General features: G+C 39.8%; 3 protein-coding genes, 1 long non-coding RNA gene, 2 other non-coding genes and 2 pseudogenes across 29 annotated transcripts in view; 2 read left to right on the top strand and 6 right to left on the bottom strand.

Annotated features, from left to right (window-relative positions):
• Positions 1 to 65,770, bottom strand: part of TNR (tenascin R) — a 427,004-nt gene extending 361,234 nt beyond the window's left edge. The window contains exons 1-2 of one of the 2 annotated variants that reach the window (XM_050766977.1): positions 65,233 to 65,759; positions 53,215 to 53,321 (exon numbers count right to left, since the gene is read on the bottom strand). The gene's annotated coding sequence lies outside the window, so the exon portion shown is untranslated. Of the gene's footprint in view, positions 1 to 53,214; positions 53,322 to 65,232 lie in introns of both variants that reach the window. The other variant, XM_050766969.1, reaches the window with a different exon arrangement.
• Positions 1 to 214,491, bottom strand: part of MRPS14 (mitochondrial ribosomal protein S14) — an 868,813-nt gene extending 654,322 nt beyond the window's left edge. Inside the window, exon 1 of one of the 7 annotated variants that reach the window (XM_050767417.1) lies at positions 214,488 to 214,491. The gene's annotated coding sequence lies outside the window, so the exon portion shown is untranslated. Of the gene's footprint in view, positions 1 to 19,277; positions 19,282 to 38,396; positions 38,407 to 40,364; positions 40,369 to 74,500; positions 74,505 to 122,196; positions 122,207 to 178,707; positions 178,718 to 214,487 lie in introns of those variants that run through there. The other 6 variants (XM_050767329.1, XM_050767334.1, XM_050767414.1 and 3 more) reach the window with 6 other exon arrangements.
• Positions 214,492 to 231,141: 16,650 nt separating this feature from the next.
• Positions 231,142 to 253,553, bottom strand: LOC126941224 (uncharacterized). 4 transcript variants are annotated; one of them, XR_007721159.1, is made up of 4 exons: positions 245,314 to 253,553; positions 237,903 to 244,310; positions 236,122 to 236,345; positions 231,142 to 235,262 (listed from the first exon to the last, which is right to left on the bottom strand). It is a non-coding gene; the product is annotated as an uncharacterized LOC126941224 (long non-coding RNA). The 4 variants fall into 4 exon arrangements; XR_007721170.1 differs by having other exon boundaries at positions 237,903 to 245,377; positions 248,071 to 253,553; XR_007721156.1 differs by having other exon boundaries at positions 237,903 to 253,553.
• Positions 253,554 to 274,153: 20,600 nt separating this feature from the next.
• Positions 274,154 to 533,811, bottom strand: COP1 (COP1 E3 ubiquitin ligase). Of its 13 annotated transcripts, XM_050767129.1 has the most exons (21): positions 532,896 to 533,811; positions 510,994 to 511,053; positions 502,495 to 502,592; positions 490,779 to 490,855; positions 489,847 to 489,966; positions 475,249 to 475,317; positions 461,885 to 461,944; positions 460,396 to 460,472; positions 459,227 to 459,280; positions 441,820 to 441,877; positions 411,538 to 411,652; positions 407,249 to 407,384; positions 375,243 to 375,386; positions 371,901 to 372,009; positions 371,371 to 371,452; positions 355,820 to 355,936; positions 329,981 to 330,098; positions 328,906 to 329,030; positions 327,562 to 327,722; positions 276,513 to 276,557; positions 274,154 to 274,498 (listed from the first exon to the last, which is right to left on the bottom strand). In XM_050767129.1, exons 1-21 carry the CDS (start codon positions 533,300 to 533,302, stop codon positions 274,481 to 274,483), a joined length of 2,250 nt encoding a protein of 749 aa, XP_050623086.1. In that variant the 5' UTR covers positions 533,303 to 533,811; the 3' UTR covers positions 274,154 to 274,480. The 13 variants fall into 13 exon arrangements, with proteins under 13 accessions (XP_050623086.1, XP_050623111.1, XP_050623117.1 ...); XM_050767154.1 differs by lacking the exon at positions 459,227 to 459,280; XM_050767160.1 differs by lacking the exon at positions 459,227 to 459,280 and having other exon boundaries at positions 490,791 to 490,855.
• On the bottom strand, positions 298,026 to 298,168 carry LOC126945425 (small Cajal body-specific RNA 3). The gene has a single exon (XR_007722444.1). It is a non-coding gene; the product is annotated as a small Cajal body-specific RNA 3 (non-coding RNA).
• LOC126941079 (histone H3.3A-like) lies at positions 430,042 to 430,857 on the top strand (annotated as a pseudogene). Its single transcript, XR_007721084.1, has one exon. The product of XR_007721084.1 is annotated as a histone H3.3A-like (transcript).
• A 9,935-nt stretch (positions 533,812 to 543,746) lies between the features above and the next one.
• On the top strand, positions 543,747 to 543,808 carry LOC126945050 (U7 small nuclear RNA). The gene has a single exon (XR_007722280.1). It is a non-coding gene; the product is annotated as a U7 small nuclear RNA (small nuclear RNA).
• Positions 543,809 to 557,335: 13,527 nt separating this feature from the next.
• LOC126956849 (60S ribosomal protein L13-like) lies at positions 557,336 to 558,024 on the bottom strand (annotated as a pseudogene).
• Between the last annotated feature and the right edge of the window lie 18,692 nt (positions 558,025 to 576,716).

The following is a 576,716-nucleotide window of genomic DNA, read 5'->3' as shown; positions in this document are numbered from 1 at the left end:
AACAGGAACACTTTTACACTGTTGGTGGGACTGTAAACTAGTTCAACCATTGTGGAAGACAGTGTGGCGATTCCTTAAGGATCTAGAACTTGAAATACCATTTGACTCAGTCATCCCATTACTTGGTATATACCCAAAGGATTATAAAGCATGCTGCTATAAAGACACATGCACACATATGTTTATTGCGGCACTATTCACAATAGCAAAGACTTGAAACCAACCCAAATGTCCATCAATTACAGACTGGATTAAGAAAATGTAGCACATATACACCATGGAATACTACGCAACCATAAAAAAGGATGAGTTTGTGTCCTTTGTAGGGACATGGATGAAGCTGGAAACCATCATTCTCAGCAAACTATCACAAGAACAGAAAACCAAACACCGAATGTTCTCACTCATAGGTGGGAATTGAACAATGAGATCACTTGGACACAGGAAGGGGAACATCACACACCGGGGCCTATTGTGGGGAGGCGGGGGGAGGGATAGCATTAGGAGATATACCTAATGTAAATGACGAGTTAACGGGTGTAGCACACCAACATGGCACATGTATACATATGTAACAAACCTGCATGTTGTGCACATGTACCCTAGAACATAAAGTATAATAATAATAATAATAAAAGTAGCAGCTAGAGAAGGGAGAGAGACAACATTAATAGAAGACCTGATCCCTGTCCTCAAAATACTTACAGTTCAATTGGGTACACAAAATATCTAGTACCTGTCCATTCTATCATGAAGTGCTATCCCCCTAGCTACAAAGATTATATCACATACCATCACCAGCAAGCTACAAAAGACAAGCTACTGAGGAAAGGAGGGATTCAAGGGAGGTTGTATTAATCAAAGGTTTCTTGGAAGAGGCCAGGCTTGAGCAAATGTGAGGGACAGGCCACTCAAGACTGTCCATGAGAAGGCCACAGGGGAGACTGAGAGCCTGCATGGCTCCCTGCTATCAAAGCAATGTTCCAGATGGCAGCATGGAGGAGCAAGGCTGAAGAGAGGGAGAGTAAGGCCTGGATTCTGTTTGGCTCAAATAATTCCATTGCCCTGGCTTCTGTTTCATCTGCCTGAGAGATAGGAGTGCCAGTGAGATAATTCATGGTCACTGCCAGCCATCAAATCCAGAGGTCCTCTGAGTACTGTGCTTCTGTCTGCCGAGGGCCTTGAGGGAAGACAGAGCTTCCCCATGATCATGTAGCCTCCACCTAACTACAGCCTGGACTTGGTTTTGAGAGGAGGCACTAGCTGAGAACCATGTAGACCCCCAACTGAAGCCAACAACCAGCCAGCTGCTCCATCTGTATGCAGGGCACTCCCCAGCCCCACAGTTTATAAAGCAAAGAAGTCATTTTGTCCCAAGAGATCGCAATGTCTCTTGAAATACAGAGCTGTTCTTTCTTGTGCCTCTGTGGTTCCTGAGTTCATTGTTATTCTTTGGCAAGGAACAGGGCTTGGATTGAACATGGTTCCCATCTGCAGCTGAGAGTCTCAGAAAAGGGAGAGGGGGCAGGGCGGGGAGGCAGAGACAGACAGAGATGCTCTTGGTTGAGCCCTAAAGTAATAAATGGGGCCACGAAAGAAACAAGAGAGGGAGACAAAAGAGAAGCATGGCAGAGAGGGACTGAGAAAGGCAGGAGTGTGTTAAGATGGGAAAGGGGAAGTGAGAGAAAGAGATATTGACAGAGACATAGAGAAGAGATGCTGGCAGGATGACAGCTGAACACTGCGTGCCATGGGAGGAGAGAGATGAAGGAAATTAAAAGGAGAAACATACAGAGGCAGACAGCTTGAAGTGAAGCTCGAAGACTGGGGAAATGCAAGAGGGACAGAGACAGAGCCTCGAGGGGTCAGAAAGCATGCTAAGGTACAAAAGAGGTGCAACAAGGGATGGGGACAGGGCAGGGGGGACTAACACAGAGATGACAGTGAGGGATAAAGGGGTGCTGTGAGCACGTGGGGTCTGAGTGTAAGGACTGAGTAGCAATGTGTCTGCAAACAAAAGCACAGCATTGCTTGCCTTGCATTTGTCATGGTATAAAGAAGCCACTTTATGTGGTATTCAGAGTATTAACTCTGGACCAAGACTGGGTAGGAATCTTGGTGCTACCAGTTTCTAGTGGTGTGACACTTGGGAAGTTGGAACCACTCTGAACCTCAGTTGTTTCCCCCTGTGCAAATGGGGATGATATTAGTACTGCCTCTAGTATTGTATGAAAGCACCTAGAGCAGTGCCTGGCACATAGGAAGGTCCTTCGAGGGCTCCAGGTGCAGACAGGTTGGTGAGTACAAACAAATAAAAAGGGACAGGAAGAAGGGAGGCAGGGAGAAGCAAAGGCCAAGGGTGAGCCGCCTTTTATTTACAAGTCTATTAATTTTAGTAGGCACACTTTTCATTGTGAGTGATGGAGCTGAGGAGGAAAGAACAGCTCCCAACAAGGCATCAGTGCAGCAGGCCAAGTGAGGAAGCCGAGCCCAGAAAGAGAAAGAGAAGGAGAAAGGAGACACAGATCAAAGTCACATAGACTCTAAAGCAGCGAGGTGGGAGGCAAGACTGGCTTGCTGGGGATGCCAGCGGGACCCAGAGGAGCAGGAAACCAAAGAGGCAAACTATGCTTGCAGCAAAGAGAGCAGGAGCGAGGAGTGCGGAGGTAGCTCCATCTGTAGGCAGGTGCTGCGGTTTGCCCCATTGATCCTTCTTCCATAAAGCCCAGGAAGAGAAAATCCGCCATCTCTCACTCAGATTAAATCCGCCATCTCTCACTCAGCATGCTCTTTCCTCTCTCCCGCCCTCCAGGGATGGCTTGTGTTTTATTCTTCCTAAACTGATATGAGACTCTAGGAAATGACTTCCTCTGTAACTACGTCTCCACCTGTACACCCATGGGAGAGGTGATGCACTCCATAAGCAAGGTGCAGAGATGTCGGTGAGCAGAATCAGAGACTGAGCAACTGCAGAGGGAAGGGCTGGGCGCAGGAGTGGGGATGGGGCGGGATAGAAGGAGAAAGGTGGGAAGGGGCCAGAAGCTTGTTCTTTTGGAGTCTCCACCCACCACCTGAATCTGGCTCCATGCTCTCAGGGTGAAATGGGGGTCTGAGGGAGGAAGGATAACTTCTCCATCTGCTCCCCCACCCCCACGAAAGGAGCTGCTGCTCATGCAGGAGACACAGCCAGCTTGAGAGCAGTGCCTTGCAGAGTAGATGATGCTCCGTGAATGGCACTTGGTCATCAGAGATGGTTCCTGAATCAGTTAAGAGCTCAACAGCCTAAGAATGGTTTTAATCCTGAGAAAAATGCAGGCATCCAGTATCTTCAATCCCCACATTTACTTAACCAGGCTGATGGTGTTGGAATTGAGCCTGAAGCAACAAACATAAGGACCCTCTGAAAAAGTTACAATGTACTAATTACTAACTGCCTATGCTCACTTGTGGTTATGGATATTATAATCATAGCTATCACTTACTGTGAGCTTCTCCGGGCCCAGGTGCTTACATTCATGAGCTCCTAAATCCTCACGATGACCCTATGGAGCAGGTGTGACGATCCCTGTGTTCTAGGCAGAGACACCGCTCAGAGAGGCAAGTTCCTCTTACAGTCAGACAGTCAGTGTGCAGCCTCCAGAGCCTCCACTCTTTCCATATTTAAATCTACCGCAGGTTCTCTTAAGGAGCATGGATTATTTTCATTTCAGATTCTACTTTATATTCAGTCCACTGGAAGGCCTGACTCCCACCATCTTCTGCCCCTGTGGGATGGAATGCTGGGCTCAGGTGAGACTATCCTTATGATTATGCCTTATGATTATAGCATAATCCCAAGACTCTGACGGAGAGGACCAGCCTTCTGAAAGGTGCCTGCCCTGAGACGGATGTCAGTTCCACTCCCTTCCTGCCTCAGTCATGGAGTGCTTGGACTTTAGGTGGAAGCAGAACTGGGTTGTACCAAAGAACCTCCTCACAAACTCTTATGGCAATAAGAGAGTTGCAAGAGAATGGCACCCTCCACCCCTGGGACCCCACATGCACTCTACATGGGTGCTGGAATGGTGTGATTTCCCTTTTCAGACATCCAAAGTCTAAGATCTTACTCCTGCAGAAAGGAAGTATTCTGTGTGTAGCTAGAGCCAGGAAAGTCCACAAAATAGTGGGGACTCCCACTATTTTGCAACATGACTCAAACTACCCCTGGACAGATGTTCCCAGAAACAATGGGCACTCCGGGGCAAGGACTGGCACCAACTTGACTGTAGTCTGGGGGCCTGTGACAGTTCTTCCTGCTTCCCCTTTTCTCTCCCTGTCCACTTGAATGACTTCGCGCACTGGTCAAAAGATCCCAAAGAGGATCTGCTTAGAGCCAGCTTCCATGCCCTTCTTTCCTTACTAATTGTGCGTGCACACACATAACACACACACACACAGCTTATTTCCTTACGAGATTAAAGAAATAGATTAAAGAAATACTCACAGAGATCTAATCAAGAAAGATAACAAAGGCTTGTCCTAGAAAAATCAGGTTAATGTCTTTACAGGCAGCAGGTGGTAACATGTTACCAATACTGATCAAATGTAGTCTGGATGTGACCAACCCCACAATCTCTAAGTCAGAGCTGCTTTTACTGGAAAAATTTTTCTTAAGGAGTGATTCCACCACCATCCTTCTCCAAAAGAGGCTCTGAAAATGTCTAAATTGGCCAAGGGTGAGTCTGGCAGGTGGAACTTCTAAGCTGCTTCATCTGCCTATGCCCCTTCAGCACAAGGCAGGCAGATGTGCCCTATCTTCTTTCCCCAGCCCAGGCTGGACATCCACAGGGACCTGTGTGGTTTCCATGCCAGCACCTGTCAGGCTGTCTCCCACCTCAGCCCAAACACCTGCAGTGGGAGGGGGAAGGGAGGGCAAGGAAAGGACAGATGAGGAAAGAGGGAAAAGCTGTGAGAGCATATGAGGGTGTGTTTGAGGAAACCCCAGGAGATCAGCTTCCAACAGTGATTAATTTAGTGAGAGAAAATAGATTCTCACTGCCAGCCACCAAGTCTGCAGTAGCTGACAATGAAGCAGTCAGTTCTGCTTTCAGGCAGCTCTGGTCCTGTGAGAAAGCAATTTGTGAGCTTTCGTGCCCATACACCAACAGGAGAGTGACTGTGGGAACCAGTCCCAAGGTGGGAAGGGAGCCAGCCTGGTCCGAGAGCTGGGAGACTCCAGCCAAAGTGGGATTCAGGAACCCAGAGGTGCAGACTTCCTATGGACTCTGATGCTTGGCTGCACTGTTAGGGAGAATGTCCTTGTGGCACCTCTGTGCTGGAGGTGTGCACCAGACTGACTCAGTCACTGGAGGAAGGCTGAGGTCTGGGATGTTAGCGCTCCATCTTCTTTTCTGACAGGCATAACATGATGGCTCATCAAATATGAAGCCACTCATCTGTTCATTCAACAAAATATATTGAACTTCTACTGTGTCTCAGGCCCTGTGTTAGGTGCTACAGTTATGAGGGTGCACAAAATAGATACAGAGCCTACCCTCCCAGATCTTACAGTTTAGAGAGGAGGACAAAAAATTAATTGAGTGAGGAATGGGTTTCATCCATCTATCCTATAATTTTCACATGATTTCAATATTCAAAGGGCATCAATTAGGACTATAAAACCTAAAATCTAGTAGACATCAACATCCTCTAGCTCACTGTAATTGACACATGAGCAAACTAAAGCCCAGAGAAGTGGTATAACTCATCAAAGTTACACAGGTGGTGGGTGACAAAGGCTAGGACTGTAAAATTTCCATTCCTTCTTAAAATAATTTTCCTGCCACACCACCCTGCCACAATCCAAAGAGACCCAGTATGAATGATGCATATTGAACATTTCTGAAGTATGTTCTTTGAATACCTTCTCTATCAAATGCTCCATGAAAAAGAGTGCTCTATAGTTAGCTAGGTTCAGAAAATGCCAGTAATGCATTTTCCTTATGGAGGTTGACAGTATACATGATCATATTAAAGGCTCTGAAGTCTATGGGAAAGAACTCTGTTTATCATCGTTTAACCTAGGATTTCCCAAAGTGCTTTCCTCATGGAAGCCCCTTTATTGATGTAGCTCAACTCCACACACTCCTCTTCCTTAGAACATTGGGAAACCCCAAATCAGTTAAGGCTACGTTCATTTTAGACATCTAACCCTTCCTTTCTGGCTTTTCCTATTTCCTTTTTTCATCAAGGTGGCTTGGTTCTTCCCCTCTAAGTTACATTAGATCTGACTCTTCATTCTCCTCCATTCTTCAATACTTTCCACATTTTGGATAGCCCTTCCTCCTGGAATTCTGGGGCCCCTTATTCTCTGGATTTTCCTCACTTTGCTCTCTCTGAATTGCTTCTGAGTTCTTTTCACCTTTCCATTCCTCAGTAATTGATCTTCAATTTACTTCAGGCTTGCTTTTTCCTACGTAGTCAAGGAAAAGACTTGAAACTTCAGCAATCATCTCCTTATGAATAAATCACAAATCCAATAACTGACCTGTGACCTTTCTGTACCATGATTTGCTTCTCCAGCTAACAGTTCATTCACATATTCAAACAATACTCATTGCACACTGATGTCAGGTCACGTTAAAGGCCACTCTCCCAGCAATCTCTGGCTAGTCAATTTCACCGGTTAGAGAACTGTGGGGATAAGGTTAAGTTCATGGATTTGGCCTCTGTTGGGCCCATGAGTTGCATTCTGCCCATGACCATGAATCCTGGCCAATATTCTCTCAAATGGGTGTCCTTGGCATGAAGGAGCAGGATAAGAAGGTGTGTCTGGCTTGATTCAATTTGTCGCCTTTAAAGGAAAAAAAAAGTCAAAGTCTATACCCTGGGATTAGAGGCATCATCATATTAAGTATGTCCAAGTGACCATCAGCCCTTCCCTACATCAGCCTTCTACCTAGTTTTCTCAGGTCCCAAATCATCCTCCCAAAAATCTCCCTCTGCAAAATCTCATAATTATTTCATTGAGAAATAGCTAACATTTGCCTTTTATTCCTTTTTGACTCAAGCAAACCATTTTTTTTTCTATTAACTGTCTTTCTTTTCTTTTCTTTTCTTTTTTTTTTTTTTTTTTAAGTCCCCTGACACTGTTGGTCTCATGTGTTGCTCAGAGATTTCATTTGGACCTGAAGAAATGAGAGAAGTGGCTTTAAAAAATGTTACTATTCAACAGTAGAATTACAAGCATTATGGCTCCTTTCTCAAGAAGCTTTCTACCACCAGGCGTGAGACTGGATCTGAATTTTGATTGCACACACACACACGCGTGTGCACACACACATGCACACACACAGAGTGTTTTTCAAGAAGGAAAAAATCATAAGTTTTTTATTTGCCATGATTTGCTTCACCAGCTAACAGTTATTCATGTATTCAAACAATACTTACTGAACACTCATTTATAGGCCACACTAAAGGCCACTTTCTAGTAATCTCTGGCTGGTTAATTCCACCAATTTCATTTCCTGATAAAACTGAGAACTATTTTCATGGTATACCACCTATCACTCCTGCTTCTTCAATCACCTTGGAAAATCTAAAATAGAAGACAAACCACATTCAACACAGAGTCATTAGATATGTCAGAGAACACTAGTAATACTCACACCAAACATTAATTTGAAGACCACATATAGACAGAGTTCCTGGCCAGTCTTAGTTTGCAAAACTCATTCCCTTTGCCTACCACCATGGATTCTTATTTTATTTTATTATAGATTCTGGGGTACGTGTGCAGATTTGTTACTTGGGTATAGTTTGTAATGCTGGGTACATTTCATAATGCTTAGAGTGAGCTCATCACCCAAATAGTAAACATAGTACCCAATGGGTAGTTTTTCAACGCTTGTCTCCTCCATCCCCGCTCTTTTGGAGTCCCCAGTGTCTATCGTTTCCATCTTTACGTCCCATTTGTACCAATTGTTTTGTTCCCACTTATAAGTGAGAACATGTGTTATTTGATTTTCTGTTTCTGCGCTATTTCACTTAGGATAATGACCTCCAGCTACATCCATGTTGCTGCAAAGAACATGACTTCATTCTTTTTATGGCTGCATAGTATTCCATGGTATATATATCCTACATCTTCTTTATCCAATCCACCGTTGATGGACACTTAAGTTAATTCCATGACTTTGCTACTGCGGATAATGAATGCTGTGATAAATATATGAGTGCAGGTGTCTTTTTGATAAAATTATTTCTTTTCCTTTAGGTAGATAACCAATAGTGGAATTGCTAGGAATTCTAGATTATTTTCCTTGAGAGGGCAGGAAAGACTCAGGAGCACAGTTGCATCTATGCTTAGCCCCAGACATTCCCAAGGCACCATGGCACGAGCTAACGCTTAGTCAGAGTCCTCCTGGGCTCAGCTCTGCCTGCTCTGGTGCCTCCCTTTCCTCTCCACTGATGCCCATCCTGCCTCCCTCCACTGAGCTCTGGCCAGAGGAGAAAGGACAACATTATCATTTCCACTGACAAGCACCATCTCACCTCTCTTCTCTCTCACTTTTCTTGTCTTTTAGAGCCCTCTTTGTGCCCTCTAAGTCTCTCTAAGAAACCTCTGTTTACTCTGTCTCCAGCCCCTGCCTTTACCCCTGCATTACGGTCTTCTTATAAAGGCTTATTTTTCCAAATATTCAGTTTACATTAGTCCTATCAATTCTTTGCACCCACAGAAAGGAAGCATGCTATAATAGAAAGAACATAGCATTCAAAACAAAGCAACATGTTCGGTCCCTTCCTTTCATTTTCTTTCTCCCAGAAACTTCAAGCTTGCCTCTTCCCCATTCTAAACCTTTCTAGACATAGTTAACCCCGAAATGAAGAAGAGAGGTGGTGTGCTGAGCTAGCTCATGCCCAGTCTCATCTCCCATGTGCCTTCTTTTCTTTTCAAAAGACAATGAAGGGGACTGAATTCATGATGAAGTCCTCTGCTCCCCACACCGAGAAAACATGAGCTACAATGTGAGGCAGATGCTCCTGTCAGGATCACATGCTTCAAGCAAGATGTATCCCATATGGCTCAGGCTGAAGACTGCCTGGCCCTCCCCATCTTCTACTGTTAGCGCCCCCCACCACACCCTCCCCTCCCCTAGAATATGCTCCAATCTTCCAGCAAGCTGGGCGTGAATACACCAGCCATCTCAAACACCCAGGGATTCAGGGAAAGTGTTAAGAAGGAATGTAAACAATACATACTAATTGCTGCTGTGACATAAGTTATAAATTAAACTAGATGGGCCAGAGCGCTATACTCCCCTTCTCCCCAGCCTCCTTGGGAACACGTTGGGAGAACAAGCATCTCACATAGAGGAAACTGACTTCTAATGAACACCTTTGATATTTCAATAACTAGGCCCCTGGATGCCTTGTGCCAAATGAGCCCTCAGCTCTGCTGAGTGCCAAGGTTCCAGAGCATTCTAGGCTGGGTACAGGGAGGAGCCCTGGTCCCGGGGGGGCTGTGGCAGACAAGCCTATCTGCAGCTCCTGTGCTTTTCATTAGCATTGCAGACTTGAGAATGAGCACTTCAGAATCAGCCCTGCCTTAAGAAGAGGCCAGGAAGAAAGGAGGCAGTGAGCTTTCTAAATAACTGTGATGAGGCTTGCTATTCCCTTTTGTTGTGACTGCCCAGGAAATTTCTGTGCCTGGAGCAAAGCAGATGTTAAATGAACATTAGTTGAGCAAATGAATGAATGAACAAATTAGGAAGAGAATGACTGAGTCTGTTGCAGGCCCCAAATGCTGCAGACCCCAGTTTTGTTCTGTTTTGTCCACTGAGTAACCCAGGAAGCAGAGGGCAGTGGGACAAGTTAGAAAGGAAGGAAACGAGGATGCAATTGGCGTGGTGGGGGTGCCGGAGAGGCCTTGCCTTTGCGACTAACAATCCCTAAAGCTGGCTGGATTTAGCAGAATTCAGAAGCAACATGTGACTTTGTTTGGTAAAGTCAGAGTGCAGTGAGGACTAGGCCATAAGTTTCTGTTTGTTTTTCCCAAAACTCCCTACCCATGAGCCAGTTCTCTGTAAGTCACTTCCATTCTCATCTTTCTGCCCTCTCAGAGAGTTTCTTCCATGCTGCAAGGCCAAGGCCATGTCTTTTATGATAGAAGCCAGAGACAGCATTGTCAAAGTCATTCACTCAGCAAACATTATGCAGTGACCTCTGCATACTTGGCACTGTGTTGTGCTCTGGGAATCCGTAAATGAATAAAACACAGTCACTGACCTCAGGGGGCTCCCAGTCTAGTGAGGAGATGGCAAGCACACAGGTAACTAGAGTTATTGGCACCCTGCAAGCCTCAATGCCCTGGTTGTCTCTGTGGGACCACATCAGAAATCCTCCCACTGATGGCTCATATGAAGCCCAGAGAGGACCAGAGGCCTGAGTCTGGAATCTTCTCCTGGCTTCTGCGTAGGACTCTTTGTCCTTCACCAGGCTACTATGCAACATCTTGGCCACCCAGAGGGACCCCAGGCAGTGACACACTGCCTCTTCATCACCTCCCTGCTCGCGAAAACATGTCACAAAGAGCCCCTCTTTCCACGGGGACACCAGGTAGCATGGCCGAATACCTTAATCTGCCCTGGTTTTTTTCCCCATTGTTTTTGTCTATATAAATCCAAGGTGCCAACTACCTCTTAGATTGGAGGCCTGAAAGATTCCAGGGAGGGAAATGATGCTGGGAGCAGGGCCATTTGCATGTTTTCATTAACGCAGGCTATGGCTGGCCAGGCTGCCAGCTCCCCTGAATGCGTGTCTTCCTGGGGTGATAGAGAATCAATTGGCCTGATGCAACTTCTGGATCCTTGTTACAGCCTTGGCTTGGGTCCCGTGGAGGCCCTCAGACAGGCATCAATAACCTTGCCTCTCATTGCCTTTATTGGTCTTGATGCCATCCCATTAGAATGCACCAATATTTATGTACATTTTAATGGCACTGCCAACAGCAGCATTGTAACAGGGTGGCCAGGCAGGGAGGGGTGAGGGAAGACTGCAGGCTGCGTTTTCTCTCTTTCACTGTGCTTGTTCAATCTACAGGCAGAGGGTTTCTTTCTCACTAAGTCCTTTTCTCCAATACCTGAGGCCTCGGTTTCCGTTACTACCCAGAGGCTCAACACTAATAGGTAAAATTTGTGGCGAATCCATAATAGGAACACACAGTATTTTCCATGACTCATTGTTTCATGTAATTGTCACAACATTAAGTAAGATAATGATACTGCTATTTAACAAATGGATAAGTCAAGGCTCAGTGTTGGTAAGCAAATTCAAGGTCACACAGCTGTAAGCAGGTTTACAGGCAAAGTTACAAGTTCATATAGGAAGAACCAGGGTTTTGGCTTAGATCTGGGCCAAAGCTATGTCTTTTTATTCTATTACATTGCCATGGATCTTTATAACTCAATAAACATAATAAATTTTGATTTGAGTACCTACTACGCGTAGGGTACTGTTATAGGCTCTGAAGTATTGAAGTGACAAAGACAGATGAGGTCTCCGCTTCAGTGTCTGGACATCATAAGAGAATCAACAAATGTTTAAACAAAAAAATATGATCTGGCGATGAGGGTGCAAAGCAATTATAATAGACCAATGTGAGAGTGAGTGATGGAGTGGCTACTTCTAGATGGGGTGGCCAGGAAAGTCCTCTTGAGAAGGTGACATTCACACTGAGTCATAAATAGCAAGAAGGAGCATTCCAAATGACTCTCAGAAGACACAGCTCAGCCCCCAGGCGGGAATAAGCCGGGTGGGTTTGAGGATGGGAGGGAAGACCTGTGTGGCTGCAGCAGAGCAGCTGGGAGGATGAGAGGTGGCGAGGTGGTGCAGAGCTAGGCAGGACTGGATCCTCCTGGCCTAAGTGCCAGGGGAGCCATTCGGGTTTAAGTTTGATTGTGATAACAAGTCGCTGGACTTGATCTGATGTAATTATTTAGTATTCCCTCTGGCTTTGCACGGAGAAGTATTGGAGTGGAACAAAAGAGAAACAGGTGGAGTGAGTTAGGAGACTATTGTGATGGCAGCTGAGGGAAGGATGGAAGTCACTGAAGGAGGAGAGAAGATTGAACACGTTCTAAATAGATTTAGGAAATAAGATACATGAGGCTGGCTGATGGATTGAATATGAGGTGTGAAGCAGAATGGCAAATCAAGGAAACCTTCCAGGTTTGGTAACCAATCAACTTGGTGAGTCATGGTAGCATTTGTTAAAATGGAGAGTGGAGAGTGTTGGACGAAGAATTTGTTGGGATGTTTGACACAGGAAGTCAAGAGTTCTTTGGGGTCATTTTAAACTTGAGATGTTAATTAAACATCTCTATAGTAAGTAGTTGGATAGCACCATAGACAGCATGCAGCTGAGAAGGACATCCAGTCCTATCCACACCTTAACACCCAGCAGCAGAGCAGAACAAGGGGGCTCTGCAGAGCAGACTGGGAAATGCAGGCCACAGGTAGGAAGAAAACCTAGAGGAAGTGATATCAAGGAAGTAGAGAGATCAACGGTTTCAAAATAGTAATATGATGATGATAATTATAAGAGGAAGAGGAAGGTAGTAGTAGTAACAACGAAGAACTTGTTATGTGACAGGCACAGTTGTAAGAGTTTCCTACGTTTCAACTAACTTTGATTCCCACAACAATCCTAAAAAGGAGATATTGTTATTCTCTTCAAATTGTAGATGGGACCGCTGAGGCACAGAGAGGCTACTCAAAAGTGAAATATCTGGTCTCTCCACCTGCTGTGTTCCTTAACAAGTCAGACCCAGCCCCTTCTTTCCATGCCCTAAAAATCAGCTTCAGAGCCTCAAACAGATACTGACTGAGCTCTTGGTAGGTCCTGTCCTTTTTCAGCCCCGAACTTGGTTTATTAATCTCTTTGTCGGTTTCAATGCTCAGATCAGGGGAAGCCTGTTAGCTTAGCTGACAGACAGGCAGCCTGCAGCTGTGGAGAGTAATCAGATTTCTTATTTTTGCTCTATTCTCCAACACAAACCTTTTTCTTCAGGCTCATTCTCTCCCTAGCTGCTAAACCCATCGTGTGATATTCCCACATGCATTCCATTTCAGGGGGGCTATCCCATGCCATCCTGAAACGGCTCCAACTCCTGTATCAAGACTCATCCAAGTCTCACCTCCTCTGAGGGGCTTCCTTGAGAAGAATATTCACATTCATCTCTACAATCCCTCAGAAATTATTTCATATATAATTAATTTTCATTCTTAATTAGGTTCAATTTTGCACTTTGCATTGGCAAAGTAGTTGGGTTCCCATGACATACTTCACGGTCAAAATGCTATTACCAGAGGTGGAAGTAACAACAAATGGAGCAAAATGTATCTGTGGGTGTCAGGAAAGGGAATAAGAGGGATAAAATGAAATTAGATGCCAATTAACCTTGGGGCAGATGCATGCAAGAACAGGGGCCATTGAGGAGAGCCAGTGAAAACATGGTCTGGGTCGGGACACTCCAGGACTGGAAAAAGACCTGTCTCTCTGCCCCTGGCAATGCTTGGGACGTGGTCTTGTGCAGCTAGACATGGCGCTGGCTGGACCTCCAGAGAAGAGGCACAGGGGCCATCTGGGAATTTACTGGTTCTTGTCACATGCTTCCAAGATGGACCAAATATATTTGTGCGTGGCATCTGCCCCAGCAACAGTTAATTATAATTGGAGAGTGCCTCAAGTTCCCTTCACCTATCTTTCCATCTGCTTTGGGTCTGAAATTTGCACACTCAAAGAATAAAGCCTTTAATTTTGCAGCTATAAACAAGTAAGCTCATTTTCCCAAGCACAGTTGAGAGAACTCCATGAGCAAAGATCAGTCTCACTGAGGGCTAAGCAGGAGTAAGCAGTGGAGAGGTGGCCAGAGGAGTTATTTCCCTGAATGGGTCCACTAATGAGGGAGAGAAGAGGAAGGTCTCATGAAAGGAGCAGTGGGAGACTTGGGAAGAAGTGTTATGAACTTCACAGGCCCTAGGATAGGCCTTACCTTCCTTCAAGGTGTGCAGACAAATAGGGTAAAGAGGGATTATTTATTACACATTGTTATGTGAACTGGTGAGGACCTATGCAGGGAGCCAACACCACATGCAGGGAGAACCATATCAGTCCTGCTTCACAGAATTGGGAAGAATGTTCACTCATTCATTCATCCAACAAATATTGATTGAACATCTACTCTGTGCAGGCACTGTTTCAGGTGCTTGCAATATGCCATTGAGGAAAACAGACACAGACCTCTGTACTTGTGAAGTTATTTAAGTGACAGGACACAGACAGTAAACTACAAACATGATAAACAGTTGTAAACTATATAGAATGTTAGAGGTAATGAGGGCACGGTCTTTGAAACAAAGAGACTTATTTCCCAAAGTATGATGCGTCCTAAGTACTGCATCATCACACATTTTCCCAGCTTGCTTTCTGTTATCTCTCCAGGAGTCTCTGAGGTTGGAGTGGCCACACTTCTCACTTCTCTTTTATTTCTCAAACACCCTCCATCATCCGCCTGTCTCTCTTGTAACCTGTACTACACGTGTGTGGGACACAGAGAAGGTACTCGATCACGTGTGACATCAAATTAACCATCCTAGTTTAGGAACACAAATTGTCTCCCGACAGAAATCCTCCTCTAAGATGATCTGTTTACCTGTTTGCCAGGGCCCTAGAGCCCCATCTCCATAGATTATCCCCTGTGCCACATGTGGGAAATGTGGTTATCCAAGGAGACTTGGATGATTAATTTCCCTCCCTCCTCTTAGGTTTCCCAGGAGCCCATCTGTACGCTGTCATTCACAATGCCTCTTCTCCTGGCCATTCCTGAGTCACAAGAGGGATGAGGATGAGGCAAACACTGTGTTCTATGGGTGACTGTTCTAAAATTTGCCACATAGGACTGAGAATGTTTTGATTTAATCTCACGTCTACAGCCCCACCACCCTGAATGCACCCAATCTCATCTGATTTGATCTCATTTCCAGCAATGCGTATACAATGCATGAAATGGAGAAGCCAGCCTCCTTCCATGTGTCCAGCACTAGGGATGATGGGCAATAAGCTTCTGTACAATAAAATCATGGACCATGCTGGAGTACATTTCAACTGCTCTCTTGCCCCTAACTTATTCATATATATAACATCAAATTCTAGGAAGACTTAGCTGAGGAATGCCTTTAAATTCAGTATATGTAAAAAATAGAAGAATAAGCCTTCAAAATCCAATGTTTGTATGTACCAGAGTTCTTTGAGGCTTAGCCCCAGGATCCTTTCTCTTCTTATTCATGTTGTATTTCTGTCCAGTTTTACCCATGTCCTCTCTTCAGACACCACCTCTCTGCCAATGGCTCAGAGTCTAATATTTACAGTCCAGACTTTTCCTCTCAGTCTTACGACAAAGTACCATACAGTATCTCAAGGGATATCCCTACTTGGTTGACCTCTAGGCTCTTCAACACCCCACAATCAGAACAAATTCATGGTCTTCCTGCTATCACTTCTGAACCTGGACCTGTTCCATCATTCTTTATCTCACTAGAGATAAAACGTCACAACCATTCAGTGGCTCAAGCCAGAAATCCAAGCATCATCACTGACCTCCCTTGTTCTTGCCCCTCATATTCAATCTATCCAAAGTCCTATCGATTTTGCATCCAAGTAAATAAATTTTTGAATTTCACTGTTTCCTGTCCAATCAGATCCCACATTGCAACCACAGGAAATTCTAAATGCAAATAGTGCCACCCCTATGCTTAAATTACTCTAGTACTTTTCTGTTGCTCTAAGAATAAATACCAAAATCCTTATGGGCTCAACTGTGTTCTCAAAATCATATGTTGAAACCCTACCCTGCCCAGTACTTGGAATGTGATCTTATTTGGAGATAGGGACTTTAATGAGACAATTAAGTTAAAGTGAGAACATTAGAGTGGGCCCTAATCCCCTACAGCTGATGTTCTTATAAGAAGAGATTAGGGCACAGTCAGGCAGAGAAGGCCATGTGTGGACACAGTGAGAAGAAGACATCTACAATCCAAGGAGAGGGGCCTCAAAGAAACCAACCCTGCTGACCCTTGATCTCAGACTTCTAGCCTCCAGTACCATGAGAAAGTAAATATCTATGGTTTAAGCCACTCAGTCTGTAGAACTTTATTATGGCAGCCCTGGTAAACAAACACATCTCAGCAAAGCTATAACATCCTCTTGGCTTTTGTGGTGGTTTTAAAATATGTCCATGAATTTTTGACACTCCCCCTTCAAAAGGTGGAGCTGATTCTTCTCCCCTTGGGTGTGGGCTGCACTTACTGGCTCCCCTCTAACAAGTAGAACATGGCAGAAGGGATAAGGTGTAACTTCCAGATTAGGACATAAAAGGAATTAGAGCTTCCACTTGCTCTCCTTTTTGGATCCCTTGCTCTTGGGGAAGCCAGCTGCCATGTCATGAGAACTCTCAAGGAGCGCAGTGGAGAGTCCACGTGGTGAGGACGGAAGCCTCCTGCCTACAGTCATGTAAGTGAGAGATCCTGTACATAGATTCTGTGGTCCCAAATAAGCCTGCAGATTATGGCAGCTCTTGCCAGTGTCTTGACTGCAACTTCAAGAGAGGCCCTGAATCAGAACTGCACAGCTAAGCTGCTCCACAATCACAGAAACTATGAGATAATAAATGTTTATTGTTTTAAGGTGCTAAATTCTAGGGAAATTTGTTATGCAGAAATAGATAATTAGTACAGTTTGAATCTATTCTTCTAGGCTTGTCATTCATCACTCTTGTGTTGCTGTCTGAGTTCCAGCCTCATTTACTTTCTTGCTCAAATTCCCTATGCTCCTTAAACCCCTCCGTCTAGAATGTACCCCTACATTCTTCATTCTTCCTTATTTGAGTCCTACTCATTGTCTTGATCCCTTTCAAGCATTAATTTTTCAGAGAAATCTTTTTTGACCCCATTCCAGTAATATGTTTTATTAAACCATGTTCCTTTCCTTCAGAACATTTTCCTAAGTTCATTATTATTTGTTCATTAGGATGATTGTTGGATTGATATCTGTCTTCCTTACTAGACTTCAGGCTCCTCAAGGAGCCTGGTACTGTTTTACTTATCTCTGTGTTCCCAGGGCCTATACACTATAGTCACTGAATACATAATTGTTGGATGGATGGATAGATAGATAGATGAATATTGGCCAATATGTGCATAGGAACAAGTCTTGCATTATTTCAGGATTATGCTTTTATTTAGTCTCCTGGCTGCAAGATCCTCTGTGAATTTACAAATACTCTTAACCAATCTGTAACTAAACATGAATGAACTAGGCTCAGAAATCTGTACACGATTTGCTCATTTTATGCCATTAAATGAGCCTTCCTGTAGTATTTTTCTTTTTTTCAAAATTTAAGAGACCAATCTAGAACAGATAAAAGGGTAAAGCCCCCACAGGTAAATGAGGTAAATGGGTGGGCCAGCTGGGAGTACCATTCCTCCTTTTTACAGCTGTAGGATACAATTAGAGAGGTTTAACATGTGGAGAGTGGGGTGGGCAGGGAGAAAATGGGCAAGGCCAGTCCTCTGGACTGAAGATATAATGGTTGTTCAGATGGTGCACTGCAAATAGTTTTGCCTTAATTGATGAGCCTTGAGAAAGAAAGCCGAATGAAAACATTGGTTACAAATTGGATAATCCTGCCAAGTACAGACAATAATAAACATAGCTCAGTACCTGCCTGAAAGAGCAACCCTAGAGGAGAAAGTCCCAACCCATTTTAAAAATTAAATATCATTAGAACTTTGGGAGGCCAAGGCGGGCAGATCACCTGTGGTCGGGAGTTCGAGACCAGCCTGACCAAGATGGAGAAAACCCGTGTCTACTAAAAATACAAAATTAGCCAGGTGTGGTGGTTCATGCCTGTAATCCCAGCTACTCAGGAGGCTGAGGTAGGAAAATCGCTTGAACCCAGGAGGTAGAGGTTGCGGTGGGCCAAGATGGCACCATTGCACTTCAGCCTGGGCAACAAGAGCGAAACTCAGTCTCAAAAATAATAATAATAATAATAATATCATAATTTTAAATGAAAATAAATGCTTTTATATCCAAGAGCTTTATTAAGTCAAACTATTTAGCTGCACTTAGGCTGATTTGCCCTAGTTTAAATTTGTGTTGTTTGTGAGTGTAGCTTATGAATAACATTTCTTTAAAAGAAAAAAACAACAACCAGAAACCTGTTTACTCCAAGCCTCTTTATCTCAGGCTATTTTGCATGTATATGTATGTACATATATCTGTAATTTCTCCCTAGGACCAGCAAAGTCAGGCTTGAGAAGAGCTTTTATTCATTATTTAATCAAGGAAAGAGCTTTAACTCAAACAAGAGCAAGGTGGGGAGGGGATGGGGGCAGAGCATCCAGGCTGCAGTGAAAGAGGCTGGCCAAGAGAGAACATTTTTATAAACAGACTCTTGAGATAAAAACCTGAACAAAGAGCAACAAACAGCTCCTTTCTACGTCTTTTTTTTTTTTCTTTCTTTCTTGAAGCTCCTGACAGACTCAATTCTCTTCCTGCATAATCTCCTCTCATTTTTTTCTGGAGCAATGTCAGTGTTCTGAATACAGAAATACATCACCACTTGTTTTCCCTTAGGGTTGCTCCTTCCTGTGGCTACAGGCAGAGCCTGGAAAGTCCCCACCCAGCCCCCAACAGGTTGACTGTGCCTTCTGCCTCACTCCCAGCCCCATTGTTTCCTTCTTTAATGCACTTTGATTTCAAGTCCTGCAACTGTTTACTCCTATGGACCCTTCCCCTCACCTGAGATGGGTTTCCATGATCTAATTAGTTCTGCAAGAAGCAAATGGTGGCTGATATTCAGCCTCAGTTCCACTTGGGAGGGCACAGGGGGACTCGGCCCATGCCAGGGGCCCAATTCAAGCCCAGCCAACCCTCCTGAGTCCCCACCACACGTTAGGCCTCATGCCAGCACCATCCCATGTGAGCCTCACAATAACCAGGGGAAGCAGGACACTCCCATCCTCATTTTGCAGATAAGGGGACTAAGGCTCAGAATGGCGGCTTCGTTTTCATGGAAGGAGTCCTGACTTCAGAGCCAGCCCTGCCTTTCCATCATGAGAACTCTCCGATTCTACCCGTGTATTTCTTGCCTTCCCCACTAAAATATTCCCCCTGAGAACATCCTTTTGTGGTCTGAACCTACCCTCTGTGTTTCTCTAATTAGCTGGACCCTATTCCCCCCTTCAACTTCCATTCATTCCATAATCCAATTACTATGTATTGTGCACCAGTGTGTGGGCAGGGACACTACCCTGGTGGCACTTACAATCTAGGTTAGGAAGACAGACAACAAGCAGTCAAACACACCATGAGTCAGGTGGCACTCTGTGCCAAGTAAGGAGAATGCACTGAGCAGGGTACAGAGGATAGAGTGCTGGGGGTGGGGGAAAGTCTTTGCCCTTCCATATGGTGGGACCAGGGAGGCCAAATCGAAAAGGTGACAGTGAAGAGCAGACATGAAGGAACCGAGGAATTCAGCAGTGGGGAAACAGGGTTCTATGTAGAGGGGACAGTGAGTGCAAAGGTGCTGACATCCTTGGTGTGTCCAAGAGATGGTGAGGAGACCAGCGGGCAGGGGCAGGGTGGTCAAGGAGGATTGATGGGTGAGGCTAGAGTGGAAAGAGCAAAGCCAGTGGGAAATAAGAGGTGGTGTTGGCCAGGTGCGGTGGCTTACACCTGTAATCTCAGCACTTTGGAAGGCAGAGGCAGGCGGATGGCCTGAGGTCAGGAGTTCGAGACCAGCCTGGCCAACATGGTGAAACCCCATCTCTACCAAAAATACAAAAATTAGCCGGGCATGGTGGCAGGCGCCTCTAATCCCAGCTACTTGGGAGGCTGAGGCAGGGGAATCGCTTGAACCCAGGAGGCACAGGTTGCGGTGAACCAAGATCATGCCATTGCACTCCAGCCTGGGAAACAAAAGCGAGACTTTGTCTAAAAAATATAAAAAATAAAAAATGGTAGTGCTAGCAGTGACGGGAGGCAGAGTCTGTGGGCCTTGTATCATAACGACTTTGGTTTCTGCTCTAAGTGAGCTAGAAAGTTATGGGAAGGTTGTCAGCAGAAAAACAATATGATCTAATTTGATCACTCCGGCTGCTATGTTAACAATAGACTGGGAGTGGGGAGACAAAATCAGAAGGAAGCAGGAAGATCAATTAGGAGGTGCCACAGCAGCCCAGGCACAAGGTGATGGAGACAGGGGAAGTGATAAGAAGTGGTTTGATTTTGGAGCTGCTTAGAAAGTGGAGTCAGCAGGGTTTGCTAATGGCGTGGATGCAGGATGTGAGAAAAAGGGAAGAATCCAGGCTGACTTCAAGATTTTGGCCTGAGTAACTGGAAGAATGGAGTCACCATTATGGAGAAGGAGAAAAATGGTGAAAGAGAGAGGAGTTGTTTGAGGAAGGAGAAAGTGAGAAATCATATGTAGGAGAGTGAATGGACAGGAAAGAGAGAGTGGCACTGTCTTTCAGAGCAGAGGGCTCATTTGAGGTTTGTGGCCATAAGTTTAATGTAAAATCATGGAATTTTTTGTTCCTCTAGCCATTTTTAGTTGCATTTGTGTGAGTGTGGAGTAGGTGGAGAGTTGACTTTAACTGAGGCTGGAGATTTGCCAGCCAGTGCAATGGGAGAGTGAATGCACTGATGCATGGGAGAGATGATAATAATCAGTGAGAGCTAAGCAGGCTAAGGAGGGCAAGGCAAGATGGGGAGAGGGACAGTTAAAGTTGGCAGGCAGGATCGATGGGCTGTCCATTTTGGTAGGTGGGAGAGTTGTTGGAGTGGGGACACAGAGGAATAAGCTGGATAGACAGAAGGTGGTGGTGGTCAGAGACTGAAAGACTTACAATAGAGATTGTGGAAGGGGCACAGAAACAGTAGCAAAAAGTTCAAAGGTATGAGTATGGAAATAACTAATGCCCAGGAACATCTTCTCTGATATTTCCATACCTTGGCCTCAGCTCCTTCTCTTCAGCTTGTGTGCATTTCCAAGAATCCTCTCCCTGATATTTATATCATTAACTGATACAAACTTGACACCTATTCTCCTCCCCATTGGCCTCCACTTGTGTTAGTCTGGGTCCTACAAGAAGCAGAAGGATTAAATACACAAGACTTTCATTAAGGGAAGTATCTATGTGAGAGGGAATGGGGAGGTAAGGCTGGGACAGCTGCCAGACTACCATGACCCCAAGCAAAGGAGAAAGAGGGAGGAGGTTGGGTGAAGCATCCTAGATTGTCGTGCAGTCCAAGGAAGGCTAGAAGGTTTGGCAAGGCAGTCAGTAAGTCCTCTAGCTAAAGGTAACTGTCAGAGGAGTCCCTGTCCCAGAAACAGCCCTCTCTTGGCCTCCCTGACACATTCAGTCATGGCTGAGCTAGCACTGCAATGGGTTTCACAGTCCAGAAGCTTTGCCCCATGGTCAATTATGCTATCTATAATTAGAGTGATATGAAGCACCTTCTGACACATGCCACACTATTGCAGCTGTGGGACCAAGCTCAGGAGTGAGGTCACTCCTCTTAAATTCACTGCCCTGAGCTTTTTAGCCCTTTCCTAAGATCTGGGTGCTGAGATCGTCTTGAGAGAAGCAGGTAGGCAACATGCAGCCCCCTTGGTTTCCTTCACACATAGCGGCACTCTCCACACTGACTTAACTTCTGAGAAGTTTCTGTGCCTTTGGAGAGTGTGCACTGTGCATGCCCACTGACAAGCTCATGTCCAGCCTCCACTGTTAAAACAGGCATGAGCACGGGGTCTGTGGGAGCTGAGCTTGGAGAGGATGAGGGCATAGTGTTCCATATATCAGGTGACCACGGAGGTAGAATCAGGGGCCCTCTTGAGGCCCATTTTTCACTCCTCTGCTGACACTAGCAGACTCCAGGTCTCCACCAAAAGTCTATTTTCTTCCATCCATTTGGCATTCTTCATGTCCCACCAGATTCTCTGTCCTACATTTTCTACTCATTGACACCTGAAAATTCAGCCTTCACAAAACCTTACCTCACTCAAAGGCTTTGTCCTCCTCCCTGAGCCTGATTTCTCAGGCCTGCCATCCAAATAAATATCCATCTTCAGCCCCTGCCAGTTTGCACTTTCACCACAAAATACAATTGCCTCTGCAATTCCTTTCACTCCACGCCCCTCCACAAGGCCTAGCATGTCATTTTTGTGCTACTTCTCAAATTCCCTGTCCCTTTATGCCTGCTGCCAAAACACTGGTTCATGCTCCAGTTATTTCCCTCCTCAACACAATCTATTGCTTTTTGCCTTTGCAGTTTCTTTTTTCATTTTCATTTTGTTTCCTTCCCTACACATTCTCCCTCTTGCTGTGCTCCTGCCTCTCATAATTCCTGTTCCTGCTCTCCTTTCTTCACCATCAAAATGGATCTCACAGATCCACTTGCCCCACCCAGCATTTCTTCTCATGGTGGCCTTGAATAAGTCCCTAGTGCATTACCCTCAAAATAGTCTTCTCCTAAAAAAACGAAACAAACAAAAACACCTTCCAAAGGCAGGGCCATTGACAGCAAAGTCTTAGTCCAACAAGTCCTTGGTTCCTCAAGCCCAGCTGACTGGCATAGTCCACACTGGATGCACCCACAACAAGTGGGGCTTTTGGAGACTAGGGATGAGATTAGAGTTGAGAAAATAATAAAGTGGAATGTGGCTTCTATGGGGGAGGGAGAGTTTCTCAAGTTTACCCCCTAATGAGTGGCTGAGCCAGAACCCAGATATAGTGACACTCAATTCACCATTCTTTCCATTGTATGAACAATGCTTCTGATTAAGAAAAAATTCCAGCACTGGATGAGAGCAGGGTTTTCAGCCACTCCAGAGAGTCGGAGGAGGAGCAGCACCAGGGAGCTGGTTACAAATGTAGCCTCTGGGCCCCAGCCAGACCTACTGAGTCACAACGTGCATTTTAACAGGATCTCCAGGTGATTTGCATGCACATTAAAATAGAAGAAGAACCAATTAGAGAACCTAAGCCGCATCTCCTTTCTCCAGGTTAGAGGCTCCAGAACACGGATATTTGGCAGTCAATTTATAGTGGAGTGCAAAGAGCTCTCTGTAACACAATAGATGCTGAATCAATTTTATTTACTGACAGATTGATTAAACAGTCTTGTCCCTTAATTATTTTTGTCTTCTATAGAGGGCAAGTCAAATTACTTATTTTCCAGAGATTTTTTTCCAAAGGAAGATACTCTAAGTGTGACTCTGAGACACATTCTGTGGTTATTGTATCTTCCATGTGTGCTAAATGACCACACACTGAGACCCCGCTCTGCAGTTTAGGAGCCTGCGCTTGGTGAGGAGCAGCAAGTAAATGTGGGTAAATCACAGAGGCAGCTCCTTAGCTCTGCCCTGCCCACTGAGATACCTGCTCGGTGCCCCAAGCTATTTTTAGACTGACATGCCGCCTCTGGGTTGTCACCCAGCCAGGATTCTTTGTGCTCCAAAGAAAGAGAGCCCCAGAAACATTGATTTTTGGATCCATGAGCACCTTCCAGCCTCCAGACCCACAGACAGAAAGAAAGGCATCCTTGGCAGGTACCAGGTACCTCAGATCCAGCCTCTTGGTAGATGAGGGGCAGGAAAATGAATATGGGGAGTGGGCAATGTCTGGTTATCCCATGCTGAAATGTGGTAAAGGGTCAGAACACACTGGAAACAATCCTACCTCTAGGCACAGCAGGTGTGTGTGTGTATACAGAGCAGTTACCAAAAAGAGCTTCAAGGAAGAAAATATTTCCATCCGAATGGCAGTGTCTGCAATACAGTGACATGAGATTTGGGGTTAGATGTGGGTGCACCTGCCCAATATACATAGAAAAACATCTGGAGTCATTAAATGTTCCACATTTGGGGAATGTTCTGGATCAATACCAAATGAAGATGTAGATATCTTTCTGCTCAGGGTAAAAATGTGCTTGAAACACGTAAAATCCTTTGAATCTGCCACCATTTGAAAAGCACAGTTATTCCTAAAGTTTTCAATTTGCTACCACAGACAGTTCCCTGCTCAAATATAGTAATCCAAAATATCCATCTATAATTCTTAGCATCTGCTCTGTACAGAACACCATATTTCGACATTCCACGAACATTTTTTAAATAAAAGAAGGAAGGAAAGAGGTAAAAAAAAAAAATGGAAGGGAGGGAAGACCAAAATAAGTATTCTCTGAGAGTAGTTTTTTCTCTGATAGGCTAATAATATATAAATGTTAAAAATATTTACGTTAGCAGATTCTTATGTTGGTTAATTGATAGTCTACATATTTTCAGTAGAAGGCTGTTGGCAAAAGCAGGTGAAAACAATTAGTAATGCAATCATTATAGATCAATTTACTATAAAGGTTAATTGCTCTTTGTTTCTCATAAGGTCTCTACTAACCCTTCTGTGAACTGTGATGTTCCTTTGCACTCTTTGCAAACTTTAATAGTTTTTCCTATACCTAGCACAGTTCTTGGTTCAGAGCCATCATTCAATTAAAAAAAGCATTCAATGAATGAGCAAATCAATGTTTATGTTTCTATGAAAACTGCCTAAATGTATACAAGAATATTTGAATTTTATATAATCTGCATTTTACAGCTAGGGCAGGGCCTAGACTCAGTTAACACTTGGCTATACTGATGATTTTAATTAATATGTAAATAATGATCATTCACCAACAGAAGCACTTCTTAAACTACTAATCAATAAACCACCCAATAGAAAAATGAGCACAAGATATGAAAAAGTAAATCACAAAAAAGAAAATATAGATGACCAATAAACATATGAAAAGATGTTCCCCAAATGAGCAATCTGAAAGTGCAAATTAAAACACCCAGAAGACACACCATGTTTAACCCATCAGATGGGCAACCGTCAGATAAAATGGCACAGAGTATAGGGAAATGGGCTCTGAAGTTAGGCAGAGTCTAAATCCTGGCTACCACTTGCCAATGTAGGCCCCAAGACAAGGTTCTTAACTTCATTAAGCCTGCAGAGGGTTAATAATATTAACACCCACCCTGTTGGGTTGTTACAAACATTGAATTATTTCATACACATAAAGCATTCAGAACATGCCAGACAGAAGGTAACTGCTTGACAAATTTAGCATCAAATGTTGAAAAACATGGAGAAGCAGATACTTTCGTATACTGTTGGTTAGATTACAAACTAATACAGACACTTTGGAAGGTAATCCAATGGCTTCTATCAAATTAGAAGTATGCATATCCTATGACCCTGCAGTCGTTTTGAGTATCTACTCTTGAGAAACACATATATTTGTTTCATTCTCATGCGTACTGCAGCATTATATGTAATAACAAATACCTAAAAAATTATTAAATAGGGGAATGGCTAACTATGATATAACTATGAATATTATGTAATGGTTTAAAATAATAAGGTAGATTTCTAGTTACTGATGTGGGATGGTCTCCAAGAGTTTTGCTGAGTGAAAGTAGGAAGTAGTTGCATAATATAAAGAGCTGTGATATTGCTCATGTAAAACCTACATACAAAATCATATATACATGGTTTTTAGTATATATCTAGTATATATGTATAATATATATTTGAGTGTGTGTGTTTGTGTGTGTGTGCATATACTCAGTGGAGAAGCATTGGTATTATATTGTGCATGGTAGTCAAAGAGGACTTTATCTCTTTGTGTTATTTTATTTTTTACAATGCATTCCTCTATTGTTTGTATAATTAAAATGTAGTGAAGGGGAATGGACAGTTAATGTTTAATGGATACAGCATTTCAGTTTGGGATGGTGGAAAAGTTCTGGAAATGGATAGTGGTGATAGTTGCACAACCGTGTAGATGTCCTAATAAGTACACTAAACTGTACACTTAAAAATGATTAAAATATTAAATTTTATGTTATGTGGATTTTGCCATAATAAAAGAGTTGTGACTTAATAGAAAATTCTTTGTACTATAACATGTGACAAGAGGAAGGCTTTAGTCAAAGGTTTAGTCTGTGCCACAGAGTACAAAACTTGATGAGATTTAAGTTGAGTCTTTAAAGACATGCAGGATTTGGATCTGGAAAGCTTGGTGGACAGAGCATGGAGAAAGAGAGGCATTGGGGAATGGGGCATCTGCCTAGAGAAGGATAGTCTGGAAAAAAGATGGGAAACAAAATTAGGTAGATATTCTGTGTGAAGTCAAGCAGTACCCCATTGCTGGAACTTGGCACTGATCTGCCAGGAGAAAAGGTAGTTCCCCCAGCTCCTCCTTCCCCATTTCTCCAGTCAAAAGCCCTCCAGAGATGCTTTCCCCAATGGGGAGGAGCAGGGGAGGTGATGCAGAAGGAGAAGAAAGGGTCATAAAAAGTAGAATCTCCTAATGGCTTGTATTTTTGCTGCAGCAGCTCCTCCTTCAAAGAGCTGCCATGCACCTGGAGGGAGCTTGATTTCCTTCTGAGAATATGTCTTTCAAGTAGATTAAAAACTATTTTCATGAGTTGCGGCTGTTTACATGCAAACCTGTCATTCAGATGATGTGTGCCTTCACAGACGCCCACAGAGGCTTATCAACGGCTCCCTTCTTTTCTGGGATAATTTCCTTTAGGTTCCTATGCAGTGTGTCTGGGCAGGGGAGGGAAGTGAGGGGACGGGGGATGTTTTGTTTCCTCAACAAGGTGAAAACAGAGATGCAAAGAAGATAAGGGAGGTGGGGCCAGAGCTAGAGTCCAGAGTCTTCTTTAGCTGGGCTAAGCGCAGGAGGGTCTCAGATATGAGCATCTGGTGTGAGCTCTCCTTGAGACAGGCAAGGCTCACCCTTGCCTGCAGATATGACGACTTCCCATAGCACCTGGTTCCTGCCACTCGTTCTTCAGTATTGAGGCCATGCTGTCAGGGAAAGAAAGACTTTTCCTAGAGAAGAGCAGGCTGACTTCAGGAAATTGAAGGAGGTATAATAAAGCCTTGAACTCAGCCACTGTAAACCCCAAATTCTAAAATAAATTTTAAAATGTATGCTGAATTGAATTTTAGGCTTTTTTCTTTTGTCAAAAATTAAAAAGGAAGAAAAACATTAATAAACCACTGTGATCTAGAAGCTACATTGTTTTCTAAGACTTATGAAATTAAATGTAAGTGTTCTCTACATTGAAGATTGGTCTAAATTCTAGATAGATAAAGATATGGTTTATAAGCCTTTGGAAAGAAAAAGTTGGTGCATTCTAAGTAGCATAAGACAAAAATAGATGCCAAACCAATGGTGTGTGTGTGTGTGTGATGTGCGTACCTATGTGTGTGCATATGTATGTGTGTACCTGTGTGTGTGTGTGCAAGCGCATGTGTGTATTTGGCTGAAGTAGTTATACTGGTCTTAGGTAAATGCCATATTATAATATGTCCATCCCAGATGCCATGGATCCAATGTGTCTTGATTTCAGCAAGACTTTTAAAAGAATGTCTCCTGAACAAAATGGAAAAGTGTGGTCAGGATATTAACAAATATAGGCTGACAACAACATTGCCCCAAGATTATAACTTATATAAATCTAGGTTTCTTCATGTATATAAGAAAAAAGTTGAATTAGATATCCACTAAGTTCTTTTCCACTTCTTCAGCCTGTGATTGTATTACTTCAAGGAAGTTCTCAGAAGATATTTCCCAAGATTTTTCAAGGCCCAGTCCTGAGATGTGCTTACAAAGCCGGAGAAGACAGCAAGGGGAAATACACTTATGGCCTAGAGGATAGAGTCAGCATTCCGAGTTACCCCCTCCACCCCTGCCAACCCCCCACCAAAGTCAATAACACTGTCGTTTGACGTCAATGAGATAAAATGTAACAGAATAAAGTTTTGATTTAAAACACTCATTCCATAAAGTCAGCATATCAGAGATCTATCTTGGTAGTGGTTTGGATAAAGAAGTCACAGAGATTTAATCAACTTTAAATTAAGCACCAAATATCAGAATGGTATGTGTCAAGCCTGGGTGCAAAGGAGAACTTGGTACAGGCTAGGCTGTATTAACAAAATATGGGGTCCAAATCAAATGGCATCATTACCCCCACTCCATATTCTGCCCTGAATTTGGAGTATTGGGCACCATCCATTAAGAAGGACATTAACAAGCCAGAAAGTATCCAGGGAAGAGGAAAAGATGACAGGAAGACATCTTAAAGGTGTGTGGTAAGGACCAAGGTCTCCTCTGGCCACCTCCACCCACTGGCCTCCTTGCTGTCACCCTTTCCACCCAGCTGAGCTCTTTCCCAGCATCTCTTCAGCGTGGATGCCAGTTCTTGCTTGAAAAAACGGGATAGAAACACATCATCTCCCGAGGGAACCACCTTCTGATGGGCCTATTGCAAATTTCTTCCTTACCCTGAATGGAAATCTCATTCCCTATGACCCTTCCATTCACTGGCCCAGATTCTATCACCCTGGGCCAGTGGAGGTAAAATCTAATTCCCCTTCTACATAAACAGCCCTTCAAATAAGCCAAGAGAAGAGACAGTTACCACCTCCTTACCCCCCAAAAAACCCTTCCAAGTAAAACTGGTCTGTTTTAAAAGGTGAATCCTCAAGACCCTTTTGTAGTCTTTTGTCCTCTGTGTATCCTGGAGATAAGGCCTGACTGGGATTCTTCCCCCCTTACACAGGTCAGAAGCAGCCATGAGTGGTGAGAAGCTCACAGTGATGTGACCTCGTTGGTATTGCATCTAGCCTGTCATCCAGGGCCTACAGTCTTAGAAAGCGGAGTGATGACTAAATATGACTTTTCTGATACATGAGGGTTAAAATTCTCAAAACACTCTTTTATCTCACATTAGTTTCAAAAATAAACGTATGCCCTAGAGCACTTTATAAACACTATCAAAATTCCAGGTCTCAATTCCAAACAAGCAGAAATCATTGGCTCGTTTTACAATTTTTCTATGTCCAAAATACCTCAATAATCTTACATTTTCTTAATATACTCTGAATGTTATGTGGATTCCTATTCTATATCTGACAGCCATTCATATATTTTTAAATGCTGCTGCTGGTATTACTACATATTTTCATTTATCTGGTATTTATTTGAGTGCCTGTTTTGTGCGTGATACCTTGAAATACATGACAAACAAAAACAAAATTAAAAAACCATAGTGAATTTATTCAGACCGTGGTATGAAATGAAATCCCAAATTTATAAAGAAACTACAGACTGCCCAAAAGGTAGTTTGGCTGATCTGCTTTTAGAGGGTTATAGGATTGGAACCCATCCTCCACCAACCCCATTTTTTCACAGGCCTGAAAAAGACCAGGAAGTGCTGCTGGCGTGTCCTCATTGGTATTTTACAGGCTCTTTTTAAAACCCAACTTATTCAAAGTAAATAAAATGTTACTTGTGTAAGTAATTAATCAGAAATTACTTGGAAGGTTTATTATGAGGCCAATAGTAGGCAATCTCCTGAGGCACTCAGCAAACTCTCTCTCTCAGTAAATAATTATTTAAGTTAAAATTATTTACTAAATTAAGTCATTCCTTTTGTGATATTTCTGAGACTTCAAGTAATTGCCTAGGTTTGCTTTAGTTTGGTGTTTTATAAAGAAAAAACAGGGCTACATAATGAATTAACTGTGCAATTAACTATAAATTTAGCACTTCAGAAACACATTTTAATGACTAGGAACAGGTACAAAGAGCCGTGTGTGTGTGTGTGTGTGTGTGTGTGTGTGTGTGTGTGTGTGTGTATTTAAACCTAGGTGTAATTTTCCATCTTAATGCAGCCAGGCTGGGAAAGTGTCAGCACAGCATAACTTATTACTTTCCATTTACAGAGAGTCAGCAACATGGAAAGCCCATTTTAGGCAGAGCCATAGCCACAGGCCTCTGCCCTGGGCTCACGGTGAGAACTGCTTTGGCCTTGAGGCAGGGCCACCTCCTTCCTTTCTCTGTTGAGCTCCCACCAAAAGGACAGGCTGTCCAGGAGAAGCCTTCCCTGTACCCTCCTGGGGTTTGGAGAATAATGATCTGATGCCTAGAGCTTCCTCCCTTTCTCCAAACCAAGACTCTTCCTTGTTATAATTATGAAGAGAGAAATGATGAAAAATAGGGTCTGTGTTAATGAAAACCTTTAATTAGCTAGTTGTTGCTGTTGCTGTTGTGTTCGTAATTTTTAAGAGTATAGTGCAAATCATTGGATTTTTAAAAGCCAAAAAAGAAGCCTGAATTAATCTCATCAAACATCTATACCATGCAAGAGTATATCCTTGCACTTTATGATTTTCCACACACTTTTGGGTTTATAGTCATGTAACAGGAAGGAAGCATCTACCATGTGCCAAGCACTTGGCTTCCTTCCACAATGCATGGAACAAAAGGATGTGCCTCTGTGCGTGGAGACAGACATCCACCTCCTGATCAGTCATCAAGACTGGCCACTGTAATGCTGACAGACAAATGAACCATGGACTTGGTAGTGAGATGATACAGGGGACACACTTCAGGCCTTAAGAAGGAAACCTTCCAGCCACCAACCAACCATTTCAGACAAATGGAGTCTGAGTTTATTTTGGAAGAACTTTACAGGAGGAAATTTTATTTGCATTTTCAATTGTTTATGTTACTTACAGCTAATCAATCTGTGATATTATCAAGCACTATGAGCCAGCTCTGGAGGGGAAAGGGAGCTTACAGTCTCACAGACACCTGAGATATAAATAAATGTCTCAATATGCACACAAACACCCCCATGTGCCAAGCACTGGGGTCCTTCAAGCATGTTATCTCTTGTAATCCTCACGATAGCACCATGATATTGGTGTGGTGAGTGTTGTCCCCTGGGGGAAGATGAAGGCCTTTCTATGAGATGCCCTTGGCCTACACAGATGGATCTTTGCTGTTGCCCTCTATTTGTTCGGTGCTCCCCAATGAAGGTGATATACAGGGCCTCCTCCACTTCTCCATCTCTTGCTTCCTGTGGAGGGATGCCGAAAGGACTCACAATGTGTGGAATGTGATGATGTACCTTGTGTGTAGCTCCTTTGTAACACAGCCAAAATTGGGCTTCCTCCCTCGCTTTCACACACACACACACACACACACACACACACACACACACACTTCCGACAAGGAGAAATCAGGAACTTATTTAAAATGCTGTCTAGGGCACATTCTTTACCTTTGCTTCAAACATAAAGAACAAAGTTCAAATGAGCTCCCCCAATCCCCCATTTATTAATTAGGTTTCTGTAGTTAGTTGCTCTGGTACAATGGCTAAAGGCAGGAAAGTAAAACACATGTGTTCTAAAAAAAAATCTTTTTGCTAACAAGGGTTAAAATAGAAAAGTTTGGATCTTCACCCTATGTAGACACATTTGTTAGCCAGAATGCTCATTCCCCTAACAGGCCAAACAATTAAGTTATCACATGCTCAGTGACATCTCTTTTTGCTCCTAGACATTGTGTTGTGGTACACAAACTTGCTTTCTGTTCCCATGCCAACTCCAACGGCTTTTGCTTAGCCCTTCTTGGCCTCTTCACAGCATTTGATCCTACTGAGCACCCTACTGCTTCATTCAACAATATCCCTAGCACCTCCCCTATGCCAGGCACTCTGCTTGGTGTTCAGACATGATCCCCATCCTCGGGGAGCTCAAGGACTATCAGGTGATGCCAACATCACTGAAACTCATTCTAATGCAAAGTGAGGATGAGACAGATGTGGGTCAAGATTACAGTGGCAGGGTTTCAAAGCCATGTTAGGGATTTGGTAGATTATTCTAAGAGCAATGAGATGCTATTAATGGGTTTTCATAGGAAACAGTATGATTGGACTTGCATTATTCACGGGTCACTTAGGTTATGTTAAAATAAGTAAATAAAACACCATTAGAGTGAACGGATTGGAGTGTGAAAAGATGAGCCCCTGGAAGATCATTCAGGGAGCTACTGCCATTGTCTAGGAAAGACAGGATGGCTGCCAGGCCTAGAGTGATGGCAGAGGAGAGAAAAAATCATGGAGGACATGGGGAGTGCATAGATATGGGAAGGGAGGGACCTGAGATGGTTTTCTAGCTCCTGGCTGGACAGTGAAGCCTTCCCTGAGCTGTGGGCGTGGAGCAGGCTGTAAAGGGTGGGGATGTTGATTTCTGTCCTGTTTATGCTGGGCATGAGGTCCCTGTGAGGTCTCCCAGGGGAGCTTCTAGAAAGTGTCTATAGCTCAGTGACCTGCACTGGAGTGACATATTTGGGAGTCCTGGCCCTATGGTTGATAGCTGAAGCCATGGGAATATGAGATCACGTTGGGAGAGAGTGCAGAGTGCCAAGTGAAGAGGCCCTCTGTACAGAGCCCTCCAGACAGTCCTCTTAAGTCCCACCAGTTACCCAGCCCTATCAACAATTATTCCCTTAGCAGTTTCCTCAATCTGCCCCCTTTCTTTCCCACTTCCACTCTCCAAGCTTAGGCCCTAACCACTTTTTTAAAATGACTGCAACAGTCTGGTCTCAGGAGTCTCACTCACTCCCTTCTATTTACCTTTCTCATCATTGCCAAACTTATTTTCCTAATGCTCGGCTCCTGTCATGTTGTTTTTCTTCTCCAAAACCTTCACAGTCTTCTCATTTCCTGCACAATAAAGCATAATTAGTTCACCCGGATGCAGAGCCTTCCATACGATGGGTTAGCTGACACAGGCGTGCCTTCGCTGCTGTCCTCTACCTGTTCTGTGCTCCCCATCGAAGGTGATATATGGGACCTCCTCCACTTCTCCACCTCTTACCTGCTATGGAGGAATGCTGAAAGGACTCACAATGTGTGGAATAAGAGGATGTGCCCCTGTGTGGGGAGACAGACATCTACCTCCTGACATTGGTTTCTCCCTGGTCTTTAAGACAGGCAATACACACAAGAAATAAGTAGACTATATACTGTGACAGAGGGTGATAAGTGCTGTGTAGAAAGACAGAGCTAAGTAAGGAGACTGGGAGTGCTGGGGGTGTGATTTGCTATAAGTTCACCAGGGCAGGCTTCACCATGAAGTTGCCATTTGAGCAAGACTTGGGGAGATGAGGGCTGAAGCATCTCACCCCTGGAGAAAGAGTGCTTCTGGCAGGGGGACACCAAGTGCGAAGCCCTAGGCAGGAGCATGCCTACCACATTCGAGGAACAGGAAGGAGGCCAGTGTGGCAGGAGTGGAGTGAGAGAGGGTGTAGGGAGTGGGAGATGATAAGAAGAGTAATAGCAGGAAGGAGTCAGATGGAGCAGCACTCAGATCACCCCAGTGGAAGATTCGGGGCAGGGGAGTGATTTAACTTCTGCCATAAAAGCAGCCCTCTGGCTGCTGCAGAGTATGCCACAAAGGGTAAGGGCAGGAGTGAGGGGCTGGTGAGAAGGCCAGTGCAGTAGCCCAGGCAGAGGACTGTGGCCTGGCCCATGACAGTGGCAGCACTGGAAGAGGTGATGGGAGTGGCTGAATTCTGACTAGATCTCACAGATGTGGAAACAGGACTTAAAGATGGAATGAATGCGGAATCCATGAGAGAGTGAGAGCAGTCGAGGTTTTTGGTATGAGCTCCTGGGAGGAAGGGACTGTCGTTTGAGTTGGGAAATTGTCATTTGAGTTGTGAGTAGGCATGTTTGGGGGATAGAATATAAGTTCAGTTTTGAACTTGCTAAATGTGTGATGTACATTAGACATTCAGGTGAAAATGCTGTGTGGCCAGTTATGTACATGAATCTGCAGTTCAGGAGAAAGGTCGGTGCTACAGATAGAAATTTAGATTCAGATTATAAAGACTTTCCTCTATAATAACAACAATAAAAAGTACTCACCCCTCTTCTCATCACCACCATCACTTCTACCTCACTAGGGATAACGGCTACGTGCCAGGCACTGTGCTGATTATTTTACTCATATTACCTCATTTACTTCCCATAACAACCCCATGAAGCAGCTATCAGAATTCCCATTTTTACAGATGAGGCATCTTAGGCTTTGAGAACTTGCATATCTTGCCCACGCTCACACAGCTGGAAAGAACTTTATGCTTCATGCAGTGAAGAGTCATTAAAAAAATTGAGAATAACACCATCAAATGTTCATTTTAGATGAATTGCTCTGAGGATACCATAGCAGCTAGAATAGGATGGTTTGAGACCAGTGAGGAGACCATTGCAATAACTCAAGAGTCCAAGCAAGAGGTGACATAAGACGAACTCAGGCTGTGGCTGCAGGAATGGGAAGGAAGGAATAGGATCCAGGAGTTACTAGGTAGCAGGACAAGGCTTGGGGGCCGATAGGGTTTGGATATTTGATCCTGTCCAAATCTCATATTGAATTGTAATCCCTAATGCTGGTGGTGGGGCCTAGTGGGAGGTGTTTGAATCATGAGAGCAGATCCCTCATGAATGGTTTACGCCATTCCCTTGGTGACAGGTGAGCTCTCAGTCTGAGTTCACATGAGATCACCCGCTGTCTCTCTCTTGCTTCTGCTCTGCCATGTAAAGTGCCTGCTCCCCCTTTGCCCTCTGCCTTGATGGTGAGCTTCCTGAGGCCTCCTGAGAAGCTGAGCAGATGCCAGCACCATACTTCCTGTACAGCCTGCAGACTTGTAAGCCAATTAAATCTCTTTGCTTTATAAATTACCCAATCTCAGCAATGCAAGAATATAAGAATGGCTAGTACAGGGACCTATTGTACTGGGGACATAAGGAAAAAGTCCATGATGTCTATAGGCTCCTGGCTGGGGGAACTGATTGAAGGGTGGTACTCTTTGGTTGAGATGGGGAACACAGGAGAAGAGTCAGGACCTTAGACCATAAGGAGCCTTGCAGGCCAGTGCGAAAGGGATACCCAAGCTAGACGATAAGCTGGGATTAACCAAGGTAAATCTTTCCTGTGAGGCTTAGCAGGTTAACTTTGCTCTGCAGACAAAGACACCATTAAGATTCGAACCAGATAAATGTGGTTACACAAAAGAATCAAGTCTTGTAATTCTTTAAGTTCTATGAGGACAGGACCTGGGTGTCCTGTGTGACATGTGCTGCACAACGGTCTATGCACAGCAGCTACTTAATACCACAAACAACACTCTTGCCCCTATCCTTTTTTCCCCATTTATCGGGCATACTTGCAGAAGATTTTTTTTTTCAGATGCAAGAACATTGTGGGTTGAATAAACTGACTAAATCCATTCACTATTTCTATAGAATATTTTTAAAATCTAACTTATAACAAGTAACAGCCTCCTGACTCCTCCACAACTCGCTACTCCCCCTACCCCAATTGTCTGTCCTGACTGGGATAATGGGTAATTGTGTTTCAACATGCATTATGCTAAAATGCTTCTCATGGCCCGGCTTCAATCATCACCAAAACCCAGATCCTAATCTAACTTCATTGTCATTAAGCCACCAAACCAGCTGCCTCAGTGAAAACAGGCAGGCGAAGGAAAAAGACTCAGGAGAAGAGTGACATTTCTCTGAGAAACAAAAGAACCATCTCAGATCAAGTGACCTGTGTGAGAGGAGGAGAGAGCTCCTAGAGCTGACTAAACTGAAATTGCCAGTTAGGCCCTCTTCTCATTAGTTTTTCTTTCACACTTCACATTAGCTCAGTGAAAGGAAGATGAATTAAGAGTTAAATGCACCAAAATAACTTAAGCAATCTTTAAATAAGGCTTAAATGTGCTTTATGCTTCTACCAACACCCTCTTCCAGTCTCACTCTCCTCTCTCCCTCATGCTGGCCCTGCTCCTTCCTTTGTGCTTTCTCTTTGTCTCTTTCTTCCCTTGTTGATTCTGTTCTCTCTCTATGTGCTGCTCTGTACTCTGCTTGTATGGTTTCTTCACTCAAATAGCTGGCCTCTCTTTAAAATTCCTGCACCCTTCAGCTCTGGCCCACCTGGGCACCCTCCTTGTCATCTTTCTCTTCCCACTCCCTCTGCTGTCCTCACACCTCCTTCCCGTCTCGCCCTTCTCCCACACCCAGTTTCTGCCTTCCCACATCTGGCCTCAGATGGCACCAGAAGCCAAATTTCTAGTGACGGAAAGCCCATTGTTGCCTGATGAAGGCAGATGATGTAAACGAGGCAATTACTTCAATACATAATTAAAATAAGCCAAATGAAGCAGCAAAACAAGACAGATTCATGGTTTAGAGATCTAAGGATGAACGCTTTGCAGAAGATAGTCCTCCTTCCCTCACCCCAGTTGGCACTGAGCCCCAGAAGTGTATTGACTGGCCAATCAATTCTCAAATTCTAGCTAGATGAACTGGTGATAAATGATGACCCCGCAGCCCCTTTCTCAGCACTGCCAGGCCCAGCTAATGCACACTGAACCATCCCCCGTTCTGAAAGACCTTCCTGGGATTGTTTATCTCTCTCCCCTCTCCACTTTTGTTTCCAGCTACAGGGAACTCCTAAGTGGAAAATCGATAGGCGCTTTAATTACCAGCCCCCAATTCATCAGGGCCTCAACTGTAATTACTCTGCCTGAGCCAGGAGCCAATAAGCAGACACTGCCAGGCACTGGACAATGTGCAAGACAATCAGAGCCCAGAGTCTGTGGCTCAACCTGGGGGGAGCCTTGCGAGGCTGCCTGCTCACCTTCCCGCTATGGCCTTCCTGTCCCCTTTCCCTGGTCAGCAGCAGGGAAGAGGCAGTCCCCAAAGAGATCCCAGGGCAGAACTGGGAGGGGGCATGGGGTGGACACAAAGCCAACCTTTCTTCTCTCTCCCAGGCTCCGGACTCAGTCAACTGCCTCTAAAACCTTGCTTCTCAAAGTGTGGTCCAAGGACCAGCAGCTTCAGCATTCTGTGGAAAACAGACACATAAAAGCTCAAGCCCCAACACAGATGCACTGAATCAGGTTCTGCACTTAACAATATCCCCACATAGAAGGATGAGAAGCACAGTTTGAAAATACTTGGTGTTTGTTTGCTTTGTTAGGGCTGGAAGGGAGTAGGGACCCTGCTCTCAGTGCCTGTTCCATGGCTTATCAATACTTACGTCACCCAGAAGGGTTTCTTGAGAGTCTTTTCATTTAGGGTATGAGGGGCCCATACATGCTAAAATGTTATTTTCCTCTCCATGGCATCATCATTCTTTTCCCTCCACTTCTGAGCTCTCCCCAAAGGCAGGTAGGTAAACTGAGGACCTGAGGGTTGATTGTCCACACTGGATTCTTTCCTCCTCTTTTGTCCATGATGAAGCCTGACCAACCATGTGCCCAGATGCAGAATCCTGTTTCTGGGCCCCAGGACCCCTAAAACTGACGTGCTTCTGATTCCTGCCCTCCTCAGCTCTTGGGACTCTCAAAGGCTGAGTATCAGGGAAACCCACAGGGCTCCTCTCAGGAGCTAAGCTGGTAACATGGGATGATGCTGGGATATCATGAGATGCTCTCATGGGGTCCCCTTTAAAGAGTGGGGGCTGATTGCATTGTTTTCCCCAGGAGGACAGCAATTAATCTTTGGGATGGCTCAGAATAAATGACTTCTTTGTGATGGGTGAGTTCATAACCTGTGTGTGTCTGGGGTTTATTCCGCCTTCCTGCTACTGAAGGCCAAGAGTAGTGGCAAAATGAGCTCAGATTCTGTCAGAACACTGAGCAGGCTGTGTTTCTGGTGAGGGAGAGCTGGGATGCAACTGCCCTACTTCCTGCACACACATCAGTGAAGCTTCGTGTCTGAGCACGGAGCTATTGACTCAGCTGATCAATTTCCGAGTCACAGGCAGCCAGGCCCATGAAAAATGACTCTGTTGCCCATTGCCCGTCCCCCACAGACACTGGCCTTGGCTAATGCAAATAGAACAATTCTCCATTTACGAATTGCTTCTAACCTCCTCTTTGTCCTTCTGCTTCCTAAATGTAGGCATTCCCACCTGAGCCCTCTGGTCTTCTCTTTCTTTGTCTCTCAAAGCTCATGCACTCCCTCAGCCTTAACTACCACTTTTAAGAAGATGAGTCCTCAAGATTCTCCATTTCCCATTCTTAACCTAAATTTAAACCCACTTGACTTGCTGGGCATTCCTATCTGATGACCTAATAATAATTGCCTTTAAACTCAAGATATCTCAAATCCAAACCTTCCTCCTCCCACATCTGCCTCCTCTTCCCCCTGGTTGCTGTTTTCTCATTCCTGTGAAGGGCTCCCAGGCTTGCATTCTAGTTGTCATGACTTGTATGTTCCTGTGGATGCTCAGTCCTGGAGGTACTGTCTTTCAAGAGCTCTTGCCCATCCCTCTCTTTCTGTTGCCATTTTCATCTCTTATTCAGATCCTGTTGATGTTGTACCTGTGTGATTGTGACAGCCCCATTTTGGAACCCCCCACCCCAAGTCCTTCCGCAATGCCAGTGAATCTCAATCCAAGCTGCAAATAGAATCATTCAGGGAGCTTTTATATAACGCCAATGAGACCAATGATTAGGATGAATTAACCAGAAAAGCTGGACATGGGGCCCAGGAGTTGGTCATTTTAAAGCCTACTCAGGTGACTCTAATACATAGCCAAGCGAAAACTGCTGCTCTAGCCAATCGAGGCCATTTACTACGTGCAACCAACTTTTGTCCACATCGTCCTTTGTCATTTTGCCATCACCCTTCCTTCTGCCTAGGATGACTTTCACTTCTCCCTCCATCGATGAAAATGCTCCCTATCCTTCCATGCTGAGCCCAAAGTTCCCCCTACCCCCACCCCATGACCCTTCTATTACAGAGCCCTGCTCGGAACTCCTACAGCACTTACTTATACATTAGGCGTAGTGCATGCCCTGCCCTTCCTTGTACTATGCTCTGTGGTCTTGCCATATCCTCTTTATCTAAATGCCACCTCCTTGAAAGATTAAAACATTTCTTAGAGCATTTATCTTGGAGCCAGAAGAGCTAAGTTTGTGTTCTGACACCTCATAAATAAAACTTTGGCTGTGAGACTTTGGATAGGCTTTTGAAAATCTCGGTTTCCTGTTCTGCAAAATGGGAAGCATGATTCTTATCTGTTTTATAAAAGTTATAGTAGAGTAGGGAGGGAGGGAGAGGGACAAGGGTTGAAAAACTATGGGGTACTGTGCTCAGTACCTGGGTGGTGAGATTAATCATACCCCAAGCCTCAGCATCACGCAATATACCCAGGTGACAAATCTGCACATGTATCCCACGAATCTAAAATAGAAGTTGAAATCGAGGCCGGGCGCGGTGGCTCAAGCCTGTAATCCCAGCACTTTGGGAGGCCGAGACGGGCGGATCACGAGGTCAGGAGATCGAGACCATCCTGGCTGACACCGTGAAACCCCGTTTCTACTTTAAAAATACAAAAAACTAGCCGGGCGAGGTGGCGGGCGCCTGTAGTCCCAGCTACTCGGGAGGCTGAGGCAGGAGAATGGCGTGAACCCGGGAGGCGGAGCTTGCAGTGAGCCGAGATCGCGCCACTGCACTCCAGCCTGGGCGGCAGAGCGAGACTCCGTCTCAAAAAAAAAAAAAAAAAAAAAAAAAAGTTGAAATCATTTTTAAAGTGTTAATCATTAGTAGTCTAACAGTAATTTTTGCCCTTCATGTTGTTTAACAGTGGCTTGGACAAATTAAGTGCTTAATAAGTGGATGTTGAATAAAGGGGTGAATATATCTATATTTTTATCATAGACTTTTTTCTCCTCCTGAAAATAATTTCAAATTAGAAAGTCAATGCACTAAGGTGTGGGACCTAAGGTCATGGGCCCAATACTTCCTCCAGTGGAGTCAGGCACAGAGACATCTGCTTTCCCAACTACCCATGTCAAAGGCCCTTGCTGTGACATTTAAACCATGTCCCTTTGTCCCTTTTGTCAGGTATCAAAACCAAAAGCACAGATGTCACAGTTTCTCTGTCTTCATGCAGGGTGTCCTCATGGGTGAGCGCACATGCACACACACACACAGCTAATAAATTGTTCTGCCCTTCATAGATACCTGCATAATTGAGAAAGCCAGCTTCCCCCAGCAAGTGCTCTCAGAACCAGGACTCCAGGGACAGAGACTGAGCCTGGAGACTGCAGTCCACACTGCTTAGTAACACATGGCGGAGGGTTCTGTAAGTACCAAAGATGCCTACTGTCAGTTGTTAGCAGCTGGTCCCTTTTGGTGCAGCCATCGAATGAGTTAATAAAATGTATTTTTCAAGAGAGGGGCATGAGTGTGGGGGAATTCTGGAGCAGTGAAAGTTGAATTTCGAGGATCCTGAGATCATGGGTGAAACAAAATATCATGTAGAGCCAAGGGCATCTGCCAAGCAACTCCCCAGAGCTCTGCCCCAGTTCTTCCCCAGCACCCCCTGTCCTGGCCTTCTCTGGCCTGCATTCCACAGCCTTCACTCTCATTTAAACACTCATTTATGTTTCTGGATGAATAATCCCAGAAACAACTAGATTAGAAGAGTCCTTTATCCTGACTCGCAGCACTCGCACTAAGTAATTAGAAAGCATTATCCTATTCATCCCCTGAAACACCAGAGAGGAGCTGGAGACCTGGGTAGGAGAAGGAGGTGGCCAAAGTCACAGGTAGGCAAATGCAAGGAGCAGGAAAGCGAGGGGCAGGACCCACGGTGCTTGTCAGGGCTGGGCAGTTTAGTAGGCTGGGTCCACCTGGGCTTGCGGCAAAGTCACAGAGACTTTTACCTCCCCTCAATGGGTCTGTTAATACTCTCATCCCATCCTAAATAGACCAATAAAACTGAGACCGCATAACCCTGAGGGGTCAGACAAACCCAGAATGTTGTTAGGTGTTAGAAGAGCTTGGAAGATCTATCACATGGCCATATCATGTAAACAGAAGCCCAGGGGGATTATATGACTTGTCTAACATAACACAAGTCATTTATGGTCAAGGCAAGCCTAGAATGCAAGTTTTCCGACTCCATCCAGTGCTTCTCCAGCATGCAGACATACACTTAGACTCTGTTAGGTGCCGGGCAAGAGAACTATCCCTGACCAACGGCTTGTCTGAGTTCTACCAGCAAGGACCTTCACTTTCCCCTCCCTGCAATCCCACAACCTGCCAATTTCAGACAAGAAGGTCCCTGGAAGCTGCAGTTGATTTGTCCCCAGTGGCCATCCAGGCCTATCTGTGGCCTTCATTTGCCTATCTTCTCTCTCCCTGGTATTTCTTTCTCTTTCTCCTCCTCCAGTCTCAAGTCCCTCCTTGTCTCTGGCTCCCTCCCTACAGAAGCATGGGTGAGAAAAGGCCCAAAAAGTGAGGGTATGCCAAGCCCCAGAAGAGGTGGCATCTGTACCCAGGCTGTGGCCCACCTCCTGGGCTGCACACTGGGGTGTGTTGGGATGTTGGTGCATGATCTAAGAAGCTCGGGCTACTGTGGCTTAGCAGAGAGGTCCTCACCCCTCCCCCAGCCACACACTGCAGCACCCCATTGGAAGGCATGCACAGTGGCAGAGGCCACAGCCCTGAGGCAGCCTGTGCAGCCGTCAGAGTCTTGACTGCAGAGTTTTGAGCTGAGGTTCCCAGCTGCCATCACCAGCTGTGAGTATGTAGGCAAGTACTTCATCTCCCTCAGTTTTCTCATGAAAATGAGGCAACCGGTATGAGGATGCAGTAAGTTAGCACACATAAAGCACTTAGAATTGTCCTGGGATGAAGTAAACATTGAAAAACACATTCATTCATTTTGCTGTTATTCTTGCCTAGCCCCTGGCTGCTCAAGTAGAATGACTGCAATCTTGCAGGAAAGATGGCCAAGCCCAAGTATCCCTGATTAGAGAGGCTGTGACTGGGACACAATGGTAGCAGAGACCCCGCTGGGAGATACAGCAAGTTCTCCTTTATTTCCCCACCTGCTGTCCCTTTCTTAACCCACTCCTAATACTCTCCCCATTCTTCAAACCAGTGCTCAGACCAGGATCAGATTCCACTTACTTGCCCTGTGTGGGACCCTGTTGGAGTCAAGTATGTTTCTTCCTAAATCTTCACATTTCCACAACAGTTCCTGTAGTGGCAGGTGCCTGCTGGGCAGGGCACTGCCTGCTGCCTTTCCAGGACAGCCCTGCTGAGCAACATGTTTCTGCCCAAAGAGGGAGACCTGGACTGTTTCTAGCACTATCTCACTCACTCATATCCTCACTTACTGTCATAGACAGGATGTGTCCCCAAAACTCACATTACAGCCCTAAACCCCAGTGTGACAATTTGGAGATAAGGTCCTTATGGAGGTAATTAAGATTAAATGAGGTCGTAAGGGTAGGGCTCTGATCAGATAGGATCAGTATCCCTATAAGAAGTGGGAGAGACCAGAGCTCACTTGCTCTCTTGTGCTCTCTCTCTCTTCCTGTCATGTGAGGATACACTGACAAGTTGATCATCTGCAAGCCAGAAAATGAGCCCTCACCAGGAACCTCATTGGCTAGAACCTTAATCTTGAACATCTAGTCTCTAGAACTGTGGAAAACAAATTCCTGTTGTTTAAACCTCCTAGGCTATTGTGTTTCATTATGGCAGCCTTAGCTGACTAATATATCCACAACTCATTTGGTCCTTTAACTTCCATGGGGACACCTGCCCCAAGACTGGAACTGTGCTTGGGCTCAGAGCTTGACAAGGAGTTTACACATAAGTAAAGGAAGTAGATGCTTAAACAGGTTGGTAACTTTATGAACTATTTTAAAAGGCATAATGAGATAAGTGGTCAAATAGAGGTATTCTGCAATGGGAGCAGGAAGCAATAGATTTTAACGTGCAACAAGGCTTCCAGAGGCAACAGAGTTTGAGCATGGCTGCCTTTTAGGACAGAAGTTTCCTGCCCAGTGGAGGAAGGAGGATTACGCCTCAATCGGGAGGAAGCAGATATTCCCATTTTGCTCTCATTCAAGGTTTTAGAAAACTATATAGCTTTTGTGCTGGTTTAAATAACCACGCTAGCGCTCTAAGGATCTTTCTTCCAGATCCAGCTCAAGTCCCACCTTTTCCATGAAGACTTTCTGAGATTTTACAGCACACTGAGCAGGGCTTAGCAATCATCTTGCCCAACCCTCTCATTTTTCAGATGGAGGAAGCAGAGCTACGGTGAGGGCATAGGACCCTTGTCTTATGCATGTTTGTCTTCATTGCTCAGCTGCATTCTGCTTTCTGCTTTCTGTTTTGTTCAGATGGGCACAAGACTGGCTTCTGTTCATCATTCAGGGCTCAGCTTAAATACTACCTCCTCAGGCAGGCGCTTCCTGACTGCCCTTGCTAAAGCAGCCCTGCCTCTACTTCCCACATACACTGTGAGTCTCTAACAAAGCACCCTATTTCATTGTTTCTATAGCTCTTTTGGATATTTAAAATAATCTTATTTGATTATTTGTTTACATGCTTATTATCTACTTCCTCGAGTTAGAATGTAAGCTCTTTGAGAGATGACCTTTTTCTGTATGCCCAGCCTGCCGCATAGTAAGTGCTCAACAAACATATGTGGGCATGCCGAGTTGTGCTCTGCTCTTAGTGGGGCAGTAAACGTGTACTGGCTGTGTTCACCCCACCCACGTTTTTAAACCAGACTGATCCGCCCCCATTCCACCCGGCTGCCTCCCAACTGAGTCTCTTGAAACCCATTAGCTGTAATCCTGCTCCTGACAATGCCGTGAGCTTCTCTTCATTCTGCACTGCCTTACTCAGCTCCTGAAACCTGCCTTCACCTTTTTCTCCTACTCACCATGGGCTCCCTCTCTCTTCTGCACAATCCTAAGTCTCTCTTTTGTGTTGAGGAACAAGCCTTGTCTTTTCTCCCTAGCTCCCCAACCCTGTTCAGACACTCAAATCAACTGGAGTGAAGAGTAACCCCTCCTAGAGGGTGACACCCGCTCTCGTCCTGCGCATCCACTCTCCCCCGATTCTCAGATCCATCAGTGCCCTCCCCCGCCCCACTGACCAGCCTGCCTCTGCGGTCGGATGTGCTTCCCCTCTCTTGCAATCACAGGACAGCAGTGAGCCTGGCATCAGAATTTATTTTTAAACCCAATCATGAGCTGCTGGGCTGCTACCCCAGCTGTGACTGACTTTCAGATGTAGGGACACTCCCTCAGTTTACCCATTCCAGGATGGCAAGACCACCCTCACTCCCTCCAGGGGTTCTCAGTTCCCCTGTCCAAGTCACCGGTGGGCTTTCCTCCCTCCACCACTCTGGCCTGGTCCCCTTGGGAGGCTATTCCCATTGCCACCCTCCGGGGCCCTCCCTGGCCATGGAGGGTTTCATTTCCTTGATGTTTCTTTCCTGGTCATTCCCCTCCTCCTCCTTCCCCTATCAGTTTGAATTGTGAATAATTCATGTGTTTCCATGATCCTGCCAGGGGTTTTCTGCCTCATAAATCAAATCCCTGAGACACAGTTTATTTCTTCACCATCTTCTAGTTCAAGTTGCTGACAGGGAAAGGGTTTATTCCTGTAGGTCATGAGTGGACGCCAATACTTATGCCTGCTTATGAGACAGTAGCCATTTTTCCCACCCTATTCTTCTACCATGCTCTATTTTTCCAGTCTTTTTAATTTTTTTGAGACAAGATCTCACTCTGTTGCCCAGACTAGAGTACAGTGGCACCATCTCAGCTCAGTGCAACCTCTGCCTCCTAGGTTCAAACGATCCTCCCATGTCAGCCTCCCAGGTAGCTGAGATTACCAGTGCACATGACCATGCCCAGCTAATCTTTGTGTTTTTTGTAAAGACAGGGTTTCACCACGTTGCTCACACTGTTCTTGAACTCCTGAACTCAAGCCACTTGCCTGCCTCAGCCTCCCAAAGTGCTGGGGAATTACAGGCATGAGCCACTGTGCCTGGCCTATTTTTGTTTTATATATATATATACACACACACACACACATATACACACACACACACACATACACACACACACACACACACATATATATAGCTTGTGTATATATACACAACTATATATATATGTATATAGCCTGTACTATATATCTGTATATACTAGTACAGGCTATATATATATGTGTGTGTGTGTGTGTGTGTGTGTGTGTGTGTGTGTGTGTGTAGTACCGGCTATAGATAGATAGATAGATAGATAGATAGATAGATAGATAGTTGTGTTTTTTCCCACCCCCAAAACAGAGTCTTGCTTTGCTCTGTCACCCAGGCTGGAGTGCAGTGGCTCGATCTCAGCTCACTGCAACTTCTGCCTCCCGGGTTCAAGCGATCTTCCTGCCTCTGCCTCCCAAGTAGCTGGGATTACAGGCGCATGCCACCACGATGGGTTAATTTTTGTATTTTTAACAGATATGGGGTTTCACCATATTGGCCAGGCTGGTCTCAAGCTCCTGACCTCACGACCTGCCCACCTTGGCCTCCCAAAGTGCTGGGATTACAGGCATGAGCCACTGCGCCCAGCCTCTGATATATTTTAATAGGTGTGCGTTTGTATAATATTACATGATTGGATAGATAAAAAAACAGACAGATACATAGAAAGATGCACAATAGACAGAATTATTTTCCCACATAGCTTTCTTAATCACCTTTCTTATTTAAGGTTTTTGGGAGGAACATGACAGAGGCATCTAAACATATTTCTTATACACAGTGGATGCCCTAATGCCCAATTTGCAGCCCCCTTCTAAAAAGGGGTCCTTATAAGGACTCTCATAAGAGCTCAGCCCTTACCTGGAGTCTACCTGGGTGTCATCTCCACTCAGTCTCCAAATATGTATCGAGGATTCACTATATGCCAGGGACTGGGCAGGACTCTGGAAAGACAAAGGTGAGCAAAAGAGACTCTATCCTTGCTCTTTTGGAGCTTACAGTCTCCTGGGAAACATGGATATTAGTTAAGTAGTCTTATATATATGGTTAGAATATATACATATATATTTCTAAACTGATACATTTATTTTGCTAGGCATAGTGGCTCATGTCTGTAATCCCAACACTTGGGGAGGCCGAGGCGAGTGGACCGCTTGAGGCCAGGAGTTTGAGGCCAGCCTGGCCAACATGATGAAACCCCGTCTCCACTAAAAATAATTTTTTAAAAATTAGCTGAGCATGTGGCTCACGCCTATAATCTCAGCTACTCAGGAGGCTGAGAATCACTTGAACACAGGAGGCTGAGGTTTCAGTGGGCCAAGATCACACCACTGCACTCCAGCCTGGGCAACAGAGTGAAATTTTGTCTCAATAATTAAATATATAAATTTATTTTTCTTGGCTCCTAACAGGAAATAACTGACAAATTTATATGTAAATTATATGTTTATATAGGATATAATATTTTTGTTTTAAATATTTTGAGCAAATTTGAGAAAATTGATACTGGATATATAAACTGTATATATTTCTATGCTTATAAATTCTAAACCCTCCAAAAGTGAGGAAATTATTACCATGAAGTCAGGAAAGCAGTTATTGCCAGTGGAGGTGAGGGTTTGTGATCAGGGTTCTCATTAGTAATGTGATCATCGTTCTCACATTACTATAAAGAAATACCTGAGACTGGGTAATTTATAAAGAAAACAGATTTAATTGGCTCACAGTTCTGCAGACTGCACAGGAAGCATGATGCTGGCATCTGCTTGCCTTCTGGGGAGGTCTCAGGAAACTTACAGTCATGGCGGATGGCAATGGGGGAGCCAGTACCTCACATGGCCACAGCAAGAGGAAGGCAGCGAGAAGGCAGAGGTGCTACATACTTCTAAACAATCAGGTCTAGTGAGAACTCACTCACTATCATGATGACAGTACCAAGGGGGATGGTGCCAAACCATTCATGAGAAATCTGTTCCCCTCATCCAGTCACCTCCCACCAGGGCCCACCTACAACACTGGGGATCACAATTCAACATGAGATTTGGTGGGGACACAGATCCAAACCATATCAGGGGTGTTCTTCTTGATGTCTTAGTGATGTTCTATTCCTTGACCTGAAGGGTGGTTATGGAGAATTTGATTTATTGTTATTGATTAAATTTAATGTTTATGTTTTATGTTTATTTCTATGTATGTGTTACATTTCACAATTTAAAATTTTCAAATGATAAAAGAAACTTAGAAGGTTCTATGAGAACATGTAACTGTGGCACCTGGCTTGGTCTGGGGAGCCAGGGATGGCTTCCTGAAGGAAGTGGCATCTCAGCTGAGATCTTCAGATAAAAATGAGTTTGGCAGAGGCAGGAAGGTGTGGCGAAATGACCTGGAGGTGAGGGGAAGAAGGAAAAAGGGGAAGAATAGAGAACAGACACTAGGGAGTGTGGGGAACTCAGAAAACAGCCAAGCATGGCTTGAGCTCAGGGTGTGAGAGGGAGCAAAGCTAGAGAGAGAAACAGGGACTGGATAATGTAGAGCCTCGTTAAGAACTTTTGCCTATGTCCTAAGATCAATGGGAAGTGCTTGAAGGTTTTAAGCAGGGGAGTGACATGATCAGATATACATATTGCTGATACCATCAATGAAAGTGTAGAGAATAGATTGGGAAAGAGCAACATGCCCCTTTCCACCCTGTGAGGACACAATGAAGAGGTACCATCTATGCAGAAGGCAACCTCTCACCCAAACATGAATCTGCTGGTGCTTTAATCTTGAACTTCCCAATCTCTAGAACTAGAATATCCAACGTGTGCCTTCTAGCCATATAAGTGAACCTTCCCATAGCACTGTGGAATTATCACAAACTTGAGTTTCCTCAGTCTTAAGCAATATGACAGTCATCACTATGAAAACCACAGCATTGTCAAAAATGGCAACATCAGGAGTCTCAACAGATACAACTTCCACCACCTTAAATTCTATACCTAAAATCACAAGTGTTCACAAAACACATCCCAGATGTTAACATCCACGGTGACCATAGCTCTCAATAATTCAGTGACATCTGTTTCTTCATCAATAACAGTCATGGCAACTATTTATTCTAAAGAAAATAAAGGATCAAAATTTAGGGGAAAAAATAACAGGCAAGAGAGGATGTGGGGAAGATAGGAACTTGTTTTAATAGTAGAAGAGAAAGACGAAGGCAGTTTAATAGTAGAAGAGAAAGACGAAGGCGCTAGTGGGTTAGAAATGGAGAGGAATGTCCTGATGTAAGAGATATTAAGAAGGTAAAGTCCGTAGAACTTGGCGATGGATGTGTTACACGTCTCCGCCAATGAATGTTTCAGGAGCTCAGAGACCTTCGTCACTGCTGGATATTCAGCACCTAGGACAGTTCCTGAAGCCTGGGTGCCTCTTACTTGAGGACTCTACAATGTGTTTGTGTTTCTGTACTTCAGAATGTGTCATGGAAACGAAGTGGAGTGATGGGAGGAAGCATTAGAGGTGCCAAGTTCATAAAAAATGCAATGAGAAAAAAAAAAAGGGTTTAGAGTGTTTAGGAGCAACTCTGAGGTTTCCAGCACTTCTTTCATAGAATGGACAAATAAATGGAGCAGAAAATTGATTACTTAAATGATAGTAAATATGATAACAGAAGAATATATAAAGTCATTAGTGCTATTGGGTACGCTAAAGTACCAGTCCTCAAGAACATCTCAAAGATTACACAGATAAGTAATAAAAGGCCATACCAACACCCGCCATCTGTTACTCAGATGATACAGGCATCTACCCTATGTTATATTCAGCAGTGCTATAGAAGACCAGGAAATGATAAGCAGCAATATATTTGGTGGGATTTTTGGATATGTAGGAGGAAGTCCAGGTTGTTGCTGATTAATGTTTTAAGTTAAAAATTGTGATTGTATAGATTTTCTGCAGTTTAGGCCTAAACCTTAATATGAAAGTAAAGTTGCATCTCAAATATCCCTCCTCAATCTCCTAAGGTGCCCGTAGTCAAATAAGGGTCTGAGGGTGTTGTTCAGTGAGTTTTCACAAGGAATGAAACTACCTCCTTGTCTGTGGTCAGAGAAAGTACCCCTGCAAAGCAGAATATACTCTGTGACTAAGCAAACATCTTTTTCATTGGTTGTAGGTCAGCAAATGCCTAAGCAAGATCTGCATTTGAGGTTCAGACTTTTAAAGACCAAATCCAGGCCAATGATATAAAATATAAAAGAAAAATTGAAAGACAAAATGTGATCACAAATTATCACAAAGGCTGAATATTTTTAAAATATTATTTTTTCAAAATAATTTATTTGATAGCATGTTATGAAATCCTTCAAAGCAATGACTGTTTTTCAGTGAAGTAAATATGATAGACAAATAGCCCTTGATTATAGGTAAATCAACAGAGGTGGAAGTGGGCAGGGCTGGGGAAATCAGCTTGAATGAGCCCCAATGTGGCATGTAAGGAGTGACAGCCAAGCAGAAGCAAGGGCATGAAGAAGCCACAGATCAACACTGGACTGAAAGGAAGATCCTTTCTCCCTGCCTATTCCTTGATGGCTCCAGAGAAAGAAGCCAGGCTCTCAGAAGGGGACTGCCTAAGCAATGACAAGGGAACTCTCCTGACTGTATGACCTTGCTGTTTGACCCTGTTGTCTACTTAATAGTCCATATGGAGTAAAACAAAATTGTGAATCTTTTTAGGAGGTCCATATTGCCTAAAACTTTGGATCCATGAGATCTTTGTTTAAAACCCCAAATTTATCCACATTTATCCACAGTAATTATCATGGACCCGTTTTCCCAAAAGTAAGGAGGAATAATTGTCCAATAATGCTGAGAGGCCAAGTACCAAGTTAACACAGACAAATGACCAGGAGATTTGATGAGATGAAGTTCACTGGAGTCCTTGACAAGAGCAGTCTCTTTGGAGTAGTGAGGATGGAAGCCTGCTTGGGAGAAGAGAGACTGGAAGTGAGAATTGGAAACAGTGATGTTTTCAGTAAGTTTTGCTAGAGATGGGAGCTGAGAAATAGGGTGGAAACTACAAGGACAGTAGAGTCAAGAGAGGGTTTCACTTTCTCAAGGTAGGAGATATCAGAACACATTTCTATGCTTACAGGAAAACAAAGTAGTAAGGGAGAAACTGAGGATTCAAGTGGTGATAATTGCAGGAACAGAGGTTTAGGAAGCATGAGAGGGTGTGGTCTAGGGCACTTGGGGAGGGTTGGCCTTGGCAAGAAGCAGGGCCATGGCACCCATGAATAAAAAGGGAAGGCCAAAAGGATGGGCACAGGGACAACAAGAGGTGTGGAGTAGTGGCAGGGAGATGAGGGACTGCCTGTCTATAAAATACAAGGTAAGGTCATCATCTGAGAGAAGATTAAAAAGGGAGGGCAGCCATCTCTTGAGAAAGGAGAAATAAAATTGTGGAGGCAGGAAAGGTAACTTACTAGGAAAATATAGTGAGATTGCCAGACTATTTCTAGTATTCATTTGGGAATTATGGTCATTATTGTTAAGTGACAACAGTCAGCACAACTATCTATTTTTCTCTGGCAATGTATAGTTGTCCAGACATAAGTGTGGATAGACCAGAAATTGGGTTTGACCAGGTTGGAGTTTTGCCAGATGAGTACAAGAAAATAAATCCAGAGAGGTTTCTGCAGGAGATCAGTGGTAACAGTGGATGGTGGACTCTAAGCCTGGTAAGGTGAAGCCAGGGTGAGGCTATGGATGGCTAAAAAGAGGCAAGGTCAGAGGCTGCAACTGTATAATTGCTGGAGTTGGAATACTGGAGCCAGAAGGAAAAAACAAGCTGTCAGGAGGCCTGAAGTCAAGACTTTGGAGACGGTACAGTTAATGACACTGTCAAGTCAAGGATATGGTCAGGGAGTAGGTGAGCCCTCTGATGCCAACACTAAAGTTTGAGGGTCCTGATCTCTGCTCTTCTGACCCTGTGCACCATCTGTCCTTACAGGTGATGAGAGAGGTGGTTTCCTAGCAGGCATGATTTAAGGAACTCTGTTGAAGCCTCATCACCCAAATTCTCACTACAGAGGCCTGTAACTGGTTTCTAACATTCTGCCATTAAAGCTTCCTTTGGTTCTTGCCTTCTGCCTTCCATAAGTGCTACCACTAACCTATTAATTCATTATCGATCATTTATACATAGGTGTGATTTAGCGGCTCAGGGCCTTTCAAGTAGGACAGCAGCTGGCTGCAATCAGGTTTTAATAGGCTATAGGGCATGGCCTTTGAGGAAGCAACTGAATATGGGATCCTACACAGGGGAAAGGAGGTAGGGAAATCAGTATTTGTTGAGTACCTACTATGTGTTATGCTCTTTCCAAGAGCTTTGCATAAGTGATATTTGAGATTCCATTGTTTCCTCCTACTCAAGGAACAGAAGAGGTAAGAGAGAAATGCCTGTTATTTACCCAGGCTTCTGAGCTAATGAGTGATGAAGCCTGGGAGAAGTGTTTGGATCAGAGGGAGAAGCATTCAAGAGGAGAAGCGCAAGGGCCTGAGACACATCTTGGTGAACCTCACAACCCTAGTGTTCCAGTTCCTTTCCTGAGGTCCTCATCTCCTATGTGTGGCTATTTTTTATTCTCCTTAGCAGGTCGTTCCTTGATGAGTTTTTCCTTCCTTACTTTTTTTTTTTTTTAAATAATAATTTAAATTTTTATTAGGTGCTCAGCCGCAGTATAAATACTCCCATTTGAATTGCTGACACAAAAATCAATAGGGAAGCATTTTCCTGGAGTGGAGCCCCTGGCATGGGAGCCTCCCAACCACATCCTCTTTCCAGAAGAGAAGGGATTTAGTAAGCAGAATGGACAATTTTCTTAAATAAGCCACAGTTAGAGCAAACAGAATGAGCATTCAAGTTTCTGGTCTAAGGTCTCTCTTTCTCTCAGTCTGTCTCTGTCCTCCTTTCAAGACAGGGTCTTGCTCTGTCTCCAGGCCAGAGTGCAGTGGTGAGATCATAGCTCACTGCACCATCAAACTCCTGGCCTCAAGCAATCCCCTGCCTCAACCTCCCAAAGCACTGGGATTACAGGCATAAGCCACCATACCTAGTCTTTTCCTCCCTCCCTCCCTCCCTTTCTGTTATTTCATTCATTTATTTCTGTCTCTCTCATTCTCACTAAACAATCTTGCTTTTAATCTCTATATTACCAATCTGAGTGGTGTCATTTTTATGAAAGTATCTAGAATGAATGAATCAGTGTGGGTGGCTGGGAACTGGCCTTAGGTTGTTACAACGAGAACAGCATGGCATCCCCCAGCATTCTACCGAAGATGAGGAATCTGGCAGCTATGTGGGTCCCATCTATTCATCCCAAGTCCCTCCATCACTCTTGGACTTGGAGATCTTGCAGTAAAAGGTGTGACTAATATAAAAGAGCATCTCAATCATGAATAAAATTTAGTTAAGTTGCTCCTGTAATTCTCTGATGAAAGAGGCAACAAACTTGCATCTTACAACATAGCTTAAGATCTCATGCCTAAGGTACTCTGAGCAGTTGGTAATTCTCCCCATTAGTATCCTGAAGAGAAAAACAAATTCCAATCTCCTTTTTCAGTATCATCTCACCATTCTCACTACCACCTGCAACAAGGCCCAGTGCTTCTCTGTTCCGGCCACATCACGTTTCTTGGTTACCTTCCAATATGCTTTTTCTAGGACTCTGAGCCTTTGCATATGCTGTTCTTTCTACCTGGAGTGCCCCTTCTGGGTTGGCAAAGTCCTACGCACCCTTAATATGCAACCCACCTGTCATCTCCTTCGTGGAACTTAATAAGATACCCTGAGCAGGATGAGTCACCCTTCCCTTGACCCCACTCCTACTTGACACAGCTGGTTCCTAGACATTAGCACAATGCTAGGAAGTTATCTTTGTGACTCCCCCTTTACTCCAACCAGATTGGAAGACCCTCAAAGACAGGGAGCCATCTGTCACTGAACTTCACCTTTAGTGAAGCCACGGTTTTCAGCCTTTAATGAAATTACTGGCACAGAGTAGATCTTTAATAACAGCTTGTTGAAATAGAGAACACTGGATGAAAACCCATTTGTTCATTCACTCAACCAATATTTACTGAACGCCAACAGAATTCCAGGCTGGGAATGCAACTGTGAGTAAGACAGATAGTGTCTTTATTCTCACCAGGTTTATATTCTGTTGAGAGGGAATGGACAATAAGGAAGAAATAACATACATACATACTATGTTGGCTGGTGATAAATGTGATAAACAAAAGTAAAGTGGGAGAGTGGTGACAAGGAGAGTTATTTTAGATAAGAGTACTATAGTGGGCTTCTCTGTGGAGCTAACATTTGAGGCTACTGACCTGCTACACACACAGCCTTTGTCTTCTGCGGTTAGTGGAGGAATGAGGTGGAAGATGCTTCCTTTGCAGTGGCCATGTTCCGTGACTCAGGCTCCTAAGATGTCTGTCTGGGGGCAGAAAGCCAACGATATATGACTTAAAGGAAGCTTGGTCTCTATAGCACTCAGCACTAAGCTACTAAGGAAGCTACCTCAGAACACATTGTAGAAATAAGAGGACTTGAAAGGCCTGGTGCCAAAGTCTCTAAAGGACACCCCAGGCCCTGCCCAGTATCCACAGAGATACTGCAGAGCCCATGGAGCTGGTTCTGTCTTCTGGCCATCAGAACAGCGGGTCTTCTTGACCTTTGTGATTTCAATGACCAGCCCAATTACAGGACAACAAAGGGAACCATAAATGTTTCAACTGACAGGTGTGGGTTAGTGTGGTTGCGATCTCAATTCTGTCACTTATTGCCCTGTGCTATCTTGGGCAAGTCACTGAAACTCTATAGTAATTCTCCCATGTATAAATTGGAAGTAACTAATAACAGTCATTTTGCTTACCTTCACCAATGGTTGTGCAGATCAAATATAGCATATGACTATGAAAAGTATAAAACACAAACAAAATGCAGGAAATTATTATTTCTACTGGGGGAATAAACATTTTCAGAGTACCAATTAAGTGCCCAGAGTCCTATATATGTTGCCTTATTCAATTTTCACAGAATTATGGACAGTAATTATTATTCCCATGTTAGAGACTAGAAAACGAAGGCTCAGAGAGACTCAATGATTTCATTAAGGGGGGACAGCAGGCAGAGCCAAGATTCTGGTTCACGTTCACTGACTCCAGAACTCATGCTTACTCTGTGTCCTGCTGCCTGTGGGTAGTTGTTCCAAGCCTGGCATGGGTTCTCAGCCCTGAATCACCTTACCCAGAGCTGTGATGCACCCCCCTGCCAACTGTCTCCGCTCAGCACCTGATGCAAGAACTAAACTCTTGCTTCTAACCCAGCCTGCACTGGGGTTCTCAGGCCTGCCGGGACCCCAGTGCATCTCCTCTGGTATGAGTCTGCCTCTTGGCATGGTTTGCTGCTGTGTCTGGCATGCTGTGAGTGGCTATAAAGTGCTGAACATCCCACCTGCTTCTTCTGCTGATACGCTGCTGTCATCTCCATCTCTGACTCCAGAGCAGGGATGTGCCTGGGCTGCCCCTGCATTGCCCTATACCCTCACCAGCACCCCCTGCCTCCCCTTGAATCTTCTGGAGGCTCTGGCTACCATTAGTGCTCAATTTATGGCCTCACAGCTGCACAAGAAACCTCCACAGGAACAAATTGGGCTTGGCTGTATCTGCCGTCCATATTCCTGCCCAGCTGGACCAATCATTTCAGAATCCATTTTAGGAATTTCATTTTTCGTGATGGCAGATCAGAGTTAAAAGAAGTGGCCCACAAGTGGATGAGTAGTTACAACTTTGGCCCAGATAATCTCCAAAGTGAATAAGCCACAAAGTGAATGAGGCTTTTGTGGATAGATGAGAATTGACACTACCTTGTGAGATTGGATGAAGGAAAACCCATTTAAGAAAACTCACTTACTTTGGACCTGTATTCTTTTCTTATCTTGTGAGAGTTAGATAGGGCCTTGTTAAAAAAACAGAATGACTCCCCAAGGAAGAGGTGTAGGACTGGCAGAACCAAGCCCCATAGAGAAATAGTGACTGCTCTGGTCTTACTTTCCACCTGACCTTTGTGGTTCAGACCAAGCTTGTAAGGACTGTAATTGTCCAGCTCCTTGTGTCACTCTCTGGCAATGGGGAACCTGGAAGGTTTCTGTGTGATGCTCAGAGACAGCATAGTCATTAAGTGCACAGAATCCCTGGGTTCAAATTCTGGCTCTGCCGTTTGTCACATGTCTTCAGGCAGGTTTTGTAAACTTTGTGTCTTGGTTCCCCCACCTGTAAAATGGGGGTAACAATAGCACCTCATTCCAAAAGAGATTGTTGAGATCAGTTAGTTTCTATACATGAAATACTTAGATCATTGCCTGAAAATAGTTTTTGTCATGTAGATGTTAGTGATTATTTTGCTACTGAAAATAGAGGTGGAGCTATTTGGGGACCCAGCTGGTGATTTCTGAACCCAGGAAAGCCTAAACATCCCCAAATCAGAGCTCAGGTAACCATTTGCCACAGTTCTTCCTTCATCACTGGCAGGTCCTGGTCAGGCCAGTTGCTGAGCCTGGCTCTGGAGTGAGATGCAAAACATTAGAAGTAAAAATGCTATTTTTCCTCCCTTGTAGGCTTTTGCCACTGGAAAATAATCTCTTTCGCAATATTTGACCTTAAGAACTTAAAATGAAAAGGTCAAAACATTTCAAGTATTGGGAGCTGGGTCCCCTCCCAGATTTCCCACTGTCACAGAGTTAGTGAATGTCAGGTGTGGTTGCCAGAGGCCCACAGGAAATAGTGAAAACAGTGGAACAGGGTGAGTGCAGAGAGAGAGACAGGTCTCTGCACTTCTCACCATCTCCTGGGCCTTCAGTCACAAAGAAGGATGCTGCTTGGGAGGGTTCTGTTGGGTCAGAGTGAAGACATGGCAGGAGAAGTCACCCCAGGCCCTCTCGGGACTTTCGTCCCTTTCCCTCCCAGTCTCCAAGAATGGCTGCCTGTGTTTCTCATTCTCACTAAATTAAGCTGATAAAACACAAATGAAAAAAAGGGGTAGGGGTAGAGGGGAGGGCATGGCACACTCTTGCCTTGCATTTTCATAACTCAGGCACAGTGCCTCAGACCATTTTTAATGAGAGATTGACTGATAGTGGTCTCCTCCCCACACCCCACTTGGAACAGATCAGGGTGCAGATCAACAGCATGCTTTCCTCCCCTCAAGAACATCTCACCTGGCCCTGCCCCTGGATGAAGGGTGGCCCACAACGAAATTCGAGCCCTTGGCATGATTTGCTCACCTCTCGAGGGTCCAGTACAGAAGGGCATCCCTAGTTAGCCAAGACACACTTCCCAGGGAAACCACGCCCCGGTGGGCTACACTGCTGCTTCTTGCCTTGTGAGGGAGTCAGTAATGAGGACATAGCCAGGCCCCACCAAGGGCAACTTCATGGAGATAAGAGCTATCTTATTTGGTCAGCCAACCTTCCCTTGAGCTCAGAGGCCTTGCAGCCAGGGAGAGCTGGGGACAGCATGAGAAGGGAAGAGGGCTCAAGGCCACTGCCTATCTCAAGAATGCAATGTCTCATTCCTGCAGCCAACCTCAGGCCAAATAGGGCCTCCTCCACTCCATGGGGAGAAGATATGTCAACATATGTTGACATATATGAGGGCAATCTTGTGCCCCTGATCTCCAGCCTTGAAATATACACTTCCTGTCTGGAATTCCCACAAAGTGAGTACTCTATTAATTGAAGAATCTCTATGTGCTAAGGGCTGTTATACGTCTTTTTCTAGAAAATGACATCTCATTTAAGAGACACAGCAATTCTGAGAGGTAGGAGCTATTTACCCCATTTCATGGGTGAGGAAACTGGGCTCAGAGAAGTCAATGGATTTCCCCATAGCTAGTAAGTGGCAGAGTCAAGATTCAAACTCTTGTTGGTCAGAGTTTCACTGAGTGTTTCTGCCTGGTGAGCATGGGCAGCAGGGGATGCAAGGTCAGTGGAGACACTTAGACGGTGGAACTGGTCAGGTGGGCTTTGCAGTCACATCCCATCTGGAGGTCTGAGGAGCAGAAACCTGGCAGCTTCCAAGGTAGATGAAAAGCCTACCTGCCTCAAATTGTTTTATTTAAAGCCAGGCTCCTGACTGTTTGAAGCAGCTTGGTTTTGGCAGTGCTTTTCCCTTTTTCTCTTTCTTCTTCCTGTTTTTAAACAGCCCTTGCAGGAAAGGGGAGCGCATCGTTGCTGGGCGCCTCACTTGCAGATGCTCAAAAGACCTCTGTCCCTCCTATCCCATGGCTGGCTCCAGAGCAAGGCAGCTGGGCTGCGTGTGAGCGAGTGGGCACACGTGCTCACAGACAGCTCTCGTTTGCAGAAAGGCAGGAAGCCCTGCATTGATCTGCACCTGAAGTATAGATACAGATGAAGTCTTTTGCTTTTATAGTGAGTTTCACTGGCATTAAACTTCATTTATATCTCTATAAATATATACGGCTTTGAATGGGAGGCTTTATGGCTTGCTTTATAAGTTCCATCTCTCTGTGGCACGGACTGGGTCACCGTGAGGAGACAGTCCCTTTATAGGCAGCTCTGGCCTCTGCCCTTTTCAACATAGCCACTTGCGGGGCTCTCATCTGGTGTTCAGGGCCCTGTCCATTTGCCCAGCTGGCCATCTCTCCTCCCAGCACCTGGACAGACATGAGCTCTCCAGCCCTGGCACTGCCCTCTCCTCTGTCTGCCTGTGCCCTGTCACCCCTGGCTCACAGCTGACCAGTGTGAGGAGGGAGAGAGGGCACTGTGACTGTCAGCTGATCTTCTCTCCACACCTGTCCCTGGGCCCAGGCACCACAGCTGACCTTGGTATTGATAAATTCACAGGGAACATCAGGAGGTACTTACACAGGACAAGCTGGCAAAATCTGGTTTATTATGGTATATGTTTGACAGAAATCCATTTAGATAGACAGACTATCCACACAAATGCCAGTGCTCATGACTACAGGCCTTACAATACTTCATGAAGCAGGCAGCAGCTTCTCTCCCGATGTACTTGTGGAGATAAATTCAAAGTAATCTATATAAACTCAAACCTTTGAAATTGCACACCATCAAAAAATTCAAACAATTACTCTAGCCCAGCCAGGAGGTGGCTGTTAGATGTTCTTCTTATGGAAAACATAATTATAAAGGAAGGAAAAATGTTTCATAAATAAAATTCATAATGGCAGAAGAACCTGGAGGGAGGGGAAGGTAGAAAAAAGGAAACTCAAATGTTCATGATGTCTGGCTGACTGCAGAATAGGGCTCAGAAACCCTCCTTAAGGCTCAAATTAATTTCAGTCTAGTACAATTTCAATGTAATTAATTGGGAAGAGGGACCTTTCAGGTATTTAAAAATATCAGATTGGCTCTTGGTGCTAAAAGAGTAGGAGAAAAAATAGCCAACATATGCTTCTAAAATCAAGGTGATGTAAAACAAGGGCCAACCCAACCCATTAGCACTTGAGGAGCATATAAAATCCAGGTCAGCCCAGATAATTGCTACCTTGTTGAAATACCAAGTACCCCGAGCCACACCCAGTCCCCAGGCCATATTAAATAGCAGGTGGCACAATCTGGGCTAGAGGACATGTTCCATGCCAGACACTGTACCAGGGACTTTGTACTCATGCCCTATTTAATTCTCCTAAAAGCAACTTAAAGAAGACGTGATTATCTCTATAGGCTTTTGGGGATGAGGGAAGGAGGGGACTCGTAGGAATTCGAAGTTCAGTTTCCTGTTAATAACTCCCAGGTCTTGCTTCTTGATGCCTTTGCCCCATGGGCTCTGTGTACATGTGGCCCAGAGCAGGGGAGGGATGACTAAGATACAACCAGCAGAGAGAGTGGAAGAACTTAGGCTCTGTCCAGGTGCAGTGGCTTCTGCTTATAATCCCAGCACTTTGGGAGGGAGGCCAAGGTGGGAGGATCACTTAAAGCCAGGAATTCAAGACCAGCCTGGGCAATATATAAAGATCCCCATCTCTACAAAAAAAAAAAAAATCAAAAAATTAGCTGGGCATGTAGGTGCATGCCTGTAGTCCCAGCTCCTCAGGGGGCTGAGGTGGGAGGATGGCTTGAGTCCAGGAGGTGGAGGCTACAGTGAGCCATGATCACACCACTGCACTCCAGCCTGGGTGACAGAGTGAGATCCTGTCTCAAAAACAAAACAAAACAAAAACAAAAATAACAACAACAACAACAAAGTAGGCTCTGTTCCAAACAGATTTGATCAAAAACCAGCCCTGCCACCTACTAGCTGTGTGGCCTTGGGCATGGACGTTAGCCTCTCTGAACCCCTCAAGAGCTTGGTTTTATAAAATGTGAGGGCTTTATAAAAACTTTCTGATTTTCTATTGGTTCTGTTCAACCCAGAAGAAAGTCATTTAGCATCACTATGCCTCAGTTTTCTCACCTGTAAAATGGGGACAATAGTATATATCATAAAGTTTTACTCACTAAATTATGTAAAGTATTTAAAATGTTCATTAATAGTAAAGACAGAAAACATTTATTAAGGGCATTCTCTGTGCCAAACACTTGGCCAAAATTTATAGTAAGCACCCAGTAAGTGTTGGCTAGCCTTATCATTAAGCCATAGAAAGACTCAAGCTGCCAGTGCCCTGGAATGTGAATTTTTAGGTGGACTAGGGTCAAAGACCAAATTCCAGCCCAGAGATATTGCTAATGTTAGCCATCTTGGGTTGATAATGTCCTAGGACCAATGTTCCAGGCTTCCCCCTTTGTCTTTCCTCATACCATGTGGTTTGAGGAGGACACATCCAGATTTAAGTAATCACAACTTCCTCCTGGGTCCTGGTAATAAACCTTTATTGAGTCATTTATAGCCAGAGCATGAGACGTTATTATAGAAGCCAAGTTGGGGTGCCCTTGACAGTACCCTGCTGTAGGATAGGGGTCCCTAGGAGACCAGGCTGGAACCCTTCAATAAACTGTAATGGGTCTGTTGGATCATTTGTCCCTGACCCCAGAACTCCTTCCCCCATTTTGAAGTCTCACCTTGTAATACATAACCCAGAGACATGCTCCCCAAGGGCGAGGGCTGCACTTCTTCCTGCCTGCTAGTACCTCTCTGGGATAAGATTGGGGCACTTGAGCGGGGAGAATAGATGAGAGTTTAGCCTCCATGCTCACTTAAACTTTGGCTGTTGTACTGATTAGCAATGAGAATCTGAATATAGAAGATAAATCCAATTCATTCATGTGCACCAGCCCAATGTATCCTCCTCCATTTGCCTCCAAGAAGCCACCTTCTTGAACTTCATAGCGAAAGGGAACAATTTTAACTCATGGGAGTGTCATAACAAGAAAGTTTCCTTTTCTTACTTGATTGGAGAGTAAAGCAGAGGCAATTGGCAAGAATTAAAGGAGGGGAATAGGAAACAATGCAAGCATCCATTGATGGATGGATGAATAAACAAAATGTGGTACATACATACAGTCGAATATTATTTAGTTATAAAAAGGAAGGAAGTTCTGACATGCTATAACATGGATGAACCTTGAGGACATTATGCTAAATAAAATGAACTGGCTACAAAAGGACAAATAGTGTATGATTTCACTTACATGTAGTACCTAGGATAGTCAGGTTCATAGAGACAGGAAGTAGAAGTTGCCAAGGGCTGGGGAGGGGGGAGGAAATGGAGAATTAGCATTTAATGTGTACAGAGTTTCCATTTGGAAAAATGAGAAAGTTCTGAAAATGGATGATGGTGATGATGGTTGCATACAATGTAAATGTACTTAGTGTCACTGAACTATATTTTTAAAAAGGAGGGAAAGAGAAAACAAAAACAAGGTTGCTTGAATTCCCTTTGCCAACTGGCATATTATTAGCTTGATGTGTTCAAAATTTACCAATACAGTTGTAATTCAAAGTCGTGTTTCCAAGGCAAAGATACAGTGGTTCTTACATGTGATTGGAAATAGTTTTTGAACAACCTCATTCCAATTCCACCTTCCCCACTGGACTGTCTCTTAAGAAGATGAAACTCTAGTAGGTAGGAAATCTCATCTTTATTAGCATAGCCCATAATCAAAATGAGGCAAAAGTGTATCTCTGCACTTCTGCCAAATCATCTACTGGAATTGGCTTGTGGATATCATTCAACTTTGTATTTCCATATTACGGAGTCCTCACTTTGGCTGTCTTCTAACTTTCCATGACATGGTGGTTTAGCAACCAACACTTTACTCTGTGGGATCCCAGCTGGCAGAGATGATTCAGGAGCCTTCCCCTAAAAGAGCTGGCTGGATGCATTGAGTGCATTCTCAAAGGCAGGTGACCCCAGAAAGGGGCAAAACCCTGGAAGAAGGTGCTATAGTAAGGTCTCCAAATGGAGGGAGGCAGAGGACATGAGCACCCTCTGAACATGTAAACAGGTCTGTGACCTACCTGGACACATTTTAAGCTCTACTAAAGATTCTAACCCAGAAACTCTGATTTCCTTGTGGAAGACCCTATGTACAAATGGTGCACAAAATTCCCCATCTTTATCCAGTGGCCCTTAAATGAGGGACAGAGTAGAATAGAATTGGACAGGCAACGTGTCCAAACTGGTTATATATGTTTGTACACGTGTGCTGATACCACACATGCACACACACACAAACACACATTCACCAAAGTTACTAAACCTTCTGATAACTCCATTAGTTCTTAATGGTAAAATGCAGAAGAGTAATACCTTATCCAGCCCACAACCCAGGGATGGGAGCAGGGTGAATGGAGACATCCCTGGATAGAGCTATGTTGGTACATGAGTTTCTGTAAGTGGCTTCTGGTTCTAAATTTACTCTTAAATAAACAGAAACAGCACCCTCCTCCACCATGACCTTTGTGGATAGGGATGAATTTCATGGCATAAGCTCTATCACAATGAACTCTCCTCTTTCTTTCTTTACTAAGCTCACATAGATACTCTTTCCTCAGCTCACTCTCCCGGAGCCCAGATGGGAAGATTCATGACCAGCCACCAACTTGGAATATTGAATTCTAAGTTTTTAATAAAAATTTCAAAATCATCTCTGTGAACTCCATCAAATAACTCAGGTCAGCTCTGAGGCAGTTGCCTGCAGGAGCTTCTACAGTTTCTATTCACATTTGATTGTTGGTTTCTATAAACAGTTGAAATGACCACTTGGCTTTCTAACACCATGACCTTAAGGCTGGGGTGCAGAATGTACCCCTCCCACATCTTTGCTACTTACCCAGTAACAATAGCCTCAGAACTCTGAGGTGTTCTCTGGAAAGTCTAGGGTTTACATACCACATCTATTAAGTAATACATTCAGCAATACATTTCCACTGCAAAATGTAGCAGCATAAGGTATGTTGATAGAAGTCAGAAAGTGATGGGGTTGGGAGAGGGAAAAATTGGAAAGAAGCACAGAGAACTTTTGTGCATCTTTTATGGGGTACTCAAGTGTACACAATTGTCAAAACTTAATCTGAATACTTAAGATCAGCGCATTTTATTATATACAAATTACACATCATTTTTTCAACAACAAAAAAAGTAATAGCGGCCCTTTCCAGGTAAAAGATGGCAACCTATAGCCATGGAGAATAGGGCAGAGCAGCTGACCTCCTCCTTCCATCTTTCCCCACCACTCCTCATCTCCCCAGTCCTGGGGGGCAGCCCAGCAGTCTCCCCTGCACAGTGAAGTGGGGTTGGGCATGAGAACTTACTTTGTCTCCAGATTGCTGGCCAGATGTGACAGCCAGGAATGCTGCAGAAGTGGCATTATATGTAAAGTGAGTTTGCATCCACTTTCCCACTCCTCTTCTAGTGGTTCTATACGTGGTCAGAGCCCAGTTCTCTCCTGCTCCTTAGTCATCCTTGCCACATTCAGAGCCACAGAGGACTCAGTGAAGGTGGTCCCAGAAAAGGTTCATAGAGAGAACAGTCACACAACACCCAAAGCCAAGACATCTATGGCAACATGCCCCAGATAGGGTGGCTTCAGCTGGGATCTCTGGGGCACGGTGATGTGGCAATCAGGTGCATGACATCAGTTCAGCCTAGATGCCACCAGCCCAGGGTTGTCTCTTTGCAGTAAGCCCAGAGAGCTCTTTACCTGACTCTTGGCCATCTTATTAGCTGAGAAGTAAAGGCCAGCAGCACCTTGAGACTTCTGACTGATTCTCATTCTTCACCAGAGAGAGGCCATTGCTCCACACTGAGTTCCCTAAAAGGCTCTGGCTGCAAGTCTATCCATTGGGGAGCAATTCATTCCTTCTCTCCTGCACATGAGCATTACTGCATTTCCTAGGTGAGGGAATATTAGCAGGTTAGAAGTTCTATTTCCGCTTTTGCTATCCTCTGGCCTCCCACTTTAAGCATCTGTCTCTCCATTCATAAAATGGTTCCAATAATGTCACTGAGCACTTTTTTTTTTTTCAGAGAATTTAAGGGCATTAATAAGATAACGACCACTAAGTATGGTGACTTCAGTAATAAACAGTGGTTTTGGAGAGGGTCCACTGCAAGGGTATAATTTTTAAAAAAATCCTTATGGATGTGCCATGCAGAAATCCATCCACTCACTTGTTCAAACCAGAAGATTTCAAGGACTGGAGGGTTTGGAGTGTTAAAATATTGAATGAGTCAGTGTTGGTTTCTGATGCTCTGCATTTATCTATTTCAGTCTTTCTTCCCTACCCTTACAACCTCTGACTTCACTCTCTTCCTGGATGCATTCTACTTCCTGCCATTCTAGGGAGATGCTAAGATTTCTGGATCCAATGCCAAGCATAGTAAAAAAAGAAAAGTGGTGCCATTTCACTCAGAACTATGTCTCTCACCCAGAAGCCTCCCAGCCAGAGGTGGAGAGCATTTCCTTCATCTTGGAGAAGGGGCTCATGGTGCTGAATTAAAAATAAGACAAAGAATCACCATTCTAGGGTTCATTTGGGGTTGGAAAGAGTGAAACCACTCCACCCTGCGTATGTATCTCCCCTGTCTCAACACACTTGAAGAAAGTGACCAGAACCATAAATAGTTAGGGGTCAAATCAAGGGAAAACTTGCTCCTACAACAAGCCACATCTCTTTCAAGTTCCCTGTAGGATGCTGGCTCCACGGAGACTTGAATGATTGAAGGAAATCCTCAACACCACTTGTTGAATGACTCAACCAGGTAGGCGTGGCCAGGACTGAATGGGGCAGGGGCAGGCATATACTGTCTCCAAGACAATACCAAAGCAGATGCAGGAAATTGACTGAACATACTTCAGAGAGGCAGAAAGCAGGAGAGATAGAGTAATACCTTGCAAAAAAGTAGTAGCAGTGAAGAATGAAGTAATAATGAGCTACTGTTTGCAGAGCCTCTCAGTGCTGAAGGAGAACAGAGTACCTCTTGAAGCCCTCCTGAGTCTGGGACAAGTCTAAGTTTGTTTCTGCTTGCCCTAGACATATAGAGACAAACCTTTCTTCTTAGTTGTTTTTCACTACCAGATGCCCCAGAAAACAGGGCAGAACAGATTTTGTCCTCTTTCCAACCACCCATAGCCAAGGATGACAGAAAAGTGGAGGGTACCTCCTGCCTCCTTGCAAATGTAATATAACCCACATCAGCCAATCTCTGCAAAGCTCAAGACACTAGCACTTTCCTACAACCATAAAGTCAGAAGGGACCTCAGCCCCCCAAAGCCGCCCCAGCCTGAGCTTCACCTGTTGCACCTGCCCACTTGCCATGGGTTCACACCAGGAGAGAAAGTAAAAGGTCAGGTTGGTCTCTCTCCACAGCAAGAGCCCAGAGAATCCTAGGAAACTGACATTTTACAAACCACCTCTTTAAAGCTCTTTCAGAGGTGCATAACTTTTAGCTCTACCTCCACTCCCAACCCCCCAGGCTTCCTTTGCAACTCTTTCCCACCATGGATGGCTTGTCGGGAGAGAGTTAAAGAAGGTGCACGACTAATTCCCCAAACCCTCTCGCTTATCTACAGACAAAAAGAACAGCCCTACATGGAGACACGCAGAAACCACCGACAATTTAGCTCAGACCTCACCTGTCTTATGCAACAGTACACACACACATACACACACACACAAACACACACCCGCAAGGCCAGAGCCCACATCCCCCTTTAATTCGGTAAGCATAGTTTTGCGCCTTTCTTTTCCCTACGCAGTACCCGACTCTACTGGCAGCAGAGAAATAGATGTAACCTTAGTGCCAAATGCCTTGCAGGAACACACAGACACCCAGGAACCAAAATGCATCTCATAGCTCTCCTTGGTGCTGAAATCACGTTAGCGAGAAAATCAAAGGAGCGAGTGCTCCGGACTTACCCAGGCTGGGGGTGGGCGGCCGGGGAGCGAGAGGAGCTTCCTGGGAAGAAAATTCTTGTCTGCTCAGGTTGAAGCCAGCTGATGCGCTCACCTAGAGAGCCCACCTCTTTCCCTTCTCTTCCGTTCCTCCTTTTCTAGGAGGAAGAGACAAGGCTTCACGAAAGAAATGAAACCCAAGCTGTCAGGGCTACGGGTGGAAGGAGAATGTGGAGGTAACCAAAATAAGATCAAAAAGTCAGGTGGCTTCACTCCACTAGTGGTAATTCCTTGGGTCAGAGAGGACCCCCTTCTCTCACTCTCCCTGGGTCTGCCCCTGTCTCCTCTGCGTGTTGAGCCAACAGCCTTAGCACAGTCGGTTCCTGCCTCTGACGTGAAAGAGAGGAGGAAGCCTGGGACTGCTTTGCTGTCTCTCTCTCTCTCTCTCTCTCTCTCTCTCTCTCTCACGCGCTCTCTCTTTTCCCCTCTTGCTGAAATTTCAGCAGCATGATTTTTTTTAAGCCTCCGTTTTTTCCATCCCCCTACAAGCAGCCCCCTAGTGGACAGAAAAGAAAAGCATCCTAAATCCTCTTAAACAGTCCAGATTCAGGCTCAGGAATACTCCCCGCACCCAACTCTTGGGGCTGCCTCTGCATAGCCAGGGTCCTGAAGAAGACAGAGGATTCCCTCTGACCAACCCAGAGAGGAAGAGAAAGGGGAAGGATGGAAGCTTTTGCAGATCCTTTGCCCATGATTGTAGGAGAAATCCAGGGTGGAATGGGATGGGCGAGTGGTTGGGATAGAATGTTTTGGAATAAGGTCAGTTGTGGGGTTCTCAAGTGGTTTGAGGTCCTCGCTCAGCAGAAGAAACCCTCCAAAAAGTCAGGGTCTGCAGCCAAGTGAAGTATGTATATACGTAGCATGACCTAGGCATGGGAATGCCTAAAGAGGCAGAGAATACAGGCAGCTGGCCCTTCATCCAATTCTACAATATAGCTTTTTTAAAAGCTAGCAAGAAAACTATCCGAAAAGATATGGCCTGAGATCATCTCAGAGGTAGAGACAGAAGTGACCTTGATGCACATTTATGGAGAACCTTGGCAGAGAAGGAACATCAAGGGGTCACTGCTCACAGGCTCATAAGGGATATCTAACATTCGCTTTTAAATGTACAGGCACACAGCCTCCCGGAAAGAGTCCTAATACTTACATCTAAAAACCTGAGTCCTAGTTTCAGTCTTCCACTTGCTTACTGGACATTTTGCTTCTCTATGGCTCAATTTTACTGTTTGTAAAATGTGGATAATGCTGCCCCCTCCCTACTGAATGGAATGCTGAGGGATTGGAATGATATAGAGACATAGAACCTCAGGATCGGCAGGGAGTTTAAAGGTAATCATATCCAAACACTCTTCTTATATTTGATTCACCCCTGGCAAATAACAATAGAGTGTTTATAACAGGTGCTAGGCACTGTTATAAGCCCTTACATGTATTAGCTCATTTAAGCCATACAATAACTCTATAATGCAGAGGCTATTATTGCTATTCTATAGACTAAGAAACTGAGTCACAGAGGAATGAAATAACTTTCCCAAGATCACACAGCTAGTGAATGTCAGGGATGGGAATGGAACCTGATCCATCTGACCCTGGAGCTTCCTCTTTGAATTACCATGTACTATAAATATACACTTCAGAAGTGGCATTTGAAGTAAATAGAAGATAGCACCATAGTTATCATTGCTTTTATTTATGACAAAGTGCCTAAATTGTTATAATAAATTTATATGTGGCTGAGTTTTTAAAATAAAATATTTACCACTAGGGGTGCCAAACAAACTGTGGAAATTGCTATTACTGATGAGAATCTCCTAAGAAAATTAATTCTTTTGGTGATTTGGGTAATTTCACATGTACAAAACTGGCTTTAAATCTTATGAAATTGGAAACTATTGGGTTTTAACATCAGTTCAGAAGACACATCACTCAATTTCTGTACCAAAAGCAAATTATTGCCCAGTGCCTAACACAGTGCAAGAATGAAGCCAGCGTTTTGAAGAGCTGAAATGTTGCAATGCATTCAGGTAATAAGCCCTTAGTGAGAAATTGACATTTTCTTCAGAATTTCAGAATTATGAATTCCTTAGCTGAGGTGGCTTACTTTTTCTGACTTTTTTTTTTGTTGTTGGATCAAAAGTGGATGAAGTAGGACAAAGATGGTATGTGACAATTAACAAATCATGGTCCCTGTCCTCAACAGAGGTAACAGTTCCTCAAAGAGGGAAAGAAAGAGCAAGAAACAAATGACTGCAATTCAAGGACTAAGTGCCAAGACCTTGGGCAGTGAGCACATGGAAAAGACAACTGCCCTGGTCTTTGAGGGCTGGGGGAATTCCTAAGGCATGTAGCATCTAAGTTGAGGCCTGAAGAATCAGAAGCCTTGCCAGCAAAAAGTGGGTGAGAGAATTAAGCTGAAGGCATGGCCTGTGCAGACTCGTGGAGGAGGGAAAGAGCACAGTATGAAACTTTTGAAGTAAGTGCTACCCTTCCACTGACAAATGGGGAATCTGAGGCTCATAAAAGTTAAGTGGCTTGCTCAAGTTCAGGCATCTAATAAGTATAGAACCCAAATCAAATGCACATCTATTTGACTCTAAAGTCATACCCTTTGTGAAGCACAATGATGTCTTCTCTCATCACCTAGAAGTACCCACACCATTTAATAGAGTGTTTCAATAACATAGACGTTAACATAACCGAGTGAGGATGTAGTAACTACCAGGAAGCTGGAAGTATGATCTGTTACTATTAGATGAGAAATCCATAAAAAGGCACTAGTCAGTTCAAAAAAGGGGGAATTTAGGAAGGCAGGATTTTTTTTCTGGTGGAGGTACAATTATTAAATGTATTGGGAAGTAGGAATATTTCAGAAGTACAGAGACATTAGAGACTTGCATTTGAAATGGAGATGAATGTAGAAAGGGCTAAAAGGAAGTTTCAGATTAAGTGCTCTGGGAGCCCAGAGGAAGGAAAAGTCCTTTTTCCTAGGAGGGGTGATGGGAGACTTCACCTGGGAAGTGGCCATTCATCTGGACCCTAAAGAATGTAGGTTCAGAAGACTGCTCCATTGCACCTAGACATTTTATAAATAGAAAACATGAGATCTGAGTTGTCTTAATGAATAGTGAGACACTGATTAGAGGGAGAGTAGAAGATCATTGTAGACAGAAAGATGTGAAGCTTTGGAATATGGATGGGTTTGGGAAGAGTGGAGGAGAAGTGAGATTGATGGATGAATTTGATTTTGGATATGTCAGGCTTTGGGAGAGTGAGACTATATATTATAATAGAGCTGTCCTGGCAGTGGCTGGAGTATGTTTCTGGAGCTCAGATTGCAGACCTGGATTGGTGATTTAGATCTGGAGCCCATTTACGTGGACATAATAGTTGCTGGATGGAGACCACCAATACGAGAGAAAACAAAGAAGACTGAGGGCAGAACCCCAACCCTATTTCCTTGATCTCTGGATTAAGTTTTATATTTCTTCTTTAGTCCTTGTGGCTGAAGTGCTTGATACCTAGAAAATAGCCCAAAAATACTTACTGATTGGCTCATAACAACAACCAAATGTGTAGTTGAAGATGATACTGGGACTGAGATCAGTTACTTGTTCTTTGGATCAGTTACTAGTTCCTTGGCTTCTGATCTACTTCTAATGTCAAGACCCCTCAGTCACCATTCCTCTTTGGAAACTGGTAATCATTGGCCCCTGGATTTTTTTATTTTATTTTATTTTTTATGGAGTCTCACTCATTCTGTCACCCAGGCTGCAGTGCAGCACAATCTCGGCTCACTGCAACCTCTGCCTCCCAGGTTCAAGCTATTATTTTCCTGCCTCAGCCTCCCAACTAGCTGAGATTACAGGCATGCACCACCACCCCAAGCTAATTTTGGTATTTTTAGTAGAGATGGAGTTTCGCCATTTTGGCCAGGCCAGACTTGAACTCCTGACCTCAGGTGATCCACCTGCCTCAGCCTCCCAAAGTGCTGGGATTACAGGCATGAACCACGTGCCCAACCAGCCCATGAATTTTTGTTTTCTACCTAGCACTCCAGCCCCCAAGCTCTCCTCCACCAAACTGAGCATCTCCTTAGGCACCCAGCTATCTCCAGAGAATCAGGAGCCACTATGTGGTGAACTACCATGGTGGAATTTCACAAGGAAAATCCATACCATGCCCAGTATTCCAGAAAGCTCTTGAATCAACCCTTCCACTACTTGAGGTCTGTACATAGGGACTCAGGAAGTGAAACTGTGGCTTTTTGACAGAAAAGTGAAGGAAACCTAGGATCCAACTTTGAGGTACGGCAGGTACAGAATAGCCAAGGGAGCTCTCAATTCCTAGGCTAACCTAGGCCCCCATCTTGCCACTGTTTCCATGAGCATAGAAAGAGAGGAAGTTTGGCGTAAACACCAGATAAGACATGTGATGACCTTACGGCTCTGGCCAAGAAGAAGGGGAAAAAGGAGCAGTGGACACTATCTAGATGATTGATCAAGACCCCAAATCCTGTCCTATCCAGGTAATGCTTTGGGAGCAAGTCTTCCTATTTCTCACTCACCCTTCCTACACAATTTCTGACCTTGCAAGCCTGTGTTCACCTGGCCACAGCTATGTAGGATTTTAAATTATTGCCCTTTCATCCTATGAGGATACAAGCTTCTTGGGGGCCAGAACAAAGTTTTCATTTAGGAAACATCTAGCACTGTGGGGCTTGGTCCATTCCCACTCCCAGCCAGAACCTGGGAGAGGGAGTGTGCTGGAAAAGAGAGATGGAAAGAGGGAGGGAGAGATGGAGCCAGGGGAGGGGGGAAGAGAGAGAGAGAGAAAGACAGAGGGAAAGAGAAAGAAAGAGAGAGAGAGATGGGCTTCCAACTAAGTCTGCTAGGTTAAGAGAGAAAATGGAATGGATAGACTAAAGGTTCTTACAGGTGGAGACACCATTTGGGGGGCAATTTTCTTTTTTCTTTCTTACCCCAAATACTTTCCCCATAGCAAAGGTGAGAAAACTGGGTACCTCATATGGTTTTTACACATGACTCTACCCACCACTGGAAAGAAGAGCCCTGCTATGAGCTGCCAACTATGTGCCTCCACATCTCCTTACAAGAGCATTCATCACCACATTCTGCAGGTAGTGGGCTCAGGAGTGTTAGGCACAGAGACCTAGGAAATAAATGGCTTCCCTAAAGCAATGAAGCAGCTCAGCCCTGCCAGAGAACCCCAGCACTGGGGGAGTACAAGAGTGTACAGTGTCCCAGAGTTTCCCATGGAGCCCTGCATGCACTCCCATGCACAGCCCCTGACCATGTGTGGACTAGGGGAGCCTCTGCAATGGCTGGGAACTCACACTTTCCCAGCACTTACCATACAGATAATCAGGAGTCAAATGTCCACACCATCCTAAGGAAGCTGCCTGGGGAACTTCCAGACATTTAAAATAGGGGTCTAAGCACAATGTGATACCCCCTAGGCCCATGGAGACAGTGAAGAGCAGAGAGCAGACGTTGCCAACAGTAGTCAGACTTGCCTAATGGGCACTTCCTAAAAGCAGCCTAACTCAGGAAGGACAGCCACTTGTTAGGACATTGTGGGGGCATTCAAGCATTAGGTGGGTGGTTTTAGTAAATGACTTGTTTACTCCCTTCCAACTGAGATAATGTGGGGTTGTGCTGGACTAATGGCTAAAAGGTTTACTTAGAAAGGACTATTGCAAGACTTGGGGCTTCTTTTCTGGGAAATGGAGGAGGAACTTCTTAAAAATGGCAATGAATAAGCTGCTAAGTACCGGGTTAATTTTTTTAAAAGACAAAAATAAAAAGATGACCATGAGGATAGTGTAGTTCAAACGGTTACCCTCACAAGGAGCTAGAAAAGGCCCTGTATCCCTAAAGCCAGGGCTGAGCTGGGTTCTGTCCCAGCCTGACTCAGCAGGACTTGGTGACCTCATTGCACAATAGGGATGATGTCTGGGAAAAGTTCCGGAGAGCCAGCTGCCTGCCACAGAGACAGGAAGATTGGAGTCACAGGCAGGCACTGGCTGGGGGAGGGAGCATGAGAAAGTAGCCACAACAAGCAATAATGAGCAAAAGGAATCTGGGTGGCCAGGGGACTTGCCTGAGCTGGAAAAGAAGGTGGATGGTTGTACAGCTCCAAGTTCTGCCAGCCCAGGAAGAGCCAGGATCTTCCTACTATGTTAGTGGAATAGGTGGGAAGGGACCCTACCCCTGTCCCAAATCTCTCTCCTACCCTGGTCCCACAAGATAGTAAACACCATTATGGTAAACTGTGACAGCTATCACTTTGCCTGCTGATCTCTCCCCAACCCATTTTTCTAGAATCGAAACCTGCCCATTCCCCACCCTAGGTACTAACCCAGCCATTTGACCTAGGCCTGGCCAACAGAAGTTCCCCATTTCTCTAGACACAGTGATGGGTTCAGTGCACATGTCCCAAGCAGGTCCAATCAGGATCTTTCTCAGAAATTAGGAAAGAGAAGCACTGTTTCTAATGGGCTTCCCAAGTAGGGACCATGTAAGCCCAGAGTTGACCATGGTTATCTTTCCTAGCTTTATGATGGATGGAATCCTATCCACAGCAACAAAAAATGACATCAATACCGAGCAGGAAATAGGGCCAAATACAGAAAGAAATGGAGCCCAGACAATGTTGTTTGAGCTCCTAGATCCACCCATCCCTGAACTCCTAGGTAGGAGAGCCAATGAATGCTCCTTTGACTTAAGCTAATTTGTGTTGGGCTTTTGTCAAGCTGGCTTACCTTTTAAGTCTTTGAAAGTCCCTGGAAAAATTCAAATTCCCATTAGGTGTATGCCTTCAGCCAGGTGAAAAACACCTAAATGGGAACCCAAGAACCAATAGTTGCCTGGGCCCTGGGAGCAGGAGCAGGAGTGGAGAATGAGTTGGGCATTCAGGGAGGAAAAATAAACACTTCCTTCTCCATCATTCTGCTGGGGACAGGTACTGAGGCCCACGTGCTTTTCCTGGGGTGTGTGGAGAGAAGGGCCAGTGGAATTGTAAAGCAGCCATTGCTACATCTGAATAGAAGACAGGGAGTCGTGGGGTGGGCCTACCCAAGAGTACACACTTGTTATGAAGCTTGTGCGCTTGCTGTGCTTTCCAGATGGAAAGGTGCCGTACCCAGGGCCAGATACTGCTGGCATCACGAGGCTCTGCTGCCTGCTTTGTGGAGTGCCCGCCTGGGTGGGGATGGTAGTCCCAGGCACCGTGTCCATCCATGACAGAACTGTTCTCCTCCACTCCAGGCTCGCAGCATGGAACATCTCCTCTGAATACTTCTCAATCCTTTTAGCTCCTCTATGGGCACAGCTGGCTCAGAGGGCTCTGAGCAGCATCTTTCTATTCTGGGAAACTACAGCCACGAACCCATGTGAGCGAGTTTACACCATCTCTCTCTGAGACCAGAGTCCTGCCCTTTCTCCTCCTCTGTGCCTCAGGCTTCTGCATGTAGTGTGCCTGGCCCACTGCACCCTGCCTGGGGAGAGTGGGGTGCTGGGTGATGGAATGCTAGCCAGCGAGGGATGCGACTGAGCCCCAGCTCCCTAGCCTGCCTGCCAGCCAGCAGAATCATTATCTACATCCAAGAGTGAGCCAGGCTTCCCACACTAAATTAGCAAGAGCAAAGCAGATGTCTCCTTTCAGTGCAGCAAAGGATTATATGGGATAGAGTCAGCTTATTTCCCCTTATGTTACAGATAAGGGCAAGTGTGGGGATCAGAGTAGCTGCCTTTCCTGGCCCAGGACCACACTGTGAGTGGGCGGACTAAGGTCAAGGCTTCACTCACCCCCAGCCTGGTTCTGCTCCTCCCTGGCTACTCCAGGCAAGTTTCCTTCCCCATAAACTTCTGACTCTCATTTTAGTATTCATTTCTTATGGTCTCTGAAGAAGGAATGGAGGCCATATTTTAGGTTTCATCTTCTTTTGTGTTGGCCACTTTAGAAACTTCACATTCCTGCCCTGTCTGCCCCCTTCTCCCTGAGCCCACTCCCCTGTGGGAGAGCTCCGGTCTGAGACACTAAGCCCTCCTCCCTTCTTTAGATGTTCTCCCCTGCTGCGGTGCATACAAAGTTCCTCACCAGTAGCCTACGGGAGTTAATGTGGTTTGATTGTTTGTGTCCCCTCCAAAATTCATGTTGAAACTTAATCCCCAATTTAACAGCATTAAGAGGTGCAGCTTTCAGGAGGTGATTAGGCCACGAGGGCTTCACTTCCCTCATGGATGGGATTAGTACCCTTATAAAGGGGATGAAGACAGTGAGTTTGAACCCTTTGTGTTCTTGCATCCCTTCCACCATGTGAGGACACCGAGTGCAAGGTTTTATCTTGGAGGCAGAGACTGAACCTCTCTGTGCCCAAAATCACAGCCCAAAATCTGTGAGAAATACATTTCTGTTATTTATAAATTACCCAGACTCGGATATTTTGCTATAGCAGCACTAACAGACTGAGACAGAGTGGAGGGGCCAGGGTCCTTGCCGGCTTGTCATTCTGTGATCTCCCAGCATCTTCAGCTTCTCAGCCTGAGTTCTGGCAGGTGAAACTTTCCCACCTGAGATGGCCAGGTTCACACCTCCCTCTCTTCAGCACTTACACTCACTGCAGGTGGCAGAGAATAATCGAGAAAGCATGGCTTCCTACACAGCCTGCCTGGGTTTGAATTCTCGCTCTGGCATTTATACTCTCTGTAAGTTTAGGAAGTTACTTTCAGTTTTCTCATGTGTAAATTGGAGATTGTCACCAGATGGAGTGGCACACACCTGTAGTCCCAGCTACTGATGGTGGGGAGAGGGACTGTGGGAAGGGGGTGAGGGTGAGACAAGAAGGTTGCTTGAGCCCAGGAGTTCATGGCTGCTGTACATATGATCCTGTCTGTGAATATCCACTACCCTCTAGCCTGGGCAATACAGCAAGACCCCATCTCTAAAATAAATAAATAAATAAATAAATTTGATATTATAATCCTCCCTACTTCATAGGCCAGCTGTGCTAATTACATGAGTGCATTCATGGAAGGCCCTGGGATGGCACATTCTGCTGCCGAGTGCTTCATTCATGCTAGCTGTTATTCAGCAAACATTTTTGAATGCATATCAAAAAAAAAAAAAAAAAAAAAAAAACCCTACCCTTGCTTTAACTTGAGTTGATCCTGACTTTATGTGTAAACCTCCTTTTTGGGGTTAGCACCTGCCCCCTTGCCTCTTGGTTGGCTGAATGCTGATAGGACTCTATGGCTTTGGCTCTCTGGGGCTTTGTCAGGTCGTACCAAGAAACACCTCTGAGATGAAGGAGGTAGGAACCTAACCTGGGGTGTGGTAGAACTGGGTTTAAACTTCTGTTAAACCACCTATAAGATGTGCAGCCTCTGGCTAATTCCTTCTCCCTCCATATCTCAGATCTTCCTTCTGAAAGAAGTGGTCCTCATGGGGACCCCCTCTTGATGGTTTATCGATCAGAGGAAATCACAGATGAGTGTTTCAAGAGCAGTGTCCAAAACGTGGTGGAAATTCAGCAGGGTGTCGAGGGTGAGGGTCTGTGGCACATGCCCGATCCTGCTCCCTCCCTGCTCAAATGCCACCCCTCAGAGAGGTCTTTCCTGACATCCCCTTTAAAAATGGCCTTCCCAAGGCCCTTCCCAGCACTATTTTTCTTAATACCCCCTAACACCAGTTGACATTTTATATTTCCTCCTTCCATTTGTTCCATTTGTCAAATTCTCCACTGCACTGACCCTCTCAGAGGGCAGGCCCTCTGCCTGAGACTCATCCCCAAAGTCTAAAGCAGTACCTGGCTCATGCGGACATATTCAATAAATGTTGCCACTTGAGAGCTATTTTATATCCTAGTCATTTTTGGTTCCCTCGTGGCATGTTTTATGGCAAGCGGCAAGGTTTTTGAATCTGGCAGAACAGAATTTAAAACTTCCCTTTTCTACCTTAAGAAATGAACTCTGAGCTCCTATTCATCCTTTTGTAAAACAGAGGGAATAATATTTATACCACAGGATTATCAGGAAGATTAACTGAGATGGTGGTGTCTAGAACAGTGACTGACACACAGAGGTAGCTCACGAAACCCTTGCTTAATTGGTAAGTGCAGGAAGAAAAGATGGAAGCAATTCCCCGCTTATCTGAGGCCCCACCTGCCCCACCTTTCTTTCCTTTCTTTCCTCTTTCCTTCCCCTCCCCGAGGCTGGCACACGGGGGACCCTGCTGATCCTGCAGCAACAGGGCATCTGTCTCTCTGAGTTCCTGCTGGCAGCAGCAATCTGGATCAGCATTAGAAGTTATTACCCTTTAAAGAAAGGGTCAGCCACTATTTTAACTCAAGTGCCACAAATAGGAAACAAATTTTGCCAGAGGCACCAGAGTGGCTGAAGGAACATTTTTCCAATTTTCACAAAGGCGTCACCAATACCCATTGGCACTTTGGCTTTATGTTTGGCTTTTCTATAAGACCATTAATATTCACTTCCTGTATCTCTTTTTTCCTTTTTTTCCAATCTATGCAAAGTCATTCTCCTTCTTGTTGCTTCTATTTTTTTTTTTTTTTTTTTTTTTTTGAGATGGAGTCTCACTCTGTCGCTAGGCTGGAGTGCAGTGGCACAATCTCTGATCACTGCAATCTCCACCTCTTGGGTTCAAACGATTCTCCTGCCTCAGCCTCCTGAGTAGCTGGGACTACAGGCACATGCCGCCATGCCCAGCTACTTTTTTTATTTTTATTTTTTAGTAGAGATAGGGTTTCGCCATGTTGCCCAGACTGGTCTCAAACTCCTGAGCTCAGGCAATCTGCCCGTCTCGGCCTCCCAAAGTGCTAGGATTACAGGCATGAGCCACCATGCCCAGCCTCTCACTTCTATTTTTATCTCTCTCCTTTTTTTCAGCTTTTGTCCTTTTCTTCTTTCCTTAAGAAGCTAGCCTCCTCACACTAGTCTCAGTGCTATGTATTCCAACCTTCTCTCACTGGTCCCTTACTCCCAACCCCATCTTCCTTACTCTGCAGGTGGACAAAATATGGTAAGATTTCAGTATCTGGACATAGGAGCAGGTAGAAGGCCCAATATTGTGGGGCCTACATCACTGGAGAAAATTGATGCTACTGATCTCTGTCCCTCTCTTTTCAAGCTGTCAGAGTGAAAGCACTGGGCTATCCCTGCCACACGATTTGATCCATTATCCTGTCAATAAGTAGAAAGAACTACACAGTGAGAACAAATACAAAGACAATGTACTCTGCGGGGCTTCCGAAAGAAGGCATCAGGGTTGTTGGGTCTGGGCTAGTTTGATTTCATAGTCTTCTCATCCCCGTCCAAGAGTCAATCTGTAAGACTTCTATAAACCACACACAGGCAGCTCACAGAACATGGGCTCTAATCTTGGTGTTCAACCAGGGACCTGCCACTCTCCCTTGGGCCAGTAACCCTACCCTTCATCATTCATATATAGCCTCTTGAGCTTACATTTTCTCTTCTGTCAGATGAGAACAATAATCTCTACTCAGCTCTGCACCATTTAGAGCATGTTCTGGGGAACAAATGTGAGGCTGCAGGCTCTAGGCATTTGGAAAAAGGGTGGGGAGGGGCTTCAAAAAAAAGTCTGTAAATGAATCCTGCTTTTTTCCCTATTAACACGGGTAAGTGGAGGTCCAGATCACAATTTTTTTTTTTTTTTTTTTTGCAAATTTGAGGAAAGCCCAGATTCAGAGGAGCAAGTCCCATCTGAGATGGAGTATTTTCTCACTTGGAATAGCACAGTTGGAAGGTGTCAACTCAACAGCTCAAGTCAGATTTTGAATACACTTGGCCTCAAGGCAAGCTATTCCTTCCTGTTTCAGCATCCGAGCTTCACACATCCCATCTGAGCTGAGCCAGGGCTGGATCTCAGAAGACACACGCTCCTGGGGCCTTTGCTCAGTCTGAAGTGAGGGGCCTAGCCTTTGTCAGAATGTGATATGGTGCTGGGTGCCTTGAAGTGACTGGAGTCCATGGTACTGTGAACCTGAATGTACCAGCCACTTAGGAGTAATCCAGAGAAACCTTTTTCTTACAAAGAACAAGCTGAGTGGCCCTGGATTTTAAAAAATGAAAAGTGTTTTAAATGACACAGATATTTAGGCTAAAGGAGAAAGTTAGAGGAAGATATATTAGGAGAATATATATATGCACATATATAAATGAATACATTATTATGAGCCAGGCATTGTGCTAAGCACTTTACATGCTAGATTTCATTTATTTAAGTGCTTAAGAAGAAAAATGGAGGAAAGGAGTTGTCTAAGTCGCTGAGAGCATACATTTATCCTGTACCACAGAATGAAGATGAATGAAAAGTCCTGGTAAGAAAGTCAGTAAAAGGATCCTACACAGAGACCATTTTTAGTCTGGGCTGCTAGCCAGAGGTATCTAGAAGAAAGGAAATAATGAACTTGTAGAATGTCAGAGCTGGAAAGAGCCTCAAAATACATCTTGTCTAACTACCGTCTGTTCCATCTTACAGATGAGGCTGCCGAGGTACGAAGAAGGGAAGTGGCATATCCACCGTGACACAGTTGGTCAGATCCAGTGCCCACTCCTCGGCCAGGGATCTTTCAGAAAAATCTAACAGTGTCCTCAATCTCCCACCAGCTAGATTTTTTTTTTAAATGACTGTTCTTATGTTGCCCAAGCTGGTCTCAAACGCCTTGGCACAAGCAATCCTCCTATCTCAGCCTCCTGAGTAGATAGGACTGCAGGCACACAACCCTGCGCCCGTCAGCCAGATTTTTAAGTTACCATATTTCATGGACCAGAAAAGTCATCTCTCCTGGAGTGCTGTACATGTCTCTGCTATTCACTTGTTAACCTGTGAATGAGTAATTGCCATGTGTTGCCATTTCCATGTATCACATAAAAAAGTCTCTTTTTGCTGATGTCCAGGCTTACCAATCCAGCACTAGAAGTGATGTGCCCTCCTTGGCTTCCTAATGCATCTGCTCATGGAGCCAGCCAGCCAGCTTTATCCTGGATTATGGTCCCAATGTCTTTATTGAGGTCTGGCCCCTAAACACAAGAAAGCCAGGTTTGGCATCTGCCATTTGAACCTGTTTTTGTTTCTTGGGACCTTAGATTCACAGGAGGTTCAAACTGATAGAGAGCCCACGTGGTATCTAGCTCAACCCTACCAATTATAGAGCAGCAAGATGACTTGCCCAAAAGTGGCACAACTAGTTAAAAGCTGTGATGTCAGTGCCTCTGCTCACTTCCTATAGGAAAGTACTAGTGTTGATTATGGTCATGTACTAATAGATCACTAGTACCAATGGATACTGGGAGAGTGTCACTGCTGGGACCACAGTATGAGGAGAGAGGAGTGGCAGGAAAGAGCAGCATCCATTCAGCCAGATACTGGTGTACTGCACACCTGACCAGGGAGGCTGCAGGAGCTCTGCTGCCTTGCATTTGCCCAGAGAAACACTTTACACTGTACAACTCATTTACATCTCATTTGACCTTTAGGAAGGACACAGAACAATAATTCTCAGTTCCACTTCCCAATGAGGTTGTACAGGCTCAAAGATAAATAATTGATATCAAATAACAATATGATTTAAATATAAGTGTAATATAAATAATAAATGATAATAATGTAGTATCAAATAATTGACTATGTTCACATAGCAAGAAAGTTATGGAGACTGAGGCCCCATATCTCTAGGGGTGTGCTTCCTATACAATAATAGCCTTGATAATAAATGACATTTATTTAGCATTTACCAGGTGCCTTGCACTGTCACTCTAAGCTACACAAACATATATATATGTATATATGTATGTATACATAACTTCTCATTCATTCTTCATAACAGTCTTTTTAAGGTAGGTACCCATTTCATAGACATATCAAGAGGTTAAAACAAAGTTCAAACCAAAACCATATTCAAACAGCAATACTTTGTTCAGAGATTTCAGCTCGTGGAATCTGGCCAAGACTCAGTGCTCTCCAACCATCAGTTGTAGGCAGAACTTTCCTTCCCTCATTGCCTTCCACCCAACTAAACACACACACTGTCTCTTCATTCCAAAAAGGAGCTAAACTAAAGCCCAAAAGTTCCATGAACTTTTGTTTCTGGGTTGGCCAGGATCTCTCATATTAAGCTTAATAAAAGCAAGAGGAAAAATGTTCACTTGGGAAAGCTGGCTGCATCAGGAAACCTTGGGGTGCGGCGGCAGCCCTTGCTGGGCTGCACAGCCTGGGCGAGCATGGAGCAGCCAAGCGCCCCGCATGTCCTGAGAGTGGGGAGGCGGCAGGCCGCTCCAAGAGCGCCTCCAGAGGCCGAGCAGGGAAGTAAGTGGCAGGGCCCAAGGTTCCTGCGCATGGGCGAGATAGGGATGCGCTTAAACAACAGTGATATTAAGAGAGTTTGACTCGAATCTAGCAAGCAGTAAACTGAAATCTTTAAATCTATATAATGCCCTACAATCAAAAACCAAATTATCTGGTATCAAGAGCAACTGAGTAGATAGTAAGTACAGGCAAGGAAGGGGTGGGTGGTGGAGTGAAAAATCCAGGGTGGAAAGAACATGTCAGTCAACAAGTGGGAGACAGAAAGAGCAGGATAAACAGAGATTTGCAAGAAGACCCAGGAGAGAAAATGAGATATTTGAGCAGAGCCAAGCTGCAGGATGGGGGTGGGATCGGCGTGTGCTTCCTCAGCACAGCATGATCAGAGGGTGCTAGCCTCGGAGACAGCGGGCTCCATGTTCTGCTTCTCCAGGTCTGGGATTCTGTTACCGCAGGGAAGAGCTTCTTCAGGAAAGGCATGCTGCAGGGACACGTATCCTATAATCGGTGTCAAGAGTGTGGTGCCATCCCTAAGGAGTGGCTAGAAATCAAAATTATAGCTTTAAAAATTGAAAAAAAAAATATTTTCATTTCTATCTATTTCCAGGTCACTAAGTCCAATAATAGGATCATTCACTTCTCAATCATGCTCAACCTCAGGCATCTGCTCAGTTCATATGTTTGCAGAATGGAAGAAATATGCAACCTGAATGTCTACTAAAACCATGACAGGTTCTTTCTTTCTTTTTTTTCTTTTTTTTTTTTTTACAGAGTCTCGCTCTTGTCACCCAGGCTGGAGTACAGTGGAGCAATCTTAGCTCACTGCAACCTCCACCTCCTGGGTTCAAGTGATTCTCCTGCCTCAGCCTCCCGAGTAGCTGGGACTACAGGTGCGCGCCACCATGCCCGGCTAATTTTTGTATTTTTAGTAGAGATGGGGTTTCACCATGTTGGCCAGGATGGTCTCCATCTCTTGACCTTGCGATCTGCCCGCCTCGGCCTCCCAAAATGCTGGGATTATAGGCATGAGCCACCGTACCCGGATGCAGGTTCTTCCTTCTACTCTGAAGAGCTCACATTCCAAATTTGTCAGTCACTGTTTTTTTGTTTTATAGAATATCTCACAGAGTAAGAAACTCAGGGTTTCAGACAAGTGATGAGATAACACTGCATATGTAATTCTGTCAGAATCCCAAGCCAAGAGTTTGTGATGCTGAGCTGAGAGACCACAGGGCCTCTCAGTGTTACTGAGTGTGTGTGTGTGTGTGTGTGTGTGTGTGTGTGTGTGTGTGCTGTGCATCTGTGCATGTAACCCATGGGCAACAGGGAATATGAAGTGGTCACAGCAGACACTGGTGGGCCTGTCCCAAAGGTGCCACATGTGGCATGCACATGTTCATCACCATCCCTGAACCAATTTGAAGAAGCAGGGTCCTGTGACTGTCTTACTGAAGGCTCCCACCCAGGGCTTCACTCTACCTACAGGGAATAAATCAAGCTTAAGGTAATGAACTGCTGGGGGCAGGTAACAAATTTCAGGGAAAAACGGGTCCCTGTGGGCTACATTTGGATGCACAAAGCCACCAAAAGAATAATAAACAAGGAGGGACACTCACAAAGACATAGTCCTGAGAACAAGGAGAGTGGGGGCTGAGGTGTACCAAGAGGGGATCCTGATGAAGGATTAAGCTCCTTGGGTAATTTTCTTCCATCAGCTAAGTGAAAAATGGCACCGAGCTGCAGCTCTAAGTTTTCCATTCTATGAGATAACTCCATCTGTGTTTCTTTCCTAGGGCTGTGGCAGCAAAGTACCACAAACTGGGTGGCTTAAAATGACAGAAATGTATTGTCTCACAGTTGCGGAGGCTGGAGGTCCAAACTCAAGTTGTCAGCAGGGCGGTGCTTCCTCTACAACCTGTGGAGGGGATGCTCACTCACCTCTCCCAGTCCCTTGAGGTTGCTGCCAATCCTTGGCATTTCCTGGCTTGCGGCTGCAGCACCTCAATCCCTGCCTCTATGACTCCATTGCCTCTCTTTCCCCCATGTCTGTCTGTGTCCAAATTTCCCTCTTCTCATAAAGACATTTTTCACTGGATTAGGGCCCAAACCTAATCCAGTGTGACCTCATCTTGACTTGACTACATCTCTAAAGATTTTATTTCTAAAAAAGGTGACAGTCACAGGTAATAAACATGTCTTTGAGGGGACACAATTCAACCCATCTCATCACCTGATTACCTTAGCCTTTTGGTAAACCTCACACAGCCTTGAGTTGTACTGTGAAGAGAAAGAGACAGAACCACAGAGGAAGTGTAGCCTGCCTCCCACCCCTCTCCACTGTGGGGGGAGATAAGGGTTCTATTTAAACCAGCTTGGGAGAGGTTGAGAAGAGCAATAGCAGCTGCCTCATGTACTCCTTCTCTTCCCCAGTATCATTTAGAGGGCAATGACCCTTAGAAGGTGTGTGTGTGTGTGTGTGTGTGTGCCCCATTTGTACTGGTCTTATTCCACCTCCATCCCCAGCAAATGATAAACCTCTTGGGAACAGAACAGTGCCTGGCTCCCATGTGTATTCTCTATATTCCAGGTGCAAGCTGCTGCACTCAATAAATATTTGTAGAACTGAATGGAATGAACCTAAATTGAGTTGTGAGGAGCAAATTATGCCAACACTCCTTTGGCCTTAGAAAGTAAAAACAAGGGAATTGCTAAGAGAAGGGCAAGTGCTGGGAAAGGAGAGAAAATTATTCCCCCAAAGTACTGATGAGGCCAGCCATATCAATAGCTCTTCTTCTAGCATGTTATTAACTTTTCAAAGGTTCCACCTCTCTCTGTCCTCTCAGTAAGGACATCTGTCCAGCTCCCTCTCTATGTTGTTTGAAATTATAAAAGTGTCACCACATGACTACTGGTGTCCCTCAGGCGCCCCCCCAAATGATGCTCCTGTCACTGTTAGTACCCAAAGAGTAACAGTGCTGCCACTAATGCCCAGCTCACACCTCTGCAGCATCACTGACTCCCACCAAGCACCAAGGCCACCACCACTATCACTGTCACCAGCTTTCTGTGGAAGCCAGCACCACTGTCCCAAGCCTGCAACTCCTGTTAGCAAAGCTGCTGCCAAAGCAACTGCCCCCAGCCCCGAGGCTACTGCCATGCTGGGCTCTCCGTGCTTCTTGGAGGACATAGAAATACTGCTTCAGGTATCTATAATGCCTGTCTGGCAGCCCCCTCACCCTAAGGCCCAGCACGGGACCGTGGAGATGAAGGCATCCTGAGCAGAAGACCACGCTAGTCTGTAGTCGCCTCTCCATGCTGCGATGGCCCACTGTCCTTGACCCAAGCACAGCTGCTGCATCCTCCCTCTACTCAGATTTAGTCCTGACCCGGATCTCAGGCCCTGCAGACAGACCTCTTTGCGAGACTTCCCAGCAAGCCTGAATCCTGCAACACACCCTGATGAAACCAAAGCCAGAAATCCTAATACATCACTTCATTAAAGCTTAATTTTTGCCTAAAATGTATTCTAGGTAAAAAAGCTAAACCTAGTGGCAGGGCCCAAGAGCAAGCAGGACAAGGTTAGCCGGTAGCTTTAACAAGGATCAAGCTTCGGGCAACAGAGAATCTCTGCGGCTCCATTTTCTTTTTCCCATTTGGCCTTTCTAAGAACTCTGAATGTGTTGCCTATAGTCATCGTCCTTGCTTTGGGAAATTGATTAAGAGCAAGGGCCAGGGCCTTGATACAATCAGAAATAGCCCAAATTGTGGGACAAATGAAAATTGCGATGCAGGCAGCCTGCTGGCTTTGCCACAGCCCTACCCAAGGCTGAGTGCAATCCATTTTATCAAGCTCTATATATTTACTTTTTTAAAAAATAAAGAAGCTCCAGTATCCTACCAGTCCCTACCCCACCTTCTTTAATTATATCAAAGTGTTCAAGGCCACAGCAGGCCCTTAGGCTTGGGCTGTCCTTGACTGGAGCTCTCTGGGGCTGATGCCTCCTGATTTGAGGGACAAACCACGACATGACTGAAGGTCTCTCTAGAGCTGTGAAGACCTCTAAGGGCGCAACATAATCTTAACAATGGGTCAAACTCAACCATCCCTCCCCACAGCCCCACTTGACTCAGGGGCCAATACACAGGTAGGCCATGGGAGCTGGCTGGAGGACTCTCAGGTCCTCATTCCATACTCAGAAGAGGCACTTAGTGGAGAGAATGATGCCACGTGCACAACAGAGAAAGGAATGGAAAGACTTTGAAATAAATATGTCCTTTAACAAAAGGGGAGATCTCACTCTGTGTCCACCCAATGCTAGTTCTGTGCCTAAGAGATGCAGAATGTGTAAGACATGGCCTCCTGTCGTCGAGAACAGCTTTCTTCTTGAGAGCATTTGATGACCAACAGTGATCCATGGAACACCAGAAAAAATAATCTAAAAGTGGATGCATAGAAGGGCCCAGCATTCACCTTTCAGTTGTTTGTGTGTTTTAATAGACTTTATCTTTCAGATCAGTGCCAGGATCATAGCAAAATTGAGCACAGGTACAGAGATTTCCCATATACCTCCTCTCCCCACACATGCACAGCTTCCCCTGCTATCAGTGTACATCACCAGAGTGGTGCATTTGTTCCAGCTGCTGAACCTACCATGACTCATGACCATCACCCAGGTCCATAGTTGATATTAAGGGTCACTGCTGGTGTTGCACAGTCTATTGATTTGGGCAAGTGTGCGAGGACATGCATCTACCATTATAGAATCATACAGAATAGTTTCACAGCGCTAAAAATTCTTTGTGCTGCACCTATTCATCCTACCTTTCCACTTTTACTTATAAGAGTTTGCTTCAATGAAAACAACAACAACAACTGGGAAGTAGCTTTTCCTGTTCTTGATTCATTCTGAACAACTCCTTGGGGAATGGGCTATGGAGAGTTGGCCCCAGGAAATTGGATGCTGTTAATGCCGATGTGAAGTAAAAAGATCGGAGAGTCGGGTTCCACCTCATTCAAAGGTTTTAACTGGTGAGAACCCTACTTAAGTAGGTACCTTCCTGTTGTGGGTTGAATCATGTCCCCTAGAAAGACAAGTCTACCCCCAGCTACCTGTGAATGCAATCTTACTTGGAAGTAGGGTCTTTGCAGCTATAATCAAGCTAAGAGGAGGTCGTTCTAGATGAGGGTGGTTCCTAATCCAATGACTAGTGACCTTATAAGAAAAGGGAAATTTGGACACAGAGACACACAGGGAGAGCGCCATGTGATGATGGAGGGAGAGCCTGGAGTGATAAACCTGCAAGCCAAGGAACACCAAAGATTGCTGGTAATTACCAGGAGCCAGGCAGAGGCAAGGGAGCCCTTTCTCCAGTGCCTTCCGAGGGAGCGTGGCCCTGTCAACACCTTGATTTTGGACCTCTGGTCTTCATAACTGTGAGACAACAAATTTCCATCATTTTAAGCCGCTCTTATCATGGCAGCCCAGGACACTCATACGCTTCCCAATCTCTACTTCCCTGTCCCTGCCCCTCAACTCCACACACACCCCCAATGCTGGTGATGCTTCTGCTGTTTTAAAGCAGAAACTTGGAACTGCTTCCTGCCTGGCCAAGATTTCCTCACTCCTTACACAGGGACCTTGATCCTGGATCAGTCTCCTGTGGCAGAGTCACATGAAGATGGTCAAAGCAGCCAGAAGAGATACCTCCAGGGTGCCTGAGGAGCAAACAACTGAGACAACGGTGAGCGAAGAAGCCACCAGAGAACATATTGCTGCTAACCTGACACAGAGGAAAGAGACTCTTGAGAGAACAGCATTTTATTTGTTCCAAGCTGGGACAGACCCCAGCTGGGCCTCCCAGGACCATTTTGCTTCCTCTGAGGCTGGGAGAGCCCCCGGTGAGGGGAAGTAGCAACCTTCTCCATGCCGGGGCAGACAGCCTTGGAAGGTGGATGTCACTTACAGGGAGAACTCTCAGGTGCCTCCTCAGTTCCCACTCCCATCCCACATTGGCAGTTGAGGCCTCTCAGCACCCTCTTGTGAGTCTAGCTACACCCCTTCAAGAAAACACAGGCTCAGTTGAAATTAAAGAGATTCTCAGAGCACAGAAAAACTCAGCCAGTGAAAACCCAGCCACCTGCACAAGTGATAGGGCCCAGAGGCTTGGTTTCATTGCCTCTGTGGAATTTATTTGCATTGCTATTTCCCTCCAAACTAATTGGCATACTCATAAATACCAGCCTATTCCCTAACTTACTAAGTGACAATAAGAAGTCAAGGGACTCCGCATCCAATTCAAGCTCTCCTAAGACAGAGCTGCCTTCCCCTCTTCACTACTCGCAGTGCCTCGTACCAGGGGAGCTCAGTAATCCTGCCAATTGGCAGGTTTGGCGAACTGAATTATGGGGAAGCACAGAGTCAACAAATCCAAGGAGGTACTGCACAGAGCCAGGGTGTTTATTTACCTCCCTAGTGCCAAGAGATCTGCATCATATTTAGAAACCCGTTTTGGCAGAATAATAGTGAAAAGAAAAAAATTCACTGAGAAATCAATTAGTCCAACACCTTCATTCTGCAGCCCAGAGAAGTGACATAATTTGCTAAAGCCATACAGCTACCTATGGAAAGACTGGGACTTGAACGTAGTTTCCTTGACTCCTAGTCTAGTGCTCTTTGATGAACCAAGGACAAGAAGCAATAGGGATACTCAGGCCCAGGAGGACACTGAGAAACTGGCATTCAAATCGCCACTTGATAGCCCTGGCCAAGAGCCCCCTTTTCACCCTTACTAGGTCATCTCTTAGTCACCAGGCCAAATGGGGGCATTGCCTATATTGTTGCTTGCCTGAGAAAGTGACTCTTATGGGGTTAATATAGTTGTCCAAGCCACATTAAATCCAGAGAGCACTGCTGATCTGCTCCTTGGTGTTATGATGACCAAAAAAAAAAAAAAAAAAAAAAAAAAAACAAACAAAAAAAAACCTCTACCTTTTTGTGCTTATTGTTGGATACCTAGGCATTCAGGGCCCTCTACAGTCTGATTCCAATCTCCCTATTCAACCTTGCCTCTCTGGGAGGCATAGATGTGTACATTGTTTTACTGTCCAGCTTTCATCCCTCTTCTTATATTCATTTAAAGTAATGCTAGCTAGTAACAGGTAAACCTCAAAGTTATTAATATAATATGCATGTTTCTTTTTTCACCTAACAGACTAGACAGGCTGAATTACATCTCCTCCAGGATGTAATTCAGAGACCTAAGCTCCTCTATCTTACAGAGCAGCACCCCCAACATGTGGCTCTCAAGATCATGTTGGATAATCATCTTCATTGCAGCCGGCCAGAGGGGAAAGGAGCATGGAAGAGCATAACTGGGAATTTGCATGGGAGTGATGCATGGGATATGGCTTCACTTCCACTCATATTCATTGGTTAGAACTCAGTCACATGTCCACACCCAAATACAAGGGAGGCTGGGACACACAATCTGGTTCTGTGCCTAGGAAGTATAAGGAGCTTTGTTAATTAACTGATAGTTTCTGCCACATGTCCCAAATTACTTATGTGTACTTAATCTTTCTTTATTTTGTGGAATTGACAGAAGGATGATTTTTAGTTCTCCCTCTCATTGGCCACCTCCCACTATAGAAGCCAGGGAATCCAGAAACTTCCTCTACAACACGCACAGCCCAGGACCAAACATGTGACTTAAACTCAGTCAATCACTTATTTTCTATCAGGACATTGAATCTTGAAAACAAGGCACAAAAGATGCAACAAAAGACAGAGCGATTGGAGGTCATTCTGATTACACAATGGTGGTGGTGATAGTGATGGTTATGGTGGTGGTGATGGTGGTGGTGATAGTGATGATGGTGATGGCAGTGGTGATGGTGATGGTGGTGGTGATGGTGATGATGGTTGTGGTGGTGGTGGTGATGGTGATGGTGGTGATGGTGGTGGTGGTGGTGATGGTGATGGTGGTGATGGTGGTGGTGGTGGTGATGGTGATGATGATGGTGGTTGTGATGGTGATGGTAGTGATGGCAGTAGTGGTGGTGATGGTGATATTGATGATGGCAGTAGTGGTGGTGATGGTGATGGTGGTGGTGATGGTGGTAGTGATGGTGATTGTAGCATTATTAGTGATGATGGTGGTGGTAGTGGTGATGGTGGTGACCTCTAGTGAGCACTGAGATGTCCAGTGCATAAGTAGAGCCCAGGTTTGTGCCTTTAATGCTGTTTTCCACTCCCACTCCACTTATCCTTCTTGCCATGGTGCCATGTGGTTACTTCCAGCATCTAAATACCACCACCTTGTTTTGCAGTAGAAAGATAGTCTGAGAATGACTGTGCTGGGCAGAAAGAGCTATCCCTTGGAAATCACATAATACTCGCACCACCAATGTTGCCACCAATGACTGAAGAAATTCAGAAGATCTCACCTTTATTATAATCCCTTTATTTTCAAATAAGAGGAAAGTAAGTGGCAAAAATTTAAAGACTTCAAACCCAGTAAGTGATGGGTGGAACAAATATCTTGACTACCCACTGCAGTCACCCACTCCCTTATTTCCACCTCCCTTTGCTTACAGAAGACTGTCAGAATTGGCAGTCTACCTAGTAACTGGAAGCAATTTAGTGTGAACTTGTTAATCTTGGCATTTAAAGTCAGCATTCTAGTGGCACTCCTCCTCTCAGTCTCCACAGGCTATTCCACTGTCCTCTCCTCTCCAGAGACCTGGGTTGATGGGCTGCAGTGTTCAAGTCAAGGGAATGTTTTGGAGAGCAAGGCCTTCTAAGAGTCTTTCTAGTTGGAATGGAGCTGTCTGCCCATGTTGACTGCCTAGAGTGTGATAGGCACTAGAGATGCCAAAATGAAGATATTCCAGTCTACACTCCATCTCTGAAGTGTATACTTAGATCAAAGTGAAGGTAATGGGTCTGAGGCAGATTGCACCTCCCTGGAGAGGTGAAGCTGCCCTTCTGGCTGAGGAAATCTGAAGCAAGAGCATCACAGAGGGTAAAGTGGAAGCTATCACAGGATGATATGGTTTGGATTTGTGTCCCCACCCAGATCTCATGTCGAATTGGAGGAGGGGCCTGGTTGGAGGTGACTGAGTCATGGGGGTAGATTTCCCACTTGCTGTTCTTCTGATAGTGTGTGAGTTCTCATGAGATCTGATGATTTCAAAGTGTGTGGCACTTGCCCCTTCTGTCTCTCTCCTGCCACCACATGAAGAAGGTGCTTGCTTCCTCTTCGCCTTCCGCTATGATTGTCAGTTTCCTGAGGCCTCCCAAGCCATGTCAATTAAACCTCTTTTCTTTGTAAACTACCCAGTTTCAGGTAGTTCTATATAGCAGTGTGAGAATGGACTAATACGTAGATTTAGTCCAGAAGTTTTCAAACTTTTAAAACTGAGAAACCTGCTTTCAAATGAAATTCCATGTGGAATCCCAATATGCAACAGATAAAAGTAGAGTGCTCTATTCGAAGTAGGAATAGAAATTCTAGAGCTCTGGCTGTCTGGCTCTCACTCTACCCTCTTGATGGGCCCACAGGCACTCAGAGTTCCAGGAATGCCAGTTTGAAAACCACTGATCTTGCCTGGGCACGTGGCTCATGCCTATAATCCCAGCATTTTGGGAGGCCAAAGCAGGTGGATTGCTTGAGCCCAGGAGTTCAAGACCAGCCTGGGTAAAATGGCAAAACCTCGTCTCTACTAAAAATACAAAAATCAGTTGGGCATGGTGGTGCACACCTGTGGTCCCAGCTACTCTGGAGGCTGAGGTAGGAGAATTGCTTGAATCAGGAGGTGGAGGTTGCAGTGATTTATGATCATGTACTGCACTCAGCCTGGGGGACAGAGTGAGACTCCGTTTCAAAGGTAAAAAAAAAAAAAAAAGTAGAAAACCACAGATGTCATCCAGTTAGTTGCTTATTTTACAGATGAGGGATGTGATAGTAGGCATTTTAGCCACATTAGTGACTGGAACCCATGTCGCCCAATCTTCATTTCAATTCTCTTTCCACCAAGTTTGCCATTTTCTGACTCAGTTTCTTCATCTTTAAAATGGGATAGACCCATCATATCTGCTTCACCTACCAGGGGGCTCCCTGAGGATCAAGAGGGTGTGAAAGCACAATGAAAAGCCTAGCCAGGTGCAGTGGCTCACACCTATAATCCCAGCACTCTGAGAGGCTGAGTGGGAGGATCACTTAGAGCCAAGGAGTGAGACCAGCCTGGGCAATATGGTGAGGCCCCGTCTCTATAAAAAAGTTAAAAATTACCTATGTTTGGTGGTGCACACCTGTGGTCCCAGCTACTGAGGGGGCTGAGGTGGGAGAATCACTTGAGCCCAGGAGGTCAAAGATGCAATGAGCTATAATTGTGCTACTGAACTCCAGCCTGGGCAACAGAGTGAGACCTTGTCTCAAAAACAAAAAGAAAAACACAGTGAAAAGCCGAAACCTACTTCTCCAGGATAAGGAAATTGTACCCAATGATACTTCCTCAACATTCCTTGCTCCTGTTGAAACTATTCCTTCTTCATCTCCAGGTGAGCAGAAGGAAGCCAAGGATCAGGGCTTAGAGACCAATGCAAGGCTTCCCCATAAACAGGGTCTGCAACCCCTGGTACAGAGGGCAGGTGAGTGCTGCAGCAGTGTGACTCGAAGGAGGCATAGCATCTGAGAAGTGTCCTCCCCTCTGTCAGAATGTCTCCTTGCTATTTAAAAGGAGCTTTAGGTTTCTCAGGAAAGTCTCAGAAGCCCCATTTTCTTAGTGTTTTTGCTGTGAGGAGCTACGCTAAGTACCTCAGAGCTGCCTGCTTAGAGCCCAGCTCCTTCATGAAGCTTTATCTTTATATCCCATTGTTTGCCTCCTGGGGAAGATGAACAGTTTCTTGCCTAGGGCTTCAATTAACACAGGGTAGGATCAGCAGCCCTGCACCTTTTCTGGAGGGTGAGTGTAAGGCGCCTTGCAGGGGTTCCTTGCGATGGAGGAAAGATGAGCTTAGAATGCTGCGGCTTAATTCTCAGGACTGGGAATGGGAAGTAAAAGCAGATTCCTCGTTCTTTCCGTCGTCTGGAGATAAGAGGGCATCTAGGAGGATCCAGGCACTTTACTTGTACACCCTCACCTCCAGCTCCAGAGCCTCCCAAGCCTGAGAGGGGCAGGGAGGGCATCTGTAGAGATTGGGACTAGAGGTAGTCAAACCTTTCTCATTGACCCAGAAGCCCGTACCACGTGACTCGCTGTACTTAGGCACAGAATCTTCCCCAGGCACATTTTTCGGATCCCGCAGATTCTGGTAGGAATCACGCAGCGAGAATATTATTAGCTGCACTGACAGATGAGCAAACAGATGCCCACCAAGGATAGGGGTTTGGCCTGCATCCTGTGTGGGGACTTCAGCAGATATATGCTAGCCGGGGCTTCTACACCCCAATTTGGGACTGTTAATCGTCTGACTGAATACTGCTCCGTCCCAACTCTGTGGAATCTGTGGATGTGCTCCTCTGAGTTGGTGAAAGGCTAGAAGCCAAACATGGGGCAAGAGACCTGGAGGGGAGTCCCAGGCTTTCCAAGGTCCTAAGCCAGTTTTCCCACACCAACCACACTCAGCATGTTTTATTTGAGTCACAGTGAATCAGAGACAAGTGTCAGATCCAACAGATCAAGACTGAGGTGGTGTCTGAGTGCCTTAACTCCAGACTTTCCCGAAACAGTGAAGAGGCAGCACCCAAATGGAAGAAGCTATACAAGGTGAGTGTGTTTACACTGCAGCAAAAGAGATTTAATTTAGATTGCAGGAGGAATTCCACAACATAAGGTATGCTGTTTCAAACTGTTTGAAGAAATGATATCTAAATCTCAAAGGCCTGATGATTTCTCTCAATTCATTCTTTCTTTTTTTCTCTTCTTTCTCTTCTCCTCTCTTCTCCTTTCCTCTCCTCTCCTCCCCCCTCCCCTCCTCTCTCTCTCTCTCTCTCTTTCTCTCTCTTTCTCTTTCTTTTTCTGTTTTTTAGAAAGGGTCTCACTCTATTGCCCAAGTAGAGTACAGTAGTACAATTATAGCTCACTGTAGCCTTGATCTGCCAAGCTCAAGTGATCCTTCCACCTCAGCCTCCCAAGTAGCTGGGATTATGAGTGCATGCCACCACACCTGGCTGAAAAAAAAAAAAGAAAGTTTAGTAGAGATGAGGTCTCACTATGTTGCCCAGGCCATTCACAAACTCCTGAGCTCAAGTGATCCTCCTGCCTTGGCCTCCTAAAGTGCTGAAATTGCAGGTGTAAGCCACCACTCCCAGCCTTGAATATTTCTTTAATTGGTCCTCCCCTCTCCTAGGTTGAGGGAATTCCTCTTTCACTTAGACAGCAGAGTGAGTCTCCTCACTCTCTCTCATCTTGCTTCCTTCTAAGCTGTCCTCCACATGGGAGATAGAGGCAGCTGTGAAACCAAGCCTGACCACACCACTCTCCTTCCCAGATCATGACTAAGATGTTTGTCATGGGGTCCTAGACTTTTGCCTTCCAGCAACATCAGTCTAGCCTCCTGCCCTATCCCATGCTGTTTTCAGCTCTGTGGCTTTGCATATTCTATTCCCTCTGCTTTGAAGCCCTTCTCTCCTACCTCACTTCATCCTCTTCTCTACCTAGAAACTCTTACTTATCCTTCAAGACTCAGTGCAGATGTTTCCACCTCTAGAAAGCCCATCCTAGCCACAGTGAGTTTGATGCCTCTCCTTCAGGTTCACTTGGCACCTGAACACACCTTCACTATTGCCCAGGTCATCCACGTCCTCACTGTCTGGATCTGTCTCCCAATGTGGCAGTGTTCTTTGAGGGAAGTGAGCCACATTCAATGCATCTTTGATATACAGGGTATGGCCTGAGAGGGGTTTAGTAAATCTTGGTGGAACTGTTTAGAAATGAACTCCCTTAGTGTAGGGCAGCCCAGGACCACAGGATGAACTGACCTGCCTCCTGGGGCTCCAGTCCCAGAGTTCTGTATGGTCATGTGCTGGAGTATGTGTGGGGCTCTGTCCTACAGGTCTTTAGCCCAAAACGGAGCCTTCAAACATCCTCAAGGGATTCCTGAAGCAAATCTTATTAAGAAGTATAATAATGATGTAATTGAAAGAAGTAAGTCTTTCTGAGGGTAAAAATGATGTATTTTGCTGGGAGGAGGAGATATGAGATTGTTCACTCATCAGAACATTGAGAGAAGAAGTAAATCCATTTATCTATATTTGAAACAACTATTAGCCCTTTGATCTGGCTCTTTCCTTGGTCAGATGAGCTTGCTGTGCCTGAAAGATCACCAAGCACACTCAGGACTCAGTTCTCCCAGTAGCACCCCTGGGTCTCCAATGAGGCCAGGGATTTTCTAGTGGGTTTTTTTTTCTTTTTTTTTTACTGAGGCTCTGAGGCTATGGAGTCTGCATGTAAAGGGCTAAGGTGGGGAGAGGTTGAATTTAAAGCCATAAATTAGATATCTTGACTTTGTTTTCTGATCAAGATGTGAAAGGCCCTTGTTTTGCACCTGCATGTAGCATGGCTGATTCCACTGGGAGCGAATACTCGACGGCAGGGACTCCAGTCAGTCGACTTCTGCTCTTGCTTCTGCTCTGTGGGCTCACTGGCTGCTTTGTCCATGTCACGATCTGGCCACCAGTGCAAATGGTTCAATAACTTCCCCTCCTTCAGAGCAATAGCCACAAGAAAGGAGCCCCAGGGTCATGTTTGAGAGGGTCCTCTCTGCCTCAGCCACATTGGGGGCTCACTCTCTTCAAGAGCTTGGACGTATCTTTAGTGTAAAATATTGTGGTTTGGTTTTGCCTTTGCAGAAAGGCAGAGGACTAAAATTAGCAGCCTGTCTGGAACACATTCCCCAGGGTGTCTCTACCCTTTAGAGAGAACACAAGAGAAATGCCTCCCTAAGCAAGAGCAACCCACCCACAGCGGTGTGGGGACCAGACTTCATACCTCCCTTCCTGACAGAAGCTGTCTGCTGGCACGGGACTTCAACAGAGAAAACAGCAACTACATCCTTTCCACTCCCCTGCTCAAGATCCAGCAGTGAGTTCCTGTTGCCTTTAAAACTCAACCTGCTTAGACAGATCTTCAAGGGCCTCTAGAATCTGACCTCCATTGACGAACATTCATTTAACACATAGTGGCTGAATACCTGCCTTGTGGCAGCCTGATACCAGACCCTGTGATACAGAGGTGAAACCAGTCTTTTCCTTCAGGGAGTGCACAGTGTGGTGGGTATGATGGTCATTTTGTGTGTCAACTTGGCTTAGCTATAGCTACATTATTTAATCAAACACTAATCTAGGTTTGGCTGTGAAGTTGCATTGTAGATTGAAATCCATAATTCGTTCACTTTGAGTGAGGGAGATTATCCTAGATAATCTGGGTGGGCCTGAATTGGTTGGAAGCCCTGCAGAGCAGAGGTGGGGTTTCCTGAAAAAGAATAAATCCTACTTGTGGACAGCAGCTCCTACCCATGTTGAAAAGTTCCAGCCTTCCCTTCCTATCACCTGCCGTACAGATTTCAGACAAGCTAGCCAGTCCCCACAATTATATAAGCCAACTACTTGCAATAAATTGCTTAATGCATATCTCCTACTGCTTCTGTTTCCCTGCTTAAGTCTGACTCACACAGTGACCAGGCCATCAGAATACATAACCTGCTACCACCAGTTTGTGATCCTGGGCCACATACACCTTGGACTAAGTGCCTTTTCTATGTCAGGCACTGTACTAGACATTATTTCATGTATTAGCTTAGTTCTTCTTCCCAATATTAGGCTCTTAGAGATTACCGAGGAGAAAATTGAGGCTCAGAAACATTAAATAATTTACCTGAGGTCATGCAACTAGGAAGTTGCAGAGTTGGGATTCAAACTAATGCTCCCTACCCCTAAACTTGTTATTTTTCCATTATACCTCACAGTCTGGTGACCTTCTATTTCACTTAACTGGTGACCTCTTATTTCACTTAACTGAGTATTAGTTTCCTTATTTGTGAAAAGAGGATGACCCCTCAAGTTCATTCAACTATGAGATCTCAAGTTCATTCAACTATGAGATAGCAAAGTGGTGAGGTTTATATTACCATGATAGCTGGGAACCAGATTTCTCTTCAGAAGAGAGAAATCTGTTGAAACTATACTTTGAGGCCAGGTACAGTAGCTTACACCTGTAATCCCAGCATTTAGGGAGCCTGAGATGGTCAGATCACTTGAGCCCAGGAGTTTGAGACCAGCCATGGTAACATGGTGAAACCCCATCTCTACAAAAAATGCAAAACATTAACTGTGCATGGTGGCACATGCCTGCAGTCCCAGCTACTTACTCAGGAGGATGAGGTGAGAGGATTTTCTGAGCCTGGGAGGTTGAGTCTGCAGTGAGCCATGATAGCAGCACCACCAATGCACTCCAGCCTGGGAGACAAAATGAGACTCTAGGAGGAGGAGGAAGAGGAGGAGGAGGAGGAGGAGAGAAGAAGAAGAAAAGGAGGAGGAAGAGAAGGAGGAGAGGAAGGAGAGGTGGAAGAAGGAGGAGGAGAAGAGGGAGAAGGGGAGGAGGAAGAGGGGGAGGAACAGGAGGAGGAGGAGAAGATGGAAGAGGAAGAGGAGTAGGAGGAGAGAGAAAAGAAAATATACTTTGATAACTGCTTATAGTAAGAAAGAGGCCTTTCTCCTTTTGTCCTGAAAACTGAGAATCAAATGATACTAGGCTGCTGAGAAAGGGGAGGCTACTCTGCAAAACAGAAGTGGTGAATTGGAGGCTTTAGAGGCCAGGAGTGAGCAGTAGAATGCAGGAGAGGGAGAAGGAGGAAGCCACAGGATGGCACAAGTCCATGTCCCTGATGGCAGCCTTCCCAGGATCCTCAGTACAATCCACTGAAAACACAGCACTTAGTAAGAGTAATTTTTTTTTGACTGGGGAGAGACCTTTAAAAGATTTGAGTTTCTCCTTGTGATCAACTTAGAGAGGAGATAGGGATGCCATTCAACAAAGCTGGAATCCAAGAGGCAAAGGAAGCCAAGACAATGTAAACTCCATCTTGCCAAAATTCTAGCCATCGGCTCTTTCAGAGATTAGTAAAATTCTTGGGAAAGTCTCTGAACTTTCATAGTCTGTGAAACTGGGGGTTTATTCAAAGTAATTTCATCCAGATTTCAAAAGGCATGGAAGCCCCAAACCAACAGCTAGGTTTCACAAGTGACACGTGATCCTTCCAAGGGGGAACTACATCCTTCATGCCAGAGCCAGCTCTCACCTGGGCACTTGTCTGCTGATAGCATCTGCCCATGTATGAAACTCATGATCTTTGACAGATTGCATTTTGTCTCTTAGGGGGTGTGTGCAATCTTCTTAGGTAGGCTGAATATTCCTTGATGTGTTTACATAACAATGAAACTTCCCGCTCCTTGGTGGACCCCGTAATTTCCAACTTAAGCCTGGTGCACGGGCATATGGAATCCTGCACCTTTTGATTGACCTTTGTCCTTAGTCCCTTAGGAGAAGGATTAGAGTCAGGCCAGGAGCTGTGGCTCACACCTGTAATCCCAGCACTTTGGGAGGCCGAGGCAGGTGGATCACGAGGTCAGGAGTTCGAGACCAGCCTGACCAAGATGGTGAAACCCAGTCTCTACTAAAAATACAAAATTTAACCAGGCACGATGGCAGGCACCTGTAATCCCAGCTACTCGGGAGGCTGAGGCAGGAGAATCGCTTGAACCTGGGAGGTGGAAGTTGCAGTGAGCTGAGATAGCACCACTGTACTCTAGCCTGGGTGACAGAACAATAGTTTGTCTCAAAAAAAAAAAAAAAAAAAAAAAAAAAAAAAAAACCAAAGAGAGAGAGAGAAGGATTAGAGTCAATGGCAATGGCTAAAGAATGGTGTCCTTCCAGGGCCCTGAATCCAGAGAGTCCACCCCTGAGACTTGTGGCTCCACCTCAGCAACTGGAGAAGACACACCAGGACTGTGCCAGCACTAGATACCCTACTATTGTGGTCCCTATAGAAAATGCTTGCCCACTCCTGGGAAGTCAGCCAAGGCACTTGAGCAAACTTTTGTCATGAGGAGCTGGGACCTTGTCAGTCCTGCAACTGAAAGGATCCCTGTCCATCCCCAAATGGCACAGTTGAAGAAATCCAGCCTCAGAAGGAAGTTACCTCAAGTGGTATCTGTGGGATCACCCTTCAACACCTCAAGAGAAATGAAAGTTCCTCTGTCTTTCAAGTGCCCTGGGAAGTCTATAGTAAAAATAATTTAATTGTACATTTTAAAATAACTAAAAGAGTATAATTGGGCCCCACCCTGGTGCTACCACCACCAACAGCATGACCTCGCACACAGTCACCAGTGGGGACCCCCACGCTGCCTCTGCCACTGCTGCAAATGCCCACACAGCGACTGACATTCCAGCACCTGCTAGCACACTGCCATAGCCAATGAGCATGCATCCTGCTGTGGTGCCACTACTGCTGCTGCTGGTACATGCAAATGAGAGTAGATCCCACTGCCAATGCCCTATAAAATACTTTGGCTGGCACCACCCATCAGACTGTTGTGACCAGTGGTCCAGGGGCACCTCAGCCCCCATAGTGCAGTAGATTCTTAACCTTAAGGAGCCAGAGAACAAAGTCAGAGCCCGTACCAGTCTCCCAGAGTTAGAGCACAAAGTCCCACACACTCCAGGAGTTGGGAGCTGAGCCTTGGCCCCACAAAATCTTCCAGAAATGAAGTCAGTTGACTGAACCCACCTTATACCACAACCAAAACCTCAAGGTCATCAAATAGGATAAAAATTTAAAAAAAAAAAAACTGATTCAAAAGACAGAACTTCAAAGATTGAAGGAACATCAGCTCACAAAGATGAGAAAGAACAAGGGTAAGATCTCTGACAACTGAAAAAGCCAGAGTGCATTCTTTCCTCCAAATGACCATACTGTCTCTCCAGCAAGGGTTCTAAACCAGGCTGAGATGGCTAAAATGACAGAAATAGAATTCAGAATGTGGATAGGAATGTAGATTATCAAGATGCAGAAGTACATTGAAACCCAATCCAAAGAAGCTAAGAATCACAATAAAACAATACAGGAGTTGACAGACAAAATAACCAGTATAGAAGAGAAGAGAACTGACGTGAAAGAGGTGAAAAACACACTACAAGAATTTCATAATGCAATCACAAATATTAATAGGAGAATAGATAAAACCAAGGAAAGAATCTTAGAGCTTGAAGTCCGGCTTTCCAAAATAAGACAATCAGACAAGAATAGAGAAAAATGAATTAAAAGGAATAAACAAGAACTCAGGATTAAGAAACTCACTCAGAAAATGAAGGCAGAAATAAAGATTTTCTTTGAAACCAATGAGAACAAAGACATAACATACCAGAATCTCTGGGACACATTTAAAACAGTGTGTAGAGGGAAATTTATAGCACTAAGTGCCCACAAGAGAAAGCAGGAAAGATCTAAACTTGACACCCTAACATCACAATTAAAAGAACTAGAGAAGCAAGAGCAAACATATTCAAAAGCTAGCAGAAGGCAAGAAATAACTAAGATCAGAGCAGAACTGAAGGAGATAGAGACAAAAAAAAAAAAAAAACCCTTCAAAAAATCAATGAATCCAGGAGCTGATTTTTTGAAAAGCTCAACAAAATTGATAGACTGCTAGCAAGACTAATAAAGAAGAAAAGAGAGAAGAATCAAATAGATGCAATAAAAAATGATAAAGGGGATATCACCACTGATCCCACAGAAATACAAAGTACTATCAGAGAATACTATAAACACCTCTACACAAATAAACTAGAAAATCTAGAAGAAATGGATAAATTCCTGGACACATACACCCTCCCAAGACTAAACCAGGAAGAAGCTGAACCCCTGAATAGACCAATAACAGGCTCTGAAATTGAGGAAATAATTAATAGCCTACCAACCAAAAAAAAAAAAAAATCCAGAACCAGACGATTCATAGTCAAATTCTACCAGAGGTACAAAGAGGAGCTGGTACCATTCCTTCTGAAACTATTCCAATCCACAGAAAAAGAGGGAATCCTCCCTAACTCATTTTATGAAGCCAGCATCATCCTGATACCAAAGGCTGGCAGAGACACAACAAAAAAAGAGAATTTTAGACTAATATCCCTGATGAACATTGATGCAAAAATCCTCAATAAAATACTGGCAAGCTGATTCCAGCAGCACATCAAAAAGGTTATCCACCACGATCAAGTTGGCTTCATCCCTGGGATGCAAGGCTGGTTCAACATACTCAAATCAATAAATGTAATTCATCATGTAAACAGAACCAAAGACAAAATCCACATGATTATCTCAATAGATGCAGAAAAGGCCTTTGACAAAATTTAACAACGCTTCATGCTAAAAACTCTCAATAAATTCGGTATTGATGGGATGTATCTCAAAATAATAACAGCTATTTATGACAAACCCACAGCCAATATCATACTGAATGGGCAAAAACTGGAAAAATTCCCTTTGAAAACAGGCACAAGACAGGGATGCCCTCTCTCACCACTCCTATTCAACATAGTGCTGGAAGTTCTGGCCAGGGCAATCAAGGAAGAGAAAGAAATAAAGGGTATTCAATTAGGAAAAGAGGAAGTCAAATTGTCCCTGTTTGCAGATGACATGATTGTGTATTTAGAAAACCCCATTGTCTCAGCCCAAAATCTCCTTAAGCTGATAAGCAACTTCAGCAAAGTCTCAGGATACAAAATCGATGTGCAAAAATCACAAGCATTCCTATATGCCAATAACAGACAAACAGAGAGCCAAATCATGAGTGAACTCCCATTCACAATAGCTTCAAAGAGAATAAAATACCTAGGAATCCAACTTAAAAGGGATGTGAAAGACCTCCTCAAGGAGAACTACAAACCACTGCTCAATGAAATAAAAGAGGACACAAACAAATGGAAGAACATTCCATGCTCATGGATAGGAAGAATCAGTATTGTGAAAATGGCCATACTGCCCAAGATAATTTATAGATTCAATGCCATCCCCATCAAGCTACCAATGACTTTCTTCACAGAATTGGAAAAAACTACTTTAAAGTTCATATGGAACCAAAAAGGAGCCCCCATTGCAAAGACAATCCTAAGCCAAAAGGACAAAGTTGGAGGCATCACACTACCTGACTTCAAACTATACTACAAGGCTACAGTAACCAAAACAGCATGGTACTGGTACCAAGACATATACACCAATGGAACAGAACAGAACCCTCAGAAATAATACCACACATCTACAACCATTTGATCTTTGACAAACCTGACAAAAACAGGACATGGGGAAAGGATTCCCTATTTAATAAATGTTGCTGGGAAAACTGGCTAGCCATATGTAGAAAGCTGAAACTGGATCCCTTCCTTACACCTTATACAAAAATTAATTCAAGATGGATTAAAGACTTAAATGTTAGACCTAAAACCATAAAAACTCTAGAAGAAAACCTAGGCAATACTTTCAGGACATAGGCATGGACAAGGACTTCATGACTAAAACACCAAAAGCAATGGCAACAAAAGCCAAAATTGACAAATGGTATCTAATTAAACTAAAGAGCTTCTGCACAGCAAAAGAAACTAGCATCAGAGTGAACAGGCAACCTACAGAATGGGAGAAAATGTTTACAATCTACCCATCTGACAAAGGGCTAATATCCAGAATCTATGAAGAACTTAAACAAATTTACAAGAAAAGAATCAAACAACCACATCAAAAAGTGGGCAAAGGATATGAACAGACACTTCTCAAAAGAAGACATTTATGCAGTCAACAGACACATGAAAAAATGCTCATCATCACTGGCCATTAGAGAAATGCAGATCAAAACCACAATGAGATACCATCTCACACCAGTTAGAATGGCGATCTTTAAAAAGTCAGGAAATAACAGGTGCTGGAGAGGATGTGGAGAAATAGGAACACTTTTACACTGTTGGTGGGACTTTAAACTAGTCTAACCGTTGTGGGAGACAGTGTGGCAAATCCTCAAGGATCTAGAACTAGAAATACCATTTGACTCAGCCATCCCATTACTGGGTATAAACCCAAAGGATTATAAGTCATGCTGCTATAAAGACACATGCACACATATGTTTATCGCGGCACTATTCACAACAGCAAAGACTTGGAATCAACCCAAATGTCCATCAGTGATAGACTGGATTAAGAAAATGTGGCACATATACACCATGGAATACTATGCAGCCATAAAAAAGGATGAGTTTGTGTCCTTTGCAGGGACATGGATGAAGCTGGAAACCATCATTCTCAGCAAACTATCGCAAGAACAGAAAACCAAACACTGCACGTTCTCACTCATAGGTGGGAACGGAACAATGAGAACACTTGGACGCAGGGTGTGGAACATCACACTCTGGGGCCTGTCATGAGGTGCGGGGAGGGAGGAGGGATAGCATTAGGAGATATACCTAATGTAAATGACAAGTTAGCAGTGCAGCACACCAACGTGGCACATGTATACATATGTAACAAACCTGCACATTGTGCACATGTACCCTAGAACTTAAAGTATAATAATAATAAAAAGAGCTTCTTTACAGCAAAAGAGACTGTCAGAGTAAACACCCAACCTACAGAATGGGAGAAAATTTTTGCAATCTACCCATCTGACAAAGGGCTAATATCCAGAATCTACAAAGAACTTAAACAAAGTTACAAGAAAAAAACAAACAACCCCATCAAAAAGTGGGCAAAGGATATGAACAGACACTTCTCAAAAGAAGACATTTATGCAGCCAACAGACATATGCAAAAATGCTCATCATCACTGTTCATCAGAGAAATGCAAATCAAAACCACAATGAGATACTATCTCACACCAGTTAGAAGGACGATCATTAAAAAGATAGGAAACAACATGTGCTGGAGAGGATGTGAAGAAATAGTGACACTTTTACACTGTTTGTGGGAGTGTAAATTAGTTCAACCATCGTGCAAGACATTGTGGTGATTCCTCAAGGATCTAGAACTAGAAATACCATTTGACAATAATGACTGGGCATATACCCAAAGAATTATAAATCATGCTATGATAAAAACACATGCACATGTATGTTTACTGTGGCACTATTCACAATAGCAAGGACTTGGAACCAACCCAAATGCCCATCAATGATAGACTGGAGTAAGAAAATGTGGCACATATACACTGTGGAATACTATGCAGCCATAAAAAAGGATGAGTTCATGTCCTTTGCAGGGACATGGGTGAAGCTGGAAACCATCATTCTAAGCAAACTATCACAAGGACAGAAAACCAAACACCACATGTTCTCACTCATAGGTGGTAGCTGAACAATGAGAACACATAGACACAGGGTGGCGAACATGACATACAGGGGCCAGGTGGGGGGTGGGGGCCTGGGGGAGAGATAGCATTAGGAGGAATACCTAATGTAAATGACAAGTTGATGGGTGCAGCAACACAACATGGCATATATATACACCTATGTAACAAACCTGCATGTTATGCACATGTACTCTAGAACTTAAAGCTTAATAATAAAAACAAAAAAAGGCAAAAAAGAAAAGAAAAGAAAAGGAATAAACAAAACCACCAAGAAAGATGGGATTATGTAAAGAGACCAAATCTATGACTCACTAGTGCTCCTGGAAAATATGGGGAGAATGGAAGCAACTTGGAAAACATATCTCAGGATATTGTTCATGAGAATTTCCCCCAAACTAGCTAGAGAGGCCAACATTCAAATTCGGGAAATTCAGAGAACCCCAGCAAGATACTTCACAGAAACATTATCCCCAAGACACATAATCATCATATTCTCTAAGGTCAAAATAAACAAAAAAATGTTAAAGGCATCCAGAGAGAAAGGCCAGGTCACCTACAAAGAGAAGCTCATCAGACTAACAGCAGACCTCTCAGCAGAAATAATATTTGACAGATTATTGAGGCAGAAAAATAACAAATATATTCAGGACCTGAACTCAGAACTGGATCAAATGAACCTGACAGATATCTACAAAATTCTGCACCCAAAAACAACAGTATATACATTATTCTTATCACCACATGGCACATACGCTAAAATCACCATACAATTGGACATAAAACAATTCTCAGCAAATGCAAAAGGACTGAAATCATGACAACCACTTTCTCGGACCACAGCACACCAAAATTAGAAATCAAGAATAAGAGAATTGCTCAAAACCATACAACTACATAGAAATTAAATAACCTGCTCCTGAATGACTTTTGGGTAAATAATGAAATTAAGACAGAAATCTACAAGTTCCTTAAAACTTATGAGAACAAAGATATAATATACCAGAGTCTCTGGGACATAGTTAAAGCAGTGTTAAGAGAGAAATTCATACCACTAAATGCCTGCATCAAAAAGTTAGAAAGATTTCAATTTAACAACTTAACATCACAACTAAAAGAACTAGAGAGTGACAAGCAAATCAACTCCAAAGCTAGCAGAAGACAAAAATTAACAAAAATCAGAGCTGAACAGAAGGAGATTGAGACATGGGAAACTATTCGAAAGATCAGTGAATCTGGGAGCTGTTTTTTTGAAAAAATTAATAAAATAGACCACTAGCTAGATTAATAAAGAAAAAAAGAGAGAAGATCCAAATAAACACAATTAGAAACAATAAAGGGATATTGCTACGGAGCCAACAGAAATATAGATAACCACCAGAGAATATTATGAACGCTTCTATGCATACAAACTAGAAAATCTAGAAGAAACGGATAAATTCCTGAACATATACACTCTCTCAAGACTGAACCAAGAAGAAATTGAATCCCTGAATACACCAATAACAAGCTTTGAAATTGAATCAGTAATAAATAGCCTACTGGCCAAAATAATTTAAGAAATAAAAGTCCAGGACCAAATGGATTCATAGCTGTATTCTACTAGATGTATAAAGAAGAGCTGGTACCATTGCTACTGAAACTGAATAAAAGTGAGGAGAAGGGACTCCTCTCTAACTCATTCTATGAGGCCAGCATCATCCTGATACCAAAATCTGGCAGAGACACAACAAAAAAGTTAACTTCAGGCCAATATCCTTAAAATCCTCAGTAAAATACCAGCAAATCAAATCCAGGAGCACATCAAGAAGCTAAACCACTATGAACAAGTAGGCTTTATTGCTAGGATGCAAGATTGGTTCAAAATACACAAATCAATAAATGTGATTCATCCCAAAAACAAAACTAAAGACAAAAACCACATGATTATCTCAATACATGCAGAAAATGCTTTTGATTGAATTCAACACCCTTTATGTTAAAAACTCTAAATAAACTAGATATTGAAGGAACATACCTCAAAATAATAAGCGCCATCTATGACAAACCCACAGCCAACATTGTACTGAATGGGGAAGAGCTGGAAGCATTCCCTTTGAAAACCAGCATAAGACAAGGATGCCCTCTCTAACCACTCCTATTCAACATAGTAATGGAAGTCCTGGCCAGAGCAATCAGGCAAGAGAAAGAAATAAAGGGCATCCAAAAAGGAAGAGAGGAAGTCAAACTATCCCTGTTTACAGATGACATGATTCTAAATCTAGAAAATCCCATAGTCATGGCCCTAAAGCTCCTTAAACTGATAAACAACTTCAGTGAACTCTTGGGATACAAAATCAACATACAAAAATAACTATCATTCCTACACACCAAGAACAGCCAAGCCAAGAGCCAAATCAGGGACACAATTCCATTCACAATTATCATAAAAAGAACAAAATACCTAGGAATACAGTGAACCAGGGAGGTGAAAGATCTCTGCAATGAAAACTACAAAACACTGCCCAAAGTAATCAGAGATGACACAAACAAATGGAAAAACATTTCATGCTCATGGATCGGAAGAGTCAATATTGTTAAAACAGTCAAATTGCCCAAGGCAATTTATAGATTCAATGCTATTCCTATAAAACTACCAGTGACATTCTTCACAGAACTAGAAAAAAAACCATTTTAAAGTTTATATGGAACCAAAAAAGAGTCCCAATAGCCAAGGCAATCCTTTTTTGTTTGTTTGTTTGTTTGTTTGTTTGCTTAGTTTTGTTTTTTGAGATGGGCCAAGGCAACCCTAAGGAAAAAGAATAAAAAGCTGGAGGCATCACACTATCTGACTTCAAACTATACTACAGGGCTATAGTAACCAAAACAACATGGTATTGTTTTGGTACCATGGTGTTTTGGTATTACACTGTTTGATGTATATGTAATGTGGTACATATACACTGAACAGCATGATACAAAAATAGACACATAGACCAATGGAACAGAATAGAGAGCCCAGAAATAAGGCCACACACCTACAACCATCTGATCTTTGACAAAAGCAGGCAATAGAGAAAAGACTTCCTATTCAATAAATGATACTGGGATGACTGGCTAGCCATATGCAGGATACTGAAACTGGACCCCTTCCTTATATCATATACAAAAATCAACTCAAGATTGATTAAAGACTTAAATGTAAAATGAAAAACTATAAAAACCCTGGAAGACCACCTAGGCAATACCATTCTGGACACAGGAACAGGCAAAGATTTCAAGACAAAGACATCAAAAGCAATTACAACTAAAGCAAAAATTGGCAAATGGGATCTAATTAAACTAAAGAGTTTCTGCACAGCAAGAGAAACTATCAATAGGTAAATAAACAACCTACAGAATGGGAGAACATTTTTGCAAACTACGCATCTGACAAAGGTCTCATATCCAGCATCTATAAGGAACTTAAACAAATTTACGAAAAAACAAACAACCCCATTAAAAAGTTGGCAAAGGACATGAACAATTACTTTTCAAAAGGAGACACACATGTGACCCAAAAGCATATGAGAAAAAGCTCAACATCACTGATTATTAGAGAAATGCAAATCAAAGCCACAATATCATCTAACACCAGTCAGAATGGCTATTATTAAAAAGTCAAAAAATAACACATGCTGGCTAGGTTGCAGAGAAAAAGGAATGCTTATAGACTGTTGGTGGGAGTGTAAATTAGTTCAACCACTGTGGAAAGTAATGTGATTTCTCAGAGTGCTAAAAACAGAACTATCATTTTACCCAGCAATCCCATTACTGGGTATATACTCAAAGGAATATAAATCATACTATCATAAAGACACATGGACGTGTATGTGCATTGCAGCACTATTCACAAAACCAAAGACATGGAATCAACCTAAATGCCAATCAATGATAGACTGGATAAAGAAAATGTGTTATATATACACCACATAATACTATAGTATACAGCCATAAAGAAGAATGAGATCATGTCCTTTGCAGGAACATGGATGGAGCTGGAGGCCATTATCTTTAGCAAACTAACGCAGGAACAGAAAACCAAATACCACATGTTCTCACTTATAAGTGGGAGCTAAATAATGAGAACACATGGACACATAGAGGGTAACAACACACACTGTGGCCTCCCAGAGGCTGGAGGGTAGAAAGAAGGAGAGGAGCAGGAAAAATAACTAATGGGTACTAGGCTTAATACCTGGGTGACAAAATAATCTGTAAAACAATCCCCCATGACATGAATTTACCTATATAAAAAACCTGCACATGTACTCCTGAACTTAAAATAAAGGTTAAAAAATAAAAGAGTATAATTGGATTATTTGTAACATAAAGGATAAATGTTTGAGGTGACAGATACTCCATTTACCTCATGTTACTATTATCCATTGTATGCTTGTATCAAAATATCTCCTGTAACCCATAAATATATACACCTACTATGTACCCATGAAAATTAAACATAGAAAATTATTTATTTTTAAAAAGAGCCCTGGGTGGTCTCCTGGTTTGTTAGGGTGCCCCGCAGTCCGTGTTCTGGCAGAGGCCCTCCCCTGCATCTAATCTGTCCTCATCACTCCCCTGCTCTCTCTTTTAGGAAATGAAGAGAAACTGAACCTCTTGCCTTCTCCATGGTGAGGGCTGCTTAGAAGTCACTGAAGTGGCAGCATACTGCACTGCCTGCACAGTAAAGCCCTGGCCTTTCTTCCTCCTGCCTGCTGTTCTTTCTCTAGTAACTATGTTATATGCAGATGAGATCTAGAGAGTCAGAGAAAATCCACCTGTGAGGCCAGGGAGAGAAGGAGGAAAGGGCTTTAGGGAGGCAGGACTGGTCAGGCACAGACATAAACACATGGAATCTCTCCTTCCCCATCTCAGCTATGTGCCTTCTCCACAGTAACAGAGTTAGGTGACAGAGCATCCAAGCCACAGACCCTGCACTTGGTTGCATAGACTTTTCTAATTATTGGGAGCCAGGCACAGGATCCTGCATTTCATCACTGTGTTATTACTGTCTAACAGGCCCCACTGAATGCCAAGGCAGGAGGACAAGAGAGAAGGGGAAGGGACAGCTCTGGAGGAAAGATTCATAGAGGGCAAATCTCAGGTCCACTTATTCCCTGCAACTGCTGTTGACTCAACCACGCCCACTCTGCCAGGCATGGCGATGGAGATGGAACTCAGGAGAGCCCGGCTTGTTCAGAAGTCACTAACGCGTGATTTTCCACTGCTGGGAGAATGTTTCAATTATGTAAAGAACAGCTGTTGTCAAGTACCCTGAATGATCTTGAAAGGTCCATTTATGTAGTACCTGTATATGATCAGGCTGACTGCAAACCATTTTCACCTCTTGATTTAAGGAAGTCCCTTAAATGGGACCTTGGTTCACCTACTTTGAGTTACAGGATCCCCTTGAAAATGAAAGAATGCATCACTCCTCTCTATTTTTGGTACTTCTCACTCATCTATCTGGCCCTCTTCTGCTCTTAGTAGGGCACAGTGAGCTAGGCATTGTTGAATGGCTCATGTGTCTTTCTCCTTCTTCTAAATTCAGTGGGCTCTGTTTCCTGTCTTCTGGTTCCTCTGGCTCCAGCCAATGGCCTTGTGAGGCCTGGCCTGGCTGCTACAGTGAGCTTGTTTCTGGAGCAAGAGCTGCTTTAGGCCTTGAGCCTGAATCTCCAGAATTCCTATACTCCACCTCTTGGCCTGCTCCTATGCCCAGTCCCTTTCTCTGTTTTCCTTTCTCTATCAGCCTCTGCCTTTTTCCTCCATTTTCATCTAACACTTCCTTGATATCTCAGATGCCTACCCCTCCTTTTCTTCCCCACCGCTCCCCTGTTCAGTGTGGTAGCTGACCTGCTTTGGGTTTGCCTCTTCTCTCCTGGATTTGCAGCTCCAAGAAGACTTACCTTCTCCTCCTGATCCTTGTTACTTCTCAATGTTTGCTCCATGGATCAACAGCACCAGCACCCCCAGGAACTTGTTGGAGATGCAGAATCTTAGGCCCCACACAGACCTATGAATCAGGTTCCCAGGTGATCTGTATGCACATTAAAGACTAAGCAGCTCTGCTCTAAACTAGAAGTTGCATTCTAGTGCAGCCAACACCATGATTGCCTTTGCCCCCATTGTTTTTCCAGCACCAACTACTATGCCTGGAAAATAGTAGATGCTCAATAAATATTAACTGAATGGTGGAGCTCTCTGGGTTTTTCTCTCTGACTTCGTGAGACACTCTGCCTCTTTCACACCACCCTACACCACCCTTCCCCTTGCCCTTCCCCACTTCCTTTTTCTCCTCCTTCTCTGCCATCAGGGATAGGGTCAGACTTGTGTGTGGAAGAGGGGCTTGCTAAAGATGGATCTGAGACTCCAACAGAAGATGTCACCAGGCCATAGAATTTGCTCATGCAAGCTGTGGAGCAGAGCCCTGCACAGAACAGGAAAGGTATCATGTTCCCATTGCTGCCTTATTCACTCATCAGCCAGCAAGCCTCAGACATAATAAGACTCGGTGAATTACCTGGAGACTCCATACAATCATGTCTTTTAGAGATGACAAATTTTGGTTCCAAATAATTTAAAACCAGAGCTCCGGTTTGCTTGCTTCTGTATTCACCTTTTTGTTAATTAAATGCACATGTATGAAATGCCAGTGACAGGGTAGGAAAAGAAGAAGATAGAAAGAATAATAAGAATAAATTGTGCCCTCAAGGAGCTTATGAAAGCCCAGGCAGTGAATCATGAGGCGTTGAGTCCTAAGATACCTTAGTTGTTTCTGACAATTTTCTTTTATCATAGTGCACCTCTCATGTGAATGACAAGGAAATCAAGTTGAGCTCCTGCCCAGATTACACAAGGACCGAAGGATTGTCAAAGTATGATTTAAAACGAAGAGGAAGGGAGAGAAAACTCAGAGATGAAGCTGACTGCCTTGGCAAAGAGGAGGATGAAATGTAGAGATAAGGGAGAGGAGAGAGAAAAGAGAGAAAGAACCAAGAAGAAAAAATGGCTTCTGCTGCCATGAAATTTGTGCAGTATAAGCCTTTAGTATATATAGTAAAAACCCCTCTACCTTGCAGTTATTTAGTAAGCAGATGAGAAACTCCAGGCTGTGAGCTTGCAGACTGTTTGTTCAGCCGCCATGGAAATGTCAAGGGTGGACACCTCTGATGAAGTCTGCTCCCAGGGGCTGCAGTGCCCTCACTTGCACCACATATTCTCCAGTGCTTTGTCTGGTGCCATTTAAAATACCTCAGGCAACAGTCCAAGTTCTGCAAGGACGTGCCAGTTGAGAGCCCAATCTGCAGAACTCCTCCCAAGCAGCCTTCATTTTACTGGTCAGGGGCTCACAGTGCTTTCTCGTCCTGTGTAACCCCGAGGCAGTCACCCACCCCACAACCCAATGGGCATGGGCATATTTGGAGAAAATCTACAAAGCCTCATCTCTTGGGGAGAAGCGTCAGGGGCCAGTCATCCTGGCCGGGCCAAGAGGGGCAGCTGTGACAGAGGGCACATCACTTGGCCTGGCATCAATGGGAGCATGCCAGGCAGGGCAGCAGGCTCCTGGTGATTAGCACGTGCACTGGGTGACAATCTGACTAAAAGGCACAAAGCCAAAGGTCAAGTGACTTTTGCCAGTTGAGACTGTGAATGCTCATTTCTGAGAGACTGAGGAAGGGCTGATTGCTTAATTACAAGGTGGAAAGTAAAGAGAGAAGCAGGAAGACAACAAACAGCATTGGAATGTGAGAAGCTGAGGGTCATTGGACCTTTTCCCCTTGGTTTCCTGGAGCATTTACTATGCAGTCTGCTGCTGCCACACACCAAGCCCTTGGCAGACTTGCTCATAGCTGCTGTTTCTCTGCCACACATGCAACAGTTAGCCTAGTGGACTTATCCTTCCATAGGGTCTTAGGATGGAGATGGGCTTATCCTAGAGTTGCAGCATGTGAACTCTAGGAAGACACGTGCCTCAGTCCAGGTTATAGAGGGGCTTGAGTCAGGAACACTTATTAGCAAACTGCCTAACCTCATCAACTGCCATCAATAAAGTGGGGTAGTAACACACATGTCATGAGATTATCAGTGGAATGAACTGAGATGGAAATATAGCATGTCATTCCATACCCAGAACATAGCAAACATTAAGTGATGGCTAGAACTGCTTTATACTTTATGACTATTTTGGAATGTCAGCATTCATAATCTTAAATGAAGAACATATTTGTAATTCTTACATAAAAAATAATTAGAATTGAGTGACAATTCCTTCTTAGTTATTTGAGTAGTGCTTCTCAAACTTCTGTGAGCATAAAGATCACCCAGAGTGACTGTTAAAAATTCAGAGTCCACAGCTACCCTCCACAGCCCACCCCTGCCCACGACCATCTGATACAGTATCTCCAAGAAGAGGCCTTGGCCACAGTTAATGGAAATGAGCTGTTTGTGTGTCTGTCTATAAATTCCTTAAGGGAGGAAAGTATATCTTCATTTCTGTATCCCCAACTCCCAGCCCAGCTCCTGGAACATAGGAGACACCTAGTAATATTGTTCTAATGTTCAAAATGCTCATTTGCCCTTGAGGATAGCATCTGGGGAAAATCTTAACACAGAGCTACAGTTAGGATTAATTTTACATCTTATCCAGAGGATGGGTGCTGAGCTAGAGCATAATAACATGGCTAAAACCACTGAAAATATTTCGTGCCTTCTGACGGCAGCACCTAAGATAAGATAGAGGAGCAAGGGCTGGTTTGTGCATTCCCAGGAGCTGAGAAAATGTAATGTGTTTGCAGAAGGGAAGAAAAGGGTACTTTTCCTAAGGTCTGGAAGGCAGGAAGAAAGGTGATCCAGGAAATACAGAAATGTGGAAGCAGTGAGAATTTCCTTTGTCTCCCACTCTAATTTCTGGTTTGTACTCCCTTCCATCAAAGGCATCAAATGACTGAGCCTGCATCTAGCTCTGCCACTACTTAATTTTGCAGGCAGAGGTAACCTCTCAGTTGTCCCGCCTATAAATAACAACAATGTCAGCTAATAAGTATGAGAGTTCCTAGGAATGTATGTTCAGGAGAACGAATGGAAGAGGAGGAGGGAAAGGTCCTAAGATTATTTTCTCAGATAAGAAAAAAAAGTGCCTGGCTATGCAAACAGAGGAAAGAAAGGATGACAACCTCAGTGCTCTAGAGAAGGCAGTCGAGAGAGCAGCAGGCAGCAGGCAGCTGGCAGCTAACATTCACCACCCCACAGGGCCCGAACCCCAGCAGGCTGCTGGGTCCACTCATTTGCATAGGCCACTCCCTGAACAGAAGTTCCTTTTCTCCTCACTTCCTACTGACAGTAGTGCACAAAGGAATGGGTCATCTGTAAAACTGAGCTTGAATCTCCAAAGACACTCCTGGGAGGAGCACACCATGAATGAGGAGGGGGCAGTTACCACCAGAGAAACCACTACAAATGATGCTCCCATGAGCAGCTCCCCACTCTCTTCAGGGCTGCCCGCCCCAGGCAGACCCCTTTGGGTGGATGTACCACGCACTGATCAAGCATCTGGCTGGTTTTAGACTGAGCACATCTGAATCCTTCTTCCTCACCCATGTACCTGGGTCCTGGGTACCTTCCTCACTCATGTACCTGGATCCACCACTGTAATCCTATGGAGTCTTGGTGTCTTTCTCTGAAAATGGGGATAAAGTAGGGTTATTATGAGTAGGCTCATAACAAACAGTAGTTATAGTTGGTGTTGCTTCTTTCTACAGTGGATGTTCTTCCTGTAACTAAGAAAGACATTGAAGAACCTGAGATCTTTTATTACTTTAGTTTGGTTTGATTTCTGCTATCTCCTTCTCTGTCTCTAGTGATGAGAACCGGAATGAAAGTGATGCTGCTGTTTTGGAACTACTATTGTTGTAGACTAGGACCTGCACAAATGTGAAAGACCAGGTACCTGGGTGACGAAGCAATCATATGTGTACAACTGCATGGATTTTTGTATTTCCTCACTGGCAATTGGGAGCAGTAAGATTACCTACTGGATTTGGTGAAGACTAAATAAGAGACATATGTGATGCCCTCCAAACAGTGCCTGTCATACATTAGTGCTCTGTTAATCTTAGCAATTTTTCATGAGGACTTTTATAATGATGATGACAGTGGTGCTGATGATATCTTGTGTGTCCCAGGCAGATAGCCTGCTTCAACCGCAGGTTGAAGTTCCCAGAATGAGGACCAAGATGTATCTACTGCAAATGCAGATGTGTTAGGTCATCTATAGGGCTGCCATGACAGCTGGGCCAGGGTCTATTAGTGTGAGAATCTGAGGATCCTCATGGAGAGACAATGTTGGTAGTGGTCACCAAAACTAAGACTCCCAAGCATTTGGATAATCACAGCAACACTTTAAAAGCGAGTAATGATAGGACACATTCATGTCAGGCTTTAAGTCTTCAAATGTCTCCCCTTGACTTTCCAGATCTCTTGACACAGGAGGTCTCCCACTTTGTGATCTGGTCTTGGTCCATCTTTCTAGCCTCAGCCTCTCTTCCTCCCATGATACACTCTTGGCTTCAGCCATGCTATTCTCTTGTCTTTCCAAGCTTTCCTATTTGCAATCACTGCTGCCAGCAGTTCTTTCCTCAGCTCTCAAACTGCTGCTTATCCTTTAAAATAAAACACAAGCATCAGCTCTTCCAGGAAGCCTTCCTTAAACCCTTGGTCTCATTGAGGTGTCCCTCCCTGCACACGGTTTCCCACAGCACCCCACTAGAGGATCTGTCATCCTCTTCTGTATCTGTTGTCTTGTCTGCCTCCCCATGACAGCGTAAGAATTGTCATATTCATCTCTGTGTTCCTATATTTTAGCACAATACCTGATACATTATAGATGCTCGACATGTGCTTAAATAATTAATTGATGAGAAATAAACCTGATGAAAAGTAAACTCCCTGGGCAGTGAGGAATGAGAGGCAAGAAAGCAAGATGTGCAAATGCCAAAGTCTGTCAAACATTTGTTTCTTTTAATTCCCGGGAAAAGAGAAAGTGAAGTAAACAACCAGATGCACGAGGAGGATTTTACCAGACTACAAGCACAGGGTAGTCCTTCTCTGTGGTCCTAATAAGAAAGCAATTTGAAAAGGGAACGTAGGGTATTTCTCTAGAAGTGTTTTAGAACAGAAATGTCTTTATACAGCCACTGGCAAGAGTCAATATCAAAACAATAGGATAGAAGAAAATCTCCATTCAGAAATTTACTTGAAGAGAAGATTTGGGTTGGATGATTTTGGTTGGAGGTTAACCCCGAGATTTCTTCACCTGTAACTGTAAGTGGACCCTGTTGAACTTTCTTCTCTGGGAGATGCCAACAGGAATGAGCTTATGGAGTTAGAAAGCCCTTGAATATGTCATTGGGGGAATTGCCTTAGATGCTGAATGACATTCTTGTTTCTCTTCAATAGTTTCCTGAATATAAATTGCCCCCAAGAAAACTGTTAAGTTGTTGAGGAAAGCACTTGCATTTTTAAGTTAATCTGTATCCCACACATAGCCTAAAATGAGGATAGACAACTACACAGGCTCAGACAGAAAAAGGTTTGAATAAATAATGCCACACTCCCTTGGGTTTGCATATTTTGACAAATATTTACAACAGTGCTCACTCTGTGCCCAGCTCTGTGCTGAAAGTTTTGCATGTTTTGTTTCGTGGAATCCACATCATGAGTCTATGAGGCTGGAATATTACTAGCTCCGTTTCACTGATGAAGAAACCAAGCCACAAAGAGGTTAACAAACCTGCCCAAATTCATCCAGTCAGTGGTAGAGCTGGGATACAAACCAAGGAAGTCTGGCCCCACATCCCTGCTCTCAACCAAGAGCTTCATGTTGAGAGGCAAAGCACGTGTGGACGCTGACTGCTGATCTGTCCCTGCCATCACCAGGCCACCATCCTGCAGGGCAAAAAGCTGGAAAGATGTATGAAGTAGGCAGAATATACCTCCAGTGCCTCCTCATAGACCCTTTGAGCACAATCTCCTCCTCCTGCCTCATTCCCAGGATTGGAGCTGATCTCCCTACCCCAGGCTCTGGCTTCAGTGCTCCTACAGCTCGTCCTCTATCTCCCACTGAAGTTCACTTATCCTGTTTCCCATCCCAGCTAGTGTTTAGACTATGTTTTTAGTTGTTGTGTTGGCGCTCTCAGCAATACCACCTTGAACTCCATCACTACCCAGTGAAGCCAATAATGTAGCATCTACCTGACTGGTTGTTGTGGAGATTAAGGGCAGTGACTCGTGTATAGGGCTTATAACAGAGGTCATCCCTCGGTGAACATTGGCTTGGCAGTATTGCGTAACTCTCCCTATGTCCCACAGCTGGTAATTGGTAAAGCTGGGATACGAATCTTGATCTTTCTGCCTTCAAAAACCAAAGCATCTGTTTTCCAAGGTGACAGTCAGCTCATGGGATAAACTAATTTGACATCATATCAGTAGTGGCTCCCTTCCTTATTCATGGAGTAATAGGATTTTCTTTCCAGTTCTATTCACTACTTCGGGTTTTTTTAAAAAAGTGTGTAATATGTGTTGTATGCAGTATCTGTGTGTGTACATGTGTGCACATTTTTTTTCAGCTAAAATTCATGTCCAGGCACAAAACCACATTCTGTGAGCATTTCAGGCTGTGACAATCTGAGGGACATAGCCTGACAGTCAGTGTTTCTAACAGCTGTGCTTCACTCCAGCCCTGGCTCTAATTTCTTATAAGACAGGGAAAGGGTGCACATTTTTAGCACCAGCCTATGGCACATAGCAGGTTCTTGGTACATATTTGCCATGTTTAATTGCTACTGAGGTAAAGGGAGGCAGGTACCAGGCTGGGCTGGCATGGGACACACAGACGGCTACATCTCACATAAAAGCCAGCAGGCAGGATGGCTCCTTTGTGCACGGCCCCAGCTAACATTTTGGACCTACTGATTAAGCACTCAGCAGAAATAGCTGTGTAAGTGCTGGGATGGGACTAGAATTTTAAGGAACCATTAAAAATAAGCAGTGCCCATGACATCATTGTCTGCTGCTCAGTGAAGCTGAAGGAACTGCAGTGAACCACTGGTCAACTGCGAGTTAGGCCACAAAGACAACAGGGGCAAATAAGGCCAGAGCACACAGACCCCAGGAGTAGCATCAGCTTGGAGACAAGGGGCCCAGCCCTTCCCAAGGCCCTCCATGCCCCATGTCTCAGTCATCTCTCTGTTTAATGGAAGCTTGAATTTCCTGGGTCTCACCACTGGTCTTTTTTTGCAATAGTCCAAAGTCCTCCTAGGGAGAGGTCAGTCCAGCTATTCTGTCTGTGCTGGAGCTGATGGCTGGGAAGAACCTCTGCAAAAGAGCCACATAAGCTTGTGGGGAAAGACTCAAAGTTCTTCCCAGCCAGTGCCCTACAGGGTACAACTATGGTTAAGCCACTTCCATCATCTCACGGGCAAGGCAACCCACCTGCATGGCTGATTCTGGGGTTTTATGTATTCTCTTTCACAGAGAAATAGACCTAATTACTAAGTTTACAAATTACTGAGACTAAATTGCCTTATCCCAGCCCTCTCCCCATTTCTAGTGCCTGTTTCATGTAGATCCCTCCATGCTGCAATTCCTGACTACTCACAGCGTCTTGGCTTCCCACTGCAGCCCACATTCCTCTCTCCTTTTCAGAACCATCCTCTTCAGTATTTCAATCACTTTCTCATTATTTCTCTCTCCTAAGCCTCCCATGTTACACCTTAGATGAGGCTATTTCACAAGATCCAGTCTCTGCTTTCTTCTTCAAACTACACACCTGCCTGGGCAGTCCCATCCACTGCTCCCTGTAAACTCAGTGATAATTCAGAAACACAAATCCATTCACATTTTTCTCCTTAAATCCCTTCAGTGGCACTTGAGAGCCTGCAGAGTGAATGCCACATTTCTTAGTTGAGCACGTGAAACCCTCTAAGATGGACCTCCCACTTCTCTCTCCAGCCTCACTTCCACCCACTTCCCCCTCCACTATGTGCTCCAGCCATATGGAAGGTCCTTCTCCGTTCCTGACATGCTCCCAATGCACCACATGCATATTCTCCCTGTCCTCCAAGCCTTTGCTCAGGCCAGCCAATCATCCAAGCTGGAATGCCAGACCTCCACTCTCTCTCCACCACAACATCCAGGGATTTGACAAGCCCCGTGGGCTCAATTTCATGGATGTCTTTCTCATTTTTTCCCTTGTCTCCTTCATCACCTCTTGCTCAGATGATCGTAGTAGCCTCTGTCATGATCTCTAGCCTCAATCACACCCCACCCCCACCAACGCATGCTCTCTACCTTTTTCTCAATTTTCTTTCTAAAATACAAACCTGACTTGGCTCCTTTTCACAGAGTCCTTTTTCTTTGCCCATAGTAAGTGCGAGTTCTTTGCATGGTATTTTCCAGTCTCTTTTTCTCCACCTCTCATCAGAAAGTACTGCTAGTCAACGTGCTTCCACAATTTTGCACATGTTATTTCTCCTGGTAGAACCATCTTCTCTGCTAGGAAAACTCATTTTATCCTTAAGAATTAAACTAAAGCTCACTACTCCTATGATAACTTCCTACAAACTCCAACTCAGGTACAGTTGATGGATTCATTAAACTTACCATATTAAATGGTAAAGATCTCCTTGCACACCTGTGCCCCCATTTTTATCTGAACTCCTGAGGGCAGAGCCCCTTTCCCATTTAACTTTGTGTGCCCAAGTGCCTGGTGCTGTTATTTTATTAAATGAACAACTCAAATAGAGGGATGTGTCAGCTGCGTTAGTCTCATCATCTCAACTAGATAGCAAGGTCCCTGATTTCAGAGACCATGTCTCATTCTTCATTGTCAAAGCGGCTGTCTTTGAAGAGACAGAAAAATCCATATATGTGCCTCCTCCCACTTTATTGACAATATTTTCTTAGATCCATGAAAAGCATCAAGGACTCTAAAAGGTAAGAAAAGCCACAAAATATGGAGCTATACAAGAGGGTCTCGAACAGGAAAGACCTGCATCCTTTTCATGGTGTGAAGAGCATGGCTGTGTATAATGATGTTTGATCTGTTTGGGGTCCCCACCAGCACTGGTGAGCTAAGGAAGAGGAAGGAAGGGCTCAGACCCCCCCTCACTGACTCCCAGCTACATGCTAAGGCCACTATCTGCCTGAAACTTGTAGGTTAGACTTGCAGCTTGTTTTCTGGTTTTTCCAGTTTGCTGAACTTCCACTTTGCAAAGCTACCACTAGTTTCCTAAATTTAAGCTGCTTAGAAATGTTCATTTTATGGCCAAGGATCTGGAGTCACTTTAGACAAGGAAAATACTGCACACCCCATTGGCTCATACTCTGCCACCATTATAATATCCTCAATGAATGGTTAAATTGCTGATTGCCTTCAGAAAGGTGATGTTCTTCTTCTGAATGAACTCATTCAAGCAAATTACTGTTTTGAATCCAAGACAAACATGTAGGCTTATGTCATGGGAACACTCTGAAAGAGGTCCCCTAAGTCCACTGAGTTCCAAGGACCCACAAAGGGCCCTGGTCACTGTGTCTTTTAGGGAAAATCACTTCCAGGGACACTGAGGTGAGAAACATTCTGAGCCCACTGCCGCTGTTAGGTGTCAGAGGCAGAGAGCCAAGCTGCTACTAGCCTGCAACATATGATTCTAGGGGAACTGTGCCTAGGGATGTATGCCCCTGTCCCAGTAAGCTCACTTCAGAAAGGTGCAGGGCCCAAGAGCAGGGACAGGTTAAGGAGGCCAAGTTCCCAGGTGTACACAGTTTTGAACTTCTACAATGTTCTCACAGTTGGCAGCAGCAGGGAATGCTGGCAAGAGAGAACTCTCAGAGCCATAGTGGCAGCCAGGCAGGAGTAATCAGGAATGAGGGTAGTAGGGAAGAGACCAGAAGAAGCAGAAGATACCCAAACCTAGAAGAGAGCTTCTGTATGGTGAGGAGGGCAATGAAGGGATGTTTATCACTACAGTTTTCTAAGGAGGATGTATCTGATTAAACATAAGCTCTCAGTTCTGCTGAGCATCTGATGGATGTAGATAAACCAAGGTGGGAGACCTCCTTCCCTAGCACCTTCTCTCTGCCTTTATCTAAATAGAGCAGGAAGACGTCAAAGTTCAGGGGCCCATCCTAGAGTGAAGGGAGAGATGAGCACAACATAGAGGCAAAGAAACCTCTGAAGTAGCCTCAGGGGCAGGTGGTCAATTAGCTTTTCAAAACAGAAATATCTAATACGGAGTTTGAAGTTGTAGGATTGCTGTAGTATAAAGAGCCCCTTCCCCATCCCCATTCCAAATCACCATCAACATCAGCTTTACATTCAAAGATCACAAATCAAAGAAAATAGGTGAGATTCCCATCTAAGTCAACATGAGACAGAAGAGAGGCAGCTGACACCATGGGACATTGTGACCATCCATGAAATGAGCCCAGTCTTCAGAGGCAGGCATTCAGAGAACTCACATATGCTGGGAAAGGAGGGAAATTGTGATGTAGGCACTGCAGTTCCATGGGGCATGCAGTAGCAGCTGGAGGAAATCTGATGCTGATCTCAAGGGCTGGGATACCAGCCAGGCAGATTAGAGACAGAAAGGCAGACATTAGGCAAGGGACCAGATAAAGTGGGGCATGTGGGGACGCTGGATTGAAGCCTCATTATCAGAGGAGGACACCAGGAAGGAGCATGGTCTGTACCTCAGAGACCACCACGGAGGCCCTCATAGCAGATACCGCCGCCAGGGATAGCTCAATAGGAAGAAAGCTTTAGTACTTGACCCTGAATAAAGGAGGGGTTGGAACAGCTGATATCTTCCTGTACCCCCAGGTAGGTGGACCCCAATAGCCTACCTCTAAATAGCTCTCTAAGGTGGTGTCCTTGAGAAATCGGGTGGAGAAGGACAAACAGGAGCTATGAAAAGTTTGGAGTGCTGGCATGATGAAAGAGATGTTCCAGGAGGATAATATAGGCAGATGTCAGGGTGAGTTTCTGGTGAAAAACTGAATGTAGGCAGAGGTGCTCGTTGGCATCTGTGATCATTAGACAAGAAATCTTGTCTAATACCTGAATGAGACAGGTGGCTGTGCTGATGGTGGAAAAAATAAGACTATGTGAGGCTCCCTCAACAAGGTTGAGATACAAGGCCTAGAGAAGGAAACAAAGCAAAGATGTTAAGTTTGGCTGCTAGATAAAATATGAAAGTGGTAGAAATCATGAAGGGGGTGTAGTTTTAAAGGAGAAGACAAGATCATCTTCAGAAGTGCTGAGTCTAAGGTGACAGACAGATGGCCAAGTGAAAGTGTCTAATTAGGTCATCAAAAATACAGGACCGCATTTAAGGCTAGGGCTTAAGATTGTGTTTGTGAGTCATTTTCCTAAAGTAAATTAAACTGCAGGAGAAAGTATGTGACAGAAAATTGGAGATGTCTGCAATTACAGAAGTGGAGGGAACGGAATGAGCCGAGAATAAGGCGTAGCTAGGGAAGAAGGACGAGAAAGAGAAGGCGGTGCTATGGGGCCTCATGAGAGTCACAAACTGTGTCAACAGCTACAGAGAGGCCCTCAAACCCTGACTCCAAAAGAGACCTTGGTAGATCCTCTGGAGAGAAAGTAGCCTGATCAATGGCCACTGGGGGTCTTTTTTGAGAAACGTCTTCGGGAGAGCACTCAGTAGGATAGACGTCAGGGAGAGAATCTGGTAGAAGAAACCCTCACTACTTCACCACATTCAGTAATAACAAGAAGAAATGAAAGAATGCAAAGTTGTAAAAGAGTGGGATCATCTCCCCTGGAGGCATGTGCAGAGGAGGCAGCCAGAGAGGGAAAGGCTTTTAGAAACAGAGAAGTTGATAAAGACAAATTAGCCCCAGAAAGAGTCTCTGTATTAGTTATCTGTTATTGCACAACAAATCACCCCAAAACTCAATGGTTTAAAACATTACTGTGTTAGTCAAGGTTATTCAGAGAAACAGAACCAGCAGAGTGTGTATGTATGTAAAGAAAGAGAGAGAGATTTATTTTAAGAAATTGGCTCATGCAATTGTGGAAGCTGGCAAGTTCAAAATCTGCAGGGTAGGATGGCAGGCTGGAGACCCAGTGAGGAGTTGGTGTTGATGCTTGAGTCCAAAGGCAAGCTGCAGGCAGAATCTCTCTCCCATAGGAAAGTCGGTCTTTTTCTCTCTTTTATTTTTTAAATTATTATTATTTTTTTGAGACAGGGTTTCCCTCTGTTGCCCAGGCTAGAGTGTAGTGGTGTGAGCTCAGCTCACTGTAGCCTCAACCTTCTGGACTCAAGTAATCCTTCCACCTCAGCCCCTTAAGTACTAGGACTATAGGTGCATATCACCATGCTGAGCTGATTTTTTAATTTTTTTGTAGAGACGAGGTCTCACTATATTGACCAGGCTGGTCGTGAACTCCTGGGCTCAAATGATCCTCCTGCCTCAGCCTCTCAATCTGCTGGAATTACAGGCATGAGCCACTGCTCCCAGCCTGAGGTCAGTCTTTTTCTTAAGGCCTTCAACTGATTGGATGAGGCTCATCCAGATTATGGAGTGAAATCTACTCAGTCTAATAATTTAAATGTTAATTAAAAATAATTTCACAGCAACATCCAGATGGGTTTGATCAAATACTTGGGAATTGTGGCCTAGCCAAGCTGGCACATAAAATTAGCCACAACAAGTACCTTTAATTTTTAACACAAGTATATATGTAAATTGAGCAGTTCTGTGTTTTGGACCAGGCTTGACCAAGGTCATCTAGATTTTTTCATGCATCTATGGTCAGCTGCTGAGTTGGCTGGGGGCTTGGCTGGCCTGAGATGACCCTGCCGGGGCCTCAGCTCTCCTCTCTGTTGTCTCCCATCTTCCAGCAGGCTAACCTGGACTTGTTCTCATGCTGTGAAGGGGCTCTGAGGAATAGTAGATGCCCATAAAGACCTCTCAAGGCTTGGGCTTGGAACAGGTGCACCATCACCTCTGCTCATGTTTCTGTTCAAAGCAAGTCAGAAGGCCACTCCAGGTTCAAGAGGAGTGGGGGAGAGTCTACCTTGTGATTGGAGAAGCCACAAAGTCACATTTTGAGAGGAAAGAAAAGACTGAGGCCATTTTTGCAATTAATATGCCAGAGTTTTCTTACCTTCTGAAATGTGAAGAGACGATGTATAGATGAAGAGGAAGGAAGGTAAATAAGGTCACAACATGGTCTTAATTGTCTCAGGAAAATGGGAGGCCAAGACCCCAGCAATATAATAGAACAGGGGCTTAAGAAACAGGAAAAAATATCAAAATAGCCACTGAGAGTCATGTGTGAGGGAATCAGAATACAAGAAAAGAAAGGAGCATCAAATATTGTAGAGAGGACCCACCTGAAAGTAGGGAGCAGTGACCTGCAGTGGCCCAAGGCTACACTGCGCCTGGAAGAGGAAACATGCACAGCTAGGGGTGATGGGAGATGGGGTTTTAGGGAGAGATGATGAGAAAGGGCAGACAAGCAGCAGGGTCAGGGATGGCGTTGGAGCCAGTAGTCCACTGGGAGTCCTCTTTCTCCTCAGAAAGATTGACAGGCAGCCTCTGTGCAACGTACCCATTTACCTGGGGAACTGGTTAGAGCCTTCTCTGAGAAGACACCCTGGCCCTTGGTGTCTCAGAAGTTCCCTCAGAGTTGGCAGGACTCCCCATGAGAAGCCCAAAACATGTAAAAAAGGACTGAGTGAGCAGATGCAGCTATGAAGGGCAACAGAATCAATGAATGGAAAATAGTTCATTTTTGTCCAATTGATTTTTTTTCTGCTCATTGAGGACACAGCTACACATTGTCATTAAATTCACCACTTTTCAGTGAAATGCATTAACCTTCTTTAAGACTGACTCCTGTATAACCAATTCTTAAAATAAATTATTTATAATGCTCCTCATTCCCTAAAAAGTGAATTTTTTAGGTGGTTGCATAACCACAGTGGGGTAGACAATCCAAAGGTTTTCCTTTTTTCACATCAAGACAGAGCCTCATCAACATGAGGCAACATCAACACTTTTAGCCACATCATCCCTTGTGAAATTTCCCCTTCCCTCAGCCTCCATACCAGTCTGGGTTTTCTTCTATGTCCCCAAGTCCTTCTCTAAATAGTTCCTTCTCCACGTCCTTTGATTCTTTTCTTTTTCCCTTCCCATCACTCACTGTTCACACTTCAGGCCTCTGGCAGTTGCCAATCTTATCTTGCCCCAAAACACCAGACAGACACACCCTCTTTTTTCAGAAACAGTATCTCACCATGGAAGGATTCATAGAAAGATGGGCATATTCAAATCTTGAGGGCATATGTATTGTTTTAAAAACCCCCACCCTCAATTGATTCTGATGTTCCTCCTTCCCCTATCCCAAGTTAAGATCCCTCCCCACCTCCCCACTCCGACCCAACAACCTTGGTGTTTTGGGCAAATGCTTGTTCACACAAATACCTTTGGCTAGAAGCCTGAATGACCACCTGAAAGGCTGGCTCTTCCCTACTGGACCCCTCATAGGGGCGCAACTTCCAGACTAGATTCTGAAGGAGTCAGGGGAGGGTATTCAGACTTTCACATTGTTGCCTTTCATGTGAAAGCTGCCCAACTCTCTATTTTCAGGATTGATCTTTCTCCTAGCACTCCTCCAGTTCCCTAGGGGACCCTTCCACTTGGATGTTCCAACAGTAAGTTAAAACTCAAAATGCCTAGTTTGGGATTTTATTACTTGACCTCCAAAATCAGTGCCACCTAGTGGTTTATCTGTTTCTATAAATGGCATCATTATTTATTTCCTCAGATTTGAAATCTTTAATCATTTTGGCTTTATTTCCCTCTCATTCTTCCTGGTTCTCCTTGGCTAACAAATCGAGCCATTTTCCAAGTCCACCTATTCCTTCTTTGTCCTGTCTGTTCTTCCTTCCCTTTCCATTCCAAATTTGATCAACTAAGGTCATTTGAATCTTTATTGCTTCACTCCTAGACTGTACAAGTGGGATCCTAAAATTTAACCTCTGTCTCTTTCAATTCCATCTTAAGCTCCACTTCCAGATTGCTTGAATATCACTTTGTTAGTGTCACTCTTGTACCCCCAAACTTTAAGGGTTCTCTGTTACCAATCACTTACGTACTAAACTCCTTACCTGAAACACAGAGCCTTTCACAGTCCGGCCCCAACATATTTCTCCTCACTGATCTCTTATTCTCCAAGTGCACCTATCTGCCCTAGCCAGTCTATGCTCCAGGGCTTTCCCCAAACACACTCCGCTCCTGGTGGTGCTCCATGTGGTGCTCATGCTAGTCCATGCCCAGGAATGTCTCCTTTCCTCCTCTCTGCCTCCCTAAGTTCTACCCAGCTTTCCAAGCTTGGCTCAAGTCCCAAGCTCCATGACCTCTTCTCTACCTATGCTCTAAAATGAGGGAAGGAAAACTAACATTTGCCTGTTCTCCTGTTTGCGTTCTACTTATACTTCCTTTCTCAGAACTCCCTCTGAATTTATTGTTCGCCCACTTCTAAGATGCTTATTCATACTCTCTATCCTATCAGGTTTCTGAATATCTTTAATGAGTAACATGTCAGAGATCAGTTATTTGGAGCTTACAGGATACTTCCACATATATTATCTTGTTTTATTCTTAAAACTCTGTGTGGTAGGAATTATTTCCCACATTTTAAAGATAAAAAATCAGTGTTAAAATAGCTATGTCTGGAGCACAAGCTCAAAAATATTTTGCAAAAATAAGTGATGCTTTTCCCAGATCCCAAGCCTCACCAGAATATAAAGACTGGGGCAGAAAAGGAGTTACAGCATCTTCTGGCCTCCACACTGCAGGGATCCTAACACATAGTAGCAAGAGCACTGACTGAAGCAGCAGACAGAAGGTGGGGGTCCAATCTTGATGCTGCCTTTTGTTGGTCCTATGACTTGGTAAATTCCCTCTGTGGGATTGGAAAGCTACAGCTAAGATGCAAGGAACAGCCAGTGAAAAAAAATGTAGATCCACTAATATTTTTTTAAATATTTTTTTATACCAATAACCATCTGTCTGAAAAAGAAATCAAGAAAACAATCCCATTTGTGGTTTCATCGAAAAGAATAAAATGCTTGGGAATAAATTTAACCAAGGAAGTGAGAAATCCACATACTGAAAAGTTTAAAACATTGATGAAAGAAATTGAAGAACACACAAATAAATGGGAAGATCTCCCAAGTTCACAGATTGGAAGAATTAATGTGATTAAAGTGTTCACACTTCCCAAATTAATATACATTTTCACTGCAATCTCTATCAAAATTTCAATGGCATTTTTTTCACAGAAATAGAAAAAACAATTTAAAAATTTGTATGGAACCACAAAAGGCCCAAAAGAATCTTAAAAATGTAGCCAAAACACTCTTGAGAAAGAAAAACAAAATTGGAGACATTATACCTTCTGATTTCAAATTATATTATGAAGCTATATTAATTAAAACAGCATGGTACTGGCACAAAAACAGACACGTAGATCAATGAAACAGAATAGAGAGCCCAGAAATAAACTCAAGCATACATGGTAAGCTAATTTTCAACAAGGCTACCAAGAAGACGCAATGGGCTGGGCATGGTGGCTCATGCCTGTAATTCCAGCACTTTAGGAGGCCAAGGTGGGCAGATCATGAGGTCAAGAGATCGAGACCATCCTGGCCAACATGGTGAAACCCATCTCTACTAAAAATACAAAAATTATCTGGGTGTAGTGGCATGCACCCATAGTCCCAGCTACTTGGGAGGCTGAGGCAGGAGAATCGCTTGAACCCAGGAGGCAGAGGTTGCAGTGAGCCAAGATCATGCCACTGCACTCCAGCCTGGCAACAGAGCAAGATTCTGTCAAATAATAATAATAATAATAATAATAATAAGAAGAAGAAGAAGAAGAAGAAGAAGAAGAAGGAAGGAGGAGGAGGAGGAGGAGGAGGAGGAGGAGGAGGAGGAGGAGGAGGAGGAAGGAGGAAGGAGGAAGGAGAAAGGAGGAAGGAGGAAGGAGGAAGAAGACACACCCAGCAAAGAGTAGTCTCAAGAATAGTCTCTTAAATAACTAGTGTTAAGGAAACTGGATATCTGCATGTAAAAAACTAAAACTGGACCCTGTCTTATACCATACACAAAAATCAACTCAAAATGGGTTAAAGATACGAAACTGAAACACCTAAAATTGTAAAACTTTTAATAAAAATCATAGGGGAAAAGCTCCTTGATGTATGCCTAGACAAATATATTTTGGATATCTCACCAAAGCACAGGCAAAAGCAAAAATAAACAAGTGAGACTATAAACTAAAAGGCTTTTGGTAGCAAAGGAAACAATCAACAAATTAAAATGCAACCAATGGATTGGAAGAAAATATTTGCAACTCATATATTAGATGAGAGGTTAATATCCAAATATATAAGAAACACAAACAATTCAATAGCAAAACAAATAAATAAACAACTTGATTAAGAAATGAGCAAAGAACCTGAATAGACATTTCTGTAAAGAAAACATAAAAATGTCCAACAGATATGTGAAAAGGTGCTCAAAGTCACGAATTACCAGGGAAATGCAAATCAAAACCACAGTGAGATATCACCTCACAACTACTAGAGTGGCTACTATCAAAAACAAAACAATACAAACAAACAAATAAAAACAAAACAAGAGGTAACAAGTGTTTGTGAGGATGTGGAGAAAAGGGAGTCCTTCTACACTGTTGGTAGGACTGTAGATTGGTGCAGCCATTGTGGAAAACAGTATGGAGGTTCCTAAAGAAATTAAAAGTAGAACTGCCATATGACCCAACAATCCCTCTTCTGGATATCTACCCAAAGGAAATGAAATCACCACTTCATAATAATGTCTGAACTCCCATGTTCTTTGCAGTATTATTCACAGTGGCCAAAATATGGAAACAGTCTAAATGTCCATTAACTAATGAACGGATAAAGAAATTGTGTTATATCTACAATAGAATACTGTTTAGCCTTTAAAAAGAGACCCTGCCATTTGCAACAGCATGGTTGAAACTAGAGGACATTATGCTAAATGAAATAAGTCAGACACAGAAAGAAAAATACTGCTCAAAATTTCACTTGCTTATGAAATATTAAAAATCATAAAACACTGGCTAACACAGTGAAATCCCATCTCCACTAAAAACACAAAAAATTAGCCGGGCGTGGTGTCGGGCGCCTGTAGTCCCAGCTACTCGGGAGGCTGAGGCAGGAGAATGGTGTGAACCCAGGAAGCAGAGCTTGCAGTGAGCTGAGATGGTGCCACTGCACTCCAGCCTGGGTGACAGAGACTCCGTCTCAACAAAACACAATGACACACATCGAAATAAGGAGTAGAACAGTGGTGGGCAGAGGTGGGATGGGAGAAATGGGGAGGCAGAGAGCAAAGGATACAAAGTGATAGTTATGTAGCACGAAAAAATCTAGAGATCTTCACCATGAGGACTAGAGTTAATAATATTCTATACCAAAAGAAAACCCTTGAATTTTTAAAACAAATATTCACATATTATTGTTACAATTAAATTCACCCAATTTCACATGTATAAAAATGGAAAGATTGGGTAGTGAGGAATTTGAGTTCCAAAATGCGGGTTTTCAAGGCTTCATACATCTCCAGGTTATCTGACCATAGGATTGGCTGAACAAAATAATAACCTAAAAAGTTCCAGTTTTGTTAGTTCATTTGTTCTGGAACTATTTAAAACTACTATGTCCCAAACACATAGTAGGGATGTCACAGTACATAAAACAAAGATTCTGCCCTCATGGAACTTAGCTTCTGGGGAAGGAGTCACCTGGTCCTCACATAAATAACCTCACATAAAATATCGGGTGATAGCAACTACTAAGGAGAAAAATTAAGGCCTACTGGGAGCATAGAGAGTTCCCAGATGTAAAGAATGTTGGTCTTTTATATGGTGTAGTCAATGTGGGCCTAGAGAAGTGACATTGAGTAGAGACTTGGAGGAAGTGACGTGTGATCTCAAATCAGCACAGCTGCCTGTCCATCTTGGTTGGAAATGGTTCCAATTTGGTCATTTCTGGTCAGATCTGACTGCAGGAGGGTGGTCCTCAAAGGTGGTGTGGCTGGCTTCCATCAAAGAGTCAACTTAAGGAAACTTCAGCCTCCCCTGAACTCTCCATCTTGTTTGTCCTGCTCCCATCTGGTGCAGAAATAGCAAAATGGGACCCTTGCCCTTGGGTGAACCAAGTCCTCTGATCCCTTTCTGTACCTGTCTCTGATACACCATGAGCACATCAACAATGGAGGAAGGGAACAGAAAAAAGGGAGGTGGGGCAGGGATGGAACATCAACCCTGCTGTGATTGGCTGGAGTGTCTCTAGAGCCAGCCTCGCTTTCCAAACACTAAACTCCAAAGTCCAAACAATGCTTCTCTAAGCAAGTTTGGCATGAGAAAGGAAAATGTGGTCAACCACCAGATGAGAATTCTTTAAACAGTTCAGCTCAGATGCAAGAAAGTCCAATCTGATGGGTTTAAGATTTCCTCCAGCAAAATTGTCCTTTAACACTTAGGAAATGCTGCCCTTTCTCCATTCTGAATATTTATTATCCCTAGCCTCTTACCCACCATTCAAGGTGGCAGGCTCATGATAACAAGCAAAAGGGAGTTTCATGTTGTTTTCAGTTTAATTTTCATGATATCTGGCATTCTTTCTTCTTCCTTTCCTTTTCTCTCTCCTTTTTTTTTTTTTTTTTTTTTTTTTTTTTGCTTTTGCATTTACTCAGACTCATAGAGAATAATATATCAGTTCTCTGTTTCTCAGTCAGAACTTGTTGTATTTCAAATGTGAAAGTAGAAACATTAATGATAAAAGGAGGATAGGAGACAAATAAGAAAAAGGAAACAGCAGGAGTCAGCCGGGAGGAAAAGTCACAATTGTAGAAGAAAAGGCTCCAAATAGAGTAATAATTGATAGTTTGATAACCCCTCAGTTCTCCCAAAGCCACAGCCTCAGACGCACATAGCTCTTGTATTAGTTTGTGAGGACCGCCATAACAAAGCGCTGCAGACTAGAAGGCCAAGACAGCAGAAATGTGTTTCTCACAGTTCCGGAGGCTGGAAGTGTGAGATGAGAGTATCATCATGGTTGGTTTCTCCTGAGGCCTCTCCTAGGTTTGTAGATAGCCATGTCCTCCCTGTGTCTTCACACAGTTGTCCCTCTGTATGTACTTATATTCAATTTTTCCTCTTCTTATGAGAACATCAGTCATATTGAATTAGGGTCCATGCTAATGACCTCATTTTAACTTCATTATTTCTTTAAAGACCCTGTCTGAAAATACATTCACCTTCTGAGGTACAGAGGGTTGGAACTTAAACCTGTATTTTTTGGAGGGCATTCAGCCCATAGCAGCCCTGAAGCCTCAGGATCACTGAACACCTCAGTCCTCACTGTCCTTTTCCTTCTTCTTTGCTGGTCTATTTATTTTGGAATAAGGAGTAACAAAGAGGGTGGGCAGAGCCAGCAATATGGCAGAGGCTATCTCCACAACAGCTGTGACTTGGGTGCCATGTCAGCAATCCTCCCAGCTCAGGACAGGCCCTAAGAATAGGCACCATGTGGCATCTGCCTCAGGCCCAGTCCAGAGGGAAGCTGCCTGTGACCCCTGGAACCAGGGACCAAAATCTCCATCTAATGCAGGCTGACAGGAATTGGTTTCCTCAGTGATGAGCCACTAGATAAATAAAAGTTTCCTCTTTTCCACAGAGCAGTCACTAGTCCACCAACAGAAGTCAAGTCCTAACCATCACCAACCTCCTTCCCCGCACATCCATCTTCCCTGCTCCTAAGACCTGAACATTCTGCTCTTCTTTTCCTCCATTACTACTTTCCCATTTCCTTTCTCCATTTCTTTCTTTTCCACAACATCTGAACATTAGAGTGAGAGAGAGTGCACCCTTCCCAAAGGTCCCTGGAACCCTGTCCTCAGAGGTAACGACAAGTTCTGCGTTACATCAGTCATCACCTTCTCCTTAATGCAGACTTCTAGGAAGTGCTCAAGTCCTGTTCTAAGACTCTGCCTCACTCCCTGACCTCCTGCATATATTTCCCTGCAGAAATATATGAAGAAATATATGAAGATTACATTGTCCACAGCTGTTGGCAATCTAACTTTCAAATTTTTGTAACCCAATGAACAAACCCCCCTCCAATCCCTTGCAGTTGGGTGCAGTCCTGGATTAAAAGGTCAAAGATAGGACTTTTCTCTCATTCTTTTCTCTTAGACTCATCCAGCTTTGCAGGAAAGGCAGCTTGAGCAGCGCCTCCATGCCTGAAAGACACAGTTATGCAACATCATTCTCAGGCAACACAAGGAGGCCCTGGGCTAAAGTGTGTGGTACGGTGCTGATAAGATGGATTCCGAGAGTGTTGTGCAGAGTTGTCATATGATGACAGAGCTTTAACAATGATGCACACACAGCCCCTCGGGTGCTCTAACTCATCAGTGACACATATGAAACCTATTGATATTGCTGGAATGTGCAGGAATATCTGCTGTGTCCTCTTTCCCTACCCCACCCCTGCTTCTCAGGAATCAGGGAGAGATGGGCTGCCTACAGGGAGATGTCAACCATCCCACACAGCCCATCAGATAAACGTGCCCAAGGAGCAAAACTGAGTTCATTAAACTTACTGCAGCCGAGGGAAACACCATCTTGTCAGAGTGTTAGTGCTGCTTCAAAAGAAGGACAATAAGGCAGGCTATTTTTAGTGTTTTAACCCTCCACTCAAATAGTTTTAGGTGGATTTTTTAAGGTAAGGACCTAGTTGGAATTGGACAAAGTTCCTGACATAGTAAAGTTTAGTGGACACAGCAAAGAAAGGGTCTTGATATGTAAACTTTTGTTTAATAAGCAAGTTATTTCTTTAGGCAAGCAAATTGTCTTTCTGATAAGGGAGCTATTTGTCCATATAAGAAAACTGATTGTCTGAATAAATTGGTTGACAAACAGTAAGATTACATTGTCCACAGCTGTCTCAATTCTCAGTCCCCACTTGTGGCCAGTCTCCAGCCTGAGCTAGAGAATAAATCATTACTTTCTGGGGTTGCAATTAATCCACATCTGCACTGATGTTTGAGGTGTCATGATCATGTATGAAGTTCTAACGGTAGTTGTTTCTACCTCTATAAATGTCAGGTTTTCCTGTTTGTGGAAGACAAAATAATGGCCCTTCAAAAATGCCCATATCCTAATTGCTGGAATCTGTGAATATGTTACATTCAATGGCAAAGAGAACTTTGCAAGTATAATTAAGGTGACAGACCTTAAAATAGGGAGATTATTCTGGATTATCTGGTGGCCTAATCTAACCACAAGAGACCTAGAAAACTGAGGGCTTTCTTCAGCTAGAAGCAGAAGAAATTAAACAAAATGAGAAGTCCGAAAGACTCTAAACATGAGAAGGATTTGACGGGCCTTTGCTGACTCTGAGATGTAGGGGCCCATGTTCAAGAACCAAAGAGAGGCCCTTGGGAGCTAAGGGGGGTCCCCAGATGACAGCAAGGAAACAGGAACCTCTCTTTTATAGCTGCCAGGAACTATATTTTGCCAACGACCTGAATGTGCTTGAAAGCAGTCTTCTCATAGCTTCTCAATAAGAACCCAGTTGCCAACACCTTGATTGTGCCTTTTGAAAAATCAGACCGGAGGCTGGGTGTGGTGGCTCACACCTGTAATCCCAGCTCTTTGGGAGGCCAAGGTGGTAGATTTCTTGAGCTGAGGAGTTCAAGACCAGCCTGGGCAACATGGTGAAACCCTGTTTCTACAAAAAATATAAAAATTTAGTAAGGTATGGTGGTGTGTGCCTGTAGTCCCTACTACTCAGAAGTATGCAATGGGAGGATTTCTTGAGCCTAGGAGGCAGAGGTTGCAGTGAGCTGAGATTGAGCCACTGTAGTCTAGCCTGGGTGACAGAGTAAGACCTTGTCACAAATAAATAAATAAATAAATAAATAAATAAATAAATAAATAAATAAATAAATTTGGAAAAGAAAGAAAGAAAGAAAAGAAAATCGGACAGGAGAAGCAGTCAAACCAACCCAGACTGCTGACCTACACAACTGTGCCATAATCAAGTTGTGCTTTTTTAACCCACTAACTGGTGGTAATTTATTATGGCCGTAATAGAAAACGGATGCATTGCTCTTACTGCCCGCTCATGATTTGTTGGCTGTTGATCAAATGACAACTGCACACCAATATGTAAGCACTGCAGCAAGGCAAATACTGAGAGAAGGAATAAGGTTAGAGTCTGTAGTCCTTTTCTAAGCTGTGAGCCAATTATGTCCAAGAGAAAAAAAAATATCATCCCAGTGAGAACAGTCTGCAGAACCACATAGGGAGGTGTTAGTTAAATTATCTAATTTCCTGATGTCTTCACTGCTTTCCCAGAACTGTAGAAATCTAAGTACAGGCCAGGTGCAGTGGCTCACACCTGTAGCACTTTTGGATGCAGGGGATCCTTTGAGCCCAGGAGTTTGAGACCAGCCTGAGCCACAGAGTGAGACCTTATTGCAATTTTAAAAAATTAAAATTCAAGTACAGCATTCTCTGCCTAAGAAAATATATATTCTACCTTGAAAGGCCTACATTACATCTCTAGGTCTGCACTATTTTGAATCACCATCTGCCCAATCTTAAAAACTTCCCTAGTCAATTCTGTAGATTTAGTAGCATTGTATAACTCTGTCAATGACTAAGGCATTACAAACTCAGACTTTCAGACTTTCAGGTTTTTATTTCAGCCATGAAATAAAGAGGCTTGAAGAGGAAGAAAGTAGTTCTGAATTCTCCTTAACAATCAAGATTTGGGGTATCAGGCCGGGCATGGTGGCTCACGCCTGTAATCCCAGCACTTTGGGAAGCCAAGGCGGGTGGATCACGAGGTCAGGAGATCGAGACCATCTTGGCTAACACGGCGAAGCCCCGTCTTTACTAAAAATAGGAAAAATTAGCTGTGCGTGGAGGCAGGCGCCTGTAGTCCCAGCTACTCGGGAGGCTGAGGCAGGAGAATGGCATGAACCTGGGAGGCAGAGCTTGCAGTGAGCCGAGATCGCAGCACTGCCCTCCAGCCTGGGCAACAGAGCAAGACTCAGTCTCACAGTAATAATAATAATAATAATAATAATAATAACAATAATAATAATCAAGATTTGGGGTATCAAATGAAGGCCCAGTTTTCTTAGTTATCTAAAATCTCTTCTTCTGAGAGGAGAAATGAATGGGCCAAAGCAAATTCTGGATGATATCAAAGACTATTTGGTAGCAGGAATAAATTTTTTAAGATAACAAATCCCTGGCTGGTTTGTAGGCTTTTTGAACACAAATCCAATTCCAGTGATTGGGAATGTCCCAATGATCAGGAGTCAGACAAATATCCCTACAGAATTGTCAAGTAGTATTATCTGGTTTTGGCACTCCTTGACAAAAGTGGTTTGGCACTAGCCAGGGAGATTTGTAGAACAGAGATCATTAGGCAGATTTAGAGCAAAAGTGCATAAAGCTGGGCTAAGTAGTGATGAGGTCTATCAAAGTGAGGCATCTCCCAGATGTTCATAGTCCCATGGCCCAGATGTTTCAGAGTTGTTTTCCAAGTTCTATCTATGGGAACACTTAGTTAGAAAGATAAGTTCCTATAAAAAGTCCCCAGGTGTTTTTAGGTGGAAATAGAAAACTTCTATTCTAGGTATGACACGGTAGCAAATTTTATATTTTCAGCTTTTAGGCCTTTTTTGGTGTCCATCTAAGAAGTCACCAAGTGGTTGAGAAAACCAACTGATTCATGACTGCTATTGAAGAGAGCTGGATGCTGACAAAAGAAAATTAAGTATAAAGCCAACCTATTGTGATTGTGTATTTTAGCCAAATTGTGAAGAAATCATAGCAAGATATTGGACTCTTGTCAAGGAGTGACTAGGGATGCAAAGACCAGTAATAAGAATAAGGTCCTTACGGATACTGTAGTTAAGGGTTGACAAGTGTTTGCTAGCAGATTTTTAAACTAGCAGAGAGGAAAAAAATAATTAGCTAATAAAATACAGGACAATAGATATAAAATAAAGCATGACAATCTATGGCTCTGGAAATCTGGATTTTGTTTTGTGGGTCTTGGGTGGAAGTTTGTGGGACCAAATTACTCAGTTGTCTACTTGATCCAGGTATTGGGTAGGAGCTCTCCTCCTCCTTTCTAAAGATTATCAGAATCCTCAGCTAAGGTCTCCAGCAGGGACAGTGATCTGAGGGTGGCTTGCGTCGCTTTATGTCAGAGGCAAAAACCCAAGGATCAACCCCTTGGCGTTTTACTGCTGTGTTCTTTATTTCTTAACAGTATCTAAGGTTATTTTCATTGGTGTTTGAAGTCTGTCTTTCTCTGATGTCTCTTTCAGAAAACCATGTTCCCAGGGTTTTGATCATGAAAGGATTGTTTAGGAGGATGTTGAGGGAGGCTGCCCATACCTGTTGATGCTAAAATTGGGTGCAATACATGAGTCTCTTGCAGTATTTGGCCATGTTTTCTTGAAACAGAGCAGAGTCTGAGATCAGAAGTGGTATTTCTAGACACAGGAGTCAGCTTTTAACTAACTAATAAAAGAGCATTGAAGAACCCCAGGGTTTGATCTTATTGTCATTAAAACCAGTAGCAATACCTTAGTCCAGGAAAGTTTAAGAGGTCTCTTAGAGTTCTGCTAATCTTAGTTCAGAGTTCCATTTTTTTTTTTACCAAAGATTGGGTGTAATATGGATAGTAAAGTCTCTGGATAGGTAAAAAGGCTTCACAAAGCTCTTTAATGACAGTCCCAGTAAATGAGTGTCCCTTTTACTAGAGAAATAAATTAGAATTTCCCAGAATGGGAATGCAAAATCAGGCAATTTTTTTCCCTGCCTTCAGAGCCATAATTCTTTGGCAAGGAAAAGAATCAGTTCCTCCTGAGAAGACGCAAACAATGGTCATATTCAAAACCGTTGTGAAGGATAATATGAAATTCTTTCAGTGATGTTCAAATGGAACCTGAAGCTTAGGATTTAGGTACTTATTATTTTTTCCTTCAGTTTCTTAGCTAGCAGAGGACAATTGTTTGTCCCATGTCCTTTTTGCTTATGATATCTATGGGCATCTAAAATAAGAGGCTCCTTTACCCGATTTTATTGACTAGGGTGGAAATATTGAGGTGTCTTATCTTTAAGGCGTTAGCTTAATTCTGCTTTTGTCCTAGGGCTCTTTGAAAATGTTCAGCAAGGTGTTGGGGATATGGCCATGGAGCTCTTTCCCACATATCAGATTTCCTATTTCTGGATCAAGATCATTCACAAAGATGAGGAGGAAGCCAAAGTTACATCTGTATCAGAATCTACTCCTGAATGCAGTCTAAAGGTTTTAAAGACTCTATCTCTGCAGTCTTCAATGGATTGATTCTTTCTTTGCTTACAGGACCAAATTAGAGTCCAATCTATTTTCTCATGATAAACTTTGGGGATATACACCAAAAGAACTTGTTCAATATCTAGAGCTATCCTAACCTTCTTTGTGTTTCTATGTAATTCAGAGTCCTTCAGGAAACTCCCAAGTTTATTACAATCTGCCTTTCCCATCCAAAGTTTTTGTGTCAGGGGTCCATCTGAGGTTTTGTGTCAGGGGTCCCCAAGACCACCTTGAGGTTCTACAGGTAACTAGAAAAACTCACAGGACTGAGAAAACCAGTTATATTCACGCTTCCAGTTTATTACAGCAAAAGGATACAGATTAAAATCAGTAAACGGAAAATGTTCACCGGATGAAGTCCAAGAGAAACCAGGCACAAGCTTCCAGCTGTCCTCTCCCAGAGGAGCCACAGGAGGGCCAGTTTAATTCTCCCAGCAACAATGAGTGACAACACAGCGTGAAGTGTTGCCAATCAGGGAAGCTCACCTGAGACTTAGCGTTATAATTGAAGGTCGGTTCTTTCTATTGTGTCTGGGCTTTAGAAAATTCTTAAGAAATTCTTTTAGCTCAGTCTGATGTAAGATCTTAAAGGCAATCACGGAGATTTTGCCCTGTGTTGAAGGGGTTTAACTTTAGAAGGCAATTGAGTTTAGGGTGTTTCTCCCATCTCAATTAATGGCCTTTCTCTCTCTAAGGCCAGAAATGAGGACTAGTCCTGGACTTCTCCCTTTCCTCAACTCCCATATTCAATAAGTTTTTAGGAAATGCTTCCATTTCCTGTGACAATGTCGTTCTGTTTATGAAGTAGTTTAACGTGAGTATTGGGGGAAGGGAGGAGTGTGTTTCTGTGTGTTAAGATAACATAATAAGCAGATGCCACACAAGAAGGAGGAAGTAGCACATTGCCTACTATGCATTTAAACAGGCATTTATTGATTACATGAGATTTTTACAGAAATATGTTTTTACAGAAGTGCCAGTTTATTTGGTGAAGCTGACTGGTTCATAAAGAGATCCAAAGAACACTTGGGTGCCTATTATGTCTTTTTACTGAGGTTTTGTGTGTCCCCATTCGTTGATAATAGCAGAGCAGAGAAATTCTGGCACATTTTATCATTATGCAAATAAATGAACTGGCTTTTCAATAACTTTCTTAAGATAAATTGCTAATTTCCATTAAAAAAGAAAAGCCAGAACTCCTTTATAGAATGACCTTTGTCCCAAGCTGTTTTGCAAAAACAACTCTTTTCAAAAGCCCATTTCTAGAACGTACATTTTCTCTGGTAGACGTTTCAAAAGGCAGCACAATGCGTGCATACACACACACCAAATAAATAAATAGTTCCTGAAGCCATGGTAAAATATCCTCAGGCTTTCTTCCAATTAGTGGTGCTGAATTCAGGGAGGATATGAAATTTCTCTCCATAGAGTTCCCTCTAACAGTTGTAATCTTTAGACCAGCCTCATACCGATCATTCTACCTCTTGTGCTACCCAAGCCCATTGCACCTCTTGCCATCTACCCACTCTCTTATTCTCACTTCAAATTGTGTCTTTCAGCACCATGGAACTGCTCCTGTGACTCTTTCAAAATTCCTCATGGTGAATCTGAAAGACAGTTTCTTGGTACCATGGATAAATAAGGTACAGGGCAAACAGCAGCAGACCGATCCTTACTGTGTTCCAACAGATCAGTGCAGCTCTCACCAACTAAGCAGTGAGTCTTACCCATCCCTCAATTGAAAAGTTCAGAAAATAACTCCTTCTATTATTGCCTTGGGCCAATGTGGATACTAACAAACAGATAGCCCTCTACATTCCTGCAACATTCTTCTAATAAAACCTTTCAACCTGCATCCTCAACTTTCTATGATAAAAAGGCAAGAGATCCATAAGCCTCCCTCTTCGTACACAAGAACAACAGCTTGGCTGAATCAGGAAGGCATGAATTCCATCAGTGCCCCATATGACAGACACTCTCTCCTGTCCTCCAGAAATATCCAGAGCAACAACTTCTCAGGACACCAGCAACCCCTTCTCAAGCATGGGTTTTCCTCAGTGTCCCACCCCCCAACTTTTTCAGAAAAGGTCCATAAATCAAATGACTAATATTGACACAGCACACTGGGCTTACTGGGAGGCATTTGGAGCCAGAGACAACAGGCCTAGGGCTCTGGCTGTCTCATAGCCCAAGGAAATCAATACTTCAGACATACCTGTTTGGAAGCTCTGCTCGAGTGGCCTCCTCCTAACTTTTACCTTAGTCTGGATGGTTTATTTAGGAATATTTCCAGGTGAGGAACTAGCAAGTGGCAACCTGAAGATGAATCCTAAGTCATGGCGTGAAATATCTGAAACACTTGTCCTTACAAAGAATTACTAAAACCAATTCCTGTCAATTATTGAGCACTGATGGAAGGCACTCTGTATGCATTATGTAATTAGGTATATGTAACACCATGAGATAGCTATCATTATCCCCATCTCACAAACAAGACAACTCAAGCTGAAAGCCACGGCAAAGGATCAAGCCCAAGCCAGGGCCATCTCTCACCCCAGAGCTAGAGCCTGGTCTTCTCCACCTTGACACAATTCCTGCTAGGCCACAAGCTGAGAGTCCTTCTCTTACTATGAACTGATCCCATCTGGCAGACCAGACACACTTACCTATGGTTTCCTGGTTGGGAAAACTAGAACCTTTTTGTGAAGCAGTGAAAAGAGAAATAGTTTCTAGGTTAGGGCTTTTCTGATAGGTTTGGCAGAGTAAGGGATGAAGAAATGTTTGTAAAGGGAAGTCCCATTTTCTTGGTCTCTCTCAGGCCAACAATAACACATTTTGTCTTATTTTATTTTGATGCTGAAAATAATTCTGTGAGGGCAGAGAGGAAAGAATATGCATCAGACTGTCTTCATATAACTCCCATATTTAATGCCTAAATCCAGTAGTATGTTAATAAATATTTTAAAACTGGCACTCTGGAGTATGAGTGTGGGGCCTACTTATCGCATTTACTAATTTCCCTGCTATAAATACTCCTATAATGCTCTATTCAAGCTACTGATATATGGTATCATGAACATTTAACAATAGGGTCCCATGAGCCCATGCCAACAGGTTCCAGTACACCATTGCTTAAATTCATCACAGAGGAAGAACAGTTAGGAATTCCCAAGAATTTGACCCAAACCAACAACCCTCTTATGGTTTGAAGCGTTTTCCTTCTGCTCAAATAAAAACACCTCTAAGAGGAGCAGCATATTATCACTAATTGTCATTTTATGATAGTGGTTACCAACCTGTCCTAAGGCTACTGACCACACGAGAGGGTTGGGAAAAGAGGCATTAAGTGACCCCAGGGACCCCTGGCTTTGTCCATAGCATGGACATTGTTTGAAGGCTGAATAAGAAATACGTATGTCTTTACTGCTCAAAGAAATCAGAGATGACACAAACAAATGGAAAAACATTCCATGCTTATGGATAGGAAGAATTGATACCATTAAAATAGCTATACTACCCAAAGAAATTTATAGATTCAGTGCTATTCATATTAAACTACCATTGACATTATTCACAGAACTAGAAGAAAAAAAAAACTATTTTAAAATTCATGGGGAACCAAAAAAAAAAATAAAGCCCAAATAGCCATGGCAATTCTGAGCAAAAAACAAAGCTAGTGGCATCACACTACCCAACTTTCATACTATACTACAGGGTTACAGTAACTAAAACAGGATCATACTAGTACAAAAGCAGACACATAGACCAATGGAACAGAATAGAGAGCCCAGAAATAAGGCCACACACCTACCTACAGCTATCTGATGTTTGACAAGCCTGACAAAAAAAAAGCAACGGGGAAAGGATATTCAATAAATGGTGCTGGGATAACTGGCTAACCATATGCAGAAGACTGAAACTGGACCCCTTTCTTACACTATATACAAAAATTAACTCAAGATAGATTAAAGACTTAAACGTAAAACCCAAAACTATAAAAACCCTGGAATACCACATAGGCAATACCATTCTGGACATAGGAATAGGCAAATATTTCATGCCCAAAATGCCAAAAGCAATTGCAACAAAAGCCAAAATTGACTAATGGGATCTAATTAAACTAAAGGGCTTCTGCACAGCAAAGGAAACTATCAACAAAGTGAACAGACAGCCTATGGAATTGGAGAACATTTCTGAAAACTCTGCATCTGACAAAGGTCTAATATCCAGCATCTACAAGGGACTTAAACAAATTTACAAGAAAAAAAAAAAAGGAAACAACCCCATTGAAAAGTGGGCAAAGGACATGAACAGACACTTTTCAAAAGAAGACATACATGCAGCCAACAATCATATGAAAAAAAGCTCAACATCACTGATCATTGGAGAAATGCAAATCAAAACCACAATGAGATACTATCTCACACCAGTCAGAAGAGCTATTATTAAAAAGTCAAAAAATAACAGATGCTGGCAAGATTGTGGAAAAAAGAAAATGCTTATATACTGTTGGTGGGAGTGTAAATTAGTTCAACCACTGTGGAAGACAGTGTGATGATTCTTCAAAGACCTAAAAACAGAAATACCATTTGACCTAGCAACACCATTACTGGGAATATACCCAAAGGAAAATAAATCATTCTATTATAAAGATACATACATGCATATGTTCATTGTTGCACTATTTACAATAGCAAAGATATGGAATTAACCTAAATGCCCGTCAATGATAGACTGAATAAAGAAAATGTGGTATATAACACCATGGAATACTATGCAGCCATAAAAAAGAGTGAGATCATGTCCTTTGCAGGAATGTAAATGGAGCTGGAGGCCATTATCCTTAGCCAACTAATGCAGGATCAGAAAACCAAATACCACATATTCTCACTTATAATTGGGAGCTAAATGATGAGAACACATGAACACATAGAAAGGAACAACACACACTGGAGTTTATCAGAGGGTGGAGGGAGAGGATCAGGAAAAATAATTAATGGGCACTAGACTTAATACCTGGGTGGCAAAATAATCTGTACAACAAATCTCCATGACACAAGTTTTCCTATGTGAAATACCTGCACATGTACCCCAAAATTTAAAAAGAAATATATATGTTTTTGCACTACTGTTTTTAAAATAGACAAAATACTGTTGTGGTTAATAATATTCTATTTTAGATTATAGCATTATTAAATTGACAGTGGCTTTTTGTAATTCTGAACGTTTTCATGGACACACACACAGACACACAAGCAGGCACTAATGTGTGTAAATTCTGGGCCAGGCATAGGGGAGAAGAAAATTGCAAAAGCACTGATGCTGGAAAAGTGTTTCTGAAAAACGAGGGGTTAAAAATCATATCAAATGATACTAGAAAGATGCAGTCTGACAAATCCAGAATGTGGGAAATTCTACTAGAGAAATGAGCCTATTTCCTCAACAAATAAGTGGCATTTAAAAAGAGAATGTTAGGCCAGGCGCAGTGGCTCCCGCCTGTAATCCCAGCACTTTGGCAGGCCGAGGCGGGCGGATCACGAGGTCAGGAGATTGAGACCATCCTGACTAACACCATGAAATCCTGTCTCTACTAAAAATATAAAAAAATTAGCTGGGCGTGGTGGCACGTGCCTGTAGTTCCAGCTACTCGTGAGGCTGAGGCAGGAGAATCGCTTGAAATGGGAGGCGGAGGTTGCAGTGAGCCGAGAACGCGCCACTGCACTCCATCGTGGGCGACAGAGTGAGACTCTGTCTCAAAAAAAAAAAAAAAAAAAAAAAAAACAAAAACGGCCGGGCGCGGTGGCCAGCACTTTAGGAGGCTGAGGCGGCCAGATCACGAGATCAGGAGATCAAGACCATCCTGGCTAACACGGTGAAACCCCTCTCTACTAAAAATACAAAAAAATTAGTTGGGTGCTCTGGCCGGCGCCTGTAGTCCCAGCTACTCAGGAGGCTGAGGCAGGAGAATGGCGTGAACCCGGGAGGCGGAGCTTGCAGTGAGCTGAGATCCGGCCACTGCACTCCAGCCTGGGCGACAAAGCGAGACTCCGTCTCAAAATAAAAAAAAAAGAAAAAGAAAAGAAAGAAAAAGAGAATGTTACAGGTTTAAAGCAACACATCAGCCAATTGCAATGTGTGGCTCTTGACTGGATCCTCAAACAAGGAGGTTGTTGAGGCAACTGGGAAAATTTAAACATGGTCTGAGCACTAGATTATATTATAAAATTATTACTATTTTGTTAGTTGGGATAATGGTTTTGATGTTTTAATTATGTCAAAATATGACCGGGGGTGGAGGCAGACATGAAACTAGCTTGGCAAATGCTAGCAAGCTGAGTAATGACGGATTCATCACATTTTTCTCTCTACTTTGTTTTGTGTCAAAATTGCTATTATAAATTTTTTACAGCAGGAAAAAGAGGAAAAAGTGATTTTTTTTGAATCACGCTTATAGAAGTGATCCAAATAAGTATTTCACAATAGGTGACAGAAAGTTAAAAGCATATCCCCAATATGACAACTTGGTGTGTGATTTTGTAGGAAACAAACAAACAAACAAAACAAAATAACAAGTTGCAAAACATAGTTTTTAGTATGAACCATGCCACTTACTTTACCCTCCCAGGACCTCAGATGATTCCTCCTCTGTGAAGACAGGATAATTGATAACTACCAAACTATTTAAATAGGCATCAAATAAGCCTGTAGCATTAAATAAGGCAATTCACATTAACACTATCTAAAATATGAAATTGTATATGAATGGAAGGGATCATTATTTTATTAGTCATTCTCATCATCATTATCATCAACATCATGCTGATTCCAACGTATTTAGTTATGGGAGAGTGAAGATAAATTGATCCTGGAAACATCCTATAGAAAGAAAGGGTGGTGATTTCCCCAGTGTTTTATGGAGAGGAGATGATCAAACAGACCAGAGCAGGGTTGGATTCTCCTCCCCTGGTTTTAGAGATATGGCCAGGAAGATTGGGCCTCCTGGGCCACGACTGAATTCATTCATTCATTCATTCATTCACTCATATACTTACTGAGGACCTGCTACTTCATATCAGGCACTGAGCTGGCTGCTGAGGATGAAATGAAGCTCAAAGCTGAGTGGGAGGGGCAGATGTCTAAGAAGATGATGGTCACACAAGATGGTATTACAGAACATGGGATAAAGAGACAGAGATCCAACCTAGCCTCAGGATGGGAAGTGGAAATAGTAGGTAGGCTTCTTGGAGCTGTATTGGTTCAATGGAAAGAGGGGAGAAAGAAAATCATCAGAGGGAGAGAAAGACCAAAGATGTAGAAGAGGTGCCTTAGGAAACCACCATGCAGCAGCGGTGGTAATTATTCACCATAGTTAGGAGGACCTGAAATTGAGGGGACTTGTCAGAGCTGAGATTGAGCAAGGTGAGAGAGGACAAAAGCCAGAAAAGAGCCTGGGCCAGCCCTCAGAAGTGGAGTCCTGAAGCAGGGGTCAGCTGCAAGTGGGAGGCTATGAGGGTTTGGAGGAGGTGGGTAGGGAACTGCTGTGCTTTTCCCTGCATTCTGGCTCAGCTCTACTTAAAGGACCTCCAGAGTAATACTTCTCAGTTAAAGGCAAGGAAGTCCAGGGTACTGCTCTGGTGTAAGCCACTGGGCCAAGGGCAATATAAACAGCAAACTTTAATCAAAGATGCTACAGAGGAGTGCGTGGTGCTGAGTGCACATTCATTAGAGCCTCCCGGGGTGATCAAATGGAAGCACCACTTCCAGTTTAGTTCAGAAAAATGGCAATTTAAAAAAGCAAATAAAGTTCAGGTGCTTCTCCATGCTTCTCTACTGCCTCTTCAAACATGGCCTAAGCACTAGATTATATTATAAAATTATTACTATTTTGTTAGTTGGGATAATGGTTTTGATTGATGTTTTAATTATGTCAAAATATGGCCAGAGAGTAGAGGCAGACATGAAACTAGCTTGGAAATGTTAACAAATTGAGTGATGAGGGATTCGTCACCTTCTAAATTGGGTGTGGTGAGTGAAGACACCCACTTCACCTGTGCAGCTGCAGAGGAAATGCCTCCCTTGCCACTGCCAGTAGCAGATGGCTCCATGGAGCCCCGCCACGCCACCAACCCTCACCTCTCAGCTCATGTGTGACTCACACATCACTCTCCTCCTTCCTTATCAGAGGATGAACCTCAATGTGGCTGACTGATGGGACTGCCCTCCCAATAAAAGAGGCTAAGATGCAGTGTTTTATTACAGGACTATTTTGTCTTCTCTTTCCACGGAGCTTGAATCAGGCTACTCCGGAAAGCTGGGACATGAGAAAATACTGTTGTATGAATCTCTCAAACCAGAACTCAGGACCTGTAGTGTGGGGCTACCCTTGGATATATTCTTAGTGGTCTCCAAGTTCACTGATAATTTTCTTTTAATTTTGAGTTTTTGTTTTAAATATAACCTTAAAAATAATGAAATCATATATTGAGTCATCTTATCATTAAGTGATACAATAGGATTGGGATTTCATGTTCCTGTTTGTCCTGTGTCAGATGAAGTCTAAATTATGTCAAGCTACTCTGTGAACAAAAGTTTCCATGTCATGTACATTGAATCAAATTGTTGGAAGAACAGTCATCACATCTATTCTCCCACAATAGCGCACTTAATATATCTGCATTAAATAAAATCTGCAATACTAATCCTTTTCTTAAAGTACATAAGATACCTTTAAAGAATATTTAAATTATATTTTATTAAAACTGGCATTTGAGCTTGGCATGCTGGCAGTTGTGATCAAGGTTGAGATCTGATTGTCTGGAACTGGAAAACACAATCCTGAATTTACCAATATCATTTGAACCAATATGCTTAAGTATATTCTTGTCTTTATTATTGTCAAAGTCAAAATAAAGAAATAAATATGAAAGTGAATCTCAGGCTGCACTTTTTTACTGTTAAGCCCAACAAGCTGGCTTCAGGAAGCTCTCATCATCTCTGAATGTGGGCAGGCTTTGGAGTTAGTCAGCACAGGGCAAGTCTCCGCTCTGCCCTGCCCCATCTTTGTGACTTCTCTGTCTCAATTCCTTCAACTGTAGAATGGGAATGGAAACAATGATAATATGTGCTGAATAGGGTTTGTTTTTTTTTTTAAAGAACTAAGTGAGCAATACATGTAAAGTTCTTAGTACCCACTGCACTAGAGAGAGGTAAAGAAAAAAATTAATCATGAAAATTGTGGTTTTAGAGAGCTATGGGCAACTTTGTCAAACCAGGGAGGATGCACGAATAGTCACTAGTGACTGCCCATTATGTCTTTCAGAGATGCATGCTGCAGACAAGACCTCTGTGAATGAAGTGGCCTGCATCAACTTCGGATGGGTTTTTCAGCTGTCCTCCTTGGAACTCAAGAGTACCCTGAGTTCCATGGAACGCTTTGGGTTCCACAAATGTTTTGATTCAAATTTCTCATGTAATTTTCAAAACTATAATAAGAATCAACACAATCTGAAATGTGCTCTATGCTAAATTTGATATATTGAAGACAACCAATACTGCCTTGTTAACGGTTTTCAGGCAGACCTTGCAGAAAAGCTTCTACTGCCAGATCTGTGGATATATTTGAAAGTCGTGGAAATGAGTCATTGATTATGACGTGTAGAGCTCTCCACTGATCATTTTAAAATTCAAAAAGTGCACAAGAATCAAAAAGTAAAAATAAAAAGGTAGATATGATTTAATACTTAATGAGATACCAGGCAAGGTTGGTTTGTCCATTCATTCATTTATTTGACATTTATTTTATGCCTACAAGATGGTAGGCTCTTCTCTAGGCACTTGTGTACAGCCACAAATGAAGTTCAGGCACATTTATTCAGCCTGTATTGAGTTATAATAAACATGCAATGACAAGGAAAATCAGAACACATTTATTTATGTTAGTGACATAAAATTGATAAGCTTTGCATTTATAGTAAGCATGAGATGTTTATTGACTGACTTTTGTATTTATAATAAGAAAGTAAGCTAGTTGTTAGATATTGTGGCAACATAACTTTGAAACAAAAAAATTCTGCAAATCCTCTTCAATGATTTGAGATCAGTTTGATCGAAGAGAATCTTGAGATTGTCAGGTAAGCTACTTATCTGTTTGAATCAGGATTTTCTTGATATTGTGTATCCAAAAAAGATTATAGAAATAAATTGGACATTGAGATTTAGGTAAGACTGCCATTGTCAGCCACAATCATGATTTTCAATTTTTTGTTCATTAAAATAGCCTCAGTATTCTCTTTGATTGACTTTGTAATAATTAGGAAAAGGTATAAGTATGAAAAAAATTAGCTAGACACACTGGTGCATGCCTGCAGTCCTAGCTACTCAGGAGGCTGAGGTGGGAGGATCACTTTAGCCCAGGTGTTTAAGGTTACAGTGAACTATGATGGCACCACTGCACTCCAGCCTGGGTGACACAGTGAGACCTTGTCTCTAAAAAAAAATTTTTAATTAGCCAAGTGTGGTAGTTGCAGCTTCTCAGGAAGCTGAGATGAGAGGATTGATTAAGCACAGGAGCTAGAGGCTGCAGTGAGCTATGAGTGTGCCACCGCACTCCAGCCTGAGTGACAGAGTAAGACCCTGTCTCTAAAAAAAAGAAAAATTTTAATTTTGCCTGGAAGAAAAAATTATTCTCTTGACATTTTTAAATTGCTAGCTTAAGGAAGCCAGCAGACTGAGGGAGAGAGAAGTTTTCATAAGTTCTACCCTTAGGAATTAAATTAGAGCTAAAAACAGAGAGCAATCAGGGCTTCCAGTACTAAAAGAGGAAAAGAGTCAGAAACAGAAGAATTTTCTATAAGAATGCTGTAAGGCTCCAGAATCTTTTTAATCCTCACAAGTTTGTTATTAAAACAAAACAAACCTCCAACCCTCTTTTCCTTGCCCTTTCTTAAATATTGGGAATAAAAACAAAACAAAAATAGAAGTCTCAAAGCAAGGTCTGTAGGTCTATTTTAAGGGACTGCAAAATAGAGAGCAGCTAGGGAGACTGTGCCTCACCCACCTTCTAGAAATGTGGTCAGCCTTGAGGTCTCTGAATTGGAAGGCTAAGTTAAACAATTAATACCTGCTCTCCAGCCTCACCTGCATTCTCAGTGTGATGGCAATCTCTTCCCTTATCCCCAAAGAGTTTTCTCTTTCTCCTATTATAACAGTTATTCCAAACATTTAACATGCTTCAAGTTCTCTACCCCAGCCTTCCTCAAAGTGCACCTAGACTAGGCATCGTGATCAGAAAGGAGGCATGTGTAGTGAATAAAATCATGTACTCTTCTTGAGTCATTCTTCCTGGGTTTGAATCCTATCTCTATCATGTAGTAGCTTCATTACCTTGGGTGAGTTAATTAACCTGTCTTGAGCCTCCCCTCATCTACAAAATAATGTAATAATGACACCTTTCTCATAAGTTGGTTTAATGATTTGATGGGTATAGAGCTTATAGAAAAGGAGCTGGCACATACTAAGTGCTCAATAAACATTGACAGACTAAACACACAACATTGCCTCTCTTCCATATTCACTAAAATCAAACACACACACACACACACACACACACACACACACACCCCAAACTTAAAAACAAATCCATAGCACTGTTGGAAAATCAAGAGAGGAGCCAACTAGCACTCCACAACCAGAAGAATTTTCTGAAAGTTAAAAAGGGAAAGATTGGCAACAAAGCCCACAAAATTAAGGAAGCCACAAATTCAACAGGAGGAAAAAGAAAGTTCTTTTTTAAAAAATGTAAATTTTTCATTGGTACCCCAGAGAAATATAAAAGTGATGGGCATCAAGGGATAAAATAAGGGAAATTAATTAAGCTTCCCCACTCAAGTCAAGAAAAAAATAAAATGCTCATTTTTTAAATTATTTTTTAATAATTTTTTGTAGAGACAGCATCCCACTATGTTGCCTAGGCTGGTCTTTAATTCTGAGGCTCAAGTTATCCTCCCACTGTGGCCTCCCAAAGTCCTGGGATTACAGGTATGAGGCATCACACTCAGCTATAAAATGCTCATTAATAATGCTTCAGTGCAAGATTATTTTCACCTCCTTGCCAATGCAGTAAGACAAGAAAAAGAATTAAGAGTATAAATACTGGCTAGTAGAATACTAAGTTTTACTTATCTGTAGATAATGAGTCTTTATCCAGAAAACCCAAAAGAGTTAACTGAAAAACTTTTTGAGTTATTAAAAAAGTCCAGTAAATTGATCAGACAAAACTTATATGCAAAAATGAAAAGATGATTAATCAGAACCCTTTTAACTTTCCAGTCCCACCCAGCTGCAAACATATTTGTATCCACATTCAACCTTACTTCTTTCACCATTCAACTTTAGGATATACTGCAAGCAGTTTTCCAAAATGGTTGTATTAAGTACACTTCTGGCGAGATGCAGAGGCTCACACCTATAATCCCAGCATTTTGGGAGGCGGAGGTGGGTGGATCACTTGAGACCAGGAGTTCAAGACCAGCCTGATCAGCATGATGAAATCTTGTCTCTACTAAAACTACAAAAATTAGCCAGGCTGTGGCATGAGACTCACTTGAACCCAGGAGGTGGAGGGTGCAGTGAGCCAAGATTGTGCCACTGCACTCCAGCCTGGGTGACAGAGCAAAACTCTGTCTCAAAAACACAACAACAAAAAAAACACTTACACCAGAAGGGTAGGAGAATTTCATTTCCTCCACATCGTTGCCAATACTTGGTATTTTTAGTGTTTTTAATTTTAGCCATTTTAGTGTATGTATAGTGATAAATACTCATTATGGCTTTAATACCCAATCCCTTGATGGCTAATTAATGTTAAGCACCTATTCACGTATACTGAGCTATTTGGCTATCCCCTTTTGTAGAGTGTCTTCACAAGGTATTTGCTTATTTTTTTATTGAGCTCTCTTTTTTTTCTTTTTGATGTGTATATACTAGAGTTGTGTTCTTTATTGGACATGAGTATGATTAATATTTTCTCTTATTCTATGGCTTGCCTTTTCACTCTGTTAAGAATACCCTTTGATAAAGACAGGCTTTTGATTTTAATGTAATTGAATATATTTTTTATTTAAATTTAGTCATTTTTGTGCTCTCTTTAAGAAATATCTGCCTACACCAAGATCATGAAAATATGATGCTCCATTGTCTTCAAAAAGCCTTGTTGTTTTCCCTACTATATATCTGTAATTGATTTTTAAAATTGGTGTAGAGAATTCAGAATTAATGTTTACATGGTTATCCAATTGACCCAGTGTTATTTATTGAAAATATTTATTTTTCTTATCCAAGATTATCTTGGCTATTCTCAGCCAGCCTAATGCATTTCTACTTCTCTTCTTTCTATCTCCTGAAACAACTTTTGATGATCTCCCCAATTTCCCAAATATAAAATACAAAGGAAATGTTTTCACTTTGACCTTAATTCTTCTCCCACCATTTAACACTCAACCTTTGGCTCCTTAAAACTTCTCTTCCCTTATCTTCCAGGACAGCATGGTTTTCCCTTTTTTTTTTTTTTTTTTTTTTTTTTTTTTTTTTTTTTTCCTGTACTGCTTTTTTTTCAGTTGCTCATTCTCCTCTCCCAGGATCCCTTCTTCAGTCTTTTCACTTCTTTTTACAGGACTCACACTCCTTCTAAGTGATCTTGTTCAAATGCAGGCCTTTAACCACTTCTACTCACGGATAGCTCCCGAGTATTATTCCCAGCTCAGGTTTCTAACTCTCAAGTGCAGACGAAGATACTCAAACATATACAAAACTGAATGCATTAATCTCATCAGAAAGAAGTCCGGTAAAATGGCCAAATAAAACATATATGCAAAAAGTAAAAAGACTGTTAATCAGAAACCCTTTAACTTCCAGTTCCATCACATTAAGTACTAGAGACTTCTTAATACTCCCCCAACCACACTTCATCCTTCCTAGATCTCCATTAGCTAAAAATATACCAGTGTACTCAATTGCCTCAGCCAGAGGCCGTGAAATCTCCTTCAAATACCTTGTCCAGGTTCTGATGACTTAACTAACTAAGTTTCTCTCCTAACCATTTCCTCCTCTCAACCCCCACTACTGTTGCCCTATTTCAAGCTATCGCTGTCTCTCACATGGCTTTACCACAGCCTTTTGCCTTATTCCCCTGTGTTTGGTTTCACATGTTCAGTTTCCATACAAGGATCTCCCAACTGGTAACTAACATTTCCTTCTTTTTCCTACAGACCAGCAATTGGTTCTCCCAGTTAAGTTACACTAAATCTACATACAAAGTCTCCATAAATCAAAATAACCACCTGACAAGTAGGTGCCTCATGCCATTAAGTGTAATGGAAGATTTGGATACAAAAGCAAGGGGGCTTGAAGCACTGCTGGCTGCCCAAGAGGTGAGGGCATCACTGCAAGGGCAGAGAACACACAGGGAAAGTTCTTAGGGCTGATAACTGGTCATGCTTGTTATCCTCTACATAGAGAAACAATACTGGCAGCCATTCCCCACCAAATCCTTATTTCATATCTATACCCTGTGGCCTGACTCTGATTCAATAGACCCTTGATATCTAAGAAACTAACATTATCACCTACACCATTCACCAACAGCCCCAAAGACTTTCATCAAGTGAAGACGTGTAATTTTGCAGAGGCACAAATCTCAACCATACATGCTATGGGGCTCCTTATTCTGCGTGAATCATTTAGTAGCGAGAAAGCCAAATGTCTTGGGGTTGGTGAGTCACACCCTTGGAATAAAACCTGAAGTCCAAAGCTCAGAATTTGCAGCACATGACTGAAACCAAAGGGGCCCTGGGAAATTGTCATTCTGGGAGCAAAAAGGAGGGAGAAAACTGAGATGGCAGCACTGCTTTTCACAATGAGTGACCCCCAGGGCTGGTTTGGGCAGTTGAGTTCCTGGACCTCTAATGAAGAAAGAAGAAAGTAGGACAAGCTGATCTGGGCCTGAGACAGAGACCCAGAGCTGAGCTAAGGCAAGTCCCATATGCAGTTTACAACAAGGACCTTAGCTGTTCTGAAATGGACCAACCCAAAGAGACAAGCTAACATCTACTCCCCCCATCAGCAAGAAGATTCATATTCCTTTTATTTTCCTGAGAAGAACTTACTTGGAGCACAGCAGGTCAGTCAGAACCATAACTGGAAGAAACCTGTATGTAAAAGATCAGCAGGAGTGACACAAAATCCTCAGGGCCTTGCCCAGAAGATTGATCCTTCAAAAAAGTGAGTCTCATTTGGGCAAAAGTGTCAGACTCCTAATATCCGTTTATTTGGTTTCTGCTCCATCTTGTATCCCAGGGTGTCTGGATAACTCTACCAGTGAATAATAAGTCCATTTTATTTCTTTAGGGGATTCTGCGCTTTGGGGCATACCTTATCCTGGATATCAAATTAAATGCCCATTCACGTTGAGCTCAAGTCACATGTCACCAAGGGCTGGGTATAGCAGCCAAGAAAGACGACACTGCCAGAGCTGGATTTTGCAAGGAAATGAGTTTTAATCATCAAGTTCAGTTTCAACGCTTGGAAATTATCCATCTTGATGAGGAAATAAAATTAGCTGATCTTTTACTTTGCTTATTTGAAGGCAATGAGACATTTCTTTGCATCAGATAATAGGTTTGTGACCCCAAAGGACACCTGTTCTCTCTTTACCATCTCAGCAGCTGTAAGCCCTGAGCAGCACATATGAGCATGAAGGAAAAGGGGCTTCCTTAATGGGCACAGTCAAGGATGGATGGTCTGAGCCAATAGCAGGGTCAGAGATACAGGGAACCCCAAACAGCAATTAATTTTAATTTTAATTTTAATTGGCCTTGGCATACCCTTGATGACTTCTTGCACAATAAATCCATCCTCCTAATTATTAGCTTAATTAACTTAATTATCAGTTAGGCTAATATTTAAGTTAGTTGGTATTCCCTAAGTTATTCACAGTGCAAAATGGCCCATGAGCATGCAGAGTCAGGAGGCCTGGGACTGAGATCACACTGATGGGTAACTGGGAGTTGACAGGCACTCCCACTGAGAACATCAGGCATACCACTGACCTGGTGTAAACCAGCTAAACAGGGCTCTGGGTCAGCCAAGCCCCCACACTCTCCAGTCATCCTCAGGGAGAGTTTTTCTCGAGGGTGTTGATCATCCCTGAATTGAGGGAAGTGGCCCCATGTCACCATGCTGGTGCTTGCCTCCATGCCCTTATTCATCCTGCCTGTGGTACCCTTAGCCTTAAACTTCACTGAACTCTCTCCTACCCAAACTTTATTACTCAGCTCAGTGATACCCGCTACTGGCAGTTGTCTCAATGGGCTTGCTAATCAATTGTTCATGTATCAGTAGCACCCAGCAAGTTTACTTGTGGGGCAATGCACTCTATAAATGTTTGATGAAGAAATGAATCAATTATCCTGTGCTTAGCACTTTTTACATTTAAAGTAATTGCCTCTTTTCTTATTTATCACTGCCAGTATGGTGAACCCCTTAAGGATAGGAAACTTATTTTTTTTTATGTCCCTGCTCTTAATAATGGATGGCACAGAAAAGGCACTTAATAAGTGGGGGCAGAGCCCACCTATCCCCACCCTGGGAGACTGACTTTTTTGCTAAGTAAGCTAACTTTTGTGTGAACCTTCTTGGTGTATAAAGTATTTTCATGTGTCTTGTCATTGTTTATCCTCACAGGGACTGGGGATGAAGGAGAGTGTGTCTGGGGGCAGAGGTGGTGGGGGGGACTATGAGTTAGATACTTTCATTATTCGCATCACACAGATGAGGAAGCTAGAATTCATGAAGTTACATGGCTTGCACTTGATCACAGGTTCATAGGTGAAACAAGAAGTCTCTGGCTTTCCTGACTCTAAATCTACACTCGGTTATTTTCTAATCAATAGCTAAAGTTTGTTTCCATCTCTTAACCACAAGTCCTATCTCCCAGGGATACTCTCCTATCAACTGGCTATGAACTAATGTCCATTTAGGGGTTAACTCATTGCAGCTTAAGGGTTGAGATAAAGCACATACAGAGGTGTTTGACTTTCAAGATGATGATACTGAAAATTGATATTCAGAAAGGAATGAGCTTCAAGTGCAAGAATTTTAGACACATGGCCAGGTGAGGAGAAGTTGATGAACAACTATAGGCAGTAACCTGAGAGACCAGGTCAGCCATTTGTTATGCATGTTATCTAAAATGACAATATTAGTCATTTATTGCTGCATATCAGATACTCCTTAACTTAGCAGCTCCCAAGAACAGTAAACATTTATTATTGCCCATGGTTTCTAAGTGGCAGGACTCTGAAAGTGGCTTAGCTGGATGGTTCTAGCTCAGGGTACCTCCTGAAGTTCCAGTCAAGCTGCCAGCCATCAGGAGGCTTGAAAGGGATTGAGGATCCACTCTAAGATGGCTTACTCACATGGCTGCCAGCTATTTGTAGGAGGTATAGGTCCTTCCTATTTCGACCTCTCCATGGACTACTTGAGTGTCCTCAGACCATGGGGGCTGGCTTCACTCAGAGTGATCCAAGAGATAGTAAGTGATGGGGTTCAGGACACACTACTTTCAAGTATGGCACCTTACCATTTGAGAAAATAGCAGAAGCGGGAAGGTCTCCCTGACTTTCCCCTTTGACCTTCTCTCCTGAAGCTGGCCATAAAAGAATTACCTGACCTTCCTCCCTGAAGTAAGTCATAAGACCCTAATTCCAGAGATACCCTCCCTCCGTACACCCAGAGGAAAGTAACACACTTATCTTCAAAGACACAGAAATGCCAAGAAGAATCTGAACAAACAGGTCTTCCTAAGTTCCGACCAGTTGATCACTACTAGATCACCTTGTTCTCCAATCATAATTCTCCACAATTCTCCACTTCATCAAACTTGGTGTAAAAAATGCACAAGTTTACCTGTTTCTTTGGGACTTCATTTCTGAAGGCTCCCACGTCATGTCACATTAATTTAAAAAAAAAAGTGTGTTAAGTAAATCGAAAGGTGAGGGTAGAGGGCAATGAAGAAAGATTGATTAAGGGGTACAAATATACACTTAGAAGAAATAAGACCTAATGTTCAGTAGATCAGTAGGGTGACTATAGTTAACATTAATCTATTGTATATTTCAAAATAGCTGGAAGAGAATAATTTGAATGTTCTTAGCATATAGAAAAGATGGATATTTAGGATGATGAATATTCCAATTACCCTGATTTAATTACATGAAGGTATCAAATTATCATGTGCCCCGAAAATATATACATCCAATATGTATCAATAGGAATAAATAGGCCGGGCACAGTGGCTTATGCCTGTAATCCTAGCACTTCGGGATGTCAAGGTGGGTGGATCTCTTGAGGCCAGGAATTCGAGACCAGCCTAGCCAACATGGCAAAACTCCGTCTCTATGAAAAATAAAAAAAAAGATACAGGCGTGGTGGCATGCACCTGTAGTCCCAACGACTTGGGAGCCTGAGGCATGAGAATCACTTGAACCCAGAAGGCAGAGGTTGCAGTGAGCTGAGATCATACCACTGCACTTCAACCTGAGTAACAAAGTGAGACTCTGTCTCAAAAAATAAATAAATAAAAAGTGAATAAATAATTTTGTATGCTTTTCTATCATTAATCTGTTTTTTTATTACTGGTGCCTCAGTCATGAGCCTTATGATGGGTGAGAAAAGAGATATTACTTTTTCTCCTCTACACAAAGTCAGAAGCCACAAAGTCTTTTCTGATGTAGCCTTGAAGTCACGCTCCCTCATTTTTCCAATATCCTTTTGGTTACAAGGTCAGCTGCATTCACTGTAGGATGCATTCAACATATGGGAAAGTGAATATTACTGGGGACCATCTTAAAGGTGGCCACCATAACACCAACAGGTTGCTCTGAACAAGATCTTTGCTTTGCCCCAAAATGTAATTCACTGATGGTTCCACCATGAAATCACGGTTTTGATTTTTTGTGTGTTTTAGACAAGTAGACCTTTAGCAAGAAAGTAAATCAAAGATAACCAAAGACACTAAGTTAGATTTTCTACCCTGATGAAAGTATGAGTGGCCAAGATCACACAGTTGGTTTCTGGAAGAGCTCAGAAGAGACAAGAAGGGCAGGAGAGCCAGCTGGCCTCAACATTCACCAAGGTCTCAGATTAGACTTTTAACTTTATCCCCAAATAAAATCTCTCAAACAGTCCTAAAGATATAGGAGCGAAGGAAGGCAATATTCATTGTCCAACCTTAAACCCAAGCCTTGTAACTATACAACACTGCCTGTAGTACAGGATGACTATAAATTAATATTTTTCCAGATTTTGTGACTATTAAAATGCACTATCTTGTATTTTTCTGTAAAAAGTTTTAACTTATAAAATGTAAACATCGAAAACTTTCATAATTCTTACGATTCTCATTTTTAAAATTGTTTCTTTTATTTTAATATACAAGGGACCTCAAAAAAACTGAAGTGACCCTGGTCTGTTAACATCTGAGAGGCTCGTCTCATGACCTCTCAACCCCTCAACTCCTTGGAGTCTCATTCTTTTCCTTTGAAAAAACCAGAGGGTTGTGTAAGTGACCTCTAAGGTTGGTCCAGTTCTTGCATCCCTTCAGGCACTAAAGCCATAGTAGTCAGTGCTTATTTTTCAATGCTCTGTGTGCCCTGAATGCTCCTTTAGTAAAGAATAAGAAGAAGGAAAGGGAAGTAAGTATAAAGGGCAAATTCTGACCACCACACCATGTGGTGTAGTGAACCAAGAAAGAACCTGACATGGGAGAAAAACATAGAACCATTTTTGCAGGATTTTTTTTTCCTTATCCACAAAGTCACGTTGAGACTGGTTTTTGGTTTGAAATAAAAGGGAGCTCCAAATATTCTGGCAGGAGGTCATCTTTCCTTTATGGTTGTTGCTCAGCCTGGGCCTCTGACTGTCCCAGGAGCTGGGCCCTTACCCCACAACAGATCTGCTCTGGAAGAACTATATTTAGATCCCTTACCTTAGAAACCTGACCACAGAAGGGCTGGCTTTTTTCGTAAGAGATGGGGGTTGTATTAGTCCGTTTTCACACTGCTGATAAAGACATATCCGAGACTGGGCAATTTACAAAAGAAAGAGGTTTATTGGATTTACAGTTCCACATGGCTATGGAGGCCTCACAATCATGGTGGAAGGCAAGGAGGAGCAAAGTCATGTCTTACATGGATGGCAGCAGGCAAAAAGAGGAGCTTGTGTAGGAAAACTCCCCCTTTATAATACCATCAGCTCTCATGAGACTTATTTGTTATCCTGAGAACAGCATGGGAAAGACCTCCATCCATTATTCAATTACCTGCCACCAGGTTCCTTTCATAACACATGGGAATTCAAGATGAGATTTGGGTGGGAACACAGCCAAACCATATCAGGGGTCTTGCTGTGTTGGCTAGGTTGGTCTTGAACACCTGGGCTCAAGCAGTCCTCCGACCTCAGCCTCCCAAAGTGCTAGGATTGCAGGCGTGAGCCACTGTGCCCGGCCTGTTTTTGTTTGTTTCTTGTTCCTACTAGAATTGCTGCAAAGAATCACAAAAGCAGCATGGCTAGGACACTGGGCTACTGCAGCAAAGGGAGGCAGCAAGTGAAGCAGTGATTCTGGGTGACCATGATGCCACCGGGCAGACTACTGTTTGTGCTGCCAGTGTTCTGCTGAAAAACACGTTCTGGGTCTGTGGAACCGGCAAATAGACTTCTGTCAAAAGGCACAGTTACAACAAATTTAGTCTAAAAATCTTAATTGCCTTTTATTGGCAACTCTGAAGTCTGGCAACACCTCATTCTGTAAAAAACAATGAGTGTTCCAATGAGCTGAGCAGAGGAGATTGGCTTTATGGACAAAAAAGGGCTGAATAAAGCAGAAACAAAAAACAAAAAGTAGACTGGCAATTTCAGTTATTTTCCTTGTAGAGGTTAAAGCAGAGGGGACTTCCTTATGTTGGCTAAAACTGGCCTATTTGGCTATTTGGAATTTGGCTATTCTCTCTCTCTCTCTTTCTCTCTCTCTCTCTCTTTCTCCCCCGCCCCCCATGTCTTGGAAGGTTAGATAAACAACTTAGTTTTTAGCTTGATGGCATGGAACTTTAGAATGAGTGACTCCATCTTGATTTGGTCCATTGGGCCTAGTGCAACAGCTCAGGCCAAACCAATAGCCTCCTATACATTTTATTTAACACTTCCTTGGACTGGGGCAGGGGTATGGCCAGGTGAATGAATGAGGAAGGTTCTGAGCTGCCCCCTGACTTTGGGCATGACCAATATCCACGACTTGTTTTGTTTCAGGCCCTCCCCTCCTCCTCCTATCTAGTGAGCACCCAGTGATCCAATGTCCTTGTCCCCTGGTAAGGCTACTCTCCTCTCCTTACCACTGGAATTCAGCAAAGTCTCCTTCCTGGGTATCATATACACAGGAGGATACACATATTGCTAGTGAGCCAGTCTCATTTTGCCTATTGCACAGTGTGTCAATCAATGAGAAGATGAGTTTTACAGCAGAGAAGCTACCAAGTGAGCAGATGGGAGAAGAGTTCTCAAATTTGCCTTCCCAAAGACAGAGTTTAGGGATATTTATGGGATAACAAAACAGGGTGGTCTGAAGCATAGGGAAAGGTGACTTGAGGTGAGGGAAAGTGAGAATCAGTGATCTGCACAAGGGTAGGCAGACTTCATGGCTTTTCATATGATGGTGTTGGTGCTACCAGTGTCCCAGGTTCTTGCAGTCTCCCAGGATTTAAATCAAGAGTGATCACCAGGCATAGAAATAAAGGGAGTTTATGAGGTGGTGCACAAGGGAGGCAGCTGCTACCTGAGGGTAGTGTGTGTGTTAGTTTGACAGGGTCTTTCCATAGGGCATGTATAGTAGGGGTTTTTCCAGTGCTTGTGTAGTGACTCAACATGTTTCTTCATATATCATATGTAGTGCTAGCATTTTAAATCTCCACCCTGGGGCATGAACTTTAGCATTAAAATGAGGAAAGCGTAACTTTAATTTGGAGTTTAAGTCTGATGCACATACAGAGCTCCCAGGAAGCCCCTAGCCCTCAAAATAAAACCTTGCAGTTAAGAGCTTCCTGGGTCTTTTGTTACTGATTGACTGAGGGTTAGATAAGCTAGACTTTTTCATTCAGACCATCTTAAAATAGGGAATTAGCCAGCCTGAATGTCTCATTTGCATGATCTGAGAGTGGAATTTTTGGTCCTCTGACATCAAAAGTTACCTATAGGATGCTCCTGTAGGCTCAGTTGGAGGGTTGGTGGTCTCAGCTGATTTGAACTGGACAAAAACTGACCCTAAGTTCCTGAAAAACAACTTAGGCAACTGTTACCATAGTGACCATTACATCAAAGCTGTTATCTATAAGAAAGCTAGTGAGTGGAAGTTTAATTATATTTTGCCTAGCTACATGACTTTTAGCTATATAGGTTTTAAAATCAGCTAGAAGTGAATGACTAAAAGCAAGCAAGTTTGACAGACCTAATCACGTTAGCCCTTCTGTTTCAACATTTCCCTCAAACTTCCTGTTGTACCTGCCACTGGCTGGAACTGCAGAGTCTGGCTACCCAAGAACCTGACATACTTCCCAGTGGGATGCGGGCTGTCAATTCAGCTGTTCCTTTAACAGAAACAGCCAACATCACTGCAGCTGAAGCTTTCTTCCCTGAGGTAATTTCCCTCAAACCCTGGGGAAAAAAATAGGTCTGGCCTCTGCTTTTTCCAGCTTTTCTTTCTGGAGGGGCAAGAGATTGATCTGGCATCCAAGGATGGAGATGCCCCTGTGTTGAAGATCTGTCCTGTGTTTTCACTGGAAACCAGCCAGAAAGGTGGGGCTAAGCAGAACTTTTCTACATTGGTGTTTGATCGCAACAAAAGAACCCAGGAAGACCTGCAGTTGTTGTCTACAACCATGTGAAGGACTGCCACAAAGAAAAGTGAATAGGTCACTTAGTAATCCCAGAGGAAGAACTGGGACCAGTGGGAGAGGTTAATGGGAGGTAGAGTCCAGCCCAGTGTAGCACATCCTGCCTCAAGAAGTAGTGATCTCCCTGTCACTTAGAGCATGTAAGTAACAATCTGTCAAAAATGTTGGACAAACTCCAAATTAAAAAGAAATTTCAAGAAGCTTAAAAACCAGTTGAGTCTTTTTTAAATGGACTTGAAGAAGTAGATGAATGTAGGAGTCCAGAGAAACTTGAGCAAGAGATTTCTTGCTCTATCAAAGTTCCCAGTATGAGGAGCTGGCCCATCCTCTAGTTTTACTCCAATTTCAAAAAGCTTCAGGGACCTGGAGGGAGTAAGACAGTGTTCCTACCACAGTGCCTGCCGGAAGGGTGGGCTGAGGGAAGATGGGCCTCTTCAACTCTCAGCATCTGTAATTCTGACAAGGAAAAAACTCAGAGGAGATACGGAAAATGCTTCAAATCATCCCCAGACTGTATATTTAACAAAATTGGGGTTTGATTTTTTCAAATAAGGCATCAGTGGCTCTTTTTAAGCAACAAGAAGATTTTTAATGCAGATTTCCCCTTAGGGCTTTCATTAAGATGTTAACATCTTTCTTGTCACAATATCTACTTTATTGCAATGAGTCATAGTCTTTCTCTATTCTCTTGCTGAGACATCTTTGCAAGATAAACTCTGGGCTGAGAGCAGGGCCTAATATTTTTTTAAGTAAAAATCCCTTCCAGAGAGTACTAATGAAAGGGTTGGGAGACAGAAATTTTTAAAAAAGAAAAAAAAAACATGCTCCCAGTATGGTGAGATCAATAGATGGAACCAGAAACATTCCTGAGGAAGAAACTGGGCTTACTGTACTCTGCTGGTTAAAACCCAACGCCCATTGGACCAAGTACATATTTCTGGTGCTGGGAACATGCTAGAACCATTTTGCTTCTACCAGTGGGGATATCTAAGCCCTTTGAACACAGCCCTCACCTCTCCATCCAACCCTTAGCTCCCTCTCTGGATCACAGGTAAGTGACTGTACAGTCACAGATATTTTTCTTCTGCAGAGATCCAGTCTGTGGAAAACGTAGTCACAGGAAAATAAATGCCATATATAACACCATGGTTATGGGGATAGAGGTGTCAACAAAAAGAGTCTAACTCTGTAAAATATTTGAAAAGATTTATTCTAAGCCAAATTTGAGGGACTCATAATGGCCCATGGCACAGCCCCAGGGGATCCTGAGAACATGTGCCCAAGGTGCTGAGGCTACAGCTTGGTTCTATACATTTTAGGGAGACATAAGACATCAATCAATACATGTAAGATATACATTGGTTCCATTCAGAAAGGCAGGACAATTGGAAGAGGCGGTGCTCCCAGATCACAGGCAGATTCGAAGATTTTCCTGATTGGATATTGGTTGAAAGAGGAATCAATAGAAAGAAATCTCTGGGTTAAGATAAGCAGGTGTGGAGACCAAGGTTTTATCACACAGATGAAGCCTCCAGGTAGCAGGCTTCAGAGAGAATAGACTGTAAATATGTCTCATCAGGCTTTAAGAGTCTGTCAGTCTTAACGTCTCTGTGTTGACGTTAATGATGATCAATTGTGCCTGAATTCCAAAAGGGAGGAGGTATGAGGCATGTCTAACCCTCTCTTCTCATCGTGGTCTGAACTAGTTTTTCAGGTTAACTTTGGAACGCCTTTGGCCACAGGGAGGGTCCATTAGTCAGTTGGGGGCTTGCTTGTGGTTTTATTTCTGGTTTACAGAAGGCCTTTTGTGTAAGATTCAAATAGTGGGAGAGCAGGGACAGTTTCCGTTTAGGGCAGAGCAGCCTTTAAGGAGAAGAGACATCCCTTTAGACTAGAAGTGAGAAGCCTTTCTCCAGAGGACCAGATGGTAAACATTTTAAGCTTTGAGGGAGGGCCACAACTGCTCAAATCTACTGCCCCTGGGAACACAGAATGAGTGAACTGTGTTCCTATTAAATTTTATTTATAGACACTGAAATTTTATTTCATATTATTGTCACGTGTCACAAAAAAGGATTCTTTTGATTCTTTTTCCAGCCACTTAAAAATGTAAAATCCATCCATAGCTAGCGGGTCATATAAGAGCAGGCAGCAGACGGTAGAGTTTCCCACCCCTGCAGGGGATCCTAACAGTTCCATCATGCAGTCTTTCCATGTGCTGTGTCCTGGGCATAGGACTGCATTAGGTGCACAGGAGGAGCTTCCCAAAAACACTGGGGGTGGCTGACTAAACCCTCCCGGGGGGTTTCCCTCACCACTCAGGCTTTTCTTGCCACCAGACCTCAAATGCAATATTCCACCGAGAAAACCACATATGAACATTCAAAGTGCTTCTATTCTTCCTGTTGGAATGTGACTTATGTGTGCAGGAAGCAAGGTGGAGAAGTAAAAGCCCTTCAAAGGGACATTTGGCTCAGACAGAAATCCTGATTATAAAATAGTGCTTTTAGAATCATCTTGAAGTATGTTGGTGCTAAATATTCATAGGGAAAGAGATGTGTGTGAGAGAGAAGTGGGTTAGAGGGGAATGACACAGAGCCCAACCTTTCAGAGTGGCCTCACTGGAAAGGTGGTCACGAGAAAATAAACATCACAGATATAACGACATGGTTGTTAGGGTGGAGTTCTTGTACGTTCATGTCACAGGAGGGAGAGCTGGGGACGTTTTTCCTTTTAGACCTAGACCATAAGGGCTGCAGTGGAGATTAGAAAGTGGTTTTCCTCTGATGAGGAAAGTCTTTAGCTGAGACATTTTACCCTGAGAAGGAGAGGGAATGGCCAGTGCATTCTGGAGAAGTCTCCTCCCAGCTTACCAAAATAAATCAGCTGGGCCTGCTCTAAGAAAACATTTAGAGAACAGGTAGAATATAGGCCTCAAGAGGTAACAGGTTGTATTAAGTAGTAATGGACCCTGGAGTTTGAATCCCAGCTTTAAAATTTACCAACTCTGTGGCCCTGGGCAAGTCACTTAACTTTGTGTGCATCCGTTTTTCCTCTAGAGTTCATACCTACTGCTACATTGTTGAGATTAAATAAGATAATTTTCATAAAAGACATAGCACAAGGTATGGCAAAAATGAAGGCTTAATGAAAACTGGCCTTGGTTATCATCACAACTTTAAACAAAAATAAATTCCTAAGCCCCCTACCAACTGAACAGACCTCCTCTTGGCCAAGGTAACCCCAGAGAAACCTGAAAATGGAATTCCTGGTCATGTTGAGAAGGGAGGTCTGACACACCCCCACCTATGGTGTCCTGATAAGTAAGCAGCAACAAGAAAGGGGTTCCAGGTAGGGGAGAACAATTGTTCTGAGAGACAGCTAATTACAGAGAACCCACTGGCACAACATCCTGTTCCCAAAGACCTCATTCTGCATGTAGTCCCTTATCTGCACATCTTGTCTACATGTAGCCCCTCCAGCTCGACCCTGTAACATTTCCCTCCAGCCCCTGCCTCTTGGCAGACATCCTCTTCTCTGCTGTGCTGCCCATTGCTTTCTTGCAATGTATCTTTGTACTTTTTCTAATAAATCTACCTTCTTTACCCACAACTGTCTTGGTAAATTCTTGTACCACCCTCAACGCCAGCCCCAGCCAGTCACACCAATGACACCATCTTTTGGACTTTATGTTAAAATAAAGATCATAAGACTGGCAAAACAGACTATTTGTGGCAATGTCAAATTATTAAGAAGACCTAAGGCCATGCAAGGGAGCACTTAAGTCACACCTACAAACCATAATATCTCATTAGATGGGTTTTTATTAATCCTGCATAACGTAGCCGACTTTTTAACCTGACTCTGGTCTGGCATGAAATGACAGATAGCAGATCCCAAAGGAAATCAAAATATTTTACCCCCAAATACACTTTTTGAACATGTTTTGAAATGGCCACCACAGGGCCAACAAATTGAAATGGTCCTGCAAAGCCCTCTTTTGTGGGAAAAATTTGCATACATAGAGAATCTCTATTAATGCAGCAAGGCCTTCCCAATGCAGGTCTTTTCCTGGATCTAGGAGAGATTAAATAAGAGTCTGACACCTTTAAGGTCTGAAAAGAGACATTTACTATCTATTCTCTCCAAAGGCTGCTACCCTTGAAGCTTCATCTATGTAACAAGAACCTTGACCTCCATGAACCCCCTTATCTTAATTCAAGCATTTCTTTCTACTGACTTGGAGCCTTTAGACAAAGTTTTACTCTTTCAACCAATTGGCAGTGGGAAAATCATTGAATCCACCTCTGACCTGTAAGTTACCCTCCTTTCAAGGAATCCTGCCTCTTCAGATTTAACCATTATATACCCTTTATATATTGATTTATAATTTTACCTACAATTCCTATATTCCTAAAATATATAAAACCAAATTGTAACCCAACCACCTCGGGCATACTTTCTCAGGACCTCTTGAAGCTGTTCCCCGGGCCACGGTCACTCATACTGGCTCAAAAAAAACTTTTGAAAATATTTTATAGAGGTTTATTTTTCCATTAACACAACTATCACCATTTCTTAGAGACTTTCCTGTCATTTTCAATAATACATATTATTTCTAATTAGTTATGCTGAGTGGATCTTACATTTTGTGCTTTTAACACTTTTTGTATACTTTTTCCATGTATCTGAATAACTCAATTTGTGAGCAAATGGTTTTATAATTTGCCTTTTGTGGGGGCTATGGTCATTGGCCCCCTAAACGTTTGCTCAAAAAAATCAATGGCATGAGGCAGATTGATTAATAGGAGAAAAGGCATACACATTTATTTAACCTGTATGCACAGGAGCCTTCAGAACGAAGATCTAACTTCTCGGTGAGTTATACAAGCTTATATACCATCTTGAAGTTACAGAAAGAATGGGGCCTTGGATTCTAGTAAAGCGGGTGATAGGAGTGGGGAGAAGAGGAATTCTATTGAGGGGCAATAAATGATTACTACGGAAAATGATTGGATGAGGAACAGAAATTAACTTGTAAATAGTTTGTAGAGTCCTGATAAGTCAGCAACAATGAGGATGCGGCCCCAGGCAGGGGATAACCATTGTTCTGAAAAATGGCCTACTACAAACAACCCACCTACACTACATCCTATTCCCAAATACCTCCTTTGGTACATAGCCCCTCCAGCACAACCCTATAAAACTTCCCTCACTCCTGCCTCTTTGCAGACAGCCCCTTTTCTGCTACGCTGCTTGCTAAACTCTTGCAACATATCTTTATACTGTCTCTAATAAATCTGCCTTTCTTTACCCACAACTATCTTGGTAGATTCTTTTACTGCCCACAACGCTGGGCCCAGCCAGTTGCACCCACAATATAGTTTTCTTTTGAATTTAAATGATCCCTAGAGACAGTCATTATACTCCTAAAAAGGTCTGCTGAGATATGGCCACATTTTGGTCTTCTTTTCTGCAATAAATGATGAGATAACAGGGAGGGGAAGAAGGAGCAATTGTGCTCCTTGGTGGGTCTGGATCTTAGGGAGATAAAGGAACTTCAGCTTCTTTGGGAGAGATGATGGGGTGGGGCGAGGTCAGAGAGACCCTGAGGTTTCTTCATTTCGATATGTCAAAATGCCATATTTTCGGGTATTGGTTTCTGAGTGAATGAATAAGATTCAAAGTGAAGATTCATTCACTTTGAATGAATAAAATTCAGATTACTTACCCTCTCCCCAGTGTATGAGTATTTTGATCTTCAGTATTATGAACCATGCTACCATAAACACTTGTATAAAAATATGTTACAACTTGTATGCAATAATTTTTTTGACTCTCCCAGAGAAGGAAACATTGGCTTGAAGCATGCACTCAGGTATGAGTTTCATGGTGTGTCTTATAGAGATTAACGTTGACACTAGTGATGTGTGAGAATTCCTGTCTGCAAAGAAATGTAGCAGCATTGAGTTCTATTATTTTGGCTTGTTTTTGCTAATAAATATGAAGTGGGAGCTCATAGTTGCTTTGTCTTTAAATTAAATTAATTACATGTGAGGTGATCATCTTCCTCACCAACTTTTCTATTATATCCTATTTTCTATTATATTTGCTACTGTTCACATTATCCAGCAACAGGTTCAGTCGACACATGGTCTTGTCCCTTGTAGATGTGTATAACCTGTTGATATATTTTGAATTCATACTTTTCTCTATCTTATCTGTGATGTGCATTTCCCATTTGTTTTCTTTATATCTGGATTTTGTTTTTCATGAAGTTTTAAATCTGTGTGGATCTTAACCTATCATCCTTATTGCTGAAAATGTTATGATTCAAGCAAGGAAGAAATTAACTTCCCCCCACAGTTGCATAAGGATAAGATTCTATTTTCTTTTCCTTTCTTTTTAACACTCTAGTCCCTAATCCACCTAGATGTACAATGCTATAAGTGTAAGTTATAGATCTGGATTTTTCTCCACATCCCTTCTAGTGATCCCAGCAAAATATATAATTATCTGTTTCCCTTTGGTTCCTTATACTTCACTTGTCACATATTTTTAAAATATTTTTTCTTTAGAGTCTATTTCTGGAATCTCTATTATCTCCCAATGACCTATATTCTGTTTTTAAGCCAGTTCTACAGCATCTGAATAATTGTCACCATGAAACAAAAAATACTTGCTAGAGCAAGTTTCTGGCAAGCCAGCCCAGTACCTGGCATACGGTAGAGGCTTATTTAATGTTTATAGAAGGAATGTACAATGATCTCCAAATTATCTTTATTTCTTTTTTTTTTTTTTTTTTTTTTTTTGAGACAGAATTTTGCTCTTTTTGCCCGGGCTGGAGTGCAATGGCATGATCTCAGTTCACTGCAACCTCTGCTTCCCAGGTTCAAGTGATTCTCCTGCCTCAGCCTTCTGTGTAGCTGGGATTACAGGTGCGCGCCACCACGCCTAGCTAATTATGTATTTTTAGTAGAGACAGGGTTTCACCATGTTGGCCAGGCTGGTCTTGAACTCCTGACCTCAGGTGATCTGTCCACCTCGGCCTCCCAAAGTGCTGGGATTAGAGGCACGAGCCACCACACCCAGCCCCAAATTATCTTTATTTCTACATATTATCATTTATAATAACATCTATTTACCCTTATGGAGTATTTTTGGTGTTAATTTAATAGGATCAAATCTGTAAGATAACTTGGAGAACACTGCCATCTACAATACTTAGCCTTGTCATTCAGCAGTAGGTTTTCCTTTTTTCCTTATAGGAGTATAGATACGTGATATTGTAATTAAGGATCTTATCTTTATACTAATCCCCATTCTATTATTTAGTTGCCATTTCTCAGCTACTTGAAATTGTCTGAGAAATTATATTTCTCTTCTTTATATTTGCTTGAGATATGCCTTTGTCTTTAAAGCTTTTTTTAAATACTATTTACCAAAGTATTTTCTGATCATCTTTCTCTAGTAATTAATCCTGAAAGGGACTCTATACAGATCAAATTATTTATTAGAAAAAGCTCCAGGAAACTTTCTACTATTATATCTTTATTTACTGTTTCCATATTTGGTTAAGCTTTCCTGCTTTCTATTTTTCATAGAATAAATCTATTTTGTTAGCTCGGTTTTTTTTTTTTTTCATGCATTACTATTATCTATTTATTTAGTTCCTTGTTTTTGTTTAGTTTTCTAATTCATCGTCAGTCCCAGTTTCAGTGTCAATTCTAGTCTTTTTTCATTTCTAACAATATCGAATTTTTTACATAACATCTATTATGCAACTATAGTCTCCACCTACTTGTGTTTATTATTTAGTACCTAGATCTTCTTTCACTTTTTTTCTGGGTGCCTTTTTTCTCTTCCTTGAAACTGGAGTTGTCTGTAACTTTGTTTCATTTCTGTCACTACTCATGTTTTCCCCAGGCTTTTACACCTTTTTTTTTTCTTTTTTTGTTGCTGCTGCAAAACTTGTATTAATCAATTCAGGTTCCTTTAGGAGGGAGGGAAGCACAGGAACCTTCAAACAGTGTTGAAATGTGCCATTGCCTGGCTGAGAAAAGGTCCAAGCAGTAAGTCACAGGTGACTAAGGAGGAGAAGGGTTAACTGACCTAGAGATGCCTGGAAAAGAGGAAACTAGAGGTTCATTCCAACAGGAAGTTTGTGGGAGACACGGAGGATCTCCAGATTGGGTAGAGGAAAAAAGAAGGGCAGACACACACACTGTGTGGTTCAGGAACATCTCAGGCTTCAAAAAGATCTGCAAGACAAACACGGAGAGATAATTGGCTTCACGGAAAGGGCAGAAATCAGGGAAATTTCTGGAGGACTGATGAGCCAGACTCACGGTGTTATGTAAACACGAGAGCTTAATGGAAAATGTTTAGTAAGAGGTCATAATCACACATTACAGCCAATTAAAAGTCAGAAATGGAGCCTCACTACTGCTTGTATCTAAGCTGGTACATCAAGTAATTAGGTTAGTTGCATAGGTTTAGTGCATAGTACAAGGATACAGATCTCACTGGGGCTAACTCCTCATCTGCATGTAGGAGGGAACAAGAGAGTTGTCACCAGGAACAGACAAGCTCCTGTTAGATCGCTGTGTACATCACAGGAAGCAGGAGATGGGAGATAATGGGCGTGCAATCTAGAAATCCAGGGTTCAGAGGGTGAAATTTTACAAACAAGTTTCCTGCCCTGCCTATATGAAGAGTCCGCTCAGCCAGTGACAAGAGTAGCTCAGTCAGCTTGGCAGGTGTGAGAAGTGTGACTCAGTCACTCCTGCTAGTTTAATGCTGGCAGTTTAGTGCTTAGCAAACATCTGAGCTTGTATCTCTCTCCTAACTAGATTTTGCTTCTGGGATGAGAATTCACTATCAGGAGCTTTGCAATCTGCTGTGTGTTTTGATTTGCTTTGCTTTTCTGACCTCTTAGAGTAGAACTAACAACAACGGGCAGAATCTGTCACACACCAATTTAGGTATTTCTGGGAAGAAGCCCTCCAAGAATTGGGTGGGTGGGGCCAAAAAGTATAAGTTCCCTGTGTCCAGGTGCTGGACGTCTTTAGTGGGAAGACTATAGATGGAGCTGGTAACAATGTAAATCGTTGGACAAGACCACGTTTAGAACTTCCACTCCCAAAATTCTGTTGGATTAAGTGCATGGAGCTGCTTCCAGTCTTCATCTGGAGGGAGAGGAAGCTGTTTCTGAATGAACAGAACTCTCAAGAGGAAGTCACGGAGTTGAAGTCACATCTTGGTTTGGCCAAGTCTTATAGGTTGCATGACCTGAAATAGATCCTTTCACTTTCTCTGGACTATAAGGTAATGGGTTTACATCTATTTTAACCCCAATGTCTAAGTCATACTGACTCTACCTCTAAAATCTTTTCCCTCCATACCTACTGCCTCAGCAGACCATAGTCATCTATCAGCCAGACTACTCCACGAGCTCCCTAATGAGATCTCTGGTGTTATTCACCATCCCACACTCTGTCCATCCCGCACTCAGGCTCCAGAGTGATCTTTTTTAAATGCAAATCAGATCACATCACTCCCTTGATTAAAATTGTTCAGAGGCTCCCCAGCACCTTCATAGTAAAGGTCACACTCCTTAGTATGGCCCACCAGACTCCCCAGCTGGCCAGCCGTGGACTCCTTAAGAATGCAGACCGGCCAGGCGCGGTGGCTCAAGCCTGTAATCCCAGCACTTTGGGAGGCCAAGACGGGCGGATCACGAGGTCAGGAGATCGAGACCATCCTGGCTAACACGGTGAAACCCCGTCTCTACTAAAAAAAAATACAAAAAATTAGCCGGGCGCGGGATGGGCGCCTGTAGTCCCAGCTACTCGAGAGGCTGAGGCAGGAGAATGGCGTAAACCTGGGGGGCGGAGCTTGCAGTGAGCTGAGATCCGGCCACTGCACTCCAGCCTGGGCGACAGAGAGAGACTCCGTCTCAAAAAAAAAAAAAGAATGCGGACCAAGAATAGCTCATAGCTCATTCCAGCATGCTCAGGACCTAGCACCATGCCTGGCACATGAATAGGAGCTGAGTGATGAATAAACGAATTTCCTGCCAGCCCTGATGTTATCCCACATGTCAGCCCAAATTGACAGCTTCTCCAAAGCACAACGCCTGTTACATCTGTTTTCTGAAATATTCTCCTTAACCTCCCTAGACTCTCCCTTGTGTCATTTCCCTAAATACCCCCAAGACCCCACTCTGTCTTTCCTAGAGGTTTCAGAGCAGATATATTGTATACCATTCAGGAATTGAGCATGACTTTTGAAAGTGCAGTCGACTTTGATGGCATCTGCAAAAAAGCCTCAGGGTGCCCCATGGAGATAAAGGTCACTGCCCCAGTATGAAGAAATTAATAGCCTACTCCTGCCTGAGGCTCCTGGGGGCTCCCTGTTCTCTGAGCAACAGAGCAAGCTAGAGCTTCTCTTAGGAGGGAGGAAATCAAGCCACACTCTCCTCCTGCCATGTCCATCAAAAAGTCATAAATAAGATTTAAAAGGCAGAAGCGGGGAAGAAGGGGATTACGTTAGAGGCTGAGGTCACCATGGAGGTGTTTGCTCTGCTCTTAATGAGAGAGGAAATCCCCACCAGGTAGGCAGGAGGGAGGCAGGAAGGCAGCGAGTGGTGGGTAATTTATTGGGAGGCAGGAAAACTGCTGAATTTGACACCAGTAAACGGAAGATGTCAGTTCGACATCTGTTCCTGATACCTCAGCAACTAATTATTTCTCTGTGCACTGCGGTAGGCTGGGTGGAAGCGCCCAGGGGCAGGCTCAATCCTGTCAATAAACCTGAGTTTGACTGGCAAAATTAATAAGTAAATAAATAAACATAATCCGCAGCCGCCAAAACAATAAATAACACCCAAACAACCTTCCTTACCCCATAGGATCAATTGCAATTTGTGCTGGGAGGGTTAGGGAAGAGGCAGGCCATGGGAAAGGACTCAGAGCCTCCAGAATTTCTGTTGTTCTCAGGGTCTCTCTCCCCTGGGGGTTTTGAAGAGCACTAGCCCCCATTTCTGAGCCTCTTATTCCGTAGCTGCCGAAAATTTCATACTCTGTCAGCACACATCTTCCTCGCTATCGCCATCTGTGAGGACTAGAAGGACCAAAAACATTTTTAGACAGAGGCTTTTTCTACTCAGTGTCTTCTGTTGGATTGGATTGCAGTGAATTTGCGAGTTTCTTTGGGAAGCTCTTTCTGTACCCTTTTCCTTTTCAAAACCCAGTCCCTTCCTTCCTCTGTACTATCCCTTACCTCCCCTGGATCTCCAGCAAGGGGCACCATCTGGCCAGCTTCCTCAAATGCTGTTATCCAGTTAAACTGTGCTAGCTGGTTTTCATATCTTTTTCTCCAGAGTGGTCAAGGATCTTTTCTGTAACCTTGGGACCTGGAGCCTAGGTAGAGTCCAGTAAGTCTGAGGAAAGATGAAAGGGAAGGGAGGGAGGGAGGGAGGAAAGGAGGGAGGAAGGGAGGGAGGGAGGGAGGAAGGAAAAAAAGAAGGAAGCAAGGGAGGGAGGGAGGGAGGGAGGAAGGAAGGAAGTGGGGGAGGAAGGGAGGAGGAAGGAAGGAAAGAAGGGAGTGAGGGAGGAAGGGAGGGAGGGAAGGAGGGAGGGAGGAAGGAAGAAAGGAAGGAAGAAGGGAAGGAGGGAGGGAAGGAAGAAAGGAAGGAAGAAGGGAAGGAGGGAGGGAAGGAAGAAAGGAGAGAGAGAAGGAGGGAGGGAGGTAGGGAGGGAGGAAGAAGGAAGGAAGGAAGGAAGGAAGGAAGGAAGGAAGGAAGGAAGGAAGGAAGGAAGGAAGGAAGGGAGGAAGGAAGGGAGGAAGGAAGGGAGGAAGGAAGGGGGAAGGAAGGAAGGAAGGAAGGAAGGAAGGAAGGAAGGAAGGAAGGAAGGAAGAAAGGAAGAAAGGAAGGTTGATTTGTTGAAGGAGGGAGAGAGGGGGATGTTGGCAGGAATGTTAGTAACAATATGTTACCTCTCCAGGGCTCCATGAAGAGACAATGCTGAATTCATAAATGCTAAAAAGGATAGGGAAATGAAGACCACACCTGCATCCTTGAAACTTTTCAACCCAGAGGAGAAGTAAAAACTCTGGAAAGATGGAAAGGGGGAAGAGCCTGTGGCCTGCAGTCTGAGAAGGAGCAGATCAAACCCCCATGATTGCATTGGTCACCATCGGGTTCTATAGTCAAGTGGGGAGGGTGTCGGGGTTGCTGGGGAGAGAGCGGGAAACCCTGAGGGCAGAAGAGGTGAAAGGGTCCAAAGGGCTATGGATTTAGACTCCAGAGGGAGGAGTCAGCCACGCTGTGTATCCTGGCCAAGAGGCATCAACCCTGTGAGACTCAGTTTCCTGTTCTGTAAAACAGGGATAGAAGAACTTCCTTCAGAGGGTGAATGAGAAGTAGAAAAACGGAGCTTTCTCCACTCTGCATCCAGAGGCCTTTCCACGACACATATCCAACTATGTCATTTCTACGGAAAACCCTTTCTTAACTCTCCACAGCACTTAGGAAAAAGCCCAAGCTCCTCACCACGGCTCCCAAAGCCCCACATGGCCTGGATGCTGCCCGTCTTTCCAGCTTCACCTCACTCTTCATTTTCACCGAGGCCCACAGATCTGTTTCAATGCTTTAGATTTGACTTGCTCCCACAAAGAGCCTGCTCATTTATGTACTGGAAGAGTCTTTCCTTCTATCTTTACCTGGTTGCTTCTACTAAGCCTTCAGATCTCAGTGTAAATGTTACCTGCTCAGGCAAGTCTGTCCAGACTTTCCTGACTAGATCTAATCCTCTCATGGTGGAAACCCAAAGCCCACACTGTATCTCACCTCCTCCACCGCCACCAACCCAGTCTGCGTCCAAGCCTGCATAATCGCTCCCCTGGGCTCCTGCCACAGCCTCCTGCTGGCCTCTCTATCTCCACGCTTGCCCACCCACAGTCTGATTCCACACAGCAGCCGAGGTTGTGCCAGCCTCAGAGTTTCTGCACATGCCTTTCTCTAGGTCTGGAACTGTCTCCCTCAGATCTCTGCAGGATCTTCTCTGTTTTTCCAGTTCTCTTCTCAAGAGTCTCCCTTCAGAGGGACTATCCTAGCCAAAGCAGTCACCCAGTCACACTCTAACCACTTACTCTGTTTTATTTTTATCTAACACCTATTACTACCTGAAATTACAGCATATGTTTATTTTGAAATTATATGTTTACTTGGGTTTTGTCTCCTGTGCGAGGACATAAGTTTCAGGAGAGCAGGATTTTGCCCTGTTTACTGCTATATCCTCAACTCCTAGAACAGTAGCTGCCACATAAAATATATATGCAGAATACGATGAATTTTTTTTTTAGAGATGGGCTCTGTCTATGTTGCCAAGGCTGGAGTTCAGTGGCTATTCACAGGCATAGCTCACTGCAGACTTGAACTCCTGAGCTCAAGTGGTCCTGCCTCCTCAGCCTCCCAAGTAACTGGGATCCAGGCATACCCAGCCATAAATTTGTTTTGGTAGTAATATCACAATGGTTTTCTTCTTTTTTTGAGACAGGATCTTGCTCCCAGGCTGGAGTACAGTGCATGACCACAGCTGACTGCAGCTTTGACCTGGGCTCAAGCCATCCTCCCACCTTAGCCTCTCCAGTAGCTGGGACCACAGGCATGAATAATCATGCATGACTAATGTTTGTATTTTTTGTAGAGACAGGAGTCTTGCTATGTTGCCCAGGCTGGTCTTGAACTCCTTGAAGTGATCATCCCACTTCAGCCTCCCAAAGTGCTACGATTACAGGCATGAGACACCACGCCCAGCCCACAGTGAGTTTTGACCCTCTGACTCCTGTCTGCCTCTCACACTGAGCTGTAAGCTCCATATGGTCTACAAGGACTATAACAGTATTTATTCATTGCTTCCCAGGGCTCAATTACCTGTGTGGTAAATAGTAGGCACTCAATAAACACTGAATAAATGCATGTATAAGAGAATGAATGTAAGGAAATGGAAAATTATAATGCAAACACAAACATGAGGTTATGTTATGAAGATGATGATTAGATTCAGTCCTATTGCCCAATGATACTTACCACCCTGGGAACAGTAGTGTGGGTAACTTAAAGTCTGCCCTCTCCTGGCTCAGTTCCCTCTATTGCTTTTCTCAAGGATGTTTGGAGGGAGGGACACATTTCCCTCCTCTCCAATTTCTCCTATACTTTTAGCTCAGGCCCGCTAACTCAGTTAGAATTCCCAGCTTGTTTCCAATGCAATTAATCATTTCCCCCAATTCGGTGCTCAGAGTAACCTCCCATAAATATTGTCATTTTCTACACTGGCAGCACAGTGACATTTCCATCTTACTTGCAGACAGTCTGCAAGCTCAACTCATGGCAAATATTGCCCCTGTCTATGTCCCCCAGATTCTGTGGAGAAGATTGAGAAGGTGTCAGAGCAGAGCTCTGCCTGAGTACAGGTTGATGGCATGTGATGCCATAAACGTCATTGCCACATATTTGAGAAGACAGAAGTAAGTTACTGCCATCTCTGCTACTCTGAGGAAACATAGTCATTCCCAACTCGGGGATATAAAACTTTATAGCACCCAACTCTCTCTTGGGGCACAATAACTCACTTCCCAGGGGAATTCATCAAAGCCCAGCCACAGTTTATTTCATAACTGCATTTAGTGTGGTGATATAAATTACTATACCCACTCCCACCCCAACCCAGGATTAGTCTGGAATGCAAAGGAGATAGACATCTAAAGTGACTAACGCAAATATCAATAGCCGTAGTCCTGAAGTTCTTCCTTTTGGTCAATACCTTGGTCAATGAATTTTGATCTATCCAAGTTTTGTTTCTAGAAAAGTACAGGAAAAGATTATGGAAAATGTTGCAGGATAGTCCTTTTAGAATGATTGCTGTGGTGTTTTCTAACTTTGCATTTTAAGGTCTTAAAATGAGACCACTATTTCTTGACTTCCTTTTCCAACATTTTTCAGTGATAACGAGCCAGCATTGATCCACAAATTTGTCAGAATAGTGTGGTGTTAGAAGACCTATTTATTAATCACATTACACAGGGCAAGACATTTAATCATTCTGAGCCTCAATTTCCTTCTCTGTAAAATCAGGATGATAAATCCTGACTCATAAAACTATAATGAGAATTAAGTGAGATCATCTAGGTGGCTCATAATAGATACTCAACAAATAGTATCTTCCTTTTCTGGGGCACCATCTCAATTAACTACTTACCTCCATATCAGCCATAGTCTAATTTGTTGGCACTGACTCTTGCTTCTGTCTTGTAAATTTCCTTCCATCTTTCTTCCTGCATTTGTTCTGACTTCAAACTAGATTATAAGCTCTTTGGGGACAGGAAATGCCTCTCCCCTTTCTTTTGTAAATCATGGTTTCGTAACATTTAATGGTCTTGACCTGTATGCAAGATGAATTTAGTGCTCTATTGACTGAGTAGACTTACAAATGAGGTGCGTGGTGATATTCAGAGGGAAAGAGCTGTTCTGAGGCAGCAAGGAGAGCTGAAAAGCTGAGCCTCCTGTATTGGCCTTTCACAGTTTGCAAGAAGTAGGGAAGGTCCTGTCCCAGAAGAGAGAATACCAGGTAGCAAGAATCTTCTCTATTGCCCTGAAAAGGCAACTTCTGATTTGTCTTTTGTATTGCTTTGTTTTATTTTGTTTTGCTTTGTTGATAACCTAGATATCATCATGGAGTAATAACCCAAATCCCCATAAGATCTGGTTTTAGATAGGGTTACAGAGCATCAGGTGAAAGGTTGCCACATTTTGCAAATAAAATTGCAGAATATCCATTTAAATTCAAATAATTGCATAGTATAAGTACATCTCATTCGATATTTGAGGCATACTTATATTTAAAATTCTTTGTTGTTTGATTGAAGTTTAAATTCAGTGGACATCTTATATTTTTTCTGGAAACTCTAGTCAGGCAGAGGCAACCACAAGACAGCTAGACAGAGAGGAGAGAGAAAAAAACAAACAAAAGCTTCCCTCAAAATGAGCCCCCAAACTGAAATTCCAATATCCATGCAGAAATTAAGAGCTAATTCACAGTCAGCAAAGCAGTTGAATATAAATTCTCTCTAGGTGAAAACAAGTTTGTACAACAGTTGGACAGACTTTTTAATTTTTATTTTTGATTTTTAGAGACAGGGTCTTGCTCTGTCACCCAGGCTGGAGTGCAGTGGCGTAATCATAGCTCACTGTAATATTAAATTCCTGAGTTCAAGTGATCCTCCCACCTCAGCCTCTCGACTAGCTAGGCCTACAGGCACATGCCACCACATCAGACTAATTTTTTTTTTATTTTATGTTTTTTGCAGAGACAGGGTCTTACTATGTTGCTAGTCTTGAATTCCTGGCCTCAAGTAATTCTCCCACCTCAGCCTCTCAAAGCACTGGGATTATAGGTAAGAAACAGTGTATCTGGCCTGGACAGACTTTAAAGTACAGTATCTTTAGTATGTTCTTAGAGAAAAGTGAAGCCATAACTTCCAAATAGAAAAGAATAAGGAATTATTAAATCTTGCAGCAATAAAATGCAAACAGTGAGATAAGAAAGAAAACCCACTAGAAATCCTAGGAATTAACAAAGTTATTAAATTTTAAAAATTCAATACTTGATAAAAACTTGAAATTGAACACTGTTAAAGATTTCATATCTAGAAGATGAAACTAAGGAATTCACCTAGAATCCTGTGTGTGTGTGTGTGTGTGTGTAGAGAGAGATATATATATATACAGATACATAAACACACATATATACTATGTATATCTGCACATTTGTGTGTTTATATATAGCAATATATGTGTATGTGTATATATAGACATACATATATACTTGGAATGCAGTTAAGAGACAAGAAGGAACAATTGAGAGAGAGATTTTAACATTCATCTAATTCCAGGAAAAGAGAGAATGAAAGCAATGGCAGAAAATCAATATTTGAAGAGAAAATTGCTGAAACTTTTCCAAAATTGGATAAAGACATGTCTTTAAATGGAAAGTGTATGCTAACTATCTAGCAAGTTAAAGAAAAATAAATCCACTCACAGACACATTAAAGAATAACAAGGATCATGGGGAAATCTTTACAATTACCCAAACATCAAGATAGAACAATTATACTAACAGCAGACCTCTCGTCCACAATAACAGATGCCAAGGGACAATAGAATATCATCTCAAAGTGTGAAAAGAAAATAAACAGTAACCTAGATTGAGTTTTGCTATTAGCAGCAAAGACTTAATAACAGAAGCTAAAACCAATTAAATAAAGGATTCATTCTCTCCCATCAAAAGGGTGTGGAAGTGGCAGCCCAGGAGTGGATGGGACATCACAGAGCCTGAAGGGTCCCCTCTCCTTGGTTCCACTCTGCCTCCCTTAGCTAGTAGCTTCTTTCTTCACTGTCTCGTGTAGGCTTCTGTGTTCAAGGAAAGAAGGATGAGGGCAAAAGTGTGACCCTCTTAGCGATGTCAGCCCCTTTTAAGGAGGTTCCCTGCACTTGGTGTTTTCTTCTTATATATCATTGGCCACTCATAGCTAGGAGAGAGTCTGGGAAATGTAGTCTTTCTGCTGAGCACATGACTGTCCCCAAACCAAACCAGCATTCCAATTCTGTTTCTAAGAAGGAGAATAAGGACATGGAGTAGGTAACTAGCAGTCACTGCCACAGCTATTATTTAAGAATAAGGACAAAATAAAAATATTTTCAGATATAAAAATACCAAAAGAATTTAACATCCACAGACCCTCACTAAAAGCACTAGCAAGAATGTATTTTATTTAGAAATAAAACAAAGCCAGACAGAAGATCACAAGAAGCAATGATGAACACAGAAATGTACAAAACATGGCAGTAAATGCAATTGCAATTTACTGTAAAAAGATAAATATTTGTGTTTGTTTATTAAAAGGTAAAATTAAAAGTCCAAATGAAAAATTACAAGATAGTGGGGGTGTTCAAATGAAGCAAGATGTTAAAATTCTATAAAGCTGGTCATGAGTGTACAGATTTTATGTTATTCTTTATATTTGTCTATTAGTTTGGAATCTTCCATAATTCGAAAAATAAAGAGAGGCTATACTTACTTAGAAATTTAAAACTTCTATACATTAAAAGATGCACAAACTTAAAAGACAGGAGAGAAAAACCAGTGGGAAAACTCTTGCTAAATATGCAACAGAAACAAAGTCAATATCTAGAATATAGAGAGTAACCGTACATCAATAGAGAAAAGACAAAACCCAGCGGAGAAGAAGCAAAAAATATAAATGAAATTTTATAGAAGAAGAAATACAAATGGCTAATAAATATTTTAAATGCCCAACCTTGTAATCAGGGAAATTCGATTTAAACCAAGAACAAGATGTCATTTTTTATTCACTAGAAAAGTAAAAATTTAGGAAACTGGAAATACATAGCATTGGCAAGCTAGTTGGGGAATAGCGCCTCTTGGATTCTGTTGGTGGACATGTCATTTGGCAAAACTGGTTCAGATTATGTGTTAGGCCATCTTGCATTCCTACAAAGAAACACCTGAGACTGCAAAATTTATAAAGAAAAGAGGTTTATAAAGAAAAGAGGTTGAACAGGTTCATGATCCCGCAGGCTGTACAGGAAGCATGGCACCGACATCTGCTCTGCTTCTGGGAAGGCCTCAGGGAGCTTTTACTATGGCAGAAGGCAAAGAGGGAGCAGGCACATCACATGGAGAGAACGGGAACAGGTGAGTAGGGGAAGAGGTGCCATACACTTTTAAATGACCAGATCTCACAAGAATTCACTCACTATTCAAAGACAGCACCAAGCCATAAAGGATCCATCCCGTGTTTGGGTCCCCATCTGACCCGAACACCTCCCACCAGGCCCCACCTCCAGCACTGGGGATTACAATTCAACGTGAAATTCAGGCAGGAACAAATATCCAAACTATATCAAATTATCGAATTACAATTTGGTAGTACTTTTTTTTTTTTTTTTTTTTTGAAGTAGGGTCTCACTCTGCCACCCAGCTGGAGTGTTGCAGCCTCGACCTCCCAGGCTCAAGCGATCCTCCCACCCCAGCCTCCTGAGTGTCTGGGGCTATGGGTGCACACCACCACGCCCAGCTAGTTTCTGCATTTTTTTGTAGAGATGGGGTTTCACCATGTTGCCCAGGCTGGTCTTAAACTCCTGGGCCCAAGCAATCAGCCCGCCTCAGTGCTGAGATTACAGGTGTGAGGCAATGCGCCCAGCTGGTAGTACTTAAAAATTTTAAATAACCATACTATCAGGCCCATAATTATATTTCTAGAAACCCATTCTATGAAAATTGTTGCATGTGTGCACTGAAACATATGAATAAGGGCAATCATTGCAGCATTTACTATAATCACAAAAAAATAGAACTAATCTAAATGCCCAATAATAGCAGAGGGAATAAACAAATACTGACATATCTATACTATAGAATATCATGACATCATTTTAAAAAAAATGGAGCAGACCTCTAGAGAGTAACATATTGTGAGGCACGCAAGGCTGACAATGAATACAAAACAATCACATGCATGCTCCTTAAACGTTGTAAGTGCATATGCACTATGCTTACCGAAAATACTGGAAGAACAATACAAAAATACTAATAGTGATGGATACCAAGGAAAAGTGTGGGAACGCCACTCTATATCCCTCTGTACTGTTTGAATCATTTAAAAGATGATATTTATACCACATGATCTCACTTATATGTGGAACATAAAACAGGTGAACTCCTAAAAATAGAAAGTATTAAAACAATGATTACCAGGACCTGGGAGGGATGAGAGGGAGTTGTGGGATCTGGAGGAGGAGATGTTGGTGAAAGGACACAAAATTTTAGTTAGGTAGGAGGAATAAGTTCAAGATAGCTATCGTAAAACATAGCAACAATAGTTAATGCATTGTATTCTTTTTTTTTTTTGGAAACAAGGTCTCACTTTGTTACCCAGGCTGGAGTGCAGTGGTGCGATCTTGGTTCACTGCAGCCTTGACCTCCTGGGTTCAAGGGATCCTCCCACCTCAGCCTCCTGAGTAGCTGGGACTACAGGCGAGCGCCACCACACCTGGCTAATTTTTATATTTTTTGTCGAGATGGGGTTTTACCATGTTGCCCAGACTGGTCTTGAACTCCTGGGCTCAAGCAATTTGCCCCCCTTGGCCTCCCAGAGTGCTGGGATTACAGGTGTGAGCCACTGCACTCCATCTATTGCATTCTTTAAAATAGCTAAGAGAGTAGATTTTAAGTGTTCTCACCACAAAAAGCAGTAAGTATGCAAGATAACGCATCTGTTAATTAGTTTGATTTGGCTGGGCGCAGTGGCTCACGCCTGTAATCCCAGCACTTTGGGAGGCCGAGGCAGGCGGATCACGAGGTCAAGAGATCAAGACCATCCTGGCCAACATGGTGAAACCCTGTCTCTACTAAAAATACAAAATTTAGCTGGGCATGGTGGCACGAGCCTGTAGTCCCAGCTATTCAGGAGACTGAGGCAGGAGAATCACTTGAAGCCCGGAGGCAGAGGCTGCAGTGAACCAAGATGGCGCCACTGCACTCCAGCCTGGCAACAGAGCGAGACTCCGTCTCAAAAAAAAAAATTAGCTCAATTTAACCATTCCATAGTGCATATATATTTCAAAACATCATGTTGTATATAATAAATATGTGCAATTTTATTTGTCCATTGAAAATAGATAAAAAATTTTAAAGATATCTAAAAGACAAGAAAGAGAGCTAGTAGGATGTCCTGGAAGGAACCCAGGTAACATTGCTAGGCATCATTTTTCTCCTATATAAAATGAGGATAATTGTACCCAGACTTGCTCTATCACTAAGGGTTGTGACGTTCAGAGGAACATATTGAATGGGCAATGAGATATGTTTGGAGAAAAGAGACCATATGCAAAAATACTGGATTATCATGCAATGGGAGTGTCCATGCATTTTACACACTTCCCTCACAGGAAATAGATATTTATGTCCTAATTATCTTGATGATAAACCAATCCTAGTAAATGGCAGAGCTAGCAAGAGAACCAAAATAATCCTGTCTCCATGCTTTTCCCGTGACCCCAAGTCCAGCATCATTTGAGAAGCAGTGCCTGTAATGGCTAAGAGCACAAACTCCGGAGCCAGGCTGCCTAAGTCTGGGACCCCACCACTCTCCAGCTCTGTGACCTTGGGCAAGTTACCAACATGCTCTGTTTCTCAGTGTTCTCCTTCATGAAATGAGCACAATAATAGTACCTATATCAGATAATTATGGTAAGGATTGAGTTAATATATGTGACAACTTAACTCAGTGCATGGCATAGTAAACAGTATGTAAGTATTGGCTATTATCATTATTTGCTTCAATCAACTGGTTGATCAGTGGGAAAGAGAAGCATTTTCCCTGGCTCTTCTGCATTTGGATTGAGTGAGGATTGAAAATCTCAATATGGATCTCTTTTTACCCTTTATAATAATTTGCATATAAGACCAAGAAAAAGTCTGTATTATATTTTGAGTCTCTAGTTTTTGAGGACATCTCTAGCACTCCATCCCAGTCCACGCGGCTATTAGAACTCCAACCAGGCCCAGGACTGCGATTGCTCCCTCACATGTTGTGGACTGCCCGCTCTGCTCTCAGGGGTGCTCTTATGTCACCTCTGTCTAGCTCCACATTCTTGAATCCATCCTGCCAAACCAGAAATCAACGCTCAGTTTTTTAGGCAGTGGATGGATCACAGGATGGCAAAAGACACAGGTCCATTCTAAAGCTTCATATTCACTATGGAGATTTGTGTTTCCTTCTTAAATTGTGCATCTATCCGGGACATGGAAAGCTTGCTCCTCTGTCTGGCACAAAGGTCCAGGATTAGGGGCGGCTGATTTATTCCAGTTCACCCACCTGGGACAGGCTGAATCTATCATGTCACTGCCACTCTCACAGACTTCCAAGAAGTTCACAGCACAGTGTACCTGCCCACATCTTAGTCATTCGAGTGGGTGGAAGGAGGCTGACTGAGGGCTGGAAGGACAGCACTGGAACAGGCCCTCCATTGCCTGGCAACACTCAGAAGCCAGAGCTAGGGAACCCAAGAGGAAGTAACTCCAGGGCTGGAATGGCTCTGTCTTGGTTCTACCAGGGACATGCAAAAGCAGGGGCAGTAACGTGTCCTCCACTTCCCATGCCTGACCTGGTGCTTAGGGTTGCCAAACAGTATGTCCCACCAGTAGGTAAAATGGTTGTGGGAAGCACTGAATGGCAGAAGAGCCAAGGGTGAGAAGGGAGGAATAAAGAAGGAAGCCAGAGAGATGAAAAGAGCCCTTGGGAGAAAAGAGCTCCTGGTACCAAAAGGCAGCAAGCGGCTTTGATCTTCAGGCAGAAGAAGAATGTCACCTGATTCTTAATATTTACAGATCTTTGCAAACCGAAGAAGAATTGGGAATGTGGAAAGGCAGTGCTCTGTCTCTCAGGAATGTGACTGCAACCTCTTCTTTTACTAAAGTGGGTTTGCGCAAGTTGCTCAGCTGTGTTGAGCCAGAATTTCTCCATTCAAAACACAGAATAATCACACATATCAGTATAAGATATATTGCATTGACTTAAACAAGATAGAGGTTTATTACCTTCTCATGTAAAAAAATAATTAACAAACTGTTCCAAGCTGCTACGACAGCTCCACAGTCATTTGGAGACTCCAGGCTCTCTCTAGTTTTTGTTTTACCATCCTTGACACATGACTTTCAACTTCAAGTACACCTCATAATCCAAGATGGTTGCCACAGCACCAGCCATTATGTCTGAATTCTAGATAGGAATTAGAAGGCAGAAGGGATGGGGGAAAAGGGCATACTCTTAGGTGAGTCAGCCTCCCTGAAGAATTTTCCCAGGACTTCCTTTCAACCTCAACATCTCTCGCTTACATTACAATGACCATTTCTCTCTGTAAGGAAGGTTGGGAAATCCGTTTTAGTTTTGCACATTGCCACCTGAAATAAAACAGGGAGTTTTAGAAACAAAGCAGATGAGAATAGATATTGGGTTGGTACTCCATGCTCCAAAACTCTGGAGAGTGGTTAAAGAATTATAGGAGATAATGTGTGCCAAAATGCACTTTGTAAACTCAAAAATGCTTTGCAACTGTTCTCATTCTCCCGTACGACAATCCTATCAAGTGGAAACTGAGGTGTAGAAAGACACTCAAGGTCAGTAGCCATTAAATAGCAGATCCAGGATTCTACCTTATGCCTGTCTATGTCTTCCTCATCTTTCAATAGCAGAGATAAAGAGTGGATAAGAATAAAGGCTTTTATTAGGAGGTCTGTTGTGAGTCTGTTGGGGGGATGTTACAGTCAAATGCGTGTGGTCAACTTCCCACCCTGCTGACACTAAATATGGGGGTGTGGGGATTCTCTTGGGAGCTGAGCCTGAACTGCTGTCCACTGAGTGTGGAGCACAGCAGCCTCAGTTATCCTCAGTCTCATGAACTCTGGTGGTGCTGTCTTCTTTGAGATTATGAATGCTTTTAATTTTGCTTTTTACCAAGGGCCTTGGGACCCAAGGCCTTCAGGCTTGAGTGCCTATAAATTGCACCTTATTACATTATTAATTACCATGTTATCTGGAGTCAAATAACTGACTAATGCTTTGGCAAGCAACGCTGTGAAATAGAAATCTTCCCTATTTCTTTCCTCCCTGTCCCTCCCCAGCTCACAGAGGGAAGTCAGAGGTTCTACACCTGAATGTGTTTCAACTATTTATTTTAGGGTCTCACTCTTTCACGCAGGTGGGAGTGCAGTGGCATCATCATGCCTCACTGCAGCCTCCAACTCCTGGGCTCAAGTCATCCTCCCACATCAGCCTCCACAGGCACATGCCACCATGCCTGGCTAATTTTTAGATATTTTGTAGAGACAGGGTCTCACGATGTTGCCCTGGCTGATCTCAAACCCTGGCCTCAAGTGATACTCCTGTCTTGGCCTCACAAAGTATTGGGATTGCAGGCATGGGCCTCTGTACCCAGCCTGAATTCTTCAAAAGAATTGCCCGTGACCATGAAGAGGCTGCTGTCCTGAGGATTTGGGAAACACCGATGCATCATGAGGCAGAAATTAACTCACTGAAAACAAAATGATGGAAACAGACATCCTGCCATGTCTGAAATCCAAGGTGAGGCATTGGAAGGGGTAGTAGAGCCAGGAGGGAATGAACTAGGCTGAAGTCAATGTGACCAACTGAGAAGTAAGAGAATGGGTGTTATTTTTGTAGGAACAAAGGTGCCCCCTTGGAAGAGCTACTGCTGGAACTTGAGGGGTGGGAGCATCTAGGAAATAGAAAGCAGGCACTTGGGGCTGAAATACAGGATTTTCCCAGAGGGTAGACAGAAAGTACCTTGGACTCCTCGAGAACCCTGAGAGGCAGCCCTGCTGGCCTGGAGAATAAACCGTGGAGGTTTACAGAGGGACATCAGATGGGACTGAGACGGGCCAACCTGGAGACAACAACACTGCATACCTGCCTTTTGCTCGCAGTTTGACCGTGACCTGTTTTCCAAGACTCCCTGACCGTTCGTCCTCTCCTGCTTTGCATATAGCTGCCTCAGAGGACAGCGCTTGGGCTCCCTCAGTCCAGAAGAGGAGCTTGAGAATAAGGTGGTGGTCTAGGGGCCTGCTCTACAGAAGGGAACGTCTCTGCTTCTGGGTTCCCCCAGTGAATGGAACCTCTAGCTAGTGCAGGGACCCTCTGCTTCAAGACTATTCCAGGTTTCTCATGGGCTTTTATGATGTTCCAGGACAATGGAATTTTAGGAGGTGGCTGCTGGTGAGTGGTAGATCTTTAAGGATATGTGACTGTCTTAAGCTGCAGCATGCCTGCTGTCCCCCGCCATCTGAAGAGTGGTCAGACATGCCAAGGCAGCGAGAGTCCTGGTGGGCTCTTCACACGGGAAGAAAACCCTGGGCATCTTCCTTGCTACATCTATTCAGTGAGCAAAATCCCTACCTGAAGAATTGCTATGAGGATTAAAGAACATTCTTAAAACCCTTCACACACTGCCTGACACAAAATAGCTGCTTAGCAGATGTTAGCTGTGTATATCGCACTCAGCCCCTCCCGCGAGTGCTGTAAAGGAGTGCCTGGCTTTGGCGGCAGGTGGAGGCAGGTAGTGGCTCTGAGGAGGAGGGGTCTCAGGTCCTAAGACGGTGGCTCCAGGGACTGGGGACTCTCCCAGTGAAGGGCCGGCTCCTCCGTCTTTCCAACTTGGAGTTAGAGCCGCCAGCAGGCAAGCAATAAAGGATTTGAACTGGGTCAAATCCAGGTTTGGTCCAATCTCTGGCGCGTACTAGTTAGATATTCTCAGGCAAACTGCTTAACTTCGCTGAGCCTTTGCCACCTTAGCTATACAATGGGATTCCTGATGCCTCCCTCCAGAAAGCTAGCTGTCCCAGGAAACCCAGCCATGGCACAGGCAATCAGAGAGCCTGAGCCAGCATACACGGCCCCACGGCCCCCACGAGGTTAGCTCCCAGAGGCTCAGTCAGAGAGAAGACAAAGCTAGAGCAGCGGAGAAGTTTCTCTTCCCTGGGTGTGGATGAGCATGCAGGAAAACTGCCAACATGACACCACGTTCTGTGGGCTTCTCACCCTGATTCCAAGAAACACAGCCATCATCATTACACATGAGCTCACTGGCTTCACAGCTCTATTTGGACGAGGAAAGAAACAGGAAATTCAGGTCTAGAGAAAGATATCATAAGAAATCATAGGCTCGGAAAGAGTGAGGACCTGGGGTTTTCTGAGACAAAACCCAGTACAAATCCAGACTCAGTCTGTGGCTTGTTCCACCTTTCTCTCTCATACATGTGTGCACGTGAATACCTACACAGACATCACCTAAAACAAGCAGAGCACACACTTTAAAAACTGTCAGAAACTTGCACTTGAAGTTGATGGAAAGCAAGGTCCCTTTATGTGAGAACTGAAGACTTGGTATCTTCCCTGGTGCATCTTACCGTGAAATTCCTACTTACCAAATTGCTGTAAGAATCAAATTGCATACAAATCCTTCTCATAGTGCCTGATGCAGAATGGCTGCTTAACAGATGTTAACTGTATATTACTGCATTGGGACCCCTCTGAAACTTATCCGTATACAACCATGCACTGCCCAACTCCAGAAAACATTGTTTCCTCCTGGGTTTGGGCAGTGTGCATCCTGAACCACCATACATGAGATGCCTGCTGAGGGTCCACTCCTTATTTGGGACAGACACAAACTACTCCAGGGTATTCCTTATGACTTTGACTCTCAGCTGACTTTTCTGTCTTTTCACTTGTTCTTTCCCCTTTTAAGTTACCCCAATGACAGGGAGCCTAAGTGGTATAGCCAGCTAGGAAGGCAGTGGACAAAACTGAGGACTGTCCGCTGCCTTTCCTCCCTCACAAAGTTTACCTAAATCTTTGGTGTCATCATTGTTTAGGACCAGTGGCTTGATTTCTACCCGTGGCCCTGGGCCTGAGCTGTTTAGCATGGGTGCTTGGAGGCCCGGGTGGGCTAAAAAGTGGCCATCAGGTAGAAAAAGGATGTTAAGGGATCACAGGTTCTTTACTCTCAGCAAAGCCTGAGCAAAAAACACTGGGAGGCTACTGTTGCTATTTTGATTTAAGTGTTGTTGAATCTCAACCCTCAAGTCATTCGATTGGATGAGCCTGCAAGGCAGAGACAGAGCCTAGTTCTCAAGGCCGCTCCAGCTCCCAATGCACTAATGACACTTGACAGACACCAAATCCTTGCAATTTCCAAACAAAACCTTGCTGCTCCAATCCTCGGGCTCCTGGGAAACACTCCATCACTTCCCAGGCTTTGCTCAGCTGGTCCTCACTGATTGCCAACAATCCCCAGCTGAACACGGTCCTGCCCTCCAGCTCGTCCTCTCCTCCTAACCCTTCCTTGCCTGCTTTCTCTTCCCCGATTCAGCTGGGGAGGCTCAGGGAAGCTCCCAGAGCCCTCTGAGAAGCTGGCCAGACAGTGCAGCAGACCCTGATTTATGCTGCTTAAAATCACATCACCTGTTCTGCAAGAGCTTCATCCAGGGGCTCCAATTATGTCAATTGGTGACAGGGCTGGCACATGCGGATCCACCATTTTAATTTTACCGAGTTCCTGGGCTTCTTCAAACGTTGTCAGCCAAATAGCAAAAACCTGGCCGCTTTTCACTCAAAAAGGTTTTACACAAGACACAAGATAAAACAAACTCACAAATAGATTTGAAACCTCTTTACTCTACTTCAGTTCTCTTTCCTAAAATAGAGTCGTGGGTTTTTTTAATTGTATGGTTATCATCATTTTAATTATGGAATAATTCAGACATACCAAAAGAAAGAACATATAATATAATGAACAACTGTGTATCTGCCACACAACTTAAAAAATGAAATATTACCTAATGTGTTGAAAATTACCAATGTAAGCCAATTCCATTTTCTTCTACCCCACTTTTAAGTGTGTGTGTGTGTGTGTGTATGTGTGTGTGTGTGTGTGTATGTATTTAGAGACAGGGTCTCACTCTGTTGCCCAGGCTGGAGTGCAGTGGCACCATCATGGCTCACTGCAGCCTCCAACTCCTGGGCTCAAGCAATCCTCCCACCTCAGCCTCCCAAATAGCTGGGACTACAGGCATGCACCACCATGCCCAGCTAATTTTTTATTTTTGTAGAGATAGGGTCGATGTTGCCCAGGCTGATCTCAAATTCCTGGGCTCAAGTGATCTTCCTGCCTCAGCCTCCCAAAGTGCTGGGATTACAGACATGAACCACTGGGCCAGGCCTCATGTGTCTACCCTTCACATTATTTTTTTAAAACTTTTTATCTTGAGATATTATATATTCACATGATACCCCTTCACCCAGTTTCATGCAAGGGTAGGATCTTACAAAACTGTAGCGCATATCACAACTAGAAAATTGGCTTGATACAACCCACTGAGCTTATTCAGATTTCGCCAGTTCTTACATGCCTATATTTTGTTCTACACAATTTTATCTCATGTAGATTCGTGTGACCGCCACCACAGCCGAGGTATAGAACAGGTGTCACAAGGATCCCTTTTACAAACAGTGCCACCTTCTTTTTTTCTCTCCCTCCCTAGCCCTGAGCAACTACTAACCTCTTCTCCATTTCTGTAATTTTGCCACTCCACATCACACAAATGAAACCATACAGTATACAATCTTTTGAGAATGGCTTTTTTCACTTTGCATAATAGTCTTGAGGTCCACCTAACTTGTTGCATGTATCAACAGTTTGTTCTTTATATATTGCTGTATTCTGCTATTCCACTGTATGGATGACTATAGTTTATTTAAGCAGTCACCTGTCCAAGGACATTTGAATTGTTTCCAGTTTGGGGCTATTACAAATAAAGCTACTATGGACCTCTGTGTAGAGGTTTTGTTTTAACATAAGTTTTCATTCCTCTGGTGTGAATGGTCAAGATTGCAATTGCTGGGTTGTATGGTAAGCACATACTATTATTCTTTTAATTGTAGAGACAGGGTCTCACTCTGTCGCATAGGCTGGAGGCAGTGGCCCCATCACAGCTCACTGCAACCTTCATCTCCCAAGCTCATACAATCCTCTCGCCTCAGCCTCCTGAGTAGCAGGGACTACAGGCACATACCACGACGCCTGGCTACTTTTCCTATTTTTTTTGTAGACATAGGGACTCACTATGTTGCCCAGGCTGACCTTAAACTGCTGGGCTCAAGCAACCTGCCTGCCCCAGCCTCCCAAAGTGCTAGGATTACAGGCATGAGCCACTGCGCCCGGCCCACATATTATTATTTTTAAAATATGGCACTGATTCGCCTCTTTTACACATAAAATGATATCATATTGTTTATATATTCTTCTGCAACTCACTTCTCTCACTCAACATATGTTCCCTCCATCTCATCCATGTTGATACATGTAGCTTTAGGGTATTGACTTGTACTATTATATATTACTCCATCATATGAATATACTATAATTTATTTATCATGCTAATTCTGATTCTGGAAAGCATAAAATCTTCACAAGGCAATGGGTTTGGTAGGTAAGAAAGTAACATCTTCCTTGTTCTAAGATAGAATAATATGGGGAAAACTTTAATTTGTCTTAAAGATAAGACTTGGATATTTAGTACTAGTACTTCCCACTAGATTACCTTGGTAAAGTCAATTAACCTTTCTGAGCTCAATTTTTTCATCTGTAAAATGGGAATCTCAGGAATAATAATAATAATATTTGCCTTGATACATGTGGGAATTAAATGAAAATATAGTCTGTGAACTAAACTATAACATGCTGAATAAGTGAAAATTACTTTTGTTAGTAATAATTATAATACCCTTTTTCATCAAGGGAAACAACAACCAAACTATACATGATGGACTTTTCATGAAAAATTCAATTTCAAATAATCTCCCCTCATTGTCCCCCTAAATTGCCTTGTCACACTCATCCCACTTTGGGGATCAGAAAATACCACCTGTACACAAGGTCAGGGTAACTGCGGAGGTCCTAGCTCTGACCTACCTTTAAGATGGAGATTGTTATCCTGGAGTACAGATGGGGAAACTGAGGCCCAGGATCACACAACAGCTGGACTCTATTGCCTGTAGCCTGGATCCATTGACCACATTCCTCCAAGGTCCTCGGCTGTGTGAAAGGCCTTCGGGAACCCCTGGGTGGTCCCACGCTCAGCATCCAGGCTCAGAGTGTGGAGGGGCAGCTCCAGGTCCATGTCTTGGTGGCAAGAGGCCCTTCCCTGTGGCCGGCACCCCTGAGGACCGCCCACCCTTCATCTCAGAGACTCTTCCAGCCACCCCAGCCTCCTGAAGAGGGAGGACAGAGACCAGGGGGGTGAGAAGCTCACACACAGCAACCACAGGATGGGAGGAAGGGAGGAGGCAGGCAGAGAAGTTTGCATTAGACAAAAAACAAAAAAAAACCACGGCTTTAAATATCCATTGCTGGATTGCTGGGCTAAGCAACAGCCACAGGGTGACATGACAACAGTCTCCAAATATTTAAAACGTGTGAGTCCTCAGGAAGCAGAATTTTTCTAGCCTGGAATGAGGAGGGGGAGGCAGTAATGGTGGTTGGTGGGGAGCAGTGATATCAAATTTAGAAGGCACCTGGAAGTCAGGTCTGGAGCCGCTTTCACTTGCTTTGCCTCAGTTTCTCTTCCTGTAAAGGACTGGATGTTTGGATATTCTCTAAGATCCTAAGATCCAACGCAACTCTAGAATATTCTTTGGGGAAAACTTTAAAAGCTTTTGTATCCCGACAGCAAGGTACTGCCTGTCCCTCAGGGGAGGCAGAGAAAGGAACAGCCTCTTGGGGAGCTCACCGACGCACCACACCATGAGGGGACCAGGGCCTGGAGTATCCCAACCATGTGACTTGGCGTCTGGGCACTTTCCAGCCTCTCTGCAGAGTCCCTGCCCCTGCCTCGCAGTGCACTGTAGCTGGAAAAGCTTCAGGGGTGGCAGGCTGCATAGGATGGCGAGGCAGAGGGCCTTTTGGGAAGAATTTCATCCTAGTTCTGAAAAGAGCATTCCCTGAAGTCTTGTTTTCCAAAGTGTGACCCACTGAGTCATAGGTCCTGGGCCCCATCTGCTCAGAGAAGTCGCCAGCAGAGGATCAGACGCTGATTTTCCAAACAAGTGCCGAGTGAATCTCACAGGTGCTGTGTGAGGGTTCACACAGGTGCTTTGAGAGCTGCGGGTCACTGGAAAGACCCTAGAGAGTGAAAAAGCCAAAATCACCACCTGAGAAAGTCACTCTCCCTTTCAGGGCCTTAGTTTCTCATCGGAAAATGCGAATGACGATATCTCAATGCCCACCTCACATGGGTTGCGTGAGGACAAAGGGTAAGGCCATTTCCAGGCTGTAAACCCATAAAAGCTGGAACAGTAGTGGTCTCAGGTGTGAAGGAAGACAGGTGCTCAGGGGAAGGCTCTCTAATCCTCCTCACCAGGCCCTTTCTCTCCTCTCTTCCTTTTCTCTCTTTTTTTTTTTTTTTTTTAACAATGCATTGCAGTATAATTCATTCACTTAAAGCATATAATTCAATGGGTTTTGGTATATTACATTCTTAATTTTTTCAAATTGTGTTAAAAAATATATAACATAAAATTTGTCATTTTAACCTTTTGAAGTGGCATTAATCACATTCACAATGTTGTATAACAATCATCACTATGCCAAAACTTTTCACCCAAAACAGAAACTCTGTATCCATTAAGCCATAACTCCCCATTCCTCCCTCCCCCCAGCTCCTGGTAACCTATTCATAGAATTTACTTTCTGTCTGTGAATTTGCTGTCCTAGGTATTTCATAAATGGAATCATATTTGTTGTTTTGTCTCTGGCTTATTCCCCTTAGGATAATATTTTCAGTGTTCAACCATGTTGTAACATGTAGCAGAACTCATTCCTTTTTATGGCTGGACATGAGGGTTTATTTTGATAGAATAAAATGTGTTCCCAGCACCATTATATGCATTTACAAATACTAATTCCTGTCCTCCTCACGGACAACCCTATAAGGTTAGGATACTTAGTATCTCCATTTCAGAGGATGAGACACAGCGAGGTCAAGCATCTTGTCCGAAACCACATAGCCAGTCAGCAGGGAGCCAAGGGTGCACCCAAGGCCGGCGTCCAGGCGTCAACCACTACAACCCCGCCTCCCGCTCTGCGAGGCTCCTTCTCTCCCACACCCTCCCCACTCCCTTGTCCTCCACAGCGCACCCTTTTTAGCTTTTTGAGTTCTTCTAGGGGTTCCTGGTGAACCCCAGAGAATCTGGACCTTCCTCCTTTCCAGGCTGCTGGACACCCCACCTGTGTTGCCTCTGTCAGCTGTTTCTCAGGACGTGGGATCAAACCATCTGGAGGGCTTTGCTGTCCTGATCCGCTGATCTGTTTTCCTTGAAGCCCTGCATTTCGGATGTCCCCACCACACCAGAGAGGCCAAGGACAGGCCTGTAGCCAGGACGGGCGGGACAGCAGTCACAAACCCAGCCCCCTGAGCCACAGGTCACCCAACAACCAAGACCCCAGCAGATTTTCCAGAGGCCTGGCCCAGACCTCTTCTGCCATGCACACCTGTTTTCTCGGGGGAGAGAGTGCAGTCCGAGGTCCCTTTCTAATACAGTCTCTGATAGAAAATGTCTGACTGGACTCATCACCATTCTTGGAAAAGTAAAAAAGAGCTCCTGCCCCACCCTCCAGTCACAAAGACTGCGCACACCCACCCCCGCCCTTTGTCCCTGGTCCTCTTCCTCATCCCCAGGTCCAGTCAGGGTCAGGCCCCTCCTTCCTCCCCTTCTGTCCCCAAGGCCACCCCTCACACAGTGCATCCACAAGTCACAGACCCACAGCTCCTCATCCAGAACCTGGGGGGCCCAATGTGTCTTGGAATCTGGAAGAGTTCGATTTTAGAACAATAATGTGACGCTTATCCCCTGGGGTATGTCCCATCCCAGCCCTTGCTGGGCAACTCCCTGCAATCAGGCACCTTAATACCTCTGCAGAGAGCAGCATGAATATTCACACCAAGTGGGATAAATAAAAGACTATAAATAGCCTCGGTTCAGGGCGGGCTTTGCCTTCCGATGAGTTACACACAGACGCTGCTTTCTGGTTTTGTATTTCAAACCTGCGGGTAAAAGAGTCAGGGCTGGACTCAGTCCTGGTCTCCTCTTATGCCTGGGCTGTTACCCATTCCCTTCCTAGTTGCCACCTCCAGTCCACAGACATGCCTGTGGTCACCCAGTGGGCTCCTACAGCGCACTCCTCCGTTCCTGTCACCCTCTGCTTCAAGACCTTTTAGACCACCCTGAAGAACACGGAGTTCCTCACGATTCCCTCAGCTGCTTCTCCCATGCACCAGGTGCAGCTGGGCCCCTGGACCCATCAATGGGGCCTTTCATTTTACAGGCTTCTTCAGGCACAAAGCTGGACAGCATTCTTCCTCTGTGACATGAGGGTTTATGTTTATGGTGAGGTGAAGTGCAGGCTGTTAGTTCAGATAGAGGAATTGCTCGGGGAGGCTGAGGAAAGTGCTTTGCACGGTGGGGTGGATGGGGCAGAGCTGCTCTGTCTCAGGTGTTCATCCTGGTCACTACCTGTTTGGTGGACAAGTGTGCGTCCTATACCCTCTAAATGAGGCCCAAGGGTGGACACTGAAGGAGCGGTTTTCACCAGGATGCCCTGAGTCACGGGGACATAGGCAAGGTGACTTTGGAGCCCAGGACACAGCATGCAATCAGAATGGCAACGAGGGCAAAGGCGAGCTTTTGTGTGAATTATAAAATGCTGTTGTGCAAACTATAATAAGGCTTCCCCTCCAGGCAGATGAGGCCAGAAGGCCCATGGTTCAGCACGGGGTTCAGCCCTTCTCTCTCCTGTCTTGGCTCAGCACCCTGGGTGGGTCACAAATGCATATTGTACACTGTGGCCCTGAGGGGTGCCTTGCCCATCCTACCTATGGACTTCAGGGAGGGCTTTAGGGAGGGCAGGCAGTGTGCGTGGCAGTGGGCTTTAGGGAGAGCGGGCAGTGTGCATGGCAGTGGGCTTTAGGGAGGGCAGGCAGTGTGCGTGGCAGTGGGCTTTAGGGAGGGCGGGCAGTGTGCATGGCAGTGGGCTTTAGGGAGGGCGGGCAGTGTGCATGGCAGTGGGCTTTAGGGAGGGTGGGCTGCGTGCATGGTCCACCAGAGTTGGCAGTTCCTGGAGCACCTCTTTCCAGAAAGGCAGTAGGGAAGTCAAAGCCTAAATGGCTTTGAGGGCAGCCAATACTGGGAATCGTGGAGAGTTGGTGGGGTGTGTTTTGCAGAGGAGGGGTGACACCCAGATTCGTGACTATTGAATTATCATCCCCTTAGTACCCACAGACTGAGGAGCCCAGGGTGTTTAAAGTCCCCTTTGGACCTTAGGCAGTTAAAGCAGCCCTTGGCCTAATTCTCCAGAATTGGTTGCCCCTGAAGAGGTGGAATCAGGAGGGGAGCTACCATCCCGCGTGGAGGAGGTCAGAAAGCGGAGCAGGAGAGTGGTCCCATCACACAGCCTTGGGTGGGGAGCAGCCTCTCACCTCCCACCTTCTTCAAGGTGCCCTTCTGTACCCCAAGACCCCAGGCACACTAAGGAAGTGCGGTGAGGACAAGAGTGAGAGGAGGCAAGGGGAAGATCATTAAGCAAAAAAAAAAAAGGATGACAAATAAAGACAAATGGAGAGAAACAAACTGTGAGACAGGCTCGCTTCAGCTCACCTCCCCCTCCCCACTTTCCCTAGAAGATCAAATTATGACCTGAAATCACTGGATACATATTTTATTATGTGGATAATTTAAAGGATTAGAGTGAGACAAAGAATTCATAAGCTGTAGTCACATTAGAAGACAAATTGTTTCCATTAATCTCTGAAGAAGGGAGGGAAGCTGAGAAATGAGAAAATGTACGTGAGCCGGAGAAAGGCAGGCGGAGAAAAGTGTTGTTGGGAAGGGGGGGTACATAGAAACAATGATGCTTTCTGTTCTCCCAGTCTCTTGCAGCGCCCCCACCCCAAAACAAGCTGAGGCTCCACTCCAAATAAGGCTGATTTGCATTGCAGATTTATCTCAGCTGCTTTTTGCTTCTGTTGCCAACCAGAGATGGTTTAAATAACATGTATTGTTCTGTGTGATTCCTTATGCAAATGTTTCTGGCCTGTTTGTTATTCCTGAATTATTTCCAAGGCCTGCTGTCTGAGCAGAAGCAGCAGCTCACTCTCCCAGCTGTGCCAGGAGTCACCTGCTGGAGGTGTGAGGACAGTGTTTGTAATGGCCCCATCCCCATTCAGGAAGACCTGCAATTGTGTCTCAGGGAGCTGGGTCTGCAAACCCCACCCCTGGCTGGATCCTAGGCTGGCAAATGTCACATCAGGAAGGACTTCCAAGAATCCAGTGTAACGAGCTGGATTTTATAGTAGAGGGAACCAAGGCCCACAAGGGGGTCGTTCCCACTGTGCCAGGGCCCATGTTTCTCCATTGAGTGCTGGCAACATGAAGCCCTGTGCAGAAGCAGACGGTGAAACCAAGCGCTGAACCAAGCCTACCATGAACCAATGAAAAAAAGGAGTAGACTCAGATTTGATGACTGAATTGTGTGGGCAACCACTGAGCACCCACTTTTTGCCAGGAGCAGGATTATAAAGTGAGGACACAAAGCAGGCCCTGCTCTCAAGAAGTTAATCCTTTGGAGGCAGCTGGGGTACAGGAAGCAAAACGCCACCTTCATTGTCTCCTTTCTTACTTCCACTGGCCCACAAATTTTGGGCTTTTTTTTTTTTCTTTTTGCATTCCGAAATCAGAGCATGCTATTCTTCATTCTTAACACACTTTACAATCACCTCCCACCTAATGAATCCAGGCCAGCATATGACTGGTCACTCAAGCTGGACATGTACAGCCCCAGAAAACACCATTCTGTGTTCTTTCATTCACTCACTCATTCATTCATTTGTACCATTTATTTATTCACCAAACGTATATTGTCCTGCAATGACCATGGCTGAATGGTGCAGCATTAAGATGCAGAGGCCCTGAAATCCAATAGACCTGGGTGTGAATCCCCACTCTGTACTTTCTGTATGATGTTGGGCAATTTTAAACTCTCTACACCTCGATTTCCTTACCTGTAAAATGGGGATAAAAGTTACTGCAGGACTGCATGAAGTAATATACATAAAGCTCTTAGCACAAACTCTGGCACATGATGACTGTTCCAAAATTGTCATTTAAAAAAGAATCAACTCTGCTAGGCACCGGAAATACAGAGATGCACACAAGTGTCTCTGTCCAGTCCCTGCTTCCTAACAGAGCATGGAGACATGCTCAAAGTGCTGTAGGAGTGGAACAGGCAGAACAACTCTGCCTGGGGGTGACCAGTATGGCATCACCAGGAGTCCACCATGGAGCAAAATCTCAAAGAAGAGTGGACATTCTTTAGGCAGAATGAGAAAACGTACATGAGCAGGAGAAAGGCAGGTGGAGAAAAGTGTTGTTGGGAAGGGGTGGTACAATGGACAATGATGCATTCTTTTCTCCCAGTCTCTTGCAGGGGTAAGGACCTCCAGGAGGAGCAAATAGGGTGTGTGAAGACTCGGAGGAGCAGAATAGCATACCTTGTTTCAGAAAGCACAGGCTGGGGTGTGTGACCTGGGCAGTGTTTCTGAAAGCATGGAACATGGACTTGAGACGAATCTGGCTGGTACCAGGATGCCCCTCCTTCTCTCCTTCAATTACAATTTCCTTCCATTGGGATCCTACTCTAGCGACACCTCCCTTTGTTCCCTTCGTTCCACTGGGGTTACAGGGACATTTGAGCAACAGGATTTCACCCCTGGCTGGATCCTATGCTTGAGAATCATTGTTCTGTGCACTAGAAAAAAATATATAACTGACAAAAAATTTTCCTTTTAAAAGAATTAATTGTAAGTAAAAAAACATAAGTTAATTTAAAATATATTAAGTTAATAATTGTGCAGGTGGTACTCATAGAGTAGAAAGTCTCTTTAAGATGACATGCAAAAGACCAACCTTCGAGAAAACCTGGACTAACATACAAAGCATGAATCAAGGAGTTGGAGGCTATGAGACCACAAAGGTAAAAAGACAAAGAACAGACTTCATAGGCCAGGCCCGAGAGTTTCTGCTGCCTGAGACAAAAGACTTGAGTGGGTTTCATTTACTGAGCATGCCCTGATACCCCCACATAAACTCAAGGACCCAGTCTTATCCTTTCTGTGTCCCCCGTGCCCAGTGGAATTCAGCACTCAGTGGTTCATCCACTTTGCTGATGCAGACAAAGGCGATGGTGGTCTTCCCACAGTGCTGAGTGTGGGCAACGCTCATCAGACTAACCTAATGTGGCCCTCCTGGACTCGCTCTTCTCTGCAGCCTCTACTGTGTCACTGAGAAGATTAGGATTCCAAGGAGACTGGGGTCCTTGGGGCATTTTACAGAGGAGGTTAAATCACTAAACAGACACCTCCCTGGTGTGTCAGGGCAGGTGGGTTGTGATGAGCATCCCCAGCCTCAGAGCTCAGACTCTCCAGGTGTGGTCTCTAGACTACCTACACTAACCTAGAAGATGCAGCTTCCAGGGCCCTTCACATACCTCCAGCGCAGGAAGACAGGAAAGAACAGGGAATCTTCAAGTCCTGGCTCTGCCTTCTGACATGCCACACCTCTCCCTATCCTCCAGGCTCTTCCTATGGACAAGGAGAGAGGAGTGCTTGCTCACTGGGGGTGGTTGTGAGGACCAAGTGAGTTGCTACCTATAACGCTCTTAGCATCATCCTTGGTGTAGTAAGCAGCACACAGCGCAAGATCTTGTCATTGGCAGGATTTCCAGGACGAGGCCCCTAAAATCAGTACTTTCACCAAGCACCCCAGTCCATTGTGATTCATACCAAGGTCTGGGAACCACTGCTCTAGACTGTTAGGTTTTTAGATCCCCTGACCCCCTGCCCATCCTCCTTCAATTGCGAGACATACTTCCTGAAATTGGGCACATCACTACTGACCCCTGTGTTGCTCCACTGGGACCACGGGGACACTTGTATGGCAGATTCTACCCCTAGCTCAGCTGTGGCAGATGCAAAACCACTGGATTCTATCCCATCATCCGTTTTGTTCTCCACATCGTAGCAAATGCATGACTAGAGTGGTCACAGTGGTGACACTTGAGGACACAGACAAGATAAGAAAGTCCACACAAAGGAGAATAGAGCTGACTGCTAAATCTGCTTCCTAATATAAAGTTTGATCATGATCCTGTGCAAGACCTCATTTTACTCATTTCCACAAGCAAAGAGCACGAGGATATGTAGGGAGTTGAAGGTCGACAGCCAGGGCTACGTTGAGAGACTCCTTCTGAGTAACAATGGGGACCCGACAAAACCAGTGGCTTTTAATAACAATCATAATAATGCTGGTACAATATCCAGTTCCTTTCTTTAGAGACCCTTCCCAAACATTCTTGAGGAATAGGCAGGGGCAGATGGGCAAGGGTGCAGGTATTTGTAACCACAGTGCAGCAAGAGGAGTCATAAAGCATCATCCTCACTTTCTCTCCGCATACATCCTCCTGAATCGCACAGTGCTAGGAACCAGTGCAACTCACTTCGGCACACTTTCCTGAGTGCCACTGGTTTGCCCACCCTGCCTGTGGGGTAGTGTGAGGGTGGGAGGAGTCAGAGGAATGGTCTGGGCTTCGTGATTACACAGTTTCCCGGGGACCTGAGATTTTCACACATGAAACAGAGAATGAATAATAATGCATTGTGGTGGAAGGAAAGGGGCATGTGTTCAAAGTGTTGACTTCAAGACCCACTGTAATCATGTGCCTCAGTCTTACTGAGCCCTGGTTTCCTCCCTTGTAGAATGAGAACAATAGCTCTCTCTCAGTGCTGCTCTGAGGATTAATTGTGACACTGTTCATAAATGCAGGGAGCCCCAGGTGGGGCTTCCACATCCCCCTGCCGCCTGCTTCTCCCCAGAAGGCCAGGATGTCTCCTGCCATGCTACCTGACCTTTGGGTAGCTTTGCAGGGGTCTTCATTTAGACCTTGGCCCTTGCAATTCTGCACATGCCTCACCCGGTAATTCCAAGCCTCCAGCCTAGCTGATGTAATATGTTAGCAAGAAAAGCATTTCAAAACTATGGTTGGTTAATTTGTATATTTTCTAGCTTGAATTTGCTTTTAATGAGCCTTCATCATTTTGTCAAGGGTAATGGAGACTATCCTAGTGTTTTATGAGTTACTGCTCAAATTATGTCACTTAAACCTTTTGAACATACATTCCCCAATACAACTGCAAATAGCCGCATTTGGCACTGTCTTCTGAAGGCACAGCATCTAGGAAACACACTGTTTGGGGTTTGCTTTCTCCACTTGCTGAAAAAGCACACATGTTCCCCACCTCCCTCCAGGGTGAGGCCCCCAAAATCAGTATTTTTACCAAGCACCCCAGTCGACTGTGATTTATCCTAAGGTCTGGGAACCACTTACAGGGACATGAAGAAGCTATTCTCGGGGGGGTGTTGAAAGTCCAGAGACCGTGTTACTTGAGGTTCCTCAGGTTTTACTTGGAGAAGGGGAGACCCCAAGGGGCCCCAATGGTTATCTTTAAAGATCTGAAGACTTCTCATGGACCAAGTCCAGAGGCATATTTCTACTCAAAGAGAGGAAAAATTTTTGAATGCTTAGGGCTATCTCATAAAGGAATGGGCTACTTTGAAGGGTAGGGAACAAAGCAGAGGATGAATACAATGGGGAAGATGAAGAAGGAATTCCAGAATTGGCTAGGAGGTTGGACTGTGTAGTCTAAAGTTCATCATAGTTCCAGAGTGTGTAAAGCACACAACACGTGCACTGGTAGGTTGAGAAAGAGAAATGAGTTTTCCAGAAACAGGAGGACTCAGATAGGCCCTTACGGGTGAATAGAGCTAAATTTATCAGAAAGGACAGGTTGGAATGTTCTCAGCTGGGACATTGCAAGACTATGAGTTCCCTTTCTTATGAGCTGGTTCTGCCCCCCTAATCTCTTGCTCCTGCCTTCCCAGGAAAAGTGCCAAGGTCTGCCAACCAGGCCTGGAGCTAGAGTTGCCAAGGCCTCAAGAGGAGTTCTGCAGGCTTGGAGAGGAGCAGGCCTCCAGCAGCCCTGGCCACGCCATTCACGTTCCAACACTGAGGACCACGATGCCCCTACAAACCTGAGCCAGAAGCAGCATGTGCTCTGGAATGGGGTGAATGGCCTGCGGCTTGGCTGAGCTGTGGTCACCTTAACCATCAAATCCCATTACCCACTGCACAGGTGATGCATCGCATGTGGAACAGTCAATGGAGAAGCAGTGAAAACACCAGACCAAACAGGCTGCCACTGGATTTGGTCACTGCGTCCAGATACAGCCGGAGTCAGGAAGTCGATAGGTGCTCTACGCACACACGTTCCAGAGGGTGGGATCTCAGTTTGATCTTCCTATCGGTGGGGCACTGAGCAACTTACTTAATTCTCCAAGCCCAAGTTTCATCTGCGAACAGAAGAGAAAACACTGATCTCATGGGGTTGCCATAGTGGTAAGATGAGATAGAACAATGTGTCTGTCTCATGAGATGGAGATGGTGGCCAGCACATGATGGGTGCTCAATAAATACCCTCCCATTCATTTAATTCCTCATTCAGCCAAGGTGATGGATAGGTAGTGGGAGGGGCATTTCATAGTATAGCTAAGAAGGGGCTGCATTTGGGGTAAGAAATGGATCTGTCCCCACACCTGAGAAGCTGTGCTCCTAGACCTGATTTGTAGAAAGTGTTCTCATTTCACGGCAAAAGAAGAGAGAAAAGCAGTAACATAGCAGGCACCAAGTATCTTAAAACCCATTAGCTTTTTGGATAATGATTCTAAATGCATATCTTAAATTTGGGAATAAATACCACTATTCTCCTACCTTTCTTCCAGTCCCTTAGGCTGAGTTGGGTGAGTAGCATCTTTACTCCATCAGTTTAGAGCAGTCTTAGACAAGTCGCTGAGTGTTCATTTCTTCATTGGTAAAATGGGCATTATAACACCAACCTTACAGAGGTAGTGCAAGGATCAAATGACACAGTGCATAAGTCACCCAGCACAGTGCTGGCATATGACAGGCTTTCAAAAACTGAGTTGCCTTCCCCTTTCTTCCACCTGCTACTGATTCTAGCCCTTGGTTGGAGGCCTTCACAGAGAGGCTGGGTCACCCTAAGCATGTTGCTCCCTGGCTTGCTCCCTCAGTGCCCCTGGAAGTGAGCTATTCCCCACCAGTAACCAAGACTACTGACAGGACAGGGCAGGATGTTGAGGGGAGAAGGAAGAAGTAGCACTGAGAAAATAGGCTGGCATTTATTAGAAGAAGGTTCTTGGTGGATTTAAAAGGAATTAGTGTACCTTGTCTCGTACCAGATGCCACACTGATCTATCTTTAGAAACTTCTACGCGGGGGCAGGTTCCAGGGATATGAGCATCCCTGCTCTCCAAGGTTGGCTCTATAAATACCCTCCCAACCAGCCTCAGCAGCTCTCTCTCCTGTGATCCAGAAATAGTCCCTTCTCTCAGTAGCCCTCTAAGCTCCCAGATACCAGCTCCTGAGGCCCACCTGGAGCCCAAAGTGCCCTGGACACTGAGAAGAAACAGAAGGGCCCCACCTTTCTCTGTTCTCCTCCCCCTCTGTATCCCTAAAGGCCGCTGCACTTCACAGTTGTATTGTGGAGCCTGAGAGCATGAACCAAGAAGACAAAAGACAGATGATAAAATCATGGTGTGGGAGCTTGCAGGATGAAAGGCTGGGGGACAGGGGCACAGGGGGAAGTGGGAAACTGGGGGTCTGGGGTCAGGGGCAGGGAGGGAAGAAGACAAGGCATGGTGGAAGGGAAATGATTTCAGTCTTTATTAACTATTTCCTGAGCTCCTGCTCGACGCTGGGCAATGTCCCGGACACTGGATGGACAGTGTAAAGACAGACACAGCCCCTGCCCTCGGGGAGCTTGGAGTCTACAGGCAATACTCCAGAGAGGCATAGAAATCCGAATCCCTTACTATTTGGAAAAATGGAGCCTGAAGAGAAAAGGGGGTGATGGGGAGGGAATTCCCAGAAAAGCAAAGAAACAGATGTTATTTCTTCAGTTCTCTTGTCTGTTGGTGTTTCTCACTTTGTGCAGTCTCTCTGTAAAAAGGTGTACAAATTGAATGTCTACCACGTGAGTGATGTTTTAAATGTGCCAGGAGAGCTCCATATTTAAGGTAACATTGGTTGAGCTTGTCTATGATAGAGCTGATTGTGCCTGTAGACACACACACACACACACACACACACACACACACACACACAGAGTATCTGTCTCATCAGCCTAAAAGGTTTGCTATGAGTTTCTAGCAGCTGCCACTCCAGGCCTGGGCCCCACAGTCTGCACATTCTGGGTGGTCCCCTGTGAGCTGGCGGTGGAGGGCCACCACCATTCTGGGGTGACGCTTCCCTCCTTACTGCCTTTCCATCCCCTGGCCTCCCAGAAGGCAGGGTCAGCAACTGCAGGATGGGGAGGGAGCCAGAGAGAAAGGCGGAGAGAAGGGACAAGGGAGTGTGAGATAAGGAGGGCAAAGCTAAAGAGAATAGGGAGGTAAATGGTCCTCACTTCCCTTCTCTCCATCCCATTTCCACACTCCCCTCTCCCCTCATCCTTTTCCTCCCTTCAGCCCCCTACCTCTTCCACACACCCACCCAACACTCAGTCTCTACCCTCTGGAATTCAGCGGCACACCACAGGTGTGAGAGCCAGGGCATGGGCTGGGCCCTGTTCTCCAGGTAAAACTCTCAGAGCTGTCCTCATAGGTAGAGCTCTGTGACCTCAGCCAGACTCTCAGCCTCCCTATACCTCAGCGTCTGCCTTATTGCTAGGGGCTAGTGAGCACCAGGAAGGTAATGTTTCTAACATGGCACAGTGTCACTGTTCAATATATAGAGCCACAGCACAACTAGCCTGAAGACATCGTGGGTTTAATATGTGCCTAGGGACTGGCCCGGGAACCCGATACCCATTACTAACGCTTTCCCTGGGAAAGACTGAGAAACTAGAGTTGTGAATAGGTTTCATTTTCAGGCTCCCCAGGGACTCCTATCATCCATGTGACTGTCACTGACCCATCTTCCATCCCCCTAGTAACTCTGAGGTCTGCTTTGTGGCTTGTCATTGGCAGACCCGACCTGAGCCGCTCTTCTGAGTGGTGGATGGTTTGTGTTTAAATCCCAGTGTCATAGTGAAGAAATCACAGGCTTGCTCCTGAGCAACTGCAAGTAGAATTAAATCGTCAGCAAGACTGCAGGGTTAAAAGTCGAGAAAGCAATTTTTTTCAAAACCGACCTCAACTCATTCTGTAATATTTCCTATTTACATTAAAGAATGTCAATTCCTGGCTTTAGGCCTCACAAGAGACCAAGGATTTAAAGATACTTATGAGACAGATCTAAATCTTTGATAAGACAATAACCACAAAGAGAGACATGCTGGAAATGTTAAGTCGGATTTAGTCATAGCTCTTTGCTTTTTTCCTGACTTGATTTATAAACGTAGGGTGCTCTGCTAGTTCCTGGAGGGAGAAGCCTCCCCTCTCCTGTTTCAGAGTGAGGCTTACGTGTTTGGTACGAGCATTTTATGTCTGTGCCTGTTGTTCACAGTAGGAAAGAGCAATTAGAAATGTGCTAATTATTCTTTTATTTGTAATTTGGTCCTCAAAGTTTAAATGTTCAGTGTGTGCTTACGTTGATGCCTGATGTGACTGGCTGTTTCTGAAGGCACCAGCAGCCTGCAATTCTCTATCAGAGAAACCTGATGCACATCACAGGAGATCTGCCAAGGATTCCAGGTGGATTCCAGGAATTAGGGCAAGAGTCTAGGGGGGAACTGGGCATCAGGCAGGATGACCGAGCCTTGACCAGCCTCTGGGCCTCTTCGTCAGCTTCTTGAATCATACACTAGAACTCAGGCTTTGGTAAGAAGTTGGTAGGTGGATGTCTGGCCAGAAAATCACTCTAGATGGAGCATACTACTGGTGCAATTTGGAACAGACAAGGAGATGGGGCAAAGATTCCAGTGCTGACAAAGTCCAGGCAAAGAGCCATTAGAAGGACCCTGGATAGGAGCAAGGAGACCTGTTGGTCTAACTTGCAAGAGTCTACAAATCTAAGTGTTGTCTGTGACTTGGTTCCCTGGGATAAACTATCAGAATTGTGGAGTTCAACCTTTATAACTTATTCATTACAATTAACGGTAGGGATCGAAGCACAGCCTACAAGTAGAACAAGTGGCCATTTAATGAACTTATCTAGTGTAGACTGAAAAGTAATTCATGAATTGGCTTCTTCCCTGGAGTGGCCACTGGGCCTCATTTGGTCTTTAAATGTGAAACAGAGAGAGGACCCTAATGTGACATGCCTCTTGGAGATCCCCAGCGCTCACAAGCTGGCGGCACCAGTGGAGCAGCATTCCCTGCGATCATCTGGGGTTCACTGGCTGGGGCTCCGCCTGCACTTGCAGCCTCCCCAGCCCCTTTCTTTCCCAAGGTCTTTCATAGATGTATTTTGGAGACTCCTGCAAAGTCTCACAGGAGCTTGTGCAGTGCCTTCTCATGCTCTCCCACACATCCCTCCACTGTCAACGAATTGAAGCCAGTGGAGCACGGTGCCTTATTGACCATGGCTGTGAAGTGATGCAGTTTGTCTTTGAGGATGCTTTTTCCTCCTCTTCATGGAGGCTCCAGGAAAATGGCAACTTCTGTTTCCGCTGCAGACTCCCTTCTACTGCCTTAGGTGCAGGACTGGGCCAGGGGAACAGGGTCTCAGACAGTATCGTGAAGTCTTCTCCTTTCCTCTCCTGTTTCCATGCAAGACCCTTCAGCCTGTACCAATATATTGTCTCCACTGAAGACCAGCTCCTGATGGCACTGCTACACCAGGCCCTCAGATACTCTCAGACACTCCCTTCTATGGTGTTTAAAGCAAGAAGGAAGCTCCAGCCCTTCCCAAAACTGAAACCAAGGCAAAAACTTTGAAAGGCACAGAGGCTGTGCTGAAAGGGTCGATAACCACAGGAAAAAAATAGATTCATATGTCACCCATCTTCCAGGACCCAAGACACCCTAAGTACTTTCAGAAGACCATCCTCGAGACTATGTTGATGCAAATCCAATGCCACCAGTAACAGAGTGAACCACGAAGAAGCCTGAGGTGAACGCCATGTGAGTTCTCATCAGAGAACAGGCTCTGGCTGGGTAAGTTCTGGGAAGGCTCACACACCACTCCACAAGGGGTCCCACCCCACCCGGGCCTGATGGAGAGGAGACACATGTTAGATGGTGGCACTGTGAGTGCTGACAACGAAATCAGGATTAGCCAACAGAGTCCAGCTGGATAGATCTAAATCTAATAACCATTTCCATCAACAGGGAAAAAAAAAATCCCAGCACAAAGCCAGTCTCGGGTCCCTGATACAGCATCGCCTTATTCCACCAACTCATGCTGTGAGTCAGGTCTCCTTTTCCACATCTACCCAACTCGAGAGAGCACCAGACCACCTCCCGTCTACCTTCTTGACCTCACTGCTCTCCTCTGGGTGTGTGATGGCCGAGCCAATCTACTTCTGCACCAGGGACACCTGGATGCGGGCACTGACCCAGTACACTGGGAAGTGGTATGTTTGAGATCTGAAAAGACCATGCTGGAGGAGGTAGTGTCTTGACCTCAGCATCTTGTCCTGTTGAGTGCTTCCTGAATCACGGCCACGGTGCTATAAGCTTTATGTTCCCCTCAACAACATAGTATTTTCCCTTACTTTGTAGCTAAGAAACTGAGTCTCAGGAAGAAGTAGCGTGCCCAAAGCCAGGGAACTACTGTGTCTGGAATTGGTGGGTTCTTGGTCTCACTGACTTCAAGAATGAAGCTGCAGACCCTAGCGGTGAGTGTTACAGCTCTTAAAGGCAGTGCGTCTAGAATTGTTCGTTCTTCTCGGTGGGTTCATGGCCTTGCTGGCTTCAGGAGTGAAGCTGCAGACCTTCGCTGTGAGTGTTACAGTTCATAAAGGCAATGTGGACTCAAAGAGTGAGCAGCAGCAAGGTTTATTGCAAAAAGCAAAACAACAATACTCCCACAACGTGGACAGGGACCCCACTGGGTTGCCACTGGCTGGCTAGGGCAGCCTGCTTTTATTCCCTTATCTGGCCCCACCCACATCCTGCTGATTGGTGGTCCATTTTACAGAGAGCTGATTGGTCCACTTTACAGAGAACTGATTGGTCCGTTTCGACAGTGCTGATTGGTGCATTTACAATCCTTGAGCTAGACACAGTGCTAGGCGGAAAAGTTCTCCAAGTCCCCACTAGGTTAGCTAGATACTGAGTGCTGATTGGTGCACACACAGCGTCCAGCTGGATATAAAAGTTCTCCAAGGCCCCATCCAGTTCAGGAGCCCAGCTGGCTTCACCCAGTGGATCCTGCACCAGGGCTGCAGGAGGAGCTGCCCGCCAGTCCTGAGCCGCGCTTGCACTCCTCAGCCCTCGGGCTGTCGATGGGACCTGGCGCCAGGGAGCAGGGGGCGGCGCCCGTAAGGGAGGCTCAGGGTGCGCGGGAGCCCACCACAGCGGGGAGCTCAGACATGGCTGGCTGCAGGTCCCAAGCCCTGCCAGGCGAGGAGGCAGTTAAGGCCCCGCGACAATTTGAGTGCGGCGCCAACGGGCTGACACTGCTGGGGGACCCGGCGCAACCTCCGCAGCTGCTGGCCCGGGTGCTAAGCCCCTCACTGCCCTGGGCCGGCGGCGCTGGCTGGCTGCTCTGTGTGCGGGGACCGCCGAGCCCGCGCCTGCGCCCGCGCCTGCCGGAACTCACACTGGCGGAGAGCACAGCCCCAGTTCCCGCCGGCGCCTCTCCCTCCACACCTCCCTGCAAGCAGAGGGAGGAGGCTCCAGCCTCAGCGAGCCCAGAGAGGGGCTCCCACGGTGCCATGGAGGGCTGAAGGGCTCCTCAAGTGCCACCAGAGTGGATGCCGAGGCCGAGGAGGCGCCGAGAGTGAGGGCTGCTAACACATTGTCACCTCTCACTATGAAGTGGCTGGGCTGGGTGAGAGCTCAGGGCTCCCAGCTCCTAAGGCTGGGCTCGTTTCTCTACTTTATCCTGCTACCCCCAGGAGGCCTTCAGCAAAACTAGCCTCTTCTACAGTCAGCTCCAATCCTGGCATGTCCTGGCGCCCTACTTAGCCTGGCTTCCTGTCTCTGGATCCTCAGTTCAGCTGGAGATGTTGTGCAGCATGTGTCTAGCTTCTTGCTTTGGCCTGATTCCTCCTATTCTCCCCAGGAAAGGGCCTGGGCTTGTCCTTCTGGCTTTCCTGGCTCCTGCAACTGCCACACAGTGATGGCATACTGTGTGGCAACCCTCATATCTGTTACCAAGGACCACTCCCACAGCTGCCACCTGACCCCTGAGCCCAGCAGGAAAGCTCATTTGTAGACTGACAGAAGCCTTGAGAGGTCATCCTGTCCATGCCCCAGGCCACCAGCCCCCCCACCCCCCCAACACACACACACAGTTCTAGTACAGTGGTGCTCTCACCTGGGTAAAGGTGGCCCCCAAAGGGTGATGGCAAGTCACCTCATTGACCCCACCTAGAAGCAAACATCTCCCTCAGGAATCTCTGGCTTCCAAACTTCATTGTCAAACTCAAGACTTTCCTGGCAGAAGGTGCATCTGGCCAGTGGCAGCCATCATACTCTGGAAAACCCTCATCTATTCAGCACCCTGCCACCTCCCCGTCTTCAGGCTAATTCCAGCTTCTTCAATTCACCCTGGGACCGTTTCCAGGCACCCCCCAATTATCCAGTGACTCTCCTCTGAAGACTCCAGAAAGCCCTGCTAAAACTCGGCTTGTGATTCCCTCAAGGAGGCCTGAGTGGAGACCAGTTAATCCTCAGCATCATCAAAGCCACTAGGCAGTTCCTTAGGCAGGAGTAATATCTGCAGACCACCCTGCCCATCCTGTCCACAGTGAGAATGAGGCCTGGGCCGCTCACGGGGTGTCCTGATGCACTCTAAATGAGGTCACACTGGCAGGGAGGAGCTGCTCTTGCAAGGTCAGTCCCTTTACATGTACTGGGGATTGCGAATGAGTGGGGTTGGGGTCGCCTCCCCAGGAGGGGCTGGAGGTCAGGGCCTGGTGGGCTCTGCAGGCTCATTAGTTCAGCACAACGTGCTCTTACATTCAAGAAACAGGGCACAGGGCTGCTCACTGGCACTGGAGGCCAAAAGAAGGTGAGGGCAAGTGAGATGCAGGGACCTCTTCTCATAGCTGTGCCAGCAAGCACCAACAGGAGACCCCACTTCCACACCAGAAAAGGGGGGATGGTGCACAAGATCCAGGTACTTCATGTGTGCCCACCCCTCTGCCAATCTCACCAATGCTATGGATCACTCATACGTCTCCCACAACTTTAAGGATGTTGCTGACCCTCAGATGTCTGGTGGACCTAGATCCACGGGCTGACTTCCTCGGTTCCTGGTGCATTGTCATTCCATGCTCTGGCCACATGCCACAGATGGGGGTGATCAGTGGTTACCTCTGTTCTTTTGCCCCAGCTTCTGCTAATAGGGGCTTCAAGGACCCTGAGCTCAACCTGACCAGAGGGAGTTTCCTTCTCACTATTTGACTCCGGCTATAATGGGATAAGAATGGGGGGACTACTTTTGTGGTAGTCTTGCTTTCTATCTTGATGAAAAATCTGCTATTTTTGCACTGTTGTAGAAGGAAAATAGAACCATGACTTATGTACACAAGTTTTGTAGCTGAAGTCATGTACTTTTGATAGTCTATTATGTTTCTCCCAATTACAAATATGCTCCTTCCCACTGGAATTTGGGTGGAAGGGCACAGCCCTCCCCACAGTCCAGCTAATCGCGTGCCCACGAGAGAGAACAGGGGTTGGGGAGCCCCTCTGGGAGAGCTGGAGGGGTTCTGGCGATCGATAGCGCAGCCTCCATCCATCTCGATCCTCATCGGTCTGTGGCCTATTAAGCGCTCCCTGTCTGTCGATAAGCCCCTATTATTGCTCTTGTGCTGAGCGCTCTGAGGCCAGCTTCCATTTGGCCAGAGAAAAATAATGATTGTTTGTTTATTATTTGGGAGGAAATGCCCAGCCACAAACGTGCATTTGGGCCACAGCCAGGTCCTGCGGAGCCCTCCCTCCACCCAGGCCCTCCCTCCACCCAGGCCCTCCCTCTAGAACTCCTATAGCGGTGATCGGCAGGCTGGTGTTCGTCACGAGAAGGTGGCCCAGGAGATACAGAAATCCACATGAATGTTTCCAGGCAGCCAAGAACACACTGGCAACCTTTGACTCATTCCTTGGCTGGTACAAGTGGGGAGGGCACCGCTGGGGAGAGTTGGCAATGCAAGCTAAAGTGACAAAGGGTCCCCAAGCAGGCCTGGCCATGGGCTTGTGAGCTCCAGGGGCCCTCGCCTGGGAAACTGCTGGCAGAAAGCTCTGGCAACCACACTGAGTCAGGGCTACTGGGGCCTAGGAGGCCTGGCCCTAAACAACTGTTTCCTCTGCTTCCACCTGCTCTCTGTTTCCTTCCCTTAGCAGGAACTTTGGAGTCACACTGACATGGGTTCAAATCCCAGCTCTGCCACTGAGCAACTGTGAGATCTTGGCAAATTGTTTAACTTTCCCGATCCTCCGTTGATCGTATGTTAAATGGGACTTCAAATGCTTGTGTCACAGGACTGGCGTGAGATAAAGTATGGCAAGTGGGAAACACAAAGCCTGTGCACGTGAGGCCCTCAACAGAAGCTGAATTGCTATGTAGTGGTAGCCGCCTTTCTCTTACCAGGAAGCCCACACCTCTGGCTAAACCCTAAGGCTCACTTGTCCACCGTGACCAGGTGCCTGTCTCCCTTGCCTGTCTTCCCGTGACTCGAGGAAGTTCACCTGCTTTCCTTCCCTAGAAGGCCCCAGCGCCCACCTTGCTTGCTATTCATCAAATCAAACAACTTGCACTTTCTTCTAGAAAGGTTTTACTGTTATCACTAAAGGGAAACAGAAAGGTGCAACTAAAACTAGCCTTCCTTAAGCCTGGGCCCAAGTCCCAACCCCGATGCTAACTTGCAGTACTACCTTCAGTAAGGTGTCCAGCTTCTCAAAGCCTCAATTCTCTCACCTGTCAATGAAGAGGGCTGTCCTAAGTAGCTTTCAGAGTCTCTTCTACCCTACAAACGTTGTTTTCTGTTAGAAACAAAAGAAACATCTTGCAAAATCTTCGTGAGTACTTATATCCCGTATTTCTCTCCATACTCTTCTCATGCGTGATCTGCTGACTCCCAAACTTCTTGCCAAAGTACTCCTTTATCCTGAGATGTTAGTGTGCCTCAGCACCGCCACCGCCCTCTGGGTTCCCCCCACTCCCTCTGTGCTCTCAATCTGCCTGCCTTCATTGGGCACCATGTTCTGGAAGATTGATAGGGCTTTAGGTATTCAGGTAGTTCAATGAGCCATTTTCTTCCCAGGTAGCTCATTCCTTGGGGCATAATCCCCCGTTTCCTCCTTCCCCTTTTCTCACATAATCATTGTTTCAGTCAATTTAAGCTAAGTTCAGCAATGGTAACAAATGACCCCAAATCTATAGTGGCTTACAATAGCCAAGAGCTATTCTTGCTCATATTCATGTGCATGGCAGGTTGGCAAAGCCTGTTCCACATCCTCCTCATCCCAGAACTGAGAAGTCCCATCTGATGGAGGAAGAACCAACGGCAGAGCCATGTGATGGATCCTCAAGCTTCTGCTTGAGCCAAGTCCATGTCACTTCCATTCACATAGTATGAGCTAAAGCAAGTCACACAGGCAAGCCTGCTGTCAGTAGGACAGAAGGTATAATTTTTCTTCAAATATCTTGACAATAACACAATCTACCCCATGATTAAGCCTTATTCCTGGGATCCTCTGGTCCATACTGCTCATTTTACAGGTGAGAGGACAAAAGCCCAGAGACATGAGACAATTTAGCCTAAGGTTACACAGCAAATCAGTGAAAGAGGAGGGACTAGAGCCCAAATACGTTGACCTTCCAGTCCTTGTACCTTCCAGTCTTGTACCTTCCAGTGCGGATACAAGAGCACGGCCAAGAGGAGATAGATCTGGATTCAGTCCCAGCTCCATAATTCTAGGCAAATTCTTTCAACTCTGAGCCTTGGCTTCCTTTCTATAATATAGGCTAAGAGTACCCACCTCCTGCAGGGAGGTTGGGAGAGTTGGGTGAAATTTCATAAAGTGTCTCACTCAGTGCCTCACACAGAGAAACCTCTTAACACATGTCTGTTTTCTGTCCCTTTCTTCCCTGTCAACTGCACCAAACTCCTTCATTTCATTCCCTTCTCTCTTCTTTCTTACCTGTCTTCAAGCCCACTTCTCTTTTTTTTTGTCAAGAAGTTGGGAGAAATAAAACATTTTAAAGACAAGAATAGCGGTGATCCTAAGGCAGTGTGGCTCAGGTACAAGAAGCTGGCAGGGAAGCCTTCTGAGGTTGCCTCCAAGCTCAGTCAGAAAAGGTCCTCAAAGCCCTCCTCAAGGACCTAATGGCACGCTACCTATTTACATCCATTATCTCCTCAAATCCTTACCACAAACATGGGCAGGGATCGCCATTAGTCCCATCATGCAGATGACAAGACTGAGGTCAGGAAGGTTGAGTGACAAGCTCACCAGCTCTGGAGGCACTAGGCCTTCACAATCACAGCTCTTTGGGCTCTAATATCTACATTGTGCTGCTATCCCCAAGGTTGGGACTGTCCCCACATACACTTGCCTCTCCTTATATGCCTGGCATCACGTAATAACAACGTCTGAGCCTGCAGAAGAGACGTGAGTGGTCCCTGGGGAGTGAAGGGGGCGTGGCTGGTGTGGGAATGATGGTGTTGGGGACGGAGGATACCGGGGAAGAGACCGGGAAAGTGATTTCAAGAACAGTCGTCACTGGTGCTGTTTGGCTTTGTCTCATAAAAATTCTGTTTTCAACATTCATGAAATGGAAGTCCAGGAAAGTCTGTTTAGGCAGAGCCATTTCCTGAGAGAGCTGACAGTTAACATTTCAGGGATGTATCAGGGATATGTATATATTTCAAATACCCTTCCCAAGGACAGCTCTGGAACCTGTTTGGAATATGTTTTTATGATTAGATAATGGGTGTGTGTGTGAGAGCAGATCGCTGGCTGTTGTGTTTGTGGTTTGCTTTTTTTCTCTCTCTCTTTCCCCCGCTCCCTTTAAAGGGCTGTTTGTTTTTATGTTCTGGGAGCCTAGCTCTACTTGGAATGTCTAATAATGACACAGATGGTCCCAATGTATTGCTGCCTTACCTCTCTGAGGGAGATACCTCGGCGTCCCTCTGTCTCACCTGCCGGCCCCTCTCTTCCTGAGCTGTCCTGTGAGGACTGTGAGCAGCCGCCTCTGCTGCCTTTCCCGAGCCATCTTCTCCAGAGCCCTCCCGTTCAGACACAGCAGCAGACACCTCTGCTCCCTGCTCCAACTGAAACAGGAAAACATCCCTGGTCTGCTGAATTTCCAGCCTCAACCAAGGGTGCAGACCTGTCCTGCCTCAAGGGAGACACGGCAAAGCAATGAGGCTTTTACAGAGAGCAAGAGACAGGCTCTATTTTACTGATTTTGAACAGACTGCGCTGGAAGGGGAGAGATGTGTTTTCATGATAAAGAATGAGATGAAAAGGCCTCAGGGTTTAAGCGACAAAGTGCTGAGTTTCCACTGTAGCCCACCCTCTTCCTGGGACTGCAGTGTCTTCTTTTACCCCCCTAGCAAGTCTGAAGTGGTGGTGGAGGTGGAATGGCCCAGTCAGTCATTCCACACTAATTCATTTATTCACCAAGCATTTTCAAAAGCCTACTGTATTCTAGACATTGTTCTAAAAATCAGAGACACGCACAAAATTCTTAAATATTATGGGGGAGTAGAGGAATTGCAGAGGGGGAAAACAAGTAAGTTACATAATACATTGGCAGTTTTAAGTGTTCTGAAGGAAAATAAAGCAGCCAGAGGATAGGGAGTCCTGGGGTGGGCGGGGGGTGAGGGTAAAGGAGGTGAAAGCTCAAGCCAAGCCATGCAGGCATCTGGGGGCAGAGCAGCCCAGGAAGCATGAACAGTAAGTGCAAAGGCCCTGAGGCAGGTGGGAGCCGCCATAGTGAGGAGCAGCAAGGGTGTGGCCTGAAGCTGAGTGAGGACAGCACAGTGGCAGGAGGGAAGGGAGGGGAGGAGGTGAGAAGCCAGGTTCTGCAGGCCTGTGGGCTGACACAATGACTTTGGCTGTTACTCTGAGTGCGGTGGGGGTCACTGGATTGTTTAAGGAGGCTTGCGATCTGACCTATGTTTAAAAAGGTTACTAGGGCTGCTGAGTGGAGTGTTATACGGGGACAAGGGTGGGAGCAGGAAGATGAATTGGGAGGCTTGCCCAGAGGGCCAGGGGAGAGTGAGTGGTGGCTCAGACCGCTGTGGTAGTGGCCCTTGGATCCTGGATATATTTTGAAAGTAGGAGTCAATAAGATTTGTTGGTGGCTTAGATATAGAGATGCACTAAAAAAGAAGACTCAAACATATTTCTAAGGATTTGGCAACTTAGAATGTGGAGCAGATTTGGAGGGGAATATCAGGAGTTTAATTCTGGGTGCATTGAGTTTAAGAAGATGCCTGCTAAACATCCAAGTGAAAATGGCCAGGCTAGAGATCTACATTTGGGAACGGTCAGCACGTTGAACATCTCCTGTGAGCTGGATATGAAGGCATTACAGTTCCCATTTATGAAGCATTTCCCAATTATCATCTCGTCTAGTCTTCACAATAGCCTGTTGAGAGGTGGAGACAGGCTCAGAAAAGTTCCGTTCGTTTCCTAAAGCCACACAGTTAGCAAGTAGCAGAGCCCCGCAAATAGCTCACCTTCTGGGAGGTAGTGGCTCTTGACCCTGGACAAGTTACTTTGACTGGCTAAGCCTCAGTTTTCCTCATCCACAATTGGGGGCAGTAGTACCAAGCATGATTATCTTCTGAGGCTGAAATGAATAAAAGGGGCTCTGAACAAACGTTGAGTCCCCCTTCTCTTCTTTCCCTCTGCTTCCAGCACCCTGGCTCTCTCCAGACCCTGCCTTCAGGTTGAGAGGCTGCTTCATCACTGAGGACTCCCAGGCTGTGTGGCAGTGCTTTTTGATCACTTCCTACAGATGCTCATTTAAGATGCCATGTTTCACCCACTTTCACTAGGCTGTGAGCCCTCAGAAGATGAGCGGCCGCTTTTCCCTCTTCCCTTTAGCACCATAGTTTCTAGAATAGTGCTTTGGATTCTGCAACTAACCAACCAGGTAGACTCAAGAACCAGAATCATCCTTCTTGGCCTCATTTGCCTCACTTATTCCCTGTTTCTCTCCCACTGTTCTCTCCCTGTAGGTCAAGGCCATGCTCTAGGGGTCCTGGGGTTCCTGTGACCCCACTCACAAGGGTGGGGGATGGGGTAGAGTCTAAAACAGAATGCTTTCCCCTCAGCCTATAACCATCCGGGCACCAGAAGGGCTGAGCAGAGCAGCCCTGTCCAGTAAAAATATAATGCGAGGCTTGTTTGTAATTTTAGTTTCTAGGTAGCAGGAAGAATGTTTTGAAAAACAGGCGAAAGGGATTTTAATAATAATGTTTACTTAACCCAATATTATCCTAAATATGACTTCAATGTGTAATCAATATTAAAAAATTAGTAATGAGATATTTTACATTCTGTTGGCTCATACCAGGTTTTTGAAATCTGGTGTGCATTTCACACTTATGGCACATCTCAGGAAAAATCCCATTTGGGGTGCATAAAGCTGCTTGTGGTTAGTGGCTACCATGCTGAACCCCAAAGATGCAGGGGTCAGAAACAGCTTTCCTAGTCTCTCCAGTTGTTTCCAAGCCCTTTTTGGTCTTTTTTTTTTTTTTTTTTTTCTGAGACAGGGTCTCACCCAGGCTGGTCTCAGACTAGCAGCCTCAAGCAATCCCAAGTAGCTGGGATTACAGGTAGGTGCCATTGCACCCCGCTAGAGGTCCAGAATTCTTGAGCCCATACTTGACCATGTCCTTGGTCAAGGGAGAGCTTCCCCCAGACCCTCTCCCTCCCCTCTTCCTTTTAACCCGTTGTCTTCCTCTCCTGAGATCCCACCTGCTCCTGGCCAGCACCTGGTGTGCTGTATCAGTCCCTGTCTGTTTTTCTGGCTAGGTTGCTGCATTTGGGAGGGGAGAAGGGGGCACGACCGATCCTGAGAGGAGGACTAGGGCCAGGGATGGGGAAGCGGCCCTCCAGCTGGACTGTGTTCCCTGAGATCGTCTACAAACAATGGGATCTTTTACAGGGATGAGAAGACTTCTTGTTAGTGCAGCTCCCATACTCATTGTGATAAAAGACCTATGATTCCTCCCCAGGCTTGAGTTACAGTAAAATAACTTCTAGTCCTCGCCTTTAGAAAGGATGGGGATGTATAAAACCCTCTGGACACGTTTTTCTCCTTTTCACTCTCCAGAGACATCTGTGACTGCCTTGGGGGTTACTCCTCTCCTCCCAGGTCAAGTTCACCTCAGGCAAATACATTGATCTTGGAATTCACTGAAGCCTGGAACAGTCCCCACTCCCACCCTCCCCTCTGCATCTCAGGCCTAAAGTCTGGAAACTCCTGGGAATATTCAGGGGCCACACCCTGCCCAGTGCCTGCTTCCATCTACCTCTCCTACCACCCATGTCCCCCAACCCACACCCAGACACCCCACAGGTGTGAAACTCGCCCCTTACCATTGTTCTCGGCAGGCCTTCCTTGTACCCCCTAAAGAACACACCCCCACTTATTTTGCTCCTCACTTGTTAATCTTTTTGTGTAAAATGGAAATAATAATAGAATCTACCTCGAGTGAATATGAGTATTAAAGGAGTGGATGTGTGCAAGCTGCTTAGAATACATACACAGTGTGAATGTAAGCACTTGTTCCATGATTCTCATAACATTTTCATGAGCTGGGTATTTTCCCCCTTTTTAGAAATGAGAAAACTGAGGCTGAGAGAAGTAAAATGACTTACTTGGGCTGACAGGTAGTAAGTGGCAGAGCTGGGGCTCAAATCTCAGGCTTCTCTCCTTCATTTCAGAATCTGCCACATCATGTTAGGCAGCCTCACTGAAAATAGAATGAATGGTCCTTGCCCACAGGAAATCTAATCCAGTCAAGGAGACTGTACAAATGCATGGAAAATTCCTGAGATTGTTTGTATCCAGAGCTGTTTCATAACTGGGGGAATCAGGAGAAAAAAAGGCTGAGGAGTGTGATGGGCTGTCCTGCTCTCTAAAAGGCTGTTGTCAGAGGGCTCTTGGCTGCCTGCTCCATGGCCTCCTGAATGGGGATCTCTGCCCACTCCCTACCCCCCACCAATGTGGGCTTCAAATTGTTACCCCAGTTTGATTGACTGCCAGGAAAAAAACAACAAAAAACTGGACTAGATTAACGAGGCAGCATATGCTGTTCAAGGGAAGTTAAACAATTGCACCTCTAAATAACAGCTCAACATGGAATAGAAGAGATGTCATAAGGCAAGATATGATTAATTGCCAAATGAATTATTGAAATTGTAATTGCAGAGGAGTTCAGAGGAGTGTGTGATTGCTGTGGGGCAGGAATGGTCAGGAGAGGCCAGGCAGGAGGGCTATGTGAGCTGGGCCCACGGTGAGGGAGGGCAATGTTGGGCTGCAGAGCCTGGGCAAAAGCTATTCCTGAAAGGTGGAATGGGAAGGTACAGATGGGAGATGGTTCGACCCCGGTGCCAAGACCTCCCAGGAGCTGAACTGCAGACAGACTTGCCTACCACAGGCATCTCCCCGATGACCCCTTTCTCCTCTTGGCCTTCCATCTGCTCTCTGACACTATGTGACCTGAGTTCTAATCCCCCACCTTTCTCTGGCCTAGTGGCCTCCTGGGCCCATACATCAATTGCTCAGTCTGCACAGTGGGTTGAGAGGGCCTGTTTTTCCTCCAACATAAGAGAGAAAAAGCCTATCACTAGGCCTGGGTTGGAGAAATACAAAATCAGTAAGGTTTGCTACAACTCCATTACATTGAGGCTTATTTTGCAGGGGCTCAAATACACAGTGAGCCAGATTACATTTCCTGGAATGTAAGAGAGTGGCATAAGCAGAAACTTAGCAGTGCCCCAGACCTGAGCCTGAATCCCTCTCTGTCCTGTAAATGCTGTGTAATCTTGGATAACTTGCTTAACTTTTCTGAGCCTCAGTTTTCTCATCTGTAATGTGAACTGGTGTATGGATATCTCATAGGGTTGCTTTCAGAATTGCCTAGGATAAGTTACATCAAATGCCCAATCTAAGGTTGGTCCATGGTAACCTAGCTCCGTAAATGGTGGTGGTCTAACAGATAACAGCTAAAATAGCGTTTTGTTTTGCAGCCCCTCATGGACAGTACCATACAGCCAGTGTTAGCCTATCTATGCCCCAAGTGGCAGGGATATAGTATGGTTATATCTAGTGCAAGGGCTAGAAGATAAAACAAAATGGTGGACAAGCATGCCAGGCCCATGGGGGTGGGAACAGCTCATGGAGAGGAACAATGGCATGTCAGGGTGACTGCAGCATGCTAGTGGAAGACACAGACTTGAACCAAGGCCACAGGATGTGGTACTCTGCAGCCATTATGATGGAATCAGGAAGACTATGCAGAGATGTGGCGAAATGGTATTTTATGAAAATGGCAGAATATGTAACAGTATACATACTCCAGTAGCAACTGAATAAATATGTCAAGGTAGAGACAGAGTCTCACTCTATCTCCCAGGCTGGAGTGCGTGGGTACCATCTTGGCTCACTACAACCTCTGTCTCCTGGGTTCAAGTGATTCTCGTGGCTCAGCCTCCCAAGTAGCTGGGATTACAGGCGCACACCACCGCACCCAGCTAATTTTTGTGTTTTTAGTACAATAAAGATGAGACTCCCTGTGTTAGCCAGGCTGGTCTCCAATTCCTGGTCTCAGGTGATCTGCCCACCTTGGCCTCCATAAGTGCTGGGTTTACAGGCATACGCCACCATGCCAGGTCGATTTTTTTTTTTTTTAAGTAAGAACACTTGTGGAATTGGGCTAGTGTGAGAGTGAGGAGAGGACTATTCTGCGCTTAACTTTCCCTGTAGTATGATCGGCTCTTACACCTACATAGGTCCTCCCCGAAAGGCAGCAGCTTCTCAGGGAGAAAGGGGGCTCTGTGCCTCTTCTCCCCATCAGATGTCTTGGAGGGTAAGGCTCCAGCGTGGCTGTGTATTTACAGAGGCGTCAACAGACACGTCCGGCGAAAAAGCACCGGGTGGGTCGTCCAGGAGCCTTGTGCCGCCGGGAGGAAAGCCGCACCGAGGGCAGCAGGTGGGGAGAGGTGACCCACGCTGGGCCTGGCAGGGGAAGGCAGGGGAAGGCAGGCACAGCACTGCACTACGGGAGGATGTGGGTCAGAGGACAGCAGCGGGAGGCGAGCCTTTGGCTCAGTGGAAGAAAGAACTATCAGGCATTCTGAACAACCCACAGCAAGGAGTGTTCCAACTGCGGCTGGGTGAGCTGTGGTCAGAGGCTGGACCTGAGGAGGCGAGCGAGGACGCCGGAAGTGGGTAGAAGGTACGTTTGGATCAGTGCTTCCCAAACCCGACTGCCCATCACAATCGACTGGAGGTGCCTGTGAAAATACAGATTCCCAGGGCTCTGTCCCAGACCCACTGAACCTCCCGCGCTGGTACCAGAAGCTGCCGTTAGGGAACCTCCTGGGGATTCTCCGGAGGCCGACGATTGGGCTAGCCCTGGGAAGTGCAGGCTGACACTGCCCCTAGTGGCCTTTGGAGATACTATGCTAGACTCAGAGCCTTTGTGGGGAGCGGGGAGGCTGTGCAGGCATGGGGCAGCTTGGGGCACAGGGCTCAGACTTACCGCTCTCACATGAAGCCCCTGCCACTCTCTCCCAGCCCCCTCCTCCCCCAGGGAGGCTCTGATGGCTGCCGAGAAGTAAATCGAGCAGAACCCCTCCCAGCCACTCCCTGAGGAGCAGTCTGATGCCTGCGCATCCTCCTGCCTCACAGGGGCCTGAGCGGGTCAGGCTGGAGCACAGTGAAGTCCAATGAACAAATCTCCATAATGAAGGTGTACAGGGAGTCCAGATTTCAGGTGACAAACCAAATATCACATTTCTTTTCTTTTTTTCCTTTAAATTGACTCAAATACAAGTATGAGTCTTCATCCCCTCTAGCTTGAGATAAATTTGCCCTCAGTCACCATAAAATCTCTCACCCGAGATCTAATGCAAGCCGAGGCTTCAAAGAAGACCTCCTGGTGGTTCCGAAGTTAAACTCACCGCCCCTCGGCTTCTCACAGTGAAACAGAAGCGGCTACTCTAAGGATGAATGAATTCCTGTAAGGCGTTTACCACAGTGCCAGGCACGAAGCACTCAATTACCGTTGTTGTTGATCTGTCTATACTGTCTAGTATTGAGACACCTATTATCATGCCCACGATGTCCTTCCAGGCCCACACAACTCCTAGGGCTTGGAACTTTCAGAAAGTAGCCAGAAGTCTCCTCTAAGCTCTGGCTTCTCCCCCATTTGCTTTCACCAGATAGTTCCCAGATCCTCACTCTGTCCCAACCCATTCTGGGGAAACATCTCTCTCTCTCTCTCTCTCTCTCTCTCTCTCTCTCTCTCTCTGTCTCATTACTCTCAATGGCATTCGGCATAAGCTCTTCAATGTGTGTAGTCCTGCACCAAGGCATGGAGAACAGCTGCCTTTGAGCGACTTCCAAGGCTGGCCAGACTGAAATGGGAGATGGGGAAAATATAGGGAGAATCAATGCCTATTTCAGTGAATGGAGCTGGGATTCAAATCCAGGCATCCTGACCACAGAACCGTGAGTATCCCCACCTACACACACCCTGTGTAACTCACAGAGCCTGCCAATGTGGGAAGGGCTGCTGGCACTGAGCACGGCCCCTCCCAGGCCTACTCCACTTTAAGGGAGGCTCAAGTGGACAAATTCCTTAGCTCTGAGGAATAGCTCTCTCATGAAGTCTGCAGACCTCGGGGAAGCTGGCTAACTAATGTTGAGGAACGGAGCCTCTTGATGTCCCTCCAATCACACTCCGCAGGCTTCAGATCCACTATAACCTCGTTCATTCCTTCCTTCCTTCATTCAATCAGTCAAGTCAACACGGTTTCTTCTCAGTGCCTGTTGGGGTCATGCAATGCTGCACAGACACCGTGAAGAGCCCTGGCAAAGTCTGAAGTCACAGAAGGCATGACTTAGAGGCTCCAGGATGGGCCAGTGGTTTTAATCCCTGGCTTCTGTCCTGCCCCTTCACTTTGGTAGGCTGTAGGCTACCAGGTCAGAGGGCAATGCCTTGAAGAAACCCTCCCAGCAGGGTTACCAGAGTAAATATAGGACACCTGGTTAAATTTGAATTTCAGTTATTAATTTTTCAAGTTTATGTCCCAAACACTGTATTGAATGGGAAATATCTATGCCAAAGAAAGTATCTGCTATTTATCTGAAATTAAAATGTAGCTGGGCTCCCTGTAGTTTTCTTTGCTACATCTGTCAACCTTACCTCCCTGGGGCATCCATTCCTAATCTATGTTTCCCAGGAAGCCACCCAGGCTGCATTTTCCAAATTCTGTAGAGAGTGTTTACACATGTACAGCAGTGGCTGTGGCTCAGAGAGGATAACAAATCCTCCAAGCCACAGAGGGCTTGTGCACAGAGCACAATCACAGCTAACACCTGGTACTTTCCAGATCTTCAGATGGGTCAGGCGCTGACCTGCTTTACCCACATTCATTCATTTAATGTTCACAATAACCCCATAAGGTCAACACTATTACCATCTTCACTTCAGAGATAAGGGACCCAAGGCATAGAGTATTAAGATCACACAGGTAGGCTGGGCGCGGTGACTCACGCCTGTAATCCCAGCACTTTGGAGGCCGAGGCGGGCAGATCACGAGGTCAGAATATCAAGACCATCCTGGCCAACATGGTGAAATCTTGTCTCTACTAAAAATACAAAAATTAGCTGGGTGTGGTGGTGCACCCCTGTAGTCCCAGCTACTCAGGAGGCTGAGGCAGGAGAATCACTTGAACCCGGGATGCAGAGGTTGCATTGAGCTGACATCACGCCACTGCACTCCAGCCTGGTGACAGAGCAAGACTCCATCTCAAAAAAAAAAAAAATCACACAACTAGAAAGGGCAAAGCGAGGCAGATCTGGGACATGAAGGCCACTCCCTGGCTTGCACACAGCCTTTATTTATATATTTATTTATTTATTTATTTTGAGATGGAGTCTTGCTCTGTCACCCAGACTGGAGTGCAGTGGCACGATCTCAGCTCACTGCAAGATCCACCTCCTGGGTTCATGGCATTCTCCTGCCTCAGCCTCCCGAGTAGCTGGGACTACAGGTGCCCGCCACCATGCCTGGCTAATTTTTTTGTAGTTTTAGTAGAGACAGGGTTTCACCGTGTTAGCCAGGATGGTCTCGATCTCCTGACCTCGTGATCTGCCCGCCTCGGCCTCCCAAAGTGCTGGGATTACAGGCGTGAGCCACCGCGCCCGGCTGCATACAGCCTTTATTTTTTAATAAGAACAGGCCTTGGACCTCTCCACTGAGGAGAAGATGGCACAAGGGCATGTGTTGGTGTGGAGCTGCAGACAGGCTGTCCCGTCAGGCCATTTTCCCTCTCAGCATCATGTGACACCACTGAATTGTGTATTCGTTCATACAAATACAGCTACATTTACATTAAAGTTGTGATGGCGCATTGAGCAGCTACTGGCCCTGTGTGTCACAGGGAATGTGTATCCGGCGGCTTCACGGAGAAACAGGGATGTTGCTTGTAGAGTAAGTCCAGCTCCTGTGCTGGGATTCCTCCTCACACTCCTCAGACCCCCTCTGTAAGGTTCACTCCCCTTCTGACACATTACACATTTTATTTGTAAGGATATCTTTACAGCTTGTCTCTTTCAATAAAAAGCAAGTCCTAAAGCAAGGAGCATACCTTCTATTTGACAAACTTTTTTTTTTTAAGCATTTACTATGTACCAAGGCACAATGCTAGGGTATAAGAGGCATGTCCCTATCCACATGGAACTGACAACTTAGTGGTGGTCAGGGTGGGTGGGGAGAGACAATCAAATAAACCAGCAGAACACACACAGTGGGTTCTAACAGGAGCACTGGGTACAGAGAGGAGGTGGGCAGCATGGACGTGAGGTAGCGGGAGCAGGCAGAGGGCCATGGTCCAGGACAGCTTTCCAGAAAGCAGGAGGGGAAGGACCTGCTGGATGGACACAAGTGATCCACGCTGGGACCTATGAGCTGCAGGGAAGAAGCAGAGACACAGGGGCAGGCAGCACTTTCAAGATGTTTTAGCAACGTTGCTGTGGTCTACATATCTCCCTTCAAGGAGTTCCAGAAAAGTCAGTAACGAACTTGAGTCTTTTTGAAATGGCACATTGGTTGTTAAACAGGGCGCTGCTCAGAAACCGGACCGTGAGGGTCCCGATGTTGCTTCATAAGCCACACATCTTTTGCCACCCACTCTGTTCCAGGTGCTGATGACACCAAGCTGGGTGAGACACAGTCCCTGCCCACCTTACCCTCCACCTCTCACACCCCCAGCTCATCCAGCTTCCACCTTCAACTCCTTGCCTCACACAGAGGCTGGAGGAATTGCCTGAGGGGTGATGGTCACAGGGTGTAGCAGGAGAGGGGATGATACTAGGAGCGGAGGCAGGAAAGGGGATGACAAGGACCTACGCCAGCAGCAGCTCTGTCTCCTCCATTTCTATAACACTGTAGTGTTCGTTCACCTCAAGCCACCATCATTCCCCATGGAGGACTTGACAAGACTGATTGCCACTGCTGGGCAGAGACAGAAGAACCAACTCAGAAGAAAAAGAGCTATCTGAGTCCCTGGTCTCCTGAGTGACCCAGCTGGGTAGAGCGTGACCCTCTCTATGCACAGCTTCCAGGGGGTCTCTCAGTGTTTTCTTGGTTTCAGTCCTTATGAGGCCAGCTGAAATGATTTGGCTCTGTGTCCCCACCCAAATCTCATGTCAAATTGTAATCCCCATATGTCAGGGGAGGGGTCTGGTGGGAGGTGATTGGATCATGGGGGCGGATTTCCCCCTTGCTGTTCTCATGATAGTGAGTGTGTTCTCATGCGATCTGATGGTTTAAAAGTGTGTGGCATTTCCCTCCTCTCTCTCTTTCCTGCTCTGCCATGCTAAGACGTACTTGCTTCCTCTTTGCCTTTTGCCATGACTGTAAGTTTCCTGAGGCTTCCCAGTCATGCTTCCTGTTAGGTCCGAGGAATTGTAAGTCAATTAAGTCTCTTTTCTTCATAAATTACCCAGTCTCGGGTAGTTCTTCATAGCAGTGTGAGAACAGACTAATACACCAACACAGCTGGATTGAAATGTAGTCTGGTGATAGGACCATGGGCACTCTCCCCACCTATTCCCTAAACCCCACAGTGACAGCCATCCAGGAAATTCAGCATACTCACGAGTCCCACCATCCTGCCCTGTTTCCTGACTTAGAGTCCTGGTCTCTGGTTAGAAACCATGTTTAGGAGTGGAGATCTGAGTCACTCAGGACCCTGCACTTTATCCAACAGATCTGAACCCAGGTCCCTATAGGTAAGCGTGGCTGTGGGAGTGCTCCCCTCCTGCATCCCAGGGGTCTATATGTATTCATTATAGTGCTTTTGGCAGCAAATAATACAAAGCATACTATAAAGATCTAAGCAAATCAAGATTTATTTTTCTAACTTAACAAGAAGTCGAGGTGAGCGATTACTGCTGCTGCTGATCCAGTGGCTCTGTGCAGTCAGAACTGAAATCTCTGGGGTTCTTTTGATCATTTTCTCATGATTTTATGATGGCTGCTGAAGCAGTAAACATCAAATTTTTAATCACAGCAGGAAAAACAGGGAAAGTGTACCCGCGAAAAGGAAGCCTAGCATGACTAACTCCAGTTTGCTCCTATTTCCCCACCCCCAGGTGGGGTGATATGTTTTGGGCTAACTGCTTTGCTTATCCCTGCACATAGGCCAAGTTAACTAGGGGAAGAATTTAGCTTATAGTTTACCTTTAAAGAAAGGATGATAGTCCCTTCCCTAACTAACCCTCAAGGAGATAAGGAGGGTGTATGCACAAGTAACAATGCTATGTTAAAGCTTGAGACAGGGTCTTTCTCACTCTGTCTCCCAGGCTGGAGTGCAGTGGCAAACTCACAGCTCACTGCAGCCTTGACCTCCTGGGCTTAAGTTATCCTCCTACCTCAGCCTCCCAAGTAGCTGGAACTACAGGCATGCATCACCATGCCTGATGAAATTTTTGTTCTTATTTTTATTTTTTTAGATACTAGGTCTCATTTGTTACCCTGGCTGGTCTTGAACCCCTAGACTTAAAAGATTCTCCGGCCTCAACCTCCCTCAAGTGCTAGGATTACAGGCATGAGCCACCATCCCTGTCCATGTTAAAGATTTAGAGGAGCGCTGTGACTTAACCAAGAACAAAGAAGTTTCACAACCTCCTTGGACCCTCACTGCTGCCCAGATGTCTGTGATCATCAGTAATCTCTTGACTTCAATTCCCTTCCTCTTCTCCCTTCCCCTAACATAAAAGGAGCCTAAAATTTGTATTAAGACGGTTCTTTAGGACACTAGTCCACCATCTTCTCAGTTTTTTTGCTTTCCCAATAAAATTTGCTTTCCTTGCCCCAGCACCTTGTCTTTCTACTTATTGGCTATTGTGTGGCGAGTAGTATGAGCTTTGGACTCAATTATGAAAGAATCAGGGTGATGCTTGAATGAGAAAAGCAAAGGATTTCCCAGGAACCTCACAGCAGAGCTCCATCTATGTCTCATTAGTTAAAACTGTGTTTCCCAGCCACTCCTGTGGGAAAGGCGGCAAGTAGGAAGTGGATTGGAAATGGGGTTTGAGTAAGCCAAGCCACATTATTTGTCATATTATCCTATGTCCACTTTTATTCCTACTAGCCCTAGCTGAGGCTCCTGGTACCTGAAGAGTAGGTTAACAAGAGCTTAAGGGGGCTGCCCCTAAGGAGGAGGCTCACGTAATCCGAAGACCTTTAAAGGAAAACTATTTTCTATACTCAACACTTTAAACACAAGACACACAAGTTTTCCACACCAAGAAGTTCACTAATTCTCTGTGAACACCAACTAGATGACCTACAATTTAAGTCAATTCTGACACTGACTACCTGAAGTTAGCACAGACCCCACAGGCTAAGGGCTCAGTCCCACAACATTGTCTCCACTTCACACAACAGTCACAAGTCTCAGGCCTCCAGTACTTCTGACCAACTCGGCTACAAATCATGGGTTCCCATGAGTTCTGCTCAGGTTTGATAATTTACTATCAGGGCCCACAGAACTCAGGGAAACACTTTTCCTTACTGTTACTGGTTATTATAAAGGATACAGATGAACAGTCAGATGAAGAGGCATATAGGGCAAGGTTCAAGAAGGTTCCAAGCACAGGACTTTTGTACTCGTGGAGTTGGGTTGCACCACCCTCCCAGCATTCACCAATTCTGGAGTTCTTTGAACCCCTTCTTTTAGTTTTTTTCTTTTTTTTTAACCAAGGTTCCATTACATAGGCATGGTCGATTAAATCATTGGTCATTGGTGCTTAAGTCCATCTTCAGCCCTTTACCACTCTCCAGAGATGCGGGGTGGAGGCAGCAATGGTGTTCAGGGCTGAAAGTATCAACCCTCCAATCACAGGTTTGGTTTTTCTGCAACCAAGCCCCATCCTCAGAGTCACCTCACTTGCATAAACTGAGGTATGGTTGAAAGGGGCTTGTTATAAATAACAAAAGACACTCCTCTCACCCCTATCCCTCAGAAAGTTCCAAGGGTTTTAGAAACTCTTGTGTCTTGGACATGGATGAAGACCAAATATATATTTCTTATTATATCACAATATCAGAGCCTTCAAGAAACAAAGATATGAAGCCACAAATAGTAGGAAAGCAGGTGGGTGGATAAAAATGTTAAATCTTGTCCTGCCTCAAACTGAACTGTGTCAGTGCTCAGTGGTGAGCCAGCCTTGTCCTCATCCTGGATGACGTGCCCAGCAAATGTGTCCATGAGCAGGAGTTACAGATGGAAGCAGGTCTGGAACGACCCACCTCCTTAGGGTTCCTTCAGCACTTACAGAGATGAGGAAAAAATGAATTCTGAGGCTTCTCAGCCCATTGTCCCTCAAGCATCCATTCCAGACACCCAGGAACAGTTAATTCCTCCATATTCCACAGAGATGGAGGCAGCACACACTAGAGGCAGGCTGTGCATGAGGTGAGCTGTAAGGCACATGAGGTGTTGTAATCCCCAGTCCTGCCCTCAGGGAGTCTAAAGTCTAGACCAGCACTGGTCTAGGCTTTACCCACCAGTAAGACAGCATGGATCTAGGAAAGCCAGAAGGGCCCATCCAAGAAGTGACTTGATTTTTAACTTGCAAGCAAATTTTTGTTATTTGTCATATTATGGTTTTAGCATTGCTTAACTTGAATTGCATATGGTGGGGGGTGGGAGACACCTCCCACTAAACCTCACACCTTCAATAGAGTACTCCCCAAGAGCAGGCAGGCACTGTATTTATTCTCTTTTTTTTCACCAGCACCTAGTGTTTGAGTGTTAGGACTCAAATGCCTTCATGCAACCCTGCTATGTCATGTGTGTCCTTGGGGCACAGAAACTCTTTATGGCATATTTCTCAACCAAGTTGCAAGGTGTCAAGTTTGTGAGCTGTGTCACAAATGGGTAGTTAGTAAAAATAGTTTAAATATCCAGATTAGCAACCATTTTTTTTAAAATTATGAAATATTACAAGCAGGATGGGGTGTCTCACTCCTGTAATAATGCACTTTGGGAGGCCAAGGTGGGAGGATTGCTTGAGCCAGGATTTTTAGACCAGCCTAGCCAACCTGGTAAGACCTGGTCTCTACAAAAAACTTAAAAAATTAGCTGGGCACAGTGGCATATGACTGTAGTCTCAACTACTCAAGTGGCTGAGGCAGCAGGATCCCTTGAGCCCAGGGGGTTGAAGCTGCAGTGACCCATGATTGCACCATTGTACTCTGGGCAACAGAGCAAGACCCTGTCTCAACAAAACAAAACAAAACACAATATATTTCAGACATACGCATATTTGCTTTAAAGGAACTTAGAGCCTACTCAGCCTAGTGTGCATAATAAGGTCACTTTTATCACTACTGCTCTGCTACATTTCCTTAGTGGGTCAGAGAAAGGAGAGCAGCTCCAGGTGTGCAGAAACAGATGTCTCCGCTCCCAATCCAGACTCAGAAGACATATATGGGTCCCTAAGGTGGTCATGCCTTCTTTTGTATTGATACATATTAGATGTACATATTTTGGGGGTACATGTGATAATTTTATACATTCATATAATCAAATCAAGGTAATAGGATATCTACTACCTGGTCATCCCTTTCTTGACTTAATGGTTTTGAATCCAAACTCATCATTAATAATGGTCTTAATGATGGGTTTGAATCCAAAGCTTGTAAATTGTCCTGCTCCTTGATACCCTGGGAGTTATAAGTCTAGGCAAAGCTAAGTGAATACTAATCATCTGCCCCAGGAGTTATTTGTGTTTGGCTATGTGTTTAAATGACCTCTTTTCTCTAAAACGGGCCCTGCCTGAGAGATCTTGGGCCAGTGCTCAGAGGCCCTTTCCCTGATCTCTAGAAGGCAGGGGTGGAGACATGAGAGTGGAGAAGGTGTGGTAGAAAGTGCGTGAGTCTGGGACCCTGTGGGAGTGGACAGATCTGAGCTGGAATTCTTCCTCTGCAGTTTCTAAAGGACCGGAAAAAAGGAAGACAAAGCCAGTCCCTGCTGAAGGGCAGCTGGGTAGTCACGCACCCCTGACTCTGCCTGTCTCCACCCTCACCCTCACCCCCAGTGGCAGATGAGTGAGGCTGAAGTGGACAGTTCACTCAAGGGTAACCAAATCACAGTTTGATTGATTGGTGCCCCTAACATGGACAGAGAGGTTCGTTCTTAGCCAGGTCAGTCAGATTCTCCCTCTTCAAACTGGAACTCAGAAATCCTACCCCCCGCAGCTAAAAATTTAAAAATGCTAGTGTGCAGGAGAAGCTGCAGCCAAAAGGATCCCTGAGGGATTGTGAGGGGGCTGACCCCAGGCCCTCTCCCCAGCCTGGATGGAGGCCTGGGAGGGAGCAAGCTGTGGGCCTCACCCTGCCTTGGCTCCACCAGGAATGGCTGACCAGGAGTGGGCTGCTTCGCAGCTCACCTTCCAGGAAGCCACACAGGGCCAATGAGGTGTCTCAGGGTGCTAAGTAAGGAGATCCTCCTAGCAGGCAGATTTTCATCATGCTTCTGCTCTTCCAGTAACTAGCTGTTATCTGTGGGTAAATCCACATTAACCTGCCCAGGTTTCTTCTGTGAAATGGACTAACTGAACTTGATGATCTTAACTGATACTTTCAGTTAGTGAAAGGTGATTTGAGAAAAGCAACCAGGAAAAGAGTGTGCATGTATGTATGTGTGTGGGGGGCAAGCAGTTCCTTTTGGTAGGGTGGTAAGAGAACCCTCTTGAGGATGTCACATTGGAGCTGCAGGGAGGAAGGAGCCAGCAACATCCTCAGAGGACAGCGAGTTGTGTGGATCCAGTGTCCAGCAGTCGGGCATTGAGGAATATACTTTTTGGTGTGTGAAATTGAGAGTGATACAGACAAGAGGCAGGGAAATACTGGGTAGAAGAGGGTGGTCCCAGCAAGGGACACACCCTTAAGCCTGAACCTGCAGCCCAAAGTGAGAATATGCATTCCTGTTTTCTCACCCGAATGTTGCCTTTTCCAAAACCATCCTGGCTCTCCCCTCCCCACATCCTGTACCCATAATAACCCCAGGCCCCAGTAGCAGAGTGACAGAGAAGGAGAAAAAAGAAGCAGCAGCCAGGTGTCGGAGAGAAACAGCTTGATTTCAGAGGGAGGGCTTGATGGCAGGACTTCAGAGAAGAGTTCAGCTGAGGACAGCCAAACTCCAGGGGAAGACCACCTTCCCACTCCATCCCCTTTCCAGCTCCCCATACCACTGAGCGCCACTTCCACTGCTCAATAAAATCTTCCACATTTACCACCCTTCAATTCATTCACATAACCTGATTCTTCCTGGATGCTGGACAAGAACTCAGGTACCAAGACGGTAGGTGCAAAAGGCTGTTACCCTGACCCTCCACTGAACTGTTAAACACTTAAGCTGTCCATGGATGGCAAAGCTAAAAGATCACACTGTAACACACTCCCTCTGAAACTCCAGGGATCACAGGGGTAGCAGATGCTGCCATGGGGCCACATAGAGTTCTACTCCTGCCAGCACCCAGAAGCACTCGTCTTGGCCCCTGCACCCACTCACCTGTGTGCTCCCTGTCCCAAGAAGGGTTGAGAGCTGCAGGCTGAGTAAACAGGCGAACATCTTTGCAAGTCCTGCAAAGGGGTCAAGAGAACTATCCCATTTCAAGAAGACATACATCCTCATTCACAAAAATGTGTTGAGTACCTGCAACATACCAAGTACAACAGTAGGTGCTGGAGAAGAAAGTGAAACAAAGGAAAAGAATAAATACAGTGTCTTCCCTTTGGGAGCACTACACTGAAAGTGTGAAGTTTGGTGGGGAATAGGGCTGCGGGGGTGGGGTTTATCAGTTCTGGTCCCTTCCAGATTAAAATTCATGCCTTCTCATCTCTCATGAAACTACCAGCAACTTTCATTTCCCAAAGAGGATATAACACAAAGAGGAGAATACTGGCAATACAAGTAGGGACAGACTGAAATGTAATTTAATCATTCAGGTGACTGTGAAAACAGGACACACAGAATTCCCAAAAGAAGAAACCTACTTTGGAATCAACTATTTATTTCACATTTTATGGAACAGTTACTGTAGACCTGATGCTGTTCTGGGTACTGAGAGTAGAGTAGGGAGCAAAAGAGACACAGGGTTTGCTCTTGTGAAGCTTATATTCCAATGTCAGGAGAAAACATATTGCCAAGAAATCATGTGTGTATGCACAGACTAACTAGATGGGGACACTAACTATGGAGGGAGATGAAGTAAGGTAAAGGAGAGAGAGGGAGGATGGGGAGATTTCACATAGGATGGCCCTAGAAGGCCTCTCTGAGAAGGTGAAGTGTGAGCAGAGACTTGAAAGATGCAAGGGATCACCCACAGCACTATCTGATGGAAGAGTTTCTAGGTAGAAGGAGCAGCCAGTGCAAAGGCCCTGAGGCAGGAGCTGCCAATCTACCAACATGGTTAATCCAACACTTCTGCATTCTGCCTGCTCCCTGATCTTGAACAATAGAAACTGCCCTTAAGGGTTATTTTGCACATAAAATTATTGTGAAACAAATATTTCCCCACTGAATTACATTAAAATTTCAGAGATGCTCAGCCTTCTTTTTGTTTAGTTTTCAAGTGTCAGTGACTTCCAAGTAAAGGGCAAGGTCACTTCTCCCACCTCCCCTGTGTCCTCAGGATGTCTGATAGGTGGCTACTTATGTATGAAGTATCAGGGTATCCTTAGGGAAGCCGACTTTTGAAAGAAGCCAGAGAATGAACTCTTTTGTGTAAGAAAAAACATTATCTATTCATAAAGTGAATCATCACCGCCTGATTCATCCCCAGTGAGGGTTGGGAGCTTAGGAATGGCTTTTGAAAGTAGAACCTGGAAGGTCAGGCTGTGTTTGTGGGGGTGAGAAATTCATAAAGGTCTCTGTCCTCCTGGTACTTAGGGGCAGGTAGGTGAGAGACCTGCCAGGTCCAGTGGGCTTGAGCTCATTTAACCAGATCTTGGTGTGGGGATGGTAACTTGAGGCCGCTGCCATTCCTTCTGAGCTATTGTGTTTAGGGAAAATTCTTAGAGATACTTTGTAGTACATTGTGGTAAAGAATTTGGATTCAGGGATCAAACTCACTTGGTGTCTTTTTTTACAAAAGCGCGTACTTCACAGGGCTTTTTAAATTGTAGCATAACATATATACAGAAAATTGCACATAATCCAATTGCACATTGTGCAACTCAATGAGGCCTCACACATTGAACACACGCACTTTATTGGTGGAGTCTTTTTTTTTTTTTTTAGAGAGCTAAATGAAATAATGCATGTGAAGTATTCAGCACAGTGCTTGGCATATAGGAAAGCTCAATAAACAATTACTATGCAAATGCAAGGCCTTGTTGTCTGTGCGAAGTTTAGGGTATGAGACCCTAGAGGTTCCCCCGGGGGCCCATCTGTCCTTTATTGCCCTCTTCCTCTTGGGTTTCAGAATGAATGAAAAGGAGGAAAAGAAGGCAATCAGTAATATTCACTTGCCTGAATGAGACCAAATGCTTTTTAAAGGCTTCTGCAAAGTAGCTATCTGTTCTTGAAGCTGCAAAGCCCTGCCTGTAATCAGTTACATCCAAGGACTTGTGGGCAGAACAGTCCATTCTTACTGATGCAATAGATTTAAAATGTGGTCATAAACAGGACTTGGTGATTGGCTAGGTGGGGTAACACATACCCAGCCTCCTCCCTCCAGGTGAATCAGGCAATGCTGAATACCAAGCAGCCTCACGAGCATCCCAGGTGCCCAAGACCTAGGGGCCCAGAATGATCAGTGCCGTATATGGGGGCTTGTGGAGAACCTCCCTAGTCCTCTTGGGAGCTGAAAGTGGGTAAGGCTGCTTTGGTTGCCTCACACCAAGTGGCTAAAGTGAAGGGACTGAAGCAGAACTGTCACACTCCTCTAGTCTATAAATAAACCCAGCCTGTAAATATTTATGTGCCTCAGTGCTGTGACACTGTAATAATCTCTCATTTTCCCCCCTCTGAAGGGCAGCTCCTGCACAGGCTGGCTGCTGCATGGTCAGAAGAGAGAGAAAGGTGTTGGGGGAGGTGGGGAGGGCTAGATATATTTCTTTCTCTTGCCTAAAGAGAAGAGAACAAGACTTCGATTCAAACATTTACCTCTCTTCTGCTAAGCACAGGCATACAGAGATTTAAAGACGAATCAGCTGCAGGTGGAGCCCCACAAGGGCTCCAGTGTGGGAGGACACGTGCACATATATAAATCACTGATCCAGGCAGACTAGTGATACCTTTAGCATGGCACACATCAGAGTGCTGTGGATGTATGTGGCAGAGACTGATTTCCATAGTGGTGGTGTGGGGGTGGGGACAGGGAGAGTGTGCTATTGATATGGACAGGAGACAAGGAAATACTGGGTAGAAGAGGGCAGTTCCCTGGCAAAGGCCTGACCCTCAAGCCTGAAAACCCGTGGCCCTAAATGGGAATAGACATTCCTGTTTTTACACCCAAAAGTTGTCTTTTGGCCCACCACACCCCCTATCCTGTACCCATATAAACCCCACACCCCAGGTTCCATCAGCAGAGGAACAGAAGAGCAGAATAGTGGCAGAACAGCATGGCAGAGAAGGAGAGAAGAGAAGTTGCATCTGAACATCGAGAGGAGTTCGGCTGCAGTGGTTGGAGGGGAGATTGGCCGCTGGATGGCCAAACTCTAGGGGAAGATCATCTTCCCACTCAATCCCCTTCCCAGCTCCCCATCCATTCCACTGAGAGCCACCTCCACCACTCAATAAAACCCCTGCATTCACCGTCCTTCAAGTCCATGTGTGACTTGATTCTTCCTGGATGCCAGATGAGAACCTGGGTACGAAGAGGGCTCTAAGCTTATTAACACTTAAGCCGTCTGTAGATGACAGAGCTAAAAAAGCACAGTGTAACATGCACCCACTTGGGCTTTGGGAGTCACAGGCACCCACCCCTAGATGCTACCATGGGGCCGGAGCCCAAAAATGCTCGCCCCAGCTCCTGCACCTGCCCATCTGCGTGCTCCTCATCCTGTAAGGGGTTTGAGCATGCATGGCAGCCGAACAGACGAGCCACACCCCTGTCATACGTCCTACAGGGTGGGTCAGGGAACTCTCCCATTTCACTGTGAAATCTTGGGAAGTTTCCATGGTGAAAGAACATTCCTGGAAGAGTGCTTAGGTTGTAGGCAGGCTTACCAAAGGATATTCCAGGATGTTCTAGAGGTTGAAATCTCTTTTATTTTTTCAACAAATATTTGGGTGCCCACTATCTGCCAGTGCTGAGTACTAGATGATTAAATGTCAGAGAAAGGGGCAGTAGAACCAGGCTAGAAAGGTAAGCCTTGCCCATTTTATGAGGACTTAAAAAATCAAGCAGAGAAAGCAAGTGTCTTTAAACAAAATGGGAGGGGTGGGGCAAAGATGTACCAGGAGAGGATGACAAAATGGATAAGACCTTTTCCTCCAAGACACCTCAGCCTGATCCTTTGAAAAAAATTTCCTAAATAAGGGAAGAAAGAAGATACACAGACACAGTGTCATTTCAGGAGGAGTCATTATATTTCTGTGGAAAGTCAGCTTTGCAGAAGGTTAATAACACAAATGAAACTGGGGCTGCAGTAGCTCTCAGAGGAGGCACAGGAAGTCTTTCATCAATCCTTTGGACTATAGGAACTACGGGGGCTTGGTCCTGCCACAGAAAGCTAAAGTGCCTTACACCTAAGGTTGGCAGAAGGAGCTGGACATGGCTCTTCTGGTGAACTAAGCAGTATCTGAATACGTAGAGAGAGAGAAAAAAAACAACGATGCAGTGCTCTTCTGTTGACTGATGACATCTGTTGACTGATGTCCTTAGGGGGTGGGGCTGGGGGCTGGGGGTTGGGGGTGGTCTATTAAAGCAGATAGGTTTGATTAATCACTGCTGGCTACACTAACATAGGGCTGTTTGGAGCAGATTTTCCACCTTTTTTTTTTTTTTTTTTTTTTTTTTTTTAACAGGAATAAAACAGTAATACCATAGAACAAAATAGAAGGCATACTTGCTGATGCTTTGGGGGAATGTGGGTGAAATGTAATTAACCAGAAATCTTCTCCACAAAGGTAGTAGAGAAACAAACCACCTTATTGTTATCAGTTTTCTTTTAAGTTTATCCTTCACAGAAAGGAATCTTATCCCCTTATACAGCCAATCTGTATAATACACCCCAGTACATACATGTTCTCAAGATTGACAATCACTAGTCCTCAAGTTAGAGGACTTGACAACACCTTTTGTCACACAGAGTTTGTTTGTCCTAACTTTATTTTGGTAATTGGGGAGACCACCTGTGTTGGCTTTATTTGGAGAAAAACAAACTTCCTATATCTTTACGACAAGGTAGTTTTGCAAATTGGAGCAAGGAGCCCACCAAGTTAGGCTCTTACCTTCCCACAGGAACTAGGAGATAGGGACACTATCTTCCGTGATGTTTGCATTTCAGAAAGATGACTCCCAGGTCCTTAAGGAAACATTCCTGAGTTGAAAAATTTATTTAACCATTGAAATTTATATACATTTGAAAAGAATAGAAAAAGAAATTCTGAAAAGAAAGAGGTGAGATATTTTCTCTTATTTTCAACAGGGAGAGTTAAGCCTCTTATTTTTAATTTGTATTTGCCCTTACAATCATCTACCTGTGTTACTATAAAAATCATATTGCAATCTCCTAATTATTTGTACCTTTCTCTGGGCAACTTGCAGTTGCCTGAAAATTCAGCAAGTCTATAGTAAAATGCAAACAATGCAATTACCAGAATCACAGTATGATGAATTTTAAAATTCAGTATAATATTTGCCTTGGAGGAATAACCTTTAAATATAACAGGCATTCACTTTTGTTTACTTATCTGTACTGGAATTGGAGAGAACTTGCATCCCAGTGTGAATCTAGTGACATTAAAGCTGTCTTTTGCAGTTTCTGTTTGTCTATTCATTAGATGCCTTTCTATATCATCCTTCCAATCAAACCAGTTAACTTTTCTTGGTGTCAAATTTAGAGCTTGAGTGTCTGGATGCATATTTATGACTTTCATTATTATTGAACAGTACCAGTGAAAATGACCCCACTTACACTCTGCTAAAAATGAAATCGTTGGACTTGTAAGTCCAGATCCTGTTCATCCTGGGAGCATCATTTAAAGCTGATTGGTGATATGGGGTTGTGGGAACATTTCTGGGAGTGCAGAAGAAAAAAGAAGTGCAACAAATTATACTGTTTGTTTTCTAATAAATATAATTCTCAAAGTAATTGGAATAACCACTGCCATGAACAGGACAGCCAGGCAGACTATAGGAATAGTAATACATTTTCTAGAATACTTCTTTTCAGTTGAATAGAAAACTTGAGTTTTAGGTCCTTTGTAGAAAGCACAGTCCAGCTGCCCTGTGGTGCTAGCTTCACACAGGAAGCCTGGATTCAGCAGTTTGTCTTTTGCACTGAGAGCCTTATGGGTCATCAGCAGCACTCTATAGGGTCCCTCCCCATGGTGACAGCCCACTTTTATGTAGACGAAGTCTCCTAGTCCAGAGGGGTGGCAGATTTCCTCTGTCTTCCAGATCTTTCTGACTTTGTCTCAGGGTTTCTGGGGAGAAGAGAGAAGCTTTTAAAGTACTGAACACAATTATGAAAGGATTCAGTTAAGTCAGACATATATGGCCTCAGACTCACATTCATGGGCTCCCCAAATATAAGTCCAAAGAAGAGATTCCATGTTTGTTGCACGGGTTATTCTATTTTTTAAATTCTAATTTGTAATAAGGCTAATTGATAAGGCTCTAGGTCAGTTTAACCTGGTAGATTGCTGAATCTTATCCAAGGAATGTTTGGTTTGATTTTTGTGTTTTTTTGTTTTTTTTTTTGTTTTTTTTTGTTTTTTTTTTTTTTTGAGTTTATTTGCTCTGCTTGTGCAGAAGACTGGAACTTTTAGAGACCTGTAAACATTTGCATAATTTCTGGACAAGAGTAAAAGTAAAATAACTTCTCTGATTCAACATGCTTCGGTATCCCAAAAGTGAGAATTTTGTGTAAGAGGAGAGCCTTTATCACTGCCTGAGCATCAGCTTTGGAAGAGGGAAAGACCTCAGGCTATCTAGACCTTACACACACCATAAGCAGACAAAAGCACTGTCTGTAGGTATCAACTCTATGAAATCAAATGCCATCAGGTTCCTGGCAAAGCTGGCTGGGGGTAACTTCTTGGGCTTACCTTGGGAGTGGCCTGTAAAGAATTCTGCTGACAAATAGCACATCTCTTTTTCATCCGTTGAATACTTTTCCCTTTTGGGTAGGTGTAGAAAGAGTTTAGTGTCTTTAAACTCCCTCTTTTATTCAGGTGATTTTGTTGATGACACAACAATACTAACCAAGCAAATGGGTACTGTGGCATAGGAATTAGTTTGCTAGGTAGTTTCCATAGTCGGTCAAATTTCATTTAGCCCCTTTTATAATCCTTTTGTCTACTTTCATTTACAAAGGATCCTTTTAAAAATGAACAAACGTTTCTCACTGTGTTAAAAGTGAAGCTTTTTAAGTTTAGAGATTGCTGTGTTTTAACAGCAGCTTTGAAGCTCTGCTAGCAAAATGAACTACCGATATCTGAGCTGGCAGCTGTAAAACTCCGAATAAATCAGTTACCAATTGGATAGGAGGTTTTTTTAGTTCTATTCCCTCTCTTTAAAAAATTTTTTGCTCTGTTGCATGACAGACACCAAACACATAGTTACTATCAGTGTGACTATACACATACACACACACACACACACACACATATATATATATACACACTTTAAGTCTGGTTAAAATAAAAACTTTAGGCAAATTAAATTGATTAATTAATTAACAGAGTTTAATTGAGCAAAGGATGATTTAGGAGTCAGACAGCCCCCAGAACCACGATAGGTACAGAGCGACTCTGGCACTGCCATGTGGTCAGAGAGGATTTCTAAACAGAAAAAGGAAAGTGAACAGAAAACAGAAGTGAGGTACAGAAATAGCCAGGTTAGTTACAGCTCGGTGTTTGCCTTATTTGAACATGGTGTGAACAGTTGACTGCCTGTGATTGACTGAAACTCGGCTGCTATAATTGGCTAAGATTCAGCTGTTTGTTACAAGAGTAGGTTATAGTCTGTTTACACATTCAGTTAGATTACAGTTCACTATGTATGAAGAAACTTTTAGACCAAATTTAAATATGTAAGGAGGTAGCTTTAGGTCAAACTTAATCTAACAAATCGTCTCTTTAGGCTGTTTATGTCACTCTGTTCCTATCATAAATGTTCTTATTTGGACTCAAATCCCACTGGGAAATAGCAGAATGGTGGATTTTGTAAGGTGGGAACAAGGACTTCAGGTTACTTTTCTGTAAGGGTTACACCAGAAAGGACTCTCTCTCTCTCTTTCTTTTTGATAAGGAGTTTCACTCTGTCACCCAGGCTGGAGTGCAGTGATGTAATCTCGACTCGCTGCAACCTCCACCTCCTGGGTTCAAGAGATTCTCCCATCTCAGCTTCCCAAGCAGCTGGGATTAACCACGCCCAGCTAATTTTTGTACTTTTAGTAGAGATGGGGTTTTGCCCTGTTGCTTATGCTGGTCTGAAACTCCTGGGCTCAAGCAAAAAGTGCTGGGATTACAGGTGTGAGCCGCCGCACTGGGCCAGAAGGGGCTTTCTCCTGCTGGAGTCTCCTGTTTTCAGGAGAGAGAGAGAGAAAACAAACAAACAAACAAAACAAACAACCGTAGTCTGTTTTGGGATCTATCTGCTTCCATACAGTTTCAGTTTGATTATGTCACATTTAGCATGAGTGACTCCATGGACCAAAGATTCTATTGCTGCAGTGTAGGTAGCAGGGCAGTCTTTTTCTGATGTTTTTAGAAGCCTCAGTCTCCAGGTTCTAGATCATAAAGAGTTTCATTGTCTTCAGTTAGTCCATCATGAAAAGCTTCCTTTATCTGGAAAAAAAATGCACTTTGGCATAATGCATTAAAGATTTGCAGCATATAGTCATTTCAGAGTTTAGAAGCAGAGGATACACGAGGCCCTATTATTAGGGGCACAAACCTTCTAGTGACTATTTCATAAGGGGTCAACTTATATTTTCCATTGAAAGTGGATCTAATTGTAATCAATCTGCAATACCGTTGACTAAGGCAATCCAGTCGATTCAGTTAGCTTTGTCTAATGCTGTTGTATCTATAAACTTTATTTAACTGTTTTACAACTTGTCCAGTGAAACAAATACCTCTATCATTGAAGATTTCTCCAGAATGCCCCATGGGGAAACACATTTCCTAATAACCTCTTAGCCACTGTTATGCCATCAGCCTTCTTGCATGAAAAAGCTTCTAAACATCTAGAAAACATGCACTGAAAATGGCAGAGAAATAAAATCCCTCTATAAATGTCCAAATGGCACATCAGGTAGCAAAAACCTGAAGTTTCTATTGTCTTCCATATATATAAATTGCAGAGCTTTTAATAGTGGAGGCTTTAAGGATGCAGGAGGGACCATGTGGTTATCCAGGTTCTCCATGAGTCCACAATTAACAACTAATTTATATTCTCTTAAACACCAGTTTTGTTTCTCCAATACAGATGCATAGCACTGTTTATTAGATGAGTTATCAGAGGTAATTTGGCTTGGACCGTGGAGTTTACTGAAACTGCAGATCTTAACAATTTCATTACCGGCTTATATAGCATGAAAATCTGGCAAAGTATTTCCTTGGTATTCAATTAATTCTTGTCTTGCTTGGATTAGCAGTTTTATAAACCAGTCAGTCTCTTCATTAGAATTCTGGGAATTCTTACCCAGTGTAAATGATATCAGGGTCCTTTCTATCCTTTCCATGAACCTTTTAGGAGACACAATACTTTAGCAATTTATTTGCTTCTGAAGAGCTTTCAGAAAATGCATCAGGGCCGGGCACGGTGGCTCACACCTCTAATCCCAGGACTTTGGGAGGCTGAGGTGGGTGGATCTCTTGAACCCAGGAGTTCAAGAGCAGCCTGGGCAACCTAGTGAGACCTCGTCTCTGAAAAAAAGAAAAAAAAAAAAAAAAGGAAGAAAGAAAAAAGAAAATGCATCAGAATTAAGCAGTTAACTGTGGAAACAACTTAAAATAGTCATGGTTAAAGACAAAATTGACAAATAAATTTTGTTATTTCTGTTGCATAATAACCATAATTATAACCAATAACATAACAAGGCATATCAGAATTTTAGGAATCTCTTATAATTTTGAAACATATATTAAAAACATATCCATAAAAATATAACTTGAAGAAGGTTAAACATCGTTTCTTGTTTCACAATGTCTCTCATGTAATTTAACATATCAGATAAGCCTGTTCATTATCCCCGTTTTGGATGCTGCAGGGATGCACTGTAATATCCCAAAGTTAGTGTGAAGCCAAAGTGACTTAATTTTGAATCTGAAATTTGAATTTGGAAAGCCTGTCAAATACACCAAAAGTTTAAAACACTTAAAGTAGTATCACATGTCACCGTAAAATAATAGTCATTCATTTAGTCAAAGTGATAATTAAAAGATTCTGAAAGCAAAAACCTTTACTCTTTGATAGTGAAGAGGCTCAGTTTTCCAAATAATGCAAAGGCCTAATAAAGACAGCCTAAGACAGAATCTTTCTCTCTTCTCTTCCCCTTTTCTTTTTTGCAGTTTCCTCAAAAGGTGAACAAAAATATTTTACTGACTCTGATTCATACTACATAAAATTCTTCTTTAAGAGAAACCAAATTTTACTATTGTATTAGTGTATTATCAACACGAAAGTTAATTTGACTAAAACCTTACAAACAAATTCATCCAATCTCGGGCAGCTTTTGAACACACAAGATAAGATTTTCATAAAACTTTTTTAGCCTCTCACAAAATTTTTCTATTTTATCTTTCCCCAAATTTTTATACCCATGTAATTTTATCTATATATTTTATTTCTTCAATTTGAAATAAACTTGAAATAGCTTCTAAACTAGACAAAATTATTTTTTTCAACATACACACATCTTCATGCCTTTACAACTTTCCTCACCAAAAATATATCTTCCATTTTAAAAAAAATACATTCTGTATATAAAATTGTTTCTTTTATATCTGGTAGTTTTATTTACATATATTAACCTTAATTTCAACTCTTAATAACCCTAATTTCTAGCAAAAACCTAGGAAGTAATTTTAAACTGTTTTATATCAGTATTTGTAGATGAAAATCATTTCCTAATGTTTTAAGAAAGATGTTTCTTCAGTTTTTCTTATTTATTAACAGATCTAATTATATTTAGCTTCTCTATACTATGTAAAAGTAAGATGCCAAGATATATAAACTTAAACTTAGGTTAAATAATTAATGTTTCAATATTTTAACTTACTTAGAAATAACTCAAACATGTTATGACTATCTATTGGTTAATTTAACAGATTAAAGATTTTAAATTACTGAAAAGAATTTTCAAACTATGACATAGGTACCCTCCCGAATATCTTCCCTAATTATCCTGGGCCCTAAGTACCCATATGGCACCCAAGGCAGTTCTGTAGTGAAGGGCTCATCTGGGTCTTGAATTTACATACCAGGTATAGAGGTCAGGACAGAGGACAACTGTGAAGATGATACCTGGAGGATCAAACCCCTCCTGGCATGGCCAGCTGGCAACACTGGTTCAGGGAGAATGTGCCATTGGAGGTTGGCTTTGCTTTGCAGAGAGTGGTCCAGGCACTGAGGACATATTCCCAGGCCTCACCATGGTCACCTTGTTACCAGCAGTGAATCCATGTGGGTCTGCATCAGCCTCAATTCTTGCCTCCTCAGAAGAAAGAATTTGACTCAAGGGCATAAGGCAGAAGGAGAGAGAGGCAAGTTTTAAAGCAGGAGTGAAGTTTGTTAAAAAACTTTACAGCAGGAACAAAAGGAAATAAAATACATTTGGAAATACTTGACCCTCTATATTTGGAAAAGGGCCAAGCAGATGACTTGAGAGATCAGGTGCATGATTCGACCTTTGACTTGGGGTTTTATATGTTGGCATACTTCTGGGGTCTTGCATCCCTTCTTCTGTTATTCTTCCTTTGGGTTGGCTGTCCGCATGAGCAGTGGCCTGCTAGCACTCGGGAGAGGAGCATGTGCAGTGTGTTTACTGGAGATGTATGCATGCTCACCTGAGGCACTCTTCCCTTATCAAACGTCCCTAGAAAGTCATACACCAGTTAAATTCTGCCATTTTGCCTCTTAATGCACGCCCAACTCCTGAGATCTTATCGGGAAGCTGCTGATCACCAGTTTCAGGTTTTTCTATCTATGAACTGCCTTTCCTTGGCACTGGCTGCAACCAATTAGTGTTTTAGAGAGACAGTTAACAACCACCTGACCATCACTTGATAATCACCTGACATTCAGGTTGGGGGAGGGAGGGCTCTCCCTCTCTGCTCATATCTTACTAGCTACCTATTGTAACAACCTGTCCAGATCCCAGAATCCAGAGGCTCAAAATAAAAAAACAAGCTCACAGTAAGACATGTGCAAGGCTTCAATGTAGCCCAGCATCTGTGCCTTACAGCTTTAGCTAACAGACAAATTAGGCAAATGTCAAAGATATCGTTTCATAACTTTAAAACATGTCATGGAGACAACATAAATCTGTCTGACCAGTAGATCCAGGCAAAAATGTCTGTATTATATTTAACTGACAATTCTGAAGCCAATTCTATTTTATTTTACCAATACTTTTAAAATTAGTTTTCTAAATCAAATATTATTACATACACATAACACATACAGACATACAGACACACATGACAGAAGCAAATTTTATAGCTTTCATAAAGATTCTCATTTGCCAGCTCTCAAACAGTTTTTCTATTTTCCCCGTTGTGACAATCAATCTTCCAATTATCTGTTCCATCGTTCTAAGCAATTGTTAGCTAGGCAACCCTAGATTTGCATTTCTAATGGGATGACTCTTAAGTAAAATAAGGTAGGAAATTTCTATCTCAAAAATCAGAGAACTGAGACTTCTGACCTAAATATTGTACCATAATTTGCCCAAACCAAGAATCAGGATGTAGGTAAAGGCCTAGTTAAGACAAGATGGGAAGAAAAACACCTTAAACAAAGGTAAGATTTGTTCTATAAATTTAAACCAATGATAGGAGTTTCTAGTGACTCAGTCCTCCCTCTTTTCCAAGTGCACAGAGGCAGACACCCTTACAAATGAAGATTTCCTTTATAGATGTAAATTTTATTTACAAAAGCATTTCAAAGCAGCCAGCTAAATGTCAGAAAGGTGTATTTTTGAGAATGATTTAGTTCAACAGGCAGGTTTTTTTTTTTTTTTTTTTTAACTTAGCTACTGTTTCTTCGCTAAAATTACCAAGTTCAGGGTGGAGTACATTGAGAAATAGGGCAAAGAAAGCATTCTGTATGTCTGGACTCAGCACGAATAGCTCTGAAAAAGAAGCAAACCTACTTTACCTGAGGCCCTGTATTTTATAAACCCTTTATCCAGGATAGCTTTCTTTTTACTTTTGGGGGTGGAATAGTTATTAAGCCAAAATGGTAGCAGATTTAATTTTTCTTATCAATTAGTTGCCTAAGGTTTTTATTTGCCTTTTATAAAGAGTCTTTTAAAAGAGGTAATAAAAATGTTGAAACCTTTTTAGAAGCTTCTGCACATAAATAGGCATCCCTGGGTTAGCCTAATTTGGGAGCTTTCATTTTTAAATGCACTTTTTAAAGCACAATGTTTTTCATTTGGAACATTCCACTGTAATTTTAAAATATCTTTAGTAACATTTCACCATTTTTGTAAGCATTTGCTGTTTCTAGGGCCTAATACTTATACATGTAAATGTAGGCATAGCCAGAAGGGGGAGTATTCAGTTCTTCAGAAATTAAGAATCCCATTTTTACCTTGACCATTTAGATCCCGTTGATCAACTTAGCCAATGAATTTTCTCCTACCTAACAGTGCCAGATAAACAACAACAACAACAACAACAACAACAATTAAGGGGATAGGACACAAAAAATCTGAAAAATTTCTGAAAGCCGAACATTTGACGCCCTGCAGAATTGCAATGCACTGTTAGTTCCTGTCTTGCACAGTCAGACAGCCAAACAACTAACTGGATGCAAGCAGTTAATTATCAGATCCAATCTGATCCTAGACCCAGTCAGTTTTCATTGTAAACTCCAGAACACAGTTCGGATAAAAATGTGCTCTAACAAGCTCAGGTAGCTCAAAACACAAATCCATGTAGCTATAGAATCCAAGAGAGCTTACCCATGATTCCCAGTTGCTGTGAGAAAACAATGAACACAATGGGGCCAGCAGGTACCTTGCTTGGTTACTTGATGCTCCTGGGGGTCACTGGAAGCTCTATTTCAGATGCTACTTCTGACACCTTTAAAAGAAAACCTTTGGACAAATGAACAGAGCTTAATTGAGCAAAGGACAGTTTGTGAATCAGGGAGTCCCCAGAACCAGAATATGTTCAGAGAGACGCTGGTGCTGCCGTGTGGCTGGAGAAGATTTATGGACAGAAAAAGGAAAGTGATGTACACAAAATGGAAGTGAGGTGCAGAAGCAGCCAAACTGGTTAGTTTGGCATTTGCTTTATTTGAACATGGTTTGAATAGTTGGTCACCTGTGAGTGGCTGAAGTATGGCTGCTGTGATGGGCTGAGACTCGGCTTCTTGTCCCAAGAGTAGGTTATAGTCTGTTTACACATCCAGTTACGTTACAGTTCACTATGTACAGAAAAGCCTTTAGGCTGAATGCAAAATCTGTAAAAAGGCAGCTTTAGGTAAAACATAATTTACTAGTTCATAACTAAGAATTGGAGCTCTAGTAACTGCTGATAACTCGGTTGCTTGTGCTGATTTAATTCCAGACAAAACATAAGCTTCCAAAATTTCATGAGAAGTCACCACACTATAGAAAGTCTTCAGTCATCCTTTCTTAGCCCAGGACCATGACTCAAATCTGCATTGTGAAACTGGAAGTCTAATAAATCAGGCCAGGGCTTCATATCTTCCATTACCATTGTTCAGTCGTGATCATCTATTTAATCAGAATCTCATAAGAGGGTAGTAGGGTTTAGGAGACTGCACCTTCCAAGTACAATGTTAGGACTACATAATAATGCTTGTTCACAGTTAGTTCAATGGCACACTGACAAATGCTAGGCTTTACGGACTTGTAAGATTGCTGTCACAGCATGTGGGACATGCAAATAAGTCATGTGACCCAAGATAAGACTTTGGGCTTTTTCAGTAAGAATGCTAGCTACCTCTTCCTCTTGCGGACACCCAGGCATTCTCAGTGCAGTGGTTTCTAGAACTGATAAATAAACTATTGGCCTATAGTTTAATCCCAACTTTTTAGCTAATATTTCATTAGCAGCACCTTTATTTTCATAACAAAACAAGTGGAAAGGTTTTCAAAATTGAGATTCCTCAAGACTAGGGGAAAAGTTATAGCTAATTTCAGTTGTTCAAAAGCCTCCTCAGATTCTAAAGACCAGGGAGAGTTATCACGCAATTGCTCATGGAAGGTTTTGCACACTCAGCAGAAGTTGGGATTCATTGTTTTCAATGCCCTACTAATCCCTAAAATTGTCTCAATTGTTTTTCTATAGAAAGTTGCTTGATATGCAAAGTCGACTGACTCCTAGACCGTAACACTTTACAGTCTTCAGCAGACAGTAGATGCTTTAATCTATTTTGTGTTGCTGCTTAGTTTCTGAGGCTACCAGTCAATCATCTACACATTGATTAATTGTAGATTCCTCTGGTGGAACAAATTTCTCTAAGTTTTCCTAAAAAAATAACTAGAGAAAATAGTAGGGGGGCATTATTTGTAGGAATTATTTGCCACAGATATTGGGCCTTTTCGTAAGTAAAAGCAAAAAACATTTAGACTTGCCCAGTAGAGGAACAGAAGAAAAAGCAAAATACAGACTAATCACAGAAAAAAAATTTGTAGATGACAGTACCAAAGTTGGAATAGTTACAGGGTTAGGGGCCACAGGAGTTAATGGAACAATAAGTTCATTTATGTCTCCAAGATCTCATGCAAACCTGTATATCTCTATGAAACTTACCTTCCTTCTTTACTAGAAGTGTGGTAGTATAACAGGGTGAATGTCCTTTTTAAGTTATTCCCTTGCTGGCCGGGCTTAGTGGCTCACGCCTGTAATCCTAGCACTTTGGGAAGCCAAGGCAGGCAGATCACCTGAGGTCAGGAGTTTGAGACCAGTCTGGCCAATATGGTGAAATCCTGTCTCTACTAAAAATACAAAAATTAGCCAGGCATAGTGGCACGTACCTGTAGTCCCAGCTACTCAGGAGGTTAAGGCACAAGTATCGCTTGAACCCGGGAGGCGGAGGTTGTAGTGAGCTGAGATCACGCCACTGCACTCCAGTCTGGGCAACAGAGCAAGACTCTGTCTCAAAAAATCACACATACATACATACATACATACATACATAAGATAATATCTTGCTTCCCTTCTTTTTAAATAGAGACAGGGTCCCTCTATGTTGCCCAGCCTAGTCTCGAACTTCTAGGCTCCAGTGATCTTCCTGATCCTCCTGCCTCAGCCCCTCAAAATGCTGGGATTATAGGTGTGAGTCACCATGCCTGGTCCCTTTTCTTCTATAAGGCACATAGTAACCATTTCAGGTGCTCTTTTGTTCAAGGAGCTTCACAAATAGGCCATCTGGAGTACAAAATGTAGTAGCCTTTAATTTGCAGAGTAGGTCTCTCCCCAGTAGGTTTATAGGAGATACAGGAGAAAGTCAGAATGAAGGTACCTTAGTAAGAGCACCTGTCTGTTTGGGAATCCAAGAGAAAAAGGAATAAATGGAGGCTGATGCAAAATACCAACATCTTGTACTGATCAGTTACCAGATGGAAAGCAGGAATTTTCTGAGGAAACTGCAGAATAAGTAGCACCAATATCTACCAGAAAATCCAAGGATGGATGGGGTTCAGTAAAAGTCCTTGACATAGATGGTTTACCACTTCCCACCTCTGAGATTCCCCCAATCTGTCAATTTTGAGCCATTTGCCAACTATTTCCTAGCTGAGGGTTTCACCTTTCTCGGCTTTCCTGACTCTCCTGTCTCTGCAATTTTGGTATCCTCCCGAGTCTCTTTCTATAGTCCTTCCAGTGCCCTGGTATTTTGCAATAACAACATTCAGTTTTCTCCTCTTCCTTTGCTATCTTTATACTTTGCCCGGTATAGGGATTATCCTCCTTAGTAAATAAGTCTCACTGAACAGCCAACAGCAGCCTTTAATCTCTGTTGTTCTTCTTTGTCTTATCCCTAAACTGAGTAGTGGCTGCTGCTAGGATTTGAACAATAGTCTGTCCTTGCTATCCTAACACCTTTTCCTTAATTTGGGCTTGGCTAGTCAGCAAGAGAGCAGAGACAAAGTTTGCCAAGATTAGGAAGTGATTTTATCTGCTCCTGGGTCCATGCTAGTAAATTCTGAGAAAGCCTCCACAAACTGCTGCTGGAAATCAATGGAGGACTCATTCTTATTCCAGGTACACCATTGCAACTTCTCCCAACTTACCATTAGTGGAAAGGCTTCAAGTACTGCTGCTAGCAGCCGCTCTGGATGGATCTCTAACATGCTCAGTTCTGTAGTTGTAGGGAGTGGTAATCAATTTCCTCTGGTCACAGTGCCACCTTAGGTGGTGGATCATCTCCAGGTCCTCAAACAAGCAAAATGGGCTGGTTGCAGGATTCCCCACAAGACTCAAGTCAGTGCACATCCCTATGTGCAGGGCTGTAAACTAAAAACAAGCTGTGGAGCATTTCTGCAAACTTTTGTGTATCTTCCCGGGGTACAGGAAAAGTCCTTTAGATGGATGATATCGGCAGGAGAGAAGAGCACATAGGTGCTAAATGTTTCCTTTGCATCCAAGGGACCTGGGGGGCTTCTCAGTGGCATCAGATTTGCTGGTGATCTGAGTAAAAAGGGTTGGTTTTCTTTGCATTAAGATAGGAAAAAGGTAGGATTATATGGCATCTTGGTTTGTTTTTCCATACTGGTATATTTATGAACCTAATACCTTTTTGTTTGTCTTTTTCCAAGTAACTCTCCATCCTGCTGCCTTCATACAGGGACATAGTCTTTTATCTGAGTTCTCAATTATTCCAGGATCTTGATTATTTAATTTTATCTTTTTCACCTTTCTAGCTAAATGGGGTGTGGATGAGAAGGGGTCCCTGGAGGTGAAATCTGGTCTAAGGCAAGAAGTGGACTTGGGGATAGGCCAGGGGGCAGTCAATTCTACGTCCTCAAACAGGGTGGTAACTCATTTGCAGCTGGAAAAGTGGCATCCTTTTTTCTCTTCTCATGGAACCCGCTAAGGAGGGAAACCACTTGTCTAAAAGCTCATCACGCATCCCTTTCCAGGAGTCAATCTGAGACAAGGAGGGATAAAGTGAGGCAGCAGGAACGGAGGGAACAAGAATAATCAATGGAGGAGGTTTCTGTGAAAGAGAAAGTGCTCTTAATTCTTGTATTTCCTGTTCTATTTTTTTGTTTCAGTCTTTCTCTCTGGTTATCTAAATCACTTTTAAGTTTCCTCTTAGAATAATATTCATCCCACAAGTACCAGTAACTCATTTGCTTGACATAAGGACCTTCCGAGAACTTCCGCAAATGCAATAATTTATCCAAATCAAAGGGAGCCATCCCTAGGCCACTGCAGGACTAGGATCTGATGTGTATATCCATTCCAAATGTGAGAGAGAGACGTAAGCCATTCAAGAGAGTCCAACAGGCAACATTCCTGGCATCCCATATTTTTCTACCATGAACCTAATGGTGATCTTGATGAGATTTTAGAGCCTGTACTTCACATGTTTAGTCAATAGCAAAAGCTTGAATTTGTTATCATCCAATTACTATTCCAAACAAGTAGAGAGGGAGAAGGAGACTTTTTAAAAATCAGGGTCTCTTACCTGACTGTGTGTGGACACAGACCTTCAGTTGTCTACTTCGTTCAGAAACTGCCAGCCATCTTACCTTCATTCACAAAAATTATTGAGAAAATTAAAAAACCAAGATCTTGTCCCAACCCAGAAATTCCCTCCACAAATGTAGTAGAGAAACAAAACACTTTTTTTAATTTAATTTTTTAAATAATTTTTTTTTTTTTTTGAGATAGTTTCTCTCTTGTTGCCCAGGCTGGAATGCAATGGTGTGATCTTGGCTTACTACAACCTTTACCCGGGTTCAAGAGATTCTCCTGCCTCAGCCTCCTGAGTAGCTGAGATTACAGGCAGGCACCACCATTCCCAGCTAATTTTGTATTTTTAGTAGGGATGGGATTTCTCCATGTTGGTCAGGCTGGTCTCAAACTCCCAACCTCAGGTGATCCGCCTGCCTTGGCCTCCCAAAGTGCTGGGATTACAGGCGTGAGCCACTGTGCCCAGCCTAAATAATTTTTATATAAAAAAATAGAGACAGGGTCTTGCTATGTTGCCCTGGCTGATCTCAAACTCCTGGACTCAAATACTCCTCCTGCCTCAGCCTCCCAAAGTGTTGGAATTATAGGCATGAAGCACTGCACCTGGCCATACAACATTTTTATTTTTATTATTGAATAACCATTTCTTTGTATTAGTGAATAACCATTAAACCAGAATGTGATGTGCATCACATGCAATTGCTAAGAGATTGCAAAGGCAGAAAGGAAACTCCCCCCTTAAACAGCCAAGCAGATACAACCCAGTACATTCATGCTCCCAAGATAAACAATCACTAGTCCTTAAGTAAGAGACAACACCTTTTGTCACACAGAGTTTGTCCTAACTTTATCTTGGTAATTGGGGAGACCACCTGTGTTAGCTTTATTTGGAGGAATAACAAACTTTCCATATCTTTATGACAGAAGGTAGTTTTGCAAATTGGGGCAAGGCGCCCACTGAAGTTAGGCTGTAACCCTCCCACAGGAACTGGGAGATAGGGACACTATCTTCTGTGATGGTTGCATTTCAAAAAGATGACTCCCAGGCCCTTGAGGAAACATTCCTGAATTGAGAAACTTATTTAGTCATAGGGAAGATTTATATACGTTTGAAAAGGAAGGACAGAAAAATTCTGAAAAAAGAGTTGAGGATTGCAGGGCAGGGTTGATGGCGGTGTGTCTTTTATTTTTATTTTCAAGAAGGAGAATTAGGTCTTCTATTATTTTTTAAATTTTTATTTTATTTTGTTTTGTTTATAAAGACAGGGTCTTGCTATGTGCCCAGGCTAGCGACAAACTTCTGGGCTCAAGCACTCCTCTTCTCTCAGCTTCCCAAGTAGGTGGGACTACAGGTGCATGACACCACACCCAGCTTTAGGCCCTTTATTTTTCATTTTTACTTGCTATCACATTAGGGAGAGAAATATTTACCTGTTTTCCTCTACCTCCGAATTAGGATCAGATTCTCAGATCTGAAAGGTACTTGAAAGAAAAATTCCATCCAGGCCTCTGCCTTCGGGCAGCTGAATGTTGAAATCATTTAGAATCTGTAGTTGTCTGGTCACCTCTGATGATCTCCAAGGATGGAGATGTCGCCATTTCCATTGGTAGTACCTTTCAGTTTTTTAGCAACCAGCTAGGTTCATAGTTCTTCCTTTTGCCTATCTGAAGTCCTTCCTGCTATAAATTAATCATCAGATAAATAATACCACAAACTAATTAATTTATCATCAGATCTAGATGACGCCTTAGTGTCTTGACAGTGTCACCCTGTGCACACATTATCCTCCTTGAAGATAACTCTCAGCTGTGCCCCTTGACATCTACTTGGTCAGGGGAAGTAAACTAGCCATATGATTCAATATTTTTAGAAAGCCACTCAAATCATACATCCTTTATACAACCCATTTAGCACTCCAGTAATTCTGCCTTTTAAACTTTTTTTTTTTTTTTTTTGAGACGAAGTTTCACTCTTGTTGTCCAGGCTGGAGGGCAGTGGTGCAATCTTGGCTCACTGCAACCTCTGCCTCCTGGGTTCAAGCGATTCACCTGCCTCAGCCCCCCAAGTAGCTGGGATTATAGGCGCCTGCCACCACGCCTGGCTAATTTTTTTGTATATTTAGTAGATACGGGGTTTCACCATGTTGACCATGCTGGTCTTGAACTTCTGACCTCAGGTGATCCACCCGCCTCGGTCTCCCAAAGTGCTGGGATTACAGGCATGAGCCACCAAGCCAGGTTAAACAATCTTTTCACTATAACACATGCAGCAATGAACATTTTTGAATCTGTTTTCCTCATTTGTTTTAAGAAAGCATAATGCTTACTTCATAGGATTATTATGTTATGTATAAATTATTTTCCATGCAGTATATCTTACCTGCCTAAAGCTCCATGAAGGGATCATGCCCTTCGCTATTTGATATCTTCCATAATGCCTGGCAGAATGACTAACACAGAGAAAAACTAGGCCTAGTGGGGAAGGGAAAGATATATTCCATGGTGACAGATTTCAGCTCAATCTAGGAAAAAGCTGTCTAACAATTAGAACCATTCTGCCATGAGTGTCTCAGGGATTACTGGGATCTCAGTGGCTATCAATAGTTAAGTAGAGACTTTAAGACTGCCCATCATGGTGAAATATGAAGCATGTCTGCAATGAGTAGGATATTTAATTCATAGGTTACCCCGAAGAGAGTTTGAAACAGGTTTTTTTACTCTGAAAGGAAAAAAGAAAGCAATTACTTACTGAAATGTACTGAGGGCTGGATTTCTGTTCAAGTTCCTGACCCTTCTTTCCATCTCTCAGCCCCAGAGGAGAGGTGAAACTGATGTCAAGGTTCCCGGGGGATGTTTAGACAATGGAGAAAAAGCATGCACAGTTAAACACTCGAAGTCACTATACTGTCTACCATCACATACCAAAGGGGAGGTGGGGAAAGGGAGGGAGAAAGAGCATTCCACTTTTGTCATAAAGATTTGTTACAACGCAATCAGATAACTAGAAGGGAGTAGATGCTGGAAGATAAGAACACCTCCCAGAGAGTAACACACTGGGAAGACCATTTTTGGCTTCCACTTGTGGCTCCATAGATATGATCAGTATTGGGGTTTTTCTTGACAAACAATCTTATCTCTTGCCTGCATTCTCAGTTCCCTTTCCCTTCTTCTGTCTTCTTGTCTGCATATAGGAAGACTAGTGGAGGTGAGGCTGGGGCAGCCCCTGCCACCTAAGTCGTACTCTCCGGTGAGAGAATGCGCTGGACATGTGGTAGGAAAGGGGATATTTCAGATATCTCAATTTGAGCATTTTCCTAAACTAGCTTTTCGTTGAACCTGCGATGATGGCTGATATGTTTTGGCTGTGTCTCCACCCAAATCTCCACTTGAATTGTATCTCTCAGAATTCCCACATGTTGTGGGTGGGACCCAGGGGGAGGTAATTGAATTATGGGGGCTGGTCTTTTCTGTCCTATTCTCAAAGTAGTGAATAAGTCTTACGAGATCTGATGGGTGCATCAGCGGTTTCCGCTTTTGCTTCTTTCTCATTTTTCTCTTGCTGCCTCAATGTAAGAAGTGCCTTTTGCCTCCCGCCATGATTCTGAGGCCTCCCCAGCCATGTGGAACTGTAAGTCCAATTAAACCTCTTTTTCTTCCCAGTCTCAGGTGTGTCTTTATCAGCAGCATGAAAAGAGGCTAATACAATGGCCTATGGTAGGTCAGCTCACATAGAAATAGGCGGATGCTATGTTAAAAAGAGCATAAGGAATAAAGCCATTTTATAGGCCTGTTTGAAGGGAATAAAAATGTTTTCCCCCCAAACATACTTCTTTGACATATTTTGAGATGGTTGTTCAGAGAACTTGCAAAGAGAAGTAGTCCTGCAAAGCTGTCTTGTGTGGGGGAGATTTGCATCTGTATAGAGTCTGCATTGATGCAGCAGGCTTTCTCTGAGGCCCTCCCTTGTCTGGATGTAGGAAAGGTTAACTGAGAGTCCGACACCTTTAAAGGTCTGGAAGAAACATTTACCATCTATTCTGTCTGAGGGCTGCTACCTGTGAGGTTCATCTACAGAGCAAGACCACCTTTGCTAGTCAGTCCTCCTCTTCTTCCCCTCCCATACCCTGTCTTACCATCATAGTCAGATTTACCATTGTCATCATCTGTTCGTATCACTATAAAGGAATACATGAGACTGAGTAATTTATAAAGAAAAAAATGTGTATCTGGCTCTCAACTCTGCTGGCTGGGAGAGTGTGTCTGGTGTCTGGTGAAAGCCTCAGGCTGCTTCCATTCATGGTGGAAGATAAAGGAGAGCCGGCATGTGCAGAGATCACATGGCAAGAGAGAAAGCAAGAGAGAGGGTAGGTGCCAGGCTATTTTTAACAACCGGCTCTCATGGAAACTATTAGAGCAAGGATTCACTTATTACCATGAGCTGTTCATGAGGAATCTGTACCCCCATGGCAAACACCTCCCATTAGGCCCTAATCCCAAGGTTGGGTATCAAATTTCAACATGAGGGTTTGGGGGACAAACATCCAAACATAGCAACCCATAACCTGTTTTGGGTCAGGCTGCAAGCCCCTATTCTTTCTGTAACCTCAGTATGGTATATAAGCTTCTGAACCCTGTTGGGAGGTTGGGGCAATCACTCTGTGGTTCTCTCCTCTGCTTGTTAATAAATTTGTATGCCATTTCTCCTATTCATCTGCCTTCTTGTCAGCTGACTTTCAGCGACCCTTCAGAGGGCAAAGGGGAAGTTTTCCCTTGGCCCCTATAGTTTTGGCACTGTGAGCAGGATACCAAAACTCTGTTCTTCTGGAAGCTACAGACAAGAAAACTCAGGATCAGACACACCAGCAGAAGGATAAGAAATTTCTACCAGCAAGGCTCCTTGCCTCTGTGTGTAATCTGGTCAAATGGACGGTAAGAATCACTGTCTCTGTTTCCCCTTTAAAATCTTGACTAATGGGAGAAAAAGATTTACGTGACTAGTCTTTGGTATAGTGACTCTGGTGTACATTTTGGTATAAATATTCATAATGTTGAACCCTTTTCTCCCCAAAACGGTATTTTTCTTTGTCTTTTTGTGTTGCCTATCATAAAGTGGGATACCACAGGGCAGAACACAAGCCTAAAACCCTCATAAGTCTGTTGTTCAGGCCAGTCCTGTGGATTAACTAATTTCGCAGTTCTGATCAGACTGGCATTTATTTAGACAAACTGCTGTGGGTCTTTGATATAAAAACCAGATGAGGTTCCATTCTTATCTTGTTTTATGACCTTGAGAACTTGGCTTGTGACCAAGCAGGAGCATTGTCTCTTGGTCTCTGCCATCATGGCAGAGGGAGGGATATAGTTTTTGGTTCAAATTAGTGGCCAGCCTAAAAAGATTTGGAATCCTGAGACATATCAGCACACACTTTTTTTTTTTTTTTGAGATGGAGTGTAGTAGGATGAGCCAAAGATGAAACTCCTCAGACACCAAGTTAAAGAAGAAAGGGGTTTATTCAGCCAGGGGCATCAGCAAGACTCCTGTCTCAAGAGCTGAGCTCTCCGAGTGAGCAATTCCTGTCCCTTTTAAGGGCTCACAACTCTAAGGGGGTGCCCATGAGAGGGTCGTGATCAATTGAGCAAGCAGGGGGTACATGACTGGGGGCTGCATGCACCGGTAATTAGATCGGAACAAAACAGGATAGGGGTTTTCACAGTGCATTTCTATACAATGTCTGTAATCTATAGATAACATAACCAATTAGATCAGGGGTCAATCTTTAACCACCAGGCCCAGGGTGTGGTGCTGGGCTGTCTGCTTGTGGATTTCATTTCTGCCTTTTAGTTTTTACTTTTTCTTTCTCTGGAGGCAGAAATTGGGCATAAGACAATATAAGGGGTAGTCTCCTCCCTTATTTCCCCCTTTGAGACTCACTCAATAGTGGGAGTTCTCACTTTCATTCTCACTACCCATGTCTTCTTGCAAGACAGATAGATAGTGATTCATATAGTACACTTGTGCTGAAGCATTTTGGTGAACTAAGGTAGCGATGAAGCTTTTTATCATTTGAAGAAGTACAGGTAGCAAACAAGGGAGCAGTAAGCAGGTTCCTATTACTATTATAACTCTTATTATAAGAGTTTTAAATCCTCTTAGTGCTGGGAACCATTTTCCAAACATGGCCCCAGGATCAAATCCATGTCACACTTGCACAGGCACATATGCCAGTTTTGTCATATCTCTAACTATGTCTTCAACTACTTGCCCTTGATTATCTATGTGTAGGCAGCAATTAGTAAGGTTAAATTTCCTACAGACCTCTCCTTCAGCTGCTAGCAAGTAGTTGAGAGCTAATCTATTTTGATAGATAGCATTTCTCATCTGAGTTTCTTGCTGGGCCAGAATAGTCAAGGCTTTGCTGGTTTTATTAGTGATTATTTTTAAGACAGCTTGTAACCATATGATTCGGTTGATCATGTAAATGGGGGTCCGGTATCCCCATGAGACATCTTGTGCCTAAGTAGCAGGCCTATAATATTATATGATTCTCTCAGGGGGCCATTTATCATTTTTTCAATTTCCTATAGCTATGCTTCTCTTTTCACGGGAAGCATAGACAGGGAAGCCCAGGAGTTCGCCTGTTTTTATGGGCAATAGGAAGAAAGATGGTTTAATAGTGCCAATAACACAACTACCTGCCCACTGGTCAGGTAATTTGGCATAAGCTCTATGCCCACATATCCAGTATAATCCAGTGGAGACTGTCCAGTTCTGGTGGGACTCCAGGTAGGTCCATATGGTTTGCAACTTTGGGAATTTACTAAATGGATTTCTCTCTGTGTGATTTGAACTTCACCAAGTGACTGTTTTTGTGGTACCATTATACAGGTTCTGTCTCAGACAACTAAGTCGTCCTATGTGGTGAGTGAATTCTTTTCCTTCTCTAGCTATGCAATATTGTCCAATAATTGAGGCTTTCAGGACCCATAAATTATCAGAGTGATTCTTTTGAGCTGGGAATTCATCAGGAACTGGGTCTGTAGGTACTAATTCTTGGGCTTCCCATGGCCATTGATCTCCTATTACAGTTCCTCCACATACATAACATGAAGTGACATTAAGAGACTGGGCTACATGGTTGGTTAATTGCAAAAACAAATTTCTTGTTTTTCCTGGAATTTCTGGTACTGGCACATTTGGTTCATCATAAAAATTGTGAAACACTGGCTCAGGAGAGCGTTTGTAAACTTCTCCTCTAACCAAGATATTTACTCGAGGATCCAGTCTGGCCCTGTTGATTCCTAAGGTCACACGCTCCTCTTTTTTCCAGCGAGGATCAAGGGGATTGGTTATTACTAACTCTAAGGGGTTACATTGTCCCTTAGTACAGGAAGGGCCATTTTTTCGTTTCTGAAGGTGAACTGGATCCTTTTAATTTTCTTTTTATCCAAGTGGCCTAAATGACACAACAGCAGTATTTACATGTATTTCCACACAGTACTAATTTATGACAGATGTACTTATTTTCTGCCGTATAGCCTCTTTTCTAATTAAGAGAACCACACCTTATTCCTAACTTATTTACTATTAATGACAGCACAGGCATCAAATTTTAAGGCGACTTGTTTGGGCACTACTTTTTCTTCTGTTTTGGCTAACACTTTACTCATATCATTTATGAGCCCCCACCAGTCCTCAGTCCTTAATCTTATTTTAAAAACTCTGGTCATGGGAGGCTCAGATAGGTCATAACACATATCAGGTTAGTCACTTCCTGGGCTACATACCTTGTATAGAATAACATTATACAAACAAGTTCTTTTTAGAGTTCTAGTACACTTATAATAACCATAAAATAATAGGACTGTAGCAACCTTTTGTCCTACTGAGAGGTGACAACATGCTAGCAGCCCTTGCTCTTGGCACCTCCTCAGCCTCAGCGTCCACTCTAGCAGCGCTTGAGGAGCCTTCAGCCCGCCACAGCACTGTGGGAGCCCCTCTCTGGGCTGGCCAAGGCTGGAGCCAGCTCCTTCTGCTTGCGGGGAGGTGTGGAGGGAGAGGCGTGGGCAGGAATCAGGGCTGCGCGCGGCACTGGTGGGCCAGCATGAGTTCTGGGTGGGCGTAGGCTCAGCAGGCCCTGCACTTGGAGTGGCCAGCCAGTGCTGCCAGCCCCAGGCAGTGAGGGGCTTAGCACCCGGGCCAGCAGCTGCAGAGGGTACACCAGGTCCCCCAGCAGTGCTTCCGCCTCCCAAAGTGCTGGGATTACAGGCAAGAGCCACCGTGCCCAGCCAGCACATACTTTTTGTTTTGAAAATGTCAAACTCTCAGGGGGATTTGTCTTAATAGAAGGTCCCATTCACAAGGAACTTTTGTTATCTCAACCCTTGCTGTCCCTGGGAAAGTCCAATCCCAGGAGGGCCTAGCCAGTGTCACAGATTAATGTGTCTGTGACTGGCAGCCTCCCACAGATACGTGGGATAGTGGTGGCACTGTACACACAACACCATCCTTAACCTCATGTGGTACAACAGTCTTAGTATTTTAGCCTATTTCTGGGAGTAGATTTTGGGGGATAATTGAAACCATCTCTTCTATGCCCTCTCCAGAAAACTAAAAACTTCTTCTAAACCTGGTAAATTACCCCTTGGGCTTTCGATAAAAAGACTTATTGGATTAAGTTGTTATTGAAATAAGTATACCATTGGAAATTCTCATCATCAGTGGCCAAATGATGGATTTGTTAAATTAGAAAGACCCCTAAATTAAAAAAAGATTTCAGACTGTCATTCTAAACAATTGTCTTGTTTGTATTTATGAGATCAATTTTTAAAATATTATATAAAATAGATCCAGATTTGCTTATTCACAAAACAATAGACTCTACGACCACTGAAGACTTCGCATTAAAATGTCTCATCATGTTAGTCTAATATTTAACCTTCCAACACAAAATGTCAATAAGTGAAAATATTCAATTATGTAAAAAGGTCCATAGCCTATGGTTGGCGGAGAAAAGGTCATATTTTTAAAAAGACACATAATAATGTCATGGATAGCCTTAAAAATTCTCTTGACAAAATTGAAGAGCAAAAAATCTGACTTAAAACAAAGTTAAAATCCCTTGTATTTTAATGACAGCCACTCCACCTTGTTGTCTAGTTAAAATTCCATGCTTCACCACCTTGGCCTGGGTTTGATTCTCAGTCAGGAAACCAGTCTCTTTTGGTTTGATATTTGGGTCACTTTTCACTTTTTAGGATTATTGATTATTTTCCCTTTATAAACAGCTTTTGATTTCCTGTCTCCTTCCATCTGTGGGGGCATACGAGTCTTTTTGGGTCTTTATGCGTTCACAGTCAGCTGAGAAGCTGAGATCCTAGAGAATATGGCCAGACAGATGTAGGTTGTGCTCCATTTGCAGCTAGTGAAACTTTCCTTTCTTTAAGCTGTCTTTGGGGTGGTTCTAGATCTTGTGAGGACTGCTTTACATCTCTTTAGATAGGCCTCATGAATCCTTGATTAAGTCATGACCTTGGTCAAGACTTTGATTTTGGTAAGTCACTTGGGAGATCACCTTTGGTAAAAAGTGCAAAAGCCAGGAATATCAGCTGTGTGTCCCAACTAAAATTAGGTTTAGTTCTCATTTGCTTCCATTCATATTGGTATGATTTTTGTTAAAATGAACAAACAAATCCCAAAACCAAAAACATGTAAACTTCATTGGCCTTTTAAAAAGCTCAAAATCTCCCCCAAATTGGCTCCTCTGACTTGTTCTTCCATTTATTTCCACTTGTATTAATTTTCCTTTCTCCTATTTTTGACCACATTAAAAAAAATCTAAGAGACTTCTAGCAACCATGAGACTCCTTGAGAAACACAGAAAAAAGCACCACACATCCTCTTTTGGGGGTCTTCTGTTTTCCTCCTGGAGTCCCTAAAGTCCTGGGCAGGTTTTTGTCAGGTCTAAAGCTCTACCCTCTTTTGTATTAAATTCCTTGATCTCTTTCGTTTTGGTGGTGGTGGTGGTGGTGGTTGGGGTGGTGGTTACAAGGAATTACATTGTACTGTAAGAGAAAACTTGGCCTTTGTGTGTATGGTGACTGACAAGTCACTGGTGAGAACCATAGTTTTGGAGGTAGCTGACAGCAGTTGCTGTAATGGTTATTTCTGCAGGGGGCTACTTATTTCTTTGTGCATTTAGATAAAAAGGGTACAGTTTAAACACTTCGAGGCTGTGGAAACACTTGCCACTGAGAGGTAAGATTCCCATGAGAGATGGGCTGATCACAGAGTGGGCTGATTAACGTGAGGTCAACTAGCAGTCTTACAGAAATGTCCTTACAGTATACTTAAAGTATACTCTGAAAGCAATATACTGTCCAGTCCCATGACTTTTCCTTCTATTTAGGGAGCCAGTGTAAAACGGGTTTACACGTCAGTATAAAAATGGGACCCTTGATGTTTTGGGTGTTCTGTCTTCCAGTTGCACCTGCTTTCCACATATTTAAGTATTAGGCTCTGTCTTAGCCATTTATGTTGCTATAAAGGAATACCTGAGGCTGGGTAAATTTGTTAAGAAAATAGGTTTACTTGGCTCACCATTCTGGAGGCTGTACATGAAGCATGGATCTACTACCTGCTTCTGATGATGGCTGTAGTAGTCAGGGTTCTCTAGAGGGACAGAACTTATAGGATAGATGTATATATGAAGGGGAGTTTATCAAGGAGTATTGACTCACACGATCACAAGGTGAAGATAGGCCATCTGCAAGCTGAGGAGCAAGGAAGCCAGTTTGAGTCCCAAAATCTCAAAAGCAGGGAAGTCGACAGTGCAGCCTTCAGTCTGTGGCCGAAGTCCAGAGAACCCTTGGCCAACCACTGGTGTAAGTCCAAGAGTCCAAAAGCTGAAGAACTTGGAGTCTGATGTTCGAGGGTGGGAAGCATCCAGCATGGGAGAATGATGAAGGCTGGAAGACTCAGCAAGTCAAGTCCTTCCATGTTCTTCTGCCTGCTTTTATTCTAGCCACATTGGTAGGTAGGTGGGATGGCTTCTCTCAGTTCACTGACTCAAATGTTAACCTCCTTTGGCAACACCCTCACAGACACACTCAGGAACAATACTTCACATCCTTCAATTCCCATCAAGTTGACATTCAATATTAACCATCACAATGGCTTTAGGCTGCTTCCACTCACAGCAAAAAAGGAAGGGTAGGCGGGGTGTGGTGGCTCACACCTGTGATCCCAGCACTTTAGCAGGCCAAGGCAGGTAGATCACCTGAGGTCAGGAGTTCGAGATCAGCCTGGTCAACATAGTGAAACCCCTATCTCTACTAAAAATACAAAAATTAGCCAGGTGGGGTAGCATGCACCTGTAATCCCAGCTACTTGGGAGGCTGAGGCAGGAGAATTGCTTGAACCTGGGAGGCAGAGGTTGCAGTGAGCCAAGATCATGTCACCGCATGCCTGGTGACAGAGCAAGACTCTGTCTCAAACAAACAAACAAACAAAAAGGAGAAACAAAAAGGAAAAGAAAAGGAAGGGAGCTGGTATGTGCAGAGCTTACATGGTGACAGAGCTGAAGCAAGAGAGAGGAGAAGGTGCCAGGTTTTTTTCAACAACCAGTTCTCACAGGAACAAAGAGTTAGAGAACTCACTTACTCCATAAGAATAGCACCAAGCCATTAATGAGGGATTTACCTCCACAATCCACACACTTGCCATCAGGCCCCACCTCCAACATTAGAAATCAAATTTCAACATGAGACTTGGTGGGGATAAACAAACCATAGCAGTGCCTGAAAACTACATATGCTTTTTTGGCTCTGTTTGTTATTGGGCCTGCCCTGAGCTCAGTGGCCTAGTTGGAAAATGAAGACTAAATTTAAAGCTACCCGTATACATAAAATTGGTTTCTTTGTAAAATCTTACGGTAAATTCTTATGATTTATTTTTATTCCTATGATTTTACCTTGATACCCATTTTTAATCTTCCTTTAATATACCCAAACTTCTTTAAAGAGCTTAAATTCTCTCTGTGCTTTAATATGTAAATCTGCTACCTTGTTTACTCCAAAATGTGATAAGGGCTTCTAGCCATGTGGAGCAAACTTTAACCTGTTCCATTTACAGAGGCAAAATTTAACTATCCTTTTAAACTAGTGAGTTTTACCTGTTTCAAGGCTAGAATTTTTAAACGAAAGCTACAAAATCTATATTTATGTATTCTATGCACATGTGTACATGTCTATGTTTGCATATTGTGTACATGGTACCAGATTGACATAAATTAATAAGTGCTCATAAAGTAAGTGTGTCCAAATACTTTCAAGTTAATGTGATTTTAGAAATCTTTAATAACTAAAGCTAGTTTAAAAATTGTTGGTAAAATAAAATAAAAACATCTTCAAAATTTAATTTAGACATGTTTGCCTGGGTCTGTTGGTCAGACAGTTTTATATTGTTTCTAGTTGCTGTTTTAGGCTCATACTGTTACTTCTGTAATATGAATACTTGCTTAATTTGTCTCTGAGCTTATGTCTTGGTTTTGGGTGTTTAGATTCTGAAGTCTAGAAAAGTGGCCATGATAAGAACTGGGGACATATGTGTGTTCACAGTGCCTGGGCCCCATCCTCCTTGGCCCAGCTGTTTCCAGGCTATGCTGATGGGGGTCACATCCTCCAGATATTGTCTTTACAGTCCTGTTCTCTGTACTTGGCTCTGCACCTGATACATAACAATCACAATTACTTACTTCCTAGGTTTTCCATTAAAAATCCTAGTTATTAAGAGCTAAAATTATAATTAATATATTGTTAAAACTACTAAATATTTTAAAATTCTATACACAAAGTATATATATGAAAAGTAAAATGTCTTTTTAATTAAACGTTACAAAAAGACATAAATATATGGATTTTGTTAAAGAGAAAGTAATTTTTTCTAGTGTAAAGGTTTTTAAAAGGTTTTAAATTTAAAATATAGTTGAAATGAAATAAAATATTTTATAAAATCTTATTTACAGAATCTTATTTTGTATTGTCAAAACTAATTAAAATTAGATGTTTATAAAGTTTTATTAAAATTAACTTTAATACTAAGGATACATAAAAAGGATAAAATTTATTTTTCTCTTTCCAACAAAATTTAATGTCATTATTAATAATAGATAATAAAATATTTTTGTTCACCTTTTAAGTAAACTACAACCCCTCCCCCACCCTAAAACTAGGAGCATATTTGCTTATGCTGTCTTTATGAAATCTTTTAATTATTTGGAAAACTGCTCAATCAAAGGAGTAAAGGTTTTGCTTTGCAAATCTTTAAGGTTGGTGTGGTGGCTCCCACCTGTACTGCCAGCACTTTCGGAGGCCGAAGCAGGTAGATTGCTTGAGCCCAGGAGTTCAAGACCAGCCTGGGCAACATGGAGAGGCCCTGTCTCTATAAATAATACAAAAATTAGCCAGGTGTGGTGGCATGTACCTGTAGTCCCAGCTACTTGGGAGGCTGAAGTGCAGTGAGCCATGATCATGTCACTGCACTCAGCTGGGCAACAGAGTGTCTCATAAAAATAACAACAAAAAGTTTAAAGGAATTGATCAAAATAGGATCACAGGTAATGTAAAATTGTAGTCATTCAGCCAAAGCAATAATTAAAAGATTTATTTTCTTTCTTTTTTCTTTGAGTCAGAGTCTTGCTCTGTCACCCAGGCTGGAGTGCAGTGGCATGATCACAGCTCACTGCAGCCTCAATCTCCTTGGGCTCAAGTGATTCTCCCACCTCAGCCTCCTGAGTAGCTGGGACTACAAGAGTGGACCAAGATACCCGGCTAATTTTTGTATTTTTTGTAGAGACAGGGTTTTGCCACATTGCACAGGCTGGTTTCAAACACCAAATCTGCCTGGTTGGTCTCCCAAAGTGGTGGGATTACAGACATGAGCCACCTCACCTGGCCAAACCTTTCTTATTTTAGTATCAAGTGTTTCAAATCTTTGATATTTGACAAACTTCCCAAAATTAATTCTAACATGTCTTTTTGAACTCAAGTTAAACTTTTAGACATTCCAAAAAAAGAGTCCCTGGAAGTCCAACAGAGACATATTAGGCTTATTTGGTATGTAAAAGTCATACAGGAAGCATTGTTAATGAGAAATACTGTTTAACAATCTTTGAGTTATAGTTGTATAAATGTGCTAATATGTGTTCCAAAATAGTGTTAGATTCCAAAAATTTTGATATGTCTTGTTATATGTTATCAGTCATAATTATGATTATCCTGTTAAATTGCTGTTTGCTACAGAAATAACAAATTTCCTTGTCAATTGTATCTTTAATGATGGTTTTTCTAAATTTTGGTTATTCACGATTATTATTTTAGTCTGTTTCTTCACAAAAAAGCAGTTTATAATTAGCTACTATCCAAACATTGAGTTTCTTCAAGTAAATTCATGGATAGGACTCTGACAGGTACTCTGAAATACTGATCTCTGCTTATGACTCTAAGATCATATAACTGGACTGGGTAAAAATTCTAAAACCTTCAAAGAGAAAAACTGGACTCATAAAATTGCTAACCTAACATCAAGCAGAATAATTAATTACATGAAACTGAACTAATGCAAGACAAATGATTTTAAAGTTTTCTCTTTAAAACATTACTGGTTCTTGCCAGGCACGGTGGCTCACACCTGTAATCCCAGCACTTTGGAAGGCCAAGGTGGGCAGATCACTGGAGGTCAGGAGTTTGAGACCAGCCTGACCAACATGGAGAAACCCTGTCTCTGCTAAAAATACAAAATTAGCCGGGTATGGTGGTGCATGCCTGTAATCCCAGCTACTTGGGAGGTTGAGGCAGGAAAATCATTTGAACCTGGGAGGCGGATGTTGCGGTGAGCCAAGATCGTGCCATTGCACTCTAGCCTGGGCAACAAGAGTGAAACTCCGTCTCAAAAAAAAAAAAAAAAAATTACTGGTTCTTTTTATGTTATTTTCTAGTCAAGACATATTTTTCCTCTTATATTGCTTACAGCAATTGAGTAAAGTTAACTTTTGTGAACAAAATTGAAACATTTACCTTTCTCTCTACCCGATTCCTCCAGAATCCAGAAACTATTTGTGAGTATTCTTATTTTACAGCAATAGAATTATTTGCATACATTTAATAAGAATCTATATATTTTCTTCAGTGACAGGACACAATTAGAGACACTGGTTATTTTACCAAGGCTTTGACTGGAATGCCACATTTTAAATGTGACCAGACTGCTTTGAGGAATTGAAGATGACTTTAAAGCCAACAGACTATAAAAAAGAGTGGCTTACTATCTTTTTTTTTTGAGACAGAGTCTTACCCTGTCACCCAGATTGGAGTGCAATGGTGCAATCTCGGCTCACAGAAAACCTCCACCTCCCACGTGTAAGTGATTCTTCTGTCTCAAACTCCCAAGTAGCTGGAATTACAGGAGCCCGCCACCACACCTGGCTAACTTGTATTTTTAGTAGAGACGGGGTTTCACCATATTGGCCAGGCTGGTCTTGAACTCCTGACCTTGTGATCTGCCAGCCTTGGCTTCCCAAAGTGCTGGGATTACATGCATGAGCCACTGCGCCCAGCCATCTTTTTTTAAGTTCTGGGGTACATGTGCAGGATGTGCAGGTTTGTTACATAGGTAAACATGTGCCACGGTGATTTGCTGCACCTATCAATCCATCACCGAGGTATTAAGCCCAGCATGCATCAGCTCTTTTCACTAATGCCCTCTCACCCCTGCTCTCCCCCAACAGGCCTCTCCCTGTGTCCATGTATTCTCATTGTTTAGTTCTCACTTATAACTGAGAACATGTTTCTGCATTAGTTTGCTGAGGATAATGGCTTCCAGCTTCATCCATGTTCCTGCAAAGGACATGATCTCATTCTTTTTTATGACTGCATAGTATGCCATGGTGTATATATGTACCACATTTTCTTTATCCAAAGACTGGCCTACTATCTTGCCTAAACTATTCCCTTTCAAGGTTCCTAACTTGTGGTAAGAAAAAAAATGTCACTTTTTGACAGGCACAGGAACTTCAAGATATTTTAGGAATCCGCCCCCCCCAAAAAAAGAAAGAAAGAAAGAAAGAAATTCACCAAATCTGTACAAGTATTACAATCTTTGGCTTGCCTCCTAAATGTTAAGAGCATTTTTAAAGTCTAATCTGAGATTCCTTATGAAAAAGTTCCAGCAAAACCAACTTAAAAAGAGACTAGTCAATCATTATTCTTGCTGTACTTTATATATATAATCAGGCTAAGTACAATATGACTAAAACTTATTTTGCAAATGTATTGGTTTCACTATGATTTATCTTTGGTACAAATGGGAGATTAGAGAGAAAAAATATGTTTTAGAAGAAAACTATAGTACATGTGATATTAGATTCTAGCCCTGACCATTGTTTTTTAGTTATTATTTGTCTACAATTTGATCTAAATGCTAAATTCTTTCCTGGCCACAAGTCTCCAAATCAACATTTTCTAAATTTTTCTCCTATATTTCTGCATTGAAATCACTAAAAAATAAAACTGCTTTTCTTAATGCCCTACAAACTGAAGCTAGAAAACTTGATATAAACTTCCAGAGAAATCACCACAGCAACTTGCAATATAAACAGCCTTTGTGTCTGTTGATGCATAGACTACTTAAAAAGTTCACTAGAACATCTGATTCTACAGTATAGGAAAATGTACAATGCCAGAAAATCCAGAAATTGAAACTCTAGAACTAGTTTGTAGACAACTCTATGAATTAACTTTTGTTTTTCTTCTGTTTCCAATGAAATGTCTTTTATTAAAGATCTGTTTGCCTGTATCATATATAGAAGCCTAGTTCATCTACAATACCGCGTCTTGGAATGAGACACAGCATTTTAACTGAACTGACCTATTCTCAGGACTAAGAAACTAATTCAAGAAGATATGAGATGATCTATTTAAATTTGCTCTCTTCTGCTTATCCCAATTTGTTTCTCACCTCCTTTCCCAATCTCTTAACTACCAACCTCTAAAACAAATCTCTCTAAAGCTGTCAACTTGGTTCTTAACATGATAAACTTTCTGAAAGAAAAGTTTCAAAAGGTAGGGCGGGGTGGGAGGTGATGCTAAAGGAAATAAAAATATATTTTTTTTCCAAAATATATTTCCTTGACCTATTTTGAGATGATTGTTCAGAGGACTTGAAACACTTCTAGAAGTAGTCCTGCAAAGCTGTCTTGTATGGGGGATATTTGCATCTGTATAGAATCTGCACTGATGCAGCAGGCTTTCTCTGAGGCCCTCCCCTGTCTGGATCTAGAAAAGATGAACTGAGAGTCTGACGCTTTTTTTTTTTTTTTGAGACGGAGTCTCACCCTGTCACCCAGGATGGAGTGCAATGGCATGATCTCGGCTCACTGCAACCTCCGCCTCCCAGGTTCAAACGATTCCCCTGTCTCAGCCTACTGAGTAGCCGGGATTCCAGGCGCCCGCCACCATGCCCAGCTAATTTTTGTATTTTTAGTAGAGACAGGGTTTCACCATGTTGGCCAGGCTGGACTTGAACTCCTGATCTCAGGATCCATCCATGTGGCCTCCCAAAGTGCTGGGATTACAGGCATGAGCCACAGTGCATAGCCGAGAGTCTGACACCTTTAAAGGTCTGAAAGAAACATTTATCATCTATTCTCTCTGAGGGCTGCTACCTGTGATGTTTCATCTATAGAGCAAGACCACGTCTGCTAGCCAGGCCTCCTTTTCTCCCTGTCCCAAACCGTTTTGCCACCATAATCCCTGTACCTGTTGGCCTCTACACCTGTTGAAAATTCCAGAGAAATACCTAATGTAGATGATGGGTTCATGGGTGCAGCAAACCACCATGGCACGTGTATACCTATGTAACAAACCTGCACGTCCTGCACATGTATCCCAGAACTTAAAGTTAAAAAAAAAAAATTAAAAAAAGAAAATCCCAGAATAGCTATTTGACCTTTCATTATTTTTTTTTTGTAATTTTTATACTTTATACTTCTTTGTTTCCTATAATAAAAAACAAAACAAACTGAGGAGTGACTAAATTTTAATATGCATATGCTAATGCTGCCCTATATTCATGGAGTGTATTTTAATTTCTAAGAGTGCCAGAAGCCTTTCCAGATATATTACTAAAACTGTTCCACAAAGCTTTGCAATTCAACAGCGCAGAGCACCACATTCCATTTCTAGGAATAGAAGGCTGCCTTTCCCATGGGAACCATGGAGTGGAGCTCATGAGAGTCTCTCCTGGGACTCACCAAATGGGATTTGGAAAGGGGAAGTGAGCACTTCTAAAGTGTGAACACTGACTACAGCAAGCTTGTCTAACCCATAACCTGTGAGCCACATGCAGCCAAGGACGGCTTTGAATGCGGCCCAACACAAATTTGTAAACTTTCTTAAAGCATTGAGATTTTTCTGCAATTTTTTTTTTTTAAAGCTCATCAGCTATCGTTAGTGTTAGTGTATTTTACATGTGGCCCAAGACAATTCTTCTTCCAGTGTGGCCCAGGTAAGCCAAAAGATTGGACACCCCAGACTAAAGTTTAGTCTCTAAACATTAAAAATATTTTTTAAAATGGCTAGCTGTTAATAGTAGCTAATTTAGCAGAAAAATAATTTTATTAATTCTTTCAAAATTTAACCCCTCGAAATTAGCCAATGTACAAATATTAGCTATAAGATATGAATACTTATAAGAGCTTCGGGCATTCCAAAAAAGAAATCAGGTTCCAAGTCTCCATACAAGTGCTATAAGCCTGAGAGACTGCTTTATATTCAGAAAAGAAATTTCAATAGCTTAGGGTGAAAGAACCAGAAAGGTGAGGGAGAAAAAGGGAAAGAAAAGACAAAAAAATTAAAAGCCAGCCTTGTAAAATATCCTGTTTCCCCACATTCAACAGGCTATCTTAAGCACAAATCTTTCAGAGTATTCAGTGAAAATAATCTCAACCTCAGACCTCTAAATTCTCTTTGTTAGAGATACATTAATAGAACTGGGCTGGGCGAAGTGGCTCACACCTGTAATCCTAGCACTTTGGGAGGTCAAGGCAGGCAGATTGCATGAGACAAGGAGTTTGAGACCTGTCTGGCTACCATGGCAAAACCCCATCTCTACTAAAAATATGAAAATTAGCTGGGCGTGGTGGTGCACGCCTGTAATCCCAGGCACTTGGGAGGCTGAGGCATGAGAATTGCTTGAACCCAAGAGGGGGAGGTTGCAGTGAGCTGAGATCACGCCAATACACTCCAGCCTGTGTGACAGATGGAGATTCTGTCTCAAAAAAAAAAAAAATAAAAAAATAAAAAAGAAAACAAAAAAAAGAAAAAAGAGAAACCAAGGCGGATAGATCACCTGAGGTCAGGAGTTAGAGACCAGCCTGGCCAACATGGTGAAATCCCATCTCTACTAAAAATACAGAAGTTAGGTAGGCTCATGCCTATAATCTCTGCTACTTGGGAGGCATGAGAATCACTTGAACCTGGGAGGCAGAAGTTGCAGTGAGCTGATACTGTGCAACTGCACTGCAGCAGGGGCTACCAAATGAGGCTCTGTCTTAAAAAAAAAAAAAAAACAAAAAACCTCTAAAAGTTCTGTCTCGTGAGCTTGATTTATTTGTTTGTTTGAGACACGGTTTCACTTTGTTGTCCAGGCTGGAGTGCAGCAGCCTGATCACGGCTCACTGCAGCTTCACCTCCCAGGCTCAAGTGATCCTCCCACGTCAACCTCCCAAGTAGCTTGGCCCACAGGAAGGCACCATCACACCAGGCTTTTTTTTTTTTTAAACCTTACATAGAGACAGGGTCTCACTATGTTGCTCAGGCTGGTCTTAAACTCTTGGGCTCAAGCCATCCTCCCACCTCAGCTTCCTGAAGTGTTGGGATTATAGGCACAAACCACCCTGCCCAACATTACTGAGGTTTAACAGGAAAAGTGTTCCTTGGTTCTCTGAAAGCACACATACCAAGGTATAACAGTGCTGTGTATACACTGATGGAAAGTGCATGCAAGCCAACAACAAAAAACCTTAGTTGGGTGGTACGCCCTCTAAAATGGCCTTCCAGGCTCCTGTGCTCCACACCATTGTGGAAAGAGAATGGCATTTTGTGGGCATACTTTTATCCACTAGAATGAATGCAAGCTCAGCAAAGTGTGGATTTTTCCTTTCTCCTGCTACTTTTGTCTAGTCAGTAGCTAGTAACAGGGGTCAGCAAATTGTGGCCTGCAGGCCAAATCCAGCTTGTGGCTTTTTTTTTTTTTTCTTTTCATATATGGCTCATGAGTGATACATGCTTTTTACATTTTTAAATGCTTGAAAAAAATAAAAAATTTCTGTGACACATGACAATTCACACTTCAGTGGTTTTGTTGGCACAGTGTGACATTGTGAAATACATATTTGGTCTTTGTTCCCTTTCCTGGTATACTCTTGGAATCTCCAAAGTGTCTTTGTATGCTACTGAGTTGACTAATGACTGGATGGAAATTTCAGGATGGGGGCTGGTCACTGGAAAAACCAGGGCATGATTAGAAAGTTGTGACTTTCAGCCCCACCCATTCTGACATCTGGGGATGGGAGAGGGACTGAAGGTTGAGTTGATCACCAATGATTTCATCTATCATGCCTAGGTAATGAAGTTCCCATAAAAATATCTGAAAGATTGGGTTTGTGGAGCTTCTGGATAGCAGAATGCCTTCCTGCAACAGGAGGGTGGTACACTCCAGCTCTACTGGAAAGGAAGTGCAGGTGCTCAGGACCTTTCCAGACCTCACCCTATGTAGACCTTCATTTGGCTGCTCCTTTGTATCCTTCAAAATATCCCTTTTAATAAACTGGTAAACTTAAGTGTTTCCCTTGGTTCTGTGCGCTGCTCTAGGAAATTAAACCCAAAGGAGGGTTTGATTTACAATTGGTCAAAAGAATAGGTAAAACCACCCAGAGCTTGCAACTGACATTGGAGGTGTGGGTAGTGGGGAATTATTGTGGGAAGAACAGGTAAAATCACTCAGAGCTTGCAACTGGCATTGGAGGTGTGGGTAGTGGGGAAGTCTTATGGGACTGAGCCCTCACCTGTGGGATGTGATGCCATCTTTGTTACAGGTAGTTAGACAGGCATGAGTGGAGCACAAGAGGGCTATTCTCCCACCCACTAGGAATGCTGGGTGATGGTTGAACAATTATCACATTGTGATAAATTGGCAGCCAGGCGCCAGGGAGAGGTCATTTTCTGATGGTCCACACCTGTTGCACTGAAGTGTTAACTGAATGCAGACACCAGGGAGATGCAACTTCCCAGGTATGTGTATTAAGAGACAAAACAGCGGAGTATGACCTTCAGGGGGCACACCACTGGAAAGAGGAAGAGCACCTCAGGCACGTGTACAACTTCCTAAACACACTGTGCAAGCTCACCTCCCAAGGGTAAGGACACTGTGCACGGGGGCAGCCTAATCTAAGGGAAGAATCATGGGAAAGGGGCTAGCCTAAAAGCCCTAGAATCGAAGTTAAACACGGCACTTGCTGTTGGTCCCTGCTTGGGTCTCTTCCAAGTGTACTTTCTTTGCTTTCCTATTCCAAAGACTTTTTACACTTCCACTGCTGCTCTGAAACTTGCCTCGGTCTCTTTTCCTGCCTTATGCCCGATAGTCAAATTCTTTCTTCTGAGGCGGCGAGAACTGAGGTTGTTGCAGACCGGTACAGATTTACCGCAGTAACTCAGATACCTTCCATCAGTAACATCTCCAGGTAGATAGTGTATGAACTGAACTGAATTAGATGACACCCAGCGGTGTCCACTGCAGAACTGACTGGTTGCTGAGAGAATAAAAAAAGCACTTTCTCCTCTCTATCCTCAGCCATATTCATTTGTTTACATTTTCTCTAGGGCTGCTTTCACATATTACAATAGCAGAATTAAGTAGTTGTGATGGAGACTTTCTGGCCCACAAAGCCTAAAATATTTACTATCTAGCCATTTACAGAAAAAAAATCTGCTAACTCCGATCCTGGAAAAGAGACTACCACATAGTAAGCACTAAAATTGATTGTTTAATTAAAAAAATTTTGTAACTTCTTTTTTGAGACAGAGTCTCACTCTATTATCCAGGCTAAAGTGCAGTGGTATGATCTCAGCTCACTGAACCTCCTCCTCCCAGGTTCAAGCCATCCTCCCACCTCAGCCTCCCCGAAGTAGCTAGGATTACAGGCGTGCACCACCACATCCAGCTAATTTTTTGTACTTTTAGTGGAGACGGGGTTCTGCCATGTTGCCCAGGCTGGTCTCAAATTCCTGAGCTCAAGCAATCTGCCTGCCTTGACCTACCAAAGTACTGGTATCAAAGGAGTGAGCCACCATGCCCGGCCCACTAAAATTTTTGTTGAAGGAATGAAACCACCGTATGCAAGTGGCTCAACAACTTTACTCATTGCTTCGGAATAACTGCTCATAACCATTACAAACTACTAGCTAAGGTACCAAAGAAAGAAGTGAACTGAATTATTAGGCTGCTTTTCCAATGAAGCTCACAGAAACAAGTTTCTAGGATAAATCATTCTTTCAGGACCAGGTGTGGTGGCTCATACCTGTAATCCCAACACTTTGGGAGACCAAGGTGGGAGGAGTTTGAGGCCAGCCTGGGCAATATAGGGAGAGCTCATCTCCACAAAAAATTAAAGAATTAGCTGGGCATGATGGTGTGTGCCAGTAGTCCCAGCTACTCAGGAGACTAAGAAAGGAAGATTGCTTGAGCAAGGGAGGTTGAGGCTGCAGTGAGCTGTGACTGCACCACTGCACTTCAGCCTGGGCAACAAAGATTCTGTCTCAGAAAAACAAAACAAAACAAAACAAAAACTTCTTTCGGCTGTTTACCAAAGGTGATTATTTCACACAATAATTAACGTGAACTGCTACCATGTTCGGGAACTTGAATTTAGAATTTATGAGAAATTCTACCCACTTCCAGCCTGAGACCTCTTTCAGAATTTGGGCACTAGGAAGTTTGACTCTAAAACTGAACAAACCTGTGATTTGTTCTTTGAAGTAACAAAATCACACACGAACGGAAAAAGTTCTTGATTCTCATGTTGAGAAGCTGTAATGACCTCTGGGAAAAAGAATAAATAAATAACTACAAGCACTCAGATATCTGAGACTAAACCACCAAGAATGACGATGGACTTTGTTCAGCATAATCTGAGAGATAAATACGGAGTGAAGAGGTTTACCATCTTCTTTAAAACGACACAATTTCTTAGCGACAAAGTTGGGATTGAAATGTAAATCTCTAAACTCCATATTCTTTGTGTCTATTTTAAGTTGACAACTGGAACAGATCACTGATTTACAATCTATACTTCTCCAGCTTTCACTCCCATTACTTTGTCTTGCACTTTGACTATAATAATCCTCATACTTTAAAATTTAAAAGTTTTTTGATAAACTTTTAATTTTGGAACAATGTTTAGATGTACAGAAACACTGCAAAGGTAGGAGAGTTCCCATATACTTCACACTCCACTTCTTCTGTTTATATCTTATGTTGGTATGGTGTGTTTGTTACAATTAATGAACCAATGTGGATACAATAATATCAAGTAAAGTTCACACTTTATTCAGATTTGTTTTTATGTAACGTCTTTTTCTGCTTTGAAATCCCATCCAGTTATAGCACAGTATATTTAAGTGTCCTTAGGCTCTTCATGGCTACGGCAGATTCCCAGACTTTGTTTCTGATGACTTTGACAGTTTTGAGCACTGATCAGGTATTAAAGTGCTAATTTGTGGTATTTAGTATCAGGTACTATAGTATAGCGGTCCCCAACCTTTTTAGCACCAGGGACCAGTTTCGTGGACGACAGTTTTTCCATAGACCCGATGTCTATGGCAACTCAGTAATGACTTTAAAAATTAAGAATCTTCCAAGATTAACTGTGGAGAACTCTATTAGCTGAAACAATTAGAGGTGGGGTGGTGGTTTGGGAATGAAACTGTTCCTTCCATGTCAGTTCATCAGGCATTAGATTCTCATAAAAAGCGTGCAACCTAGATCCCTCGCATGTGCAGTTCACAATAGGGACTGTGCTCCTATGAGAACCTAATGCCGCCACTGATCTGACAGGAGGCAGAGCTCAGTAGGTAATGCTCGCTTACCCACCGCTCACCTCCTGCTGTGTGGCCTGGTTCCTAACAGGCCACAGACTGGTACCAGTCTGCAGCCTGGTGGTTGGAGACCCCTGCTATAGTAGGTTCTCTCAACAGGAATTCATCTGGTGTTTTTCTCAGGGTGGGGTTATGGGGTTATTTTTGGAAGAAAGATCAGAGTTAAAATGCCATTTTTCATTGCATCATAACAAGAGTATATACTATCAACATGACTTACCACTTTGGATGTTGACCTTGATCACCTGGCCAAGGTAGTCTTTGTAAGGCTTCTCAATTTTAAACTTTTTTTCTCCTCTTCCACACTATACTCTTTGGGAGGGAAGTCAACAAGCACAGACGATACTGAAGGAGTGGAAAGTTATGCTCCTCCATCTCTTTGATTTACCTACATAAATTATTTGGAATTCTTCATGGAAAATTTGTCTCTTCTCTATGTATTTATTCAATCATTTGTTTATATCAACATGGATTCACATATTTATTTTATACTTTGGGTTATAATTCCATGTTACTTTGTTGTTCAAATTGTTCCAGTTTTGGCCATGGGAGCTACTCATACTTAAAAAATTTGCTTCCATTGGGCTAGATGTTCCTTTGCCTCTTATAGCTTAATTCTCACACACACACACACACAAATCCTGAAAACTGCCTCTACCAGTCCTTAATCTCCCACTACTCTATGTTTTTCCTGCATACACCTGAAGATTTTGTCTATCATGGTACTTACACCCTGTATACTTACCTGTTTCTCCCACTGAACAACAAGCTTCTTGAGGGTACGGATCAAATCTTATTTATATCTATCCTGAGTACATAGTACATAGTTCCCTGCACAAAGGGGGAGCTCAACAAATATGTCTAGAATATCACTATGATTTTCTTTTCAGTCCAACAGTCCAGAAGTGCTTAATATATTAACCAGAAGCCACATGTAGATTTGTTAGCTAACTGCTCTGGGAGGAACAACACATTTCTACTGTTGGTAAAGTGTTAATGTTAGTCATGTAACATAATAGGCTCAAGATCTAAGGTAGCACCTACTAATGTTTCATTTCTAAGTATGCAGACTTCTAATAATCCCAGTTTTATCTGCATAATTGTATTAAAGGCAATGACTAATTACTCTTATATTTAGGACCAGGTCTGGAGAGTTTCTAGGTCTGCTGACTTAGAGAACTGGTCCCCCAAAATAGCTCATGAACATTTTGGTCATGAGTTTCCCAAGTGACTTACTGCTGGCTGAACATTGTATAACCACCGAAGAAATACATTTGCTGAGTTACATTCTTTGTTGTTCACAACTTATAAGACAATGACTTTAAAAATTAAGAATCTTCCAAGATTAAGAATTAAGATCGTGGTGAACTCTATAGCTGAAACAAACTTTCAGGTTGGATAATGTTGCAACCTTACTCCCAGTCCCCATACACTCTTGACTGGTCACCTTCCTAACTGCACTCCTGACCCCATCTATCCATTCACCATAAATCAAGATTATGCCATCCCCTTTAGCCCCTCCCTTTAACTGCCTTTATGACCAAATTCAAATTCTCAGTTATGTTCTAGAAGGCTCCATTGTACTGGGCTCCTCCACTTCTTTCAATTCAGCCCATACTTCTCTCTTCATTGTTCAGGCTAATCTTTCTGAAGTTGTAGCACACTCTCATAAGTTTTTTGATATTTAATAGTTCAGTCTTCTTGTAAGAACTGTATAAAATTCTCCAATCTTGGCTGGGTGCAAGTACAGTACTTTGGGAGGCCAAGGAGTTGCAGACCAGCATAAGCAACAGAGTGAGACCCTGTCTCTACAAAAATAAATTGTGCTCTCAGGGACTTGGAAGGGTAAGGCAGGAGGACTGCTTGAGCCCCAAGGTGTTTATGAGTAGTGAGCTATGACTGTACCACTGCACTGCAGCCCAGGTGACAGTGCGAGACTCTGTGTCAAAAAAAATTCTTCAAGACTGGGCTGGCCTGGTAGTTTGCATCTGTAATCTGATCACTTTGGGAGGCTGAGGCAGGAGGACTGCTTGAAGACAGGAGTTCAAGACCAGCCTGGGCAACAGAGGGAGACCCCATCTCTATTTAAAAAAGAAAAACAATGTTCCATCTTTAATGTCTGAGAAACCCCTACAAGTCCACTTAAGTAAAGATTAAATTGGAACATTTTGACAAGCTATACTGTTCTTGAGTGAGGAGTTTTTTGGTGTTAAAATGTATATTACTTTTAAGTTATTTAATAGTTTGTTGTTTTTGCAAGGAATAGTAGTATGTTTGATCCTGACATCTCGCAGAGATGATCTCAAATTTAAAAACGCTTTCTGTTTACAAGAAAAAATTAGAAAAAATACTTAAATGAAGCACTGCTTTCTTAAAATAAAAACTAAATCCCTTTGATAACTAAATGTACCTTATTCTTACAAACATATAGAAATTAAATGGCCCCACAATGTATACAGTTTGAAATAAACATTAAAAAAGTGACACCAAATAAAATAATCACAGTAATATGCTTCTACTTAAATGCATTCAGGAGGCATTAACTCTCTGCTTCATATCTGGAAGATTTTCTACATTTGAATATTCTTTTTACATCTTTGCAAAAGGTCCTTTATTAATCTTGGAAACAATGTTCAAATAATATTGTTCTGGTCGGTGACCTGTAATTTTTGAATGATACTAACTTTTACTCTCAGAATTGAGTCTAAAAGTTTATCAGGTCTTAACTCACAGAACCAAGATACCGCTCTTGATCTGAAAATTTAAAAAAACTAAAAAAAAAAAAAATTTCACCTGATCTTGAGGAACTGGTTTGGTGGTAAAACCAGACCTTGCACTGATACAAAACTGCTTTTGGCTGTTATTAACCCCATGTAATGTGAACATTTATGCATTCTGCTACAGAAGTATTAATGTGTTTGATTATGGACTACTGCTCTAGATTCTGTTGGAGATTGTTACATAATATTTAGTATATGTACTCTATTAGTTTTCTAATACTTGTGTAGTCTTTGTTGTCCAGGCTGGAGTGCAGTGGTGCGATCTTGGCTCACTGAAACCTCTGCTTCCTGGGCTCAGGTGATTCTCCCATCTCAGCCTCCGAAGTAGCGGAGATTACAGGTGCCCGCCACCATGCCTGGCTAATTTTTGTATATTTAGTAGAGACAGGGTTTCACCATGTTGGCCAGGCTGGTCTCAAACTCCTGACCTCAAGTGATCCACCTGCCTTGGCCTCCCAAAGCACTGGGATTAATAGGCGTGAGCCACTGTGGCCGGCCATACTTGAAAATTTCTAAGTTCTATGATGCATTTGGCCCCAAGTGTTTCAGATAAGAAGATGTGAACCTATAACAGGTTTCAGTAATCTTGAGTGGAAGAATACATTGGGATATTCTGATTACCTTCATCATGCATTATCTTTATTCAACCAAGTGTATTATTATTATTGTTCTCCAAGTGTTTATTTTTATAAAACGTGTGGTGTATAAGTTTATAATTTTTGTTTTTGTTTTTGAGATGGATTCTCACTCTGTTGCCCAGGCTGGAGTGCAGTGGCATTATCTCGGCTCACAGCAAGCTCCGCCTCCCAGGTTCACACCATTTTCCTGCCTCAGCCTCCCAAGTAGCTGGGACTACCGGCGCTGCCACCACACCCGGCTAATTTTTTTTTTTGGTATTTTTAGTAAAGACAGGGTTTCACTGTGTTAGCCAGGATGGCCTCCATCTCCTGACCTCGTGATCTGCCCGCCTCGGCCTCCCAAAGTGTTGGGATTACAGGCGTGAGCCACAGCGCCTGGCCTTGTTGTTAACTTTAAAAGCAGCTCTTTACATCGCTTTTGCTTGACTTGCTGGTCTTCTTTCCTTTTACAGTTTGAAAATAATTTATAAAAACCAACTAGATAATCTAAGTGACCATATGGCTTAGAAATTTGGATAACAGGGCTTTCAATCCTTTTCCTCTAAGTTAAGGGCTTAGAGTCTGTGGGCCAAATCTGACCCTCTGCCTACTTCCCAGCCATGCACATTTGTTTACATGTATCTGTGGCTGCTTTCCTGCTATACTGGCAGAACTGAATAGTTGTGACACTGACCATATGACCTGCAAAACCTAAAATATATCTGGCCCTTTAGAGAAAAAGTTTGCTGACTCCTGCTCCAAGACATTACTCAGCCTAGGATGGTACTAAAAGCAATGGACTAGTTGGTTTCGTATACATTTAGGGCTTATGGTATGTTTATGTAACATTTCAAAGGCAAAGACAGAGCTAGCTGTCAGAGACTAACATTCTCTTTCTGTTTAAATGTGGTCTCAACAGGTCAAAATTTTAGATCCTTAGCCAGATTCAGAGAGACTGGACAACACAGTACTTGCTGATGATATAAATCTGGTCAGAGAATGAAGAAAGAATTTTATAAAGTAATCTTTCTATCAACTGTAAACAGTAAATTCACTGACAGAAATCTATGTACTTTATATTTTGTTTACATTGATATGCGTAATTCCCAAAGATGTTGGGAAATATGAACTTTACAAATTATTCACTGTTACATTATAGTTCACATATGCTACTTCTTAAAAAGAATTATCTCTTGCTGCATTTGACAGGAACTTTCCAAGCTCAGCCGTGGCTCAATAAACTTTTATTATTTTTTTGTTATTTATTTTTATTCAAAAGAATTTGTTTCCCTATCACAAAAATTAGATAACCACACCACCAAGTGCAGCAATGTCCATGGAGTTACATTGATGGTGGAGAGCTGGCTGGGTAGTCCCAATGTCCCAAAGGTCATAAAGGAGGGAAAAGAAAAAAAGAAAAAAATATTCAAAACAAATCCAAAACCCATGATGACTTAGGGGAGAGACATCACATGACATTTTCTGTTTCTTCTCTCATTGTCAGCTGCAGATGTATTTCAGCAGGATCAAGTACAATTTGACTTGAGTTAACCCTTCATACCAATTCTAGCACCTAATTGGGGGGAAAAAAGGATCCATTTAATAAAATCATTTAAGATACAAAAGGAATTTAATGACTCTACTATATTTACCAATAGAGAAGCAAATTTAAAAAACGTTTGCCAACTGGGAAAATGTCAAAGAATTTGAATGGATTGGACATTAATCCTTTCTGACCTGCAGCTTAACAGCTGCATGAACTCTTTCAGATTAGCTATCTCCACAGTTAACTTGGGAGCCTTCAAGGTAAACTACATAAAACACGTGGAGAAATAAACTGGCTAATGCATAGCACAGATATAACATTTTTGGAATATATGTTAGAATCTTTCCACATTCTTATGAAAGTGTTAAGTATCCTTGTTTAGGGTTTTAATCTGTTTTCTTCTTCCATCAATAAACACTATTTATAATGATCAAGGTATACAGGACCTGAAGTCTTGCCCTTTCCTGCTGCTTCATCCATTTCTAGCCAATCATCTAGTGTCCAGATCCTTTGTATTTTTAGAATTAAAGTAGTATATTGTCATAAAAAGTCAGCTGTGATACTGCTAAAACTAAGAGGAAGCAAATGGCTAAGAAAGATCATAGAACAGGAGGATAGTTATGAGACACTGTCAAAAAGAATTACATTAGATGGACACTACAACGCTCACTAAGTAGCAAATATTTAAACGTGCAATCTTTCCCCTGCTGCTCGGCTAAGGCTTGACAAATATATGTGCTTCCATAATGCTTTTGTCTTTATATTAGGTAACTAGGCTACTTAACATAAGAGGTCAATGATGCTGAACAAAATCTTAGATTTGTCAGTGCGATCCTATGAGAACCTATGTAGTTTTGAGCTCTTGCAGATATGTTGGCAATCCCAATTGGTGCAAAGGATAAACCTGTTGAAGAGTAAGGTGTACCTTTTCAATTCATGCCTTGACATGAGAGTAAGAGAGAGACTGAGAGACTATAGAAAGCCACTTAAATCGGATATTCCAAGACCTTCTACCATCTTGCTTGAGGCTTCCAGAATATAACAAACACTGATCAGTTAACAAACCTCGTTTTCATTTAAGCTCTTAGTGGTTCTCTAAAGAGACTTTTCAAATAGAGAAACTGGCTGCCTAAAAAAGGAGACTACCATGTAAATTAGTGCAGTTCTTTTGCGTTAAGTTTGCTCATCTCACCTCTGTAGAATAATGTTTAGGCTGGGATTTGCTGCCTTGGCTGATGGGTCATTCTCCATTTATGATGAGTCTAAGGAAGCTATGGCAAAATTAATGCTAAGTGGCAGGAGAAACACACACATTTTGTTAAAAAACTTTTAATATTTCTACCAAATAAGCAGAGAATATGTGGAAAAAACAGGTACTCAACCAAAATGGTGTTTTGTTTAGAAAGTTCACTGCTTATCTCAGGATTTATTTATCCAGTGTATCATGTACAAGTGCTATATATGCATCAATCAATTTTCTTTCTTTTTGTTTTATGGCTAGGCTTCCTTGAATCACATCTATCAATTTTCAACTGAACACTAAAATAACTTTTCCCCCCCTTTGACAACTGAGGAAAAACCTACTTTTTAGGGAACAGAAGAAAGAGAACCATGAGGAAGAGAATAAAATAAGACTAACATATGTTTAAATCTGGTGATGTGTAAGCATCTTCTGCTATATCTTGCATCTCCTGCTATGTTTTGGGTTCTGTCTACTGAAAGCCCTGTGGGATAGTTGTACTGGCATAACAGAAGCTAAACTGTGCTTAGCCCCCAGTGAATGTTCACTAGTCTTTATCTGTTTTTCAAACTGACCATCTATTAATCCATCTAGCATCCATACAACTTCAACAAGCACTATCATCTTCTCCACAGATGCAAGCTACCTATTCTTTTTCCTTAAATCAAGCCATTTGCCAGGAGACAGAGACCCATGATTTGGGATGATCGCTAAGACTCAGTACAATGGTATATTTCCATAATCCTGTTTCAGTCTAAAAATGGTCCTGAGTTTAAAATGGAGATACAGTAAATAGCTTACCTTAATTGTACCCTGACTGTTAGCAGCAATCAGCACATTGGACTCCTAGAAAAGAATAAGAGCTTTTAAAGTATAGAGAAGGATTTCCTGGAAAGCAATCCAAGAGATAATTTCCTCTTCATCCTTCTTTCTTCACTTCCTAAGACAACTGAATCTAATATGAAGATACAATTTTTTTTTTTTTTTTTTTTTTTTTTTTTTTTTGAGATGGAGCCTTGCTCTGTCACCCAGGCTGGAGTGCAATGGCATGATCTCAGCTCACCGCAACCTCCACCTCCCGGGTTCAAGTGATTCTCCTGCCTCCGCCTCCTGAGTAGCTGGGATTACAGGCATGCGCTACCAGCCTGGGTAATTTTTGTATTTTTAGTAGAGATGGGGGTTTCTCCATGTCAGTCAGGCTGGTCTCGAACTCCCAACCTCAAGTGATCTGCCCACCTCGGCCTCCCAAAGTGCTGGGATTACAGGCGTGAGTCACCATGCCCAGCCGAAGAAACAATTTTAACATGTTTTTAACTACATTTTAAACTTAAGACCCCATATTTTGAGGAGTAAGTTTTGATTAAAAGAATAAAAAGTTAGAAGCAGAGTAGGACATTTTTGAATGTAAACAAAAATAAAAGGGAAAAAGATTGTCAATGGAAGAAAAGCCAAAAGAAACCAAGACTGAAATAGAATGAAAAAAAGAGTAAGTTGAGAAAAACAAAGTGAATAATTGCTTCCCCAGAACACTTCTTCTTAATTCATTTTCTCTCATAAAATCCTTGGCACAAATCTCTATGGATGGACATTTGGTATTAGGAAAACAAGAAAATGTGAATATTCATTTGGGAAAAAGGGCTATCTTTCTTTTTAATTAGTCTATCATTCAGCACATGCATTTTTAATAAACTTGGTGATTACCTGGATGAGAATATATGTGTTGAAGTATTTTTCTACTCTAAGCCAAGGAAAAAACATTTATCTGGAAATTAGGAAGGGTGGGAAAAAAAATGGACATGACTGACTTTACTAGAGAGAATCTCAGAAAGTAGGAAGAGTGGAGACATGCCTCCTGTAGGAAACTGGGCATCTAACAGGGCTCTGCAACTTTGACATGTTGGAGTCTTTTGCTTTCCATGGTAGGCAGCTAAGAGGAGGTAAACAGACTTAAACTTCCATAGAGGTCAGGCCAGGTGGCAGAGAGAAAAATGAAGTCCAAATAACAGCTATGAGAAACAGATAAAGTGGTCTAACTTGAATGAAGGACAGGATCTACCTAAATATCCTTCAGGCTTCCTGACAAAGCAATACTAAGAAGAAAGAAAACTCTTGGCTTGTATGTTAGAAAAGTTACTTCAGCTAAGCTGAGTTAAACTTTAGTTTCTTTGACATATGCAAGTTGTGCTTTACAAACTCATATATTTCCATTTTTAAAATTTCCCTTTCATTTCGAATAAAGCCGCTCTTCAAAAATGTGCATCATGTTACTAATGGCATACAAGAAAATAATAATGTCCTCCACTACTGCAGAATTTTTAATGGAATCAGAATACTCCTTGGAATTAGTCAGTAGCATCAAAGATTATAGGTTTATCAAGAAGAAATAAAGACATATGGGCATGGGAATTGTTGATCTTTTCCTAGCTGAGGATTTTCCTTAAATCAGCAGCACATGTTCTTAAAAATTGTAACATGGGGGCCGGGCATCGTGACTCGTGCCTGTAACCCCAGCACTTCGGGAGGCAGAGGTGGGCAGACCACGAGGTCAGAAAGAAGATTGAGACCATCCTGGCTAATATGGTGAAACCCCATCTCTACTAAAATACAAAAAACTAGCTGGGCGTGGTGACATGTGCCTGTAATCCCAGCTAGGCAGGAGGCTGAGGCAGGGGAATTGCTTGAACCCAGGAGGCGGAGGTTGCAGTGAGCTGAGATTGCACCACTGCACTCCAGCCTGGCGATAGAGCAAGGCTCTGTCTCAAAAGAAAAAAAAAAAGGAACATGGGTAATACAATACTCACTATTAGAATTAATTTAAACATAAACTTTGGAATATTATGGGCTATTTCTGGGACTTGATGTATACAGAATCAACACTTCCATATTCAGGGTGGGGAGTTGGAGTGAGGGGAAAGGAAGATAAATTTGGGATTTATTTACTCTTTTAGTGACTTGAATGTAGAAAGTGGTTGGAGTAGGTTTTGGATATCCTTTAGGAACATAATAACTTACCCTGAGTTGGTCAAGAGACAGCATTTCTATGCTGGCCTCAGAAAACAGCAGAAAGAGGCACTGTGTGGTGCAATATGGATTTCTTTCTAGCAAGAATTTTAAACAAGTTGTATGGTATCAGAACTGCCACTGGTGACCCAGAAATAATTCTCCTGTAAACATCATCCAGAAAAGCAGTTGAAAATCTCACTGATCAACCTAGTTGCCATTCAAGGAGGGGAAAGACTCTGGTCTGCAAGAAAGCGACTGCCAAGAGCCACCACCACTAAATGCTGCAGCCATCATGAACTGCTCCCTCTGCTATGAGAATGACAAGACAACGAAAAATTTAAAGCCGAAAGCTCCATCTCTTTCTGCCATTTTGGGTCTAGTCACCTTTTAATATAGAGAAGGAATGCAGAGAGACCTGGTGAAGATGAGGATTCACTTGGGGATAAGCAGGGAGTCTACTTCTGGCAGTTATAGGGATTATAAATTACATAATTAAAACTTCTGACTTCTGACGGGAGGAAAACTAGGAAAAGTATAGTATATTATCTTACAGTATGGAAAATTAGGCCCAATACAAATAAGATAATCTAGTTGGATTACCACACAAGAGGAGTTTAAAATATGTATAATTACGACTCTAAACCCAAGAAGGAAGACATCTGATAACTATCCAACATGAATAAACACTGTCTTATTGTTAACCTCAGGATTACTATGGCATTAATATATGATGTCATATTAGATGCTATCCAAGGGTTAACTCAACACTATTTCCTGCAGAAACAGATAATACTTTATGTGTTAAAAAAAAAAAAAGTCAACATATGAATTGAATGCCAGTTTGAATGGTCTTTTAGGACTAAAATTTAATGAAAGAAAAATAATGGCTTCATATCTCAATACATCCCCTCTCCCCAAAGGCAATATGATTACAAAAAAGTTATTTAGAATTAAACTATCAGATAGCTAGATATTGGCTTAAGATAAATTTTTTTTTTTTTTTTTTTGCATGCAACAGAAAAATAAAACCAGGTATTTTATTTCTAGCATAGAGATCTGGAAGTGGTACATACAAGGTTATTAATGTAAGTTTTTAATGATTCTTGATTGCATTTTGGATGACTGGTAATTCCTAGTTGTAGCTGTGGTCTGTTAGAGCCTAGTATAAATAAGTTCTACCTCAACAGGTAATTTTTAACTTGCTAAATAAGAGTGCCAGTTAGTAATTCTTATTATTTTCTCCCTCTTTTTTGGGAACCAGCAGTTTTACTGCAGAACTCTCCTCAAGGCTAAGCTAATAAAATATCCAATATTTTTTCTGACTATGAAGAGACTAAGAAAAGACAACAGAAAAATTAGCAAGTCTTTTATAAAGACAGGAGACATATAAACATGCACCAACTTGCTTAAGTCAGTGACACTACACTAACTTATACCAAAACAAAACTGCATTTTTAGTAGCACATGTGGGCTACTGAAGAACACGTGCATCTACTAAAATAGTTTTCTCTTTATTGGCTTGCTTAAAAAGGGTCATTATAGACGATACATTAAAATTCTGGATGGCGCTGTGGGTCACGCCTGTAATCCCAGCACTTTGGGAGGCCAAGGCAGGCGGATGGGCAGGCACCTGAGGTCGGGAGTTTGAGACCTGCCTGACCAACATGGTGAAACCCTGTCTCTACTAAAAATACAAAAACATTAGCCGAGCATGGTTGCTCATGCCTGTAATCCTACTTGGGAGGCTGAGGCAGGAGAAGTGCTTGAACTCAAGAGGTAGAGGTTATGGTGAGCCAAGATGGCGCCACTGCACTACAGCCCGGCCAACAAGAGCAAAACTCCATCTCAAAAAAAAAAAAAAAATAAATAAAATAAAATAAAATCCTGACAAGTTGAGAAGTTAACAGTTATTCATTTAGTTAGCAATTGGTAGATTTATTCATAGAGATAGATGTAACTGATTTTAAATGTAAATTAATTTTAGTATAGGTATATGTATATACAATGTATTTAAATATAAGATACACGAATATATAAAAAGAAAACACTTCCATTTTTGGCTATAACACAGTAAACAGACTAAATTTGTTTTCCTACCATATACAACTAGAAAACTGAAAAAAATATGTAAGATACCAACTGGACCACAGGCAGTACAGGACGGTGATCTTTGAGAGAAGAGAAACAAATGAAGTGAGTCCTATAATCACCTGGGCTTTCTACTGAGAGGCAATTTCTGGACCACAAATCAGGTAAGGGGATCGACATAACAACACAGAGACAAGTGAAGAATAAAACATCAAAAAATTTGGTAACACCCCCAAAATTACAACTGAAGCAGAGAGGAAAAAAGCATGAGGGGAAAAAGAGATTGGCATCTTAATGACCTATTGGACAATGTCCAACCTAGGAAATGTATAATTGGAGTCCCAAAGAAGGAGGAGAAAAAATACATGAAAACACAAAACTAAAAATGTTTCAAATCTGTAAACTATAGACCCACAAATTTAAGAAGCTTAACAATTTCTAGGCAGAAAGAAGCACAACACCACATCAAGGCACATCACAGTTACACTGCTGAAGACAAGAAACAGAGAAAATCTGTAGAACTGTCAGAGAAACAAAGACACATTACATAAAGAGAAAGATCACTATTTCTCATCAGCAAGAATACAAACCAGAAGACAATAGGATAGCATCTTTAAGATGATAAACAAAGAGGCCAGGTGCAGTGTCTCAGTGTCTCATGCCTGTAATCTCAACGGTTTGGGAGGCCGAGGCGGGGCAGATCCCCTGAGGTCAGGAGTTCCAGAGCAGCCTGGCCAACATGGTGAAAACCCATCTCTACTAAAAATACAAAAATTAGCTGGGCGTGGTGGCAGGTGCCTGTAATCCCATAATCCTAGCTACTCGGGAGGCTGAGGCAGGAGAATCGCTTGAACCTGGGAGGCAGAGGTTGCAGTGAACCAAGATCACGCCATTGCATTCCATCCTGGGCGATGAGAGCGAGACCTTGTCTCAAAAAAAAAGAAAAAAATTATAAACAAGAAAGCCATCCATTGAGAGATACACAAAATTAAAGTCAAAATAAAGACATTTTCAGATAAAATAAAGCTGAGATAATTTTTCACAAACAAACCTTCTCTGTAAGAAATTGTTAAAGGAAGTTCTTCAGGCTGAAGGAATATTATATTACATGAAAACTCTGATCTAAAAAAGGGATAAAGGCGGGCATGGTGGCTCACGCCTGCAATGCCAGCACTTTAGGAGGCCGACGCAGAAGGACCATCTGAGCTCAGGAGTTTGAGACCAGTCTGGGCAACACAGTGAGACCCTGTTGCTACTAAAAATAAAAATAAAAAAAACATTAACCAGGCATGGTGATGCATGCATGCCTCTAGTCCCAGTTACTCGGGAGGCTGAAGGGGGAGGGTCTCTTGAGCCCAGGAGTTTGAGGCTACAGTGAGCTATGATTGCACCACTATACTCCAGCTTGGGAAACAAAGCAACACTCTGTCTCAATAAATAAATAAATAAATAAATAAATAAATAAGGGATGAATATTGTGAGAAATGGTGACTAGGTAAATATAAAAGACATTTGATTTCTTGTTTTTAAGTTTCTTTAAAAGATAATTTCCTATTTTAAGGAAAAATAATAACAGTGCTTTAAGGTGATTATAACACAAATACAAGTAAATATACATGACAACAAAAGCACAAATAATAAAAGGAGAAAATAGAAGTAAAATGTTGTAAGATTCTTCCATTATAAAGTGGTATGATATAATCTGAAGACAGACTGTAAAAAGTTAAACATATTATAAACTTCAGAGAAACCATTAAAAAATACAAGAAACAGTATATACCTAATAAGCTAGTAAAGGAGATAAAATATTATAAAAATACTCAAAAAAAAAAAAAGGAAATGAGGAACACAAGAACTTAGAGAAGACAAAAAATATGACAGACATAAAACCAACTATTGATAATTAAGTATAAGTGGTCTAAATATTATAATTAAAAGGCAGAGATTATAAGATTGGATAAAACAGCAAGATTCAACTCTACGCTGTTCATAAGAAATACACTTTAGGCTGGGCGCGGTGACTCATGCCTGTAAATTCCAGCACTTTGGGAGGCTGAGGTGGGAGGATTGCTTGAGACTAGGGGTTTAAGATCAGCTTGGGCAACAAAGTGAGACCCCGTCTTAAAAAAATAAAAAAACGGAAACACTTTAAACATAAAAATACAGATAAGATACACCATGCAAATATTAATCATTAGAAAGCTGGAATGGCTATATCAGAAAAAGCAGACTTCAGGACAAGAAATTTGACCAGAGATAAAGACAAGTATTTCATAAATAAGGGTCAATTTATATATAAAAAATCCTATATACACATATATATAAAACAAACCCCCAAACTGACAAAACTAAATAGAATAAATGTACTCATGTTTGGAACTTTTAACAGTCACCTTTCAATAATTCAAAGACTAAGTAGACAGAAAATCATTAACTATACAAAACACTTAAACAACAGCATAAAAACCAAACTGAACTAACTGACATTTACGGAAAGTTTTACTTAAATAACAGAATACACATTTCAAATGCATGCGTACTATGGGTGCAGCACAGCAACATGGCACAAGTATACATATGTAACAAACCTGCACGTTATGCACATGTACCCTAGAACTTAAAGTATAATAATAATAATAATAATAATAAAAGAATTTACTTCAAACACTGAAAAGTAATAAATTAAAATAAATAAATTAAAAACAAACAAACAAACAAACAAAACAAATGCATGCGTACTAGTCCCCAAGAAAGATGTGTCAGACCATAAAATAAATCACAGTAAATTTAAAGGGCTAAAATCATACAAGTATGTTTTCTGAAGAAACAGAACTAAAGTAGAAAACAATAACAAAAAGAAATCTGGAAAAATCCACAAGTATTTGCAAATTTAAAAATATACTCTCAAATAACCCAGGGATGGAAATGAGAAACCACTTTGAACTAAAAGATAATAAAAATGCAACACATCAAAATTTGTGTAATGCACCTAAAACAGTGCCTAGAAAATTATAGCTTCCAGTACTTATTAGTAAAGCAGGAAGGTTGAACATTAATGATATAGTAACTTGTACCTTAAGAAGCTAGGAAAAGAGCAAGTTACACATGACATAAGTACAAGAATGACAGTCATGAAGAGCAGAAATCAAAATAAAACCAGACAAAGATAAAAAAAAGTATTAAAATGGAAAGCTAATTCATTGAAAAATATCAGTAAAATTGATAAGCCTTAACAAAAAGAAAATGTAAGTTAACAATATCAGTAATAAATTAGGGGATATCACTAGATAGTCTACAAATATTAAAAGAATAATCAGAAAATAAACATTATGAACAATTGTATGTCAATAAAACTGACAGGTAATGAAATGAACAAATTCTATGAGAGATACAAATTCCCAATTATGACAGAGAAAAAAAAAGTTGTTAAAACTGAAGACTAAAGAACATTTCCAAACTCAGCTTGCAAATCAAACAAAACCAGAGGAAGACATTATAAAAACAAATAAAATTACCAACTACTTTTATAAGCAGATGTAAAAAACCTTAACAAAATACAAGTAAAGATAATTCAGTCATATACAAAAAGAATAATGCATCACGTCTAAATGGAATTCATCCAGATATTAAAATTGGTTTTCAACATTAAAAAAAATATATATAATTCACTATGTAAAGAGAATAGAAGAGGCCAGGTAGGGTGGCTCATGCCTGTGATAGCACTCTGGGAAGCTGAGGCAGTTGGATTGCTTGAGTCCAGGAGTGTGAGACCAGCCTGGGCAATATGGCAAAACTCTCTCTATCAAAAACAAAAAATTAGCCGGGTGTGGTGGCGTGCACCTGTAGTCCTAGCTACCCAGCAGGCTGAGGTGGGAGAATCACCTGAGCCTGGGAAGTGAAGGCTGTAGTGAGCTGTGACTGCATCACTATACTCTCACCTGGGTGACAGGAATGAGACCCTGCCTCAAAAAACAACAACAACAACAACAACAACAACAAAACAACAAAAAAAAAAAAAAAAAAAAAAAAAAGAAAAAAAGAAAGAAAAATAATGTAATCACAACACAGAAAATGCACTTGATAACATTCATCATCCCTTCAGCAAACTAAGAACAGAAAGGAACTTCTTCAAGGTGATGAGGAACACCTATGAAAAACTTCCAACTAACATCATAATTAGTGGTGAAATACTGAACTCTTTCTCTCTCAGATTGGGAACAAGGTGAACATGCTTTCTCTCACCATTTCTATTCAACACTGTATTAGAGGTACAACCCAGTGTGACAGTAAAGAAAAGGAAAAAGCATATAGATCTGAAAAAAGAAAATTGTCTTTATTTGCAAGAGATAATGGCCTATGCGGAAAATCCTAATGTATCTTAAAAATAAGCTACCAGAATAAATAAATTGTCTTCAGCAGGATTGTCAGACATAAAGTTAATTATACCAAAATCAGTTTACTTCCATAAACTAACAATAGATAAGCAAATAGGATTTAAAAAATACCATTTATAGTACCATAAAAGGCATGAATCATTTAGAGACAAATCATATACACATACACATACACGCACATATACACACAGCCTACACACTAAAAATTACCAAATAATGCTGGGAGATATTAAAGAATACCTAAATAAATTGACAATTATACCATGTTCATAGACCAGAGACTCAATATTGTTACAATGCCAATTCTTCTTACATTATCTATAGGCTCAGTGCAATTCCAATTAAAATCATACAAACTTTTCTAGTAGAAACTGGCAAAGTGATTTAAAAATTTAAATGAAAAAGCAAAGACATTATAATAAAATAATTTTGGAAAAAAAATTAAACTGGGGACTTACACAACATGATTTGAAGCACTACTATTAATAAAAGCATTACGAATCAATACAGTGTGGTGTTATTAGGCTAGACATATAAATCAAAGGAACAGAAAAGAAATTCCAGAAACAGATTCATCCATAATCAACTGAATTTCAAAACAACTTGGCAAGTGAAAAAAAAAAAATAGAGTAATTTTTACAAATGCTGTTGAAGCAACTGCAGGTATGTGAAACAACCATATGTATGCTAAATCAACTGTATATATGGAAAAAATGAACTTCAATCCTTCTATCATACCATTCCAAAAATTAATTCTAAATAGATCTAAGACATAAATGTAAAAGCTGAAACAATAAAACTTCAAGAAAAAAAATCAGAGAAAATGTTTGCGTTGGCAATTATTCCTTAGGATGCAAAAAATATGTATCATAAAAGAAAAAATACCCTGATAAATTGGACTTCATCAAAAAATTTAAAATACCATACACACTTACTAGAACAACTAAATCTTTTTCTTAAAGTGACAATATCAAGTTCTGGCAAAAATATGTAACAAATGGAATGATTTTAGGATGCTGGCAGGAGTGTAAAATATAGTCATGCACTGCATAATGACATTTTGGTCAACGATGGGTCACATATATGATGGTGGTCCAATAAGATTACTGTATTATACTTCCTAATCATTAATTTAGATTGTACTCCTTCTGCTTATTAACAAAAAAAGTTACTGTAAAATAGGCTGAGGCAGGTCCTTCAGGAGATATTCCAGAAGAAGGCATTGTTACCACAGGAGATGACAGCTCTATGTGTGTTATTGTCCCTGAAGACATTCCAATGGGACAAGATGCATAAGACAATGATGCTGATGACCTTAACAAAAAAATGTTTAAAAAGTAAAAATAAATAAATACATTTAAAAATGGAAGAAAGCTTACAGAATAAGGAAAAATCTGTACAGCTGTACAATGTGTTTGTGTTTTAAGCTAAAAGTTATTACAAAAGAGTCAAAAAGTGAAAAAAGTTAAAATTATAAAGTAAAAAGTTACAATAAGCTATGGTTAATTTAGTACTGAAGAAAGAAAAAATTTTAAAATAAATTAGTGTAGCTTAAGTATACAGTGTGGATAAAGTCTACAGTAATGTACAGTAATGAACAATAATGTCTGGGCCTTCACATTCACTCACCGCTCACTCCCTGACTCACCCAGAGCAGCTTCTACTCCGCCAAGCTCCATTTATGGTAATGCCCTAGGCAGGGGTACCATATTTTACCTTTTATATTGTATTTTTACTGTAGCTTTTCTGTGTTTAGATACACAAACCCCACTGTGTTACCACTGCCTACACTATTCAGTGTAGTAACATGCTGTACAAATTTGTAGCCTAGGAGCAACAGGCTATACCACATAGCTAAGGTATGTAGTAGGCTATACCATCCAGGTGTGGGTAAGTACGCTCTATAATGTCTGTGCAATGATGAAATCAAATCGCCTAATGGCATTTCTCAAAATGTATCCCCACTGTTAAGTGACAAATGAATGTAATACAACAACTTTGGAAAAAGGTTTGACAGTTTCTTATAAGGTTAAACTCACACCTAGTATACAATCTCCTAATTTCACTCCTAGGTATTTATCCAAAAGAAATGATGGTATACAGCCACATAAACATTTATGAATGTTTACAGCAGCTTTATTAAAAATAGTTCAAAACTGGAAACAAGTGCAATATTAACGATTGCTGAATAGACAGAAAATTTGTTGCATAGCTATAAAATGGATTACCAATAAGAAGGAACTACAGATACAGGCAATAACACAAACATTTCAAAATATCATGCTAAATAAAAGGAGCCAGGCACAAACAATTACATACTGTATTATTCCTGTTATATGAAATTCTAGAATAAGCAAAACTTAACTTATGATGACATAAAGTGGATCATCAGTAGCTTGTAGTAGAGAAGGGGAGGGGACTGATTACAAAGTGACATAAGAAAACTTTTTGGGTAATGAAAATGTTGTTACATCTGAATTAAGGTAGTAGTTATACTGATGTATATATTTGTAAAAATTCACTGAATACTCTTAAAATGTATGTAGTTTATATTTATGTAAATTATATCTCAATAATATCAATTTTAAAAAGCTGGGAACAAACACACAAGAACAAATACGTATTTTATAAGTTAACTTTAAATCCAATATTGGTCTTTAACAATTAAAAGTCATTATCCATGATTTAAATATTTTCTGATTTCCCAACATAATATATAAACCCCTTACCACTACCATATTTAGGAGATCTCTGTAACCATTAAGTATAATACCAAAGCCATTTCAGCTATGAAGCTAAATATTTTTCCCCAGAATAAAGCACTGAATTATCAAACAGAAAGGTAAAGATTTTTGTCATTCCTCTCTCCCCGTTCAATATAAAGATGGTTTTATACATAAGCCTTGTTATTTACTACGATAAACATTTCCACCTTACATTTCTCTTCCTTTTATCAACCAGAAGAGATAACTATTAAACAAAATCAGAATATAATCCTTCTTTAAAATTTCTTTCTCCAAATGTTAAGCATTACGTTAAATTAATGACTTCCCTCAGAATGAGAATAAATATCTTTATATAAAAAATAAACTGAAAAGATTTTATGCTAATAAATTTTAACATTTAAGCCAAGTGGAAAAATTTCTACAAAAACCTACCCAACTAATCAAGAAGAAATGGAAAGCAAGAATCATCCTACCGGCATTAAATTCATAATCAACAGTCAAAAATATTTCTACCTCAGGCTTACATGTCTTCATCTACAAGTTCAGCCAAATATTCAAGAAAGAAGTAATTCCATATTACACACATCTTTCCACATCAAAGGAGGAAAGAACTCCTTAATTTGCTTTATGAAGTTAATATAACCATGAAATCAAAACCTGACATGGACAATGCAAAAAAGGGAAAGATTACAGGCCAATGTTATTCATAAAGACAAATGAAAAAATCCTAAACAAAATAGTCGCAAGTTGATTTTAACAATATATAAGGAGAATAAATCTTGACCAAGTTGGGCTTATTCCAGCGAATGTAAGGTTGGTTTAATATTAGGTTAAAAAAAAAAAAACAATTAATTTCACCTACTAGATCAATATTTGAAAGAAAAATATTACATCATGTTAAATAGGTACAAAAACCAGTAATATACTTTAGCATTCATTTATGGTAAGAACTCTCAGCACACTGAGAACTGAGGGAAACTTCTTTGTAAGGGTATGTATCTACAAAACTCTTAACAGCAGACATACTTAATGATAACATATTTAAAAGCTTTCCCTTTGGTGAGAAACGAGTCAAGGATGCCAGATACCCATTACTTTACATTAGATATTCTGGCCATCAAAATAAGGCAAATGAATAAAAGATATAAACGTATAAGTACTGGAAAAGCAGACATTAAACTTAATTTGTGGATGAATTAATTGTGTGCATAAAAAATCCAAGGAATGTAGAAACGAATAATTAAAATTAATATGAGAGTTTAGCAAGATGGTTGGATTAAAAATGGTGAATAAATAACGGATTCCTGAAGGACTACCTAGACACCTTTCTCTTACTTAGAAAAATACTTTTATTGGTTAACTTGAATAGGTAATATACAGATGTGGTAAAAATTCAAACAGTACAAAACAGTAGGGGAAAACTGAGTGTCTCTCATCTCCCTAGGGAGTCAACTACTATCAGGTGTGAAATCTTTCTAGGTAAATTACCATCATTAATGTAAACCTGAATTGTGTAATAGATCAAATACATCTTCAGGGCTTTCCCAAAATGTACAGAGTCAAAAGTTTTCTATTTGGTGGTTATATCCTCCCTTTATCTTGTTTTGTGTTTCAGGTTTAACAAACAACCCTACTTCCAACTTGAGACTGCATTCTGTTTTAAGTGGCAAGCCAAATTTGATACTCAATTCTACGCCTCTTCATCACCTAAGAGAAGTCTGTAGGCTTCTCTTACAGAAAAAACAATTTTACAGAGGTTTCTATATTCATGGACATGCCAGTAACTGGTTTTCAGGAGGAAATGGACCAGAATTATATAAGACAATCTGTATTCCAAAAATCAAATGAACATGCGGACGAAACATAAATGCTACATAGATAGCTAGACAGAGTGGCAGAGTAGATTAAACATCTTTGGAGAAAGATTTCAATTCAAAGCTCTAACGCTTCTAAACTTGTCATTACGGGCACGTTACTTGACCTGTCTGAATCTCAGTCTCCTTAATTATAAAACAATGCTAATAAAACTGAGCTAACAGAACCGTTGTTACGATCAAACAGACATATACATAAGGGCCTGGCATAAAGTATGCATCTTATAAGTGATATTTAAGTGAGGGAAAATTGCTTCTGGCTTAGTTGTTCAAGGCAGGCAAGCAAAGGAGCCCAAAATGAACAAAGGAGCAAGAAGCAAAACAGAAGACTATTATGGAGGCTAAAAGAAGAGTTTAAGAAAGAGAAGCAAGCCAAAATTGTCAAAAATCATGAGAAAATGAAAAGACTGTTTAGTAATAATATGCTATTGGATTTGGACATTACATGGTACTGGTAACATCAAAAGCAACTCCACCAAATGGTCAAGTTTGCATTATAAAGGGCCTTTACAAGTCCTTGGCTAACACAGCCTTTAGAAACTGGCTTTGATAGAAGCTTCTCCACAAAGCTACTCCTGATGTTAACGGTAACAGTGTGATGGGTAATTTTAGGTTTCAGCTTGACTGGATAAAGGGATACTTAGAGAGCTGGCAGAGCACTACTTCTGGGTAAGTCTGAGAGGGTGTTTCCAGAAGAGACTGGTGTGTGAGTTGGCTGACAGAGTGGGGAAGTTCAGCCCTCAATGTGGATAGGCACCATCCAATCAGCTGTGGGCCTGGATAGGACAAAAAGGGAGCAGAAAGGTGAATTTGCTCTCTCTCCTGGAGCTGGGACACTCTTCTCCTGGCCTCGGCCATCAGAAGTCCAGATTCTCTGGCTTTTGGACTCTGGGACTTGCTTCAAGGGGCCCTCAAATTCTCAAGTCTTTAGCCTTAGATTCTGCCATGCTACTGGCCTCCCTGGCATATCATGGGACTTCTCACCCTCCATAATCATGTGAGCTAATATCCCAAATAAAAACCCTCTCATAGATCTAACTATACATGTACTATTACTTCTGTCCCTTTGGAGAACCCTGACAAAGACATAAAGAAATGCTCCGATTGATTCACAGAGAGAGTAACTTTCAATCATCACAGTCGTTTCATTATACAATAGAGACTTTGGCATGAAGTTCATTAATTTCATGCCATCTTATTAATCCATCATTATCCGTCCATTAGGGTAGATATCACATGCCAGATAATTTGCTGGGTCCTGGAGTTTCATGATGTCTGATCTTGAGACCATAGGCCAACAGGGGAAATGGACTTTTAACAGAAAGAAATAGGCTGGGTGTGGTGGCTCATGCCTGTAATCCCAGCACTTTGGGAGGCTGAGGCGGGAAGATTACGCGAGACTGGGAGGTCAAGGTTGCACTGGGCCTCGATTGGGCCACTGCATTCCAGCCTGCGTAACAGAGTGAGACCCTGTCTCCAAAAAAAAAAAAAAAAAAAAAAAAAAAAAAAAAAAAAAAAAAAAATTATAGAGCTCAAAGGGGCAACTGAGGAAGTAAGAGAGTGATCCTTTACCTGGAAAAGATAAGAAACGCTTCATAGATTAGGTCACAAATGGAACAAAGGAAGAATAAAACTTGAAATTTCACAGGAGAAAAGATGGATATGTTAGGCAAAGGGACATGGTCATACACATGGAATAAATTTGAAAAAAATGGTTTTGGAATGCCGACAAATTGTGTGGAGAAAGCAGCTTGTGTATTAGTTAATGAGATGAAAATATGAGGCAGGGTAAGCATGTAAACTGTAGCACATAAGATTCATTTATCTGTGAATTTTACTTATGGATAACAGAAGTCAGCGACTGTCTTTAAGAAAAAAACAGATAGGAGTAGTTTTTCTTTGGTGTTGTAGATCAGAATATGCCATCCCAAAATATGTTACTCTGGTGGAAAGATTATTTTGAGTTCAAGGCAACTGAGGAGAGCTTTCTGCTCTCCTCCTATCTGCCTGAAAACAGATAATAAATTCCTCTTGTGAAAGAGAGGAATTCCCCGTACCCCAGTTACTTCCCATACCAGGAAAGGGATAACAACCTTATTATTATTACCAAGGATGAGATGGTACTGAGAAAGAATCTGCACAAACAAATCTTACTAACTAGCCCTTATCTACCATTAGTTTCTAATATATTAATATTTGCCTTCCTATTGTTCATCATTCCTAGAAGCTCAAAGTCCCTTTCCTTTGTCTTGTTGCTTCCCTTTAAATTTGTCTTCTTGTCTAAATGGTATAAAACCCTCCAAACCAAGCCTTTTCATTGGGGGTTTTCTTTCTATGACACATCCCTCACTATTCCAACCCACCCCTGGTGGCTGATTCATGCAAAACTTTGAATATTAAATAAATTTGTATGCCTTTTTTCCTGTTAATCCATCAGTTGTCAGTTTATCTCACAGACCCAGCCAGAGAACCTAAGAAGGTAGAAAAGAACTTTGCTTCCCACCGGTGTTCTATTCCCTCAGCCATCTCTCACCGCACCTCCCCTTCCCTGGGCACCTAGAGTCATCTCCTGTAATCCTATCTCTTAACAAAACTCTTCAATTCACATGTATTAAGTTAAATAAGTGAATTCTTGGAAAAGCAGGAAAAAAATTAAGTTGTGTACTAGAAGGTAGAAGTTAATGATTATATCCTCAAACTAGTTCAAAACTTATTGTTTGAAGTGAATATAATGAAACATCGTCAAATAAACTTTTTTTTTAAAATGTGTGAGCGCAACCGTAACATCTTAAAAAACATGAATGTTACATGTAGGTGTTGTCTGTTATTCTTATTCCCTAGAAGGAAACTGAACACAGAAAAAAAAAACCCTCAATAATTAAATTATTTAATAACCTACCCGAGTAGACTCTATTTTTAATCTCTCATTACAATGCACTCTACCCACTGCTATAATACTCTCATGGGATTATCTTCACAGTGGGCTTTAGGCATCTAATGCCTACAGAAGAAGGTCCAAACTCTTTTTTTTTTTCCCCCTCAGTATGGCATTCAAGACTATTACATCTGGTACACTCTCTGGCCTCATCTCTCAATAAAGTCCCTACTCCACCATCCTACTTAGACACTTTATTAGAAGTTTCTTAAACATCGATTGCACTTTCCCTCATCTGCACCTTTGTTCACACTGTTCTCCAGCTTTCTGCAGTATAGCAGAAAGGGTGTAGGTTTTAGAGCCAGGCCAATCTGGGTTCTAATTTCAACTGCATCCCTTATTTAGCTGTGTAATCTTGGGCAAATCTGAGCCTCAATTTCACTTTTAAAGGAACTCAAGCAAATATGACTTAAAAGATTGATGATGATGATTTTAAATTAAGATAGCACTTAGTATACTGCCTGGATGGAACTTAATAGATATGTTTGTTTATGGTCTTTTGTCCAGGCACCTTCCTTTCCCTTTGTCTTGAGACTTCTGAAACCCTTTATATCTTTATGAAGCCCAGCTCAAAAGCCCCTATCTTCATAAAGTATTCCATCATTCTCCAAGTTAGAAATAGTCTCCTCCCTCCAGGGTCAATAATTTCAGGGGTAATGATCTTATAAAGATTTCTTTCATTCGGGTTCATACTATAGTTATTTATGAATATTTATATTTACTAGGTTGTAAATCACTTAAATGCAGAGAATATATTCTCATATTGCACAATATTTGATGAACTAAAAACAAGTACAGTTGTCCAGTTATGTGGATTAGTATATAAAATGTTAAAGATGACAGCAACATTTACTGATCAATCATTTATCTTGTGCCAACTATTTTCTTAGTACTTTCCATTATTTTCTAATTTTATTTCAGAATATTACATGCAAGATACTGCTATCCTAATATCACAGAAGAGGAAACTGAAGCATGGAAAGGTTAAATCACTTCCCCAAAGTCTTACAGCTAATACTTAATGATGACAGGAGGCAAACCTGGCTATTTGGCTCTAGCACTCTCAATGAGAACATTACCCCAAGACAGAAGGTAATAAATGGCACACATCCCACCCCTCTACCCTTAGATGTTTAAAAGCACAACCTTGCTAAATAAGGATCTAAAAACAAAACAAAAAACCCAACAAAAATTAGAAATGTTTTCTCCCCTAAAACAACTTCATAACAAAGGAAGGTAAGTTCCTTGAAAATTTTACTGGGGAAAAAAAGCCCAGAAGATGATTTTTAAGTTTAGTTCCCATTTCAAGTGGTAGAACACTATTAGTGACATAGAAAATGTAAAGTACACTGAAATACTATTCACATTTGTCCTCTAAAAGTAAAAACTGCAGCTGAGATGGCTAGCGAAGTTATAAGCAGTTTTGCCTTAAACTATTTGTCCTATAAGTACTGAATTTTCTTCTTAAAGTGTGCCCACTAAGTTTAAATTGTATGTCCATTTAAGTCCTTTAACAAGCATTTGATTAAATGGAAACGGTAGATCACTATGAACAACATACAGTATCTGCAAATACAGCTCCCTGGAGGGCACAGAACAGTGAGAAACATGGCTGAATTTAATATCCTTCCTTAAATAAATATAAAGATGACAATAAAAATTTGAGGTAACTAGGCTTCACACACAAAAAACTCACCATCTGTACTACATGTTAATTCCTTAATATTCTCTCCATAAGAGCCTCTTGTCTTATTTGGACAAAGGCATTCTCTTTATGAACACAAATGTCTTGTTTTCTCATTGCCAGAAAAGAGTGTTAATTTGCACTCATACAAAGATGATTTCATGTCACTGAAAATAAAAGACCATACCTGCCTTAAGCTCTTTTTCACACCAAGATTATAAACATAAAAGAATGGGCTTTTGCTTCATTTTTTCTTTTGTCTCTTCAGGGTGGGCTGTTACTATTTGTACTGCAATTGCATCCTGAAAACTAAAATAGCTTCTCTCCTCATGTAGGAGGTCATGGACTGTGTATATAGTCAAATCTGATTTTCACTCAGGATCCTGCAGCCACAGAACAATTTCAAAAAAATTTGCCCTTCTTTTGATGCATGATCTATAGTTGCCTTATGAACATCCTCTCCCTTGCCCTTGACAAGAAATACAGATATAAGATACAGAGATTTTTAAAATTTTTCTTTGTTTAACACCTTGTGAAGTGATACTATTCAATTGTCCAATTTCATCACTTGTGCTGACATTTTGTTACTTCCTCCTATTCGGTCATTGTTCATTTCCTGACATGCAGAATCATTATTTTATTTAAAGCACTTTCTAGTACATCTTTTAACATTCAAATTTCTTTTGTTTTTGGAGCTCAGAGTTAAATACATTTCGCTTATCTGGGTTTTGTTTTTTTGTTTGTTTGTTTTTGAGATGGAGTCTCGCTCTGTCACCCAGGTTGGAGTGCAGCAGTGCAGTCTCGCCTCACTGTAACCTCCACCTCCCGGGTTCAAGTGATTCTCCTGCTTCAGCCGCCTGAGTAGCTGGCATTACAGACACGTGCCACCACACCCAGCTAATTTTCGTATTTTTAGTAGAGACGGGGTTTCACCACGTTGGTCAGGCTGGTTTCGAACTCCTGACCTCGTGATCCGTCTGCCTCGGCCTCCCAAAGCGTTGGGATTACAGGCGTGAGCCACCACACCTGGCCACTTATCTGGGTTTGATTCATCATGAGAATCCCCCTATTTGACCAGAGTGTTTCTTTACTTTATTCTAGACATAAATCTATGCTGCATTTGGGAACCAAGTGAGAGTCCATACAAAGATATTCAAACATAGGTTCCAATATCATCTTCAAAGGTTTTTAAATACCATTTGTAAGCCTAATAGTTTTTTTGTCCCTGACCTTTCTTTCGGTATGTGGTTTTTCAGAGTTGACTTGGTAAAAATATATATAAATCTGTCTAAGAAAGAATGAACACAAAACTACAATTTATCAATAAAAGGTCTTGCTCTTTAAACTAAAATGTTAGTTAGCCTTCCCTGCATTCTATAAAAAATCCAAGGGGGTTGAGTGAATTAGCTGTCTGAATTGTGTTTGCAAGACGGACGATAAATGAACTCTGTGAATTTGAGATTCTAAGATCTGTGTCTCCTTTTACTATCTTACAAATATATATATATATATATACACACACACACACATATATATATACACACACACACACTTAAAAACCTGTATCATTACCACATATTTATTGAGCACTATAGGTCAGTGACTTAGTTAAGAATTTTATGTGGATTACTTCACTTAATCTGCATAGCAACCCAATGAGGAAGATATTATTTTTATCATCAATTTACAAAGTCTTAGACTTAATAATTTTTCCAAATTCACATACATAGCTAAGAAATAGCAAAGCCAGGAATCAACTTGTGAAAACTGAGAAATATACCAATGCTGCTCTGAGTCATATTGACCCAGTAAGCTTATCCCATGCCTGGGCTTCATCCTGAATTTACCAAAGCAAAATGGAAGGAAGGAGAAAGGTGTCTTGGGTGGCCATTGACTATGTACAAGAGAGCCTCAGCTCTCATGCATTATAAATATACATTACATTTCAAATCTCATAAGCCTAGGTTCTTAAAAGCCCTGTTAAATGGAAAATTTGGTCTTTTATATATCTCCCTATATGGATTTCAAGTGATATCACCAGAGGAAAAGGCTTGGCCACAGAACCAAAGTGGTAAAGAGTGTTCCACAGTCAATATACATGGCATTGACAGGCCAAATTCCCACTATCCTTCCAGTCCCCCACGTCCCATACACAAAATCCCAATTTGAGATCTGGCGAACTATTTCCTCATCACAAGGGAACACTTTCAAAATCAGTGAATCCCAAATCTCTTCTTTCTTCTCCACTAGTATCCTTCCTTAAAAATCTTAAAATTGTTCATTAGAATGAACAAAACAGTGGACTTCTAAAGGATCTAGAAAAGTATGGCTACTCATTTGACAACTGTCTAATGCAAAAACTGTTCAGGGTAAGAAATACGGGATTTCAGAACCATAAACAACGATCCTCATACAATTAGTTATAAATAAACCCAGGCTGGTATTGAACTCCTGACCTCAGGTGATCCACCCGCCTCAGCCTCCCAAAGTGATGGGATTACTAGCATGAGCCACCACACCATTGAAACCCCATCTCTACTAAAAATACAAAAATTAGCCGGGCTTGGTAGCGGTCGCCTGTAATTCTAGCTACTCAGGAGGCTGAGGCAGGATAATTGCTTGAACTGAGGAGGTGGGGGTTGCAATGAGCTGAGATTAAGCCACTGCACTCCAACCTGGGTGACAGAGTGAAACTCAGTCTCAAAAAACCAACCGACCGACCGACCGACCGATCGACCCAGCTGTGGCTGCTGTAAGTTGTAGAAGGCAGGGGAGGTAGGTGGGAGCAACCTCTCCCCACAACTTACAGCAAAACACACACCAGGAAAAAACAAGATTTTAAATTCAGTACTAAGAAGGTTAATACTTAGCAGCCAGCTGTCCTCTTCAAATGGTTATTTCTGAACTTTGGTTACAGCGTTAAAAAATGACATAAACTGGATTTTGCAAAAATCACTTTCTTAATGAGGAAAACTTCACGGAAGCTATCTCTGATTAGCTCCTTCATATCTAAAGTATTGACCTTTACTGGTAACCCTCAATTAGTTAGGCCAATGTGGCCCCTTAGAAAAATAACATTTCTTTTTTCTTTTTCTTGAGGTGAAATCTTGCACCATCACTTAGCCTAGAGTGCAGTGGCACAATCTTGGCTCACTGCAGCCTCCGTCTCCCAGGTTCATGTGATTCTCCCGTCTCAGCCTCTCAAGTAGCTGGGATTACAGACGCCTGTCACCACATCTGGTTAATTTTTGTGTTTTCAGTAGAGACCGGGTTTCACCATGTTGGCGCCAGGCTGGTCTTGAACTCCTGACATTCAGTGATCCATCTGCCTTGACCTCCCAAAGTACTGGGATTACAGGTGTGAGCCACCATGCCCGGCAAGAGAAGAATAGTATTTCCACATGCATTCTACTTCCTGGTTGTAGGTTCCTTAAATAAGCAAATAATACCTATTTTCAAAACTCGTAAGATACCTCAAAAACCAGTTCAGATGGATACACAGGTAACTTTACTTGGTTGCCCATTTACAAAATAATACAGTACTAATAACCAGCAGAGATACTGAATAAAATAGCAAGGAAAGCAAGTAATTAGAATGGCAGTTTTAAAGGTTGTATGGAGGGGAACGATCAGACTTAGCCAGCTGTCCTAAGCCAGACAGAGACCTCCATATGTTTATGTAGGATCGCTGCAATCTGTAGACAACAGGCATTTTTTCATTTGTCCACATGGTTGGTTCCTGCAGCTTCCATTTTTGGTGTGCTTCATTATTAAGATTTTTGTTAACCAGTCTCTTATATTCCAATTACCTAACTGCATCACATTGTCATTTAAATATACTTTAATGCATTCAAGTAAGATAAATACAAAATCGGGATTCAGATAATAGAAAAAGAACCATTAAGAAGGCACACTTAGCATACAAAATCAAAGTGATCTTTATTCAGAGAGAAAAGGCTGTAAAGAACATACACAAGGGAAGAAAGATTTAGATACAAAAGAACACATATATTCATCGTTCCTTTCATTCTCAATGCTTTCCAAAGTCTTCTCGCCAACTGGCCGTAAACAACTTATCCTTGCCATACTGTACTCAAATATTATCTCTAAACACTTTCAACTTGCAGCACATGTTAATAGTTAATATCTCTGGACTCTGGATGATCTTTTGAATAAAGCTCGAGAACAATGTGCTTACAATGACAAGTATGATGGGGAAAAAAATGACTAGATTGCTGATTAATACTGAGAAGAGCTCCTCTGAGCATAGAACTGTGCATATTTAAGTCATTCGCTCTCCAGACTACTCTGGCAAAGCTGATTCTAGAATTCAGTACTATTTGGGGAATACCATGTAACAGAAAAAGTAATACATTCAAGGCATGAAAACCTGGATTAGAAATTTGGTTCTGCTTAATCCTTTTAGACATTCAATTTCTCCAAATATAAAGCAGATAATCTTAGGTAGAATCTTTATGAAGATTCAAGGAAAACACAGTAGAGCACTGTTAGGGATCACAACACACTACCTCCAAGTAGGCACCTTGGTATTTGAAAAAACAGCAGAAGCAGGAAGACCTCCCACACTTCTCCTCTGAAGCAGGTCATAAAAGAATTCTCTGCCCTTCCACTGAAGCAGGTCATAAGATTCTCATTCTAGAGGTGCCTAACCTTACCTGGAGGAAAGGAATGCCCTATCTTTGGAGACAGAGACACAGAGAAGAAGCTGAACAAACAGGTCTTGCAAGTTGCCCCCAGTTTATTACCATTAGAACATATCCCTTTGTCCTCCAATCATAATTCTCCATGACTATTCATTTCTTCATCAAACCTAAGCATAAACATACACAAGTTTGCCCATTCTTTGGATCTTCATTTCTAAAGTCTTCTGTGTCATGTAAAACTTCTATGTCATGTAAAATTTACAGAGGTCTCTGTCATGAATCAAGCAATAGGTGAGAAAAATCTTTTCTCCCTTACAGCATGTAACCAAAGAGTAAATGGCATGTTATAGGCACCAAACAAATAAATGGTAGTTACTTTTACTAAAATACCACATAATCTTAATTTCTTTACAGTTAAAGGGTAGTTATCTCAAGCAATGATAGTACTATTAGTATCTGTACTATCAGTATCACAGTGTACTAGTAGTAATAATACTAGTGTATTATTCTAGTCAGTATATTTATGATCTTATGAAATTGATTAAAGTAAGCTCCCCAGGTTAGGCAGACTTAAATTTTATCCTAACTCAATCTTTAACTCCTCTTTCCTAGAAAACTAAGTAGCTCTTACTCTGGTAGCTGCTGTTGTTTATATTTTTTGCTCTCCAAGTTGAAGCAAGGAATGTACCTGCGGCAACACTAATGATGCACAACAAACAATTCAAGATGAATTTGAACACCAGTTGGTAGACTGCATTCTATAGGGTCATCAATAGCTGTGAGAAACCAGAAACCAAGGAGATAAAATGGTTAAAAGAGGGAAAGAAAAGCAGTGATTGGGCTAACGAATGATGAGAATTTAGTTAAGCAGAAATAAGAGGACAAGGCAATATGAAGAACAAGATGAATATGAGTTTAGAAGCCAGAATGGGAATAGTATGGGACAATGAAGAAACTTTCTTAATGAAGTAGGTGAACTGTGTTAGAAAACAGAAATAAAGTTAGATGGATAGCATTATATTAGATTATTGAAAATCTTGAATGTAATAAATAGTTTAGATACGGTAGTCTAAGTGCAAACACATGAGATCAGGGAATAGAGCGGTTAAGAAGTAGATATAGGAATGACATTTAAAATCATATCTGTGATTATTCTATACTTATTATAAAGGCTAATTTTCTAAATACTAGTAAATTTTGAAATCTGAGCTACCTTTGAGTATTTTTTTTCTATTGTACTTTTTCCTATAATTGGTACTGAATTTTCTTAAGGATCATATTTAACAGTAAGGGTAAATATAATTTTAAAATTAGATAAAGATATCTGAAGTGAAACAGATTAAATAACAAGTTCAGGTAATATTTTTATCAAAATTTCCCCTTATTTTTAGTGTTGGCCAAAATATACCAGATAGAGGTACATGTAAATGCTGAATTTGAAAAAAACTTTTCTGAAAGACCTGGGTCAACTAAAGGTAACAAGCAATGTTTGATTGAATATCTCTGTATAAAGATAAACATTTGATAGTGCACAAAGGCCGATCGAAGGGGACATAAAGCTGTCAGAAGTAAATTGAGAGAAGGGGAAGGGCAAGGAACAGGAATGAGGCAATAAAAAGCAGAAACAAAAACAAAGATAAATATGGAAGATATTTCGAAGAATTACTGCTATTTGATGAATAATTAGATGGAAGATAAAGAGATGCAATAATAATGATTCTGGGGTTTTAGACTTAAATGACTTAGAAAGACTGATAAAGCTGGAAGGAAATAAGGATGTCAATATGTCAAAGTTGGAAAGGTATTTTGTAGTAACTTTTTTTTGTTGTACAGAATATATTCTCCAAAAACTCACTGCCTGACTTAAATTAACCTCATTTGTTATATTTTCAGTCTTAAAGTAAGTCCTTATTTTGGTCATTTGGGTCCTTGAAAACTTAATCAGCTAAAATTTATACATTTAGCAAATTCTTAAGCAAATATACAAGCAGAAAAGAGCTCAAAACTGGTATTTTATAGCACTTTATTATATATAAATCCCAAAGGGAGTTTGTTGAAAATGGAGTTTCCAGGGCCTTCAGGTTGGTGAAAACATTGAGGCACTAGGAGGGCACCCATCTGGGAAGAAAATGCCAAAGTGTTTCCAACAGTCACCAGCACAGACCTATTCTTCCATGTACTCCACCCACCACTCTCCAATACCTTGCCCTATGCATTTCTTCCCATGAGCTATTTCTGAGTTGTATCCATTGTAATAGAGCAGTCAGTGTTTTATGGAATTTGGTTGTAAAAAACATCAGAACATAGTACCTTTCAGGAGATAGATCTTTGGCTCCAGCTGTAATGTTCCAATTAATCATGAGCACTACCAGAATGTTCTAGCCTTTGTTTTTGCTACTGAGGAGACCGATGAGAACCCTGGCCTATTATCTAATGTCTCCCTTGGATTTAGTCTCTACATCTTCCAAAGTGACCAACAGACCATGGAGAGCCTCCTGATGTGGCACTCAGAAGGGTTTGAGACAGTACCGAATCACTCCTATAAAGAAAGAAATAGGTCTGCAACAGTGACTGTTGGAAACACTTTGGCATGTTCTTTCCAGATGGGAACACTATGGCACTTCTAAATTTCCCCAGGTGGCTTCAAGATTGGATGTGACAGAGATGGGATCTTTGCTTCTCCCATGCAATTCTAGGCTACTAAAGGAGAGAATTATGTAACCTATAACAACAACAACAACAACAACAACAACAACCACAACAACAACAACAACACATACAAAAGGTGGTTCTTGGCCCTCACCTTCAGAAAGTCTAAATATAACAAGTACAGGGTTTAGAAATTTAAAATTTCAATTCATATCCCAAGTAACTAATAATTCTAAAGCAGGTGATCAATAGGCTGTACTTTGAAAAATACTAATACGCATGTTGAAACTATCTACAAATATTGAACTCAGAGGGAAAACCAAGATGTATTTTTCTGCTTTTGGTCAGGTGGCTAGTGAGAGGGAAGTGAGGAGGAAAGAATTTACTGAATAATTACTTAACAGATCCCATATGAGGCCCAGAGAGCAGCAATAAAAAAGTACAAGGTTTATTTATTTATTTATTTATTTATTTTGAGACAGAGTCTGGCTCTGCTGCCAGAATGGAGTGCCGTGGTGCATTCTCAGCTCACTGCAACCGCCACCTCCCGGGTTCAAGTGATTCTCCTGCCTCAGCCTCCTGAGTAGCTGGGATTACAGGCGCCCACGGCCACACTCAGCTAATTTTTATATTTTTTAGTAGAGAATGGGTTTCACCATGTTGGCCAGGCTGGTCTCAAATTTCTGACTTCAGGTGATCCGCCCACCCCAGCCTCCCAAAATGCTGAAATTACAGGTGTAAGCCACTGTTCCCAGCCAAAAATGACAAGAATTTCTAACCTCAGGAAGCTTTTTACTTTATTGAGAATGACTGCACATAAGCCTTATTTATTTATTTTTTTGAGACAGAGTTTCGCTCTTGTTGCCGGGCCTGGAGTGCAATGGCACGATCTTGGCTCACCACAACCTCTGCCTCCCAGGTTCAAGTGATTCTTCTGCCTCAGCCTCCAGAGTAGCTGAGATTACAGGCGTGCGCCACCACGCCCGGGTAATTTTGTATTTTTAGTAGAGCCGGGGTTTCTCCATCTTGGTCAGGCTGGTCTCGGACTCCCAAACTCAGGTGATCTGCCCGCCTCAGCCTCCCAAAGTGCTGGGATTACAGGCATGAGACACCACGCCTGGCCAAGCCTTATTTTTTAACACTTTTACAAGTCTAATTTTTAACAAAATGTATTTGGTTAAAAGATACTATAATCAGCACTAGAGTTTGAATTACACAAATGGCTCATGACAGTTTAGTAAAAGAGTTAACTTTGCAAATGGATATATATTGAGAATTTAAAATAAAAGAAGATGAAATGGGAAGTTCAGGACTGGGTTGTTACCTAAACTTCTATAGTTTACATGTACTAATCTTTTCTTTCATCTTTCCATTTTCATATTTTAAACCAGCCCATGAAAATAAAATAGATGAAGTCAGCATAACTTCATAGAATGCAGTTTAGAACTCTCTACCAGCATTTTCAAGTGATATTACATCACTAATTCAAACTGAGGTAAAGAGTAGATTCAACACAGTAAAAATTAATTCGGAAAATGTTGAATTTTACTGCATGCAGAGCTACAAACTGCTAAGTGTTACACGTTTTAAGGTATATACTGTTTACAAGTGATGGAAAGAAGAAATTAGGGCTGTTCTTCTGAGACAACTTTGTAAGATTTAGAGTTTTTGAAATATATAATGGGTTGCCTTGTAAAGCAGGAGCTCCCTACCACCAGAAATGTTCAAGTAAGTTTGAAAAACATCCCCTTTAGAGATGTGATATACATAATTTCTACAATGGCCAAAAGTAAGTCTAGATCAATCTAATGGTATTTATCTACCCAATGAACACTCTAATATTTTTGTGGCTACAAAACTCAGCACTGTGTAAAGTTCCAGTATAATGGAATTACCATATGTAACAAACAGAAGTGCAGGAAAGGGTATTTGGGCACAGTGAGCAGCAAGATCTAAAGCACAAAGATGAAAACAAACAAGCAAACAAAAAACCCAGCATTGGGTGTTCGAGGATCCTATAGGCAGTTCATGTTGCTGGAGTGTAAAATGTGCTTATGCAAGTGGTAAGTGATTGAGTTGGAGAGGGAGGTGGGGGCCTCATGAAAAAGGTTGTTAGATGTCACATAAAGTTTAGATCTTATTCTGCAACCACTGGGGAAACACTAACAGATTTTAAACAGCGAGATAAACGAGTCTAGAACTATTAAGAAGTAATGGCAGGAGATAAACTAAACTAAATGGCAGGAGCTTGAACTAAAGGCAGGTGGTAGAGTCATAGGGTTGGAAATAAGGATGGATTCAAGATATATTAAAGGAAAAACAAGATTAAGTTTGTGCTTAGATACATACCAATCTGGTTTTGCATTTGTAAGATCCAAAGTCTTTAAATTTATGAAATGCCAAAGGATAGGACTGTGCTTAAAATTTTAGAAATTTAATCCAATATTTTCCATGTGATAGTGAAGTCAATGCAATAGACTACATTGTTTGAACTTCTATAGCAACTCCTTTGGTTCATAAGTAGAACTCCAAATTAGCATAACGTGTTCATACATGTGAGTTGCATATATAAAGTCTGATGAATTATTAGGGGAACATTCATTATTTAAAAAAATAATAATTTAAAAATCCTTAATAGTTAAGATCATGTCATATCACAACTTCTGGACAGCCTAAATATTTTCCCTATCCTTTAAAAATTCTTGCTCCTAGCTAAATTTGTAGTAAAATCTTCATTCCAAATAGATGACATCATTGCTACTACAAATTCAGAAACTAAATTATCTTTCATAATTGAGATTACTTTTGTCACTAGACTGAACAATTAAATGTGGTATGGGGGGGCGGGGCAGTCCAGATGGCAATACTGAGAAAGGGGAGTGTAAGAGGAGGCTGGAGAACTAGCAGCATAGGTAACAGGAAAATAAAAGATCTGAAAGAGGCTTTTAATTTTTCTGTTATGTATTATACATATTTTGAAAAAGATAACCATCCTTAAAATATTATAAGAATATTTCTCTTTTTTTTTGAGATGGAGTTTCGCTCTTGTTGCCCAGGCTGCAGTGCAATGGCATGATCTTGGTTCACTGCAACCTCCACCTCCTGGGTTCAAGCAATTCCCCTGCCTCAGCCTCTTGAGTAGCTAGGATTACAGGCATGCACCACCACGCCTGGCTAATTTTGTATTTTTAGTAGTGATGGGGTTTCTCCACATTGGTCAGGCTGGTCTCGAATTCCTGACCTCAGGTGATCCACCCACCTCGGCCTCCCAAAGTGTTGGGATTATAGGTGTGAGCCACCGTGCTCGGCCAAGAATATTTCTCTTAATGCAGTTTAGAAATATGGTGAGCATTCACGAATTTAAATAAGAAGTAAGTCTAAGATAATTAAAGTAATTATTTTTAAATCCTTATATTCTATCTGGTAGAAGTAATATGAGTGTTACAAACCAGAGGGCTGAGTTTCAAGAGACAGAACTAGAAAGAGCAATGCAACAAGAAAAACATCAAGAAAGCTGGACAACTACAAATTAATAACATTTCTTAAACATTTTAGGGAACCAACGTCACAGGCAAAACAACCTGAAAATTGAGAGTCTGGCACCTGTGATCATAGTTCCTGAGCATTTGTGTACCAGGCACAGAAAGGGCTGATAAGCTAGTAGAAAGAATTAGCTAAAAACCATTAATACTAAAGGCTGAATATAGATGGGCTACCATGACTATGAAGCCCTGAGGGCCACAGACATTAAGGGTAGGGAAGTGCACCTTCCTGCAGGCTTTTCATCTATGAACATCAGGGAAGACTGAGGAGAATCCTGAAAAAAGGTTTTTGATATGGTATTGGTTAGGGAAGTTAACAGCAACCATTGCCAAAATGCCACCTAGATATATCTTCCTTACGTGCCCTACAAAACAAAAAGATTAGTCTGTAGGATAAAAGTGGATGGGAAGAGGGGAATGATAGCCTGAGGGCCCTGAAGGACATCTATTGCAGCTGGGAGAGAGAAACAGGAAACAAACAAAAACTGCCCTTCATTTCGAAGAGGGACAGAAACAATGATAAAGTACACACATCCCCAATACCTAGGCTCAATGACTTTTACCGAAGATTAATTGGAACATCAGTGAACACCTTTCCTCCTCTATCCCTCCCATCATATAAACAAGTAGTGAGAGAAAACAGCAGAATATAGCCCATATTGCTACAAGAGACAAATTCTTTCTGGAAAGGAGTACAAAGGAGAAAGACCAAAAACCCAACAAAGAAAACAGTGAGAAAAACTCTCTGGCAAACTGATACTCTAAACAAAACTGAAACTTGAGGTGCACTGAGAGTAACCACGACAGCAAACTTCAAAACAACCTTATCCTGACTAAGTTAATACAACTCCCGCACTGAAGGGTAGGCAGAAAAAAAAATGCACTCAATTTCCAAGTGTAAAAAATATTTACCTCAGTATTTACTGTCCTATATAATATGCCTGGCTTTGAACCAAAAATTACAGGCATTCAGGGAAAAACAGAATCTGAGGAGACAAAGCAATCATTAAACCAAACTTAGTTACAACGCTCAGTTCAAATGTTAAAACTGTATGAAATAAAATAATGATGATTAATATGGTTAAAGGGGTTGATGGAAAAAGTAGAAAATGTTTAAGATCAAACAGGTAATTTCAGTGAAGAGATTAAAGTATAAGAAAGAATCAAAGAGAAATCCTAGAAATAAACAAACATAGTAACAGAAATAAAAAATGCTTTTGATGGTATGATCAGCAGTCTTCAAACAGTTAAGGAAAGAATACGTGGGCTGGGTGTGGTGGCTCAGGCCTGTAATCTCAGCACTTTGGAAGACTGAGGCAGGTGGATCACCTGAGGTCAGGAGTTTGAGACCAGTCTGACCAATATCGTGAAACCCCGTCTCTATTAAAAATACAAAAGTTAGCTGGGTGTGTTGGTGTATGCCTGTAGTCCTCGCTACTCGGGAGGCTGAGACAGGAGAATTGCTTGAACCTGGGAGGTGGAGGTTGCAGTGAGCCAAGATCGTGCCATTGCACTCCAGACTGGGTGACAGAGTGAGTCTCCATCTCAAAAAAAAAAAAAAAAAAAACAACGTGAGACTGAATGTAGAAATGAAATTACCCAAAATAAAATACAAAGAACTAAGGAGTGCAAAAACAAAACAAAATAGGCATCTAAGAGCTATGAAACAGTATCAAACGGGCTAACACACCCATAATAATTAGAATTCCAGGTGAAGAGAAAAGGTAGCAGAAGAAATATTTGAAGAAATAACTGAGAATTTCCCAAAATTAAGAGCAGAGACCAAATCCATATTCAAGAAGTTCAGAGAACACCAAGCAAGATGAAGCAACATCTCAACGTATCATATAGAAACTGCTGAAAAATCAAAGATAAAATCTTTAAGAAAGTAAGAGAGAAAAAAAGGAGACATATTATATACAGAGGAACAAAGATAAGAATTACATCAGACTTCTCTTGAGAAACTATGTCAGCAAGATGACCAATGGTATAATCTGTCAATCCAGAGTTTAACACTTAGCAAAAATATCTTTCAAAAAGGAAGAATAAATTATTTTTCTCAGAAAAACAAAAGCTGAGGGTATTCACTGTCTGCAAATTACTCTACAGAAAATGCTACGGTAAGTTATCAGGAATGTGATGCAGGTCAGCATCTTGGATTTATACAAATAAATGAAGAACATTGAAGATAAAGTAATATTCATTTTTTCTTATTTTTAACTTCTCTAAAAGATAACTATATAATGCAAAAGTAGCAACGTTTTATTGTGTGTTGTAACATATGCAAAAGTAAAATACATAAAAACAATAGCACAAAGCACAGTATGAAGAAATTCAGGTTACACTGTTGTAAGGTTCTTATACAACCCTTGAAGCAGTACAATCTTACTAAAGAAAGATTCAGATTACTTTAAAGGCATATTGTAAGCTCTAGGGTAATCACTGAGAAATTCTGAAGAAAGGTATAAATAATAAGTCATAAGAGGTGACACAAATCACAAAGAACAGTCTACGAAATCTGAAAAAAGGCATAAAATGAATGGAAAAATATATAGCAGGCATGAAGATATATTTTAATACAAATATAATCACACATGCATTAAATGGCAGAACAAAGCCTAACTATATGCTATCTATAAGTAACCTACTTTATAAATACAGAGATAGATAAAAAGTAAAAACATGGAGAAAAACATACAATGTGAACACTAAGCAAAAATAGCTGGAAGTCATATTAATTTCAGAGAAAATAGACTTCAGAACAATAAATATCAGGAATAAAGGGGGATATTACCTCATAATAAAGGGTTTTTTCTTCAAGAAGAAATAACGATCTAAAATATATGCACAATAATGCACTGAATACAAGAAGCAAAATGCATATGTCTCAAAGTAAAAAGAGAAAACTCACAATTACAGTTGAGGACCTCCATAGTTCTCTCTCTCTCTTATGGCAGAACAAGTAGGGAGAAAACCAGTAAGGATTTTTAGTAGCTCTCATATATATGACAAAAATAACACCAAACAGGCAGCAAGGAAGTAGTGGTATTAAACCAAAGTTTCTATAGTTTACCAAATATTACATTAGTATTAATCTGATGTAAATGGTGATTAAGATGCAAATTGTAATACCTAGAGCAACTACTAAGGAAATAAAACAAAACAAAATTAAATTTAATTTAAATGGGGCATTAAAAAGTCAGAAGGTAATGAAAGACGACCACAGAAATAAAAAAGGCACTCACAGAAAACAAACAGCAAAATGGCACTGTAAATCAAAGTAAAATATTATTTACATCAAACAGGAATGATCTAAACACCCCAATCAAAAAGCAGTAATTATGAGACTGAAGAAACAAAAAAAATCCAACTCTATTCCACTTGAAAGACACATAAATTACATTTGAAGACAAAAACAGGTTGAAATTAAAAGGTAGGAAGACAATATACCATATAAACAATAGTTATAAAAAAGCTGGAATGGCTATGTTAATGTCAGACAAAACAGACTTTATGATCAAAAACATTATCAGAGACAAAGGGACATTTCATAATGATAAAAGAATCAATACACATCAAGAAGCTATAAAAAGTATAAATGTATGTACACCAAACAACACAGCATACGCCAAAAAAGCAAAAACATTTGCAAAGAGAAATAATTAATTGAACAACTAATGCTTGAAAATTTCAATACCGCCACTCTCGTTGATACATCAACCGGAAAGAAAATTAGGCAGAAATAGAAAAACGCAAATCACTATGAACCAACTTGACCTAACTGACATTTATAGAGCAATCCAACTAATAAAATCACATTATTGTCAAGTGCACATGAAACTTTTACCAAGGTAGACTATATTTGAGACTATGAAACAAACTTTAAACTTAAAATGCAGATACTTGGAGAACCCTCAAATTTGGATATTAAACAACACACTTCTAAATAATGCAAAAGCTAGGGGGATGAGGAGATTTGTTAAAAGATACAAAATTACAGCTAGATAGGAGGAGTAAGTTCTAGTGTTGTACAGCACTGTAGGATGACTATAGTTAACAATAATATATAGTTTCAAATAGCTAGAAGGAGAATATCAATGTTTCCAACACAAAGAAATAATAAATATTCTTTCTGAGATGAGAAATATGGATATGCTAATATCTCTGATCTGATCATCATACATTATATGTATTGCAACAGCCCTGTGTACTCCATAAATATATACAATTATTATGTGCCAAACAAATAACCTAAAGGTCAAACAAAATATCAAGGGAAGTTATAAAAAATTACAAACTGGATGAAATTAAAAATTACAGGGCTAGTATATCTTAAGTGCATTTCTTCTGGATGTGCTTTATTGGGAGTAGTGAAAACTGGCAGTAATAATCAAGGGAAGGCATAAACAACAAAAAGTTTGTTACACGCTCTTTCTTCATTAACATTTCATCTCAGATGCTGAACTAACAACCATTAAAAGTTCCTCTTGCATGGCTGATGTTAATTTTTCTCTCAAAAGGAGTCTTAACAAATGAAACTAAAGTGAAGAGCAGTTATCTATCACTCTTTCTGCCTAAATGTGAACCTCCAAAATACCTAAAACATTTTCAAAGAGAAAAGAAATGGAGGAGGACAAGGAAATAAAATTAAGTGTTAAGAAATTATGTACTCTAGGGCTGGACACAGAGGCTCATGCCTATAATCCCAGCACTTTGGGAGGCCGAGGCGGGCGGATCATGAGGTCAGGAGATCGAGACCATCCTGGCTAACACGGTGAAACCCTGCCTCTACTAAAAATACAAAATATTAGCTGGGCGTGGTGGCATGCACCTATAGTCCCAGCTACTCGAGAGGCTGAGGCAGGAGAATCGCTTGAACCTGGGAGGCGGAGGTTTCAGTGAGCCCAGATTGTGCCAGTGGGCAAAAGAGCGAGACTCTGTGTCAAAAAAAAAAAAAAAAAAAAACTCTGGTGACATTGAATACTACTACTTTCAATGAATGAATTCATATGGTTTTTCAAAAATTTAAGTTATGTGCACATATAGGTATACATTAAACACTTGCAAATTTGGAAGAACAGAAACAAATACTTCTATTTTCCTAAAAAATGTGACTACAGACTTACCCTAGTGAATCATGCTATTTTATAAGGTAAGATTGTTACTCTAAATAACACATCAAATAAAAATACACATACATTTTAAGCTGTAATTGGATGGGGAGAGAGAACTAGCAGGTCAATTTAATAAGGTAATTTCTTATCCCTAGGACCTCATATTCAGATTAGAATCCATTCACTCAATTAAATATGCCATCTACTCTATTAAAAACAAATACACACAAAACTTATTGCCTAGAATTCCGAGTCAGTTGGAGTATTTTATTCAGGAGATAACTTTGATGGGAAGAATCTGGGAAATCTCAGGTCAGAATTCAGGTATATTTTTCAGAAATAAATGAGAAAAACTCTTCTTATTATTTGAAATACTACATTTGAATCACTTCAGAATATGAGGAAGAAAACACTTAAAAAGTGCCAGTTATTAACTTACAGTCTACATAACAAACACGCCTTCTAAATTTTAAAAGATTTAGGATGAAGGTGTTTTGTTTTTATACACAGCCTTCATGATGAGGTAAAAACATCTAATTAACAAACAGTGCAGTAAAACTGTTTTCCCATTTATTCTGAGAAAGATGAAAAATGAACCTTATGCACTAAAATGAAACAGAAAAAAGAATCTGACTGAAAAGCACCCATGTGTGTAACTGCCCACTCAAAATGTAGTCACTTTATTTTCTTAACAACTGATCTACTAAATTTTCCATGTAAGGCTCTTATTATCAAGATTACTACACCAAAAAACTTATGTGGTAATGCAAAGAAATAAGTAATACAGTGGTGTACACTACAGGAATTTTTCATTAATAAAAATAGCAAATATAAAAAATAAAAATAGCAAATGTATAACAGCTCAACATATTTTTCTTACTTTTTTACCTATATCACACACAAATTTTATTTCATATTCTTTTACACTTCTTATTTATTTGTTTTTAAAGTTTTAAGAGATGAGGTCTCGTTGTATCACTCAGAATACAGTGGAGCAATCATAGCCCACCATAGCCTCAAACTCCTGGGCTCACGGGATCCTCGTACCTCAGCCTTCCAAGTAACTGGGACTACATGTGTGTGCCACCATCCCTGACTAATTTTTAAAATTTTCATAAAAATGGGGGTTTCACTATGTTGCCCAGGCTGTTCTTATACTGCTGGACTCAAACAATCCTCTCATCTCAGCCCCTCGAACTGCTGGGATTACAGGTGTGAGCCACTGTGGCCAGCACATTCTTTTTTTTAAATTCTCTATAACCACACTCAGAATCGAACACCAGGCATACTCATTATTAACAGACTGTGAAATCATACACAAATTATGGATATAGTCCTTTCATTTCAAATTAGAGATATTTTACCCAAACAATGCTTTCTAAAAAGCTGACATTAAAAGGTGAACATGTTTATTTATTTATTCAAAGGTGGAAATTAATAATCTTGGCATAATCTCATAAAATATATGTGTAAATATACCTAGTGACATATATAAGCCCAATTCAAAATTTATTTTCATAAACAGGTCTAATAGTCTTAGACGGGGAAGAAAAGATGTCTTTATAATCTTATTTACCTGTGAGGTCATTTGTGATATTATTTGTGACATTATGTGCAGATTAACATCAGTGTTTATGAAGTCATTCTCTTTTAATTACGCATTAGCAGATAAATGTGGAATTCTTCACTACAACTGATCTGTTCTACATACAACAGATGTACATTGTATAAATGTGATGTTATGTAAATTAAAGTTTGCCTACAGCCAAAAATCTCACTTGAGTTTTACAACTTTGTGAGGAAGTCTGGTATTATTTTCCTCTAAGAGACAAGGAAACAAGAGAGGTAAAGTTACTTCAGGTTACAGACTCTGTCTTCCTCACTTTTTAATTATAAAATAATGGACATCAGGAATCTAGACTGAAAGGAGTAGACAAGAAGAATTAAAGCAGTAAAATAAAGAGCACCTAAACAACTGTGTGCCTTTTTTCTTTTTTTCATTTTAAGTCTACCAAACTAAAAATTAACAAACTTCTAAGAAAGAACAGGCAACTAATATTTGTAACTTTAATTAATTTATTTTTTAACATTTGTAACTTTTAGTAATTAGTACACCTAGTACAATTTAATTTGCAGCCTTATCAGGACAACTTGTCAGATTACAGACATTTTTTGAGCACTGATTTTTAATCACTAACATTTAACCCCTTTTAGGAATCTTATAAAAGCTATAAACTCTCTTCCTAGTAAAACACCCGCAAGGAAATGAAAAACTTTTTCATATGATTTCAATTAGTAATAAATGCCCTGAAGATCCTTGTGGAGTAGGTGTTCCATGAATCTCAAGTTAAAAATTTTTACTAGTGAAATCAAAGAGCCCTAAAGAACTGTAACATGTAATCAAATGATGTAACTGCTAATCTAATATCCACATTTGATTTAAGAAGGGGCTTAAGAAAAAATGGTTTAGTTCCAGAAAATAAACCACATCAACTAACTCATCACCAGTTTGAAGTGTGAGAATTACTATTCATTCTATTTATTCCTTTTACTATCATTATTAATACAGCAGTGAGAAGTGTGCTAATTCAGGCAAACACTTAAAAACTACAGTTATATATTAGGAAATGTGAGTGCCTCTGCATTGATTCTCTCATTTTACATGTAGGTTATGTTTGTCCAATAAAAACTTCAGAGCAATGTTCCAAAGAAAAAAAAGAAAGCATTAGTCTACCGTTTTTTAAATCTATAATCTTTCAAAATAGTAACTGATTAGTACAGAAGTTCTTTACTAGAGGAACATGACAGATATTATTAAGATGCAATATAAACTAAAATGTAGTAACATTCTATTAACCTGTGGCAGCAAAAAGTCTATCTGAACACTTGCTGACAATGTAACATTGCCAAAGTTAATGTAAAAAAGAATGCAAGCTGAGCATGGTGGCACACATTTGTAATCCCAGCTACTTAGGTAGCTGAGGAATAAGGATTGCTGGAGCACAGGAGCTCAAGAGCAGCCTGGGTAACACAGACTCATCTCAAAGAATAAAAATCTTAAAAAAATATATAGTAATTACAGCAACAGTACAGTAAGAGTGAAATAAGAGCATGAAAACAAGAGGTTCGAAATATATTTTAGTGAGATTTTTTACAAATTAATATTTTTTTCCTTATCACTGCTAGTTGTAAAATATTCATATGTTACAACCATAGTCCTTAAGGGCTAATGCAATTTGTTCAATAAGGATTCCTAAAAATAGTGACACAAAATTCAGTATCTCTTAGAAAATTTCCTTTAGGAAACTTTTTGTCCTATCTTCTCAATATCAAGAAAGTTTGTATACTGAGGTGAGTTATGCTGAACTGGCAGAGGGGTTCTTTCCTTAGGATTAAGTAACATCCTAGAATTGGAGGTAATTATTCCATTTGTAAATCAGTCCAAGAGCTGAATTAAGAGGTTAATAATGCAAACCAGAGTTTCTCAGACAGCATTTTGGTGAATCTGGCATGCACGGGGTAAAATTAGGTTTAACTTATTAATGTATAGACATTGTAGTCTTACTGTAAGCATAAATGGTCTTACAAATGGTCACTGAGCAATAGCAATCTAGTATACAATGCTTTCACATTAGAGGAGATGAAAATGAGACTCAGACATGTTAACTGACTTACCTAAAATCAACAAAGCTAATTAATGGCTATAAATCTAGAGTTCTCATCCCTCTAATGAGTGTAGATCCTGTTAACCTCAAAGGTATCTCTCAGATTATTGGATCAAAGTAAAAATGCTGTAAGCAGTCCCTCTCTACTGCAGTCTACCCTAGGCACTGTCTGCACTATTTTGGTTTTGTTTTGTTTTCTTTCTTTTTTACTACTGGCAAGCTGTGATATTTTTGTTTTTCAAAAATTTAAACTAAAAAAGTCACACAACAAAAACTGATGTCAATTAATCTGTTTAAAGTTCTTCAGAGTTGCACAGGTAAGGTTCAAGGTGCTTAACACAGTCTAGAATGATCCCTAAAAATCTCTCTCCCTAATCTATTTCCAGCTTTATCTCTCACCAGTTCAGTCACATCCTAGCAGCCTCTAAACAACACCGCATTTTTTCAAATTCTCAAGTCTTTGCACATGCTGTTTCTTCTGACCAGAAACATCTGAAATAGATTTGAATAATGCAAGCAAAATTCAATGCAAAATAGGAGGATGGGATGGAGGTTACAATTTTAATTTCTCAATTTTTACCCATTAATTTATTAGTAGTAGTAGCTACTATTTATTGAAAGCTTAATATGTGCAAATGTTCCATATGAATAATCTCATTTATCTCCTAAAAACTCTTTGAGGTATTTTAAATAGTGGTATTACCTTACTTCAGAAACGAGAAAGCAGACTCAGACAGGATAAGGAATATGCCCAAGGTTTCACAGCTAGTGACAGAACCAGGGTTTATACCCAGATCTGAGCTACATGCAACTATCAATACATACACATGAATTATCTCTCTTTACATCATCCTCCTCTCTCCCTTCCCTACAACCAATGCTAGCATAGTAAGATAAACTGGAAGTTTAATTTTCTGGAAAGTAAAATAACAATATATATCAAGAGCTGAAAAATTTTAAATCCTTTAATCTAGTGCTTTCTTCCCCAACTTGTAAGATTTTATATCACAAATATAGTAAGATAAAAGGGGGAAAACAACAGGCCCCCAAATATTGCAAACTTACAAATGAGAAAAATTAGAAGCAGCCTAAATGTTTAACAAATAGTAATTGATAATATATTTAAATTCTACTAAAATTACGAAGTAAGGTTAGAAAATGCTATAGTTACATGTATGAAGTTAGATACCAAAAATATACCTACATTGTAAAACTATTTTTTTAAAAATGTAAGTTGACTGGAAGGACAAACATCAACATTAACTACGGTTCTGTTCAGGAGGTAGAATTGCAGGCCAACTTTCTCTATTAGTTATTTTCTAAAAGTTCTCTATTAGTGGGAAAATGTAATACTCTGAAGCACAGATGATGCAGAGATTTAAAAAAAAAAAAAGACACTGGGTTTCCTGAATGAGATGTAATTACAGTTAGAGGGTCTAAATGCTAAAGATGTTTCTGCTTGGTTAGACATTACTGTATGTATGTATGTATGTATGTATGTATGTATGTATGAAGAAAGTTTGTGGTAATTTTGATTTGACTCTTCTGATACATAACTTCTATAATTTAGTTAAGCATTATAAGATGAAACTGAGCCAGGTGTGGTAACTCACACTTGTAATCCTAGCACTTTGGGAGGCCGAGGTCGGAGTTTGAGAGTCCAGGGGTTTGAGAAGAGCCTGGGCAGCATAGCAAGACTCATCTTAAAAAAAAAAAAAAAAAAAAAATCAGCCAGGTGTGGTGGTGCATGCCTGTGATTCCAGCTACTTGAGAGGCTGTGATGGGCGAATCACTTGAACCTGCGTGGTCAAGGCTGCACTGCACTACAGCCTGGGTGACAGACCAAGACCCTCTCCCCCCCACCAAAAAAAAAAAGAAAGAAAAGAAAAGCCAACAAAGAAAACCCCCCAAAATTGCATAATTCAAATGCAATTCATACAAAGAACCAGAATTTCATACTCATTAAAAAAAAATAATTGACAGCTGTCAGTAAGAAACATGACACCTAAAGGGCAGGTAGGAGATCTTTTCCTAAGGATTTATTCACACCTATTCAGAGCCAACAGTTTCATTCTTAGTAACTTTGGTTGATGCAAATCTCTATTATCTAAAATATATAGGATATATAAAAGCTTCTAAGTTACCTATGCTTTTGATACATTTCATTCGATAGGATAAATATACCTTTAAACAATTTACTAATATTATCCCTGCCCCAAAACCTTCCCCACTCCCATCACCATTAGTTATATTAGATGTGTGAGTTTGGAGTTAATATGGCATTTAAACAAAGACTAACAAAAAACCAAAAGCCAGAACCCACAACCATTCTGAAGTTATTACTGTTGAAAAACGACCCTTCTCTCTCTCTCTCTCTTTTTTTTTTGAGACAGGGTTTCACACTCTGTCACCCAGGCTGGAGTGCAGTGCCACAATCTCGGCTCAATGCAATCTCTGCCTCCCGGGTTCAAGCGATTCTCATATCTCAGCCATATCAGTAGCTGGGATTATAAGCATGCACCAATAAGCCAGGCTACTTTGTGTATTTTTAGTAGAGACAGGGTGCTGCATGTTGGTTAGGCTAGCCTTGAAATCCTAGCCTCAAGTGATCCACCTGCCTCGACCTCCCAAAGTGCTGGGATTACAGGTGTGAGTCACTGCACCTGGCCAACCCTTTTCTCTATATTCCTAAAATAATGATTTGGAAGGACAAAATGAAAAGGATACAAAAGTATGTAACACCATGAATTTAATGTATAAAGGACAATCATGCACTGGATAAAATAAATGGTTTTCTTCATTCTAAGATGACTGGGAACCTGTTTTAACATAGTAGATACTCTGATGGAGAATGTAAAGTCTACATGATAATTGGGCTTTCCCTACCAGTAAGAACAGTGAGATCTCCATAAGGGATCTTAGAATTTGTTTTGCTATCAATGACATTGCATGCATTCTATTAGTAAAGGGAAACTCAGTTGTCAGATCTCAAAAATCCAGTAAAATGTAAAATATGTAGAATTAGAAGGTCTCAATCCTTTACAAAAGAAAAAACTTTGAGGAAATAAGAATACTGGTAATAAACAGGGACTCTTATTGAACTCTGAAGTAGCAAGGCTAATTTGTTAATTGGGAAAGGTATAACTATTTTATTCTGTTCAGAATATAAAACTATTTTTAAATGCAAATACCCATATAAGTTTTTACATCAATTACTCTTTTTTTGAGACAGAATCTCACTCTGTCGCCAAGGCTGGAGTGTGGTGGTGCAATCTTGGCTCACTGCAACCTCTACCTCCCGGGTCCAAGTGATTCTCCTGCCTCAGCCTCTTAAGTAGCTGGGAATACAGGGGTGCACCACCATGCCTGCCTAATTATTGTATTTTTAGTAGAGACAGGGTTTTACCATGTTGGGCAGGCTGGTCTCAAACTCCTGGCCTCAAGTGATCCTCCCACCTCAGTTTCCCAAAGTGCTGGAATTACAGGGTTGAGCCACCGTGCCCGGCCTCTTATTATTAGTTGAACCACCATAGTCCTCTATTAGTACAAACATTAAGGATGATCATGGGAATACAGATTTGGCTGGTTAGCAAAAAATGATAAGGGCATATCAGTATTAGTTGCGAAACTTAAATTATCCTTGGCTGCTACAAAAAAGAATTATATACATTCAGTTACATATTCCGAATCTGACAAAAATATTTAGATAGTTCGCAATGAAATAAGACATTTAACTTCATATTTATCAGGTGGTAACACTACCAGTAAGTTCCATGAGGACTTTTTTTGAAAGTTGTAACAAGTCTTCTTAGCAATTAAAAGATAAACTCTTGTATCTCCTAAAACAAACAACATTTGGAATGTTGTGAGAAATAAAAAACACTTAAAGCAAAATCAACTATTAGTACTTTTTTCTCCCAATCTCTGGAAATCAGCTCACAAAGATATGTTTGGTGAGGCATGGAGTCACTGCTTCAGATATTTAGGATTTAAAACAATAAATTATCAAAAAGGAACTGAATCTTGAAGTAGGATTTACTTTCTATACAATCCATTCCCTAAAGCTTTCTACTTTTATCAGAGAGCAAAAGATCCTGAACATAAATAAAAGTATGACCAACTGCTTATTTAATTCTCTACAATGTGTAAAGACTTTATCATTTAAAACAAAAGATTTAGATTCATTTTCTGCCCTCATATTCATCTTTTAGTTGGCGATCACAATTCAAATAAACAATCTATATTTTCATCCCACTAAACGGCTTATCTACAGTTTAAAAAAAGACTAATGCAAACAGGCACAAAGGCTTCTTTACAGCAATTATAACAGACTGGCTTTTCTTCAATCTACATAATCAAATTATTCTAGTGTTCAGCAGTAATAACCTTTTTATTTTCCTGGGAATAGCTGATGTCAACCCTGATAGCTTTATTTGGGAAACTGGTGAATAAAATAGAATTTAAGCAATAACGGAATAAGAAATAAAAAAGGCACAAACCCTATAAAGATCACATCAATATAGGAGAGTGTCATGAGAACAACAGTGGTTATATGTGAGACTGTAGAAGTAAAATACAAAAAAAAAAAATGTTTCTTTTCTCCAGATAGGACATTTTTAAATTAGTAAAAACACTTTTTTCTTAAGCAACTGCCATCCATTTTCTAAGCCAAAAATACATATTTTTGCTTAGTTAATTCTGCTTTCAGTATTTATTAAATCCATTTTATTCAATTTAGAAAATAATCATGTTTTTCCATTACATACACTTCAGCATATTAAACCAATTCAAATAGTATTCATCAAAAGCTTTTAACTAAAGGAAATAATATCCAATATTCACTTTCCTTCTTTCTACTATTACTATGAAAATTTGGTAGGGATTACCAAAAGATAAACATTAGAAACCAAACTCAAATCCCTTCCCATCTCAAAATATTTTGGATATATTTTAGCATGGTGAGATTATAACAAAAATTACTGTTAGGTTAATGGCATTAATTCATAACACACTCTCAAATTAATATTATTTCTTTTCTTCCCTTAAAAAAGGCAGGACTAAAACCAAGCAGTAGCTTAAAAATTAACATCAATTCTATGCTTCAAGATTGGCATACACAGAACACTCTTTTTAAAAAAAGATTAAATGAGGAAGAAAAGAATCATTCTAATATAGGTCAAACTCTCTTACAGAAATAAAAAAATGATACTAATTAAGAATTTAAAATGTCAACTAGCAGACCCCATAAATCATATTTTGTTGATTTTATTATAATGTTCACCATAAAGTATCTAATGCAACAGATGTTTTCCCAGAGGCTGTCCACACAGTAGTGGATATTAAGGTTAAAGAAAATGTATACTTCATATAATTTACTTAGAGAAATAAATTACTAGGGTTGCTTCAGTTTTCTACCACCTTATTTCCTTCCTTTTCTACTTCCCCACCCCACTCTATTCTGTATACTGAGGGAAGAGTGGGGCACTAAGGAGAAGATAGGAGTCTTCCTGGAAGTCAGGGTCCATGCTCAGAATCTTCTTTCCTTCTACTCCCAAGATAGACAAAAGTTCATTCAGATTGTCCCTCTTCCAGTCAGGAAAATTTTCTAAAGGGTTATAAACAATCCAGTCAGAGGAAAGAATAAAAGAAAGGAAAGATAAAAGGAAGAAGAGAAACAGAGTTGAAGGAAGGAAGAAAAAAAGAGAAGAAGTTTCTATGTTGTCTTCTCGCCACTCACTGAAGAATTTAAGATAAGAAATATCTTTACAAGTGTGGTTAGTTAGTATTTTTTAGGAGCAGCATTTTTTAATTAATACAAATAAAAAAGAACATGTCTTACTTTTTTGGATTTGTTTCCTCCTGAGGTAGGTGAGGGATTAGCAAAATCTAACAGACATTAGGTATTCATAATTATAATTGTTTCTGCTAGCAGATGCTTAAGAACCATTTAGGTTTCTTGGTTAGGATGTATAACAAACTTTTTCCTAGTGGTAACATGATTCATTTGTTCCCAAACATGATTGTTCATATACTTTCCCAAGGAGACCCGGTGAACTTTTCAAAATACAGATCTATACCCTCCTTCTTTCTCCCCCAAAATATGTATTCATGGGTCTAAAAATAGAATTGCTTTGTTAATTGTTTTTGAAAGAGCCCAAGGGTTTTCTGATTATCAGTTTTGAGAACCATTGGTATAAATACATTTTATTATGGACATCTTTTGCACTTTAATGAAAGCAGACTGGAATACAGTATTGCACGGCTTCTCAAATGTGCTTTACTTTTCTAGTTTACTGAAATCTGATGTTTTACACACCCCCAAAAAAATGTTACTAAGAAGGAAAGGATTCCTGTCTTAGATAAAACTTACATAAATTTGGAAAGTAGATATGTCTTCAAAAAAAAAAAAAAAAGACTGAGTTGTGAAATGTCATAATGTGATGAAGAAGGGAAGGGAGAACATGATATAAATCTAATAAAAATATTAAGCCAATAATAAACGCCTACTTCCTTGTAGTTGCACACATTTAAAAATTTTTGTTGCCTTTGAAAATAGGCAAAATGAGTTGGAAATTATATCCCAAGGGGCAAAATGGTAATTTTGAAGTAATTATATATGTATATAGGAATGGTTCATGTCAGCAAAACTGTTTTTCTTAAATGGTAATTAATTATTACCATTTAGTTTCAAGTGAGCCTATTAGATATTAGAAGTATCTCCCAATTCCACTACAGCATTTCTTTGGTTCCAATTAATTACCATTTAATTATGCAACAAAAAAGATAAAGGCCAAGCTTGAAGGGTTCTATCATTCATTACAAAAATTACATATTAATTATGCATTATGTACAAACATGTTGTGTAATGCTAGGGGTAATTAAAAATATAATACTAAGAGCACACACGTATCGCTCTTGCTGTGTATCAGGAACTGTTCCAAATGTTTTACGTGCATTACCACATTTTAGCATTATAACAACCCTAGAAGATAAGTGGCTATGAATATCAGCACTTTAGAGATGAGGACACTGAAGCACAGTGTGGTTAAGGAACTTCAGCAAGGTCACACAGCTGATAAGTGGAGAATCTGAGAGATTTCAACCTAGGTAGCCTGGCTCTGCTCTTATTCAAAATACTATGATGTCTTTTTTTGAGGAGTTTGCAGGTTACATGAATGCAAATACAGTACAAGACAGTATATTAATTCATTCAGCAAGTATTTTTAAAGGCCAAGAATCAGGAGAAATTTAGGTAAGCAAAATATGTGCTTAAGAACACAAAGTTTTAGTTCAATGCTTCAGAACAGTATTTCATCATATAACAAAAAAGTTTTGTTAGAAATAAGAATAGAGAGAATAAAATTTAATGATATAACTGAAAACAAAGGTGCATAGTTATAAATCTCCACAGAAAGTATTATAGCATAGTTGATGGGCTCCCAAGCCAAGTTTTGCTGCACTTGGTTTCAGAGAGGGAAATTAGGAAATCTGTTATCCTGATCCCTGCCTCCCCCAACCCCAGAGCTACAGAAACTTTTAATATGATTCCTGGTGTCTCAAGCCACAACAGAAAATGTCCACTGCTTTTTTTTCCTGAGGATACAGTGTACTTTTTGGGGTCACTTCTGAAGAGCTAAAGGAGTAATAAGTACTTTACAAGTACTGCCTTTTACTATTAGCTATCCACTTAGGATTGGTGAGTAGGTAAGCATGTATGATATGGTTCAGAGCCGACAAAACAATAGGGTATCTGCAGCCTCAGCAAAAGTTACTATTGACTCAGGGTCTACCCCCAACAAAAATATTGTGTCCCTTTACACAAGCATCATCACATAGGAACAAATATATTCATTTGTATACTTAAAACACTTCATATTTCATTCCAATAGCTTCAGATAAGAGTCATGTCATAGATTCACAGATAAAGAACATATATAAGTTCCTTTACCTAACTCCAGTCTCTAGATAAATCGATGTTAATAAAAAAGATAAGACTTTCATCTGGAATCTTTTTCTTTCTGTGTAAGCATATCCTTTAAGGTTTTCTTTAGTTTAGGTTTGCTGATAGAAAATTTTTCAGGTTTATTTATTTTAAAATGTCTTTATTTTTACCACTGTCTAGAGATTTTCACTGGACGTAGAATTCTAGGTTTGCAAATATTTTCCTTCCCACACTATCTTGTTTCACTGTCTGTTGGCTTCCACTATTTCATTGAGAAGTTAGCTGTCAGTCTGACAATATTTTCTCTCTGTCTTCTTTCAAGAATCCCTCTGGGGAGGCCAGGGAGGAAGAAAAAAGAATCTCTCTGGGAGAAAAGACAGTCTCTTCAATAAATGGTGTTGGGAAAAATGGATAGCCATATGCAGAAGAATGAAGCTGAGTATCTCACACCATATACAACAATCAACTCAAAATGAGTAGAGGCTTAAACATAAGACTGAAAACTGTAAAACTACTAGAAAACATAAGGTAAAAGCTCCATAATGGTCTGAAAAATTTTTTTGGCTACAACTGCAAAAGCAAAAATAGACAAGCATGAATGCATCAAACTATCAATATAAAGCTTCCTCACAACAAAGGAAGAGAGTGAAAAGACAACATATGGATTGGGAGAAAATATTTGCAAACTATCAGTTAGGGGGTTAACCAAAATGTATAAGGAACTCCAACACCTAAATGGCAAGAAAACAAATAACCCACTTAAAAAGTGAGCAAATAATCTGAATAAACATTTCTCAAAAACAGATATACAAATAACAAACAGGTATATGAAAAAATGCTCAATATCATTAATCATCAGGGAAGTTTAAATTAAAACCACAATGAGATATCACCTCATACCAGGTAGAATTTCTACCATCAAAAAGACAAATGACACCTCTGAAATGGGGTGTGTTAAAAAAAGATGAAAGATAACAAAGCGTTGGCAAGAATTTGGAAAAAAGGGAACTCTTGTAACATTGTTGGTGGGAATGTAAATCAGTACAGCTTTTATGGAAAATAATATGGAGGTCCTCAAATGCTAAACACAGAATGGCAATATGACCTAGCAATCACACTTGTGGGCATTGAATCCCCCTTCAATTTCAAAAGAGTTAAAATTAGGATACTGAAAAAAACATGTGCACTCTATTATTCATTGCATTATTCACAATAGCAAAGATGCGAAATCAACCTAAGTGTCCATCAACAAATAAATGGATCAGAAAACATGGTATACAGCTGATCCTGGAAAAAACACAGGCTTGATCTATGAGGAACCACTTATATGCAAATTTTCTTTCTCTTCTGCCACTCCAGAGAAAGACCAACCCCATCTCTTTCTCCTCCTTCTTAGCTACTCAATGTGAAGATGAGGATGAAGACCTTTAAGATTCACTTCATTTAATGAACAGTAACTATATTTTCTCTTATGATTTTAATAATATTTTATTTTCTCTAGCTTATGTTGGTTGTTTATGTTATTGGTAAGATTTTCAGTCAACAGTAGGCTATGAGTAGTTAAGCTTTTGGGTCAGGGAATCAAATTATACCCGAATTTTCAACTGAGTGGAGGGTCAGTGCCCCTTGTCCCCACGTTGTTCAAGGTTAAACTGTATATAATAGAATACTATTCAGCTTTACATGAACCTGGAGGACATTATGCTAAGTAAAATAAATCACATACAGAAAGAAACACTGCATGATCTCATTTATATGTGGAATCTTAAAAAACTGAACTCAGAGAAATGGAGAATAGAATGGTAGTTACCAGAGGTGGGGGATGGGAGTGGGAGGATGCCAAGATGTTGGTCCAAGGCTACAAAGTTTCAGCTAATTAGACAAAAAGAGTAAATTTTTGAGATATATTGCATAGCAGAGTGACTGTAGCTAACAAAAATGTAGTGGATATTTCAATATTGTTAAAAGAATAAGATTTTAATGTTCCCACCACAAAAAAAAAAGCATGTGAGAGGACAGATATTCTCATTAGTTTGACTTAATCATTCCATAATGTACATGTGTATGAAAACACCACACTGTACCACATAAATACTTACAATTATTATCTGTCAAAAAGAAAATCTGATGGCTTAAAGGAATGAAAACGACTCCTCTGATATGGTTTGGTTGTGTCCCCACCCAAATCTCAACTTGAATTCCCATATGTTGTGGAAGGGACCCGGTGGGAGGTAAATGAATTACAGGGGCAGGTCTTTCCCAAACTGTTCTTGTGATAGTAAATAAGTCTCACGAGATCTGATGGTTTTAAAACGGGGAGATTCCCTGCAAAAACTTTCTTCTCTTTTCTGCTGTCATGTGAGACATGCCTTTCACCTTCCACCATGATTGTAAAGCCTACCAAGCCACGTGGAACTGTGAGTTCAATAAACCTCTTTCTTTTGTAAATTACCCAGTCTTGACTATATCTTTATCAGCAGTGTGAAAATGGACTAATACAGAAAATTGGTACCAGAAGTGGGGTGCTGCTGAAAAGATACCCCAAAATGTGGAAGTGACTTTGGAACTGGTTAACAGGCATAGGTTGGAACAGTTTAGAGGGCTCAGAAGACCGGAAAATGTGGGAAAATTTGGAACTCCCTAGAGACTTGTTCAATGGCTTTGACCAAAATGCTGATACTGATATGGACGTGAAATCCAGGCTGAGGTGGTCTCAGATGGAGATGAGGAACTTGCTGGGAAATGGAGCAAAAAGGACTCTTGTTATGTTTTAGTAAAGAGACTGGTGGCATTTTGCCCCTGCCCTAGAGATTTGTGGAACTCTGTCCTTGAGAGAGATCATTTAGGGTACCTGGTAGAAATTTCTAAGCAGCAAAGCATACAAGAAGTGATTTGGATGCTGTTAAAGGCATTCAGTTTAATAAGGGAAATGGAGCACCAAAGTTTGAAAAATTTGCAGCCTGACAATGCAACAGAAAAGAAAATCCCATTTTCTGGGGAGAAATTCAAGCTGTCTGCAGAAATCTGCAAAAGTAACAAGGAGCCGAATGTTAATCCCCAAGACCATGGGGAAAATGTCTCCAGGATATGTCAGAGGTCTTCAGAGCAGCCCCTCCCATCACAGGCCCAGAGACCTAGGAGGAAAAAGTGGTTTCCTGGGCCAGGTCCAGTGTTCGTATGCTGTGTGCAGACTAGGGACTTGGTGTCCTGTGTCCCAGCTGCTCCAGCCATGACTAAAAGGGGCCAACATAGAACCAGGGCCATGGTTTCAGAGGGTGTGAGCCCCAAGCCTTGGCAGCTTCCATGTGGTGTTGTTCCTGCGTGTGCACAGAAATCAAGAATTGAGGTTTGGAAACCTCTGCCTAGATTTCAGAGGATGTATGGAAATGCCTGGCTGACCAGGCAGAAGTTTCCTGCAGGGGTGGGCCCTCATGGAGAACCTCTGCTATGGCAGTACAGAAGGGAAATGTGGGGTGGGAGCCCTCACACAGAGTCCCTACTGGGGCACCACCTAGGCGAGCTATGAAAAGAGGGCTACCATCCACCAGACCCCAAAATGGTAGATCCACTGAAAGCTTGCACTATTCACCTGGAAAAGCCACAGACAATGCCAGCCTGTGAAAGCAGCCAGGAGGGAAGCTGTACCCTGAAAAGCCACAGTGGTGGAGCTGTCCAAGACTATGGGAACCCACCTCTTGCATCAGTGTGACCTGGGTGTGAGACATGGAGTCAAAGGAGATCATTTTGGAACTTGAAGATTTGACTGCCCCATTGGATTCTGAACTTGCATAGGGCCTGTAGCTTTGTTTTGGCCAATTTCTCCCATTTGGAATGGCTGTATTTACCCAATGCCTGTATTCTCTTTCTATATCTCTTTCTATTTCTGTATTCTCAGGCTCATAGGCAGAAGGGACTTGGCTGGTCTCAGATGAGATGTTGGACTTTGGACTTCTGAGTTAATGCTGAAATGAGTTAAGACCTTGGGAGACTGTCGGGAAGGCATGATTAGGTTTGAAATGTGAGGACATGAAATTTGGAAGGGGCCAGGAGCAGAATTATATTTTCATTCTAAAAATAGTTTCCAGTTCTCAGTTAAAATTTTCAATCTTGTCTTTCATCTTATAAGCGTAGCTACTTTCAAGCTGTCTGATAACTCCAATATTTAGAGCTGCTGTGACTGTTTCTACAGTCTGTTGCTTAGGCTGGTTTAATTCATGCTGTCTTATCTTTTACTATGTCTGTTTATTTTTTATTGTGCCCTAGTTATTGTAGTTACAAAACTGAAAAAAAATAAAGCACTTAGATGATCTCATCTTTTTTCAGAGAGGATTTAAGTTTGCATCCTGTGAATATCAGCAATGAAGGGTCACCTCAATTCAATTTCAGAGACTGATAAAAAGTTCAGATGCAATCTCTACGAAGGCTTATCTTCTGGTTTCTCCTATAATATAACCCTGTGGGGACTTAAAAAAAAGTAGTCACTCACACAATGTCAGGCACTGAGCTCCAGTCCCTGCAACCCTGTGAAGCTAGTATAAGTGCTTTTAACCACCCCACCAAAACTGACAAATGCTCACAGGGGAAAAGCAGATTCAAAAGCCAGGGTCACAATCCAAATTCAGTAATTGTGTCTTGTCTTGTTTGCTTTCCAATGCTTTCAAATAGGTTCTTGTTTTAAAAATATATGTATTTGGTCCTACTTTTCTAATTTTACTTGGAGGAAGGGTTGGTCCAAATTACCTAGTCTGTCAATTAGCAAACTTTAAGACAGCAATAGAATATATCTAATTAAAGTGAAACTATACCTGAAACTTGGATTTTTAAATTACATATCAAGTCAGAATTTTGTCAGAATTTTATTTTGTCAAAAATAAACCTAATTAAGCACCTAAAAAGCTATTTTAAAAATACAATACTAACAACTCATGTTTATATAAATCAAGATAGTAACAAGAATTATTTTTTTATATAACTTATGAAAAACCTTATACTTTAAAACATAAGTGAAAAGTTTGAGGCAACTTCTCTTCATACAACCTAGTAGCATAACTTTCTCATCAATATACTAAATATGCTTAAATATTCATATATAAATGTATTTTGCAGAAAGCAATTCTACTTTGAAATAGTATTTAATTAGAGCACCATATAGGCCACTCTCCTTTACCTGCACCAATTCTTTTTCTCCCTATTAAAATACCAGCTCAGCTTAATGTTTATCAAGCATATACTGCACATAATCAATAAAGAAGATGAGACGGAATGTGTATTCTGGAGGATTTTCCAGTCTTACAGAAGAGCTATGAAGAGACAATATTTTAATCGTTATAACTGAGATATGCACTAGATGCTATGGGTCACAGAGGGACATGATGATACCATTACATTGCTCTATTACTGTGCATTTCAATCACTACCTAAAATGCCTATTGTCTTTGGTGACACATTACAAAGTTTTAAAAATAGTACATACCACACACCAATTTATATTTTAAAATTTAATCAAACCCTGTGTATACATAATGCATAATAGGAGATCCCAAGGTGAAAAAACTGATATGAAAACTTACCCCATCTGGTAGTGCCCTCCAGCACACAGCACTAACAAATTCATTTGTATCATCTTCTTTTCGGTCTTTGTCCAGAACACTTTTGACTGTATCAAACTTAAAAGTTAGCAAAGTCTTAGAAAGTCCTTTATAGTACAGGTACAGAGAGTTATTCTCACTTCCTGAAAACAAATAATAATAATAATAATATTTTAGAATAGGAAAACTCGGAATTAGGACATCACATTCTAATAGTAATTATCACCCAAAGTTTTAGCTCAAAGATCTTTTATGGTCAAATTTGAAAGGCTAGATTACAGGACTAATTAGAAATCATGTAAGAAAAGGATTCTTGGACAAAAGCTATACTTTACTGATCTAAAGAAACAATCAATGTTAAATGATATGACAATATTGATAATTCTGAGGCTAAAATTACCCTATAAAAATCATTTATATAGGTTAGTGCAAAAGTAATTGTGGGTTTTGTCATTACTTTTAACTTCTGCACCAAGCTAACAGTCTATAGTAGAACCAGAAATATGTTATTATAGCAAGAATCTGAAATTACATTTAGAAAGATTTCCACTTAGAGAGGTAAAAGAAACTGGCAACACTTACATAGGCAGATTTTAATAGCCTACACAATTTATTTCCATTTCTCAGTATAGGAATTATTTGATTAATGGTCTATGAACTGTATTTTTGAGCCATCTATTAAGATAGGATAATTGTTCCAGATATTTGCTTTGGCAGTCTCATACACATGTGGAGAAAGTCAACTTTGCTGAATAAAGGCCAAGTCATTTAAAAGTATGATCAAAGCTCATATATTCAGGCATTAGATATATCAGAGCATTTGAATAATATCAAATTTGATTTTTCTATTTCTTATTTAAATTTGTATAAATTATCAACAATAAAAGTCCTAGAATAACAGATGAATACTATGCAAATAGATTACTTCATGGAGAGAACAGCAGGTAAGGGAAAATGAATATCAAGCTTAAGAAGACATATAATGTCTCCAAAATTGGAAATATTACTAACAGAACTTAACCTTTTCTGTCTCCCACGCAGTATCTAAAGAATTACGTTATAATGGAGAACAACTACAAAACAGTTAAAAATCAGGTGTTCAGGTATTTGAGGTGTTCAGGGTTTGTACACAATAAAAAAGGGAAGGACTAATGCTCTTCTAGTACAACACAAGGAAAATCAATAATGCTGGGGCATCATGTCTATTATACTATCTTCTGAGTGCACACACCATTTCCTGACTTAATATTTAGTCTATTTCCATTGAGTTCAATTTCAATAACAAATACCTGTTAAAAAGTTCCTGGAAACGATGGTTTTACTTACCACAAGCTATATAATCTCCATTGGAAGCCAGGCCTACAAAGTTTTTTTCATTGATATGACCCTTGAAAGAACGTAGGCAGTACGGTTTTCCTACATTCCACAGTTTTAGCTGACTGTCTGTAGAGCTGAGGAAAAGTATAAAGAGTAAGAATGTATTTAAAATTTCTTGACACGAAACTCATCACTACTAATTAGAGGCAATGCAGTTTGCTGGTTAAGAATGCAGTCTCTGGAGCCAGACTGAGTTAGAATGTTCATCTGTCAGCCAGGCGTGGTGGCTCACGCTTGTATTCCCAGCACTTTGGTAGGCCGAGGCAGGTAGATCACTTGAGGTCAGGAGTTCAAGACCAGCCTGGCCAACATGGCGAAACTGTTTCTACTCAAAATACAAAAATTAGCCAGGAGTGGTAGCATGTGCCTGTAGTCCCAGCTACTTGGGAGGCTGAGGCAGGAGAATCACCTGAACCTGGGAGGCAGAGGCTGCAGTGAGCTGAGATCACGCCACTGCACTCCAGCCTGGGTGACAGAGCGAGACTCTGTGCCAAAAAAAAAAAAAAGTTTTCTTTTCAACATATTTAAAATCACCATGAAATCACAGAGAAATGAACATGTCAGTGTAAAAGCCAACCAAGTAATATTTAAAACCAAAAATAATTCTACCACTATACTGCAACTAGATAAAATATACAATAACACATTAGTTGACTTTAATAAATAAAATACTTCTCATTATATTGCATCAACTATGTTGTTTATCTCTTCTTAAGAAGCAATAGCTAAAATCCAATCTGAAGTTCAAATGCAATTAAACATAGGAGGATGAGTTAAGGGGGGAGCATATAAAAAAAAACCAGTATCTTCAGGATTGTATCCACAATTTACATATAGTAGAGCACAATACAGACCAGAATCCACACTATTTTAATTGGACAAGATAAAAAAAATACTATTTAAGAAAAAGCACATATACTCCAATATTATAGTTTACATACATCTTCAGTGACATTACAAACTGGTAGGTGTTTAAGTACAGAGCTCTGTATTAAGCTTAACCTCTGAGGGGAGTAATACTCACGCAGAGACAATTTCCTCACCACTCACAAACTTTGCGTAAGAGACTGCTTTACGGTGTCCTTTGAATACCATGATTGGCTGTTTAGTGTTACGAAGATCATAGTAGTGGACACAGTGATCTAAACCAAAACAAAATTAGATAAATGTAGTAAACGCAGAAATGGAAAGCAAAGTTAATTTAAACTGGTTTTTGTTTTTTTCATTAAAAGTTTCACATAGAATGTCTAATCTCTAACAGCCAGAAAACAAAGAAAAAGGAATTCTTTTCAAAAATAAGACTGGCTCTAGAAAGAGAGTATTAAGAGGTCAAAATAATTGGAAACTTAAAAATCAATCTATGTTTTAGTGGCGTCATTAAAAAATGTTAATATAAACATTATGGGACATCTGGATAAACATAATGCTATATAATCTTATTTCCCACATTTGCTTTAAAAAATTAGACATATTTTATATACAATACACACGCTCAAAGTATTGCATGCAATTCAATGATCTTTACTACATTTAACCAGCAGTTCAACCATTACCATAAATCAGTTTTATAATATTTCTGCACTCCAATAAGATCACTCATTTGGCATCCACCATCATAGGCAATCTCTATTCCTGTCTGTCTCTATCACTAATTTCTATGATAATCTTTATTATTTCCTTCCTTCTGCTTGTCTTCAGTTAGCTTTGTTACTCTTCTTAAAGACAGACACTTAAGGATACACAATTCTCTACAAACATTGCTTTGGCTGACACCACAAATTGTGATACGATGTGTTTCCATTTTCATTCAGTTTAAAATCCTTTTACATTTCCTTTGTTATTTCTTCTTTGACTAATGAGATATTTAGTAATGTGTCATGTAATTTCCAAATACTTGCAGATGTCTCAAAGCAACTATTGTTGATTTTTAATTTAATTCCATTTTGGTCAGAAAACTGTTTTGTACGTCTTCAATCATTTTATTGACAGAAAACTGTTTTGTATGTCTTCACTTTAAATTTGTTGACTTTTTTTCAGTCTTAAATATGGTCTCACCTGGAGACTGTTTAAAGCTTGCTTGAGAAGAATGTGTGTTCTTCTACTGTTGGATGAAGTGATCTTTGGATGTTTGTTATGTCAGGTTGACAATGTTATTCAAGACTTCTATAACTTTGCTGATTTTCTGTCCAGTTTTTCTATGAAATATCGAAAGTGGGGTATTTTTCAACAACTTCAGTCAAATTATCTACTTTTCCCTTAAATACTGTAGATTTTCATGTATCTACAAAAAGTTTGTTTTTAGGTGTGTTGATAATTGATGTATGTTTTCACTATTCATCCTTTTACCATTATAAAATGTCTTTGTTTCTAGTACCGGTTTCTACTCTAAGTATTTTCTGTTTGACCTAAATACTGCCATTCTACCATTTTTGTTGATTACTACTTACATGGTGTATCTTTTTTCATCCTGTTACTTTAACCTACGTGTGTCTGTGAATCTAAAGTCTATCTCTTGTAGATAGCATAAAGTTGGATTCTAATTTTTTTGTAAACCCATTCTGCCAATCCCTGAATGTTACAATGTTCAACATACTTACATTCAATATATTAATAGGTTGCACATCTGAAATCCAAAAATCCCAAATCCTTGCTTTTGGAGCGCCAACATGACAATCAAAGTTCCAAATGCTTCATTGGAGCATTTCGGATTTTGGATTTGAGATGCTGAACAGCAAGTACAATAATGCATACTTAACAATGGAGATACACTCTGAGAAACGTATCGTTCAGCAATTTTGTCATTGTGTGAGCATACAGTGTACTTACACAAACCTAGATGGTACACACTACTACACACTTAGGTTATATGGTATAGCCTACTGCGCTCCTAGGCTATACACCTATGCATCACGTTACTGTACTGACTGCTGTAGGCAACTATAACAATGGTAAATATTTATGTGTCTAAATATAGAAAAGCTACAGTAAAAATACAATATACAAGGTAAAAAATGGTACACATCTATACAGGGGATTTACCCTGAATGGAGTTTGCAGGACTGAAAATTGTTTTGGGTGAGTTAGTGGTAAATGAACATGAAGGCCTAAAACGTTAACAGTATACCCAGGCTACACTAAATTTACTGTAAAAAAGTGTTCTTCCATCAGTAAAAAATTAACCTTACCTTACTGTAATTTTTTAACTTTATAAACTTAATTTTTTAAGCTTTTTGACTCTTGTAATAACACTTAGCTTAAAACACACACATATTGTACAGCTGTACAAAAGTATTTCCTTTTTATATATCCTTATTAGTTAAAAAATTAAAATAGAAAAAGCTTTTTAACCTTTTTTGTTAAAAACTAAGAAACAGAAAATTAGCCTAGGTCTACACAGGATCAGGATAACCAATATCACTGTTTTCACCTCCACATTTTGTTCCACTGAAAAGTATTCAAGGGTAATGATATGCATAGAGTTGTCATCTTCTCTGATAACAATGCCTTTTTCTGGAATGTCTCCTGAAGGGTCTCAGGTTATTATATAGTAACTTAAAAAAACAAGTGTAAGAAATACACTCTATAATAATGGTAAAAAGTAAATAACAAACAAGTATATAGTTGTTTATTATCTTTATCAAGTATTATGTAGTATATGTAATTGTATGTGCTAGACTTCTTGAACATGTTTTATTTTTAATTTTTGTGAGTATATGGTTGGTATATACACTTAAGTGGAACATGAGATGTTTTGATACAGACATGCAATGCTTAATAATCACGTCATGGGAGAATGGGGTATCTACCTCAAGCATTTATCCTTTGTGTTACAATATAATTATACACTTTTAGTTATTTTAAAATGGACAATTAAATTATTATTGACTACAGTCACCTCGTTATGCTATCAAATACTAGGTCTTACTCATTCTGTGTATTTTTTGTAGCCATTAACCACCTCCACCTCCCCCAACAGTCCAACTACCCTTCCCAGACTCTGGTAACCATCCTTCTACTCTCTCTGTCCATGAGTTCAATTGTTTTCATTTTTAGATCCCACAAATAAGTTAGAACCTGTGATGTTTGTCTTTCTATGCCAGGCTTATTTCCCTTTACATAATGATCTCCAGTTCCATCCATGTTGTTGCAAATGACAGAATCTCATCCTTTTTTTTTTTTTTTAAATAGTTGAATGGTACTCCATTGTGTATATGCACCAATTTCTCTTATTCATTCATCTGTTGATGGATACATAGTTTGCTTCCAAATCTTGGCTACTGTCAACAGTGCTGCAAAAAACATGGGAATGCAGATAGCTCTTTCATACATAAGTTCTTTTCTTTTGGGTATATACCCAGCAGTGGGATTGCTGGGTAATATAGTAGCTCTAGTTTTAATTTTTTAGGAACCTCCAAACCATTCTTCAGAGTGGTTGTACCAATTTACATTCCCACCAACACTGTACAAGGGTTCTCTTTCTCCACATCCTCACCGGCATTGGTTTACTGCCTAACTTTTAGATAAAAGTCATTTTAACTGGGGTAAGATAATATCTCATTGTAGCTGTGATTTGCATTTCTGATGATCAATGATGTGGAACACTTTTACATATACCAGTTTGCTATTTACACGTCTTCTTTTGAGAAATGTCTACTAAATCTTTTAACCATTTTTAAATGGATTATTAGATTTTTTTTCCTACAGAATTGTCTGAGCTCTTTATATATTCTGGTGATTAATCACTTGTCAGATGAGTAGTTTGCAAATATTTTCTCCCATTCTGTGGGTCGTCTCCACACTTTGTTGACTGTTTCCTTTGCTGTGCAGAGAAGTTTCTTAACTTGATATGATCCCATTTGTCCATTTTTGCTTTGGCTGCTTGTAGGGTATTACTCAAGAAATTTTTGCTCAGACCAAAGCACTAGAGATTTCCCCCAGTGTTTTCTTGTAGTCGTTTTGTAGTTTGAAGTCTTAGATTTAAATCTTTAATCTATTTTGATGTGATTTTCACATATGGTGACAGACAGAGGTCTACTTCCATTCTTCTGCAAATGGATATTCAGTTTTCCCTTTGGCATTTATTGAAAAGACTGTCTTTTCTCCAGTGTATGTTCTTGGCAACTTTGTCAAAAGTGAGTTCACTGTAGGTGTGCTATACTTTTATTTAACTGGTAGCATAGAATTATTTACACTAGTATCACTGCAAACTTGTGAGTAATGTCTGCACTATGAAGTTATAATGGCTATGACAATGTTAGAAGTATAAAATTTTTCACCTCCATTTTAATCTTATGGGACCACTGTCATATATGCGGTCTCTCATTGATTGAAATGGCATTATACCTTGTATGACTCTACAATGTAAATATTCCAAAATAAAAAAAATGAAATCCAAAACACTTCTGGTCCTCAGCATTTTGGAAAAAGGGTTCTCAACCTGTATATGGTAGAATTTTTACCTGCAATGTTGCTATTTTTTTTACGTTATTTGCTCTTTTATGCCTCCATTATTACCTTACTTTGTGTTATACAGATATTTTCTAGTGTATCATTTTAGGTTTTAGTAAATTTTAGCAGTTATTTTTCATAGTGGTTTTTCTGGGGATTACAATTGGCATGCTAAATTAAAATAACCTAGTTCAGATGATCACTAATTTAATTTCAATACTATGTCAAAATTCTGCTGCAATATAGCTCCAGCTCCTTTCCTCCTCATCCTTTGAAATATTATGGCCACACATACTACATCTTTCTATGTTATATATTCATCAACAGTTTTAGAATTACTATTTTAGTCAATTGTCTTTCAATCCTTTTCCAGTTTAGAAAAAAGAAAGTGCAGTTTGCTGCCAAAGTTCATTTAATTTTACATAAACACTCTCTTCAAGGCTGTTGCAAATCTGACTGAATTTTAGTGTGAAAATGAAATATAAAACTGTTCTTGGGAGTTATTTCTAAAGAGAACTAACATCAGAATTGTCTGAATCATCAGAATCATCTATTTCCAAAAAATTGGATTCATCAAATGAACCTCTGGCAAGCAAGTATTTGAGTACGATGTTAACATCATGCATATGTTTTCTAGGATTTGACATTTTCAGCGATTGAGTATAGTAATTCTCTGTCAAATTTTCTCGATTTTCATTTGTATAAATGGAAATACCACTACTAAAGATAGAATGCTATAGATAGAATGATGTCTGTTGTTTCCAAAGTTGATATGCTAGAGTGATGTAAAAATAATAATAAAAGTGAGATATTTCGTGACAAAGTTATCTCAGGGTAAACAACTGCAGCTGCAAGTGTCGCCAGCAAGTATTCTCAGGGCAAATGAGGAAAGGGTTAAATCAGAATAAAAATTCTTTACAAAAAATTCATCTAAACTATCTTTTTTATATACCGATATGATTACCTTAACCAGTTCTCTTTAGTACTTTGTGGACTTACATTACAGTCTAGTATCCCCTTATTTCGGCCTGCAGAACTCTCTCTACTATTTCTTATAGGGTAGGTCTCCTGACAAAGAACTCACTCAATTTATCTGGGAATATCTTAATTTCCCCTTCATTTTTGATGAATAGTTTTGCTGAATATGAAATTCTTTATTGACAATCCTTTCTTTTCAATACTTTAAACATATCCTACTGCCTGCTGGCAGTCATGATTTCTGATGAGAAATCATCAGAAATGTTAACGTTAATTTTAGTGAGGATCCCTGGTACTTGCTGAGCGACTTTTTGATCGCTGTTTCCAAGATTCTCTCCCTGCCTTTCAAGAGTTTCACTATGATGAGTTGAGGTGTACATCTTACCTGTTTGCGGTTTACTGAGCTTTTTGGATGTGTGGACTGATGTTTTCCATCCAATTTGGGAAAATACTGGCCATGATTTCTTCAAATATTTTCTACCTCTTTCTTTCTCTCTCCTCATCTTTTGGAAATCTACAAATGTTGGCATGCTTGATGGTGTCTCTAGGTTTCTGAAGTTCATTTTTTCTTTCATTCTTTTTTCTTTGTATTCTTTACAATGGATAATCACAACTGACCCATCTCCAAGTTTACTGATTCTTTCTTTTGACAGGTCAAATTTTCTCATGAACCTCTCTAATGAATTTTTCATGTTTAGTTATGATACTTTCAACAACAGAATTTTTATTTGTTTTTATTTTTGTTAATATTCTCTATTTGATAAAGTATATTTGTCATATTTTTCCTTTAACTCTTTGTGGTTTAATTACCTTTTTGAATATATTTGTAATAGGTAATTTAAAGTCTCTGTTTAATAAGCCCTATAGCTAGGATAATTTCTACTAAGAAGTTTTCTTCTTTGTGTATACCTTTTATTACTGAAAAGCAGACATTTTGGAAAATATTATGTGGCAATTGTGGACTCAGTTCTTCCTCCTGGTTTTCTTCTAGCTCAGCTTTCTGCTATTGGTGGTGTTGCTGTTTGTGGTTTAATGACTTCCCTGGGACTAAATCTGTTCAGCCTATAATTCCTACTGCGTGGAGCCATTAGACATCTTTAACGAGTTTATTTTTGTTTTTATTTTTAAGTCCAGCTGAGTAGGAGTTGTTCCTGGGTCAGCAACACTTAGTAGTAACAAGATTTCCTTGTCTTCTACCCTTTGCCAAGGGGATTTGCGTGTATGTTGGGGAATGCTTTCAAAGCTTAAATCTGCCTTAGCCTTCACTTCCTGCTTACACAGAGCCTCATGGTCAACCAGAGGTGAAGACTGGGGCTCTGTGCAGTTTTTCCTGGATATGCACACTACACCTGGCACATGTGCGTAGCATTCTACAACTAGGTACATGTCAGAGCTTCTTGACCCCCACCTGTGGCTGTTTCGTTGTCCAGAACTTTGTTTTCAATTTTTGGCTGTGTCCTTGATTGCCCAACTGGAAATAGAGTCTGACACAACTGTGATACTGCATCTGATTATTTTCAACAATACTGTGGGTATGGACACGTATTTTTCCATGGAGATTTTCAGTTGGATTAAAGAGTAACAATATTCTAATATTTCACAATCAAAAACATTTTAATAAGTAATTTCTCAAGTTATTTCATAAGGTGAGAATAATTTGATACTATAAAAATAACATAGTACTGTATAATAATATACTAACGTATTCTCAAGTGAATACAAAAGGGGTGTAATATGTAAAAGATGAAGGCATATAAGTAAAGGTTAAATTATGTCACTGTGTACTGCACAAAAGTATTACAGTAGCTAAAAACTGCGCAATGCACGAAGGTTTTTACAGGAGTTATCAAATGACAGATGTTTCTATAGATGTGACAACTTCAAAAGAAATTGCATTGGAGTACTCAGAACCAGTTTGGTATGTTGAGTGGTGACTTATTTTCAGCAAACTATATACCAGTTAATCCGATTATTGTTATTATTATGCTATCATACTGTTATTTTGAATTTTCTTGATTTTATATATTTTATTGCATTTATTAATAATTAGAATTTGTTCTGAGTTATAGTTACTTAGGAGACAGGGGCATATGAAGATGGTCTACAGCTTTACACTTGTATATATATTGTAAGAACATTATGATGTTAAGTTATAAGTTTTGGTTACTTGGGGGTGGGGTCCACAATAATTTTCTTTCCTTTATAAAGGAGGGTATGTCTTTATATTTCTGAAGCATTGCCATAATTGAAAAAGTATGCTTAATAATGAGGAGTTAGGCTATAGTCCATTTCTGTTTTTTCTTTTCCTCTTTTAGCTTTGAAAAAAATATTCAATCTGCAAAGAAGCTGAAAGAACAGCACAATGAAAAACCTTGCACAATTTATTCTAGACTCACCAACTGTAAATGTTCACCATATTTGCTTTACTCACACCCCAAACACACACCGCCTCTTCTCTCTCTCTCTCTCTGCCCCCTATACCTCTGAACCACTTTAAGTTTCAAACATCAGGATATCTGACTTTTAAAAACTTCAGCCTCTACCTTCTACAAATAAAACCTTTCCTATGTACACAATATCATTATATCACACTCAAGAAAATTAATATTGATATAATATACAATGCATCCTATATTCAGATATCTCCCAACTGTTTAAAAAAGGACCTGAATATTTATTAAGTTTTTACTAATGGGTCACTCATTATATTTAGTTTCCATGTCTCTGGCCTATTATATAAAACATTTCATAATATTGTTATATTTGAAGCATTCAGGACAGCTGTTGTCTAAATGTTTTCTTATTATGATGTTCAAATTAAATGTTTTTGGCACAAATACTATAAACATGGTCCTTTCTATCACATCAAAAGAAGAGGCACATGTTTGTTCCAATAGTGATGCTAAATTTGATTACTTAAATGACCTTCTGGCCTTTTCAGTATAAAGGGAATCTGTCTCTTTTATTTCATTGTTAAGCCAAACGATGCTACTTCCACAGCCATTAAGAAGAAAACAAATACATTTTATTTTTTACACAGCTACATGTCAAATGTAAGCAAATAACCAAGTAACAAAAACTGTACAAATACTTTCTTTAAGCCAACAAGATTAATTAATACCTGATTCTTCATAGAAAATCAATGCTAAATGACAAGGTGATGTCAATAATATCACCATTTATAGAAATAAAACTGTCAATGTCAACATTTCCTCAGTGGTGATAGGAGCCTGGGGACAGATTAAAGTATATTTTAAAGGCTGATTTTTAATTGTGGGGAATAGTGAAAACAGAACCTTAATCCTTCTTAATATTCCACTTTAAACATGCTTTCTAACTGAAACAGATTTTAATTTATCTCAGTTTTAGTTGATATCTCAAAGTTTTCACTGGTGTGAAAAACAAAATAATGTGGTAGCAATAATTCAAAACCTATACTTTATAAAATTAGAATCATGCTGTCCAGTACAGTAGTCACTAGCCACATGTGGTTATTTAAGTTACATAAAATTAAACTAAAACTTAATTTCTCAGTAAAACCAGCTATATTTCAAGTGCTCAGCAGCCAAATGTAGCTAGAACTATTATTGCAGTTCTATTTGACAGTTTTGATAGAAAATAACTAAACCAATTAATAATCTACAAATATGTATGGTGTAGTAAGTAGAAATTTCATTTCTGTTAAAGGGAAGAGAGTAACCGAAATAGAATAATAAACTCTAAATACTTAAGATGGTTATGTTCACATTCACTAATTATGTGAGTTAATCTTCCCTTTCTTACTTTTTTCTCATTAATGTACTTCATAAAGCATATAATATGCTTGTCAGACCATCTTAACAAACAGATCAATCTTTCTAGACAATGTGAGATGCAAATTGTCCAGTTACTCAAAATGTGAGCTTCAAAACAGTAACTGTTTTATGGCTAGAGGGAATTTAGGAATATAATACACACAGACATTTATTATAATGCATTTACATACAGTCACGTGCTAGATAATGACACTTCATGATGATGGTCCCATACGATTACAATAGAGCTGACAAGTTCCTATCACCTAGTGACTTTGTAGCTATTAGTGACTTTGTACACATTATTCTAAGTTTTTGGTGATTCTGGTGTACACAAACCTACTGCACTGACAAAATAAAAGTATAGCACATACAATTATGTACAGTACACAATATATGATAATAAACAACTGTGTTACTGGCTTATGTATTCACTGTATTTTTTATTCATTATTTTAGAGTGTACTCCTTCTATTAATTTAAAAAAAAAAAAAACTGTAATACAACCTCAGGAAGCTGGGCACAGTGGTGTGTACTTGTATCCCAGCAACTTGGGAGGTTGAGGCAGGAGGTTTGCTTGAGCCCAAGTTTGAGGCGGCAGTGTGTTAACACTGTGCCTACGAATAGTCACTGTACTTCAGCCTGGGCCATAGGTTGGAGAACAGTGGTGGAATAATGGCTCACTGCAGCCTCAACTTCCTGGGCTCAGGTGAATTTCCCACCTCAGCCTTCCAGGTAGCTGGGACTACAGGTGTGCACCACCGTGCTCCACTAAGTTTTTGTGGAGCTGGGGTTTCACCATGTGACTTAGCTAGTCTGGAACTCCTGAGCAAAAAATGATCCACTCACCCTGGCCTCCCGAAGTGCTGAGATTATGGATGTAAGCCACCATGCCCAGCCAAGAAGAGTCAAAAAACTTAAGTTTTAAAGTTAACGAAGTAAAAAATTACATTAAGCTAAGGTGAATTTATTACTAAACAAAAAGCTATTAAAAAATAAATTTAGTATAGCCTAAGTATATGGTAATGACCTAGGCCTTCATATTCACTCACCACTCATTAATTCATCCCAAACAACTTCTAGTTCTGCAAGCACCATTCATGGTAAGTGCTCTATAAAGGTGTATCATCTTTTTTTAATTGTATATTGTATTCTTACTGTAGCTTTTCTATATTCAGATACACAAATACTTACCATTATGCTATAACTGGCTACAGCTTTCAGGACACTAGCAAGCTATACAGGTTAGTAGCCTAGGAGTAATAAGCTCTACTGTATAGCTTAGGTGTGCAGTAGGTTTGTGTAAGTATACTCTATGATGTTTGCACAATGACAAAATCTAATGACAACATTTCTCAGAATGCATCCCATCTCTGAGCGACGCGTGATTGCATTAAGTAATCCCTAGGTATCCTCAGGGGAACTGGTTTCAAATCCCCATGCCCTCCATACCAAAATCCATGGATGTTCATGTTTCTTTTACAAAATGACCTAATATATGCTTGTAACTTCCATACCTCCTCCCATATACTTTAAATCATCTGTAGATTACTTATAACACCTAATACAACAAACAGGTTGTATGTAAATAATTGTTATACTGTATTTCCAAAATTTGTGTTATTTTTTATTGTCATACTAATACATTTTTTTTCCTAAATGTTTTCAATCCAAGGTTGGCTAAATCAGCAGATGCCCAAGGGTACAAAGAGCTGAGATGTAACTCACGCCAAAAATATGTGATTATAGAAAGAAAAGAAAATAGGGTTTACTTAGCTACGGGGAAAAGCACAAGATGATGATAGGTTCTGAAATAAGAGATAATTGAAATCTAATCTTGTAATATAAAATTTTCTATTTGCTGTTTGTGGTATCTTATTTGGTCTTAATGAATCATTATAAAGGATTTGAGTTTCATTTAATGAGCAAACCTACTTGGTTCTCCTTCCTGCTGTAGTTTTTCTCCTCGTATAATTTCTCATTTCTGTTACATTAGATTACCATAAATAAATAATTTTATTATAATTCTCTTTGGACTGAAATGGTTTACAAAGACTACAAACGTATTTCAACTCACCATGTAATATGTGAAAAGTCAAAATCAGACACAGAATTTTAACTGAAGTATGAGAAAATGTTTCATATATTATTTATAAAAAAGGACCTTTTATAGCTGGTATACCTCACTATTACTAACATAGTGTTTTACCTTGAAAGCAGTGCTTGCAGAAAAAATTGAAATTCCAGACTTATTTAAATACACGCACATGTAAAAACTATGAAGGTTATTCCAGGAAAGTACCTGAGGCTTTTTTAGTTAAGACACTGCCAAAAGTATATATGTTTTATAGCTGTATGAAAGATTACTCAGCCTGATTTTATAATCATTGATTAAGAGTTCATTCCAATAAGTGCTCTTTTAATTTTGGAGTGGGAACACTGATTAATTACATGAAGCTATTTCTCCATTCCCTCAAAATATACAAAGTATTTGTATTTTATCTTCATGTTTTCAGTGGAGAATAGAGGGTACAGAATGAACTTTCATTAGCAAAAAGCAAGCAGAATTTGATTTGACGTGAAAATAGAGAACAGAAGAAAACAGAAAGTAAGAGAATATATTTGACTACTGAGATCAAGTGGGAAGCTGTGCTTACATTTGAAAGGCTGCTTTACAGACTTCTGCTCCGGACCCCACCCAACCAATTCCTACACAACCATCAGTGTGTCAAGCACTGTCCACTCTCATCAACACAGTTCAGAGAAAGTGATTCTGGGTGCTAAATTAGCTACTTAATCACTTATTATTTCAACAGCACAAGTTATGCTGCCTAGTTGCAACCTTTATCTCTATTAAATGGAAGTCATTCATTTATTGGAAAACTATTCTAATTAACTGTTAGAAGTCATTACCCTCAAAACAGGTGGTTACATTCTGTAATTATCATTTCTTTAAGGCCATATGGACATTTAAAAAACAAAACTATCTGCTAAAGAATGAGAGTTTCATAATAAAATACATGTTTTTTTAAAAAATTAAAATCTAAGGGTCCTAAATGAGACCTCACCTTACTTACCACTCTCTGAATTTAAGAAATTCAGATAACACCTAACACAACATAAATGTTGTATGTAAATAACTGTTGTACTGTATTTCCAAAATTTGTGTTATTTTTCATTGCCATATTAATACTCTGAATTTAAGAAATTCAGAGAGTGGTAAGTAATCTGAAATTTAAAAAAATCTGAAATAAAAACTCTACGTTGGCTTTGTATTCCAAAAAATTTTGCAAAAAAATTAGGCAAAAAACAATGTGTGTGTATGTATACACATACATATATATGTACACTATACATATATACATACTATATTAGTACTAATATATGTCTATTAGTACTAATATTTTAAATACATGTATTTATTGAAAATCTATTATGTGCAGTTGTAAGGGACATCGTGGGGGATACAATAATGAACAAGAAAAGTCCCTACTTTTCTGTGTGCTTACAGTCAAGTATTAGAATCAGACAAAAACAATTATGTAATAAGTAAAACATAGATCAAGTGATAACAATGAGACAAAGATGAAAGGTAATGATTGGGCGAATCTCCTTGACAGAGGGTTTTCAATAGGCTTCTTTGAGGAGATGATGTTTAAGATGAGACTGAAGAGTGTGCTGGCTGTGGTAAGAGCCAGGGGAAGAATGTCTAAAGCAGAGAAGCTGCACAGTGAGAGCAGCATGAAATAATGTAGGATGAATCTAGAGAAGTTTGAAAGAGATCAAAGCGGGAATACGGGATAAATTTATCTGAAAGAATATTATCCCTGCTGCTGTCCGTGGAACAAACTGAAGGGAAACAAATAGAGAAGAGCTGAGTATTCAGGCAAGAGGTTTCTCCGGTGATACAGGTAACGTAACCAAATGCAGGTCCGAATGGTTGCAGCTTGCAGTGTCCAATTAACAAGGACGAGGTCTGGTAGAAAGACAGACACTTTATTAACCAAAACTAAAGGGAAGGGGTCCGATTCCTATCCAAAATAACCACTTTCATTTTTTGCGGGGAAGGCAGGTGTTTAAAAAGGGAAAGCCTGATAAGGAAGGCATGCAATAATTGAGCTGAGTACAATGTGTGCCTCAAGGTTGTATATTGATACACAAGGGGGGAAAAAAGTTTTAAAATCAATTTTGAAGTTAAGCTGCCTGGTTACAGTAATGGCTTGAACTAGAGATAACTCGATTCCTGCCTAAGCTGGATATGACTGCAGGGAGAACAACAAAGAGAAGAGAAGGATGGAAGAAATAGGGGAGTGGTCAATTGTATTAAATAGTAATGAAAAAGAACAGACTAGATCAATTAATTCAGCAATATGGAGGTAATTTGGTGATGATGACAAGAACACTTTAAGTGGAATTACGGTGGCAGAAGCCTTGGTGAAGTGAACTACAATGTGAATGGTAGAAGAGGAGCCAGAAAAAGGAAAATTCTTCTGTAATATGATTTTTTAAAAAGAAGATGATATTTAGTAAGTAGAACATACATGATTCAATTTAATGTGAAGAATGAGATACGTGGCTTGGACCACTGCATCAACAGGAAACTTAAAAAAAAACGAAGATAAAGTAATGGGCTTGCAAAGGAAAAATGGATGGAGTTCTGGATGTTAAGTTTGAGGTGGCAATGAATACTGAGATAGGAATTTCCAGTAAGTAAAATAGAAATGTCTGGAGTTTTTTTTAAGCTAAGCGTGGGATTGAGATAAATATTTAAGAGTCTGCTATTTAAACAGAATAACTAAATGGACAAAATAACCCATGGGGAATTTAGAGAGTGACAAGAGAACAGAGTATCAAAGAATACCAACATTTCAAAGAAAAGACAACTGAGAACTATAGATGAGAGCGGTGAAAAAAAACCAGGGGGTGTTGTTTTAGAATACAAACGAGGAAAGTTTTTCCAGAAGTGAGTGGTCAACAATGTTGACTATTACTGAGAGATCAAATAAAACAAGGGCTTGAATGTAGTGACATGAGGCTGCTACCGATCTTAGTGAGAAGAATTTCTATGTAGGGGTAGGAGCAGAAACCAGACTTCAGAGGAATGAGAAGCTGGAATTAAAGAGGAGCTCTTTCTTCTCTCTCTCCGTCTCTCTCTTTCCCTCCCTGAGTTAGGGGAAACTGCACATTTAAAATGCAGACAGAACAGAGATGTCAGGTGCCTATAATTCTATTTTCATTCAAAAACAATTTTGTATAGAATTTGTAATACACTTTTATTGTGTTTACATATCCATTTTTATGAATTCTTTTTTTTAAAAAAAATTATGTGTAACTATCAATCCAGGTGATAAAACAAAGGCAAATAAACAAAAAAGTTTATCTACTTAAATCAGCATTCATTGTTTCATTGTTTTATCTGAAATAAACAGAGAAAGAAACTGCCAGTCTAGGAACACATTAGGTAAATGTTTAAGGGGTATATCAATTCCTAACATCTTAAGTGTTGAAGCTAATCAAAAGTGTGTACTAACTGTTTATTTCTGTAAATATTACAGAATAATTTCCAGTACAACAAATAATTTTCCTGTAGGATTACTGGAAAAAACACAAAAAAACACAAAAAAACCAGAACCACAGACATTTCCACCACTGATAAGGCAATCATCAGTATGTTAAGATGATCAGGTGAAATAGATATAGGAATATCTTATTAAATGTTTAATGAATATTTCACTACCTTTACTAAAGTAAGAATAAAATGACTATTATTAATGAGGCAATGTTTTAAAACACAGATTAGGACACAATCAGTCTAGACTGTGTTCCAAAAAGCAGTAAGACATACAGGAAGAAGACTCATAAGTAATATGGCCAATCAGATATCAAACTGAATTTCAGAAATCCTGAATTCTATCTTTAGGCTTCTCAGATGCTTGAGAGTTTATAAAAGTCATCAATGCCCGAGCTTTTGGATACTGTGACAGGACTGGGGTGAGAAGAAAAGTTGGTAAGATACCTGTTAGGTTCTTCTTAGGCAGGAAATACATTTTGACCATTTAAACATACATAGGTCCACTGGTTACTAGTATTTATCTCATACAGATATCGTTACTATTTTTATTTATTTTGAGACAGAGTCTTGCTCTGTCGCCCAGGCTAAAGTGCAGTGGTGCGATTGTGGCTCACTGCAACCTCTGCCTCCTGGGTTCAAGAGATTGTCATGACTCAGCCTCCCAAGCAGCTGAGACCACAGGTGTGCACCACCACACCTGGCTGATTTTTGTATTTTTAGTAGAGATGAAGTTTTGCCATGTTGGCCAGGCTGGTCTCGAACTCCTAACCTCAAGTGATCTGCCCACCTCGGCCTCCCAAAGTGCTGGGATTACAGCTGTGAGCTGCTGTGCCCAGCCTCATTATTAATTTTAATAGCAATATTTAAACCATCTTTTGCTTCCGTTAATTAAGCCTTTGGCAGTATCTCAATGTACTGTTTTAGAGAACTGAAAGAAAGCTACTCTTTGACAAAAGAGAGAGCAAGCCAAGTATCCGTTACACAAACACATATGGAATACTTAGGAAGCATTTCCCCTTAACGCCTGCTCTCAATTTAGTTGTCAGATCTTTGTCCATGATTTGAGGAGGAATTAGAAGATATCACTTCCTATTTTCTATCACATACAGTTGGCCCTGGTTTCCAACCTGAATAAAACCTTAAAGATGCACTAATGTAAGCCATTATTATTTACCCTTTACTCTGCGAATAATCTCTCCAATCCTCACCAAACCACAATAGATATATAAGCAATTGTGATATTCTCCTAGAGTCAAAGAAATAGCAATTACCTAACTGCACATTAGATTAAACCACAATTGTCAGTAATATAAAATAATTAAAACAATTTTTTAAAACTTAATACAATTTTTAAAGAAGTCTCAGTTAAATTCTGTACATTTTCCCACAATTAAAAAGAAGTCTCAGTTAAGAAAGAGTAGCAGAAACATTAAAAAACTCAGTCCTCCCTCACCTAATTTATTTGAAACCCTATAATATAAAACAGATTAAAGAAGAGCTGGTCAGCTTAAAGCACAAGTAGCAATCAGAGCCCTTTTTACTAACTCTTTTTTTCTCCCTGTCTGCTTGAGCCATCCTTTCCTACTCTCAATCCTTGAGGAACCTAAAACACACATACTTTGAAAAGAATTGATTCTGTTGATCAATAGGGAAAAAATAATTTCATTTATTTTATCCGTACTTAGTTTATCTCTTTTTGCAGAAAAAGGTATATTAATGAATTCTTAATGCTTAATTTCAGGCTGAGCAAGGTGGCTCACACCTGTAATCCCAGCACTTTGGGAGGCTGAGGTGGGCAAATCACTTGAGGTCAGGAGTTCAAGACGAGCCTGGCCAATGTAGTGAAACCCTGTCTCTATTACAAATAAAAAAATTAGCCAGGCATGGTGGTGCACACCTGTGGTCCCAGCTACTTGGAAGGCTGAGGCACGAGAATTGCTTGAACCCAGGAGGCAGAGGCTGCAGTGAGCTGAGATCACACCACTGCACTCGAGCTTGGGCAACAGAGCGAGATAGACTTTTTAAAAAATAAGTCATGGCTGGGCGTGGTAGCTCACGCCTGTAATCCAGCACTTTGGGAGGCTGAGGCGGGCGGATCACGAGGTCAGGAGTTCGAGACAAGCCTGGCAAACGTGGTAAAACCCCGCCTCTACTAAAAATACAAAAATCAGCTGAGCACGATGGTGTGCACCTGTAGTCCCAGTTACTCAGGAGGCTGAGGCAGGAGAATCGCTTGAACCTGGGAGGCGGAGGTTGCAGTGAACTGAGACCATGCCACTGCACTCCAGCCTGGGTGACAGAGCACGGCTCCGTCTCAAAAAAAAAAAAAAAAAAAAAAAAAAAAAAAAAAAACTACTACCACCACCAAATCATAACAACAACAAAAATCAAAACATCACTAACAGGGGCCTGGCACGGTGGCTCACACCTGTAATCACAGCACCATGGGAAGCATGGGCAGGCAGACTGCCTGAGCCCAGGAATTCAGGACCAGCCTGGGTAACACAGTGAAAATATGTCTTTCCAAAAATATGAACATTAGCCAGGCATCGTGGCACGCTCCTGTAGTCCCAGCTATTTGGGAGGCTGAGGCAGGAGAATCACTTGAGCCTGGAAGGCAGAAATTGCAGTGAGCCAAGATTGCACCACTGCACTCCAGCCTGGACCACAGAGTGAGACTCCTGTCTCAAAAAAAATTCACTAATGGCATTACAGGAAACATTTATTTCCAGTAACATCGTTTATATATGTTCATGATTTGTTGATTTTAATTTTATCTGAAGGAAGAAATATGTTGCCCTAAATCTTCTGTGATATTTCTCAAACTAGACTGCCAAAGGTAAAGATACTGATTAAAACTTCATACTTGGCCAGACGCAGTGGCTCACATCTATAATGCCAGCACTTTGGGAGGCTGAGGAGGGCGGATCACAAGGTCAGGAGTTCGAGACCAGCCTGGCCAACAAGGTGAAACCCCGTCTCTACTAAAAATACAAAAATTAACCAGGCATGGTGGTGCATGCCTATAATTTTAGCTACTCAGGAGGCTGAGGCAGGGGAATCGCTTGAACTCGGGAGGCAGAGGTTGTAGTGAGCCAAGATCACGCCATTGCACTCCAGTCTGGGCGACAGAGTGAGACTCCATCTCAAAAAAAAAACAACAAAAAAACAAAAAAACCCAAAAAAACCCAGAAAAACAAAAACAAAAAACTTCATATTCACTAACAGGGTCCAGTACATAGTCTATACATAGATATTAGTGGCTAAAAAAATTACATTGTGAGGCTGGGCGCGGTGGCTCACACCTGTAATAATAAGAGCACTTTGGGAGGCTGAGGTAGGTGGATCACCTGAGGGAGGTCAGAAGTTTGAGACCAGCCTGGCCAACATGGTGAAACCCCATCTCTACAAAACTAGAAAGATTAGCCAGGTGAGGTAGTGCATGCCTGTAATCCCAGCTGCTCAGGAGGCTGAGGCAGGAGAATCGCTCTACCTGGGAGGTGGAGGCTGCAGTGATCTGAGACTGTGCCACTGCACTCCAGCCTGGGCATCGGAGCAAGACTCTGTGTCAACAACAACAAAAAAATTGTACTGTGGGCTTTGTCACTGGGAAATGTAGGAAAATATTTATCAAAGAATAATTTAAAATTTGGTGATTTACTATTTGAATTCATCTAAAAGCATCATATACAAGTAATTACTTACAGAACACACAGTATTATCACTATATTACTGTAATGAGATAAGGAATAAACAAATCACATAATCTAAACTATTTACAATGAATTATAAAATACTAAATAAGCACAAACTGCAGGCAAAAATTACTGATATTACATTTTGCCTGCTTAGAAATCAGTTTCTTTCTTCTTTTTTTAAGAGATGTGGTCTTGCTCTGTTTCCATGATGGACTATAGTGGCACGATCATAGCTCACTATACCCTTGAACTCCTGGACTCCTGGATCGCTCAAGCGATCCCCCCCTGCTTCAACCTCCCAAAGTGTTGGTATTACCAGGTGTGAGCCACTACGTCCAGCCAAGAATCAGTTTCTATAAAATAAAATGTGTACTAATTACTAGGCATATTTACGGTTGTGTTTTCTATTTACTAGGTAATATTTAGAGGCAGCGCCTTCCAAATTTTACTGGTTTTTAGAAATATAAAATCCAGCAAGCCCACACCAGAAGTAAAAGCATTAAAAAACACACTCAAAAAGTAGTACAGAATTATTTCCTCTAAATGGCCTAGTTTGCTAAGATTATACAAACTCAGCAGCTGCAAAATTATCTAAAGATACCACACATTTATTTTGAGAGAATTAATTTACTTCAATCCTCATTGATTTGCTTTACATTAATCTCTTTTTTGTACACTTCTGCTTTAAGGATTAAATGCAAACAATGGTAAGTAATGAATGACTAATAAATATGGGACATAATTTTTTAATCATTAAAAAGACATTAAAATAACTTTTAAAAACCATGTAGACATGTAAATACTGCAAATAAATCAACTGATTTATCTCAAAAATCTAGGAAATGGTTGTCTACTTAATAATGCCAGGAAAGAACTGAAAGAGCCTACCTGGGACCCTTTAACACTACTAGTGCTGCTGTCTTTGAATATCCTCAAAGACAAATTCATTATGGGAAGCTGTCAAAATCATTCAGAACCAAGTCTGATATATTGGGATTAGCATGAATGCTTGACTTTATTGAAAAAGAGAAGCATAAAAATTCATTCTAAGTAAATAATCTATGTCTGATTGAAAAGAACGTGGATTTCTCTAGCTGACAGATTCCATCTTCTATACACATACTTGTTAACTTTCATGTTCACATCTTTATTACCTTTTAATTTTTGCTTTTCTATCTTAGAAAGATCTATAAAATCTCCTAAGATACTGAAATTTGAATTCTTTTGGCATTTTCATTTTAATTAATGTATTTTGAGGCAATGTTATTACATACACAAAGCTCAGAAGATAAATGTTTTCATTCTAATTTATTCCTTTTATAACTATATTGGGACTTATAAAATCTTTTGTATGTATGATAAGAGGTGAAAGAACAAAATAACAAAATAAAAGTACAAAGAGAAACAAATTAATTGTTAACAAGCACAAATATAAGATCTAAGCAAGATAGACAGAGAAGCTTACAATTAGCACGATGTCTCACTTCCCTGGTAGGATCCACAGTGCCCTTGCAACAGGAAGTCAAACTATAATTGGTGGGTAGCTCATATACTAATTTTCTACCTCTCAAAATTCCAAAAGCAATCTTTAAGAAAAGTATAACCTATTCCTAAAGTCAAATTTAGATGACAGGCTACATTCTAAAAAATGTTTCAATTCTAAATGAAGATGACTGAGTATCAGTCAGTTTTCTAGTAGTAAAGGCTTTTCCTGTATTAAAGGAATGTTTCAGTGAAAGGTACAATGAAAGGCAATGAATTAAGCACTATTGGCCTCACTGATGCTTTGCTGTGATACTATCCCCTGCTTTAGACCGAGGAAAATTAGCTCATACCTAACCTCAATGTGCCCTAAGCATCCATTTCCACCATCTTAAAGTGTTTACAGCCTATGCAAGATATAAAGTTAAAACTATATTGCTCAGATGCCCTTGCAGTTATGCTTCTAGACACGAATTAGATTCCATCAATCAGATGCACTTATTTAAGACTTGAAAGGTGAACATTTTATGGTTATTCTCCTTCTGCTTTGAATGTTTCTGTTTCAAGCACCATTGTAGAGATGTGGGGGTTTTCTGTTGTAGTGTTCCAATATCTAGTTTCTAGCTTTGCTGGAGCTGTAGTGAAGGATTCCTGATTCCGTGATTACAGTAATGGCATCATGTTCTTGATTTCAATAGTACCACTTGCTGAGAAATAATAGCTCTCTTGGCCTATCTATTTGGTGATGAGCTAAGAGTCATTACAGGAAACCAAGCCTACAGAATCATTCTACAGACCTTCCAACAATAACAACAACTACAACAGCCTTTTCACACACACTATTACATGATGAAGAAACTGACAGATGTTTAGCTACACCCACCAAAAAGAAATAGGAGAAAATATATAATTATAGTGGAATGAAACTAGGTACATTACTATTGACAATACAGGAATTATAAAGGAATGTTATGAACAACTTTATGCCAATAAATTAGAAAACTTAGAAAGTCTGAATTCACCTAGAAAAAGTAAACAGGCTGAGTGCAGTGGCTCACGCCTGTAATCCCAGCACTTTGGGAGGCCGAGGCAGGTGGATCACCTGAGGTCAGGAGTTTGAGACAGCCTGACCAATATGGTGAAACTTCATCTCTACTAAAAGTAGAACATTAGCTGGGTATGGTGGCGCATGCCTGTAATCCCAGCTACTTGGGAGGCTGAGGCAGGAGAATCGCTTGAACCCAGGAGGTGGAGGTTGCAGCGAGCTGAGATCATGCCATAGGACTCCAGCCTTGGCAACAGCAGCGAAAACTCCATCAAGAAAGAAAGAAAGAAAGGAAAGAAAGGAAGAAAGGAAGAAAGGAAGAGAGAGAGAGAGAGAGAAAAAGAAAAGAAAGGAAGGAAGGAAGGAAGGAAGGAAGGAAGGAAGGAAGGAAGGAAGGAAGGAAGGAAGGAAGGAAGGAAGGAAGGAAAAGAAAGAAAGAAAAGAAAAGAAAGAAAAAAAGAAAACAAAGAAAAGAAAGAAAAAGAAGAAAAAGTAAACGCATTGAATTACGAATTTAAAATCTTCCCCAAAAGAATAATCCAAGCCCAGATAGTTTCTCTAATGAATTCTATCAAATATTTAAAGAAAATAATGCCAATTCTTCACAAACTCATGCAGAACGCAGAGGAAGGAACACTTTCCAACTCATTCTTTAAACCCAGTAGCTCTTTTCTGACAAAGACAGAAAATATCATCATAAGAAAACTACAGGCCAGGCATGGTAGCTCATGTCTGTAATCCTAGCACTTTGGGAGGCCAAGGCAGGCACACCACTTGAGGTCAGGAGTTCAAGACCAGCCTGGCCAGGATGGTAAAACTCTGTCTCTACTAGAAATACGAAAAATTAGTCGGATGTGGTGGCTGGTGCCCGTAAGTCCCAGCTTCTCAGGAGGCTGAGGCACGAGAATCACTTGAATCTGGGAGGCAGAGGTTGCAGTGAGCCAATATCGCGCCACTACACTCCAGCCTGGGCTCTGACAGAGCGAGATTCTGTCTATAAATGAACGTATAAAACTACGGATGAATATCCATTACTAACACAGACACAAAAGTACTTGAAAGGTTGGCTTAATATTATAATAATAATTAAGCCAATAAGCCAATAAGGCCAATAAGGACTCCCAAGAAATGGATCTGTTCACTGGCTGCCTCTCCCATATCTGCAGGAGATTCTGCAGGAACGAGGTGTGCACATGGTGGTAGCCAGTTCAGGTAGTGAACATTTAGGATTTGGTGAAGTTCACTGTATTGCTATATTTTTGTAGATATATAAAACTCAATAAATTGTTAATCATTCTCTTTTTGCTGTATTGAGTTGCTTATATCACTCTTTCTTTCATGACATTAAACAGTTAACATTTAAATGTTCTTCCTGTACTTGTGTTGTCTGTGACCACTTACAGAGTTTTATTGTTATTGGAGTTTACCTGAATACCTATGCGCACACACCCACATACTTCCTTAATATTTCTGAACTCATTATCTTTTAGAATAATAGTACTACACTTTACCAGCAATTAACTTCTCCCTACCCAAAATGTTTTTCTTCCTGTCTGAAAATGGAACTAATTTGTCTTATTCATGCTTATATCTGTATTAAATGTAATAAAGTTAGTTTTTGAAATGTAAAAAAAAAAAAAAAAAAAAAAAAAAATTATAATAATATTACTGTCCCATAGTATTAAGTATAGGACATTAACCTCACAATCAACCTTAACAGAAGCAGAAAAAAAGCACTTGACAAAATCTAATGCCTATTCACAACAAAAACTCGTAGCAAACTACAAGCAGATAAAAAATTACTCAAACTGATAAAAGGTATCTACAAAAAACCTCACAGCCAACACCATACTTAATTGTGAAGGACTAAATAAATACTCTTCACATATAAGAAGTTGCTTTTACCACTTCTATTTAACATTGTACTTGATCTTCTAGCTAATACAACAAAGCAAAATGTCATTCATAAATTGTTCAACTGCAGATATGATTCTACATGTAGAAAACCCCAAGAAATCCACAATAAAACAAGAACAAATAAAGAGAAGCAGTGTTAGAGATACAAGATTGATATATAAAAATCAATTGTATTTCTGTACACTATTAACAAAACAATCAAAAAATAAAATTTAAAAGCAATTCCATTCACGACAGAAATAAAAGTAACAAAATAAGAATAAATTTAACAACAGAAGTTCAAGACGTGTACACTGAAAATTACAAAACTATTGATGTTAAAAATGGCAAAGATAGTTAAAAAAGATAAAATGAATAATAGGCTAATTTAACATATGGATTTAAAATTACCAATTAAATATAGTAGTTTATCAAAAATTCTACATTATGCCATAGCAAGGTTCATTCAAGAAAAATACAACTCAGTTTTAGAAAAAGCATAAATATCAATTGGTGCTAAAAGGTAATTGATAAAATTCTGTTTTGCTTCTAATTAAGAAACAGTAAAGTAAAACAATTTGAATAAAATATTTTTCAAAAGTAGATATTCTAAACAGCAGAACATTAAAGCTCATTCAACTAAATGAAATAGATGGGGGAGGATATCACTAGCATAACTCTACCTTAGAGGTAGAGAATGTGATAAATCATTGGAAAAGAAGAAATGCAACAGGCAGATATCAAGTATAAATAGATAATCCAAACACTACTAAAAAGCTACTAGACTTAATGAGAAAAATTTATAAGGTCCCAAGACACAAGACAAATATCCAAATATGAATAAGTTTTGTCTATGCTTAGCAAAAAATACCTAAAAAAAGGGAGTGGAAAATAAAATTTTATTAAAAATAACAAAAATGGTAACATATATAGGAAAAAAAATTGACCAGAAAAGTCCAGAACCTAAAGTAAGTAAATTATAAAATCTCATTGAAAGACAGAAAACCACCCAAACAATAGCCAGGGCACAGTGATCCCAGCACTTTGGGAAGCTGAGGCAGGCAGACTGCTTGAGCCCAGGAGTTTGAGAACAGCCTGAGCAACATGGCAAAACCCCATCTCTATGGAAAATACAAAAATTAGCCAGGCATGGTGGTGCATGCCTGTAGTCCCAGCTGCTGGTGAGGCTGAGGTTGGAGGATCACTTGAGCCAGGAAGGACCAGGCTGCAGTGTGCTGTGATCATGCCACTGTACTCAATCTGGGTGACCCTGTCTCAAAAAAAAAAAAAAAAAAAAGAAAACCAAACCCAAACAAATAAAAAGACACCCCACGTAACTGTGGAAAGACATACTATCATAATAAGGCCAATGCTTCTAAAATCAGCAAATAAACACAAGAAAGTCTGGTAAGAATCCCAAAAGAATTTTTATAGAATTGGAAAACTATAAATCTTAAAGCTTGCATGGAAAAGTAAATGAGAAAAGTAACTAAGAAATGTATGAAAATGTAGAATAGTGGGGAAAACTGCCTAGCAGATAGTGGAAGCATTTTTAAAGTAGGTTCCTATTTTCTAGGAAGGAGAAAATTTGATAATATTCATATCTGGCATTGGTACAAATTAACTAAATACTGACAAAATATTATACCCATAAATGATGGCCAGTAAGCGTCTACACACACTCAAACTCAATAAACTAAGACTATATATTTTAATTGAATACATAATATTAATAATAAAAATAACAACTATAAGAACTTTACACAAAGAATCTTTTTTCCATAATCCTCAGAAGAGCCCCGAACAGCTCTACCTCTATGTTAAAGATAAAAAACTTGGGAGAAAGTTACAGAATTTGCTCAAGGTCACATTTCTAATCAGTGACAAAGTATTTAAATAAGACAGAAGTAGGTTCAAATGAAAACAGCATGTAATCATTAAAAATAAATTCTATATGCTAAAAAAAAGAGAATTTTGCCCACATCTACATGTTAGTCCATTGTCCTCCTTAAACTGAACTATGAAATTATGTCAGTAGCCCAGTGACATAGTGAGTTGAATAAAAGCAAAAAGTATAGTGACATGGTTTAAATTATGCATTTCCTTTTTAAAAGTTGCTATTGTCTCCATCATATGGTGCTAGCTTGTATTTTGTAAAATCCTGATATTATTAATAAAAAATAAGACTCACCATTCAGAAGCCAAATTACAAGTATTTACTATTTTAGTAAATATTCAAGAGGGAAAAATATCAAAGATAAAAATTTTAAGGGTAGGGTGACCATTTGATTTATCGTCCAACTCATGACACTTTTGTGAATGAAAGAGGGTACTAATAGTAAATACAATGGTACAAACAGTGTGAACTAGAACTGACCCAGGCAAATACAGACATATGGTCACCCTAGTTAAGAAAAATAATTTACCCAATGATTATTTGGTAATGATAATAATAGCAAACTTTTTTGAATACTTCCTATGTTAGCATGAACTCCATGATACAAGACTATGCTTATTCACTGTCCCTAGATGAGTGCTCTGTGCATAGTAGGGACTCAATAAATAATTGTTGGAAGAACAGTTTGCCTTAAAAAAAAAAGTGTTCCTGTGTCTGTACAATATAGCTTAACAGTAGCTTGTTTAAATGTTATTACGACCTTAAGTTTGTGAATAAGTAATAAGCATTAACTCATGCATATAAACACTAAGAACGATGATAAAAATTAACAAATTCATATCTATGTATTAAAGACAGGTGACAGAATAGTGCAATTAAGGTACAGCACTAAATGAATAATGATGGCATACTGCATATACTTTTAATTTACAGTCTAATAATGAAAACAATATTTAAACCTACAAAAGAATTATTTGTTTTAAAATGCTCTCCTATCCTTACCATGATATTCAACCAACATCAAAGGAAGACAAATCTGCTTTCATTTCTTACCTGCACAGCCGAAAGCCAAATGGTATCTGGAAGAGGGGCTGAATTTAACACAGCACACATTAGCCTTTGCCTCAATGCTTGCCACTGAGTTGTCTAGATTGGTAGACCACAGCTTCACTAAGGGCAAAGGACAATAAAAACAAAAACAGAAACAAATAATACATTAGTAAATGCTTTGATAACTTGGGAAAGTTTGCTTATTGCTCCAGAAATCTTTGTATGCCAATCTAAAACATTCAGTTTACTAGGACTAAAAGTGTTAAAGATGAATGTATTTGTTTGTTCTCACATTGCTAATAAAAAGATACCTGATACTGAGTAATTTATTAAAAAAAAAAAAAAAAAGGTTTCATTGACTCACAATTCCACATGGCTGAGGAGGACTCACAACAACGGCAGAAGGCAAATGAAGAGCAAAGTCATGTCTTACATGGCAGCAGGCAAGAGAACGTGTGCAGGGGAACTCCCATTTATAAAATCATCAGATCTCATGAGATTTATTCATTATCACAAGAACAGTATGGGGGAAACTGCCTGCTATGATTCAGTTATCTCCATATGGCCCCATCCTTGACACATGGGGATTATTATAATTCAAGGTGAGATCTGGGTGGGGACACAGCCAAACCGTATCACTGAATGACTGAATAATACAATAACATTAAAACTAAGAGAGCTTAGTTTCAATGTCAAAAATCAATATAGAAAAAAAGTTTGGGCACGGTGGCTCATGACTGTAATCACAGCACTTTGGGAGGCTTAGGCAGGAGTTAAGAGACCAGCCTGGGCAACATGGTGAAACCCCGTCTCTACTAAAAATACAAAAGTTAGCTGGGCATGGTGGTGCAGGTCTGTAGTCCCGGCTACTTGGGAAGCTGAGGTGGAATAATCACTTGAGCCCAGGAGGCAGAGGTTGCAGTGAGCTGAGATCATGCCACCAAAAAAAAAAAAAAAAAAGAAAGAAAGAAAGAAAGAAACTAAAAAAAAGAAAAATCAATATAGATAAATAATAAATTTATACGGAGTGGTAACATAGACCCACAACTAAGACATAAAAGACAGGAACAAAAAAAGTAATCTGGAGCTAGGTGGTATATCTGTTTTTCTTATATATATATATAACTATATATATAGTTATATAAATACATTAGTATTATTTTTATTTCTTTCTTTCCATTTTTTTTTCCCTGATACAGGGTCTCCTCACTCTGTCATCCAGGCTGGAATGCAGTGGCACATTCATGCCTCACTTCCTCTACCTCCTAGGCTCAGGTGATTCTCCCCACTCAGCCTCCCAGGTAGCTAGGTGTGTGCAACCATGCCTGGCTTTTTTCTGTGTTTTTTTTTTTTTTTTTGTAAACAAAGGGTTTCATCACGTTGCTGAGATTGGTATCAAATTCCTGGGCTCAAGCAATCTGCCCACCTCAGCCTCCCAAAATGTTGGGATTACAGATGTGAGCCACTGGGCCCAGCCAATTTTCTTTAAATGTATGTATAAGTGTATACTGATATACACCATAAATATGAAAACGTACACAAACATCTTTAAAGCACTTGGAAACTGTTCTTATTTTCTCTTTCAATTAAGAATTTCGTGATTTTTAAATTTTTATGTAGTAATTCAGTGATATAGCTTAAATATGTCTAAAGTAATATATTCTAGAATTATTTAGCTAAACTTCAAAATTTTGGTTTTGTATTTGATATGTAGTCTAATCCAGTGAAATATATTAAAATTTGTAATGATTAGGGAGAGCAAAGCAGACTAAACAAAATAGGCATGATTTGAAAGCAGAAGCAGAAAATGAGTTGCCATTTTACAAAGGTACCAGAGCAACTATCGTATCATTTTTCAACAATAAAAATGTCTTAGCAGACAACAGGATACACCCATAAAATAGATTTTCAATATATAAGTTGCCATCCTGGATGCACATTAGAATAAATAAATGAACATTAACAACGTCAAAATCTTCCTATCCGTATTTCAATCTGCCCCAAAGTCCCATCCAGGACAATACCCAGATAGGGTACAAGTACTGGTGTTTTTTTAAAAAGCTCTCCAGGTGATTCTAACACGCATTTGGAGTTGGAAACCAGTATTGGGAATGGAAGTATAGAAAAAATCTTAGAATATTTTTAGAAATACTGATACAGTAACCTGTAGACGGAAGTGAATAAAATAAGTAAAACTGATTCCAATAAATACCACTTCCATGAAATGGGATTACATAAGAATTTATTTCAATATGTGAAATCTCCAAGTAGAAATTAATCATTATCAAAAAATGTTGCTAATTTACAATCTGATAAATTAGCTTTCCCACAGTAAACTAAGATGCTCATTATTAAAATAAGAATCATTATTATTATTAGTAGCAGTTTCTGAGACAAGGTCTCACTCTGCCACCCAGCCTGGAGTGCACTGGAATGATCATAGCTCACTGCAGCCTTGCACTCCTGGATTCAAGTGAGATCCTCCCATCTAAGCCTCCCAAATAATTGGGACTACAGGTGCACACCACCACACCTGGCTAATTTTTTTTTTTTAATGTAGAGATGGAATAAGATTTTTAAATAGCAATATTTGATTTGTTTCACGTTATTCTCCAATAAGAATGATATGCTATTTCAATCAAAACACAATCATTTGGTCAATCATGACATACAATTCTAAGATGAGATGGTTACCTGGAATTAAAAGTCAATATGCCAAACATAGCACTAAAAGATCAGATTATTAAGTGGATTTTGACTGGATTATAGTCTAACAGCCTAGGCCCAAAGGTAATTCACAATAGGTAAGTATGGAGCACTTACTGTGTGCATAACCCCACTTACAATCACTAAAAACCTTTAAAAACAAGCAGTATGTATCAGCGTTTTATGTTAAATTAAATGTAAGTGAGAAAAAAACAGTACTGAGAGAATGATAGTTAAGCTGGAAGTGTGGCAGGTCTTTTCTAATTTCATGGTAATTTTCTCAATGCAGTAATCATTAATATTATTTAAATAAGTCACAACATTAACCACCATGATTATAATTTTTAATATATAAGATATTAGAATTCAATGTAACTGTCTGAGCTACAAGCGTAACTAAGACTAAAAATACTGTAAAGATACACTGAATGAACGCAGCATGGAAAAGTTGTATAGAGATTATAATAATTTCAGAGTGGTTATTAAACAAAACAGGTGTTGTGTTCCCCAAAAAGACATGTTTAAGTCCTAACCCCAGGTACTTGTGATTATCACCTTATTTGGAAATAGGGTATTTACAGATGTAATAAAGTTAAAATTAGGTCAGACTAGTTTAGGATGGGTCCTAAATCCATTGACTGGTGTCTTTATAAGGAGAGACAGATTTAGAGACAAAGGCACAGTGAGAAGAAGGCCATGTGTGACGCGAGCCGAGACTGGAGTGATACAGCTACAAGCCAAGAAATGATAAGAATGACTGTCAATAACCAGAAATTAGGAAGGAGACAAGAAATAATTTTTCCCCAGAGCTTTCACAGAGAGTGTGGCCCTGCCAACAATCTAATTTTGGGCTTCTGGTCTCCAGTACTATGAGAGAAAAAAATTCTGTTGTCTTAAGCCAGCCTGTTTGGGGTATGTTTTCTTATGGTAGCCCTAAAAAACTAACACAACAAATATAATGAGATAATATTAAAATCTACTTAATATCCTAAGATGGCATCACAGATCGAAAGATAAAATAGTATAATCTTTGGAAGGAAGTGTAGAAGAAATCAACAAGTGTGAGAAGAAACTAAGCCAAATATAAATGAAGTGATCCTCAAAATAAGGACAGTATATAAATTAATAAGAACACCTTTACTGTTACTTTTTCCTTACAAGGATGGTAGTAAGAATTTCATTTAACGTCAAAAATTTAAATTTCAGAATTTATTGATGAAAATTCCCTTTGAAAGGAAAAGTAAATTTAAAAGAAAATGTCATCTTCTAGGTGAAGAGCTAAAGCAATTAAATCAAATAAAATACACTGTATTTATTTACATATGGCCTCCTTTGGCTCTCAGTAAATAATCAAAAGAGTAAACATTAGGAAAATCATATCATAGTTGGGAGGTTAAAACAAAGAAACATATTGTATCTAGTCGGCCATAAATTTGCTACTTAAGTGTTCTATACAAGTTTTATTTCTTTAATGTTAATGGATAAAGAAGTGTGTTTTCTTTAAGTGTCACCTAATTTTTCAGTTCAATTCTGAAATACTGAATCTTAAAAAATCCAACTACACTACAGAATAAAGTCTATCATCTGATAATCTGTAAAATTTGGGTGAATCATTCCCTAAAGTATTTTGCTAAAATTGTTTCCAAAAATAGAGAACAAGATATTGCTTATCTATAATAACATCACAATCAGTTCCAATGTGCAAGGTTTATGTTTTTGAGTTTCTCTGACAGGGCCTACTGCATGTCTATTTGCACCAAAGTATCCTAAGAAAGAATTCATTACCAAAGAAAAATAAAACAGGGACAGAAGTTTGACACAGTAAAACAGCCCAAAGCTTTAATGAGGATGTGCAAATATGAGGTAAGTTTCATATGTAATTCTTCTAGACCCACTTCTAAACTACTGTCCAGGTCCTACAGAAAACAGAAAGTTATCCATATGAGTAAAAAGGGAGAATGCTATTTCAACAAAAACTACCATAACACTGAGGGGCAATGTGTATTGTTTTATACCTCTATAAAAAGTATGAACGATTGAATACAAAGATGTAAACTTTAATACTGTTTACCAAACATAAATAAGCTTGACTCTTGAACTTCGTCAAAGGGAAACAACAGACCCTGTATTAGTAGCTAGACATTGTCATAGAGCAAACTGCCCTAAAGCTTAGTTACTTAAAGCAGCAAACATTTACTATCTCACACGGTTTTAGAGGCCAAGAATCTCAGAGCAGGTAAGCCGGGTAGTTTTGGCTCAGTCTCAACAGACTGTAGTTGAGCTGTCCACTAGGACTCTAGACTATTAGAGTCCAGTACTCTACCACTTCCAAGTTCACTCAACATGACTTTTGGCATAAGACTTCAGTTCCCCACCATGTGAGCTTGCGACAATGCAATGGTTTCTCCCAAATCGAGTGACTTCGAAGAGAGAAAATGATGAAGATAGAGGCTACAGTGTCTTTTATAACCTAATTTTAGAAGAGATATCTACTGGCCACATAGATGAAGCCTGGAACAAGGTAGGTGAAGGCGAACTACACAAGCATAAGAATACCAGGAGACAGAGATCCCTGGAGGCCATGATGGATGCTGATCAACATAAGTCTAACATTTCATTTAAATTCAGCAGAGAATATATGTAGTAAAGTTTTAACTTATAGGAAAGGTAACTGCCTCTAAAGTTATAAATTATAACTGTTATCATAATGCCATTTATTAATTTACATTTACTTATTTAATCTGCTGATGAAAAAGCGGAAGCATTACAATCAGCATGAGTTTTACTAATTGATTTCTAAAATCTACCAAGACTTCATGGTTGTCACTTGTGCATTAACCTATGCAACTAATAAAATTTGGAATGAAGGGTCAGGTGTGGTGGCTCATGCCTGTAATCCCAGCGCTTTGGGATGCCGAGGTGGGTGGATCACTTAAGGTCAGGAGTTCGAGACCAGCCTGACCAACATGGTGAAACCCGATCTCTATTATAAAAAAAAAAAAAAAAAAAAAAATTAGCCAGCTGTAGGGGGCAGGGGGGCATGCCTGTAACCCCAGCTACTTGGGAGGCTGAGGCAGGAGAACTGCTTGAACCCAGGTGGTGGAGGTGGCAGTGAGCTGAGATCATGCCACTGCACTCCAGCCTGGGCAACGAGAGCTAAACTCCATCTCAAAAAAAAATAAAAAAAAATAAACAAATGATAATAATAATAATAAAAAGGAAATTTGGAACGAAGAAGAACCTGTAACTTCTGTTATCATACAGTCTAAATTCTTCAAACTCACATTTAAAGAAAAATACCTTTAAAAAATGTGTTTAATTCAAAGGCAAGATTATTTATTGCAAATAATTCTCAGGTTACATTTTTTTTTTGAGATGGAGTTTTGCTCTGTCGCCCAGGTTGGAGTGCAGTGGCGTGATCTCGGCTCACTGCAAGCTCCACCTCCTGGGTTCATGGCATTCTCTTGCCTCAGCCTCCCAAGTAGCTGGTACTACAGGTGCCCACCACCACGCCTGGCTAATTTTTTGTATTTTTAGTAGAGACGGGGTTTCACCGTGTTAGCCAAAATGGTCTCCATCTCCTGACCTCTTGATTCGCCCGCCTCGGCCTCCCAAAGTGCTGTAATTACAGGCGTGAGCCACTGTGCCCGGCGCAGGTTACATATTTAAAAAGGAAAATATATTTCTTCAAAAGAACCTTTAAAATGACTCATGAAATTCCTTTCTGATTAGCTGCTACATATTGATGGTTCTTTAACATGCAATTATGTGCATATATACTTGGAACTAAATTATTTTTAAAATACACAGCATATGTAGGAAAAATATCATTCACATGAACTCAGTTTTTATTTAAGCAATGAAAAAAATAGCTGTTTAAAAAATTCCTGTTAAAAATTTACTAAATACAAAATATATAAAATAAGCAAAATATATTTGTATAAAAGTGATTTAAAATATTCTCTAACTATAAAGTTATCACAAAGACAATATTTTATATGATCACCAAACAGACAAGAATAATAAATACATTTAAGTAACACTAAATAATACTCTTGAGATGGGCTTAAAAGCATTTGAGACTTTTACTGCCAAGCTAAGAGAGTAAGCCAGTCTCTTTCACTGTGAGTTTACCCTGGACAACATCCAAAAAACAAAAGCAGCTATATGAGGAAACTGAAAAAGTAAACAAAAACAGTCATTTCCAGGAGAGAATTCTACACTTAAATGAAATTCAGGGGATGAAGAGTACCATTTTTCCCCCTCTCTTCTCCCTTGGCAAGCTAAAGTCAGCACCTTAAGCAGCAAACAGTAAGGAAAATCCGTGTGTTTAGCAATGGCTTCTGCAAACCAGGGGATTGGGAATAATTTTTTACTTCTGACTTATTCTTTTCCTCCTCCAACTTTTCCCCATGGGTGGGCTTCAGTCACAGAGCTACAACAGTATAAGAAGCTAATACTCAGAGTAAAACTCTGTGTATATAAAAAGGAGCATCTATGACATAATGAAAATGAAAAAGAAGAATCCCCATTTTATTTTTCTTATCTATTCTCTTGCTTCTTTGCCCTTGTGGCAGGCCCTACTAACAGAATTCAGCAGTAGACTGGGCACCAAAGTCTCCTAAAATGAAACAACCCAACTTTCTTGACAAAGGATCAGTAAAATGGGGCCCTGGGAGATAAAGAGTCAGGAAGAAACCTGGAAAGAAAGTTCTGGAGAAGGAGATTCTACAGTTCTGTGCATTCACTGGCACAGTCACTTCTGAGCTGTGTATGTGCAAGATGGACATGAAGCACAGCAGCAAATGCTACGTGCATTGAACTACAGTTGAAAAGACGACCCAAGTCCTAAACTAAGCTCTAACTGGCATGTGTATTAGGCAGACTCAAAGTACCACAGCAAAAGCTCTGATAACTGAACTGATTGTTTCCTTTGACAAGGCAAAAATAACCTAGGGAAGGCAAGACAGAATTTACAGTCTAAATCGAAGCCAACTGATCACCTACTAAGAAACGAACCAACAAACAAAAACCCAACATTTCCCACACAATTTAAACAGGACCCAACATCTTATAACATGATATTCAAAATGGCTGAGACAACCTCAAAATTATTCAACATACAAAAACCCAGGAAAATGTGAAGAATTTTCAAAGGAAAACACAATTAACAAAGGTCAGTCCTAAGGTTTAGATGCTGGATCCCAAGATATTAAATGAAATTGATTTTAAAGCAACTATTGTAATTATACTCCATGGGGTTAAAATAAACTTAAAATTAATGGAAAGATAGAAGTACTCAGAGAATATATAGAAATTATTTTTTTTAAAAAAAGAATAAATGAAATTTTTTTGCAAAATGGAGATGACAGATGAAGGAATCATGAGCTAGAAGACAGAACAACAGAAATTACCCGATCTGAAGAGAAAAAAATATTGACAAGAAAAAGACAGAGTATGAGGCCTGTGAGACAAAACGAAAGGGTCTAATACATTAACATAATTAAAATCCCAGAGGAGAGGAAAAAGAGATTACTATCAATAGTTTGATGAGTATGTGGCAAAGTAGTTTTCAGAGGAATACTGACAGGGATAGTGATATTATATATTAACAAATGATTCAGTCCACCAAGAAGACATAACAATCCCAAATATATTTATGCACTTAACAATAGAGTTTCAAAATGTATCAGGTAAAAACACACTGACACACAAAACAGGTAACTGAACAGAGAAATAAAATCAGACTTTAACATTTCTGTCTCATAATCAAAAAAAACAAGGAGACCAAAAAAACAGCAAGCGTACAGAAAATCAGAAATACACTAGCAAAAACTTTGATCTGACACTTACAGAACACTCACCAAACAGCATTTATAGTGCAGTTTCTTTTCAATGCATTTGAAATATTTATCAAGGTAGTTCATATTCTGGACCATAAAACAAATAATAAATTAAAAAATTAAAATCATGTAAAATATGTCCTTTAACTATAAAAGGATTAAGTTATAAATCAGCAACAGAATGATTTCTGAAGAGTTTAAGAAAATTTAAAAATACTTTAATCCATAGATGAACAAGAGAATAACAAGAGAAATCAAACAGAATTTTATACTGAATGGAAAAGCAAATATAATAGTCACAAAAATAATATAATAGCAAATAGTCAAGAAAACTTGTTTTCAAATTGTTTCAAAATTTGCTCAAGTAGTGTTTAATGGGAAAGGTATATAACAAAAAATGTTCAGATTAAAAAAGACAGAAACATCAATTAAATGACATAAACTTCAATCTTCAAAAAACTAGAAAGAGGGGAGGAAATTAAACCCAAAGCAAGAAGAAAAATGTGCAGAAATCAATGAAATTAAAATACAGAAAAATCAACAGACCAAAAGTAGAGCATTTGAAAAGATTAAGAACCTAATGCCAAGGTGACCTAAATTAATAAACAATAAATAAACCAGAAGACACAAAATACCAGTTATCAGGAATAAAGGACAGGACATGACTTCATCACAGCTTCTCAGAGGAAATGGGAAAAAGAAAAAAAGCATGGCTACAAACCCTAGCGATATATTACAAATATAGACAGTTTCCAATTTAAATAGCTCAACAACTTATGATTTTTTTGACTTTACGATGGTGAGAATGCAATGTGCATTCAGTAGAAATCATACTTCAAATTTTGAATTTTAATATTTCACAAGGCTAGTGATATGTGGTATGATACTCTTACTTGTATTATTCAACACTTTATTGTAAATAGTCTTTGTGTTAGATTATTTTGCTTAACTGTAGGCCAATGTAAATATTCTGAGCACATTTAAAGTAGGTTAGGCTAAGCTATGATTAAGAGTATTAAATGCATTTTCAATTTATGGTAGATTTATTGGGACCGTAATCCCATTGTAAATGGAGGAGCATTTTATGTATTTTGATGCCCATAAATCTCACAACAAATAAAATGGATCAATTCCCTGAAAGAAATGAACTGTCAAATTTCACTCAAGAAGAGACAGATATGTTTATTAGTCCTGAATCTACTAAAGAAATTTAATTCTTAGTTAAAATCTTCAAAGAAAACAACACACCCAGAAAGCTTCACTGACAAATTCTACCAAACATTTAAGAACAAAAGAATAGTAATTGTAAACAATCATGTCGAAGAAAGAAAAACACACAGCACATATGTGTTTTATGAGGTCAGCATTACCCCAATATCAAAGTCACAAAAAATTACAAAAACAGAAAAATAAAGACCAGTAACCCTCAAAAACACAGATGCAAAAACTTCACCCTCTAAAAAAAACTAGAAAACCTAGAAGAAATGGATAATTTCCTGGACACTTACACTCTCCCAAGACTAAACCAGGAAGAAGTTGAATCCCTGAATAGATCAATAGCAGGCTCTGAATTGAGGCAATAATTAATAGCCTACCAACCAAAAAAAGTCCAGGACCAGATGGATTCACAGCTGAATTCTACCAGAGGTACCAGGAGGAGCTGGTACCATTCCTTCTGAAACTACTCCAAACAATAGAAAAAGAGAGAATCCTCCCTAACTCATTTTATGAGGCCAACATCATCCTGATATCAAAGCCTGGCAGAGACACAACAAAAAAAGAGAATTTTAGACCAATATCCCTGATGAACATTGATGCAAAAATCCTCAATAAAATACTGGTAAACCGAATCCAGCAGCACATCAAAAAGCTTATCCACCATGATCAAGTTGGCTTCATCCCTGGGATGCAAGGCTAGTTCAACATATGCAAATCAATAAACGTAATCCAGCATATAAACAGAACCCAAGACAAAAACCACATGATTATCTCAATAGATGCAGAAAAGGCCTTTGACAAAATTCAACAGCCCTTCATGCTAAAAACGCTCAATAAATTCGGTATTGATGGAACCTATCTCAAAATAATAAGAGCTATTTATGACAAACCCACAGCCAATATCATACTGAATGGGCAAAAACTGGAAGCATTCCCTTTGAAAACTGGCACAAGACAGGGATGCCCTCTCTCACCACTCCTATTCAACATAGTGTTGGAAGTTCTGGCTAGGGCAATCAGGCAAGTGAAAGAAATAAAGAGTATTTAGTTAGGAAAAGAAGAAATCAAATTGTCCCTGTTTGCAGATGACATGATTGTATATTTAGAAAACCCCATCGTCTCAGCCCAAAATCTCCTTCAGCTGATAAGCAACTTCAACAAAGTCTCAGGATACAAAATCAATGTGCAAAAATCACAAGCATTCTTATACACCAGTAACAGACAAACAGAGAGCCAAATCATGAATGAACTCCCATTCACAATTGCTTCAAAGAGAATAAAATACCTAGGAATCCAACTTACAAGGGATGAAAAGGACCTCTTCAAGGAGTACTACAAAATACTGCTTAGTGAAATAAAAGAGGACACAAACAAATGGAAGAACATACCGTGCTCATGGTTAGGAAGAATCAATATCATGAAATGGCCATACTGCCCAAGGTAATTCATAGATTCAATGCCATCCCCATTAAGCTACCAATGACTTTCTTCACAGAATTGAAAAAAACTGCTCTAAAGTTCATACGGAACCAAAAAAGACCCCACATTGCCAAGACAATCCTAAGCCAAAGAACAAAGCTGGAGGCATCACGCTACCTGACTTCAAACTATACTACAAGGCTACAGTAACCAAAACAGCATGGTACTGGTACCAAAACAGAGATATAGATGAATGGAACAGAACAGAGTCCTCAGAAATAATACCACACATCTATAGCCATCTGATCTTTGACAAACCTGACAAAAACAAGAAATGGGCAAAGGATTCCCTATTTAATAAATGGTGCTGGGAAAATTGGCTAGCCCTAAGTAGAAAGCTGAAACTGGATCCTCTCCTTACTCCTTATATGAAAATTAATTCAAGATGGATTAGAGACTTAAATGTTAGACCTAAAACCATGAAAACCCTAGAAGAAAACCTAGGTAATACCATTCAGGACATAGGCATGGGCAAGGACTTCATGTCTAAAACACCAAAAGCAATGGCAACAAAAGCCAAAATTGACAAATGGGATCTAATTAAATTAAAGAGCTTCTGCACAGCAAAAGAAACTACCATCAGAGTGAACAGGCAACCTATAGAATGGGAGAAAATTTTTGCAATCTACTCATCTGACAAAGGGCTAATATCCGGAACCTACAAAACACTCAAACAAATTTACAAGAAAAAACAAACAACCCCATTACAAAATGGGCAAAGGATATGAACAGACACTTCTCAAAGGACATTCATACAGCCAACAGACACACGAAAAAATGCTCGTCATCACTCGCCATCAGAGAAATGCAAATCAAAAACACAATGAAATACCATCTCACACCAGTTAGAATGGCAATCATTAAAAAATCAGGAAACAACAGGTGCTGGAGAGGATGTGGAGAAACAGGAACACTTTTATACTGTTGGTAGGACTGTAAACTAGTTCAACTATTGTGGAAAACAGTGTGGCAATTCCTCAAGGATCTAGAACTAGAAATACCATTTGACCCAGTCATCTCATTACTGGGTACATACCCAAAGGATTATAATTCATGCTGCTATAAAGACACATGCACATGTATGCTTATTGCGGCACTATTCACAATAGCAAAGACGTGGAATCAACCCAAATGTCCATCAGTGACAGACTGGATTAAGAAAATGTGGCACATATACACCATGGAATATTATGCAGCCATAAAAAAGGATGAGTTCGTGTCCTTTGTAGGGACATGGATGCAGCTGGAAATCATCATTCTCAGCAAACTATCGTAAGAACAGAAAACCAAACACCGCATGTTCTCACTCATAGGTGGGAATTGAACAATGAGATCACTTGGATACAGGAAGGGGAACATCACACACCGGGGCCTATGGTGGGGAGGGGGGAGGGGGGGAGGATAGCATTAGGAGATATACCTAATGTAAATGACGAGTTAATGTGTGCAGCACACCAACAAGGCACATGTATACATATGTAACACACCTGCACGTTGTACACATGCACCCTAGAACTTAAAGTATAAAAAAAAAAAACTCTTAGAAGAAAACTTACGGGAAAACCTTCATGACACTGGATTTGGCAATGATTTCTTGGATATGACACCAATGGCATAGACAACACAAGAAAAAATAAAGAAACTGACACGCTGGACTTCTTCAAAATCAAAAAAAATTTTGTGCATCAAATAACTCTATAAAAAAACTAAAATAAATATATCTATTGTAACATGGTGCTCTCACTAATTTAGAAATTCAAGGACAATTTTTCTTTCTTTTCCTTCTTGCTCTTTCTTCTCCCTCTTCCCTCTTTTTCTCACCTCCCTTCCTCCCTCTCTCCCTCTCCCTTTCCACACCACTCTCTTCTCCCTCCCTCTCTGTCTTTCTTTTCTGAGATGGGGTCTTGCTCTGTCATCCAAGCTGGGGTACAGTGTGGCACAATCATCAATCACTGTAACCTTGAACTCTTGGGCTCAAGAGATCCTCCTGCCCACGTCTCCCTAGCAGCTGAGACTACATGCGCACACCACCATGCCCAGCTAATTTTTAAAATTTTTTGTAAAGACAGGGTCTCATGCAGGCTGGTCTCGAACTTCTGACCTCAAGCCATCCTCCTGCCTCAGCCTCCAAAACTGCTGGGATTACAGGTGTGAGCCACCATGCCTGGTTGACGATTTCTTAAATCAACGAAAAAAGATATTCCATTCTGTATATAGTATGAATAAACAACTTGCTACTCTATGGCCCAAAACTTTTTAGGGGCAATCCAGTCTTGTTTACCTTTTTACAGAATAGGCTGTGCTCCATTATTTTATTTCTTTTATGTATTAAAAAGGCCAAAGGGAAAGGTATAACATGATGTGAAATAAAGTGTCCAATGCTAGAGCTATCCTTGCCTATCAAAACAATACTCTGAAAGTTACAGGCAGAAAAGAAGAAAAAGGCAAAGAAATTAAGGGTGGTAATTCGAAGATAAAATAAGTCTGTTATCATAGCTTTATACATTTAATAGTGAGAAGAACCACACCAAAACAGCACATTAAGGAAAAACAGAAAACAGTGAATAGTAAAGATAGATACACAAGAAACAGAAAAGAAAGCTCAATTAAATTGGCAAAAAGTGACGTAGAATTTTGCCTTGATATATAATGAACTTCAGTAAGAGATTTTAGTATACAATAGAAATTTAATAAAATACAATGCAGCATACAGACATTTCTAAATATTTCCAGGAAAAAAAAGGTTATTCGGTGGTATATCTGTCTAAAGGACTTGGTTATAAGATAGCAGCAATTCTAAATGTCTCCATGTGGAATGAATCTAAAAACATCATTAGAATGAGGATGCAATATATTCATTTTTCATTCACTCAAGAAGAGAAATCACTTTCTCTGCTTGGATTTTTTTTTTTTTTTTTTTTTTTTTTTTTTTTTTTTTGACAGAGTCTTGCTCTATCATGCAGGCTGGAGTGCAAAGGCGAGATCTAGACTCACTACAACCTCCGCCTTCTGGGTTCAAACAATTCTCACGCCTCAGCCATCCCCAGTAGCTAGGACCACAGGCATGCACCACTACACCTGGCTAATTTTTGTATTTTTAATAGAGACAGGGTTTCACCACGTTGGCCAGGCTGTTCTCAAACTTCTGGCCTCAAGTAATCCACCCACCTGAGTCTCTCAAACAAAGTGCTGGGATTACAAGCGTGAGCCATTGGGCCTGGCCCCTGCTTGGATTTTTAAAAAAATAATCAGTAGGCTGGGCGTGGTGGCTCACACCGGTAATTCCAGTACTTTGGGAAGCCGAAGCAGGTGGATCACTGGAGGTCAGGAGTTCCAGACCAGCCTGGCCAGCATGGTGAAACCCCATCTCTACTAAAAAATTTTTTAAAATTAGCTGGGTGAGGCCAGGCGCAGTGGCTTACATCTGTAATCCCAGCACTTTGAGAGGCTGAGGCAGCTGGGTCATGAGGTCAGTTTGAGACCAGCATGCCCAGTATGGTAAAACCCCATCTCTACTAAAAATACAAAAATTAGCTGGACACGGTGGCATGCACCTGTAGGTCCAGCTACTCAGGAGGCTGAGGCAAAAGAATCTCCTGAACCCGGGAGGCAGAGGTTGCAGTGAGCCAAGATCAACCCACTGCACTCCAGCCTAGGCAGCAGAGCGAGATTCCGTCTCAAAAAAAAAAAAAAAAAAAATTAGCGGAGTGTGGTGGTGTACACCTATAATTCCAGCTACATGGGAGGCTTAGGAAGGAGAATTGCTTGAACCTGGGAGGTGGAGGTTGCAGAGAGCCGAGATTGCATCACTGCACTCCAGCCTGGGCAACAGAGCAAAACTCTTATCTCAAAAAAAAAAAAAAAAAAAAAAAAAGTGGCTCACGCCTGTAATCCCAGCACTTTGAGAAGCCGTCAGCAAAGCAGATCACAGATCACTTAAGGTCAGGAGTACAGTACCAGCCTGGCTAACACAGTGAAACCCCGTCTCTACCAAAAATACAAAAAATTAGCCAGGCATGGTGGTGTGTGGCTGTAATCCCAGCTACCAGGAGGGTGAGGCAGGAGAATTGCTTGAACCCAGCAGGCAGAGGTTGCAGTGAGCCACAGTCATGCCACTGTACTCCAGCCTGGGTGACAGAGTGAGACTCCATCTCAAAAAATAAAACAAAATAATAATAATAATAATAAATAATCAGTAATCACAAAGGACATGAGTTTCAGTAAATGTTTGTATTTCTGCCAATGAAAGGAATTGAGGTTAGGAGGGCCAGGGAGAAGGAGGTGCTGAGAAAGAGATTCAAATAGTACCTTTAGCATCATCAGAACCTGAAGCCAAGAGTTTAGGATCCATCAAATTAAAGTCAACACTCCAACACCTCTTCTCATGCTCCTGGAAGCAGAAAGAAGACAGTAGCCTCAGACAGAATAGAGATCTCAAAATGAATAAAGCAAGAAAAAAAAAAAAACTGGTATCAATTTATTGTTATGGGGAGAGGGAAAGAGAACAGGCTAGAAAACAAATGAAAAGCAAATAAGATGTTGATATAAAGCACGTCCAAAACTTTTAATATACACATTTACCGAAATTATTGCTTTCAGAAATTTATTTGATGCATTCTACAAAGACCAAAGTCTGAAGAAATGCTTCAGAAAAGTATCTGGTACCAAAAAAAGGAGACTGAAAAAAAAAAGTATTTGGTATTGCACAGGTGTTACACAGGTATAAAAAGTACTAAATAGTGGCTTCAAATCTGTAATTATAAAGCACATGAAGTTCTAAAAGTTTTAACAAAATAAATACATGATTCATATAACATGTAACTAGTACCCTTATTTACCTGATAGACCTTTGACCTCTGTCCCGTGAATCCATCCCATAAAATAACAGTGCCTTCATAATCACTGCTAGCTAACAGGTTCTTATGGTAACTACTCCAACTGATACAGCTGAAAGAAATATAGTTAAAAGTTACTTTACGTAAAAATAAATAATAATGGGATAAAAAGAATTTTAATGTGTTCAGAAAAATAATGTGTTTTGCACTATTTTAAAACGGTCTCTATCAGTTCACAATCATTATTCTGCCCACAACATACCTGGGAAAAGATGTATCAATAATTTTGAAATTTTAAAAATAAAAATTAACAAGTAATGACCCTAACCACTTTTTACTGTGATCACTAGCTGTTAAGATGGATGTGAGTCTAGAGCTATCATTGGCCATCTTTGATACATGAGGAAAGGATGTCTATCAGTGAAGGTGATACTGTCTAGAGGGCTCAAGGCATACCATCGCAGAATGACAGACCTGATGAGACTGTTTAACGCCCTGGATCCAGTTGTGCCAAATCATATAAGCCAAATAAACTACAGTGAATTGGGTTTCTGTATTTACATCCCAAAAGTCTTGACTTAAGTAATTATAACTTAAGACTACAATTCCAATTAAAAGCATCTAAAAGTTAGAATCAAACTTTTATCATTTATGGTTCTGGCTATTCTCAAGTGCTCCAAAAGTCTACATCATCTAAAAACTTCTGCTGAGATACATACCTGCATCATGCATATAGTAAAGGGAATGTATACTATGGAAGAAGCTACTTAGAAGGCAGTTAATGTAGGTAACTTCTAAGACATGAACACAAGGTCTTTTGCTTTCTACTAGTTGCACTGATGCTAAATTTCAGAGACTGGAAGAGTTCATTTACATTTTTAAATACTTTTAATTAGAATTTCTGGTAGAAATTATGTGGAAGAGTTAAGAGCCACAATTTGAATTTAGGTAGACTTGAGTTCAAATTCCAGATCTGTTACTTACTAGCTGTGGCTCTGGCTAATTTAGTTCACTTTCACAGCAGATGTGCTCCAAATCTATTTTAGGAATCCTTAAGTATTGATCCTTTCAGCCCCAGGCCCACCGCTTTCAGCCTTGAGCGCTTTCACCATTTATTACAATGCACCAGGAAGTATTGCACATTTTTACATGTATAATTACAGAACAGGTAGATAGCACATTTAAACCTTCTAATCCATGTTTTCATTATGTAATACATTATGAGTACTTGCTATGGGCCAAGTATTGTTCTGAGTGCATTATGGGGATTTTTCAAAAGTACAATCCTATTAAATAGGTATTACTATTGTGGCCTCCATTTTATAAATAAGGAGCATGAAATGTTTAAGGGCACAGACTCTAGAACCAAACTACTTGAGTCTGAATCCTGGCTCCTCTATATAAAGGTATATAATCTTAAGCAGGTTATTTACCTTTCTGTCCTCAGCTTTCTTTGTATAAAATGGAGCAATAATGAAAACTATCTCATAGGTCTGCTAAAGACAAAGCACTTAGGATAATGCATGATATATAAGAATTCAATAAAGTTGTATCTAATTCATGTTATATCCTCTTCACTTAGGACATAAACTATAACAGATTCTCAATGACGAGTGCCACAAATGAATGGGGAAGCTCACCAATTATCAATATAGTATTTTTATAAATGAACTAGAAAAAAGAAAGATATAACAAATAAATTATACAAAGACTGTAACAAACATACTATGTATGTCATTCATAAAGATAAAAAAAGTTCAAGGATGGCTATTTTGAAAATGTTCAAAGTTCTATACAAAGTTATTATTAGATGATTTCCTCATATATTTCTCTTTTTTTTTTTTTTTTTTTTTTTTTGTGGTTTTAAACTTTATTATGCTATGGGTCCCTACGAAAATATGCTTGTCTCCTTCTTCTTCCTCCTTCTCGTCCTCCTCCTCCTCTTCTTCTTCTTCTCTGATGTAAGGCAAAAGCTTTTAGCTTAATATTACTGCTTTAAATTTTTCAAAACGAGAACACTTCTCAGCAAAATTTTGTATTTCTTTGTTTTAGTGTAGAAAGCAAAAGTAAGGGATAACTAAAGTCTAAGTTCAAGCTAGATATATTTGTTTACATTGGAACAACAGTTTTAAACTCCAGGAAAGAAGTGCTGATAGCTCAGAAGATAAAGCAAGTAATGGGTTCCAGTAAAGTTGGTTGGGGAATTTTGTTTGTTTAATTATTTCTAGTTAAGAAAAAAAATAATTGGATATAGGAACCTTGTGGATATAGGAACCTTGCCTTGCTTGATTGCATACAGAGTGTCAGGTAGTGATACTACTGAAAACTTGTGCTTCCATTCCTTAATTAGAGATAATTGCTGGTTAATAGAATGGGCAATTTTCTTTCTCTTTGGTGAAAGGATCTAGATACTGTACTTCAAACTGATTGTTCTGTTTCAAGCAGAAGTCCTCTAAGCTGGGACATGAAATGCCAAACTCTTATGCTTCAAATGTCTCCATTTATCCATTTAGGCAAAGTTAGATAAATTTTCTGAAATGGAAATTACCTCAGCATCTTTCTCTGATATTGTCTAATTCCCACATCTCCTGTATCTATCCAAATTTAACCTGCATCTTAAAAACAAACATTTTGGAGAGAGGCCACTACTAATTTAAAAATATATTTCTCTTTTAAAGCCAATGCTCGTGATAACAGCTTGGGAAGCTTGTTTAGAAAAAAAAAAGAAAAAGCAGATTCTAGAATTTTTCTGAGATTTTTTGGGGAGCAGATCAGGAGTAGAGTCTTAAAATACTGTTAATGTTTAAGAGTATTTTAGGTTTAAAATACTGTTAATGTTTAAGAGTATTTTAGGTTTGAAAAGCACTCCTTATAAAGTATAATCTCTAATACAGAAAACATAAACACCATTCCTTCAGTGAAAAGCAGAATATTATTGTAAAAAAAATTCTTAAAACTAGAAACAATTCTAATATGTTGAGATATGTGCATGCTAGGGGAAAAATTCATGATGTTTAAATACTATTCATAAGCTACATTAATCCTTATTCAGTACTCCACAGAGTCTCCAATAACCATCTCCAACAAACAACTTTATTTGATTAAATGAAAGAAGAACTTTCATTTGGCAACTGGAAAAAAAGGCTAACCTCACAAGAAAAAAGCAACCAATATCTGTAAGAAAGATGATCTAAGTCATAATATATATTCTGTATACATAGTACAATTATAGTGTTCACCATGAATGAGCAAAAAGTGTCATGCAAAGGTAAAATAATTTCTTGATAATTACACATGCAAATTGTTACATATATACTACATCATGCCAAGAAAATATGTAAATACCTGATTTTCGAATTGCAGGTCATTTCATTCTCAGGATAATGAATATCCACTGCATCCTGGATGACAGTGCCATATTCATAGACTTTAATCTTCTTTGTAACCCCAGCAATTGCAAAATAGTCACAATCCCGGTCAAATTCAATACTAAGGGGAAAAAGTGTATGACAACATTTCAGAATTTGCTACTTTCTATTTCTAAAGTAATTCTGTCTACAAGGATAAAAGATCTACTTCAAATGCCTTCAAATTGTACTAGGCCTCATAACACATACCAAATTAAAAGTGGTTGAGATTTGTGTATATCTACACAATTGTGCACAGGTGTACTTTTGTTCCTAGACACCTGACATGCTTTTCATTCAGTTCTAATAACCGTATTACAGCTTACTGAGAAAGATTTAATGGCGTGAATCATTTGATATACTAAAAGCATGCCAAAAGACAATTATCAACTAATGTTTGATACATTCTAGTTATTTCCCTGCCATTTTGTGAAGATGGTAGAATTTCACAATATTCAATGTTATTTTTTAATAAATTAGTATATAATTTGAATTACTGAAGCAATTGGGTGATGACAAGGGGATAGCATACAACAGAACAATTAAATTATCATTACTTTTTCCCAAATTCATACCTAATCCCCCTCCCCAAACATCTCTCTGAATTATAAAACCCCAATATGCATTCCCCATACCACAAAAGAGGTTAAATAAGTGAATAATCTCCCTTCCTTTAGCGTTACTTAGAGAATTCACCCTCTCTTGCTGATCATTTTTATATAAGCTCCAAAACAAGCTATTTGAAAGCAAGTACAAGATCATACTCGCTTTCATAGAACTTGGAGCCTAAGCAAAGTTGTTTTTATATAACCAGCTAGAAATCTAATTAGCCCAATGGTAGTAAAAGTTGAAATGAATCATCACATACATTACTCCTCAATATGATTTAAGCATCTTTTCTAGAGGTTTAGTGGTAAGAATTTGCACTGATCTACAATTAATTACATAATAATACCTAATATTCATTAGTCATTCACCAACTACTAAAACACTTTGCATGTATTAACTCATTTAGTTCTCATAACAACCTGTGATACATGTATTAATATTCTCTACATTTTACAGATGAGAAAATGAGGATTAGAGGTGAGGTAAATTGCCCAAAGTTAGTCAGTTTGTAAGTGGCTGAGATGGTATTCAAACACAAAGTAGTCCGGTTTCAGTGTTGGTATTAATAATTACTATGCTTTTATCACAGATCAAAGCTCTTAATGTAAAACTCAAAGTGTAAAGGCTAAAGGTTTAAAATCTAATATGTATGAATGTGTCTTCAGTATCTATGTATGTGTGTTTCTTCTCTCAAAATGCCTAGCTAGTGCTCTGCATCTATTAAGCATTCATTTAATTCATAAAAATACAAACACCTACATACAATAATAATAACATCCATTTTCTTAATGGATTACATGTGATATCCATTCACAGAACAGTTAATGATTAATGATTTATTAAGAAGCTTGCTGAACTGATGATAAGAAAGAGACACATTAAGAATATTTCAGGCTGGGCTCGGTGGCTCATGCCTGCTATCCCAGCACTTTGGGAGGCCAAGGTGGGAGGATCCCTTGAGCCCAGGAGCTTGAGACCAGCCTGGGCAACATAGTGAGACCCCATCACCACAAAAAAATGAAAAAATTAGTGAGGCATGGTGATATGTTCTTGTCCCCAGCCACTTTGGAGGTTGAATCAGGAGGACTGCTTGAACCCAGGAATTTGAGCCATGACTGTGTCACTTACACTCCAGCCTGGGTGACACAGCAAGATCCTGTCTTAAAAAACAAGAAGAAGAAGGAATATTTCCCTTAAAGACACACATTGAGATGCCCAATTTTCATTACAGCTTTAAATGTTTCCTTAATTTTATATAAATTTTAAAGAATTAAAAAAATTTTTTTACAGAGATGGGGGTCTCACTGTGTTGCCTGGGCTGGTCTTGAACTCCTGGGTTCAAGCAATCCTCCCATCTTAGTCTCCCAAAGTGCTGGGATTACAGATTTTAGGCATGAGCCACAATGCCCAGTCAATTTTTAAAAAATTTTTATTCAGTTAAGTGTCACTGACTAGAGTACAATTGAGCAAATGTTCCCTCCAGTAAAGTATGATACTATAGCAATGCAATAGATTTATTTCTACAACCTCAACTGAACTGCTGCCTCAGCTACTACTCGCTGCCATGTGGATTTTAATGCACCGTAACTATAATGATGACAACTACTCATCTATCCCAACTCAATTTACACCCATAGTCTCATGTCACTGAAGGAGAAATACTACTTTATCTAGTAAAGGACAGAGTTATTATCAGAACTGAAATCCTGTTTTTAACTTAGGAGGTTTTGGTATAGCTGAGATTTCAAGTGAACCAGTTATGTTATCACTAAATACTTTTTATCTACCTACACATATACATAGCTAATAAGTCAACACCATTCCAATGTTGTGCCAGTAAAAGTATGCCATTACTAAACTATTAGTTTTAACATATATAATATGTTTAAACACTAACCTATCAAAATAATAGCTTAAATACATTACAGGGAGAAAATTGATGCATAGGTAAAAATGTTATCAAAAGAATTCAGATGATGACCTAAATATGTCTATTATTTCTTCTGCTGGTAGGTACCCTGTTATTCAAGACAGCTCTCTCTTTTTTCAACATGTTATTATTTAGTGACATTAGCTCACTTTTAACTCTCATACTAAGAAGCTAACTTTTTGTTTTGACTTTATTGCTACTGTTTTCTTACATTTTGGTTATGTTTTGCTTTTAATATATTAAGGTATCAAGAACCTGTAGAGTATGTTTTAAAAAATATTTTGGGGGTAACAAGATCTTTTTATAGTGTAAAAATAATAGATTTTAACAGAAATATTAATCAAAAAGTATAAAGAATAATATTATTTCTAGAAAATACTGATTAAAAAGGAAAGAAAGACAAACAGGTCCCCCCCACCACCCAACCACCTTTTTTAATGGAAGAATTTCCACATCACTAAGACTCAGGATTTAAGCACTTCCAGATACTGAAGCACCTGCTCCCTATCTCTGACATATTTAATCATATATATTCTCAAACATCAACGTAATGAGATTCTAAAAACAGATCATGAACTAACTGAAATGGACACTGTAATTTTCAGGTGCAGAGAGCTTTGTAGAGTTAATATGAAACAGATGACCTCTTATATAACAGTATGATATTTCAGTTACTTTTATTATGAAATCTGGTAACACAAGCAAAAGTACTTCAAAAGTTAAACAGTGACTAGTTAGGCTGAGACTAAATAAAAGGTAAACTAATTGAAATGTTGCTTATGCAATTAAATTCAAAAATAAATTTTAAGTCTTACTACTGTTATACGACGTTTATTTCTGCCATCCACTGTCAGCAGTAATAATAAAAACAACAGGTTTATGAAAATTTACTGCGATGACAAATTCAATTTCACAGAATTTGTTTTTTATTTCAAAACATACAAGTATACTTTTGAAAAATAGTGTTTCTGGGGACATAAACTGCATTTTTCTTTCACATTTTGAAATATTTCAACTGTTAAAAGAAACTGACTTATATCAACAGCTGAAATATGTAATTCAGCTGTAGGAAACTAGTTGTATTCTTTGTCAAAAAGGTCATTAATCAAGTGATTAAGCAGCAAGGCAAGAAATCGCACAGGACAGCTGATTAATGCATACCTCCAGTACAATGGGGCACGAAGCAATGAAAGCCATCTATAAGCCCAAGCAGTGAATTTTGTCAGTGTTTCCACTGTCTGTCGTATCTTTTTGCAATTATAAGTATTAACAAACATGGATTAGTGTCCCTGGATGCTAGAGCCCAATTTATCAAATTAAAATATAAAGTAAGAGCAGTTGTCAAAGTTCTCATTCTCATTCATTACCATGATAGTGTGCCTCAAGAGCAGGTAACTATAACTTCAAAGAAACAAAACATAATTTTAGAAACTGGCCATTTTAATGAAAAGTGATAAGCAGATCTTTAAAAAATACAAACGAGTAAATTAAGAATTGATGTTACTCAACTTTCTTCCAATCAATACTACTTAAAACTTCCATAACATACATAATGCTTGAGATGTATCAAGCATTGTTCTAAACACTTTACATAAATTTACAAGCTTCAAATCTCCACTGTATAAAGAAACTGAGATATACTGATGTTAAGTAATTTGTCCAAGGATACACCAGATAATTCAAATTTAAGCAATTGGTTCCAGAGTCTATGATCTCCATCATCATGCAAACTTGCCATGCAATTTCAATTAGAACAAATGAGCTGGTCTTCAAAGAACATATACATAGGCAAAATAAGAATAACAACACAGAATAATAATATACATTATATTAGATATAGTGATAATAACACATAATAATTTAGCCTGTGCAACAAGTTAAACATAAAGGGATAAAAAAAAGAATAAGGTAGCCTCACCGGGTTTATAATTAATAGAAGAGATTACAGACAATATAAGCCCAAATGATAAGACAAAATATTGATAGAGGAATTCAGGAGGCAATGATTATTGGGGCTTATTCGAAGAAAAGAATGAATCGTGAATATTTTCAGCCATCAAATGTCCAGAGTGCCAGTTATCTGCCAGATACCTAGCTGCTGAAAAAACCAAGATGTTAAAAAAAAAAAACCACATTACAGTTATGTGCCATTTAAGGACATCTTATGTTCCCATAAATTATAATGAAGCTGAACAATTCCTACCCTAGTGACTTGCAGTGCAACAACACGATCCTCAGGTTTGTGGAGAAGATGGTCATATCAGCACATATGAGGGCTACCTCATTTTGTCCCCTATGGTTGCACAGATTTACATCATCTGGATGTATCAAATTATTTAACCAGGAACATTTCATTTCTAGTCTTTTACTGTTAAACAATGCTGGAAAAAAAAAAAAAAAAAAAACCCCTTCTATATGTGTCAATTGCCACATAAGCAAGAATACTCTTAAACACACCCAGAATATGAAGCGCTAGGTCAAAAAAATATGTATACTTTTCTATTAAGTAAAAGCTGAATCTCTCTCCACCCAGATAATGCCATTAATAATCGCAATTTCTCCCCTAAATGTTCCCTTTGCTTTCTCATTCTAACTGAAACCCAGCTCTCCCCTGAATATACTGCTTCCTCAAAGTCTTCCCACATTCCATGTTCAAAGAGGCCTGGAAAGTAAAGTTGGTGTCCTTACTATACACAGCTTCTTCTAGTCATTTTTCTCTCTCCTCCCTGAAACCTCCCAGCTCAAAATCTCCTGTAACATATACCATCCAATAAGTGTCCTTGATGCTCCTTCTACCAACCCATGAGTTCTTGGAAATTCTAACTTTCAGCTCACTGTCATTTTCTTAAAAATTATTCCTTTCATAATTGTTATTTTAGTAACTATATATAGATGATTAATATCCTGGTCTATCAGTTTTCTTGACTTCCTCTTCTCCAAAGATCTTTTATTCTGTCCACTTCACACAACCATGACCACACCCTAAACACTTTTCTTCGTTACCAATAACTTCACTCCCTCCTTCACCTTATGACATAACACTTTCTGACAACTACTTCTATTCTTTCCAGTTGATTCATTGTCTCCAACAATCCCTCAAGGCCAATGTGATCTAAAAATCTCTGGATCCTATAACCACTGCTCCTCATTCTGTCATGTATTTACTTTCTTCTTTCCCAACATAAATTACATGGCCAGTAAATATAACTCCATCACACAACTTTGTACTCGGTTACCATTTTCATTCTCTTATCTTTTGTACTTTACCTCCCTGGCAAAACTAACCCTAGATAAATTTCTCTACTTACTCTACATTTGAACTGGCAGATTTGAAAATGGTTAGAGAAAAAACAAGCAACCATGTTCCCTGGTCTCATTTAAAATTCATGATCACTATCCTTAAGGGGGGCCCTTAACACTAACTTCATAGGAAACTACTCTCATCCTCTCACTCATAGAAAGAAGTTACGTAATTTTTTTTACTCTTCACAAATTTCCCATACCTTCACAATCACTCTCAGCAAATTATTCCTTTTTTGTTTTTGAGACGGTGCCTCACTCTGTCACCCAGGCTGGGGTGAGGTGGGCGCGATCTTGGCTCATGCAACCTCTGCCTCCTAGATTCAACCGATTCTCCTGCCTCAGCCCCCCGAGTAGCTGAGATTACAGGCGTGTGCCACCATGCCCAGCTAATTTTTGTATTTTTAGTAGAGACAGGGTTTCACTATGTTAGCCAGACTGGTCTCAAACTCCTGACCTCAGGTGATCTGTCTGTCTCAGCCTCCTAAAGTGCTGGGATTACAGACATGACCCACTGTGCCCGGCCAAATTATTCTGTTTTTAAGTGTACTGAAAAATATAAAAAGAACAAGAAGATACTTTCCAAAGGCTCCCACTAACCACATCTTCTACTTATCAGCATTTATACCAACATGTTTTGATATATTCTGTGGCCTTTCTTGTCATTCTGAACGCATGTGCTCCTAGATGTAACCAAAATATATACTTGTGCGGTAAGTTCCATCCTTGCTTACCTACTCAAGGATTCTTTCCTAATTTCCCTCCTCTCTCCTGTATCAATCAATTTTTCCATCTATCCTGGATCTTTTCCATAAGCCTTTCTATGTTCTTCTTCCTTTTCAAGTAAAAAATAAAATACCTCTTATAATCCTATTTCTATTTTAGCTACTATCCTATTGTTTTCCTTTCTAATACCATAATTTTACAAAAAAAAGTTTTTCCATAATCTCTCCTCTCATTCTCCTTAACTCACTGGAATCAAGTTTTTACCTCCATCACTGAAAATGCTGTATGAAGGTCAATAATGACCTCTAGGTTGCTAAAGAGAACAGTCAAATCCGAATTCTGACCTTCCTTAAACATCAAGAATAGCTGACATAGATGATCGCTCTCTCTTCCACAATAGAGTGATTTTTCTCCTATCTTACTGACAACTCCATCACAGTCTACTTTGGTCATTCCTCATCTTCACTTTGATAATAAAGCATCCCAGGCTGGGTACAGTGGCTCAAGCCTGTAATCCTATCACTTTGGGAGGCCGAGGTGGGTGGATCAGCTGAGGTCAGGACTTTGAGACCAGCCCGGCCAACATGATGAAACCCAGTCTCCACTAAAAATACAAAAATATGAGGCGTGCATGGTGGCAGGCACCCGTAATCCCAGCTAACTCAGGAGGTTGAGGCAGGAGAATCGCTTGAACCCGGCAAGCAGAGGTTGCAGTGAGCCGAGATCACACCATTGAACTCCAGCCTGGGCAACAAGAGCAAAACTCCATCTCAAAAAATAAACAAAACAAAACAAAACAAAACAATATAAAATAAAAGCATCTCAGAGCTAAGGTAAGCTCTTGTACCTCATCTCCTTTTTATCTTCCTGGATTTCTTTGGTGATCTCATATGGGCTCATGGCTTTCAATCTATACAGTACACTGATGACTATCAAATGTTTGTCACCCAAACCAGACCTCTCTCTACACTACTACCTCATGTGTACTTGACAGCTCCAATTTTAATCTAATAGGATTGTTAATCTGTCTGAAATTGAGTTGCTGAATCTCCTGCCAAACATCTAGTAATTTCTTCCAGTTTTACTTGATTAGGTTGACTAACAATTTTCATCTTTTGTTTTTAAAAGCTCATGAATTGATTTAGTAATTGTTTTTCACAATGTATTCTTATTTTTATATTTATTTAATTTCCTTCTATTTCATTTAGTTTACTTTGTTCTTTCTCTAATTTCTTTACTTGGATGTTTAATTAAATTGTTTTATATCTTCTTTATCAATATTTTTTCAGTTAATTCCTTTAAAGTAGTTAATTCCTTTAGAGTAAGGAGTTCTATTCTGGGCACTTTTAGCTATGTCCCACAGGTTCTGATACACAGAAGTTTCATCACACTGGTCTGATTTCCATTTTGATCCTGGAGTTGCCAAAGAAGCTATTAAATTTCCATGTGGTATATTTTTTCTGTTTTGTAAGTTTGTAATAAATGTTTGATTTTACTGTGCTGTGTTCAGAAAACGTTAATTTTTATATTCTATAATTTGAGATTTGGTACATGATCTAGATTCTTTACATTTTCTGATGTTCCATGGACAATTTAAAATAAGGTATACACTTTATAAATGTTCGTATATGTGTTCTAGCTTGTTAATTATGTTATTTAGGGCTTCTACAGTTTTATTAACATTTATTTTTTGTACACTTAATCTGTCATGGACTCAGATCTGATTTAAGTCTCATACCACTAAATGTGTTTATTTTGTCTTACAGTTAACACAGATATTTTTTAATACATAAAGATATTTACAATTAGACTTAAACTTCAGTGTAGACTGAACTTTGATCATTATAATGGGTGTGTGTGTATGTGTGTGACAAGGAGAGACTGATTTCATGCTTTCTAGCCTGAATTAAATCTTACTTTCAACTTTCACATTTCAAAGTCTTAAGAACTCTTTTATATAAGCACAGATTTGTGGTTTGTTATAATCTACTATAAAAATATTTTCTTATTGATAGGAAGTTTAGCCTATTTAAATTTATTAATCACATGTTTACTTTTGTATCTATCATCTTATTTTGTGATATATGTTGTTTCAACTGCATTTTTAATTAAAACAAAGTATTTGACCACCTGATTTGTTTGTTTTCTGTGTTAGTCTCCTAAATGGGAATTGTAGTACTTCTGTCTAGTGACTACAAAATTACTTTATTAATTACTACAGAAAGAAATAAAGGATTCAATGTACCTACTAAGTTTCTACTCTGAGCAAAGGATAAAGTTATTGTTGCCCTTACTCTTCCAATCCTACTGATTATATTGTCTCACAATCTACATTATACCTCCAAAAATATTTATACTTCTCATCCTTATGCAAATGAACATCCTATAATTAACTGCGCATAGAAATGAAATCCACTTTACATAGAAAGACAAACGACACCTGCATTCCCAATATTTGCTGAACATTCCAAACTTACTAATTATAAGTAGGTATAAGAATCTTATTATCCATTATATTGTCTAATGCAGGTATACCTGCTGTGTAGTTCTGAAATGATTCTAAATATTTACATAGTTTGCTACATGAATGATATGCTTTGCTATAATAAGAATTTAGAGTGTATTCCCTCCCCACTTCAAGAATGTGGCCTCTTATCAGATCCCATACGTGAACTTGAAACTTCTCCTCCTCCCCTCTGGAATGTGATACTACACCTCTCCTCAGATCCCATATGTGAGTTACTGACTTCAACTACTGAACTTCAAACATATATAAACCTAAGAGCTTGACAGCACTTTGAGAGCTTAGTTTGTGTCAAGTTTGACTCTGTCAGCCACTTCTGAGAAGATGGAATGCTCAGGTTGTGACATGGCTTGGAGCTTTGAAGCCTTGCTTTCTAACACCAGCACTGCCCTCTCACTTCAAGGGACCTTACAGATAGTTGCGGATCTCAGCTGTGCTCACACAAAAGCACACTTCAATGTTTAATTAAACTTTACTTTCCACTGAGGCCTGCTTCCATCCTAATTGAGCAACCAGACTTTAATAATGTTGGAGCTCACTCACTATGTGGTTAATGTAACTCATCTATCAAGTGTATTCTGTGTGAAACTTGTTCACATTATTCTCTCCCTCTTAAGCACTGTGAACCTAAGAAAAAAAATATCTTTGTATGGCAATAAAACAAGTGAGTCATAAATTATTCTTTGATCATCTTCTTATTTTAACCATACAGAATAGCTAAGTATTTACAAATTAAAATCATCTTCTTTTATTTTCCTTTTATTTCTCCTTTATATTAGAATTAAGGCACTACAATTTTTTAAAAATTGCAGTCAGGGAATTTGTGAAATCTTTATTTTATTTATTAATTTATTTATTTGAGATGGAGTCTTGCTCTGTTGCCCAGGCTGGAGTACAATGGTGTGATCTCGGTTTACTGCAACCTCCGCTTCCCGGGTTAAAGCGATTCTCCTGCCTCAGCCTCCTGAGTAGCTGGGATTACAGGCACACACCACCACGCCTGGCTAATTTTTGTATTTTCAGTAAAGATGGGGTTTCACCATGTTGGTCAGGCCAGTCTCGAACTCCTGACCTAGTGATCCACCCGGCTTGGTCTCCCAAAGTGCTAGGATTATAGGCATGAGCCACTGCGCCTAGCCAATATCTATTAATTTTATGTCAGAACAGTGTCAGTGGTTCCAACAAAACTTCATTTATGAACACTAGAATCTGAATTTTCACGTCACAAAATATTATCCTTTGTATTTTTTTTCAACCTTTGCAAATATAAAAAATATTCTTAGTGTTACAAAGTCAGGCAATGAGTTGAAATTTGGATCGCAGGTATTAAGTTTGCTGACCTTAAACTGTTTTTTTAATAGCAACCTGCTAGACAATTGCTGACCTTACTCTGAATTAATGGACGGACTTGATTTTATATCATAGGCACTAAATTTAAGCCACATTTTAAAGTCTATGCATATTTTTATTCTATTATTTTTATTAGGTGGCTCATTTTGTTTGAATTCCATAAAACCTCAAGATCTTGCTTTAAAACAACTACTTTAAAAAAATTTACTTTCCTATTCCTTCTGGCTATTACTGAATAGCTAAAACAAATAAATACACTACCTGATAGATTATATTCTGAAACATTTTTGTGAATATCAAGTGTTTATCTTGTGATAAAATATCTTTCTCCTTAAAGCACTTAAAATTAAAGATGCATCTTGATGCCCTTTAAAATCAATATACTTAATATCAACTTTTGTTCATTTAGAACATCTAGTAGAGAAAATAACAAGAGCTGAAAAACAAAATATATTTTTGTATCCAAAGTTACTATGACATTTTGTCCTCTTTAAAATGTTTTTAATAAACACTTTGAAATGTGTATTTAGTAAAAGTACACCACTCAAAAGAGAATCATATGAAAGCTAGTTTCAGTTCTTAACTTTTGAAACTGCAAAATAAAATACATCTAATTTCTCAGTTCTGTTCTCCAGCAGTTATTTACAAAGCAACCAATAGGACCACAATATTAAATCGGTAATGTCATTGCTGTGATGTTTCATCAGGAAATCATAAAACTAAGATATAAAGAAACTATTTCATCCTACCAAGAACTAATGTGGAGCATAAGTTTATAGTTTAGAAGAAAATTTCATTATTTATATTTAAAAATGTGTCCCCAAAATATCAGTTAACACAGCAGACTTAAAAAATCAGAAACCCATTTTGTGTTTCTTAAAAAAACAAGTAGTAAAAAACACTGAAGAAAAATATAAAAGAAAATGTGAGTTTTACCAGATAAATGCGTTCAAACCATTGCAGCAAGAAAAAAAAGAAGAGCTCTTATTCTAAAACGTATATGGAAATGTAAGGGACTTATACTAGCTAGCATAACTTTTGAAAAGAGAAACAAAGATGGAGAACTTATATTACCGAATTTCAAGCCTTATTATAAAACTACAGTAATCAAGAGCAGACATACAGATCAATATAACAGAACAGACAGTTAAGCAGACTCACATATATATAGTCAATTCATTTTAAACAAAGATGCCAACAGGAAAAGGTTACCTTTTGATCAAATGATGCTTGGAACAAGTGAGTATCTATATTGGGAGGAAAAAACTGAACCTCAGCCAGGCATGGTGGCTCACACCTGTAATCCTAGCACTTGGGAGGCTGAGGAGGGTGGATCACCTGAGGTCAGGAGTTCCAGACCAGCCTGACCAACATGGAGAAACCCCATCTCTACTAAAAATACAAAATTTACTAGGCGTGGTGGCGTACGCCTGTAATCCTAGCTACTTGGGAGGCTGAGGCACGAGAATCACTTGAACCCGGGAGGCAGAGGCTGCAGTGAACTGAGATCACGCCATTGCACTCCAGCCTGGGCAACAAGAGTGAAACTCCACCTCAAAAAAAAAAAAAAAAAAAAAAAAAAAAAAAAAAAAGAAAGAAAAAAATGAACCTAAACCATTATCTCACAATCTAAATAAAAAATAACTTGAAATAGATTATAAGCCTGTAACTAAAAGCTAAAGTTATTACAATTATAGAAGAAAATATAGAAGAAAAATCTTCGGGGCAGAAACATTTCTACAGGGTAGAAAAATTTTTAAAATGGATGAACTGGAATTCATCAAAATTAAATACCACTCATGTTCCTTGAAAGATGCTATTAAGAAAATAGAAACATGAGCCATAGGCAAGGAAGAAAAATCTGATAACACATATATCTGAGAAAGAACTCACATCCATAATATAAAAGGAATTCTAATCACTAAACAAGATAAAGACCTGATTGTTATTATTATTATTATATTATTTTTTTTTTTTTTGAGACGGAGTCTCGCTCTGTCGCCCAGGCTGGAGTGCAGTAGCGCGATCTCGGCTCACTGCAATCTCTGCTTTCCGGGTTCACGCCATTCTCCTGCCTCAGCCTCCCAAGCAGCTGGCACTACAGGTGCCTGCCACTACGCCTGGCTAATTTTTTTTTTTTGTATTTTTAGTAGAGACGGGGTTTCACCGTGTTAGCTAGGATGGTCTCGATCTCCTGACCTCGTGATCTGCCCGCCTCAGCCTCCCAACGTGCTGGGATTATAGGCGTGAGACACAGCGCCCAGCTGAGAAAGACCTGATTTTTAAATACTGGTCAAAAGATTTTAATAGACAATTCACAAAAGACATACAAATGGCTAATAAGTGCATTAAACACCACTAGTGATAAGGGAAAAGCATAGAAAAATAACAAGAAAATGCCATTACATACCCACTAATAAAATGCCTGATATTTAAGAATAACAATGCCAAGAGTTGCTGGGGATTTCGAACAACTGGACTTTTTTTTAACTGTTAATTAAGGTGCTAAAATAATCCAATCACTTAAAATCATTTTGGCAGCTTCTTAAAATGTTAAACACATCCTAACCATACAGCATAGCAATTCCAAATCCCAGTATTTACCCAAAGAAATAAATATAAACATTAATATCCAAAATGACCTGTATATGAATACTCATTATTCATAATAGTAACAAACTAAAAACCCAAACAAATTTATTCAAATAAATTATACAATTATTCAAATGAATAAACTGTAGAATATTTAGACAATAAAATACTACTCAATAAGTAAATAAATTATTAATATGGGCATAACATGAACGAATATCAAAAACAAGCTGGGTGAAATGAGCTAGACACAAAAGAATAGATACTGTATGGTTCCATTTATGAGAAATTTTTAAATGGCTGAATTATTTTATAGTGACAGAAAGCAGATAAATAGTTGCCTGCAGCACGAGTTTGAAAGAGGGGCGGAATTAACTGCAAGTGGTGGAAGAGTAAATTTTTGAAAACGTTTTATATTTTGACTGTCATTAACACAAATACCAAAAATCAAACTGAATGTTTTACTGTATATAAATTATACTACAGTAAAGGTGATTTTAAAAACTATCCAACTTGTGATTTTATATTTCTTAAATTATGTAAATCAGATTGCAAATTAATCTCTCTCAAGCACAGATCAAAGCATCGAGTTTTATAACTTCAGAAGTTATCCACAAAATCACCTACTGACGTGGGTGGGGAGAAGGGAAGAGGAAGAGAGAGAATGTGAACACAACTAAACATCATTAGTGGTAGAAAAACAGCCCTGTTTCAATGTTAGTATGATATAGCTAAGTTGCCTAACCATAGGTTAGCTTCTGTCTTTTTTCAGGGCATTTTTTGGGGGGCTCTGTTTGACAAACAATTGTAAAAATACACAAATAGGAAACTTTCTGTTGTACATACCAGAATGTGTTATTATGTAAATAAAATCTGTAGCTCTCATTAACCCAGTGATGGAGTGTCTACTATATGACAGGCCAAGTGATAGGTTATTTCTGTTAAGTAAGTAATGATAAAACATAAAATAGCCACTCATCACAAATAGATCAGAAAATCTGACAAAAGCCACTTTCTTTCACAGACACACTTTGATGTCTGAAAATATGATAGAAGTTTAATCAAGTATAGCAGTACATCCTGAGAGCTTAAACAAATCTTTTTCAACCAGTTAAAAGTGGAAAAACCATCCGTACTTGATGGATTTTTCAAAATTAGATAATGGGCCAAATCTGGCCCATGGTCCACAGTTTGCAAATTTTAAAAAAGCCCTTACTTTTCTCAATCAAAATAAGCTTCCTTGCATATAAACAAATTCAATGTAAAGTTTGAAAACTTACAATTCCAAAAAACTGAAAAATTACAAAAAAATTGTCATATTTCATTTATATAAATAGGGATTTTTTTTTTTTTTTTTTTTTTTTGAGACGGAGTCTCGCTCTGCCGCCCAGGCTGGAGTGCAGTGGCCGGATCTCAGCTCACTGCAAGCTCCGCCTCCCGGGTTCACGCCATTCTCCTGCCTCAGCCTCCCGAGTGGCTGGGACTACAGTCGCCGCCACCTCGCCCGGCTAGTTTTTTGTATTTTTTAAAGTAGAGACGGCGTTTCACCGTGTCAGCCAGGATGGTCTCGATCTCCTGACCTCGTGATCCGCCCGTCTCGGCCTCCCAAAGTGCTGGGATTACAGGCTTGAGCCACCGCGCCCGGCAGGGATATATTTTTTAATATTATTTTTAAAGGCTAATGGAGACACTAGCATTTCCAGGACATATCTACATACTGCTCTAAGATAATATATGCTCAAAATATTAGTTCAATAAATTCTGGAACCAACTTTTGAACCCCCAAGTGTAATTTGTCAAATGTAATATATTCTTTACTCCCTTCATATGAATATACTGAACACAGTAATGTGAATAGCCCTATAAACATTAGCTACCACACTCTAATACACCTCAGTGACCTCAGGGTGCATTAAAATATCTAAAACCATTTGACCTCATATGAAATTAATATAAGCAGCTTTACTTTTTGGGATCCTATCTGCAGTGTTATGATTTCTTTCCCCATTTTCTTTCTTTTCTTTTTTTTTGAGATGGTGTCTTGCTCTGTTGCCCAGGCTGGGGTTCAGTGGCGTGATCATGGCTCACTGCGGCCTTGACCTCCCAGGCTCAATCGATTCCCCTGCCTCAGCCTCCTGAACCCAGCCAATTTTTGCATTTTTTGTAGAGATGGGGTTTCACCACGTTGCCCAGACTGGTCTCAAGCTCCTAGGCTCAAGCAATCTGCCTGCCTAAGCCTCCTAAAATGTTAGGATTACAAGTGTGAGCCACCATGCCCGGCCTCTTCCCCTTTTGCAAGCTTGCAGTAGCTACCATTTCTTGCTGCTGCCATTTAACCTACCTATTGCAATCACTCTCCCCTTTATAATTTAGAGACACAAATCATATATCTAAGATTATTAGAAATTTTGTATAAGTCAATAGGCCTGAAGTAACCCAATAAACTAATATGAGTTTTAGTCATTAATTTAATGGCATTCATTTCATTCCAGTGCCTTTTTATTTCATGTAAGCCTTCCTTACTATGTTTCAGTCAGATGAGACTGCCAGAGGTTAAAATCTGTTTAGGTGAAGGGTTAGTATGTTATGGAACTCTTTACTGTGAACAGCAGATAGAGGAATTAACTCAGATAAAGGGGAAAAAAACTGAAATAGTACATGCGGACAAATGCTCTTACAGTAATGTCCTATCTTACTAAGAAGTTTTAAATGTCTAAAAATGTCCGAGGGAAGCAATATATGGGGAAACTATCATACCTAGAACAAACGGTGAATTGAAGCTTTGTCAAATATTTATGTTATAAAACACTTGTCACCAGATTAAGTTTTACATATAGCGACATCAGTTATTTGTAAGTTGCAGCTGTAAGGGATCAAAACATGCCACCCCAAAATACGCTACTCTGGCATAAAATTATTTTGAGCTGAAGACAACGGAAAAAGAGTAAACATAGGATAAGCTAAAACAGAACATAAACTCCTTTTGGGAAGATGTTTCCCCCACCCCACTTCCTGTACCAGGAAGGGGATAAGGTTTTTTTTTTTTTAAAGATGGAGTCTTGCTCCATCGCCTAGGTTGGAATACAGGGGTGCGATCTTGGCTCACTGTAACCTCCGCCTCCCGGGTTCAAGCAATTCTCCTGCCTCAGCCTCCCAAGTAGCTGGGATTACAGGTGCCCACCACCATGCTCAGCTAATTTTTGTATTTTTAGTAGAGACGAGGTTTCACCATGTTGGCCAGGCTGGTCTCGAACTCCTGACCTCGTGATCCACCTGCTTCGACCTCCCAAAGTGCTGGGATTACAGGCATGAGCCACTGCACCTGGCCTGGGGATAATGATTTTATCACAAAGATGACATGGCACCAAAAAAGAATCTACACAAGTCTTTCAGGACTAAGAAGCCCTTATCTACCATTAGTTTCCGCATATATTTGTTGACCCTAGCAGTTGAAAGTCTCTTTCCTTTCTCTTGTTATTTCTCTTTATTGTTCTTTGTTCAAATGATATAAAAGCCTCCAAATCTAGCCATTTCTTTGGGGTTCTCCCTTCTTTTATGAACCTCCCCCACCTCTTCAGCCCCCATGCCCCATGTCATGTAAAACTTTTAACTTCAAATAAGTGTTTGTGCCTTTTCTCTTGTCAACTTGTTGTCAACTTATTCCATAGGCCCAGCCACTGAACCTGAAAGGGTAGAGAAAAGCTTTTCCTCCTCTACATAGTAAAGTGAACTCCTACTAAACTCCTACCAGTGATAAAATGGAAAAGACTCTGCTATTTTAATTGTCAAAAACATAAAAAAGAATAAATGGGAGACCAAATTTTTTAAAGTTCAAAACTTCCCTCTCAATCCTACAAAATGTTTTGTGTTATTTACTGGCAGCCCAGTGTCTGCTGACTTTTATGTCAAGGTGAGATGGTTCTTCAGCACAGTAAGAGTATGTTTCCTTTTAAGGACCAGCTCTGCAGGTCAATCACCAGGATGAAACATCAGTATTTTAAACATTAATGAATTCAATTTCAAATTTCACTATGAAATTCCTTCACCAAAAAATAACTGTAACAGCTTTTTTGAGAAAAACAAAGATATTTCCTTTGTTCTGGTCTCTAAACTAGAGTTTCGCTATTAATGTTCAGCACTAAGACAAGTTTAAGTTATATGTGATTGATCCCTTCTGCCCTTGGAACAGTTGGTTACCAGCTGTTTTCCAGACCCAGCCCCTATCCAACTTTCCCAGGGGCAGATGGAATAAGTACCTTGGTACACATGCAACCCATTCATATGACAACTTACTGGGCAAGAAGAAACTAATGGTTTTTAACTCTATTTTTGTTGATTCACAAAGTATAAATATAAAAACTATAAAAAGTATATTATAATGGTAGATATATACCATATATTAATCCAAATGCATAGAACATACAATACTAAGAGTGACTCCTCATGTAAACTATAGACTTAGGGATAATAAATGCAGGTACAAATTGTAACAAATTGATACGGAAGAGGGACAGGGAAGTGCTGGAAGGAGAAGGTCTGGGTCCCTGGTGAGGACTCCAACCCCAGGCCTGTGCCCACGGACTGAGGTAAGGACATGCATTTCTGTTTTTCTGACCAAATGTTGCATTTTCCAAGACCACTCTGACCCGCTGCACCCCCATCCTGCACCTATAAAAACTCTGACACCCCAGTAGGCAGAGACACAGCGGCTGGACGTGGAAAGGAACACATCGGTGGAAGAGCACACACCAACAGGCACCAGCAGACACCAGCAGGCCATTAACCAGCAGCAGGATGCAGAATTTGGCTGGGATGGTTGGAAGACAGCCTGGCCGCTGGGCAGCCTGACTCCAGGGGAAAACCACCTTCCCACTCCATCCTCCTTCTGGCCTCCCCATCCACCTCCCTGACAGCTACCACCACTCAATAAAAAAGCTTGCACTCATTCTCCAAGCCCACGTGTGATCCAATTTTTCTGGTACACTAAGGCAAGAAGCCCAGGATACAGAAAGCCCTCTGTCCTTGTGATAAGGCAGAAGGCCTAACTGAGCTGATTAACACAAGCTACCTATAGATGGCAAAACCAAAACAGCACTCTACAACATATGCCCACTGGGGCTTCAGGAGCTGTAAACGTTTACCCCTAGACACTGCTGTGGGGTCGGAGCCCACGTTCCCACGATCTGCCTGTCTGCCTGCTCCCTGTAGGGTCAAAACTTCTCTGAGCAGCAGGGCACCAAAGAAACAAGCCACACTGCCATCACACACCCTGCAAGGGGGACAAGGGAATTTTCCCATTTCAAAATATACCACTCTGGTGGGGAATGTTGGTAACAGGTGATGCTATGTATGTGTGGGAACAGGAGGTATATGGGAAATCTCCGTACTGGGAACCTAAAACTGCTCCATAAAATAAAGTCTATCAAAAAGTAATTATGATCTTTTCCTAAATAATTAGGCTGGGCGCGGTGGCTCACGCCTGTAATCCCAGCACTTTGGGAGGCCGAGGAGGGCAGATCACAAGGTCAGGAGATCGAGACCTGGCTAACACAGTGAAACCCCGTCTCTACTAAAAATACAAAAAATTAGCTGGGCGTGGTGGTGGGCACCTGCAGTCCCAGCTACTCGTGAGGCTGAGGCAGGAGAATGACATGAACCCAGGAGGCAGAGCTTGCAGTGAGCCGAGATTGCGCCACTGTACTCCAGCCTGGGTGACAGAGCAAGGCTCTGTCTCAAAAAAAAAAAAAAAAAAAAGAAAGAAAAAGAAAGAATTAAAAATGTAAATATTTCTTATTAGAAATGCCTTCCTTCCTTCCATGCAAATTCTTACACACAGCACAGACTACAGGATTAGAAACTCTGAGAGTGGAGCCCATCCATCTGTGTTTTAACAATATCTCCAGATGATTGTGAGGCACTGTCCTAAAAACAGGTAAGTCTGAAGGGGTAAGAATGCCAAACATTTACATAGTATTTACAACATGCCACATAAAACACAGAATAATTTCAAAGAAGTTCTCATTTCATCTTATTTAAATATGATTAATTGAGCCTATTTCCAGTTAAGCCAGATAACTGACATAAAAACACATTTTTTTCCAAACTACATGAAACTGTGAATGAATGAACTTTATTCATTCAAACTGATACTTCTAACTCCTGTTTTAAATTACGAGTTGCACTCTAAAGAGTTACCAAGGCCTTCTCCTCCAGAAGTAGTCTATATAACTGAATATATGTGAATAATTATATTCTCTTATTTTTCTTCCACATTTTATCCAGAGGAAATGCAAAATATCTTCCCCTTAAACTTGCTAAGTACAACAACAGCCCAGCCTTTAACAATTACTACCTCCCCACAAACTTCTGCAAGAAATATAACTGTAATCCCCGTATTTGGGAGGCCAAGGCAGGCAGATCAATGGGGGACAGAAGTTTGAGACTGGCCTGGGCAACATGGTGAGATCCTGGCTCTACAAAAAATACAAAAATTAGCCAGGCATGGTGGTAGGCACCTGTAGTCCCAGCCATAGGGGCTGAGGTGGGAGGATCACTTGAGCCCGGGAGGTCAAGGCTGTAGAAAGTCAGGATTATGCCACTGCACTCCATCCTGAGCAACAGGGTGAGACTTCATCTCAAGAAAATTTAAAAAAGAGAAAAAAAAAAGAAAAAGAAATTATATGAAATACATGGTTTTGAACATAATGAAGTCATAAAAGTAAGTATGTTAGTGCTGCATTCTATCTTTAAAATCAAGCACAGAAAGAATAATCTATAGGAATTCATTAAATTTTAAAGAAGCATTTCAAATGTCTCCAGGAAACTAAAAGTCATCACCTCAAAAGAACTCTCTTTAGTCAACTCCCACAGTATTTTATCAACTTGCCACAAGCATTTACTATTTATTTTCTACCTTGAATTTGAGTTATTTATTCTCCAATTGAGTATTCCTCAGGTATATCAGGTAAACAGGAATACCCAACAGATATCAAGTAGACTATCCAGTGCTAGAAGTACAAAGATGAAAAAGCATTCTTGCCAAAGATGTGAGCACTTCTCCCTGAACACCATCTCCAGAGGGTTCTCCCTCACTTGCTTACTGCATAAGCTCTTTTAAGGACCCTTTAACACCCTGCCACTAAACCTAAAAAAGTACCTGCCTCTGCATCCACTTTCTTGTTTCCTTATATTACCCAAAAGGAAGCGGCTTTCCTTCTAATTAAGGCAAGAAGTGTTACTTTGCTTTAGATCCAATCCCATCTGTAAGATCTCATGATCTAATCCACCAGTTTATCTCCTTTTCCCTTTGGATTGCATGGCAATACACTCTCTCATCCTCCTTTCCAAGTTTCTCAGTCTGCTTTACTAGTTCCTCCTTAGCTACCAAGTCTTCAAATGTTAGCCAGTGTTCTATATATCTACAACTATGGTGTCAATTGCTAACTGCAAAAGTTTCCAAATTCACAGCCCTCACCTCATCTCTGTATAACCAGAGAATTTATGTCAAATGTTAGATATCCCCCGTGAACCCTGTTGCTACTTAAACAAGCTCCTCCTCCAGTATCCCCACCTGTGTAAATGATACCCATATTTTCCCTGCCCGGCTGCTCCAGCCAAAACCTTAGAAGTTATTTCCCTCTGCTTCAAGGTCAACATCAAAACAATCACAAGTCTGGCTACCCTAGTTCTTCTATATTCTTAAATACTTCTTCTGCCTTGCCCCACAGACCTCCCAGAACCCATATATTGGATCTATTTCCACTTGTACTTCTTTTTTTTTTTTTTAACTTTTTTTTTAAATTAAAAACTCTGCCAGCCAGGTGCAGTGGCTCACGCCTGTAATCCCAGCACTTTGGGAGGCCGAGGTGGGTGGTTCACCTGAGTTCAGGAGTTTGAGACCAGCCTGGCCAACATGGCAAAACTCCATCTCTACTAAAAATACAAAAATTAGCTGGCTGTGGTGGCACAAGCCTGTAATTCCAACCACTCAGGAGGCTGAGGCAGGAGAATAGCTTGAATCCGGAAGGCAGAGGTTGCAGTGAGCCAAGACTGTATCACTGCACTCCAGCCTAGGCAACAGAGCAAGACTCCAACTCAAAAAACAAACAAACAAAAAACAAAACAAAACAAACAAACAAAAAAAACACACAAATAAACCTCTGTCATCCAGGCTGGAGTGCAGTAGTTGCCACCATAGCTCACTGTAACCTTGAACTCCTGGGCTCAAGAGATCCTTCCACCTCACCCTCCTCATTAGTACTACAGGTACACACCACAGGCCTGGCTAATTTTTGATTTTTTGATTTTTGTAGAAATGGGGTCTTGCTATGCGTCCCGGGTTGGTTTTAAACTCCTGGCCTCAAGAAATCCTCCCGCCTCTGCCTATCAAAGCAATGGTATTATGGGCATGAGCTCCCATGCCCGACCACTCCTGCTTCTGCCCAACTATTCTCCATACTGTATACTGTAAATACTTTCATAGCACTTAAAACACTTTATTCTATATGCTCACTGATAGAGTTGGATATTTGTACCTGCCCAAATCTCATACTGAACTTGTAATCCATAATGCTGGAGGTGGGGCGTGACCTGAGGTGTCTGGATCATGGGGATGAATCCCTTCTGGCTTGGTGCTCTCTTCATGATAGTGAATTCTCACAAGATCTCATCATTTTATAAACGTGTGGTACCTCCCTCCTCACTCTCTCTCACTTGCTCCTTCTTTGTGACTTGCCTGCTCCCACTTCACCTTCCACCATGACGATGAGGCCTCCCTAGAATCTGAGCAGATGCCAGCACCATGTTTCCTGTGAAGCCTGTAGAACCGTAAGCCAATTAAGCCTCTTCTCTTTATAAATTACGCAGTCTCAGGTATTTCTTTATAGCAAAGCAAGAACAGCCTAGTACACTCACTTAACCGTCTGTGTCCTCACTACCATGTACATCACTCTTACATTCTCAGCACTTAACCTCTTTGACATGAATAGGTATGATTTTGGAAAAAATTAAGCATAAAAATATTCTAGACAAATATATGTGAATATATAACTGATCTTAGCATCACAGAAAGATTTTCTAAATGAAAAGGCTAGAATTTGGTTTTAAAAAGTCATAAGAATGTATGGCAACTGCCTCCTGAGGAAGGTTATTCTACCTCAGCACACTGCTGACTACAAAGATCTTCCTTATATTAACCTTAAAATGTGGCTTCTAGACGTAAGTTCTACTTTTATTTCTTGGATACCTAACACAGGTTTGTGATAAATCTTCACAAATCTTCTAAAATTTTAAATGCTAACCTAATTAATGTTTGTTTTGTGGATATGTGTAAAATTATTTCAGCTTATGGCTTCACTCTGTACTACTGACAAGCCTCTTACAAGGCAAGGGAAAATAAACAGGAAAACCAAGTTGAGATTAGAACAGGAAAATCTTAGGATAGAAGTTATAAGGGTAGGAGTGCATGTAGTGACTTTCAAAGTGTAAGCTTAGATTGTTTGTGTTTCCTTTTAAACCTATATTTTGAATCACGTATGTTTTGAATTACCATAGAAGCAGAAAACTCACCAACACTTGCTGACAATTTTGCATTCCTTTTTAAGTTGTTAACATGAATTTATATTTCTGTTACATGTCATTGGTAATTCACAAACTTCTTGTATAGCCTAAGGATTATTTCTTCAAAGGAATACTTATCAACAAGCAAATATGTAGACATATATGGACAAATGCTAGAGTCCTACTTACTCTGGATCCTCTCCCAGCAGGTAAAACGATTTTTCATTCATTCATGCATTCATTTAACAAATATTTACAGACATAGGAATATGCAAGAAATAAGACAGTAAGACCCCTGCCACTGTCTGAATGTGGCAGACATTCACCTGGATGAATCTCCCAGCCTAAAACACAGCTTTAAAAATAACTGCTATAAAAGACTGATCCCAGGCAAAATTTGGGAAGGAAATCCCTCCCTCTGCATTCCTATTCATCTCATTTCTCAACCAACCCCAGATGGTCAATAACACTTAAGACAATAATGGAAATACCTTCTGACAAAAACAGAAAGTATATTGGCAGTCTTAAAAATCATATCTATTCCTTAGAAAACAAGTCAATAATTACTTAGAGATCTCTTTTTAAGTATAAATTGAAAGCTCACAAGCATTCCACAATAAGGAACATATTGAAAGTTACCCTAAATCTGGATCAGCATTTGCTGTCATTATAAATTGAAACTTAGCAAAAATGATTCTTGTAAATATTGTAGAAACATAAAGTTTAATTTGAATAGTTTTTTCAAACTATGGTTAAAAAGTGACATCTAAGGTGCAGTATTACATGTCAAAAAATTAGTATAAAAAATGTTCATTATTTTGACCTCCTTACAGAAACAGGGATACACAGTGCCAGAACCTCAAAAGAATTAATTCCTCTCTTTCTTCTGGGTGTCTCAAAGGAAAAGTGTTTTCTGAAACTTTATAAGGTTTCAGTAAGTCCTTAAGTGAACAGAAGAGCACTAGAATTCAGGTGCACCTGTATCTAAATCTGAGTTCTGTCTGTTATTAGCATTATGTTTACCTTGGACAAGTTATAAAATTTCTATCTCAGTTTTTTCATATGTAAAATGAGATCAGTAGCAATACCTTGCAACACAGGGTTGATACAAGAATTAAATGAATTAGGGAATTGATGTAAAATATTTATAATGTTGTCTAAAAAAGAGTCGGTAACACACTCCACATTACCAGTAAAGAGACTATTCTAGCATCAACCAATGCCACCACAGATAACTATTTTCTTCTTAGGAATTTACTAATGCTTGATACAACTCCATTCCAACAGTTTGAACAAACGTAAGTAAAAATACTGAAAAACTCTCGAGAAGTAGAGTGTACAACAATTTTGACCATAACAATCTAGCTGTACAAAATTCAAACTAGGAATTCAAAAGACAACCATCACTACTAAGTATATTAAGTTTAAACTACACAGCTTCAAACTATTTCTCTCTGGTGGACACGGAACACCTAATCGAAGAAAAAAATGCAAAATATGCTATCATTGCTATGTGTAAAAAGAATGCAATAACTGTCTTCTTTCCTGTTCCTTGCCATTGCTGAACTAGGACCATCTTCTACTTAAGAGAGTGAACTTCACTATATGTCACCAATTCCATACCTTGTCTATTGTTTAATAGTTGACATAGTGTCAAAGTAAACAAATGCTGCCACCTTGTGGTCTGATGGGTATGGTTTTGATTCCAAATAAGCAAAGGAAAAAAAATACGTTTCTGGTTTGGCTTTTTCTCTCAGATTATCACTTCATTAAGTGACCAACACTATGTCAAGCAATTTTACAGTAAGAATAATTATATCTTTTGCAAAGTAACAAAATAATGCAACAAATTCAACATTATCTGCCTTCTCAAATACTTGTTTAGGCCTCTTTTTTTGTTTGAGACAGAGTCTCACTCTGTTGCCCAGTGCAGTGATCTCAGTTCACTGCAACCGCTGCCTCTAGGTTCGTGATTCTCCTGTCTCAGCATCCCAAGTAGCTGGGATTACAGGCACACGCCACCACGCCTGGCTAATTTTTGTATTTTTAGCAGAGACAGAGATTCGCCATGCTGGCCAGGCTGGTCTCGAACTCCTGGCCTCAAGTGATTTGCCTGCCTTGGCCCCTGCCCCACAAACTGCTGGGATTACAGGTGTGAGTCACCTCACCTGGCCTCTTTATTCCTCTTTCTGAAAGAAATTAGTAAAATTTCATTTTTTTGGGAGGAATTAAAAGGCTTTATGTAAATTTATTATCAATGATGTGTTTGAATATGAGAAACTAAGAAAAGCAAAAAAATCACCAGAGCTGTGAGGCGGAGCTTGCAGTGAGCCAAGATTGTGCCACTGCATTCCAGCCTGGGCGACAGTGCGAGACTCTGTCTCAAGAAAAAAAAAAGAAAAAGAAAAAAGCCCTCTGTTCCCCAAAACCAAACTAAGATGGCTTTCAGGAATGAAAAAAAAAAATTAAAAAGGATTATTACTCTTTTATGAAAGAGACTGAAAACTAATCACACATCTTCCATGTAGAGATGCTGCTTTTGTAACAATGTTAAGAATAAAGTTTTGATTTTTTTTAAGGAAGAAAATACAATACAGGATAAATTCACAATGGTCAAGGCCATAAATCAACACTACAGCAGAGCTCTAATATGGATCACATTTTAACTAAGTCACATAACTACAGATAAGTGCGTACATATCAGGTCAATATTATAAGTAAACTTTGATACTTATTCTTGCCATGTCACATTCAATCTACATTTCTGAAGTCCTTAAAAGCATAGTAAACATTCTTTTTTTTTTTTTTTTTTTTTTTTTTGAGACGGAGTCTCGCTCTGCCGCCCAGGCTGGAGTGCAGTGGCCGGATCTCAGCTCACTGCAGGCTCCGCCTCCTGGGTTCACGCAATTCTCCTGCCTCAGCCTCCCCAGTAGCTGGGACTACAGGCGCCCGCCACCTCGCCCGGCTAGTTTTTTTTGTATTTTTTAGTAGAGACGGGGTTTCACCGTGTCAGCCAGGATGGAACATTCTTAATACAGTTAAGAATTTAAGTAAGAATGCAAATCTGTTGCTCCAAACTGAACTGTTTCGTAGACTATTCTTTTATTTCTTATCTATAAGGGCACTAAAATAAGATTGTAGGCTCTCCTGAATCCAAGCATCACGTCCGGCCTGCTCATGATCATACGCCTAGTCTGGTCTAAGGGCACTAAAGTAAGATTGTGAGCTCTCCTGAATCCAAGCATCATGTCCGGCCTGCTCATGATCATACGCCTAGTCTGGTCTAGCCTGTGCTAGGTTATCAATGATTCTTTGTTAATTAAATCATGTAATAAAATGCACCCCATAACCTGCTGCATTTTCAAATTTTACTCAGTCAAATGCCAACACAGAAAAATAAAGGAACGTATTATGATTTTTGTCTTATTCATTACTAAGTTAAACAGCTATTAGAATACAATAAAAGATCTCCTGCAATACTTTCTTTAGCTAATGGCTTAGATTTTAAGATCTTCATATACATAATAAATTAAAACCTTAGTCCTGTAAATGAAAAGCATGCCAAGTTTTAGCAATATTTGACAAGTTAAAAGTTACCAAATTCCTGATGTGCCTCAAAACACATCTTTTTAGGGTTATTTATTCTAAGAAATTTGAACATGAACTAGCAATCTGATTATACCAAGGAATTACTATTAATTTGCTTAGACGTGATGCAGCCCTGTGGTTTAACAATATCCATTTTAAGAGACGCAGATAAGTTTCTGAGATTTGCTTTAAAATACTTAAGCATATACACACCCAACACTGGAGCACCCAGATTCATAAAACAAGTTATTCTTGACTTACAAGAAGACTTAGCCACACAATAATAGTGGGGGACTTCAGGCTGGGCACGATGGCTCATGCCTGTAATACCAGCACTTTGGGAGGGCGAGGTGGGCGGATCACGAAGTCAGGAGTTCGAGACCAGCCTGGCCAACATAATGAAACCCAGTCTCTACTAAAAATACAAAAATTAGCCAGGCATGGTGGCAGGTGCCTGTAATCCCAGCTACTCGAGAGGCTGAGGCAGGAGAATCGCTTGAACCTGGCAGGTGGAGGTTGCAGTGAGCCGAGATCAAGCCATTGCACTCCAGTCTGGGTAACAAGAGCAAAACTCCATCTCAAAAAAAAAAAAAAAAAAAAAAATAGTGGGGGACTTCAATACCCGATTCACACCTTTAGACAGATCACGGAGGCAGAACACTAACAACGAAATTCTGGACTTAAACTCTACACTTGACCAACTGGATACACATACACAGAGTAGTACTACACCCAACAACCACAGAATATATAAACTTCTCATCTGTACATGGAACATGTTTTAAGATAGACCACATGCTTGGCCTTATAAAGCAAATCTCAGTAAATTAAAAAAAAAAAAAATGAAATCACACCAAGCATAACTCTTGGACCACAGTGAATAAACACAGAAATCAGTATCAAGAAGATCTCACAAAACATTAAAATTAAACAATGTGCTTCTGAATAACCCTTGGATAAACAAAGAAATTAAGGCAGGAATGAAAAAATTCTTTGAAATTAATGAAAACAGAGATACAACTTACCAAAAATCTTTGGATGCAGCTAAAGCAGTGTAGAGAGGAACATTTATATCACTAAAATGCCTTCATCAAGAGGTTAGGAAGATCTCAAGTTAATGACCTTACATCACATGTAGAGGAACTAGAAGAAAAAGAACAATCTAATCCCAAAGCTAGTAGAACAAAAAACTAAAGTCAGAGAAGAACTGAAAGAAATTGAGATCCAAAAGTCCATACAAAAGATCAGTAAGATCAAGAGTTGGTTCTTCAGAAGAGTAAGTAAGATTAATAAATCACTAACAAGATTAACAAAGAAAAAACAAGAGAAGATCAAAATAAGTGCAATCAGAAATGACAAAGATGACATTACAACCAATACCCCAGAAATACAAAAGATCCTCAGAGATTATTATGAACATCTCTATGCACACAGACTAGAAAATCTAGAGGAAATGGATAAATTCCTGGAAACACACAGCCTCCCAAGATTCAAACAATAAGAAAGTGAAAATCTGAACTGACCAGTAACAAGTTCAGAAATTGAATCAGTAATTTAACAAAAACAAAACAAAACAAAACTACCAACCAAAAAGAGCCCTGGACCAGATGATTCACAGACAAATTCTAGCAGATGTACAAAGAATTGATACCAATCCTACTGAAACTTCCAAAAAATCAAGGAGGGGCTTCTCCCTAATTCATTCGATGAATCCAGCATCATCCTGACACCAAAATCTGGCAGAGACACAATGATAAAAGAACACTTCAAGCAAATATCCCTCATAAACACAGGTACAACAATTCTCAACAAAATACTCTGTATTATAAAATTATTATTATTATTATAATAAAATACTCTGTATCATAAAATACAAGTATTTTGTAAGCTGAACCCAGGAGCACATCAAAAGTTAATTTGCCACGATCAAGTATGCTTGATTCCTGCAATGCAAGGCTTGATTCACAATATGCAGATCAATAAATGTGATTTACCACATAAATAGAATAAAAAACAAAAAACATATGATCATCTCAAAAGATGCAGAAAAAGTCTTTGATAAAATCCAACATCTCTTCATGATAACAACCCTTAACAGACTAGGCATCAAAAGAACATAATCCAAAACAGTAAGAGTCATCTATGACAAATCCATAGCCAACATAATAGTGAATGGGCAAAAGCTGAAACCATTCCCTTTCACAACTAGAACAAGACAAGGATGCCCACTTTCACCACTCCTATTCAACATAATACTGGAAGTCCTAACCAGAGCAATCTGTCAATAGTAAGAAATAAATGGCATCCAAATAGGAAAAGAATAAGTCAAATTATCTCTTTTTGCTGACAATATGATTTTATACACAGAAAACCATAAAGACCCTGCCAAAAGACTCCTGGAACTCATAAACAAATTCAGTAAAGTTTCAGAATACAAAATTGACGTACAAAATTTGGTGCATTTCCGTACACTAATAATGTTCTAGCTGAGAAAGAAATAAAAAAACACAATCCTATTTACAATAGCCACAAAGAAAATAAAATACCTAGAAACTCATCTAAACAAGGAGGTGAAAGATCTCTACAATGAGAACACAAAGCCCTGTTGAAAGAAATTGAAGATGACACAAACAAATGGAAAATTCTTCCATAAGCATGATTGGAAGAATCAATATTGTTAAAATGGCAATATTGTTCAAAGCAATTTAGAGATCCAATGTTATCCTTAAAATACCAACGTCATTTTTCACAGAATTAGAAAAAAACTATTCTAAAATTCACATGGAACAAAAAAAGAGCTTGAATGGCCAAAGCACTAGTAAGCAAAATGAACATACTTGGAGGCATCACACCACCCAATTTCAATTTATACTATCAGGCTACAGTAACCAAAACAGCATGGCACTGGTAGGTACAAAAACATACATAAGACCAATGGAATAGAATAGAGAACCCAGGCATAAAGCTGCAAACCTACACCATCTGATCTTTGACAAAATTAACAAAAATAAGCCACGGGGAAAGGACTCCCTATTCAATCAATGGTGCTTGGATAACTAGCTAGCCACGCACAGAAGAATAAAACTGGACCGCTACTTTTCATCATATACAATAACTCAAGATCAATTAAAACCTAAATCTAAGACCTCAAACTATAAAAATCTTAGAAGAAAAGTTAGGATATATCCTTCCTGACATAGGCTTTGGCAAATAATTTATGGCTAAGTCTTCAAAAGCAATTGCAACAAAAACATAAACTGACAAGTGGGACCTAATTAAATTAAAGAGCTTCTGCACAGCAGAAGAAACTGCCAACAGACTAAGCAGCCTATGGAATGGGTGAAAGTATTTGCAAACTATACATCTGACAAAGGCCTAATATCCAAAATCTACAAGAAACTTAAATCGACCTATGAAAAACAAAAAATCCAATAAAAAATGAGAAGACACAAACAGACACTTCTCAAAAGAACACACACAAGTTGCCAACAAGCATATGAAAAAAAGCTCAACATCACTAATCATCAGAGAAATAAAAATCAAAACCAGGATGAGATACCATCTCATCACAGAATGGCAATTATTAAAAAGTCAAAAAAACAATAGATACTAGGCAAGGCTGTGAAGAAAAGGGAATGCTTATATGCTGTTCCTATGAATGCAAACTAGATCAACCACTACAGAAAGCAGTTTGGAGTTTCGTCATATAACTTACAGCAAAACTACCATTTGACCCAGCAATCCCATTAGTAGGTATATGCACAAAAGAAAGTAAGTTGTTCTACCATAAAGACACATGCACTAGTATGTTCACTGCAGTGTTATTCACAGTAACAAAGGCATGTAATCAATCTAGGTGGCCATCAATGGTGGACTGGATAAAGAAAATGTGGCACATGGAATACAATACAGCCTTAAAAAAGAATAAAACCATGTCCTTTGCAGCAACAAGAGTGAAGCTGGAGGCCATTAACCTAAGTGAATTAATGCAAGAAGAGAAAACCAAATAATGTATCATCTCACTTGTAAGTGACAGCTAAACACTGAAGACATATGAATGTAAATATGGGAACAACAGTTATTGGGGACTACTAGATGGGGATGTGGGAGAAGGCAGGGGGCGTGGGCTTATGAAACACTTGTTGTGTACCTATGCTCACTGCCTGGGTGACAGAAACGTTAGGACCCCAAGCTCCAGTGTCATGCAATATTCTCATGTAACAAACCTGCATGTGTACCATGTGTACCATTTAATCTATAAAAAAAGTTGAAAATATTAAAAAACAATAAAAAAATAAAAGTAGTCAGGGAACATGGAAAAAAATAATAAAATACTTAAGCAAAAAGTAATCAAAATGAAGAGGATACATAAAACTTGTACAGAAAAATCTTAACCACTGCTGAATGTGGGTGATGGTTATGTGAAGACTTATTCCATTCTATTTTCCTGTATATTATAAACTTTCATTAAACATTTCAAATAATGATAAAAATAATATAAAGCAAGCTGGGTACAGTAATAGTCAAAGCTACTTGGGAAGCTGAGGCAGGAGGACTGCATGAGCCCAGGAGTCTGAGGATAGCCTAGGCAGCATAATTAGACCCTGTCCCTTAAAAATAAAAAAATCAGTAATGGAAAGATCACTGGAAAATCCCAATATTTGGAAACTAGTAACAGCCTCAGTAACCATGGGTCAAAGAGAAAAATCAAAATGGAAATTAAAAGGTATTTTGACATATACTTCAAAACATGCTGTATGCAATAAATACATAAAATTTTATCTGTCAATTTTAAAAAACAAACTTTTTAAAAAATAAAAAGAAAGCTAAAATAGTACTTTGAACTATACTAAAATGGAAAAGTATCACATCAGTTTTTTTGTGATGTGGCTAATACAGTACTTACAGGAAAATGTATACCACAAAATAACTATATTAGAAAAGAAGGTATCAACTAAACGATCTCAATTTTTACTTTAAGAAATTAGCATATAAGAGCAAATTAAACCCTCAAAAAGTAGAAGAATGAAAATAATTAAGAGCAAAGATTAATGATAACAGAAAACAGACAAATACAGCCTATCAATAAAACCAAGAGCTGGCTCTCTGGGAAGATCAACAAAACTGATAAACTTCTCAGCTAGACTCTTCAGGAAAAAGGTAAGAAGAAACAAAATCCACTGTCAGGTATGAAAGAGGGAAAATCATCATACAATCCAAAGATATTAAGAGAATAATAAGGCAATATTATGAATAATTGTACGCCAAAAAGTTTAACAGCCCTGATAAGATGGACAAATGTCTTAAAAGACACAAACTAATTATAATGCTAAATCAAGAAGAAATGGATAATCTGATTAAATCTCTTAAGAAAATTGAATTGATAATTAAAATTCATTTCTGGAAGCTTCACTGGCAAATTCTACAAAATATTTAAAGAAGAAATAATACTAATTCTATACAAACTTCCAGAAAATCCAGAGGTGGGAGCACTTATGAGGAGAGCATACTGTCATCAAAACCAGACATAGATAGTACAAGAAAACAAGCTACAACCTTATGAGATGGATACTATCAATTATTCCATTTTAGAGATGAAGAAATTTGGCATATAGAAATTCAGGAACTTGCCTAAAATCACAGAACTAATAATTGGCAGGCTACTTCAGAACCCACTCTTTTAAAAATAATGCTGTAAGTGTTTCACAAATTCAATTAGATTCTAGACATTTTTACAAAAGAAAATAGTAATTTGCCCAATACTTACCTAGAGACTATACTGGAACCATTATAGAGATCACTAGCATATGACAATGTGGCTAAAGGCCGTACTGAATTATATCGAGTAAACTTGGACAAGCATTCCTGAAATTCATCCAACTGGCTTGCAGTTCGACTGTCATCTATATGAAAAAAAAAACAAAAAAACAGAAAAAAAAGAAAATAGATGAATTGAACTGCAAAGTAAATCAAAGAGCTACATCCACAAATTAAAAGTTATATTCTAAATACAAAAAACAATATTTAGATTTTACTAAAGACTAGTTTGCAGAACTTAACTGGTTAATTTTTCAGCTTTAATAAAAAATGTCTTGGTTCTTTGAAAGACACTGTCTCTTTCCACTATGAATTCTCATTTTTATGGCAATAATTTCTTGGAAAAATAAAAATAATAATAATAAAAGAGTTACTATTTGAGAGTCATTAAAATAAAAATCCATCAATGGAGAATGTGAGAATGTTAAGAAGAGTACATATATTGGATGGGCATTTGTTAGTTTGAAGGAACATGGTTACTGGCATACATATTTATGCCCATGTTTTGTTTAAAATCCAGTTTACAATAACATTAGTTTATAAATAATAAGAAATATTTGCTCAAATAATACACTGAAATGTTTCAAATTCTATTACAGGAAGAGAGTAGAAAACTACAATGTTACGAACTATTCTAAAAAACAAAAAAAGTTTGAAATTGCTCCCATTTACCTCAAAGAGTACCTTCATCAAGAAAAAATAAATTTTCATTCAAAACTCTTGGTGAAATATGAAAAACAATAATTCCATCCAGTGGAAAAGTATACAAATACCTTGGGTAAAGTTCACTTCAGTAAACTATTTGAAGATAAATCATGTGGGATTTAAAACATAAAATCAGTTTACGAAGTACCTGAGAATACAACTAATCTATTCTCCAGTCTATTAATACAAGCAGACCTACACTAAAAGCATAAATTTAAAAAAATCACTGCTTTTCAGCACTGTCATTTGAACTTATACTTTCTTTTCTGAAGAATGATAAAAACAATGAGCACTTTAGCTTCCTAGACTGAAACTGAGACAAGTTTGTTATACCACTGTATTTTCATAGCTTCTTTATTCTAAGCTCATACACACACACACACACAAACTTTTCAAGGCAAACGTTCATGATTTCCCTTCTTAAGTGCTGTCTGAAGTAAGAGTAAGCATAATAAAAGATGCCAGAATTATTAAGTCAAAAGAGTTATACAGAAAATATAAAGCACAGTGAAGAACTTATGTTATCTGGAGATACTAGGTTATCTTGAAAACAACTGTTTGCATGACAAAATTTATGTAACAAATATTATTAAAAAACAAAAAACAAAAAACCAGGGTCTGGTGCGGTGGCTCACACCTGTAATCCCAACACTTTGGGAGGCTGAGGCAGGCGGATCACCTGAGGTCGGGAGTTCGAGACCAGCCTGACCAACATGGAGAAGCCCTGTCTCTACTAAAAATACAAAATTAGCCGGGCATGGTGGTGCCTGCCTGTAATCCTAGCTACTTGGGAGGCTAGGCAGGAGAATTGCTTGAACCGGGAGGCAGAGGTTGTGGTGAGCCAAGATCACGCCACTGCATTCCAGCCTGGGCAACAAGAGCAAAACTCCGTTACAAAAAAAAAAAAAAGAAAGAAAAAGAGAAAGGAAAAATAAATAACATTACTTGAGGAAACTGAGTGAGCTTTTGTCCCTGATACTTTACAAATTTTACAGATTTAAACACTAAGTAAATTCATCAAAACATCTAGATTTAAAGGGTACAATTAGTTGTGCTTCCATTCTAAAGAGAGCAAACGGAATTACCTAATAGGCAATATCATAATGGTACTGAGATAAAACTCTCGCTCTACAAAAATTATTCTCAGGAAATTCCACATATTATAAATAAAACATGGGTTATTTGCAAAACTAAAAATCACAACCATACTGCAGAGTGGTCTGGATATAATAGTTAATGATTATTTTTATATGGAAACCTATTACTGTGAGTTATTTAACATTCCACATACTGGAAAGATGGTTGGTTTTATTAATTTAAAACCTGTTTCAATGTTATCCTATTCATGCCCATTTTGATATCAATTCCTAAGTACATAAAACAAGCATTCAATATTGTGTATTCTGTTCTAGGTTAACAGTCCTGTTCTAGGCTAACTGGATTTCTGCCTATCATATAAGCTCATTAATGGCTACTTTCAACAGAAACCATAAAGAAAACAATAAAACTAGTTATTTCAGTATCTGAAAGTACAGTAATTGGTTTTAACTTATGAGGTTACAAAAAGGTAGAATTTCGTTTGCGTGGTGTTTTATCATCAACATCCAAACATATCTGCTGGTATATCACCTCTCCTATCCTAATTACAAATTGGTTTGTAAAAGTGTATTCAATGTCTCTTTTCTTTCTCCTAATGCTTTATAATTAACTTCCTCTTTCAATTACAATGGAAACTCCAAAGTAATAGTTCTTTAATATCCATCTCTCAGTTTGAAAGTTGGAAATAAAAGTTAGGGAATACAGATGGATTTAGATTCTCATTTGAAAATATACAAAGGACAATCAACCTCTTAGCTACACCGTTTCAGAGAAGTTAAAATTTCCCCTTTACAGTCAAAGGTACTAGGAGGAACTTAAAATCCAGCAATATAATTACACTAGGTAGCTAACATAAGATTCCTGAAAACTAGAGACATGTTTTAGGTACAATCCAGCCACACCCACACAAATAAAAATCTATCTAATTTTCCTCCTGGTTTTATTATTCTACTGTCTTGTAAAGCTACCTCCCAAAAATAAAATGACTTGTGATGACCTTTACTATTCCATACCATGCCTATGCTGTTAGTGACTTAAAGATTATTAACAACAGCCTACCCCAATCTCTTTCCCACCTCTTTTTTTAAAGGTCTGCTACTTGCCTATAGTTGTATTTCAACATCATACCAACAAATAATGTATTGAAGGGTTAACATGAACTCTGCCAGTCAGAATGCAGATATTGGGCTACTTTCAACTTAACAACTTCCTATGGTAGTTTATATTTATAGATTATTACACAAGCACAATAAGGGGCTCAATTCACAGGCCATAAATGAAAGCTTTCCATGTATAAAAACTGTTTGTTGTTAATTTCAAAAAACAAGCAAATCTTGGCTTCTCCCTTAGTCTTCAGAGGAAAAATGCTTTGTAAATCTAATATATTTTTTCCTATACCACCAATCGGGAAGCAAATTTGTCTGTAGGATCTAAGCAACATGTAGGTTATAAATAATATAAACATATTTATTCAAGAGAAAACCAACACTCAGTTTTTAACAACCAATAACATATCAGACCATTTTTTTTCTCTCTTAGTGGGGTTTATTTTAAGTAGATGCCCCATTAATGACATGAATTAATTGAGCACCCAACAGGTACCAAGCATTGTATCTTATACATGTCACTTACAATCATTAAAAAACCCATTAGGGTTAATGTCTCTATTTCATAGATGAGCAAAGACACTGAGAAAGACTAAAGAACAGAGTTAAGAAAAAGAGGAAAAATTAAATTACTTTTTTACAGTAATAGAAATATCCTATGCTATCACATCCATGTCTTTGCATATGTTATTTCCTCTACTTTGAACACGTTTCTAAGCATCTTTTTCAGTTAATTTATACTAGAATAGCACATATACAACTCCTCTGAAATCCCTACACTGATCATTCCCTTACACCTCTCCATTTTCAACTCAGCCTGGATTTTTTACTACCAGTTATATTAGTGAATATTATCTATTTTCATGATACTCCTGTAAATTTATTTAACACATAACATCACACAGAACTGCTTTATCTGTTGCTTTCCCTGACTCTATTTACAACACTCCTTAACGACAGAAACCAGTTTTTTCATCTTTTTATTCTCAGCACAGAGGACAGTGCCTAGAACTTCATGTTTATTTAATGTTAAATAGGAGGCAACTGAATGAAACTTATTTTTGTTAGCTACATATTCATGGCTGACTTTCTTTTTAACTTTATCTAGCTTGCCAGATAAAGATTCAGAATTCGCAAATATAGAAAACAATTGTCATTGGAAAATAACATTCTCTAAGATCACTAAGAACCTCCATGATCATCTGGTAGACTGTGTCAAAAACACACACTTTTGCTTTGCAATTAGGACCTTCCGTAAATTCAGCACAAAAACCCAGAAACAGATCTGAAATGTAGATTTCAGATAATTTGAGAAGGTCTAAATATATACCTGAGATACGAGACATCCTTGTAGAAAAGTAACACTGCTCCAAGTCTTCAAAATGAGCAGTAAGTCGTTTTCGTCTTGATGCTAATGTGCTGTTATACCAAGGCTGTTTCTTTGTCTAAAATAATAAGACACGTAACTTAGAATAAACAATACTCTTCTTTTGCACAGAATACTCAAATGTTTGAGCATTTATTTACCTTCAGAAGTTCATCACAGTAAAATGATTACAAATGGTAAAAAAAACTATAATTCTGAGGTATTTTCAAAATTGTCTTTTAACGTGAAAATAGATACCAAATTCATTCACAGAATGATTAAAACTAACAATGATTTTAAAAATAAGCTCTAAAGGACAGTTTTACAAGACTAAAATGAGAAACATCTTCAATTCTACAAATAAAATGAAGACAGAATTCATTATGCCATTCTAAAATTTAGAATTTTGGGAATTTTAATATCCAGAAATTGTTAGAAAATAATTATCAAATAGAAAATGACTTTTTCCAACAAAATAAGAGGACACAAACTAATGGAAGAACATTCCATGCTCATGGATAGGAAGAATCAATACCGTGAAAATGGCCACTTCTGCCCAAGGTAATTTTTAAATTCAATGCCATCCCCATCAAGCTACCAATGACTTTCTTCACAGAATTGGAAAAAACTACTTTAAAGTTCATACGGAACCAAAAAAGAGTCCACATTGCCAAGACAATCCTAAGCAAAAAGAACAAAGCTGGAGGCATCATACTACCTGACTTCAAACTATACTACAAGGCTGCAGTAACCAAAACAGCACGGTACTGGTACCAAAACAGAGATATAGACCAATGGAACAGAACAGATGCCTCAGAAATAACAACACACAGCTACAACCATCTGATCTTAGATAAACCTGACAAAAACAAGAAATGGGGAAAGGATTCCCTATTTAATAAATGGTGCTAGGAGAATTGGCTAGCCATATGTAGAAAGCTGAAACTGGATCCCTTCCTTACATCTTATAAAAAAATTAATCCAAGGTGAATTAAAGAGTTAAATGTTAGACCTAAAACCATAAAAACCCTTGAAGAAAACCTAAGCAATACCATTCAGGACACAGGCATGGACAAGGACTTCATAACAAACATCAAAAGCAATGGCCACAAAAGCCAAAATTGATAAATGGGATCTAATTAAACTAAAGAGCTTCCGCACAGCAAAAGAAACTACCATCAGAGTGAACAGGCAACCTACAGAATGGGAGAAAATTTTTGCAATCTATCCATCTGACAAAGGGCTAATACCCAGAATCTACAAAGAACTTAAACAAATTTACAAGGAAAAATCAAACAACCCCATCAAAAAGTGGGCAAAGGATATAAACAGACACTTTTCAAAAGAAGACATTTATGCAGCAAACAGACATATGAAAAAATGCTCATCATCACTGGTCATCAGAGAAATGCAAATCAAAACCACAATGAGATGCCATCTCACACCAGTTAGAATGGCGATCGTTAAAAAGCTGGAGAGGATGTGGAGAAATTGGAACATTTTTACACCGTTGGTGGGACTGTAAACTAGTTGAACCATTGTGGAAGACAGTGTGGCGATTACTCGAGGATCTAGAACTAGAAATATCATTTGACCCAGCCATCTCATTACTGGGTATATACCAAAAGGATTATAAATCATGCTACTACAAAGACCCACGCACTTGTATGTTTATTGCGGCACTATTCACAATAGCAAAGACTTGGAACCAACCCAAATGTCCATCAATGATAGACTAGATTAAGAAAATATGGCACACATACACCATGGAATATTATGCAGCCATAAAAAAGGATGAGTTCATGTCCTTTGTAGCGACATGGATGAAACTGGAAACCATCATTCTGAGCAAACTATCGCAAGGACAGAAAACCAAACACCACATTTTCTCACTCATAGGTGGGAACTGAACAATGAGAACAGTTGGACACAGGGCAGGGAACATCACACACCAGGGCCTGTTGTGGGGTGGGGGAGGGGGGAGGGGTAGCATTAGGGATACCTAATGTAAATGACGAGTTAATGGGTGCAGCAAACCAACATGGCACATATATACATATGTGACAAACCTGCATGTTGTGCACATGTACCCTAGAACTTAAAGTATAATAATAATAATAATAATAAAAAGAATGAACTGCTGATACATACAAAATAGAATGAATCTCACAAACACTGAATAACAGTCATACACAAAAGGTAATGTTATTTCGTAACTTTGTCATATAAGGATTAAAAACAGGTGAGTTATGAGTTTCTAGAAGTGAGAATAATATTTGCCCCTGAAGAACTGGGACTGAATTTGAAAGTAGTATAAGGCAAGATGAATGTTCCATATCTTCATCTAGGCGTTGTGCAATCACATGTATGTGTCTGTCAAATCTCATTCAAGCAAATACATAAGATCTGTGCTTTTCTTTATATGTATTTTACCTCCATTTCAAAAAAGGCAAAATAAAAGATTATTTTATTATTATTACTTCCAAAAAAAAAAAAAAAGGAAAATGAGTTACTTTTTCATTATCCCTACACTGTAGCCTTACAACCTGGAATTATTGGAATCGTTCTTAACTATAAATAGCTACTTGGCTGGGTGCAGTGGCTCACACCTGTAATCCCAGCACTTTGGGAGGCCGAGTCGGGTGCATCACTGGAGGCTGGCAGTTCAAGACCAGCCCGACCAACATGGAGAAACCCCATCTCCACTAAAAATACAAAATTAGCTGGGCATGGTGGTGCATGCCTGTAATCCCAGCTACTCGGGAGGCTGAGGCTGGAGAATCACCTGAACCAGGGAGGCGGAGGTTGTGGTGAGCCGAGGTCATGCCACTGCACTCCTGCCTGGGCAACAGCAGCAAAACTCCGTCTCAAAAAAAAAAAAAAAAAAAAAATCTATTTAATATTGATTATCAGATTAAGAGGCAATAATATACACATGCCAAAGAGTTTGATATACTCATTAGAAGAACAAAATAACAAAATCAGATACAAAGGCAATAAACTTGAAAAATGTTAGTATAAAAATCCTATAAAAAACAAAGGTTTTTGGTCCTAAATATATGTTATTTACTTGCTGGCACAACTTCACCAATAACTATACCACAATGCCAAATGCATAAAGTAAAAAATACTAAGGTACTGTAGTGTATGTTACAGTGTATCCCTGCTTTGATAAAACTAGATGGGAGGAGGTAAGAGTCATATTTTAAAGCACTGCCTCAATCTGAGAACTAAACTCTGAATTTTTTTCTTTCTTGCCCAAATTCCTATTTAAGAAGACTGCGGAGTCATGCCTTACAAACAATAACATCTCATCAGATGGGTTTTATTTAACCCTATATAATCTCTCTTAGTTTTCAACCTGACTCTGAATAATGTCACATGACAGATAAAGAAGGAAATCAATATACTTTATCCCCAAATATGGTTTTTGCTATATTTTGAAATGACCCTGCAAAGCAGTCTTTTGTGGGGAAAATTTTGCATCTGTATTAACATAACTACACCTTTCCCCTTCCAGGCCCTCCCAATCCTGAAGAGATTCTAACTGAGAGTCCAGCCTAATTGGGAAACATCTGCCATCTACTGCCTCTAAAGGTGGCCACCTATGAGACTTCATCTACATAAAAATTTTGGTCTTCGGAACCCCTTATCTTAACCCAGACTCTCCTTTCTATTAATTTCAGATCTTTAGATAGTAACTTATCTCTTTGAACCAAGAGCCAATCAAAAAATCTTTGAATCCATGTGTGACCTGTAAGCCAATCCCTGTTCCCACCCCGTGTCCCTGCCTGCTGTCCCGCCTTTCCAGATTGAATCAATGTAAACTTCATAAGTAATGATAGGTGTCTTATGTATCCTTAAAATGTATACCAACCACCTTGGGCACATGTTCTCAGGACCTCTTGAGACTGTGCCTCGGGCCAGGGTCACTCATTTTGGCTTTTTTTTTTTTTGGCTCCAAATAAACCTCTTTTAAAAAAAGTTTATTTGACTCTAAATAAACTTCTTTAAATATTTTATAGCATTTGACTCTCTTTGTCAACAATTCACAAGAAAGTAAGATAATTTTCAAAGACTTAACAGACAAACAGGAAGGTGAACTCAGAGATGTAATGATAAACAAAATGTAACAGCAGCAGCACAGGGCAGGGGCAAGAGGAGGACAATACCTAAACAAAACAAGTAACTGAATTGCGATTTGGAGAATTAAGTCCAGGGACCACAAGTAGAGAAACTGAAAACAGAATTTACAAACTAGAAGAGAAATCTGAAAGAACGGCCCAGAATGTAGGACAAAAGCCAGGAAGACAAAAAATTTGAAAAACAATGTAACAGGCATGAAAGAATAATAGTTTGAAATATGCCCAGAGACCCAGAAGAAAAGATCAAGAAACTAAAAGAAATACTGGAAGAGTTGATGGCTGAGATTTTTCCAGAACTGAAAACAGATAAGAACACATAGATAAATTATTCTGATCAAGTGAGATAATTAAAAAGAAACCCACAATTAGACACACTAAGGTGAAACTGTGTTTTTGGCTATACAGCAAAAAGATCTTAAAATCAGAAGAAAGATCATTCATTTAGGAACAATAATTAAAAAGGCAAAATGCTTTTCAAGAGCAGTCGAAAGCTAGAACAAAAAGGACATCAATAATCTTAAAAAAGTTGAGACAAAGTTAATTCCAACCTAAAATTCAGAACCCCAAAAGGTTATCTCACAACATCATAAACAAAAATGAAGCTTATTACCAGTGAGCCATCTCTAAAAGAATTTCTGCCTGTAATCCCAGCTATGCGGGATTGAACTGGGATTGAACCCAGGAGCCGGAGGTTGCAGCGAGCCGAGATCGCGACACTGTGCCACTGTACTCAAGCCTGGGCGACACAGCGAGACTCCGTTTCAAAAAAAAAAAAAACTCTGAAATTGTGTACTTGAATAATACAATGACATACACTGGAAGATCTGAGACACAAAATGAAAAAGAGAGCAAGGAAACTAGCAAATAAATGATTATAAATATTACTGTTAATTATCATATTTAGTTTATGGGGCTTAAGAATAAGACAAAAACTATCCAACTAACAACATATAACTCAGAAGAAAGTGACAAAAGTTGCATTCTGGAGCTCTTATACTGTTCAGGAAGGTAATTAAGATACTCTGTTTAGATGATAAGTGTGAATAAATTTCAAGGACAACTACTGAAAGCACAGTGACAGAATAGGTAACAATCAAACCAGAAGAGAGATGGTGAGAGGCAGTAAGAAAGTAAGAAAAAAATCAAAAACTGAGAAAAACAGTAAGTATAATAAGTAAAAAAAATGAAATTATATCAGTATTAGCAATAAATAAATGGAAATAATCATAATAGAAATAGTGACAGAATAGATAATTTAAAATAAAGGTATGCTATCTGCTAAAGAAATACTTAAAACAGGGACAAACTAAAAAATTGGGATAACATGAAAGAGTACTAACTAAAAGAGAAAAAACAGATTCAAGATGAAAACATTAATAAGGATGAAAATAGCCACTGCATATGAGAAAAAGTTCAATTTAACAATTATATACCTGTCTGTATGTAATAATAGAGCATTAACCTTTTTCAGGCAGAAATTGCCAGAGAAATAGACAAACCTATTAACACAATGGGAGATGAATCTTCAAGTCAACTGAGTTATGCAACTAGTGTTATGCAAGTAACACTAGTTTATATATGGCCAAATATGAAATTTGATATAGTGAACACATAGAAAACACTATACCTAATTAAAAAATAGGCATTCTTCTTAAGCATGCATGGAACATTTACAAAAACTGATCATGTACTATGTTACTGGATAGTATGTTTACAATCTTGAGAAAGGGCAGAATTTCTTAAATGAATCACAAAGTATTAATTATAAAAATTATAAATTTCATGACATAGAAATTAAGAACTTCTGTTCACCAAAATCCATCATTAAAAAGGTGAGACAAGAAGATACAAAATATAAGAAGATATTTGCAAAATCCAAAAACAAATGATTAGTATCCAGAATACATCTATTTCTCTAAGACCAACACAAAAAAATGAGAAAAGACTTGAAACGCCATTTTACAAAAGACAAAATATAAAGGCCAATAAATATAAGAAAAGGTGCTGTTTTATAGTGACAGGAAAATAAAAATTAAAGTCACAACTATGTTCTATTTATTACCACTAAGGTGACAATCATTTTGAAGTCCAACAATACTAATTATCAGCAAGAATGCTGAGAACCTGGAACTCATATACTCATGTAGTGGGAGTTTTAAATTGATAAAAGCATGCTGGAAAACAATTTGTTACTAACTCAAAATATAAATTTTGCATATCCAATGCCCTTCAATTCCTCTCCTAGGTACATATCTAGGGAAACTCTTGCACCTTTGCATCTGGAGACATGTACAAAGATGCCCTTAATAGCAACAACAACAAAAACACTAGAAATACATATAATGTATACAGATTGAATTGAAAAATTGTAATAAATTAACACAATGGAATATTATACATCAGTGACAATCAACTACAGCCACAGGCATCAGCAATTAATCTCTGAAAAAACAAATCTCAGAAACCTACGTACTAAAATATTTTTATAAAGTTCAAATATAGCCAAAACAAATAATATAGGCGTGTGTATACATGTGGTAAAACTTTTTAAAAAGCCAACATACTGATAAACATAAATATCAGAAAAATAATTATATTTCGATAGGAAGCAGGTGATAAAATTGGTTAGGAACACATGAGTAACCTGTATACTACTTTTAATGTTCTATTATTAAATAACACAAAAGCTGGTTCCATGAAAGTTTTACTATATTTCTAATTTACATATTAATGAAATATATTCCTTTGTAGGTACCAATATATTTTTTATAAATACTAAGATTGTAATTCTAGATTTTAGCCTATAGATCTCTTAAAAAGTGATATGACTGGGCGTGGTGGCTCATGCCTGTAATCCCAGCAGTTTCAGAGGCCGAGGTGGGCAGATCACGAGGTCAAGAGACTGAGACTATCCTGGCCAACATGGTGAAACCCTGTCTCAAAATATAAAAATTAGCAGCCAGGCGTGGTAGCTCACGCCTATAATCCCAGCACTTTGGGAGGCTGAGAAGGGTGGATCACGAGGTCAGGCGATCAAGACCATCCTGGCTAACATGGTGAAATTCCGTCTCTACTAAAAACGCAAAAAACTTAGCTGGGCATGGTGGTGGGTGCCCACAGTCCCAGCTACTTGGGAGGCTGAGGCAGGAGAATGCCATGAACATGGGAGGCGGAGCTTGCAGTGAACAGAGATCACGCCACTGCACTCCAGCCTGGGTGACAGAGTGAGAGACTCTGTCTCAAAAAACAACAACAAAAAAATTAGCCGGGCATGGGGGTGCACACCTGTCGTCCCAGCTACTCGGGAGGCTGAGGCAGGAGAATCGCTTGAACCCAGGAAGCGGAGGCTGAGGTTGCAGTGAGCCGAGATTGCACCACTGCACTCCAGTCTGGTGACAGAGCGAGACTCTGTCTCAAAAAAAAGAGAAAAAAAAAGTGATCTGTTTAATGGAAAAACATGTAAGACTTCAAAGTCTGAAAGATGAGAATAATTAACCATAATTAGAAACAGGGCATATAAAACAAATAAGTAGTCAGCAACCCTGTTTTATTTTATTTTACTTATTTATTTGGCTTCCAGTTTTTACAGTAAACTCACTGTCTCAATTATTTTCCAATATTTATTCTTGACATTTCTTAAATTTATTCAAAACCCTAGAGCAAATCCTTTATTCAAAAACCCTACAAGCAACTAGGTCGCCTCAAAATTGTTGGTAAATATGCAACACTTGGGTCTTCGTCATATGCCAGTTTAATTATTAAATTACAAATAATATTAATATAAAAAATAGAAATGTGCTATGTATGCAGAGATAAATGTTTTGAAAATATATACTGGATTCAGATAGTCTACAAGGCTAATCCTCAAATAAAACAATCTCAAATTAAGCTCTTTTACTTAGAGGTAGATATAAATACGACACAAATCAAACAGAAATATTCATCAATCATGTTAATTTTACCTATCTTGGCTCTAAAGAAAAATGATCACATCTACCAAACTCAAAGATAATTAAATTTCACCACAGCAAAAACAGAAGCCTATCTTATTTGGTCATTGGAAAAAGTTAAAAACAAAAAAAGAAAGTCCTCAAATAAATGCTAGAAAGTTAATAGGCATACTATGAAGATAAAAGAGCAAATTAGATGATTATACAAAAAAAAATTTATGGTCAGCCTGTAAATTATGAAAAATCTTTACAAATATAATGACTTTAATTCCCAATAAATGCAATTAACATGAAAACAGAAAAGCAGCAATCAAAACTGAATATTCTATTTCATATACTTAATATAAAATAGTGAAGTACAAAAGCACTGAGATCTTCAAAAGACTAATGAAATCAATGCTTGTCTAATAAAAGAAGTAACTTACCATGGCAAAGTTCTCTGTCAATTCCACTAAGAGAAGACTCCTACTTTAAATGAAACTAAAAGTGTCTGTATGGTTGACTGAAACCTGAAATTTTTCCAATCTATAAATACTTTTTTCTCAAACTAATTTCATAAATTAACACTGCACGGAAAACTATCATTATCTGCACAATAAGTAAACTTTGTAAGTTCAGGGAATACATACAAAATAATAAATTATTAAACCCATACACATATTTTCATACAAGCAGATTTAATGACTAGTTTTAAAGCAAAAAATTACAGAATTCAGAATAGTGGTTATCATACTGTGATCCCCAAAATGTGGCTGACGACCACTGGAGGCTCTCTAAGATCTTTTTAGGAATCTGGGAGGACAAAGCTATGTTCTTAAAAACGTAAGATGCTATTTGCGGCCTGATGTGGTGGCTCACACCTGTAATCCCAGCTCTTTGGGAGGCCAAGGCAGGCAGATCACTTGAATCCAGGAGATCCAGACCAGCCTGTGCAACAAGGCAAAACCCTGTCTCTATAAAAAACACACAAAAAATTAGCTGGACATGGTGGTGCACACCTGCAGTCCCAGCTATTGGGGAGGGTGAGGTAGGAGGATGGCTCGAGCCCAGGGGATGGCTGCAGTGAGCTGAGATCCTACCACAGTACTCCAGCTGGGGTGAGAGAGCAAGACCCTGTCTCAAAAAGAAAAAAAAAAAAATCTTTGCAATTTTCATTGTGCTTATGTTTGTACTTGTGATACAAAAGCAAAGATCAGTATAAGACTGCTGGTCTCTTAGCACAAATAAAGGCAATGGCACCAAATCCCGCTGGTAGATACTGTTCTTCACTACTACATAATTTTTTAAAAAACATATAAAAATCTAAGAATCAGTTCACTTAAGGATGCCCTTAACAAGGCCACACAAAGTAACTGCATTATATCCAGGCCTTGGCATGTATACCTTTTTACTATTCTGCGTCAAAATGGGAAGTATGCGCTGTGCTTTACCTGCTAGCAGGACTCTCTCTCACTTTGCTGAGCGTCTTTTTTTTTTTCCTTTTTGCCCAATAAGTTCCACTTTCCTCACCCTTCTAGGTGTTCACGAGCCTAATCTTCCCTAGTTGTGTGACAAGAGCCTGGTTTTAGCTGAACTAAGGAGAAAGTTCTGCAACATTTTTGCTGCCCAACGTGGGGCCAAAGGAAGGGTGAGTAAAATGTGAACCCAAAACCTCTCACTTTCGCTTTTGAGCCTTGTGGTCCTATGGCACGCTTCTTCTTTTTTTTTCAGGACAGTAAGGGCCCCTGTCTTTTCTTTTACAATACTGGAGGTGGTCCACACCCACTTCAATGGCCACAGACTTGGGCTCAGGATGGTTGGGTGAATGGCAGCTCACTGCTCCCCTTACCTTCTGGTTTGGGTGTGTGGCCATGTTTGCCACATGAGTGTGCAGTGTCCAATGGCCACACAGGGCGGGAATAAGGCATAGCCACTGCCCAGGTCTCAAGGCAGCCTCGGGGGCCTGGGTCCTGCGTGGCTGACTGGCCAGACTACCATTGGTCTGAGACAGGGGGAAAGGAACCCATTTGTATAAGACTAAGGGGTTCTTCCCCCAGGGTTACCCTTATATTATGAACTTTTTTTTTTTTTTTTTTGTCTACCTATTAGCAGTTAACTTTTATGTGAGAGGAATTTTTTTTTTCTTTTTAGAAAATGTTTTACTAGGCCAAGACCCCAACTATCACTATTTATATTCTCTGTAAAGTTTTAACTATGAAAAAAGATTTAGGATGTTAGTCTTAAGCTGTAGCCAATCTGGTCTGCTTTAAATGACTTTCTGTATGGTAAGCAGCAAACTCTGCTGCAGGCCTCCATCTTGTTTTACTTCCTTGGGAGCCAGACCTGTAACCACAAGGCAATGTTTTGCTCTGCCTCTGCCATTTTACATTTGTGGCCTGGTGTTCAATCCTGGCTTAGGGAATGAGTCCTTTCTGGTTTGGTATCTGTGCAACCTTTGCTATTTGTTGACTCTCTTCCCTTCCACGAACCGCCTTGGATTTTACTTTCTTTGAGCCTTTAGTAAAGTTTGAAAGTCAGAAATATTGGCCACTTGGGATGGCTAAAGTCAGGTAATAGGGAATTTAAAAGAATTTTCTTAAACAACCCTCAGCTTAATTAAAAGTAGATATCCAAGTTGTAGGCATATATATAAGGTCTTTATGTTTTTCTTTTCTTGGACCTTGTTTTGTTGAAAAAAAGTCTTTTTCTCAGCCAACTGAATTATTTTTCTCCATTTTTCCTTGCCACTCTCAATGCACACATGAGAAGGAAGAGACCTCTTTTTTCCTCATGGAACACCAGTAATTAAAAACAAACAGATCTCTCTCAAAATCTGTTTCTGCCTCATTTATGCCTGTTTGTTAGGCCTTAGAAACTGAATGTTTTCCTAGCCCTGCCTCTTAAAGGTTCCACCCAGGGGCCAATAATCCAATTAGGAGATTGGCAAATGAAAGATCTTATGACAACTGGGTTTTCTTCTATCTGTGTACTTATTTATGTGTTGTGTATATGATGGCTATTAAAAAAAACTCTAATAGGCTGGGTGCAGTGGCTCAAGCCTGTAATCCTAGCACTTTGGGAAGCTGAGGCAGATGGATCACCTGAGGTCAGGAGTTTGAGACCCACCTGGCCAGCATGGTGAAACCCCAACTCTACTAAAAATACAAAAAGTAACCAGATATGGTGGCACACGCCTGAAATCCTGGCTACAAGGGAGGCTGAGGTGGGAGAGTCGCATGAACCCAGGAAGCGGAGGTTGCAGTGAGCCGAGATCGTGCCGCTGCACTCCAGCCTGGAAAACAGAGTAAAACTCCATCTCAAAAAAAAAAAAAAAAAAAAAAAAAAAAAAAAAAAAAGCTCTAATTGGCCTAAAGGAAGATAAACGCTTTGATCAAATATTTTTTGAAAGGAAAATAAAAGCTGTGGTACCTTTCAGTTCATGTGACTTTAATCTTTGAGAAATAAAAACAGCCTTCAAGATTATTGGTAAAATGCAGATGTCATTAAAATGTAAATAGGTAAACTAAATTATATAGGTCAGATATTAGGTTTGCTAAGTGTTTTAAGGTTATAACCTGCTTTTTTTTGGTTTATGAGAACCATTTAACTTGATGGCTTCACATTTGGTAAAACCTAGCGACATATGGAACTAACTATGCCCTTAATTATGCTGGAAGAAGTCAAACCTTGGCTGCACCAAACAATTAATTAAAACAACTTACCAGGTTTTACATTAAAGTTAAAATTGCTAAGAGTTACCATTATAATATGTAATTGAACTGGAAATAGATTTACATGTGAGGTGTGTTATGATGTGTTTTTAATAAAACATTTTAAGAAGGCATGGAAATGTAAAATTTTGCCTAGGGTCTAAGGATTGTTTTGAATTAGATAAGATAAAGCTAAAAGTTCAAACAAGTGATGGAGGGATTGTAAAAATTAATCTTCCAAAATAAATTCTGTGTTAACATACTAACTTCAAAAAGGCATTATATGGTTTTTCTGTAAACTAAGCATTAAAATAAAAGCAGAAAAACATACTCTTAAGGAACTAATCTGCTCTTTAGGAAAATTTGTAAAGGGTTATAAAAGGTTTTTGTTTTTCAGATTTCTGAGTCATCATTTTGGCAAAATAAATAACTTACCTGGAATAATCTGCAATTCTATTTCATAACATCAAGAGTTTTAAGCCTCTAACATATTTAACAGGCTTCCCAAAATCAAACTTCAGTTTTGAAATTGTCTTTCCTGACGCCCAGCTTTTGGATGCTGCAGAGAGTCCCTGGAGTATCCAAAAGAGGGGTAAACAGAACATGTTTACTTACATGAGATTGCCAAAATGGTGTTCAATCTTCTTTAGGTTTTATTTTGGTGATTACTACTAATATATGTTTCAAAACTGTATGGGATTCCAAAAATTCTGATGTCTAAAGTATATGCTATCTGTCATAATTAAGGTTGTCATGTTAAGCTACTGTAAACCACAGAGATAACTGAATTACTTTGTCAATTGTGTTTCTAACTGTAACTACCCTGGATATTTTGTTTTTCACAGATAATTGCTGTCTTGTTTTGATCTTTTTTAAAAAAAATGGCTTATAACAAGCTATATGACTCTAACAGGCACTCTCAAACACAGGTTTCTAATAACTTTGGAGACTGTAACATTACAACACAGGAAAAACATGCAGGACTCATGAAGAGCTAAAATGAATATCAAGCAAAACAAGAGTTAACTAAATGAACTGAACTCATAGAAAACTGGGGCAATCTTTTTAACTTTTGTTTGCAATATTGCTGATCCTTGTTTTGTTTTTTCAGAGCCAAGGAAACTTATTCTGAACTATTTACAGCCTCTAATAATTGAGGATGGTACATTCCTGTGAACAAAATTTGAAGCATATTTGTCTCTCCCCGCCCCCGCCTGGCTTCTCCAGAATTTGGAAACTAGTTGTAAGTGTTCTTAACTTATGGCAATATAGTTGTTTACATCAGTGCAATAAGAATCCATTTTCTTTTGCAACAGGATGCAACTGGAGAAATGCTGTTTTGCCAAGGCTTAACTTGAAGGGTATGCTTCCCTTTAAGGAGTCAAACTTGACTTGCAGAGCCAATAAAAGCCCCTTGGGAAAACTGGCCTCATAGCCTTGTCTACACAGCCACTACAGGGTCCCTGATCTGTGATAAGTAAAGAATGTCACCTTGTGACAGGCCCAGGAGCTCCAACTTTATTTTGAGACTTTAAGAGGGCCGGATCACCCAACTCACAGGCATTTGAGGATACAAAATGATGGCTGGGCTTGGCTTTAAAAGGTCTTATCAGGATTCCTTGTGGAACAGAGTTCCATCCAAGCCAATCTAAAAGGCCGATGTAAAAATAATTAAGCTCGCTGCACTTTAGACAAATAATCAGGCCAAGTATAAGACTAAAGTCTATTTTGTGAACAACTCAATCCTATCATGATTTGTTTTTTAACAAAAATAAGGACAAGCTGGGTGTGGTAGCTCACGCCTGTAAACCCAGCACTTAGGGAGGCCGAGGCAGCGGATCACCTGAAGTCAGGAGTTCAAGACTAGCCTGGCCAACATGATGAAACGCCATCTTTACTAAAAATACAAAAATTACCCAGGTGCGGAGGCAGGCACCTGCAATCCCAGCTACTTGGGAAGCTAAGGCAGGAGAATCGCTTGTACCCAGGAGGCGGAGGTTGCAGTGAGCCAAGATAGTGCCATTGCACTCCAGCCTGGGCACAAGAGTGAGACTTTGTCTCAAAACAAAAGGAGACTGGAGAGAGATAAATTATGTTTCAAGACGTATCATACATTTGTCATTAAATTCTAAACTCCTTAGTTATTTTTAAGTTTTTGCCTACATTTTAGACTAACCCTGCTTGTTCTGGTGAACCAACCAGTAGTTTCCAGCTGCAACTCAAAAAAAAAAAAAAGAAAAAAACAAAAAACAAAAGGGATGGGTAATATAGAAATCTGGAACAATATTCAAGTTCTGAGCAACTGTTCTGCTGGGTGATGGGAATAAATAGGATGCCCAACACTTGGAGGTTTCCTTTTTAGGAAACCTAAGAACAAGGGAGCTAACCAAAGACAAGAACTATGCACCCAAATCTTAGCAGGCATTAACTATAGCTATCAGTTATGTGGGGTGTCATAAGACATCCTTTTCTCCCTTGTTGGAGGAGGACTCAATTCCACAGCTTCACCTTAGCATTCAGCTTAAGAAAAGGAATCCATGCAACACTCCCCACCCACCAAGACACATTTTTGTCTCAAACTCAATTCCAAGCTTTAGGTCAAAGCCATAGGAAAGAAAACTGGATCTGATGGATCCAGAGGCAGATGATAACAGAACTTAAAAAAGGAACAGCATAGGTGAGCATGACTGATTTCTTACTGATGAAACCAAGATTCCCATTGCATAAAGTTCATGCTACTATCCACGGCATAAAAAAGGTCTAGGGAATTCAAAGACTACTGACAGCAAGGAAGATATGGTGTATATGGGTAAGAGTGAATACTCCCACCCTGTAGCATGCCCCTCCCCCCATTAACATCAGTGAAAGCCACTTTGACACCCATGGGTGGCACCCTGTTGTGGTTGCTGGGACTCGGGATCCAAGGACAGAGGAAAGAAAGAGGAACATCTCACTCTCCCTACCTCAAAATACCCCAGGTATTTGCTAGGAAGAAAAGGCAAGCTGGGGCACCTCGCTCCTCTCTTTCTAGATGAGTAGCCATTCATCTTCAGTCTGTAACCCTTTTGAGTCCATCCTGAACCCCTGGGACTCCTTTGAAAAATAAACAAGCCTTCTTTTTCTTTTCTCCTCCTCTGTCCTCTCTTCATGATAAGTAACTGTGTGTTTGTACTATGGGACACTCCCCTTGGATGTATCCTCCAAACAGGGAAAAGTTAATTTCCCAAATCTTAAACTGGTTGGCCTTAGGATTGGGCTCAGGGGAAGGGAACCCAGAAGCCCAACACGCCAGCAAAAGGGTAAAAGTTTGTTTTACTAGTCAGGCTTCTGCCCCCATCTCCCTGCACTAACTAGTAAAAATCTCCAGATTTTTGAGCTGTCCTCACCCTCTCCCCGATTACTTTGTTTTGATACATGTTTTCTAATAACCCAGTTTGTCTCTTCTTGCCTTTAGGCCCCAAATGGTCATGCAACGGGAGCCTCAGACAATGGCCCCTTTTGCCAGGACCCTCAGATAGGCCTCTCAGGGAGATTTGACTGCCATTTTCCCAAAACAGCACACCCTGACAGCAGGAAGTAGTTAAGATTAACCTTCCTCCTTATTCTTATCTTTATGACAGTTAGATATACCTCAGAGGAGAAAATGATAGAGACAGTAGGCAGCCAAGGGTCCCCAGGCAAAACCCCTCCTTCAAGCCTAAAACAGCCTGAAGGCTGAAAAACCAGACAGCCTGTCCTGGATGAAGCATACCCTTTCCCAGCTGATTCTTTCTGAATAATGTCCACCTGCACACTGAGAGGATGGGGTTGGACCTCAGGAAGTTTGTCATTTGCAGCAGGGAGGAGCCTGGCCTCTCCTGTGCAAGGGTGGTGACCTGGGATTCAATCTGTGAGGCAAGAAACCTGCTAGCAGGATTCTGCCTCACTTTGCTGAGAGTTATTTTTCCCTTTTTCCTTTTCGCCCAATAAATTACATTTTCCTCACCCTTGTATGTGCCTGCAAGCCCAATCTTTCCTGGTCACCTAATGAGAGCCTGGTTTTAGCTGAACTAAGGAGAAAGTTTTGCAACAATATCACTACACACATGAAAAGGAAATGTGGTCTAAGAAATATACTTGGTTTCTGTCCAAAGTTCTGAAACTGCCATTGCAAAATTACAGCTAAGACAGTGAAAGAGATCTGACCTAACCAAACTATCTTGCTTCTAACCTCCAAGCTGTCCTTATTCATTCCTGGGCATAGACTGAACTAACTTTGGGAAGAACTTACTAAATAGCTTAAAACAAACAGGGAAACAGCCCTTTCCCAAAACAAACCTCCTTCCTGCCTGGGGACTAGACATTCTTTGTAGGACTAACAAATTAGCCACAAGATTAGAAATTAAGGTTTAGGAGTCATGCAGCTGGAGGCTATAAGATTCTGACCCTCCTTAAACTGTTCCTAAGATCAGTGCTTGAGATACTTTGCAGACCCAGCACTTGATGGATCAGCTGGCACCAACCAGATAGATTAACTGGCTCATCTGATCTTGTGGCCCTGGCCCAGGAACTGACTCAGTGGAGTCAATTCCCCATGATTTCATCTCTGACCCCACTAATCGCACTCTTGACTCACTGGACTTCCCCCACCCACCAAATTATCCTTAAAATCTCTGATCCCCAAATGTTTGGGGAGACTGATTTGATTAATAAAACTCTGATCTTAAGCATAGCTCGCTCTGCGTGAATTACTCTTTCTCTATTGCAATTCCCTCCCGTCTTGATAAAACGGTTCTGTCTAGGCATTGGAGAAGGAGAACCCACTGGGCAGTTACAGTTCCTCATACACAGTTCCTAAAATCCTTGGAGTTTCCTGAGTGATATGAGCATCTTTTGTTATTCATAGCAAGTTCGTTTTGATCATACCTGAATTTAGTGAAGTGACTTAGGGTGGGACACCTACAAAACCTCAGGATAAGGCTGGTCAAAAGACTACCAAGTAATTAGAGAGCTGGAACTTTTGCACACACGCCAACCTCCAGGAAATGGCTGAGGCCTGGAGATTAAGCTCTATAAAACTCTATAAAGCTCTTGAACAAAAAAATTGAATGAGTTTCCAGGTTGGTGAATACATTGAGGTCTAGGAGGATCAGGAGAGCATGCATGCCCAGAGAGGGCATGGAAGCTCTGCAAACCATTCTCTTCCTCCCTACCTTGGAATATTTGCATTGTGTTTACCAACTAAGCACCCCCAATCTGAAAATCCAAAGTCCAAAATGCCCCAATTAGCATTTCTTTTAAGCATCATATCGCAGTTCAAAAAGTTTCAAATCTTGGAACATTTCAAATTCTGGATTTTTAGATTTCAGATTTCTTATAATTGCATGTAACTCTATAATTATTAAAATCTCAAAATTAAAAGTTTAATTTTAAAATTTACTTTTAAAAACAAAATTTCAGCTTTAAAAAAATGCTTAGAAATAAACTTATGAAAAATATAAGCAAAGCCTAGAGTTAAAATCAGTATCATAAAGCTGTCAATTCTTCCTGAGATAATTGATAAGATAAAGGCAGTTCCAATAAAAAATACCAAGAAGCTTTTTTATGAAGCTAGATAAAGTGATACTAAAGTTCCTATGAAAAAACAAACAGGAAGAAATATTCTGCAAAACAATGAAAAAGACAAGCTAAGAAAGGGGAAGAAAAGAAATATTAGACATTAAAACATATCATAAAGCCTCTACAATAAAGAAGTGGTAACAATACAGACTTCCCGGAAAAAGACCAGCAGATAGATGAACTTTTTAAAACAGGGCTGGGGCACACGGCTAGCCATTTGGATGGATGACATTAAATCCACATTTCAAAACATACACTAGAATAAACTCCTAACAGATTGAGAATTTAAATGTAAAAAAATAAAGATGAGACAAGTATTTTAAGAAAGAATGGGTTTCTCTACATCCTGGTTGTAGGGAGAAGCTTTTAAGTATGATTCAAAGATCTAGATGTAATTTTTAAAAATTGATAATTTTAACTAAAAACTTTTGAATGGATAAAAAAAAAACAAACACAAAATAGGAAGAAACTATAGGCAACCCAGGTCATAGGTAACAGACTAGTATTCCTAATATAACAAAGTCTTATAAATTGAACCAAAAAAGTCAAGCACCTAATAGAAGAAAACGGTCTGTCAGCTAAAGATACGAGTATGCTACTCACTAATAAGTATATTAGTATACCAGTAAACATATGAAAACACAGTCAATCTCAGTCATAATTAAAGAAACACAAAACTATTTTAAGATACATTTCTCACCTACTATACTGGCAAAAAATAAAAACTATGAAAAGTCATTATATTAGAGATGCTGTGGGGAAAACAGACATATTTACAAGTTGTTGGTGAAGACACAAACTGCTTTTGGGGGGTGGTTTATTTGGTACTATCCATCCATACCTTTGACCCAGCAATCCCACTTCTAGGTATTTACACTGAAGGTATACCTCCAATAATATGAAAATACACAGGCACAACTTAGTCACTGCTGTACTGGCTGTAATTTCAAAATAATGGAAACTACCTACTTGTTACTATATAACAAAGTGATTAAATAAATTATGATACAACCACATGAAAAAGTTTCATGCAGCTGTAAAAAAGAATGAGGAGGACTTCTATGAACTTCTATAGAATTACTTTCCTCGGCCGTCGCTCTCTAACGCCAGCGCCGCCTCTCGCTCGCCGAGCTACAGCCGAAGGAGAAGGGGGGTAAGTAAGGAGGTCTCTGTACCATGGCTCGTACAAAGCAGACTGCCCGCAAATCGACCGGTGGTAAAGCACCCAGGAAGCAACTGGCTACAAAAGCCGCTCGCAAGAGTGCGCCCTCTACTGGAGGGGTGAAGAAACCTCATCGTTACAGGCCTGGTACTGTGGCACTCCGTGAAATTAAACGTTATCAGAAGTCCACTGAACTTCTGATTCGCAAACTTCCCTTCCAGCGTCTGGTGTGAGAAATTGCTCAGGACTTTAAAACAGATCTGCGCTTCCAGAGCGCAGCTATTGGTGCTTTGCAGGAGGCAAGTGAGGCCTATCTGGTTGGCCTTTTTGAAGACACCAACCTGTGTGCTATCCATGCCAAACGTGTAACAATTATGCCAAAAGACATCCAGCTAGCACGCCGCATATGTGGAGAACGTGCTTAAGAATCCACTATGATGGGAAACATTTCATTCTCAAAAAAAAAAAAAAAAAAATTCTCTTCTTCCTGTTATTGGTAGTTCTGAACGTTAGATATTTTTTTTCCATGGGGTCAAAAGGTACCTAAGTATATGATTGCGAGTGGAAAAATAGGGGACAGAAATCAGGTATTGGCAGTTTTTCCATTTTCATTTGTGTGTGAATTTTTAATATAAATGCAGAGGCGTAAAGCATTAATGCAAGTTAAAATGTTTCAGTGAACAAGTTTCAGCGGTTCAACTTTATAATAATTATAAATAAACCTGTTAAATTTTTCTGGACAATGCCAGCATTTGGATTTTTTTAAAACAAGTAAATTTCTTATTGACGGCAAAAAAAAAAAAAAAAGAATTACTTTCCTCATAAATTGTTAAACAAAGCAAAGTACAGAAAAAGATTACTAGAAAGCTACCCTTTGTGAAAGACAGCAAAAATAAGAAAATGTGCATATGTATCTGCAAATCTGACTAATAAAACTGGTGAACTATAGAGGGTAAAGTAGAAATGGAGTGGAAAAGATGGAGGTAGGGAAATTGGTAGAAGGGCTGAAAGGGTAGCAGTTATTGATTGTAACTTTTTATACAGCTCTGATTTTTAGAATCAGGTTAATATTTTACATATTCAAAAAGGATATATATAATAAGGATGGAAAGTGGGGTAAAATACAAATAGAAGTAAATGAAACTATTTTAAAGAAATGTCACAACTAAAATGAAGAAAATTAAACAAATCTAAATAACCTTTGAATATACTATATTTTCAGTATATATTCTTAGGCTAAAGACAAACAGAATTTCAAAGAAATATCTCTAGTTAGATTTGTTTTCTCAGCAATTTTCATGCTACCTTTTGTATATATATTTTAAGACTATGCAAATAAGTAAATGTATTTTGATCATGAAAGTTAGGTTTCCATCAGAAGAGGAAATTATAAATATAGAAAGGACAAATGCTAAAATGAACCCTAGATATGCTAGAATAGCATGGATTGACCTCAGCTTGTACGGACTGACCACCTAGTTATCTCCAGAACTACTGACCCTTGCCTACACTAGAGAATACATTAACTAAAGATAAATAATTTTCTGTAATCATGAGTCAGTGAGTTGTTTTGGAGCAGAACGCATCAGTTGGTCAGCATTGTTTAGTAATAATAATTGAATTCACGATTTGCATGATTTGTACCTGGTTTCAGTAGTGTCTGTTAAAGCTGGTTACATAACCAAAAGAACACATCTAAGTGACTGAAACCACCTTTGCAAAATTATGACTAAGACAGTGAAAGAGATTTAACCTAACTGACTCCATCTTGCTTCCTCCAAGTTGTCCTTGTTCATTACTGGGCACAGGCTTAACTAACTTTGGGAGGAACTTAGTTTATTGGTTTGTTGTCTTTTGTTTTGTTTTGTTTTTTTTGAGACAGAGTCTTGCTCTGCTGTCCAGGCTGGACTGCAGTGGCACGAGCTCAGCTCACTGCAGCCTCTGCCTTATGGGTTCAAGTGATTCTCCTGCCTCAGCATCCTGAGTGGCTGAGATTGCAGGCACACATCACCACATCCTGCTAATTTTTGTATGTTTTGTAGAGATGAGGTTTCTCCATGTTGGCCAGGCTGGTCTTGAACTCCTGACTTCAGGTAATCCATCCACCTTGACCTCCCAAAGTGCTGGGATTACAGGTGTAAGCATTGCACCTAGCCAATTTACAGGTTACAGTTTAAAACAAAGACCATAACAGCACTTTCCCAAAAACAAACCTCCTTCTTGCTGGCGACTAGACAACTAACACTGGCCACAAGATTAGAAATCACGGTTTAGAAGTTACGCAGCTGGAGGCTACAAGATTCTGACCTTCCCTAAATTGCTCTTAAGATCAGTGCTTGAGATACTTTGCAGACCCTGCACTTGATGGATCAGCTGGCACTACCCAGATTGATTAACTGGCCCATCTGATCTTGTACCCCCCACCCAGAACTGGCCCAGTGCAAGAGGACAACTTCAATTCCCTATGATATCATCTCCTATCTAACCAATCAGGCATTTCTGGCTCACTGGCTTCCCCCAACCCACTAAGTTGTCCTTAAAAATTCTTATCCCCAAATGCTCGGGGAGACTGATTAGAGTACCAGCACAGCTGGCTCTGCGTGAATTACACTTTATCACAATTCCTGTCTCGATAAATTGACTCTGTCTAGGCAGTAGGCAAGGTGAATCCACTGAGTGGTTACATGACTAGCTCAACATCAGAGACTCCAACCAAAAGCAGACTTTGGATCTCCTGGTACTCAGGTGCTTCAAACCCAAGCCAGTAGTGATTCTAAATCTGGTAACAAAGCAATTCCTGTGCAACCTAGCAGTGGAAGGACAAAGAATATTGTGATTGAATTCTCTGGATCCCTTTCAATAAATACACTATTGCTGCTAGGCTGTTCTGTATATCCATTGCCTGTAATCACACTGTTCCAGAAATATAAACTGTTTGATTCCTGGGAGTCCTTCAGTAATCAAACACAGTGATTAATATGCAATTAATGCTTATATATTAAGGTTGTAAATATATAACAATATATATTAATACATACAAATACATATATTTCCTAGCTCTGTCCACTGAGAAAGCTTGCAAGCAATGATAGTCCAAGAACAATGAGCGTACCTAAGATTTTTGGTTTTAAAATATATTTCTCCACTAAAAGAAAAGAGGTTTCTTGGATACAAGACTGATTCCAGGACTGGGGCAATGCCAGTATGGAATGAAGCTGGAACATTATTGTCTAAGAAAGTACTTATAAAGAATGACAGAAATATGTCAAAAGGATACAGAAGTCAGTCTGAAGGAGCTCCAACTAGCCAAATATAAGATGACTTGAGTTTCAAAATTAATAACAGGATATATATATTAATGACCCAGGATTCCACAATGATATAAACAAACAGAAGGACTAACTAATAAATGTGGAAGATATAAAAACTCAGAAAATCATCATTTGGACAACTAACATATCAATGATTATTATTATAAGTAAGATATAATAATAGAGGCTCAAAGGGAAGAATATGGTAACTTTACAGCAGTGAACTCTGGCAGCCACCATCTTAATCAAGTGATCAAAGTTAACATCACCAGCACTGAGACAAATAGATATCATATGCCTCCAGATATGACAAACTAAGGATGACAAAATAGGACTACTATAGTATTCCTGATGAAAATAGATAATCTGAATCTTAGGCATAAGAAAACACAAGACAAATTCAAACTGAGGAACATCCTATAAAATAAATAACTTATACTCTTCAAAAATGTTGATGTCATAAACTGAAAAACTGTACCAATTTAGAGGAGATTAAAGAGACATGACAAATAAATGCAACAAGTCATTCAGAATGGTCCTGGACTAGAATTTTTTTTTCTATAAAGGACATTAGTGAATACATTGCTGAAATTTAAATTGTAAAGAATTTAAAATTAAAAATTTAAAGTTTTCTCGGATATATCAATATTAATTTTATAATTTTGCTAATTGTTCTATGGTTTTATAACAACTCTGAAGCAAAATCAATAGGCAATTACAAAAGTTCAGAAATATAACTCTATAAAGTTCATACATTTCTGGCTTCACTTACATTATATTGTTAGCGTTTTTTTCCATTCAATTTCAACTACTAAATAGTATTTTTAAGAGCAGTAAAGTAATCCATCCTATAGTTGAGCACTATTTCTGCAACTACTATGGCTGGGTATGTTTACTTTTCCAGAATTTTCACACACATATGATTAATACCGGTATATAATCTTTACATAGTACTTAGAATCACTCCTTAAATTTCTTTGTGTATAATTTGCAAATCAAACTATTTTAGCATTGATCATATGTATATACTGCCAAATTATCTTCCTGGAAGACTGTCAACTCAATTACCACTCTCCCTTCCTCCACCTACCCTTCCCCAATAGGCACATGCTCGAGCACATACACTCACTGCAAGTAAGAGTATTTCCCATTTTGGAACATCCCTTTGATTTTACCCATAACTATCAGATGATTTCTTTGGTACCTTGTATTATTCTATATTTGCTTTTATTTATTTGCAAAATTGAGTATTATTTCATGTAAGCTGAATGTGTGAATTTTTGTCTTTTAAAAATATTGACATCCTGCACCATCTTCTTACCCTATTTGGAGCTTTTATTAAAAAGATAAAATTGGCCAGGCACAGTGGCTCACGCCTGTAATCCTAGCACTTTGAGAGGCCAAGGCAGGCAGATCATGAAGACAAGAGATCGAGACCATCCTGTTCAACATGGTGAAATCCTGTCTCTACTAAAAATACAAAAATTAGCTGGGTGTGGTGGTGCGCACCTGTAGTCTCAGCTACTCGGGAGGCTGAGGCTGGAGAATTGCTTAAACCTGGGAGGTGAAGGCTGCAGTGAGCTGAGATCACACCACTGCACTCCAGCCTGGCAACAGAGTGAGACTCTGTCTCCAAATAAAAAAAAAAAAAAAAATCAAAGCTTTTAATATTTTGAAGCAATTAAGCCATTTACTTGCCCTAATTATGACACCTTTCCCAATTTGGGTTTAAATTTTGTTTGTGGTGCTTTCTTATATGTAGGGTAGATTTCTTTCTTAATTTCTATAGTTTTACTGTTGTTAAAACTGTTGTTTAGCTGATCTGAACTCTTTTAGTAAGTGAAAACAAGCTAAATTTCCTTCAGAGAGTTTCCCATTTGTCCCAACACCATGCATTTAATCTCTCCTTTCACCACTGATCTACATGACCACCTTTATCACAGACTAAATTATTACTTTTAGGTAGATTTTAAATTTTTATTCTGCTTCTTTTGTTACAGCAGTCTTAGAGTACATTTTAATAGTTGATGAGGTAAATTCATCATTAACCTCTGAATAATTCATTCTACTAATGAACTTTAATGTTAATTGGCCATATGCTACACACCCTTAAAAAAAACTACTGGGATTTATTTTAAATTGGAATCTAACTAAATTAGTAATTATGATTACTGGTCTATACAAATTGTTCTAAAATTGATCTGAACTATTTTAATATTTTATAATCTTTAAAATTACATTTCATTAAGAATGTGGTTTTGATTAGTATGCATCAACACTGTCTTATTTTAATGTACTCAGTATCATAATAGCTAATTTCAACTTACGTTGTATATGGGCTTTTTTTTGGTCTTTCTATATTTATCATCTAGTGATAATGTAGCCTCTTGGGTAAATAAAAAGCTCATTTATTTTCATTCTTATCTAAAAATGAAAGCATTCAAGACTACGAATGTTTAGTACAATTCTGACCACATTCCAGAAATTTTTGATAAATAATACTTCCACTAGCAGTATTTTTTGAATGCACTGATTTTCCAACACACAGGTACTCAGAGGAGTCTTCATTTACTCTTTTCTAGACTGTCTCTGTTTGTCTCTGTTTGTTCTTTTGTCCTCAGAGCCTCGTAAATATCAGGTACGTTTAAGACAAAAAACAAAAAACAAAAAACTGACAACAACAACAAAACCTCCAAAACCTGTTGCTTGAGTAAATTGAGTATTTAAAAGCAAAGACTCTGAAGCCACAACGTCTGGGTTTAAATCTCAGCTCCCTCCTCTTACTAGCTATATTAACTGAGTCAACCTCCATAACTTCTCTGTGTACCAGTTTCCTTTTCAATAAAAAATAATAATAGTATTTATCAGCAGGGTACAGAGGCTCACATCTGCAATCCCAGCACTTTGGGAGGCTGAGGCAGGCAGATCATGAGATCAAGAGATCGAGACCATCCTGGCCAACATGGTGAAACCTCGTCTCTATTAAAAATACAAAAATTAGCTGGGTGTGGTGGTGTGTGTCTGTAGTCCCAGCTACTCAGGAGGCTGAGGCAGGAGAATCACCTGAACCCGGGAGGCGGAGGTTGCAGTAAGCCAAGATGGAGCCACTGCGCTCCAGCCTGGGCAACAGAGCGAGACCTCGCCTCAAAAAATAAAAATAATAATAATAGTAGTATTTATCTCACAGAGTAGTTCTGAAAGTTAGTTAATACATATGAATAGTTCAAACACTGTCTATGAAAAGTAACTGCAAAATACATGCTACCTAATTATTATTATTTTTTTTTCAGACGGAGTCTTGCTCTGTCGCCAGGCTGGAGTGCAATGGTGCAATCTTGGCTCACTACAACCACTACCTCCCGGGTTGAAGGAATTTTGCTGCCTCAGCCTCCCAAGTAGCTGGGACTACAGGCGTGCACCACCATGCCCAGCTAATTTTTTTTGTATTTTTAGTAGAGACAGGGTTTCACCATTTTGGCCTGGATGGTTTCGATCTCTTGACCTCACGATCCGCCTGCCCTGGCCTCCCAAAGTGCTGGGATTACAGGCGTGAGCCGCCACGCCCAGCCCCTAATTATTTAATTTCTAACAGATTTTGCTTTACATAAATTCCAATCCTTCGTGATACAAAGTTTTACTACTTTTGGAAAATATACCTTTTATTTACGTGGAAACACTGTCCTATTTTATTCATACTTTTGGAGTTTTTTTTAGTTTTACAGTATTCTTTAGTTTGGATTTGCCAGGCTTATACTCGACTATCCACTATTTCAATTGTTCTTGTGTCAATTTATTTTAGGTCTAGCTATTATTTGGAGCACAGCTAGAAATGAAGGGTAAGGCCTTCAGTGCAATGTATCATGTCAGCTCCATCTCAACACTAGTATGGTTTCCTCCTCAAAAACTACCCAGTCCTCTAACAGATGCTAAGAATTCTCCTAGGAGACTTGTCATTTAATCCTTAAGCATGCATTTACCATGCATATAGTGACTCACAGATTAGGCAGCTCTTACTCCGTATTTTCTCTTTTAATCATCTATAAATTCTTCTAAGTTTTGGGTGTGAGGAGAGCAATATAGCAATAGCATTTCTTGCGGGAGGGGATGAGACGATATTAACACACTGTCTCGGAGTACTATCTCAAACCAAAAGTCTCCTTCACCACATAAAAGTAAGTGCTACTCCAAAATATTTCAAAAAAAAGATTCTGATTGTTTTTCTTTTTCCTCCAGATTCAATTTCTTTTTAGAAAAGTTGCTATATCATGGTTGTGCATATCTGTGGGGGGTACATGTATTATTTCGATAGACAAATACAATGTAATAATCAATTAGGGTAACTGGGATTTCTATATTCTCAAACATTTATCATTTCTTGTGTTGGAAACACTGCAATTCTTCTCTTCTAGCTATTCTGAAATATACAATAAAGTATTAACTATAACTTCCCTACTGTATTATCAAATACTAGAACTCATTCACCCAAACTTACTATATTTTTGTACCCACTAAGCAACTTCTCTCCATCCCCACCCCCATACCTTTCCCTTCTCTGCCTACTATCTCCATTCCATGCTCTGCCTCCATGAGATCCACTTTTTTTGCTCCCATTTAAGACTGACAATATGTTTGATTGTCTTTTGGTTCCTGGCTCATTTCACTTAATTTACTGATCTTCAGTTCCATCCATGTTGCTGCAAATGACAAGATTTCATTCTTTTTTATGGCTGAATAATATTCCAATGTGTATATACACCACATTTTTTTATCCTTTCATCTGTTGATGGACACCTAAAGGTCGATTCCAAATATTGACTATTGTGAATAGTGCTGCAATAAACATGGGAGTGCAGATATCTCTTCAATATACCGATTTCCTTTCTTTTGGATATATACCCAGCAGTGGGGTTGCTGGAACATATGACAGTTCTATTTTTAGTTTTCTGACGAACCTCCATACTCTTTTTCATAACGGCTGTACTACTTCACATTCTCAACAGTTTAGGGGCATTCACTCTTTCTCCATGTCCTTTCTGACATTTGTTACTTCTATCTTTTTGATAATGTCATTCTAACTGTGGTGAGACGATATCTCATTGTGGTTCTGACTTCCATTTTCCTGATGGTTAATGATAAGTATTTTTTCATATACCTATTGACCACTTGTATATCTTCTTTTGAAAATGTCTATTTAGAGTTTTTGTCAATTTTTAAATTGGATTATTTTTTGCAGTCAAATTGTTTGATTCCATTATATATTCTGGTTATTAATCCCTCGTCAGATGGGTAATCTGCAAACATTTTCTCACATTCTGAAGGCTGTATTCAATTTCTACTGTTTTCTAGCTCATAGGATTTGCTAGAATTTCCAAAACAATGTTAATATAAAAGGTAACTGTGGAAACCTCTTCTTGTTCCCCTATATAGAGTTTGGTCAATGTCCTCCAGCCAAAAACCAATTAAAAAAACACCTGTAGTTAAACAAGTTTTATTTATTGCTAGTTGCAATAAATATGAATAAGTGAGAGATGGCTCAGTAAGGCACTTGTTAAATAATTTGTGGGAGGGTTCAAGAAAGTGGGGCTTCACTGTGGATTAGATACTGTCAAATGGGAATGATTCTATAGTTCAGTAACTTATGTAATGACAAATCTTATTTAGGAGCACAGAAGCCTACAGGGAAGCTACAGTTTTAACTGGTAAAGAAGCAGAAATCACTCACATTGGTCAGGGTAGGTTTGTTTTTATTTTCCTATAGTTTGCACAGTGACTTTGTTTTTTAAATGTGGCTAGACAACTTTATGGAGTGATCTTGCTTTTTGTTTTGCTTCAGCAGTCAGAGAGAGTAGCCTTGTCTGATGTTGATGTTCTATGAAATTATGTTCAGAAGGAGAACATAAATGGCTAGTTATAAATGCTAAGCCAGTTTCCAGATACAGGGACTGCTATTCTCTCTCAAGTTCCTAGAGTATATTTCAATTTAAGGCTTTAAATTTTATCCTAATGTATTCCATTATGTCGTATAAAAATAATTGAATCTGGTATTTTCATGGCTGTTCAGAAACAGACACAAACTAATCTGCAAACTCACTATAAAAAAGAATAGGCCAAATGTATGTATTGTACATGAACATAATACGGGATGATGTACAGAGTAGTCACATAAACTAATCATAAAAGTAACAAGGTAGTCGTCCAAGTTTGGAGACAAGTAAAACAGAAGTGATATAATCCAAAAGGATTTACTGTTCACTTAGATAAAAATAGGTATAATATTTTTTAAAATAAAGTGAATATACAAATAAATGTTCATTAAAAATACCTCACTGTTTTTTGTTTTACTATAAAGGATATTAGGGTAATTCTTTTTTTTGGGGGGTGGGATGGGGTGGCGGGGAGACAGGGTCTGACTCTGTCACCCAGGCTGGAGTATACTGGCATGATCTCAGCTCACTGTAACCACGGCCTCCTGGGTTCAAGGTATCCTCCCACCTTAGCCTCCTGAGTAGCTGAAACCACAAGCACATGCCACCATGCCCAACTAATTTTTTTTATTTTTTGTAGAGGCAGGGTCTCACCATGTTGCCCAGGCAATATTAGGGTAATTCTTAAAATCTGAAAATCTAGAATTTAGAAATAATATTGTATCGATATTAACTGCCTGAATTTTAAAGTTATATTGTGATTACATAAGACAATATCCTTGTTCCTAAGGAAATACATGCTGAAGTATTTAAGGGTAAAGAAACATTATGTGTGTACCTTACTCAAACAATCCAGAAAAGAAATTATATGTATATATATGTAAAAGAAAGGCTGAATGAGAATGATAAAACAAAGGTGATAAAATGTTAAGTGTTTAGACAATCTGGATACAAACTATAAAGGAATTCTTTGTAGTATTTTTGTAATTTTTCTCTAAGTCAAAACTTATTTCAATATAAAAAGTTTAAAAACACAGCCGGAAGCAGGGCTCATTACTGTAATCCCAGCACTCTGGGAGGCCGAGGTGGGCAGATCACCTGAGATCAGGAGTTTGAGACCCACCTGGCCAACATGGTGAAACCCCCGTCTCTACTAAAAATACAAAAATTAGCCGGACACAGTGGTGCACGCCTGTAGTCCCAGCCACTCGGGAGGCTGAAGCTGGAGAATTGCTTGAACCCGGAAGGCAGAAGTTGCAGTGAGCCAAGATCATACCACTGCACTCCAGTCTGGGTGACAGAGCAGGACTCCATCTCAAAAATAAAAATTAAAAATGCCTGGGCGCACTGGCTCACGCCTATAATCCCAGCACTTGGAGAAGTCAAGAAGGGAGGATCACAAGGTCAAGAGATGGAGACCATCCTGGCCAACATGGTGAAACCCCGTCTCTACTAAAATTACAAAAAATCAGCTGGGTGTGGTGGCATGTGCCTGTAGTCCCAGCTACTCGGGAGGCCGAGGCAGGAAAATCACCTGAACCCGGGAGGTGGAGGTTGCAGTGAGCCGAGATGGTGCCACTGCACTCCAGCCCGGATTCAGAGCAAGACTCTGTCTCAAAAATATAAAATAAAATATAAAAATAAAAAGTTAAAAAAAGCATATTAGGCCTCAAAAATAAGCTTGACAGATATCAGTATCTCCAAGTCAAAGATGAAGAGAGTAAAGTTCAAAATAATCATACAACTAATTAAAAGAGGTAAAGCTGATACCTATTTTACTCAAGACTATAGTCTTTATTCCATGGAAAAGGTGTAAGTTTCAACATAGTGAAGCATAATTCAATGACAGATTTATAATTTTCATATCTCTAAGATAAACTATGTCCTTATTATGCATTTTTTTTTTTTCTTAAAGTATTTCCTTCCTCTCAGGTTCTGAAATTAAGTTTTAAAAAAATGCCAGGGATAGTGGCTTACACCTGCAATCCTACCACTCTGGGAGGGTGACACAGACAGATCGCTTGAGTCCAGGAGTTTGAGACCAGTCTGGACAACATGGTGAAATCCCATCTCTACAATAAGTACAAAAATTAGCTGGGCATGGTGGTGCACTCCCATAGACCCAGTTACTTGAGAGGCTGAGGTAGGAGGATTGCTTGAGCCTAGGAGGTCAAGGCTACAGCATTCCAACCTGCGTGACAGAGTGTCTCAAAAAAACAAAAACAAAGCAAAACCCTTTAGATTTGTTCCATCACAATTTGGTGAAGAAAATTAAGTTATTATCATTGAAAAAGCAAATATTAATATTTGATTCTGCCATTATGCATAAGAGCTATTCAAGTGCTAATCAACACCACTGCATTCAAAATGGTTGTCTTTGCGACAGGACACTTTAGTAAACTAATCTATGACTTTATAACTCAGACAATTATACTTGTGGTATCATTAAAACAAAGATATTGTTTACCTGAGAACTGCCACTGAAACCTGGAGGTTGGCTGTATTCTGTGGAATCAATAATACTACTGCAAAATGAAGAGAGAAAAATGTGATTTCAGTATTTACATAATTTTAACAACTGAAAAACTAAATCTAAAGTATATCATACATAAGCCCAGTATTTCCAATTTCTAAGCAAAGAAAACATTTACTGCCAATCATTAAAGATCAAATAGACAACCCACGACATATCAGCAAATGTTTAAGCAATTTACCACTTCAATTCACCACCTCAAACACATAAACCAAGAAATAATATCAACAGGGGATAATCACAAGGCAGGTGTCTATATAAATTTACTTGTTTATATTTCATTTTCAGATAGGTTAATCAGGTTTGGGGAACTCTACGGAAAAGAAAATTTACACTATTGGGAAAAGAGCACAAGCATGCAATCAAAGTCTATGGTTAACAGACCCTGTTATGCCATTAAAAAGCTATGTGTTCTTGGACAGTTACCTTATAATCAATCACTCAAGATTCCTCATCTATAAAAACGAGGTGATGAAGGCTAGCTATTTATATATTATCTCGAGTCCCTCCCAGCTTCAAAATATTATAATCAAACCTCATGTGAAAAACAGAACTATCAAAAGAATAAAATAAATGGTAAAATAACAATAATCTTGCCTTTGTAACCCAAAACCAATATACTAGCTTCTTCTGCTCTGGTCAAACATAATATGCTTTCTCCACTGGTTCTTTTTATGTGATTATATCCTCTATACATTCTATCTAACCCTAAAAAAACATCCAGAAGCGTAGACTATCTTTTACTTCCTCTATCTTGGCATTTCTATCTTACCATTTCATCATTCCTATCTCCCTCCCATCTTTAAATAAGCCCTACATAAAAAACTATCAACAACTGAAAATCACATGACATATACACCAACTGTATACATTACGATTTACTTTTTGTAAATTCTTTTTCTCTATTTCTACTATAAACATGCTTAGTCCAGGCACGGTCACTCATGCCTGTTATCTCAGCACTGTGGGTGGCCAAGGTGGGCGGATCACCTGGGGTCAGGTGTTCAAGACCAGCCTGACCAACATAGTGAAACCCTATCTCTATTAAAAATAAAAAAATTAGCTGGGTGTGGTGGCACACTCCTGTAATCCCAGCTACTTGGGAGGCTGAGGCAGTAGAATCACTTGAACTTGGGAGATGGAGATTGCAGTGAGCTGAGATCACACCACTGCACTCCAGCCTGGGTGACAGGGTGAGACTCTGTCTCAAAAAACAAACAACAACAACAACAAAAAAATTATATTCTTTCTACCCTACAAAATTTAAGAAATTGAGATTACTAATTAGAATGGTTCTATATGCAAATATACAAAATGATTAATTACTTAGTACTGAAAGAACCTCAAAGGTTAAAGCATGGGACGTATTCTTAGAAGTACACAGTTTGGATTTTACCCATAGAAGTGAATAGCCTGACTCTGGGCAAGAGGTTAATCTTACTTGAGTTCTAGCTTCTCCATCTACTAAATGATGAAGACATATCAGAGAAGTTTGAGATTTAAATAAGATAATGCATGTAAAGTTCACAGTATGATGCCAAAATACAGCAAATATTCAATAAATTTTAGTTTCTTTTATTAACAAGATTAGTAACATAAAACTTCACATTTTCAAAAATAAATCATATGAATCTGCCTACACAGAAGTCTTCTTTTTTTTAAAGGCATAGTTAATGGGTACAAACACAAAATTACATGAAAGAAATAAGTTCTAAGGTTTGACAGCAGACTAAGGTGACTATAGTTAGCAACAATATATTGTATATTTCAAAATAGCTAGAAGAGGCCAGGCACGGTGGCTCATGCTTATAATCCTAGGACTTTGGGAGGCCAAGGTGGGAGGGTCACTGGAGCCCAGGAGTTCAAGACCAGCCCGGAAAACATAGTGAGACCCCGTTTTCTACATATAATTAACTGTGTGTGGTGGTGCATGCCTGGGGTTCCAGCTACTCAGGAGGGTGAGGTGGGAAGATCACTTAATCTCAAATGGTCAAGGCTACAATGAGCTGTGATCGCATCGCTGCATTCCAGCCTGGGCAAGAGAGAGGCCCCGTCTAAAACAAAAACAAAAACAAATACAAAAACAAAAAAACCCAAAACCAAAACCAAAATAGCCAGAAGAAATGATAAATGCTCAAGGTGATGGGATAACTCCCAAATACTCTGACTTGATCATTACACATTCTATGCATGTAAAAAATATCACAAGTATCCCCACAGACAAGTACAAAATACTATGTATCAATGAAAAAATAAAGTTAGAGAGTGCCAAAAAATACAGCACATTTAAAAAAAAAAAAAACCCTTAATTGTGTTAACAGTTCCTATAGCAAAACTGAATTATAAAAGAGCCTTTAAAGAACTTAACCATATAAAGAATTCAAATGTTCTTCTCATGAGTTTATTTAGATAAAATGTAACCATTGCTTGCCTTTCCTATAGAGTCACACACTGGTATGACAAGACTGCATGCTATTTTCAGTTTACTCCATCCAGAGACTAATAGGACTGAAAGTGAGGTAATGCAATGCATTAAAAATCTCTGTTCTTCCTACTAATGAAACTCAATCCCCTAGCGTTTGTATAACATTAATAAAATCATGTAGCTGCATATTTAGAGGCCTATAGAACAGAACATTTCCAGCTATACATTTTTATGGATTTATGATTCAGAATTTTGTGACTGCAAGCCAAAAAAATGCATACTGATATCTCAGTGTATACAGTGATATAATTCTACATTTCATATATGTTAAAAAATACTCATCAGTTTATTGCAGATATAACTAAGAATTAAAATAGTATCTTATTAATGATTACAGAATATGAAACGTATTTTCTAGCAGTTCTTAATTTAATTCACTAAGAAAAAGGTATAATACAGACTGCAACAGAAAAATTTGAATAATAAAACCCATTAATTCTGCTTAATATATATCATACATTCATACATTCATACATTCATACACATACACACACACACACAGAGAAAAGAATATAGCCGGGTGCAGTGGCTCACGCCCATAATCTCAGCACTTTGGGAGGCTGAGGTGGGCAGATCACAAGGTAAGGAGATCGAGACCACCCTCACTAACATGGTGAAACCCCGTCTCTACTAAAAATACAAAGAATTAGCCGGGCGTGGTAGCGGGTGCCTGTAGTCCCAGCTACTCGGGAGGCTGAGGCAGGAGAATGGCATGAACCCAGGAGGTGGAGCCTGCAGTGAGCAGAGATCACGCCACTGCACTCCAGCCTGGGCAACAGAGCAAGACTCCGTTTCAAAAAAAAAAAAAAAAAAAAAAGAATATTAGAAAGCACTGACACGGCTGGGTCCCTCTTGACTCTGGTGCTGTACTACTACTTTAACTCTTGATTCATCTGCAGTCACTAGATGGCAATAACAATATCAACAGTACCAATTACTGAGGGTTTACTATGCACTAACCTAAATAAACTTCACAGCTCTAATGTAGATAATACTATTATCATTCTCATTTCTCAAGTGAGAAAACTCGAGCACTGAGAGATTATATATTTGGCTCAAGATAACAACACTGGGAAATAGCAATGTTATTATTCAAACCCAAGCAGTCAAGTTCCAGAGTCCACAAGAACCACCATGCTATATAAACTACCTAGGCACTTTATGTTTTCTAACTGAAGAACAGGAAAATCCTGGATAAGCCCCCACCTCATAGACATATTTTAAAGAGAAAAATGAAAAACAGTAACCTATAAATATAAGACAGAATCATGTATTTTTCAAATAAATGTCAATAAAGTTATAAAAGTTACACTAGCTTAAGAAATCGCGGCAGGTGGATCACCTGAGTCAGGAGTTCAAGACCAGCCTGGCCAACATGGTGAAACCCCAACTCTACAAAAATACAAAAATGAACCGGGCGTGATGGCAAGTGTGTGTAATCCCAGCTATTAGAGAGGCTGAGGCAGGAGAATCTCTTGAATCTGGGAGGCGAAGGTTGCAGTGAGCCTGCACTCTAGCCTCGGTGCTGGGTAACAGAGCAAGACTCCACCTCCAAAACAAAACAAAACAAAACAACAACAACAAAAAACACTTAATAAAGACATCAAAAGATGTCAAGGAAAAAAATTTTCAGAGTAGTAAGTAAAACTGATAGAGGAGTAATACGCTTTAATCAAAAGATAATAAAACAGTTCCTAATCTTCTTGCTGGTAACAATGAGAAGCTTTGCTAAAATAAGTAAAAACAATGTAGCTGTTAATTTGAGGTATCAAAGAAATTCAGTTATGCAAGTAGATGTCATATAACTATTTTCACCTAGATTATTTTCCTTCAAAAGCAAAGACATATTTCCTAACTAGAAGGTAAGATTATTAAGTCAGTTTCACATATGAGGTATAGTATAATGAAGAGGTAACCAAGAGAAAACAATGGTTCACTCTTGGAAAAATAATAGGCATATTGATTTTAGACTAGGCTTTTATATTGAAAAAGAATGGTTTAAATTTAAATTATTAGTAGATATATTAGCTAATTAAATTATAAAGAGAAATTTTAAATCAATGAGCAAAAATAAAGCACACTGAGATCGTTTTAGGATAAACGTAGACAATAAATATGGAATTACGAATAAGGGAATCAAAGAGAGTCCAAAATGCCACATACTCACATAAAATTAGACTATTATCATTTTTTTTGCTATAAATGTAAAAGAGAGAAAAAAGAGTTACATTTAAATAAATAAATCAAATGGAGCTACAAATAAAACTTGCTCCTTTCCAGTGTTCTACATATAGTTACTGAACCAGTTTCTCCAAAAGAAAACACTAAGAAGTAACCTGAAAATACTAAATTTTAAATAATTTAATATTTCTAATTTAATTTTAAATTAATAGTAAATCCCATTTATTGAGCAACCAAAATTGTTGTGGCCCCAATTTTGCAGAGACCTCCAGCGATACTAAAAATCATTCTTCATGTTTTTTCTTGTTTTACTCCATATACCCTTTAACATTTGACACAAGTAGTCAAATATATCACCCAAAATCTATGCGACTAATCTGTCCACAACAATAACAGCAGCAGCTAACATTTATTGAGTTCTTACTATGTACCAGACATTATTTTCATATCTTTAAACGTCATTTGTTTACGATCTCACTGTGTCACCCAGGCTGGAGTGCAATGACACAATTCCACAGCTGGAATACTACTTTGACAGTTGCAACATATAAATGCAGTTCTCCTCTAGGAAAGTACTTCTAAAATAGATTTCCTGATTTTGATGCAAAATCCAACTGAAAATTAAAATGAAATCTTCTCTCATTGCCTGTTAGGAAACAGACAATACTAAACTCTTCTCATGGTATCTGAATTTCAAGGACACAAATTTTGTATAAATAAATATTGGTGATGACAATGGCTTTTTAAGCAATAAATAGATTTTTCGCAATATAGTTTGGCCTTAAAAAAAAAGTTTGGGCTCAAAAAGATTATATAAGACCTAAAATTCAAAACTCTGAAAATCAAATGCTTGTTTGCAACCTATTTAAAGATAAAAACAAAAAACTTGGTCTGAACACATCTGACATCATGTTTCAATGTTGAAATACTAATGTGCTTGATTATGGGAAAGTCCCTCTTATTCTTCCATCAGTATTATATGATACATGGCATATGTACTCTGTTATCTTTCTAAAATCGGTAAAGGCAGGAAAGGAATATGACTATACTCTGACCCAAAAGATTTCCAAAAACGTTTTGGGAACTTATACATCATACAAATTTAGGTTTACTTAAGGAATGCAAGGTTAGTACAACAACAAAAGTACTAAGGATAGAATACTTATCTATGATTTCTACAGAAAAGACATAGGGGCAATTTATTCTTCAAACAACAGAAGCTATCACAGTGTTTCAGAACTCCAGAAAAAAATTTACCCAGCACCCTCTTGTCTTTTAATTAGTACATGGTTACAAAGAGTCACAGTTACATAATGCATATGGGGACTACAGAACCTAATATTTCTACTGCCTTTTAAAATGTTTAATACATAAAAATTCTGAAACTGAAAAAAGAAAGCAAAAGAGCAGCTCATTTAAAAGTTTTCTTTGTAAGAGGAGTTTCCTTAGAAAGAAACTTACTGCTAGCAGATATAAAAAGCAAGCAGGAAGGAAAATTTCTAAAAGATGGAACAGGTCTGAGTCTACTGCTTTATTACTTTTGGAAGTAAACTACTTCGGTTGGTAGAATTCTAAAATAGACAAAAATAAGCTCAAAGGAATAAGACCAACAAGACTGATCTGCCTCTAACAAAATCAGTGAAAGTTTCAGTTCATTACACAAAGTGGTGTATTTGACTAGTTTGTATTCTATTACCACTTTCCAACAAGTTGGAGTAGATTACAATTTATTTGTAATTCACACAGTAGAAATTTTAAATTATCAGGTGATATAGTTGATACAATCCACCAGGGTTCTTTTAAAAAAAGAACCTGTTAAAAAAAAAAAAAAAAAGAACTATCTGAAATAACATCAGAATTATTCCAGAAATAATTAGAAGAAGCATTCTAAAAACAATTAATTAAAAATTCAAAGATTGGGGGATGTGGTGAATGGGAAAAATATGACGGGACTTCGGTAGGAGAGAGAGCATGAGCAGCAGAAATGGTAAATGATAACAGCACGTGAAATTTTACATTTGTATATGGTTGCCCTTATACCTAAGCAAAGTTGGTTTGCTTTGGTTTCCCTACGTACCCCCATGTCTGATCTCCTAGAATCAAAGTACATCTATTATAATTAAAGGGGTAAAAAGTTTCCTATGTGATTCTAAATGACTCTAACCCGAAAGGACAAAAAGTCATAAACATGAGGCTTTGATCACAGCATACAAATGGAATTAACAGGGAATGGTTGGTATATACCAATACTTTGTTTCCTTTACAGAGACTTGATTTCAACTTTTCTGGCCCTCTCAAGCCCAGAAACTTTATCTGAGGTGTTTCAAAGACATTACAGAAGAATGTGTAACTTTACAGAATAGAGTAAAATAATTACAAATCTTTACCCCCATCCTGCACAAAACATGAAATACTCGCAGTTATAAAATGTTTGTGTTGAATATTTGAACTTTCTCTTATAAAAAGGAAAATAAGCATGTCAGATTTAAGGATTTATTTAAACACATGTAAGTAACACAGGCTTATCATCAATTACTAAATCAATCTTCCCATATTTTCTAAAGTAGCATCTCTGTCACGCCCCAACCCCAGGTCTGCATCTGAATCTGAGATCTACCTCAAACCTAATCAATCAGATTTTTAAAATCTGAATTTCAAATAGGAGTCTTGGTTGACACTCATGAACACTGCAATTTGGCTTCTTCACACCTCAGACTTCAGAATTTAAACGAACTTTTAACATCTTCGTCAAGCAGTGATTTTAGATCTTTTTAAGTTTTTTTAAATTTTTAATGTTTCTGGGTACACAGCAGGTGTATATACTTACAAAGTACATGAGGTATTTTGGAACAGGCATGCAACATGTAATATCACAATATGGAGAATGGGGATATCCATCCCCTCAAGCATTTATCCTTTGTGTTACAAACAATCCCATTATACTTTTGTATTTAAATGTACAATTAAATTATTATTGACTATAGTTGCCCTGTCATGCTATCGAATACTAGATCTTATTCATTCTAATTAATATTTTTTTTTTTTATCCATTAAACGTTCCCACCTCCCCAGCCCCGTACTACCCTTTCCCAGCTTCTGGTAACCATCTTTCTATTCTCTATCTTCTTGAGTTCAATTGATTTTTAGATCCCACAAATAACTGAAAACATGTGTTGTTTATCTTTCTGTGCCTAGCTTAGTTCACTTAACATAATAACCTCCAGTTCTATCCATGGTGTTGCAAATAACAGAATCTCATTCTTTTTTACAGCTGAATAGTACTCCATTGAGTAAGTGTACCACATTTTCTCAATTCATTCATCTGTTGATAGGCACATAGGTTACTTCCAAATCTTGGCTACTGTGAACAGTGCTGCAACAAACGTGGGAACGCAGATAAGTCTTTCATATATGGGTTTCTTTTGGATATATACCCAGCAGTGGGATTGTTAGGTAATACGCTACTATTTTTAATTTCTTGAGGAACCTCCAAACTGTTCTCCATAGTAGTTGTACTAATTTACATTCCCACCAGCACAGACAAGGGTTCCCTTTCCTCCACATCTTCACTAGCATTTGTTACTGCCTAACTTTTGGATAAAAGCCATTTTAACTGGGGTGAGATGATATCACATTGTAGTTGTGATTTGCATTTCTGATGATCAATGAGGTTGAACACTTCTATATACACTGGTTTGCCATTTTTGTCTTCTTTTGAGAAGTGTCTATTCAAATCTTTTACCCATTTTTAAATGATTATTACATTTTTTTTCCTATAGAATTGTCTAAGCTCCTTGTATATTCTGGTTATTAATCTCTTGTCAGATAAGTAGCTTGCAAATATTTTCTCCCATTCTGTGGGCTGTCTCTTCACTTCGTTGATTGTTTCTTTTGCTGTGCAGAAGCTTTTTAACTTGATATGGTCCCGTTTGTTCATTTTTGCTTTGGTTGCCTGTGATTGTGGGGTATTACTCAAAAATTTTTTGCCCACAGTTTCCGCAATGTTTTCTTGTTGTAGTTTCATAGTTTGAGGCCTTTAAATCTTTAATCCATTTTGATTTGATCTTTGCATATGATGAGAGTAGGAATCAAGTTTCATTCTTCTGCACATAAATATCCAGCTTTCCCAGCACCATTTATTAAAGAGAGTGTCTTTTCCCCAATGTATGTTCTTAGCACCTTTGTTAAAAACGAGTTTGCTATAGGTGTGTGAATTTGTCTCGGGGTCCTCTATTTCTATTCTGTTCCATTGGCATATGTCTGTTTTTACGCCAGTACAATTTAAAATCAGGTAATATGATTCCTCTATTTTTGTTCTTCTTGCTCAGGACAGCTTTGGCTCTTCTGGGTCTTTTGTGATTCCATATACATTTTAGGATATTTTTTTCTATTTCTGTGAAGAACGTCATTGGTGTTTTGATAGTGATTGCAATGAATCTGTAGATTGCTTGGATAGTATGAACATTTTAACAATATTGATTCTTCCAACCCATTAACATGGCATATCTTTCCAGTTATTTGTGTCTTCTTCAACTTCTTTCATCAGTGCTTTATAGTTTTCATTATAGATACCTTTCACTTCTTTGGTTAATTCCTAAGTACTTAGTTTTATTTGTGGCTTTATAAATAAGAATATCTTTTTATTCTTTCTCACACTGTTCACTGCTGGCATATAAACATGCTACTGATTTTTTGTACGTTGACTTTGTATCCTGCAACTTTACTGAATCTGTATCATTTCGTTCTAATAGTTTTTTGGTGGAGTCTATAGATTTTTCCAAATAAATGATCGTATCATCTGCAAACAGGGATAATTTGACTTCTTCCTTTCCAATCTGGATGCCCTTTATTTCTTTCTCTTATCTGACTGCTCTAGCTAGGACTTTCAGTACTATGTTGAGTAACAATGGTGAAAGTGGGCATCCTTGTTGAGTTCCAGATCTAAGAGGAAAGGTTTCACTTTTTCACCATTTAGTACGACTAGCTACAGGTCTGTCACATATGGCTTTTATTATGTTGAAGTGTGTTCCTTTTATAAACAATCTATCGAAGGTTTTTATCATGAAGGAATGTTGAACTTTATCAACATCACTTTTTTTTTCTTTTCTTTTTTTTGAGACGGAGTCTCGCTCTGTCACCAGGCTGGAGTGCGGTGGCGCAATCTCGGCTCACTGCAACCTCTGCCTCCTGGGTTCAAGCGATTTCTCCTGCCTCAGCCTCCTGAGTAGCTAGGACTACAGGTGTGCACCACCACGCCCAGCTTTTTGTATTTTTAGTAGAGACAGGGTTTCACCATGCGGGCCAGGATGGTCTTGATCTCTTGACCTCATGATCCACCCGCCTCGGCCTCCCAAAGTGCTGGGATTACAGGTGTGAGCCACCACGCTTGGCATCAACATCACTTTTTAGGTATCAACTGAAATGATCATAAGATTTTTATCCTTCATTCTGTTGATTTTAGTTCTTAACAAGAACCCAAGGATATTTTATAGAAATCCTGAAATGCCTACCAATTAATCATAATTACTACAGTTTTTGAGTTAAACAGTTTGATGATTATAAATTATTGGAATCAAAAAGTCTATTTACACCAAATTTTAAAGAGAATAACCAATTCACCCACATATCTTATTTTTCCTCCTAAGAATATGTAACCATGAGAACAGGGTTCTTGGGTCTGTCATATTCACAAATATATCCTAGTGCCTAACAGTGTTTTTTACATTTTTATCTTTAATTGACATAATAATTGTGAATATTTATGAGGTATAAAATATTGTGATCCCTGCATACACTGTGAAATGATCAGAGTATAGCATATCCACCACCTCAAATATTTGTGAGAACATTTAAAATCTTCTCTTTTGCTATTCTAAAATACACAATTCACTATCATTAACTATAACCACCTTGTTGCACAACAGAACACCAGAACTGATTCTTCCTAACTATAACTTCGTACTCACTGACCAACTTCTCCCCTCTCCCCATCCACTTCTAATCTCTGTTAACCACCATACTATGCTCTACTTCTGTGAGTTCAACTTTTCTAGATTCCACATGTAAGCAAGATCATACAGTATTTGTCTTTCTGTGCCTGTCTTATTTCACTTAACATAATGTCATCTAGGTTCATTTGTGTTGGTGCAAATGACAGAACTTCCTGGGTTTTTTTTAAGGTGCAATAGTATTCGTGTGTGTGTGTGTGTGTGTGTGTGTGTGTGTGTGTATGTATATACACACACACACAACAAATGTTTTAAATCCATTCATCCATTTAGATAAATACTTACATTGTTTGCATGGCTACTGTGAATAATGGGACAAAGAAGATGGGATTTTTTTCATAGTGATTTTATTTCCTTTGAGAATATTCCCAGTAACGGGATTGCAGGATCGTATTTTTATTATTAGTTCTATTTTTAGTTTTTTGATGAACCTCCATAATGTCTTCCAAAGTAGTTGTACTAATTATAATACCACCAACAGTGTATAAGAGCTCCCTTTTCTCCACATCCTCATCAACATTTGTTTCATCTTTCTGATAACGGCCAATCTAAGAAATGTGAGGTGATGTGCACTAATTTGCATTTCTCTGATGATTAGAGATGTTCAGCATTTTTTTCATATATCTGTTGGCCATTTCTATGTCTTCTTTTGAGAAATACCTGTTCAAGTCGTTTACTCATTTTAAAAATAGGTTGTTTCATAGAGTATTTGTATATTTTGTTCCTTGTATATTTTGCACATTAGCACCTAATCCAATATATGATTTACAAATATTTTCTCTCAATAATTGGGTTCTAACACAGTGTTTTTTATACACGCCTGGTACACCTCAAATACTGGCTGAATGACTGAAAATAAATTCTTCAACTATTCTAAAGAAAATTACAGTTTCAAGAAACGTTTTCAGAACTTACTGAATTTCTATTACCTGTCAATTTTAATGAGAAATTACAGGTGTACGAAGAGAATCCCCTACGTTATTGCCATGGAAGTTTGTTTCCTGTGTTTTGTGTTTGTTTTTGTTTTAGTTCACAATCAAGATTCCTTAAGATTCTTCAATTATTTTACTGACTTTGGCATCAAGTTCAACTCCTTGGCATGGTTTAGGGTCAGAATTAAGTCAAGTAACCCTTAGTACTCACAAGAATAAAACAATCAAATGGTTTTACTACTCTCACATAAAGGTAAGCTTCATTAAATTACATCAAAACACCATGTATGTTCAAAACTCTCCAATGCAAGTGTAGTTGAGATTTCTTAAAAATCCATCTATAATCACCTAACCTTGAAGATTTGAGAAAAAGTATTAGCCTGTGTACAGATAACTTCCTGTATTGTCATAAGCTTCCCCTTAAGGATTAGTTCAACTTGATCATAAAAACATTTCATTTCCTGCATTAAGAAAAAAAATATCAAATAAAATAAAGTTGTTGAACCAATAATAGTTGCCAAAAGGTACTAAGAACTTAAGCATTAACATGTGAAGTGGCAGACGACAATGTCAGGGGTAATAATCCAGCCAAAGACTCACTATGCAAAAATAGGGAAGACGGCTCACTTTTCATCTACTAAAGACTCATTCCTGTCCTCCATACCCATCCCAAGCATATATTCTTTCAATGACCAGAGATTACTATAATTGCACAGAGTGACAAGAGTAAACTAGAGGAATTTCTTAATGTAGTCCAGAAGCTATTATGCAATATCGTTTCTTAAATATCATTAATGTATTCAAATTATAAAATATATGAATTCACAAGGTATTAGATCACCACCCTACATATATATTTTTAATGTTAAATATTCCTAGCCTCCATAAAATGATTCCTTGCTTTTTCCTATTATCCCTATACTATGATTCATCTGGAACTTTGTCAAAATTATAGAAACACAAATAAAAGGTATGCTTCAAAAATGTTTGATAGAGTAAATAAAATCAAAAGTGTCTTATATAAAAGTCTTACCTACATATTTTATTCATAAATCTCCTCCTTCCTCTAGCACAGAAAACAGGCAATTCAGAATTTAAACTAATGCATGCCTGTATGACATTTTTTAAAAAAATGAATTAAACTTTCAATCAACAGCAATTTCTTATCAGTAAAAGCATTTTAAAGATAAGAGACTATAGATCAAAAAATTTTATTTAGTACTTGTATTTCGTACTACATTTACATACTATCTTAGAAAAACAAGACTTACTACGCAAATTTAACTCCAGCAACTATCTGGATCTTATAAAGCATACCCCGCTGAAGGAGATAGAGAAGTTTCAACTAATACATCATTTTTCAAACTAAGTTCTCTGATGTTCTGAACACACAGAAGAGACTAATAACTCACCATTCCAAAACTGCTTAAAGACAAAGAATAAAGCAATTATGAGATAATTATTTCTAAGAGAGAAATGACATCAATAAGATACATTCAGAAATTTAAAAGCAAAGTTACTGCAATGGCTTTGACGAGGATTTAAAATCTAATGAATAGTATGCCAATGTTCCTCATCACACCAGATATACAGCTAACCACAAGAGGGTAATACTAGGTTTATACTAAGCTAATGGCTTCATAGGCTTGATAATAAGTTATTTAGCAGTCCTTTCTATTCAATTACACATAATATTAAACTAAATAATATTTAAAGAGCCTAACATCCACATTTGTTAATCCATGTAGAGTCCACCCAGTTTACGCTCTCAAAAATTCAGAGAAAATCAAGCCTAGTCTAAGTATGTTTTAATCTAAAAAAAAATCAGCACTGTCCTATTTGCCAGGAAGAGAACCTAACAAAAATGTTTTGCCGTATTATTTAAATAAAGTCTGAGCTAAAAAGTTAAAAAATGTCTAAAACATTAATAATACTCTAGAAGGGCAAATAGGATATATATCCTCATAATCACCCTCCTATACAAAAGAACCAATTCCACTTCACAATAAGTAAGAGAGGCTATGCTTGCCTACTAATCTCTGATTTATTCATTATTTGACACACACAACTATGCAACAATAAAATGTAAACTATAGTTTATACTGAGAATTGTGAAGACTTTCCTTCCTTAGAATTTAAAACAGACTAAAAAGGTTCTAAGTATAGCAGTCATAGGTTTGATTGATTATATGGAAAGTTTGAAATGGATGAAAGCTTACAAGGTTAAAAAATTCAACTGATTTTTATTTTTATTTTTTAAATACCTCACCTCAATGAAGCATAACTGATAGCTTTTATAGTAAGATTAAAAGAATTATTTACTTATTAAGTGTACTAAATGTCATGCTTCAGTAAATTCACAAATTGAAAATTAAATGACATTCTAGGTTAGGTATATATTTACTCAAAACCTTATATTTAAGTCCCTATTATATGTAAATACATAAAAATGTGGAAGTATATGAAAAAACCAATATTCACAGGATTACAGTACAGCATGGAAAACATGTATTTTTTCCAAAGTAACACATACTATAGAAACAGGATCAAAATAAGTAGAAATCTTTACAAAACAAGTGGTTAATTCTATCTCCTGCTTCCTTTTCCCTTCCCTTAAGTTTTTAGGGAAAGAGCATCTGAAAAAAGAATAGAAAGACCTCACCCTAGGTTTGGGGTCTTTGGGGATAGTTACCTACAAAGAACTCAAACAAATTTACAAGAAAAAAATAAACAACCCCATCAAAAAGTGGGCAAAGGATATGAACAGACATTTCTCAAAAGACGACATGCATACAGCCAACAGACACATGAAAAAATGCTCATCATCACTGGCCATCAGACAAATGCATATCAAAGCCACAATGAGATACCATCTCACACCAGTTAGAATGGCAATCATTAAAAAGTCAGGAAACAACAGGTGCTGGAGAGGATGTGGAGAAATAGGAATACTTTTATACTGTTGGGGGGATTGTAAACTAGTTCAACCATTATGGAAAACAGTATGGCGATTTCTCAAGGATCTAGAACTAGAAGTACCATATGACCCAGCCATCCCATTACTGGGTATATACCCAAAGGATTATAAATCATGCTGCTATAAAGAAACATGCACACGTATGTTCATTGCGGCACTATTCACAATAGCAAAGACTTGGAATCAACCCAAATGTCCATCAGTGACAGACTGGATTAAGAAAATGTGGCACATATACACCGTGGAATACTATGCAGCCATAAAAAAGGATGAGTTTGTGTCCTTTGTAGGGACATGGAGGCAGCTGGAAACCGTCATTCTCAGCAAACTATCCGAAGAACAGAAAACCAAACACCACATGTTCTCACTCATAGGTGGGAACTGAACAATGAGATCACTTGGACTCGGGAAGGGGAACATCACACACCAGGGCCCTATTATGGGGGGCGGGGGGGAGGGATGGCATTGGGAGTTATACCTGATGTAAATGACGAGTTGATGGGTGCTGACGAGTTGATGGGTGCAGCACACCAACATGGCACAAGTATACATATGTAACAAACCTGCACATTATGCACATGTACCCTAGAACTTAAAGCATAATAATAAAAACAAAAAATAAAAAAAATAAAAAATAAAAAGAAAGACCTCACCCCAGGTTTGGGGTCTTTGGGGATAGTTACTTAACAGTTGAATCCAGGAGAAGTTTCTAGGCAAAAGGAACAGTATAAGCAAAGATACCCTAACATTCTGCTTTGAGAGTTACATACAACTTTAAAGCACGAAAACAGTAGGCTGGGGCTAGGTAATTACGGAGGGTCATGCAAAGAGATGGATCTAAATCAACGTACATGATAGGCAGCTACTGAAAAATTTTAAGCAGGAAAGAAACATCATATTTCTGACAACACATAAGAGGACAGGTTAAAAGACTATTGCTAGATTAGGTGATGCTAAGGATCTAAACAAGGCAGAAGCAGTAAAACAGGACATGACAATTACAGCTAATCAAAGTAGGTAGAATATAAAGTTCTGTGGGGGACTGGGAAAGGGAGGGAATACCATTATCTGGCTTCTGCTTTTCTTTTTCATTTAAATACTTAATCTAAACATAAACCCAGAATCTATGTAAAGGATTCAGTGACCTGACATATAATAAAGATAATCATTACAGAAAACTAACAAATCTAGAAAAGAACTTTGTAAAGTAAGCCTGTTTTAAAGAGAGATCAAAACTTTTTAGTGAGGAATAAGAACAAAAATTGTCTGGCATTTAAATAATAAAGCTAACAATTCTGAAAGAAAAATGATCAGTAAAATTGCAACTACATGCTGCTGCTTAAAGAAAAATCAAATATTAATAGTATTATAAAAGATAATATTCATGTCAGCATGTCCGATTTCAAATCGTAATCTTAAGGATCATTTTCACTCAGAGTATTTAAGGGCTACATCATTTTTCCCAAGTGCCTCTCTGAAGCCTTCAGTGATACTCAAATCACTTGTTTACAGAAAACATCAAAACACTCTTGAAGAAAATACTGTTTGCCTATTTTTGCTTCTTGAACTGTTAACCCATATAACTCTGCTAGAATCTAATTTAATGATAGCTTTGCAAGCAATTCTAGCAATTCTCCAACAACATTTTCATAAACTTCATGAAATCTAGTATGTTTTACAAGATCTGCTACTTTATTTTACAATACAACCACTCTTACCTCTTCCATCAATAAAATCCTAATGCAAACCAACCTCCTCTCTTCTGACTGCTACAATGCTTCCTAACTTTTCTCCCTAGCTTCCAATGTCAGGAAGTTGAGAGGGACACTGGTAGTATTTTCTCTGTCCACCACACAGGAATCCAAGTAAACATTTTAAAATCTAAATCAGATACTGTTTAACACCATCCCATAACTTTCTATCATAATTAGTCTTTACTTGATTAATGTGTCAACTTAGATGCCACCTCCTTGGAGAAGCCTGGCTATGAAAACTAAAACAGAACCCTTTTGCAAACCCCTAGCATGCCTAATTATTCTTCCTAAGGTAGTGCAGTCATGCATCACTCAATGACAGGGACACATTCTGAGAAATGTGTCATTAGGCAATTTTGTCATTATGTGATCACAGAGTATACTTACACAAACCAAGATGGTGTATATATATATATGTATGTGTATATATATGTGAATATATATATGCAAAAAACCAATGTCCCAGCGCCATTACTGAATATCAGTCATTTCCCCTACTTGATCTGCAATGCCAATATCAAGTGTCATATATTAGGTCTCTTTATGTGCTTATGAGATCATTATTTTCTTATGAGATCACCATCATATATGCAGTCCATCACTGACTGAAACATCATTATGCAGTGCATGACTGTATTATGTTATATACTACTACGCTATACATTAGCCCTTTTAGTATCTCCCCCAACCTCCATACACACATCCCAAAAGGTAAGTTCCAAAAGGACAGGGACTTTGTCAGCTAGCTCCAACACCTAGAATAGCTCCTAGCATATCAGAGGCATTCAATAAATAGAGCAATTAAGTAAATTCACTATACTGTCACAAGTTCATAAAATCCAACAATCAATGACAGACTGAGTAACAAAGATCTGGAAACAACATATACAAAAAAAAAAAAAAAAATGCTACTGTTAAACAGAGAGGAATAAGACAATGGGAATGAATCATTATTAGTGAACTTTTTGTGATGTGACAACTTTTTCTTCCCTGTATGTACTTACATAATAAATATTCCATTGACAAAGATCCTGTGCATATCAGAACTGAATTCTAGGCTTAAAGATAACAATATACACAGACAAGTCATTCTCAAATGTTTCAAAGAAAGAAAAATATAGAAGAAAATCAACTGAATTACACAGCTAAAATAATACCAGAATCAACCAGAACTCACAAGGATTCTCCATACTATAATTAATGGGAAAAATGTCAAATCTCTGAATTCTCCTCAACTAGAACAACCCTGCACTCTTTCTGTACACAATGTACCAAACTAGATCCAAAACAGCTTTCCTAAAGTGATAGATTCTGAAGGTTATTATAATTTACCATAGTAGAATTGGACTTCCTGATAGTCCACATTACCCTAAAACTATTTGTCTGTTAAGATTCCATTACATCATTATCCTAAGCAGAGGGTGGATTTAACAAACCAAAAAACACATGATTTCATGTAAAACTGTTCTTAGTTTGAACATTTCAAGCATAAAAATTCAAAACTCAAGACTGAGAGAGTACATATTTCATGAGATAGAATTTTGAAGCTAAAAGGGAAACACACACATTCACTATATTTTACAAATAGCTACTACTAAACGAAGCCGGGCATTATTCTAAAATCTTGGGAAATGGTCATGACAAATATAACGCCATTCTAATATAACATAGAGAATAATTAATTAATAACAAGGAGTTATAAGAAAATATCAAGGAAATCTAAACTAACAGATCTGTCTATTGCCCTCATTTTAAATGTGGGAAAAGTGATCTGCCCAATAAAATTTAACAAGTTAGGGGGAAAAGTCGAAGGTTTTATCTTACCACATTTTTCCCTAATACTACCACTTCATGTTCTCAAATTTAGATTTTTTAATGTCATCTGACTTTAATTCACAAGATATTTAGAGCTATTATTACTTTAAGAAAGTCATCAAACTTTTAATCCAACTGTGAATTCATAACATTATAGTCTTCTACTCGCTAACTCTTCCTGGCATAAAATTCATCGCATTAAGGAAACAGATGGGCCATATGAATCTCATTTCTAGATCATGACCAAAGTAATTTCTCAGGGGTTTCATACACTGCATGGAAAACGCTCCTAAAGAACTAGACCATATGCACATTTTGTAACATGAATTCTAATCAATTGCAAGTGTGAAGCTTGTACCTGTGTGATGGAGAAGGAGCTTCAAATTGAGGCACTGTGCTATCCTCACTGACAGGAGAGTATAAGCCACTCATTTCCTGAAAATAAAATTATTTGAATTATAGTAGACATTTCAAATAGAAGATATATAAATCAAAAAGAGGCATGATATATTCCTTTCTATTCCCGGGTTTTCATCAGTCCTCATTTGTCTCAACATCAAATTTCTGAAGGCTTCCTCTCCACAGAATAGAAAAGCAAGGACATGTGAAAAGTTAAGAGACAAGCCTTTTCTATGGTACACAATCTTAAAGAACTATAAATTGTTTACTAAATATTGTTCATCATTAATGAAGCTACCAAATGCAGAAAAAGATAAATGTAAATATTTTAAATGACATGTACATTATACTACGTGAATAGTGAACTAGCACGCACATCATTAATTCAGGTGATTATCTATTGATAAATACTAAGATAAATATGACAGTAAGATAACTGGATCATCAGGTTCAACTCTTGAACACAAAAGCACAAAAAACACCCAGAATATGTCAAGTCTCTGCTTTATATATATTTTCCACAAACATTAAGATTGAAATATTAGCTTTGTTTAATAATGACCTAAACTCTAATTTTCGATCAGTAATCCAGAGGAATAGGCCTAATCAACCATTATATAAATTTTGCCTTTCACACTGACAATCTAGCTTCCTTTTTTATGTAATTTTGATTAATGAAGAAACAGCAAATTTTAAAATGCCACTAAAGATGCATCATCAGATAGAATTATTTCTGGCTAATCCAAGCTCAGCTCAATCATACAGTCAAGTAAGTGACATAAATGTGTAACAACTTAAGAATGCCACAGAGGATACTGAACATCCACTAAATATTAAATCCATTAATCTTTAACATGTTCTACATATCAGCAAAAGAAAATTATAACATATAAATAATTTAAAAACACAAACTAAATTTTTTAATAAATACAGCCAAAGGCAAAAACTTCAAATCATAATATCCTATAAGACTCCCAAGGATCCTCCCATAAATTTCCTTAGGTAAACTATATTAAACGTAAATTCCCAGAATATTGGTAATGTATTCTTGTATTTCTCTTTTAATTAACCTTAACTCCTAGAAATGCACAGAGTAGGTATGTAAAAATTGTTAATAAAAAAAGCATTTTAGTGGTAATAATTGACAGTTTTAAGTTATGATGGCACTCCAAGAAAACTGAGTGGTTTTTTTTTTGTCAATCTAATCAAGAAAAATTATGGCAATAAAACATTGTAAAACAAATTTAGACTATATTTTATCATCAAGTGTTCAGAATTTTTTTTTTTTTTTACAAAAATTCATTCTCAATTAAAATGAAAGTAACAGCTGTTACTTTCTTCATAACTAAGACCAATCCCATAAACTTAACATGGTAACTTAATGGAAAGGTGACAATTTCATGAAATTGAAAAATTGCTAAGGATGCGAGAAATTCTTGATTCCTTACTTCCACTCTCTTAATATCCTCTTCCAAAACACTTAGTTCCTTCTGGATCTGTTCCAGTTGCTGCAGATTAAATAGAGAGAGAGAGACAAAAAAAAAGCCTAAGCCAAACCAAAATGGCATCACCATGATCATAAAATAAATTTACATTAGGAAAATAATTTCTATCAAACTGGGCACTAATGGCAAATTAACAGGAGGGATAACCACCAACAAAATATAGCTAGAAGTTCCCATTTTTAAATGCAATGGTAGAGAATTATGTGAAAACACGATGTTGTACTTCTTTAATATAACAGTTTGATTTTACAATAAAAGTATGAGAGATGAACGACAGTGACTTAAAAAAATACAAGATAGCCAAAGAACTTTCACATTACCTCATTTAGTTGTTAAACAGAAAAACTCAGCATGTCAGTTGTTAATCACACTTTTACTTTTTTTTTTAATTTATTTTTAATAGAGATGGGTTTCACTATGTTGCCCAGGCTGGTCTCCAACTTTTGAGCTCAAGCAATCTGCCCGCCTCAGCCTCCCAAAGTTCTGGTATTATAGGCATGAGCCACTGCACCAGGCCTTTAATCACACTTTATAAATAAACATTAGTCTGACAGAGGTTAAATCCCCTCATCCAAAAGCAACCACAAGTCAGTATCTTAACACCTCCTTCTTAAGGGTTTTAAAAACATATCTGAGATATTTTATGTTTTGTATCTTGCCTATTAAACCATAATAATTTTCCATGCCACTAAAATGCTAACATTTAATTGTTGAATAACACTAAACAACATATTGAACCATTCCCTGTCTCATGAGAGATTTCAGTTGCCTGCAAACTATCATATATTACTCGGGAACATATTGGTCTTTCAGATTTCATTTCATTTTCAGATTTTATTAAAAGGTTACTTCAGATTTGATTAAGAGAGTATTAAAAATGAAATGATTCAATCAAAAGAAAACTGCTTTCCAGAAACACTATACCAATTTAAATTTCTATCAACAATATGCGGTTGTCTTACTCTAACCCGGATATATTGAACAAATTTATAAATGTAAAATATTAACAACTAATGCTTATATATTACTGATTGCCAGATGTGAAAAATGAGGCACAGAAAGGTTAAATGATTTGTCCAAAATCATTCCATAAGTGGCAGAACTGGAATTCAAATTAAGGTAGGCTTCTTGTTACAGAATTCATGCTGTTAACTACTATTCTTTACTACCTATTGAAAACAGTACCTTATTATTAACTCACTTCTTTAATGACTGATAAGGTGAACAGAGTTTTTATAGAGACTTATTAGCATTAGTATCTTCTGCGGCAATACAGGCAAAGTTGGCAATATAACAACTTATTCATTCAAATATTTACCAGTTCTAGGCACCTTCCTAAGTATTGAGAAGAACAGGATCTAAAAACAATTGTAGCCCTTACCCTCACTGAGTTCAGTCTAGGGGAGATGGCAAACAAGAAAGCCAATAGTTGAAATATTATAGCAAGCATTATGATGATGGTATACAATGTATTAAGGGAATATAGACCACATCTAATGTAGAGCTGGTAGGGTAGGAACAGGACTAGATAACTAAAATTTGATTGAAAATTAAATCAGAGGTTGAACCTTAAAGGACTAACAGAATTTGCCAAGTAGAAAACAGTGAGGCATGACACAATAAGCAGAGTAAATAACAACACATGCAAAGGTACAAAAGCTATGAGAAAGGTAAATAATAAATCTGAAGCTAAGGCAATAAATGAAATTGCTTAACATCAATCAGTATAGTCAGAAGAGATAAAAACAAAACTGGAATGGTAGAAAACGCCAATGTCAAAGAGATGGGCAAAGGAAGAAGCAGCATGAACTATCAAGAAGGGCAAAGTCGCAGCCAGAAAACCAGGGGAAATGACAGTACTAATGGAGAAATCAAGGGTGAAAGAGTGATTAGCATTTTCAAATGCTTTCAACTCATCTATCTACTTTAATAAACTTCCTACCACCTTAAAATATGTCACACAATGTCACCTTAACTGAAACCCTGCTCACTCTTAAAGACACTGTCTGTCCTGAAACTCTTTCGAATAACGGCTGCTCAACTGATAAAGTCTCTGAGGCCCCAGGGTTTACAGGACTTACTAATAGATAGGAACTCACTATTTCTACTGCATTCCATGGTCATTTCCAACAATTAGTATTCCATCCTAAAATCAGTTTTCCACCATAACATAAAAACCACTCTGTCTAGCTCATACCAAGCAGCCAAATCCCTGTCTACCCACTTGAGCCATCTATAAACATCCCAGTTATTCCCCACCATCACTGAAGCCTTTGGGTTCATGGACATTTTCAACTCCAACATCCAGTGATGCTGACCTCTAACTCAGAAAAACACTCCCATGGTCATCTCTTAAACATTTTCATTTAACTACCTTAAAATGTTCCACTCTTGAAATTTTTATTTAAACAAATGCTTTAGTATAAGAGGTCTTTAGTATAATTGCTTTAAAAAAATACATTTAAAAAGAAGAATGAGTATCTGACAAATACTCATTTGAATGAGTATTCTGATATCCAGAATCTATAAGGAACTTAAATAAATGAAAAACAAAAAACAAACAGCCCCATTAAAAAGTGGGCATAGACATAAACAGACAATTCCCAAAAGGCAACATACAAGCAGCCATCACACATGAAAAAATGCTCAACATCACTAATCATCGGATAAATGTTAATAAAAACCAAAATGAGATACCATCTCACACCAGTTAGAATGGCAATTATTGAAAAGTGAAAAAACAAACAAAAAACAAAAACAAAAAGATGCTGGTGAGGATGCAGAGAAAAAGGAATGTTTATTCACTGCTGGTGGAAATGTAAATTAGTTCAGCCACTGTGGAGACTGGAGTTTGGAGATTGCTCAAAGAGTTTAAAAGAAAACTACTATTCAACCCAGTAATTCCATTATTGAGTATATATTCAAAAGAGAATCAATCATTCTCCCAAAAACACAAGTGTATTTGTATGTTCATCATAGCTCTATTCATCACAGCAAAGATTCATTATTGCCCATCAACAGTGGACTCAATAAAGATGTGATACACAGACACCAGAGAATACTATACAGCCATAAAAAAAGAACAAAATCATGTCCTTCGCATCAACATAGATGGAGCTGGAAGCCATCATCCTAAGTGAATTAATGAGGGAACAGAAAACCAAATACCAAATATAATGTTCTCACTTATAAGTGGGTGTTAAACATTGGGTACTCATAAAGATGGTTACAACAGACACTGGGAACCACTGGGGTGGTGGAAGGGAGAAAGTGTTGAAGAACTAACTATTGAGTACTATGCTCACATTTCTGAGTGACAGGGTCAATTGTACCCCAAATTCTAGCATCACACAATATATCTACATAAGAAACCTGTATATGTACTCCCCGAATCTAAAAGTTGAAATTACATTTAAAAAGAAAGTAAATATCTGTATCAATAGCCAAAGATAGCCAATATTACTTGTATGATACATAAATAACTGAAATCAAATTAATTTTTATTCTGCTTTTGAACTTGAAATTCCAGAAAAATTTCCAAAGTCACCTGAAATCTCAAAATTTAAACTCTAATGTCTTCTCTGAAAAAAATCTTCCATCTCCTAGTACCTCAAAGCTTTTACTGGATAATATAACTATTGTTATATATGGAGGCTACTATATATATAAGGTGAAACTCATAAAACTGCCAATAATAAAACAATTTTTACTTCAAAAACAGCAATTTCATATGGTTCAATTTAAAAGTGAAATAACGAAGGCATGGTGTTGTCCAGACAAACATACAGATAGAATGCAAAACAAAATGATATAACCTATCCATGAGAAAGTCTGACAAGATATCAGGCAAGAAATACAAGAAAAAAGTCTGGAAGAATGAAAACTGTTGAGAGAGCACATATTAAATTTGAGGCATTTCCATTTCAAGATGAGAATTCTGAAGGGATTTTGAGCTGTAAATTGTAAGGGCATCAGTGCAAGACATTTTAGTACTAGTAAACAGAAAAAAAGATGAAGGACAACCATTTCAAGGATGTGGAAAGAAGAAATGGGCTAAATTCACTCCGTAAACATCATAACCCCAGGAAGGAGAACCTAGAAGAAAAGCCTGAATATGAGTCCAAGAATGTTTTAAAGATATATGAAGAAAAGTTCAATAAGCTGAACTGCTATTACCTAAAGGAAAATCAATCATAAATTAGGAATGATAATAAACTCCTAGATCACATTTACCTGAACCCCATTACAGAGATTGGTGCTACTTAAAAAATAAATAAATACTTAAGATGGAGAACTAAGACAATGGTATTTGAGAGCATGGGACTAAGGAATCAATAGCAAGCACTCTCTTAACACTGTGCCAAAGCCAAAGAAAACTTATAGAAACATTTAATATAAAGGTAAAGAGTAAGTCAGTCTCAGAATCCCATAAGAAGACAAGAGACAGACTTTCCCATTACTGACAAAGGCTTTGATGAGTATCACTGGTACTCATTTGACTTTCATTAGTGCCTTGATAAAGATATGCTTAAGTATTAAACTCATTATTTGAATTTTAAATATAATTTAAAATAAATTATATATAATTGTTCCAAACTGAACAAAAGAATACACCATTACACCTTCAGTGAGGAAAAGCTGATTTTAAAAATCGAGCAAGGCTAGGTATGGTGGCTCAAGCCCGTAATCCCAACACTTTGGGAGGCTGAGGCGGGCAGATCACCTGAGGTCAGAGTTCAAGATCAGCCTGGCAACAAGGTGGCACCCTGTCTCTACTAAAAATACAAAAATTAGCCAAGCGTGGTGGTAGGTACCTGTAATCCCAGCTACTTGGGAGGCTGAGGCAGGAGAATCGCTTAAACCCGGGGGGTGTAGGTTGCAGTAAGCTGAGATAGTGCCACTGCACTCCAGCCTGGGCAACAGAGCAAGATTCCATCTCAAAAAATACATACATACATATACGCATACTGCAGCAAAACTTAATATATACTAATTCTAAGAGAGTTACTACCCAAAACAAAGCATTTAGCCATATGAAGTGCACACTACAGCGAGACAAAATCCTTGTCATCCCATACTATCACTCCACAAACACTCACATACTTAATATCTAGTTCCTGAAATGGCAGACCTGATTAAAAGACTTTATTTAACCCTTTCATAGCACTTTCTTTCTTTCTTTCTTTCTTTTTTAAAGACAGGGACTCATTCTGTCACCCAGGCTGGAGTGCAATGGCACAACCTCAGCTCACTGAAGCCTCTGCCTCCTAGGCTCAAGTGATCCTCTCACCTCAGCCTCCTAAGTAGCGGGGACTACAGGTACAGGCCACCATGCTCCACAAATTTTTTTTTAAATTGTTTGTAGAGACAAAGTCTCACTATATTGCCCAGGCTGGTCCTGAACTCCTGGCCCTCAAGTGATCCTCCCACCTAAGCATCCCAATGTGTTAGAATTACAGGCATGAGACACTGTGCCCAGCCAACATTTTGTTTTAAGCTGAGAAGAAAACAGAAAAAGCAAGAACAAAACCAAATAAATAAATAATAGAGTAGTGAGGGGGCAAAATAAGATAGCTTATGTAAGAGTAAATGTAAACAGATGTCAATACCAGTAGACTGATAAGTTACAAATATATGATGTAATAGAGCAACCACTAAAAAAAGATACAAAAAATTTACTTTAAAATATTATAGATAAATGGAATTCCAAAAAACAAACAAACAAACAAACAAAAAACCTGTGCAAAAAGCCATGGAGAGAAAAACAGAAAAGCAACAACAATAATAAAAAAAATATATAAAACAAAAAACAAAATGACAGGCTTATGCCATAATAGTTATATTAAATAAATGGCCTAAATACATAATTTAAAAACTGAGCCTGGCAGAGTAGATTTACAAAGCATAGTTCAACCATATGCTATCTATAAGAAATTCACCTCAAAGATAATGAGCCAGTAATAGGTATAACAAGGAAAGAAAGGCCTGGTATGAATGCAGGAAATTCTCACCACACATTTCACAACTTTACCATGAATCATGCAACTGCAGAAAACACATTCTTTTCAAGCACAAATATTTCAAAATTTTAACCAATTACCAGTTGGTACAGTAAATACTATATTCAAAGAAAGAAAACACAACTTTCTGATTACAATGCAATTATAACAGAAATCCAGAACAAAAAAAACAAAATCTCAATGTTCAAGTAATAAGACCCTTGTTTCTAAATAAGCCACAGGCCTAAGAAAAAAAATAATGAAAATTAGAAATTATTTTGAACAATAATAAACAAAATATGATGCCAAAAAAATTAGGTACAGATTAAAAAAACAAGAAACTATGGCCCTAAATGCCTACATTAGAAAAAATAATGTGCATAATAATATGCATATCCACCCAAGCCAACAGATTAGGAAGGAACAAAAAAGTAAAATGAAAGAAAGCAGGATGGAAATAATAAAGAACATAAAACAGAAAACAAAATAGAGAGGAAAAACAAAATCAAAAGTTGGTTATTAGAAAAAATTCATATAATTGATATATTCCTGGCAAGAACTGATCCAAGAAAAAGCGAAAGAGAGAGAGAAAGGAACAAGCAAAATAAGCACTGCCAGGAATGAACCCTGGTGACATTAAAAACTTAAGACTCTATTAAGACCAATCTTATGCTGATAAATCTGAAAACTGAGATGACATAAACAATGACTAGAAAAAATTTAACAAACGAAAAGTGACATCTAAAACAAAAACCTTAATAAAAACATAACTGTTCAAGTAACAGATTCAATAACTTAAAACTTCCCACAAACAAATCACAGGTCCAGACAGCCTCTCCAATAAGATCTTTAAACATTCAACAAAGATGTTCTTAGACTACACAAATTATTCCAGAAAATTTAAAAAGAGGATACATTTCCCAACTCATTTGATAAAGCTAGCATAATCTTTATAGCAAAACTGGACAAGATATGTGTAAGAAAAAAAAAATCTCATTCATGAACATAGATGCAAAAATCCTAAAAAAAAAATATAAGCAAACCAAACCATATAGAAGAGAATATACATAATGGCCAAGTATATAAGGGGTGCAAGTAGGGGGACCAATTGTCCTGGTGGGGTTTCCTAGAATGCAGAACCTTCAGTGATATAACTAAGACATAAGACACTCCTGCGCCAATCAGGATGGTTGGTCACTCTAGGAGCAAAGTTGACTGACTTTCCAATGTTAAACCAATGTAATTATTCACATTAACAGAATGAAAAGGAAAAATCATATGGTTGTATCAGATGCACAAAAGTTCTGGAGACTACTCAACCCCACTCAGAAATTTTTTTAAAATTCTCTTAGCAAACTGGGTAGAAATTTACTGCCTTGAGTAATAAAAAGTACCTACAAAAAAACCTACAGAAAACATCATACCTAATGGTGACACGTCGAATGCTTTCACTTTGAGATCAGCATCAAGACTAGGATGCCCCGCTATCACCACTTCTATTCATCATTGTACCGGATGTCCTAGCCAGCAGAGTAAGACAAGAAAAATAAATAAAAGATATAAGGATCATAAAGAATGAAACTAAACTGTTATTATTTGCAGATTATGATGTGTACATAGAAAACATAAAAGAATCTACAAATAGGATTAATGGGAGTTTAACCAGGTTGCTGGATATTTTTAAAAATGTGTATGTAAAACACAACTGTATTTCTATACACTAGCAATAATAAGAAACTAAAGTTAGAGACACAGACGTCATTTACAACAGCATCAAAAATGACTAAATCTAAAATAAAGATGTGTAGGAATACCCTGAAAAATACAAGGATATTTTAAAGATCTAAATATAGAGGGAAGCACCATGTTCATGAATGAGAAGAGTGAATATTGTAAATACACAGTCTCCCAGATTTATCTAGTCAAATTAATCCCAATAAAAGGCACAGCAAGTTTACCATGGAAACGTACTAGCTGATTCTAAAATTTATATTGAAATGCAGAGAGCCAGGAATATCCCAGACTTTAAAGAAGAACAGCAACTTAATTCAAAGCTCTAGTATTTAATACAATGTGGTACTGCCAAAAAGACCAGTGGAGCAGAAAAGAGGACCTAGAAACAGACCCACACATACATGGACACATGATATATGACAAAGATGAAATTTCAGACTGATTAAGAAAGAATGGCCTTTTTAATAAAGGATGCTTGGGCAGCTAGATATCCATATGAAAATATCTCTATATCTCACATTATACACAAAAATAAATCTCTAGGTAGAGTACAGATCTAAATATGGAAGATAAAAGAATAAAGCTTCAAATAAAGAACAGTATAGAAAAATGTCTTTATGACTACAGGTGGAAAAGACTTATTTAAGTAACACAAGACACTAATTATAACAGATAAGATAAATTTCGCTCTATTAATATCAGAAACTTCTGGTCATCAAATGACACCATTAAGACAATGAAAAGAATGCAGCCCAATTAGAGGGAAAGATATTTGTGATAGACAGATCTGACAAAATGTATATCCAGAATATATAAATATCAAACCATTAAGAAAAACCAAACAAAAAATGTGAAAAGTTTTAAACAAGTACTTCAGACACAAACATAAAAAACCCAAACGGCCAATAAACGTACTATTAGGTGCTCAACCTTGTAAGTCATCAGGAAAATGCAAATTACAACCATATAACAGTATATACCCCAAGATCAGCTACACTGGAAAATAAATCCATTGGTATCACATACTGGCAAGAACACAGTGCACAGAAATGCTTATACAACGCCTGTAGGAAGAATAACTAATACAACTTGTTTTGAAAAATATTTTGGCATTATCTATTAAATTTGAAGATACACATATCCTATGACTCATCAATTCCACTTCTAAATCCATTCCATATAAATATGTATACCAACATAAACCTGGATACACATTTAACATAGTAGTATTTTTTGCAAACAGCCCAAAACTGAAAACAACTCAAATGACCATCAACAACAAAAATGGGGCATATTCACTTAATGGAATACTATACAACAACAACAATCAACCAACTACGGTCATATATAACCATGTGGATGAATCGTAACATTGAGCCAAAGAAGATAGGAATAAAAGATTATATATGGCACAAGCACACTTATATAATGCTCAAAAACAGAGAGACCTATGGATACTCAGGCATCGAAACATTAAAGAAAGGCAAGAAAGTGACTGCCATAAATATCAAAATATTGGTTACCTAATGTGCAAGGAAGATGATTGCAATCCAAAAAGGGTAGTCAGGGTGCTTCAGCCATTCTAGCAGTATAGCATTGTGCTTACAATGGTGGTTATACGAATGGTCACTCTACTATAATTCTTTAAATTTGATTTATATACTTTTTTGTGTTTTTCATATAAAAATCGTTTAAAATTTAATTCACTAAAATTCCAAGTAAAACCAAAAAGGAAAACAAGACTCATCAAAACGATTACAGTAAATTTAATAGGTATCAAACACTTCCAAAAGTGCATTTTAAAATTAAATCAAATGAAATAGAAGGGAATCATTCAAATGCTGGTACAAATTTGCACAGACAAGACCAGCTTTTACATGGATCCTACACCCCTTTTGATTAACCTGACCATGAAGGAGACTAACACGTTCATTTAAATATATATAACTATTAAATGCTGTAATAGGTTCTAAGACAGCCTCCAAAGAGCCCCACCTCTTGGTATTCACACCCTTGTGCAATTCTGAGTGTGGAATGAACCAATGATATGCTTCTAACAAAGAGAAAACAGCAAAAGTTTTAGGATATAACTTCCAAGATGAAGTTACAAAGAGAATGTGACTTCTGTCTTCAACACCCTCTCTTGCTTTCTTACTTGCTCCTTTTGAGAAGTAGCCAGCTGCCATGTAGTGAGCTACTCTATGGAGAAGCCCATGTGACAAAAAAAGCAGTATCTCTTTCCAAAAGCTGATGACCGAGCTTGGAAAGTTCCCATCCCAGTCAAACCTTGAGATAACTGCTACCTTGGCCAACACCTTAATTGCAGCTTGGTAAGAAACCCAGAGCCAAGGCACCCAGTTACTCTGAGTCAAAATTCTAGACTCAATATATTAAATTTTTCATGTTTTAGGGCATCAAATTTCAGAGTAATCTGACACACAGCAATAGATAACTAATGCAAATGCTTATTATGTGACTTGCACTTTCCATTCTCTCAATATTCTAAGGAGAATCAGTAGGAAAAAAATAAAACTGAAAATTAATTGGCCCTAAATTACTAGCCAGTTGTGACAGTGGAGTACTCATTATCCAAATGAGTTAAATGAATCTTAACACTAAATCCAAAAAGCGTATTTAACTTCTCTGATTGGTATATATCAATGTCTAAACCTACACTCATCAGAACTCCAATTAAAAGTTACAAATGAAATCACGAAGTTAATTTGCAAAGTTTGAATGTTAAGCTTAGAGAAACAAACTCAAAAGTAGCAATTTGCCTCCTGGTAAATCTGTATTTTACTTGAATAAGTTCAAGTATATAAACTGTATTACAGGTCCTAAGAACTGTAACAATTATATTCATTTTGAGGATTAAACACACAAACAGACTTATATGCAAGAAAATATAACCATTCACTTTAATCTGTCTGCACTAAAACATGAGGTATTACTCAATTATATTTTCTAGACTAAAGCTTATTATAATTACAAATCACTATAGTAGTACCCAATTCCAATTATTGTGAAATTCATGAAATTTAATCAAATAGATAAACATTTACAATTTGTTACCTAGCTTCTCAGAATTTCTTGTGTAATTAAATCTAAAATACTCAAAGTTCACTCAATCATAGATATAACAAAATCAAGAAAATCAAAATGTATTAATGACAGTACAATCACTGTACGCTGGAGGCACAAATATCCAGAAGTATTTGGAACTCGTATGTTTCTTGGTTAACATACCTACTACAAGAAAATATGATCCAAGAGAAAAGAAAAAAAGAAAAATCAATCACAAAGATTACATTAGATTCAAACTAAAGTCAAGCAAAAAAGTTCTACAGCATGATTCACTCAGAAGTTTAATAACAGAAATATAAAAACACCATGCCAAATCTATAAAATCAAAGTCAGTATCACAGAAGATGTTGCGGGAGGCCCTGGGCCACAACATCAGAGAAAGGCCAAATGAAGATCACAGAGAAGAATTAATGTTGGAAGGAATTCTCCATTATCTCTCCAATTTCTGCACATCTTGTGACAGCTTTTGTTGTAAATTATCTTTCCAAGAATATTTATATGGCAAAGAGGCTGGCAAGACAGAAATAGGGACTTATTCTGGGGGCAGAGGACAGATTTGTTTTCTGACCAATATAAAAAATCTTGGTCTCCCTGCAGTACCAAGATTGAACAGGTCTGCCAGCAACTCCTTTTAGAAGACTGGGGTTTCCTAACATGAGGGTTCCTTTGCTGCAACATAAACAAATCCATTTGTGTGTGCAGCATCCACCTAGAGCCATCTCCACATTGTCATGTGTGGGACATGGGGGTCAGAGGGAACTGATGCAAAGATGAAGCTGATGTTATCAAATGTCTCATGAGTAATAAAATATTTTATCTCCAGTCATCTCAGGTCTTTTGCCAGCATCGATGAAACTGTGCAAGCTAACTTGCTAACCTGCTATAAAGGTAAAAAATTTCAGACCCTTCATGTTTTACAGTTATATGGTATATCCTTATCATACGAGACAACGTCAAGTCTAAAAATTTGTAGCAGGCATCAGGAGACCCCTACAGAAGCAATGAGTAATACTGAAAAATCTCAGGGGCTAATGAAAACCATTAGGTTTCATTAATTGTTGCTTAAAATTAGTTTAGGACACAGATAATTATTAGTCATTTCATTTAAGCCCCAGGTATTTTGAGATTTTAACTTCGTTGATTCGTTTACTCATTCAGTATCAGGTACTTTCTTATGTACTGAATATCATTCTCAATGACTTCAAATTCTCAGACAGACAGAAACATGTTATTCCATATATTATAAAAATGTTCAGCGTTGATCTTCAAAGTGTGGTCCAAGGACCAAGAACTTCAACATCCCTGGAGCTTGCTAGAAATGTAGATTGTCAGGCTCCAACAGAGCCTCCCTTAATCAGAACATGCATTTTAGCAAGATCATCAGGCAACTTCCTTCTTTTTGAGACGGAGTCTCGCTCTGTCACCCAGGCCGGAGTGCAGTGGCGCCATCTCGGCTCACTGCAAGCTCCACATCAGGCAACTTTCATGCACACTGCCGTTTATATTGAGCCACCAGACACTTAAACAAATAAATGACTGGACATCATCTTCTTTCCCACCAAAAAAAAAAAAAAAGAAAAACCTAAGGGACACAAGTAAATCTTAAATTTATAACAGATAATGTTTGTTAGTAGGCATCTTAAAATCACAACTGAATTAGCAACAGTTGAAAATAAAAAAAAAATAGCCACAAACCATATAAAAATATTTAGCTATTCAACACTTCATCATCCAGTAAAACATCTCTTATCTACTTATTGTCAAAAAGAACAAAGACAGCCCAGAACATAGCACGTAATAGACAATTTACACAGTTTTAAATGAGTAAAAAGTATACTAATTAGACAATTCTTAACATAAACATACCAGGTTCCAGCCAGTTAGAAATTAAAAAAAAAAAAAAAAAGTTTTCGAAGTTATTTTAGCATGCTATCCAGAGAACAGAATTTTGGCTATTTAATTTTCCCATATTTTGTATAGTGTGAAATGACTTTGAAATTTTATAAATGTTAAATTAGAACATGCTCGCTATAAAACTGTTGATAAAAAACTGCCTTTTAACTATCCTCCATGAGTTAGAACTCCCAAGTTCTAAATACATAGCTATGTTTTTACTTGTTTTTGCCTACATATGTTTAAAAAAAACTGTTTCCTACCTAAGGCTTTATTATCTAAATTTTCCTAAGTTTTCTCTTCATGGCGAAGGGTAGGCTGTTATTTAATAAATCTATTTTCAATTCTTTATAGCTTTTAGGTAAGTTACTGTAGTCAATCTTACTGATAACTTTTCAGCACATCTCCACAAAATGATTTTTTAAGTGTCAAGTTGTAAACAGAAAAGTTAAAATAACAAAGCTTAAGGAAACCTCCTAAAAATTAAAATGCTTTTAAAAATATTTAAAGAAATTTTTAGCCTGAAATGCTTTTACAAAATGGGAACAGTTAACAATAGTAAATAAAACATTATGTAAAACACACAAAATAATATACCTCTCTCTTATTTCTTCTTGCAACCTTGAGGAATTCCATAAGAATCTGTAGCTGGGCTGCATGCGATTCCTACAATAGAAAATTATAATTTTTCTTTTAAAAAATATAACTGAGTTGAAAGTTTGCTTTAAAACCATAGCATAAACAGTAAGAAGCAACTTTATGAACCCATTTAAGTTCGTCTATTACTTCTATTTAATCAGTTTTCCCATTTGCTAACTGGTATTTTTAAAAGAATCAATTTTCTACAAAACTAACTCAAACTAACTTTAAGAAACAGGTGTTTTAAATTACATCCCTTACCTAACATGCTGAAAAATCTTTTCATGGATAGTAGCAATTCTATTATCTGACTCCTAGCCTTCTCTTCCCCAACTAAAGTAATAAAACATCAAAACAAAATTTACAGTGGAAGTAACATAGCTGATAGACACTAAAATCACTTTCTCCATGAGAAGCTCATTTGCAGAGATAAGTGTAATAAATAGAGATAAACCTATACCTTTAAAAAGTCAAATTTACTATTTCTAGTTATTACCTACTTACTCACAGATGTGAGAATATATTTCTATGGAAGATTTCAGGCAAAATCAAACATCTGAAAACAAAAAAATTTAATATAATCAAGCGGACAGCTTGTGGGTTGGGAGTAACTCAAATTGGTAATTGAAACAAAGATAGAACAGATAAATGAAAGTATAACAAGCCTTGACATTTTCTGAGTAGCAAAACATAAAAATACAAGTATATATCATTTACTGGTTTTTTTTGTTGTTTTTTTTGAGACAGAGTCTCGCTCTGTCACCCAGGCTGGAGTGCAGTGGTGCGATGTCGGCTCACTGTAAGCTCCGCCTCCTGGGTTCACGCCATTCTCCTGCCTCAGCCTCCCAAGTAGCTGGGACTACAGGCGCCCGCCACCACGCCCGGCTAATTTTTTTGTATTTTCAGTAGAGACAGGGTTTCACCGTGTTAGCCAGGATGGTCTCGATCTCCTGACCTCGTGATCCGCCCGCCTCAGCCTCCCAAAGTGCTGGGATTACAGGCATGGGCCAACGCGTCTGGCCATTTACTGCTAAAATTCACAAGAACCAGGAATTCCAGGTCAATCTGATAAAAATATATAAAAAGAATATCAAAAGCTAAAAATAAAATAACAATAAGAGATAGTTTATGAACAAACATCATTCTAATTTTTTCTTATATACTTGAAATGAAGAATAAAAAAGCCCAGTAGAGCGACTCCAAAACAAACAAAAATATATTTAAAAAAAAAGATTAATAAAACTTTAATTTGCCTGGCTATGCAACAGAACTACCTGAGGCATTTGTTAAAAACAGACACTGGGTCAGATTTTTAAAATTCTGATCCTGTTGCTCTAGAAAAGGTTCCAGGAATCTATGTTAAACAAGTGCCCAGATGATAAGAATAAGCCAATTAAAATCAAAAGAATCAGTAAGACATAACACGTACTACAAATAAGCATGACTGCCTCACACCCACTTCTAGAGTCTATGCCTCTTGAAGACCTTTGGATTTTAAAAAATAAGAGGCAAAACAGATGAATGTAATTTACAAGTCAAGGCAAATAAGGAGAGATAAAATATGAACTGACAATCACAATAGGATACTCCAATTAAAAAATATAACTGAAATAATATGTTTTATAACTGAATACATTTCCAAAACATAGTATCATGAAGATTGACATTTTTTCTTGCAAGACAAACTGACTTTGACTGGACCTTAGACCCATTCTTCCCAAGTGAGTTAATCTGTCACACAGAACAAACTCACAAGGGCTCTGTCTCAACAACGATGACAAAGTATCCAAGTCTTTCACATTGTTTGTGGGACTCATTTACACTAGTTATCTCTAACTATCTACAGATTATTTGTCTAGAGGACAAAGACCACAGTTTATTTAAAAAGTAACAATTTTATACAAAAAGTAACTCCAAGCTAATAAAGTGACAGTTCATTTACAAAGGAAGTATACAAACTATCTTCAAAATTATAAATTTAAACACTTCATTTCAATCTATTAACTAGAATATGTAAATACGACAAGAATGCAATTGATTTGTAGAAAGAAGGGGAAAGTCCCCAAAGTGTCAATGTAAAAGGAAAGCGGAGCCAACTACATACACCAGGAATTCACCACATGACACCTTCTTCTGCAGTTTAATCTTTTTAAAGGAAGAATTTCAAGAAAGGAGATGAATGGCAAATACGAAACTATAATTTCACAAATACGAAAGAAAATTATAAAAAATAGATAGTGGAAGAAAAGAGAATGCTTTAAAAAATGCAAAGAGTATAACCAATTATACCGAAATGTCTAGCCATATAATGTTCTACTAGAACAAGTGCGGAATTTTTAACATGAAAGTAATTCCACTACTAAAAATAGAAGTCCAAGAAGTCAATTCTCTACACATCTCTTACAATTGTCAAAACTTCCAAAAAACATGTAATGATCATTTAGCCCAATTCTCCCATTTTCAGATAAGGAAGCGTGTAAGAAAAAGAATAAAGAGAAACGTATTTAGAAAAAAAGAAAGAAATATACATTTTAGTATTTTACTCTCTACTCTCAGTACTCTTTACAATACAGCAAGTTTTTGTTACACTTGTCCCATCTGGTTCAGTCAAGTGTCTCAAGAGGGAGTGTATCCACCACGTGACATGAAATATGCTTCAAATTTTTATAGAACATTGGTCTTCTTTATTTTCCTATCCTTCTCTGCAACTAAATTTTGTTGTATTCTAAAAGAAAAAATTATCCTTATTATGGGAATGGAAGCAACTGCCTGATCAGAGCCTAATATAATTACATACGTGAATTGTGTATTAAACTCTTCTTATTCCAATTCCATGCTTTAGTATCCTTCTGTTACATGGTAAGTTAGATGTCTTTCCAACTGGGAGAAAACACACTGGTCAGAACTATGTAAATAACTAATGTAACTGATTTTTATATATTTCACTATAAATGAGTAATTTGGTCCTTACAGGTTTAGTTAGCATGAGTTCATCTTCCCAAGTACAGTTCACTCTACAATAGTTTCTCAAGAGTAGAACAACTGCCATTTTGATGGCAAACTTTTTTTTTTTTTTTTTTTGCATAACACTTTCCAAGCAGAATGGCATAGGCAAGTTATTTAGAAATATAGAATTGTTGGCTGCACAATCCTAGCACTGTGGGAAGCCAAGGCAGACAGATTGGGTAAGCTCAGGAGTTCAAGATCAGCCTGGGCAACATGGCGAAACCCCATCTCTACAAAAATACAAAATTAGCCCGGCGTAGGGACACGTGCCTGTGGTCCTAGCTACTTGGGAAGCTGAACCCAGGAAGGTCAAGCCTGCAGTGAGCCGTGATCGCGCCACTGCAGTCCAGTCTGGATGAAAGAGCAAGACTCTCTCTCTCTCTCAATAAAAAAAAAAAAATATATATATATATACACACACACACACACACACACACATAATAGAGAGAGAGTGTGCTCAGTAAATAAAAACAATTAAAAATTGAAAAGATTCCCTCTAGAAAGTTGATACAAGGGAATGGGAGTAATGGAACTAGGGACTGCTGCTATTTGCTATAAATCTTGTTAATAACGTTATGACATTGTAAATTAGAAGTATTTATTACTTAGATTTTTTTTTTTTTCCTTGAGACAGAGTCTTGTTCTGTTTCCCAGGCTGGAGTGCAGTGGCACGATCTCAGCTCACTGCAGCATCCGTCCCCCCAGTTGAAGCAATTCTCCTGCCTCGGCCTTCCAAGTAGCTGGGATTACAGTTTTGCACCACCACGTCCGGCTAATTTTTGTATTTTTAGTAGAAACTGGGTCTCACCATGCTGGCCAGGCTGGTCTTGAACTACTGACCTCAAGTGACCTGCCTTCCCTGGCCTCCCAAAGTGCTGTGATTATGGCGTGAGCCACTGTGCCTAGCTTAAAATTCTAACCAAAAAAACCCTAGATAACTTTATGTGTTTTTCCCCTACTTGGGTTCAGATTCCCTATTTATAAAATGTGCAGATAACGTTTCACAAACAGGAGTCATCATCCCATACTTTACACAGGATATTACTATTTAGGTAATAATTTTTCTCTAGAAGACTACAGTATTTTCCTTAAATCTACTGTCAACAGAAAACTTCTAAAGGATATTCACTTCTGCTTATATAAATAGACAACAGACTTCAAATAAGGGTACAGACATACCTGAGAATGCAGGAAGATCTTAAAAAGTGTATGTGGACACAGAGCGTTTTAGGAAATTCATTCCCTAATTCTCCACCATCTGCCTTTTCTTCTTCTAAAACATGCCTGCTCACGAGACATCACTCTAGTTCTCAATTCTAGCCTCTTTCATCAAATTTTCTATTCTCATTTTGTACAGACGGTTGTAAGGAAGGGATAGCAGCAAGGCAGGCAGGCGTGTCACTTATCTTTTACCCACCCAGAAGTTTACCTTGATACATGCCCCTGGGCTATAAAATTCTCTGGAATAACAAAATAAGGCAATAAAAAATACTGCAGTTTGGAAAAGTGAATGACTCTAAAGACTAGATAACAAATCCTTTTATAAGTCAGGTAGTTCCTAAGTCTTTGTACTGAAAGAAATGAATACTAGTGATTTTTGTACATTGATTTTGTATCCTGAGACTTTGCTGAACTTGCTTATCAGCTTAAAGCTTTTCAGCTGAGACTATGGGATTTTCTAGATAGAGAACCATATCATCTGCAAACAGAGATAGTTTGACTTACTCTCCTCCTATTTGGATTCCCTTTCTTTCTCTCTATGCTTGACTGCTCCAGCCAAGACTTCCATTAACTGGAGTAGTGAAATAAACTGGAGTAGTGAAAGAGGGCATCCTTGTCTTGTGTTGGTTTTCAAGGGCAATGCTTCCAGTCTTTGCCCATTTAATGATGTTGGCTGTGGGTTTGTCATAGATGGCCCTTACTATTTTGAGGTATGTTCCTTCAATACATAGTTTATTGAGAGTTTTTAATATGAAGGGGGGTTGAATTTTATTGAAAGCTTTTTCTGCATCTATTGAGATAATCATGTAGTTTTTGTCTTTAGTTCCATTTATGTGATAGATCAGATTTATTGATTTGCATATGTTGAACCAGCCTTGTATCCCAAAGATAAGCTTTTTGCTTATCTTATCATGCTGGATAAGCTTTTTTTGCTTATCTTATCATGCTGGATAAGCTTTTTGGTGTACTGCTGGATTCAATTTGCCAGTATTTTGTTGAGGATTTTTGCATGGATGTGAATCAATAATATTGGTCTTAAGTTTCCTTTTTTTGTTGTGTCTCTCCCAGGTTTTGGTATCAAGATGATGCTGGCCTCATAGAATACTTAGCGAGGAGTGCCCCTTCCTCAATTTTTTGGAACAGTTTCAGTAGGAATGGTACCAGCTTTTCTTTGTATATCTGGTAGGGCTATTTATTACTGATTTAATGTTGGAGCTCTTCACTGGTCTCTTCAGGGATTCCATTTCTTCCTGGCTCAGTCCTGAAAGGGTATATGTGACCAGGATATTCGATGCAATATAAATCCTTCTATTATAAAGACACACGCACATGTATGTTCACTGCAGCACTATTTACAATAGCAAAGACATGGAATCAACCTAAATGTTCATTAATGGTAGATTAGATAAAGAAAATATGGTGCATATACACGATAGAATGCTATGCAGCCATAAAAAAGGAGATCACATCCTCTGCAGGAACATAAATGGAACTAGAAACCGTTATCCTTAGCAAACTAACACAGGATGAAAACCAAATACCGCGTGTTCTCACTTACAAGTGAGAACTAAACGATGAGGACACATGGACACATAGAAGGGAACAATACACACTGGGGCCTACCAGCAGGTGGAGGGCAGGAAGAGGAAAAGGATCAGGAAAAATAACTAATGGATATTAGTCTTAACAGCTGGGTGACAAAATAATCTGTACAACGAACCCCCATGACACAAGTTTACCTATATATGACAAACCTGCACATGTACTCCTGAACTTAAAAGTTAAATACAAAAAGACTGAAAGGATATAAAACTAGAAGATGACAGTATTGAAAGGAAAATTGAAAAATCCATAATCATATTAGTAAATTAATCCACTTTCTTCTGTATTAGCTGGGGTTTTATTTTTAAATAATTTTAATAGAAAATTTTAAATAGAAAGAAATTAGACATAAAGAACATAAATCCTTGAAACAATTTCAGAACACACATGCTTCAAAGCATAAGAGGAATATTTACAAAAAGTGACAACAGTTCATATAATGAGTGACTTAAATTTGGAAGCACTGGCATCACAGAGACAGCACTTTCACAATACAAAACATTTCAGTTAAAAAAACAGTGTTTAATCCCCTTCAGATTAAAATGTAAAAGGTTACTTCCACAGTAGCAAAAAAGGGGATAAACCAAAAATGCATACTATTCTTTAAAGCCAATGACTGAAACTAACTCAAGCAGCAATTAAGCCCCAACTAAGCTAAATTCCTGAATAAAACCAAAGAGGTCAGTCTCTCATCTTTGCTCCTAAAAAAATAAATAAATTATTTTATAAATGAATTAATTAAAATTTAAAAATTGAATGAAATTAAGAGCAAAGCAGGCATAACAGAGGAAAGGAATAACAAACTCAAACACAGTTCAATACAAATTATTTAAATTCACAGAGAAAAAAGGAAAATAAGAACAGAGCATCAGAAGTCTATAAGATAACATGAAACATTATAACAACATATGACTAGAAACTTACAGAAAAAGAAGTAGAGCAAAAGGCTGAATAAGTAATGGCTCATCATGTTCAAAAATTAAATCCTAGGCATTGGATTTGTTCGCTGCCAACAAACAAAATAAAAAAAAAGAACAGACCTTCTTGTTCCATGAAACCCAAGAAGGATAAATATAAAAATAATAAAATGTAGGAATAACATAGTCAAACTGCTGACAACCAGCGTCAAAAAGAAAGTCTTAAAAGTGGTTAGAAAAATGATATACTAGCTTTAGGAGAAGGATGGTAAAAATGACTACTGATTTCATCAGAAACAAAAGAACAGTGAAAATATCTTTAAAGTGTTTTAAAAAGAAAACCCAAAGCTTCTATATAGAGCAAAACAATCTGCTTTACAAGAAATAGTAAAAAAAGTTACACAAGTAAAAGGGAAATCATCCGGATGGATGCGAGAAAAAATGAAGAGCATCTGAAAAGGTATATATTTGGGTAAATAAAAAAAAGAGACTGGCGGGTTTTCGTTCCTATTTATTTATTTATTTATTTAGGTATCCTATCTTCAAAAGCCAAAATAACAATGTTTAAAAAAAGAAAAAAAAAAAAGTTTGGTGGGATTTGTAGCATGATTTGAACCAAAAAAAGCAGAAGTTTAGTAAACTGAGTTATTGTAAAGTTTCACATTTTCCTTAGAGTGGAATACCATATATTCAAGATTGCCTAAAAACATATTGTCCTTGAAGTAGCATACCATAAACTGTGTGGGAGAAAAGGCCTTTTGTGGTATTTAGAGAAAACACTAAAATTACAATAAAAAGAAGTACATGAAAAACAGAGAAGATAAAATGGAATGATGAAAACCTAATGATGTCTAAAGAAGGCGAGAAAAGAGGAAGAGGTGATAAAGAACAGGAGAGAGAAATGGAAAACAAATACCATGGTGTAGACTCAAACCCAACCATATCAATAATTATATTAAATAAAATTTAAATAGACTTGAGCACTTCAATTCAATGCACTTATTAGACTATGTTTTTAAAAACAACAGAAAAAAATACCTACCTACTGTTAGAGACACACACTTTATAAGGACAATGACAGAATTAAAGTACAAGCATGAAGAAGACTATACTATGGAAACATTAGCTATAAGTAAGGTGCTGTGGCTGTATCAGTACCAGACAAAGCAGACTTCAGAACAGGAAATAGTTCCAACAATAAACATATCCATTTCATAATAATAATAAAGGAGATGATTCATCCAGAAGACATAAAAATTCTAAACATGTATGAACTGCACCTAATAACAGGGCTTCAAAATACATGAAGCAAAAATTACCAAAAAAGAAAACAAAAATAGATAATTAAAATTATAAATGTAACACATTTGTCAGCAACTAACAGAGCAAGGAGGAAAAACAATTTTAATAATATTAACTGGCTGGGTGTGGTGGCTCACACCTGTAATTTCCATACTTCTGGAGGCCAATGCAGGCAGATCACCCAAGGCCAGGAGTTCAAGACCAGCTTGGTCAACATGGTGAGCCCCCCATCTCTACCAAAAATGTAAAAATAAGCCGAGGGGGGTGGTGCATGCCAGTAATCCCAGCTACTTGGGAGGCTGAGGCAGGAGAATCACTTGAACCTGGGAGGCAGAGGCTGCAGCAGAGATCACGCCACTGCACTCCAGCCTGGGTGGCAAAGAGAGACTCCATCTCAAAAAAAAAAAAAATAATAATAATAATAATATCAACCAACTCTACATAATCATATTTATAAAGCACTACAATGAATAAAAACAGTTTTCAAATGCAAGTGGAATATTTACAAAACAGATAATGCTGAGCTACAATGAAAATCACTATCAATTTCAGAGGACTAAACACATGCAAATTGAGCTTCCCCTTTGGGCAAAAATGGAGTAAAAGGGACTAGATTTACATTCCTGCCTTAAACAACAAAACACCAGTCCAACTATATGAAACAATGCTTTCCAGACAAAGGGCCAGAAATATTACATGTTCCCAGCAGCCAGAGTAGAAAAACCAAGAAATATACACGCATCAGGTACTCAAAAAGGTTGTCTCAGTAGTGAGGCAAAACTAGCAGAGACAAAAAACTGCTCTGGTCCTACCTATCATACCTTAAGAACCAGCTTCAAGAGATTCAAACTGTTTCCAAGTAACTTAACTACATGTCAGGACAAAATTCAGGAATATATAAAGGATTACACAAATATTCAGCACTGAACAAGGCAAAATTTATCATTTCTGGCATCTAAGAAACAAGCATGCAAAAAAGCAGAAAAATATATCCTACAATAAGGGGAAAAGTCAATCTACATGGAAAAAAATTGAAGACAGCAATAGAAACTATCCAAAATGAACTAGAAAGATGAAAAAGATCAAACAAAATGAACAAAACTTTCATCAGTGACCTAAACGACAACTTCAACTAGCCTAAGAGATATGTAATTGGAATTCCCAAAGTGGAAGGGAGACATAAAAATATCTGAAGAAATAATGGCCAAAAATTTTCTAAATCTGAAGCAAACTATAAATCTACAGATCTAAAAAAATTCAAAGAACCCAATAACAAAAAAACACAAACGGGGGGAAAAATTCTATTGCAAGGCACATCATAATCAAAATGCTTACATCCATAAAAGGAATATCTTAAACTGGGAGAAACATATTTCATTAAGAAGACAAAAGATAAGAATGACAGCAGACTTTTCATCTGAAACAATGCTAGAAGACAGTGGAGCAACATTTCTTTAAAAGTCAATATGGAATTTTATACTCATATGGAATACCTTTCAAACATAAAATACAGACTTTGTCAGACATATGAAAGAAATAATTTGCTTCCAGCAGTCCTGCACTGAAGAAATGGTAAATGATGTCCTTGAAGCTAAAGGAAAATAACAGATAGAAACTGATCTACTCGAAAGAATACAGTACACCAGAAATGGTAAATAAATGGGTAATACAAGACTTGTTAGAAATCTCCATAATTTAACCACAATTAATAACAATGTGTTGTGGAATATATAAAATATTTAGAAGTAAAATCTATGACATAAAATACTATGGTGGCCAGGAGAGAGAAAATGAAAGTATACTGTTTTTAAGGTTCTTTTTTTTTTTTTCTTGGAGACTTTTTTTTTTCTTGCTCTGTCTCCCAGGCTGGAGTGCAGTGGCACAATCTTGGCTCACTGCAACCTCTGCCTCCTGGGTTCAAGCAATCCTCCTCAGCCTCCCAAGTAGCTGGGACTACAGGCACACACCACCACACCTGGCTAAATTTTTTTAGTAGAGACAGGGTTTCACCATGTTGCCCAGGCTGGTCTCAAACTCCTGAGCTCAGGCAATCCGCCCACCTTGGCCTCCCAAAGTGCTAGGATTACAGGCGTAAGCCACTGCGCTCAGCCTAAGGTTCTTGTAATACAGATGAAGTAGTATAATATTACCTTAATGTAGAATGTGGTAGCAATTGTATTAAAAACTCTAAAGCAACCACTAAAAAGACAAAAAGTTGTAAGTAATGAATCAACAAAGCATCTAAAATGGAATCACCTAAAATCATGTAAATTATGTTTTCCAACTATAATGCAATTCAACTAGAATTCAATTACCAAAATATATACTTGGCAAAGTATTAATATCCAAAATACAAGCAAACACACACATATACAAATCAGTAAGAAAAAAGAAAAATGATCCATCAGGAAAATGGACACAGAATATGAATAGGTAATTCATCAAACAGAAAACAACGGTGGCCAAATGAAGAAATTCTCAATTGTACTAGTTATTACAGAAATTTATTTTTAAAACACACATACAAACACACAAACAGCATTCGATAATTATCAGACTGGCAGTAACTAAAAAACAGAAAATACCAAGTGTTTATATGGCATAAACCCACAGAAGAGCAATCTGTCAATATCAAACATTTAATAAGGTTAAAACGTGTGCATATTGCCTAATGCAAGCATAAGGAGAAAGGTATACTAAACGTAGTGCTGACACAACTAAGAATTGGGAAGAATCCAAATGCCCATCGATAGAATAATAGATATATTTCTTTTCTTTTTTGAGACAGAGTTTCGCTCTTATCACTCAGGCTGGAGTGCAATGGTGTGATCTCAGCTCACCGCAACCTCCACCTCCTGGGTTCAAGCGATTCTCCTGCCTCAGCTTCCTGAGCAGCTGAGACTACAGGCACGTGCCACCACCCCAGTTAATTCTGTATTTTTTTTTGAGACGAGTCTCTCTCTGTCGCCCAGGCTGGAGTGCAGTGGTGCACACTGCAAGCTCCGCCTCCCGGGTTCACGCCATTCTCCTGCTTCAGCCTCCCGAGTAGCTGGGACTACAGGTGCCTGCCACCACGTCTGGCTAATTTTTTTTGTATTTTTTAGTAGAGACAGGGTTTCACCATGTTAGCCAGGATAGTCTCGATCTCCTGACCTCGTAATCTGTCCGCCTCGGCCTCCTAAAGTGCTGGGATTACAGGCGTGAGCCACCGCCCCCGGCTCTAATAATAGATACATTTCTGAAACAGATTACTGTAAAGAAGTTAAAATAAATAAACTAAATCTACATTTATTAATATGAACCTCAAAAAGTAAATGAATAGGTATATTTCAAAAGGATAACTACAGTATGAAACCCTTTATATAAACCTCTAACTCATACAAACAATACTTTATATGGTTGTACATACTAACATACACAAGAAACGCATACACATGCTTGAGAAGGATTGTTGCCAACTTCATATGGTGGTTACACTAGGAGAAGGGAATGAGATGAGAGGGGTTTAAGTATGAAAATAATTAATTCTTAAGTCAGATCTGAGATATATGCCAAAATCTTCATTTATTAAAACTAAGAAGGAGTATTTTAGAGTTCCATATTATTTTCTGTACTTTTCTGTATGCTGGAAAGATTCAGGTTAAATAATAATGAAAAGTAAAACAGAAAGCAATAATGTAAAAAAATATATATATGACAGGAACTTTGCTTCTGACGTGGCTCTCTCTTCAGAAAATAATAGGAAAGAATCTGTAATCTAGTAAGACAACTGTGTTTCTTCAATTCCAAGCCAAAAAGGAAACAAAGACTAATGCTGGCATATTAGAAGGTAGGAAGGTTACCAGTTCTCACTTTCACTATGTAATTATCTGCTTTTGGTATGGTAGCCCACACACATCTTTTTTTTTTTTTTTTTTTTTTTTAACTTTAAGTTCTGGGACACAAGTGCAGAATGTGTAGGTTTGTTACCTAGGCAATATCATCCAGGACATAGGAATGGGCAAAGACTTCATGACTGAAACATCAAAAGCAATTGCAACAAAAGCCAAAATTGGCATATGGGATCTAATTAAACTGAAGAGCTTCTGCACAGCAAAAGAAACTATCATCAGAGTGAACAGGCAAGCTACAGAATGGGGAAAAATTTTTGCAATCTACCCATCTGACAAAGGTCTAATATCCACAATCTACAAGGAACTTAAAACAAATTTACAGGAAAAAAAATAAACAACCCCATGAAAAAGTGGGCAAAGGATATGAACAGACACTTCTCAAAAGACACTTATGTGGCCAAAAAACATATGACAAAAAAGCTCAACATCACTGATCATTAGATAAATGCAAATCAAAACCACAATGAGATACCATCTCACATCAGTCAGAATGGCAATTATTAAAAATCCAAGAAACAATAGATGCTGACGAGGCTGTGGAGAAGTAGGAACACCCACATACATCTTTAAGTGTGCCTGTTACGAAGTGGTCCAGAGAGCCTCTCTCTTACTACCTCCGTTGGGGGTGGAGGGGTTAAAAATTACAGTTTTCTCCTAAAGTAGAAAAGGAAGAATCATTAGCTTAGTTATATAGGAAGGAATCAGGGATTCCAACTGCTTCTTAAACAGATTCTCAACCAATCATTCTGTTTTCAGCCTTTACTGTATCAGATACCTGATGGTCCCAATCCCAGGGCCTCTGCTCCACAATATAAATAGGGTCAGTTCTTAGCTTTCTCCCTATTGCTGGTGTAGCATTCAGTTTCCTCAGATCTACTAATATATTACCTTTTGTCCGTCTGTTTCATAGCTTAGTAAACATTCCTGAAAATATATCTTCTCTCATTTTTATTTTTATTTTTTGCCTCTTTAAAATCCCTAATTTACTGTCATTTTCATCGTTTCAAAAGGGAGCAAGGTAACTGCATATGTTCAATCTTTCATATAAAGTCATTTTAGGGCCGGGAGCAGTGGCTCATGCCTATAATCCCAGCACCCTGGGAGGCTCAGGTGGGAGGACTGCTTGAAGCCAGGAGTTTGAGACTACTGTAGGCAATATACTGAGACCTGTATCTACAAAAAGTAAAAACAAAAATAAACTAGTCGGGTGATTTAAAAATTAAAAAAAATAGTGGCGTGAGTGGGAGGCTGAGGCAGGAGGATCACTTGAGCCCAGGAGGTAGAGGATGCAGTGAGCTATGACTATACCACTGCACTCCAGACTGGGTGGGTGACAGAGGGAAACTTTGTCCCTTAAAAAAAAAAAAAAAAAAAAAAGTCTTTTCTATTACTTATCACCATGTGAAAATACATGCTTTACGATTTAGTTCACAAACACACGCACATAGCAGAACTTTAGCTTGTCCACAGCCCTTAACACAACCCCTGGCACATAGTAGATGCTAATAGAAAACTACGGTTAAAACCGTAAGAGAAATTCCCATGAACCCCACCTCCCAAACAGATACAACATGGGAGACAACTCATCCTGGCTGGCTCAACCTGACACACCTTTCTCCTACTAGCAGATCCCCACCACAGTGAGTGGGATCCAGATCCAAGGTAAGTTAATCATAATCTAGCCACAAAAATTTTTTAACTGCAGTTGGAAACAAAAGCTCCTTTTTTTCTTTTATCAAAAAACATGCATATAAACCAAGAGTGCAAATGACACTATTATCCACCATGTGATAAAGAAGTCTGTAAGAAAAGAAAATCAGAGCTGTCCCAATCAAACAGTCACAAGGGGCACAAAAGAAAGACTCTCAACAACATTCAAATCCCTAATCTCATGTACTTGTAGCATTCCAGAGAAGCCATGGTTCTAATCTTCTCAAAGTTTGGTTGTTCAACTATTCCTTTTTGTGTGTATGTGTTATTCACTCCCTTACTGTGTCAATAAATACTCCCTTTATGTTTAGCCTCAGGGTAGTATTTGCTTATGCTAAGGTGTGTGTTGCTTATATCACACTCAATTCCCAACACTTGCAATTTCACATTTTACATCTTTAACATTTACATAAAATAAATGGAATTTTACATTACATTAAATAAGATATATTTAGTACAGATCTCTTTAAATGCTCTTAGTTATGCCATACACTACTGTTGCTACCAATGGACACCTGCTGAAAGAATTTTATGTAGATAAAAATAATCTCTATTTCTCCTCCAACTCTCACATATGAAGAGGGGATGATATGGCAAGAAAGATACTCATTAGAAGACAAATGACCAACAAAACTATTTCCTATGAAAATGAAACTTTTCTTTCTGAAGATTTTTAACACTCAGCTTTTGTTAATAAAAACTGGTCATTGCAAATAAGTTATAATGTATGGAAATTGTTCTTTAAGTTACTAAAAGGGGGAATCTAGCAGAAGTGACACTTTGTAGCTGTTTCTAGCTGAGTAAAAATGAGTGGATTAGTGAAGCTATCCTATCATTTTTTAGATCTTTTTCATTGCAATAAAGTTCACCATTTAAAATATTTTTTAAGGTTAGCTACCACTTACTGCTTCCAGTTGTTTCTTCTTCTGCACTAGTAACTCCAACATAAGATTGACATTGGCCAAATCAAGGTTATCTTGGTCAGTTCCCAACAAATCTTGAAATATCTGCCACCTGTGGCCATTCTAAAAATGAAGAAAGAAGAAACAACAACTTCCTAAGAAGACTGTTTTAGAGACTAAAACAAATGTTTACTTGCTACTTCCTAATATGCTCATTACATAGATACCAAAAATACACTGCAATGTTCCAAACTACTCCTTCCTAGCTAGCGGCTCCCTACTGTCTTCTAGTTATAACTTAAACACTATTTCTTCTCCCTTAAATGAATTAAGATAACAAATATAAAAGGTGCATTCGAGAATATTCTAAAGCTGTAATTTACCTTCAAAATAACTGAATTTAATTATTTGTCTAGCCATATTTTCAATTTTGCATGTAGTAAGGTATTAAGCTCATTTGCCTTGGTAATTTGGGACTAAGCCTTTAAAATTGAGAATCTTTCAAAGGTTTGTTTTTGTTTTTCTTTGAATATAGACAGACTCACTATGTTGCCCAAGCTAGTCTCAAATTCTTGGGCTTAAGTGATCCTTCAGCCTTGGCCTCCCAAAGTGTTAGGATTACAGGTATAAGCCCAGCCTCGACAGTTTTTTTGAAAATATCTAACCATTGTTTCACCACGCAATACAATCCTTCAAATGTCAAGTATTAAAAGACAAATGTTTCAATATAATCCTACCAGACCTTTCAAAATAGGAGCACTCTAGCAAAGTATTACAGATAATGCAGTTAAGAAAGTTATTTGACTAGAACAATCCTAACAATCTCCGTTAAGAAAAATCAATAATGTATTAAACTTTAACGTCTAACTAATATTAAACCAATAAAAACAACAAAATGAAATGTATTAAAAATAGTAATAAGAGTTGAAACATACGGTGCTACTCACTGAGTGGTCCAATTTGAACCTCTTTTCCTCAAATCTTTGCTTTTGTTTAAGAATGAGTTCATTCACTGAAAACAGAAACAAAATAAAAAGCACAAATAATTTGTATTTTTGTTAAATGTATCGTGTAATTCTTCAGTTTAGATAGATTCTATTTTACCTATACACAGCCTCCAAATTAAAAACATGCTAAACAGAAAGTGTTAGCTTTTTATTTTATTTCAAATTAGAAAACAGTTGTGCTGCAGCTGCTACTACTACAACTACTATTACTATAGGAGAATTCTTCAGAATATGAATTTTCCCTTACAAGTTTCTCAATGATGACGCTACTGGCACCTGAGAGAGAAATCCTCATTCACCATATGAGACCATCACATGCCCCATATGGTAACAAGGCATGAGTAACTAAGTATCTCCTATGAGCTAGGCACTAAAGACTTGCATTTGTTCTTTCTCTTTGTAATTTTTCTAAAAATGCCATGGAAGACACTTTTAGTTACCTATCCAAAGACCATCCTACTCTTTTTCTTGATAATAACATGACTTTTTTTCCAAGTATCAGACTGCCATATAACTTTCAGAGAAGTTAGATCTCACCCCAACCCCATGTATTACTTTGACTAACCTAAGGCAATCTAGTCATTCATGCCCTTGCCAGTGGTTGACGTGGGGTTAAGTATGTAACCCAATTTTGACCGAAGAGAGATGTGCTATCTTTCAGAAAGAAAAGGATAGGAGAAAAAACCATGCCTTCATAAGGGGTATCTGAAACTGCTCAGAGCCATCTTGTAATCTCAAGAATAGCCAGCCAAAAGACTAAGGTATACGCTGGCAATGGAAGAACAGAACAACAGAAAGAACCTGATAATACCACTGAACCACTGATAACTAGCTCTAGAAATTCTTTTCCTGTGAATCGATACATTTTCCATAATGTTTAACCACTTTAAATTGGATTTTTCAATTTTTCTACAACCAACAAATATAAACTGAAACAAAAAACTGATTTTTTTTTTTTTAAAGGGAAACTAGTACTAGGCTAGGTAGGCACTTTATAGACAATATCTTACAGATTATTCTCCCCAATTAGAGATGAATATTAGCACAGAGAGCATTAAGGAACTTATGCATGGTGACATATACAATGAAGTAGTACTGAGAATATAGACCCAACTGTCTGATACTTCCCACTATACCACAATGCAAGTATAAATATTTTTGAAAACACCAAACAGATACCAAGTTCATAAGGATCCAAGCTTCAAAGATACAATACAAGGCCTCAAGCAATTCAGACAAGCAAGACAGATTCATATGATACAGTACTTATAATGTGATAATCAGTACTATCATTAAAATAGATTTACAAAGTATACACACACAGATCAATCAAAATGTTAACAAGCACACTTCATATAGAAGGCAACATTAGAAATGGGCCATAATAGGCACACAGAGACTCACTAAGCAAAAATAGGAGTGAAGAAAAATTCAAGTGAGAGAGGGGGTGTGTGTGTGGGGGGGTGTGTGTGTGTATGTGTAAGAGATACGATTTAAAATCAATATAGAAGTGAAGAAAAATTCAGATGAGTAAGAAAGTGTGTGTGTGTGTGTGTGTGTGTGTGTGTGTATGTGTGTGTGTAGGAGATACAATGACTTAAAATCAATATAGTAATCCCAGCACTTTGGGAGGTCAAGACGGGTGGATCACCTGAGGTCAAGAGTTCAAGACCAGCCTGGCCAACATGGCGAAATCCTGCCTCTACTAAAAATAGAAAAATTAGCCCGACACGGTGGCACGCGCCTGTAGTCTCAGCTACTCGGGAGGCTGAGGGAGAAGAATCACTTGAACCTGGGAGGTAGTGAGCCGAGATCGTGTCATTGCACCCCACCGAGCCTGGGAGACAGAGCCAGACTCCATCTCTAGATAAATAAATAAATAAATAAATAAATAAATAAATAAAATCAACATAGCTAAAACAAGGGTCAGAGTGATCTTGTGAATGATTCACAGGGATTAAGAACTAAACCTGCAAATGTAGGCAGATCAGAGTCAGATTGTGAAGGGCCTGAACTGCAGGTACCTTACACAAGGAAAGTTATTATAATCCAGATAAAGTAGAGAGCATGAAATAATTCAGTGGGAATAAAGAGGAGTAAGTCAGTAAGAGGCCAGTGTCCCAGTTATGAATTTAATTTAACCATTTGAAGAAAAATAGTGACTGTTAAAAACTTTATATGAATATACCACATTGAATTTTACCAAGAAATCTTATACACCATTATATTTGATTCTCAATAACAATACTGTAAGATCAAACTTTTTTTTTTCAAAAGCAGCCCTATTAACTAAAGATCAAGCCTGTATTTATTTATTTATTTATTTATTGAGACTCTGTCACAGAGTATGACTCTGTCACCCAGGATGGAGTGCAGTGGTGTGATCTTGGCTCACTGCAACCTCCGCCTCCCAGGCTCAAACCATCCTCCCATCTCAGCCTTCCCAGTAGCTAGGACTACAGGTGCACACCACTCCACCCAGCAAATTTTTGAATATTTTATAGAGACAGGGTTTCACCATGTTGCCCAGGCTGATCTTGAACTCTTGGCCTCGAGTGATCCATCTGCCTTGGCCTCCCAAGTGCTGGATTACAGGCATGAGACACCAGCCAAAGTAGATCAAGCCTATAAAGGCCACGAAATTAAACCGCAAAATAAAATTACAGCAAATGATGGCAAAAATAAAGTGTAAACAAACAATGTATTAACTGGCTTGCCATATCATATAAAGACATTTAAATTCTATATTTACCAAACTTAAGTTTTTTACTACTGCATCAGATTTTTCATGGAGCTACTTGAAAAAATGGTTATTTTTTTCTTTTTTAAAAACGATATCCTAGGCTGGGCACAGTGGCTCATGCCTGTAATCCCATTACTTAGGGAGGCTGAGGCAGGCAGACAGCTTGAGTCAGGAGCTGGAGAGCATTCAGGGTAACACAGCAAAACCGTGCCTCTATAAAAAATGCAAAAATTTGCCAGGTGTAGTGGTACGTGCCTGTAGTCCCAGCTACTCAGGAGGCCTAGGTGGTGGGACTGCTTGAGCCCAAGAGTTCGAGGCTGCAGTGAGCCATGATCGCTCCACTGTACTCCAGCCTGAGTGAGAAAGAGATGCTGTCTCAAAAACATAAAAATTTTTAAAAAACTATATCCTACAACAAACAATGGTTACCCACGGAAAATAAAAGAAGTGATTTTATTTAGTACACTTGACTTAAGTGTTTCTTCATCAAGGATTATTTTATTATTTTTCTACTTCAGAAAGTTAACAGAAAAAAATCTCTTAAAATGCAAGGTATATACACTGGACTTAACATTCAAATGTCAATATATAAAATATATGAAAGTCATTAGAGTCACACATTTAGTGGGAAAACCCTTTCAAACCTATGTCACAACTTACAAACAAGAATAGCAAAATGGTGAATTCCATTCCATAACTTTTAAAACTTATTTTAAAAGCAATGCTTACCTATTAGCAAAAGACAGCAGCTAGCATCTTATTTATACTATAAAGCATTTTATGATCAATGTCTGTCTTGTCACCATTGTGGTCCCTGACGCATAGTTGGCACCTGGTATTTGCCGAATGAATGAATGAATGAATGAATGAATGAATGAATATCTTGATGACATGTTCCTGGATTTTAAGTGTGACATGCCACGTTTAGCTAACACTTTCATATTCCCAATTAAAATAAGCATTAATTTGAAACCATCATCAATTCTTAGAATTGATACCTAAACCTAAGGATGTTATATATTTCTTAATTACCCTTCTACAGAGCCTTACAACATCCACAGTACTAAGAACAAACATTTCTTAGTACTAAGAAAAACGCATTTTAATGCTAAAGACTCCATTCAAGTAACTGTCTTTTTAGAAGCAGAACAGCACAGTAAAAGCACAGATGCTTGAGACCAATTGCCTAAGACCAAATTCTAATTCCACCACTTTGGCTGTGTAACTTGACACAAGTTACTCAACCTGTCTATGCCTTCGTTTCCTCACCTAAGGAATGAGGATGATAAAAACAGTACCTATCTCACAAGCCTGCCATAAGGAATGAGTTCATGTACATAGAGCATTTAAAATAGTGACTGACAGTAGTAAGGACTTTTATATGCATCAGCCATTTTTTTTTTTAAACAAGGATTCTATACTTTGCATGCATACTGTATTTTTTATTAGTGGGTAAGAGGATTATTCATTAGAGAGGTAAGAAAATTCAATTTACAATTTTTTTTTTTTGGAAACAGAGTCTCACCCTGTCGCCCAGGCTGGAGTACAATGGTGCAATGTCAGCTCACTGCAACCTCCACCTTCCGGGTTCAAGCAATTCTCCTGCCTCAGCCTCCCAAATAGCTGGGATTACAGGTGCACACCACCATGCTCGGCTAATTTTTTGTATCTTTAGTGGACACAGGGTTTCACCACGTTGGCCAGGCTGGTCTCAAACTCCTGACCTCGTGATCTGCCCATGTCAGCCTCCCAAAGTGCTGGGATTACAGGCATTAGCCACAGCCCCCAGCCTACAAATTTTACATAGAGAGAGAAAGGTAGAGAAAAAGACAGCTGGGTGAGTGGGGGGAGTACAGGGTAAAGGAAAGGAGGGAGGGAGGGAGGGAGGGGAAAAAAAAAAGCAAGCAAGCAAGCAGGCAAGTAAGGGAGCTTAGAAGCAAGCTTTGGCAGGAGAGGAGTACATCTGCGGAGTATATATGGAGTGGAAATGGGGAGGGGTGGTAATGAAGGGTCGGACTTCCAGCCCTTACCTGAATCAGCCTTTCAGGATCAGGAGAGGGAAAGAGAGCATGCAAGACCAAGGGAGGCAGAGAGGAACAGACAGAGCATGCACACTGGAGGGAAGTAAGGCAGAAACAGAAGGGAATGAGAGAAAATACTGTGGAAGGTAGAGAAAGATGCAGGGAAGGGAAGTCAGGAGGAAGAGGGACTATAGTGTAGTACTTACAGCAGGAAATAAGGAAAATCATATTATCTATCTCAATGAAAATGTTAATGCCTCTAATGACCAAGAAACCAAATCCATCTTGAGTTACTTGGTTTCCAACTCTTTCTTTTCATCAAAATTGAAGAAAATGCCTGACTTGTTAACAGGGCATTTAAAATTTTTTTTGTGACAATACATCATTAAGTGCTTCTTTAGCACAAAATTCAAAAGGAAGGCAAAGAAATGAGTCATGTTGCTGTAAAAACGCCTTCAAATCCCATCGGTTTCTCAAGACTCACACATTTAAAAATAAAAATTACACAAAGGAAATGGAAACTTTGCCCTAGTAATATTCATCAATGCCACTTAAACTACTTAGGGAGAAGGACGCCACACACCTTGGTAAATGGTTATGTTCACTATGGAATTTTATGTCTAAGGCTTTATAAAATTACGTGTAATATTTATTTGTTTGATCAACTGTATACTACTACTAATTAAATAACATAGGAAACATATTTAAGACTTCTTAACACTTAAGAGGAAATTAAGTTCAAAAGAAACTTTTAAGTATGTAATTTCTATATACAAAGCGTACCTTGGAGAAATTGCAGGTTCAGTTCTAGGCCCCACAATAAAGCAAGTCACATGAATTTTGGTTTCCCAATACACATAAAACTTCTGTTTACACTATACTGTAGTTTTAAGTATTATGTCTTCTTAAAAAGCATTAATACGCACATTTATCAAAAATGCTTTATTGCTAAAAAATGCTAATAATCATCTGAGCCTTTGGCAAGTCATAATCTTTTTGCTGGTAAAAAGTCTTGCCTCCATGTTGACAGCTGCTGACGGATTAGGGCGGTAATCACCGAAGACCAAGCTGGCTATGGCAATTTCTTAAAAGAACACAATGACAAAGATTACTGCATCCTTTCACAAAAAAATTTCTCCATAGCCTGCAATGTTATATGATAGCATCTTTCCTACAGTAGAATTTCTTTCAAAGTTAGTCAACCTCTAAAGCCCTGTTGCTGCTTTATCAACTAAGTTTATGTAATATTCTAAAGTCTTTGATGTCATTTCAACAATGTTCACAGCATCTTCACTAGGAGTAGATTCCATCTCAAGAAAGTACTTTCTTTGTTCACCCATAAGAAACAATTCCTCATCTATTTAAAGTTTTATGATGATACTACAGCAAAATTCAGTCACATATTCAGGCTCAACTTCTAATTCTAACTCTCTGGCTACTTCCTCTACAGGTGCAGTTACTCCCCTCTACTGAAGTCTTGAACCCTTCAAAGTCATCCATGATGACTGGAATCAACTTCCATCAAATTCCTTTTAATGTTGATATTTTGACCTCCTCCCATGAAACGTGAGTGTTCTTAATGGCATCTAGAATGGTGAATCCTTTCCAAAAGGCTTTCCATTTACTTTGCCCATATCTCAGAGGACTCACTATCACTATGGCAGTTATTACGAAATGTGTTTCTTCAGTAAGACCTAAAAGTCAAAATGACTCCTTGCTGTATGGGCTGCAGAATGGATATTGTGTTAACAGTATGAAAACCACCTTACTCTCTTTTGTACATCTCTATCAGTGCTCTGGGGTGACCAGGTGCACTGTCAATGAACAGTAATATTTGGAAAGGAATCTTTTTTTCCAAGCAGTAGGTCTCAACAGTGGTCTTACAATATTCAGTAAATCATGCTGAAGAAATATATGCTGTCTTCAGGCTCTTGCTGTTCTATTTGCAGAGCACAGACACCGTAGATTCAGCATAATTCTTAAGGGCTCTAGGATTTTCAAAACGGTCAATGAGCACTGGCACTTAAAGTCACCAGCTGCATCAACCCCTATCAAGAGAGTCAGCCTGTCACTGGAAGTTTTGAAGGCAGGCACTGACTTCCCTCTCCAGTAACAGAAGTCCTAGATGGCATCTTCTTCCAAAAGAAGGCTGTTGTATCCACACTGAAAATCTGTCATTTACTATAGCCACCTTCAACAATGATTTTTACCTAGATCTTCTGGATAACTTGCTACAGCTTCTACATCAGCACTTGCTGCTTCATCTTATATTTCTATGTTATGGAGATGGCTGTTTTCCTTAAATCTCTTGAACCTCCATTAGCTTCAAACTTTTCTTCTGCAGCTCCTCACCTCTCTCAGCCTTCACAGAACTTAGGAGAGTTAGGGTCTTGTTCTGAATAAGACTTTGGCTTAAGGGAATGTTGTGGCTGATATCTATCCAGACTACTAAAATTCTCTCCATATCAACAATAAGTGATTTCGCCTTCTTATCATTCATGTGTTCACTAGTGTAGCACTTTTAATTTCCTTCAAGAAATTTTCCTTTGCATTCACACCTTGGCTAGAAGATCTCAGTGACATTCTTCTGAGCACACAGAGATATGAAGTGAGCACATGGTGTTGGAAAAGTGGCATCAAGAGACTTAATGCAGGGTTGTCACAAACTTTCAATTTGTTAAAAAAAAAATGCAACTTCTAAAAAGTGCAGTAAAGCAAAGTGCAATAAAAGTATGCCTGTATATCCAATTTTGTTACAGAAAAGCATTACAGGCAGATCGGTTAGAATTTCAAGCACGGAAACAGATTATAAGGATAAAACTATGTGTGTGATATGAAATTTAAGTAGAAGTTCACAAAAAAAGGTAATGAATGACATTTCTGGTACTGAATAAAAAGTTTACTTATATCTTTTTAAATCAATATTAAGTAACAAATCATTATGACATTTAGATTCCACCGGTTACATTTTAAAAAGTGATAAAACAGTTCTGAAGTAATCATATTTATAATACTCTAGAAATTACATTCTTTTTTAAAACTTTAATTATTTTTGAGACAGGATCTCTGCTTTGTTGCCCAGGCTGGAATGGAGTGGTACAATCATAGCTCACTGCAGCTTCAAAATCCTCAGGCTCACATGATCCTCTCACCTCAGCCTCCCAAGAAGCTAGGACAACAGTTGCATACCAACATGCCTGGCTAATTTTTTATAGAGACAAGGTCTCGCTATACTGCCCAGGCCGGTCTCAAACTCATGGGCTCGAGTGATCCTCCTGTCTCAGACTTCCAAAGTGTTAGGATTACAGGTTTGAGCCACTGCACTTGGCCATAATTATATTCTTCACAATCACTTAAAAGTTATGAAGAAAAAATTTTAGTGCAAACTTAAAAATATGCAAGGATCATCACTTTTCAGAATTCTCATATGAGTTATATAAGCAAAAAGTTTTAAACAGTACTGCTATAGAAATTGTGTGGACCAGCCCTCTACCTATGACTAGGCATTAGAAGTGTAAGGTCTTAACCTATCAATTAAGTAGGTGCAAGGATGCCAAGAACATCTCAGAATCATATAACATATGCTCAATTACTTTACCAGGCTAACAGGAAATCTGAAATCATTTTAAAAGGCTCTAGGTCTTCTTAACCCAACTAAGAACTGCAGGCATTATGCAAATCATGCCATCTTAAGCTGAAGCAATGAAAACAACTTAGAAGACATCTTTTAGTATAGAAAAAAAGTGATATTCCACTTTCAGGAACACATGGATCAACATATCTCAATGACATTACTCTAAGCCAACAGGAGATAGTCTTTACATACCTAGTGTAAGACCTCAGGATTTGGCTATCACTGAACAAAGGACAAGGCTAGAAGAGGCAATCAGCAGAAAAATACAAATAGATGTATCAGGATGAAAAGTATTTCCATAGTTGACAATATAATCACACTGAAAGCTGCACTAGAGATCACTGTCAAGGTAATTTCTAGCTTTAAAAATCAGTAATTGGGACAGGGGCGGTGGTTCACGCCTGTAATCCCAGCACTTCTGGAGGCCGAGGTGGGTGATCACCAGGTCAGGAGTTTGAGACCAGTCTGGCCAATATAGTGAAACCCCGTCTCTACTAAAAATACAAAAAAATTAGCAGGGTGTGCTAGTGTGCACCTGTAATCCCAGTTACTCGGGAGACTGAGGCAGGAGTATCACCTGAGCCCAGCAGGCAGAGGTTGCAGTGAGCCAAGATCACACCATTGCATTCCAGTCCGGGTGACAGTGCAAGACTTCATCTCAAAAAAACAAAAAAACCAGTAATTGACCAGGCACAATGGCTCACACCTGTAATCCCAACACTTTGGGAAGCTAAGGCAGGAGGATCACTGGAGCCCAGGAGTTTAAGTTTGAGACCAGCCTGGAAAACACAGTGAGACTTTATCTCTACAAAAAAAAAAACAAACAAAAATAGCCAGGTATGGTGGTGCATGCCTGTAGTCCCAGCTACTTGGGAGGCTGACGTGGGAAGATCACTTGAACCAGGGAGATCAAGGCTGCAGTGAGCCATGATCGTATCACTGCATTCCGGCGGGTGACAGAGATGCTGTCTCAAAAAAAAAAAAAAAAAAAAATCAGTAAATGTGACTTCACTGTTCATTAGATACATATATTTGAGAATATATAAGTCCAGGTGTGATGACTCACGCCTGTAGTCCCAGCACTTTGGGAGGCTGAGGCGGGAGGATCACTTGAAGCCAGGAGTTCGAGACCAGCCTAACCAACATGGTGAAACCCCATCTCTACTAAAAACACAAAAATTAGCCGGGTGTAGTGGCGCATGCCTGTGATTCCAGCAACTAGAGAGACTGAGGCAGGAGAATCGTCTAAACCTGGGAGGTGGACGCTGCAGTGAGCTGAGATTGCGCCACTGCACTCTAGCCTAGGCAACAGAGTGAGATTCTCTGTCTCAAAAAAAAAAAAAAAAAAAGAGAGAATATATATAATGCAGGGGATCACTTTCCAGCTTAAGCAGTAGTGTATTTTTATATTCCTTCCATACTAATATATAACTCTCTCTCACTAGAAATTCACAAAACAGATTCTCAAACTTGTGAACTAAGGAACGTTGCCTGAAAAATTTAGTAAATACCAAAATCTTCAGAACACCAGATTCCTTTCTTATTTAACCACTCCAAAAGAATAAGTAGTTTTCCAAAGTTATGGCTACAGAAAAATCACAGTGATCTTTAGTGATCCTAGGGCAGCATCAATCCAAAATTGCAAGTTCAGGGGCAAAGGATTTTGCACTACAGGATGTGGTTTCCCTATTATCTAAACTAGGCCATCAAGTCTAGTCCTCAAGGTACCATGCCACTCAATACTTCTCTCTTTGTTCTTTCCCCAAGTTTTTTCTCCAAGTCTGCCATAAAACTTTAGCCACTTAGAAGAATTTGTCATTCTAGCAGAAAATCTTCAATTCCTTTAGCACCCCTTTCTGCTGTGTAATCCTCCAGTGATTTTCCTTCACACATACACAAAAAAATTGCAGTGAAGAGTAACACAGAAAAAACTATCGTAGCTAAGGCACTTTTAGAGCAGAGATAAAAAGTAAAACCATAGCTGAATACGTTCCAATTCATAATTTATTATAAACCACAATTCGAGGTAAAAATCAAACTGCCACCAAAGTACTAGCAAGTCAGAATCCAATACAAAAGTAGTCACCACACCCTAACGCTGAGCATATTAGTCTTTAAAATGAAGAACTGACCTTTTTGATATATAAACCCAATAGTGCCCTACTTCATGCCTACCAATACCTGAAAATTAATCTTTAGCTTATTATTCATTCTCAAAACACTCAGACTAAAGGTTTCCTACAATATCCTAAGATAGTCAACAGGCAGAATTTTTCTGATATTCACAATTGGCTCTGACTAGTTATTTCTGATCATTTATCATTTATACTTAAGGATTCCCTATTCATGTCTCTATTCTCTAGTTCTTACCACTCCTCTCTCAAAAGTTCTATTCCATATATTCCTTCTCAAGTTCTTAATTTTTAATTGCCTCCCTAGTTCAGATTCTTTTCACCCATTCACTCCCAACTCAGCAAGCATCACATCCAAATTTTTGCATCCCCTTCCCCTCAATATTCAACAAACCTGGGTTCCCGAGACCCATGGACTTTTTTCTCACTTCTGCCCCAAAAGCAGAAACGGCAGGGATGTATAACACTTACAGGGAGACCGAAAGGTGATAGGAACTGCTCCCATTTTTGTTAAGCCTCACATCCAGTCTGTCATCTACATCAGCAGTCCCCAACCTTTTTGGCATCAGGGACCAGTTTCATGGAAAACAATTTTTCCAGACTGAAGGAAGGTGGGAGGGATGGTTTCAGGATGAAACCGTTCCACCTCAGATCATCAGGCATCAGATTCTCATAAGGAGCACACAATGTGCGCTCACATCCCGTGCATGTGCAGTTCACAATCAGGTTTATACTCCTCTGAGAGTCTAATGCCCCCCACTGATATGACAGGAGACAGAGCACAGGCAGTAGTGCTCGCTCACCTGCCAGTCCCTCACCTCCTACTGTGCAGCCCAGTTCCTAACAGGCCACAGACTGGTACCAGTCCATGGCCCAGGGGTCCCTGATCTACATAATAATCTAAAAGTTTCATCAATTTTTAAATAAAACTTAAAAATAATAAAATACTAATAATTTATAGAGTCTATGTCACAACCCAAGAAGAAGAAAGCACCGTGGTATACAGTAGAGAGACTTGCTTACCACTAAGGTAGGTTTTCTGAGTAAATTAGTGCTAGCACACAATTTTGGGGATCGAAATATGTTTAAAATAAAAATCATTCCAAAGACTCACCCAAGAAATTAGGATACAGATGATCAATATTGTCCACAACATAGTTACACTTGGGACATCTATTATTGTCCTCCAAACTCTGATGAATACACTTGTAGCTATTAGTAGGGGGGAAAAAAAAGGCTTAATTAAATCAATGAAAAATTAATAAACTGGTCATAAAATAATGACTATTAGTCTTCTATTCCTCATTTTCAACATAAGTAATCTAACAAATTTATTTTTGTTTATATTTTTACATTATCAACAGGATATACAGGGCACTTACTGGGTGAACAGTACACAAAAGTTATTTCAAACTAAACTCAAATATCAAAGCTACTGTATACAAATTTAAAAAGCTTTACTCACTAAATTTTAAGTTTATGCAATTTAGATAGTTCATAACACCACCACAAAAGCAAATGCCTACAGCTCAGTTAAGCAAACAGACTATTCATGTTACTGGCATGCTAACACCCTTAATACTCAGCATTCACTCAAATAAAAAAGACAAACAGAAAACTCAACCAAAGACAAAAATCAGTCAATAAGCATGAGAAAATCACCATCTTCACTAGTCACAAAAAGCTGATTTAAAATTATATACTAGATTTTACCAATCAGGATGGAAAAATAAAATACTGCCAGTAAGGCACCACGGCTCACACCTGTAATCCCAACACTTTAGGAGGCAGAGGCAGGAAGATCACTTGAGGCCAAGAGTTCAAGACTAGCCTGGGCAACACAGCAAGACTCCATTACTAGAGAAAATGAAAAAATTAGCCAGGTGTGATGGCATGTGCAGCTAGTTGGGAGGCTGAGGCAGGAGGATCACCTGAGCCCAGGAGTTCAGGGCTACAGTGAGCCATGATTATGCCAGTGCACTCCAGCCTGAGTGACACAATGAGACCCTGTCTGAAAAAAAGAGAAAAAAAGACAAAAGAAAATACTGTCATAGTTAAAGAATACATGTGGCTATGAACAATCTCAAGTACTGTTACAGAAAATGTTAACCAGTACAACTTTCCTAGAAGCCAAGTTGCAGGAAAAATCTTAAGGTTTTACATCCCCTTTTGAATATTTTACTTCTAGGAATTTATCCTAAGGAAATATATATTTAGAAGGGTGTTTAATACAAGATTATATGTAAATAGCAAAATAAAATAGAAGCAATCCAGACACTAAGAAATTGACTAAATATATTTGTAAACATCAATCCAATGCAATGCTATACAGCCATCCAATATAAATTATTGTAACTTGTATGCCATAAAAATAATCTACTCATTGCTAGAAAACTGTGATTATAGAAAATTTTCCCTTTCTTACATTATATATTTCCATAATGTTAAACCTTTTACATTTGTGTACCTCCCTATTAAAAAAAAACCTCAAGCATTTTTCACCCAAATCATGGAAAAGTATCAAACTGATATGAGAAAAAAATGTCATTACACATACTGCTGAATAAAAATGACAATCTATAACACAGTGGATATAATATAACCCCATTTGTCTTAAAAATTATATATGTGTACATTTAAAATAAATTATAAAAGACAATCTTCGCAATGTTAACAGTATTTGTCTCTGGGTCATATAATTATGGGAAATGTTTTCTTTGTAGATGTCTTTAAGTCAGGTTTCTATAATAAATATTACCGGTAACACTCAGGAAAAAAATGATTTCTAAGAAATTACAAAGGCGATCTGTAAAGATCATTCCTACGGAGAAAGTACCTCTTTTATTATGTATCCAAATTACTATAAATTTACTTGAGCTTTGTAAACGGAAGTTGATTTTTATATCCACTTACCTTCCCCCTCCACCTTAACAAAATACAAAATAAAACAAACAAAACAATAAAAACCTACACTCCCCAGGTTTTGCCCTTCTGGTTATCAACTACTTTCACATCTCACATTTGTTACTTTCAAGATAAGTAAAAAGGAGAAAGGTGTGAAGAATAAAAGTAACGGTGGTCTTTGGCAAATAACAGGGGCCTCGAGACTGAAGTAAATGCCAGGCACATAATGGACACGCAAATATCTACTGAACAAATGACCTGCACAATGTTCCAAAAACAGTATCATCACCTCTTGCAACTATGACAAGGCTAGAATTACCATAATCATAAAATATGCTTCATAGATGACTGAAAATTTCCTATATGGAAACTTCACTGAGGAAATAACATACTAAATCTTTATTTTCATTTTTATTACAAGGAAGAAGTATAACGTAGGCATGCAAATACAATAGGCTAAGAATCACAACATGTAGAAATTTATAGTCTGCTTAGGGAAAAAGGAAATGAGTTAACATTACCAGGAAATATATATACAAAATTTAACCCTTTTATAAAATCAGCAGCCTGGGCAACATGGCAAAACCCTGTCTCTACAAAAAATAATAATAATAATAAATGCAAAACTTAGCTGGGCCTGGTTCTGTGTGGCCTATGGTTCTAGCCAATCAGGAGGCTGAGGCTGCAGTGGGCAGAGATTGCATCACTACACTCCAGCCTGAAGGACAAAGCGAGACTCTGTCTCAAAAACAAAAAAACAAACAAAAAAATCAGCAAGTTCAAACAAAGCAAGTTATAAAGGAGAGACTCTGAAAGGTAGTTAAAGATAAGAGACGGCTGGGAGCGGTGGCTCACACCTGTAAGTCCAGCACTATGGGAGGCCAAGGCGGGCAGATCACCTGAGTTCACGAGTTCAAGACCAGCCTGCCCAACATGGCGAAACCCCATCTCTACTAAACATACAAAATATTAGCTGGGCGTGGTGGCAGGCACCTGTAATTCCAGCTACTCAGGAGGCTGAGGCAGGAGAATCACTTGAACCTGGGAGGCAGCACTTACAATGAACCGAGATCACACCACTGCACTCCAGCCTGGGCGACAAGAGCAAAACTCCATCCCCACCCCCTGTCAAAAAAAAAAAAAAATGGTAAGAGACATGCCAGGCTGGGTAAATCTGCTCACGCCAGTAATCCAAGCACTTTGTGAGGCCAAGGTGGGCAGATCACCTGAGGTCAGGAGTTTGAGACCAGCCTGTCCAACATGGTGAAACTCTTCTCTACTAAAAACACAAAAAATAGCTGGGCATGGTGGCAGGCGCCTGTAATCCCAGCTACTCAGGAGGTTAAGGCAGGGGAATCACTTGAACCTGGCAGGCCAAGGTTGCAGTGAGCTGAATTGCATCCCTGCACTCCAGCCTGGGAGACAAGGCGAGATTCTGTCTCAAAAAAAAAAATTTTTTTTTAGTTTTTTTTTTTAAAGTCAGGACCGGGTGCAGTGGCTCATGCCTGTAATCCTAGCACTTTGGGAGGCCAAGGTGGGCAGATCACTTGAGGTCAGGAGTTTGAGACCAGCCTGGGCAACATGGTGAAACCCCCATCTCTACTGAAAATACAAGAATTAGCCGGGCATGTTGGTGCGCGCCTGTAGTCCCAGCTACTCAGTAGGCCGAGGCAGGAGAACTGCTTGAACCCGGGAGGCATAGGTTGCAGTGAGCCAAGATCACACCACTGCACTCCATCCTGGGTGACAAAGTGAGACTCCATCTCAAGAAAAAAAAAAAAAAAATTAAATAATAAAGATAAGAGATGGGTTGACAGATAAGTAGAAGGAGAACATTATGGGTTTTCGCAAATAACTTTTCTTTAAAAATAAATGATAGAAAATGTGTAGATGACAAGAACAAGCTAAGTTGTTAAGTCAGAGAGGAGTTTGTTAGGCTGGGTGCAGTGGCTCATGCCTGTAATCTCAGCAATTTGAGAGACTGAGGCGGGAGGATTGCCTGAGCCCAGGCAATGGTTTGCAACCAGCTCAGGCAATGTGGTAAAACTCCAACTGTACAAAAATTTTAAAAATTAGCCATGCATGGTGGCAGTGTGTCCCCGTGATCCCAGCTACTCAGGAGGTTGAAACAGGAGGACTGCTTGAGCCCAAGAGGTTGAGACTGCAGGGAGCCGTGTTTGCACCACTGCACTCCAGCCTGGTGACAGAGTGAAACCCTGTCTCAAAAAGCAGAAAAAAAAAATTTTGTCAATATACAAGAAATTATTCCAAAATCTAGTAGAAACTCCTCTTTTCTTTAGCATCCTAATCATATTCCACATCAATAGGCTTACTACACTATCTCTCACAGACAAGAAAAAAATGGGACATAGCTGGAAGTAACTGTTCTCAGTAACGATATAGTTCAAGTGATTTTTCTGCATTGCACTTGATAAAATCCATTTATATTGTAAAATTAAAGTACATCAAATTACATACCACTGTATACAACTTAAGTGACAAGATGCATCGAGTGTATCTTAGAGCATCTACTACTTCACTACCACCCCAGAGGAGATCTGCCTTAGTTTGAGAAATAGATACTATCTTATTCTTGTACTTATTTCTGTATGTGCCTATCAGCCCTTCTTCCATTTTATCATTAAATGCAAGGATTTGTTTTATCCTCTGTACCCTTAATGTTTAGCACAATATTCTGTTAAAAGTATTCAAACTCAGTAAATGTTGAATGCATGAATGAAAAGATATAGCCAGGAAAGCAACATATGTCTGTCTGCTGCCTTCTGGGTCATATAAAACACCACTAGAAATTCTCAGTATTTCTTTCCCCAGTAACTAATTCATTCTCATTCATCTAATCTACCTGACCATCACCAGCATAATAAAGAGGTAAAAGGGATACGTATCTCAGGTCCACCTGAGAAATTTTCAGGCTACTCACACTGCAACTCTTAAAAATAATTATTTTAATTCTGCTGATATAAATGGGTGCCTATTTCCTCTATTATGTATCTGCTAATAAAAAATGTGTATTTCTCTATAGATGTATACAGTTACGTTTCTTCTACTATGTATATACTTGCTAACAAATATAAATATCTTTTTATATCTATGTAAACAAGGATGAGTAGATATAAAAAACTGTAAGTAATCAGAAAATTCTAGAAAAAAGAACAAACTATAACAAGAACAGCCAGGACAAATTAAGACCAGTCATTACATCTAACAACTAGATGTAAAGAAAGACCAAGTATGGTGCAAGATGATGGATTAGCCAAGAGTCTCAAAAGGCAATATGACACTCAGGTTTGATCACCTATGTGCTGGGAGACGACTATGCTGAAGGACCCCATTAACTGTAACTAATTTGTAATAAAGCAAAATAGTAAATCAGGGCTTGGTAGACATACGGTACAGGGCACAAGCTGGAGGCAACAAAGGGGCAAAGACAAAGAGCCAATTTTATCTCTACATTATGTAAAAGTCAGATTTCTTATTATATCATTGTATTTCAGTTAGGCTATAGACACAGGTAACAGTAGGTTCTCAAGTGGGAATAAATAAAGTGAAAGAAGTTCCTGCTATATTGTCTCCAACTTGTTACTAGGAAAGACATTTTCATGTGGTCCGATTTGATTTAATGGTAATAATTTGGATGAGCTTTGAAGTGGTATACTGCTTGAATTCAGCTTACCAGCCAGAGTTTATATTACTAGAAAGTTGACACAAGAGGCTATGGTTGATGACTGAAGTTCCATAGCCCTCACATGTTCGGAAAGAGTAAACAATTATAAACTTTTGTTTTAAACAAAACTGCAAAAAAAAAAAAAAAAAAAAAAAATCACAGTATAGCAAGCCTGATGTTGGAATTGACAGCCTCCAGTTTTATTAGTTCCTGCCAACATTATGGCCTTTATCCTACTAAAACCTGCTCTCTGGTGGGTATCTTAAAACACGTTCTCATCAGGGTATAACATAAAAATGAAATTGTATTATAACGATCTAAGCCTAAATTGTTTTGAGAGAAGGAGGAAAAGCTATTTAAGAAAGCAATGGGGCTTTCCAACAATGACCTAAAGACAACATGAAGATTATAAATTTATTGAAAAGCCCCAGTCTGTCCACTTATAAGGTCAATCTGTAATTTGTTCCACTTCACAACAAAGTGAAGAAAGGTCACTGAATTGATCCAGGGCCTTTTTAAAAAAATGCCACAATGGATACGTAAGTTACAGGATACTCAGGAAAATTAAAAACCTCACTTCCCAATCTATTTCATATTTCAACACTTTTAAATCTATAAAAAGAGAAGGAACTGAAGGAGTAAAAAGAGAGTAAGAATAAGAGGGCAGGAGCAGCGGAGAGTAACTTGATAAAGGTTAGGTAAGTTTCAGAACCAGAAGTAGAATCCTAGTCTAACAATATCAAGAACTTGTTCTTTCAGCGCTAGATGAGTACTTCTTAAGGGAGGAAAATTTTGTCCCCCAAGGGGTATCTGCAATGTCTAGAGACATTTTTGGTTGTCACAACTGCAGAGATGGGCAAGGGTGGTACTGGGTAGGGGTCAAGTATACTGCTAAACAATCTACAAAGCACAGTACAGTCACGTACGACAAAGAATTATCTGGTCTAATATGTCAATAGTCACAAGGTTGAGAAAGCCTACTCTAGATCACCTAATTTTCAGAATCATCAAAATCCAAATCTCTGAAAAAAAAAATATGGTTTCCTATGGAACGCTAAGATGCTAGGTCAATTTATGGACCAAAGAGAACACTACTGCCGAACAATGGCCTGAAAAGGCCAAGACCATACCTGTATCAGCCCCAAAGAAAGACCCACATGTCCAGAATTTCATTGGCAATACAGAGCAGCAAGTGATTCGTGAATCATAATAATGTCAATGATATACTAGAAAATAAAAAGTATTCAAGAAAGCAAGATGACTAAAAAAAAAAAAATAGTAAAAGGATTCTGAAAGAATACCTAATCATTCCTTTTACCTATGATAACCTCTGAGGAGGTAGGCAAGAAAAACTAGATAAAGGTAGACATCTGTATTTTATATTACATCTTCCTGTACAATGAGTTGTTTTTTAAAGCAAGAATATACATTGCTGTTATCATTTTAATACTTTATTTTCTAAAAATATAGAAAATACAAGCTAAGAAAGTGATTTGTATTTAAAGCTTTTTAAGTGACTAGCAGAGGGAATACACCTATCACTAAAGCATCATGCTTCAGATGAAACAAAAGATCTTACAGACTAGTGTTAATAACCAATACTCTTCATGATGAAGGAATATCAATCTGCCAGATATCACATCCAACTTCAGCATAAAATTATGGGCCTGATTTCAATATGAATTAGAATATAAGGAGTATTAGAACACAAGGAATACTAAGGCTAAAATAATATATCAACAGAATAGCTTTAAAAATAAGCAAAAATAAGTTAAAATGCACAGATTACACATCCATTAGGATGTCTACTATCAAAAAACAACAACAGAAAATAAGAGTTGGCAAGGATGTGGAGAAACTGGAACTCTTATGCACTATTGGTGAGAACATAAAATAGTGCAGCTCCTATAGAAAACAGTATGGTAGTTTCTCAAAAAATTAAAAACCAAATTACCACATGATACAGCAATTCCACTTCTGAGTATACACTCAAAAGACTAGAAAGCAGAGTCCCAAAGAGATGTTTGTATACCCATGTTCACAGCAGCATCATTCATAATAGCCAAAAGGTAGAAGAAGCCATCCTAGTGTCTACTGATAGATGAATAAATAAAATGTAGTCTACATATACAATGGAGTATTATTCAACCTTACAAAGGAAAGAAATTCTGACACATGCTACAACACTGATAAACATTGAAGACATTATGCTAAGTGAAATAAGCTAGTCACAAAAAGAAAAATACTTCTACTTATTCGAGGTATCTAGAATAATTAAATTCATAGAAACAGAAAGTAGAATGGTGGCTGCCAGGGGCTACGGGGAAGGGGAAATGGGGAATTGTTGTTTACTGAGTGCCAAGTTTCAGTTTTGCACAAAAAGTTCTAGAGATCAATTGTACAATAATATGAACATACTTAACACTACTGCACTGTTCACATAACTGTGGTTAAAATTATAAATTCCTCCAAGACTAAGAAACCAGAAAAAATACATATATAAAATATAAATTCGATATTATGTAAATCTTACAATTAAAAAAATGTTTAACATACGGGTTAATCTGGCATGATATAATGTAAAGCTAATATTGAGCAAAGTGTTAAAGAAAAGAACACAGAACTTTTTAACCCTCTATTTTTTTTCCATGACCTTCTTAGCCTGCTTTACTGCGCTCTCCAACCTATCCTCACAAGTGAGTAACTAGTGCTTCATGGTTGGTCCTGATTGCCCAGCATCACTAAGAACAGTAGTGAAAAGTTCTTATTAACAATTAATAAATGCAGAAGTTTTCAAATCCATCGGTAAGGCCTATGCTAAATCTAAACATTTGACAGAAATTATGCACCAGCTGTTATGTTAACCGCCTTAAACTGCCATATCTACAAAGACATATGTCAAGAAAAAAAATATGATTGTAAGATAATCAAAGTTGGTTTAAAACACATAACTTCTCATTGGCTACATTTACAGATAAGTTTTAAAATATCAAAAGATTATTTTACTCAGTAGAATTGTCTTACCAAAAGCTGTGGCCACATTTTGTCATGTATGCTTCTTCAATCATATCAAAGCAGATGGGGCTAAAAAGAAAAGAAAAATAATTGATTTTTTTTTAAAGTAGAGTGATTACAAACTGGAAAAGGCTAGTAACAATACCAATGAAATCATATTTCAATATATAGTTTAGAGCTAAGTCTTCAAACATTCTATCAGTAAGAGATGAAATTTCTATTGAACTAAACTTTAGGGGATTGTTGGTAAAATGACAATCAGGATGACCCTAAGGGCCACTGTGCTTCAAAATGAACTAAATGAGTAAATTAAAATGGTTCCAATATTTTAACTCGGCACATAATTTTTAATAGTACAATGTAGTCACCAGAGCCCTTAAGAAAGCTCTACTATCGTTTTCTACCATCACCTGCACTCAAAAGCACCTACCCAGACCTGCTAAATACTCTTTTCTTTCTATCCCAAATAAAACTAATTCCTTGATGATAAATTTATAATTACAGTTTCAACAATGCTTGTAGGTAACGACAATAATCGTAACAACTTATTAGCTATTTAAATAAAACAAACTATACACATTAAACCCACAACATATATTAACTCATTTAATAGTTTCAACAACAAAGTGAAATAGGTACCAATTACTAGGCACAGATGAGGGAACAGAAGCAGAGAGCTGTTAAAGTCACACAGCTAAGAAGTAACAAAGTCAAAATTCTAATTCAGGTCTATGTTCTCAACCACTTGTTCTATACTACTTTCTGATACTTTAAACACCAATTATAATCCTCTTCTCCCCTCTTTTCCTATAAAGAACAAAAAACAGAATACTCAAAATCCCAGCCTTTTCTGTACTTAGGATTGGCTATATGGCATCATTCTGGCCAATGAAATATAGTCATCAGTTTCTAAGGGGCCACCATCTATGAGAACAAAAATGCAAAACCTTGTAAAAAGACATTTCCTTTTATCCTTCCCTTTTCTTCCTTACTAAAATTCTGATGCAGTGTTCAGAGATACAACAGCCATCTTCTGACCATGAAGATAAAAACCTTAAGCTAGGAAGATAGGAGGATACTGGTTCCTGGATGAAATCCTTGAGCAGCTGCATCAGCTTTGGATTGCCTCCGCTGGACTTCACATTACATGAGAAAGTAAATCTTCACTTGCTTAAGTCAATATTTATCAAGTTTTCTCTTATTGGCACACAAATCCAAATCCTTATGGATGATACAATGATACTTAAAACTGTAACTGAAAATACACTCACTCCTTCAAGAAAAACTTCTTGGGCATAAACACTATCCTTTAGAATATAGGAATGTAAAGTCTAATGGCAGACTCAAATATATTATAGATATTACAACACAATGTGAAAATATATACAATATATACAATAATGATAAACATAATAATAAGAGGACACACTGGCTATAAAGGGACCCACAGGAAAGAAAACTGAGATTTGGGGGTCAGAGCAGGAGGAAGGGCAAAAGAACAAACCAATCAATTCACTGAATATATCAGGAGCAGTTTAATAGAAAACAATACATACCTAATTGTTAGCATTTTGAGAAAGGGGTATTTTAATGTTTGAGGATCCTTCAAGTATGTCACTGCTAAGACATACAACACCTCTATGCAAATTTTTAAAAGGCACTCTCACAGCCTGAGCAATATACTGAGACCTCATCTCTACAAAAAAATAAAATAAAATAAAATAAAATAAATAGCAAGCATAGGAGCATACACCTATAGCCCCAGCTACTCTAGCTAGTCCCAGCTCCTCGGGAAGCTGAGGTGGGAAGATCACTTGAACACAGCAGGCGAAGCTGCAGTGAACAGAGACTGTGCCACTGCACTCCAGCCCAGGTGACAGAGCAAGACCCTATCTCAAAAAGAAAAGAGAAAAAAAAAAGCGCACCTCAGAGAACTAAGGAATGTGTTAAAGACTTTGGCTTTTAAATTGAGTAAAACAGCAATTCACTGGTGGATTTGGAAAAGAGAAGTGATGTGATTTGATACAGTGATGAACCAGATCATTCTACCTACTATGCTGAAAAGAAGACTAAAGGGAAGCCAAGTGCAGAAATGGTTACGGAAGCTATCATAATCCAAGTGAGAAACGGTGCTGAAATGGACTATGGTGGTAGCAGTTGGGCTGATGAGAAGTGGTCAGATTCTATATATATTTTGAAGGTAGAACTACGGTTTGCTGAGAGATGTTGGGTATGAGACAAAAATCAGTGAAACTTTCTGGTCTGAAAACTGGAAGAAATGACTACAGGTTTACTTCGCACAGAGCTCCATCATCTATTAGTTTATTTAAAAAGAAAAGGCTGGGCGCGGTGGCTCAAGCCTGTAATCCCAGCACTTTGGGAGGCCGAGACGGGCGGATCACGAGGTCAGGAGATCGAGACCATCCTGGCTAACACGGTGAAACCCCGTCTCTACTAAAAAATACAAAAAAACTAGCGGGGCGAGGTGGCGGGCGCCTGTAGTCCCAGCTACTCGGGAGGCGGAGGCAGGAGAATGGCGTAAACCCGGGAGGCGGAGCTTGCAGTGAGCTGAGATCCGGCCACTGCACTCCAGCCTGGGCTACAGAGGGAGACTCCGTCTCCAAAAAAAAAAAAAAAAAAAAAAAAAAAAGCAGGAGTATAGTATGTGTCATGTCACATAATGTATTCCACTAATACTAAAACTTACAGTACCCAAAAATTACTATCAAATCAGTTAAAGCCAATAGCTTTTAAGAAATGTATTCTGAATAACTAGTGAATTAAAGGTCTCCACTCTTTTTCTGAGACAGTGTCTCACTCTGTCACCCAGGCTGGAGTGCACTGGCATGATCATGACTCAATGCAACTTTGACCTCTTGGGCTCAGTACTTCTCTCTTGCCTCAGCCTCTCAAATAGCTGGGACAACCGGTGCATACCACCACATATAGCTTATATATATGCACTGACATATGTGTATATTATACACACATTATATATGTGTACGTGTATGTATATTATATACATATTATATATGTATACATGTGTGTTTTTATATATATACAGTAGACACAGGATCTCCTTGTGTTGCTCAGGCTGCTCTCAAACTCCTGGGCTGGAGCAATTCTCCCACTGTGGCCTCCCAAAGTGTTGGGATTATAGGCATGAGCCACTATTCCTGGCTGAAATACTGGCTTTTTAACCACAGTTCAAGGCCACAGCTTTCAAGAAAAGTGAAATTAATCCTAGCTATGCCATCTACAGTTTTGTGACTTTGAGCAAGTAGTTTAATCTCTCTAATTGTAATTCCTTATTTGTATAACAGGGATGATATTTACATCATAGAATCATTACACAGATTAACAATATATCTCTGAGGTGCTAAATACCATGCCTGGCACACAACATTCAGTAAGTGGCAGAATACACCAAAAAGAGAAAATACGGGAAAATATACATCAGTAATAGGCCTGGTGCTATGGTCTGATATTTGTGTCCCCCCAAATTTCATATGTTGAAATCTTAACCCTCAAGGTGATGTTAAAACATGGGCCTTTGGGAGATTTTTAGGTCATGAGGGCAGAACTCTCATGAATGGGATTAGTGCCCTTACAAAAGAGGTCTAAAGGAATTTTATCCCCTCTTCCTCCATGACATCAGGCAGATCCAGAGAGCAGGCACTGTCTGTGGATCAGGAATCTAGCCCTCATCAGACATAAAAACCTCCCTATGCCTTCATCTGAATTTCCCAGCCTCCACAAACATGAGAAATAAAGTTCTGCTGTTTTTAAGTTACCTATTTTACGGCATTTTGTTACAGCAGCCTGCACAGACTACAATACTTAGGAAGGGTACTATCCACCCAAGCCAAAAACTTGAAAGAATTCCTATCAAAAATAGGTAGAACAGAATACAAGAAGAAGGGTTGGCCAATTACTCCCCTTCCCAAGAAAGGGATGAAAAAATCTCAGAAACTACAGAAATGAAGAGAAGAGCCTAATGAAATACCATTAATTCTTTCCAATTTTGAAGAACAAGAATACACCAACAGCAGGTTAAGGGAAAAACTTATCCATTTCGAACCATCCATTTAGAAACACAATCCATTCAGGACCCCTGTTAACACTGTCAATCAAAAGCATTCAAGGAGGATGGGCAACCCTGCGCTGAGCGAGTCTGTTGGCAGCTCACTTTTTCAACACCATGTGCTCACTTCATATCTCTGTGTCACATTTTGGTAATTCTCACAATATTTCAAACTTTTTCATTATTATTATACCTGTATAATTATCTGCGATCAGTGGTCTTTGATGTTACTACTGTAACTGTTTTGGGAAGCCACAAATTGCACCCATATTAGATGGCAAACCTCATTGTCATTACTCCTCCACTAACCTGCTATTGCCCTTCTCTCTTCCTCTCCTCAGGCCACTGCATTCCAGCCTAAGTGACAGACATAGACACACACACACACACACACACACACACACACACACACACACACACACAGAACAGAGCATCCCAGAGCTGTGACATATGTGAAATGTTCTAACATACATGTAATTGAAGTCATAGACGGCAGAGAAAGAATTAGGAAAAAAAACGTAGAGACGTAACTGAAATCATTTTTAAAGTAACAAAAGACATCAAACCACAGATCTAAGAAACTCAGAAACCCCTAAATAGGGATTTCAAAATTAAGAAAATATCCCTAACACATACAATGCACTTAAACAGTTAAAACCAAAAATAAAAAGAAAATCTTAAAGGCAGCCCAAGAAAAACACATTACATACAGAGGAATAAAGATAAAAACAGAAACAGACTTCTCATCAGAAACCATACTAGCCAAAAGACAATGTAGCAGGCACTGTCTAAATGAGAATTTTTTCTTTCAGTTATTTTATTATTGTCATTGCATTTATTTATTTCAGTCCATTTTGAAATATTGGATTATAATTGTCATTTGTTTTGGTCATATCTTTCTGGCTTGCTTTCATTGTTTCTAGGGACTGTATTACATTTCTTTTTCCGTTGGGAACTCTTAGTTTCTCATTGTTTAGTGAGAAACAAAAATACTTCTTTAAAATACTAAAAGAAAAAACTTTCAACTCAGAATTTTATACTCAAAAAGAACTTTCAAAATGAAGGCAAATAAACTCATTTTCAAACAAACACAAATTTAAGAGAATTCACTGCCCACAGACCTGTACTACAAGATACATAAACGTAAATCCTGCAAGCAGAAGGAATATCAAGACAGACAGAAACTAGGATGCACACAAAGAAATAAAGAGCTCTAAAAATAGTAATGAACATAAATTCAAAACACATTTATCTTTCATCACTAAAAAATGAGAAACAAAGGTTCCCAATGAACAAAAAAACAATACTGTCCCTAGAAACAATGAAAGCCAGAAAAATATGACCAAAACAAATGACAATCATAATCTAATATTTCAAAATGGACTGAAAGAAATAAATACAACAATAAGTAAAACACTGAAAGAAAACATTCTCAATTAGAAAACTTTAGGAAACTTTTGTTCCGAAGAAAGAATTACTTTAAAAGGGAGGTTTAAAAAAAAATCAGAAAAGAATTAGAATGAAAAAGAAAGGAACACAAGAGTAAATAAGCATAATGGATAATGATTTCAGAGGGGGAAAAAAAAAAGATGGCTACTGTAGGCATCTGACTTTACAACTCCCACCACAAAACTTTAAATGCAACAAAAAACTGAGTATCCTTCAAACTACTGGAGGGTGAATATCCGTCATCCAAAATGGCTGAGACCAGAAGTGTTTCAGATTCGGATCTGTTCGCATTTTGAAATATTTGCATTTATATTCTTACTGGTTCAGCATCCCTCATCTAAAAATTTAAAATCCAAAATGCCCCAATAAGCATTTTCTTTGCAAGTCGTGTGGGGACTCAAAAAGGTTCAGATTTTGGAGCATTTCAAATTTCAGATTTTTGGATTAGGGACACTCAACCTGTATTAGTAGAGATTATTTTTAACTTTTATCTCTTGTCGCTGTTAATTAAAATCGTGTTCTTCAAGCAATTGAATGCTATGAAGAAGAAATTTTTATACCAATTGCCAGAAGGACAGATATACTGCACAACATTAAGCTTGCCAAAAGATAATGTATGTCACTTGGGACATTAAAAAAAATGCAGAACAGATCCAGATACAGAAAATTATTTCACGTACCTAATATGCATTTATACAACATATTATCTCAGTTAATCAAGGGTCATATTACAATCAGGCCCAAGTAACATCGTTAATCAGTGGTCTATTTGTGATTCCCTTTCATATGCATTATTTCCTTCAAAAGCAGCATCCAAACTTATTAAGTGAATTTAATAAGTACTTACAAAGTACCATCTTAGAACTGTCCAACAAACTAACATGTACATAGTTCAATACATGTATATTTTGGTACAAATGCTAACTCCATTTTGCTTTCATAAAATGTGTCAACTGTCCCATAGTAGTACTAGCTCCAACTAAAAAAAAAAAATTCAATCTTTCAAAGGTTAAATACTAAAAAATAATAATAATATTACCAAAATAATCAGAGCCAGGCACAATCTAGAGTCATTCAGGAAAACAAGCAGTAGTTACATCTTACATAAACAGGACCACAGGAACACTTTCGTATTTTGATACCAAATGCCAAACTCTAGCAAATAACCACCTGATTCTTTGAGATTTTATAATTTATAATGCCTTTTTACATGCATTATATAATCTAAACCTCATAATTTTATGAAATATTACTATATCCCAATTTATACATGAAAAAACAGACTCCAAAACAATAAATTATTTGTCCAAAGTTAAATCTCAAGGTCTTAAATTACAAGCCCAGTGTTCTATCTTGCTATAATCTCAGAAGAGTAAATAATAATAATATGCATCCTTGTGATTATGAAAATCAAAACCACAGCTATCAGCACATAGAAGACCTTGGAAAAATTATTTTAAATACACTCAAATTTATATACAACTTCAAAAATGAAAGACACCCGGCAAAAGGACTATGGTAATGTTTCTTCCTTCCTCACAAAATTTTCAAAACTTGAAATTTCTCTAGCTTCTTTTCCCTTTAATTCCTTAATTTTTCCTTTACTTCCTTCAAAAGCAGCATCTAAATTCAACTGGCCCCAAGTATATTCAGGACTGAAAGAAAAAAAAGTAAGTAAAAAGGAAAAAAAAAAAATCTCAAACTCTTCTTTATACCTATAATGATAACGCTAGATCCTCTGAACCAAATTTCACAGGCAGCAGTTAAGTTCCAGTCTATGTCCCATCATCTCACTCTTTCCCAGTTCCATTTGCTGTGATAAAAAGCCTTAAAAAACTTAAACCTACATTTTTTCAAAAGCAGAGATTAAACTTATTTGATATTTTGTAAAGTGATTCCTCCCTAATCTGTCTCCATCAAGACCTGTGTTTAACATTGCCTTAAGTCGCAGGCTCCATGAATAAGAAGAAGAGAGGTAAGGAAGCAAAAGAATAGCATAGCGGCAATCATGTTAAGACTCTGTAATTTAACAATAAAATATTTTTTTAAATAAGGATTCTAAGTAACTATGCACTAGCTTCAGGGTCAGACCTTCGAAAAGGATGAGACCACAAGGGACTAGGAAAGAAAGGACCCCATGATTAACACAAGTAATAGGCATGAAAAGATAATGCAAGTGAGCCAATTTCTGGTATCCATAACGGAACAGTAAGATTGAATCAGGGAGCTACTTTATGGCCAAGAAGTATCTCTAATGATTCCTCTTACCCCAATACGTTCTTAATCTCTTCCTGGACTTTATTCCATTCATACACTCCCAAGGCTCCCACCCAAACACAGAATCGGTTCTAATTACCACCAAAGGTTTACAGTTACAGAAGATTTAATTCGTCTTATAGTCACAAGTTAGGTACAGATGAAACAATCAGGAGATTCCTCTCAGAGTAAACCGCAAGTAACAACAGTACCAGGCCTCAAACACAGATACAGATCTTCACTAGTGCTCTACCATTAATATGACTAATATTTTTCTGCTTCTCAAGACTACCAGCTTACAATATATAGCCCCTTCAGCACCAACACTACACCAAGAACTGTAGGCCAACTCAAGTGTTTCTCATTTTATTTCCAATTTCTAAAACACAAAATATAATTGGTCAAAATATCTTTCAAGCCAATTCCAGTAAGATGTAATTGCTATGCTTTGGTCACACTTCAGAAGAGTACCCAATCACAGGCCAATCAACTGGGGAAGATACCAAGTTCACACAGAAGAAAAACAGATGCCTACATAGGAGGAGCTATAAAAACAGAAATTTCTATTACAATATAAGAAAATACGAACAGGGTACCATGTGTAATACATTTCATTAGATAGTATCCCCATCCCATTATTCAGGGGTCAAAGAAATCTCCAAAATCCACGGGAAATGTGTTCCTTATATCCCTAACTTGATTTTTAAGATTAACTTTTTAAAAACATTGTTTCAGTAGTTAAGTTTTATTTCACAAATACGGTGCTGAATTTAAAAGATAGTACCAATTAAACTACTCTTCTACTCTTGAAAAAAAAACCGAACACTGTATATTGCATATACCACTACATGAAATGGATTCAAATAGTGAAAATCTGGATGACAACTTTCCCTTAACTTCCCTTTGGCTACCAAAAAACATACTTATGTCTGACTCAAGTTAATTATTAAAGATGAAAACACAACCTTTAAAGAGTAATAAATGAATGGCCAACAAGCACTTGAAAAGATGGTTAACCTCACTAGTGAAAAGGGGAATGCAAATCAAAACCACAATGAATAACCACTTCACACCCATTAAGTTGGCTATTATCAAAAAGGAAAATAATATGTTGACAAGAGGTAGAGAAATTAGAACCCTTATACATTGCTAGTAGGAAAAAAAAAGTAATGCAGCTACTATGGAAAACTGTTTGGCAGTTACTCAGAAAGTAAAATACAATTACATATCACCTAGCCATTACACTGTGGGTAAATGCCCCAGAGACTAGAAAACATATGTTCAAACAAAAATTCATACACAAATGTTCACAGGAACATTATTCATAATAGACAAAAAGTGGAAACAGCCCAAATGTTATTTAATAATATTCCCATGTAATGGAATATTACTCAACCATAAAAAAGGATGAAGTGCTGATACATGCTACAACATGGATGGGCCTTAGAAACATGTTAAATGAAAGACATATGACACAAAAGACCATATATTAGATGATTACATTTATATGAAGCGTCTAGAATAGGTAAATCCATAAAGACAGAAAGTAAATTAGTGATTGCTAAGGTAACAGGAAAAGGAAAGTGACTGCTTAATGGGTACAGACTTTCTTTAGGGGCTGATAAAAGTGTTCTGAAAGTAGTGGTTATGGTTGTGAAACACTGACAACTGTACTAAAAACACAACTGTCCACTTTAAAACCATGTATTTCAGAGTTGTGTGAATTTTACCTCACTTTTTTAAACAAAAGGAAGAGAGAATTAACACTTCTGACAACAAGGGAATAGGTAGCAGAATGGATCCTATAGAATGGAAATACACTATTGCAAAATTTTTACATTGTATATGAAATAATATTATTTGAAGGCAGAACACGAAAAGTTTGAAAATGAGTATTGTAAATCTCAGAGCAACCACTTCCCCCCACCAAACACACAGAATCATTAATAAGCAAACAGTGGAAATAAAATGGCAATCTTAAAAATATCCAATTAATCCCAAAAACAAAAAAGCAACAAAAAAAGAAAAACGAAATAGAAGAGACAAATAGAAAACAAAGAGCAAACAAGACAGTACACACAAAACCAAGCACATCATAATTATGTTAAAATGTAAACAGTCCAGCTAATCCAACTAAAAGGCAGATTGTCGGCTGGGCACAGTGGCTCACGCCTGTAATCTCAGAACCTTGGGAAGCTGAGGGAGGCGGATCACGAGGTCAGGAGATCGAGACCATCCTGGCCAACATGGTGAAACCCCGTCTTTACTAAAAATACAGAAATTATCTGGGCATGGTGGCATGTGCCTGTAATCCCAACTATTTGGGAGGCTGAAGCAGGAGAATCACTTGAACCCAGGAGGTCGAGGTTGCAGTGAGTGGAGATAACACCACTGCACTCCAGCTTGGTGACAGAGCAAGACTCTGTCTGAAACAACAACAACAACAAAGGCAGATTGTCATACTAAATAAAAAGGAAGACTGAACTATACTCTGGGTACAAGAAATCCACTTTAAATATTACAACACATACATAATAGACATGAAGAATAAAAACATACCATGTAAACACTTATGAAAAGAAAGCTAGGTCAGGTCAGTGGCTCACGCCTGTAATTCCACTTTGGGAGGCCAACGCAGGAGAATCGCTTGAGCCCAGGAGTTTGAAATCAGCTGGGCACCATGGCGAGACCCTGTCTCTAAAAAATAAAATTAAAAAAAAAAAAATCAACCAGATGTGGTGGCCCACGCCTGTGTTCTCAGCTTCTCAGAAGGCTGAGGTGCGAGGACCACTTGAGCTTGGGAGGTTGAGGCTGCAGTGAGCTGTGATCATGCCACTGCACTCCAGCCTGTGTGACAGAGTGAGACCCTGTCTCAAAGAGAAGAGAAAAAGGAGAGGAGAGGAGAGAAAGAGAAAGAGGGAGAGGAGAGGAAAAGAGGAAGGGAGAGAGGGAGGGAAGGGAGGAAGGAAGTTGAAGAGGCTATATTAACATCAAAGTAGATTTCAGAACAAGGAATATTACCAGGAATATAGAGTGACATTTCAAAATGATAAGGAGATCAATTCGCCAACTCTAAATCTGTGTAATCTTCAAAATACATGAAGTAAAAGCTGAGAGAACTAAAAGGAGACATAGCCAAATCTAGTTAGCACTGGAGGCGATTGAAGAACATGTTAATTGACAGTACAAGTATACAGAAAATGAACAGGAGTATACAGAACTTAAATAACACATCAACCAACTTTACTATATGACATGTATAGAACACCCCAGCCTACACATGGCAGAATACTCACTTTTTTCAAGTGCATATGGATCGTTAGTGAAGATAAAGCTTATGGTGGACCATGAAACGTGTCTCAATAAATTCAAAAGGACTAAAATCATACAAACTATATTACCTGAACCAAGTTAAATTATATCACAAATCAGACATAGAATTATCGTGTAGAAATTAAACAACTGCAGCCATAGAAAAGAATGAAATCATGTCCTTTGTAGCAACATGGTTGCAGCTGGAGTCCATTATCCTAAACTGATTAACACAAAAACAGAAAACCAAACACCGCATGTTCTCACTTTTAAGTAGGAGCTACACATTGGGTACACACAGACACAAAGACAGGAACAAGAAACACTGAGGATTCCAAAATCGGGGAGGGAGGGGGTTAAGAGCTGAAAAACCACCTATTGGGTACTACGTCCACTGCTTGGGCGACAGGATCACTAGCATCATGCAACATACCCATGTAACAAACCTGCATATGTACAAGCAAAATAAACAACACACTTCTGAATAATCCATGTTTCAAATAAGAAATCACAAGGAAAATGAGAAATATTATGAACTGCTTGAAAATTTGAAGATACAGCTAAAGTAGGGATTAGAAAGGGAAATTGATAAGATTAAGAGCTGTTATTGAAAAGAGGGCCAAAAATCAATGATCTAAGCTTTCGTATTAAGAAACCAGAAAAGACAACATGAAACTCCAAGTAAGCAGAAGAAATTTTAAAAAACTGAAAATTGGTGGAATAGAAAATGAACAAACTATACAGAAAATCTATAATATGAAAGTTGATCATTTGAAAAGAGTTAAACAAAATTAATAATCCTCTAGCTAAACAGTTCAAGGAAAACAGAAACACAAGAATACAAATTATCAATATCAGGAATGAAAGATGTGACACCATTAACAAATCCAAGATACTAAAAGAATAAGAGATATATTATTACTATGCCAGTAAATTCAGCAACATGGGTGTTATGAAGAAACTCTTAAACTACTAACGTTCATGAAATATAGAACCTGAGTAGTGTCTATTAAAGAAATTGAATTAGTAATTAAAAACCTTCCCACAAAGGGAAGGTTCCCACAAAGGGAAGGTTCCCACAAAGGGAAGGTTCCCACAAAGGGAAGGTTCCCACAAAGGGAAGGTTCCCACAAAGGGAAGGTTCCCACAAAGGGAAGGTTCCCACAAAGGGAAGGCGTGAAATCATACAAAATATATGAAGGTCTAAAACTATGGCTTCACTAGAAAGTTCCATCAACCACTTAAGGAAAAACACCAATTTCATACACACTCTTTCAGAAAATAGAAGGGAAACATTTCTTACCTTCTTTTAGAAGCCAGCACTGGCCAGGCACAGTGACTCATGCCTATAGTCCCAGCACTTTGAGAGGTCAAAGCATGGGAAGATTACTTGAGACCAGGAGCTCAAGACCAGCCAGGGCAACACAGTGAGACTCCTGTCTCTACGCAAAAAAAAAAAAAAAAAAAAAAAAAGAAAGAAAAAGAAAAAAAAAAAAACAAGAAAGAAAGAGTGAAACCGGCAGAAGGGAAGGAGGGAGGGAGGGAGGGAAAGAACAAGTGAAACCAGCAATAATACCTATGCTATGGGTTAAATTGTATTTCCATCCCTCACAAAAGAAAAGCCCTATTTTATAACTCCCAGTATCTCAGATTTTGCATTTGAAAATAAGGCCTTTAAAGAGATAATCAACGTAAAATACAGTCATATTGGTGGGCCCTAATCCAATACAAGCAGGATTCTTCTAAGACACAGGCAACACGCAGACTGGGGGTGACAAAGTTATGACACAACAAAAAGTGGCCCAACCTAGGCAAGATGGCAAGACCCTCATCTCTATTAAAAAATTATAAAAATTATCCAGGTGTGGTGACACGTGCCTGTAGAGCCAACCACTAGGATGATGAGGGAGGAGGATCCCTTGGACCCAGGAGTTTGAGGATGCAGTGAGCAGTGACGGTGCCACCGTACTCCAGCTTGGGTGACACAGCAAGACCACCTCTTTTAAAAAAAAAGAAAGGAAACAGGCCTCCGAAGAAACCGAAATCTGCCTACACATTGTTTTGTACTTCTAGCCTCCAGACCTATGAGAAAATAAATTTCTATTTATTTCTATTTCTATTTACCTATGAGAAAACAAATAAATTTAAGCCACCTAATCTGTGGTATTTTGTTATGGCAGCCAAAGCAAACCAATACAGTGTGATATGAAAACTAGAAATAAATTAAAAGAAAATCACAGACCAGTATCCCTCACTAATAAAGGTCCAAAAAATCCTTTTAAACAATTACCCAATCAAACAAATCCATTAATGTATGTTTTTTAAACAGGGCATATAAATTTAAAAGATGTAAAAGTATATTTATATACAGATAACATGGATGTTTTTCTTATAAATTCTACAGGTTCTACCAAAAAAACTATTAGAACTAGTAAGTAAACTTAAAATTTCATAAAATACAAGGACAACATAAAAAATAGTGTATTTACATACTAGCAACAATTAAAAGTTGAAATTAAAAGAACAACATTTAGAACACCATCAAAAACATAAAATACTTAGGGATAAATTTTAAAAATATGGTGAAAAACCCAAACTGAAAAGTATAAAACACTGCTAAGAGAAATTAAAGAAGACCTAAAAATTGGAGAAATATACTATGTTCATGATTCAAAAGACTCAATAATGTTAAGATGTCATCTTCCCAAATTAAATCACAGATTCAAAGTAACCAAAATTAAAATCCTACATCCTTTTTTGTAGAAATTGGCAAGATAATCCTAAGATTTATGTGGAAATGTAAAGAACCTAAATAACCAAAACAACTTTGAAATAAAGGATGAAAATTACACTACATGATTTCAAGATGTACTATAATGATACCATAATCAAAACAGTATGGCACTCATGTAGGGATAAACATATATACACCAATGGGACAGAATAAAAATTGCAGAAATAAACTCATATATATGGTTAACCTTTGAGAAAGGTGCCAAGAAAATTCAATGAACAGAGATGATCTTTTCAACATATGATAATATTAATGAAGCCTTCAACCCTTATCACAGTATATAAAAACTAACTTGAAATGGATCATAACCATAAGAAAACTATAAACCTTCTAGAAGAAAATACATGAGAATGTTTTCTAATTTGGTGTTAATTTCTTAGCTAGAACACAAAAATTAAAAATAATAAAAATCAATTTGGACTTAATCAAAATTGAAAACTTTATCGATACATTAGAAAAAAGAAATAACTTTTGTGCTTTAAAAAATTATTAATAAAATGAAAAGATAAGCAACAGACTAAGAGAAAATACCACAATACATAGGTCTGACAAAAGATGTATGCAGAATACATAAAGAACCCTTACAATGCAAGATGACAAGCAATTTTACCGGAAAAAAAGGGCCACAGATTACAAGAGACACTTCACAAAAGATATGCAAATGGAAAATAAGCACATAAAAGTATGTTAATAACAATGAGATAAAACTACATATCCACAAAAATGACTAATATTTAAAAGACTGAAAACCCAGAGCGCTAGCAAGAACGTGAAACAATAAGAACTTTTATTTGTTGCTGGTAGAAATGCAAAATGGTGGCCAGGCGCGCTCACGCCTATAATCCCAGCACTTTGGGAGGTCAAAGCGGGAGGATCACGAGGTCTGGAGATCGAGACCATCCTGGCCAACATAGTGAAACCCCATCTCTACTAAAAATACAAAAATGTAGCTTGGCATGGTGGCAGGCACCTGTAATCCTAGCTACTTGGGAGGCTGATGCAGGAGAATTGCTACTCCGGAGTCAGAGGTTGTAGCAAGCCAGGAGAGCACCACTGCACACCAGCTGGGGCGACAGTGCAAGACTCTGTCTCAAAAAAAAAAAAAAAAAAAAAAGGAAAAAAAGGAAACGGAAAATGGTACAGGCAGTTTTTAAAAAGTTTTGCAGTTTATTTTAAAATTAAACATATACTTGGCATAGAACCCAGCAATTCACTACTAGATATTTTTACCCTAGAAATGTGAAGACGTGTTTGCACAAAAACCTGAATGCTTACAGAATTTTCTAAATAATAGTCAAAAACTAGAAACAAGTCAAAAATCTTTTAACCAGAAAATAAACAGCTCATGTTACATCCATACAATAATGGGATACTACTAAGCAATTAAAAGAAAAAAAAATAGTACATTCAACATCAGTGAATTTCAAAAACATTATACCACATGAAAGACACCAGACACAAAAGACTATCTACTAAAGGACTCCATTAATATGAAATCCCAGAAAAAGCAAAATGACAGCAATACAAAGCAGATCACTGGTTGCCAGGTGTTAGGTGTGAAGGTAGACACAGAGTATGAAGTGTTGGCAAAAGTCAACTTTCTGCAAATGTATCATAGCTTCATTAAGGTGGTGACTGCACAGGTGTATTCATGTGTCAAAACTCATTCAACTACACACTTACGACCAGTGACTTATTTTATGCAAATTATAACTTAGTAAAGCTGATTTTAAACAAAATCAGCCTCTAAATAAAGGCAAGGAAATAGGTGGTTAACTTGGGTAACTATTTGTAATAGTGGTTAAGAACCTGACCTCTGAGTCAAATTGTTTGAATATAAATACTGGCACCACCATTATTAATTGTGTAACTTAGACAAGTTATATAACCTCTCTTGAGCCTCATTTCCTCATCTACAAAATGGGAACTATAAGAGCATCTATATCAAACAGTTGTTCTGAAGATTAAGCAAGTAATGTAAAACCTTTAAAACAGTGCTTGGCAAATAGCAATTTATATTTGAGCACTTACTATTACGAGTATTTGTCCCAAACGAACTGTCAGTACAACACATTCCATCTTCATTTGAGTGGACTTGGCATTTATGAACTTTGAGATGCAAGTATCTAAAAGTACCCCCAAACAGTCATCAGTAATTTTTACAAAGCCTACTTTGTCTCATTATCTCTATTTAGAGCCAAATGCCCACCCGTGAATTAATACTAAAGACAGATGATTCCAATGCACTAGACACTTGAGCATGGATTATATGTTCCAATTCTGAATTTGGGGAAGAAATGTACCATCCCAAACCAGAGATTAGGACACAAGGATGGATTCCCAATGGTTACACCAGAAATACAATAAACAGAAATCAGACCACCTACTGCATTCTATGTTCCACTTTATATAGAAACAGAGGCAAAATCAGTTCATAAAACTTAATTGTGAAAAATGAAAGGACAACTAACATATTTTAGGATATAAAGAAAAACATGTTACTCTCAGTGAATATATTGTTTGAGAAAGTACCAACCTATCTGAATAGAACTTGGCTCATACATACATACATAAAGAAAGAGGACAAAGAACGAGTAAGGTAGAAGGCAAAGACAAGTCTGCACAAAAACCTGAATGCTTACAGAATTTTGTCCTACAGACAACACAACATATAAAAACAGATCAAGAATTTTAAAAGCACTTTAACTTTTGAGAGACAGAGTTTCACTACATTGCCCAGGATGGACTCAAACTCCTGGAGCTGAGACTACAGGCATGCACCATCATGCCCAGTTTAAAAAACATTTTATTTGGTATACAGATTGAATATCCCTAATCTGAAAATCTGAAATGCAAAATCATGCAAAATCCAAATTTTTTTCAGTGCCAACATGACTCTCAAAGGAAATGCTCACTGGAGCAATTTGGATTTCAGGTTTTTCAGATTAAGGATGCTAACCTGGTAAATATAATGTAAATATTCCAAAATTCAAAATCAAAACCAAAAAAAAAAAAAAAACCCTAAAATCCAAAACACTTCTGGTCTCAAGCACTTCAGATAAAGGATACTCACCCTGTAATATAAATTTTAACAGGAAAAAGACGATGGGCTAATTTCATGGTCAAAAAAGCCTTTCCCCCCAACCTATGGAAGTCTTCTGAGGAAAAGGGTAGCAGGTTGAAATAATAATATAAAACACGAAGAAATCACCATTAAGAACAAACATACACATACAAGAAGGAATAGTAAGCAACAAGGTTTAAGGCTAGTTACTATAATCAGTAACAGTTCTTAGATGGAACATACCCACCTATGTAATGTTGGCTCATTATCAGAAAAGGTATAAAAATTTGTAAAAGGAAAAGGTAACTGCTTATCAACACATTCTTTAGTAATGAATTACTACTGCACAAGTACCGCCTTCTCAATTTATAGATCACAATTCAAAGTTAATAGTCTTCCTATCCTGTTTCATAATCATCTTTATTTTCTCTACCATTTAAATCACCCACAGAAGTCTGCTGCTGCCATTGATGCTGATGCCCCACTATCTGATAGTCCATAGGTCTGACAGTACCAACAGGTCTGATAAAATATGCCATCTCCTGCAGAGTATGTTTCATCATTGTCATCCAAATGGCACATGTATTATAAAGCAAAAGAAGCATCAAGTTTGACTTTTGCAGGTTCAAGTAAGTTCTTGACAGATGTTACTATAATAATAATATAATAAATGCTGGTTCATTCCAGTAACTGAATATGCTTTAACAGCTCTTTAAAATACATTTAGTCTTGTATTTATAAGCTCACAATGGTCTAAAAAGAAAAGCCACTTGAACTTTCCACTTTCCTATCTATCATAGGAAATTCAGTCCTACAATTCAGTGACTTTAAAAAAATTTTTACCACTGTACCCAGTGAGAAATACATTGCATATACATTGCTGCACAAACTGTTACTATCTTTATTACGACAGATTCTGTGATATGTTCTATTTCCCTTTTTTTTTTTTTTCAGAGACAGGGTCTCACTCTGTCCTCCAGGCTGGAGTGCAGTGGCGCAGTCATAGCTCACTGCAGACTTGACATCACAGGCTCAAGTGATCCTCCCACCTCAGCCTCCTGAGTAGCTAGGACTACAGGCACACGCCACCACACAGGCTAATTTTTGTATTTTTTGTAGAGATGGGGTTTCGTCATGTTGCCCAGGATGATCTCGAACTGCTGGGTTCAAGCAATCCTCCTGCCTTGGCCTCCCAAAGGGCTGGGATTACAGGCGTGAACCAAGGTGCCCACCCTCACTTGTTAATAGTCTGAAAAACAGAGCCAGGTGTTTTTCAGACTATTAAAAATAGCCTGGGATTACAGGCGGTGGCTGCCATCTCTAATTCCAGCTACTTGAGAGGCTAAGCGATGAAGACTGCCTGAGCCCAGGAGTTCGGGACCAGCCTGGGCAACATACGGAGAGCCCTGTCTCAAAAACAGGAAAAAAAAAAAAAAAAAAAAGGAAACCAGTTATATTAACAAGAATGATCAATGGGCTTCATCTTTAGTGCTAAATGTAATTAATAGGTAATGGCTATATATTGTGCTATGCACAGTCCATTAGAGTATCTAACATCTGCCATGGCACTAAGAAAAAGGAATGGTACTAACATCTGCCATGATATTAAGAGAGGCAATGATACCAGGTTATATTATAATTACACAATTAAAAGCCATTCTTCATAGAAGAGAAAATCTTAGCTTAACACAAAATAGGCAGTCGCATATTTACTGAATGATAGAACTATTTAATGTAGATCCTAACTACTTTCTATCAAGCAGATGACTAAAGTCAACTTTCTCATAAAGAGCTTACTATCTACATGCAAACGCATATTTCTGCTGCAAGAATGGCTGGGACTTGCAGAGGTAGAAAACTTAATTTGAGATAGTTGGAAAACCTAATAAAAAGGCAGCAGTTATAGAATTGTTTTAAAAAGGAGTCAGTACAAAAAACAAGTCATCTTTCAAATACAGATCAGACTCATAGTCTAGTTAAATGAACCATATAATAAAATTTTGCAAAAAATCAAAATAACAAAGATTTCCTTTGAATATTGAAGATGTATCCAATGTCAAGCTAAATACTACTGTCCTGTATTAGATTCCCCATCAATAAAACACTGTTAAAATTATTCAACTTGATAATACCTTCAACCTTTTGTGTCAAATAAAAAATAAAAATGAAACCTAAACCCCTAAACTGTTTATCAATTCTGCAATTAAATATAAACTTACTTTAAGTCAAGAGAGGCCAGTGTTTATTACTGAAATTAGGTATGTGACTATTTAAATCAACAGTTCTCAAGGAGGGGAGAAGGACATATCCCTATCACCAGGGGAGCATATGCAAACTACACTGCCCACCCCAGGCTCCAATTCACATACGTTCTCTTGGGATGTGGGCAGGTAAGAAAAGGGAGTGGTGAGGGATAAAACATTTATCTCATATGATTATGAAACAGCTGCTTCTCCTCCAATCTATGCCCCTTAAGAACCACTAGGCCAAATACATGTACTTGAACTTACAGATCTGAAATTATCTAATTGCACACAAAGAAAACACAAAGTTGAGAACTGGGAAATCTGAGTTCTCACTTTGTCCTTACCTGTCCAATGAGAAACAAAATTACTTCTCTGTGCCTCAATGAGAAAACAATTAGTATTGTATTAAAAATAGGTTATATATAACATCACAGAATTGTTCTAAGGATAAAATAAAATGTGAAGCATATGCATATCTTTAAAATGTCCCATAAATGAATAAGAAATTATCATTACTCAAACTTGGGCTTCATTTAAATATAAAAGCATAGAATAATTTGAATTGGTTCACAGTTTGACCTTGGAGCATACAAGACAAGACCCAGAGCCAAATAGGAGGGGAAAAAAAAAAAAAAAGGATTCCTTGGGCCTTGCCTAATCCATATCATCCTACCCCAAGAGTCTGGCCAAAATCAAACCTGGCTTGAGTTTTAAATCAGACTCTCAATTAATTCTTCTGAATATTAAACCTCACCAGAAAAAGAAATAATTAACTAATGAGATTCTTAGAAAGTGGAATACTCAGGGCTGCGGTGGCTCACACCTGTAATCCCGGCATTTTGAGAGGCCAAGGCAAGCAGATCACATGAGGTCAGGAGTTCAAGACCAGCCTGGCCAACATGGTGAAACCCCGTCTCCACTAAAAATACAAAAAATTAGTCAGATGTGGTGGCAGCTGCCTGTAATGATCCAGCTACTACTCGGGAGGCTGAGGCTCCAGAATTGCCTGAACCCGGGAGGCAGGGGTGGTAGTGAGTCAAGATGGTCCCACTGCACTCCAGCCTGGGTGACAGAGTAAGACTCCGTCTCAAATACAAATTTCTACTCTTTAAAAAACTCAGGGTTCCCAATTCCCTATAGCATAGCCTACCGTGCACTGAAGTTCATACGGTGCCTGGCCAACAGTGAATGTCATACAAGTATTTCCTGAATGACAATGATCGATTCTTTATTTCTCACATCTTTTACTCAATTTTAGTGTACTTACATGGAAACTAACATGTTTGTGTTCGTTAAGTATACTAAAAATGAAAATGCAAACAGTGGCTAAAAAGACAACTAAATTCTGCACACCCCCCTTTCTTTCATTAGCTTATTAGCTACTCGCACTATCGACTGTGCAGACGTGCAAACACTTCTCAGCCCCAACCATAAACTGCTTGTTTATAAATAACAATCATACCTCAAATGTTCAATGAAAAACAGATTAATTCTGATCCAGAATAACGTACAAAAAAGCAGAAAGGTGAATAAAGACATCATTTTTCTGCAGGAACTAGAAACTGTAAGTCTAATCAATAACTTTCCTAACAGTTCCAACTTCTAGCTCTATCATATTTAACATCACCAACTCAGACCATCTTCAACTCTGATCTGAATCAACTTCCCTCATAACGACTGTGCAAGCAGCCAACTTCCTACATGCCTAATATTCGATCAACAATTTCCTCAAAAGGGAAAGTACAAAACACTACCAGTTCTTAACTAGCTAACAGCAATTACTTCTCATAATCCTACCAATATCTAAAACCCAATAAAAATTCCAAAACACTCTCAAGCAACACAATCAACTCCACCTTTCACTTAATACGACGACTAACCCCTCCATCCCAAATGTCCTGACTAAATGCTACTCTGTATCATCCAAGATGCCAACTATGATGACAAAATGTCTAAACCTAGCATTTCTCAAGTCAGAAGTTCCAGCATCCTCTGTTATCCAGTATAGTACAGTTACATCTGACACAGGGACGTTATTTAACAAATTTGGTTCTCTCTTTTCAAGACACTTGGTGAAAAAGTGAAAAATTTGTTAACAGACTTTGACTACAGTCGTCTTAACAGCAGATTCCTAAGTGGCCCATCCTTCGAAATGTCAGGAGAGACATATTTACACATGCATACGATGGGTACTTACATTATTATAAAAAGCATGTCTTTATAAGACTTCCATGCTTATGTTTACAGCATCATCTACCATACTTCAAATAAATTCTGACCAATTCCATCCCTCTGCATCCCAGGAAGCTTAGTCCTCTCCATTTGCAAATTTAATTCATCTCAACAAGTACTCCTGATTGACTGGGTGCTCAATTCATCAGAGAGCCAAAAATTTTAAGACTCAACCTCTTTGCCAACTTTGTTATCCAAAACCATTTATTTGACCTTCCACCCTCTTCCCTCTTTACTCCCTAAACTCCCTTCACTTCCTCCTCAGCAACACTTATCTACCTCTTTATTATCCCCACCCTGCCTGGCTACTCCAACATTCCTTCACTCCACCAACCTGCAAACGCTCGAATCCCTCTGCAGACACCACCACAGGACCAGTATCCCAGGCTCTCCAACAAGCCACCCCCCACCCCCGAGCCTAAGCGGCAGAAACTCATAATTTAGGGACAAGGAGGGCGTGCTCTTCAAACCCACCATACGAAGTCGTTGCTTTTGTCCTCGTAGGAGTTGATGAGCCCGTTGCAGAGAGGGGCGAGAAGAGGTCGCTTCCTGCTGCCGCTGCCTAGGCTGGAGCTGCTGCCTCCCACGCCGGCGCTGGGCCTGGCCACGCAGCTGTGCCGGGACAGGCCAGTGGACACCGCCCCGCCGCCGCTGCCCGACACGGCGGGTGCCACCAACACAGGCCGCACTGGGCCCCCGAGGCCGCCCGAGCCGGCGGGCTGGGCCGCCCCGCCGGACACCAGCGCTGCCGCCGAAGCCGCCACGGAAGGCGGCGACGGGGAAGAGGATAAAGACGAGGAGGCGGAAGTCACTGAGGAGGCCGCCGAAGAGCCGGGGCTAGTCCCAGCGGAGCCCGACCCGGCCTGGCGGCTACCAGACATCGTGACTCCCTCCCCTCCGGCCGGACGCTCGGAGGAGAGGGACCGCGACCTCGACTCTCCGCCGCCTCACCTCCTCTCCGCCTCAGTGCATCCTGCGGACGCCCGCTGAGCCGGGAGGTGGGGCTGAGGAACAATAAAGTTGCGTTTTTTTTTTAAGGCAACCACACAACAGCGTCCGACGGGAGGGGGCGGAGGAAACTAAAAAAGCGCAGTAGAAGACACTACCGCTGTCGAGGCCGCCGCCGCAGCTGTAGCGGCAGCAGCCAACCCCGACGCGCCGTGGCCGGCCGTGCGCGCGCGCAAGAGCGGCGGAAGAGGCGGGCGCGGCAGGGGATACAACTGGGGACGCAGCCGGGCTGCGCTCAAACACAAATGCCGCGCCCTCGGGGACTTGGGTTCCTGGCAAAAGGAGTCTCTCTGTCCCAAGCCGTTTTCGCTCCAGAAAACGTGCCAGAGAGCAGACCGTCCTAATGCAGTAAAAGAGTCGAGGAGAGTGGAATGATTGGTAGAGGTGGTGGGGTGGTTTGAAAGACGGGAATGTAGAGGGCCTAAACCCTCAAAATGCGACTGCGCACGCGCGCGCTGGGCGCGGACGCTCACACGTTCCCAGGGTATCCGCCCCAAGCGGAGAATATCGGCGCAAGCGCGGAGTCACCGTGTTACGCATGCGTGCGAACGCACCATGGTCCGGAACGGGAAGAAGGAGCTGTCTCTTGCCTCCTGAGGGGTAGGCAGGTGCTTCCGAATCGCGGAGTGAAGGTTCTCGCAAGCTGGAGACTCACGGAAAGAACCTAGAAGCTCCGAGAAGTTGCAAACAGCACTGCATTGAACCAACGCCTCCTGCTCTACTGATGGTGATTCCACAGTTTTGTGAGGAATAAGTTAAGATGAAGTCAGTGAAATTTTCTGCAAATTGCAAACATTGTAGCAAGTGTTACCAATTTTATTAGTAGACCACGACTTCACTCCTGTATTTTGAAAAGCTGTTTGCCAAATTGAACATAATAATGGGAAAACAGATTTTGCCCAGTCAGACCCAGCTCAGTCAGAACCTAGGTTTATTGTGGATCTGATATAATTCTAGCACAAAACAAGGAAACCTAGCATTTAATACCACCAGAAAATACACAATTTCTGGTAGGCTTTTTTAGAATATTGAAAATTGATTGTAGGCGGGGGCGGTGGCTCGTGCCTGTCATGGGCAGCACTTTGGGAGGCCTAGGGGGTCGAATCACCTGAGCCTGGAGGCTGAACCTGAGGTTAGAGACCAGCTTGGGCAACACAGCGAAACCCCGTCTCTACAAAAAGTACAAATAATTAGCTGGGCATGGTGGCAGCAGGCCTGTAGTCCCAGCTACTCGGGAGGCCGACGTGGAAGGATTGCTTGAGCTGGGCAGCGGAGATCGCACCACTGCACTCCAGCCTGTGAGACAGAGACCCTGTCTCAAAAAAATAGATGGATGGATGGATGGATAGATAGATAGATAGATAGATAGATAGATAGATAGATAGATAGATAGATAGATGGATGATAGATTTTCATTTGCTACATTCTAAGGGGTGGAAGTTAGAAACAACTGTGATTTTTATCCTTTTCAATTCTATCATTTTATGATTCTTATATATTTGGGAGTAAAGTATTGTGAAAATACTCATGACTTAGTAAACTATTTGCGTATTCAAGGAGGTAAAGGCAGACAAAGATTTTTGAATTTTTTTTTTAAATGAGAATTACGTAATTGTTTTTAAATCATTATCCTTGGCTGCAAAAATCAGTAACGAGGTGACACCAGTCGGAGACTGGACAGGAAGTTGCCGGGCAGATGTTTTCGCGGAAGTATTTTTTGTGTAAGATTGTGGCTTTTGGCCAGGCGCGGTGGCCGATGCCCATAATCCCAACATTTTGGGAGACCAAGACCAGTGGATCACCTGAGATCAGGAGCTCAAGAGCAGCCTGGCTAACATGGTGAAACCCCGTACCTACTAAAAATACAAAAATCAGCTGCGTGTGGTGGGCACCTGTAATCCCAGCTACTCGGAAGGCTGAGGCAGGAGAATCGCTTGAACCTGGGAAGCGGAAGTTGCAGTGAGCCAAGATCGTGCCACTGCACTCCAGCCTGGGCAACAGAGCAAGACTCCGTCTCAAAAAAAAAAAAAAAGGTTGTGGCTTTTGCAGTTTTTTTGTGATAGTTTTTGTCATCAGGTGTGCAAGCATGAGACCCCTTCTCTTCATGACCCCTGAATCTATTTTTCGGGATTTTAAAAAATGTGTTACTGACTTCCCCCCCACCTTTTGTTTAAGAGATGGGGCTGGGATGCAGTGACTTTTCACAGGGAAGACTATAGCACAGTACAGCCCCCAAATTCCTGGGCTCAAGCAACCCTGCTGCCTCAGCCTCCCAAGTAGCTGGACTGTAGGTGTGTACCACCAAGCCCATATAATTCCATTTTGATTATGACAACTTTCACAGAAATGAGGCATTAAGCGGGGTAAAAACATTTATAATATTTTAAAGATTAATTTTTCAGGAGATTAATCTTTCAGAAGAGGTGGGAAATTAGGAACAAAGAGACTAGGAAAAATTAAAGCAGTTGGAGCATAAATAAGATTCTAGATTAGGATGATGACAAAGTAAGGGAATATTCTGAGGAAAACACTAAGGAACTGATAGGATAAAGTTTAATTACTCTCTGTAAAACTATCTTTACCATCCTTGAGAGTATGACCCATATCTGTGGTATTCATCACCGTCTATTTCAGTGCTTGACACAATGGCCAATATGTTGCTTAAAAATGATGAAACAGAAATGACTCCAAACATGACTTCTGGTATAACAATAACTTAATGACAGGATTGGAGGTGTTCCGTAGATGGTTTAGTTTTGAATGTTTTGAATGAGTGTGGGATGAAAAAAACTCAAAGAATGGGAGGAAAAAACTCAAGGAGTAGGCAATGGTTGAAAACACAGGGTTAAGGCAAAGGAGAAAGTTCAGCACATGAGAGACATATTTGGAAGTTACTAAGGGCATAGTATAGTATGCCCTTAGTAACATATCATCAAGTAGTTATTATGGACCTATTATTTCCTAAACATATTGCTACCCCCATGATTCTCAAACATTGGTACCCGGAAGAATCACCTAGAGAGCTTGTTAAAAACCAGATTTCTGAGCTCCACCTTATGAATGTGCATTTGTACCAGCACCCAGGTGAATCTGAGGCAAGTGACTAACACTTTGAAAACACTGTGATCGGCCAGATGCGGTGGCTCATGCCTGTAATCCCAGTACTTTGAGAGGCTGAGGTAGGTGGTCACTTAAGGTTAGGAGTCTGAGACCAGCCTGCCCAGCATGGCACAACCCCGACTCTACTAAAAAAATACAAAAATTAGTCGGGAGTGGTGGCATGCTCCTGTAGTCCCAGCTACTTGGGAGGCTGAGGTAGGAGAATTGCTTGAACCCAAGAGACCCAGGAGGCAGAGGCTGCAGTGAGCCGAGATCACGCCACTGCACTCCAGCCTGGGCAAGAGTGAAACTCGGTCTCAAAAAGAAAGAAAAGGAAAAAAACACAACACTGTCCTGTAATTGATGATGTAGGGAATGTGAAAGAGTTTCCTTCCAGGCTCGGCATGGTGGCTCACGCCTGTAATCCCAGCCCTTTGGGAGGCAGAGGTGGATGGATCACTCGAGATCAGGAGTTCTGGAACAGCCTGGCCAACATGGTAAAACCCCATCTCTACTAAAAATATAAAAAATTAGCCAGGCGTGGTGGTGCACACCTGCAATCCCAGCTACTTGGGAGGCTGAGACAGGAGAATGGCTTGAACCCAGGAGGTGGAGGTTGCAGTGAGCCGAGATCCTGCCATTGTACTCCAGCCTGGGCGACAGAGCGAGTTTCCTTCCAAGTTGCTTATTCTGAGGACTGCTGTGATTTGAATGTATCCCCCAAAACTCATGTTGAAATGTAATTGCCATTGTAACAGTGTTGCGAGTTGAGAGGGTCAAGAGGTGATTAGGTCATGAGGAGTACTGTTAGTTATTGCAGGAGAGTGCGTTTCTAATAACTGGATAAATTTGGCTCCCATCTTGCCTCTCTGTCTGTCATGCTGTCTTGGGCCTTTCACCATGAGGTGACCCTCCCCATATGCGGGCACTGTGCTCTTGGATTTCCCAGGCTCCAGAACTGTGAGAAATAAATGTATTTTCTTTATAAATTACCCAGTCTGTTGTATTCTGTTATAGCAGCAGAAAATGGGCTGAGACAGAAAGTAGTATGACCCCAACTGAGAAGTCTCCTGGGGGAAAAAAAAAATCATCGGTGCTTAGTATTATCTCTTTGCAATGTATTTTTTTATAAAATCTAAATTCATAAAAGGAAGCTGAGAGTATGTGATGCAATAGAATTTCCTTTTTGTACCAGATGAATGTACTGGCTGAATACATAAATGTAATGACTGAAAGTACACAGTCCTTATTAATTTCTACTGGCAAGATCTTCTGGGAAAGCAGAAGAAAAAAGAGGAAGCATGGCAAAACACACAACACACAAGAAGGAAGACAACTTAGGAGAAGTAACAAATAGGAGAAGAAAACAAGAAAAAATGAAAGTAAATGTAAAATGAAAACAAAACCCACATAGTTAAAAGAATACATGTTGTTAAATATAAACCACAAAAATGACCAGAGAAAATCCAGTCTTCTAGCAAAAGCACTGATAGTGTCTAATGGAGTTAAGATGGAATGGAATTACCAAGCGGATTGAACTTTCCAGGCATTATTTCTGAGGCGTCTTATCCAAATGTATTTTAGGAAGATAAGGGTGCTGCTTTCCATCTGCAGCTAGCTCTGCCCTTTGTAACAGGTTCCTGACTCACCTGCAGGGTTTACTACCTGCTTGCCCAGATTGCTGTCTCACCAAATATCTGAGTAAACAATAGTTTCCTGTTAAGTTTTGTTATTATGTTAATGTGGTTTTCCTGGTAAATTAGTGATGTAAAATAAACTAAAGATGGTATTAAAAAACTAAACTAGGCCTGGCACAGTGGCTCACACCTGTAATGCCAGCACTTTGGGAGGCCAAGGTGGGTGGATCATGAGGTCAGGAGTTCGAGACCACCCTGACCAACATAGTGAAACTCCGTCTCTACTAAAATTACAAAAATTAGCCAGGAATGGTGGTGCGCACCTGTAGTCCCAGCTACTCGGGAGGCTGAGGCAGGAGAATCCCTTGAACCCGGGAGGCAGAGGTAGTGGTGAGCTGAGATTGTACCACTGCACTGCATCCTGGGCAACAGAGCGAGACTCCATCTCAAAAAAAAAGCTAACCAGAGGGCCAGGCGCAGTGGCTCATGTCTGTAATAACAGCACTTTGGGAGGCTGAGGTGGGAGGACTGCTTGAGGTCAGGAGTTCAAGATCAGCCTGGGCAACATAGCGAGACTCCATCTCTATAAAAAAAAAAAAAGTTAAAAATTAGCTGAGTGTGGTGATGCGTGACTTTAGTCCTGGCTTCTCAGGAGTTGAAATGAGACAATTACTTGAGCCCAGGAATTGAAGGCTACAGTGAGCTGTGATCACACCACTACACTCAGGTGTGGGTGACAGAAAATTTAAAAAAAAAAAAGCCCAAGATTAGGAAAACCAACATTGATTGGAAAAATATTTAATAGTTTTATATATGGTGAATGAATACATATTTTTTGAAGGTACAGGAAGGTTTAGACCCACATAAAGATCATAAGCCAAAACAAAATTAGGTCTAATGAATTCTATAAGAACACATCAATTGGTGTCATTATGAGGTGGTATTAAAGGGCAGAAGGGGAAAAAAACACCTCACATTGAAACATAGCGGATAATGTTACAAGTCTTTTGCTCCGTAGATTTGACCACCTGTGTTTGTAATGTAGTATAAAGTGATCTGGAAAAGTGGATATAGTTGGAATCAAGAAATGTTTAAAACAGTACATTGTCCATTATTTGCATCAAGACTCCTTCCTAGATGGTGAGTGATATTTTTCTGCCTAATGCCTTGAGTAGTGGGTAAATAATAGCGCTTCTAATACCCACTCCTATCACTCCTGAAGTTATTTTTATACTATGCAATATTAACTTAATGTAAGTTCATAGTCAAGACAGAACAAAATCATGAAATGATGAGATATAGTATCAGTACTATGTGGAAAAGGAGGAAAGGGTCCAGTGTTTCTGAGGCCCAAAGAGGTTCTGAACTAACTTGAGTTCACAGCAGGAGTCCTCTACTGTTACACGTTGTGGATCTGTTATCTGAAATGCTTGGGACCAGAAGTGTTTGAGATTTTTCTGGATTTTCGAAAATTTACATTACACGTACCAGCTGAGCATCCCAAATCCAAACATCTGAAATCCAAAATGCTCCAATAAGCATTTCCTTTAAGTGTCATGTCAGTACTCAAAAATGTTGGATGTTCTGATTTGTTATGCCCAACCTATGGTAATTTATGGGTGTGATTATGTACGGTAATGCTAAAAAGATTGAGTGTTCTTTACATAAGCAACTTGGAAATTTCATGATAAGAAATTCAACTGGTGGCAAAGAGAAATTATGTATACAAGTTTGGTTTAGGGACAAATCATGGTTATCGAAGAGAAGGAATGAGCTTGAATGTGATTAATAGTTCTCAGATGGCCTTCCATCCCAATCCCCCTGGACTCATGCCCAAGTTCTCAGGAGAGAAGCCTGCAACAAAAGAATTACACCACTGAATTACATAAGAAACAGAATGCTAAAGTACCACTAAATTGTGAACTTGTATAAACAACCCTGAAGAATGGATGGTATTTTGATACAATAACTTTGATTAGATGTGTATAGCAACCTTGGAGAAAAGTTAGTTTTCGGGGCATATTTTTAACCTTTAAGGGTGATGTGAAGTAAAGCAAGCTTTGCTCTGACAATAACTCCTCTTATTCTCTGAATCAGTGTGGTAATTCTTATTTTCCTAATTTGCTTTATTCGGGTACAGCAGGTATGTCTTTTATCACACTGTAAGTCGTCCCTCACACAGAGACCTGAGCATCTACCATTAAACCAGTTCATCAACTATATTTGCATTTATCACTTTGTTGTGAGATAGTAGAAACTGGTATTTCACCTTCAGTTTGGAAAAAAATAGGTCGAAGCAATAAAGCTGATGGCCAAAATCTTGGTGCTACACCCCATGTTCAACAACTGAGGGTTGCCTTGCTGAATCTGGGTCATCTCTGTTTGACATCACTCTAAATGATTCAAGAGCACATCTTGGTTTCCAATCCATTGAACCACTGTCACAGTAAAAATTGATTCTCATGCACCATTCCTCATTCTTTCTTTGCTGTGTACCACTCTCAAACAGTTGGTTTGTACCAAGATATAACTAGATCTGAAGAAATTATAAGCTGAGTTCAGTATTGGCATCCTCTGCAGTGTCAGCCACAGTGTATTACCTTTTGTTGTTGCCATAACAAATTACTACACATTTAAGAGAAACCTCAAGAGTAACCAAATCTGCTGATAACTTGAAATTGGACTACTAGCCTTGAGAACTGTGGGAAAATAAATTTCTGGTGTTTAAACCACCTAGTCTGTGGTATGTTGTTATGGCAGCCTAGCAAATTAATACAGGTATCCAAGAGCCATTTTTAACAGTAGCTATTAACCTTTGAATAGAGATTTTATTCAACAAAACTCTAAAATTACATGTCCGTTTGTTTTACTAATGTAAAAGGTATCTTTCTCAGAAAGACACACACAGAACTTGGTGGGACTTTCTTGAGAACAATATTGAGTCACAGTTTATTTCCATTTTTTCCTCATGAGAAGAAAATGCATAATCAATTAATGTCATGGTGAGAGTTATGGAGAATTTGGCTAAATGTCCTCAAATAATCAGTAAGAAAAAGATGGACATGTTTATCAACATTAAGAACAATAAGAATTAAACCCCCACATGTCAAAGACAAAGGCCAGCATAAAAAGTTAAACCAAGCCAGGTGCAGTGGTGCACATCTTTAGTCCCAGGTACTCAGGAGACTGAGGCAGGGAGATCCCTTGAGTCCAGGAGTTCGAGTCCAACCTGGGCAGCATAGCATAGTGGGACCCTGTCTCAGAAAAAAAAAAAAGCAAATGATAAACTGTATGTAAAATGTTGCAGTAAATAAGAAAGACAAACCCTAGGCTCTATATAGTGCACACTGATTGTGTTTTGGCCCCCATCATCCATTTGCCTAACTTCTGGTAACATTTGAGGATCTGTGCTCTTTCTTATTTTTCTGTCCATGTGGTTCTCAACAGAGCCCAAAACTCCAGGAAGTGTAGCATGTAATCCAGGTTTAAACCAGTGAATCACATTCACAATGCCTTCCTCAGAGATTGGTTCAAGGATGGGCAAATGATTCAAGAAAGAGGAGCTTATGTTTTGTTTTTGATTTGTTGTTGTTGTTGTTGTTGCTTTTCTCATTGGATCTGAAGCATAAGAGATCTTCAGATTGCGATTGAAACTGTTTCCACCATCTTGGTACCATCTTGCTACCATGTGGAACCCATGAATGAGACCAACAGAGGAAAGCAGAGTTAAGAAGTGGAGAGGACTGGGTGCAGTGGCTCACATCTGTAACCCCAGCCCTTTGGGAAGCCTAGGTAGGCGGATCACCTGAGGTCAGGAGTTCAAGACCAGCCTTGCCAACATGGTGAAACCCCATCTCTACTAAAAATACAAAAATTAGCTGGGCCCCATCTCTATTAAAAATACAAAAAATAGCCAGTAAAAAGTAAAAAAATTAGTCCCAGCTACTTGGGAGGCTGAGGCAGGAGGATTGCTTGAACCCAGGAGGCGGAGGTTGCAGTGAGCCAAGACTATGCCACTGCACTCCAGCCTGGGCAACAGAGTGGGACTCTGTCTCAAACGAAAGAGAGAAAGAGAAGGAAGGAAGGAAAGAAAGAGAGAGAAAGAAAGAGGGAGGGAGAGAGGGAAATGAAATTCTGACCACATCATTTCAGCCTTAAATCCAGCCATGTCTGATCTTAGCGCTATCCCAAAATATAAAGTTACGTAGGCAATAAATTCCTTAACTGCTGTCCTTGCACTTACTATTGTAATTGTCAGTATCTTTCAGTTAGACTCAGATTCTTGATTTTGATGACTATGTCTTTACTGGTTTATTCCCAGCATCCGGTAAAAGTACCTGGTATATAAAGGGAAGGGTTATTGTATTTTTACTGAATAGATTTGAATTAATATACTCTCATGTTTTACAAGTGCCTTAAAAACTAATCCAACTTTCTATGTAATTTTGACTTTTCTTTACAACATTATGAAGATATTTTTTAGTCTAGGGTGAATGCGTGACTCACTAAGAACTCACTAGTATTCTCTTAATATCATGACTCCATATTTTTAGTGGGTGACACCATTTGATGCACTTCCAAACACCCCCATAGCAACTGATGTTTCAAAAATATACTCAAAAGACATATTTTCATCTGTGTCAGATCACATACTGTATATCATCTTGGATCAGAAGCCCCAGTAACAATCTGCTATGGAGATCCTTGTTTGCCTTCTTCTTACTTAGGAGTCAGCACAGTCTCCAGATTGATGTTTGTTCATTCTTTTATTCTTTCATGTATTCAGTCAATATATCCTTAATCTATTGCTGCATAACAAACATTCATGAGCTTAGAGGCTTAAACAACATTCACTTATTTAGTTCATGACTCCACACTTGGGCAATTTCTCTTGAGCTCAGATGGGAAATCCTTTAGGTCTCACTGGGACTCCCTTCTGTGTCTGTAATCTGCTGCTGGATTGACTGGAGGTTAATGGGTCTGCAAGGACCTCAGCTGCAACAGCAGCAATCTGCTCCATGTGGTGTCTCATCATTTAATCTTGACTATTAACTTAAGGTTAATCATAAAACCTGAAACCCTTAGGTTTGGGATATCACAGGGTAGGCAATAGCAAGATAAATTATTAGGGAGACTGTGGAATAAAAGTCAAATCCAGACTTAATAAGGAGAGACTTTATTCAAAAGAATGATTGCTGTCGGGGGAGAAAATTATAGTGGGAAAAATGCTTTGACCACAGGTCTACAAGTGACTTGAGATTTAGGCAAAAAGAGTTTTTCTTTTATAAGGAGTAAACAAAGCTAGAAAGAACCAGGTGTGGGGAAGTGAGGCAAATGGGTGATGTGATCAGATAGATCAGAGACTATTTTTAACTGGAGGCCAGTTTATTCTCAGGAGGATCTGTATACTCTTTCAGGATAATGGTGGGGCAAAATTTAGGGGTCTGGAGGAAGGAGAGAGCTTAACCAAAATTTTGTTAAGGGGCATTTTGTTCCAATTGATCAAAATTTTCTTCTTTCTGTACAGAGGCTAGTGTTGCCTCATGGTCTGTATCTCCTGGTCGTCAGAAAACATTATTCAGAGTGTTACAGCCCTTTTAAAATTTGTCTAGCAAGTTTAGAAAATGATTCAAGGAGACTGACACTTAAACAATGCTCAGAAATGAGAAGGTATGGCTGGCTTGGCTTTTATGCTGAAACTTTCACTATAGGCCTGGGAATTATGACAGCTGGAGTCTGAATAGATGCCTATCAGTTTTTCCAAGGCTTCCTTTCAAATACAAGGAATTTGTTAACATTACTTACTTTTTGCCTGAAGCCACACTTTCCACTTTTTTTTTTAATGTTCAGTTTTTAGGGGTTTCTTTTTTGTCTTTTTAAGACAGAGTCTTGATATGTTGCTCAGGCTAGAGTGCAGTACAGTGCCTATTCACAGATGCAATCATAGTGCAACACATACAGCTTTGAACTCCTGCACTCAAGCGTCCTCCTGCCTTAGCCTCCCCAGTAGCTGAAACTATAGGCATGCACCACTCGGCCTGGCTCTTTCTGCTTCTAAAAAACTTTTCTTGAAAGCAAAGTGTCCAAAAACTTGTTCACCTTCTGGTTTCAGCTCTGAAGTGTAAAGAGCTTGGAAGGCATCACTCTTGTCTTTACAAGAAGTAAAAAGCTATTTTGGCAGTCTACTACATTCAACAAATACAGTTGACCCTTGAACAACACCGGTTTCAGCTGCAAGAGTCCACTTGTACATGGATTGTTTTCAACCAAACGTGTTTGGAAAATACATTATTCACCAGATATGAAACCCAGGTACACAAGGGTTGAATTTTCCTATGTATGGGCTCTGTAGGGTGGACTGCAGGACTTGAGCGTTTGTAGATTTTGGTATATGCTTGGCTTCGGGAACCAGTCCCCCTGTGATATGGATAGGCTTTGTGTCCCCACCTAAATCTCATCTTGAATTGTAATCCCCAGGTGCTGAGGAAGGGTCCTGGTGGGAGGTGATTGGTCATGGGGGTGGTTTCCCCCATGCTGTTCTTGTGATACTGAGGGAGTTCTCAAGAGAGCTGATGGTTTTATAAGCTGCAGTTTCCCGTGGGCTTCTTTCTCTCTCTTGCCGCCTTGTGAAGAAAGTGCCTGCTTCCCCTTCCAACATGATTCTAAGTTTCTTGAGGTCTCCCCAGCCATGCTGAACTGTTAGTCAATTAAACCTCTTTTGTTTATAAATTACACAGTCTAAGGTAGTATCTTTATAGTAATGTGAAAATGGACTAATACATCCCAAGAATACCATGGAGCAATTATGTATTTATGTAACAACCATATAACAATTCTGTATGCCCTGCACTATCTCATGTCCTGGGGATGAATAGTAAAGAGAATTGTTTTCATCCTCAAGAAGAGTTCATTCTAGTTGGAGAAACAAACACGGTATATATTTATAGGAGCTCTTTAAATATTAGGGAAATTGGCTCTTTGTGAATTGCAGATAGTTTTTCCTGCTCTATAGAGAGCGTGCTTGTTACTGATTTTAATGCAAATGTTTCTATATTTTTTTCTTTATACTGTCTATATGCCTTTTGTTGTAGGTTTCAAACTAAAGCTGTCTGTTTCCAAGCTATAGTATTTTCTATCAAGAATAAGAGGTGCATATTGCCAATGGCTGTTTTGCTTATAATTTATCATATTTTTTAATCTGTTGATTTAGTCAATTACATCTTTTTTCTCCTAAAATAAACTCCACCTGGTCATCATCATAATTTTTTAAGTGTACTACTCATTCACTTTTCTTATATTTTAAGATATTTACATCTGTGTTTACAAGTGAGGTTGGTTATACCTTTCCATTCTTATGCTGTTTCTGTCTGGTTTGGATATCAAGCTTATATTAGCCTTGTAAAATGAGTTGAGTAACTTTCCTTTCCTCTGCTCTTCTCTGAAAGTTTATGTGAGAAAGATATTATCTTTTTTTGATACTTTGGAAGAGCTATTCAGTTTCTTTCTTTCTCCAGTTTATTTTGGTATTTAATGTATTCTTTCTAGAAAACAATTTATTGTATCTAAATTTTAAAATTTATTGACATCAACTTGCCTTTTCTTTTTTTTTCTTTTTTTTTTTTTTTTTTGAGACACAGTCTTGCTCTGTTACCCAGATTGGAGTGCAGTGGCACAATTGCTGCTCACTGCAACCTCTGCCTCCTGAGTTCAAGTGATTCTCGTGTCTCAACCTCCCGAGTAGCTGGGACTACAGGTGTGCACCACCACACCCAGATAATTTTTGTATTTTTAGTAAACAGGGGGTTTCACCATGTTTAGGCATGTTTAGAAATGTTTCACCGTTTCGCCTCCCAAAGAGCTGAGATTACAGGTATGAGCCACCACCCCTGGCCTGCTTATGGTTTTTAAAACCTCTACTGATTGATTCTACATTTTATGCTGTTTTCTCTTCCACTTCGCATATATAATTTTATTATTTGTGCATTCTTCCTTCTTTTTTCCCTTTGTTGGTCTTGCTATATATTTATATGTTTAATTAGATGCCATTTCCTATTAGCCGTAAGTGTGGTAGTGGGGTTTTTCTTTTACATTTTTAAATAAAGAATTAACATTTACATTGTTTGGGTTTATTCTGTTATTCTTCTGAAACTGTCACTTAGCTTGTTTATTTTCATTCTTTTGTTTGTTTTTTATTTTCTTTTCAGAAGAAAAGAAAATAGGATCTCACTCTGTCGCTCAGGTTTCAGTGCAGTGGCGGGATCACAGCTCACTGCAGCCTAAACCTCCTGGGCCCAAACAGTCATCCCGCCTCAGCCTCCAGAGTAGCTAGAATGATCAGAGGCATTTGAACCAGAGCAACTCCATCTTGAATAGGGGCTTAGTACAATAAGGCTAAGTCCTATTGAACTGCATTCCCAAGAGGTTAAGACATTCTTAGTCACAGGATGAGACAGAATGTCAGGACAAGATACAGGCCATAAACGACTTTGCTGATAAAACAGGTTGCAGTAAGGAAGCCTGCCCAAACTCACCAAAACCAAGATGGCAACAAGAGTGACCTTTGATCATCCTTATGGTTAATTACACGCTAGCTATAATGCATTAGCATGCTAAGAGACACTCCCACCAGTGCCATGACAAATGCCCTGACAATGTCAGAAAGTTATCCTAGATGGTCTAAAAGGGGGAGGAACCCTAAGTTCTGGGCATTGCCTACGCCTTTCCCAGAAAATTCATGAATAATCCGCCCTTTGTTTAGTATATAATCAAGAAATAACCACAAAAATGGGCAACCAGCAGCTCATGCCACTGTTCTGCCTATAGAGTAGCCATTCTTTTATTCCTTTGATTTATGTATTTATTTATTTTATTTTATTTTGAGACAGTTTCATTCTATTGCCCAGGCTGGAGTACAATGGTGTGATCTTGGCTCATGGCAACCTCCGCCTCCCAGGTTCAAGCAATTCTCCTGCCTCAGCCTCCCAAGTAGCTGGGATTACAGGCATGTGCCACCACACCTGGCTAATTTTTGTATTTTTGGTAGAGATGGGGTTTTACCATGTTGGTCAGGCTGGTCTTGAACTCCTGGCCTCAGGTAATCCACCTGCCTTGGCCTCCCAAAGCGTTTTTTTTTTGTTTTGTTTTGTTTTGTTTTAACATAAGAAAAGCACAGATATATTGAAATGGAGTACACTGCACAGAGTCGGATTGGCTCGAGCAAGCAGCTCAATAGCCTATTCCTTTACTTTCTTAATAAACTTGCTTTCACTTTATGAACTCACCCTGAATTCCTTCTTGCATGAGATCCAAGAACCCTCTCTGGGGGTTTAGATCAGGATGCCTTTCTGGTAACAGAACTACAGGCACACACCACTACGCCTGGCTAGTTTTTGGTGTGTTTTTTGTAGAGACAGGGTTTTGCCACATTGTCCAAGCTGGTCTCAAACTCCTGAGCTCAAGTGGTCCACCCACCTCCAATTTTTTAATCTATGAATTCTTTATTCTTAATTTTCTACATTTGTTTATCTGTGAATGTATTTAATCCTGGTCAGTATGCTCTTGCAATTTGTGGATGCACATTTTTTTTTAATTCAGCTATTCTTTAAATTACACTCCTCCATCATTGCCCCAGTTCTTCTAGAATTCCTCTATATATTCTCTATTTCTCATGAGTTCCTTTTTCAGATGTTTCGTTTCTTTATTTTTCTAAGCCATATTTCAGGTAATTGTCTTAACACTTTTGCAGTTTACTAATTCTTAGATTTTATTTAGTGTAGCACTATTATTTCTGTTGTGTTTTAATCACAATGGCTATATTTTACATTTCCAGATTTTTAAATAATTTGTTTTTTTAAATCTTCCTGCTCTTGGATTGATATCCACCTTTTTCTTGTTGTTATTTCATTATTTCCTTGTTCTTGCTTTTTGTATACTATATCTTTCCTTTACTCCTTGAAGATTTTAAGCATTCTCATATCATACTTATTTTCAGAAAATTATTTTGTTATTCATTTCTAGATAGAATTTTTTGGTATTAGAGCTGATTACCTATTTTATGATTAATTTATTTTTACTAATTTAAAACTGGTTTGTAAGTACTTTTTAAAAAAAGGTTTTATTGAGTAAAAATTGACATACAATAAACTACCCATATTTAGTGTTTAGTGAGTTTTAACGTGTATATACCTGCAAAACCATTGCCACAATCAAGATAGTGGACATACCTAATCACCTACAGAAATATCCTTGTAAGTGCAGCTTGAGGAGCAGGCTTTTCTGCTTTGTGTTTGTCTTGCTTTTCTTATCCCCATGTTTACGTTCTTATATTTTGCAGATTTCTTGTGACTTTTATCCAGTTTACCCAGGTCCCCAATTTGAAAAGAGTCTTACATTAACCAATGGATAAGACTCATATCCTGCCAGGAGAACAATGGTTTACCTCATTTCTCCTAATCTAAGAAGCTACCAGATGTGAACTATAAGCCCTGGACATAGGCTAAAACCCTTTTAAATCTTAAGTGTATAAGAAGCAAGCCTCTTCTTAATATTCAGTTTTACACCGTAAGCCTGACTTTGGTGCCTGCCACTAGTTCAATAAAACTCCACTTGCCTCACAGAAATTGTACTCTTATAATCTACGTGGTTTCTGATTCTATACCCAGATCGGTAGCTTCAGATAGGCAACTGTTCAAGTCATCTGTTCAAGTCAAGAAAATGCTTTTCTTATGTTTTAGCTGAGCTAAGTCCTTTACATTCGTATGCACTTTTTCATTGCCATGTGTTTGCAAGGACGGCAAAAGGAGCTTCGCCATTTGAATCTTGCAGCTCACAGGCTCATTCTTGACCAAAAGATCTCCAAACAGTTCTTAATCACTGGGAAGAGTAGTTTGAGTGTCAGAGTAATTGGATACTCTTTCTCTCTACAGTTCAGTTCTCCTATATTCATACCCTTTCAAACTGAAACTTGTACGTAAATAATTCACTATTGGCTGGGTACAGTGGCTTATGCCTGTAATTCCAGCACTTTGAGAGGCCAAGGCTAGAGGATCACTTGAGCTCAGGAATTCAGGAGCAGCCTGGGCAACATAGTGAGACCCCTGTCTCTACAAAAAATTTAAAGATTAGCCAGACATGGTGGCACGTGCCTGTAATCCCAGCTACTCAGGAGGCTGAGGTAGCCAGGATTGCTTGAGCCCAGGAGTTTGAGGCAGTAAGCTATGATTGTACCACTGCACTCCAGCCTGTGCAACAGAGTGAGACCCTGTCTCCTGTCAAAAAAAAAAAGAAAAAAAATTTCAGCCTTCAGTTTCCACAAACTTACTTCAGTTTTCAGAGTTCAGGGATCATGCTACCCTAGAGAAACTCTTCAATGAATATCAAATGTGTAACAAGTGTTACATTTTGTTTAGTTGGAATAAATCTCAGAAAGGCCTATCTTCTCGGGGTGGATGACCATTATTAAGCCAGGGAGGAGGGTTAAACCTCAATCTGGTAAAAAAAAATAAAAAATAAAAAGCCATGCATATGAATGAAGATATAATTATTTCATATTTTCCAAAGGAAAATGGCAGGAAGGCCAACTTGTTTCAACTTACAGGAAGGTAACTAAAGAATTTTTTATTGTTAGGAGGGAATAATTTTAAAATGTGGACATCCTGATTGCGGTAGGCAGAAGAAAGAATGAACTGAAATGTTCTATTAATATCAAAGGAACATGTGTGAGTGTCTGTGGTACTGCTATGCCAATGACTACTAACTTAGAAAGTAAAGGATATTGTGTGAGTTAAGAATGTCAAATAAAGGCCAGGCACAGTAGCTCACACCTATAATCCCAGCACTTTGGGAGACAGAGGCAGGCCGATCACCTGAGGTCAGGAGTTTGAGACCAGCCTGGCCAACATGGCAAAACCCTGTCTCTACCAAAAAATACAAAAATTACCCAGGCATAGTGGTGCACGCTTGTAATCCCAGCTACTTGGGAGGCTGAGGCAGGAGAATTGCTTGAACTCAGACGGCAGAGGTTGCAGTGAGCCAAGATCACACCACTGCACTCCAGTCTGGGTGACAGAGTGGGACCCTGTCTCAATAAACAAACAAACAAACAAAACCCCAAAACAGAAAAACAAAAGAAAAAGAATGTCAAATAAAAATTATAGGAGACCATTGTTTTGGACTAAGCTTCTATACTAGGCCCCAACAGATCAGACTAAAAATCAAAACAGAGTCACCCATGCTAAAGTTCAACATCACTACACCTCAATGAAATTGCTATCTGACCTTCCAAGAAATCAGGAGAGCAAGATAACAGCTAATTTCCTAAGTAGGCCAGTTTATATCTTTAATCAATATGATAATGACATTCTCTCTGCTTTTTTTTCCCCCAAAAAATTGTTTTGTCACACTGTCCTTGCCTTACAAGAAAAAGTAACTTCAAAAAGTAACTAAGCTGGACACTGTGGCATGTGACTGTAGCTCCAGCTACTGGGGAGGCTGAGGCAGGATTGCTTAAACTAAGAGTTTGAGCCTGTGAGTAGCCACTGTACTCCAGCTTGGGCAACGTAGCGAGATCCTGTCTCTAGAGAAAAAAAGGTAAATAACACATGTGTTGTTCTTTACTTCTGCTTTCTTCAGCCCTTCTCTGTCTATAAAACAACCTCTTCTGCTCAGTTCACTGGAAGACTTTCCAATGGAAATGAAATGTTGCCTGATTCTAGAATTACAAATAGAGCTAATTAAGATCTCTAAACTAAATTTGTTGTAATTTTGTCTTTGACAAGAACAATCCAGGCCTTGGTCCCAGTGCACTGAGAATACTGGGGCCCTATAGTTCTTGAGAGGACCTCAGGCTGCTGCCTTGCACCCACTTCACCAACCACTCAACTCCCAGAGCAAGGGTATCACTCAGAGAGAAGCTTGCTGTTGTCCCCAGCACCAATCAGAAATTTGGCCTGGGGAGAGAGGAAAGCCATAAAACAGATAGCGTCTAATCTCTTCCCAAGGAAATTGACTTCATTTGTAAAGCAGCTAGAGAAGTTCAAGGCTAAAAGCATAAACAGTGGAGGTGTTGTGAAAAACAATTAGAAAGGGATTGGGAATAAAACAGCCAGGAGGAGTCTTTTTTGGGGTCAGAAAAATTACACTATCCTAAAAAACCATTACTTTAAAGGAGCCACATTTGACTGGATTAGTTTGTAGAGTAATTTATGCCCCCCGGATGTTGTTGAAAGCAATAGAGCAATCAGACAGCAATTAGTGGAATTTAACAGCTGGATGTGGTCAAAGAGAGAAAAAGCAAGCAACTGTCATCCCAGGGTCGTGGTTGGGCATACCTAGAGCTGTACCTCCCTAAGGAGCAAGATCAGAGTTTTAACAGTGTGTGTGTGTCTATGTGTGTGTATGTCTGAGTGTGTTGCTGTGTGGGTGCACGTGCATGTATGTGTGGTGGGGAAGCACAGATTTCACTGAAATAATCCAAATAATCATTACACACAAAAAAAATCAAATAATGACAAGTCCCAGAAAAGAAGGTGGGGCAGTATAACCATTGCTAAAATATATTATCTAAAATTTCTGTTTTCCAACAAAAAATTGTTAGAGTAGATAGCTAGGCAGACATGAACAGGGAAAAAGAGGGCCCTCCACCCTTGGGAATGTCAAGTGACCATCAGGTGATGGTAGGGAACTTGTTAAACTGTCTATTGAAAATAATATTTGGTCACACCCACTACCAGGGAAAGGCAGTCTCCCAATAGATTTAAAAAACCTGAAGCTAGTCAGCAGCAGCTTCCTGATGAGCTCAGGATTGGGCAAGTGGGCTCATGCATGTGCACTAAAAGGCAAAATGGTGGAGTTTAACTGGTATATGACCTTCCTCTAGGAACACTCAACTAGTAAGAGAAAAACATGTCAAATGAGTATGCACACAACTTCAGTAAACACACTGCGCATGCAGCCCTTCTCAAATGCTGGGAGGCCACTGCACAGGTGGACAGCCCACCTCAAGGGAAAAATCAGAGGAGAAGAAATGCAAACTCTGAAACCATGCCAAAGTATAAAACTCCAAGTCAAGGGCTGAATAGTGCACTTGGATCTCTCAATCTGCCTGCTTGGCCCTCTTCCAAGTGTACTTTACTTCCTTTCATTCCTGCTCCCACTTTTTTTTTTTTTTTTTTTGAGACAGAGTATCTGTCGCCCAGGCTGGAGTGCAGTGGCATAATCTTGGCTCATTGCAACCTCCACCTCCCAGGGTCAGGCAATTCTCCTGCCTCAGCCTCCCAAGTAGTTGAGATTACAGATGCGTGCCACCATGCCCAGCTAATTTTGTGTCTTTAGTAGCCATGGGGTTTCACCATGTTGGCCAGGCTGGTGTTGAACTCCTAACCTCAAGTGATCTGCGCACCTCAGCCTCCCAAAGTGTTGGGATTACAGGTGTGAGCTACCATGCCTGGCTCTGCAAACTTTTTAAAAAACCTTTAGTCCTGCTCAAAACTTGCCTCAATCCCTCACTCTGCCTTATGCCCCTCAGTCGAATTCTTTCCTCCAAGGAGGCAAAAATTGAGCTGCTGCAGACCCATATGGATTTGCCACTGTTAACAAAATTATGAGGAATGCAAAGAAAAACAGGAAATTCTAGTTCATACATACAACAAATACTGCCCATAAGAGCAACTAGATGTCAGATTTAACAGAAAAATACTTCAAACTAGCCATTATAAATATGTTCATAGAACTAAAGGAAAATATGATTAAAGATGTAAAGGCAGATAGGCCAGGTGTGGTGGCTCATGCCTGTAATCCTAACACTTTGGGAGGTAAAGGTGGGTGGATCACTTGAGGTCAGGAATTCCAGACCAGTCTGACTAACATGGTAAGACCCCCATCTCTACTAAAAATACAAAAATTAACCAGGTGTGGTGACAGGCACCTGTAATCCCAGCTACTCAGGAGGCTGAGGCACAAGAATCACTTGAACCTGGGAGACAGAGGTTGCAGTTGAGCTGAGATTGAGCCCACTGCACTCCAGCCTGGGTAGAGTCAGACTCTGTCTTGAATTTAAAAAAGGAAAGGAAGATATAACAATGTTACATGAAGTAGAGAATAACAATAAAGAAATAGGAACTATAAAGAACCAAACGGAAATATTGGAGTTGAAAAGTAAAGTAATTGAAATAAAAAAATTCCCTGGAAGTCTTTTCTGGCTGCTTAAGAAGAAAAATAAAAGTCACGGCAGGAACTCAAGATTATCTGGCAGAATAAAGAATTAGTGAACTTGAAGATACAGTAAGTCCTCACTTAACATTGTCAATAGGTTCTTGGGAACTGCAACTTTAAGCAAACAATGCACAGCAGGTCTTCCAATAACATTGTTTTCTTCAACATCATTTCATTATCACATTGATGAGAAAAAAATTGGTTTTGTTGTGTGTCATTTTGTAAATCAATTGATAAACTTCCTCTAAGTACTGTCAAAGATAAATTTCAGGTAACAATTTATTCCATAAAATAGGCTAAGTGCTCTCATGTGTACAGCAGAAGAGTTTGGCTTTATGGACATTAAGAGGGCTGAAGAAAGCAGAAACAAGTAACAGATAGTGGATTGGCCTTTTCAAAGTTACTTTCTTTTTAGGGAAGGGCTAGGTGGTCAGAACAAGAGAAAGATGGCTGATTGGTTAACATCAAGTTAATTGGGTAATTCTTTATTGTAGGATTAAAACAGAGGGAACTTCATTATCATACTGACTAAAGATTAAAACTGGCCTGTTTGGGAAATTAGGCTCTCTCTCTCTCTCCTGATATCTCTGATACCAACAAGAGCAGCTCAGTTTCAGTTCAGTGATCACTGACTTCGTTGTGATTTTTTACTCTACTTTGTTGGGGCCTAGTGAAGGAGTTTAGTCCAGAACAATAGCTTCCTGTAATTTTTGTTTAACAGTACTCATTAGCTCTATCCAACAAATTTTGATATATTTTTATCATTATGTAGATTCAAATATTTATTAATTTTTCTTATGATTTCTTCTTTGCTTAGTTACTAGAAGTTTGTTAATTTCCAAATATTTGAGGCTTTAAAAAATCTTCAATAGTTATTAATATCTAATTTAATTTTGGTTCTTAGAGAACATACTCTGGAAAATGTCAGACTTTTATAATATATTGGGACTTGTTTTGTGTTCCAGCATAAGGTCCATCTTGGGAAATGGTCTGTGTGCACAAGAAAGAATGTGAATTCTGCAGTTGTTGGGTAAATTGTTTTATAAAGCTCAGTTAGGTTAGGGTGGTTGATAATTTTTTTAAGATCTTCTATATCCTTACTGATTTTTATCTAATTATTAAAAAGAAAATTAACATTCCCACTTCTTTTTATTTTTACTTTTGTTTATTTTTTTTAGATACAGTGTCTCACTCTGTCACCCAGACCGGAGTGCAGTGGCATGATCATGACTCACTGCAGTCTCGCTCTTCTGGGCTCAAGGATCCTACTGCCTTAGACTCTCAAGTAGCTAGGACTACAGGCATGTGCCACCTGCCATATCTGGCTAATTTTTAAAATTTTTATTTTTGTAGAAATGGAGTCTTGCTATGTTACCCAGGCCAGTCTTGAACTCCTGGCCTCAAGTGATCCTCCCAATCAGTCTTCAAAGTGCTGGAATTACAGGAGTGAGCCACTGCGTCCAGCCAATATCTCTACTTTTGATTGTGAATTTGTCTACTCGTCTCTTTAGTTCAGTCAGCTTTTGCTTCATCAATTTTTTAGCTCAGTTATTAAGCTACCTACATTTTAGGATTTTAGCCTTCTTCATGGATTGATCCATTTATTAAAATATCTCCATCTTTATTTTTCTTGTCTTGAGGTCCATTAAGCCTAATATTAATAAAACTTTCAGCTTTCTTTTGCACACCATTTACATGATATATCTTTTTCATCTTTTTCTTTTTAACCTATCTGTATCTTCTTACATTTAATGAAATTATTGATATGTTTGGACTGAAGTCTATCATTTTTGTTACTTGTTTTCAATTTGCCAAATTCATTATTTTGTTTTTTTTTCCCCTTTTTTCCTGACTTCTCTTGGCTAATAGAATATTATTTTATCTGGAAGAAGAGGAATCGGAAAGAAAAGGAGTCAGGAATGGATCTTACTCAGAAGGCTGACTAGACACAGCCAGGTGGAAGAGCTCCCACTGCGGGACCAAATTGACTGGAATGCCCCTAACAGATCTTCAGAGGGAAGAAACCAATAGTAGACAGAGAGAAGACACAGAAGCTGGGCTGAAGATAGTGAAAGCTGGGAATGTGGTACGGGGCTACTGCACACCAGTTTTTGTTCCTGGCCCACAATGGCTCTGGGGGATCAGGTGAGTTGAATTGGCAAGGAACAACCCACTGTTGCCATGGGCCTCTGGAACCCCTGTAAGAGAAGACCCCTTCACCATCATGGACATTTGAGTTGGCAGGGAGAACCGCTTAGAGAAGGGGTAGGGGCAGCAAGCCATTGATGTGGAGCCCAGAGGGTGTACTGCAGGAGTGTCTGTAGTGGAGCATGGCCGGGGATGGCCATCCTAGGCTCGACTTGCTCCCGTAGAAGACTTTAGCCCTATGGGAACTGTCAGACATGACTCCGCAAGGTGGTCTTCCCCATCAGGTGAGGCCGGTCCGACCTGAGCACCCCTTGGTCTGCTGGCCTCTCTAGGAGGCCCAGCATGGTAACACCTGCTTGCAGAGCAGTCTCTAGTGCCCTGGGGGCCCACACCATTGCTTCTGTGCCCGGAAAACCATGCCTGACTGGAAGCTCCAGCTGGGCAGCCCCTATGGCCACAAACCAGCCCACCTACTCCCTCCCCATACTGCAGCATCCCCCAGGCCCATGGCAACTCCCCACATCACTTTGCTGGCAATGTCTGCAGAGGCAGATTTTGCTTTCCTTGACCATCAGTGTGCAGAAGTGCAGTCCATCCTCCCATTCCCACCAACCGCCATTGCAGACAGAGCCTTGGCAAGCGCAGAATCAGCCAGCCCTTCCCCCACCAATGCCCACCCTTGTGCTAACACTATGAGAGAACAGCAGATCCTCTGCAACACTGAGTGATCCCTCCTGTTTGCAGGGCACAGAGAAGGCAACCAGACCTGCATTTGCCAGCATCTTGCCCCTGAGCTAACACCACCACCAGTGCAGCTGCACACACAGTTGCCAGCAGGTCCCCCAACACCTACCAACTCCCCCAGGTGCATTGCCTCTGCCACTGTGGTGATCACCTGCAGGAAAGCAGGCACCCTGGCACCCACTAGCACTCTATTGCAGCTGCTGTACCTTGTCTCCTATGCCACCCATAGCGCAGTGGATTCCTAACCTCAAGGGCCAGAGAACAAAGTTGGGAACCAGTACAAGTCCCCCAGAATAGAGCATGCATTCCAGAAGTTGGAAACTGAGCATTGGCCTTCTACAGTTTCCCAGAAATAAAACCAGTCAGCTGAATCTACCTTATACCACAATCAAACCCTCAATATTATCAAATAGGATAAAAGGAAAAAATATCCCCAAATCAGCAACCTCAAAGATTGAAGGTAGATAGGCCCACAAAGATGAAAAAGAATCAGTGCGAGAACCCTGAAAACTCAAAAAGCCGGAGTGCCTTCTTTCCTCCAAACAACTGTATTGCTTCTCCAGCAAGGGTTCTGAAGTGGGCTGAGATGGCTGAAATGACAGACAGAATTCAGAATATGGATAAGAACAAAGATCACTGAGTTATAGAAGTACACTGAAACCCAATCCAAGTGATATGGTTTGGATATGTGTCCTCACCCAAATCTCATGTCAAATTGTAATCCCCAGTGTTGTAGGAGAGGCCTGGTGGGAGGTGATTGGATCACGGGGGTGGATTTCCCCCACGCTGTTCTCATGATAGTGAGTTCTCATGAGATCTGGTTGATTAACAGTGTGTAGCACCTCCCTCTTCTCTCTTTTTCCTGCTCCAGCCATGTAAGGTGTGCCTGCTTCCCCTTCACCTTCTGCTATGATGGGAGTTTCCTGAGGCCTCCCCAGCCATGCTTCCTGTACAGTCTGTGGAACCATGAGCCAATTAAACCTCTTTTCCTTATAAATTACCCAGTCTCAGATATGTCTTTTTTTTTTTTTTCCTCCCCCAGCATTACTGCTGACTTATTACAAATCCCTAAGAGGAATTTACTTTTTTCTTTTCAACATGTTCTACAGCTTCCTTGGCTCTTTTTGCCTTTATGCCAAAGAGCTGGGCAGTGGCACAGGCCATGAGGAGACGAGCGAAGGCTTTGAAATTCTTCTCCTCAGTGATGACTAGGGCTTTCTCCTTCTTGTAGACATTCTAGATGGGCATGACCGGTCCTGTCAGCTGGATGGCCAATATCAGTTCTTCAACAGAACTGTCTCCCTTCTTGGGGTCCAAGGGCTTCCTGGAGAAGAGGATGAGTTTGGAATGGTACTCCTTCAGCCGCTGCACGTTGCCCTGCAGAGACTCAGTGGACTTGTTCTGCCTCCTCCAGTCAATAGAGATGCCAGTGGTCTGGGCCACCTTCTTGTGAATGCCTGCCACCTTGAGCTCCTCCAAGCTGAAGTGCAGCTGGTGCACACCTTGGTGTGATACTGTACAGTGTGGCACTACACGATGGGCCAGATGGGTCCTGACTTGGGGTATGGGGCAATGCGGCATGCTTTTCCTTGCTGGGCCTCGCATCTGCGGATCTATGGGCCAGCTGGTTGAACCACTTGGCCACACATCGGTGGCAGTCCTTGTGGAAGTGGGACTTCGAGATCATGCCATTACGGCTGGGCACCATGGCTGCCTATGGCCCACCTGTGCAGGAAAACAACTGATCAGAAAGCCAGTCTGAGGTATTTCTTTTTTTTTTTTTTAAATTATACTTTTAAGTTCTGGGGTACATGTGCAGCACTTGCAGGTTTGTTACATAGGTATACACGTGCCATGGTGGTTTGCTGCACCCATCAACCTGTCATCCACATTAAGTATTTCTCCTAATGCCATCCCTTCCCTAGCGTCCCACCCCCCAATAGGCCCTGGTGTGTGATGTCCCCTTCCCTGTATCCATGTGTTCTCAGTATTCAACTCCCAGTTATGACTGAGAACATCTGGTGTTTGGTTTTCTGTTCTTGTGATAGTTTGCTGAGAATGATGGTTTCCAGCGTCATTCATGTCCCTGCAAAGGACATGAATTCATCCTTTTTTATGGCTGCATAGTATTCCATGGTGTATATGTGCCACATTTTCTTAATCCAGTCTGTCACTGATGGACATTTGGGTTGATTCCAAGTCCTTGCTGTTGTGAATAGTGCCACAATAACCATACATGTGCATGTGTCTTTATAGTAGAATGATTTATAATCCTTTGGGTATATACCCAGTAATGGGATGGCTGGGTCAAATGGTATTTCTGGTTCTAGACCTTGAGAAATTGCCTCACTGTCTTCCACAATGGTTGAACTAATTTACACTCCCACCAACAGTGTAAAAGTGTTCCTATTTCTCCACATCCTCTCCAGCATTTGTTGTTTCCCGACATTTTAGTGATCACCATTCTAACTGATGTGAGATGGTATCTCATTGCAGTTTTGATTTGCGTTTCTTTGATGACCAGTGATGATGAGCATTTTTTCATATGTCTGTTGGCTGCATAAATGTCTTCTTTTGAGAAGTGTCTGTTCATATCCTTTGCCTACTTTTTGATGGGGTTGTTTTTTACTTGTAAATTTGTTTGTAAATTTGTTTAAGTTCTTTGTAGATTCTGTATATTAGCCCTTTGTCAGATGGATAGATTGCAAAAATTTTCTCCCATTCTGTAGGTTGCCTGTTGTCTCTGATGATAGTTTCTTTGCTGTGAAGAAGCCCTTTAGTTTAATTAGATTCCATTTGTCTATTTTGGCTTTTGTTGCCATTGCTTTTGGTGTTTTCATCATGAAGTCTTTGCCCATGCCTCTGTCCTGAATGGCATTGCCCTAGGTTTTCTTCTAGGGTTTTTATGGTTTTAGGACTTACATTTAAGTCTTTAATCCATCTAGAGTTAATTTTTGTATAAGGTGTAAGGAAGGGATCCAGTTTCAGCTTTCTACATATGGCTGGCCAGTTTTCCCAGCACCATTTATTAAATAGGGAATCCTTTCCCCATTTCTTGTTTTTGTCAGGTTTTCAAAAGATCAGTTGGTTGTAGCTGTGTGGTGCTATTTCTGAGGCATCTGTTCTGTTCCATTGGTCTATATATCTCTTTTGGTACCAGTACCATGCTGTTTTGGTTACTGTAGCCTTGTAGTATAGTTTGAAGTCAGGTAGTGTGATGCCTTCAGTTTTGTTCTTTTTCCTTAGGCTTGCCTTGGCTGTACAAGCTCTTTTAAAGTAGTTCATTGAAGTTTAAAGTAGTTCATTGATTTTCTCTATTGTTTTCCCATTTTTAATTTTATTAATTTTTGCTCTTTTATTATTTCTTTTACTCTGCTTGCTTTAAATCACTCTCCTTACTCTAGTCTCCTGAAGTGGAAGCTTAGGTTATTGATTCTGGATCTTTCTTCTTTTCTAATATATGCATTAATACTATAAATTTCCTTCTAAGCACTGTTTTTGCAGTATACTAAGAATTTTAATAAGGTGCATTTTAAGTTCCATTTAATTAAAATATTTTAAATTTTTTCTTGATAATTCTTCTTTGATCTCTGTGTTACTTGATCTCCAAGTATTTGGGGATCATCCAGTTATCTTTCTAATATTGACTTACAGTTTAATTTCAATGTGGTTTGAGAATAGACTTTGCATGATTTCTATTCTTTTATATTTGTTAAGGTGTGTTTTATGGCCAAGATTGTTTTCTATTTTAGTCAATGTTACATGTAAACTTGAGAAGACTATGCATTTTTCTGTTTTGGGGTAGATTATTCTATGAATGTCAATTAGATCAAGTTGATAAATAGTGCTTTCAGGTTAGTTATATCTTTACTGATTTTCTGTCTGCTTGATCTGTCAATCATCAAAAGAGATGTATTGAAGTTTACAGCTATGATAGTGTATTTGTCTATTTCTCTTTTTACATCTATCCACTTTTACTTCATATTTTTTGATGCTGTGTTGTACATTTGTATATGTTTAGGATGATGTCTTCTTGGAAAATTATCCTCTTTATTATTATGTAATGTCTGTCTTTATCCATGATAATTTTTCTTGTTCTGTGCTTTGTCCAAAATTAATGTAGCTACTCCAGCTTTTTTTTGTTTTTTTAGTAACTGCTGGCATGGTATACTCTTCTCCATCCTTTTATGTTTACCTGACTCTTTAAATTTAATATCTTGTAGACCACATATGATTGAGCCTTGTTTATTTATCCACTCTGATAGTCTCTATCTTCAACCGGTGTATTTATATAATTCACACAAGTGATTATTGATATAGTTGAATTAATTACCTTTCCTGTGTTTAAGTTTTCTATTTGTCGCATTTGTTTTTAAATTCTTACCTTTTCTGGTTCTGCTTTCTCTAGTTCTGGTTGACTATTTTATATTATTCCATTTTATCTCTTAGCATATCAAATATACTTCTTTTTACTTTTTTTAGTGGTGGCCCTAGAATTTGAAATTTTAATTTTTTTAGTGGTGGCCCTAGAATTTGAAAATTACCATTATTAGGTAATCTAAGTCCATTTTGAATAATACTATGCCACTTCAAATATAGTGCAGGCACGTTATAACAATACAATAGTTTCTCCTTATTCATGGGGGCTACATTTCAAGACCCCCAGCAGATACCTGAAACTGCAGATAGTACTGAATCCTATATATACCATGTTATTTTCTATGCAAGCATACCTATGATAACATTTTATTTATAAAGTAGGCAAAGTAATAGATTAATAACTATAGCTAGCAATAAAATAGAGCAATTATAACAATATACTATTATAAAAGTTAGATGAATGTGGTCTCTTTCTTTTTCACAAAATACCTTATTGTATTTTTTTTTTTTTTTTTTTGAGACGGAGTCTCGCTCTGTCGCCCAGGCTGAAGTGCAGTGGCCAGATCTCAGCTCACTGCAAGCTCCGCCTCCCGGGTTTACGCCATTCTCCTGCCTCAGCCTCCCAAGTAGCTGGGACTACAGGCACACGCCACCTCGTCCGGTTAGTTTTTTTGTATTTTTTTAGTAGAGACGGGGTTTCACCGTGTTAGCCAGGATGGTCTCAATCTCCTGACCTCATGATTCACCCGTCTCAGCCTCCCAAAGTGCTGGGATTACAGGCTTGAGCCACCGCGCCCGGCCACCTTATTGTATTTTACTCATGCTTCTTCTTTTTAACATCTTTTTTTTTTTTTTATTTAATCTTTAAGTTCTAGGGCACATGTGCACAGTGTGCAGGTTTGTTACATATGTATACATGTGCCATGTTGGTGTGCTGCACCCATTAACTCGTCATTTACATTAGGTATATCTCCTAATGCTATCCCTCCTGCCTCCCCTCTCCCCACAATAGGCCCTGGTGTGTGATGTTCCCTGCCCTGTGTCCAAGCGATCTCATTGTTCAATTCCCACCTATGAGTGAGAATATACGATGCTTGGTTGTCTGTTCTTGCAATAGTTTGCTGAGAATGATGGTTTCCAGCTGCATTCATGTCCCTACAAAGGACACGAACTCATCCTTTTTTGTGACTGTATAGTATTCCATGGTGTATATGTGCCACATTTTCTGAATCCAGTCTGTCACTGATGGACATTTGGGTTGATTCCAAGTCTTTGCTGTTGTGAATAGTGCTGCAATAAACATACATGTGCATGTGTCTTTGTAGCAGCATGATTTATAATCCTTTGTATATACCCAGTAATGGGATGGCTGGGTCATATGGTATTTCTAGTTCTAGATCCTTGAGAAATCACCACACTGTTTTCCACAGTGGTTGAACTAGTTTACAGTTCCCCCAACAGTGTAAAAGTGTTCCTATTTCTCCACATCCTCTCCAGCACCTGTTGTTTCCTGACTTTTTAATGATTGCCATTCTAACTGGTGTGAGATGGTATCTCATTGTGGTTTTGATTTGCATTTCTCTGATGGCGAGTGATGATGAGCATTTTTTCATGTGTCTGTTGGCTGTATAAATGTCTTCTTTTGAGAAATGTCTGTTCATATCCTTTGCCCACTTTTTGATGGGGTTGTTTGTTTTGTTCTTGTAAATTTGTTTGAGTTCTTTGTAGATTCTGGATATTAACCCTTTGTCAGATGAGTAGATTGCAAAAATTTTCTCCCATTCTATAGGTTGCCTGTTGACTCTGATGGTAGTTTCTTTCGCTGTGCAGAAGCTCTTTAGTGTAATTAGATCCCATTTGTCAATTTTGGCTTTTGTTGCCATTGCTTTTAGTGTTTTCATCATGAAGTCCTTGCCCATGCCTATGTCCTGAATGGTATTACCTAGGTTTTCTACTAGGGTTTTTATGGTTTTAGGTCTAACATTTAAGTCTCTAATCCATCTTGAATTAATTTTCATATAAGGAGTAAGGAAAGGGTCCAGTTTTAGCTTTCTACTTAGGGCTAGCCAATTTTCCCAGCACCATTTATTAAATAGGGAATCCTTTCCCTATTTCTTGTTTTTGTCAGATTTGTCAAAGATCAGATGGCTGTAGATGTGTGGTATTATTTTTGGGGGCTCTGCTCTGTTCCATTGGTCTATATCTCTATTTTGGTACCAGTACCATGCTGTTTTGGTTACTGTAGCCTTGTAGTATAGTTTGAAGTCAGGCAGCCTGATGCCTCCAGCTATGTTCTTTTGGCTTAGGATTGTCTTGGCAATGAGGACTCTTTTTTTGGTTCCATATGAACTTTAAAGCAGTTTTTTCCAATTCTGTGAAGAAAGTCATTGGTAGCTTAATGGGGATGGCATTGAATCTATAAATTACCTTGGGTAGTGTGGCCATTTTCACAATATTGATTTTTCCTATCCATGAGCATGGTATGTTCTTCCATTTGTTTGTGTCCTCTTTTATTTCACTGAGCAGTGGTTTGTAGTTCTCCTTGAAGAGGTCCTTCACATCCCTTGTAAGTTGGATTCCTAGGTATTTTATTCTCTTTGAAACAATTGTGAATGGGAGTTCATTCATGATTTGGCTCTCTGTTTGTCTGTTATTTTTAATAACAGAATGCTTGTGATTTTTGCACATTAATTTTGTATCCTGAGACTTTGCTGAAGTTGCTTGTCAGCTTAGGAGATTTTGGTATGAGACGATGGGGTTTTCTAAATACATAGTCATGTCATCTGCAAAAGGGATAATTTGACTTCTTCTTTTCCTAATTGAATACCTTTAATTTCTTTCTCCTGCCTGATTGCCCTAGCCAGAACTTCCAACACTATGTTGAATAGGAGTGGTGAGAGAGGGCATCCCTGTCCAGAGGGCATCCCTGTCTTGTGCCAGTTTTCAAACAGAATGCTTCCAGTTTTTGCCCATTCAGTATATTGACTGTGGGTTTGTCATAAATAGCTCTTATTATTTTGAGATAAGTTCCATCAATACCAAATTTATTGAGATTTTTTAGCATGAAGGGCTGTTGAATTTTGTCAAAGGCCTTTTCTGCATCTATTGAGATAATCATGTGGTTTTTATCTTTGGTTCTGTTTATATGCTGGATTATGTTTATTGATTTGCGTATGCTGAACCAGCCTTGCATCCCAGGGATGAAGCCCACTTGATCATGGTGGATAAGCTTTTTGATGTGCTGCTGGATTTGGTTTGCCAGTATTTTACTGAGGATTTTTGCATTGATGTTCATCAGGGATATTGGTCTAAAATTCTCTTTTTTTGTTGTGTCTCTGCCAGGCTTTGGTATCAGGATGATGTTGGCCTCATAAAATGAGTTAGAGAGGATTCCCTCTTTTTCTATTGATTGGAATAGTTTCAGAAGGAATGGTACCAGATCGTCCTCATACCTCTGGTAGAATTCAGCTGTGAATCCGTCTGGTCCTGGACTTTTTTTGTTGGTAGGCTATTAATTATTGCCTCAATTTCAGAGCCTGCTATTGGTCTATTCAGGGATTCAACTTCTTCCTGGTGTAGTATTGGGAGAGTATATGTGCCCAGGAATTTATCCATTTCTTCTAAGTTTTCTAGTTTATTTGTGTAGAGGTGTTTGTAGTATTGTCTGATGGTAGTTTATATTTCTGTGGGGTCGGTGGTGATATCCCCTTTATCATTTTTTATTGTGTCGATTTGATTCTTCTCTCTTTTCTTCTTTATTAGTCTTGCTAGCAGTCTATCAATTTTGTTGATCTTTTAAAAAAACCAGCTCCTGGATTCTCTGATTTTTTGAAGGGATTTTTGTGTCTCTATCTCCTTTGGTTCTGCTCTGATCTTAGTTATTTCTTGCCTTCTGCTAGCTTTTGAATGTGTTTGCTCTTGTTTCTCTAGTTCTTTTAATTGTGATGTTAGAGTGTCAATTTTAGATCTTTCCTGCTTTCTCTTGTGGGCATTTAGTGCTATAAATTTCCCTCTACACACTGCTTCAAATGTGTCCCAGAGATTCTGGTATGTTGTATCTTTGTTCTCATTGGTTTCAAAGAACATCTTTATTTCTGCCTTCATTTCGTTATGCACCCAGTAGTCATTCAGGAGCAGGTTATTCAGTTTTCATGTAGTTGAGCAGTTTTGATTTAGTTTCTTATTCCTGAATTCTAGTGTGATTGCACTGTGGTCTGAGAGACAGTTTGTTATAATTTCTGTTCTTGTACATTTGCTGAGGAGTGCTTTACTTCCAACTATGTGGTCAATTTTGGAATAAGTGTGATGTGGTGCTGAGAAGAATGTATATTCTGTTAATTTGGGGAGGAGAGTTCTGTATCTACAGTCTATTAGGTCTGCTTGGTGCAGAGTTGAGTTCAATTCCTGGATATCCTTGTTAACTTTCTGTCTCATTGATCTGTCTAATGTTGACAGTGGGGTGTTCATGCCTCCCATTATTATTGTATGGGAGTCTAAGTCTCTTTTTAGGTCTCTAATAGCTTGTTTTACGAATTTGAGTGCTCCTGTATTGGATGCATATACATTTATGATAGTTAGCTCTTCTTGTTGAATTGATCCCTTTACCGTTATTTAATGGCCTTCTTTGTCTCTTTTGATCTTTGTTGGTTTAAAGTCTGTTTTATCAGAGACCAGGATTGCAACCCCTGCTTTTTTTTGTTTTCCATTTGCTTGGTAGATCTTCCTTCATCCCTTTATCTTGAGCCTATGTGTGTCTCTGCATGTGAGATGGGTCTCCTGAATACAGCAAGCTGATGGGTCTTGACTCTTTATCCAATTGGCCAGTCTGTGTGTTTTAACTGGACCATTTAGTCCATTTACATTTAAGGTTAATATTGTTATGTGTGAACTTGATCCCGTCATTATGATATTTCCTGGTGATTTTGCTCGTTAGTTGATGCAGTTTCTTCCTAGCATCGATGGTCTTTACATTTTGGCATGTTTTTGCAATGGCTGCTACTGGTTGTTCCTTTCCATGTTTAGTGCTTCTTTCAGGGTCTCTTGTAGGGCAGGCCTGGTGGTGACAAAAACTCTAAGCATTTGCTTATCTGTAAAGGATTTTATTTCTCCTTCTCTTATAAAACTTAGTTTGGCCGGATATGAAATTCTGGGTTGAAAATTCTTTTCTTTAAGAATGTTGAATATTGGCCCCCACTCTCTTCTGGCTTGTAGAGTTTCTGCTGAGAGATCTGCTGTTAGTCTGATGGGCTTCCCTTTGTTGGTAACCCAACCTTTCTCTCTGACTACCCTTAACATTTTTTTCCTTCTATTCAACTTTGGTGAATCTGACAATTATGTGTCTTGGAGTTGCTCTTCTCGAGGAGTATCTTTGTGGCATTCTCTGTATTTCCTGAATTTGAATGTTGGCCTGCCTTGCTAGGTTGGGGAAATTCTCCTGGATAATATCCTGCAGAGTGTTTTCTAACTTGATTCCATTCTCCCTGTCACTTTCAGGCACACCAATCAGATGTCGATTTGGTCTTTTCACATAATCCCATATTTCTTGGAGGCTTTGTTCATTTCTTTTTAGTCTTTTATCTCTAAACTTCTCTTCTTGCTTCATTTCATTCATTTGATCTTCAATCACTGGTACTCTTTCTTCCAGTTGATCGAGTCAGTTACTGAAGCTTGTGCATTTGTCACATAGTTCTCGTGTCATGGTTTTCATCTCTATCAGTTCGTTTATGGACTTCTTTGCATTGGTTATTCTAGTTATCCATTCCTCCATTCTTTTTTCAAGGTTTTTAATTTCTTTGCGCTGGGTACATAGTTCCTCCTTTAGCTCTGAGAAGTTTGATTGACTGAAGCCTTCTTCTCTCAACTCATCAAAGTCATTCTCTGTCCAGCTTTGTTCCGTTGCTGGCAATGAGCTGTGTTCCTTTGGAGGGGGAGATGCGCTCTGATTTTTTGAATTTCCAGCTTTTCTGCACTGCTTTTCCCCATCTTTGTGGTTTTGTCTGCCTTTGATCTTTGATGATGGTGACAGACTGATGGGGTTTTGGTGTGGGTGTCCTTTCTGTTTGTTAGTTTTCTTTCTAACCATCAGGACCCTCAGCTGCAGGTCTGTTGGAGTTTGCTTGAGGTCCAGTCCAGACCCTATTTGCCTGGGTATCAGTAGCGGAGGCTGCAGAAGATAGAATATTGCTGAACAGCAAGTGTTGCTGTCTGATTCTTGCTCTGGAAGCTTCGTCTCAGAGGTACCCAGCTGTGTGAGGTGTGAGGTGTCAGTCTGCACCTAGTGAGGGATGTCTCCCAATTAGGCTACTCAGGGGTCAGGGACCCACTTGAGCAGGCAAGTCTGTCCATTCTCAGATCTCAACCTCCATGGTTCTTTAAAGCTGTCAGACAGGGACATTTACATCTGCAGAGGTTTCTGCTGCTTTTTGTTTAACTATGCCCTGTCCCCAGAGGTGGAGTCTACAGAGGGAGGCAGGCCTCCTTGAGCTGAGGGGGGCTCCACCCAGTTCGAGCTTCCTGGTGGCTTTATTTACCTACCTAAGCCTTAGCAATGGCGGGCACCCCTTCCCCAGCCTCGCTGCCACCATGCAGTTAGATCTCAGACTGCTGTGCTAGCAATGAAGGAGGCTCTGTGGGCGTGGGACCCTCTGGGCCAGGCATGGGATATAATCTCCTGGTGTGCCACTTGCTAAGACACTTGGTAAACACAGTATTAGGGTGGGAGTTCCAGGTGTTATGTGTCTCAGTTTCCCTTGGCTAGGAAAAGGAATTCCCTTCCCCCTTGTGCTTCCCAGATGAAGCGATGCCTCACCCTGCTTCAGCTCTCGTTGGTTGGGCTGCTCCCACTGACTAGCACCAATTGTTCGACACACCCCAGTGAGGTGAACCCGGTACCTCAGTTGAAAATGCAGAAATCACCCATCTTCTGTGTCACTCACGCTGGGAGCTGGAGGCTGGAGCTGTTCCTCTTCGGCCATCTTGGGCACCCCCTTGCCCATGATTCTTCTTGTGATGAAAATGTGAGTTGATAAAATACCTATGTGATGAGATTAAGTGAGATGGATGACATAGGCTTTGTAGCATTAGGCCAAAATTGACCTTCCCTCAATTCATCAGAAGAAGAAGGACAATACCTGGCGTGAATGATTCTGCATCACTGAGTCATACTGATTCAACCATTAATGGTTGAATGTCAGGAGCTGACAATGACTAACAAGTGGCTAGTGTATACAGTGTGGATACACTGGGCAAAGGAATGATTCACTTCCCAGGTGAGAAGCAGCAGGGTGGTGCAAGATTTATCACACTTCTCAGAATGACATGCAATTTAAGTAATATGAATTGTTTATTTCTGGAATTTTTTATTTAATATTTCTGTGCTGCAATTGACTGCAGATAAGTGAAACTGCAAAAAGTGAAACCTTGAATGGAGATGTGAGAGACTACTATATTCCTAATTTTTTTCTCTCATTTCTTATGACATCACTGCTATTTATTTTACTTATTTATTATGTGTAGCAATTACCCAATACATTGTTACTATCACTTTTAACAAAGTTATCTCTTAGACTAATTAACAAACAAGTAAAACAAAAGATTTTATCTTGCCTTCATTTATTTCTTCTCTGATGCTTTTCTTTTGTTTATGTGATCTAAGTTTCTGATCTATATCATTTTTCTTCTTCCTAAATAATTTTTTAAAACATTTCTTCCTGGGCAGCTTGGCTGGTGATAAATTCCCTCAGTTTTTGTTTGTCTAAGAAAACTTTTATTTCTCCTTCCTTTTTACTGATAATTTTACTGGATATAGAGTTCAAGATTGTTGGTTTTTTTCTTTCAACACTTTAAATATTTCCTTCCACTTTCTTCTTTCTTGCATGATTTTTGATGAGCAGTCTACTTTAATTTTTATGTTTCTTTATAGATAAGGTTTTATTTGTAAATCTGTTTTCTTTCAAGATTTTTCCCTTTGTCTTTGGTTTTCTTCAGTTTAAATATGATATACCTAGGTGTAGTTTTAAAAGTATCCTGCTTGGTGTTCTCTGAGCTTTCTGACTGTGCTTTAGTCAGAAAGCACACTATATTTGAAAAATTCTTGGCCATTACTACTTCAAATATTTCTTTTAATTCACTTTATCTTTCTTTTCCCTTTGGTATTCCAATTACACATATGTTACGCTTCTTGAAATTGTCTCACAGTTTGGATGTTCTGGTTTTTTTTTTTTTTCTCATTCTTTATCTCTTTGCATTTTTGTTTGGGACGTTTTCATTGACCTATTTTCAAGTTCACTGATTATTTCCTCAGCTGTGTCCAGATTAATCAGCCCATCAAAAGTATTCTTCATTTCTGTTACAGTGTCTTTGATTTCTAGCATTTCCTTTTGATTCTTACAGTTTATATCACTTTGCTTACATTACCCATCTGTTCCTTCAGGTTGTCTAGTTTTTCCATCAGATGTATAATTATATATGTCTTTAGCATATATAATTATTTTAAATTGCCTGTCTGAGAATTTCAAAATTTGTATTATATCTGAGTGTGGTTCCATTGCTTGCTTTGTCTTGATTGGCTCAGAAAATCATACCCAAAAGTATGGTGCTCAGTATGCTGAGCACTTTTGAATTAAAGAAAATTAGACAGTCTTAGAGGCTACCTCAGAACCAAAAACTTTATAACCTTCTTTTATCTCTTACACCCACCACTCAGTGCAGGGAGGAGCTCTATCTGGAATTTCTTTATCTGACTGAGGAAACTTCTTTCCAAAAGAAGTGTAATTGTTTTAAAACTCTCTCCTTAGACATCTCATTAAATAATAACAAAAGATTAACTAGGAAGAGGAGAAGAGAACACATCCACAAAGATTTTTTATCTATTTTTCTAAGGGGAGCTCTGAGAAATTACCTGAGAGACTGTATCTGCACATTCAAACAACCTTGGTTCATAGTGCAGTTCTGCGCCTCATTTTTGTGAAACTAGCCCACAAGATATTGTTTGTCCTTAGGTTCCATTTACTGTGCAAAGAGAATCATTTACACACAACTGACTGTTCCTTGGGCTCATTCATTTCCTCTAAAAATTATTTACAATTACTGTAAAACTCTGCCTACAACCCCCTACTTATCTCCCCCTCATAAAGATGTTATTTAAGCCTCAATCATCTGGTTCTACTTTGAGTCTCATATTTTGTATGGCTCCCATGCTTATGCATGTTAATAAATTTGTACGTTTTTTCATGTTATTGTTTATTTTTAGTTTATTTCAGTAAACCTTCAGACAGAATGGAAGAAAAGCTTTCCTTTAGCTCGTACAGTTTCCTCAGGTTGTTGGGGTTTTTTTTTCTTGCTTGTTTGGTATGCCCTGTAATTTTTTGTTGAAATTAAATGTTATGTTTCAGGTGATAGGACATGAGGTAGAAGGTCTTTAGTATGAGCGTTTCTGTTAATCTGGCTAGCAGTTGGGGTGTACTTAATATTTATTGTAGTTTTAGATTCTAGAAGCTTCAAATTCTATGTCCCTGTTTTAATCTTCCCTGTTTTCTTTGGACTTTCCTGTGGTCTCCTCAGAAAAAGTCTTGGCCTTGGATCTCTTTCAACTGTGATTCACTATGATCACACTGGAGCCCTGTGAGTGTGGTATAACGCATGGGGAAGAAAAATTTCTACGCTTGATCTTAGCCAAAAGGCTGAGAAGTGATGGGAAGAAGAATTTCTATAATCTTATGATTAAATTTCAGTCTTTCATATGCTGATGTCCCTGGACCATGACCTTCACAAATGTTTCTTAGCTTTTTTCCACCTTTACATGAGCTAGCAAGAGTGAATGGGATTGGAGTTGTCATGGATAGGATAAGTCTCTGGAAGTCTTTTCCCCTGGAGAGTAGGCCTTTTTCTGGAGAATGCTCCAGATTATATGATTAGTCTCCCCTCTTCCCTCCATCCTTCTAGAGCCACAGGGATCTTTCCTGTGCATCTACTACGAGAATGTGATAAGATTTCTAGAGCCAAAACTCATAAAAATATGAGGATCCCTCTAACATTGTGGCCCTCAGGAGCTTCTCATTCTTGTGCCAGTCTACACTCAGACTCTGGCATTTCACCCAAATAAGGATTTAAATGTTTCTACTATGTTATGGCTCCAGCAACTTCTGCTTATTTAGATATGCAGATTTCAGCTATGTCTCTCTCCAGATTTTTGGGTTGTGATTTGTCCTGTGTAGGGGTGAAAAAGGAAGGCTTTCCCTCTACTCTCTGAAGGTTCACTGAAATGAACTAATAAGGGACAGATTAGCAAGGGAAAAGGCCTACAAATTTATTAATGTGCAGAAGCACAGGAGCCATATGTCAATATGAAATAATTGAAAGGATGAGAATCTAGTTTAAAATATTTTATTCAAATACAATGCTGTGAATGGACATCTCAGTAACACTGAAGGCAAATAAATGGGATCAGCACTCTGGAACTGAAAAGTTAAAGCATTGCTTCTATAGGCAGAGAACAAAAAGATTGAACAGAATGACAGCATTTTCCATACAAGGCTAGTTTATGAGTTACGGTAATTTAATTTGTTTTAGCTTGTTTTCCTTTCCAATGTAAAAGGGTATCTGTAACATTTCGTTTTAGGCAATGTGATAGTCATGAGGACTTTGTGTAAGGGATATATATCTATAATCAGAAGAACAAAGGTTATAGCTGCCTAGGTTACAGCTGCTTAGGTTACAATCACCTGTCATGTGACTCAGGTCTCATAATCACATTCCTTTAAGGCTCAAAATAATGTAAAGTTCCAATAACTTTGATTTTCTTTGTTTTATTTATTTTTAATATTTATTTTTTGTGGGTACATGGTGGGTGTATATATTTCTGTGATACATGAGTTTTGAAACAGGCATGCAATGTGAAATAATCAGATCATGAAGAATGGAGTACCCATTCCATCAAGCATTTATGATTTGTATTACAAACAATCCAATTATACTCTTTTAGTTATTTTTAAATGTACAATTAAGTTATTATTGACTATAGTCACCCTGTGATGCTATCAAATAGTAGGTCTTATTCATTCTTTCTATTTTGTGTATCCAGTAACCATCTCCACCTCTTTCCCAAACCTCCCTACCCTTCCCAGACTCTGGCAACCATCCTTTTACTCTCTATGTCCCTGAGTTCAATTGTTTTCATTTTTAGATTCCACAAATAAGTGAGAACATGCAATGATTGTCTTTCTATGCCTGGCTTATTTCACTTAACATAATGATCTCCAGTTCTATCCATGTTGTTGCAAATGAGAGGATCTCATTCTCGTTTTTATGGCTGAATAGTATTCCATCTGTATATGTACCACATTTTCTTTATTCATTTATCTGTTGATGAACACTTAGATTGCTTCCAAATCTTAGCTATTGTAAACAGTGCTGCAACAAACATGGGAGTGCAGATATCTCTTTAATATACAGCTTTTCTTTCTTTTGGATAGATACCCAGCAGTGGGATTGCTGGGTCATATAGTAGCTCTATTTTAGTTTTTTGAGGAACCTCCAAACTGTTCTTGATAGCAGTTGTACTAGTTTACGTTCCCACCAACAGTGTACAAGGAGGGTACCCTTTTCTCCACATCTTTGTCAGCATTTGTTATTGCCTGTCTTTTGGATAAAAGCTATTTTAACTAAGGTGAGATGATATCTCATTGTAGTTTTGATTTGCATTTCTCTGATGACCAATGATGTTGAACACCTTTTAATATGCCTGCTTGCCATTTGTATTTCTTCTTTTGAGAAGTGTTTCTTCAGATCCTTGACCCATTTTTAAAGCTGGGTTATTAGATTTTTTTTCCCTATAGAGTTGTTTGAGCTCCTTATATATTCTGGTTATTAATCCCTTGTCAGATAAGTAGTTCAGCTTTGATTTTGAATTACTTATTTTTACACAAAGAAGGGCCAGATGGCTGAAGCTGATATACCCTCTTCATAGGGGAAAGAAATTGGGGAAGAGGAAGATGCCTTTGAAAGACAATTTTGAAGGGTGATAAATAATTTCAGGGAAGATGACTGGACCCAGGAGACAGAAATTAGCTTGCAATTGTTTCTCTGGAATTTGAATGAGAGACAGAAAATATTTTGTCGTAACGTCTGTCCAGGTGTGGTTACATTCCTCAGTCTTCCTTACTATATGGTAGATAATGAAATTTCAGGTAGTGGGTGGAAGGTAACTATGTTTTTTCTGGAGGAGTTTCAGATAAATGAACCTCAAGAAGACAATTTTGCCCTGTGCTTAGGAGGAGGAGCAGAAGAAGGCTAGAAAATTCTTGGTTTTGAGGCACTAGTCTGAGGTCCTTTACTTTTCTTTAGCTCATAAGTGCTCAGCATACCAAAGCACCATACTTTGGAATATCATTTTCTGAGCCACACATCAATTCAAGAAAAATAATAGATTTTCAGTTTCTCTAGCTTTTCCTTGTTTTAACTCCAGAAGTGACAACTTTCAAGCTCTCTACATGTCCTGTCTAGAACTAGAAATCTGGGGAGAAGTATTTTATCACTGATCTTGTTTAGAGTGGCTGGCCCATGCTGCTAATAAAGAGTAGCTTAATTTTTAGTAGGTTTTTGTTTTTAGTTTGAGACAGGGTCTTACTTTGTCACACAGGTTGGAGTATAGTGGCGCAATCTCGGTTCGCTGCAACCTCTGCCTCCCAGGCTTGAGCGATCCTCCCACCTCAGCCACCGGAGTAGCTGAAACCACAGGTGCACTCCACCACACCCAACTAATTTTTATATTTTTAGTAGAGACAGGGTTTCACCATGTTGGTCAGACTGGTCTCAATCTTCTGACCTCAGGCTATCCACCTACCCCGGCCTCTCAAAGTGCTGGGATTATAGGCATAAGCCACTGCACCACGCTTTTAGTAGGTTTTTAAATGTTAAATTCTCTACATATTATGTGCTCCTCATTGCTTAATCTCAGAGGAGCTCTCCTGTTTCCCCCTCAAGCCCTTTGTCCAAATGAAACCATCTGTGTGCTTTTCTATCATTCTTCTTCTCATTCTTTACCCACTGACTCCTACTCATCCTCTAGGTCTGGACTTAAATCTCACTTCTTTGAAGAATATCTCTCTTATTGTTTAAACTTGGTTAAATCAAAACTAGGTTAAATTACTTTATTGTATATTCCTTTGACTCTGTATACTACCTTTGGAAAGATTTAAGTCTCTTGAAATTGCTTTTTAAATATAATCCTTGTGAGGGCAGGGACCATTTATGTATTTTTAGTATCTAGCACAATTACTCACACAATATGGGTACTGAAGAATAATTTATTGACTGATACTTGACTGAAAGGTGTGACCCAATAATTCTACATCTGGCTGAGTTTTCTTAAAAGTGTAATGGTAACAGAGAGAAATCCTTTGAGCTGTACTATTTGAAAAAAATTATTTGAATTTGTAATCCAGCTAATCAAAGGATAAAACCAAATATGAAATCATGCATAACTGCAGAAGATGTAGTATAAACAATGAGTTGTCAACATTAAGTCCAGTAAAGCAAAAACATATTTAGGCCCCAAACAGACTGCAATTATTATGATTATTGAAACAAAAGCTACATGATGCAAAAATAATTTGACAATAATGAAATGAAATTTTAGAGTATGACCCAAAATTGAGAGTATTAAACCTATACTCTTTTTTTTAATCTGAAATTGATTGAGAAATACATGTTTCAGAATTAATTTAAAAATTTCAAGGTTACGATTAGTACAAAAACCAGAAAATGAATTATAACTTCGAAATTACTTAGGTGGAAGATGATGTCGGTAGCAAACAAAGTAAATGAAACTACATAATAAAAGTTAGAAATCAAATCAAATACTAAGGAAGCATGAAAGAATACTGGTTAAGACCTATTCTCTCTATATATCCACACATATATGCATGCATAATTTAAAAGGAGTGAAATCTTCTGCTTTTCCTCTAGTAGATGATTTCACTTAAATCCAGTAAAAAGTAGACTTTTTTAGTAGTATAAAAAAGTAGCATAAAAAACAACTTTATGCTGTTTATAGGAGACATAGTTTTTAAAAGTGACCCGGTGAAATTAAAAGTATCAGTGTTGGCCAGGCGTGGTGGCTCACGCCTGTAATCCCAGCACTTTGGGAGGCAGAGGCGGGCAAATCACGTGATCAGGAGATCGAGACCATCCTGGCTAACACGGTGAAACCCTGTCTCTACTAAAGATACCAAAAATTATCCAGGCGTGGTGGCGAGCGCCTGTTGTTCCAGCTATTTGGGAGTCTGAGGCAGGAGAATGACGTGAACCTGGGAGGCGGAGCTTGTAGTGAGCTAAGATGGCACCACTGCACTCCAGCCTGGGTGACAGAGCGAGACTACATCTCAAAAAAAAAAAAAAAAAAAAAAAAAAAAGAAAAAATCAGTGTAAAAAAATGCAATGAAAAAAAAAAAAACTGATGATGCCAAAAAAGGTTGAATTTGCTGGTCACAGTGGCTTATGCCTAAAATCCCAGCTACTTGGGAGACTGAGGTAGGAAGATCACTTGAGCCCAAGGTTTCAAGGCTGCAGTGAGCTAGGCTATGATCATGCCACTGCATTGTAGCCTGGCTACCAAAGCAAGACCCCATTGGTTTACAAAAAAGTTGAATTCAGGGCAAAAAAGCACTTGCAATGATTAAGAATATAATCAAAATGAAGATGTAACTGAAATGCATGATTCAAGCCAAAAGATTCTTTTCAGGAAAATGGAGAAAGCCCACGAAAATATAATAGTAATGAAAATCTTTATCCTCTCTTGATCTTTGAGTGATAAAGAAGACAAAAAAATGTAAAGCTATAGAGAAATAAAAATGGAATAAAACTGCTCCAATTGACACGTATGTCTTTTTTGTCGTTGCTGTTGTTTTGTTTTTTTGTTTTTGAGACAGTCTTACCTGTCGCCGAGGCTGGAGTGCAGTGGTGCCATCTCGGCTCACTGCAACTTCCGCCTCCTGGGTTCAAGCGATACTCCTGCCTCAGCCTCCCAAGTAGCTGGAACAACAGGCGCCCGCCACCACGCCTGGCTAATGTTTTGTATTTTTAGTAGAGACAGGGTTTCATCATGTTGACCAGGATGGTCTCAATCTCTTGACCTCATGATCCACCCGCCTCTGCCTCCCAAAGTGCTGGGATTACAGGCATGAGCCACCACATCCAGCCTTTCATTCATATGTATTTCTTTAGTTCTTTTCCTGGCAAACAGATATTGAATGCGGTTTCTTCTCACTCATAAAATATTTACAAATTTTGTCCATATGCTAGGGCACAAAGGAAACCTTAAATAAATCCAAAATATAAAAAACAATACAGAACACATTTTTTGATTGTAATGCAAAAAAGGGACATTATTTACAAGAGTGGGTGCTAATAAGATTCAACTGAATGGAAATGAAATCAATTTTTCTTTATATCCTCCAAGTAAAAAAGCTGGACTCAGATGAAAAATGCAGACTTTCATTATCAAACAAAAAATAATTAAAATAAATGAAATTAATATTGAATTCAGATGTTGAATTAACATCTAAACAAAAGAAACAAAGACGAAAGTACCAATTAATAAAGTAGAAAAATAGAATAAATATACAAACTAAGAACTAATTCCTTGAAAATAAATTTTATTAAATAGAAAAGCTACTCTAACTTGTCACAAAAGAAGGAAATGTAAATACACAAAACTCAGGATGAAGAAGGATAAACAATAGATGTGGAAAAATAAAAGAAATTATAAGCACATACTTTGCAGCTCCTAATAAATTTGAAAAATGTGAAATGGCTGTGAAATTTATATACTAGGCTTTAGGTTTTATAAAATATGTAGTATCCTTATTTTCTATAAATTATTTGAATATTTTCATGAACCTACATTCCAGGGAAGAATGGACATAAACTTGTTAATTAGGAGTATCTCATTCTCTTCAAGATAGAGTCTCCTTTCTTTAAAACTGTCCATTTTGGGTAAATGCTCAGTGTGTCTAATTTTCTGACATCTTTTCTTTCCCAAGATAGTGCCTGGATATAGTTGACCACAGAA

The sequence above is a fragment of the Macaca thibetana genome, chromosome 1, assembly GCF_024542745.1.
Source record: "Macaca thibetana thibetana isolate TM-01 chromosome 1, ASM2454274v1, whole genome shotgun sequence".
NCBI classification, from domain to species: Eukaryota; Metazoa; Chordata; class Mammalia; order Primates; family Cercopithecidae; genus Macaca; species Macaca thibetana.
This window is presented reverse-complemented; position numbering and strand designations above follow the sequence as displayed.

Excerpts from the sequence above, each read along its gene's own strand:
- COP1 (XM_050767115.1), bottom strand. The coding sequence starts at position 533,302 with ATGTCTGGTAGCCGCCAGGCCGGGTCGGGCTCCGCTGGGACTAGCCCC. Across the intron at positions 511,054-532,895 it reads AAAAGCAACGACTTCGTATG|CCCCATCTGCTTTGATATGA; the intron begins GTGGGTTTGAAG and ends TTTTCTTTTTAG. Across the intron at positions 407,385-411,537 it reads AAGGATGTCTCGTATCTCAG|ATGACAGTCGAACTGCAAGC; the intron begins GTATATATTTAG and ends TTTTTCATATAG.